This window comes from Stegodyphus dumicola, chromosome 5, assembly GCF_044657685.1.
Source record: "Stegodyphus dumicola isolate Sdum_Otavi_A_Nest chromosome 5, ASM4465768v1".
NCBI classification, from domain to species: domain Eukaryota; kingdom Metazoa; phylum Arthropoda; class Arachnida; order Araneae; family Eresidae; genus Stegodyphus; species Stegodyphus dumicola.
The window spans coordinates 233,953,014-234,529,729 of record NC_140772.1 but is presented as its reverse complement, the minus strand read 5'-3'; the positions used below and the strand labels follow the sequence as shown (position 1 = coordinate 234,529,729).

The 576,716-nt window shown below is 34.7% G+C and overlaps 3 protein-coding genes and 1 non-coding gene across 7 annotated transcripts; 1 reads left to right on the top strand and 3 right to left on the bottom strand.

The window, feature by feature from the left end:
- Nucleotides 1-99,915: 99,915 nt before the first annotated feature.
- Nucleotides 99,916-343,582, top strand: LOC118185111 (uncharacterized). Of its 3 annotated transcripts, none has more exons than XM_035354918.2 (7): nt 99,916-100,042; nt 174,750-174,845; nt 217,574-217,620; nt 284,173-284,393; nt 295,466-295,757; nt 322,477-322,695; nt 340,992-343,582. In XM_035354918.2, exons 2-7 carry the CDS (start codon nt 174,779-174,781, stop codon nt 341,181-341,183), a joined length of 1,038 nt encoding a protein of 345 aa, XP_035210809.1. In that variant the 5' UTR covers nt 99,916-100,042; nt 174,750-174,778; the 3' UTR covers nt 341,184-343,582. The 3 variants fall into 3 exon arrangements, with proteins under 3 accessions (XP_035210809.1, XP_035210806.1, XP_085673908.1); XM_035354915.2 differs by lacking the exon at nt 99,916-100,042 and adding an exon at nt 116,070-116,357; XM_085817782.1 differs by lacking the exon at nt 99,916-100,042 and adding an exon at nt 157,693-157,714.
- On the bottom strand, nt 336,061-336,132 carry TRNAE-UUC (transfer RNA glutamic acid (anticodon UUC)). Its single transcript has one exon. It is a non-coding gene; the product is annotated as a tRNA-Glu (tRNA).
- Nucleotides 343,583-352,507: 8,925 nt separating the features above from the next.
- LOC118185110 (cathepsin L2-like) lies at nt 352,508-380,188 on the bottom strand. Of its 2 annotated transcripts, XM_035354913.2 has the most exons (9): nt 380,031-380,187; nt 376,017-376,120; nt 374,302-374,451; nt 369,234-369,392; nt 367,755-367,878; nt 365,870-365,970; nt 357,728-357,888; nt 354,184-354,294; nt 352,508-352,654 (listed from the first exon to the last, which is right to left on the bottom strand). In XM_035354913.2, exons 2-9 carry the CDS (start codon nt 376,104-376,106, stop codon nt 352,555-352,557), a joined length of 996 nt encoding a protein of 331 aa, XP_035210804.1. In that variant the 5' UTR covers nt 376,107-376,120; nt 380,031-380,187; the 3' UTR covers nt 352,508-352,554. The 2 variants fall into 2 exon arrangements, with proteins under 2 accessions (XP_035210804.1, XP_035210805.1); XM_035354914.2 differs by lacking the exon at nt 354,184-354,294 and having other exon boundaries at nt 380,031-380,188.
- A 4,704-nt stretch (nt 380,189-384,892) lies between these two features.
- LOC118185108 (uncharacterized) lies at nt 384,893-412,744 on the bottom strand. Its single transcript, XM_035354912.2, has 3 exons — nt 412,590-412,744; nt 395,529-396,545; nt 384,893-387,277 (listed from the first exon to the last, which is right to left on the bottom strand). Exons 1-3 carry the CDS (start codon nt 412,605-412,607, stop codon nt 387,077-387,079), a joined length of 1,236 nt encoding a protein of 411 aa, XP_035210803.1. The 5' UTR covers nt 412,608-412,744; the 3' UTR covers nt 384,893-387,076.
- Between the last annotated feature and the right edge of the window lie 163,972 nt (nt 412,745-576,716).

Here is a 576,716-nt window from a genome sequence, read left to right as displayed (position 1 = left end):
CCAGAAATCACAAAAAAATTAGTCGAATCTATCCCAAGAAGATTAAATCATGTTTTAAAAGTAAAAGAAAATCCAAGAAAATATTAAAACCTTTCAAAAAGTAAAATTTTTGGATAAATATTTGATGGAAAAGTAAGTGTCCCATCACTTAAGTGAGCCATTTTCTGCTCCGTTCTAAACAATTGTATTTTTATTAAATTAATATTTTAATATTTTGAGAAAATGTATGTTATGTAATAATTGTTACTAAATTTAAGTATGAAACACAGCCACAAAAAATTTTACATGTTTTTTAAATTTATTTTATTCCAGTTTCCTTTTGTAAAGCACAAGTGTCCCATCACTTTTTTGAGACACTGTATGTTAGTAGCGTAGCAACGGAAATACGTTACAACGGTTAAGAAACGACAGCGGTATTATTGTGATGGAAGCCAAAAAGGAAAATACGATGTAAAAATATTATTCTTAGGAAAACGACTCTATTCTCGCCCTGTTCAAAAAACATTTTGTTCTGAAACATTTTGTTCTTCATTTCTTAATTATTAGGAACTTGAAAGCACCGGAATTGCATCTTACTGGTGCATGAAATTTTGCCAAAAATTTTACATTTAAATTGAAATATTATTAACCAAACGGGGCAATTTGAACAGATGGGCTATTAATTGTGTTTTGGCATTTTGCCTCGATTCACGTTAAACTGCGAATCACTTTTTAAATTGTTACCGCCCAATATTACAGCCCTGTATTATATTTAAAGAAATTAAATAATGAAAGCTCTTCATAAACATATGTATGTTTCACGCATTGGGATAAAACAACGGTGCCATCAAATTTGAATAACTACGTCTCCCTCGAATATCTGGAAGCCCAAATTTGGACTTTGTTTTATTATTTGTTTCATATTTTGTAAAGCATTTATGAGTTTTTGATTAGGAAGCTCGACGATTTCAAAGCGAACAATCCCAACACTGTACGAAAAACAAAAAAAAAAAAAAAATTTTATCTCCAGCGCGCGAGACTGTGTATCGGAAATTCTTAAAGATTCGCTCTTAAATATTTTGTGATATTGCTGTTGAATTGAATTTTATGGTTTAAGTGCGAAAATCATGATATTTAGTAAATAAAGGTAACACACAAAACATTAAAAAAACGACCCTCTGGGAGTAATATAAAATCTGAAAGCTTTCAGAACTTTCAGTCCAAAAGGGCTTTGTCCCTGAAGGACCATTGTTTTAGTTTTGCGATTTTGTGTTGGTTCACTATAAATGCCCGTTTCACTTTTCAAACTATTGCCACTAAATGTTAGAGTCCTGCATTACATTTGAAGACATAAAATAATGAAAAGTCTGCCGAAATGTATATAATTTCTCGCATTGTGATCAAACAACAGTACATAGAGCCATCGAATTTTGAATGACGTAATCCTTCTGCGAATATAGGCATGTGGAAGCCCAAATTTGAAATTTAGAATTTGTCTTATTATCGATTTCATATTTTGTAAATCTTTAACGAATTTTTGAATAACAAACTCAAGGATTTTAAAGCGAGCCATGGCAACGTTGTACCAAAAAAAAAAAAAAAAAAAAAAATTAGCTCCAGTGCGTGAGACTGTCGAAAATTCTAAGGATATGCTCAATTTAAAACAATTTTGCGATATTGCTCTTGAACTGAATTTTATGTTTTAAGTGCGAAGAACGTGATATTTAAACCAATAAAAGTAACAGACAAAATTTTGAAAAAACGCTTCTTTGGTCTTAATTTAAAATCTGAAACCTTTCAGATTTTTATCTTTTTTTAAATTTTCTCTCTTCTTATGTTTTAATTCTTTATTGACTTACTCTGAATAATTTACTTTCCCTTTTATTTGTCTTATGGAGCAAAGAATTGCCGCTCGAAGTGTAAATTCTGCCTGCAATTTTTAATTAAAGCAACTTTTAAAATAAAAATATAGCTTCTGTCTTTACATCACTAATGAAGGAAACAAAGATGAAACAATTTGATTGCGGTATGATTTTTAGGAGGATTTATTACGAAAATTAATGATACTTGCATAGGCACGTGTTCCGGCACAGGAAGCTGAGACTTTTTACAATAATATTTAATTTAAGGGCTAGATTTAACATTTTCGCAGAAGATGACAGTTAGGTGATTCATTTCCTGCCAAAGCAAATGACCCGGAAATATTTTGAGACCACCGAAATTTAAAGTAGGCGAGACATCTATGATGGATTATGCTTCACCGCCAACTCAGGTTTCCTTTGTTATGTATGACAGTGCCAATAACTCAGCAATAAAAAAAATATACCGCTAGAAAGATTTGCGAAGCTCGTTGTTCTTGTTTAAAAGCGCAGTTCTTTTCGGAGCTTTTTCTGTTATTTCAAAGCGCATAATTTACAAAGACATGTATTGAAAAGAAATATTTAAAACATATTATTACAGTTCGATGCTTAATATGCAGTTGTCAGCGTTTCATATTGCAATTCATGGAGATCCATTCCTCAAACTGTAAAAGCAAGGGAAAGATCCATTGATCTTTCACTTGCCAGTCACACAGATATGTCATATAAATAAAAATTTCTATTTTGACTACAAAATATGTACCTTTACTGTGTATTTCTTTCATTTTATAAAATCCAGATAGAAATTCCTGCTTATTTTGCTCCATAGCTTTTATTAAAGAATCTTATTTTTTAATTTTTTTTTTTAAAGAAGTGTTTCAAAAACATTGGGAAAATTTGCTTCGGGGTTTAATGTTTCTAGTTGGCGGATTTCATAAACTAGAAAAGTATAAAGTATTGCCACTTCACGAAATATTTTTCGAAAACTTCTCGGGCCAGCGAGCCAATCAAATACATTTAGGTCTCTTTTTTTCTTTATAAAAAATTGCACAAGTCTCCAGGCGGCATTTATTTATGATGAAATAATAGCATAGCGATTTGTTTCTACAATTTGACTTTTGACATTTCAAACGTAGTCATTTCAAGTTGTAAGGAATTTTATAATTTTATGGTACTTAACCAATTATTATGATTTAAGTCTTTACTATAATTTTCCCTTTCCGTATTCCTCACTAGAATGCAAATTAGGTTTGTGCGCATTTAAGCTGAGGATTTTGAATCTTTAGAACATCTACATGCTGATTTCAAACTGGATAGATTGGATAACTTTCTCAGGAAAGCTAACAAAAAATTCTTCGAGAGTGCTTAGTATTGTGATCAAATGAACTCTTTTTGAACTTTTCATTACGAAGGGCTTAACGAAGACAGATCCTTGTGCTATATAGTTCCTGTTACTGAACTTTAGCACCTACATATTACCTTAATTACAATATAGCTGCAGTAAAAGTTGATACAATACAGCCGCAGAGGGTGTTTACACATTTTTAGAACGAATTCGGGGTTGTTTAATCAATGTTTAAAATGTACAGAGTATGTTTTAAATACTGATAGCCTTGATTCTGGGCTAAGTCTACGTCTTCTGTGATACAAGGGTTTTCGCATCATTGGGTACTGATTTCCATTCCTCCTCACCGACTTTCCAGACTTCATGTATTGTGGTCGGTTTGCACATAGATAGAGAGCTCTTTTCAAGAAACCAAAGGCACAATAGTCCATAGATGAAAGATCAGGTTAAACTTTGAAAAATATATGCAATACCTGCATGTCTTCATTTTCTTAAGGAAAGCAATGTTACTTTTCGAAGCATGACTTCTTGCTTTATCTTGATGACTTTTCGATCTTTGAAATTCATTAAAAATTTCTCTTGATAGTACGTTGAGTTAATGTTAACACTTTTGCCAGTGTTCTTATTTTTAATTCCCATTGCAAGAGAATCCCGCGACAATCATCAACACCTTACTGAAACTTTCTTTGCAACTGATATCTGCGTCAACAGAAGATTGCTTGATCTCTGTATCTGCTTGAAGAGTCTGAAATTGATTTCTGAGTAGCCAGATTTTCTCCTGTTACGAATCACTTAACTTAGAAACACTGGAATCTTTACTTACCTTCTTCGGGTATATGTTGAGTCTTGTTTCCTTGTAGAATTGTAATGATTGACAGTTTTTCCCTTTCCGATTAATAATGTTGCTTATTTTGCATTTCAAAATTTTAATACCAGGCATTTTACAACGTTTTCGAATTGTGGAATAAGAATATTTCTCTTCGGGAAGCGCGAAAATATATCCTTCTATCCATAGCTTATTTCCATGCGACCTTTTGAAAGAAGTATGAATTTTAAAACAAGCAGATGATATTTCGCATTTCGAACAATAAGCTGTTGTTAGGAATTTTTATTCCAAATCATTTGCTTTTTTTCAATTCTTTATCAAAATTCAAAATTGTTCTAAAAACGGGTAAAAACCTTTTGTATTTCATTACAAAATGGTTAGATGGTCATTTAATAATCAAATCTGTTGAATTCTATCTAATTCAGGCCTTTCTGATGAAGGCGACTTCAAAGTTAGCTTTAAACCATAATGCTCTGTACAGTTATCTCTTGTTTGCAGCAAATGAATAATGCAAAAGCAAACCAGTTAACGTCACGTAAAGAAAGCAATACTTTGTGAACGTGACGATATTCATTATTTCAAAACTGGCAGTTCTAAATCCTCATTTAATGCCATCAATTTCCGGAACGCTACTATATTTTATCAATGAAAATTATCTTTAAAATTCTGGTATTTCTGGTTATTGCGAAAAAGCAGCAGTGTTTAGTTTGAGTAATCAACGAAAGCTTTTATAATGCATGCGAAATACTCTCAAGTACTGATATAGTGTCTAAGATTCAGGGCAGTAATGAATTAACCGAAGGTAATGCATGTTTGGGAATTCAAAGCACATCCTAATATTTGGGTTTTGAATCCTAATGGCTGCTTTGAATTTATGCTAATTTTAATGAATTCTGTTTGGAAATTTTAAAGCGATACTTTACCTCAAATAACAATTTAAATAACTTTTCAATATTTATCTGAAGGTTTTCATAGATAATATCAATAAAAACTAGCGAACATTTTTTTTTTTTTTTACTTTATCTGCAAAAATATGTGTAAGATCTCTTATTTTTTATAACAACTCAAATTTTTCAAGACTATTTCGCAAATGTGCGGGCTGTTAAAGGAAGAATGTTTCTACATGTCATATAAAAATACTAATATGTATGGACCAGTCTGAGGAAAGAATTACTGTTACGAATTTTATATTTAGTTAGACATTTTTAGTAGAATTACTAAAATTGCTTTATTTCTCCGTGCAATGCAGCGCGTGATGCATTTTAAGAGAAAGCTACGCCGAAAAAGTAAAAATATAAGAGCACGTGCATTTAGCATTGAAATAAATAAATATCTCTTTTATTTGTATTGAAATTGAATAAATGTAAATTACTATTGTGCTAGCTGTAACCGCAATTCCATCCTCTTGTTAGTTTCCAGAAATCTTGAGAAGCAAAGAATTTACCAGAAATTTCTCGCGAGCGATTAAAAGCTTTAAAAAGGCGGAGAGATATATCTCAGCTCAGTTGCTTAGTTACAGTTATTGCGATTTGTTTTAGTTCCCCGCGAACGGATATTAGCTTTCTCTTTGAACTACGTTGTATTTTAAAGGTTTTAGTAGTTTAAAGTATAGATACTGGTTGTATTGCGTTATATTTAACGTATTTGAGTTCTACTGATTATTACTGCCTGATATTTTGAATATCTTGTACGAATATCTCTGAGGAAAATTCCAGCGTTTTGTTATATTTCTTGTGATAAGAATAAATTTTATTAACTTTTTTTAACGTTTTGTGTGTTACCTTTATTCATTAAATATCATGTTTTTCGCACTTAACCCTTTCCGGCACGCTACCTTTTAAAGTTGGAGTTTTGATAAAAAAAAAAAAAAAAAAAAAAAAAAAAAAAAAAAAAAAAAGGTAGGCAGTCTAATTAGGCCTAAAGGATTACACAAGTAAAATTTTGTGAAGATAGCACTTATCGCTTAATTCTGTGCGTGTGCCCAAGGTGGGCACACTGATTCAATAGAGCTTCGAAAAGAGTGATTAAACGAGCATTGTTGTCAATGAACTGACCGATGAGATGCGGATAAACAAAGAATACAGACTCTCAGTTGTCCTAGATTATCGGTGAGCCCGGTCTGAGCAAACCTAGGGTTCGCCGTTTCATTTTAGGCCAGATTCCAGGGTAAACATTTCAAACTCATATAGAACAATTAGATTAGCATACAGCCAGAAAATAACATAGAAATTTCTTTTCAAACAATTACTTTTATACCCTAAAAAAATTCTGGAAGATTTCTTTGAACAATGAGGGTCTTAAAAAACTAAACATGGCTAAAATATATGGACTGATTTGTGTTGAGCTGCCATGTACTATAAATGAAGAAGGTTCAGAGTGACTTATAGTAACCTATAAATCCATTTTCATTCAATTTTTCTGTGCGTACAGAAGGAAAGTTTTATGTGTGTCCAGACAAGACACACTGTGTCGCAAAGGGTTAAGCCATAAAAATCAATTCAACAGCAATATCGTAAAATATTTAAAACAGCATATCTTTAGAATTTCCGATACACAGTCTCACACGCTGGAGATAATTTTTTTTTCCTTCGCTTGCTTTGAAATCGTTGAGTTTGTTAATCGAAAATTCGTTAAAATTTTGCAAAATTTGAAACAGATAATGAAACAAATTCGAAATTCAAAATTCGGGCTTCCAAGTGGCCATGTTCGGTTGGAAGACCGACGTAAAAAATATTCTCATTGAAAATGGAGCAATATGACTAGGGTTCACACCTCTCCCGGAATTCCGGGATCCTCCCGGAATTGAGCCCTGGAAATTAAAATCTCTCCTCTCCCGGAAGGAATTTAAAATAAATATTACTCTCCCGGAATATCGAGTTTCTCGAAAATAATGACACAATGCACACGGACGAAATGGTTGAGAACATCAGAAATCACACAACCGCACACAGCAGCCAAAGAACGTCTGTGTCAATATATATTCTTTACAGCAGCGATCTACGGTAAGTGGTGAGTAAGCGTATTACGGGGATGAGTCGTGGATTCATGCCGGCGTGTCGCGCGCACGCGCCCTCTTTTCCCCTCACCCTCTCATTTTCAATGCATTCTTTCATTTATTGTTATTTTTTAATATTTACGCAACAAATCTTTACCTCTTTTGCGGAACCCTCTTTTTGATGATAATACTAATCTTTGATGATGTGGGGTAAAGACTCCAAGCCTAAGTGCCTCGTAAATGAACTCTTCCTTGGTCCAGTTAGCTAACTATCCACAAACAAGCGCATATTTTGAAATTATTGAATTGCTTTCATAATAATACCTAGTAAAAAAAAAGATTCTGATTCTGTAAGTGAACAAGTGCCACAAATAAAAACAAAATATTCGACGTCGTTTCAAGACAAGTGGTTAACTCGATTTGATTAATGAAGAGAGACAACTTTAACGGAGAATGTACAGTCGGAAAACAGTTTATATTAAGTACGAGGATGTCATAGCTTTAACTGTACATTCTCATAGCAAGAAACACCAGTCGTTAATATTGAATAGGGAGGGATTCATCGCAATCGGTTTCGAACATTTTCATGAAGAAATCTTTAGAAGAGCAAGACAATATATCAACAATTGAAATGACTTCAGTCTATCATACGATTAAGCACCATCATAGTTTCAATAGCCCTAATTGCACAAACAAATTGCATAGCGCTCTATTTCCAGATTCTTTGGCAAAAAAGATTTCTTGTGGTAGAACAAAATGTGCAAGTATTTGCTAGAGTGTGCTTCCTCCTGCAGCTCAAAAAATACGAAAAAAAAACTTTTTTTCTTCTCCCAGAAACTTTTTTTTATTTCTCCCGGATTTTGGCAGCCAAGAGGTGGTAACGCTAAATATGAGGTCGGAAATGGCGACATAAAGTACTGGCATGCTACTAAATCGGTAAACTATTAGAGAGTTAATGAGATACTTTTATCTTTTTATGGGAAATTATTTTTATTTCCTATAAAATACAGTATCCATTTATATCACACCTTTTAAAAACGTCATTTATGGCCAATTTTGTTGTGCCAGCGGCTAAAGGAATATTTTTGAAACGTACAACATGGAAGAACCACGAAAACTGCCATGCAGACAGATCGTTCGCCACTTGCCAGTCTATATGCGGCTTTTGACCTTGAACAGAGCTCAGAACGCATAAATGTACGAGAGAGAAGAAAACTCAATCAGGATGTTGGAGTTTTAATTTTTGAATTTAATAGTTTAAAGTACTTTGCTTCTTTGCGTACAGCTATTTTTCTCTTGCGTACCACCAGTGGTACGCGTACCACCGGTTGAGAACCCCTGTTATAGATCATGCTGCTCGAACTTCAGAAGCATCTTGTTGGAGAGTCACAGATGTCATAATGAACACTTCCACAAAAAGTATCTCTCTCGAGGTTTGGTTTATTTGATTATCGCAAAGTACTCGAGAGCTATCTGCCTAAGCGGACAGATGCTTTCGTGGAAGGCGTTTTAAGGGAAACTCGTTCGTACACACGCTACACATTGGGAAGAATGAAGAAAACGCCTATGCAGTCAGCCCGGGTAAAACATCAGAATGCGCTGCATAAACAAAATTGCGAAGGTTAAGCTCAGTGACATCAATAAATGCATAGCCATCAAATAAACAAACTAAGCTAACTTAGATTTTATGCGCTGATAGCAATATTCATACCAACAGTGCTACGAAAGACGTTCAGACGCTAGTCCAGTAGGCAATTATTAGTTTCTGTGGGTCCATACGACTTAATTGGTGGAATTGTTTCTGGTTCTAGTATTTTGTTAGTGACAGGCGAGGTATCTTGGTAACCTCTGTAAAGGGTCCCTCTTAATGTTCGAAATCTCACTGTATCATGTTGCATAGAAGTCGAGCTTCCTTAATTGACCTACGTAACACTTATAGTCAAATCTCTTAACCGAGGATTTTTTATCATCGTTCCTATGAAAACGTCCATGGGGAAGATATCGGGAAGATATCGCACTATATCGCATTTCGATCGCACTATAACAATGAGAGCTGGATTAGATTTATGTATGCCAGAGTTTCTTAAACTGTGGGTCGAGATCCCTAATGGGGTCGCGGGACTTGCAGGAGGGAAGTCGCCAAAAATTTTAGCAGTTTTGATATTTCTTTAGCTTATTATAATAATTTTACAATTACCAAATATTTTTACACATTGTATCTGAAAATAGATAAAGAAAGATAAGACAATACAGACAAAGTAAAAAGCGAAAACATTTCGACGCATTCTTTTTATAATATAAACGTTCGTTTTCCTTGCTTAGCACGTGACGCTGTCATTTATTTAAAATTTTCACATCGTTCTATGTCTTAAAATTACAAATTAAAATTAATGACCTAAAACTGCAATAGTATATTACATACAAGTGAAAAAACTGACAGTTTCACTCACGCGTGTGTCGGATTTGCGCAATGCTTATGGGGTCCCATAAAATTTTTGTAAATATTATGGGGTCCTGGGGGTCGCGAAAAAATCTCAGTGATAAAAAGGGATTGTGACTGAAAAAGGTTTAAGAAACCATGATGTATGCAACAGACAACAGACAGTAATAAATATAAATAATAATACAGATAAGACTATAGTTAATAATAAAGATAAGACTAAATAATTTCTTTGAAACACTTGAACCTGTTGGTCTGAACAACCCTCAGATCGGAAGGTAATCGTTCCCCTTACATTACGGCTACCACCATTATAATCAGTTTTTCTTGGACATTTATGCTTCGGATTTGTCTGTTTAGAAGGCAGAATTTTGAAGCAATTCTTTATTCCTTTTGAACTTTTATGATCTTCCGCCCGCAAAGTTTAGTTAACATTAAATAATTTTTCGGTTCAGGCATAATTCTTCTGTCGTTTTGGAAAAAAAATTCCATATTCATTCCAGGCTATATAATCATCATTAACGCTTCCTCACTTTGATATCATCCCGATGATAACAATTAAGATGTATTTTTCAACTCGATAATTCTGTATCATTCATTATGTTTTCAAGTTTTAGCGCGAAAGAGAAAAATAAAAGCAGAGTTCGTCACTCGCAGCGTTGTTCAATGACTTTCCCCCAAAACAACTCAATTAAAACGGAGCAGAAACAAACTGGAAACGTTCAGATCAAAACATGGTCATCGCGACCTTGCCCTATTTAGAGGATGCGTCGCAAGCCGCTAATCATTGATTCGTTACACAGGTGAAAATTATAAAAATCAAGTTTGTCGAAAGATGAGCAAAAGCCACGCGGCCGCAGCGTCGGTTTCTTTGCCATGCACGAGTACAAAGCAGACATACTGTCTGCAAAGGAAATGGAAGCCTGTTTTCTGTCAGCAATCTCTGAGGATTTCGTATTTCTTTAGCACTAAACGAGGCGGCTGAATAGACTAATTGTTTGATCTTAATGTATAGCAATGAGCGGATAATGATTCACAGTGCAGCAAGTTTACAATAGAGCTTCCAAATATTCAACAAACTTGGAGGATTCTCCATTGTATAATTCTAAATTACAGTTGAATGTGAAGAATCTTAAGAACTAGTAAGCGAATAATCGTTTGAGTTCTTGGAGTAGAAAACAACAAGTGAGAAGGGTGAAATAACCCTTGATTATTCCAACTAAAGTTTAACAGAACTCTGTCTTGGATTTGTACAATAAAGCCGACACTTGGGCTTGAACTTAAGAGACTAAGAACTAAACTAAACTAATCTTAAATAAAATTATATAGCCGAAGCTATCAAGGTTCTAACGGATTTGTTCTTCTTAACGCTAATTGACTGCGAAGCTGTAAATGGCCAAAAGTACGGCCGAGCGTAATAATAGCTTACGAGAGAGTTGCCTGAAAAGGCGGATGCGCGCAGCCAGAATATCTGGTTCTCTCTGACTAAGACAGTAGAACTTCGCGGTAAGCTTATTTCACAAGTGCACATCAGCGTAGCCACTGAGGGAGGGGTTTCGAAAATGGACCAATGAGCTTCTATTGCTCTTGTGAATCTGAATCTTCGTGCATGTGAGCGTATGTTGTTTACGTTTTAACTGGCGTTTGTTTCGCAGTTATAAATGTGTTGCGTAATAGTAGAAAATATCGTAGTGCTTTCGTATTATGAGTTTAATTAATGGTTGACAGTTCACTTTCGCGATTTTTATCACTCATTGATATTTGGATTGATGTTCACGGCATATTATCGTTTTTTACATTGACAAAATTACTCAGGTTACAATAAACCTCGAATATTATGCATTGACTAACAAATGTGGATTAAGAGAATTCATGTGTATAGTTTTATTTTTATTTTTTATTGAGCTGAGGAGGACTGGAAGTGTTACAATGAATCTAGTGTTTTCTTATTTCAGTGCTTGCACTCTTTTGATTTTGAAAGTGTAAGATTCAAAATACATATAATCTGATTATATCCATTGTTATCATTAAAGGTTATGTGTGAATAAATTGAATATATTCGTTGTGAATAGATAAATTCATTCTGTTTGATGAGTATTTCTTGTGTAGACATTTAAGAGTGAGCAGTTATTAAATGTAAAATTTAACACACTAAATGCAAATTAGTGAATTACGAATGTAAATTAATGAAGTGAATGAATGAATAAAACTTTGGATAAAATTATGCATTGGCTATTATTGTAGAACATCTTTCTCATATAGACTGCAATAAAAAGTGCTGATTCTATTTACATATATAACTGGTGTAAGTATTTTTCTCATATGCATAGTTTTATGTAAAGATAGTATTTGGGTTCAGTTGTCTATCCCATATTTCTTCCGTCTTATTTATCACTTATTAAGTAATATTTTGCATGAATATTTTTGTGGAGTAAACATATGTTTGTATTTATTTCAAATTCTTTCAACCAGGTAGTGAAATCTTCCCAATTGCTTATATTTGATCTAAATTCGCAATGAAAATTTTCAGAAGAAATAGACGATGTACAGAAATTTGTACAGAAAATTGCGTGGCAAAATATTTTCAACCATCTTGCTTAAATTTTAAAGCGTGCAAAAGGTCATGTGACATGACAGAAATATTACTGGATGCTTATTGGTCCATCCTAGAAGCCACTGCCTCGGTGGCCGCACAGATGTGCACTTGTGAAAATGCTCGCGGTAAAAACCACTCTTCCCCGATCTTCATCCAAACGTGATTCTAAAACTAGGCTCTAGCCGGAAGTAATAAGTTGAAATTAAGAAGCGATAGGAAAGGAAGTTTAACTGAAAATTTAACTGTTAATTAAATTAACATAATCATTATATACTTAATATTTGAGGGCATTAATAGTTTTCGTTCCTTTTTAATGCTTATTATTTTATTTATTACTATGCAAACGACTGTTTCCTAAGAATTAACCCCTTTGAAGGACTGTTTTTCTAAGATTTATCTCAGTTTTTGATCAACGCCACCCAAGGAGAGAAAGAACGGCTGTCTCACTTTTCTCTTTCCGTATCATTAACTTCTCAAGAAGACTTCTGGATCGTCAGATTTTTCAAATACACCATTCTGTAAAGATACTAACTTGATAAACGCCTGCGCTTTCTCTGGCATTCGAAACACCCTCGCAGTCTATCTTGTAAGCCGTCGACAACCTTGGACGGTTTGGTGGTTTTCTAAATAACCAACGCAACGACCGGAGCAGCAATGCGTTGCGGAATGGGTGTAATCTTAAGCACAGAAATTATTAAACAATTTTCAAAAATTTTTTAAAATTAAATCGAGCGTGTTTGAACAAAGATATAAATGCCTAGTTGTATTTCAAAAACTTCAATGTCAAAGCTTAACTGAATTCATAAGATACCATTTAATTCAGTTTTTAACTCATATTTATTCATACTTTCTTATTCATATTTTCTAATGGTTCAATTTTTTAACTTGAAAGTAAACGCATTCTATTTTTCTAATAATCTAACATAGAAACGACTGTACTGAACATAGACTGGGCATCCCTTTGGATGAAGTGTAGAGACATTAGGTATTTTTAGAAACAAAAGAGATTGAAAAATATACAACGCCTTCGCCGGGAATCGTACCGCGAACCTCTCAATTACGCGCTGAGAGTGCAGACCACTACACCACGAAGGCTCGCTAGGCGGGTGGGAGAAATACCTTATATACTCCCCCTTTTAAAGGGTGACTAGAGTTTTTAGGGGACCCAATTGCCAAATCCTGGGTGAGGAGAACCATTATCCAACAGCATTGTAGATACATTAAGAGCATTGCAGATACATTAAGGGCGCCACTGTAGATACAGTAAGAGGTTTTTGAATATCGGAGAGATGAAAAATTATTATCAACGCCTTCCCCGGGAATCGAACCGCGAACCTCTCAATTACGCGCTGAGCGTGCAGACCGCTACACCACGAAGGCTCGCTAAGAAGGTGGGAGAAATACCTTATAGTAGGATGTACTATTATTAGGCCAATCGTTACCGTAAGGTGCATGGTTGCAAGCCAGTAAATTTAGTTCTCATTTCTGAATCTGAATGCAAATTGTGTAATGCAATGTAAAGGCTCTCTTTTGCAAAATATTACAGGTACCCGTAAAATATCGTACTAGGATACTGAAACACAGCATTTATCTGAGAAGTTATGGAGACAATTAGAATTTTGGAACAACAGAATATTTTAAAATGAAAAGTTAACAATGAGTAGCAAGTGGCAAATATTACCCTGGTATTTAAACATTGCGATATTTGATATGGCACAGCTAATCTGTTGGTTCAGGGCTATTCTGCAAAGACTTCAGAAAATGTCCCATGCACTGATTCTTTCAATGTATGATCGAGCATTTTCTTGCAAGAAAGTATCCTTTGGACAACTTAACAGCATACGGTATTAAATCAGCTGCGAAATTTAATACACGAATGTACGAGCCGCTAGTCTATCTTGTAAGAAAATAGAAAAGATAAACTCTTTCAAGTGATGACTCCGCAGACTATCATATTAAACGTTATCACTTAACGATAAATGCGAGATTGGAATGCTAGCCACTCCATCCCATGTACGAATACGCATCGGCTCTGAAAGAGAAATGTGGCTCGTTGCTGAAAACAGCGTACTTTTAATGGATGTTATCCAGGATGAACGAGCCAGTATTTCTAGCCAATCCCTACTCTTGGAGATCTGATGAATTGAAATACCTAAACCCAGTGGCCTCCAAAAGAATCGCTTCATAGACGAATGAAGGAGGGCCAAACCTTCGAGTGGCCGATAGAGACTCCATTGATGCTGTCTTCTGTTCTCACAGTTTTCTTTAGCATTTTAGATTTTGTATTCTTTGTCTGATTCGCTGTTACTATTATCAGCAACTTGCTTCTGTATAGGTCTTTAATGCGGCCTCTCTTTAAATAAAATGATTATTTGTAGTACCGTCAAGTTCATCTAAAATTCATATTTGTAGATGCCTTGAGATTCCAAAGCAGAATATTCAGTTAAATATCCACTGGATAAGAGCTCTGGTTTTTTTTTAAATGTTAACCTTTGTGCCTTCATCATGCACTTCGAATACGCCCTGTAGTATGGCACGAATCATCTGCATAAATAACTTTCGAAATGAACTTTACTTGTTTTGGAATTTTCGGTCAACCTTTTGCTCGTTGGTATACAGGATACGTTGCCAAACTTAACATGCTAGTCTCTCATACTGTAACAAATAAGATTTACATAGGAACTTGTGTCCGAAAATGTGAATGGTGACCGCTAGAGGGCAATTTTTGTAGGCTTATGGGAGAGTGGGAAGTGTGATAATTTCAGGCGAGGACGTTGCAGGAGAAGGAAGCATGATGCAGCGTCTGCCCATTGTAGCAGCACTATGTAGGAATATCTCGATAGGACGTATTTTGATCGTTGTATTGGTGGCACGTTTCCGTGACATGCCCGTTCATTTTGAACGGGCCCGTGAATCTATGCGTCGATGTTGTGCAATTTGGCGAATAGAAGGAATTTCGAACATGTTCTGAGACTTATCCATATTTAATAAATGTCATATTAATACCTTGTAAGGTTTATCCGAAGTCTGAACACCCGTGCGGCTTACTTAGACTATCCGGGTCTAGTCCAGGCTCCGCAACTATCCTGGGCAACACCTCATGGCCCCATAAGGACATACTTTGATCCTGTATCGTAATCCAGGCTTACATAATTCATACATACACATGCTTCTATATTTCATAATATATGCTTACATAGTTCGTAGTACATGTTTATATACAAGTAGTTCATAATACATAGATCCTGTTTCATAATACACGCTTACATAGTTCATAATAGACATAGTTCATACTTGCTTACATAGTTTATAAAGCATTGAGCCTGTTATATAATACATGCTTACATAGTTCATAATAATTTTCATTGGCCATAATACATACATGTTTCATAATATATACAGTACTTACGCAATGCTGATCTCTACTAAATCTGCAAAGGAAAAAAAAAGAGAGAATGACTGGGATCTAGTCACTAATCTCGTTATCTGTGGGGATGATTCAAGACGATCGAGCGAAACTTTATGGTAGTATCCATAGGCCCTTATGCTTTGTTCGGTAGTGTCCCATTCATTCGTGCTGAACTGCTGTCCTTGTCACTTTTTTAAGTGAGACGACGGAGGTTGGGTTATAACGCTTTGAGCATCGATATTTACCGACTTCGTTAGGGAGCCAGATATTCGTAGCAGTGCGCGTTCGCCTTTTAGGCTACTTTCTTTTAAGCTATTATTACGCTCGGCCGTACTTCAGCTCCTTCATAGCTTTAGTTAGCGTTAAGGGGCCAACTCTGTTAGAACCTTGATAGCTTCGGATATATCTTTTTAGTTAAGTTTTACTTCTCATTATTCCTGAGTTCAAGCCCAAGTGGAGGCTTTGTTGTAAACTCCAAGAAGGAGTCGGCTGTTAATTTTATTTTGAATAATAAAGGGTTTGTAACCCTTCTTCAATTCTGCTCTCTGTCTACTGAACTAAGCGATTATTCGCTTACCACTTCTTAAGGTTCTTCATTTAGTTGTAACTCAAAGGTTGGAATCTTACAACCTCCTTCGACATCCTTTCTTCCACTCTATGCTGGAGAACATTGCTCTCTAGCGGTTGCCGTTTGCATTTTCGGATACAAGTTCCTATATAAATCTTGTTTGTCATGGCATGACAGACCAGCCCGTTAATTTTGGTAACGACTTTTTCAAACACCCTGTATATATTTTGTAATCGACTGCATAATATAAATAGATACTTTCGTTGAGCCAAAACTTTAGATATACGTTTTGACTTTATACTCTACTTTTTACTTTTATAGCCGAAACTTTTCGCTATTCAATACTTCAAATAAAAAACTTTAAATTGAGGGGGAGGAATATGAAATTTTATGCATGAAGAATTACTTCCTTAATTCCAATAAATTAATTATGATAAATTAAAGAATCAGTAGCATATAAAATAATTTAATTTAAAGTGTGGTACTGAAATTACGAAATTTTTAGAAAAGCGATCTCTTAATAGCTGGAAATATCTTAAAATGTTAGAGAACCTGAGATTTTTCAGAGATTTACTAATCTAATGGATAGTGCAATACAAGATATTTGCTATAAGTAATCATAAAACCAAACCTTAGTCGAAAATATTTCAAAGTTTGCATAGCTCAAGCCAACCGTAGCATCTGGTAGTTAAATCTTCGAAGAGTCAGTTTGCATTCTCAGATGTTTAATGAAAAGTGTAGTATATTCATCAATCATTAAAGCATTTTTCATTCAAATTTTAGTATTTAAAGTTTTTTCACTCAATTCCTTTCAAATTACTAATGAATGCATATAATGCAAGGTATTCATAAATAAGAATGAAAAATAGTTTAAACCCTTTAAAGGGCACTGGTATATATAAAATATACCGTTTGTTTGTCAGTTGTTTAACTTCTTAAAAATTGCTATTTTTTTTTACAGCAAAAGCTGTAATCATAAGTTCCTAATGTTTTCCTTTGATTCTAAATGACAGCACTACCCTATGAATGTTCAGTATTTTGCAGTTATAATATTGATACCCCGTTCCAAGGTATCATGTTTGAGATTCATAAATTCTATTGGAGGGGAAGAAAAAATTCAAAATCTGCAAGTATATGACATACACATGCTGAATCTTATATACTTACTGCATTTCAGTAAGAAGTGATAATTAAAAGAAGATTATTTATACGATTCTAAGACCAGTATGCCATTTTCATAAAATAATAATACTGAATTTAAATCACTTTAAAAAACTTCACCTATATTTCACCTATATTTTACACCTATATTTTACATAAGTATTCTCCTATATTTTACATATAAATACAAGCTTTCGCCTATATTTTACAAGCTTTCACCTATACTTTATATAAGTATCAAAGTGCATAAAGTTGAAATTTTATTTTTTAAATTTTATATTTCTAGCGAAATTTTAAACGTTTCTGACTTCAGACTTACAATACTATATTCAAGCAGACACATATCAAAAGCACGCAAAAACAGATGAAAAAATTTAACAATTGGCAGCTACCTGGAAAAAAGTGTCTTAGAAGGTCACCGGTGTAAAATACAGACCGGCCCTCAAAATTCAGGATTTCACTCTAGATTTTTTTTCAAGTTTCAATTTTGCGTTTTTAGGGTCTATAAGTTACAGAGCACTCAAAATGTTATCACATTTTAAATTATTTCATATAACGCCCCTCAAAGGGTTAAGATGGAATTGCACTTCAAGATGGTTGTGACTATAAAAAACTGGCAATATGTTTTCATACTTCACCATACATACACTACCAAAGAGGTATATGTCTCATAGAAATATATAAAACTGGGTTTACTTTGAATTCTGGTGTAAAAGCCAATAAAAATGATACGCGACAGTTGTGCAGCGCCGACTTCCAGTGTAACAAGAAAATTGTCAAGATTTTTCTTGTTTGTTTGAGTCAATGACAGAAATACGATTTTAAAAAACTTAAAAGAACTTAATACTTCGGAAGTTTGCCTCATTACCTTCTGAAAAGAATTTAATTAACTCGACTAAGATTTTTAAATAAACTGATTCAGTCTAAGGAGAACCGCTTCCCGGTTTAATCAAGATATTGGATCTTACTTGAGATTTCATTGAAAGCGAAAAGAAAACGAAATTGACAGCCGCCTTCGGCATAGCTAGTAATGTTCCCGATTGTGTCAAAGTTAATGAATGCTGCAGTTAAAATGAATGGATGGAGGACGCAGAAAGCTTGATGCACATGATCCGCCTACTTCCTCGGAAACCACAGCAACTGCACGTAGGAGCATTAGGCTGCTCAGATGGAAGAAAAGGATAGCCCTCTTTCGACATCCTTAAATTAGGAGATACAATACTTTTAAAATTCGCTTCCTTCGAAGAAATTATTCACAAAATAATTAAAACTGAGAAATTAATAAAAACTCTTTTATCTTTGAGTAGTTATGAGAAGATAAAAATGTACTTTTATTCATTTTACTACAAAAAATAAGCGTGTAATTTTTAAAGGAAGTACAGTAGGTTGTCGGGTAATTTCTTAATCCTTCGCGGCACAGTGTGTCCGGTCTGGACAAACCTAAAAATTTCCTTCTGTACGCACAGAAAAATTGAATGAAAAAGGATTTATAGGTTATTCTGAACCTTCTTTATTTATAGTAGATAGCAGCTCAACACAAACCAATCCATATATTTTAGTAATGTTTAATTTTCTAAGACCCTCATTTTTTTAAAGAAATCTTCCAGATTTTTTTCACGGTATAAAAGAAATTGTTTGAAAAGAAATTTCTATGTTATTTTTTGGCTGTATGCTAATCTCCTTATTCTATATTAGTTTTAAATTTTTACCTTGAAATCTTGCTTAAAATCAAACGGCGAACCCTAGGTGTGCCCAGACGGGCTCACCGATAATCTAGGACAACTGAGAGTCTGTATTCTTTGTTTCTCCGCATCTCGTCGGTCAGTTCATTGACAACAATGCTCGCTTCAGCACTCTTTTCGAAGCTCTATTCAATCAGTGGGCCACTTTGGGCACACCCACAGAATTAAAACGATAAGTGCTATCTTCACAAAATTTTACTTGTGTACTCTTCTAGGCCTAATTAAGACTGCCTAACTTTTTTTTTTTTATCAAAACTCCGACTTTAAAAGGTAGCGTGCCGGAAAGGGTTATTAATTTGAAAATAACTTTGTAGAGACATTAGGTATATTTTTGGAAGCAAACAAGATGAAAAATGAGCAAACGTCATCGCCGGTAATCGAACCACGGACATATGGAATACCGGCCCAGCGTGCAGAACTACTACACCACGAAGGCTAGCTAGAAAGGCGGGAGAAATATCTTATAACTTGTTGAATTTAATGAATTTAAAATTTAGACGTTTTCAGTATCTTTCTTTAGCTTATTCTAAAGAACGGACACAAAATTTTATTTTGATGCGTATATTAACGAGCGAAAAAGTATTTTCTCTAAGTTCAGAATTGTATTCGACGAATGTAAACGAAGTACTGCCAATACATGTGACACAGGATATTTCTTTATTTTACAAATTAAATGAATATGATGCGCATCAATGTAATAAAATGTATTTTTCTTAATAAATCTTTGTATTTTCTCGACGGTAACATAGCCGTTAATACGACCATTTTCGTTGTTTAAACAGTGGCTTCCGTCTTCCATGTCTCAGGCTTCCTATATAAAAATGACATATTAATCATATTTCAAATTACCGATAAAACAACCTTTTCGTAAACAAAAAGTATACATGTTCAAACCCTTGGAATTACAAATGACATTATTTTAAAAACTCGAAACAAAATCCAACAATGAAAAAATCCTTCTCCTAATCTGTGAGAATATTACACACTCAGACAGTTACAAAAAACTGTAACCGTAAGCATTAAAAATAAAATTGCTCAACATCTCTTCTCTTGATTGAAGGTTGAATAATGTTGTGGTTGTTGCTTATGCTCCATCGTCTGAGGTAGTCAGCCCAACCCCACAAAATTCCTCGTGGAAAGGAGTGCTAGAATACTCTTGCCGTTGGCAACAGCCTCGAGCACCATTCAGGTGACAGTTCGATTTAGCTCAGTTCCGTCCCCAGTTTCGGTGGAGAGCATTCCGGGGGGACGGGTCCGACGGTCTCTCACTCCTCTCCCTTTCCAGCAAACCACACGACAGGACTTTCGGTTCGCCGCCTATTCAGAGTGCCACCATGCCGTACCGACGCTATACATTTACAAACATGAATGCTTTCATTGGAATTCGAACTCGGAATCTTCGGCACGGCAGTCAGCGACGCTAATACTATACAGATCGGGTGGCAGGTTCAATAATGAATAATACTGAACGATCGTTAAGTCGCAAACATCAAACTTTAAAAAACTGTTTCTATTAAATGGCAAATTGTTTTAACAGATGACCTCCTATATTGTCTATATTGCTAGAAGTAATATAACACTTCCGATTTCAGTTACAGAGCATGTTGCTAGCTTTAAAAACCATTTGCTCGGTGCGAGAAAGATATAACCTTCTCCCTCCCAACGACAGGCAAATCTCTTTCGAGTTGTTGTATACGTAATCAGTTATCATAAAAATAAGCGATTATGTTTGTGTTCTGGTTCTCTGGTGTCTGGAAACAGAAAGATAATTTGATACAGAGCAGAGAATGAATGGTATATTATTCTCTACTCCGCATCAAATACTATAAAATGTTTATAAAATGCCAAAGCTGAATAAAGCGTGAACAATACCGCTTTCGGAATGACACTAGTTTAAAACCGTTATGATGAATTGTTTTATTTTCCTAACCAACACTATACAGCCATAAATGCAACGAACAGGTATTATTATCTTTTTATTATCGAATTTCAATAACTGTTACTTATCAAAGTAAGAATAGTTCATGAAATCGATTTTTGTTATTTATGTGCCCTCGGAGAATGTTTTCGGGCCTCTGTTCTTGATACTAGACCTAAAAATGACACGAAGACAGATCGATTAATGTAAGAACAGTAGGCGATATCGCGGCAAATTCGAATAGAGGCTGAAAAGAAACTATGGGTTTTGCTTTTCTTCCCAAACAATAGCGGTGATTGAATTACAAACTATAGAGAGCTGCCAGGTTTCGTTCTTTACCGACCCCTATTTCTGATCTTTTTCACAGGAAAGATCATTCACCGCTCAGGAACGTAACTGAATAATTAGAATTTCTCGCTTCCCTCGAAAGTCGGCCGCTGATATTTCTTTTATAATTCTTTAACAATATTTAAAAAAAAACTTTATTTATTAAATACCATGTTCACTTGCACCGTAAAATTCAGTTCAACACCAATATCGCAAAATATTTAAAATAGCATATCTTTAGAGTTTCCGATACACAGTCTCGCGCGATGAAAATAAAAAAAGTTTTCTCTCTCTCTCTCTCTCTCTCTCTCTTTTTTTTTTTTTTTTTTTTTTTTTTTCGTACAGTGTTGCCATTGCTCGCTTCGAAATCGTTGAGTTTCTAAATCAAAACCTCATAAATTCTTTACAAAATATGAAGTAGTAATAGATGATAAAACAAATTCCAAATTTTGCCTTCTCGGATGAAGACGTACGTTATTAAAAATTGGATGGCTCTTGTTGCCTTTGCTTTTTTCACACTGCGAGAAACCTATATGCATTAATGCAGATTCCTCATTATTTAATTTCTTTAAATATAATTCAAGGCTCTAATACTGGGTGGCAACAATTTAAAAAGTGATTCGCTTTTTATAGTGAATCGAGGCAAAATGAGAAAGCGAAATTAATAGCCCTTGTGGGCTAATAATATCATTCATGTAAAAGATAATGATTGATTTACGAAGCAGTTTATAATAACCCACTGTGTATACAACAACTCGAAAAACAAACATTTCCACATTGTTGTGTTTTTTAAGGGGTATCAGAAAACCCTATACCGACAATGTTAAATTGGCCATTTTCGATGTACCTTTCCTCAAAATCTGCTGTAGATACAAACTTGAAATTTTTTCTGTAATAAAAGTATACCTATCTGATTATACTGAAATGAGCTTTTGAAACATTTTGAACTTTAGAGTAAATTACAGGATATTTTGTTAGGCATAGTAAACTTCAGCACTTTTCTCACACAAAAAAATTTTAATTTTTTTTTCTAAGTTTATTTCAAAAAGCTCATTTCAGTAAATATTAGGGAGCCTAATAAATAAGCCATAAAAAGTTTAGATACCTGTGAGCAGTAGTTCCTGAGAAAAGGTACATCGAGTATAAAAAAAATCACGTTTGGAGAAAAACGCGTTTTTTATGTAAAATTCCTCATTGATCAAAGCAGCAGTAGATGACAAATTAAAACTAGATTTTTTTACAGTTCTAATTTTCATAGAGATTAAAGAATGGTATTTTTAGAAAGATAAAAGTGTAGAGAATTTGAAAATGCAAAAATCCGAAATCACAATTTTTTGAAGATTTTGGGGTTCCAACTCACCTTAAATTAAGTGCGATGCGTGTTAAATCATTGAGGCGTATAATAATTAATTTCTTATTGAAAGTGTTAAACAATTCTGTCGTATAATACCATTCTGAAATACTCGTAAAACCATTTTTAAAGATATAACCTATGTTTAAGTAAACGAATGTCCTCCGAGCATGTTGATCAATAATTAAGTGTCAGAAACTTCATAATTCTTTGCCAAACCCACACAGTTTTTATAGTCTAATAGCGCCTTATATTGTCTAATATACCTTTCTAAATATAGCACGTTTCTAAAATAAATAGACTAACCTTGAAAACTATATTAAAGTTGCCATTGTCTCGTTTTGGCCTGATTTTACGTTCGAAAAATAAAAATTGATGACCTACCACAGATACCAGATGTTTATTAGCAGATGATGATGAGTACGGTTTCCAGTGTTACATACAGGATTTCAAGAGTATGAATCCCCAAAAGTGCTGTATATTTTTAAGAAAAGTAATTTCTTTCATAATGCACTTATTTTGAGGAAGTGTGGTAAATTTTTATTGACAGCGTTCAAGGGTTTTCAGGAAAACATCGATCTTTTGATGTCTTTGCAATCAGTCCTTACACTGGCCAAGCTACTGCGGTCTAATTATTTTATTTACTCCGAATTCGCTATCTTGAATATTAAAATTGTATATGTTTTCGGCATGCTCAAGCAATCCAAGCCAACTTACCAGTTTTTTTTTTTTTTTTTTCGTTTGTGCTGCTCATCACTATTTGCGTTTTCACTTTTCTGCTCAATCGTTTTTTTTGCGTAAAAGCCGCTAACCTGTTGTTCGATCCGGGAAGCATATTTCACAAGTACACATCTGTGTAGCCACCAAAGGAGTGGCTTCTAGGATGGACCAATGGACATTCAGTAATATTTCTGTCATGTCACATGACCTTTCGCGTGCTTTAAGATTTAAGCAAGATGCTTGAAAATATTTTGCCACGCAATTTTTGTAGAAAATAATTAAAGCATCGCCGATTTCTTCTGAAAATTTTCATTGCGAAGTTAAATCAAATATAAATAATTCTGAGGATTTCACTACCTGATTGAAAAAATTTGATATAAATAAAAACACATATTGGATAGTCCGCAAAAATATCCATGTGAAATATTACTTAATAAGTGGTAAATAAGATGAAGAAAGAAATATGTGATAAACGTCTGAGCCCAAAGACTATCTTTACATAAAACCATGCATATGAGAAAATTATTTACTCCAATTATATATGTAAATTGAAGTCAGCTCTTTTTATTGCAGTCTATATGAAAAAGATATTCTATAATAACAGCCAATGCTAGTCAACTGTACTAATTTGCATTCGTATACATTTAGTGTGTTAAATTTCAAATTTAATAACTGTTCACTCTTAAATGTACTGTTTACAAAAGAAATGCTCATCAAACAGAATGAATTTATCTTATTCACAACGAATATATTCAATTTATTCACATATGAACTTTTAATGTTAATAATGGATATAATCAGATCATATGTGTTCTGAAACTTACACTTTCAAAATCAAAAGAATGCAAGCACTGGAATAAGAAAGCATTGGATTCATTGTAATACTTCCATTCCTTCTCAGCTCAATTAAAAAAACATACACTTAAATTCATAATACTCGAGGCTGATTGTAGCTCGAGTAATTTTCTCGATGTAAAGAGTGATAAAAGGCCGTGAACACCAATCCAAAAATTAATACGTGATAAAAATCGAGAAAGTGAAATGTCAGAGATTAATTAAAATCAGAAAACGAAAGCACTGCGAGATTTTCTACTATTACGCCATATATTTATAACTGTGAAACAAATTCAATTTAAAACGTAATCAACATAAGCTCACATGCACGAAGATTTAGCGTCACAAGAGAAATAGAAGCTCATTGGTCCATTTTAAAAATCCCTCTCTCAGTGGCTACTCTGATGTGCACTTGTGAAATATGCATCCGGAGATCGATAACCGCCTGACTGCATGAGCGTTTTCGTTGTTTACCCCATATGTAACTTTAATATGAAACTGTTTCTCTTAAAACGACGTCCGTAGGACGCCCGAAATTTGCGCAATCATCCCTCTTGTGTAACACTACCAATATGCAGAGGGTTTTGATACGATTTTAAAAGGATTTCGATAAAGAATTTAAACAAATCACATGTTTTGGAATAAAATTTTCTGGTCTGGCAAAAGCTTATTATTTGAAATGAGAAATATCGCAAATATCGTCTGCCACTCTTAATTTTATTCTTCTTTCCCAGTATCACAAGAAAACAAGGTGTGGATTGAGGGATGCATTTTTGCATTTACCGAAGAGAAATATTCTTATTCCATAATTTAAAAACTTTGGGAAATGCATGGTATTAAAATTAAAAAGTGCAACATAAGCAACACTATTAATCGGAAAGAGAAAAACCGTCAAATTACTTTGATATGGAAAGAAGCCTCAAAACGAATACCCAAAGAAGATACGTTCTGTTTCGAAGGTTTCTGAAGTTAAACCAACGCTTAGAGTCTTCTAATACATATACAGCAACAATATAGAAAATAACATACTCAGATTTACAACTCAGAAAAAGCTAAAACCATATTCATCAGCTTTTACCGAGCATGGAGCTCAACGCAGAACAGTTGGTAGAACCTGCATATGAAAATTATTTAACAGGAGATAAATTGAAATATATTGTGGCCCTTGATGAAGCATGGATGGTTGCAACAAAGAAAAAAGATGTATGTATTATTGAAAACGATGAGATAAAAGTATGCAAATCTGACTTTATCAATGCAAAGAAACTTTCGGTAAGGGGCTCATGATGGTTACAGCACTGCATCGATATCTTTATTATTTTTTGAATTATAAGATGTAAGGTATACTATAATTTTGTAACAGTTATTTTAATTTCAATGTACTTTCTTATCGTTTCTTGTTTCAACTTACAACTGTCTACCAGAATACGTCTGCACTCCCTTCTTGTTCGTTTTACTTCTTTTGGGTATAAATACAACCGTAGCTTTATCTTCGTTCTAGATTTCTTTGTTCCGGTGAAGAGGAACATGTACTTCTTTGCCCTCGAAATCGCCAGAGTCTTAATTAAAAATCTACAGTAAAATCAAAATTGTTGCTTTGTTAATTTTACCTTTTACTTTGGCGTGTTTCTCTTTTTTCTTACCAAAGAGAACATTTTAAATATATTAACTTAAAACACGAAGCAAAAGTTTATACTTTTCCAGTTGAAGTTTTTTATTCTTAATTCTCTCCCCATCCTCTCTGTAACCATGAGATTGCAGCAGAATTTGTAGCATAATATTTCACTGCAAATGGATACGTGACCCATTTACCAGTTACAACTTTGTCATTAGCATAATTAGGTAACATACGAATTACCAATTCTCGTGCACGTTTTTGAAACTGTCAAAACTTCTAAATATATTTTACGTATTCTAAATTTCCACTCTCAGAGCTTCTTCGGTCTCAAACGAGCAGCTAAAAGAGTAAATTTATCTCACGCTGAAGATTTTTACAAAACTTCACATTTTTACGTTTTAGAGCGGGAAACATTGTACTCGGGGGTGGTGAACAAGAGCTAGGCTTGGTCAAATAACCCTTCTACGCGTCCTTGGCTTCTTAGTATTGACGATGTCCTTGATCAAAAACATAATCAGGACAGCCTTGGATTGGTGCTCAAGCTAATTGCAGCCATTTTGGGCTTCACCATCAATGTTTCTTTTATTTTCGGTTTTAATTACGTGAAACTAGGTATCATGGTACAACCTTGGATATATAACGGCCTTTGTTGACTACCGAGACTGATGCCTTTAAAAAACGCCGTAATTCTGAAAACCCCGAGGGCTAGGATATATTTTTTTCGTATGTAAACTTCGGGATGAGTGTTAAAGGTCGTTCAGCACCTGCATTTATTTGGGTGGGGTCCGAAATTTATTTCACCTACGCCTCATCATTTTGAATTTTTGATCATTTTAACCTGCCTTATGGATAATGCATATTTTTATAAAGAGGTAATTTAACATACATAAATACATTTTTTATAAAGAGGTAAACTACTTTTAATTGGTCGGAAAGCAGATGAAAATGTAGTGTGAAAAATATAGTTTTTAATGACATTTTTCTTTGTCGCACTTATTATCAAATTCATTTTCGCATGCAAGTGTAATCGAAGAAATCATTTGGAATTAGTTTTTGTTCTTTCTATAGGTAACATTTTTGCATGCGAGGTTGATTAAATTGGAATTTACGCCATGAAATAAGTTCTTATAAAGAATTTCCACGCTACCAGAATTGAGAATTTTAGGTCTCTTTTTAGAGCGATACTCTCGCCGGAATACGAACTCTGCATCTTCTGATTATAACCGGAAGTGTTACCATTTGCTTCTTAATGGGATGTAGCGTAGAAGGTGAAAATGTTCTTTAAATAATCAGTTTCTTCCCCAGTTAAAGGTAACAAGTTAAGAATTGATCAAACAGCAGTCGAAAGCGTTTAGAAAAAGACCTGAGCGAAGCCGAATTATCGTCACCGCATTCTAGTGCAGCGCCATTGCAGACATTAACAATCTTTTAAAGCGTAAAACGCGAGAAATTAGTTATAACTTCAGCGAGATTTTTTTCTATCATCTGATTCGTAGAACCATTTACATCACGAGGATAGGCAGAGAAAGCGAAAATTGCTTTAGAAATACCAATCGAAAAAACTCTTTATTCGATAGATAAAAGAGATAAAATCATTTTAGCTCATTTCTGAGCAAACGTATTTAATTTATAAATATTTCCAGTAAAAGTGTTGTCAAATACACCCAGTAATATCTTTAAGCGATAGACACAATAAGCAAATAAAGAAAACATCAAATTAAACCCGAATGGAACACCTCGCATCCTAAGAAACTAACTTGAAAACAGCTTTTACCATCGCCTGGTAAAACTTCATTCCCGAACAGAAGTTTTCGCATAATTTTAATCCTTAATATGTGTGCACTGGGAAAAAAAAAAAAAAAAAAAACAGGGGGGGGGGGGGAGTTCTATATCTCTCGTTCTACTGGGCCGATTGACGAAATTCAAATTACGTTTTTCATATCTAGAAAGCGCGAGTTAGGATATGTATTAGATTTGTAAATAGCATTGTTCTAATATAGGTATTCTGATACAAAATTGGACTTTTCTGAAATAACATACCAATTTTTTTTCCATATTTCCATTCTACGACTCAAATTACGCCAAACTACCAAGCTTTGTAAAAAATTGCACGAGTCGTTTTTTAAAAAATTATTATTCAAAATTTTAGCTCCTCAATGTTAATTGAGTTTGGTATATATTTATTAATTTTTCAATTTTATTAAACTTATTTGATTCTTCCTTTCACATTTCGAAATTCTGGTTCATTCCAAATAAAATTAACCCAATTTTTATGGTATATTTTTTTTTTAATTTGTACTTTTAAGTAGTTTTTTATAAATGTTTCAAAAAAAGTTTGAATTATAATCCATAAAATTTTTGCCATCATTTTAAAGCAGACGTATTTCTAGGCATACCTTCAAAAAATTAACAGTTTTTTATTCAAAATTTCCTAAGATATACGTGAAGTTATATATTGGCGCGTTTTGAAATTTGGAATATTTGCTGAAAGCTATAAAACATCAAATGTGGTTTAGACACTTTTCTAAAATTATTTGAAACCAGAAACGATGTGACTTTTTCCGCTCATGCGCAATGTAAAAAGCTAGGAACAGGGTGACTTTTTTGCCTGACTTGCGCAATGGAAGGAAAAGAAAAATGAGTTGCCATATATTAAGAAACTCGCCAAGTGAATCATTCTTGGCGCAAACTGAAACAAAAATTTGCCAAGATAAATTTGTGAATTTCTTCGTAAATTTCGCACCAGATTTTACAAAATTTAATATTTAGACATAATTTGAGTCGTAGAATCGAAATATGGGAAAAATGGGTATGTTATTTCAGAAAAAGTCCGATTTTGTGTCAAAATACCTACATTAGAACAATGCTATGTATAAATCTAATATATATTCCATGTCGCGCTTTCGACACATGAAAAATGCATTTTGAATTTTGTTAATCGACCCAGTAGAACGGGAGACATAGAGCTTTCCCCCCTTCTTTTTCGCAGTGTACATTTCCTTCAATTTGCTGAAAATATCTTTCATCAGATTAGAAAGAAGACAGCAAATAACTTCTTGAATGTTCAACGAAAATTTAGAAAAGGCAGGAAATTAAAAAATCAAAATTAATTAACTCATTAATTAAAATTATTTAACAGTTTAAAATCAAAACTAATTAATTCTTCATTAGAATAATATCCGAATTTTTTAATAATTAGGGGATATGTATTTTTGAAAAACAAAATTGTAAACTGAAGAACAACGTAACTGTTATAAGATCTTTCTCTCGCCTTCTTACCATACCTTCGTGGTGTAATGGTCAGCACGCTCGGAGCGTATTCGAGAGGTCCGAGGTTCGAGTTCCTGCAAGGGTGTTGCTTATTTTTCCCGAATCCTGCTTCCAAAATAACATAATGTCTCTACAATGACCCCAGAACTAAAAAAGATGGTGGATGACGATTCTTCACCACCAGGATTTGGCGATTGTGTCCCCTAATCCCCAGTCGCCCTTTAAAAGGGGAGTATGTAAAGTATTTCTCCCACCTTCTCAGCATGCCTTCGTGGTGTAATGGTCAGCACACTCGGCGCGTATTTGAGAGGTCCTAGGTTCGTGTCCCAGCGAGGGCGTTGCTTATTATTCATATCTCCAGCTTCCAAATAACCTAAAGTCTCTACACTGTGATTCCAATACGAAAAGAGTACATGGGGCGAAGAAGTTTTTAATTCCTCACAGGAGTTGGATCATTAAAATTAACCCGATTCGGTGTTAATAATAAGCACTTCGTAAAGTTTGTATAGACTTTCATTTACCAAGTTAAAAAAAAAATTCCGGAATGCCACAGGCTATTTTAGAAATAAAAATACAGGCAATTCTTATGTAAAGTTAAACGTTGACTAACAAAAGTAAAATTCACAAAATACTTAAACACAACTAGCACAAAATAAGGTGGTCATATTCTATTTTGTTCTCATTTGGGTGCTCTACTACCTATCACCAGCAGTTTCATTTTTCTAGAGAGTGACCACCACTTGCACGATGTCTGACCTATGCAGATTAGTCCTTCATTAGGAGCAAACTCTAACTTTCTGGGACTAATTACCCGATTGTTTGGTGTGTCATTGTACAGGTAAACAGCCGCTTGGTAAGGTCAACGGAAAAGGAATATTGCATCCACAATCCTCGCTAATGCGAGATAATGTATCTTTTTAAGCAGTGTTCTCGATTGCGGTACATGTCATTTTCTCACTGTTATTCATGCTAAGGTGATATTTAAAGGACAGTAACATGAGTTAATGTGCAAATAACAAAAAGGGTGTCTATTCAGGTTAATTATATTCCTATCTAGACAGAAGAAAAGAAGAAATTGCGAGTCTATTTCAGCGTGCATTAATTTCACTGTTACTGTTTGCTCTCTGCAAGTATTAACAAAACTTTATTCTGCAATTTTAAGACGAACAGACACAAAGCATTTGCTATAAATTGTTATTAAATATTATATTGTTACGAATTTTGTATTCGGATAGCTAATTTTCGTAGAATTATAATTCAAATTGTTATATTTATCCATGCAACGCAGCGCGAGACATACTATATTGAGAGAAAGCTATGTTGGAAAAGTAAAAATACAGGAGCTTGTGCAATTAAATTTTTTTCGCAGTCTTACTAAAACGTTTAAAATCTTGCAAAATTGTAACACTTTAACGAAAGCGAGAAATTACTATTGGTATAATATATGGTTTCGTGCATACAGGTTCGTAATAGATTGAATGCACAAGTCCAATAAAAAGTTAATAAAATTTATTTTTATCACAAGAATTATAACAAAATGCTGTATATTTCCTCAGATATGTTCGTACAATATCACGCAATATAATCAGTAACTTTATTTTAAACTACTAAAATATTAAGTAGAACGCAATCCAAAGCTCAGAGGAAGCTAATCCGACAGCGAATTCGCTACAATCAACAAACAACAGTTTTCTAAGCAACAACTGAGCTAGCTTTCTAAATCGGCCGCACGAGAGAGTTCTAGCAATTTCTGGAAAGAAAAAAAAAGCTTAGAATTACGGTTCCAGTTAACACTGTAATCAATTACATTTATTCAAATTAAATATCAATTACGGAGATAAACTTTTATTAAGTGTTAAATGCACATGCTCTCGTTATTTCTACTTTTCCGTCGTAGCCTTCTCGTAAAATTCGTCACCGCTGCATTGCACGGGGATATAAAACAATTTTAATTATAATTCTACTAAAAATAGCCAACTAAATACAAAATACGCAACAATATTTAGAAAATGCATCAAAATGAATCACTCCGTAATAGACAAGTCGGACAACGAAGCTGTAATAGACAACAAAGTGCCCAAAGATGGTTTCAAGGTGAGTGCTTCATAAACGCATTATTACGGTCACAAAATGTAAATCTACGATTTTGACACAAGAGTGGCAGAAGAATAAAGTGAATATTGTTCAGAGATGAAGCAAAACCGAACAATCAAAATATCGGTCAAAATCCATTTGAAGATTTTGAAATAGTCCTCAGTTAAATTACTTTTTACTGTCATTCTTTAAAGCTTATTGATTAAATAAAAAGAAAATAGCTGCGGGTCCTAAAAGTGCTTCATAAAAATGTCTCTAAAACTTCTTCAATTCTGGAAGAAAAAAGTTGGTTAGCAGAAGAGCATAGCAATAGTACGATTACTACAAAAGCTATGTAATAAATGTTAACCAATAAATTGAAATCTTGTGTTTTACAACATCGTTCTTGATACGTCTTGATAGCAATAATAGCTCAGAAAGTTTGAAGCATAAAATAACTTTTCAACGGTGTCAAAATATTGCTTGTTACTTTAAGTGAAAATATATTTCTGTACTTTTCAGTTCAAAGGGGCTTTGTCCCTGAAGGACTATTGTTTTCGTTTTGCGATTTTGCGTTGGTTCACTATATAAATGTTCGTTTCACTTTTCAAACTGTTGCCACCCAATGTTACAGTCCTGCATTATTATATTTGAAGAAATTAAATAATGGAAAATCTGCATAAATGTATGTATATTTCTCGCATTGGGATAAAACAACGGTACCTAGAGCCATCGAATTTTGAATGACGTAATCCTCCTGCGAATATGGGCATGTGGAAGACCGAATTTGAAATTTGCAATTTGTTTTAATATCGATTTCATATTATGTAGAAATTTAAAGAATTTTTGATTAAGAAACTCAAGGATTTCAAAGCGAGCCATAGCAACGTTGTACAGAAAAAACATTTTTATCTCCAGCGCTCGAGACTCTGTATAGGAAATTCTAAAGATAGGCTCAATTTAAAACTATTTTGCAATATTGCTCTTGAACTGAATTTTATGGTTTAAGTGAGAAGAACGTGATATTTAATAAATAAAGGTAACAGAGAAAATGTTAAAAAAACGCCCCTTTGGACGTAATATAAAATCTGAAAACTTTCAGGTTTTTATTTTTTTTTATTTATTTTAATTTTATTTACTTTTACTCAATAAAAATCATAAAGCGTTTTAATTAACTTTCTTTACTTAATTTAACAGTACTCTTTTATCTGCCTGAATTGTAAAATCCACGTTTCAGTATTCTGGTACAGTGTCGAGTCGGCTTGAAATGCTACGCTTTCGGCAAGTCACCTGCATATATAAAAAATACAACATTCAACTTTGAAAAGGAAGTGGGAATTTTGAAATAATATAGCTGTTTATATGCGTAGAACAACACTGCATTACATTCGCTGAACTAAATATTAATCTTTTTGGCGAATTTTATATTGTGCAAAGTTATTTTAGTAACTGAAGAATTAATATTTATTTTATCAAACTCAGATTATGTTATTTGATAATGGAAGCGAATAAAACAATAAAGCTGGTATTAATTTTGTTTATTCGCCCTCAGTTTTATTTGACGCTTCGTAATCTCTCATTGTTTTGCATTATTTTGTAACTGACGTAGTCAAACACAGCCGGTTTTTATGCGCAGCCAATATGAATTTCGGGTTTGAGTTTCAGCACAGTAATTTTCAACAGTTATTACTGCAACGTATTTCCCTTGCCTGACAGTAACATAAAATCAAAACGAATTTTATCGTGAATAAGATGGAAGAGTTGCGTTGGTCGTCATTAAGCCTTGGGAAATTTATAGGTGATCTGCGAATTTTCCTAACTCCGTCCCACGGACAAACTCTTCTCTCTTCCGCTTCTACTACTTTCGAGGGGACCTTTAGCTGGACAGTATTTTAAGTGCCTTCGTGACGTTCTTGCTTATGCTCACTTGTCTGACGTAGTTAGACCAAGGCCACTAAATTCCTCTTGGCAAAGAGTGCTAGAATACGTCATGAATGCCTTTCAGGTAACGGTGCGATTTAGCTCAGTTCCACCCCCAATTTTGACAGACAGCACCTCGTGGGATTTGGTGGAAGGGGAGAGAGATGGATCCGAGGGTCTCCCGTTCCTCTCCCCTTCCACCAAACCCCACGAGAGGGCTATCGGCTCGCCGCATATTTAGAGTGCCACCATGCTGCACCGAAACTATACATTTACAAACATCCATGCCTTCTCCGGGATGATTCGAACTCGGGCCATTCGTCGCACCAGTCAGCGACGCTAAACACTATACCAATTGGGCGGCGAAAATCAGCTAAAACTCTACGATTAAAAAATGCCAAACTGTCCTGTCAATCGCATATTTAATTCTCCATCTTCTTTTAATCGTCTTGCAGAAGAAAAGAAAAGGATAAGAAAAGGAGACTGGTGCTGCAAGAATATGTAAATCTTCTCAGTTTTATGAGCAGACTCGTGATTTTGGTACGGAAATCCAGTGCTAAGGCGTAGAATGCGAATGTATCTTTAATGCTAATTTGGGTTTAAAAAAGAATGTCCATAGGCATAGAATGCGAATGTATCTTTAATGCTAATTTGGGTTTAAAAAAGAATGTCCTTGATTTTGCAAAAGAAGGCTTCGTCGATTAAGAGATAGCAACACTAGCGAAATCCTTTCTAGTCACTCAAGGATCTCAAACTGTACGAATAAGAAACGCAAGATTACTGGCGGATGGAGAGATGGCAGTACATATATCAGATAAGGATATATTCTACCAGGAGTTTCCGAACATCGACACCTTTTAAAGGAATGGTTTTCTTCATTGAGCCCCTTACACTGTGCTGTATAATATACAGCCTATAACATAATCAGAAGATAAATAAATAACTTTAGAAAAAACAATTAGGCTAAGAATATGAACATAAAGTTTGAAAACATGGTTCATTATATCATGTTTAATTATTATTCCTTTTAATTTGACAAATATAAACTAGGTTTCAAGAAACATGTCTTCAATTTTAATAAATGTGATAGCAGAGCTTGATGTTACAGAGACATTAGGTTATTTTGGTAGCAGAAGCCGTGGAAAATGAGCAATGCCCTTGCCGGGACTCGAACCTCGGATCTCTCGAATACGCGCCAAGTGTGCTGGCCATTACGCCGCGAAGGCATGCTAAGAAGGCAAGAGAAATACCTTATAATGTACTGATGCAATGTCCTTAATATTTGGCATAAAACCGCTTCATTTAATCAGCTTGTTCAGAAATCCTCAACCTGTCTCTCGTTTTCAGTAGTAAATAATTTATTTGACCCGCTTCTACTATGTAAAATGAGAGAAAAGTCAATAATGTTAGGCCGGCAAAAGCTTTTATTTTGAGACATTCCCAAACTAATAAAATTTGTGTTTGAGCATCCTCCTTCAATGTAATCAATTCTTTTTGCATCATAATATAAAGATCAGATGCATCGCAGTTCAGTGGCTCCACAAGCGCTGCTGGTACATTCAGTACTTGAAACACATCATTAAAATCCTAAGTTTTGCAAATAGCTTGTATGCTTCTGAGGATATAACATTACTTTCAATAACGATACCGTGTTTGACTTGCACAAACTATTAGTTTCAAACTCCTAACAGACTTGGAACGAATAGTCACTTGGTCTCAAGTTAACAACATAACCATTTTATTAAATGAGAACTTACGCACGTCTTGTGCTTATAAAACAACTGCCACTCGTGTCGATAAAACTTAAAATAGCAGTCAAATTCGAATTAAAACATAACCTAGTACTCAAAGAATACGCAATTCAATTAAAAAACTAAGTAGTTGGCTCAGAACTTCTCATCGGGCTAATAATTAAATATCGGCAGCAATTAGGCAAAGCCGAATAATTAGAATTTTATCAGAGCTGCCGAAAACTAGTAACGTGGCCCCGAGAGGCAGAAATACGCTGTATCTTACAAACTGAAACCCTCGATTTAAATAAATACTCTCCAAATGATTTACATTTGGTTATTGTTGTATCCACATTACGTGGAAGAATGGTTGCCAAAGGATAAGTCAGAAAGAGATTGGACTTTTATTTTCCACCTCAATTTTGAGGGAGAGCACTCCGGGGGTCTCCCACCCCTCCCCGCAAACCACACGAGAACACTGTCGGCTCTCCATGTATTTAGAATGCCCCCATGCCGCAAAAAACATTATACATTTACACATATCCATGTCCTGTCCGAGATTCGAACCCGGGTTCTTCGGTACCTCAGTAGGCAACCACTCTGGTCAAATTGGTTCCAGAATCTACAAAGTAACAGGGTTGCCCAGCGGAAACTGAAAACAATAATTGATTATTGTACTAGCAATTACTCTTCTGACGCTGGAAGATAGTAGTCATAAAAGTCTATATAAGCTAGTTCAATATGTCAGCAACAGAGTATGTGATATGTATGTTCAATATTTAATTTTGTATTTATGCTGTGCCAGGTTCTCATACATATTGTATCTGAATTCTGTAATGCATCTGTACATGTTTATAGCTTTTATTTATGGTACCTAATTTATACTAAGGATCACGCGTACCTCAATGGCATGCTTCTTGTAAACTTTAACTATCATGATAACGTATATGTATAGATGTATACATCAATATGAGTAAGAGTATGTATATTTTTATTTGTTTCGGGATATACATGTATGTAAGTGCGTATATATCTGTATACATATGTATATACATATAGTTTCATTGGACTCTTCTTCAAGTGCTTGTATGCACATGCATATCTCTTTTTTGCATTTTATAAATGTCATCTGCTCATCCAGGGGTGCCCAGGGCTGCGGCCTTGCAGCTAGTGGTTGACTCCCGCCGAGTTGGTAACCAATTCTGTATGGATATATCTATACCTGGGTCGGAAGCCAACTCAGCGGCTTACCTTCCCCTAACCACTATACCGTCTGGGCAACTGATTTGCATTTCTGGTGAGGAAACGAAGTGAGAGTAAAAGCTGAAATAATAAATAAGTGGTTAATTAAAACAATAATAGCCCTACAACGAACAATAGCATTAAAATTTCAAAATAACACAGTTTTTCCTATATTTCGATCTAAACAAGGCAGTTTTATCCCTTACATTTCCGGTATACTTATTTTATAATAATTTCTTACTTACTATACGATCTAGCTTCATTGCAATAAGCAATAAACTATCAATTATTGGAGAAGTCAAACAACAAGAATCAGCGTAATATTTGTAAATTTTGCAGGACTAGTTTCGATGGTTTAACTACAGAACCATCTTCCTCAGCTGCTTAAGTGGAAATGAACGAGATAAAATAAGAATGGCTGAATAGAAGTTAAGCTACTGGCGCCATCTGTTAATGAAACAAGAAAACTAAAACATAATTTCCTTAACCTTTTGAGGCCGGGGCTTTGGTAGCAGTAAAAGCTACCAAAAGACGGGAAATCTTGAACCGAATGCTTTCCCCCCGTTAAGAAATCACCTCCTATTTGCAACAAAGATTCTTGTGTAGTTTAATGGATTCTCAGAGGGGTGCATCTATGTCGCAAAAGGGAGATCTTTGAAAGAGATAAGTGGTTGAAAACCCAGGGACGTCAAATTTGACATTTTACCCCACTTTTCAGCCTGTAAAATGGGGAAAAAGACATGGCCAATAAAGTGGACAATCCCGTCCATTCAAACAGGGAATACAACTGCCAATATATTGGCCATCCGTCTATAAAAGGTTAAAGGCTGAAGGTAAAGATAAATTGCAATTAGGGTCGTTAACTAGAAGAGAAAGACTTTTTGAATGTGAAACGCCTTTAGAAAATCTAATTCACCGACGGAAAATGTTTTTAAATGGTTGCAAAAGAAATGGAAAGTGTGATTTTCGGACCAATAGTGCCGAGCAAGAGAGGATTTCTGTGTTTTCGTTTTCCTAACGTATGCCTCATGTCCTTTAACGCGAAAGTTTAGGGTTTTGTTAGTTGAACCAACGTAAATTAAACCACATTGGCAAAGAATCCTATAAATACCCCAGGAATTCATATCCAGAATGGGTTCCTTAAATATTTAACTGAGGATTTTATTGATAGGAGAAACAACGACCCGAAAGTTAAATTTCTGTAAAATACGTGTTAATCGATGGAAAGAAAGGAATGACTACAGAATTCTTATGATCTCCTAAAACCAGAGTGTGCCTATTGATGTGTTGAGATGAGAAATCTTCAGCTGCTTCGTTAAAAATGTTGCGTGAAAAGCCCCTATCAATAGCAACTGCTTTCAAATAATTTAGTTCTGGATCAAGAGCCGGTTTGGAGGAGCAAACCTAAAGTGCACGGAAAACAAAGGAATGAAATGGAGCTATCTTGGATGACATGATTTCAATAAACTCTGTTGAATTCAATAAACTCTGTTTCATTATTTACGGTGCAAGTGTTATTATCTAACAAAGTGGAAAATTTAGAAACTAAATATTTAGCTAACGGGTAAGAGGCAGCGCCTAAATTTGATACAATAGGGTGGAAGGGAGCACCACTCTTATGAATTTTTCATAAATCGTGTAATATAGCACAACAGATAAGGTAAGGGTGTAGAGACATTAGGTATTTTTGGAAGCAGGCAAGATGAAAAATTAGCAACGCATTCGTCGGGAATCGAACCACGGACCTCTGGAATACCAGTCCAGCATGTAGAACCACTGCACCACGAAGGCTCGCCAAGAAGGTGAGAGGAATACCTTATATACTCTCCCTTTTAAAGGGCGAATGGGTTTTTTTAGGGGATCCGATCGCCAAATTAATCCTGGGTGAGGAGAATCCTCATCCAACACCCTTTTAGTTCGGGCGCCACAGTAAAGACATTAAGATTTTTTTTGGAAACAGAAGAGATGAAAATTTAACAACCACCTCCGCCGGGAATCGAACCACGGACCTCTGGATACCGGCCCAGCGTGCCGAACCACTACCCCACGAAGGCACGCTAGGAAAGTGGAAGAAATACCTTATATACTCCTCTTTTTAAAGGGTGACTGGGGATTTTAGGGGATCCAATCGCCAAATCCTGGGTATGGAGAATCCTCATCCAATACCCTTTTAGTTCGGGCGCCACTGTAGAGACATTAGGATTTTTTTGGAGGCCTGAGAGATGAAAAATGAGCAATCGCCTTCGCCGGGAATCGAAGGGATTTTCAAAAGTGGGCCGGAAGGATTTGTAAAGATTTAATTGTCGTTTTTGTTTTTGAGAGATGCAAAGGTGAAGGGTGTTTAGGGGTTAATTTATATGGGCCTTAAGAGTTTCGTGACATTATCGGCATGAATGTTTTAATCTATGGCAATTATGTGGCCACCTTTGTCGGCCTTCTAAACTATCATATCTGGGATATAATGACTTTCGCGCATTGTAACTTTTTCTGAACGCAAGGCTAATTTAAACGTGAGAAAAAAGCTACATTGCGCGAAATTCAAAGTACTGAAGACTTTTTAAATTCACACTCGAATGACGAAAACGGAGGAAGATTTCGAATTCCGAATTTCGAATTTTCTCCAAGATTCTTGGAATTTGAGAATTCGAATGTTCCAAATTAAATTATACAGTTTCTATGCAAATAAATGCTATACTTTGGGCAAAATACTCTAAATAAATATATTCTATATAAATATATTTTATTTAAGTCCAAATTGAATGGGAAAAGGAAAACATATATTTATTTCAACGAAAATATTAAGATAAAACAGACGTTATGTTTCGCGTAATGCAACATCTATGCTTTACAGAAAGGCAGTTTGGGGGATGAGAAAAGCTGCATTTTCTATTAGGGTGAGTACCACAGCAGGTTCAGAATGCTAAACGTTTTGCATCATTTGGAACTTAGCCGCATTAACTTAGAAATAAACAGACAAATTCTGCATATTTTTTTCAAAGATCATGGCAATTTCGGAGTACGAATCCTCCGAAAATGGATTAGTTGATATTCTTTCGACATTTCACAGCGAACGGAGGACAGACCGCCAAACACATTTCTGCCATCTGACGTCGTAGTCGTCGAGTGAATTGACGAGTTGGGTTGAAAACTGAGTGAATTGAGTTCTAATGCAGATTGACAAAGCGTGAAATAATGATGCTGAACACTGTCCTTTTAGAAGACAAAGTATAAGCTTTGTTAATGCATTCGCGTCACAACCGATAATCGCTCAGATACGCTAATTCGAAGCAAGTAGAAAAGTTCCACTTCCATACCACACACCCTTTACACATTGCACAAGATTCGGAATGGTAGCCCCACCCTTCGGATAGCAAAGACAATGATGAAATGCCCCGCACTCGAATAAATACGTGTCTGTTTGTCTAAGCTTGGCGATCCAATAACCGGTAAGATGTGAATTACGGAAATTATTAGCACTCACGCTGATGGGGGCGTGTGAATGCTGGGGGGGTCACAAATTTTGCGTTTTAGGAGCAATATAATCTGTCGGTAAATACATATCAATGCGGGGAGAAAATTTCCATTGTTTCTGCTAACTGAAAAATTGATAATAGTCAATTTGCAGGCACATTCGAGAAACACCTTTTCACGTTAAGCTATAAAAATGAAACTTATTGAAAAGTTTACCTGTGTAAATTAGCACATCCATAATGTCACCTGAAAATATACTGGAATTTAAGGTTATCGTTACTACTTATGCTGTAGAGACATTCGATTAATTGGAAAAGCCGGAGAGATGAAAAATTAGCAAACGGCTTCGCTGGGAATCGAACCGCGGGCCTCTGGAATACTGGCCCAGTGTGCAGAACCACTACACCACGAAGACATGCTGGGAAAGCGGGAGATATACCTTATAATACAAATTTATAAAAAATAAACATCATGATAACTTGCCTGTAACGGCACTGGCAACTCCTAAGGCTAGAAGTGGGGGCCATTTTATTGCACCTAATAGTAAGCGGACACCGTTACATCCTATGAAGGGACAGACCATTTTATATCCATGCCTTCTCCAAGATTCGAACCCGGGTCCTTCGGTATCGCAGACAGCTTTCTTCAAGTGACTTTTATGCAGATGTATATATTTCTTTGTACATTATTGTACCCTTCTTCAAGTGCCTTGTGTGCATATGTATATTTCTTTTTTGCATTTTATAAATGTCGTCTGCTCAGCCGGGGCTGCCCATGGCTGCGGCCTGGTAGCTAGTGGTTGACTCCCGCCGAGTTGGTAACCAATTCTGCATGGATATATCTATACCTGGGTCGAAAGCCAACTCAGCGGTTTACTTCTCCTAACCAGTTTGTGGCCGTGATCGTATAGTGGGTAGCACATTGCGTTTACCTTCTCCTAACCACTAGACGGTCTAGGTGGATACATCATGATAAATAAAGAAATGTTATAGAGCTTTGTCTTTGTACGTCATGGAGGAAGCACCTCACAGCTAGCAAATTTTGATTACACGTTGCCCTTCAGTTAACCTTGGCTTATATGTACACTGCGCAAAAAAAAGGGGGGGCCCACAGTTCTATATATCTCGTTCTACTGGGCCGATTGACGAAATTCAACCTGCGTTTTTCATGTCTCTAAAGCGCAACTTAGGATATATATTAGATTTATATATAGCATTGTTCTAACAGGTATTTTCACACAAAATCGGACTTTTTCTGAAATAACATACCAATTTTTTCCCTTACTTCGATTCTACAACTCAAATTACGCCAAGCTACCAAGTTTTTCAAAAATCATACAAGTAGTTTTTAAAAAATTAGCTCTCAAAATTTTAGCTCCTCAATATTAATTCAATTTGGTATGTATTCATTAATATCTCTTTTTTTATTAAACTTATTTGATTCTTCTTACAGAGTTGGAAATTTACGTTCATTCCAAATAAAATTTGCTTATGCTGAATTTTTTTAAAGAATTTATTTAAAATTTAAGAATTTATTTAAAATTTAAGAATTTATTTAAAATTTATTTAAAATTTTTAAAATTTAAGAATTTATTTTTTAAATTATTATTTTAAGAATTTATTTTTTTAAGAATTCATTTTTTTTAAGAATTATTTTTAAAATTTATATTTTAACATAATTTTTCTAAATTTTTCGAAAAATCTTTGAATTATAACCTATAACATTTTTACAATCATCTTAAAGTATACGTTTTTTTAAGCACACCTGCAAAAAATTAGAGCTTTTTATTCGAAATTTTCGAAGACATACTCGAATTTATATACTAGCGCATTTTCAAATTTGGCATATTTGTTGAAAGCCATAATAACGAAAATGTGGTTTACGCAAATTGTTAAAATTATTTGAAAGTAAGAACGATGGGCTTTTTACCCGTTCGTCTACAATATAAAAAGGTAGGAAAGAGGTGCCTTTTTTCCGATCCGGCATAATGGAAGGGTAAGGAAAATAGGCTGCCATATATAAGGAAGTTCGCCAAGTGAATTATTCTTGGCGCAAACAGAGAATAATTCAAAAATATTGCGCCAAGATATATTTTTGAATCAAAATATGGAAAAAATTGGTATGTTATTTCAGAAAAAGTCAGATTTTGTATCAAAATACCTATGTTAGAAGAATGCTATATATAAATCTAATATATATTCTAAGTCGCGCTTTCGAGACATGAAATACGCAATTTGAATTTTGTCAATCGGCCCAGTAGAACGGGAGATATACAACCTTGTACGATTACTTCCTTGTACGAAGTAAAAAGGAAGTATTGTAATCGCGAAAAGCTTCAGGCAGCATATTTCAACGAAAATATCCACTTTGACCGCTTTCGAATGCAATTTAACGATGTTTTTGCGTAATATCTATACGTAAGGACAGAATAAAAGACTCTTTTCCTCCAAAAAAACTAAAAAACTGCTTTAAAATGAATTCTGAAGAGAATTTTTCGTGGCGTCTGTACGAACGTTTGTACGTACGTGCGTGCGTACGTACGTATCTCGCATAACTCAAAAATGAGTAGCCTCAGAACGTTGAAATTTTGTATATAAGACTACTAACATGTAGATGTGCACCTCGTATTTTGGTTTCAATCGGCTGCGCCAAACGTATATAAATATATTTATAAATATATCCACTCTGTTACCCGGCTCACTGATCTCAGTTTCTTTACTCTTATATGTTTGTAAATTACACATTTTTTGTTTTAAAAATTATTGAATTATGTTGTTTTTCTTTTCCAGTTAAAGTTTTTATGCCTTTCGTAATTCTGGAAGATATATTTGTACAATTATCAACAATTTAAAAGCTGTTTAAGTTCGGTTAAGTTTTAAATAACATGGCGGACATATTTGTTTACATTTGAAACAGAATTGTAGATTTGATGCCAATCTAGAGACACCAAGCTTCGCAACACAAAAATAACGCCTTCATTTATTATTGCGAATTAAATCATGCTTAATCCTTTCTGGAATTTTTTCGAGGAAATAAGTATTTAAGATTTACTTCGTAATTTTTAACACAGATATTTTGAGTTTTTATGTATTTTTGCCTTGTCGCGAAGTGAAAACTGAATTAATTGAATGAGAAATACTCAATGGTCTGAGAAAAACTGTTTCTCTTTCGTTTTGTTTGCTTAATTTCTTTTATACACCATTCTAGCTTTATCATGGTATTTGAATAGAACATGTGACAACGATTAGATAATTCTTTAAATGATATAAATTTTGTGCATTCTGAGTTATAATATGAACGAAATATGTTAAGTAAACTTAGCGCCAGAGTGTCGCTATGGCAAACAAAGTGAATTTTAAAGAATGCATTTACTGTGAAAATTTGGTAAATATAACGCTGATTTTTGTTGTTTGACTTCTGAATTAGTATTTATTCGGCGTGTTATTGTGTCTCAATCTAATAAGTTAAATGAAATGCAAGAAAAATGCGTATAATTTAATATTCCGTACAAGGAAGTCATGTGGTGTACACATCAGATTTTCTTTTAATGAAAATGTTCTGCAGAGTAAAATTCTGCGCAATTTTTAATTTAACGTTTGGTGTTCCCTTCAGGCATTTTTCCGGTACATTTAAAAGCCGGACGAAGGCTGGCACACCAGAGAACAGGGGCTCCGTTGCCTTGCAGTCTAGCAGACTGCCTTACACGGAATACGAACGAACGGGCCACGGACGAAGGCTGGCAGTGTAGCTGCTAGTATTTAATAAACAGACTCATACATGCTCCCACTTCCCAAAACAACATATTTTTATTCTCGCCGCGCCCTACGCTTTGCGGAACGGCAACACACTGGTGTTGCCGTTCCGCAAAGCGTAGGATATGTAATTTTTCTTTTTTTAAACAAACTAAGTGATTTAAAGGCAAAAAACGCAGTTGTTAATAACTAGCTTAGCCCCTCAAATTTACACTAAATGGACTCATTAAAACCATTAGACATTTTGTTTTTTGCAAAATGACTATTTTAGGCGCAGGCGGGTCGTAAAAGCATTTCCCGCAAGAAGAAGGAATTACAATCGGTGTATACCGAATAAATACACTTACTTTAACATAATAATGCTAGTACTCTAAGCGATTCAGCTTAATGCAAACAGGAACTTGTATCTCCTCGAAAAAGTTACCTTTCATTCCGTTTGCATATTCATCCTCAAAGCCAGTGGTCTCAAAATCAACTTGCATGCAGGCCGAATGCGTTATCTGGAAATAGCTGAAGAGCCAAAATTATTTTTTTCCTAAAATATAAAAAAAAATTACTAAAATTAAAAAAAAATTAAAATAAATGCTTAATTTCGTTATCTAAATATTTATTAAACATATATAAAAAATAATAAAATCGTAAAGCCCCCAGTTAAAAATTTATATTCATTGCTTATCTGAAATCTAAAGTTTCGTACTTGTTAAAGACATTTCTGTTGGTTGTATAAGTATTATTCAAAGATATTATTTAACTATTCTTAACAGATAAATATCAAATTCTTAGACTGACATTTCTGTCAAATAACTCCAACATTTTCCTTAATCGTTAAATAACTTACTCTAGTTCAAACTAAATATGAACAAATTCTGAAAATTTTCTACCTAGGACAAAATTTGTGAATAAATAATAACGCAACTTTCTCTTCTTAGTCCACAAAGATTTAATTTCGTTTTGGCATTTTGCGTCGATTCACTATAAACGACGAGTCACTTTTTAAATTGTTACCACCAAATGTTAGAGCCCTGTATTATATTTAAAGAAAATAAATTATGTTGAATCTCCATAAATGAATGCATGTTTCTAGCATTGTGATTAAACAACGGTACCTAGTGTTATCAAAATCTGAATAACGTACGTCTCCACCCGAATATGGGCATCGATTCACTATAAACGACGAGTCACTTTTAAAATTGTTACCACCAAATATTAGAGTCCTGTATTATATTTAAAGAAAATAAATGATGTTGAATCTTCATAAATGAATGCATTTTTCTAGCATTGTGATTAAACAACGGTACCTAGTGCCATCAAAATCTGAATAACGTACGTCTACACCCAAATATGGGCATCTGGAAACCCAAATTTAGAATTTGGTTAATTATCAAGTTCATATTTTGTAAAGCATTTATGAGTTTTTGATTAAGAAACTCAAGATTCTTAACTTAGCAATGGCAAAACTGTACCGGATTTCTTTCTTTCTTTTTTTTTTTTTTTTCTTAATATCCAGCGAAAACTGGTCCTCCCTTTACAATTTTGACTTCGAAAAATTCGGAAATTCGAAAAAAACGCCTTTGTTTAGAAATGTTTTATTAAATTAAGAAAATCGTCCAATTAAATGGTAATCTCGATCCAAAATAGCAGTGTTCAATGCGTTTTCAGAATTTCATCGATTTTAAAATCTAAATTTCGGTTTCAAATGATTATTAAGCGCACCAGCCATTGTGTTACTTCTTTATTTCTGGTAGACATTCACCTGAAATATTTATGTAAATCCTCGACTGGAATGTTTCATAAAAGTGTTAGTATTTGAGATCGGAAAAATCTTCAACACTTAGTCTCCTCACGAATTTTGCCCTTTTTACTTTCGATAAAATCACTGCCTTCTTGTGATCACCCTATTCTATACAAGTGCAACAATCGAAACATTAAACTTTAATGTAAATATGGTCCAAACTGATTTTTCAAAACAATCGAATAAATAAAACTGTTCTCCTGAAGCATAAACAATGTTCATGTTAAATTCATAAAAATTAGGTATTTTTTTTAAAACCACTAAAACTGAATTTGTTATTAGTTCAAAGGGATTTGTTCCTGAGGGACTATTGTTTTCGTTCTGCGATTTTACGTAGATTCACTACAAACGACGAATCACTTTTCAAACTGTTGCCACAAAGCGTTATCGCCCTGTGTTATATTTAAAGAAATTAAATAAAAAATCTTCATAAATATATGTACATTTCTCGCATTGTGATAAAACAACGGTACATAGAACCATCGAGTTTTGAATGACGTCATCCTCCTACGAATATGGGCATGTGGAAGACCAAATTTGAAATTTTGAATTTGTTTTATTAACAATTTCCTATTTTGTAAAACTTTAACGAATTTTTATTAACAAACTCAAAAATTTCAAAGCGAGCCATGGCAACGTTGTACAGAAAAAGCACTTTTATCTCCAACGCGTGTGTCTCTATATCGGAAATTCTAAAGATACGCTCTTTTAACTCTTTCCCCCTTGGGACGGGATTGCAACTTCGGACATCAAAAGCTAAACACTGACAGTAAACAAAGGAAAGGAAGGAACAAAGGAAACAAGGAAGCTACTTTTAGTAGCTTCAAAAGAATGATTGATGTGTGATTTAACAACACCTGAAAGCAATGAGTAATGCAGTAACGTGATGGGGGAAAGCACTGGCTAGGAAATTATTCAGGCGTTTCGGGCGTCCAGCCGATGTCTGAATGCTCGGGCGCTTTGGGCGACTTCGATGCGAAAGAGTTAAATATTTTGGGATATTGCTGTTGAATTGAATTTTGGGGTTTAAGTGTGAAGAACAGGATATTTAATAAATAAAGGTAACACCCAAAAAGTTAAAAAAAGGCCCTTTGGACGTAATGTAAAATCTGAAAAACTTTCAGATATTTATATGTGTTTTTTCCTTTATTAGGTGTTTCTTCGAAGCATTGATAAAAATACACGAGTTACCATGTAAATAATTATAAATTCTTTGTTTCTTACTACAGCTTGATACTTGATGGTGTTACCATTCTGATAATGTTTGTGGTCTATTATCTTTATCCCCGATTGTAGATGCATATCAGTCAATCGAGCTTTTTTCTCATTATTTTCGTCGGGAAAGAAGGCCATCTCCTCACATATAAGACATCATTCCCAAACAAAGTGATTATTTTTGGTTAAAACGTTTCGTAACTGAGCTTAGTGATTTGACTTCAGATTTTGTATTATGCCCAAAGGGGCTTCTTTTTAACGTTTTTTGTGTTACGTTTATTTTATTAAATATTATATTCTTCGCATTTAAAACATAAAATTCATTTCAACAGCAATATCACAAAATAATTTAAAAAGAGCATATCAATATAATGTTCTTCTTTCTTACAGTGTTGCCATTACTGGCTTTAAAATCTGAGTTTGTTAATCAAAAATTCGTTAAAGTTTTACAAAATAAGAAATAGATAATAAAAGCAATGTCCATATTCGGGAGGAGGATTACGTTATTCAAAAATTGGATGGCTTTAGATACCGTTGCTTTATCACAACGCGATAAACATACATACATTTATGCAGATTTTTCATTATTTAATTTCTTTAAATCTAACACAGAGCGATAATATTTGGTGGCAAAAATTTGAAAAGTGAAACGCCTTTTTATGGTATACAACGCAAAATGTCAAAATGAAATTAACGGCCCTTCTTGGCAAACTGCCCCTTTGGGCTACAAAGTAGGACAGTTTTAAATATTCAAATGATCTTAGAGCTTTTTCCAGGGTTTACTTGTTTTTCGTATTTAAGGTTTCGACGAAACTTGCAAAAAGAAATTGATAGCCCTCCGGGATAAGGCTCTTTTGTCTAATAAAATCGGTATCTCTATATTTTTGGATAAAATTTATATCATACTGTAAATTAATTGCTTAATTTGTAAATTTCTTTATGATTTATTTGCGTTCGTTTTTAACTGAAATGATTTAAATTCGGATTTAAAATAACTAAAATCTTGAATTCCTTACAAATACAGAAATGAAATGCATTCGAAGACCGTCTGTTTGGAACCACTGTTCTATGTTTAAGTAACAACACGGTAATCATAAAAAATTTTCCTGATATGTGAACCTCTAGTGGCCTATCCAAACGAAATGAAATTTAAGATATTTTTATTTGAAGTTATGCGCTCGAGATTGCGATGACAGACGAACAGAGTAGACAGACGTCTTTTTGTGCACCCGCTAAGTCTTTCTTCACCGACGGGAGAAAAACCAAGCTTGGCTGTGAAGGAAAGGTATATAGAAAGGAGGGCAATTTCGTATTTCAAGGAGAGAAAAAAGGAACTTCGTACTCTTTATACGGGTTCGAAAAGCTATGAAGAAAAGATGGGACAGAATAAAAGTAAAATAAATGACCCAAAAGTAATAGTGCTCTCACGGTTACGGTTCCAGTGAAAATTCTTCGGAATTTTCGAACGACGATATCCACTTGTTTCCTGCGAAAGTTGATCAGGGCTTTGAAAAAGCACAAATGGCACTGAATCGATACACGTATTACGAAAACAGCGGGTGCACAAAATTTGCAAAGTTGAGAGCCACAAGGAGAACGCACGGTCTCCACAAAGACCACAGAAACCATACAAGAGATGAAAAAGGGGGGGTTATTGAAATTACAAGTTTTTAACTTGTCCAGGTTCACAGACGATAAAGCATTGCACGTTGACAGTAATGACGAACGTAACATTGCAGGAGGAATCTGTATAACTTCACGTTTTATTGCATCTTTCAATTCTGACAAATCTCGTGGATGTGGCGTGTATACTTTAGATTTCAGATAACCGCAGAACCAGAAATCCTTCGGAGCGTGGTCGGGGATCGAGGTGGCCAAGAAACTGCGAAGTTGTAGGAAAGGATTCTTATCTCGAAACGTTGTACACGTTAAAAACTTGTAATTCCATTAAACATTTTTAACGTAGAATGACGTTTTTCCATAATAGTTTGATGAGAAAGGAAAAATCAAGACTCTATTTGAGGTGTGCGCGAATACTTATTTATATCTACGAAACTACAGATCTTATAATCAATCTACTTGCATCTTTAGATAGATGAAAGTGCATATTAGGAAACTTAAAAAAATTTAAAAAGACGTAAGATTTCGATGCCTATGTCAAACGAAACACAGCAGACAATTATGTGTCTTATTTCTCATATCATCGACCGATTTTACGTAGGGTCATTTTGAATGCATAAGTGAAATAGATAAAAAATAAAATAAAATATAGGTGTGAGTAATCTCTTTTGTTTGCTCTACAACAACCTCACACTTCCATTATACTTTATCCTATGCATTAAACAGCAAGAGTGACTACCGTAAACATTTTCCTCTGTCCTTTCTTATGTTGTCATTGGTCCTCCGCAATTCGCAAATGCTTTACTCCGGCAATTCTCGTTGCGCGGTGTCTTTCCACACTTCCTTAAGGTATTTCAATGCGCTGATCAGTTTGCCCAAGAAAAACTGGGCGTCGCCAATTCAGAATTTCGAAATGTTTCCAGTGTAATCGTAACCGTTTCAGCTGTATTGTTTGGAATTATCACACTTTCGAGCGCAAAACCTTCAAACAATAATATCTGAAAATTTCGATTGTTTGAGGAGACAGAGCACTAAGCGTTCATCGGTTATGTATAAGGAAAGCTATCATTCGCGTCTACAACAAGTATCAAAGAAGATGAGAAGGAAAAAGGGGTATCCAAGCTTCATCTATAAATATTTCCCCCGCCCTCTTAGTATGCCTTCGTGGTGTAATGGTCAGTACGCTCGGCGCGTATTCGAGAGGTCCGAGGTTCGAATCCCGGCAAGGGCATTGCTCATTTTTCGTATCTTCTGCTTCGAAGTAACCTAATGTCTCTACACATCAAGACATACAAAAATCTATGAGAGGTTGGAGTATTTCTCTATATAAAGTAAAAACAATACGTGAAAACATTTTAGACTCGAAAAGTCACTGCGTTTTTAATTCATGCCAAAATCAAGCAAGAAGCAAAAGATAATGTAACATATATTCTCTGAAAAAACAACAACAGTGTTGTGAACAATAAATGTTACTTATTTAATGCACGGGTTCAATCGTTTTTCTGCATTCATCACTTTTTCTCCTCCCTTGTTAAGTGACACATTTAGGTTCGGACAAACTTAGATATTTTCCGATCCAAGTTTTAATATTGCAAATATATAAACGTTTTAGCTCTTTTAGACATTTTAATTTTTCTCTCAAATGGTCAACTTATCAAGTACACTCTCATTTTCGTTAAGAGATATAACTAATAATAAAACAAAATCTGAAAGCTTTAAGATTTTATATTACGCATTAAGAGACGCTTTTTTTTTTTTTTTTTTTTTTTTTTTTTTTTTTTTTTTTTGACGTTTTATGTGTTGCCTTTATTTATTAAATAGGTTTTTCTCACTTAAACTACAAAATTAAAATTTAGCAGTTATAAAATATTTAAAAGACCATATCTTTAAAATTTCCGATACAAAGTCTCGCACGCTGGAGATTAAAATGTTTTTTTTTTTTTTCGTCTTCTGTACAGTGTTGTCATTGTTCGCATTGAAATAGTTGAGCTTCTTAATCAAAAACTTATTAATGTTTTACCAAGTATGAAATAGACGGTAAAAACAAATTCCAAATTCGGGCTTCTAGATTCGTATAGAGACGTACATTATTCAAAATTGGAGGGCTCTATGTACCGTTGTTTTATCACAGTGCGAGAAACATACATTTATGCAGATTCTTCATTATTTAATTTCTTTAAATATAATACAGGGCTTTAATATTTGGTGGCAACAATTTAAAAAGCGATTTTTCCGTTTATAGTCAAACGGAATTAAAAGCCCTTCTGATGTAAAGCTCTTTGGGCTAATAACTTGACTATTTTTTTTTTTTTTTTTTACTTTAAACAAGAAAAGAGATGAAGTTCAACTAAAGGTGCAGTGCCTAATGTGGGTCACGAGCAAATAACATTATGGGTCAGACCCCATCTTTGGCAAACAATGGTTTCTTCACGGAAAACTGAATCGGTATTAATAAGCTTTTGTTTAATTACTTAGGGTTTTCACTCTGGTGGAAATTTTGTCATCGATTTTCAAGGTACTTCCTGATAAGCTATCGAATTAAAATTTTTTAAACTCGATACTTTTAAATATGCACTCGATACGAATTTAAACATACACTTTTGATCGATGACAGTGCACGATTTTTCGCGTATACCTTTGTTTAATGAACAAACAAAACATATCAGAATTTTATTTTTTGCAACGTCGAATACAGCGTAAAAAATAGCTTTGCAATCAACTTTGCCAATTGTAATTTAATTTCTGAATTTTGGAAATTTTGGAAATTGGTTACGTTATTTGACGCTTGTGATTTTAAAATGTCGACGGCTAACCATGTATCGGAAATATAGTTTTGTAATTTTCATTTTAGATTACAAAACAAACTATTCACCGTCTTTTGAAACAAGAACGGCAAATTCATATTAATTTAACGATTTTCTACATTGAAAATATATATATATGCCGTCTCGTCGCAACGAACTGAATTGGCAATATTCAGTTCTTTATTCGAGCTTCAAGTAAAATACTCATTGCAGTATTGTTATTACATCCCATTTCCTGAGCTGAATATTCAGAACGATTTCTTCAATCTCTGAATGATTCATTTTTTTATTTATTTGAATTGTTTTTAATGTATTGCTTTTGTTTTAATAATGACTAAAATATTATCGTTGATAACGCATAATTGGGTCTAAAAACAGAAAAAGAAATACAATTTAAAAAGTTTTTTATATAACAAGCTCTTATTAAAAATGGATGGGATAGTTAGAAAAATAACTTACCATACAAATTAATACAATAATAAATTAAATAATTCTATTTAGAGAGTTTCTTTACAGTTTTTTTATCGCGAATAATAAAAGCTTAGGGGATTAATTAATATTAAGGAAAAAAATGAACAATAAATTATTGTTAATTTATCTCAAGCATGCAGGTTTTAAGTAAGAAATATCTAATAAAATGACTGGATATTGTCAAGAATTTTCATTCAGTTCATTCACAAAATTGACATTATTTTAAAGTTTTATACAGATCACGAATTCGCAGGCTTTCGTAGTGTAACTCAGAGCACGCTCGACGAGTATTCGGGGCTCGAATCTCGCGAGAGCACTGCACATTTTTCACGTTCTCTTTCGAAAAAAACCAAATAATTATACAGCTCATTTTGCAAAGATATTAGATATTTTTGAAGCAGGCGAGATGAAAAACGAGCAATGTTCTGGCCGGAACTCGAACCACGCACCTCTCGAATACGCGCCGAGATTGATAACCACTACTTCACGAAAGCATGCTAAAAGGCAGGAGAAATATCTTATATACTTCCCCTTTTAAAGGCCGACTGTTGATTAGGGGACCCAGTCACCAAATTCTGGTAGTGCAAATTCACCACCCACCGCCTTTTTTAGTTCGGGCCAGTGTAGAGACATTAGAATTTTTGAAAGCAGAAGAAGTGAGAAATATGCAGTGAATCGCCGAGACTCGAATCACGAACCTATCGAGTACGCGCCGAGGGTGCTGACCACTACACCACAAAGGCATGCTAAGAAGGCGGGAGAAATACTTTATATACTCCCACTTTTAAAAGGTGACTGGAGATTAGGGATCCAATCGCCAAATTATAGTGGTGGAGAATCATCATCCACCGCCATTTTCTAGTTCGGGAGGCACTGTAGAGACATTATAATTTTTTGAAAGCAGGAGACGTGAAAAAATGAGCAATGCCCTCGCCAGAACTCGAACCACGGACTTCTCGAATACGCGCCGAGCGTGCTGACCACTACACTGAGGATTTGTTATTAAACTTGTATTTTATTTATTGCTATATACTCGTTGTTGCACCTGTTCATGGATGCTTATTTATTGGATGTTATTGATAGACGTTAGGCGACTTGACAAAGATCCGGGCCTAGTCTTGCCAGAACATCATTCATTTGGCATATTTGAGTTAAATGCTTATGTTGTATCATAAATTTGTGCAATGCTTGCAAGTTTGTAGTGGGCATTTTTATATGGTAGTCATTCGTAAGTGCGCATTGAGTTAGATAATGCTTCGGGAAGCCAGTTGCCCCACATGTGCAAGTGACCGTATCCATGATAGCATATTCATTAAAGTAGACCGGGAATGGCCCATGGCCCGAAACATATCCTACCAGTTCAGCTTGTATATAAGAAGACATTCCGGATTTACTTTGGGGATGTGATGGTAGGTTCTCCTGCCCTTTTCACACGTGTCCCATTCTAGCTGCCATTTGTATTTGGATATTTGTTGGAGGTTCCGAACTAGATGGAAGATGGACCATTTGATGGACATCGGGATTGCCTCATTACCTTCTGCTTTCTCCTTTGCTAATCTGTCCGCTATCTCATTCCCATCGTGCCCTTTGACCCACTCGAGTTGTATGTTTGAGGATCTTAGGTCTCGTAATTTCTTTTAGATTTGCATTATGATGGGAGATGGATGTTTGGGATTCTTTAAAGCATAAAGGACTGACAGACTGAGCGCCGCCTAAGATAACCACTGACCTGACTTTGTTGTAAAAGTCTTAGTGTTAATAGTCATACTGGCAGAAGGGAATATTTCATCCGTGTAAAAATATAAATATAAATATTACATGGGCATACAAGGCCAGTGTATAAGCATAGATATGTTGATTACAAACATTGTCTTCTACAAGTTACATATGATAGTTACATAAAATCATGACAGCTACATTTAAACATTACTGACAGACTGTCGGTCTTGATGGTGAGGTCCGCGGTTCGATTCTCGGCGAAGGCGTTTCATTATTTTCATCTTTCTTGCTTCCAAAATACCTAATGTCTCCACAGTGACGCCCGAACTAAAAGGGTTTTGGATGATAATTCTCGTCACCCAATATTTGGCGATTGCATCCTCTAAAAACCGCAGTCGCCCTTTAAAATGGGTAGTATATACGGTATTCCTCCCGCCTTCTTAGCGAGCCTTCGTGGTCTAGTGGTCTGCACGCTCAGCGAGTAATTGAGAGGTTCGATTCCAGGCGAAGGCGTTGCATATTTTTTATCTTTCCTCCTTCTAAAATACCTAATTCTCTACAAGCCAATGGGACGGTAGAGGAGAAGAGCTATTTCAAAACGGCATCTTGTAGCGTTGAAGGTACAGCTAATTTTTCATTTTCTTTGCTTCTAATAGCTTCTACATCAGCACTCTAATTAAAAATGCGGTAGAGAATAAACTCATCACTAGTTGTATTTGATTGATTGGATCGCTTGCTTCTCTCCATGTTCCCTTTAGAGGAGGGGTATTATAAAGAACTAATGCATCCCTCCAAGCAAGCCATTGTGGCAAATAAAATTAGGTCCAACCAGCACTGAAAGATTCATGGTTCGAGCTTCGGCAAGGTCACATTCCATTTTTTATATTTTCCGATTTCCAAAGAACATTTATGAACGGCAACTGTTTAGTAAAGAAATTTACAACTGAAATATTTCTGTAGATAATAGTTATTACTTCCTTGTACGAAGTAAAAGGGAAGTATAACCGCATAAAATTTAGGGTATCATATTTCAACGAAAATATCCATTTTGACCGCTATCGTATGCAATTTAATGATGTTTTTGCGTGGCATCTGTACTTAAATGCAGAATAAAGAACTCTTTTTCGCACAAAAAATTATAAAACTGATTTAAAATGAATATTAAAGATATTTTTTTCGTGGCGTCAGTGCGTACGAACGTATGTATGTATCTCGCATAACTCAAAAGTGAGTAGTCTCAGAACGTTGAAAGTTTGTATATAGAACTATTATAACATGTAGATGTCAACCTCTAATTTTGGTTGCAATCGGCCGCACCAAACGTATATAAATATGCGTGTATATATACATCCACTCCGTTAGTCGGCTCAGTGAGCTCAGTTTCTTTATTCTTATACATTTGTAAATTGTGCATTTTTTGCTTTAAAATGATTGAATTATATTGTTCTTATCTTTCGGTTAAGATTTTTATGCATTTAGTTAACTTGCATGCAATAATTCCGGAATTATCAACAATTTAAAAGTTTTTTAAGTGCGGCTAGGCCTAATTTTTGTTTACGATAGCAGCCATATTTGTTTACATTTGAGACCTACCAGAATAGCGAATATGTTGCCAATCTAGAGAATAAAGTAAAAAATTTTTTTTTAATTGTTTTAACTGTACTTGGTGTTTTATGTTTTTCTACATCTTTCAATTTTTAATGAAACTATTTTGAATTTTTATGTATTTTTACCTTGTCTCGAATTGAGAACTGAATTAATTAGTAGCGCATCACGCGCATTAGGTAACGACGCTGAATCGTCTATGAAAAACTGTTTCATTTTATTTGGTTAATTTCTTTTATACATCGTTTTATATTTTTTTCTAGTATTTGAATAGAACTTGCGGTAATTCTTTAGGTGATATAATTTTTGTGCACTCCGACTAATAAAATGAATGAAATTAACGCTGTTAAGTGAACTTAGCGAAGTATCGCTATGGTAAGTAAATATAGATAACTTTAAAGATTGCTTTTATTCTATTGTGGTTTATGCTCTGTAGAGACATTAGGTTAATTGGGAAGCAGGCAGGGTGAAAAAGGAGCAAACGCCTTCGCCGGGAATCGAACCTCGGACCTTTGAAATACCGGATCAATGTGCTGACCCCTACACCATGAAGGCACGCTAGGAAGGCGGGATAAATACCTTATATACTCCCCCTTTTAAACGGCGACTGGGATTTTTAAGGGACCCTATCGCCAAGTCCTCGGTGAAGGAAATCATCATCCAACACCCTTTTAGTTCAGGCGTCACTGTAGAGACATTAGGATTTTTGGAAGAAAGCAAGAGGAAAAATTAGCAACGCCTTCGCCGGGAATCGAACCACGAACCTCTTGAATACCATAACTTCCCACCTATGTCGATTTCATCATCAGACGCAGTCTGGAGGGTAATGCAGGATGGCGTCCAAAAGAGTTTATCTTGAAATAGTCGCTTGCTGGGCGGCCTCGAATTTCATGGCTTATATTAAAGTGCCTTTTAAATCTCTAACATCTTCCCTTCGTAGAGCTGTCTGTATTTCTGGATCCAGGATGCCGTCGATAAAGTATTGCAGGACAGGCTTTCCCTTGTTTTTGTTGGACACTCCGAAATGAGACAGCCTTTCAACATCCGTGGCGAGCTCATGGAGTGTTTCTGTTGACTTCTGTTGACGGGATTTTAATTGAAGACTGCTGAAGTCTTTTAAAAACTTCTCTCCAAAAGCCCAGCTCCAACGAGGCGGACAGAGCTGCGAAATCTATTCTCTGGTTTTCTGAAAGAGTTTAATGAATATCCGCAGCGTCTGCTCTCTGAGAAGTGGCGACATGACAGGCCTTAGCTTGGGGATCCCATCCATTCGCTTCTGCCAATATAGAAAATTGTAATTTATATACTTGACAGGAATTTTTCCCATCATAAGTGGATAGCAAAAGAGTGCAATTACGAGATGCCTATTTATTAAACGCGCGTAGTTTTACTTTTTCGGCGTAGCTTTCTCTTAAAACTTGTCACGCGCTGCATTGCACGAGGAAATGAAATAATTTTAATTACAATTCTATTAAAAATAGCAAACTAAATACAAAATCCGTAGCAATATGTAACTATCCAAGTCAGTATCAAATGTAGAATTAAAGCGGGATCAATTACCTTATTTATTACACGACGCGCATTCTTTAGTCCTTGTATGCATCGACGATTTTAATTGCAGTAGCATTAGAATGGAAAATATGCTTGATGAGCGTAGTCTTGCCATGATTTAAAGATGTATAGCTTCAGAATTATTATAATTAAACAAGCATCTCTTTTTTGGTGGGGGCGAGGGAAAATGGTAATAACTAATACGCCGAGAAAGAATTTTAAATTATTCTGTACATGCGATTAAAGAGGATTAAGATTAATAAAATTCAACGCCATATCCATATCGTTAAGTACGATTTCCATGTCTGTTTCGCAAAATCAAGGATATACTATGACAAATAATACTATTCTCATTCTGGCAGGGAAACTATGTAATGCAAATTGCTAAAAACAATTAATCAAACAGAGCAGAACTTTCCCGAAGGCTGTTTACAGTTGCATATCGAAAAGGGCAATTTTCAGTCAAGAAGCCTTGTAAAACCTTTCGATGCATTTCAGTTATTCGTTCCTTTAGCATATATAATTAAATATATTTATATTTTTAAAATACTGTTAAGAGTGCTTTCGACACTCCTGTCCAGATATTCCGATCTTTATCATGAAAATCCACACACTTAGTTTGGAAGTCTAGCAATGGCAAGTTTTAAAAATCTTAATAAAGATAGCAAAACAGTATTCCCATTTGTGGATAATACTGTACGGTTATATTTAAGGAAAGTGTATATTTTATTTATAAAATGACTAAGAGTTTAAGCAAACAAACTGAATTTTCATCCATTAGAAAAGCAAAACCGTTTTTCATTCTTCCTATCAAATTCATATTGCTTTTTTCTGGACTTGGAACCACAAATAAGAATTTTTATGAATCTTACTACGCATATTTCAGCCTAAACATAGCAATTCTGGATTCAGTTTTGGAATTCACATTCTCGAAGATTCGAGATTATTTACCCCAATCGTTCTGGTGCCAAATCTTTAAAATAATACTTCCTCATTTTTTTAATTCTCTGTAAGTTATAATATAAATTATTGTAATATATATTCTATACACAAGGTTATTACATAGGATTTATCGGGATTTGAAGCCGCATAATTTCCAAGCTATGAATCGCACATGTTCTTAATTCAGACAAAACGAAAAAAATTGAATTTTTAAATTCAAGCCCCCAAAATTCCATGATCCACAACAAATATGAGTTAGATTTGGCCACAAATGTCAATTGAAATAAAAATGAATATTTACATTATTCCGCTGCCGAGTTTCCTTGCCATTACGGATTCAACAATTCAGCATACTACGCAATCTGAATTCTTCCTCTTCAATATGGATTTACGTTCTAAGTTATCAACATGCTAAGTCATTAGGCCCACCAGGCGGCCGAGCGGTAAAGCCCCTGAACACCGGTAGTTCGGTGCAAGGGTCCAATCCCGCGTAAGGGCTGGCTACATGGGCGTGTTCTTGGTTTTTCCCATATGTAAAGTATTAATACGAGCCAATTTCCCTTAGAAAGTCCACGGAGGCATCCCTCCCTTTCTTGTAGTGCCTTAGAGCGGAACACGTAAATAATAATAATATTGCTAAACCATCAACTTTGGTAGGTCTCTTTCGTGTTTTCATTACAATGATACTGTGAATATGGATACGGATTTTCATAAGATGGAGGGGTTGATAAAAGCAGGATATTTTGAACTTGGACATCTCACTTGGGGTGGTTGAACATTTCTCCAGGCCTGAGTTGCAGGCAAAAGAGACCTAGGATAGTATGATCTTGGACTAGGATATCGTGGATGATCAAAATACGGACGAGTATTTTGTTTAGGAATGGTAAACCTAAGCACGTAACTGGTGCTTTGGATACTTGAGGTTGTAAATATTTTCCTGGCGAACATAATCCAATTCTGAAAAGAAGTGATATTCTGAACAACTCTTTGCTACAGGTAATCTTTGAGTGAGGGAGTCGATTAAAATTCGATCAGTTCATTTCAACGCAAAACCTAATTTTAACTTTTCGTGGAAATACTCTTTCATAATCTGACTCGAGCTTTTACACTATGTGTATTACTCCTTGTATTCTCTTCTCAGGGAGGATAAAAGCAGTGATAGCACACACACGCTGTTCTCCTAAAAATACTCCTAATTCCGAAATTAAAATTTTTATTTAGGAAAGTCACCTGTGGTGAGAGAACTGACTGAGTATTTTTTACCAGTCACATTCTTCTGGCCATAGTTTCAACACAAAGTGCTACTACACTTACACACACAATACACATTGAACTTTTATTATTATAAATTTTAATATTGTCGGGTAATGTTGCTATACTAATTAAATTTTTTGGTAAAAGTTAACAATTTGGTGCCTCTTATTTCTTGGCGATTCTTTTTTGACGCCAAAATCGGCGCCAGGAAGGCGCAATTTCGAGAGGGCCGCTACACAAAACCAAATTAAGAAGTCAAAGAATTGCACAAACTCTGTATCCATGTACACATCGATCTGTTTTCACTTAAAAAAACATCCTAGAATTGCACAAACTAGGCATTGCGCACTGCCTTAAATTTGTTCATGTACACACCAATCTATTTTCATTTAAATAAAATCAGGAAGCTAAAACAAAGTTAAACCTATCATGATAACCAGAAGTGAGGTTTCATGGCCAAAATTCAAGAAAAATTGTCGCTAATCGAAGGGGCACCCAATTCTACACTAGAGCTGATTTCTTTGACACAACTTGAGCTTACAAGTTGTGTCAAAGAAACAACTTTTCTTTGACACAACTAACACAAACTAAATATACAGATACAAGTACTAACTTGAGCTTACAGGTTATGTACTTGTGTTTATGTACTTCGTTTTTGTTTTAACATCAAGTATTATAATGTTATAAGGTATTTCTCTCACTTTCCTAGCATCCTTCGTGGTGTAGTGGTTCTGCACGCTGGGCCGGTTTTCCAGAGGTCCGTGGTTCAATTCCCGGCGAAGGCGGTTGCTCATTTTTCATCTATCCGGCTTTTCCAAAAAATACCTAACGTCTCTACAATGTAACAGAAATTTATGGCCATAAGAGTAAATTTAAACTTTTAACCTCGATTTATTATACAATACTAAAAACTGGTCGCCATTTTTACGGCACGGAGGCTTTTTAGGTGTCATTGTATTTGAGCATCCCATAGCCATCAGGAGTTTCTCACGCTGATTTGCATCGTAGTGGACCTGACTATTTTTTTCAGAGTTTGTTATTATTGCATTTTGTTTTCTTATATATATCAGTTACTTCATTGCTCTACAATTCGCAAATCTATTTTTGTTTTATTCTGAATAAGTACGTAATGAATATAATGCAATTTCATAACTAAATTTTGTAAAATATGTTTTTTGATAATAAGGTTGAATTTTTAAAAACTGCAAAAAGTTGAGAAAATATCAAGACATCTTTTCAGGAACGTTATACGTCTCGAATACGAGAACTTTTTTGCACTTTCAAGAAATTTGGTGACTTTCCGTTTGAATTTTTCATTCATATCATTCTGTTTTCGTATTTCTAAATTTAATTTTTTGCATGTTTTTATTCATTCCGAATTTGAAATGATACATTTATGCGTTTTTATATATCCAGATATGAGAATGTTTGTAATTTAAATGACGCAGCTTCAAGGCTATGTCCCTGAAGACCTTCATTTGCTTTCTCGTTTGTTTCAACTACACATCTGTATATAAAAGGAAGAGTTTGTCTGTGTGTAAGACTTTCGTTAAGCCAGGGCTACGAATCTAGACAAGAGCCAATGTACCTCGAAGCGAGGTTTTCAGAACTCGAATGAGAGATTTTTTATTTTATGTCTTCGCATCAAATCCATAATTCTCTCTCATTTTATTATCATTGTTGCTCATATAGCAATGTTGTCATTGTTGCTGATATATCATTGTTGCGGATATCAGCACTGTTGCCACTCAAAAAAATGAAGGCGATCATTCTGTGCAGTTTTTAATTTTAATGTTTCTGTCGGTTACTGGACGTTTGTCGAGAGAAGGCAACGGTGACTTGATTAATTTATTTATTAGGATAATTAATATTTTTATTAGGGGATATTGCTTATTCCATTGCAATGTTTTTATATGTAATGCATTTTTATTGAAATTTTTGTGTGTTTTTTTAATATAAAGTTGTTCTGAAGAGTAAAATTCTGTGCAGTTTTTAAATTTAATGTTTGGTGTTCCCTTTAGGTATTTTTCCTGTACATTTAAAATCCAGACGAAGGCTGGCCGCATAGCGGCTAGTATTGAATAAAATTTCTTTGCAACTGGTGTAACGCTTTCGCTTAAAAGCTGTAACGCTCTCTCTGAAAGGGTGGGGGAATATTTAAGATAAAAAATATGTAAATTAGCTTTATAATTTAATTCAGTGGTAGCTTCTTAATTCCTTTTTTTAAATTTGGTTATTTCCTCTTCATTCTAAAAAATAGGTAAATAAAATAAAAATTTGAAAATGAATATAATATTATAGACTGCGCCATTTCTAAATTAATCTATGTCGTATGGCTCGCGTGACGCTAATGACTTAGCTAATTTGGAACTTGAACTCGAAATTTTGAGAACTGAAACCTAACCTAAGCCAGAACCTTCTCTTTGTGAGCTTCTATGTCGGATAAATGCACCCTTTAGCTTCACTCTCTGCCCCGTTTGGAGGCTATATTGCTGCGCTCTCGGTGCTACTTTGGTAGACGGTTGCACGGATTTTGGCGATTTTTTGGCGATTTTTCTTTTGGCGAGTAATACGACTTATGGTAAACCCACTGCTGGTTAAGTTATTTATGGTAACTGATATTTTGTTGTCATTTTATTTAAAAAACAATGCGTTTTATTATGCATAAATTCCTTGTTTTAAATATTATTGATGGCTTCTAAATATTAAAAATTAATTTAATTTTGCATTTTTATTTGAAATAAAAATTTTATTGTTTATGATATTTTATGAAATTTTATATTATTGTGGATGATGTAATCAATGACGTCACCTTAATTTAAAAGTAATTAGTTTTAATATCTATAAATTTAATCTAATATTTAAACATTATTTATGGCTGTTAAATATTACAGTTTAATTTTGCATTTTTTTAAATGATTTTATTATGTATGATTATTTAAATAATTTTAATTCTAGGAGTGATGTAATCAGCTCTCTGACTGGTTATAAAATATTTGTGCATTAACGAGCTGTAATCAGCTCCGTGATTGGTTACTGAAAATTTGTGCATTACCGCGCCATTTTAAAATTTAATTCATATCATTGAATTCCTTCAAAGATATCTGTTTCAAAGATGAATATAAGATGAATATTATTATTGGTAAGTACCAAGAATTACTGGTATCGGAATCAAAAAATTGTTCTTTGTACTTCAGGGAGGGGCGGTTAAAGGATCTTCAAAATATTAAAAACAATACCTATTATTGGAAAGTTTGTTTTTTTTTTTCAATCTTTATGATCCATTAATTTGGCTCTAAATTGCTTTATCTATTTATACTTTTTCTTTTAATATTTTTATTCCTGCACTTGATATTACAGTTTCCAAATTTTTTTCATTGATATCTAAATTGTAATTCCGATTTTTTTTTTGTAGTACTTATCAATAAACGACAAGTTAAATGAATAAAAATGTAAATACATATTCTTTATAATTATATACTTCAATTTCTTTATAATTATATACTTCAATTTTTGTTCAAAAAATTAATACACTATTTTCAAAAATTTCTGAGATAATTATTGTCACATATGTTTTAATGTTAATTATATTCTATATAACGTATTTTAAAGTATTTGAATTTAGTAATATTTTAATTTTTTAAATGTTGGTGTAAGGTTTTTAATTCGATATTCAGTTTAAGTAGTATTTTAATCTAATTAAACGTTGGCACAATGTTTTTATAGCGGTGTTTTTATTCTCTTCTTTGCTATATGAAAATAATAATAACCTTACTTTATTATTTTATACTCATGTATTTATTTAAACTTGCCTGCCATCTTAAAAAACGACATTTTCAACAAAAAATTAATCCATTACTTTTAACGATATTTAATTTTTTTTTAAGTTTCGAATACTTTACTATGCGTAAAAACAGCGTTTTTCAAGATGGCTGACGATTGTAAAAACCGCGCCAACAATTGCGCCAACGTAAATCGCCAAAAATCCGTGCAACCGTCTACCAAAGTAGCCCCGCACTCTCTTCGTATTGCAACAGTATTAAAATTGTAAATGTTTTTAAACAGTCACGATTAGAGTGTGGCCGCAAATGTCAACTGAAATAAAAACGAATACTTAACATTACTCTGCTACCGAGTTCCCTACTCGTTACGGGTTCAGCATTTTTAGCGTGCTATGCAATCAGAATTCTTCCTCTTCGGTATGGACTATGTTCTAAGTTTTGTGCGTATTATGCCATCAACCTTGTTTTCATCTCGTCTTGTTTTCATTACATGTATTTATATTACCGTTAATGCATATGTAAGATAAAGACGTGTAAACCAAAATACTAGCTTTAATTTACAATCATCCCTTAATTCCTTACTTTAATTTGAATACTTATCCACTTCACTCTTTTTAAAAGGCTGGCAATAGAGCTAACTCGGAACTGAAAGTCAAAAATTGCAAAACATAACTTTCAGTTTTCGACTAGGCGTCTATTAGAATACGAAGCGTTCGCTTTCTACCTCTCTTGCCAGTTACACCTCCTCGTAAACTTCATGTTCAGACAGGCCCACCAGCGGCCGAGCGGTAACGTCGTTGAACACTGGTACTTCGGTCCGAGGTTCGAATCCCGCGAACGGGTTGGCTGCATGGGTGTTTTCGTGGGTTTCCCCATGTGTAACGTGTATACGAGCCAGTTTCCTTTAAAAAGTCCTCCACGAAGGCATCCCTCCCTTAAGGGCAGATAGCCCTCGAGTGCTTTGCCGCAATCTAATAAACCAAACCAAACCATATTCAGACAGCAAAATGTTTCATAATTAAGTACTTTAATTAGTTATTTAAGTAAAATTTGAAACTAAACGAAAATTACTAAATGAAACATAGTATTAAAAACGTATACAATAAAGGGATATACTCGCTAGTTTATTAAACAGCTTTTTTCGAAACGACGCCTTTCATTGAAGCAATGCATTTTGGTTAGTTGCATATACTATATATAGCTTAGAAGCAAAATTTATTGAGGCACGTTTGTAGCCTTTGTCCTGTCATTGTTTTCGGATTATTTATTTTCTTCAAATACGTAAATTTATATGCAAGGTTGAGCATCTGAACAAATTTTAGCTCTTTTCTTTCAGATAAATATTCATTATGAATTATTGCACTGAAGGCATTTTCCCCCCGTCAGCAAGGAAGTAATAATTAAGACACAATAACACGCCGAATAAATACTAATTCAGAAGTCAAACAACAAAAATCAGCGTTATATTTACAAAATTTTCACAGGACTAGTTTCGATGGTTTTACCGAACCACCATCTTCAGCTGCAAAACCGCAAATGAACAAGATAGGAAATAATGATTAGATAAGATAAGAAAGCCTGGACAAGAATAAGCAAGTGGCGCCATCTGTTGGCAAAACCATAACTAAAACATAATTTCTCTAAAAGCCGAAGGCAAATTTGGATAGGAATTAGGATCGTTAACTAGAACAGAAAGATTTTTATGAATGTGAAATGCCTCTAGAAAATCCAGTTCTCCAATGGAAGATGTTTTTTGAATAATTTTGGCAGCAGAAAAATTGAAAGTGTGATTTTCGGACCAACAATGTTGAGCAATAGAAGACTTCTGTGTTTCCATTTTTCTAACATATGCCTCATGTTCTTTGACGCGAAATTTTAAGGCTCTCTTAGTTTGGCCAATGTAAATTAAACCACACTGGCAAGGAATCCTATAAATACCCCAGGAATTCATATCCCGAATGGGGTCCTTGAGTATAGAAGTCGGAATCTTATTGATGGGAGAATAAACAACCCGAAAGTTAAATTTCTGCAAAATATGTGCAACTTTATAGCTAATTGATGGAAAGAAGGGAATGACAACAGAATTTTTATAATCTCCTAAAATAAGAGTGTGGCTTTTAGTGTGTTCAGATGAGAATTTTTTAACTGCTTGATTAATAATGTTGGGTGAAAAGCCCCTGTCAATAGCTATTGCTTTTAAATAATTTAGTTCTCCATCAAGGGCTAGTTTAGAGGAGCAAACTTGAAGAGCACGGAAAACATAGGAATAAAATGAAGTTAACTTTTGTTTAGTCGGATGACATGATTTAAAGTGTGGTGGAAGGCAAACCGATGAAGGTTTACGGTAAACTGTAGTACTGAAGTTGGATGTGCTACGTGTGACCAGAATGTCGAGAAACGAAAGAGAATTGCAAGTCTCAAGTTCAAAAGTGAACTGAATAGCAGGATCAATAGAATTCATTGTTGAAAGAACTTTATTTAAATCATCTTTATTACCTTCTAACAGGGTAAAAGTATCGTCTACGTAGCGGAACCATGCCGGGAAGTTTTCCAAAATAAATATTACAAGCAAACTGAGGGATTAGCCATGGGAAGCCCCCTCAGTCCCATCCTGGCTGATATCTACATGCATTATTATGAATCAAAATTGTTTGAAACTTTAAACTTTCCCATATTGAGTAATGCTGTAGAAACATTAGGTTATTTCGAAGCAGGAGACATGAAAAATGGGCAATGCCCTCGCCGGGACTCGAACTTCGGACCTCTCGAATAAGCGCCGAGCGTGCCGGCCATTACACAACAAAGGTATGATAAGAACGCGGAAGATATACCTTATAATGCATGTGCTTTTCGATTGCCAAATGAAACGAATGTTTTCTTTGTAGATTTTTTTCGTATCTTATCTTTAGGAACTGAAATACTTTCAAAAAAACTATATATTTTTTTCTTTAAAAGTACTTCTTTAAAAGACCTTGTTAATTTTTCTTTAAAAGTACTTTTAAATATCTTTGCAAACTAGCAAAAATACATTACTTTATCTCAACAACAATATGTTTCCTCGTAATCTATGCCGAAACATATGTAAGTACTAGTCAATTCATAAATGTCTTCAAAAGCCGGAGAAACAGTAACAGGAAGTTCGTTTTTGAATAGGATGCCCATAGGTGGAAAAAAAGATAAGTTCCGCATAGAGCGTGCAAATCCACATCTGCATGTACCTGCCATCTAATAACCATCTAGCATTGCGTAGGCGTTCCCGCTCTCCTTTGGAAGTGGAATAGGAACGAAAAAAATTCGGTGGACAGACAATGTAGCTTAAAAACTTCGTCGCATTCGGAGAGGTCAAATTCATAATCGACCCACCCGGCAAATATAAAAAGGTAACAAAAGTTTACACAGTTAGCTTTTCCCCGTCCACCAGGGAAAAGGCCCACCGCTCATAAATGCGAGGTTGGCGAAATTTTCTAGGACATTCATGAAAGTTACCCAAGATAAGAACAATGAATCTCTAACGATAATAAGCGAGCATTATTTTCCTCTTCTACTGAACTTTAAGGAGCAGAGCATGCAAAATCTAACAAAAAGGACGCTTGTTTATTTATGATACATGAAATTATACTTTGTTTATGAGCGCCTGAGCGGAAAGTATAGGTTTCTTGCGAGTCCTTTTTTTGTATGTGTTTTGTTTACGTAGCCAAAGTTTAGTTACGACATAGAGGAATGCAAGAATAGTCGTTAAAACTACAATAGCATTCTTTTGTCTTACAAAATACAAAGCTTTTAATTATTCTTCGTTTTCGTAACGAACTCCGAAATATGTAAAGAATGGCAGTTGAAAGATGGAACCAAAGATACACTACACATAGTCTAAAAGAGCTCTGAAACTGGAATAGAAATTTGTTAAGAGAAAACTGAAAATTCTTAAGCTTGTTACGTAATTTTTAAGTAAATGCTTTACTAGCTGTATAAAGGAAGCAACTACTGTTCATATGACAGCGTGAAAAGGATAAGTGAAACAAGTAGTTTTCGTAAAAGTTAGGAATATACGAGATTTATAGATATACGTGTGACACAAGACGCAAGCCTATACAATACTTGATTATTTCTTTACGTTTTCTTCTCGGTGTTATGTTTAAGAAATTAAAACCTTAAGGATGGTTTATTTTAGAGCACGAAATAGTTGTAAAATTTGACTTCGTACTGAATAAAGCATTTTGTAACTTTTCGTTTGATTGAGAAACGCATTAACACAGAAAAGCTGAAAACTATAAAGTATTTATCGATGAATATACTGTCTTAGAAGCGATTCAAATTCCTCAAAATTTTACATATTCGAAGGGGAAAGTTTGATGAGTTAAATGTTTTTCGATTATACGAATGAAAAAGAAAATTCTGCTTAAAAATGCTGAAAATTGAATGCACTAGGAAGAAACTTCTACTTAAAAATTATTCAAATTGAGTGAGTTACATGACGGTTAATTCAGGAAGCCATTCACAGTCCTTCACGAATTGATTGATTAAAGGATAATTACAGAGAAATATCATTTATCTAGTTTTAAAAATCTGCGCTTATATTATTTCGAGAAATTTCTAAAAGTAACACACACTCTTGTAAATCAGTAGAATGTAATCAGTTATCACATTAAGCTTTATATTGCGTTATTCTGGATTTCCTCGTCGTCAAGATAAACGTTTTGTTTGGTATCAAATTGCTACTAAAAATACGTTACGGATATGAAACCAACTAGGATGAAATTAGGAGAAATAAGATTCAAAATAATACGCTAGTGTTGTTATTGTTGTTTCTGATGCTCACTCGTCTGACGTATAGTCAGCCCACGAAATTCCTCGTGCAAAGCAGCGCAAGATTTTGGTTGTCATTGGTACCTTGCGCACATTAGAGGTGACAGGGCGATTTAGCTCAGATCCACGCCCAGTTTTGATGGAGAGCACCCCGAGGAGGACTGGTCAGGGGGCATCCCAACCTCTCGAGAGGCTCGCCGCGTATTTAGAGTGCCCCCATGCCGCAAGGACACTATACATTTACAAACATTCCTGCCTTCTTCGGGATTCAAACTCGGGACCTTCGGCACGGCAGTCATACGCCAGCGACATTGTATGAAAATGAGAAAGTCCTTATATCAAGAATAAGGAAACGGTAATAGCTTATTTACTTACAAAAAAATCTGATGTGCACACCACATGACTTCCTTGTACGGAATATCAAATTATACGCAATTTTCCTGCATTTCATTTAAACATATTGAAATAACAGTTAACAAATTTGGAATGAAATCTACTTCGTCGATAGCGTTATGAGGTATTTCTCCCTCCTTCCTAGCGTGTCTTCGTGGCGTAGTGGTCAACACGTTTGGAAGTGCCGTCTACTATCACACATATGTGGCAGATATTACATATCCTTGCATACTCGAATTGGAATTTTTTTAGGAAATATAATTTTTCCTTGGACTTCAAAAACAACAAATTGCTTTCAGCATTAGATGACATAAATATCCATTATCAGAAGGGATCCTCACCTGGAAATGCCGACACCTTGTCTGAAAGACCCTGCTCCGAAAGCTCCCGAAATAGGGTTATATGAAATAGGGAATATTAGGGTTGAAGAGAAATGTGAGACTCCCGGCTATTCTCCATCCCAGATGCTCATCGGTCGTGACCCTCGTCTTCCAAGTGATCTCTTGTTTGGCCGCCCTCCGAATGCGTCTTCATCGCCTGAGGAATACATACAAGATCTCCGAGCCCTGTTTGACGTGATGCATGACTTTGCACGAGAGCGAGTCAACTTGGCGACAGAGAAGATGAAGACCCGATACGACATGAGAGTTACTGGACATCGATTCAAAGAAGGAGACAAGGTGTAGTTCTGGCATCCGACTCGACGGAAAGCACTCTATCCAAAACTACAGTCGCCTTGGTATGGACCGTACACAATCCTAAACAGGATTACTTACTTACTTACGTACGACCAGCTGAGTTGCTGTATCGCCTGCTATTTGACTATCAGCATTTATACTCAATTGGTGGAGAATTCTATTATCGCTAAGCCTAGCCAAAAATTTCTATGGAATATTAAAAATTAAATAAATTTGTAGCTGAATTTATAAAGTTACTTCGGAAGATAGGTATTTGTGACCTATGGTTATTAAAGGGACTCTGTCAAGACTTTGACTGTGATGAATGATTTTTTTTTTTTTTAGATTGTTTTTAGGCTTTCGCAGTTTCATTGCCAAGTAGTATATGAGAAAGTTGTCGTTGTTCAGATCCGTGATCCGTAAGTCATTGAACTCTAAACTAAAAGTCGTTCATTGCGAGAGGTTAGCTCTTTACTATGGCCATAGTACGTAGTGTATATAATTGTAAATAGTATAAGACCATGGTCCTTCTTTGTTTCTAAATTTGTATTTCATTAGACTTGTTTTAAATTACACATTGTAATAATTGTTTATGTTGTTTGTTACCGTAATGCAATGCTTATTATTGCACTGATGCCTTAGTTGTAAGTTTGGCTTCCCGTCGAGGAATTATACTGCCCGTTACGCGCAGTCCTTGGAAAGGGGGCAGTGTTACGGTTTTCGGTATTCAGTTTGCTATTTTTAATAGAATTGTAATTAAAATGATTTCTTTTCCCCGTGCAATGCAGCGCGTGATGAGTTTGAGTTTTAGGAGAAAACCACGCCGAAAAAGTAAAACTACAGGAGCACGCGCATTTAATAAATAGATATCCCGTAATTGTACTCTTTTGATATCCATAAAAATCGATAAAATATCAGAATGTTCTCGTGCAGGTTTAAAAAGCTTATAAAAGCCGGATTAAAACATCTCAGTTCAGTTGTTTACTTAGCTCTTGTTGTTGACTGTAACGAATTCGCGGTGAGATCGGATTAGCTTTCTCTGCTTTGAATTGTGTTCTGTATAATGTTTTAGTAGTTTAAAATATAACCACTGTGAGATATTGTGATAGTGTACGAATATATCTGAGGAAATTTCAGCATTTTGTTTTAATTCTTGAGATAAGAATACATTTTATTAATTTTTATCGACTTGTGCATCCAATCCATTACGCACGCAACAATATACACATAAGAATTAATTCTTCTTACACGTTTTAAGACCTGCTCTCTGTAAGAATTTAAAGATTTTATATAAATGTTTTGCAGTATCATATCATGTTGCCATGCTCAAGGAAACATTCTCGATAGCAGGACATCACGGCAATCACTCCTTATCTTGCCTTCGAACTTTTGTCAAAAAGCTAGGTCGTTTTACATACAATCTATACTATTAAAATCTGTGCCCGTCTGTCAGTCTGGCTTTTTAGTCCAAAGGGCTTTGTCACTGAAGGACTGTTGTTTACGTTTTACGATTTTGCATCAATTCTCTACGAACGGTTTGGTTTGGTTTAGTTTATTTAATTACGGCAAAGCACGCTAGAGCTATCTGCCTAAGGGGAGGGATGCCTTCATGGAGGACTTTGTAACTAACTAACGACAGAGAAGATGAAGACCCGATACGACATGAGAGTTACTGGACATCGATTCAACGAAGGAGACAAGGTGTAGTTCTGGTATCCGACTCGACGGAAAGCACTCTATCCGAAACTACAGTCGCCTTGGTATGGACCGTACACAAGGACAGCAGTCACCAGACTCTCAATGGTCCAGTTTGCTATTTGGCTACCAATACCCTGGTGGAGAGGACTTACACCTCCCGGCCCATGAAGAGCAAGTATAGACTTGCCCCATGGACCATCGGGAACCGCCAAGTTCAAAAAGTTTATACCCCCGTGGCCGAGACTGCCTAGGTACAGATCCTAGCCAGTCCTGCGCAGAGTACTCTACGTCGACCCCCGGGGGAGCAGGACTTTGTAAGGTAAACTGGCTCGTATACACGTTGCACATGGGGAAAAGCACAACGCCCATGCTGATGTTGATATTGATGTATTTAATTACGGCAAAGCCTCGAGGCCTATTGGCCTATGGGGAGGGATGCCTTCGTGAAGGACTTTCTAAGGGAAACTGGCTCGTATACACGTTACACATGGGGAAAACCACGAAAACACCCATGCAGCCAGCCCGTTCGCGGGATTCGAACCTCGGACCGAACTACCAGTGTTCAGCGACTTTACCGCTCGGCCGCTGGTGGGCCGAAAACGTCCATGCAGCCAGCCCTTTCGCGAGATTCGAACCTCGGACAGAACTGCCAGTGTTCAGCGACTTTACCGCTCAGCCGCTGGTGAGCCTCTCTACGAACGGCGAATCACTTCAAACTATTGTCACAAAGTATTATCGCCCTGTGTTATATTTAAAGAAATTAAATAATGAAAAATCTGCATAAATGTATGTATATTTCTCGCATTGTCATAAAACAGCGGTACATAGAGCCATGGAATTTTAAATGACATAATCCTCTTACGAATATGGGCATATGGAAGACCCAATTTGAAATTTGGAATTCGTTTTATGATCGATTTCCTATTTTGTACAACTTTAACGCATTTTTGATTCACAAACTCAAGTATTTCAAAACGAGCCATGGCAACGTTGTACAGAAAAAACATCTTCATCTCCAGCGCGCGAATCTCTGCGTTGGAAATTCTAAAGATATGCTCATTTTAAAACTATTTTGCGATATTGCTGAACTGAATTATATGGTTTAAGTGCGAAGAACGTGATACTTAATAAATAAATGTAAAAAAAAAATCCTTTGGACGTAATTTATAATCTGAAATATTTCAGATTTTTTTTATATAATTTTTTTGGTGGTGGTGTTGTTTGTTTGTGGTATTATCTCCTCTGGAACGGCGAGGAGTTGAATTTTGAGAGAGGTACCCCCAAATTCGAAGAACTTGTTAGAAGCCAGTTCGATGGGTTTTGGTACGATTTTATTAGCCAAGATATTAATTAAAAACTGTAAAAGCGTGTACTAATTTTCGCACTCGTTTTGCCTAGTCACAATAGTCTCCTACGCTGTAGATAACAAATATCCTTTATTTCGAAAAGTGTTGAAGCTGCTCGCTTTCCAATTGTGGGGTTTGTTGATAAAAAATTTGTATTCTTTATAAAATATGAAATATAAAAGCATTGCCAAACATTAAACATATTTTTATTATATAAGGTCATATTCGGGGATTGAAGAAAGCTCGCGATTGTATGTCGCTGCTGTTGGCAACGTTTTTTGTTTCATGTTAAGATAGTTCACACGATACATTATTACCCCATTAATTCCTTTACTGATATTGAGAAAACGTTGTTATACTACATTAAATCAAAATCATGATGTCATACGTATACGTATTAACCGGATATATGAAAAGTTTTTGTTTCCTAGTTTGGTAAAAACAAAAAATATTTACGAGTTGGTTGTTACTTGGAAATTATGAACTGATTTCATTCATACTGAAATGCTTTTATACATTTTCATTTCAGGTGTACATGGAACTTTTCCATTTTGCTTTGGCCTCAGCCCTCTCGTTTGGCGGGCTTTAGTGATATATAAATTCCGGTACTGCGGCTAAACCTTTTTTGGAAAGACAGTTACATTCCATTTTCAGCTTTCTCAATGATTTCTTGTCAAAAAAAAAGATTTGCTGAAATATCTTTACACATATTATTGATCTATGTACATTCAGATTAACTATTCACAGACTGTTGTGATCTGAGCTATCAAATGAAAATGATATTCTAAATTCACGGATAGAAAGAGATCAAGAGAAGGACATTATTTTATAATTCAAGCCATTCACTTATTATTTAGAGATGACTGAAATGCAGTGAAATCCCAATCAATTGTTTATTCAGACATGGGTTAAACAACCGTTTTCATAAAACAAGCATTTATGTAAAATTCATAAAATCGTTAATGAACTAGTAAAAGAACTAGAAAATGATTCATCATTTTGTTTAAATGGGACTACAGAACGAACAAGGAATAAAAAGCTAATCTCTTTTAAATAATTAATTTATTTACACTACATGTATACATATTAATTATTTAAACTAATTATTTATTAAATTAACTAATAATTTAAATTAATTATTTATTAAATTAACTAATTATTTAAATTAATTATTTATTAATAAATTAATTATTCAAACCGCGAAAAAAACAGTATTTTATAATATCTGTATTTGAAAAATTTTAATAGTAAATTTGGCTTATAATAAATTTGGCGACAAGGTGCGACTCACGTTGGGGTATTTTAGTCCAAAGGAGCTTTGTCCCTGAAAGACTATTGTTTTCGTTTTGCGATTTTGCGTTGAATCACTATAAATGGCGAATCACTTTTCAAACTGTTGCCACCGAAAGTTATAGTCCTGCATTATATTTGAAGAAATTAAATAATGAAAAATCTGCATAAATGTATGTCTACTTCTCGCATTGTGATAAAACAACGGTACCTAGAGCCATCGAATTTTGAATGACGTAATCCTCCGACGAATATGGGCATGTAAAAGACCAAATTTGAAATTTGGAATTTGTTTTATGATCGATTTCATTTTGGAAATCTTTAACGAATTTTTGAGTAACAAACTGAACTATTTAAAAGCTAGCAATGGCAACACTCTACGGAGGAAATAAAAAAACCTTTTTATCTCCAGCGCGCAGAACAGTGTATCGGAAATTCTAAAGATATGCTCATTTTAAAATTATTTTGCAACATTGCCATTGAACTGAATTTTATAGTTTAAGTGCAAAGAACATGATATTTAATAAAGGTAACACACAAAACGTTAAAAAAACGCCCCTTTGGATGTACTTTAAAATCTGAAACCTTTCAGATTTTTTTATTTATTTATTTTTTTTTTTAATCTCTTACGGGTAATTCAATGCCAAAAGGACTAATACTATTTTAACTGTTCATGTTGGTAATGAGATTCTTCATTCTAGAAATTTACTAAAACCATGAATATTTAAGTAATTATCTATTATTGATTCTCAGTAAACAGAAAATGAGCAGTTTCGTGTTATTTTTGCGTGGCGTCGAAAAATACCAGGCTTCTTGCTATATAGCGTTATTAACTTATTTAAGCAACATCAAGAAAATGAAACAAATATTCGAAAGAGAAAATAGTTTTCCTTAAGAAATAAAAGTAGTTATTGAAAAATTGTTAGTCGAAAGTTTTTCCACCGGTTTTCAGGCTATTTTCCGGAATTAAACCTTTCAATAAAAGCTGTGACTGTTTATATTCGGAAATTACATTTCCACATGCTGTCAAATGTTTTAAGAACAATTTTGAAATAAATATTCGCTTACTTAAAAAATAATAAAAATACACAAAAATAATGAAATAATAATAAAGGTTTGTCAAATATTAGACTGGAAAATAATATTTTATAATAAGAAAGTGATTAATGTTTTTGTATACCGAGTTTAATTCTTTTTAAAACAACAGGTTCGAGAATTCTTTACGTTCACGAAGCATTCTACAAAATAAATCATTGCCTTGAAAGTTATGAAAATCATAAATTCTTTGACATGAACTCGACAATTAAAAAACGAATGCCAAACAGCTTATAAATAAGGAATAAAGCAGCAGATTTGTTTTGACCTTCTTTGTTTTCTAAACCTGTTCGGTCGGCATTGAAGACGAAATTGCACTGGTTTTTGCCTTCTGCGGTATAGTATTAGCGAAATAGTTATTGGCTTTGTTTCAAAGAACGAGGCTTGAGAAACAAGCCCAACTTAATAATGCATACTGTTAAATAACGTTTGCCCTGTATATATGTGAATTACACGATGAAGAAAAATAACATTACATCCCTACATAATGCCATTTCATAAATGTTTGGCTTCGTGGCAGGTTTCTCACATGTAAGGTAAATACGAGCCAGTTTCCCGTGCAAAATCCTTCACAAAGGCTGTTTCTCCCTCGAGTGTTTACCTCAGTTTAGAAAAAATTCAGTTTCAGTTCCGAAGTATTCAAATTTAGGTCATAAGTCGTTATAAACAGTTCATGTAATTTTTAATTGAGGAGACATTCTAAGAATTACAAAAATCTATAAATAAACTGAAATTTTAAAATAATTATATATAATGATTTTAACGAGTCCAACTAGTGTAATTTCATAAATACAATCAAAACTAATAAAATCTGAAAGCTTTGAGATTTTACATTACGCCCAAAGGGGCTTTTAGTAACGTTTTGTGTTAACTTTTATTTATTAAATCTCATGTTCTTCGCCCTTAAACCATAAAATTGAATTCCACAGCAATATCGCAAAACAATTTTTAAATGCGCATATTTTTATATCTTTAGATTTTTCGATACACGAGTCTCGCACGCTGAAGATAATAAAGTTTTTTTTTTCCCTTTATAGTGTCGCGATTTCTCGCTTTGAAATATTTGAGCTTGTTAATCAAAAAATGAAAATGGACAAAAAAGGCTGATAAAATAGGTAATAATACAAATTCCAAATTCGGGTTTCCAGATACCCATATTCAGTGGAGGATTACATTATTCAAAATTGGATGGATCTAAGTACCGTTGTTTTATCACAATGCAAGGAACATTTATACGAGGGCCATCCAGGAAGTAGATTACGTTTCCGTCTGTGTCCGCTAGGGGCGGGGCTAGCGCGGCCATCTTGGGGTCAGAGCGTTGCGCAGCTCAGTCTGCATCTAGCCGTGCTAGTGAGAGGTTCGTGCTGTGCTCCGTTCAGATACTGTGACGGTTTGAAATGTCTGCGTTAATTGAAAATCCCGCGAGCTGCAAGGTGCGCTCAGTAATAAGGTTTCTGACTGCAAAAAACTGTAAACCGATAGAAATCTATCGGCAGCTTCGTGAAGTGTATGGGGACAACATTATCACTGAAGGTGGAGTGCGTCAGTGGGTCATAAGATTTCAAAATGGCCGAACCAATGTTCACGACGAAGATCGAAGTGGGAGACCCAGCATAGTGACCGCCGGACTTCTCGAAAAAGTCGATGCTAAAGTCCGTGAAAATCGAAATTTCACAATAACGGAACTTTCTTTGAGTTTTCCACAAATTTCGCGAAGTTTGTTGCACGAAATCATCAGCGAAAAGCTTGGTTACCACAAGTTTTGTGCAAGATGGAAGGCAAGAAGAGGTAACGAAGTGGTTGAAGGCGCAGGCGGCCGAATTTTTCGACGAAGGAATTTCCAAGCTCGTACATCGCTACGATAAATGCCTTAATTTGTATGGTGACTATGTAGAAAAGTAGTATTTGAGTGTGGCTTTCATCTGTATATAATAAAATTTGTTTCCTATACTTTGTTTATTTTTTTATTCCAAAACGTAATCTACTTTCTGGATAGCCCATTTATGTAGAATCCTCATTATTTAATTTCTTTAAAGATAACACAGAGCAATAATATTTGGTAGCAACAATTCGAAAAGTGAAAAGGGCATGAAAGCATGACTTAAGATACGTATTAGATTTATATATAGCATTGTTCTAATATAGGTATTTTGACACAAAATCGGACGTTTTCTGTAATGACATGTCCATATATTTCCATATTTCAATTTTAAGATTCAAATTATTCTAAACTGCCAAGTTTTATGAAAATCGCACGAGTAGTTTTTGAAAAAATAGCTCTTAAAATTTTAGGTTTTCATTGTTAATTAAATTTGATATATATTTATTAACATATTTTCTTTTTTATTTAACTTAATTGATTTCTTCTCTCAGAATTTGAAATTTACACTTAATCCAAATATAATTCGCATATTTTTCATGATTTATTCTTTAAATTTGTATTTTAAAATACTTTTATAAATTTTTCGAAGATAATTTTGAATTATAATCTATAAAAGTTTTACCATAATCTTAAAGTACACGTATTTTTAAAAACACCTGCAATTTTTTTTAATTTTCTATAATATACATGAATTTACATATATTTTGAAATTTCCCATCTTTTTTTGAGCGATAATAACGCCAAAAGCCAAAATCTTTTTTTGAGCGATAATACGCACTTTGTTAAAATTATTTGAAAGTATAAAGAATGACTTTTGTTCTCGTCTTCAGAGAAAAAAAGAAAAAGAAAATAGATTGCTATAAATTAAAAAGTTCGCCAAGTAAATTATGCTCGGAGAAAACTGTAAAAAATACGCCAAGGTAAATTTCTGAAATACTCCGTAAATTGTTCACCAAATTTTACGAAACGTAATACTTAAGCATAATTTGAGTCGTAGAATCAAAATATGGAAAAGAATTGGCATGACATTCCTTTAAGTCAAAAGGGGCTGTTTAGTATTTAGTATTATTATTTTGTATTTTTAGTCCAAAGGAGCTTTGTCCCTTAAGGACTATTGTTTTCGTTTTGCGATTTTGCGTTCGATCACTATAAACGGCGAATCACTTTTCACACTGTTGCCGCCAAATGTTAAAGTCCCGCATTATATTTGAAGAAATTAAATAATGAAAAATCTGCATAAATGTATGTATCTTTCTTGCATTGTGATAAAACAACGGTACATAGAGCCATCGAATTTTGAATGACGTAATCCTCCTACGAATATGGGCATGTGAAGACCAAATTTTAAGTTTTAACTTGTTTTATTATCGATTTCATATTTTGTAACACTAACGAATTTTTGAGTAACAAACTCAACGACTTAAAAGCGAGCTAGCAACACTCTACGGGGAAACAAAAAACATTTTTATCTCCAGCGCGCGAGACTTTGTATCAGAAAATCTAAAGATAGGCTCATTTTATAATTATTTTGTGATATTGCCGTTGAATTGATTTTCAAGTTCGTAGAACATGATATTTAATAAATAAAGGTAACGCACAAAACGTTAAAAAACGCCCCTTTGGGCGTAATGCAAAATCTGAAAGCTTTCAGATTTTTCCCACTGGGTATAATTTTAAATGTAAGTTTTCCCAATGACTGATGCATAACTTTTCTGTGCTGAAATGACCACCAGTAATGGAGTGGCAACATTGTTGGACATTGGTAGTTCGACCGGCAAACCAGCCGGAATGCATGAGACTTTTGTGATTTTTCTTATGTATACCACGGTTGCGAACCAGTTTCTGAAAAAGACCTCCAGAAAGGCCTCCCTTTCCTTAGATAGCTGTAATGAGCTGTAGCCATAATCCAGTCAATCCAAATTCCCTACTAAATATTGTTTAGCTACCTCTTTGATTATTAGCTACCTCTTTAATATATTTCGGCATAACTAAAAATCAGTATTCACAGGATTAAATGAAAACTGTACATGAAAATGTGAGAACAATTGAAGAAAACGAACAAACTGAAATACACGAGACTTCATTTTACTAAAAGGATATCAGATTAACAAAAGCGAAAAAAAAATTTAGAATTTGATAATGAATAAAAAATTTTTAATTTATGCAGCCTCATAGAGTTATAAGGTATTTCTCCTGCCTTCTTAGCTTGCCTTCGTAGTGTAGTGAGCGCGTGTTCGAGAGGCCCGTGGTTCGAGTCCCGGTGAAGGCGTTACTCATTTTTCATCTTGCCTGTTTCCGAAATAACTTAAGGTCTCTAAACAGTTACTCATTTTTTTTTTTATTTCTAATCATTTTTAGACTATAGTTTTCACTAAAAATAATCATTACAAGTTTATAAAAGAGTTTAATTCAATGATTAGCTTTAATATTTAAATATATATATATAAATCACTGTGCAAAAATACGTTTACAGCTGTAAAAGTCTCGAAAACACATGTCTGCGATGTTATCGTTGTGCGGTGTTTTATTTTCTACCACGATATTTAAAGAAGATGTTTCAAAACTGCGATATTTTTTAACCACTTATCTTCGACGACGAAGTTTTAGAACTGCGATATTTTACCTTTGCTTTCTTTTCAACCGCGATGCTTTGTACGATGACGTTTCGCCTTGCGTTCCTTTCTCAGTGACGTTTCCAGCCATGGTATTTTGCCGAAGTGTTATCGACTGTAACAACAACAACATGCCTGAAAATTGATAGTTTAGTATATCCTTTATTTCTTTCTTTTCAATTATCCGTGACCCACTTCGCTAGCACTGAGTACACTGTACGTATTTTAAGCTTATTAATTATTTCAAAATGCGCGGCATCAGTTAATCCTCAAAGTAATAAATGAAAAAAATTTCTTTTTCATTTGTTATCATAGTTTATAGAGGGATTAGTTTTTTTTTCCGAAGCAGGAGACATAAAAAATGAGCAATGCTCTCGCCGGGACTCGAACATCGGACCTCTCGAATACGCGCTGAGTTTGCTGACCATTACACCACGAAGGCATGCTAAGAAGACGAGAGAAATATCTTAAATACTCCCCCTTTTAATGGGCAGGTGGGGATTAGCGGACCCAATCGCCATATCCTGCTGGTGAAGAATCATCATCCACCACCCTTATAGTTCGGGCGCCACTGTAGAAACATTAGGTTATTTCGAAGCAAGAGACATATGGTCACTTTACTTAACCTGTTCCGCCAAACTGAGTTAATGGCACTACAGGGTTAGGAAGTTATCCTATTCATTGCTAGCAATCTGACGGTTAGGCCGCCTTTCTACATTTTACTTTAATCTGTAGTTTCTTGGATATAATTATTTTCATTCACTTGCTTCATTATCTCTAAGATGCCCTTGTTGCAGTAATAGTCCGTGAACAGTCTATTCACAGGATATGTGATGTAGTCGGAAGGAAAGAACTGCTGTCGAAGGTGCTCTGTCAGAGGGCAGGAGAGCAGGTAATGAAGTGCGTCCGCGTCTTCCCCGCGAAAACCGCAAGAACAGTTGACGTCCCGTCTGAGGAAACGTCTGTAATACGCTGGGAATTTCCCGTGGTTGGTACAGGCTTGGAGGAAGAGTCGGTTGCATTTCAGCCTCTTGAGAGAAGGTATTGGGAAGATGTTGTAAGTAAATCTTCCTGTCTCTTCTTCCTGCCATCGTGATGCCCATGTCTCTTGAAATGCTGTCTTGAGGAGCCTTTTTGCAACTTCTGCGGAAAGCGGAACTTCCTTGTCAATTTCTGGTTTAAGAGCTGCAGTCTTAGCTAGTTCATCCGCTCGTTCGTTGCCTTTCTGCCCGGTATGTCCTTTTATCCAGTTGATCTTTAAAGGTATGGAAGAGCCTAACGTCAAGAAGATCTCTCTAAGTGCTGCCGTGTGTGGATGTTTTGGAGGAAAGGAATTCAGCGCATTCAGAACGCTCATGCTATCTGTGAAGAATGAAGTGTGAGCTGCTGGTTGTGTACCTAACCATAGTGCTGCTTCTTTGAGTGCTAGGGACTCGGCTTGGAAGACTGAAGCATGATCGCTTAGACGGAATTGTGCTTGATAAATTTCTTCATTGTTCGAAAAGACCGTGAGCGCTGCCCCTACTCGTCCTGAAATTTTTGAACCGTCAGAAAAAATCTCTCTTTGTTGTCCTGAGGGTGGCGATTTGCACCAGGAAAGGATGGGTAGATCTCCTGGGTGTAAGTTAGGGGAATCTTGGAAGCTTTCTATGCTGGCATATGATAGATGTAAATCTTTTTTAGTGTGAAGGTCCTCTTTGTAATGTAGAAGTCGATAGATTGATCTTTCTAATTCTGCTTTTAGGTCGAGTGGGAGCGTGCCAGCTAAGACCTGAAGTGCTGCGGTTGATGTGGTGCTATACGCACTGGTGATTTTTAACAGGATTACTCGCTGTATTTGATGTAGTTTTTGACATATTCTTGCTGTGCCATTCATCCAGACTGGGCAGCCGTAGAGGATCATGCGTTCAATTGCATTAAGGTATAGATGTTTTAACAGGCGCCCCTTTTGGCTCCACTTGTCTGTGATTATCCTGTTTAGTTTATTGATGATTCGATGCGTCTTATCTCGGACTTCCGTAAGATGTGATACCCACGTGAGCTTCTTATCAAGCGTGAATCCGAGGTATTTAATGGTATTCTGGCGTCGCAATGGATGCCCTTCCCACTTTATGCGTGGTGGATTCGCGTCTATTTTTGAACTTTTTGGAAAGACTATCATCTGTGTCTTTTCAATACTGAAACACAGTTTGTTGTCTTGACTCCATTTTGCAAGCAATTTGAGTGCTGCGTCTGCTTTACGCTCTATTGTTGTCCTATTGCCACCGTCTATTATGAGTATAATATCGTCGGCGTAAGCTTGTATCTTGGCATTGTCTCCAAAGTTGATGTTCAGCGCTGAGTCTGCAATTATGTTCCACAAGATGGGTCCGATATTAGACCCCTGTGGGGCTCCTTTGTGGTAATTCATCGTGATATTTAAGCCATCTCTTTTGTAGGTCACTTGACGTTCTGTGAGGTAGCTTGCGATCAGTTGGTAAAGATTCTTTGGACATCGCAGGTCTTTTAGTTTTGTTTTGAGCGCTGGCCACCATAGTTTATTGAATGCGGAAGCTACGTCAAGCGATATTATACACGTATGGAGGTTATTTTGTCTGTTATTTAAGATGATGTCTTGAACACGGTTGAGGGCGTCGGTGGTGCTCCGCCCTTTAGTAAACCCGAATTGGGCGGGGTTTAGTAGTTTGTTTTTGACCAGGTAATACGTTAATCTCTGCGTAAGCATCTTGTCAAGGACCTTGCCCCACGCTGAGAGTAAGCAGATAGGTCTGTAAGAACTGGGCATGGACTTTGGTTTTCCCTCTTTCTGGAACAATACTAGCTCTGCGTTTTTCCATTCCTTTGGAAAATAACCTAATTCAAGGCACTTGTTAAAGAGTGCTAGAATTTGTTTGTCGTCCGCGAGCCTAAGCTCTTCAATGGTTTCAATCGTGAGGCCATCCAGCCCAGGAGCTTTACCTCGGCGTGTTGAGTTTATCGTACGTTGCATTTCTTCGAGTGTGAACGGCTGATCGTCTTCCGAGTTTGGAATCTCGGTTGATTGGGAACGAATATCTGCATGGTATGTAGAGTCCTCGTTGGGGTCGTCTTCTGGAAAATGGAACCTCATGATTTCTCTAATTGTATCCTCAATTGTGTTCGTCATTGTGCCATCTTCTTTTTGAACTGAACCTATCTGTAATGGATCCATGCTCTTCCCTTTAGCTAGATCGAAGTATGTTCCGAACGGAGAGCTAACAGTGATTTTGTTCCATGTCATGTCCCATGCTTTTTTCTTTTCTTTATACATCTTTTGCCGGTACTGTGCACGTACCCTCTGGTAAAGCAGCCTGTTATGGGTCCTTTCCTCTCCAGTTGTTTTTTGGAATCTTTTCCTTGTTGCTCTGACCTTTTTCCTGAGAATAGTGAGATCTTTTGTCCACCATGGACAGGTGCGCGATCTTGGTTTCGAGTTATGTGAGAGAACTGTTCTTTGATAGATCTCGTGAAGACTAGTGGTAACTTCTCTTACATATTTATCGATTTCTTCGATAGTTGTCAGATTTCTAGGGTCTTCTAAAGATTTTGAGATATACCTTTTGAAACTTAGCCAGTCGGTATGTCGTACATTGATTTTCGATCTTCTCCATGTTGGGTAATGAATGCTGGAGACGTCAAAATAGATATTATTATGATCGCTATTGTTTGCTTCGTCCGTTACCTTCCAATTATCGATCCGGATTCTGTCTCTGCTTATGATAAGTGTGAGGTCAATCCAGCTGTTACCACTTACTCCTGCGAAGGTTGGCGTATCCCCTATTTCATTGACTATCGATAGTCCAGTGCTGGCAATGAATTCGCATACTTTGAGGCCTCGTGTGTCCGTATTATGTGAGCCCCATAGGGGACTTTTGGCATTGAAATCTCCGGTAATTATTGTAGTCATGTTGTTATTGTCCTGCATAAACCTTTCTAGGGTTGTCAGGATTGGTGCAATATCTCGCGATGGAGGACAGTATACCGTGATTAGTATAAATCTTGAGTCACTGCCTATTGCAAGCGCTATAATCTCCGGAGAGCTGAAAAGTTCCAGAACTGGAAGATTTGAGTCCGCTATAATCACTGCAGTTATTGCGTCTGTTCGAGAGTAGAACTTCCTATATTTTGTGGGGAATCCGTACAGTTTGTTCTGTACTGTGTACGGTTCCTGGATACATGCTACTTTGAGTTTGTCGTTTTGTTCAAAATTTATCTTTAAGTTTTCTGTTGCACTCCTGGAGTGCTTGAGATTAATCTGGATTATTTGGATACTATCCATAATTTGTTCGTTGTTTTAATCTTTCGAGCTCTTTTAGTAGCATGGGCATTTCTTATCTCGGCTATCATGTTGGGCATCGAGGCCTGTATTATATCGTTTATTCACCTTTGTGCAGTTGACACAGCTGACTGCTTTTTGGTCACAGTTGGTCTTCTCGTGGTGTGTGGAGCCGCATCCGGCACAGACTTTATCTTCCTTGCAATATTTTGCTGGGTGGTTATACCCAAGGCATTTGACACATTGCGAAACCTTTATAAACTCCCTTACGTTATATCTTGACCATTGTATGTTCAATTTCTTCGTTTTCATAAGGATCTTGAAAGCTACTGGGTCTATAGATAGAACCCAGTGCTGTCCAAAGCGGGCCTTCATGGCGAACAGAATCTCTATTTCACTTTCTGCTAGGTCGGTGTTCTGTATTTTAATGAAGTTTACTATCTCGTCTTTATTAATGTTCTCGTTGACATTGTAGACTATTATTCTGGGGTTTCTTTTTTGTGGATGTTTCGTCTCCACTACGTCCTTCAGCTTCCGATTTTCATTTATGGCCTCTTCAAGTATTGCCAGTTCTTCCTTTTTCGTAACTTCTACTAGGAGCCCTCCTTTGTTAACTCTCTTTATATTCTTGACGCCTACTTTGAGTTTTCCTGGATCTATGTACTTCACCAGCTTCTCCTTTACCTCGTCGGATGTACTACCCTCAGTCTTAGGATAGACTAGTAATACATGCTCTGTCTCTTGCCGTGATCTTAATTGTGATCGTCTAGATCTAGAACTACTTCTGGATGGCCGTCGAGATCTTGCAACTTCTGCAAAAGACAGCTTTTGAGTGGCGACTATTCCTTGGATGTATGTCTCTATATTTTTAGTTTGTTCAATTTGTCCTTCCAAATTGGCAATTTTGTAACTCTGCTTCGAGACTATTCTTAACATATGGTCAAAGAAACCTCGTATCTTTTTGTTTGCTTTTGTGGAAATGTCGTCTCTATTTAAATATCCAATTAGATTAGTATAGCACTCTGAAGCCTCTTGATACTCTGTACTGGCATCTACCAAAGTTATATCAACGTCTAGCTGTCGTGTACTGCTCTGTTTCTGTATCTTATCTATTATTGGAGCACTGGCCGACTGCGTCTCATTGTCGGGGCGTTGCCCCTTAGGCTCTTTATTTTTTGGACGAACCATCTCACTTTGTGTTTAGCAGAATTTTTTAAGCAGAAATTTGAATTATCTGAAGGAAATTAAACAAATCGACCAACGGGCATGAAGACTTCAAAAATCGATGCACCAAAAAGTTTGATCTAGCCCTCTCGGCAGGCAGAAAGTCTTTTGTAGATGGTGCACCAAATTCGTTGTGTCAACATATATCCGCCACACTAAGCCTAACGCTTACTCAGAATTACAAATGCATATAACATTTTTCATACATGTACCAAAATCACAATTTTCAAAAAAATAGGTAGAGAAACAGATATAAAATCCTATTTTGTACTCAAAAGTTATTAGCACAGTATATAAAAGCCTTGAGAGACAATGCTTACTCAGGATATGCAAATGAGGGCGGCGGACAGCAACAATTTTAAAAGTCTTCCTATCCTCGGAGATTTCCCTTCTTCGCAGAGAAACACCACAAATATCGCAACCGGAACTAGTAATCCATGGAAGAATCACATTTTCACAAACACAAGTGGTATAATTACCAAGATTTTAGCACTTTTAACGGAGCACACAAAAACACAACCAATATGGCCGCTGACATGCGCAGAACCAAGCAAGAGACATGAAAAATGAGCAATGCCCTCGCCGGGACTCGAATCTCAGACCTGTAGAATACGCGCCGAGTGTGCTGACCTTTAGACCACGAAGGCATGCTAAGAAGGCGGGTGAAATAGCTTATAAGTTTTGCTGCTTTTTTCAAAAAATCTTTTATCTGTAAGAAGTGCAGAAAATAAAAGTATCTGCTTTCTGAATATTAGATTTCGATACACTTTAAATAATTTTGTGCAACATCTTGCTTCCTTTTACTTCCGATCTTACTTACATATAGACTCAGAACATATAATTAACGCTCATATTATATTTTTACGGGGATAATATTTACGTCTTTGATTTAAAAAAAAATAATAATAAAAAAAATTTTAAAAATAAAAAAAAACTGTTTTATTGTTCTACGAATAATGAATCGATTTCTTCGGAGGAATAAGTTGTTACCACATACATATTGAAAAATCATGTAATAAATTGCATCCGCAGTTGTTTCGAACAACTGAAGAAGCTGAAAATAATTAATTTCTTTTCATTGTTCGAAATTAATTCCCAACAATAGAACACGTTCGAGAAAATAATTCTCAAAAAGGAAACTTCCTTATTTCCACACTTAACAGCTTTTATTTCTGTGCTTGAATGTATGAAAAACATGGCGAGTACACATTCAAACGCATGACTCGTCCAGAAACTTCACTCTTTTGTTTACAATTATTTAAATACTCAATGTTTCGGTTATGAAAGAAGAGCATTTTCTCTTATCTAAATGCAACGAACTTGAACCAAACGACGTTTAGTTACTCTGAAGAATGACTAAAAACGTTTTAAGTAGGGTAAGAGGAAACTATTTGACAAAGACAGAAATGAAAAGTCGGAAACATTCTATTTAGGACACTTTAACTTATACTTACAAACGTAAAAAGCACTTAATCTCAAAATCAGCAGAAAAATTTGTATACAGTGTGTCGTCTGCTTACAGTCCGAGAACATGTTTCGAAGTAAGTCATCTACATTAAACGTGACGTGAATAAATAATTCAACGTGAACCATTTCGTACAATTACATCTCTGTCCCACGTTTTTCTCTCTACGATGTCCGAAGGAATAACATCTGTTTATATATTTTTTAATTCTCGCTTTTTTTCGTTTTCATGATTTTTGAGAGTAACAAAGCTGCATCAAAAAGAGAGCAATTAACGTTTGCAAAATAATTACCGTAGCTCGACACGTTTTTTGTGAGTCCAGTATGGCATAGATTAATTGATTAAGTGTTTAGAAAGTGATCTAATTAATGTTTATCTTCGAATAATGACCGAGATTTAGAACATTTGACAATATCGAAGATTCAATATTACATCTTCTGAAAACCTTTACTTATATTATCTACCTAAAAGTTAGAAAAGAAAATTTCAAAAAAAAAAAAAAAAATCATAAACTGCAAGCTAAAAATTAAGATAACGATTCAATATTTATAAAAATCCCTTCTTCAAAACTTCAAAAACTTTGTAGAGACATCAGAATATTTTGGAACAGGAGTCATGAAAAATGAGCAGTGCCTTCGCCGGGACTCGGAACTCTCGAATACGCGCCGAGCGTGATCACCGTTACACACCGACGGCGTGCCTAAAGGAGGAAGAATATACCTTATATACTCCCCCTTTTAAAGGGCGAGTGGAGATTAGGGGACCCAATCGCCAAATCCTGGTGGTGGAGAATCATCACCCTCCATCTTTCAGTTCGGGAGCCACTGTAAAGACATTAAGATATTTTGGAACAGGAGTCATGAAAAATGAGTAATGCCCTCACCGGGACTCGAAACCCTGACCTCTCGAATACGCGCCGAGATTGCTGACCGTTACACCATGAAGGCATGGCAAGAGGAAGGAGAAAATACCTTATAACTTGAACTACGAGCAACTTTGATAATCTGTAGTTTTCCCTGAAGATTAAGCAGAGTTATTCTCTCTCTCTCTCTCTTCCTGGATTACTTACCTTACCTGTAAAAGCCGGTCTACACTTGTAGAACTATTGTCCAAAGAGATGGCTTCCTTTTACAGCATTTTAGTGAAATTAATTTCATGTACTTGAAAGGTATTTTATGTTAATTAGACAGTTATTAGGATTTAGGCCTTAGTTATTAGGATTTAGGCTAAATCCGAATAACAGCCTAATTAACATAAAATACGTTTCAAGTATTCAAAGCACTTCCTTCTTTCCGTAGTTCTTACCAGAATATAATTTTGTTACTGTTTGTGTATTCAAGCTGAGGGGTTTGAACGTGTAAGTTTGGTTTTGGGTTTCATTTGATTAAGGGAAAGCCTCGAGGTCTATCTGCCTAAGAGGAGGGACGCCTTCGTGGAGGACTTTCTAAAAGAAAGTGGCTCATATACGCGTTACACATGCGGAAAACCACGGAAACGCTCATGCAGCCAGATCGTTCGAGAGATTCGAACCTCGATCGAATGACCAGTGTTCAGCGACGCCGCTCGTGGGCACTTTGAGCGTTTACATTAGAGCTTCTGACAGTCACATCTTGCTGTTATTTACTCTTTACCAGCTATTTATATTCTAAAGTTATATTCTAGCTTGAGCATCTCGCATTAAAATACGCGCCAGTAAATATCTGAGCGAGCTTATTTTAGGCAACATTTTGGATTACTTTTTCGGCGGTTCAATTTAACATTTGTTATGTTCATTGAAATGCTCACGAGCAATGCAAGTTTCGTCTGTAGCACAGTTTGCGTCTGTTGTGTTCAATTTAAATTAAAAGGTTATTTTAACTTTCTTCAGTATTTTGTGACTTATTTCAAACTAGCAACCTGGTAAGGTCTGCAAGGCTTAAAAGCAAGATATTAGTTACAGTAGATCCCTAATACTCCTAATACTGAATTTCTACTTAGAAGTTTCAGTTACATTCCCGCCCATTTCTTTTGACACGATAAATGCATAAAGGCTCAATTTTATCTCAAAAATGAATCCTAGTTTGTTCCTCGCATTGTTTGTATGTTTCTCGCATTGTGATAAAACAACTGTACATAGAGTATTCGAAGTTTGAATGACGTAATCCTACTGCGAATATGGGGCATCTGGAAGCCCAAATTTGAAATTTAGAATTTGTTTTATTATGAATTTCATACTTTGTAAAACTTTAAAGGATTTTTGATTAACAAACTCAAGGATTTCAAAGCGAGCAATGGCAACGTTTTACAGAAGAAAACATTTTTATCTCCAGCGCACGATACTGCGTATCGGAAATTCTAAAGATGTGGTCAATTTACAATTATTTTGCGATATTGCTTTTGAACTGAATTTTATGCTTTAAGTGCGAAGAATATAACATTTAATAAATAATGGTAACAGACAAAATGTTAAAATAAAAACCTCCGCTTTGGAACGTAATTTAAAATTTGAAACCTCTCAGATTTTCTTTCTTTTAGTTTATTTATTTTGTTGAAGTTGTTTTGCGGAGTAAAATTCTGCGCAATTTTTAAATTTAACGTTTGGTGTTTCTTTTCAGGCATTTTTCCGGTATATTTAAAAGCCAGACAAAAGTTGGCAGCGTAGCTGCTAAAAGTAAAATAATAATAAATAATCAACTTGATGCTAAACAGGGCGGCCGACTAGCAATGGATTATATGTTACTTCAAATAATCATCAGAAATAAAGACAGCAAAGAACTACCATAAATCCCATCGAAGAACTACAAAAGCAATCAATTTTCTTTCCTCTTCGAGCCGTCCGCAGAAAGCGCAACATAATATGTTATCACAAAAAGGTTTACATCTTTTGACTGTTCAACTCAGATAGACTCCGAGATAAACTCAGCTTCCTTGCCAATACTCTGCTATTTAAAGTGACGGATGAAAGGTGGGAGGTGTCGTTTCTCGAATTTCCCTGATCCCAATCTTTTAACATCAATACTGTAGACAAAATTACGGATACTAAGAATGAAACCTACTCTAATTTTTGTGCCGATGTTTGCATTTAATCTAGATAATGTTATTCGGAGCGTTGTTGTAAATATACCTTTTCGAGCTTTGTTGCAAACATACCGCACTGGTCTGACTATAAAATACACTTCTGTTGATAAGCATTTAGAAAATTGTATCCTTCTATTATATAACAAACCTAATATTTCAAATATATATCAGAGTACTCTAAAACTTACCATTTACTTTTTTTCCTTAAAAAATTTCTACTTAATTTTATGGTAAAGTATGGTACACGGGAAATTTACAATGTTTCTCGTACTATACTATGCATCGAGCTCACGCGATGTCTTCCAAATAGGATGGAATATCGGCGATTTTTGAAAATAATGTCAAAAATCTTTCAATGTATAGTATAAAGTATTTCTCCCGCCTTCTTCGGATGCCTTCGTGGTGCGGTGGTCTGCACGTTCAGCGCGTAATTCAGAGGTCCGTAATTCAATTCCTGGCGAAGGCGTTGCATAATTTTCATCTTTCATGCTTCCAGAAAAATACCTAATGTTTCTACAGTGGCGCCCGAACTAAAAGGGTGTTGGATGATGATTCTGCTCACCCAGAATTTGGCGATTGGGTCTCCCAAAAGTCGCCCTTTAAAAGAGGGAGTATATAAGGTATTTCTCCCGCCTTCTTGGCATGCCTTCGTGGTGTGGTGGTCCGGACGCTCAGCGGGTAATTGAGAAGTCCGTGGTTCGATTCCTGGCGAAAGTATTGCTAATTTTTCAGAACCCACCAGCGGCCGAGCGGTAAAGTCGCTGAACACTGGTAGTACGGTCCAAGGTTCGAATCCCGCGAACGGGCTGGCTGCATAGGTGTTTTCGTGGTTTTCCTCATGTGTAACGTGTATACGAGCCAATTTCCCTTAGAAAGTCCTCCACGAAGGCATCCCTCCCCTTAGGCAGATAGCCCTCGAGGCTTTGTCGTAATTAAATAACCTAACCTAACCCAAACCTAACCTGCTAATTTTTCATCTTGCCTGCTTCCTAAAAATAACCTAATGTTTCTACAATAGCATTAAATTGTAAAATGTAGTTTTCGTTGAAGTATGTGTTTATTCAGCGTTCTTTTCATACTACTTGAAATACTGAGCTTTCAGATCGGCTTTTCCTCTCTCGGGGGGGGGGGAGTCAAATTATGTCGCAAAATTGATGGCATACATAATATTTTGTTCTCATGCATACAACTCAAATTATTTTTAATAATTTGTTGGATTGCTATTAGCAATCAAAAATATGGACTTAATCATTTTGCCATGGAATTATACAATTTCTAGCCTAATTTTTCTCGGCTCATTTAGCCTTAGCCCACCAGCGGCCGAGCGGTAAAGACGCTGAACACTGGTAGTTCGTTCCGAGATTCGAATCCCGCGAACTGGCTGACTGCATGGGTGTTTTCGTGGTTTTCTCCATGTGTAACGTGTATACGGGCCAGTTTCCCTTAGAAAGTCTTCCACGAAGGCATCCCTCCTTTCAGGCAGATAGCCCTCGTGCGCTTTGCTATAATTAAATAATCCAATTCAATCCATTTAGCCTTACTCATTTTAATTATTATTTTAAAGAAATATTTTATTTTCGAATTAAATATTCTTTTACAAAAATGTTAAATTTAAATACAAAGACTTTATTAATTTAAATGCAGACACTGAGAAGGTCCTTTATATATTTCAAGAATGCTAACTATGAATGAATGTCTCAAAAATGTGAAGCCTAACTTCTTTCTAAAACCCAATCTTTCTCAAATGATGGTTTATTTGAGTCAAATATTTTATATTTTGTAAGACTTCGTCACAAGATTGAAAATAAATTTTTCAACCGTTTATAGAAATCCTTTTTTCTTGTGAAAAGTAATGCATATATGTTTGTTTGAAAGGACAGGCTACATATGTTTTAATACAGAACCCACTAGTATTTTGTGCTAAATACAGTGAACAAAATCTTTCGGCATAACAAAATTGAACTTTAGTATCACAAAAGACCTCCTTTCAATTTTCGATGTTACTAAATGAACTCTGCAAATTGGTGACGTGGCACTGTAAGAGTGTCTGCTGTTTCAATGCATTGAGGTAAATTCAGTTCGTTCACCTTATTTTTCAGTACATTCGGCAGAACTTTGTAACATGTAAACAAAAGTCAATCAAGATAAATCTTTTTTGATATCAAGACAAATTTTCTTTGATATCAAGACAAATCTTCTTTGATATCAAGATAAATCTTTCATCTCGCATGGAATTCATTCAGAAATGGAAAAAGAAGATTGTAGCCCGTATTAAGCAAGCTCTTCAAAAACAAAAAAAAAAAAAAAAAAAAAAAAAACGTTTACGTACATTATTGAAATAAAAAGCATATAAGAAACGTAAAATTATTCGCCCTGTTTCTTTATCTTGCATTTCGGTTTCTATCTCCTTAAATTAAACGTTCAAAGTAGACAAATAAAAGTCGTGTAGGATTGTCCTCCACCAGTTTGTCTTGCCATGAAGACAGACTGAACCATTTAATTTCTACGTACCGTTTTTTCCACTTTAAAATAATTACACTTTATTTTCTTCATCAAGCCGATAGCACAATGCCAGTGAAACGTACTCTTATCTTTTTCAGATACATTCTTCTTATTAGTCAAATGGTTTTACAATACATGTGTTGAGAGTTTCTTAATGCGCACAAAACAACTATCTAGGTGAACTTTAATTATGCTAACCTCGTTATTTTAGCGTGGTTTGTCAATAAGTAAATTATTAGACTCAGTTGTTTAATAAACCATTTGTGACATATTTCAAGACTGCTAGTAAAGAATTTCATCTAATTACTTTCTCAACAATCGTCTGTAAAGGACATAATGGTCAGTCGAGAGCAACGATTCTTAAACTGACTCGTGAGGTATCAGTCAGAGGTTCGCGAGTGAAAGTTAAATTTTCATTTTTTACTTTACTTATATAATGCATATAATCATATATACAAAGCATACATGGCCGGTATGTAAGTGGGTGGAATCGTTTGGCACAGCACTGGGCCCAAGTTAGAATGTCAGAGAAGGCATGGTTGTTTGTAAATGTATGGCCTGTTAGGTATTTCTCCCGCCTTCTTGGCATGCCTTCGTGGTGTGGTGGTCTGCACGCTGGACCCGTATTCCAGAAGTACGCGGTTCGATTCCTGGCGAAAGCGTTTGCTAATTTTTCAATCTCTCTTGCTTCCAAAAAATCCTAATGTCTCAACAATGGTTCCCGAACTAAAAAGGGTGTTGGATGATGATTCTCCTCACCCAGGATTTGGCGATTGGGTCCCTAGAAACCCTAGTCGGCCTTTAAAAGGGAGGAGTATATAAGGTATTTCTTCCGCCTTCTTAGCGAGCCTTCATGGTGTAGTGGTCTCCAACCTCAGGGCATAATTGAGAGGTCCGCGATTCGATTCCCGGCGAAGGCATTTCTAATTTTTCATCTTGCCGGCTTCCAAAAATACCTAATGTCTCTACTGGCCGTTCAGACAAGGGGGCACTTAAAATCCGTTGATCTAAAATTTCCCTCGGAAGCTCTGCGGAAACAGTGAGCATGAGGTCATTGGATTCCTTCTGCTGGGGGGGGGAGGTTCTCGATTAAAACTGGAATGGAGCTGGATAAAAACTGGAGCTGGACGATTAAATCTGGAAAAGTCGTATTGTCAGATACAAGCGTTTGCTTAATTGCGCAATGACAAGACTCCACTGTTCCTTTTGATCATAATGAGTTAGAGAACGCTACCTGGTTAATAAGACAAAGATAGACAGTCATAACACGTATAACAAAAATTACCGCGCAAGTTAACTATTAGCTGTCCGACAAAATGACCTAACGTTAGAGATTCTAAACTCACGAACCGCACGTTCTGTCAACATACTGCTTATTTTAGAACAGAGTTTGGGGACTCCGAGATGTTAGGTTCCCTCCAGCACTAAACGCTGCGTCGCCCAACCGATATAGTGGTTAGCATTGCTGACTGCCTTGCCGAAGGGCTCCGGTTCGAATCTCGGAGAAGGCATGGATGTTTGTAAATATGTAGTGTCTGTGCAACATGGTGGCACTCTGAACATGCGGCGAGTCGAAAGTCCCCTCGTGTGGTTTGCTGGAAGGAGAGAGGGGTGGGAGACCTTCGGACATGTTCCTTCCCCGGGGTGCTTTTCATCAAAATTGGGGGCGGAAGGGAGCTAAATCGCACTGTCACCTGAATGGTACTCAAGGATGTTGCCAACGGTAGGCGTAATCTAGCGTTCCTTGCCACGCTTTCGTGGCCTTGGGTTGACTACGTCAGACAAGTGAGCATAAGCCAGCATAAGCAACAATAGCAACACAAAACGTTGCTCCGATCTTTGAGTACTTAGAGACTATAATTAAGATACTTAGAGACTGTCGCGATTATCTACTTTCTCTGGAAAAGAACGAGAAGATCAAGGTTTCATTAACATTCGTATTGAATTTTCTCCGACATTTTATGATTTAATACACCTCTTTTTCTTGAGATTTCTTATCTGTTACGTTTAACAGTCTATTATGCCTTCAAAAATCGAAGATTTTCTACTAAAATTCTATGATTTCTTCTGTTAGGCTTTAGATTTTATATTCTTAGGCTTCTTCCTTTCTAGGAATAGGAATCATTCAAAATGAAGTAGAGCATCTCCCTTTGCGTATATGTCCTTGATTTTCATATATAGCCTTAGAAATACGTGAATTTACATAAATCCTGATATAGCGCAGAATTATGGTAGATAAAACTGTTCGTATTAAGGATGTTACTCGGACAATGATAGGAAATGTCGTTTTTTAAGGGGTATCAGCAACCCCTATACCGATAATGTTAAATTGGCATTTTCGATGCACCTTTACACAAAATCTGCTGTAGATACAAGCTTGAAATAGATACAAGCTTGCTGTAGATATCTTCTTGATTGTACTAAAATGAGCTTTTGAAACATTTTGAATTTTATAGTAATTTACAGAATATTTTGTTAAGCATAGTAAAATTTAGCACTTTTCTCACACATAAAAAAATAATAATAAATATTTTTCCCCTTAGTTTATCACAAAATGCTCATTTCAGTTAAATCTAGATTTAGATTTCATAGAAATTAAAGAATGGTATATTTAGAAAGATAAAAGTGTAGAGAATTTGAAAATGCAAAAATCCGAAAGCACCATTTTTTTGAAGATGTTGTGGTTGCAACACCCCTTAAGAAAAATTGAATATGATTTTTATATCCATTAAATTTTAAGGATGATGGTGGTTTTGATAGGTTTGATCGTACGTTTGATATTTTGATACAATTGTCCATATGTTTAATACGATAAGTGTGTTTGATACGATAGTTTTACAATACGTTTAATACGATAAGTGTGTTTGATACGATAGTTTTACAATACGTTTAATATAATACATTTGATATGATAGGTTACATTGCTACGTTACTTATCATTTGATATGATAAGTTTGATACGATTGACCTCACGTGATTTACCATGCTTTTAATACGATTTATTTTTAGGTTTTTAACGTTATTAGTGTTTTCTTAATGCCATGCGACGTTCGTAATTTCACATCATAAACCTCACCTCTTCAAAAAACTTTAAATTTGTAAATGTGTTTTAGATGCATTATCTCAAATGTTTGAAGCTCAAAGATGTTAAGAAGATCTGAACACAGATTTATGAAGGTAGAGATCATTTTCCGAAAATGATTTGCCACGGATTCTGATGAAAGTACGTATGTTTATTAATCTTAAATTATGGTTTCCAAGCGGTGTTCTGTGAGATTCACTAAGCTTACCATGAAATTTTCCTGATTCCCATTAGTATTCGTAAAAAATAATAAAAATACTCCCACTCGGTATTAATTCCTGAAATGGAGCAGTGAAGAATATTTATGAACTCAAACGTATTGATTTTATAAGGTATTTATAGACTTAACAACTAAAATACTTAAGTCCTTAATGAAAAATTCAAGGTTTGAATTGAATGTATGTAGATGGCTTTTTGCTTAAACTGACGTACTAATACTGAGATAGTACTGTTCTCCCCATACAAGTCTTATATAATAGTTAATAATTTTTAAATTAAAAGAAATAAAAATAAATTATAAATAAATTTTAAATTAAAGCTACTCCACAATATATATTCAGCAGACCCTAATGTGATACAACATTTTAGAAAGCAAACTTAAATATATTTTTGATTTATGTAATATTGTTGCGTGCGTACGGGTTCGTTATGAAATGAATGCACAAGTCCGATGAAAAATGAACAAAATTTATTATTGTTACAACAAAAATGTTTAAAGTTCTTCAGATATTCATGCAGTATTACAATATCTCACAGTAGTTATCTTTTAACTACTCAAACGTTCAAGAGAACTTAATTCAAAACAGGTAGAGAAAGCTAATCGGCGAATTCGCTACAGTCAGCAAAAGCAGTTTTCCAAACAAACTCTTAAAACAACAACAAACTAACTAACTATTGAATTGAATTTAAAATCTTATAAAAAGCTTTTCCTCCTTTTTATATGATTTTAAATCGCGCGGGAGAATTTTCTGGAACTTTCTCGAAAATTGAAATCGAAATCGAGTCAACGGCTAGGCGGCAATTAGTAGCCAACCGCTACTTTAACCGTCTCTGTTGGTAAATTGCCCTAAGGTGTTGGTACTTAAGTTTTTAATTAAGGCGATTTACGCCGCGCCAACTAGGCGAAACTTGTCAAATTTTGTGAAATGTAGGTGGAGTGGAGGGACATGATTGGCAGGAGCCTGTCACGTGGGTGATCACCCACCCAAGTTCAGACTCCGAGCAAAGCAGCTTACGCGTGCAATGAGAAATATTGGATATATTAATAATTATCAAGTTTTTGAAACAGGTTATCCAGATTGGAATAATTAAATTAATATCGCGATCTGAATGAAGACAAATGGCACAATTAAGTGCAACAGATTAGCTAAACAAAATATTCAAATTCATCCTTGCTGTAAAACACAGATTGGACAGTGGTAGTCATGTGGGGGTCACCCTCCCGTGAACTGTCCACAGCCCAATGCATCTTGAAATAGTAGATATCACAATTCAGTGAAGTCTTGGTCTGAGAAATTAAACACTAAAGTTCTTGTACAACACTGAGGCACATGAGTTACTGAAACTATACACTATGTACATATAGGTACGGCGGTATTTGAGCGAAGTAGCAAATGGTGAAAAAACATTTTACACTAGCAATAAATAAGCAGAGCTTTGAAGATCCAGGTACACGGATCATGTCCATAAGTCCAAGTCTCTGATATAACAATAAGAAGATTACGAAAATGACAAATATAAGATCAGTGCTTTGAAGATCCAGGTACACGGATCATATCCATAAGTCTATAAAGTTTCAAAGACACTGGTAAAATGACACAATGAAGATAAAATAAAGATAATAGTACTATGTACAATATATACACATTTCGCCATTTGCTGTTATGGAAGATGCCTCTTGGGCGCTTTGCTGCAATTTCTATAGTAGGATCATAATTTATCAGATCACGGATATGATTTATCAGATCACGTATTGAGAAAGTTCTATTTTAGCATAGAAATTGTGGCTCGTGGTGAGAATTTGATCAGCTATGGGTCTTATTTTTAGTTCTTTATGTATCTGCAGGTTACGTACGAACCATAGGGAGACAACAATTTGTCTGAGTATTTTGTTCTGAAAGACCTGTAGTTTGTGTCTATAAGTCTTGTACACAGTGGCCCAGATAGGCACTGCATAAAGTAGGGTGGGTCTTATTAAGCTGGTATATATCTTCTTCTTGAGACTGATATTTAATTTAGCATTTCTTCTTATAAAAGGGTAAAGAGACATTTTAGCAGCGGTGGCTTTGCGCAAGGCATACTCCGTGTGTTCTTTGAATAACAGCTGTGAGTCGAAGACCACTCCTAGATACTTGGTACTTGAAACAATTGGTAGGGCTTGATCATTAATTTTTATATTTACATTCACAGGAGTGAACTTCCGATGACGTCTGAAAAGGAGAATTTGGCTCTTTGACGGATTTACTTTTAATTTCCATGAGTCATAATAGTGTGCTATGATATTTACTGCGCTTTCAAGTTTATCTACAGCGAGCTGAGGTTTTAGCGACTTGGTTAAAATTGCTGTGTCGTCGGCATATTTCACTACTTTTGCATTTAAAGGAACCGGCATATCATTCGTGTAGATATTAAACAGAAGCGGTCCCAGAACGTTTCCTTGAGCCACTCCGCTTTTAATTCGTTTTCTTGAAGAGAGAGAGTCATTAATTTTTACCTGAAAGGTCCTGTTTTTAAGATAGCTTTTCATGAGCTTAATAAAACTGATGGACAGATGAACAAGGTGCAGCTTGTAGAGGAGACCCTCATGCCACACCTTGTCAAATGCTTTTTCTAGATCTAGAAAGCAGCTGGCGATTGTGTTCTTTTTTTAACTTTTTTGTTTTTTTAACTTTGTGTTTTCTGCAATAAATTCTGTAACGTTCAGTAGTTGGTGCACGGTACTATGACCGGCTCTAAAACCAAACTGCTCTTTACATATAATTTTCTTATCCTTTAGATGTTGAGTTAATCTCTTTTGAAGCACACGCTCAAATACCTTTGCCAAACTGGTGAGAAGGCTGATCGGACGGTAGGAGTTTAAGTCCTTTGGGTTTTTCCACGGCTTGACAAACGTAATTATCTGCGCGTGCTTCCACTGTTGCGGAAAGTAATTGAGCCTCATACAAGCATTGACTATGTTTGTAATGAGGACTATGTAGGTTCTTGGGAGAGCTTTGAGAACCGTATTGGTGATGCTATCGTAGCCGGAAGCTTTCCTGGACTTAAAGTTGCTAATTATATTACTTATTTCTGTTGGAGAAGTTGGGTTGAAGTGATTATTACAATTTCTGTCAGCTAGGTGGTTAATGAAATTATCGACTTCTCCATCTGTCTCATCATTATTAGAGGCATTATTGGTGAAAGTCTTTTCTAGATGCTGCGCAAGGGCTTCAGCCATGTCATGTTCAGAATAAGCAATTCCACTACTGGTGTAGAGAGGATCAATATTTCTGTTATTAGTATTCCTGAAGGAATTTCCAATACGCCAGACTGTATTCGGAGAGAAATCCATGGAGTCTAAGAAATCATCCCAACAATTTGATCTGTACTCTAGGAGGAGGGTATTGATGTTCCTAATTTCTTTTAATAGTGGGATCGCCTGTTCTTCGCCAGATTTTTGCTATGCGGTTTTTGTCTTTCATTTTCTCAATGATGTGGTCGGGGAGCTTGTCTTTCTTATAATCTTTGAATTTGGTGGAATCATCAAGGGCTTTCTTAATTTTACTATTGATCTTAACTTTCTCGAAATCAAAACGAGATATTTATTTATTTAATGTTAAATGCACGTGCTCGTGCATTTTTAATTTTCGGCTTAGCTTTCCTTTAATATTCATCACGCGCTGCACTGCACGGGGAATAAATTTAATATAAAATTCTACTAACGTTAGCTATTTAAATACCAAATCCGTAATAATATTTTGCTTTTCTAGTCGCATCGACTGTTGTTACTGCAGTCCTAATTTCTGCCAACAGGATTAGTCTTAGATTTCGTACCTCGCTTACTTCACCTTACTCAATAACGAACTGACTTTCAGTTTTATCTCCTATACAAGATTAACCACTTTTCATATAAGAATATTCAAATACTGCACATTTAATTTATTGTCGCAGATGCATTAAAAAAGTAATCACAGCCTGGAAATAAAAGTGTGTTGCCCTCGATACGCAAGATGACGTTCATACAACTTGAATTACAGAAATTAAAATATAAACTTAATATATCAGTTGTTCATGTTTAGAATTTTAGAGAAACTCCCGTGTCACGACCCCTTGGACGACCTAATATCCCTATAAGGGGAATAGGGGATGCAGAAGAATGAAATTTAAATAATTAACAGTAAAAAAAAAAAAAAAAAAAGACATTCCGACGAAACTTAAAGGAGTTATCGTTTGTGCAGATAGGAAGGTTTTTTTTCCCTCATCATTAGATGTGACGCGAGCCATCTACCGTGCATCACGTGACATCTGCAGTGGCGAAAGCGAACAAGCAATCTGTTACCAAATTTCGATTAAACTCCAAAAATTTGCTATGTGCAGAAAACCTCTCCAGATTTATAAGGTACTTCTCCCGCCTTCTTAGCATGTCTTCGTGGTGTAGTGGTCAGCACACTCGGTGCGTATTCGAGAAGTCCGAGATTCGAGTCCAGGCGAGGACATTGCTCATGTTTCATGTCTCCTGTTTCGAAGTAACCTAATGTCTCTACCCATTTAAAAAATACCGACCATGAAATGATCCGGCCAACTCTACTCAACCGAAGAAGAAATCGACAAAAGTGAGCCTTGAACTGAGTATTCTGTAATCTACAGTTCACAAAGTTTTACTTAAACGGCTTAAATTCACTAAATGTTTATTTCAGTCGTTGCAGTATTTAAAAACAAAGCGTATGTCTTCTACTGAAAACGAAGCTGTTTCGATTACAGATGCATGCGGTAGATGGTCATTCCCTGGGGTCCTGGAAAAACAACCTTCCCATACGCATGCACATATTTCAGAAGGTCTTCTACCACTGCCATGTTTTTATAAATTACTGAAATTCTATAGTTCTTTTGTAATAATCTTGGTTTAAGGAATATCAAGAAGTAACTGTAGTTTGCTAGTTATGCAGCGTCTCGCTTGGGGGGGAGTTCTTTTTAACTTATAAGGTATTTCTCCCGCCTTTCTAACGTGCCTTCGTGGTGTAGTGGTCAGCACACTAAGCCGGTATTTCAGAGGTCCGTCGTTCGATTACCGGCGAAGGCAGTTGCATATTTTTCATCTCTCTGGTTTTTCTAATTAACCTAATGTCTCTACAAACTTTAAAAAGCCCTTTCTCGTTAGAATCATATAACAGAAATTTATGTTCAGTGTTTTTAGTTTATTCGATTTGGATGAAAAAAGTGCTTTAGAGCAGCGTTCGCCAGCCAGTGGTCCGTGAAAACTTTCTGATGATCCGCAGAAAAATCGGGACATTTATTTATATTTTTATGAAGATTCAGTTTCAAAAATGACGAGTAACAAAACCTCCTATGGAATATGGATTATAATTTTTTTTTTAATTTTAGCTACTACTTTTAGCGAAATTCCTTCTAAATTTAGCGACTTTTTAACTACTTTTGCAGGTGCATTTAGCGACATTTGAAAGTGAGAGTTGGCATCCATGGATATGCAGCTGTTATCAATAATAGCGCGAACTGGAATTCTCTTTCCTTTTGTGCATTCTTGTTTATAAGGGCATCACTGGAAGCTTTTAAAAATTGGCGTCATAACACTGTCAGTTTATTGATATTGCTTTGCGTTTGCCAGCGTCTTGCTTTTCGTGAAGTTCCTTTTCAGTGATATGGAAATGTGAAGCTTTCTGAACAAGAAGGTAAGATTTTTGTACTTTTCATGTAATTTTTAATGTGAACGGAATATGTGTAGTTTGCTGATTATTATTGTATAAATGTATTTACTTTTTTTTAAATTCATATTAGTGGTCCGCCAAACACAAAATTATATATGTAGTGGTCTGTGAAGTTCTAAGGGTTGACGACCGCTGCTTTAGAAGACGTTAAAAATGTATGCGTAAGTTATCGTCCACAGCTACATTTTTCTCCTCAGGATCAATATATTTTATAAAGAGAAGAAACCGTACAAAATATTTGCTAATACATTATCCAAGATATACAGATGCCCAAAAATTTATTATAAATTGCTTCGGTTAAAACACATGCAAATAAATCTAACTTTTTTCGATTAACTAGTGCACGACAAACTCCCGAAGGATTTAGAAACTAATTCCTAAGTCCGTAATTCGTATTTTTATGTACTTCTGAATTAAAGAGATTCAGATCTTTCTCACGCTAAGTGTGCAGATGCAGTCAAATCCGAACTCCCTCGGAAAGTATGACTCGATCTCGAGTCCTCTCGGATAAAATGTAATCTTTGAATTCAAGAAGCATGACGGCCAAACAAACAATTTGGAGCAAGGTCTCCTGCAGGATTAACTCTCGAATTGAAGCAGTTACAGTTAAGCTCGTAACTGCAGATACAGTTGATGAGAGTAAAAGCATCTCGAAGAGGTCGTGTGCAACACGCATGAATATTTTCGATGGTTATGTTTGCATTGTGAAAACAAACGCCATGCCGTTCATGGATTGCCCTTTGAAATATTTCTCTATGGATTTTGTTTAATAAAAGTTTTTCGGCAGCTTCATAAAACGGGTATGTTTTAAATTTTTCATGTGCTTGAAAATTTACGATTAGAACTCAACCTCTGAAATTTTGATAAAATTCTTAAAAAGAATGGGATTTTCAAATTTTCGTCTACGATATTTTATGTATACTAATAAATACACTTTGTAAATTTCATATCAGTGCCATAATGAAAGCATATGTTCATTTTTTCTGTGTATCGAAGATTAAAATTCTCTTAAATGAAAAAAAAAAAATTCGAAAGCAGTTCTCTAAAATTTATATTTTCAATTTTTTTAATTATTCGAGTGATATTCACTTTATAATGTAGGTGATAAAGTTTGAAAGTTGTGGATTTGTTGTTAACAACAATATCCATCGGCAGCTTTATTTTCAGTCGTTTTTATAATATTTAATTAATTCTTCAAATTAGTAAAATTTTAAAATAGGTATATCAACACGATCAAATTAAATAAATACACCCATTAGATATGTATATAAAATAAAAAGTTATATTTTTACATTGAAAATTAAAACTGAAATTATAAAATTAAAGAATTAAAGAATAAATGTTAAATTAAAATATTAAAGAATAAAAATTTATTTTATTAATTAATTTTTATCTCCATGGAAATCTTTCTTTCATTATAATGAAACTTATTCTTCAATTTACATAAAGAATTAAAGAATAAATGTAAAATTAAAATATTAAAGAATATCGATGGAAATTTTTCTTTCATTATTAGAAAATATTTCAAATGTCTGTGGTCTACCACTTAAAATGTAACTGTTCAAAATAACCGAATATTTTAAATTGTGAAATTAATATTATCATTAAAATGCAGTAGTTTGAAAGCGTATTACTGCCATTACATCCAAAACCTTGAAAGTCAATCTCAAAAAAATTAAGGAGCAGTATATAAAGAAAAATCTGCAATGCATAAATTTAAGAAATGAAAATTTATTTAATACACACTTAATAAAATTTTCTGTCTGGAGATTTGAACCAGAGATATTAAATATTTCTCCACCTGAAAGAAAATGATAAAGGCGTATACCTACATTATTTGATACTCAATAAATGTTAAACTATTTTGAGTCATAATAACGCAAATCAATTGTTAGGATTAGATTTTTTACACCCCAAAAATAATTCATCTAACGAATTATATAGTTTTAAAACAGGAAAAAGTTAAAAATGCATTTTTGACAGTTCAACTGAAATAACTGACATGTTATAAACAATTAAGTAACAATATAATATACTGTGGCTCTAATTTTCAAGTTTGTCTTCTAATCGTGTCTTTTCTATACGATGCAAAAGCATCCATAGTTTTTTTTTCCTTTCAAAATCTGTTCGATTACTGAAATTATGGCTTTCCCGACCAAATCTCACATAAAAATTACCGACTTTCCTTTCTTTTCTTTTCACCATCGACGGAACAGCTGGTCCACTGGGTTAGGTGCTTTTCAGCCTATTGGATCCCGTCGACGCAATTAAAAATAAATACATGAATAAATATAAAAAAAGAGCTTAGTACTGTGACCTCCGGGGATTGGCCACGAAACGAGGAACATTGAAATAAGGACTAGAACATGGAAAGAAGGTGCATGATGGGGACTGATGAGACTAAGCGGAACACTATTATCGTACATGTTAGGCATACAGTTATATTAAGGATGTGCTATAAAAAATCAGGTGCAGATGTAAAGATGAACAAATACATTACAAATTGTGAAATACATTAAATGAGTTTTGGATTAATCATAATATTAAATATAATTAAAAAACATCAAAAACAACAACAAAAAACACAAGAAATTAAGTAGATTAATATATGTACAGAGCAGGCTGCTGACGGCACGGTGTCCAAAGAAAGAAGTCACTCCAGGTTGTCAGCAATGCTATTAGCAGTGGTAATGCAGTTTCTAATGCGGCTGAGCGCATATTTATTCTTAATTGTGTTCTTGAACCATGCCGGCATATTGATTGCAGTTTGTCTTTTTAAATGAGAATTCCCTGTGTGCGAGCAGTCAAACAGATAGTGATCTGGGTCACCAGTACTGTCACAAATACATTGGTCACTGTCTTTTAGGCGAAATCTGTGAAGATAGGACATATATGGGCCATGACCTGTCAGATACTGTGTGAGATGCTTGTAAAAAGAATTATATTTTCCGGACATTTGGGTTTAAGATTTTATCAGTTAATAAATTAAGTTGTAGAGACGTTAGGTATTTTTTTAAAGCAGGGGAGATGAAAAATGATCAATACCCTCGCCGGGACTCGAACAACGGATCTCTCGAATACGCGCCGAGAGTGCTGACCACTACAACACAAAGACATGCTAAGAAGGAGGTCGAAATACCTTATATACTCCCACTTTTAAAGTGCGACTGGAAATTAGGGGCTAGAGAATCGCCAAATCTCTAGCCCCTAATCTTCAGTCGACTAGAGAATCGTCAAATCTTGGTGGTGGAGAATCATCATCTACCACCTCTTTCAGTTCGAGCGCCACTGGGACTAAGATTTTTTGAAGCAGGAGATGTGAAAAATGAGCAATGCCCTAGCCGGGACTCAAACCACGGACCTCTCGAATACGCGCCGAATGTGCTGACCACTACACACGAAGGCATGCCTCATAAAGTATTTTATGAGGGATGCCTTCGTGTGTAGTATTTTAGTCAATAAGTAATTACAAAGATTTAGACTCGATTTCGAATTGAGTTCCCCGTCACTTTTTTGAAATAGAGAAAAATATACTGAATTATTTGTTAATGTCTATAGAAAAAGAAACTTTGTTTTTAAAAATAAAACTATGTTACTGAGTCTTATACCAGGTAATTTTTGGTATTCTTTGGTAGATTTTTTACAATTTTTAATTATGTTACTGAGGTGTACCAGGTCAGTGTGAATTCAGGTATGTTTAATATAGAAAATAGTTGTATTTCGATCTTCTCTTTAACATATGCACCTGAAAGCTAAGCAGATAGTTTTCTCATTTAGGATTGGATTATTAGAGGAATTTTAATAGAAATAAAACAATACTCATAACAGTGTGACGACATATGCACACCTCGGACACACAGGTACTTAATGAGAAGAACTTCCTGTTTTGTTCAGAGACTAATTAACAGAGAACTTTGAGGAAAGGTTTTGGAGAAATCCCCTGGTGCGGTTTCGAGACATAAGGGGACTTAGTAATTACCTCATTCCAGGTATTTCAGACAGACTTTTAACAAAACGAAGAGAGGGCTTCGTGCGTGCGCTTTTTATGCTGTGAACGAAAGAAGCAGACGCATGTCAGCGTCATAGCCGCGTTAGCGGCCTTTGTATGTATTATGGCTGAAATGATGTGATTATCTTACTTAATACTCAAGGAATTCTTATTAAGTTTTAAAAATAAATATTTAAAAGACAACCGTTCTTTTCTTTCACCCAATACGGGTGTTCTGACGTTACAACAATCTTAACTTTTTTTAACTTAATGGTATTTTGTTTGAAACTTAAACTATTTCACTACTTAAGACACAATAACACGCCGAATAAATACTAATTCAGAAGTCAAACAACAAAAATCAGCGTTATATTTACAAAATTTTCACAGGACTAGTTTCGATGGTTTTACCGAACCACCATCCTCAGCTGCAAAAACCGCAAATGAACAAGACAGGAAATAATGATTAGATAAGATAAGAAAGCCTGGACAAGAATAAGCAAGTGGCGCCATTTGTTGGTGAAAACAGAACTAAAACATAATTTCTTTAAACGCCGAAGGCAAATTTGGATTGGAATTAGGATCGTTAACTAGAACAGAAAGATTTTTATGTATGTGAAATGCCTCTAGAAAATCCAGTTCTCCAATGGAAGATGTTTTTTGAATAATTTTGGCAGCAGAAAAATTGAAAGAGTGGTTTTCGGACCAACAATATTGAGCAACAGAAGACTTCTGTGTTTCCTTTTTTCTAACATATGTCTCAAGTTCCTTGACGCGAAATTTTAAGGCTCTCTTAGTTTGGCCAATGTAAATTAAATCACACTGGCAAGGAATCCTATAAATACCCCAGGAATTCATATCCGGAATGGGGTCCTTGAGTATGGAACTCGGAATTTTATTGATGGGAGAATAAACAACCCGAAAGTTAAATTTCTGCAAAATATGTGCAACTTTATAGCTAATTGACTACTACTTTATAGCTAATTGATATACTACTTGTATCAGAAATAAAAAGCGATAAATAAATGAATGATAAAAGAAATGAACAACTGAGAGAAATTTCAGCGCTAGCACACCAGAGAGGGACAACACACTGAATACAGAAGTCAAAAACTGCTATGCTTTGCTTAACCCTTTGCGGCACAGTGTGTCCGGTCTGGACACACGGAAAAATTTCCTTCTGTACGCACAGAAAAATTGAATGAAAAAGGATTTATAGGTTACTATAGGTTACTCTGAACTTTCTTTATTTATAGTAGATGGCAGCTCAACACAAACCAGTCCATAAATTTTAGCCATGTTAAGATTTTTAAGACCCTCATTTTTCAAAGAAATCTTCCAGATTTTTTTAGGGTATAAAAGGAATTGTTTGAAAAGAAATTTCTACGTTATTTTTGTCTGTATGCTAATCTCCTTATTCTATATCAGTTTTAAATTTTTACCTTGAAATCTTGCCTAAAATCAAGCGGCGAACCCAAGGCGTATCCAGACCAGGCTCACCGATAATCCAGGATAACTGTGAATCTGTATTCTCCGCATCTCATCTGTCAGTTCTTTGACAACAATGCTCGTTTGAGCACTCTTTTCGAAGCTCTATTCAAACAGTATGACACTTTGGGAACACCCACAGAATTAAAACGATAAGTACTATCTTCAAAAAATTTTACTTTTTTAAATTTATTAATTTATTTATTTATTTTTTTTTTTAAATCAAAACTCCGACTTTAAAAGGTAGCGTGCCAGAAAGGGTTAAAATAAGGCTTTTATCAAATATGCAGTCTCTCTTCTTTGGTGAAAATCTATCATTTTACTAAAATAGTTGTACGAATTTAAAAATTTAAGTGGGTGTATAGAGTATATTTATGAAAAATGGATAATCTGTTAAAGGTATAGAAAGACTAGGAAAGTAAAATAAATTCGTCTGATAAAATAAAATAAATTCACTGAAAATAAAATTAATGCTTCACTGAAACTAAAATAAATTCGTCTGATAAAATAAAATTAAATTTAAATTAAATTACGTTTTAAATATAAAAATTCATTATAATAACTTTATCAGTCAGTTCCCGTTTAATTCAATTACTCATTTTAGCTAAATCTTCTATAAAAACAAATTTACTGAGAATGTTACTTTTCCAAATTATGAAAGGTGTGTCTTCTGCTAATTTCTCAGAGCTGCTATCATCAACTTCAATGCTCGTTCAATCGTTTATTTCTCAGAATACTTCGAATTCAAGCATTGGAATCATGCCATTTCATTGGTTTAAGTATCTGCACTTCCTTTTTACTTCAGTCCGACTGGATTCACTTTTACTATGTCCAACACGAATGTGTTTCTGCTTCATATCTGAAAATTGAGATAAATCACACCGTCGTTCTACAACAGGAATAAACTTCGATATTAAAAATAAGTTTAAGGCATTTTAATATATATGGGCATAATAATGGAAATTTCATCACGGAAAGTATGTTGAATGCTGTAATGGCGATCACTCTAAAAAATGTCAAATATTTCTTCGGACATAGAAAGTATTGTGTATTATTTTCATGAGACTATTTTCATAAGACATAACAATTAATCATTTCTAAAATATACGTGTTAGTTTTCTTGTCAAACCGATGTAATTTAAAACATATTCTCGATTCGACGGTTATGAAACAGCGCTTTTTGAATGATATGTTGCATTCCTAAAATTATTTATTTTATTTTATTTTTCATTTCCTGTGCCATGCACTTGGTAATGTGTAGCAAAACAGTGGTACTTCCTTTCCCTTTTCATATTACTGAAATGGTCTTGAAAAATAACAGCAACAGAATTGTGTCAAAGTAAAATCTTAATAAGAAACGAAAATCGCGACCGAGAAAGGGAAAAAGATAGCATAAAATATTTTAAGAATGCATTGTATCTCAAGGAGGTACTGTTTCATAAAAATCGAATCAAGCCGGAGTTTAAAGTTACAGTTCAAAGCAGAATCATCAAGCAGAATGAATTGATAATTCAGAAACGATCAGCTGTTATGTCTTATGAAAACAATTTTTGCTTTTACAGTAATCATTGGAGTTGAAATCTTCTGCTTTGTTTAATTCGTAAAAAAATTCATTTGATTTTAAATAAGACGTTTTGGGCGATCGCTTTAGTATATACTTGAAGATACCAGCACTGTAAGAAATCACCACCTTACAGAATATTGTAATTATTCAGTACCGATGTTTTTTATGCTTCCAGAAATATTTGTGATTTTTCGAAATGCTTGCCATGACAGCATTCATTATATTTCCCGACCATTTCCATTATTATTCATAGAGATATTGAAACGTCTTACACTTATTAAAGCCGCCTGTATTTCACTAGAACAGGGAATTCCCAGCAGGTTCGATGTTGACTCCCCGATAAGATTTCAAAGAGGATCAACGGCGACTCATTATGCACAGGCAAATGTTCACCATAATCAAAACCGCATTGATTACAAGAATATTTATCAATAAAATGGAAAATTAATTGTTTATACATATAAATCTTTATCTTGCAGAAGGCAGAAATCGCATAAAATACTAAATGTAAGGCAAAATAATACTCTGAAAGTTTTCCGAAGACACTCACAATTTAAAATGACTCGTGGAACCTCTCAGTTGCGATATATCCGATCTTGAGATTATGACACAGACAGAAAATATCATGTTCTTTGCACTTAAACTATAAAATCAGTCCAACGGCAATGTCCCAAAATAATTTTAAAATGAGCGTGTCTTTAGAATTTACGATACACAGTTCCGCGCGTTGGAGATAAAAAGTTTTTTTTGGGGGGAGGCGTAGAGTGTTGCCATTGCTCGCTTTTAAATCGTTGAGTTCGTTAATCAAAAATTCGTTAAAATTTTACAAAATATGACATCCATCATAAAACAAATTCCAAATTTCAAATCTGGGCTTTTAGATGCCCATATTCGCAGTAGGATTTCGTCATTCAAAACTGGATGGCTCTAGGTACCGTTTTTTTTTTTAATCACAATGCGAGAAACATACATACATTGATGCAGATTCTTCATTATTTAATTTCTTCAAATATAATCCAGGGTGATAGTATTTGATGGCGACGATTTGAAAAGTGATACGCTGTTTATAGGGTTCCGACGCAAAATCGCAAAACGAAAAGTATAGTCCTTCAGGGACAAAGCTCCTTTTTGGACTAATAATTAATGTGGGGTTATAAAATACTGGGAGAGCACAAAGGGAACATACCTAACTAATTTATTTACTAACCTTACTAAGATTAATAACATGAATGAAAGGATGATAAAAGATGAAATTAACGTATATCTGATGATCGATGAAATTGACGCAAGCATTGAAGTAACCCCACAAATATTAGGAAGTGCAATACAGTTCGTGAATTCTTACACTACTAGTATCTACAAGTCCTACAGGCACGTAAAAAAGCTCATGCGTTGAGAATACGTCTATTTCCATTCACGGCTAGCTGCAGACAGCGTCCGCTTGGACCCGGAACCAGTGTTGCCAGATCGTGCGTTATTTCGCAAGTCTGCGATTTTTGAAAAACTTGTGCTAGTAAAATTTTCGTATTTGCGATTCTGCGAAATTTTTGCGACCTCTGTCATTTCCTTATGCTACTTTTTGCGACTTCAAAGATTTTTTTAATATATCGTAAAATGCTTTGTAAAACACAGAATTATGTACCTTAATACTAATATTCACGATTTTAATGCTTTACAAAAGAACTTGCAATATATTGGGTACTCAAACAAAGAAAGAAATAAAACCCATCCTCCTGATTATAATAGTACTAAGAAGCAAGGAATAGAAATGACTTAAAAATTAAAGCAACTGCATTTTCCTAAATACCAACACAAATAAATTTAGCGGTGGAAGAACGAACAAGGCTTTCTTAAGTAATGTGAATCTCAAATAAGTGCATCACCCAGATTGGAAAACTCACTGAAACTTCTTCTTTAATTAAAATGTTCACAATTAAGCCAAAAAAAAAAAATACTGAATTAAAAAACTTAACTGCCAACTCAAAAATTTAGTACAAAAGCGCCAATAATCTAATTGTGAGGAATATCTTACAAATTAATTTAAGAACGGAAATTTAAATTAAATAAGAATTGTTTGGTATAAAATGGGATGAATTACGAATTATGGTTCCAAAATAAAACTAATTAAGTTAGGCCACACAAATATTTAATTATTTAGTACATAATGTACAAGTTACAAGTTAAGTTCTCCATTAGCACAGACAAAGTGGAGCGAGCTAACGCACCATAGGTCCGCTGCGTACATTCTTCAACAACCAACTAAACTAAATTTGTCTCCTCTCACAAGAGGGCGCTATATTAAACCGAACAAGAATTAATAACAAAAGGAATGGATATTTAAACAATTGAAATTGAGCAATATACTTTTAAAATTTTCGTTAAATTTAAGATACGTAATTAAAACGACTAAGGATCGAAGTAACTATGACGTCACAAAATATCACGTGGTCTCTGACGTCATTTGCGACTTTTTGCGAATTTTTTAGTCTTCTTTTGCTACTTTAGTTAAAAAACTTCTGGCAACACGGCCCTAAAACTAAGCTTCAGAGCAACACATCTTGTTCACAGCATGTTCAAAGCTCGTCTGCTGCTCTACGCTGTGCTGGGCTAACGTCCGCCAGGTCTTTGCGTATTTAGCAGGCGTCGATGAGTATGCCTCCCACATTAATAAAATGTTTAACCGAACCAACGTTATTAACTTTTCTCTCTTCTTATACAACATTTAGTAAAGTCGACAATTTAGAGAAACAGGCCGAATATTTTTGACCGGAGATTTAAGAATTATGTTATAAAATGTTACGCCAAATATTCAAAAAATTGCATCCATCGCGATCATCACGTTCGTTAAAAATCGAATTCTTTAATTTCGATTTTAATGAATGTGAAAGTCGAATCGAATCGTGAACAAAAATCGAAATTTTGTGCCATTAGAATCAGTGATTTTGTTTCGGAAAATATGGGTATTTGTAAATTTGTTTATGTTTATATGAATGAAATTAAAAATAATAATAATACAAAAAATGAAATTAAAAATAATAATAATACAAAAATAATAAAATAAAAATTTAATGAATCATTTTTTAACATTTTATTCATATTCTTATCCTAATTATCATCATTATGTTATTTACGCGCAATCATTTGTAACATAATTATGTTCTATATTACAGAGAAAATATAAGGGGGGGGGGAAAGCATTCTTATAAAAGGGGTTTTTCTTAACTCTCTGTGCACTAAGCCTGCAAAACCTATTTACTTCAGTGGCACTCGTTTATATTTTGCCAGTGCATGAAATCCACTGTTGAAAACAACAAATGCTTCTTTTACATAAATAAAAAAAATCTGATTTGTGCATCACATCACTTCCTTGAGCGGAATATTAAATTATACGCATTTTTTCCTGCATTTCATTTAAACTTGTTTCCTTGAATTTCATTAGAGACACATTTTTCATTCAAATAATTCAGTTCTGAGTTTGCGCCAACGGAACAATAATACATAAAAACTCAAAATAGTTTCAATAAAAATTGAGAGATATAGAAAAACATAAAACACCAAAGGCAATTAAAAATACAATAAAATTTTTTCAATTAAAATTACACTTTTTACCAAGCTTAGTTTCCCTAGCGAAACTTTTTTTTTCTCTAGATTGGCAACAAATCCACTGTCCTGTTAAGTTTCAAATATAAACAAATAAGGCTGCTATAATAAACAAAATTAGGCTTAGACGCCCTTAAACAACTTTTAAATTGTTAACAATTCTATAACTATAGCATACAGGTTAACTAAAGGCATATAAACCTTAACCGGAAGATACGAACAACATAATTCAATCAATTTAAAGAAATAAATGCACAATTTACCAGCATATAAGAATAAAAACCTGAGCTCGCGAAGCCGAGTAACAGAGTGCATATATACTTCTGGTACGGCCTATTGCCACCAAAAAGGGAGGTGTACAACTGCATCCTATAGCTGTTCCTATATACAAAATGTTAACGCTCTGAACTACTCGTTTTTGAGTTGAGAGATGCATTCATACGTACGTACCTACATACAAACGCCATAAAAAAATATCTTTTGAATCCATTTTAAATCAGACTTATAATTTATTTTATTTATTTTTACTTCCTTGTACGAAGTAAAAAGGAAGTATTGTAATCGCGAAAAATTTCGGGTATTATACTTCAACGAAAATATCGATTTTGAACGCTATTCAATGCAATTTAATGATATTTTTGTGCGACATCCCCAAGTAAAGAATAAAGGACTCTTTTCCCCCCAAAAAAATTATAAAACTGATTTGAAATGAATTCTAAAGAAAACTTTTCATGGCGTCTGTGCGTACGTACGTATCTCGCGTAACTCAAAAACCAATAGCCTCAGAACGTTGAAATTTTGTATGTAGGACTGCTATAACATGTAGATGGTTGCAATCGGCCGCATCAAAAGTATATATATATATGGATATCCACTCTGTTACTCGGCTCAGTGAGCTCAGTTTCTTTATTCTTATATGTTTGTAAATTGGCCGTTTTTTGGTTTAAAAAATGATTGAATTTTTGTTGTTCTTATCTTTCCAGTTAAGGTTTTTATGGCTTTAGTGAATCTGCATGTAATATTTGTGGAGTTATCAACAATTTAGAAGTTGTTTAAGTGTAGCTATGCCTAATGAATTTTGCAATGGCGGACATGTTTGTTTACATTTCAAACTTTGCAGAATAGCGAATTTGTTGCCAATCTAGAGCAACTGAGTTTCGCAACAACAAAGATAAAGCCTTCTTTTATTATTGAGAATTAAATCATGCTTAATCCATTCTGGGATTTATTCGAGGAAATAAGTGTTTCAGATTTACTTCGTAATTTTTAATACAGATAGTTTGAGTTTTTATGTATTTTTGTATTGGAAGTGAGAACTGAATTAGTTGAATGAGAAATACTGAATCGTCTGTGAAAAACTGTTTCTTTTTCGTTTGGTTTGCTTAATTTCTTTTATACATCGTTCTAGATTTATTATAGTATTTGAATAGAACATGTGGCAATGATTAGATAAGACTTCAAATGATATAAATTTATATGCACTCTGAGTTATAATATGCACGAAATGTAAAGCTGTTAAGTTAAGCTAGTGCCAGAGTGTCGCTGTGATAAACAAATATAGTGAATTTTAAAAAGTGCATTTATTCTACTGTGGTTTATGCGCTATCGACGATGTAGATTTAATTCAATCCAATAAGTTTAAATGAAATGCAAGGGAAAATGCGTATTATTTAGTATTCCGTGCAAAGAAAATCACGTGGTGTACACATCAGATTTGGGGGGGGGGGAAACGAGTCCTTTATTCTGCCCATATGTACAGATGCAACGCCAAATTTTCGTTAAATGGCATTCGATAGTGGTCAAAATCAATATTTTCGTTGAAATATGGTACCTGGAATTTTTCGTGATGACAATATTTCCTTTACTTCGTACAAAGAAGAAACAAGCGACTGAAATTCATAAATTAATTCAAAATAATCAATAATAATCTGATTAATAATAATTAAACTCACCCAAAATCGGACTTCTTTCTTGGCGTATGAATCTTTTCCATCTACGGGAGAAAGGAAAAATAAAAAGTGAGTCCGGACATTGAAGAAACGTGTGCATCCAATTGTAAGGATTATGTTAATTTTATGAACAGTTAAATTTTGAGTTAAACTTCCTTTCCTATCGATTCTTAATTTCAACTTACCTCTTCTGGACAGAACATGGTTTTAGAATCACGTCTGAATGCTAATGAGGAAGAGCGGTATATAACCGCGAAGTTCTACGGTCTTAGTGAGAGAGATACCAGATATTCTGGCTGCAAGAGTCCGCCTATTTAGGCTACTCTCTAGTAAGCTATTATTACGCTCGCCGTACTTTAGGCTCTTGATAGCTTCGCAGTCAATTAGCGTTAAGGGGCCAACTCTGTTGGAATTTTGATAGCTTCGGCTATATCTCTTTAGTTAAGATTAGTTTAGCTTGATTCATATTCTCTTAAGTTCAAGCCCAAGTGTCGGCTTTATTGTACAACTCCAAGACGGAGTTACTGTTAAACTTTAATTGGAATAATAAAGGGTTATTTTACCCTTCTGTCTTGTTGTTTCCTGTCACATGAACTCAAGCGATTATTCGCATATCAGTTTATAAGATTCTACAAATTCTGAAAATAAGTAGACGATATAATCCGAGAGAGATGTCACTTTATGGGAAGTGAGAGAGAGTCTCGAAAGACGCCGTCGGAGATAATCCCAGGCTTTTATGTCAATCGTTCTTTGCCAGTACTTTTTATTTGCCAATTCTTTCTTTGCCAGTACCTTTTATTTGCCAATTCTTTCTTCGCCAGTATCGAAACCAATATCGAAGCGCAGCACCTGTGTTACTAAGAATGGATGTCCAATGGTCAGACAACGGCTGCGCAAGTGTAATGCCACAAGTCAGTCACTGCCCATTAGCTTGCTTTCAACTTTATTTATTCGGCAAGAAAACACGCACCTCCGCGGACTGTTTGCAGAAAACTGTATGTAGATTAAGGGTATGCAACAATGGTTTGTGTCAAACTTGCTCAAGTGAACAAATAGAAGAGGCGCGAAATGAGCTACAACAATTTTTAATTAATTTCGAGAAAGAAATTATGATTTAAATTTGGGCTAACGAATGCAAATGGAAAGAGATAAATGTTACACACGATCCAACTGAATTAAGAGAAGAATTAATAACATTAATTTATTTTCAGAACGGATGAGGTTTCAGCATTGAAATGTATTATTTGAAATATCGTACTGAAATTAATTTTTGCTAGACTAAGGCTTTCATAAAAAATAAACTGCCGACATTAGAATATTTCCTATTAATTTGCACTGCTTCTACTGCTCCATTACAAGCTTTGACGTAAATCTAGACAGTTTCTTGCAGCATAACCCACAAAGGATTAGCATCGGGAGACTGAGCGAGAGTGTTTGAAAATTAAACGTACCTAATTATTAGTCTCTGATGTATTTTTTGTGTAAAATGTTGTCAGTGTCAGTGTCTTCTATCCAAATTTAGTTTGCGTGTTTTTTTTTTTTTTTTTTTTTTTTTTTTTGTTGTTGTTTGTTTTGTTTTATTATATTACGGCAAAGCACTCGAGGGGCTATCTGTCTTAAGGAAGAGATGCCTTCGTGGAGGACCTTCTAAGGGAAACTGGCTCGTAAATACGTTTTATATGGAGAAAAACACGAAAACACCCATGCAGTCAGCCCATTCGCGGGATTCAAACCTCTAGTTTGCGTGAGATTGTACATATGGTTTCATTTATGTTTTTTTCTGAAGCTGTAGAATCATTAGGTTAATTGGAAGCAGGAAAGATGAAAACTATGCAACCGCCTTCGCCGGGAATCGAACCACGGACCTCTGAAATACCGATTCAGTGTGACCACTACACCACGAAGGCACGCTAGCGAAGCGGGAGAAATACCTTATATACTCCACATTTTAAAGGGCGACTAGGTTTCAGGGGACATAGTCTCCAAATCCTGGGTGTGGAGAATCATCATCCACAACCCTTTAAGTTCGGGCGCCACTTGTAGAGTCTTTGGTTAATTGGAAGCAGGAAAGATGAAAAATATGCAACCGCCTTTGCCGGGAATCGAACCACGGACCTCTGAAATACAGGCTCAATGTGCTGACCACTACACCACGAAGGCACGCTAGGAAAGCGGGAGAAATACCTTATAGAACAGGCGCCTATTGCTAGCGGATTAAACGAATCGGTACGTAAGTTTGTTTCATTCTTTGTCGAGACGTATAAAGTGAGATTTAATTTCGCGTTTTGAGTTATTCTGTTATTTATAGTAAAACATTTTTTTTTCCCAAAGAAATAAAAAAAAGGAAGTGGAATATTTTGTGGAAGATTGTAAAGAAAACAATTCTGGCTAACTTTAACATAACTGATTTCGACACACATTAAAAAAATTAAAAAGTGTAGTTTTGTTCCTTGATGCTAAGGTTACCTATATAAAACCATACTTAGAAATACATTTTTCACTAAGCACATTAATAAAAATGCAAGTTGGGAAGACGGAAGCGTAAAGAAAGCACAAACGAACGCGATGATATGTTAAGATTTAAGAAAAAATAAAACTTCGAAATCAATGCAAACTTTTTCATTGCTGCGAATAAAAATTTATGTCAAACTCTTGTCACACTCACGAAATTAAACACGTTCGAGCCGAATTAGCTGATGAGGCTAAGTAAAGTAAACATGAAATACGAAGCATCATTAAATCTCCTTAATTTTAAAAACCTCTCTTTTCCTACAAATGTTAACTCGTTCATTTTAAAATTATATTTATGTTACTGTAGAGATATCATTGTTTTTAAAATGTTAATGAAAAGATATTTTTTTGATGCTAAGGTTACCTATATAAAACTATACTTAGAAATACATTTTTCACTAAGCACATTAATAAAAATGCAAGTTGGGAAGACGGAAGCGTAAAGAAAGCACAAACGAACGCGATGATATGTCAAGATTTAAGAAAAAATAAAACTTCGAAATCAATGCAAACTTTTTCATTGCTGCGAATAAAAATTTATGTCAAACTCTTGTCACACTCACGAAATTAAACACGTTCGAGCCGAATTAGCTGATGAGGCTAAGTAAAGTAAACATGAAATACGAAGCATCATTAAATCTCCTTAATTTTAAAAACCTCTCTTTTCCTACAAATGTTAACTCGTTCATTTTAAAATTATATTTATGTTACTGTAGAGATATCATTGTTTTTAAAATGTTAATGAAAAGATATTTTTTAAAAGAATTCCAAACGGTGATGAAATATGTATGGATAGTTTTAAAAAAGTCCAAATAGTTTCAATGTGAAATTTATGATCAGTTAACGTTAGTGTTAGAATCTTATTAAAGATTAGATTACGTAAATCCAATATTTTACACATTCCTCCGATCCCTATTCTTATGTTTATGAAAATTTTGTACTCGTTGTAAAAAACACAACCTAAATGTTTGATCCACGTACAACAAAAATTGACCAAGATATTTGATATGAAGATCGGGAATTATATTCAGGAGCCATACATACATTTTAAATAGAATCAGATAGGTAAGAATTGGAGGCTCTCTTCAGCCCACCTGGACACGAGTATCCCCATAGCTCAAAAGAAGGGGCCCCGTATCTCCACAAACGAGGGCAGCCAGTAACCCAGCCACCCCCAAGCAACAAACAACAAACAAATCAGATAGGCATATTTTAATTACACAAAAAATTTCAATCTTGTATCTACAGCAGATTTTGATAAAAGGTACATCAAAAATACCTAGCTTAACATTGTCGGTATAGGCTGGTACCCCTTAAGCGGCTATGTATTAAAAGGTAAAAATAAATCGTACTATTGTAAAGTACGAACAGAGATTTAGTCATTCAGATCTAATTAAAGATGTAATCAGTTAATAACCAACACCAACCATTTAAAAACATAATTACTCCGTAACGAGTACTTTCACGATGTGATAAACCCCGAACAACTTAATTGCTCGCAACTGATCCATGGTATCTCAACACACCGGCTCCTGTGCTTCTCGAATCCAATACATGTTACTTCCGATCCCTTATATTCACCGACTTGAATTCGGATCTTTCGAGAAACGATTCGCAATAAGTATCCAGTCCCCTAACTGTTCGCGCGGAAACTTCAATCGCGGAGCGAGTCAGCAGTCGCTTGGCTGGGTCAGCTGCACGCCCCAACGCGGTTATAAGAAGGACCGACTCCATGCTAGCCAGTTCGACGTCCGACACACTCAACACCCCGTTACTCCGACTCAGCGCTCCCGATCCGTCACATAAATATAGAGGAATAGTTAATTCTCGGTCACTCAGCAGACGACCACTCACTGATCGCTCCGTTTTGCGCTTTCTCATCCATCACCTGGAATGATGGTTTTCTCCAAAGTGTGAGACCGTTTTCCTCACCGAGAAACTCGAATAATTTGGTGTGTTCTGGATTACACGAAAAAAGAAAAAAAAAAAGATCGCAACACTTTTTATGGATATTGGTGAGTCTGTCTAAGAGTTTTTCTAATATTCTTAAACTCATCTAGAACGATTGCCAAAATTTGATGTTGATAAAATAATTTAAACGTAACCAAAATATTAGATGCTTTCATTTAAAAAATATATATTTTACATTGAAATAAATAAATTAGTAAGCTTAAACCAATTGTTATGTCAATCAGGAAGCTTTCGATATTCGGCAGTACCTAAATATGGATGTAAACTTTTCTTTATTAGGATTGAAATTTGAGAATCACATATTAAAACAGAAACATAAGTCTGCAACTTTTTAATGTTAAAACTAATACAGCGATAACATTGACAAAAGAAAGCAATAATAAATTTATGAAACATGTTTTATTACCGTGACAAATAATCATTACGGATAATATTATAAAACTATTAAAAGTGAAGCAATTAAAAAATAACAAATGCCTAACGCAGTTAAATATGATTTAGTTTTACTTTTATATTAATTTTTCTTACCTTAAAGTTTCATTTATTTCCGATTTATTTTTGACTTTAATTTTACCGTGAATTGGGAAATACTCACTGTACTACAAATTTTCTTGTCTCTCATTTTGTTGTGTGATTCGATATACCATACGTTTTACATACAAACAAAATAAATGAAATGAAATGCTCAAGTATATCTGGTAAATATTCGTTAACAATCGACTTCAATTTATTAACAGCAGCAGTATAGTGAATAATTTTTAAAAATAAATTACTTCGAAATAACTGGTAATTTGCAGAAATAAATTTATTCCCATTTAGGGCACCCCGTTTTCAACCACATTTATCTGGAAAAAAAGCTTCACCTTTTAGAATTAAAGAAATGTGACACACATGCGTAGTAAACTGACTGAACAATATGGTGCGAAGAAATTAATTAAACCTAATTTACACTACTATTTGGATAAAACAGTTTTAAAAACGTTTTCTACTACTACAAATTTAGTATTTTAAGAGTACTTATAAAACGTTTTTCGAGGAAAAGGCGTCTCATATTGATTACTAAATGTTTCATAATAATTTTAAAGTACAATCAACGAACATTAAAATCGATTAAAGATGGAAATATCTTTAAAGAAATAATAATTTACAAATTATAACTAAATTAAAAAATTGTAAATTAATTAATTTAATTTAATAAAAAATTAAAATAAAAAATTATTTCCTTTAACATGTGGAAGAGAATTACGTTGTTCCGCGCTTTAGCTGAACCGTGTGTAAATTATTAACCCCCAAAGAGTTAACTACCACTTTAAGAGTTTTTAAGTTTTTATAGTTGAGTCTATGATGACAGAAAACATTTCCAGTATCATATATAAGGAATTATTGTCTGTGTTATTGTCTGTGGAATATAATTTTTTTTTAAATAAAGCAAACCAGAAAATTTTATTAAGAAAATTTGCTAAAAAATAGTGCAGAAGAATAAATTCATTTATCTAACTGAAAAAGATTCATTGATATTTTACAAAACGCTGTAACAATAGTTCATGGTCAAATGAACTAGTACATATACAGTGTTATTCATAATTCCTTGCTACGTTCTAAAATTGCATAAAACGTTAACTGCACAGCCGAAGCAAAATTTGGCTGTACTGAAATTCCCAACCCCTTTTTTTTTTCTTTTTTTTAGCCCTAAGAAGCTTTGTCCCTGAGGGCCTATTGTTTTCGTTTTGCAATTTTGCGTCGAATCACTCTGAATGTCCGATTCACTTTTCAAACTGTTGCCACCCAATATTATCGCCCTGTATTATAGTTGAAGAAATTAAATAATGAAAAATCCGCATACATGTATATGTTTCTCGCATTGTGATAAGTCGAAGGTACCTAGAGCCATCCAATTTTGAATGACGTAATCCTACTGCGAATATGGGCATTTGGAAATTAAAAACAAATTTTAAATTTGGAATTTGTTTTATGATCAATTTTCCTATTTTGTAAACCTTCAACAAATTTTTGATTAAAGAAAAACTTAAGGATTTGTAAGCGAGCCATGACAACGTTGTAACAGAAAAAACATTTTTATCTCCAGCGCGCGAGACTGTGCATCGGAAATTCTGAAGATATGCTCAATTTATATGCTCACTCGGCGTTTCTCAATCGTTTTTCGAGTGAAGACTTCTTTTATAAATTAGAATGTTCTGCGAACGACCTTATTCTTGTTTTCTTTTAAATTTTTATTATTCTTGTTTCTTTTTTTAGTCCTTATTCTTGTTTTCTTTATAATTTTTTTAACATATGTTACTATTCGTATACTTTAAATTAAAATACAGTTAATTTTATGCTGGCAGTAATTCAATTAATAGAAGGATATTTATATTCGCTTCCAATAATTCACGCCTGTTGGAGTTTGGATAATCTTTACCTTAATGACTAAAAATGAAATAAACGTTAGCGTTTGTAAATGAGATGGATGAGCCGGCCGATTCATGCATACCTGTTCTATGTTTGGATGCACGTTGCAAAGGAGCATTGCAAAGTCATAATGTTTTGAATACAATTTTTGTTGTTAAAACTAGAGAAGTCCGTAAGTAGGATAACCTATAATAAACTTTATAAAACGTCAGTCTTGAGAGAAGAAGTGATAGAGGTCTAACATGCGCAACTTCTAAACTCTGAGATTATCCACTGATACTGGTATTGATTGGAAGTTTTTTTCAACCTCTTATAATTAAAGCAACTGTAATACAGCAGTTGCAGAAATTGTAATCGTGAAAAATTTCGGGTGTCATATTTCAAAGAAAACACACAGTTTGATTTTTTTGGCTTGATATCTGTACGTACAGATGGAATAAAAGACTCTTTTTCACAAAATCGATTCAAATTGACCTTTTTTGTAACGTCTGTACGTGCGTATATATGTATCTTCCATAACTCGAAAATGTTTAGCCGTAGACATTTTACACATCGGACTGACATTTAGTTATGCACCTCCCTGTTTATTGCAATCTGCAAAACCAAACCTATATATATGTAAGATATAACAAAATACGATAGCTGCTTTAAAAATAATTAGCGATCTCAAAATTAACATTCCAGATTTGGTGCTGTCCCCCTAAATTCACCTATTCTCCCAAATTTGAGATCTTTCTATGTGTTATAAAAAGCTCCTGGAAAAGGGCAACTAAAACTAATATTAGCCAATCATAGCTTGCCTCTACAATGACATCAAACTTAGCATAAATACTCTTGGCACAATAACTACATCATTATTCTGCTGCATTCCTTTCCTAGGACATTCCTTCTATGCCCTCCCAGGACCAGGATGTTTAATTTCAAAATTTTAAATTTTTGTACGCCATTTTCAAATTGTCCGGAGGGATCGGTTCATTTACAATAATTCGAGGAAACAAGTTTAAATGAAATGTAGCCAAAAATGTGTATAAATGTAATTCATGTGGCGTCCACCGCAGATTTTTATATAAATGTTTTGAAGAAAGCTTTGAATGTTATAAGTAAAGAATTGAAATCACAGTTGGATCTTTTGATTACACTGGATGAATTAATATTAAGAATTTCTAGCAATCCACTGCAGTGTTTCTAACTTAGTCACATACGGGCCGAATGTACAGTCTGAAAAGAGCCGAACGGCCAGACTTGCTTTAACAACATTAAAATTTTTACTGTACAGACATTAGGTATTTCTGAAAGCTGGAGAGATGAAAAATAAGCAGTGCACTCGCCGGGACTCGAACCGCGGACTTCTCGAATACGCGTCGAGCGTACACCACGAAATCATGCTAGGGGAGCGGCAGAAATACCTTTATAATTTAAAAGATATATATATATATATTTCAGAAATATCATATATATTTTAAATGGCGACTGGGAGTTAGGGGACCCAATTGCCAACTTTTGGTGGTGAAGAGTCATCATCCACCACCTTTTTTAGTTCGGGCGCCATTGCAGAGACATTACGTATTTTTTGAAAGCTGGAGATGAACAAGCGCCATCGGCGCCCTCGCCGGGACTCGAACTACGGACCTCTCGAATACGCATCGAGCGTGCTGACCACTACACCACGAAGGCGGGAGAAATACCTTATATTATAAGCCCAAAAAAAATTAGATAAATTTAAAATTTTCTTACTAAATATTTATCAAAACATACATATGCCATAATAATAATAATACTATCGGAAAGGTAAAAAAACTAAATTTATTTTCGTTTTCTTTCAGAAATCTTAAGTTTGGTAAATATAAGACATTTTCACTAGTTACGCTTTGCAGTTCAAATATATTCATAGCTAAAAGCTAAATTATTGCACTGGCATTTCTTTCCAATAAATCTAACACGTTAAATTAATCCTTAAGTAACTTACTTTAAACTAAAACAAATAATGAAAATCTTCTAAGTTTTCTTAGAAAATTTACTAAGAGACAAAATTGGAGAATAAATAACAGAAATCTAGTCTCTATTGCTTATAAATCAAAGTTTTCTTATACGCATGAATAAAAATACACGTTTTTATATAAACAATTATAAAGTTCTCCATTTCTTACTGCAGTTTGGCACTCGATATAATTTCCATTCTGATAAAGTTAGTAAGCTTGGAGAGAAATTACTACAAATTATCTTCATCACGAATTATAGATTCCATCCATCAATCGGATTCTCAATTATCTTAATCACGAATTATACTAGATCTCATCGGTCAATCGGTAATTTTCAACTGTGAAAAAAACGCTGTTCACATATAAATGCATTCCTAAACAAAGGGATTATTCTTGGTGCAAAAATTTGTAAATGAGCTTATTTATGTTCCGACAGGTACGAATGAAATTTAATGAATTATGCATCTTCCAATCTTAAGAAGAGGATTTATATCACGTTGTAAATTATTTAGTTACATTTACACATTTTCTGGTGCGTTATTTCCGTTCGTTTTTAATGATAATGAAAATAACGTACACTCGGACTTTAAATAACTAAAATCTTGCAACGTCGTAATTGAAGTGTCTTCGCGGGGCGGCAGTCTGAGTGATAGTGCATGTGAATTGCGAAAAGTAATCAATATATATTTGTTACACATAGAAAATAAGCAAGATAAATTTGAATTATTTCCTTTGCATTATTAGCCCAAAGGCGACTATTAATTTCGTTTTGGCATTTTGCGTCCATTCACTATAAACGGCGAATCATTTTTTAAATTGTTGCCACCAAATATTAGACGCCCGTCTTATATTTAAAGAAACTAAATAATGAAGAATTTGCATAAATGTATGTATGTTTCTCGCATTGTGATAAAACAACGATACCTAGAGCCATCCAATTTGGAATAACGTACGTCTCAACCCGAATACGGTCATCTGGAAGCCCAAATTTAGAATCTGTTTTATTATCTATTTCATATTTTGTCAAACATTTATGAGTTTTTGATTAAGAGACTCAACGATTTCAAAGCGAGCCATGAAAACACTGTACGAAAAAAAAAATATTTCCAGCGCGCGATACTGTGTATCGGAAATTGCGATATTGCTGCTGAATTGAATTTTATGGTTTAAGTGCGAAGAATATGATATATAATAAATAAAGATAACATACAAATTAAAAAAAAAGGTCCTTTAAGCGTCAAAAAAAATCTGAAAGCTTTCAGAATTTTTTTTTTTTTTTTTTTTTTTGTTTTCTTTGCGTTCTTCTTATGATATTTTTGTTTGTTTATGTATGTTTTAATAGATGTATAATAAGTGAAATTTGAAACTGAGCTAAAATTTAGTTAGTTATTTTATATTTCGTTTCAAAAAAATCCGGCTTCCCACCTGCTTTAAGCTCAACGCATGCAATCTGAGTTAGAGACCACTGTTTTGCAGCTGTAAATTTTTTTCAATTTTAAATGACCCGTTTCCGAAAGATATTACACAAATCCTAGTTTATATATCTCATCTTGCAAATTTCCTCGTTATTCCAGTTCTATTTGTACCTAAATAAATAAATTATCAAAAGATACTGATTTCCTTCTTTTCTTTTCTCATTCGCAAAAGTTCCATATTTTCTGCCGTTTGTTTCTTTTTCTTTCGCAGTGAACTTTTCAAAGTTGTCACTTTCCTCTAAATGGTTGCTCTAAACTGCCAGTACCATGAAATGGACATTTCACTGAACTTAATTACTCCTTTTTCGTTTGAATTATTTTTAAAACAACCTTTTTTTTTTTTTTTTTTCTTTTAACCTTTGTTCTTTCGATTGCAACTTCCTTCTGATAATTTCCTGCAAAATATAATTAAATACTGCTCGGATACCATATAGGTTTTCGGGTTGAAATGATTAGATTATGGCTGGAATGAAACTTTAAATATTATGTTATTTGTTTACTGCTTTTTATATTTCAAACTGCAATTATTTCCTATTGACTCCCGTCGAAATAATACAACATAAATCGAATCCCATCGAAATAACATAAAATAAATCGAAATAACATACAATCAATTGAATAACGTAAAATAAATCGAAATAACATAAAATAATCAAATCCCATCAAAAAAACGTAACATAAATGAAAATATAATATGGTTTTGAAGAGTATTCTTCTTGATTTGCATACTGATTTAATTAACGTACCAAATCGACTTATTCGCCAAATTGAGTTGAACCTAAAAATACAGGTATATTGTGAATAACATTTTTCACAATATATTTATATTTTTATTAATTATAGTAGTATTCTATTACAATAATTGTAATAGGTTTCTATTAATTATAATAGTATTCTATTACAATAATTGTAAAAAGTTTCTATTAATTGTAATAGTATTCCACTGCAATAATTGTAATAGGTTTCTATTAATTGTAATACACTGACTACCAATAAGTATTTGGACACCTGGTGATAGAAAAGAAAAACTAACTTTATTCAAACTCAATAGTTGGTAGAGTCTCCACGAGAGGTAATACTTTCCACAAGGTCTTTGTATGACAGCTAGTGGTATTTTCTTCCACTCGGCCAATTTTGCACGGGTAGTGTACCCCTGAATTCGGCGATGCAACTCGTCCCAGAGGTTCTCGATAGGGTTCAGGTCTGGACTCTGGGCAGGCCAGTCCATTCGATGAACTCCATTGGCACCATACCAAGCCTTGGTTAACGTCGAAACATGACAACTGGCATTGTCGTCCTGAAAGTAACAGAGGTCCAACCCGTAAAACTGCCACAACTTAGGAAGCACATTGTCATCCAAAATAGTGCAGTAGGCATTGGAGTTGAGCCATGAATGGGGACCAAGGGTCCCAGCCCATACCAGGAGAAACACCCCCAGACCATAATTTCCCCTCCGCCGAACTTGACTGTTGGCACAATGAATAATGGCAGGCAGGAGACGTTCTCCAGGTAAACGCCAGACCCAGACTCTACAATCCGAACGGTAGAGGGTGAGCCTTCATTCGTCACTCCAAAGAACCCGTTTCCACTGATCTACGGTCCAATTTCGATGTGCTTTGCACCACATTAACCGAGCAGCGCGGTTGGACTTCGTGATCAAAGGCTTACGGGCAACAGCACGACCATGAAAACCAAGCAAATGTGCTTCCTTGCGGGTGGTATTCATTGAAACAATACTCCCGGATGCCTGTTGAAACTCCTCGCTGATGAGGGCCATCGGTTGGGTGCGGTTCTTCTGAATTTCTCTGGACAGCACTCGTCGGTCTCTATCTCCCAGTTTCGTTGGTCTGCCGGCTTGGGGCACATTCCGACAATCACCGCTCACCTTCCACTTCTTAATCTCATAGGCCACTGTCGATTTTGGATACTTCAGATCGCTAGATATATTCCTTAAGGATAGGCCACATTTGTGATACCCGATAATTATAACTTTCTCGAAATCAGAGAGCTCCGAACTGCGAGGCATCCTGCATGCGACTAAATCCGATGCGGTTTCCTACACGATATATACCGTCGGAGTCCGTGACGTACCTTAGGACCGCAGATATCGTCATTTGCATAGGTGTCCAAATACTTATTGGTAGTCCGTGTAGTATACTATTACAATAATTGTAATGTTTCTATTAATTGTAATAGTATAGGTATTTATTAATTGTAATAGTATTCTATTACAATAATTGTAATAGGTTTCTATCAGTTGTAATAGGTTTCTATCAGTTGTAATAGGTTTCTATCAGTTGTAATAGGTTTCTATTAAGAGGACTCATACACCTTAAAACCTATAAGATCTTCAAATATGACTGCTGCGAGAATTGGGATAACTTATTTATTTCAAAAAAAATTGCTTCCAACTTTTTATAGCTGACTACATAATATAGCTGCTTACTGAAATAATAATCAGAAACTTCGTGTTGCGAAAAATATTTTTATAATTTAATCCGCTTTGTGGCAACACTTTTCGTCATGTTTCCACCTTGCGAGCAAAGTTTAGAACATTCTGTTGCACGATTTAATTCCATATTTAATATATAACTTTAATAATATTTGGAAACTACTGTGAACCAAAAATTCTAAGAATTTTCAGGTTAAATTTTAATTTTATTTAGAGTTGAGTATATAAAATATATTTTATTAAAAAATCTGTAATGCTTTCGTGCATAAAATTTTTAATATTAAAATATTCATCAGATTTTTGGTTCAGTTCGAAAATAGTGCTCACATAAAGAATTCCATTCAATTTCAATTGTGTAACATTAGGCATTTTAAATTATCATGCCCGCAATGTGGAAACCTGACGAAAAATTTTGTTACAAAGCGTTTTAAATTACAAAAATATTTGTGGCAACACAAACTTTCTGGTTACCAGTTTCCAAAATAGCTACATAATGCAGTCAGCTGTAAAAAGTTTGAAGTATTTGTTTTTAAAATAAAAAGAATATCCCAATTTTTGCTACAGACACATAATTCGAAGATCATAAGGGGCTTAAGGTACATGAGGCCCCTTAATTGTAATAGAGTTTCGTTCTTTTTTATTTTTAAACTTCTGCTTTTAACAATTTTTTAACTTCACCAGAATTTTAGGTTAACCACAGGCATCCCGGTTTTACCCGGGCTAATGGGGATTTATTAAGGCAAAAGGAATTTTTCTTTAGTTTTAGCTCAAAAGCGCTATTAGTCTCGTAACGCGATTTTGAGTTCTTCCATTTTTCATTCGAGTCTGTTGCTGTTTGGGAAAACGCAAGGGTATTTAGTACCCTTTCATTTCTAATCTGTCCGTTAACAATTAACGAATAAGCTGTTTAAAAGCAGTAGATGCAGTTAATAATATATACATCTTCTTACTTTTTAGTCCGATTAATCTGGACACACACACACAAAAAAAAAAAAAAAAAAAAAAAAAAAAAAAGCATTTAACTCACGATATATGTAGTAAAAACATTAAATATTTTGGTAGAATAACATCGCTTTTTTTTCACTTTTTACATATACAGACAATATAGAACTTTCCCGTGTATAACATGTTAGAAAATGGTTCGCTATTCCACCTGGACGATCCCCATCGATAATCTCTAGAAGTGTACCATATCACGCTTTAAAAGAGTTGGGCGATCCTTAAAATCTGATCCTTCCTGTTAAGTTTTTTTATATTTGTGTGGTAATTAGTTACAAACTTTGTAATCAGTGATCAAGAATAAGGTAGGCTGTATTTTCCGGGAAGGGGCTGGTGTTGGGAAACGCTGGAGTGAATCCACGTTAAGTATAAATCCACAGCCGTGCAAATGTTGCAAAATTTATATTTATTAAGGGATAGCTCCGCAAATTTCCTTTTTTTCGCGAGAAAATTACTGCGTTAATTATGTCTATTCCGTAACTTAACCCTATTGTTTCCTATTCCATAAGTTTAGTTTTAATGTCCACTTAGCGCTAGTAACCAACTCGTCTATCATTTCGGTCCGAGGTTCGAATCCCACAAACGGGCTGGCTGCATGAGCGTTTTCGTGGTTTTCCCCATGTGTAACGTATATACGAGCCAGTTTCTCTTATAAAGTCCTCCACGAAGGCATCCCTCTCTTTAGGCAGATAGCCCTCGTGTGCTTTGCCATAACTGAATAATCCAATTCAATCCAATCCTACGTCTATCATTCCAAGTAGTAAGAGCACTGAATGCCGGTAGTTCGGTTAGAGTTCAAATTCGGGCAAAACGCTGTGCTGCATGTTTTCGTAGTCCCGCATTACCAATTAAATACTGGTCGAACTTCTGAAAAAACATTCTACCAAGAGACCACCATGGAGCTAAGCGATAATAATACCATGAGATAAATGAGATCATCCTGCTATTGTTATTGCTATACTCGCGTTCTTCTCATTATTGCATAAGATTTCTTTTCATTCTTACTTTACTTACTTTTCTACATTGGGTACTTTGTATTTCCCATCTGTGCATGCGAAAGTCGGCGATTACATTGGTCATTTTCCTTCTCCGTACAACCTCCTGGAGAAAATGCGATGTTACTGCGCTAATAGTATTAGAACAGATCGCAAATTTTGCTCTGTTGTTAATTATTGTTTCTACTTCATTGTCGATGACTGTGTTTAATTAATTTTGTTTATTGATCTCGTTCATTGCGGAATGTATCTTACCTCCAAACACGTACTTTTTGGCATCGCGTCAAATTTGCGATGACGGTAACATTAAACGTGGACTCAATTATTGTTAGTGTAAATACTGCTACTTATGCGTGGTTTCGTAGTGGATTGTTACGGAACCGATGAGAGCTTGATGAAATTTATTTTTCCAAAACAATTGACAGCTCTGCAACTTCTCACAGTACTCGTACAGCTCTTCTCGGCACAGCACTCTTCGGAGTGCTCACTACACTCTTCAGAGCACGATCGGCAGTTACCGACTTGAGATTGCTCGCGAAGTCGAACGCCGGGCAATACCAAAAAAGTTACCCTCAGCTAAATTCTGATATTTTTCCTGGCATTCAGCAGGATGATTCGTTCCTGCTCTTGCCAGTATCCTCAGAGAATCCCGACTGGGACTGACATATGAGGAAGTCCGAAGAGGAGAGTTCTCCATCCGTCTTATATAACTTTTCCCCATCCGCCGAGAGCATCAAGTTTTTCGGGATTGCTTGAAGGTATACACAGTTAGACTTACATAAGGACAGTTACGCAGGAATGGAACAAAAACGTCGCCAAGTTTGGAAAACTTTCGGTGGCTTCTAGCCAAATTTGGCGATAAAAATGAGACGCCAAAACTATTGCCAACTTGGTCCTATTTCGCCAAACTGGGAAGATAGCCATTTAGCTCGATGTTAAACGGACTCACACCCGTAACCTTATTTTTCCGGCAATGTTTCGCATCTTGATTCCTTACGCGTTACATTACACAAAAGGTATTACAATTACGTATTGTTTTCCTAAAATTATTGACTACAAAATTCGTAACAATATTTTCGCTTTTCCGTTGTCATTTCAGATGAAAAATTTCTTGTAATAGGTTTGAGTCTACTTTGTAGAGGGGATGCTAAAACATTTCCGTCCCCAATTTTGATGTAGAGCACTCCGAGGGGGGGATGGGTTCGAAGGTTGCTCGCTCCTCTCCCCTTCCACCAATCCCCACGATAGGACTTCCGGCTCTCCGCGTATTTAGAGTACCGCCCTGCCGCACCGACACTATACATTTACAAACATCCATGTCTTCTCCGGGATTCAAACCGTAGTAGGCTCCCCTATCCACTATACTGTCTGGGCGACACTAATATTTAATAGGAAAAAACTAATAGGAAACTTTATAAGGTATTTCTTCCGCCTTCTTAGCGTGCCCTCGTGGTGTAGTGGTCTGCGCGCTCGTTGCGTATTTGAGAGGTCCGTGATTAGATTCCCGGCGAGAGCATTGCTCATTTTCGAGCCTCCTGCTTCCAAAACATCCTAATGTCTCTACAATCTAACTAGGAAGCTCGTTAAATAGCACTCTTGGTACATTTCGATTCATATCAATTCGATATCCAGTAACCTTCATATCGATCGATACCCCAGTACACGCATTACGAGTAGACTTTTAAAACGCCTACTTCATTCCTTTTAAGCACTCCGCTGACTTTAATAGCATTCCAGTTATCCAGAACTGGGATCTAATCTCTCGCAGATGCGGATTTGACATCTTAATCTCTATCTAAAGATTAAAAGTGAATATCGCATTACACGGTTTCTTTTCTTTCATTTCCTTCAGCAAGCACTGTGTATTCATTCTAAGATTATTAGCAGATTAATATTAATTCATTCACCAGTTGGGGGTTAAATGTGGTTTACTCGATTTACTCGGATGGTTTTACACATAATTATAAAGTTCCGTGTGGTTTGTGTGGTAAATAATGTGTGGTTTTATAAATAGTGTCTAGTGTATGGGTTGTTTTCAGTTTAACATCTTTTGAAATATACCACAGAAATTTTGATAGCAAATTAAATTAATAACGCACTGAATTGAAATTTTTATGCTTCAAGGAACAAATCCGTCACTAACGGCTCGAGTATTGTTCAAAAGAGAGAATTTTCAGTCCTGGAGAACTAAATATCAGTAAACTATGTGATATTTAATTAGACAAAATATGCACTCTCTGTTATTTATATAACTGCAGCAAAATTTCCCACTATCTAATTCATCTTTCTATTTTTTTCCAGCTTTCAAGGTCACATTTTTCATACGCTTTCTGGCATTTTTATTTTGACCTAGACAGGTTTTCTGCCCTTTTAAAATGCTCTCGAGATCGCGGATACCATGAATTCACCGAACACTCAAAATACTCGAATAAGCCAGACCCGGTAATATTTTCAGCACACGCGACTTGGCTCGAAACCCGCTCTCTGCCTGGAGCGAATCGGCAACTCTTCTACAGCAACAGGTGCTCTTCGTGACTTGAATTAAGTTCATTCGCCGTTTCAATACACGACCCGATTGACCGGAAAGCGACTTTGTGTAACCATTTTGCAACTTTATTATATTCGGATCGAAAAACTGAGTGTCAAACTTAGGCTTATGCAGGGATAGCGATATCTGCTAATATTTAAAGCAAATATGTACATTAGTTGGAAAAGAATATTACGCGCTTAATAATAAGAAAAATGATAAAGCAGAGGACTCATACAGTAGTAGTTTATGACGATCAATAAATATTTTCTGTTATGATAAAATTTGCTCGAACCCTTAGTTAAAGGTTTGGGTGTTGGTTATATTTATACGCATTATAGATTGTTAAACGTGCGATTCATATATGAAGGGTGAATATTAGCGAATTTATTTTAATGTGTCTATAGGCTCATTACATAAAATTTGTTCTTAAATAAGGGAAAATTCCTTGTTACCGTCAGTATGATAGTTAGTAGAAATGGCTCTCACGTCGACAGGTCGAGATCCAAATCTTGGGTCACTGTCATGTCTACGAGGAGTAATAAAGGAACGAATAATCCCTCGATGTAAGAAATCTTTCGGGAAAATGGTTCTAGAGGAAGAAGAGTACCATGAGGTCGCAGCCCCATCCGAGTAAAATGAAGGTATTAGATTCTCATTTCCCATTCTGTTAAAAAAATGATTCCAAAACTGTGGGCCCTGGGAGCTGTGAAAAATTTCAAAATTTTCATAAAAATACTTAATAATTAATAATTTAATTTAATTTAATAAAAGTATGAAAAGTATCTATTAGTTTATCAGCTGAACAACACGTCGAACAATCGGTACTTTCACAGATTTCCCATGGATTCGCTGGGACTTCCCATCAATACGAGACTATAACAGTACCGACAAAATGACTTGAATGAAACTTATGCACCGTAAAATATTTACAGTTAAAGTGCATTCAAGAAAATCTAAATGCATCTTCCTTCCAGAACGCAATGAAGAAGGTTTGATACCCTTTGAAGTCCCAGATCCTGAATTCCAGTCTCTTTCTCTGAAATGTCCGACAGCGATGACGGAAAAGATCTGCTTCTTTCATCAGACGGCGCAGATATCTGAACTTTTCTGGGTTCGGCATAAAGTTGTCATCGAATGTGCAAATTCATGCCCATCTGTCGAAAAGAAAATTCCATGCATAGCACGTGGATTGAATGCCATTGAAAATTCCATGCATAGCACGCGATGGACATAAAAGAGGACATGGGGGTAGGGGTCCTGTTTTACGTCCATCGCGTTCCTTGAGAAGTAGTGCTGGTTACGAGATCCTTTCAGAGCTAAAGCTACACGCATTTACTTCTTTCTTTAAGTTAAAATTTTATACTGAAGACTAAATGTGATAGTAGGGAATTCTCTGAATATCCAGATATTATTAAAATATAAATATTCCCCGTTTGTCCCTATGTTGGCGCAAAATTGGGCTTGGGCGGTTGTTACGAAATAAAGTATGTATCGTGAGAAAAATGAACGTGAAAAAGAAACGAGGTAACTCTACCCAGTTTGATCTGCAGATCTAAAAAAATAGTTTAGGAAATTCTTTCTGTTTCCATTAAATTGTAATTCATTTATTTAGTGATATTACTCTTCAAAACTTGCACTATTTTTCATATGTTTCTTACGAATTGTTTCTAAATTTGAACTACGTGTTTCATTTATTTCCGAATATAATCAACCTAATCGCATCGAATGCACACTGTAATTGTTACGTAAGTCTCTTCTGGAAGCCGTTTAAATCTCCGATTTGCGAAGAGAATCCAAAAATGTTGAAAACTGCTGCTATACAGTATTCCTGTCTATACTAATCTAAATATGCAGTTATCATTCTTTTCCTTCCCACTTGAGCATAAGTCTACCGTAATATCCTCAACCGTGGTCAGAAATATACGAAGTTATCCGTATTTAAATATTGCTATCTCACGAGAGGCATAAAATCTCCAAATGCGCAAATTAAGAGTGATTATGATCGAAAAATATCAGTGACCCGATTCCTAATCATCAGGTTTTCTTTTTACAAGATATTGATATATTTAGAAAAATATTTACGCATATTGTTCATTAAACGTTTTTTGGAACAAATAAAATTTTAGTTTTTGCTAGTTAGAGCTATTCATTTTGAATTTTATTTAAAATCTTGCTTTTCTGTCTAATTTTAAAATAATTACTATTTTGGTGTAATGCCAGAACAAAGTAAGATAATAAATTTCCTAAAATCTTCTGTTTTTAAATATTTTTTAATAAAATTCATAATACAGTAGTTAGTTATTTTAAGTATCTTATTTATAAACTAATTATTTTATAAGGTATTTCAACCGCTTCCTTAGTATGCTATTGTTGTATAATGGTCAGCACAATCAGCGGGTATTTGAGAGGTCCAAGGTTCGAGTCCTGGCGAGGGCATTGCACATTTTTCATGTCTCCTGCTTCGAAATAACCTAATGTGTCTACAACTGGGTTTGTCGAAAAAGGAAACACGAAGATCGAATTCCGAATCCATTTTATAGCTAAAGCTTTAAAGGTTGTAACCATTTGATAAAATTAGTCCACCTTCAAACTTAAAATCGCCAAACCATATCGTACAGTTAAACATAATAGCTCTCAAATAATTTAGTAACACTATCAGGTACCTCTCCCGCCTTCTTAGCATGCCTTCATGGTGTAATGGCCAGCACGATCGAGATGTCTAGGGTTCGAGTCTGGCGAGGGCATTACTCGTTTTTCATGTTTCCTGCTTCGAAATAACTTAATATCTCTAGAGTGGCGCCCGAACTAAAAAAAAGTAGCAGATGATGATTCTTCACCACCAGTATTTGGCTATTGAGTCTCCTAATCTCCGGCCGCCCTTTAAAAGAGGGATTATATAAGGTATTCCTTCCGCTTTCTTAGCTTGTCTTCGTGGTGTAGCCGTCAGCACACTCGGCGTGTATTCGAGAGGTCAGAGGTTCCCGGCGAGGACACTGCTCAATTTTCACCGGTCTCAGCATCAAGAATCCTAATGTCTCTACAATTTAGGCTTTTATCTAATATATCTCATATACGAAGAGCAAAATGAATCGATGTGTATTGAAGCTAATTTGAACTTACGATTTTTTCAGAATTACGAAGAAACTGGATATTTAACCAGCCTTCTGGCAACGAAAAACTAATCCTAAGCATTGTTTGTATCAAAATGGAGCATGACAGGCACAACAGCGCACGGAAAAAAAAAAGCATATCATAGACAACAAAACACTATGAATGGATATTACTTCAGTTACTATTGTTTTTTCGAATCCCACTGAAAGGAATTGCAAGATTCTGTCTCAGCTAGAGGTATATGGCGCACTCTTCGATGGATAGCCTTGAAACTGGTCATTTAGTAAGCGAAAAGCATTTTCCATACGTTACCATAACAATTTCTTTTTTTTTTTTTTTTTTTTCCTGTCCTGTCCGACAGCTTTCTGGTTTTCCGAATCATCTCCCTACGATTCTCCGAAGCTGCATTTGTCTTCTATATGACCTTTCTTTAAATATATTTGCAGAAACGTTGCGTAGTTGAATAGATAAGACCAACAAAAAGAAGCAAAAGCGGCAAATTGAAAGAGTTGTAGTTGTCTTCTCCATAGTACATGGAACAATGGTTGCCCAGAGCCTACTCGAAAGAGAAGTTGGACTTCGATTTTCCACCCCCAATTCTGAGGGACAGCAACCCCCAGGGGGGGACCTGTTGTCCCCTCACCCCTTCCACAAATCCACACGAGAAGAATCGCCGCATATTTCCACCTCCCACCCCTCTTCCCTTCCACCTATCCACACCAGAGGACTTTCGGCTTACCGCATATTTAGAGTGCCGCAATGCCACACCGACACAATACATTTACAAACACCCATGGGCTTTCTTCTCCGGGATACGAACCGAGCCCTACGGTACCGTAGTATGCTCTTCTAATCACACACGTCTAGGCGACAATCGAAGATGTATACATAATATGTAATTTTTTTAAACAGATCATTATTATTTCAAATGAGTGCCAATTTTCATGTCAATAGAAACTGAAATTTAAAGATGAACATACGCCTGTTTCTTTATATTTATTTCACTGTCCATATTTAAACAAGCTTGTTTCGATTCACACAAGGTGTTGAAAACTTTAACCTATTTACTGCCATCAAGCCCATTTAGGGATTTGTTTTAGCCGAAATTTGGTTAATTAATTAGGTTGGCAGCCTTTTTACATTGTTGTTTAAACATTTCTCAAATTTCAAGTTTCTACATGAGTTGTTTAGTAGTAGTTGTTAAATGAGGGAGCTGGAGAGTATTATTTGTGTTGAAGTATTGTTATGTACGTCATTTCCAACTCCTGTATACTGCCGTGTTCTCTAATGGTTTTAAAATATATTTATGAACGATTTATTTTCAATGTAAATTTTATTTTCCGGTGAGGGATACTTGACTGTCGATCCCCATTTGGGGCTCATGGTAGATTCCATCTACATGAGATATATCTCATGTATATTCCATTTAAGGGCTATCAGCAACCTCAAATGTTAAATTGGCCATTTTCGATGTACCTTCTCTCAAAATCTGCATTAGATACACGCTTCAAATTTTTTTGTGTAATTAAAGTGTGCCTATCTGATTATACTGAAATGAGGTTTTGAAACATTTTGAATTTTAGAATAATTTACAGAATATTTTGTTAGGCATAGTAAAATTTAGCACTTTTCTCACACAAAAACTTTTTTCGAATTTTTTCTCGCAAAAAGCTCAAATCAGTAAATATTAGGAAATCTAATAAAAAAGCCATAAAATTTTTAATTACCTGTGAGCAGTAGTTCCTGAGAAAAGGTACATCGAGTATAAAAAAAAAATCACGCTTGGAGAAAAATGCGTTTTTAATGTAAAAATCTTCATTTATCAAAGCATTCGATGGCAAATTAAAACTAGATTTTTTACACTTCTAATTTTCATACAGATTAAATAATGGTATTTTTAGAAAGATAAAAGTGTAGAGAATTTGAAAATGCAAAAATCCGAAATCACCATTTTTTGAAGATTTTTGGGGTTCCAACACCCCTTAAATTCCAATTTCCAGACTCTGTCAATTTAGATGCCCAGAAATAAATATAAATTGAGAGAAAAAAATTTGGCAGTTAATGGGTTAATAATGAAATAGCTCCCTATTTCATATTCGAAATATGTATTGCGTAGCATTTGCCTTTCAGCGACGTTTATTTTGACATCATGCTTGCTGTCGTCAAACTAGCAGTTCTATAAACTGCTGCAATTTCGCGTGACGTATACCACTTGTATCAATTTACGTTTTAAATTAAATTAGTGCATCACTCGCAGCAGAGAGAGATCTCGTATTATCCCACGCTTGCTACTCGAAGAAGGGGAACTTGTTTGTAAGATATCCTCGAAATCGATAAAATTTTGGTTAAACCGGCGCCCAGTGTAACTTTGGATTTTTGAAAATTTGTCTACGAGTATTTGTATTAAAATTTAACAACGAAAGGTATTTTCCAATTTGATTATTGTATATCTATAAATATAAATAATAATATGAATAATTCATTTTGTATCTGTATAAATATGAATAAAATATCAATACATTTCTATTAATATTCTTTGAGTGTCTTCGAGTGTCAAGAAAATAAATAATTATGTCTCCATGAAATATTTAAAGGACATTTTCTTTTTGTTTCTCTCTTGCGCACAACCCAATAACAGAAATTAATAACAACTTAAAATCGCAAATGAAAAATTGAATGTTGAAGTTCTTCTATTTGCACGAATGATGCGTTTCATTCAAAATATAAACAATTCAATTGATTTGCCTTCTTTCGACGGTAGATGATCTGGCACCCTAGTAAAGGCAGAAATTTTGAGTTAAAATACTTTAGCAATGAACCTGGAAGAAATTATTTCACTCTTCCGTGATGATTGGTGTATGGTGTATTTGATTATGGCAAAGCACTCGAGGGTTAGCTGCCTAAAAGGAGGAATCCCTTCGTGGATGACTTTTTAAGGGAAACAGGTTCGTATACACGTTACACATGGAAAAAAACATCCATGCAGCCAGCCCGATTCGAACGTCGGACCGAACTACCAGTGTTCAGCGATTTACGCCTTCGGCCGCTAGTAGGCTTCGTGATGATTGCAAGATTCAATGAATCGCAGGCTACATTTGATTTTTTTATTATTAATCACTAAGGGATACTAAAATGTTTCCTATTACTTATGCGTCATTAACATTAAAACTCAAATTCATTTCTACTCCAAAAATCATCCAGTTATTGGAAACGTAGTAACTGAAAAATGCTTCCGCGGAATAATTGTTTTACATTTGTTCCATTCGAAAAAAAATTGCTTTTACATTGTCATTAGCTAATTAAATAGCAATCACAAAATATTCTTTTTAAGTAATTCTGTTAAGATTTCCAAAACAAGATGACATGTTTTTATTAATTGAAAAACCATTATTTAATAATTAGTTAAAGTTTACAATGCCCAAAACTGGTTTTGAAAAACCATTCACTCAAGAAATAGTTAAAATCAAAGAACGCTATCGCCACCCCTGCAGAAAACATTTTTTTACCCTTTGTTGCATACAAATAATCTAGAGAAGTTAAACGAAAATGTTTGTCTTTTTTCTATTTAAAATAACCTTAATAATAATAAAAAAAATAATTCTATTCAAATTTCCTTTTATATAATTGCTACAGTTTGTTCACGATGTTCACTACAATAGACAGCATGCATATATATACATGCATACAAATCTCTTCCCAACAATTTACGGTCATTGCATTTGAAATCATTCTCTGCCTTGTTTGATGTGATCATTACCATCTTCTAAATAGTAAATCTACAACTGACATGTACATACAGATCCCCCATAATACCTTCATTTCGTCGATTGTGATTGAATTCATTTTGCTACGATTTTTTAACCTGTACCTATTGGATTCAAATGTCAAATGTTCTAGAAATTTCTTGCCAAACATAAACGTTTCCAGTGGTGTTTTGGCTTGATAAGCAGTCCATTTAGGTTTCAATTCGCTCTTTTCGGTAGATCTTTATATACCCACTCCACAATTTTCTCAAACTGACATTTAAAATAAAATGTCTAAAATGAGTAATTATGGATAAAAAATGGCAGTTAAAGAAAATGTAAGCAATGTTATATAATGTTTACTATGAAAAATTGTACTAACTTGGAAACAGAAGTAGCAGCCATTTTCCAAATAGCAATGCTTTACTTAGTGATTCTATACAGCCATCTATGATCGACAGTTGAAATTTCTAATATTAAAGAATGAATAAAAACAGGAATGGAATCTGTTAAGGCATTTACAGAAGAATAAACAAATTTAAACTTTTGTCTACTAGATGTACATGATGCAACAAAGGGTTAACACAGAAAATAAGTTAACTAGAAAATATAACTTTTGCTCATTTTTCTACAAATTATCCTAAACTAAACAATCAATCTTATTCACCATACGAAATGATACTACTTACTTAATTGCAGTAAAAATGTTTTACGCAAAATCGTGGAATTTCCGGTAATTAGAGGCAGAAGTTCATTGCATCGAGTGTTAAACAAACATACGGAGTTTTACTGTATTTTATGCAGTTTAATTATGCAGGAGCTTATATAACTAAAATAATGAGCGGAAAATTTTACAGAACTTTTTGGCAATATATCTGAGCATTCTGATGAATATAAATGAAATTCTCTCTACAGTTTTAGATTTCTCTGTACTTTTTCCATACAGTATAGTAATGTAAATAATTTATTTTCATCTGTAAATAAAGTTGATTTTGAAATATTGAAAGTTTTTCAGATTACTTGACTCCACTGCTTCGGGAGACTTTAGTGTATACAATTTTGTTTCTAATCAATCGTTGTATCACAATGTGAAAGATAAGTAAAAGAAATTTTTTTACCTGTTAAAGCTTAAATTATATACAGTTAGCATATTTTAATTTCTAATTTCTTAATGTACTACCATCAAAATCAATAAAAAGAAATGAGGTAAAAGTAAACAGTTCATTGCAAAAGAACTACCTACTTCTAAATATTAACTTTATAGAAACGAAATAAACATGTTACGACATGCGACGAAATTATCAGCACCGAAAAAATGGGATACGAAATTTCCGACTTTGCTCTTTTTTCCTCATTTGCCACGCAAATGTCTGAAATAATAATCATGAGTCATAAATAACAACCTCTAGTTTTCTTTTACGCGTGTCTTTAGAAAATGGTATGACTCATTTTGATAGAAATGATTGTTTTGCACCCTAAAACTGCACATTTCAGGTTCAAATTTTTACGCTTTTAGAAAGCTTATTGACAATATATGAAGGGATGATATCCACAGTATAGGAATTTATACTGTAAAGAGTAATTTTAACGTGATGCCATACGATTGAATGTCATATTCCAGTATGCTTTATTTATGCATAACTTTTTATTAGACGCGTTAGTCCAGAAGGGCTATTAATACCGTCTTGGCATTTTGCGTTGATTCACTATAAACGACGAATCACTTTTTAAATTGTTGCCACCAGATATTAGAGCTCTGTATTATATTTCAAGAAATTAAATAATGAAGAATCTGAATAAATGTATATTTCTCCCATTGTGATAAAACAACGGTACCTAGAGCCATCAAATTTTGACTAACTTACGTCTCCACCCGAAAATTTGAAATTTTTTAAAAACCGGAGTAAAACAAATTTGAAATTTGTTTTTCTCATTATATTTACTCATTATTTATGGAGTGTTTTATATCGTTTCACTCATTATTTATTGATAATAAATAAAATTTGAAATTTGTTTTATTGTCCGTTTCATATTTTGTAACACTTTAACGAAATTTGTATTGAAAAACTCAGCGATTTCAAAGTGAGCAATGGCAATACTGTACAGAAAAAAAAATTATCTCCAATGCGCGAGACTTTGTATCGTAGGTATGCTCATTTTAAAAATATTTTGCGATATTTGTATTGAATTGAATTTTATGGTTTAAGTGCGAAGAACATGTTATTTAATAAATAAAGGTAACACACGGAACGTTAAAAAAAACCGCCTCTTTGGATGTAATGTCAAATCTAAAAGCTTTCAGCTTTTTTTAATTTTAATTACCATTCCTCTTGAAGCATTCTCATTCAGAAACACAAAGAATTCTTAAATTATGTTCTAGGCCAGGATTATCCAAGCTTTTTATGTAGATGATCCCTTAAATGTTTTACAAGCAATTATTTGATTCCTTGGGCTAAATGTTTACGTATATACGTGGCAAGGGAAAAAGTGAGTTATAACTTTGCGTTACATTATTTTTTCTATAAGATGTTTTCATTTTTTGAAATAATAAATTTAATGTAATCTGTTATAAAGCTTTCATCGTAAAAGCAACTATAAATTAGCCGAACCAGAAACCTTTGTCAATATATATTTTAAATATTCCTTTACACTAGGGTTTCTTAAACTGTGGGTCGCGGGACCTGCAACAGAGGGTCGCCAAAAAATTTAGCAGTTTTGATATTTCTTTAACTTATTATAATAATTTTACAATTACGAAATATTTTTACACAATGTATCTGAAAACAGGTAAAGCTAAGACAATACAGGCAAAGAAAAAAACGAAAATTTTTCGACGCATTCTTTTTATAATATAAACGTTCATTTTCCTTGCTTTGCACGTGACTCTATCATTTCGTCTGTTCCTTATTTAAAATTTTCACATTGTTCTATGTCTTAAAACAAGAAATTAAAGTTAATGTCCTAAAACTGCAATAGTACCGGGCCAGTCCATAAGTTCGTGCGCATTAAGAGTATGCGTGGAATTCACTATAACGCATTTACTAAAGCAGAACAATTTTGAACCTGTTGAAACTGGTCATCGTTTGACTAACATACTATTCACTTCATCACCAACTTTCGTAAATATCTAATGCATTTTAGTACCCATAGAAGATGAATATAGATAATCAGTACAAACGTGCTGTGCTACATTTTTTATTTTCATGTGGTGAATCGGCCAAATTTGCAGCGATAAAAATTAAAAGTGTACACAATGAACACACTATTAGTGTAAGGACTGCCCAGAAATGGTTTAAAAATTTTAAAGTTGGAAAAAGCAGCATTGACGATGAACCCCGTTCAGGACGTTTTAAATTGTTAGAACCAAATCAAACGATTCATTCAGAAGTTTATAGTGAACAACTCAGAATGGATCAAAAAACGCCCACGATGGGTGAATATCAAGAAAGTGTTATTTCATCATGATAGCGCTAGACGGCTCGAACAACGCTGCAAAAAATGAGTGAATTTAATTGGGAGCTTTTGCCACATCCTGCTTACTCCCCATATATTGCCTTAAGAGATTTTCACTTATTTCGTGCCTTATAAAATTTTTTACTGGGAAAAAAAATTAAATTTTAAACAGGATGTACACAATGAACTTTCAAGATTTTTTGCATCAAAACCAGAGTCTTTATACAGCAATGGCATAAAAAAGCTGCCTGTAAGATGGCGAGATATTGTAGATAATGGAGGAAAATATATAATTGATTAAAATGTTAAATTGTGTTTTTTATATTATTTAAAAATTTATCAAAAAATGCGCAGGAATTTATGGACTGACCCAATATATTACAGTACAAGTGAAAAAATTGACGGTTTCACTCACGGTTGTGTCGGATTTGTGCAATACGTATTGGGTCCCACAAAATTTTTGTAAATATTAGGGGGTCCTGGGGGGGTCGCGAAAAAATCTCATTGATTAAAAGGGGTCGCGCCTGAAAAAAGTTTAAGAAACTCTGCTTTACACGAACTTCCTTTTCCCGCCGAACGACCTCCTCTTTGCATGAAAGCGTTCAGATCGGCAATTCAACCTCATATGTTGGACTTGTAAAATAGCAGTGAGGAAGGAAGTTCGTGCTCTTTCGTTATTGATACAGTTTTGTTCTTTCGACTTTAAATGACCTGTTAAAGCTTCGTCTCTAAGTCACAGAAGGCTGTTTCCTTAAGAGCTCTAGAAATACAATTTCAAAACCGACTGCCTCGTTAAACATGCAATTTTTGGAGGCTATACCAGATGTGTATCGGATATGTTAAGTTCTACAAAGACGTTAATAAGCAATTTCATATTTCGAAATCTGTTTACTTGGATTTCATTTTATTGACCGCAAAGCACATTTTTGTAAACTATACCTAAAATGGTTTTTCTGTTGTTCACATTCTACAATTTTTTAACTAACGTGACCCAGCTACTTAGAATAGTTATAATGAAAAAAGGCATCATTGTGTAATGAATTCATCTAAAGTAATTTCATAAAAATATTTAATATTTTTTATTATTCATCTCATTATTTAAACTCGTTTTTATTTAAATCAATCGGATTAAAAAGTAGGAAAATATATTCATAAGAAATGCCTATATTGCCTTTAAATCACTTAGTTGAATGTTGCATGCCAGTATGCTTTATTAATGCATAATTTTTATGCATTTTATTACCACTCCTCTTGAAGCATTCTGACTCAGAAGTACAAGGAGTTCTAAATTATATTAATTTGTTACAAAGAGGGTAACATTTGAAAGCTAAATATCTTGCATATTACTGAATGGCAATACAGTGACTCGTGAAAGATAAAGTATTTTATTTCAAACACTGGTAACACATTGCTTTCAAATATCGGGCTTCATCGATCAAAGCTGATGGACTCATTTCTTTCATTTTTCCGAATGGCGACGGTATCACGTGTTAGAGATAGAAATGTTTTATTTCGAACAGTGTTGCCGCTGCTCGCTTTTAAATTTCCGAGTTTATGAATCAAAAATTCAGTAAATTCTCAGAGAATTCAAAATTCCACATTCAAGAAGCACGTGCTTGGGACTTTATGTGTTCAAAATTTTGTGGTTCTACGTAGCACAATTTTTCACAGTCCTCTCGCTTTCTCTCTTCATTAAATAATAGCAATAGGGAATAAACATTTTCGCAAAGTCAAAATCATCAAGATGATAGTCATCGGCACTAAAATAATGTCAGATATCAGACCAATATAGAGCAGACCTAATTAAGGAATTCAGACTCTTTTCTGGTGTATATCCTAATATTTTTTCAGCTTATCCGGAAAATATTTTCTTACTAGCGGAAGTACCGGATGCCAGTTAAGTTAGATTTAAAGTAATGTACCTAATAACAGAGATAAACATACCGCTGTAATCCTCCTCTAATAATTATGCAAAAAATACGATTTACAGTCATACATTTTTCAGTCTGATGCGATAGGGAATCCACATAAAAAATTTGGATACAAAAGTAAACTAGTTCTCACTTATTATGTCAGTAACAACGCCACGCAGTTTTTAATGATTTTCCTCTTTCGAATCAAAATGGTCGTAAAAACTGAAGTTCCATCCAATATTCCACCTATATTCAATTCTGGTCGGTTAAATGTAGCAAAGTATTGATCCTAATTACTTAGAACACAGTAACGTCAACAAACAAACACACAGCCATTCTTCTTTATATATATATAGATTTTGCAAAACTTACAAATTTCTGATATACAAATTCTACGATTTGAAAACGAGCAGTAGCAATACTACTGCTCGAAATAAAACTTTTTTATATCCAACGCACGAAACTGTTGCCTCTCGGAAAAATGAGGGCGAAAATGAGTGTTTTTTTAATTAATATCTCGGCTGATTAAATTCGTTCGAAGGTGGGAATAGTCGAAATGGCTTCCCAGGAATTTTTGGAATCGGGAATAATGTATTTCATGCTTGGCTATTCTATTTTTATTTCATTGCAATACTTAGAAATTTTTATTAACAAACTCTACGAATTGAAAGCGAGCAGTGGCAACGCTTCTCGAAATAAGCATATTTTTATCTCCAGCGTGGTTAGAAGAAATTACGATGGACGGACAAATCGTGTCACGTGACCACCAAGTAAAATATCTAGGTGTTTATCTCGACCAGAAGTTAACTTTCAAATTTCATGTTAATTATATCAGAAACACAGCAGAACGTGCCTTAATGAGCATATACCCTCGTAAATATTCGAAGTTAAATATCAACGCTAAAAGAACGCTCTATCTACAAGCAATCCGACCCATAATTCTATAAGCCGCTCCTGCGTGGGCAGCTACTTCACGTTCAAACAGAGCATGGCTTCAAAGTTTTCAGAGTAAAACTCTCAGATTCCTATCGAACTCTCCGTACTTCGTTAGGAACACTGTCATCCATAATTCTCTAAAGATTTTACCATTAGATGCCGAATTACTAAAGATTACACTCAAATTCTACGAAATATGTGATTCCTCCACTCACGAAGTTATTAAAAACATAGGGGAGTACGAGTATCTAATCGAACAGCCGCATAAACGGCCCAGAACTATACATCATAATGTTAGATGGTAGTTCTTGTATATATTTTATTATTTTCAACTATTTAATCTAGATTTTGTTTCATCTTTATCATCATTTTCATCTTACTATGGACTTTTTCCGGTACCAAGGCTGCTTACTTTATCGTCATTAAATTCGTATATCACGTGACAGTCTACTTCCCTATGAGTATTAAGATATAGGTACTTTCGCCTCAGACGAAAGCAGAAAAATTTCTGGGACTTGTATATATTACTTTCCATTTTTACTGAACCATACTGTGTCAAATCTACGATAATGTGCAAAAGATATGCCAAAATTATTGGTTCCTGTTATTGCTTATCCAACGAAGACTTCATCTGCGGCCGATATATGGCGTCACTCCTGATACACTTCTTCACTGACTTTTCCATTTTTATGGAATTTTACGAACTTTTACAGGTCCTTAGGGGATTGATAAACATGTAGTGGTAAAGGCCTTCGGGTCGAACACCACTTAACGAATGATGATCTCTGATCTCCAGCGCGAGAGTCTGTTGCCACTCGGAAAAATGAAAGCAAAAATGAATATTTTCAGAGCTTTTAATTAATATCTCTGATTTTAGATATTTTGAAAAAACGTGGACGTCGACCTTTACCAGAAAATAATTGTAGAATATTTGGTGACGATATAGTTATAGTACTGAGTTAATAGCGAAAAAACACACATTCTCCTTTATATAAATAGATATTAGAAAAAGTGTTAACTTGATGAAGACATCTGCAATCTGGAAATTAAAGTTGGCATGTTGAGCATAAGGATAACTTTGTATCCCAAAGAAACTAATGATCGATGAAATGAGATAAACAGCAGTTTTAGAAACGAAGCTAATTATCATTCTGGCTTCTTTGATCATTCCCGAAATAAAAATTCCTCTGCTGTAATAATGAGATATCTAATCTCGGAGATGATGATCTCGTGAAGCGTATTGAGATGATAACAGTTACGACTTTAAGAGTGAAGTCAGTATCTTCTTTAAAGTGCAAGAGAAAAACAATTCGGTAAATAACTTTCGCACTGAACAAATGCTTCTGGACACATTATACATTCCCATCGTCATGACTGTTCTTATCATTGAACACGATAATCAAGAAATATGTAAAACACTTCTTTCAGAGAATCAATGAATAGATGTTTAGTTAATGTATCAGAATGATCTAATACATTCAATAAACAAAAGTTTGCGATGATTTTCCTACAGATAATTTTAATGATTATTAAAGTGCAGATACCGAAGTTAATTAATGAATCTAGCGATGCCGAATTAATACGTCTGATTAAATTCGAAAGTAACTAAGATAGAATTTTTTTGAAAGAAACTTGCGACGGCAAATTAGTTTGAAGGATGACTTGTTGCTCGCGCAATGTGAAGAATCGTCATTCAAGTGCAATGATCCGAAATAATAGCTATGAACAACGCTTCTCTATCATTTCATTAATCGGGTGTCTAAAGCCATTTATTCCGTTAATGTAATAAAATATGTATTTCTAAAAAGATTTTTAAATAATTCGTAAATGACAAGTAAATAATTGTAGTGATAACTTGAGTTTTAAATCATAAGGTTAAAAGTTACTTACAATCTATTTATTACCTTAAGATTTAAACTTAAGATAAGCTTAGATCATAAGGTAATAAATTATAATAGAGTAATAGATTGTAACAGAGCATCTTAAATACCTATAAAGAATACAATAGATCAGGGTTTCTTAAACTGTGGGTAGCGACTCCCAAGGGGGTCGCAGAACCTGCAGCAGGGGGTCGCCAAAAATTTTAGCAGTTTTGATATTTCTTTAACTTATTATAATAATTTTACAATTACCAAATATTTTTACGCAATATATCTGAAAATAGAGAAAGATAATACAGACACACCCAGGATTTGGCGACAAGGTTCCCTAAAACCCTAGTCACCCTTTAAAAAGGGGAGTATATAAGGTATTTCTCCCACTTTCCTAGCGTCGTTCGTGGTATAGTGGTTCCGCACGCTGGGCCGGTATTCCAGATGTCCGTGGTTCGATTCCCGGCGAAGGCGGTTACATATTTTTCATCTTTTCTGCTTCCAATTAACCTAATGACTCTACAAGTGGCGCCCGAACTAAAAGGGTTGGGGATGAAGATTCTCCGCACCCAGGATTTGGCGATTAGGTCCCCTAAAACCCTAGTCGCCCTTTAAAAAGGGGAGTATATAAGGTATTTCTCCCACTTCTCTAGGTCCGTGGTTCGATTCCCGCGAAGGTGGTTGCACATTTTTTATCTTTTCTGCTTCCAATTAACCTAATGACTCTACAATATAAACGTTCATTTTCTTTGCTTTTCACGTGACGCTGTCATTTTATCTCTTACTTATTTAAACTTTTTAGATTGTTCTGTGTTCCCATTGTTAAAATTAGAAATTAAAGTTAATGACCTAAAACTGCTATAGTATATTACAGTACAAGTGAAAAATTGACAGTTTCACTCACGCGTGTGTCAGATTTGCGTAATACTTATGGGGTCCCACAAAAATTTTGTATATGTTATGGGGTTCTGGGGGTCGGGAAAAAATATCAATGATAAAAAAGGGTCGCGACTGAAAAACGTTTAAGAAACCCTGCACTAGATGAAAAATACTTTGCTTATAATTAAGCTAATTTTAATTAAAAGGAAACTTTCAGTTTCACTTTTACGTCTACGATTTTGGAACATATAAATTAAATTTAGAATTCTCGGTATTTTTTTTCTTATGCATCAGGATTCTGATTCCGCATTCTCATGAATATGATTCAACGATTCTTGTTTACTGACGGAAAGTCACAGTTAAATCTAATATTATTAAGTATGAAGAAAATTTCCACATCCCATACAAATGTTATATGCAAATCCGAGGGTCTATCACTCCTCCTTCTCTGAGAGAATATGAAATAATACCTAATCAGATTAGTAAGCTTTCAGATGCAAAATATGGTTTTTAGAAGATATATGCAAGAATAAACAGCGTTATTTATACAGAACTTCATTTGAAGCCAAAGCAGAACGATAAGTCAAGATTCTGTCACTTTTTATTGGGAGGGAGATTTAGATTTTTTTCCATATTGCTATACATAAAACAAATTACCAATTTGATAGGGCGCTTTAAAATTGTACAGAAAAATGGTATATAGTTGTATTGTTATAATAGAGCTAATAAAATGGGAAGATTGCGTAAATAAAATCATATTAAATGATTCAAGACTTCACGATAAATTTCTTTTAATATTTACCTACCTCTCTTTATATAAAGTACTAAAGTAAGGAGCTAAATTAACTTTCTTTGACGGCTAGATCTTTACTTGAACCATGAAAAGCATCTATTCTCTAAGTTCAAACTGTGTCACTGACAAGATATACGAAGGGTGAAACTTTACTTTGCTGGCTAGATCTTTACTTGATTTTAGCTCAATTACTTGATTTTAGCTAAACTTTAGCTTGATTCAGCTTGATTTTAGCTAAATTTACTTGATGTTAGCTAAATTTACTTTGCTGGCTAGATCTTTACTTGGACCATAAAGCGACTATAAGCTGAGTTCAAACTGTATCAATAAGATGTGCGAAGGGCAAAAAGACCCTTTTATTCAACTCAAAAAAGGATTTACAGACGGAACTTCTGGTGCTTACAAACTAGCCGATACTTTCGGCTGCAACTTAAAATAGAAACATAAAATTGAAACTAAGTTAAATAATCAGCCGAAGCTACACAGAGATTGACGTGAATTGCTTGTTAGCCCTAACACCAGCGTAGACAAACCGTAAATTAATCTGCACGACCGTAGAATAAAAAGCGAAACAACGTGATCGAACGGCCAAAGCCCTAGCTAGGATTTTCAGCGCCCGGGGGGGGCGAAGGAAGATTTTGAGCCCTCTTTTGTTTGCTAAGAATGGGAAAAGTTCCATTCTAAAATTTCGTAGCATTAATTTGCCACCCTCTGAATGCTGCGCCCCGGGACAGATGTCACCCCTTGCCGTACCCTAGCTACGCCACTGCGAGCGGTAGAACATGCTGTGTCTGAAGTAACTCTAATGTTTATTCATACCCGCAAACACCACTCTGGTGTGGCAACGGCAACTGAGCTAAAATTAGAAGGGTCAGGAAAGCAGTTTAACTAAAGTTAATCGTTAAAAACTTAGGAAAAACATTACATATTTGTAGACAGCATATCTTGAAAATACAGCAGTACTTTGTTGATTCTAATGATAGCAGTAATTTTAGTCTAATGATAGCAATATTCTATGGTAACGTTCTTTGAAGAAAATTTATGAAAATAAAGATCAGCTATGGTTGTTCCAGAAAAATGGGTATGTCAAGCACGAGCCTCGAAGCTCAAGAATAAGCTTTGCTTTATACAACTAGTTACAAAAAATATGACATGACTTCCTTGTATGGACTATTAAATTGTACACATTTTTTATAATTTTAAATTATACACATTTAAACTTATTCTAGCTTAATAAACTTGCCTGGAGGTAAGCTGAAATTGACATCAATATTTGTGAATTGTAAATTAAATGTTGCGTCAGTTTTTGTCGTACCGGTGTGAAACGTCTTGTACTTTTAGTTTTTCATAACAAGTTTAAAACATACCCACATATAAACATATGAAGCGGGAGACCGCGATAAATGTTTATTTGGCTCTAATTATTATTTTTTTTAATGTCACAAAGTCATAACAAGAGTACTTTAATCATTTGAAACACTTCTATAATTGGAAGTATATAACTATGACGAGCTATATATATAATACTTAAAAAAAAAAAATTTAAACGTGCCTAGTATTTTCGTGCATTAAGCTGTTGAAAAATTATCAGTAAAGACATAAAGTAAGAAATTTAGAACTAATTTTTCACAAAAACCAAAAATTGGAATTCATAATTAATAAATTTCAAATACTCCTATAAATGCAACAAAGAATTTTAAAAATGTTAAAACCAAAACTTTTAAACTAGCAATACCCCAATTAAAAAAATTAATGAAAAAAGAACATAACAGAAGAAGAATCCAATCAACTTCAATGCCACTTCGTCAGGGTGAGGAACATTGAAATCAATTGAAATCTCACGTATATATATAAACGTTTGGTACTGCCGATTGCAATAAAAAAAGAAGGTGCACAATTAGATGTTACAGCAGTTCCATATACAAAATTTCAACGTTCTGCTACTCATCATTTATGAGTTATGCGAGATACAGACTTGCGTGCAGACATCACTCATAAAATCCCTTTTGAAATCCATTTTAAATCCGTTTTACAACCCGTTTTGGAAAGAAGAGTGCTTTATTTTTGCGAGTACGTACGGAATGGATTCGGAAACGGTCAAACCGCGTGTTTCCGTTAAAATGTGATGCCAGAAATGTTTCGCTATCACAAGGAAATAATTAAAAGGACATAATCACAAGGAATTTAAAAATTAAGCCGGCTCATATTATTTATTTGGTCAAATTGTTAAAAACCAACAAGGAATAAAGAATTATTCTGTTTTCAAATTATTACTGTCTATTTCAATTGGCTATTTTAGTTGGAAAGTTAAATTTCAAAGACAAAACTTCTGAAAATAGGTTCCGGAAATGAATGACCAAAATATTTCAGAAGTTCCCTTTGCGCAGCTTTCAAGTCTGCTTATCTAATTTAATCAAAAAGAATAAAACAAAATCCGAATTTTAACTGAAATGGGCAATCAATTAATTTTAACAGTAAATCATTTTTAGAAATCTTGTCAAGTATGGGAAGTGTCTTTCCGCGAAGAGTATGTTTAGCAATCACTTCTACTAATTTGCTAGTTGAAGACCAGTCATTAAACAAGAAGGAAGCGAATAGGATTGTGTGTCACTCACGTGTCACCTTCTCCTCCAGGCAGGGTGACAGTAATCCCAATCAAAGTATCATTTCAGGCCTCTTTTCTTCCTGTCTCGTGTTGCATTTCCTACTACTATGGTGTAAGGGTATCTTATGCACTTGAAGCATGACCTTTAGATCCTAATCTTAGGAGAACCAGTTTTGATTTTGGAAAATACATGATTGTGCTGGTTACAATTGTGAATGAAAGTAAATAAATTGATATTCAGCCAGGCGTTTATTAATTCCATGCTAATAACCGCACTCTCAGTATCTGAAGTCATGGTTCACGAAACATATGTTTTATAGCAAACGAGCGATGAACTTCTGCATAGCCAAACGTACTTTCTGGCCTGTTTAGAATTCTCTCATTTCTGACTTTTGCTCCACAGCTTTAGGCAAAACACCACACCTCACCTCTACAGATGAATTTTATTTAAAATATATCTTAAACGAGAAAGTCTCAGCCCGTCTAAGAGATTAAGAGTCCAAGAAAATAATCTTAGTTTGGCTTCTCCACCATAGTTAAGAAAATCATAGAAAAAATAAATATGTTACTCTTCGCAAATGGCAACTCAGAAATTAAAAATATTATATATCGGATATCTTTAGAATTACCGTTAAATTGTTAAATATTGCCATACACTTTTTTATATTCGATATGTTATTTCTTTAAAAATAATACGTAGAAGTAACACTAGGTGGATATATTTGAAAGTCATTACGGACAAAAAAGTGAGGTTTGAACCTGGTGTTAAAACAGAGGAAAGAAAATTTTGCATTCAAAGAAAAAAGTACCTTATGTGGACACCATTCTCGAATTTCATTAGAGATATATTTCTCATTCAGTCAGTTCAGTTCGTGACAAGGCGAAAATACAAAATAACTTCATTAAAAATTGTAAGATATAGAAAAACCTAAAGCATGAAATATAGTTAAAAACAGTTTTAAAAAAATTTAGAATTAAAATTAAGAGTTCCTCGGGCCAACGGGCAGAAAGGCTAAATCTTCGATGCACAAAATTAAAAGTTATCTGTCGGCTCACCTGGGCAAAAAGACACCGAAGTTGGTGCGCCAACTGACTTGCTCTACGAAGAATATCAAAACATTTTTCTTACTTTAATTTTTCTTTCTTACCAACTGACTTAACTCTACTAAGAATTTCAAAAGTAAACAAATGGCCACCCCGTTAGGCTTAGCACCATTTTTAAATTGTTGATAATTCTACAAGTATTGCATAAAGATTAACTAAAGGCATAAAAAACCTTAACAACAACATAATTCAACCACTTTTAAAGCAAAACACGCACAATTTACCAGGGTAAAAGGGTGGGTATATATATATATACATATTTAACAGGGTAACAGGGTGGGTATATATATATATTTAACAGGGTAACAGGGTGGATGTATATATATATATATATATAGACATATTTAATTGGGTAACAGGGTTGGTATATATGTATATATATTTAAGAGGGTGGATATATAATATATATACATATTTAAAAGGATAACAGGGTGGGTATATATATATATATATATACGCGCAGTTAGATCTTATAATATTCCCCATGTCAAAATTTCAGCGTTCTAAGCGTACTTATTTTTGAGGAATGCGATATACGTACAGATGTCAAAAGGAAAATCTGTTTGGATCCATTTTAAATTCATTTTACAATATGCTTTGAAAAAAACAAAATGAGTCCTCTATTCAGTTCGTACTTACAGATATCACGCAAAAAAAATCATTCAAATGAATTCGACAGCGGTCAAAATGAATATTTTCTTTGAAATGCGATATCCGAAATTAGTCGCGATTACATACTTCCTATACTTCGTACAAGGAAGTAAAAACATTTTGTAGTAAGTAAAAACAGGAAACAAAAACATTTTGCATTGAAGCGTTCTGTTTTTGATACTTCTAACTAGAAAAGGAATCTATCAAAATCCTCAACTGTCAAACATTTTATGAAAGATTTGAGATTCGACAATTCTAATTTTTGGATATTTTTCGAATCTCAACCCTATAAAGTTATTAAATGTTTTAATTTAAAATTTTTAAAAAGCTTTTAATTAATATCTAGTAGAATCTTTCAGCAAAACTCCAGCTCTTTAGTTGCAACAACTATGGAATAGATCATCCATCTCCCGCTGTAGCGGGCCTTAGTGCCAAACTCTTAGTTTTTTTGATAGAATTCAGAAGTCCATATACAGTATTTCTTTGTTTTAACATTTGAAATAAACCTCCTTTGTCTCTACATTAACTTTATTTGAGAAACATCCTGCAAAAAATGTAAAACGTCTGACTAGATTCTCAAACCATTGGTTGTCAAATTACATGCTGCGCCCGTAAAGTAAACAAACAGTTTCTTATAAATAAAAAAAAAAAAAATCTGATGTGCACACCACATGAGTTCCTTGTACGGAATATTAAATTATACGCATTTTTTCCTGCATTTCATTAGAGGTGTTTTTCTCATTCAATTAATTCAGTTCTCACGTCTCGACATGGCAAAAGTACACTGTCTAATCAGGACACGTCATGTTCGCCAAACAGATAAGAAGAAATACAAGTACTGATAAAATAACTTCAAATAAATCGCTTAAAGCTACTAAAAAAAAGCAGTCTGTGTGATTATGGCAAAGCCTCGAGGGCTATCTGCCTAAAATGAGGGATGCCTTCTTGGAGGACTTTTTAAGGGAAACTGGCTCGTATACACGTTACGCATGGGGAAGGCCAGGGGGGCGCCCATGCAGCCATGCTCGTTCGCGGGATTCGAACCTCAGACCGAACTACCAGTGTTCAGCGACTTTACCGCTCGGCCGCTGGTGGGCCTATTGTAAAGAGAGAAAAGTCAATAATGTTGTTTCGTGAATAACTTTTATTTTGAAATACTTCTATCGTATTATTTATAAATTCCAAAACTTAGCGCACTCATGTGTTTTGTATAAGACTTGTGTTTTAAACACCCTTCTTTGGTGTAATCAACACTTGTGTCATAACATTGAGATAAGAGAGGCTGAGCGGTAAAATCACTGAACACTGGTAGTTCGGTTCGATGTTCGAGTCTCGCAAACGGGTTGGATGCATGGGCGTTTCCGGGGTTTTCTCCCACGTGTAATGTGGATACGAGCCAGTTCCCCTTAGAAAGTTCTCTACGAAGGCATCCCTCCCTTTAAGTAGATACATAAACCAAACCAAATCGAGATCACATTAATGCATATATAAATATACAGATAGATATACAAAGTAATAAACATAAGAAAAGATTTCAAATATTACCTGCAATCTCACAGAAGCTATCATGTTGAGTAGGATTATGAAAACTAAGGTATCAAAATTCTTAAATAGCTAGTAACATATTATGAATTATCTGTTAAAAAAAAGGCAAATTTGCGATACACAGTTTATATTTGTCTTCGTGTGGCATTGAGTTAAGCACGTGGATAACTTGTAAACATAATGTGAACTCGGGACTCTTCACAACGCATATATAGAGTAACGATTTTTTAAGTAACATAAATAACATAAATCTGCTGCAAAGTTAAAAACATCGAGTTAATAAAACGATTTTCTGTTGTTTATCTCTGTAGAACGTGGTTTTTCAGTGGGTGAAATGGGCGTAGGTTTCAAGATTAGTATTTCACTTCCGTTTGTACGTAAGATAAGAGGAAAAATTGTATTGAAAGTGAAGTCAGTTAATTATGAGATCTCTTCTCTAATGTAAAACATCATTAAAACAGAAATAAAATATCTGATGTGTACACCATATCACTTCCTTGTACGTAATATTAAATTATACGCATTTCTTCTTACATTTCATTTAAACTTATTGGATTCAATTAAATCTACTTTGTCGATGGCGTATAAACGACAATAGAATAAATGCACTCTTTAAAATTCACTGTATTTGTTTACCATAATGACACTGGCGCTAACTTCCCTTAACAGCGTTACATTACATTCGTTTTATAATTCAGAATGCACAAAACTTATATCATCTGAAGAATTATCTAATCGTTGCCACATGTTCTATTCAAATACTATAATAAATCTACAAAGATGTATAAAAGAAATTAACCCCCCCCCAAAAAAAAGGAAAGAAAGAAAGAAACAGTTTTTCATAGACGATTCAGTATTTCTTATTCAATTAATTAATTCCTCACTTCTCTACAAGGCTCAAATATATAAAAACTCAAAATATCTATATAAAAAATTACGAAGTAAATGTTAAACACTTATTTCCTCGAATAAATTCCAGAATGGATTAAGCATGATTTAATTCGCAATAATAAAAGAAAGCGTTATCTTTCTTGTTGCGAAGCTTAGTTTCTCAGATTGGCAACAAATCACTATCCTGCTAAGTTTCAACTGTAAACAAACATGGCCTCCATGGCAAAAATAATGAGGCTTAGCCGCACTTAACTTTTAAATTGTTGATAATTCTAAAAATATTGCATACAATAATTAATTTAGGTTTAATTATTTTTAATAAAGGCATAAAAACCTTAACCGGAAGATAGAAACAACATAATTCAATCAACTTTAAAGCAAAAAGTGCACAAATTACAAACATATAAGAATAAAGAAACTGAGCTCACTGAGCCGAGTTACAGAGTGAATGTATATATATATATATACACATATATTTATATACTTTTGGTGCGGCCGATTGCAACCAAAATACGAGGTGCACGTCTACATGTTATAGCAGTCCCATATACAAAATGTCAACGGTCTGAGGCTACACATTTTTGAGTTATGCGAGATACGTATGTACGTACGTACGCACAGACGCCACGGAAAAGTATCTTCAGAATTCATTTTAAATCAGTTTTATATTTTTTTTGGGGGGGGAGAAAAGTGTCCTTTATTCTGTCCCTACTTGCCGATGTCACGCAAAATTATCATTAAATTGCATTGGATAGAGGTCAAAATGGATATTTGCGTTGAAATATGCTGCCTGAAACTTTTCCCGATTACAATACTTCCTTTTTACTTCGTACAAGGAAGTAAAAACTGAAAGAGCTAACGGTCACCCGAAGGGGCTAGTTAAGGTTATTTTACTCTCTCGCTGTTCCACTCCCTCCTGCTAACCAACTTCTTGACTAGCTTTATTTTTAAGTATAATTTTCTTTGCACTTACACAATTCGACAGCAGAATTACAAAAGTTCTTGAAGCTGCATGTGTTTAGAATTCCCGATAAAACGCTAATTGTTGGGATACATTTTCCTATTTTTCGACTTTTTTCTCAGTTTATCATATTAATGCACAGTTTTCGTAGTAAGATAGCTGGCAAAATATTTTTTGCCTTTTCTTATTAACGTTTTGTGCGTTAAACTTATTTATTAAATAACATCTTCTTCGCACTTACGCCATATAAAATTCAATTGCGTAGCGAAATCGCAAAAAATTATAAACGGCATATCCTTAGAATTCCCGATATGCAGTCTCGTGCGTTGGAGATAACAATGTTTTAATCCGTACAGCGCTACCACTGCTCGCTTTCAAATCGGTTAGCTTGTTAAAATTTCATTGAAGTTTTACAAAATAAGAAACATAAAACTCGAAATTTCAATTTTGGTCTTCCTGGTGCACATATTCAGGTAGAAGGTATGATGGCTTTAGATACCGCCTTTTTTTTTTTTTTTTTTCAGAATTCAAAGAAATCATAAAACGCCAAATCAGTTAAAACAATTAAAAAATTACAAATAAAATTAGAGCTTCTACACAAAAGCAAGCCATTCGGCCAGCGTGCAAGAGGGCGGATTTTTCGTGCACAAAACCGAAAGTTTACTTTTGGTCCCACTCGGCAAAAAGGCACTGAAGGTGCAGAAAATGACTTAATTCACTAATCTTCTAAGTTTCAAATGTAAGCAAATATGGCTGTTATGGTAAAAAAAAAAAAAAAAAAAAAAAAATTAGGCTTACACGCACTTAAACAACTTTTAAATCGTTAATAATTCTACAGCTATAGCATCCACGTTAGCTAAAGGCATAAAAACTTTAACCGGAAGACACGAACAACATAATTCAATTATTTTTAAAGAAATAAATGCACAATTTACCAACATATAAGAATAAAAAAAACCGAGCCCACGAAGCCAAGTAACAGAGTGCATATATATATATATATATATATATATATATACTTTTGGGTGAGGCCGATTGCAACTCTAAAGAGAGATGTACAACTGCATGTTACAGTAGTCCTATATACAAAATTTCAGCGTTCTGACTCTATACATATGTACGTACGTACAGACGTCAAAAAAAAATATCTTCTGAATCCATTTTAAATCAATTTTATAATCCGTTTAGAAAAAAAAAAAAAGATTCCTTTATTCTGTCGTTACGTACAGATGTTACGCAAAAACATTGTTAACTTGCATTGGATAGCGGAAATGGATATTTTCGTCGAAATATGATATCCGGAATATTTCTTGATTACAAAACTTCCTTTACCTCGTGCAAAGAAGTAAAAAGCTGTTTGCACAAAAATGCATTCCCGTACAAAGAGATTACTCGTAGTGCAAAAATCCGAAACTGAGATTGTTTTATTTTAATTAAAAGTACGAATAAAAGTTAATAAAATCTGTAGCTTCAATTTTTGAATATGATTTACATTTTACTGTAAATTAATCCATTTAAAAATTTTCTGGTACATTATTCCTGTTCCTTTTTAGTGGTATTGAAAATAATTCGAGCTCTAACTTCAAATAACTAAAATTTTGATATCTTTGTAACGCTGTGTTTGTAACAAAAGCATAAGTGAAATGTTTTCGCAGGCATTAAAATTGGCAACTTTATTGATATACTGCGTTTCCTCGTAGGTTTGCCCTTCCAGGTTCTGAAACTTTTTAATATAATCGCGCAATGTTTCCCCTTCGTCAGGGTCTTCGGAGAACAATCTCCCCTAAATTTTAAAATGAGTTTTGCCCGCGTTGTAATTGTTTTCGTTTTAGTAGCAGAGACAAACCCTCTCAAATTACCCGCGAAACTCACGCCGAACCTTTCTCTTCTAACTTTTAAACTTTATACCAACCTAGTGCAATACACCTACCCATCACAGAGAAAGCAAAACGCACTGACATTCCGTCCGCGATTTCACCGAATCCAGCTGCATATTAACTTTGTCTAATTATTTTATGGATGTCCTAAGTCTAAAGTGTGTAGCAGAGACAAGAATAAGAATGGAGAGATTGAAGTTACAGGAAAGTAAAAATGAAGCTATTTTATTCTATACTGTCATGTTAATATTACTGTGTATTCTTATAGAAATGTAAGCTTTTTAAAAGAAATAATATTATTATAGTTACATAGTTACCTGTTGTGTTCTAGTCAAGAAGCCAAGAGATATTCACTGTTCATACATGACAACTTTTCGTTTGCGATGTTCTCACTCTAACCACATCCTTTGGAAAGTAAATTATTCGCATAATTTTCCCCTTTCGATTTTTGAACAGTGTAGAGATGTATGAAAATTTTTGAACAGTGTAGAGACATCAGGAATTTTTTTTTTTTTTTTTTTAAATAGAAATCATGAAAAATGAGCAGTGCTCTGTCCGGGTCTCCAACAACGGACCTCTCGAATACACGCCGAGTGTGCTGACCATTACACCACGAAGGCATGCTAAGAAGGCAGGAAAAATACCTTAAAACAGTAAAATTAGTAAAAACATTGAGGAAAGGCGACAATTATATGAATAATATTTTAACCTCAGTTTGAATCCCATATATGAAATATCGCACTGCAAACGTCCGTTCATTTCCAGTTTCCCGACATATTTCATTTTTCTTTCAGACTCGGTAACTGTGAAAGAAAATCTACTTCACCGAAAGTATTTAACAATAAATTTCTCGAAATAAAAAGTATAATTGTAAATGACAAGAAAGGTGAGTGCGCAGGGGTTGTAACCGAGGGTAATCGATGCCGAAAAATGATTGCTCAGTTCTCGTAACAAGTGAGTCTAACAATCAGATAATTAAACGCACTGCCATTCAACGTTTATCAGAGATTGAAAGAACAAGAAATATTTTGTGCGATCACGACTGCGTTTAGCCTCGTCACGATATCGACGCTCACGCACGTCGTGATAAGCAAACTTATGCAAATGAAAGTCTCCAAAACGTTTCTTATTGAAATGAAATAATGTTCCGAAAAGTTGATCAATTACGGAACAGTGAATATCTCTTGGCTTCTTGACTAGAACACAACGGATTTTTTTTCCTTTTAGCACACACACACACACACAAAAAAAAAAAAAAAAAAAAAAAAAAAAATAAGACACTGAAAACATGTCGTAGTAGAACGCTTATATCTCAATAGCACCAAAGCTTTCGTTTAGAGCATATGTGACAGTTAAAGGAGACAATAACAAAACACACACATTAAAAAATAAATAATAAAAAAAATCTGATATCGGCAATATCACAAAATATTTTAAAAGAGCCTATTTTTAGAATTTCCAATACACAGTCTCGCGTGCTAGTCATAAAAATATTTTTTTTGTGTGCGGTGTGTGTGTGTATGTGTGTGTAAGCTGTTGACATTTGCTCGCTTTGAAATCGTCGAGTTTCTTATCAAAAACTCATAAATACTTTAGAAAATATGAAATAAGTAATAAAACAAATTTCCGATTGGGGCTTCCAGATGCCCATATTCGGGTGGAGACGTAAGTTCTTCAAAATTGGATGGCTCTAGGTACCGTTGTTTTATCACAATGCCAGAAACAAATACATTTATGCAGATACTTCATTATTTGATTTCTTTAAATATAATACAGGGCTCTAATATTGGGTGGCAACAATTTAAAAAGTGATTCGCCGTTTATAGTGAATCAACGCAAAATGAAAAAACGAAATTAATAGCCCTTCTAGGCTAAAGTCCTTGGGGCTAAAAAATTTTGAAATTCGCTTACTAAGCATTTCTCAAGACATGCATAAATAAAAAATAGTAATATCACAAAGGGAAAAAATTGAAATTTTAATTTTCTGCCTAAAATCTAAAGTCTGTAAGACATTTCTCACGGCTACATTTTGTTACTTATGTATGTTAATCGCTAAATATTAAATTTTCTGATTGACGTTAGTTTAAGGTTTGTTCTGAAATGTTTAATTAATCATTAAATAAGGATAAGTATTATTTTTATTTAAGCTGAAAGATCTAATGACTAATTCCTTAACTTTTCAGAGAAAATTTTTCAAAGGGAGCAAAACTTGAGAACCTATAATGACAGGTTAGCCTGTTTATCTTATTTATTAAGTTTTTCGTCGACGTATTAACGAAAATACATAAGTTTATACGTAAATAATTACAAGCATCATTTGATGCGAAAACTTGACATTGGATGGCATTCCGATTTTGATCATGTTTGTAGTTTTGGAAAAGAAATTACTTTCATGACGCATTGTATCGATGCCTTATGGGTCAACCGGATTCTTTTCTTATTAACTTTCGATTATGAAAAAATGCTGCTCACATATAAATGTATTTCCGAACAAAGAGATTATCCGTAATGCAAAAATTTGTATTTCATTTATATTTTTTAAGAGTATAAATAAAATTTAATAAATTCTACATTTTCAAATCTTTGAATATGATTTATATAAAACTGTAAATTAGTTGAACAAATGTAAATTAAATGAATAAATTTAAAATGAATTGAATAAATGTAAGATTAATTGAACAAATGCAAATGAATTAATAGAATAAATGTTAAATTAATTGAACAAATATAAATTAATGCATTTATAGATTTTCTGGTGCGTTTTGAACGGTAAGAAAACTAAAATAAGCTCGGACTTAAATATAATAACTAAAATTTTAAAATCCGTATGATACTGTATTTGCAATAAACAGGTAACTGAGCATCTCCCACCGCGATCCTGCGACCTCACTTCGATGAGTTTCTCGTTCTAGGATTATCTGAAATCCAAAATCGTACGCATCAATTCCACGAGACGCCGACCAGCGGCCGATCGGTAAAAGGCCGCTGAACACTGCTAGTTTTGTCCAAGGTTCGAATCGCGCGAACCAGCTGACTGCATGAGCGTTTTCGTGGTTTTCCCATGTGTCACGTATATTTGAGCCAGCTTTCCTTAGAAAGTCCTCCACGAAGGCATCCCTTGACAGATAGCCGTAATCACATAAACGAAATCATCAAATCAACGAGGTTTACGAGAACCGAAAGCCATATAACCTGAAGTTATACAGATTCTTCCTGCCATCTTACATTCGTTAAATTATTGTCGACGACCTCCCGCATGCAATGCGCTGTCGTCTGGCGAAGGTGGAAGCGTTGAAAACTTGCACTTCCAATAAAATTCCTTCCTGCTTAACAAAGGCTGTTCTTTGCGTACATTTTACGTCGTCAGTTTTCGTCATGCGTGTATCGCCCCGACGCCATCTATAGTTTTTCTATGCACTCATTTTTCGCAGGAAAAACGTGACGTTGCCTTTCGAAATGTTTTCACTGTAACCGTAAATGGAGAGTTCTATTGTTTTTAACGCATACCTTCAAACGTCAATACCTGAAATTTTATTTCGATGGGTTGAGTGGACAGGCTGCTAGGGGTTCATATTTCGAGGAAGTTTTTTATGACCCCTCCGTAAAATAAAATTTTTGTGACCACCCAAATTGAAATGAAGAATAAGAGGGACTACTGCCAATTAAAATACGAAGTTCGGTTTCATATTTTTAATCTTATATATATATATATATATATACTGAAATACGCAGTCTCGGTCTATATATATGTATATAACAAATATTCTCTATTCGTAAAAAGCTAATATAAAATTTAATTGCAAAAATAAAAAATAAAGAAATTAATTTAACAACAGCAATAAAATTTAATTTTAATATTTATTTATTTGTTTTATTTCTTATTTTTGCAATTAAATTTTATATTAGTTTTTTACGAATAGAGAATATTTGTTAAATTCAATTTCATTCCTTGCAGCAATGGTGCAAGAGAATTATTTAAATTTAATTTAACGTTACTATATTCTTGTGAAACAATATATATATATTGGCAGGAATTTTAAACTAATAACTCCGAAACTTCTCGTGTTTCGAAAGTTGAGTATCCTCGATGCCTAGTTTGAATACAGTATCCAAAGCAAAAAAAAAAAAAAAAAAAAAAAAAAAAAAAAAAAAAAAAAAATCATGGACCATTTCGAAGAAGTAGCTCTACTAACTGTCACAATGGCAAACATTTTTTAATCGCGTTACCTCTGTCTTTCTTAGAATAACCCAATTAACCATTCATTAGAATACACATATATGCAAATGCTTGACCAAAGTATAGATTAACATATCAGTGACGCTTTGGGGGCACAAGTTCGCATTAGAAAAACCGAAAAATAGTGGGAGGGGAGGGGAGAAGCCGTGTTATACCGATGATTCGGATACATATTATTTACCTTGTAGTAAGAAAGAAAGACAGATAGTCTCTTTGTAATTGTACAGTAGCTTTAGAAGATGATAAAAAAAGAGACTGCTGAGAAGTGCGGGGGGGAGGGAAAGAGAAAGAGAATTGGCAAATTAGGTAACGGACAGTGATGTAGTGCAAAGTTATTAAACCCTGCAGCTGTAGTTAGCTCTAAACGAGTTTTAGATCGGTCAGCTTATTTTCTTTCTTTTAAAAAAATAGGAAGATGAGAAGAGGCCTGATTTTTTTCCCTCATTTCAATGTGCTTTTTATGCGATTGATTCGGGTTTAATTTTTTTTTCGAAAACGTAGTATCCGGTAACTTCATAAAATGGTCTAGACTAGTGATCTCTGACTCGAATGGTTATGCGTGCCAAATGCGCAAGTGGAAAGCAGCTAACGGACCAGAATCTTGTTTTCAAATTGAAAATCGTCTTTAGCAAAACAATATACCAATAGAAAAACGAAAATTAAATTTTTACTTGCTAAATATTTTTTGAAGCCTACATAAACAATATCAATAAAAATATCTGAAAGCTTTCAGATTTTACATTACGTCAAAGGAGCGTTTTGTTAACGTTTTGTGTGCTACCTTTATTATTTATTAAGTATCATGTTCTTCGCACTTAAACCATAAAATTCAGTTCAACAGCAATATCGCAAAATAATTTTTTAAATGAGCATATCTTTCGAATTTCCGATACACAGTCTCGCGCGCTCGAGATAAATTTTTTTCCGTACAGTGTTGCTAACGCTCGCTTCGAAATCGTTGAGTTTGTTATTCAAAAATTCGTTAAAGTTTTACAAAATTTTAAATAGATAATAAAACAAATTCGAAATTCAAAACTTGGGCTTCCAAATGTCCATGTTTGTTTGGAGGACTACGTTATTCAAAATTGGATCGCTCTAGGTACCATTGTTTCTTCACAATGCGAGAAACATTCATGCAGATTCGTCATTATTTAGTTTCTTTAAATATAATACAGGATGATAATATTTGGTGGCCACAGTTTCAAAATGAATCGACGCAAAAGCCCTTTGAGCTAAAAAGAAGTTTAGAAAGAAAGGGAAACTTTTACTTGAATTTCTTTTTAAGAAAAACGTTTACTTGATTGAGAAAAAAAAGAAAGAAAATTTTTTTACTTGATTGAAAGAAAACCTTTTACTTGATTCTTGAAGTTTAAACACACTATACAATTTTAAATCTGCTTTTAATAAAGAAGTATTTTCTGAATGAGAATTTTGAAAACATACCCATATTTATTAGGAATGCGCAAGTGCAATTTAACAAATTCACTAATGTATTGCAATTAAATCTTTTAAATCAGTAAGTTCATTTTATCAACATAATTCCCCAAAAAGTATATAATAAGTGTTTATTTATTAAATTTGTTTTTACAAATCTTTTTAAACCAGAGCAAGTACAGAGAATTTTAATAGTATCTTACTTTAGGGTTCTAAAGATTCGAATGAAGAATGAAGTGAATGAAAACTCGAGTTTTCTAATCTTCATGCGTTTTCGAGATTCGGGGGATTCGAAAATTTGAATGTCCCATAACTAGATAATACGATAATGAAGATAATATCGGAAATAAAATAATACCGAATTCCTCAGTTGTCACGCTTGACTGAAACTCTTTGAAATGTTCTGTGCACACCATTGTTATATATCTTGCCACTGTTTGAATATATATGAGCGCTAAAAACTGGCAGTTAGTCCACAGTTCCAATTTCCGGGGGCAAAGCGGGTCAGCAAACGGCACAGAAATGGTTCCCCCTCCCCTGGAAGAGCAGAGACTCGAGTTAGTCTCTTGCGAAATGTATACAATTGTCTTTAAAACCTACAGCATAAGATTAAATTTAGCCTCATATAAAATTAGAGCAATTTTGTTTATTTTATAAAATTTTAATGAGTTTGTTCCAAAGATGTGATGCCATCTTAAAATGCTTAGCTTTCAAAATCTACATCCGCAGTTTACATCCAAACCTCACTACGATAACTTTTTTTTTAAAAAAAAAGTTTCCTTCCTCTTAAGCTTTTCGTAATTTCCTTATTAAATAAAACAATTACAAATCCGTCTACCACATCAGAATATTCATTATTATTTTATTACTTAATAAAAATTTTACAATTTCGGAATTAATAACCATCTTAATGATTTTCTTTTCTTGTTTTATGCTGGATCGCAACGCCGTCAACCTAGATACTGCGTACAGATTTGCGTAATCGTTATCTTCCCCACAGGGATATTTCCCTGAAATAGAGTTCGGCCCATTTTCCCTCGATTGTTCCGCAATAGTGTAATTACATATCATCAGTCTCATTCCATATGCAGTGTATGCGAAAACATATCAGTGCACACGATCTGCCAAAATGCGAGGAAATGGAAGAGCGAGAGATGCCGAAATATTAAAACATATCGATGGCTCGATTCAATATTTCCAGTAGTGCAGGAAAATCAGATAATGTGAACAGGAAATTAACGTTTAGGAAGTTTTATTTCTTTTCTTTTCCCCGGCTGTTTGTCGTGGAATGAAATTGAGAAATCATTCATTGCCGATTTTGCCGTCTCAGAACGATCGGATGTTATATAATCGTTATTTTTGTAGTACAGATTAATTTTACAAAAAGTTTTGATTTATTTTGGGGGTATTATATAAATATACATAAAAATTTTATCCTGTACAAGACAAATTGGCGGAAAATAGACTTAAGATGTCTGTACAGGCACATATAAAATGTGTGTTGATCACAATATTTATTAAAATGTTCTCTTACAGTCAATAATTACCGTAGCATACCATTAAACGATCAAATATTCGATTGCGACAAACCGCAACAGAACTATAAGAATGTTATCTTGGAGGTTTTTGTTAAAGAAAACGGTTCGTTTGGGTTACATAGAATATTTCAATTAAGAGGTTTTCTTGGTTTTCCTTAAAGAAAACGGGTCGCATGGCTGCAAGGTATATCCTAATTTTATAACAGTTATTTTAAGTTTATACTACTTTTCTATCTTCAGCTTGCAATTCTTTATTAGAATGAGTTTCTAGAATTGCGTTAAAAGCAAATGGGAAGGAGAAAGTATTAAAGTCAAAGTTCTACTGACTTCGATGACAGGATTCCTGAATAACGCGCGTTTGCCTTTTGGCTACGTCTAACTGTTACTACGCTCGGCACGCATTCAAGAGGTGCGTGGTTCGAGTCCCAGCAAGGGCACTGCTCATTTTTCACGTCCCCAGCATCAAAATAATCTAATGCCACTACAGTGGCCCTCGAACTAAATAAGGTGGTGGAAGAGGATTCTTCACTACCAGGATTTGGCGAGTGGGTTCCCTAATCCCCAGTCGCCCAAAAGAGGAGTATATAAGGTATTTCTCCCGCCTTCTTAGCATGCCTTCGCGGTGTAATGCTCAGCTAGATCGGCGCGTATTAGAGACGTGCGATGTTCGAGTCTCGGCGAAGGCATGGCTCATATTTCATGTCTCTTGCTTCAAAATAAACCTAATTTCTCTACATTGGTGCACGAACTAAAAAAAGGGGGCTGGATGATGATTCTCAATTACCAGGATTTAGTGATTGGGTCCCAGTCCCCCTTTAAAAGGGAGAGTATATAAGGTATTTCTCCCGCCGTCTTAGCATGCCTTCGTGGTGTAGTGGTCAGCATACTCGGCGCGTATTCGAAAGGTTCGTAGTTCGAGTCCCGGCGAGGGAATTGCTCATTTTTCGTCTTTCCTGCTTTAAAAAAAATGTAATGTCTCTACGTGGTTACATAGAATATTTCAATCAAGATATTTTATTGGAGGATTTTCTTAAAGAAAACGGCTATTATGGTTACATAGAATATTTCAGAGGTTTTCCTTAAAGAAAACGGTTCGTATTGTTACATAGAATATTTCAGAGGTTTTCCTTAAAGAAAACGGTTCGTATTGTTACATAGAATATTTTATTGAAGAGGTTTTTCTTGCAGAAAATGGCCCGTATGATTACATAGACTATTCAATCAAGAGAGAACCGGAATTTACTAGGGACATAAGATGTAAGATAGGCATGCAAATGTAACATATATTCTGATAAACGTCTAAAGTTTTACTCCGTAACAAATGCTGAATTTTACCACCTGCTTGTTATAGGCATTTGAAAGAACTGATTATGCTTGAAGTCATAGTTGCAAATATGATGTTCTCATTCAACTGATGGGTCCAGTATTTGATGACCTTATTGACCATAGCCTTCATAAGATAAAGGTTTGTTCTTGGAAACATTATACGCGTTTTCATTTAAATGGAAGATGTCTTTCTCTCATGCTGGAAGTAGCAACACTCTAATTCCGTAGCATATATTTGTCCACGCGTATATCTGTAATCATGAAATATTTACAATACTTACACGAAATACGATCCAAATGACGCTTGCAAATTTTGTACAGCAATTGTTACGTTAGAAAAATTGGTACTGAATAATCAAGAAAAAAATTGAGAAATAAAATATTTCAATCTTATCACAAAAAAAATTGTCAGTTACGTAAAGTCGCTAATTATTAATCCAGGTTCGTTTTCATAATGCAGTTTAAAATTTTTTAACTGCCGTGGGCAGGTAACTCATACATATAACAGAATCATAGCTACGTAAATGTCCTTTTTATATACAAGTCCCTAAGTAATACATTAACACATTAAAGCCACAAAAAAAAAAATCCGAAAGGTTTCAGATTTTAAATTATGTCCAAAGAGACTTTTTTTCACATTTTGTGTGTTACATTTACTTATTAAATATCACGTTCTTCGCATTTAAAGCATAAAATTCAGTTTAACAGCAAATATCGCAAAACAGTTTTAAAATGAGCCTTGGTCTTCCATATGCCCATATTCGTAGGAGGATTACGTCATTCAAAATTCGATGGTTCTATGTACCGTTGTTTTATCACAATGCGAGAAATATATATACATTTATGCAGATTTTTCATCATTTAATTTCTTCAAATATAATGCAGGACTCTAACATTGGTGCAACAGTTTGAAAAGTGAAACAGACATTTATAGTGATTCAACGCAAAATCGCAAAACGAAAACAATAGTCCTTCAGGGACAAAGCCTGTTTGAACTAATAAATATATAAACAAAAACTTTATTCTAAACTTCTGAATAAATATTTACATTCAAAAATTCAGATTTGCATAATCAACTGTACAAACTAAGTGGACGCGAAAGATACTTATATGAGCGGACTTCGAGCGGACTGGAATCTAAAACAGACTTAGCGATGCTGAAGGATAATACTCTCGGTCTGCCCGCAAATGAATCAATCACTTACCATAGGCACTACATACAATCACTTACAATTCCCAATACTGTTTATTTTTTATTGTTCGTAGAGGGGACTCATCTTTCAACGAAATAATACGGTTGTCTAAACTTCTATTTGCTTTATAATCCAAGGACCATCTAAACTACATAAGGTACTTCTCCCTCCTTCTTAACATGCTTTCGTGATGTAGTAGTCAGCACGCTCGGCGCATATTCGAGACGTTCGTAGTTAGAGTCCTGCTCATTTTCCATCTCTCCTGCTTCGAATTAACCTAATGTCTTTACAGTGGCGCCCGAACTAAAAAAGTGGTGGAGATGATTCTCCATCACCAGGATTTGGCGACTGAGCCCACTAATCTCCAGTGGGCAAATAAGGTATTTCTCATGCCTTCGCGGTGTAAGCACGCTCGGCGTGTATTCGAAAGGTCCATAGTTCAAGTCTTGGTGAGGACATTGCTCATTTTTCATGTCTCCCGCTTCGTATTATAACCTAATGTCTCTACAACTATAAAGGGCGCCATGCTGCAAATCAAGCGTGTTTCTATAAAACTGCAGCATTCGTTTACCTCTTACGACAAAAGGATGTCCGGTATGATTTCACATGTCTTAAAAAGTCTTTCAAGCACGCGTTCGTTCTTTAGGCGTCTCCTTCCCCCGTGGCTTACATCTCATCAAGGGAGCAGAGAACATTCTCCTTGTCTGCAACATACGCAGAATATGAAAAGGGTCCGTTATTCACAGTCTAATTGAATAGCCTTACCGACGCATACATCAGCTTCTCTTACCTCTAGAATACACGCCGAGTGAGCTGAGCGTTACCCCACGAAGGCATGATAAGACATAATTTTTCTCAAAAGTACATCATTTTTGAATGATACACTTCGCTACATTGCTAAGCAATATCGCATTATAATTTGAAAAATATGCCGCTTGGACCACAACATTAATTTTTCCGAAATTCTTTGCCAAAAATCTTATGCTTGCCATTAAAGTCAGAAAAAGACAGAATTACCCATCTGAAAGCGTTTCTAAGATAAATTTCATTTATTCTTTGATTATATTGATATACTTTGCCTGATATTAATACTCCTTTACGAAGCTTGTGGGCTTCAAACAATGCATATATTTTTTACATCTTTATTATATTTATAATATTAAATGATTTAAATGTATAGTTTTTTAAAGAATTCCGTTTAGTTTTATTGTACATCAAAAGAGATAAACTTTCTTCTATTCGCAATAATTCTGTTTTCGGCTTTCGAATTTCCGAATTTTTTCTCAATTCCTTGTCAGTTCTTTGTTTATAAAAAAAAATGGGTAGAAGATCGGTGTTGAAAAATATGTTGGACAACAAACATTTAAAAGATTATTAATCTGCGTAACATTTTATAATTGCAGAAATTGGATGCGAAAATAAATAAAAAGTTAACTAACACATCATGAAATCGTAATACTGCCTATAAGTGAAGGCTACAGTTTGAAACTCTTGTATCTCGTGATCTCGCAGAAATTTCGATGAACTTTAATGAAAATTTATCACGACTGTCATGGTTGATCAATGGTGTTTGAGACTAATTTAAATCACGGTTCACTTAGCATAACTCGTTGAAGATTTTAATCTTAATTTTAGTAGAAGTTAATTTACATGATCGGAGATACATGAATCAGTGTATCAAAGTAGGCGTGAGGCATTAAAGATTTGATGCATGGCCAAAGAAACTCATAATTTAAATGAAAGTATGAAATCATGCATAAATAAAAGAACCTTTCTTCTAAGCGTAGTACGAGGTACGTTTTCAAAATTCTAGGAATTTATGTATAATTATTTTTTTTTATTTCACTGTAATGCAGTTTTACAGTATAATTCCTTTTTAATACACTTATTCCAACATAAACCTGATTTTTAAGCCGTTCTCAAAGAACTTTTTCTGTGTCTCCCCTATCTATTTATGGCATGGTTAAACTTTCATATCGAACACCACGTAAAGTATTTTGCAAATGTGGGAACAGCAATACTCCTCGCAGATATTAAACAATATCTGAAGTTTTTCACATAATCTTTCCACGAAAAGAACGTGAATGGTTGCGAAAATAGTGCTATAAAAATGTGCCTGAATTAGTGGAACAACTGAATCGGATTAAACACTGTTGCATGGATAGTTACACAATTAATGCCAAGACGTGTCTCTGGCCGATAGCATTGCCTGTAAGTTCTAGGAACAGAACTAGAGCTTAATACCTAGAACTTTGGAAACACCCTATACAAATGTGTTGATTTACTGGCGTTTAACTAAAGTGAATGTTCTTTTTAATACGTAGGTTGGGGCAAAAGTCATGGCAACTATTTTTTTCTTGAAGATACCAGTCCGGTTGGAAAATGTGACATATACAGATGAAAAGACAAGGTCTTAACTACATGTGTGGACAATGAATAGCACTGAAATCTCGTAACACACGAATTTATTACGGTAGTATACAGGGCAATATGGCCTTCACCGTGCGAAAGAATGATCACACAATACACATAAAGTTGACATGAGTCCCTGTAGCACCGTGCGGTCACTGTTCTGCCATGAGGAACAAAGTGGCAAACAATGACACCCCTGACGTCATACGCGACGATCACCATCAATTTGACTGGGAAAGGATTCTGACGGACCTTCTGCTGGCTTGGTGATCCAGGATGTTGCCACTCCGTGGACTAACATTTCAGTTCTGGTTTGTATGCCCTGGCCCAAAATTCATCGAATGCGATTATTCGTGAAAAGAATTGATCGCCGTCCTGTTGCCAGCGTGCAAAGTGGTCGGAGCATATTGCATAGCACACCCACCTTTGAACTTCCGTCAGTGCATGCGGTACCCATCGCGAAGCGATTTTGCGTAGCTGTAGCTCATTACGCAATATCCTGTGGATGGTGCGTTACTCGATGCCACTTGCCCTCTCTAACTCCAGTAACGTCCATTGTCTGTCTTGATCCATAAAGGTGCTCGATGACGGCACACTCATCGGTCGTCCCGAACGTTGCTCATCACTGGTTGACACACGTCCTTGCTGAAACTTTCTTACCCACCGTGCTACTGTACGATATGGTAGGGCATTATTCTCAAGGGCTTCTACTAATTCACTGTGATATTTCATCACATTTCTCCCTCGGAGAACGGCTATTTTGATGTAAGAGCGCTGCTCAACACTGGTATGTCCATCTCGCGCGACACTCACCAACTGACTGATTTCAGAGCCCTCGCTACCACACAGCCAGCTATCACAGAGTCATCTGTTGTTCTGCATACACACTATGCCTACAGAACTTCCACATGATACATATATGTTTTGTGATCCGTTCACATATCCACAAGAAAAAAACAGTTGCCATGACTTTTGCCCCAACCCTAGTATTAATAAAAAAGTCAAAGAAAAGAAATAATTATGTTTTAAGGACATTTACAGTTTATTATAATGACCAATTCGTAAGTATGCAAGAAGGAAAACTCGCCAACGGTGGCAGGGAAGTCGGCAGTAAGAACGTTTCACCCAGATGGAATCCCGGAAAAGCTGCGGATATTTGTAAAAGCATTTAAAGACTACATTGGGTCATTGTGAAGTTGGTGGGAAGAGAAGAAAGTTAAACTTTTAGATCCTTTCTCCAGGTTATTATTAAAATTGGGACGTGCTAGGCAAAGTCGTATTACCATCTATAAGAGATATCACTTATAAGATATATTCAGAGCCTTAGCTAACGAAAGACACAAGCCCTTTCTTTCTCGGCCTCGATGCATTTCTGGACCTGATCTAGATCTTTTTGGATCAGGAGAGTTCGTTGCAACCATAAAGTTTAGTTTTTTTCTCCGTCCTTTCTGCATGCCTTTGGGGTGTAACTGGAAGCACACTCGAAGTGTATTCCGGAAGTCTGGAGCTCGAATCCCGGCAAGGGCATTGAACATTTTTCACGTTTCCAGCATCAAAAACCTAATGACTCTATAGTAGTGGTGTCAAAACTAAATAAAAAGTGGCGGAAGATTATTCATCTACCCCCCCCCACACACACACACTATTTGATGATCGAGTCCCTTCATCTATAGTCGCTCTTTGAAAGAGAAAGTATATAAAGTACTTTCTGCCTCTATTTTGTGTGCCTTCGTGGTGTAACTGGAAGCACTCTCGACGAGTATTCGGAAGGTACATGTTTAACAAAATGACACTGCGGAACCTTTGGTGTTGAAGCTCCCTTTCGAAATTTTAAAGATTACTAATCCAAATTCATATTGCACTTTATTAAACTCGGTAAACTTTCGGTTAGTGTAAAATACAAAAATTAAATTACTAGTAAAGGAGGTGACTTTTTGAGATTTCGTTTTCAGCAAATTCTTTCCCTGGCCATGAAATAGATCCATTGTCGTAGAAGCTCTTTTTCGGTACTTAAAGGGTTGCTAATCCACATGAATTAGGCATTTTGTGAAATTCGTTAAACTTTATATTAATGTCATAAACAAAAATTACCATTAAAGGATAAAATTTTACAGATTTGTTAGAGAATTTATGATTCAGAGAAAACAATCTTTCAAGATTTTAACCAAACAAAATGTTTTGCAGACTCTCTTAAATTCTTATCAATTATTTCATCTTTCTAAATTTTAATATTATGATATTGGATTGGATTACTTAATTATGCCAAAGCACACGAGGGCTATCTGCCTAAAGTGAGGGATGCCTTCGTGGAGGACGTTCTAAGGGAAACTGGCTCGTATACACGTTACACATGGGGAAAACCACGAAAACGCCCATGCGGCCAGCCCGTTCACGGGATTCGAACCTCGGACCGAACTACCAGTGTTCAGCGGCTTTACCGCTCGGCCGCCGGTGGGCCTATTATGATACTGAATCCTGAAAGAATCGTATTGAAAACGAGTAGATTATTGCATCTCCTCAAGCAGTGAAATAGACTAAACGATTGCGACTTTTCAAAGAATATATATTCATTATGGTACATTTTGAGCCTGTATCTGAATTTGAGGCTTCACTTGAAATTAAAATAAGAAGAATATTTTTACAGGCAAAAAGAAAAATTAGTCTCGAAATGGGATTTTGCTTCAGATCACATTCGCGTCTGTTCCCATTTGGATAAACTGTAAGATCTTTGAAAATTTATTCATTTTAATTGATATTCATTCTAATTTCATTTTATGTTGTGGATTGACAAACTTAACCACATTCCGGATCAAAAAATAAGCAACAGAGACAAAACAAGGAAAAAATAAAAACTATTTCATGGATATGTGCGAAATGGATTCAAGAGTTTGGTGTGGCGTTACTAGACCATATAGCAAACAATAAATCAAAGACATACAAAAACACATGTATTACGAAAAACACATATATTACGACCTTCACATCCCGAAAGACCAAATGGGTCGGAAGAATGTGCAATGGAAACATCCCGTTAATAACAGATACGATACCCTATAGCTTGACACCGGCAAGCCAAGTTGGCAACAGTGTCGCCGATCGCTAGTTGTGGCATTAGCGCCCATTCCTGTAGTAATGCATGTCGATACGTAGCCGCACACTGCGACCTGCTGTCTATTGTCCCAACATGTCCCACACATGATGTGTGGGACTCTCCGGTGATCTAGCAGGTCAAGGCGGCAGCGATAAAAGGGCGCAAAAGAAGGTGCAGAATTTCGTCGCGGTTTCGGACTTCTATGACGGAACCGCCAAAAATCACGTAAAGGTCAGTGCAGCCGTTCGTTCCTATCCCAGTCCATACTATCCCAGTCCTTCTCCTCTGCAATGGTCTCTTTCGACGATGTTTACCGCCCGATAGCGTGTCCCTGATTCTCGCTATATCATTACTCTTAGAGAAGCTTTCTGGAAGTTAAATGGGGACTCGTTCTTAAAGAGTACACCAGCTGCGCTGTACACTTGCCCAATTCAACCGCACCCCCTCATGCGATGAGAACAAAAGAACACAAACCACAGGTCGTCGAGTGTACAGTCCACCTTCATGCAGCCGGCGCGACACAATTTGGCGGGTTATGAGCCTTCCTACAGCAGCACAGATTCGACGCCATCTGTTGTGCTATTAGTGATCTACAGCGTACTGCACATAGCAGCAGGAAGCGATCATCTGCCGTAGGTTGTAATCCTCCGGAACTCCCACAACTTCTACAAGAGTTTTGATTCCTTTGATAACGATTATACGGCCTGTTGATTATGATATTACGATGCGTATTGAGTTCTCTCTCAACAGCAGATTGTCTTCACCAGTTTGCAACATTTCTACTGCCCTCCAAGGCACTTTCGTCGTGCAAATGGTGTCTCCTGCTCATACTCTCCGATTTGGCTGTCTCGGATTACGCGGAACTATCGCTGTTTGCGAATTGAAGCGTAGGTCCGTAGTGCACTTTTTTAAACCTCTAAGCGGCAAGGGCGTATATATACGGCCTAGAATATTTTTTGTGATATCTGTAAGAACGTATTTATACGTGCATATTAAAATATGTCAAAGTAATTAAGGCATTATATCAAAAGAAAACAAATCCAGGTATGAAATACCAGGAGAGGTTTTACAATAAAATCAAAAAAATAATTTGTTCTCATAGCAGTTTTGGGACATTTGTGCTTCCTTAGCCAAAATCCTAACCGCTGATAGGGTAGGCATGGTGATGTGACCGCGAGATGCTAGTTTTGGTTGTCTGTTTGCATTCGGCAATGCAACTTGTGCCTCACATGTAAACAGTATGTTTTAACTCTCCTTTCTGCATTCGTACCTCTTCCCTCAGTTTTGTTCCTCAGTTCAGTCCCTTTTGTTCAGCAAAAGGGTATCTGAAAACAATGGAAGCAGTTCTTAAAAATATTCCTTTCTTACTTTTGAATCAGACTGATATAAATAATAAAATACATTTAATTCATGATTTACGTGATTCAATACATTCAGCATTTTCATCGAAGGACATTATATATACTTTTTATTATTTATTTCATATTTTGTAAAATTTTTAAGAAATTCAACAATTTGAAAGCAAGCAGCGGCAATACAGCACGAAATAAAACAATTTTTTTTATCTCTGCCGCGCTAGACTGTCTATCGGAAAGTCTAGAGATACGCTATCTTTAAATATTTTGTGATTTTACTGTTGAATTGAATTTCATGTGGCGTAAGGTCCAAGAATGTGATATTTAATAAAAATGCACATAATGTTAAAAATAAAAAGACGAAAAAGGTTTTGTAAGCCATCTTCCAAGAAACTGATACGGTGAAAAGATTGAAAACAAAATTAAAAAGACAAAAAAAGGGGGCGTTAGCAGAAGTGAGTGCAAACGCAAACTGGCAACTGCGAGCTGAGCGAGGGAGTAAGAAACCTAAACAAACTCTTTCAGACCTTTTTCATTTATTTATCTTTTATAAAGAAATTTGTTCTAATCAACTAAAGACATTATTTAGTAGTTCATTTTTAAAACACAAATCGGTTAATTATAACACAGCACAAGCGTGGTCTCTTTCGCTACGAGAAAGTCGCAAATAGTTAAGAAGCGAGCAGACCGACCACTTAACTTGGAATATACAGTGGAACTCCAATTATCCGAGTCCACTGGGATCGGACCTTAGTCGGATAATCAAAAACTCGAATAACCGGATTGTTTAATTAGTTAAAATGAAAAGCCAACACTTTTTACGTACATGTTATGCAGTGTACTGTACTTGTAAGTGCTGAAAGTCATTGCTTGCTGAGCACATGGGTCTGTTTGACGGACACCGTGCCTGCACTTAAAAGTTCTTAGCCAGCCGTTACTTGCTTTAAAGGATTTACAGCTAAGATTTTAGCTTTTTCACAAAGAATCGGACCCTAAATTGGATTTCCCATAGAACGTCGCTTCAAAAGCCGCTTGAAAACGACATCTTCTATATTTTTGTTTGTTGCTGCCTTCATTGATTTTCTTGAAGAACTTCCATCTTCGTTTTCAAGCAGTGCCACGAAGTTTAAAAGTGTAAGCTTGCTCCTTTGAATGTCCGAAATCGTTAATGTTCCAACACTACGGTTTTATCGTAATTTTTTTCTTATGTTCTGAAACCGATTCGGATAGTCGGAGTTCGTATAATTGGAGTTGTACTGTACTTTGGGCGAAATAGCCCGTAACCGAAAACACGTTTTGCTTATCTTCAAGTAATGTTAGCAAAAGTCTTCAGAGACTTTAAATCGTTTGAAAACTTTAGCATAATAAAAGCTTAAAAGAAAAGGGAAAAAAATAATTCTTAGCCACACCAAAACGGATCTCCGTAACAAAAAAAGAGTTACATCTTTACTGGAAGCATTTTCTTTTAATCTTTATTATTATTACCATCATTATCATTAACTTGAAATCAATCTCAAATTCTAAGCATTTCGAAGAAAAATTTATCGTTTATTGAAAAGATTTTACGTTAAATGCATTAAAAAGTTCAAAAATATAAAATTTACTCATACTTTGCATTTTTTTGTAAGTTAAAAAAAGCAAAGTTAAAAAAGGTTAAACTCATTCGGAAATAGCGCTGTTAGTGAAGGTTCCATTCAGCTATCGCCTGGAAAATATCAGATGGCCTTTTCTCGCTTCGCGAGTGGCTATATTAGTGCATTCACATTTCATCAAGAATAGATCTTTCCCGAGAGCCATTGGTGTAAGTCTGACATGGTCAACCCGGCCCATATTTTAGCTTGCTTGGATTTTAAAAAAGACGTGGTCCTTCGGGAGCCTCTTTTGTTTTTTGACTTATTAGATATTTTGCATTTATGGAATCTATTTTCTATAATAATTTAGTGAACAGTATTCTTTTTAATGCGACTGAAAGAAGAAGAAATTCATTCTATAGCTTTAGCCATTGACGCAGATCACGTTAGGTTTGGTGCTCAACGATACATTTCCGTGTAATTTGCATGTTCACAAATGTTGTAACGAATAACTGAGTCACAACTGAAACTAGAATATGACCCGCACCTTATAAAGTTATAATTTGTTCGAGGGATCAAAATTCCTGTGTTCGATTTCTTAGGGGATGCAGTTCAATCATAATTAGTCCGGACAGAACCGGTATGGAACCGTAATGGGAGGGAATAAATCTAATCGTAAATTAATACGGTACAGATATATATATATATATATATATATATATATATATATGCATGCGGTTAATGAAATTTTACAGTAAATCGTTTACGATTCTTTTCTGCTCTTTTTTTTTTTTTTTTTCTTTTTTTTCAAACATCATTTAAGTAGATTAAAATCAGCATATACCACCATCAAGGTGATTAAAACACATCCTCACGAATGATAAAAGAAACTTCTCGCACATTCCTTTTTTATAAGGATGTTTTTAGTCATTATTCCACGATTTGACCCCTTGCAGAAGTAAACACTTCTCGCTTATCTGTATTCATTTATTCATTAGACTGCTTCGGTAGGTGAAATTGTTGCGAATGTCATTACATTTATATTCAATTTTAAGCGAGTCTTTTTCTTATCTGTCCATACAATTAATCTAGTTCTTTTAATTTCAGAGAAATTCCAGATCAGATGATTGTGAGAAATGATGACGAGTCACAACGTTACGCTGACGCTGTGGATTCTAGTCACCGCCGTCCTTCTTCAGAATGGTAAGTACCTCATTTCGATACTTTTGATGCAAACGAAGTCAGTTTCTTCGAGGAATTTTTTTTTTTCGACGAAGAAAATTAATTCAGTTCCCGTTCTCAGTGAAAATTTAAACTACAAGAAATATAAAAATCTGATGTCTACACCACATGACTTCCTCACACGGAATATTAAATTATACGCATTTTGTCTTGCATATCATTTAAACTTATTGGATTCAATTAAATCTACTTCGTCGATAGCGCATAAACCACAATAGAATAAATGCACTCTTTAAAATTCACTATATTTGTTTACCACAGCGACACTCCGGCGCTACGCTGACTTAACAGCGTTACATTTGGTTCATATTATAACTCAGAATGCATATAAATTTATAACATTTGAAGAATTATCTAATCGCTGCCACATGTTTTATTCAAATATGATAAATCTAAAAAGATGTATAAAAGAAATTAAGCAAACAAAACCAAAAAAGAAATTTTTTTTCACAGACGATTCAGTATTTCTCATTCAATTAATTCAGTTCAGCGACAAGGCAAAAATACACAAAAACTCAAAATATCTATATTAAAAATTACGAAGTAAATCTGAAACACTTATTTCCTCGAATAAATTCCAGAATAGATTAAGCAAGATTTAATTCGCAATAATAAAAGAAGGCGTTATCTTTGTTGTTGCGAAGCTTAGTTTCTCTAGATTGACAACAAATTACTATTTTTCTAAGTTTTAACTGTAAACAAACATGGCCGCCAAGGCAAAAATAATTAGGTGAATAATATTATCATTCGCGGTATTACAGCTTTTCCTATATATATTGTTGCGTGCATACAGGTTCGTAATAGATTAAATGCACGCAGAATTGACAATAGCTTGATAAATTTATTTCAAAAAAAAAAAAAAAAAAAAAAACTTCACAGTTATGGAACTTTCCACAGATATAGTCCTGCAACTCTTCACACTATCACAATCAATAGGTAACTTTAAACTACTAAGAACATTAAACACAATGCAAAGCAAAGCACATCTAAAGTGCGAAGCATCTCAGTACTCCGAACTCACGCTGAACTAACAACTACAACAATTGAGAAAGTGATACTGTCTTATATAGTTTACAGCTTGCTGTGGAGATATTTCTAGTACTATCTCATTCTCGACCTTATCTTACGAATATGGTTACAGTTACGCACAGCATCAATTACAGTTATCAAATTACAATTGTAAGGATCTTAAGTTTTACTAACGTTTATTTTATTTTAAATCTTTACTATCACTTCTTATTTTCTACTTCCGGCCAGAATTAAAAGCGTTAACTTATTTATGCAAAATTTGTCTGGCGAACGCCAAGTACTTAAGTTGTGGCTTTTTGCCAAGCGAGAGAGAAGAAGGAGTTAGTCGAAGCAGGCCGCTTACCTTAGAAGTTTTACTCAGTTGCTGGTTGCCTTCCAGGCCAGAGGTTTAACCCTCTTGATAATTTTAAACGTATTGTAGTGTTAACAGTTCTCTGTACTACATACGGCTTCCTGTTACTATAAGGCCAATCTTCCACGTTTATTATTCCAAATTTAAGTTAGAGTTTAGTTATATTTTTTATATTCTTACGTTCAGACCACAAGTAGTTGGTCTCTGTATTCCGAAGTACGGAAATTATTGTAAAGAGTGAAAAATAAAGGGTTTTGTATATCCTTCCTGTGTATCTTGTCTACTTCCCATAGTTATTGAACATAGCTTTAGTAAGCTCCCTGTTCCGAGTCAGGCCCTTGCATGTTCCCAAAGAAAGTAAGACGGAACATTGAGCCTGATACAATATTCGTTACAGTTATACAGGGACTGCACTCGAATGTCGCCAAATGGTCAACTTTGGCGACTTTTATCGATTTCTCGCCAAATTTTGCAACAAAAATTAGTTATTAAAGTCGTTGCCAGCTTGGCGATATGTCGCCAAATGAACGAGATAGCCGTTTACTCAATGTTAAATAGACTTACCCTGTATTCTTATTTTTCCTTCAGAGCATTGCTTCTGTCAGCTTCTCATGTTACATTATACAGAAAAATACAACAATTTCACATATAATTGCATGAAAATTATCTACCTTTGTATAAAATTAGTAGCATTTCACCCTTCCCAAGGACTGGACGTTCCGGACAGTGCTATCGCTAGACAGGATACTAAGGGGGGGGAATCAGTGCAATACTAACACTGTAATTTCAATAAAAAACAAATTAAATGCTAAACCAATAAACAAGTGTATACATTTACAAATTTATATACAAATATAAGCATCGTCTTCGTATAATATTTACATTACATGCACGATGAAGATTACGTACTATGGCCATTGTAAGGGGCTAGGCCGTCGTAATGAACGACTTAGGGCTTCGAATTTGATGGATCCAAACTACGACGGATCCATCAACTTCTGCGGATCTTATTTTATATAAAAGCTAAATTTCCTACCCCAAAGGCAGCGAAATGTCTTCAAATCATTTAACGGTAGGCAGCGGAATTTTCATTACGAATTTTCATTAGGGTTCGCCACACAGCAGTTCGCTCATGGAACACAGATATATTCAGCAAATAATATATAACTCATCTATTTCAAACGAATAACTATTGCCTTACATTTATTTTGGCAAACGCAGGGTAATTTGCTTGTCTTCTTGGTGATGAAGAACTTCCTTCTTTCTGACCCCCCGCCCCCATTATGTCGACGTGCCCTAATGACTCATTTTTATTTGAAACCGTTCTTCTAAGACAGCATTAGTTTTTCTGTTTTGCTTGATCTTTCGCAGAATAAATCTCCGATTCCTTCGCATTAGTTTGGAATGCGGCTCAGACAGGAGGACATTTCCAACAGTTCCACGCAATTTTCATCGTTTCATTTCGCAATTTCATCACTTATGGTGAGATATTTTACATCAAAGAATTTTTTGGGTCATTTTGAACAACTTTACCATCTTAAAAATGGCGCATTAAGTTACTTTCGATGTCAACTTCTAAATTTTCAGCGTCTTGCTATGTTTACTTTAAATATGGAACTTTTAACACAATATACTAAATAAGTAATAATTTCTAAATGCAAACGATAATCCTTGTGATGGCTTTTCATTTAAACAAACGAGAAACTGCACTCATTAAAATATCTCGACAAGTTTAGAGCGTCCGGATTATTACATTAGTTTATATGGTATTTCTCCCACCTTCTTAGCGTGCCTTCGTGGTGTAGTGGTTCTGCACGCTAGGCCAGAGGTCCGTGGTTCGATTTCCGGTGAATGCGCTTGCTTATTTTTCATCTTGCCTGCTTCCAAAGATATCAAATGTCTCTACAGTGGCGCCCGAACTAAAAGGTTGTTGGATGATGATTCTCCTCACCCAGTATTTGGCGACTGGGTCCCCTAAATACCACCCAGTCGCCCTTTAAAAGGTATTTCTCCTGCCTTCCTAGCGTGCCTTCGTGTTGTAGTGGTTCTGTACGCTGGGCCGGTATTTCAGAGGTCCGTGGCTCGATTCTCGGCGAAAACATTGCGCATTTTTCATGTCTCCGGCCTCCAAAACAAATCCTAATGTCTCTACAAGTTACTAACTAATACATTTTGAATAAATTATTTTAACGAAAGAATATTTTGATCAAATTTATTTTGCGACAAAGGAAGCTTGAATAGTAAATTAGAAAAATATTTGGAGTCTATATTGCAATGTTTAGTACGAAATCTGTGAAAATAATTTTTAAAAATACAGTTGTCGGAAAGAAAATGTGAGCCACTGTTATTTACAAAACAACAGCGTAGAACGATGCTGTTGTTGTTGCTCAAAACGTAGAAACATTTGCTCAGAAAAAAGAACAGAAAAAGATAGCCTCGAGGGAAAATAATGAAGTTGTAGAGAAATTAGAATATTTTTTGAATTTGAAAATCAGGAAAGATGAAAAATGAGCAACCGCCGGGAATCGAACCACCGACCTCTGTAATATGCGTCCAGTGTGCAGACCACCACACCACGAAGGCATGCCAAGAGAAGGCGGGAGAAATATCTTATACACTCCCCGCTTTTAAAGGGCGACTGGTGTTTTAGGGAACCCAGTCGCCAAATCCTGGGTGTGGAGAATCATCATCCAACACCCTTTTAGTTCAGGCGCCACTGTAGAGACATTAGGTATTTTTTGGAAGCAAGAAAAATTGAAAAAGTAGCAAAGCCTTCACCGGGAATCAAACCGCGGAACTCTGCGCCCAGCGTGCAGACCACCACAGCACGAAGGCGTGCCAGGAAGGCGGGAGAAATACACCTTATAAAGTAATAATAATATAGGTAATTATTTTACAATAACGCATTATTTTTGGCTGAAATAAATCAGATCCACTCATGCAGTTGTTATGCTTTTTTTAAGTATGGCATAAAATTTTTAGCTTTATGCGCCTGAATAATTCTTTTTGTATTTTAAATAGCTGCTGGCCGAGGTATTGTTTTATGGCATCAATGCTTGCCGTGTCTTGAGAACAATTTACAATAAAATCCGACTACCAACAAGAAATTCTCTTCGAAAAGAGAGGGAAGAGCACACAAAATTGACAATTTGGAGGAAGCTAATACACGAATTTTCTTTCCCGGATCGCGCAATTGACCCTTTTAAGAACTCTTTCGCATAGAAGACATCTCGGGAAAGAAAAAGGAATTGACATGTCCCCTTTCTTGCGGTCAGTAACTCGTTCTTATCACTCCAGTCGGTGATACGCACTTCTCGCCGTATGAGACTGAAATTATTTCATTTTGTGGTGAATACTTTTTTGCAAAAGAAAAAGTTAATTCCCTTTTCTCGTAAAACGAATGGGAGTTTTCTAGTTACGATTTCAAAGATCTTCATTTCTGTGCTTTGAAGAAAGTCACTTCTCCCTCGGATTACTGAAAACCCTCCAACAGAAGCAAAATATTTGCCGTTTTAGCGGCTATCTGGAAGGGATGCCTTCGTGGAGGACTTTCTAAGGGAAAAGGGACTTGCAAAAGCGGCCGCGTAAGTTATTAATATATTTATTTCTTTAAATTGATTAAAGGACAGTATTGTTATTGCTAGTTCTTAATTTTATTTCATTTCGAACAATACTTGCAACAATACTTCTACGTTCAAATAATTTGCAGAAAATGCTCGTAGGGCAGAAGGTCTGAAATATAAAAACACCTTTCATCCGAACACATGTGTAAGGACTAGTAGAAGCGAGTGGGAACCATAAGTCGAAGAGACATTAGCCCCGCCGCACTAACTGTGCATCCCGGGGCCGATTCCTCTCGAGAGGACTTCCGTTTCGTCGTGTATTTTGATACACGACGATAAATGCATCCAACAGACACCAACAGAAATATGCATATGCATCCAACAGACACCGTACACTTATAGACATCCATGAATTCTTCGAGATTCGAACACGGGCTCCTGGGGATGGTAGTCAACTTCACTAACCGCAGTCCCGGATGGGCGGCACATTAACATTTGTTCCGATTCTGTTTACATTCTGAAATCATCGAGAGAATATTTCTTTCCGTCTCTGCCACAGAGTAGTCGTCACGTCGTTTGGAATCGCCGAAATTGGCCGAAATGTTGATCCTCTAAAGCTGTATCGGTAAGAGAGAATAACGCGATAAAAAGGTAAGAAATCTAGCAGATAACGTCAGTGTGTTACGACAAGGAATTGTTTCTCATCTAAGGAATCCGACATCTCATAAGGATGGGTGGAAAATGCTTAGCTCCATTTGCTAAGCATTTCCCTTGAACGCGAACTATGCTGTTCCGAACGATGTTACTGAATGCCTTTGTTCCGTAGGGTGTATAATAATAGCCAAATTCAAGCAGTGCATATTGCATGATATTTCTGCGAACTTTTCGAACAGAGGTTTGGTTTATGTGATTATGGCAAAGCCTCGAAGGCTCTCTGGAAGGGATGCCTTCGTGGAGGACTTTCTAAGGCAAACTGACTCGTGTACACGTTACACATGGGGAAAACCACAAAAACATCCATGCAATCAGCCCGTTCGCGGGATTCGAACCTCGGACCGAACTACCAGTGTTCAACGACTTTACCGCTCCGGCCGCTGGCGGGCCCTTTCAAATAGAGCAAAATATTTGCTTAGTTCTGGACAACAGTAAGATTTTCTTACAATTTGTCAAATTTTCATTGCACTGGCGTTTACTGAAGCCCTGAATGCGTACTTAAATTTATTGCTGAGGCTAATGAAAGAAATAATTTTTAGAAATTGTCACACCTGCATGCAGAGTTCTGAAAGCAGAAATAAACGCGCTCAAAAATTTTTCATGAGACTTATTAGAAAAGGCGTTGCTAGTGCAAACGTATAATATAAACAAAAACCGTTGTATATTTACGTATATCATACATGAAAGCTCATCGATCCGAGATCACTCTTCCTATAGCGAGGAAAAAGCTCTGCATATTCCTTTTTCCTTCCCGGGAAAGTGCAATTACAAAAGCACGGTTTTTTTCGTTATTTAATTTAAACTTGAATGAATTGTAATATTGTTACGAAATGTACAGACGCGGTGAGATAGCTTCCCAGCAAAGCAGTTTTAGGGTTGCCATAAAAATGACAAAGGAAAGCAGAGTTGCCACATTTGGCGCGAAATCGCACGTTTGGCGACAAAATTGGCGATATCCCATGGACGGATAGATAACCTTCTGGTACGAATTCTTAACGGTTTAGCCCAGAATGTTCTCGAACACAAGCCAAAAGCTATATAAACCCTGCTGGTCCGCAGTCAGTTAGTGTGTGTGTGTCTCTCCTCGAGTGTATGTCTCGTGTAGCGAGTCACTCCCTGCGGAGTGGATCGAGTTGACAGCCGGGCAGCGAGTGTCGACTGGGTCGTCGAGTGCACCGCAAGAGTCTCGTAGTATATCGCGGTTTGTGCATCGTTTTCGAGAGAGCTCTGGGAACGACTGAACCAAAGAGTCGGGAGCTGTGCTCGTGTGTCGTCGAGTGCATCGCGAGTTGTAGCGTGGAGAGTCTCGAGAGTACGTGAAGTTCCGAGAACGACCGAGCAGAGTCGGGTGCTTTGCAGTGAAGCTGTCTCCACCATTATTGCCTGACAGTGTGAAAGCTGTGTCGCTGATTGTTCCAGCGTGTTTATAGTAGATTTTCGACGACTGTAAAAAGTGTTATTGGAACTGCCCAAACATTGGTTAATAAAAGTGTGTTTCGATACTTCATCAAGTAGGGTTGTCATTATTCACTCCAAATCCATACGTACGAACGTGAAGGAAAAGAAAATAACGTAACAACTGGTGTCAGAAGAAAAAGAAAGTAATAATATGAATAAATTACACGCTGTGAACAACAATACAGAATGAATATTCTGTGTAAGCCATACGTCATCTCCTTTGCACCTTTTTGCCCTGGTCGATTGAAGTTCGAATCTGATGTTGATTTCAGTTGGAAAAAGGGGAACTCTGATCGTGGCAAAACGCAAATGTTACTCATTTTGTGATTGCCCATAAATGGCTTGGTGAACATTTTCTTACGATGTAATTTCATATTCTATTAAAAAGAAACACGGAAAAATGCACAAAAAAATGGAAGAATCACTTATTTTTATCATAATATTTTCTAGTGAATTTTGTTTTCCTGGAAATAATGCTCCTCTTAAATTTTTAACTATTTTTACCAGTTCCGAAATACCTTGGGGGAAAAAACTCAATAAAAGGATTTAAAACAATTATTATTTTATTCGACGCCAAAGCTTAGTTGGAGATACACGTGACTGGAATTTCATAATCTAGAAAAGTTAAAAATTAATAGATAAAAAAGGCTTTTAAATTAAAAACATTTTCTAAGATAATTTTAAAATAATTTTTTTTAAAGGCTTGACACTATATTCTACTATTTTTCGAGATCCAATAAATTGTTAATAATAACGAAACCATAACAGTTCAATAAATTGTTAACAATAAGGTAGCCATCAGCATTTAAAAAAGCAATTTTCGACGAAAATCCAGCTTGTAAACTACAATTTTTAACCGTTTAAATGTAATTTTTTGTAATTCATTTTTAGGGACAAAATATTTGAAACAAATAATGAAGCATTTTTGCAATTAAAATACTTGGAATTTTTATACAGAATTCTTTTGTTAAAAAGTGCGCTCGATTCAAATGTAATGGACTATTTTGGCATATTTTTTTCCCGTGCTGTATATAAATTACAATCTTTAGGGAAAAAAAGGGGGGCGGGGAGGAAAAAAGTAAGAATACAGAGAGATGCAATCAGCTTGTTCAAACACCGTGAAAATACTGTAACTGCTATCATGAATCCGGTTACAGATAAGCTTTCCGTTTCAGTGGCTTTTTAAAACACTATTAAGGAATCTTTTCTTTTATTCGTTTAGAAACATTATTTCAAACATTTACTCTTCAAATTCAGATGCATTGTAAATTTTGCTAATTATTACGCATTTTCTACTTCATTAACCTCTAGCTAGAGTACTAAAAACAAAAACGGAATAACTAATGCTTGTACGAGCGCTTTCACTCATCAATTTAGTATTTTCACTATAATTCGTTTAACTAATCTCTGCAAGTCATAGACAATTACGATCAAATTTTTCAACGAAATTTTAAATTTAGTTCGATACTGTCGCTGCTTTTTGCACCAAAACTTTTTATTAACAATCAGAATTACACACTAAAATCTATCTTATCTTCAGTAAATACATATTAGTAATATAGTCGCGTTCTATGAGTTCGTGGATTTGGAGTGATTGACAACGACACTTGACGAAGAATCAAAACAATTTATTAGCCAGTATTTCTCACGACAGCTCCAAAAACACGCTTGAAGTCGTTGAAAATTTACGAGAAACACGCTGAAGCAATCAGCGTCTAGGCTTTCAGGCTATAGCGATGCAGACAGCTTCACGGAAAAAAAGTAAATACACATCCTGACTCTGTTATTCACCCTCGGAGCTCAACACTCTCAAGATAAAACTTGACGATGCACACGATATACTCTCGCGAAGCACTCGCAATTAACTGGTTTTATATAGCTTTTGATCTGCCTTCGAGAACATTTTGGGGTAAACCCGTAAAAATTCGTTCTAGAATAATCCTATCCATGGCATATCGCTCATTTTGCCGCTAAATGGCGCCAAATGGAGGATTTCGCGCCAAATATAGCAACCCTGCCTTCTCTTGACATTTCCCGGCAACCCTAAACCTGCCTTGCGGGGAAGCTAGCTTACAGCAGCTGGGCATTTTGTAGCAATATGTTTTTTTTTTTATTCCGTGAGAAATTCAGGTATTAAATTTTCCTCGTCAAAATGCTACATTTTGTTCAAGTAACGCACAGTCTTGTTGCTTCCCTTTTTTCAGCAATTTGCTTTACAAAGCGTCGATGAATCCCAGCCAAAAGTCAGGGCGTCCAAAATACTAAGTAAAAACGTCGTCATTTCCAAACGCTCAATTATTTCTATAGCTAGAAGGTGTAATTAATTCCTGTACATAATTTGTGAAGAAAAAAAACAACTTTCGGGAAGGAAAAATAATTATTTATCAGGAAATTTTCGGAAACTAAGAATTTGGAAATATTAAAGATGATTTCTCTCGCATCGGGATTCGAGATTTTCTTTGAAATCACTCGATTTCTCACGATGGGGATTCTCGGACACGTTCTGTTTACAAAAATCTATTCACCATTAGTAACATAAAAAAATAGTGCAAAACTTTAAAATAGTTCCTTGCATGTTGTTGTTGAAGATTAAAACGCTGCTTAACTCTTTTTTCAAAAATTAATGAATAAACTTTTTAAAATGCTTTTTCGAGGGTTTTGCTGTGCTATCTGATATGAAATGATCGTAAAATTCAAGCCGAAAACACGCGCCACTTCTACAGAATTTCATAATACTAACAAATATACCACATCCTTTTCATAAGCCACATTTTTTTTTCTATCTAGCTCTCATTATTCTTTTATAATATATATATATAGGCTATACGTAGATATATATGTAGATATGTATGCAGGTTATTTCATATGTAAACAAATTTATATGTCTTTGGTTTAGTTTGATTATGGCAATGCAATAGATGGCTGTTTGCCTAAGGGAAAAAATGCCTTCGTGGAGAATTTGTTAAAAGAAACTGGCTAGAATACATGTTACACAATACCGGTATTCCGACTCCGGACGGAACGATCAGTTTGCAGTGTCGTATCCACCGGGATCTCTTGAACTCAGTCAGATAGATTTATCTAAAATCTAAGATGTACAGAAAAAAATCCACCAGATTTTTCAGGATTGAAAGATGCCATGAAACATGAAGTTATACCGATACCTCCTATGTTATTGTCAGATGTTACATTCGTCAGTGTTGTGAAGAACCTTTCGCCTGCAATGCATTATCGTCTGCAAAGGCGGACACGTTTAAAAACTTGTAATTCTAATAAAAATGACTTCTCTTTTTGGTCCTTTAAGAGGGCTCTTCTTTGCAATTGTTTTACTCCGCGGCAATTTTCGTCACACGCGTATCTTTCAACGCGTTTCATGCTTCTTCAGTGTGCTGATCGATTTGAGGAGGAAAAAGTAGGTGTTGCCATTCTAAAATTTTGAAATGTTTTCACTGTAAACGTAAGCGTGAGAACTCTATTGTTTAAAATCACCACAGTCTCGAACGTATACCTTCAAATAACAATACCTGAAATTTAAATTCCATTGGTTGAGCGCATAAGAATTCGTATAACGAGGCAAATCAGTTTAATGCATAAAGAACATTTTGTGCGACTTCAAAAACTTTACTCGGATGCTTTTAGTTATTTATATTCATCAGATACCAAATTGTAAGTGATAAATAATATCAAATTGTAAGTGATAAATCATCAGAAACAAGTAACACTATTTCGTAAAACCAAGCAACTACGTAGAATTTTTTCGCCATTTGAAAGCTGTCTAAAATGGCGTGCTGTTGAAAATCACCACACATTTTCTTCTTTCGGAGGTGATCTAGAAGAATTTGTGAGAACTCCTAAACCTCACGGTTACGTAATCTACTGTTACGTAACTAGTGCTAGTAAGATGACAGATTACGTAACTAGTGCTAGTAGTAGATGCGTTACAGTTATATTCAGTCCATAAATTCGTGCGCATTTTTATAGTAAATTTTTAAATAATATAAAAAAACACTATTTAACATTTTAATCAATTGTATATTTTCCTCCATTATCTACAATGTCTCGCCATCTTACAGGCAGCTTCTTTATGCGATTGCTGTAGAAAGACTCTGGTTTTGATGCAAACTTCCTTCCTCACTGCTATTTTACAAGTCCAACATATGAGGTTGAATTACCGATCTGAACGCTTTCATGCAAAGAGGAGGTCGTTCGGCGGGAAAAGGAAGTTCGTGTAAAGCAGAGTTTCTTAAACTTTTTTCAGGCGCGACCCCTTTTAATCAATGAGATTTTTTCGCGACCCCCCCAGGACCCCCTAATATTTACAAAAATTTTGTGGGACCCAATACGTATTGCACAAATCCGACACAACCGTGAGTGAAACCGTCAATTTTTTCACTTGTACTGTAATATATTGGGTCAGTCCATAAATTCCTGCGCATTTTTTGATAAATTTTTAAATAATATAAAAAACACAATTTAACATTTTAATCAATTATATATTTTCCTCCATTATCTACAATATCTTGCCATCTTACAGGCAGCTTTTTTATGCCATTGCTGTATAAAGACTCTGGTTTTGATGCAAAAAATCTTGAAAGTTCATTGTGTACATCCTGTTTAGAATTTAATTTTTTTCCCAGTAAAAAATTTTGTAAGGCACGAAATAAGTGAAAATCACTTGGGGAAATATCTGGGGAGTAAGCAGGATGTGGAAAAGCTCCCAATTAAATTCACTCATTTTTTGCAGCGTTGTTCGAGCCGTATGCGGTCTAGCGTTATCATAATGAAACAACACTTTCTTGATATTCACCCATCGCGGGCGTTTTTTGATCCATTCTGAGTTTAGACCGCAAAGTTGTTCACTATAAACTTCTGAATGAATCATTTGATTTGGTTCTAGCAGTTCAAAACGTCCTGAACGGGGTTCATTATCCATGCTGCTTTTTCCAACTTTAAAATTTTAAACCATTTCTGGGCACTCCTTACACTAATAGTGTGTTCATTATGTACACTATTAATTTTTATCGCTGCAAACCTGGCAGATTTACTACACGTAAATAAAAAATTGTAGCACAGCACGTTTGTACTGATTATCTCTATTCATCTTTTATGGGTACTAAAATGCGTTCGATATTTACGAAAGTTGGTGATGAACTGAATAATAATATGTTAGTCAAACGATGGCAAGTTTCAACAGGTTCAAAATTGTATTGCTTTAGTAAATGCGTCATAGTGAATTCCACGCATACTCTTAATGCGCACGAATTTATGGACTGACTAGCTATATGTGATAAGTCATAGAGCCATTTGGTATTTTTTCGGAAGCAGGAAAGATGGAAAGTGAGCAACGCCTTCGCCGGGAATCGAACCACGGGCCTCTGGAATACGCGCCCAGCGTGCAGACCACCACGCCATGAAGGCACGCTAAGAAAGCTAGAGAAATACCTTATAACTGCGTTACCGTTATTGCTACAATTGATGCACTGAATATTGGAGCTGCATTAGAATAAATCTGTTATACTTTGACTAGACATATGATCAGGTGCGGTCTCGTAAGCTTGATTGAATGGTTCTGTTTGACTAAAGCAAAATAGTTTTCCATATTTGGCAGCTTGCAGAACCCTCAATCGCATAGTATTATGCGTGTGTGTGTGATTATGGCAAAGCCTCGAGGGTATCTGCCTAAGAGGAGAGATGCCCTCGATCAGGATTTTCTAAGGGAAACTGGCTCGAATACACGTTACACATGGGAAAAACCACGAAAACGCCCATGCAGCCAGCCCGTTTTCGGGATTCGAACCTCGGACCGAACTACCAGTGTTCAGCGACTTTACCGCTCGGCTGCTGGTGGGCCCTCAATCGCATAGATTTGGGAAACTGTTTTTATTTCATTGCAACATTTAAGTATACAGTATGAAAACCAAAATTAAAAATACAAAGAAATTTTAATTTACCCTATTCAAACTTCAGAAACAATCTTTTAAGGCGATTTTAATCGTGATTAGAACAGAAATGCTCTCACCAACATCTTCGCTATTCCTTGCAGCAAAACCCTAGATTCACTCCTCCTTAAACTTCACTTCTTCTTCTCTTCTTCACCTTTAGATTCACTTCTTCTTCGCTGACTGCAGTGCCGAAGGTCCCGGATGCATACTGTCGGCGCGGCATGGCGACACTCTAAATATACGGCGAGCCCAAAGTCCTCTCCTGTGGTTTGGTAGAAGGGGAGAGGCGTGAGAGACCCTTGGACCCGTCCTCCCGGAGTGCACTGCATCAAAACTGAGGGCGGATTTGAGCAAAATCTCAGTCACCTATCGCAGTTTATTGCCATATCTCGAACGTTCCTTCCCACAAGGAATTTCGTGGGCTTAGGTTCATATTGCTTGACCTTTAATTGACCGGAACTCAGTTCTTTCCATTGACAACAAATTACTCATTTACAAGACCCTTTTGCGTCCCATCCTCTCATATGCCTGTCCTGTTTGGGGATATACTAGTCTTACTAATGTAAAGAAACTTCAAATACTTCAGAATATCTTACTCAGACAAGCGACGAATTGTCGATGGTTCGTCAAAAACTCGGCAATTCACCAAGAGCTTGAAGTACCAACTTTATGCGTTTACTTTGCTAATCTCGCAGATAAATTTTTCAAAAATATACCAAAGGTTAACAATAGCGCCATACCAGTGCTAGATTATGACTATAATTCTGACAGTAATCGAAAACGGCCGCTTGCGGTCCTCAGATATCTTGATAATTAACTGTTATTCTTAAAACCCAAATACTCAGTTTTGACACCCTAATTATATCTATACACAATCTCTCACTGTTCTGCTTTTCTGGTCAGCTGCTGATGTTTGTAGTATATATTTTTACCTGTATATAATGTATATATTTTCTTTTATTTTTTCTATGCATTTATGTATATTGTCATTTTATGTTATCTCATTCTAATTTGTTAATGCAACACATGAGAGACTCTCATATTCTGCAAACTAAGGCATTTCTTTTTATCCACGACATGCCAATTGCTTATCTTGCGCACTTACCTTCGCCTCAAGGCCTGCACTGCAGGTGTGTTTCCGTTGGACTCGTATCTACGTGCTCACCCATACAGTGAACTGTTCTGAACTTTCATTTTCTTCGGTGTGTTTCATAAACTGTTATAACACTCAAAGAATCGAAAATCAGAAATCATTATGCCGGGAATTAAACAATTTGTTTCTAAGTTATTTTAAGAATTGTATTAAAAACGTTAAGTGGGCGAAATGAATGGCCATTGTAAGTGTGAAAACAAAAATAAAACAGTAGACTAAGTCAAAACTAATTTTCAGTGTTAACTAATAATCTTGGTTGTTCGGCGCAGCACACCTCTGCATTTGGCGGCCTCACCGGCCGTCCTACCTCCTCTCCCTCCTTCCCTTAGCCGTTTTACTCTGTTGGTAGAGGTAGAGCTGGGCAGGAAATTTACTCATATTTCCAAAATGAGTATAAAAATCTCAGCATCAGGAGGAGCATCAGAAGGTCCGAGTCAAAAGAAGCACATATTTAAAAATTTAATTCAAGTGTAATAAAACTATTTGATTTCCTGTATAATTCCATATATAATGCAATTGACTGTGCCGTTGAGGTCAGAAATGCGATCAATAATTTATGACAATTATATTCATAGATTAAAAAATAAAAGCTGGCACAAATTTTTCAAAAAAAAAAAAAAAAAAAAAAAAAAAAAAAGGAGAAAACAAAAAGGCTTAAAAATTTCGTCACGACAAATCTATAACCCTCGCGCGTAGGTGAATAATCTGTAAAAAGGAAACATCAAACTACCGTGACTGGATTATTGAAAAGATAAACACTGGTTGTTCCGTATACAAGAAAATCGGAGAACTGACCTTTTTCGACGCCGATGGCAACTTGCCCCATTTGCCACTGAGCGGCTGCATGAAAATTAAGCGAAATGATCAATTGTTACCAATCGTTAGTAAAAGCTGTCTGTCAAAAAAAAAAAAAAAAAAAAAAGAGACGAGAAAAGAAATTTCATCAAGTTTCTTCATCTTTTCGAAACAGCACATAAATTTCCGCATGATATATACAATGTTATTCTAATTAAATTTATTCTGTGGTCCATTTTCCGTCGTTTATCGAAATGAATTCGTAGTTGGACCTCTTGCCCATTTCTCGTCGTCTCTAAAATGTAATCATTGACGCAGGTTTAGTTTGCCGCGCTTTACGAGCCGCGCTTTTTCATATCAACTGTCAAAGTAATAAAAAAGTGCGCGGAAAGAAAGCAGTGAATGAATAATAAAAGCGAAAATACAGCGTTTTGGAGAAGTGGGACGAAAACCCAATGACTTCGACCAGCTGGAAGAACCGCTTATTTAAACCTAGATCACGTGGCTCGTCCGTACACCAAATATTTTTCCCGCCAAATCTTGTTGCTGCTTCGGTTTGATGTGGCACGTGGCAATCAACTGGTAAGGAAGAAGCCAACAAAAGAAACTCCTAGCGCCGCAGTTGGGCAAATGGAAGAATTGCGCTCCACACCCCCCCCCCTCAATCTTCCTATGGGTTCTCGACGTGAATATTTAAAAATTAGTTCTGCAACACAAAGTGATTTTACAACTTTTGCCGTTGGATACATCTTAATCGCAATGATCTAGACCTGCCAGATTTCAGTTTTTGATTTAAAACGCAAAGAGAAGGCCAAGTTTTTTTTTTTTTATTTTTTTTATTGCAATTTGAAATTTTTAGATTATATCATCATCTCCACAAAAAGTATACCTCAGTTTTTTTTTTAATTTAAGATATATTAATAGAATTAAAAAGTATTAAAAATATTTTAATTTTTCTTTTTAAATTAAAATTATATTTATTTTGCCAACTCATAAAATTTAATCATTCTTTTGAGTAAAAGTCCTCCACGAAGGCATCCCTCCCCTTAGGCAGATAGCCCTAGTGTGCTTTGCCATAATTAAATACACCAACACCAACACCATTCTTTTGAGTAACAATAAAACTCAAATTCGATATGAATTTTCATTTTTGGATGTTGGATGTTGGAGAAAATATAAAAATACTATAAAACATATTTTCGTTTGAATAAAACTTTATAAAAAAACACGCCCAAAGCGACGTTTTTTAAACTTATTCTGTGTTACCTTTATTTATTAAATATCGCACTTAAACCATAAAATTCAACAGCAATATAATTTTAAAATGAGCATAATCTTTAGAATTTCCGATACACAGTCTCGCGCGCTGGAGATAAAAATGTTCCCATCCCCCCCCCGTACAGTGTTGCCGTTGCCCGCTTTAAAATCGTTGAGTTTCTTAATAAAAAATTCATAAAGTGTTACAAAATACGAAATAGATAATAAAACAAATTAAGAATTCGTGCTTTCAGATGCCCATATTCGGAGGAGGATTACGTTATTCAAAATTGGATGGCTCTAGATACCGTCGTTTTATCAAAATTCAAGAAACATACATACATTCATGCAGATTCTTCGTAACTTAATTTCTTCAAGTATAACACAGGGCCAATGTTAACATATTTGGTAACAACAATTTGAAAAGTGAAACGGACATTTAAAGTTTTCAACGCAAAATGCCAAAACGAATTTAATTACCCTTTCGGGCTAAAAAAGAAATATATACAAAGAGGCTTATAATCTACATTTTATTACAAAACTTACATTTCACTTTTTATGCACACATTAAATACAAATTGAAGCACAAATAGAAATTTTCAGTTGCCCTTCACTAGGGTATCGAAAAACTCGTATTCCAAGTTTTCGTTAAAAACAAAATATTATGACAAGAAACTTCATCTATTAAAATATCTCTACAAGTTTCGAGTGTCCGAATTATTACATCACTCACTGACTATTACATGTTTAATAAATCGTTTTATTACGAGGAGTATTTGGATGATATTTATTTTGTAACAAGCATGGCTTAAAATAGAGAAAAATAATGTATGAGAAAAATATTTCGATTTTATGCTTCAGTTATCTAGTATGAAAATCGATCTGTGCAAACAAATTTAAAAAATTCAAGTGACTGAAAACAAATATGAGCCACTGTTGCGGCTCATATTTGTTTTCTTCATTTTCTCGGCTTCGCTTTCGGACGCAACATTTTTATCAAATTATTTCAGTTTAAAAATTAACCTACTCAGAGATTTATTAAGTAATGGTTGTAAAGAATTCTTTACGACTCGTGTTGCTGCTCTAAAACACGTTTGATGGTGCACCCACAGCTTTATAAAAACTGACTACGTTTAACTACGCATTAATTTACGCGCTTACTGATCATAAATAGCAACACTTTCAATTATGTTGCCTTTCATAAGTGATGCCTGAGTATCTGTTTTCTTAATTCCAAAAATAATAATAAGAAGGAATTAAAAAAAAAATCTATGTTCATAAACCGTTAAAACTTTTGATTAAGGAAGCAAATAGTAATGTAAATTTGATGCAGCATTTCTTGAATTAAGAGCGAAAGCAGGAAAAATATATACAAAAATGAAGGACTATAAAATGTGTGACTACTCAACCATCGTTGCTAATCAACAATCCGCTGACGTGTAAAGAGTTAGTTTTTTGCTACATTCAGACATAAAATAGCGTATCATTACTATAATTACGTTACAATCCGGGTTAGTGACCTTATAAGGTATTTCTGCCGCCTTCTTAGCATGCCTTCGTGGTGTAGTAGTCAGCACGCTCGGCGCGTATTCGAGAAGTCCTTGGCTCAAGTCCCGACGAGGGCATTGCTCATTTTTCCTCAAATTCCATTTCTTTATCCGAGTGACTTTTAAAGAGTGAAACTTGAACCAGACAAAGCAAGAAGTCATATTTCGAAAAGCGCCAGTGCATTTCTTGAAAAAAATGAAGACTGATACAGGTATTGCATATATACTTTGCAACGGATTTCTGCGTATTTCGCCTATGGATTATTTGTTCACCAGCGATCTCTTGAAAAGAACTCTTTCTTAACGCAAGCCCACCACGACTTATAGACTCTAAAAGTAGTGGAAGAAATTGGGAATTATTACCCACGGACAGTTTAGCACTTGTATCACGAAAATTAAGATGCAAACATTTAGTTCAGAGAAAAGGCCATCAGATCAAACACTTAAAAATATTCTTGAGGCTTTAAATTAAACGACACAGAAATCTTTCTAAAAATGTGTAAACAATTAGTTGTAAAGCACACAGCGTTAGAGGTAACCTCTGCTAATTAAAATAAAGCTGCTGAACTTCATAAAAATTAATTACGAATTGGATGCATTACAAATCGTATCTAATTAAAATGTTATCAATAATTAATCTCTACATATAATAAAAGAAAGAGTCTGTGTGTCTTTCGTTCGTGCTGAGCGTAAGCTAATAGGCCCAGGGCTACAAAATTTGGTACAAAGGTTCATCTAGACAAGAGCCAGTGCAACTCGAAGCGATTTTTTCAAAACTCGATTCATATTCTTTTTTATTTTTATTTTATCTTTTCGATTTTATCGCATCATTTTGAATAGTTTCATTCTTTTAGAGATGTAGTTCTGGCAACAGTTTTTCATTTAATTGTATGCTGGACTGCCGACTGTCGAAAATTAGCACTGTTGCCACTTGGAAAAATGAGGACGATCGTTCTGTGCAGTTTTAAATTGAATGTTTCTCTTGGATACTGGACGTTTATCGAGAGAAGGCAACGGGAAGTTAATTAATTTATTTATTAGGATAATTAATATTTGTATTAAGGGATATTGCTTATTTCCTTGTAATTTTGTTATATGTAATACTTTTTTTATGAAGTTATTCTGCAGAGGAAAATTCTGCGCAGTTTTTAAATTTAACGTTTGGTGTTTGATCCCTTCAGACAATTTTCCGGTACATTTAAAAGCCAGACGAAGGCTAGTATATAATAAGACAGTAACCGGTACCCAATTAACCAGCAATATCAAAACAACGGTACTTTTGTAGATCTAAATTTGAATCCGAATTTTAAGATTATGAGATAAAAATATGTAATGCTAAGACGTGGAAAATATTTGTTTTGTGTTTCTGTTACCTAACCTAACAAGTCTTGTCAAAACAATGCATTATCCAGAATATAAAAATGAACTACGGATTGTCTTTTATGTGTCGATAACACAAACTTCCATGATAGACATCTTAAATCTAGTTGCCATGTTTAGAGAAAATTAGTGTCGGTGAAGAGAAGTGCAATCTTGGATACCTGTTGAGATTTCTCTTCCATTATCTCATGACGGCGAATTCTATCGTAAATCGCGCATGTACTGGGAAAAAAGAACGGTGACTATATTGAGGAGGAGAGTAAAGATCAAAATGAACCGACAAAGCAAGAGATGGTAATTTCAAAATCTGTTTTTACATTTTTCTCACCTGAAATGTAAAAATCTCGAGTATATATTTGAATTTTCAACATTCTTTACAATTTTCTATATTATTTGTTTAATAGCGTATAAGGTATATCTCCCGCCTTCCTAGCGTGCCTTCGTGGTGTAGTGGTTCTGCACGCTGGGCCGGTATTCCAGAGATCCGTGGTTCGATTCCCGGCGAAGGCGATTGCTCATTTTTCATCTTGCCTGCTTCTACAAATATCCTAATAGCTTTACAAGTGATTGGTAGCTAAAGAAATGCACATGCATACTGAAATTTATATAGATGGCATCACAAAACACAACAGCTGAGTTTTAGAAATACATAATGAATTATCTAGAAAACCCTCTTATCCGGAATCGGTCAAATTCCGTCAATTTCGGTTAAGAGGGATTTTACTGTATGTAAAATACTGTCAGTATACAAGGATTCTACTGTGAAAATTCTACTGTGTACAGTCAAGTTCATCGTCATGAGCACCGGCTAACTATGCTTGACGGTCACCGTTATGGACTGAAGAGCTACATTTAGATATATTATGAAAATTAAATTAAACCGAAGGTCGTCGTGCTTGTTAAAAGAGTTGGGCGTCGGTAACCCCACGATCGGACGTTCATTGGCAATCAACTCACAGCCGCCGTGGATAAATTTAAGATAAGGTTTTCAAAAATTAAATTAACCTGAAGGACGACAGTTCTCGTCAAAGAAGACTCATAGGTGACAGGTGACGGAGGACGGGGATGCCTGGTGTCTAACATAGGTAAGCAAGCATGTGTCCCGCTTCCTCCCCTATTTAGAAGCAACAATTCCCTGGAGCCATAGAAGGTTCCAGCGGGAGTTTATAATGATTTGAAACATAGAGGTTACAGTGTCATACTGGAGCGGTTTCAGCTTTACATTGGTGATAGAATAAGATAATGCTGTGATTGTACATAGATGCATATAAATATAAATAAACATAGGAGAGTAACAGAGAGAGAAGGCAGGAGAAAGAATGACAGTAACAAAAGTGAGTAAGAGTAGAGGAGATGTGAAAAAAGAGCATGTCGACATACACTAGCAAAAGCATTTACGCATTCATTAATACACAGCATTAACAGGATAATGCTCATAAACAGTACTTCTGATTTGGGAGACATGCCCTTGATATCTAAATATGCGAACAATAGAATATGTTTAAAAAAAATCGTGCACTACACCGATGCGGTACTTACAGTATTCATAAATCGTCTGAGTGGGGCAGTGCAGATTTTTAGAAAAATTAAACTTCTAAAAATTAAAAACCTTCGACCAACAAGGTCTTGCCTACCGTTGGTAGCATTACGTAACGTAATGCGCCAAAAACGTTTGAAAAGGCACATCATTTTAAACCTCAAAATAAAGTTTTTCTTATAAAGACTATATTTAATAATAGAAATGTTTTAAAACTACTCTTTTCAAATATTATCTTATAGAGTCATTAAGATTTTTCGGAAGCAGGAAAGATGGAAAATGACGGGACTCGATCCACGGACCTCTCGAATACGCGTCAAGCATGCTGACCACTACACCACGAAGGCATGCTAAGAAGGCGGGAGATATCATCATAATAAAGCGCTCGAAATTTCAGAAATGCAGTAATGCATTTAATAGACGTATTGTTAAATATATAATCACTGAAGTATATTTCTTCAGCGTTGACTCCTTTTTCACAGATGAGCAGTAGCCATTAATAGGGTAATATTTTAATGTATTTTAAATAGCCAATTGCATGCGATTGTTTTGCGGAAGTGAATCTTAATAGGATATTATTGAGTGAAAACATTAACATCATGGAGCCTAACTTTCATTTAAGCCCGAGTATTAAAAGTTTAAAATACTGCCTGTCTAAAAAACTAAAAATCTGATTCGAGTTTGTTGACCTTACCTTCTAACAGGTTCTTATTAAAGCCCTATTTAAAGTTCTTGCCCCACTAAAATCAAACTGCGTTAAATATCGCGGCAGGGAAATACAATAAAGTGCCTGCTTTTTTTATTTATGTTTATCTTGATGGGTTAAATGGTCATCTAAGATTAACTTTCGTTCGACATCTGAAACGTTCCCTGCCTGCATGTGGAAGAGGCTCCGATTTTGGAAACACGACCTTCGAAATCATACGGTTCGATAAAATGTATCACTTAAAAGAAGATGCTCAGTTCAATGGCCCTCAAAATTGGACCTATGAAAACAAAACTTGATTATTTTTTTCTCCTCTTTTCCGCCTTCAAGTACATGTTCGATGAAGCTTCAAGGCAGCCAATATCACAAAGGTAGAACAAATATTGAATTCCATTCAATTCGCGATGCACAGAAATAAGAGAAAAAATAAACAAGAAAACAAAGGGAAAAAAACTCGTTTTCATCTTTTCAGTCAGTAGCTCAAAAGTCATCGACACTTCGACGTAAACATAATAAAAGAGTAAAGCAGCATTTTCGACTAAGCCACATGCTTAACTGGAATTTTATTATATTAAGTTTTAAAAAGGCACACGGGGGGACTTTGCATCAAAAATCTAAATACTCATACACATAATAATCGAAAATAACTTATTTCCTTCAGGCTGTTCTCTTAAAAATGTTAAATTACGTTACAAGCGGAGAATCGCACGGCTTTCCTTCAACCGATAGTCACTTCAATTGAGTTAATTAAAAACTAACAATGATCGGGAAAGCTGCTTGGCACTCGGTCGTCACTCAACGAGTTTTGTTCTTTTATTTAATTATTTATTTAATCATCTATGAAAGGAGTGCCCCGTTCTCTCTTTTAATTATCCTTCTTTGCGTCAATATCTACGGCGCGTTCTTACTTATTTACTTATTTTATCGAGCACTGCTATCAATAAATTAAAACTCAATAAAACTTTAATACAGTAATTTAGTTTTGCTCTTATTAGCCCAAAGGGGGTTAGTCTATTCATTTCAAAACTTCATTTTGCATCGATTCACTTTTCAAACTGTTGCCACCAAATAGTATCGCCATGTATTATATTTAAAGACAGTAAATAATGAAGAATATGCAAGAATGTTTCTCGCATTGTGAAGAAACAACGGTGCCTACAGCCATCAAATTTTGAACAACTTACGTCTCCACCCGAATATGGGCATCTGGTAGTCTTCCAACCGAACACAGGCACTTGGAAGTCTGAATTTTGAATTTCGAATTTGTTGTATTATCTATTTAAAATTTTGTACAACTTTAACGAATTTTCGATTAACAAATTCAAAGATTTCAGAGCGTGCCATCGCAACACTGTGCGAAAAAAAAAAATTATCTCCAGCGCGAGAAACTGTGTATCGGAAATTCTAAAGATAGGCTGTTTTGCTGTTTTTTAATATTTCATGATATTGCTATTAAATTGAATTTTATGTGTTTTAAGTGCGAAGAACATGATATTTAATCAATAAAGGAAACACACAAAACGTTATAAAGGGCGTTATATAAAATCTGAGAAGCTTTCACATTTTATTTTATTTATTAGAGATTGCCAGATTTTTAAAGATATTGTTTCCCGTTCAAATTAAGATTCATATAATTTCAAATACGATTGTGGACTTTTAATAAGTAAATAAATAAAATTGATTGTTAAAAAATCAAGGTGTATATGGTACATAATGTTATTTATTAATCTTATGTAAGCTTCGTAATTATCAAATGGTATGCATTTTAAAATGATACCAATTAGATATGTTATTAAGCAATATTCAGAACAGCTTTTATTTCTTTTAAACCTGTCAGCTTTTCGAGCTAAAGACTGATAAAATTTTAAAGTTTTTGCCCCAATAGAAATTTTGAGAGCTAGACATTTGTAAACAACGCTCTCGGCTCGTTTTCTTGGAAGTTCAGCACTTGAATCTAGAAGTAAGGATCGGCGAAGTCTAACTAACTAACTAATTCAAACACTAAATATCTTTCAAACAAAAATTGTATGCACTGGGAAAGGCAGAGGTATTTCGTTGTTGTTAGACGTCTTTAGTCCGTTCCGGATCGTATACCAGAAAATAAATAGAAAATGAATATACAGTGTCTCAAAAAAGTGATGGGACACTTGTGCTTTACAAAACGAACTGCAATAAAATAAATTTAAATTTTGATTAAAATAAAATAAATAAAATTAAATTAAATTAAATTTAAATTTAATTTAATTTAATTAAACACACCCACAAAAAATTTTACATGTTTTTTAAAATTTATTTTATTGCAGTTTTCTTTTGTAAAGCACAAGTGTCCCATCACTTTTTTGAGACACTGTATATTAATATTTTAAAACTGTTTGATACTAAAATACAATTGCAGCGTGTGAAATATCTACTAGCCATGATACTGGACAAAAATATTTTTCTACTATCCAGATCGAAAACAATTTTTCAACATGCTCTAACGCATCCGATCTTTGTTTGGTAATCCATAAATAATGTCTTTGTTTTTCCCCGTCGTAACTTGGGCCACGTCTCGTTTCTGAACCGCTTTATTTTCGACCACGATATTTTAGAACTCCGATGTTTTCTCCCACGATGTTTTGTACCACGGCGTTTTCTCCTTGCGTTGTTTTCTCCGCGATGTTTTCGTCCGTGATGTTTTTGCCGCGATGTTTTCGCCTGTAATCACATATTTATGCGAACAATCATTTTCAAGCATGAACCTTATTAAGAGGAAACTGAGAATTTAATTTAATTGAAATTAAAAACCACACACAGACCTGAGTTACATCTCAAGGACAAGTTTCCAAGGAGATACAAGGCCATTATGACATTATTCACATTAGTGTTTGTCCGTCATTATCAGGATTTAAGGTTCTGGATACCTTACAATTTTATTTTATCAATAAATAGTATCATTATTCAAGTGTAATATCATCGAAACTAGTCCTGTAAAAATTTGAAAATATAACGATGATTTTTGTTGTTTGACTTCTGAATTAGTATTTGTTCGGCGTGTCATTCACTTTCCTAAAACTATTCCAGTGTTAATGAATATATGCGAAAAAACATAAAATCTTTCACAATTACTGATTGGGGTGCTTACTGAACAGGCGTACTCATGCTCATGGCCATTCGTAGCATTGTCTTGAAAATTCCTGGCTCATTTAACTCGAGCCACGTTACAAACAAATGCCACAGAACAAACAAAACTTTTTGCCTCCAAACACCAAGTTGAATATATACCGCTGGATACTCTGAAGAGTTGAAATGCCAGATACTGGCACCTAACTACTGGCAACACCAATTTATAACGAACACTATATTTCAGAACGTGCCAAGTGCATGGATGGCGCATATTAGCGCAAAGTCTCGTCCAGAAATATTTGAAAGATGTTAAAATTACCCATTAAGATTGCTTATTATAAGAGTCAGGATGCAAATAACGCACTAAACGTAACCACCTAAATTTATTATCTTATTCTTTTCTTTGTTTTAAAACGAGTCTTCGATAAAAAATAATCTAGGTTATTCTCAAAATGAATTTAATCACAATACTACTACAAAAGATTAAAATTTGATTTCATATTTCTCACTTAAAGTGTGGTAGTTAAAAGTATCTCAGTTAAAGTCACTTGAATTCAATTTCATAATGACAATTTCCAATGTTTAATTCGTACAAATAATATTGAACTGAAATGCATAAACAGGAGGGTGTCGGGGGACGGTTACTCGAGTTTTTTCGAAGCAGAAATTGCTTTTCACTCAAAATTGAATTGGCTAAAATGCTTCATAGGAATAAGTTCTTTGAATATCAGCATTGGTTCATAATCCCTTCTATTCACGGAAATATTTGGCCTGACTTGAATTGCCGGTTTGGCTTAGCTTTATTACTCAAGTAAAGCCGAAACACCTTCGTATTTATTTATTAATTAGTGTTCATTGAACGGGAGTTGGTTTGTTCCCCTTGAAAGGTCAACTAATTTCCGATCAATGACAATGATTACATGCATTTAATTTAATTCTTGCCTTTAATTTATTCCTTTTACAATTGAAATCTGTTCTTAATGATGATTTAATTCCAGTCCCCGTTAAAACATTATTAACATTTTACTTTCATGTTACTTCAAAACATCTTTCAAAATATAACTTACTAGTATAGACTCACTCTTTTAAGATAATTCTACTTTAATTAAACTTAGGAGATAATATAATCAATTAATATTATTTAGTAAATAAATTATTATTAACTTACTTTGCAGCAATTGCACAAGTAGTAGTAACTTGTTTTCGCACTAAATGAATTTAAGATCATACAACATATATATATATATATATAAGGTAGGCAGTCTAATTATGCCTAAAGTACACAAGTAAAATTTTGTGAAGATAGCACTTATCGTTTTAATTCTGTAGGTGTGCCCAAAGTGGCGCACTGATTGAATATAGCTTCGAAAAACGTGTTGAAATGAGCATTGTTGTCAACGAACTGACCGATGATATGAGCAGAAACAAAGAATACAGACTCTCAGTTGTCCCAGATTATCGGTGAACCCGTTCTGGGGGCACCTAGGATTCGCCGTTTGATTTAGGCAAGATTTCAAGGTAAAAATTTAAAAATAATATAGAAGAAGGAGATTAGCATACAGCCAAAAAAGTAACATACAAATTTCTTTTCAAAAAATTCCTTTTATATCCTGAAAAAAATTTGGAAGATTTCTTTGAAAAATGAGGGTCTTAAAAAACTAAACATGGCTAAAATATATGGACTGGTTTGTGTTGAGCTGTCATCTACTATAAATAAAGAAGGTTCAGAGTAACCTATAGTAATATAGAAAAAGGATAAAGGATCCTTTTTCATTCAATTTTTCTTTGCGTACAGAAGGAAATTTTTAGGTGTGTCCAGACCGGACACACTGTGCCGCACAGGGTTAAGGACGGGAACCATGCATATTATTTTTCTTGCATTTATCAGTGTACTCTGATTGCAATTCAAAGAAATGTTTAAATGATATATCAATTTACCAGACGATTTAATATTTATATGATAAATATTCAAGATTTTATTCAAAGATTCTTATTCAAAGATTTTATTCAAGCAAATATTTTATCCAAAATGAATTTGAATCAAATGCCTGTTTTTAAACGGATTAAGCAATATGAGTTTTAGTTTTTTCGTCAACTGGTGAAAAAGATTTAAATATAAATTTAACATTCGTTAAAACGACAATAGTAAAAGGAAAGTGCTACAGAGAATTGTAAGCTTTTTTTATCTTTCGACTCGACACATGTTATCGGTCAACTGAGTCTTTTAATGCAAAACCTCTTAAGTTTTAAAATAATATGGATAAATACATAGTGTTTATAGTATTCTACTTAATTTTTATATTCGGCTAAATAAAAATTTATAAAAAAATGACAGGAAGTTATTTAAAGGAATAGAAGAAATTAATTCATTGTATTTATGGTGTTAAAAGAATTTTCATTTTCGACTACCGTGAAAATTAATAAAAACTATAGATTAATCATTTAATGCACAGAGGTTAATTTATCGTGTTGGTGGTGTTCTACAGAATTTCCATTTTCGACTACCGTAAAAATTTATAGCCAGTGTGATGAGAAATTTCAGGGAAACAATAGAAACATTTCAGTGAAAATTAGAAACCAAAATGTTTTTTTTCGGTAAAAATTGAAATTCGGGCTGGTTGAAAATTCCTTTTATCGAAATCTCCATCAAAAACGTTTTTTAAACCAATGGCAGGCCCTCATCCAACTTCGGCTTGGCCAGAAATGATGGTCACTTTTATTAAGGAGGCACCCAATATGTGGGCCACTTTTGCCATTTATGAAGGGACGGACATTTACAACAATGCCTTCTTCGAGATTCGAACCCGAGTCTTTTGATATTGTCAGTCAGCTCCCCTAATTACTATACCATCTGGGAGGCCTATCAAAAATATTACAAATATTTTTGGCAGAAAAACCTTTCTTTCCGAAAAAAAAAATAATAATAATGCTGAACATGTTTCAGAACAGCTTTCAAAAGCTTTTAATGTTAGAAAGAAGGAAAAAATAAACTTTAGCCGCAAAGACCTATATGTCATTCTGTTTAAGAAATTAGAAACTGCTTAATTTTTACTTCCTTGTACGAAGTATAAAGGAAGTATTGTAATTGGGAAAAGTTTCAGGCATCATATTTCAACGAAAATATCGATTTGACCGCTATCGAATGCAATTTAACGATGTTTTTCTTGATATCTGTACGTAAGGACAGAATAAAAGACTCTTTTCCCCAAACAAATTATAAAACTGATTTAAAATGAATTCTGAAGAAAATTTTTCGTGGCGTCTGTATGTACGCATAACTCAAAAATACGCATAACTGTATCTCGCATAACTCAAAAACAAGTAGCCTCAGAACGTTGAAATTTCGTATATATAGGACTGCTATAACATGTAGATGTGAACCTCGTATTTTGGTTGCAATCGGAAACCCCAAACGTATATATATATATATATATATCCACTCTGTTATCCGGCTTAGTGATCTCAGTTTCTTTACTCTTATATGTTTGTAAGTTGTGCATTTTTTTGCTTTAAAAGTGATTGAATTATGTTGTTCTTATCTTCCAGTTAAGGTTTTAATGCCTTTAGTAAATATGCATGCAGTATTTTTGGAGTTATCAACAATTTAAAAGTTGTTTAAATGCAGCTAATTCCCAGTTATTTTTGCGATGGCGGACATGTTTATTTACATTTAAAAATTACCAAAATAGCGGATCTGTTGCCAATCTAGAGAAACTAAGCTTCGCAACAACAAAGATAACACCTTCTTTTATTATTGCGAATTAAATCATGTTTAATCCATTCTGGAAATTATTCGAGGAAGTAAGTGTTTAAGATTTACTTCGTAATTGTTAATATAGATATTGAGATTTTATGTATTTCTGCCTTGTCTGGAAGTGAGAACTGAATTAATTGAATGAGAAATACTGAATGGACTGTGAAAAATGTTTCTTTTTTTTCATTTGTTTGTTTGCTTACTTACTTTTATACATCGTTTTAGATTTATTATAGTATTTGAATAGAACATGTGGCAACGATTCGTTAATTCTTTAAATGATATAAATTTTATGCATTCTGAGTTATAATATAAACGAAATGTAATGCTGTTAAGTGAACCTAGCTCCAGAGTGTCGCTATGGATTTTTTTATTAGTGTAATAGAAAGCCTCAACTGTTTCGGAATGTGAGCAAATTGTCATATTTCTGCAACCAGAAAGGAATCTCGTCCTTAAAACGAAATAAATGTATTATTTAATATGTCAAGAATGACGGACGCCCACTCTTATCACTGTCTGATGTAGCCGATAACCATCATGTGTACCCTGTTTACTAACTATAATCAAAACGCAATCTCTTTTTAACTGGACTGTTAAAGAGAACGATAAAGAAAAGTCTTAAAGAGGACGATCAACACAGACTCACGCAAAAGCAACTAGCGACATCGTAGAAACTGGATGCGGTGTGGAAATCGTGCGTGACGGGAATTGAGTCGTTCTCATTAATAGTTCTCTATCCTGAGCGAGGAAATACGATCCGAAAACGTCATGCATAACACTTGTCGAACACGTATCCGATTTATGGACGCCTTGAAGAGCGATCGGGTCTCGTAGCCATGGGCATGGCTGGGTGCTGTGAACGAAATGTGATACCGTGCAGCAATTAACGAGAAGATTATAATTTCCTTGTAACAGACCTTAAATACGGTACAGAAAACAAATGATTCCTGGAGCGGAAAGAGAGAATGGCATCCTTCCTTCCGACCGCCGCAGGTTTGATTTCGGGATCTGTTGTGGGGCGTTATAAAAGCCGAGATGAATGGTAAAGAACGTTAAAAAGAATGTATTCATTCCCGCCGGACCATAGAGTTATTAGAATGAAGGATTGTCGGAGAATGCTTTAAAAAGTGATTCACGATGCATTACGACAGTTTTTCTTTTTTACGTTTGAAACAAATTTTCGAATTAGATCCTTCTGCAACGATGTGCATTATAATAACCAATCAAAGAGTTTATTTGCCACGAATACTGTTGCGAAATTTGTATTTACTTAGATATTTTTAATATAATTTAAAATGTTGTGTTTCCCCGGGCAATGCAGCGCGAGGCAAATTTTAAGAGAAAGCTACGCCGTAAAACTAAAAATGCACGAGCACGTGCATTTAACATTTAATGGATATCTCAGTAATTTGTATTAAAATTGAATAAATGCAATTGGCTACTGTGTTAGCTGTAGCATCTTCTTATTGCTTTCCAGGAATCTCGAGAAGCAGAAAGTACTAGAAATTTCTCTCGATGGGTTGAAAACTATTTAAAGCCGGAGCATGTTATGTCAGCTTATCACTGATGCTGACTTTCTTATCCGAAATGAACTTCTTCATAGAGATCTTAAGCTTGAAATCATCACAGAATTTATTAAAAGAACAAATGAGAAATTCTTCTCTAAAGCTGTCCAATGGGACTATGTGAACTATTCTCAAATCTTCGACTACGAAATGCTCAATGAAGACCGCAACATAAGACCACTTGCAGCTCACACCTTCATGGGATGAAGCCTCTGCTTCTTCTCTTGCTCCTCAATTTGTGGCTGTAATTTCTTTCTTTTTATCTGATGAAGACAGTGCTGTACTCTAAGTTGTTTGGATTTGCTAGTGTGATATTGTAATGACCGTTGTGTGTTGTTTTTTTCTGTTGTATGGGTTGAATTTGTGTAGTTATGTATAGTAGGTATAAACTTGTTGTATAGTAGTATTGAACTTTTGTTGTTGTTATATAGTATTTTGAACCATGTTTTGCATTTGTCGTTTCTCTGAATTTTCATGGATCCGTTCGGATCTTCTTCATCTTGTCAAGTTCCGTCCACCTGCCAGATGCCTTTGTCCTTTTTCCTTTTGGTACCCCTCTCACTTTTCCTTTCTCCATTTTCTCTTCCGAGATGTTTTACATTTCCAGAATTCATTATGTCATGTGCCCTTGGGCTTTATTTAAGGAACCGGCAACGTTGCGCCTGCAATAGCTCGGTAATATAGATCTGTCTAAGTCTAATGTCAGCTTAGTTACTGTTATTGCGAGTTGTAGTTCCGCCGCGAACTGAGGTAAATCGAAGTTGGCTTTCTCTTTAGTTAGCACTGTATTTTAAAATTTTTAGTATAACTAATGATTATATTGCGTGATATTTTAAACACTTGTAAGAATATCTCTGAGGAAACGTCCAGCATTCTGTTGTATTTCTTTTAATCAGAATAAATTTTGTTAACCTTTTATCAACCTTGTGTATTTAGTCTATTGCGAACCCGTACGCTAGCAAAAATACTTAGTTCTCAAACTATTAGATTAAAAATTTTTTAATTCACAAGGCCATAACGAACTTTCGTATTATAACAGAATAAACATATTCTGAAATTGAGATATAAATAATATCATCGAGGAGATGGTCATTCTCCGGTTTTTGACACCCTTGCAATTCGATAAGACAAGGAGCAAGAAAGTATCTTACAAGATAAGAAATTTCAAATTTCATATTCACGCTAGTGAAAATTTAAAAAAAAAAAAAATGGGCTATCACTTTTTTTAATAATAAATATAAAATCTTAAAAATGGTTCTAGGAAAAAAGCCCACAGGAATAATGCTCACAGGTATAAATGCTCACTGGAAAAAAGCCCACACAGAAATATGCCCACATAGAAAAAAGCTCGCATTTAAAAATGCTAACTTAGAAATATGCTCACACGGAAAAAAACCTCACACAGAAGTATGCTCACATGGAAATAAGCCCACTGATAAATAGTTCACATAGAAATATCCCTACGTTAATGAATCAATAATTGATCGATTTGAACATCATACACCTACTTGAATTTTCTAAAGAAAAGTTATTTAAATTACCAAAACATCTATGATATATATTTCAAAAACTTTATAATTTATGTGTAGATTCAGTTGCTACATAAGATTAACAAATGGGCCGTTTTGAATTAAAAGGAGAGGAGAAAGGAAGTAAACATGAAACAGAATTATACAGTAAAAAATTATTATAATTTTAATTGTTAAAAAAATAAACAAATAATAAATATAAGCTACACATTTTTTAATATAAGCATTTAGAAGAATAATGAATTTAGGATGATTATTTTATTTAAATTACTTAAAATATTTAATTTTATCATCAATTTCATCATAGTGGCTTACATGATTCATGATTACCAAATGTAAGTTTTTCATGTTTTCTTTTTTTTTTTTTTTTTTTTTTTTTTTACTTCAGTACATCCTGTATTTACATTATCTAATAACAAACGTTGAGAGGCTAAATCTTTTTTCAGTTCGTCAAATAAAAACCACATACTGGGATGACTACAATTAAATAATGAATTTAGTGCGTTATGAGAGCCTTCGCAACAATTTGTGGTTTTAGAAGATTTTTCGAAGGCTGCTTCATAATGTTCAACTGAGAGGCATCATCAAAGTGCCTAAAAATGTTAATTTTATTTCTAAAATTTTAAATTTCTGCAGAAATTTTACAACGTTTTTGGCCCAAAACTTGAATAACTACCTTCAAACATCAATTTCTATAGATACACATCAAAAGTATGCAAAAATAGAGTAAAGAAACAAAAATTAATTACTATTAGCAGTTACAGGAAAAAAATGTCGTACAGGAGCAATGGTATAAAATATTACAGTACATGCAAAATTTTACTACAGTTTTCATGCTTTTATTTATCGCCCCTGAAAAGGTTAATGTGAGCATTTGTCCATGTGAACATATTTCATGTGAGCTTTTTTCCGTGTGAGCATATTTCTAAGTGAGCATTTTTCCATGTGAGCTTTTTTCTATGTGGGCATATTTCCTTGTGGGCTTTTTTCCTGTGAGCTTTTATACCTGTGAGCATTATTCTGGGAGCATTTTTCCTGTGGGCATTTTTCCGGTCACCCTTAAAAATATGCACCAGATTTCTCAATTTATTTCTATTATGCGTAGTCATTGTATTCCCAGCCATTGCGCATGTAAAAAATAAATATGTCTGTGTAAGATTTTGTGCAGCTAAATAAAAGATTTCACCTGTTGTTATTCATTTGAGGGCTGAATGATTTATTAATCAAATTCCATATTCATTTCGGTAAAAGTATTTTAATTCCTCAGACTGTAATACAAGTAAAAAAACATTTCCGGTAACAAGTGAACTATCAATAAGGATTTTATTTAATTAACTCGAGACTAGTCGTAGTTACTAAAAAGTTACTACTAGTTAATAAAATAAAAAGTTTATAACTACGACTATTTAATTGCCTAACTATAGACAACAAAGTTTAACTGATTGCTTTACTTGTTATACTCATTATGATAGAACACAGATTGTTTTGGCTATGCTGGTAACAAAAAGCAAGGAATACTGTTAACAGTCGTAAGGTTGCAAATGAACTGATATTTTGATGGAGAGAACCCCGGGGGGGAAAGGACGGGTCCGAGGGTCTCTCACCCCTCTCCCCTTCCACCAAACCACACGAAAGAACTTTCGGCTCGCCGCATATTTAGAGTGCCGCCGACACTATACATTTACAAACATCCGTGCCTGCTCCGGGATTCGAACTCTGGCTCTTCGGAACGGCAGTCAGCGACCACTATAACAGTTGGGTGGCTACCGAAAGTTTAAACAATACTTTATTAAATTTAACTTTTAACATAAAAGATTACAAATAAATCAGTACTCGTGTTGAGATAACTTCGATAAAAAATAGTCTTAAAACTACACAGTCAAATAAATAAGCTATAAGCTGTCACAACTAACCTCACGGAGCGTAAATTAAAATCAATTGGCTGCAATGGAATACCGAAAACGAGGCAATTAATTATATTTAGACAAAGCTGGCAAAAACCTAACAGCGCGGGACGAGTGCCAGAAATTCTCACTCCGTCTATGATCCAAAACCGTCTTAAAACTTTGGTGAGGAATACTTAAAGAAAAAAATTAAAGATCAAAATCATAACAAATAGTTAATTAACATAGGAACCTTACAGAACAAGCGACAAAGATCTCACTAATGACTGAGTGAATAAGACAACCGCGTGAACTGAATACGGTGAGCTTAGAAAATCTTCCGTAAAGCTATTGCATCCCTTACATCGGTAATATCCGAGAGCTTTGCCATAATTAATTAACAAAACTAACGTCTTTTTCTTCAGATATGGTCTAATGCAATCAATTTAATTAAAAGCGAAAATGTTATTTATTTTGCGTAATTAAATGTAACCCTTACACACATTAGTAACAATAAATTGAAGAATAAACTTCTTTGCTATTAAGAGAAAGAGCTGCTGCAATTTTTGTAAAAACATGTATTCATTAAATATAGATGAAGCATTTAATCACTTGTACCCGGTAAAACTGTAGAGACATTAGGCATTTTTTGAAACGGGAAAAGTGAAAAATGAGTAATCGCCTTCGCCGGGAATCGAACCACGGACCTCTGGAATCCGGCCCAGCGCGCAGAACTACTACATCACGAAGGCTTGCTAAACAGGCGGGAGAAATACCTTATATACTCCCCCTTTTAAAGGGCTACTGGGGTTTTTAGGGGACCCAATCACCAAATCCTGGGTGATGAGAATCATCAACCAACACCCTTTTAGTTCGGGCGCGACTGTGGAGACATTAGTTATTTTTTAAAACGGGAAGAGTGAAAAATTAGCAATCGCCTTCGCCGGGAATCGAACCACGGACCTCTGGAATACCGTTCCAGCGTGCAGAACCACTACACCACGAAGGCTCGGTAAGAAGGAGGGAGAAATACCTTATAAAACTACTTATGAATACAAATGTTCCATTAAACAATCGCGTATTTCCCCGTTACGGAAAAGAAATCGTATCGCCGTTTTTATATCATTATCATCACTATCGCAAATCTTATAGTTCAACATGTCATTTTTAATCTTCTAGTAAGTAGGCTACATATCTAAAATAGCACGATTTGAAAGTAAGAAAACAAGTCGCAACTCGGGGCATTGACAAAAAAGGGGGGGGAATTATCTCTCTCTCTGCGTGGAACCAGGTTTATTTCATTAAGACAGAAAAGAAAATAAAGGCAACTTAAAATTCAACAGCTGTCCTTTATCGAATCTGCCCTCTTGAGTTCTGCTCGAATCAGGAATCATTAGTCTCAGGAAGTTCCTCTGGATGACGATGCCTTAAGCTTAGAATTCTGAATTACATTGCTTCCATTAATCAAAGCTGAATCGACCATTTTCTGGTGACGATCCACTGTGGTAGGTACTTTCACTCGCCGCATTTCATTTCTCTCGGTGTTTTTTTCTTAAGCAGTATTTTAAGCTGCGCTAATATTCCCCATTAATTCTGAAAGTATAAGCCGTGGGATATTGGACATAGCTACGGATGTTTGCGGATGGTACATCCAGTAAGCAAGAGGACATCGGACCTTGACGCCGGCTGGAGATGAAAGTTAATGAATTGTATCACGTGAGTTGCTCAGCCCTGCTAACAAGTGATTAACAAACAATTTGAGGCGAAGTCACAAAGAAAGGGATGTGTTCTATTTTCGCAGAAAATATTAAGTTTGTAGAGTTCTCTTATTCTACTTCTAAAGTAAATGTCGAGGAACCTCGTAAACCATTAAGCGACTTATGGCTGAGTTCAAATAACATTAAACTCATGAAGGGTTAACTGTCCTTTATTTCACTCTATATAAGATGAACAGTTGGCCCCTTTCTTTAGGCTTACAACAAAGCCTCCACTCCACAAGCTAACACAAATCTAATGTAGTTGGCCCTTAATTTAAATTAGCTGGCGAATATGAAAAGGCATTGTTAATTGATGAAAGCGACAAATTAATTCAGCATTTAGTTCATTCAGTTTGACACAATACTGTTCGTTCATTTTATATTCAACATAAGTTATTCAAGTGAATCACGGAATCCCAACGTGATCTTCATGTATTTTAGGAGTGTTACGAAATGGGATTCTGATCTTTAAAGCTGTCTTTTCATACCTTTGACTCTTTGAAAATGGGGTGTAAAAATTTTGCTGTGCATACATTTTATTTTTAATTTTAGCTTTGTTCCCTCAAATATTCAAGAAAGGCGAAAAGCATTTTCAGAACTTCCAGAACTTTACTGTTCTTGTTTCGTGTTTGAAATAATTAACCCCTCCCCCCGATGAATAATAAGTAAACTAGAAAAAAATCTAAAAGTTTTTAGATTTTATACTATCTCGTTTTCTTTAACGTTTTGTGTGTTACCTTTATTTATTAAATAACATTTTCTTCGAACTTAAACCATAAAATTCAGTTTAACAGCGATATCGCAGAATATTTAAAAGAGCATATCTTTAGAAATTCCGATACACAGTCTCGCGCGCTGAAAATAAAATTTTTTTTTTTTTTTCGTGCAGTGTTGCCATTGCCCGCTTTAAAAATCGTGGAGTTTCTTAACCAAACTCACAAATACCTTACAAAATATGAAACAGATAACAAAACAAACTCAAAATATGGACTTCCGAATGCCCTTATTCGGATGAAGACGTACGTTCTTCAAAAGTGCATGCCTCTAGGTACCGTTGTTTTATCACAATGCGAGAAACTTACGTACATTTAGGCAGATTCTTCATTATTTATATTCTTTAAATATATTACGGAGTGATAATATTTGGTGACAACAATTTTAAAAAATGCTTCGCCGTTTATAGCGAATCGACGCAAAATGCCAAAACGAAATGAATAGCCCTTCTGGGCAAAAAAATTAAATTACAAATAATTAATTTGTAAATTGTCATTAATTTTTAAAAGGATTTTCTTTTAATTATAAAAATTTTAAGCATTTTAACTGCTTTTTATTTGCCTAATAAATCATTTTTCAGTGACCATAGAGTTTTTTTCTCGTTTAAGTTTGAAAAATTATATTTTAACAAATTATATATACTGTATATTCCGGCGAAATTTTAGTTCAAAAAATAAAATCCAAATTTACTGGTGCTGTAATATATTTCAAAATGATACATTTCAAATTAAGGAAAAGAGAAGCAAACATGAATTACATTTGATTTCTACATGTACCTAAATTCTGATTATTCAGAAGAAATGGCACACTTTATGAACTTAAAAATTTTCATTATAGGATAATTTCCTTGACGTAAAGCATATTAATTACTGTGATTTCATTTCGTCTTTTACTCACGTATGAAGGTTCCGCCCACACCAAACATTCTTGCTGCAGCACGATTTCCATTTTCTTTTGTAGAGACATTAGATTATTTTGATGCTGGAGACGTGAAAAATGAGCGATGCCCTCGCCGGGATTCAAACCTCGAACCTCTCGATGCGCACCGAGTGTGCTGGCCATTACACCACGAAGGCATGCTAAGAAGGTGAGAGAAATACCTTACATACTTCCCCTTTTAAAGGTCTGTAGAGACATTAGGTTTTCGAAGCAGGAGACATGAAAAATGTACAGTGCCATCGCCAAGACTCGAACCTTGGACCTTTCAAATACGCGCCGAGCATGCTGACTATTATACCACGAAGGCATGCTAAGAAGGGGAGAGAAATGCCTTATATGAGCGACTGCATATTAGGGGACCCAGTCGCCAAATACTGGTGGTGGAGAATCATCATCCACCACATTTTTGTTTCAGTTCCGGCGCCATTGTAGAGGGTGTTTTGATGATGGAGACGTGAAAAATGAACGATGCCGTCGCCGGGACTCGAACCACTGATCTCTCGATACGCGCCGAGTGTGCTGGCCATTACGCCACAAAAGCATGCTAAGAAGGCGGGAGAATTACCTTATACTTTCTCAAAGTGAATGACTTTGTATTTGAAATCGGCAGTGTATTGTTTCGTTTGTCAGCAGCCATATTTACAACTAGAAAGAACATTAGATCAGTATTACCTAAACTAAAGGAAAATGCGATTTACTAAAGCCTTGGATGTTCACTTCAACATTATAATAACTTGGGGAGGCTTTACTTCATATTTAGAAAGATGACACCCGAACACAGACGTTCTTTTTCCTTTCACATCACCATTGTGGGTGCGTTATGACCCCACAGTTTTATACAGATTATATTTTTAGAACAGATATACGAGCGAACTAACTGCTTAACGGGAGGATGGCGCAGTGTGCATGGAAGCGCACAAGAGAAGGTTTCTGTTTAAGTTGTTTGAGAATGTTGTTCTCGAAATTTTGAGTTTAACTTCTGGATCAGGTACTTTATCAGCATTACGCGAGTCATACGAGAGGGACTGATCTAGACAGGACTCAGTTCAGAGAAATGCATAACTATTTCTAGAATAGAGAGGAGGAATTAAGTGGCCATTGCTAGTTTAAATTATAATTTGAATTACATATTTTTTATCTCACATATATCAATAATTTTTAATACATATATATCTATATTCGCTTCTTTATATTTTGTTATCCATTTGCTATTGAGGAATTCTTAGCCCTTAATTTGTAACTTTTATTCCTAAATAAACATTACGATTATTTTGCGTATCTGAGTTTTGATACTTAACACTGTTCCTTTGCTTCTAATCTAAAATGCTTTATTGCATTCGGAGAAAATAATTGTTCTCACTAGTCGCATTAAAATATAGTTGTAATATATTATTCACTGGTTGAACATGCGTAGCAAGTCTCGTACGCAGGAAGTCAACAAAAAAAAAACAAAAAAAAAAATCTGAAATGTTTCAGATTTTAAATTACGTCCAAAGGGGCGTTTTTTAACATTTTGTGTGTTACCTTTCTTTATTAAATATCATGTTCCTCGCACTTAAACCATAAGATCCAGTGCAACAGCAATATCGCAAAATAGTTTTAAAACGAGCATATCTTTAGAATTTCCGATACAGAGACTCACGCGCTGGAGATAAAAAGGTTTTTTCTGCACAACGTTGCCATTGCTCGCTTTGAAATCCTTGAGTTTGTTAATCAAAAATTCGTCAAAGTTTTAAAAAATAGGAAATCGATCATAAAACAAATTTCAAATTTCAAATTGGGTTTTCCACATGCTCATATTCGTTGGAGGATTACGTTATTCAAAATTCGATGACTCTATGTACCGTTATTTTATGACAATGTGAGAAATATACATACATTTACGCAGATTTTCATTATTTAATTTCTTCAAATATAATGCAGGACTCTAACATTTTATGGCAACAGTTTGAAAAGTGAACTGACATTTATCCGTCCGACGCAAAATGCCAAAACGAAACTAATAGTCCTTCGGGATTCAAATCCCTTTGGACTAAAAAAAACTACATAATCGCAGATACTTTTCGTAACAGGATGGTAAATATTTCATCATTTTTCAAACTATGAAATGCCTTTAGGGGTCAGTTTTTATTTTTAAAAAATGCGTATTTCTTAATACGAGTGAGAAATCTTCCGATGGCAACAAGTTTTCCTTCGTTTAGGATAGTAATTTTTTTATCGAATGATGGCAAAACCATTGAAGAAGAAAAAGAATGGATAAGTCTAACGTTTCGCCTTTAGATAAAATATGTGATATTTAAAAAGGAATCTGAATAAGAATATCAAAATGCACTTCTCAATATTCAATTATATATACTGTAGAGTATACTGTACGGGTCACGACCTTAAATGATGTCGCAAAATTGGGGTCACGGAAATTCAATGCGATAGTTGAATTTAAAAAAAAACTGCATTCATAAGACTTTCAAAGAAATTGCATTAATTGACATTGATGGGATTAGACTTATAAAGACATTACAGTTATAAGGTATTTCTCCCACCTTCTTGGCATGCCTTTGTGGTGTGGTGGTCTGCACTCTGGGCGGGTATTCCAGAGGTCCGTGGTTCGATCCCCGGCGAAAGCGTTGCTTATTTTGCATCTTCCCGGCCTCGAAATAAAATAATTTCTCTATACAGTAATTGATATTAATGAGATTAATTACCTGTTATATAAAGGGCAAAAGTAATTTGTAAAAATATCTAGCGATTCAAACCTAAAACTTGAGTTTTGACAAAAATCCTTGAAGAATTCTGGATTGGAGTTAGAACTACACATCTCATTATTTCTTAAATGGCATCAAATATTCAACACTATATATTTTTATAAAACTCCTTTTTCAGCTTCAACTCTCATTAAAACCAAATTTCGTTCAACGTTGAAACATGTTGAAGATGCTTTATGTCCATCAGTGTCAAATATCGCACTCAAATTTAATTTGTTACGCAGCAGAAAACAAACACGTCTGTCTCATTAGAATTTTCTTTAATTTTTGCTAGCTTAATATAAATCCTAAAACTATTTTTATATGTATATTGTTTACCAAAGAAGTAAATTATTTACGGTACGATATTTATTTAATATCTGTGGTCACGATAAAAATCTCAGTGATGGGCTGCGTTTGAAAAATGCCCTGAATTAATAATTAATTAAGATGCCCTGAATTAGATAATTGATTACTATTTAACATGACCGGAAGTTATGAACTGCTCATACTAGATTACGTTATATTCAAAAAACGTTAAATAACAAAAAATATGCTATCATATTGTAGAGACATTCGGTTAATTGGAAGCAGGCAAGATGAAAAATGAGCAATCGCCTTCGCCGGGAATCGAACCACGTACCTCTGAAATACCGGCTCAGAGTGCAGAACCATTACACCACGAAGGCACGCTAGGAAGGCGAGAGAAATACCTTATAATATTTTAAATTAACCTTTCCGCAAGAGTGACACCTATCAAAAACAAAATATATACATAAATAAATCCATTTCTTAATATTTTTTGAAAACGCTGTTCTGGCTCGCAAACTGTCACATTTTGAAGATCAAACTGCTTTTACAGTTATTGTTACAGTTTTTCCGGACGAGGAAAAAGATTTCTAATCCTTCACAATGAGCTCCGACAGGCCGTTTAAGTCTCGTTTCTTTAAATGCACGCAACCCGTTGCTGGAGAATAACATCCCCACACGCTTAGCATTTTTTTCTTTACACGATCATGCTCTGCGGGATTGGGTGACATTTACCTTGATTCTCGTTCAACTGAGTTTTCGCTTCCTTTTTTATTCTTCCCTTCGTATTCTCTGAAGCGTATAAACAGACACCCTGTTTTCATAGTGGCGCTTGTATTACGTGATCGTCAATGACACAGATTCTTTCTATCTCGAACAATGGATTTTGACAGAATTTTTACATTATTTTTAACCCAAAAGGGCAGTTTGCTCAGAAGGACTATTAATTTCGTTTCGCCATTTTTCATCGGTTCACTATAAATGTTGGGTCACTTTTCAAATTGTTGCCACCAATTATTACCGCCTTGCATTATATTTAAGCATATTAAATAACGAAGAATTTGCATGAATGTATGTGTATTTCTTAGATTCTGAAAAAGCAGCGAGATTCTTAGAGACATCCAATTCTGAATAGCATAGCCCTCTATTCGAATATGGGCAACTGGAAGCCTAAATTTGGAATTTGGGATTTTTTTATTATCTATTTCATATTTTGTCAAATTATTTTGTAATGATCGTTTTTGCGAGTTTATATAATTAATATCTCTGATTTCAGATATTTTTTTGGGGGGGAATAAGGGTCAAACTTTTCTAGGACCCAGAAAAGAATTGTAGAAATTTTGATGATGATAGCTATAGTAGTGACTAAGTTAATCGCGAACAAACACACAAACAGACATTCTTTATTATATATGTAGATTATGTCTTATTCAGCGGTTGTCCTTAAAAGTGTTGAAAATTTAAAGAATTAATTGTTTATATAATTTTTATTTATTTTTCCAAAGCAAAAAAGTTATTATTTTTAAAAGCTTCGTATGTTGTGTACCGAAAACATGCTTTATTTTGCTAACAATTCTTTTTCTTTCTTATAACCAGATGTATAAAAAGATGAACTTCATTGTTCGGAAATGCTGCGAACAAAAATTATATAATCTTGAAAATTATTTCGAAAGCTCTAGACACAATTTCTTTTTTGGAAAAAAAAATAGCTTCTTGGTATTTGTTAAAAGCGAATTTTGTCTATTTCTGAAGCAAAATGCTTTTTTTAAGCAAATTATTCAAATCTATTCTATTTCAAGTATTTTCTATAATCAAGCATTTTCTAGCTATCTTAACTATGTCATTAATCAATATAGCATCTGCAAAATTTATATACTCTTCAGTTTTTAATAACTGTTAAAAATATTTCTGGTATTATTTAACCAATCCAGTGATGATACAACATATTTGTACAGGAATATAAATTAAATTGGATTGGATTATTCCACTACGATAAAACACACTAGAGCAATCCACCTATGTAAATTATAAATTGTAATTTTTGTTTATTGCTCTATGTAAATAAAATAAGCTTAAATTTGTCACCGAAACCATTGTAGCCGTAAAATAAAATTCCTTTAATTACAAAAAAAAAAAAAAAAAAAATCTGAAATGTTTCAGATTTTAAATTACGTCCAAAGGGGCGTTTTTTAACATTTTGTGTGTTACCTTTCTTTATTAAATATCATGTTCCTCGCACTTAAACCATAAGATCCAGTGCAACAGCAATATCGCAAAATAGTTTTAAAACGAGCATATCTTTAGAATTTCCGATACAGAGACTCACGCGCTGGAGATAAAAAGGTTTTTTCTGCACAACGTTGCCATTGCTCGCTTTGAAATCCTTGAGTTTGTTAATCAAAAATTCGTCAAAGTTTTAAAAAATAGGAAATCGATCATAAAACAAATTTCAAATTTCAAATTGGGTCTTCCACATGCTCATATTCGTTGGAGGATTACGTTATTCAAAATTCGATGACTCTATGTACCGTTATTTTATGACAATGTGAGAAATATACATACATTTACGCAGATTTTCATTATTTAATTTCTTCAAATATAATGCAGGACTCTAACATTTTATGGCAACAGTTTGAAAAGTGAACCGACATTTATCCGTCCGACGCAAAATGCCAAAACGAAACTAATAGTCCTTCGGGATTCAAATCCCTTTGGACTTTAAAAAAAAAAAAAAAAAAAAAAAAAAAAAAAAAAAACTGAAAAATTTTTTTGTTAATCAACATTCCTTACAAAAGTTCAGCTATGTGTTTGCCCACTTCCGAGCAGTTTTTAATGAATTATATGCTATAATAATTATTTTAATAAGTTCAGTGTATTTATTATTTTTTTTATCTTTACAGTTATGGCAGGACCTTCTGCTTTGCGAAACAAGACAAACTCTACCTCGGTAAGTTTCAGTTTTAATAAGCTTTATCTTTGATTTCTGGTAAAGTTTTTAATAATGAGCATGTTTAATGTTATATCTATGATGTTCCCTAGATCACACTTAATATTTCTATGAAATAAAGATATCAAACTTAAATGTGGGAGTTTTAATCGAAGCATATCTCTTTTTCATTTGATTGTGAGTCACGAGATCCCGCGATATTTTATATAGAAACTGAAGCATCGATTCAGTTGATTTGCATTTTAGTGCCAATCGCATTTACTCACTTTGTCGCAGTGTGATAATTTTCAAAATATTTCAAGCTTTCATTATTATATGAAAATTAGACCAACAAGTAAACGTAGAGTTTCGTCTAAGCTTTCCTCAAGATGTTTATTGTCTAAGTCTTCAAAGACTCGAGCTGTTAGTTAATTTGTTTTGTTCAATTTCTTCATCGCGAATAAATTCGACTCTTTTAAAAATATTATAGCATTTCTACGAATGTTTTGCATTTTCTGTATATTCTTTAAGCTTTTTCACCAAATTAATATTGAAATTATTATGTAATTACTGCGACTGAATTCCCTATACCGATAATGTTAAATTGGTCATTTTCGATGTACATTTTCTCAAAATCTGCTGCCGATAGTCGTTTGGAATTTTTCCCCCTTAATTTATCACAAAAGCTCATTTCAGTAAATGTTAGGAAATGTAATAAATAAGTAATAAAAAATGTACATACATGTGAGCAGTAGTTCCTGAGGAAAGGTACATCGAACATAAAAAAAATCCCATTTGGAGAAAAATGAATTTGTTTGTAAAAATCCTCATTTATCAAAGCATTCGATGATAAATTAAAACTAGATTTTTTACAGTTCTAATTGTGCTAGAGATTAAAGAATGATATTTTTAGAAAGATAAAAGTGTAGAGAATTTGAAAATGCAAAAATTTCAAATCACCATTTTTGGAAGATTTTTGGCTTCCAAAATGCTTGAGTAAAAGTTTAAGTTCGCGTTTAATAATGCTTGAGTAAAGTTTAAATTCTTAGGTAAAAGTTTAAAGTTCGCGCTAAAGGCATATCGAAATTTGAGACACGCTAAAAGACAGATGAATCCGCGGTTTCTTTTATAATATTTTCCATGACAACCTGATTTGTTTACTGTTATTGTTGAAAGTACTGCGATTGCGATTAGTTTGACTTGAACTACACGAAAAACAACGATGATTTGTACTGAAATGAATCCAAATTTCTTTCATTTGTTAAATAATTTGAGAGCTATACCACGAATAAATATTTAAATCGCAAAAGGTATAACAATGTTTCTGATTATGTTGCATAATGTCATTTTAGACTATTTTGATAGACGCAAATGTCATTTTAGATTACTAAATTTGTTGTTAGTCATAACTTGTCCGTCTAACGCTCATAACCATTATATTTCAGTCACAGTTACACGGATAGCATTAGTATTTTTTTCATTATCCGGGTAAACCAAAAGAAAAATCTGTATATTATTAATTTCTTACCTAATATAGCATCCGTAGAAATTACATTAAACGTGCCATTAGACTGTAAAAACATTTTTTCTTATGAAAACAACATTGATTAAAAATTCCCACTTTTATAAATTAACAGATATTGAGAGCTTATGGTAATTTGTTTTTTGTACTAAAGAAGAAGAATTCAAAAACTAGCAATATATATGTGATTATTCCATTTATTTCCATTCAGTGATTATTCCATTTAATACCCTCTCATACGGTGACTCGCGATATTATCTGTCGTTCGAAACCTCTATTGAAATATTTTCGCATGAAAGAACATAACCATTTTACAGCCTGCAAAATAAACAAATAGCATGGGAAAAAAAACCAAACTCTCAAAACATGGCCTCTAACTTGAATGAGCCAGAACGGCTGACTGCATTTTCGGCCCATAAATAAGAGGAAATGACAAAAGTGCAATTACCTTCAATGCAGAAAAAAAATTTCATCGTTTGGGGAAATTTCGAGCTGACCTCTCGCAAAGGCTAAATCTCCATAATATTCATTTTTAAAATGTTCTATGGGAGAAATAAAGGATATAGTTTCCTTCACAGAATATTTCCTAATCTTATATCCTAATATCAATCATATAACTTAATGCCATATTCTAATTCTAGTCCTACATCCTAGACCTAACCCTTATTACTTAATCCTTTAAACATATTACCTAATCTATATATATAAAGAAGAATGTCTGTTTGTGTGTGGGTGTTTGTTCGCGATTAACTCGGTCAGTACTATAGCTTTCGTCACCAAACTTTCTACAATTCTTTTCTAGCTCCTGGGAAAGTTTGACGTCTAATTTAAAAAAACAAATATGAAAGGTTTCAGATTTTAAATTACGTCCAAAAGGCCGTTTCTTTAACGTTTTGTGTGTTACCTTTATTTATTAAATATCATGTTCTTTCCACTTAAACCATAAAATTCAGTTCAATAGCAACGTCGCAAAATAATTTTAAAATGAGCCTACCTTTAGAATTTCCGATACACAGTTACGCGCGCTGGAAATAAAAACGTTTTCCCCCCCCGTAAAGTGTTGCCATTAGTCGCTTTTAAATCGTTCAGTTTGTCACTTAAAAAGCCTTTAAAGTTTTACAAAATATGAAATCGATAATAAAACAAATTCCAAATTTCAAATTTGGCCTTCATTCAAAATTCGATGGCTCTATGTACCGCTGTTTTATCACAATGCGAGAAATATACATACATTTATGCAGATTTTTCATAATTTAATTTCTTTAAATATAATGCACTACTAACATTTGGTTACAACAGTTTGAAAAGTGATTCGCCGGTTATCGTGATTCAACGCAAAATCGCAAAACGAAAACAGTAGTCCTTTAGAGGAAAAAAAAAAAAAAAGAAAGAAAGAAAGATATTAAATAAGAACACTGAACACTGAAAACGCTAAAAACCCCTCATTTTTTAGAGTGGCAACAGTATCGCACAGTGGGTATAAAAATGCTTTATTTCGAAAATTGTTGCTATTCCTCCCTTTTAAATCGTTGAGTTTGTTAATCAAAAACTTGCAAGTTTTACCAAATCTATATATCTAAAGAAGCATGTCTGCGTGTTTGTGTTATGGATTTATGATCCATTTGTGCCACATTTAACCGACTAAAATTGAATATAGCTGAAATATTGGATGGAAGTTCAGCTTTTACGGCCATTTGATTAGAAAGGCCAAAATCATTAAAAAATGCGTGCCATTGTTGCTAATATAATGAGAGATAAATAGCTTATTTTTTTATGTGGGTTCTATATCGCATCAGACTGAAACATTTATCACTATGAATCGTATTTTTTGCATCGGTATTAGAGAAGGATTATAGCGGTAGGTATCGTTCTCTCTCTTGTTAGATACATTACTCTAAATCTAACTTACTAGTATTTCCGCTAGTATTGTCCTAAATTAAGATTTAGGCATAAAATATTCTTTTCTTTAAAGAATTCCCCTTTAAATAAATACTAATTTGTATGTGAAATACGAGATATGTATGCTTCCCCTTTAGAGAAAATATTATTTTGTATGTGAGATATGTGATGGAAAATCTAATTATCAAGTATGCCGTTAATGATATTTCATGTAGGCCTAATAGTTAAATTCGAGTTAACAACCAGAAAGTGGCTGTTTCGAGAGTACGTTTTGTATTTAATATGTTAATTTAAAATAATTAAGTAATAAAATTAGAACCGAGGGTAATACTTTGCGGGATCTTCTGCGGTTACGTGAAATAACGAACTCTCTGCATAACAAAACAATCATGAAGCGTAAATCATTTCCCATGGGTACAAACAAGAGCCAATTTCCGTCAGAAAGTCCTCCACTAAGGCATCCCTTTATAGCGGCTATCATCTGCTGCCCCTTTATCAATTCACCAACAAACCAATAATTTTACATTCACATAAAATATTCTTGCAGTAAGACGCTACACAAAATGTCTAATAATAAATGTTCCTTTCGGTTATAGTGCGTGTTCGCTGTATCTGTGACGCGCGTCTCAGAACCTGATAATTTCACCTAACTCTCAAAGGATGATGCAATAACGTCAAAATATCGCATTAGTCACATACACATCCATTTCATAAGTAGTGAAACATTAATCCGATTACTCATTCTTCTGACTAGCCGGACAATAATAAAAGATTTTCGATTGTAATTTTATTTATCCGTTACCTACCTAATAACCTCATCGATACGTAGTTAAGGAGATATTCTCTTATACTCGAGTTTCGGATGTCTGGAGCTACGAACACTCAAATCGGGCTTTTGAAAGGTATCTTCAGGTAACTTAACAGATTTCTGGAAACATCATTTCAATATTCCATTCCTTATCTCATTAATCCATTCCTTATCTCATTAACCGTAAACTGGGCCAGAATCAGTAACTTTGAACCATTTGAAATTTACTTCTTTTGTTATCCTTGGATACTGAGTTTCTACGCAAAACCGTGAGTTAGGAAACTGTCATAAAAATGAGTTGAAAGAATTAGAGAAACTTTAGAAGCAGCAACAATAAAAACCGAATCCGGAAAATTTATCCGGAAAATTGATCCGGAAAATTTATATATTATAAAAAGATCTGAAATTTTTCAAATTTTACGTTATGCCCAAAAGGTCTTTTTTTAAACGTTTCGTGTGTTACCTTTATTTATTAAATATCATGTTCTTCGCACTTAAACAATAAAAATTTAATCCAACAGCAATATGGCAGAAAATTTTAAAATGAGCATATCTTTAAAATTTCCGATACATAGTCTCAGGCGCTGGAGATAATTTTTTTTCTTTTTTTCTTTCCATTACATCCAGGCCTGACTAAAGTAAATGAATCAAGTTAAATAAGTATTAAAGTAAACGGAAAAGACAACATTACTGCTTATTTTCTGTGCACTGGTTGTTCACATCGGAAAACAAGTTAGGATTAGGAAAGTGTCTTTGATTTAGATCTCGTGTAATTGTCGAACAGTATTTATGTAAAGAAACTAAATCATGAGCACATGAATTCTCCGAACACATATCCTCAGGTGTTGATATCAAATTACCTGCGAGTTCCTTGGTTTCTAAAAAGGTCAATCTTTTGCCCTGTAACGAATGGGTATCAACACGAACTTATTTCACGATTTTTACCTCAGACTAAGAATTGGTCGCTTCTCCATTTCGTATATGATTGTTAGTGTTTCGGCTTCTGACACTAATAACCCGGTTGAACTAATTCGAAAATGAACGATGATCCGATGAGGAAATATGGATTTCAAACTTCCTGACATTCAGTAACCTCATTTTCACCCCAAAGCGATGTCCGTTGCTTTTCTCAATGTTTATCCTGTACAATTACATAAATATCATTTGTAAATAACATAAACGGAATTTCAATGCGAAATGTTGAAAAACATTCAAGAAATGAGAAATTCGATGTTTTTATCTCCGCTACTGTTTAATTTTATTAAGTGCCAAAATTTCAGTAAATCATCTACTGTAAAATAAGTCTATGAAAAATCTGATGTTGTGGAATTTTCCTTGTGAAGCCCATTAAATTAAACACATTTTTAATTGAAAATTTTTGGGCACCTTTTCTTCCTCGAATTATTTTAACTTATTAACCGATCGCTTGAGGTAAGTGAAAATTTTAAAATTAAATATTCCGCTCAGTTTTTATCGTACGGGAGGTTAACAACTAGATGTAATAGCAAATTTCATTTTTTACGGTCAATCGTTTTTGAGTTAGGCGAGATAAATACGGATCTCACGAGAAAATCTCTTCTGAATCTATTTTTAAATCCATTTTGAAATTAATTTTGGGAAAAATAGTCCTTTATTCTGTCTTAATTCAACATAATTCAATGACAGATGTCACGCAAAAGAAAAAATCTGATGTGTACACTACATGATTTCCTTGCACGGAATATTAAATTATATGCATTTTTCTTGCATTTCATTTAAACTTATTGGATTGAATAAAATCTACTTCGTCAATAGCGCATAAACCACAATAGAATAAATGCACTCTTTAAAATTCACTATATTTGTTTACCATAGCCACAAGCTAGGTTCACTTAACAGAGTTACATTTCATTCATTTTATAATTCAGAATGTACAAATTTATAACATCTGAAGAATTATCTTATCGTTGCCACATGTTGTATTAAAATCCTATAATAAATCTCAAACGATGTATAAAAGAAAGGAGATACATACCGCAAGAGAAGAAGAGGAAGAATGAGCTTGCTTGTTTGCATTAGCTGTACATAAGTCACGTGATCTTTGAGGTCATCTGCATTGTTTGTTTATAAAAGGTATACATAAGTCACGTCAGAGTCGTAGCTACGGTTTTCAGCGCCCAGGGACAACTGAAGATTTCGCGCCCCCTAATGCTAATGAGGTCATCGGAATGTACCTCATTAAGCAAACACAACAAACAAACAAAAAAACAGTTTTTTTTTTCCAGACGATTTAGTATTTCTCATTCAATTAGTTCAGTTTTCACCTCCCGATAAGGCAAAAATACATAAAATATCTGTATTAAAAATTGCGAAGTAAATCTTAACCACTTATTTCCTCGAATAAATTTCAGAATGGATTAAGTATGATTTTCATTCGCAATAATAAAAGAAGACGTTATCTTTGCTATTGGGAAGCTCAGTTTCTCTAGATTGCCAACAAATCGGCTATTTTTCCAAGTTAAAATGTAAACAAACATGTCACCCATCGCAAGCTCAATTAGGCTTAGCTTCACTTAAACAACTTTTAAATTGTTGATAACTCCACAAATATTGTATGCAGATTTACTAAAGGCATAAAACCCTTAACCGGAAGATAATAACAACATAATTCAATGATTTTTAAAGCAAAAAATTCACAATTCACGAACATATAAGGATAAAGGAACTGAGCTCACTGAGCCGAGTAACTGAGTGGATATATATTTACATATATTTATATACGTTTGGTACGGCCGATTGCAACCAAAATACGAGATGCACATCTACATGTTATAGCAGCCCTACATACATACAAGATTTTAACGTTCTGAGGCTACTCGTTTTTGAGTTATGCGAGATACATACACATGTACAGACGCCACGAAAAATTCTCTTCAAACTCATTTTACATCAGTTTTATAATTTTTGGGGTGGAAAAGAGTCTTATTCTGTCTTTACGTATAGATGCAAAAACATCGTTAAATTGAATTGGATAGCGGTCAAAATGGATATTTTCGTTGAAATTTGATGCCGGAAAATTTTCGCATAACAATACTTCCTTTTTACTTCGTACAAAGAAGTGAAAAAAAGTATAAATCGATTCGAGAGCGCTCAAAATGCGCATTATTGTTGAAATATGATATCCGAAATTCTTCGCGATTAAAATACCTCTTGACTTCGTACAAGGAAGTGAAAATATAATTTTATCCTAGTTTCAAACGATTTTAGAACTATTTGAAAAATGTATTTCATAAATGGATTGGCCAAATGGTATTGGCAGCTACACTGTTGTCATAGAATTCTTTACCTGATTTTGAGAAAGTGTATAACTGCGGATGCATACCCAGGAAGTAAGGAAACAGAGTGAATAATTACCTTATTCACTATTATTTAAACTTGTATTACTTTTCGTGTTTTTGTGGATGACAAATGTTTTGAAATAAAGCTTTTTCTCTGTTGTAACAAAACCCAACCATGGAACATCATGCTATTCACTTTTTACCAGTTTGCCTGGAAATTGGGGCTGTATGTCAAACAAAATATCTTACTGTGCAGTAAGTGCAAATTTTAAACTAAAATGCATGTTAAACGACACAAAAATGGAGGTCATTGCTAATGACCCAGCTGGAATTTGTTGTAAAAACAGAGATATACAGCAATAGCGACTGCTTTTTCTTGGTTAGATAATAATAAAAAGATAATAGTAAAAAAGACCATGAACTCTTTTCTAGTTCTAAACAATGTTTTCTTGCGGTTATCACGATCAAACATACCCCACCTTCATTACTTTAATTCGCCTTTCTGCAATTGTTCTTCCGTATCATTTTAGCAAAGCAAAAAATAGGGCGCATTTCTTAATCCGAATCGTTGTTTATGGAAATTCCTTAAACTAATATCTCTAGCAGCACAACAAAAAACGCTATTTAGTTAATTGATATTATCACCTTATCACCACCGAAGTTACTGGAGCGTAGCTTGTCTTCTTAGAAACAAAGTAATACAGACGCCCGATTAGCTGGTGTGTGATAAGATCCGGCATAAACTTGTTTTGATTTATGAGATCAGTCTGTTAAGTGTGAGAAAATATTTAATGGTGTTTTCGGTAACAGAAAGGCGTGCGTTACAAGCATTTTCAACACCTCCATCATATATTATACCAGCCAGCTTCTTTTTCGTAGGTCTATTGCCAACACTTATATCAAACAACATAATAAGCTTTACTTCTGCATTAACAATTATTTTTATCAAACAGAGAAACTGCTGTGTACACCACATGAATTCGTACAGAACTCGTACGGAATATTAAATTATACGCATTTTTTCTTGCATTTCGTTTAAACTTAATGGATTGAATTAAATCTACTTCGCCGACAGCGCATAAACCACAATAGAATAAATGCATTCCTTAAAATTCACTTTATTTGTTTACCATAGCGACACTCTGGCGCTAGGTTCACTTCACAGTATTATATTTCATTCATATTTTAACTCAGAATGCATAAAATTTATATCATTTAAAGAATTAACGAATCGTTGCCACATGTTCTATTCAAATACTATAATAAAGCTAGAACGATGTATAAAAGAAATTAAGGAAACAAAACAAAAAGAAACAGTTTTTCACAGACGATTGAGTATTTCTCATTCAATTAATTCAGTTCTCACTTCGCGAGAAGGCAAAAATACATAAAAACTCAAAATATCTGTATTAAAAATTACAAAGTAAATCTTAAACACTTCTTTCCCGAAAAAATTCCAGAAAGGATTAAGCATAATTTAATTCGCAATAATAAATGAAGTCGTTATCTTTGTTGTTGCGAAGCTATGTTTCTCTAGATTGGCAACAAATCCACTACTCTGCTGTTTCAAATGTAAACAAGCAATGGCCGCCATCAAAACCATTATTAGGCTTAGCGGCATTTAAACAACTTTAAAATTGTTGATAATTCTAAAAATACTGCATACAAATTTACTAAAGGCATAAAATCATCAACCGGAAGATAAGAAAAACATAATTCAATCATTTTTAAAGCAAAAAAATGTACAATTTACAAACATATAAGAATAAAGTAACTGAGATCACTGAGCCGGATAAAAGAGTGGATACATATATAAATATATTTACGTACGTTTGGTGCGGCCGATTGCAACCCAAATACGAGGTGCACAGCTACATGTTATAGTAGTCCTATATACAAAATTTCAACGTTCTGAGGCTACTCGTTTTTGAGTTATGCGAGATACGTCCGTCCGTACGTTCGTGCAGACGCCACGAAAAATTCTCTGCAGAATTCATTTTAAAGCAGTTTTATAATTTTTTTGGAGGAAAAGAGTCTTTTTATTCTGTCCTTACGTACAGATATCACGCAAATGCATCGTTAAATTGCATTCCAAAGCGGTCAAAATGGATATTTTCGTTGATATATGCTGCCTGAAACTTTTCGCGATTTCAATACTTCCTTTTTACTTCGTACAAGGAAGTAAAAAGAGAAATTTTATGACAATTATAACACTGAAGAAAATTTTCCATCGCGAGAAAATGTTGGATACATAAATAAAAGAAATTTTTAATTGTAGGAAAAAACATCGCTAATCGAGTTATCACTAAACTATGATTCATTTGCATCAGAGTTTCTTAAACTGTGGGTTTCAGAAATTTTATTGAATTAGGAGGCACTTTTACAGCTGCCGTGAACGGTGCAGAAAATATTGGTTTAAAGACTGATGAAACGAAGTTTATTTTACTAACAGCAGCCTCGCTCGGTCCTTTTCAGTGATTGACCGCATTAAATTTTCAAACAGCGAATAATTTCATTTATCATATTAAATTCGGTAGTTACGGTCGTCCCGAAACACAGAAAAATGAGCGTAAGTATGCGAGGCCTCTAATACCAGGGTTTCTTAAACTGGGGGTCGCGGGACCTGCAGCAGGTGGTCGCCAAAAATTTTAGCAATTTTGATATTTCTTTAACTTGTTATAATAATTTTACAATTACCAAATATTTTTACATAGTGTATCTGAAAATAGGTAAAGATACGACAATACAGACAAAGAAAAAAACTAAAACGTTTCGATGCATTCCTTTTAAAATATAAACCTTCATTTTCCTTGCTTTGCACGTGACGCTGTCATTTTGTCTGTTACTTATTTAAAATTTTCACATTGTTCTATGTGTTAAAATGAGAAATTAAAGTTAATGACCTAAAACTGCAATAGTATATTACAGTACAAGCGAAAAAATGGACAGTTCCACTCACGCGTGTGTCGGATTTGCGCAATACTTATGGTGTCCCACAAAATTTTTGTAAATGTTATGATGTCCTGGGGGGTCGCGAAAAATTCTCGGTGATAAAAGGGAGTCGCAACTGAAAAAAGATTAAGAAACCCTGATTTACATGAGTTAAAAGTGATAAGGAAAAGAAGATTCGTCACAACACTTACACGTCTGTATTCGTCGCTCTTGCTCGTCTGCGCACTTGTCTGTCTGTATGGCGTATTATAGTTGCCATTAAGTTACAACACATAGTTTAATAGCAATTTCCTACATAAGCGAGAAATATTTGAAAATAAATTTTACTATTACTGGTAGTCAAGCGTAGAATCTTTGGATTGCCGGATGAATATGTCAGCTTTTCCATCACAAAAACAAACTAATGGGGCAATATATAGAAGAAATACAGGCAAACGTTAGTGTATTATGGCAATACCTGTTGGAGTCTGTAATGAAGTCTCTGGCGCCCCTTTTACGTGTATCAGGGACAACATTTTCTGTGAAGGCCATCATTCTCCCCGTACTGTTAATCTGTAAGGTATTTCTGTCCCCTTCCTTGCGTGCCTTCGTGGTGTAATGGTCAGCAAACTGAGCCGGTATTTCAGAGTTCCGTGGCTCGATTCCCGGCGAAGATGTTGCTAATTTTTCATCTCTCTGGCTTTTCCAATTAACCTAATGTCTCTACAAATGGATTAAGGTTGCTTCGAGAATGCGAACAACCTTGAAGACGACGTACTAAGCAAGACACAATTCTTCCCTACAGTGTACTTCATAGTAAAAAGCGAAATGATGTTGTAAATTTAAAGCCCTGTCAAGGTGAATAATTTTCCTCCAACGGATAAAATGAAAATACTTTCTTTTTTCAGTGTGCATTAAGAAACTCTTCACTATTTTCATCGTTGAAAGACTAGAAAGGCGTTCCCTAAACAAACTCTACGTTGTGAATTATTCAACCACATTATCATTTTCATTCATCATACAGAGAAGCATTTGAACTTGAATGCATCTAAAGGAAAAATACGCTTAACGAAGAAGCAGTTAAACGCACTGCCATTAAAAACTGCTGTCGAGGCTTTGTTTTGGCCTGACGATCACAAGGATTTCGAAACTGAAAGCTATTTCGGATCTTATTTATTTTAATTGCGTGTAAAAGATTTTATGCTGAATGAGGCAGGTTTTCAACCATTCGATTTTATGATGTGCTAAAGCTCTATCAGTTGAAAATGTAATTTCAGTTTTAACCGTTTCCCAAGACGTGTGCTGGGTATGATAACAGCAATGCATTGACAATAAGCAAAGATGCTGACATCGGGTTCAGTGTGCTTCCTCTTGGTATGGAAAAATACGTAATGAAAGGAAAAAACAAATCGCCCCAACAGGTCGGTTTTTTTTTTTTTTTTTCAAGAAGGCAACAAGCCTTCTTACAAGTAATCAGGCTTTCACTAGAGAAGAGGAAATTGTTGATCTTGGATGGCATTCTTGTCGTCCAGCAATTTATTTGAGTTTCAACTTAAACCATTGGGTTCTGCGTACTTTCTACTATGTATATTATATATACCGAATACACATATTTCCATATTTTTTGCTTTCAGAACAATATTTTGGAAACAAAAACATTACCAAAAGATATCATTGAATTAGGATGAGAATTCCAGCTTACATCGTAAAGAAAAAAATCCTCCAATCGTAAATTATTTAACTGTATGATAAATGCAGATTTTTACTCGAGGTTCTGTGTACCTTGTGAACCTCTATGCAACTATCAATTCCTTTAATAGAATAGTCAAACTGTTGTTTCGCTTAATGAGAGTATTAATGCAGACACGGTAAAAAGAAAAGCTAACTATATCACGAAAACCGACCATGTATTTATAATTTGCCACCGTTTGGTATTTCAGCTCATTAATTTATAAATCCGAATAATTAAATAATTTGTAGTGAAGTTCAAGCCGGAAGCAGCGTCCGCGTATGTCAGCTTCTTTGCATATTAACTATCTATGAGATATCTCGTGGGACTAGCGTGTCTTTCATTGTGGCAGAATTTAAATAAAAATGCTCGATATTCTTAGAAACGGAAAATTTTTAATCTTAAATTTTTTTTCATTTCATTTAGACGAAACGAATCAAAATATATTCTTTTTTAAACCATTTTCACTGCTGCTTGCCAGTGTAATGTGAATTGTAATCCGAACGGATCCAATACAAGAATTAAATAAGCGGCAAAATACGCAGAAAATAAAGCTAAATAATAGCTTTACTTTAAGCATGTAATGCTATTTAATACAAAATATTTAAGGAAATCTTCTTTATATTTAAACCAAATGATTCTGCGAGATATACGATCATACGTCATTTGAATTATGTCCTTTCTAATTACAATAGTATATATAAATGTATAATTATATTTATAAGATAACATAAGGATTAAGAATTGCGTTGATCCATTGTAAGTCGCTGAGTTTGTTAAACAGGCGGTGATTAAATTGGAAAGTTGCATTCAAAAATTTACTTTCGGGGAACTGTTAAAACTGTGAAAGAAGTTATACGCGAAGTGAGTAAAAAATAAATAAAACGACTTATGTTTCTCGTAGGCCGCCCAGACGGTATAGTGATCAGGGGAGTCGATTGCAATACCGAAAGGACCTTCGAATCCCGGAGAAGGCATACAATGAAATAAGCAATATCTGTTAATACAAACATTAATTATCCTAATTAAAAAATTAACCAACTTCCCGTTGCCTTCTCTCAACAAACTTCCAGTATCCAAGAAAAACATTTAATTTAAAAAATGCAAAGAATGATCGCACTCATTTTTCCAAGCGGCAACAGTGCTGATTTTCAACAATCCGCAGAGGTTCAATGTTCCGTCTTACTTTCTTCGGGAACATGCAAGGACCTGACTCGGAACAGAAAGCTTACTAAAGCTATGTTCAATAACTGTGGGAAGTAGAGAGGATACACAAGAAGGGTATACAAACCCTTTATTTTTCTCTATTTACAATAACTTCCGTACTTCGGAATACAAAGACCCACTACTTGTGGTCTAAACGTAAAAATATAAAAATAAAACTAAACTCTTAACTTTGAAATAATAAACGTGGAAGATTGGCCTTATATTAACAGGAAGCCGTATGTAGTACAGAGAACTGCGAACACTACAATACGTTTAAAATTATCAAGAGGATTAAACCTCTGGCCTGGAAGGCAACCAGCAACTGAGTAAAACTTCTAAAGGGTAAGCGGCCTGCTTCGACTAACTGCTTCCTCTCTCTCGCTTGGCAAAAAGCCACAACTTAAATACTTGGCGTTCGCCAGACAAACTTTGCATAAATACGTTAACGCTTATAATTCTGGCCGGAAGTAGAAAATAAGAAGTTATAGTAAAGATTTAAAATAAAATAAACGTTAGTAAAACTTAAGATCCTTACACAGTATACAACTGAATGAAATACTGTTGCCAAAATCACATTTCTAAAAGAATGAAACTATTCAAAATGATGCAATAAAATCGAAAAGATTAAATAAAAGAATCTGATTCGAATTTTAAAAAATCGCTTCGAGGCGCACTGGCTCTTGTCTACATGCTCCTATATACCAAACTTCGTAGCCCTGGATCTTTTAGCTTACGCGCAACATTGAACGAAAAAGACACACAGACTCTTTCTTTTATTATATGTTGAGATAAGGAGCTAGGGAACACTGATGAATTTCAACATGGCTGACATATTCCTATCATAATAAATTAAGATAAATTTCTAAACATAATTAAATACGGCATGATTCATTGGATTTATAACATTATTTCATGATTATCGGAATATGTCATTATTCTAAAGACCATGATGATATTCCACAATATGAATTAAAAACCTAGTCTTCTTAACGCACTGTCGAATTGAGCAGCAGATAAAACGTTAAGAAGATATATTATTTCTAATAAGCATTAAGAAGATATATTATTCAATCATAACCATCCAAGTAAATATATTAATCATAATTTTCAGGCTCTCGTTGAACTCTGAGTTTAGCTGTCAGGGAACAAACTGGCGCATGTTAAAAATATTTTAAGTCGCATATCTTTAAGAATTCCCGATTATTATTTCTTCAAACATTATACATTTCAATAACGTTTGGTGGCAGTATTTGAAAAACAAAGATTGAGGTTTGGTACCAGAAGCCCTCTGGGACTAAAACAGAGTGAAACCTCTCCGAGAAGACCATCCATAATTTCAGAAGATTTTGGTCGAGTGCTTACTCCCAATGATGTCGATTATCGTTCTTACTTTTTTACTACTTCCTTCGCAGACTGCAATTTTTGGTAATTTTCAATAATATATTTATTTAAATTGAATGCCTTTACCATTGTGTTTTGCATATATTTTAATCTAAAGTCATTGAAACATCTTAAGCGTAGGTTAATTACATGAAATATATGAAAATTAATTTAAAAAGTGCCACTCGTATCCGTTACAAAATGAATGCATCCGATTGCAATGATGTCAAAAACAAGAAATGGCTTGCCCCTTAATCATCGATTTGTTATACATTGTCAGCTGCGTAGATGAACAAATTAATACAGACGATTTAAGGTTGTCTTAGATCGTTTAAACATTGATGTATCATAAACTCTAAATAAAGCTTATATATAAAAAAGCTGACGGAACATTAAATTATGCACAGTTTTTCCTTCATTTCATTTAAACTTCGAACGAATTTCATTAGAGATATATTTTTCATTCAATTAACTCAGTTCTCATTTCGCAGCAAGGCAAAAATACATAAAAACTCACAATATTTTCATTAAAAATTGAAAGATATAGAAAAATATAAAATACCAAATACAGTTAAAACAAAGAAAAAAATTTCAATTAAAAATTACAGTTTCTACGCAAGAACAAGTAATTCGGCCTACAGGCAGATTTTTCGGTGCACCTTTTAGTCCCACTCTGCAAAAAGACACTGAAGGTACAGACAGACTTAATTCACTATTCTGCTAAGTTTCAAATATAAACAAATATGGCGGCTATTGTTAAAAAATGAGGCTTAGCTGCACTTAACCCTCTGGCTGATCCTCCCCGCGATTTCCACGGGCAACTCAAATGTAGCAAAATTTGCTTATCCCGCGATTTCCGCGGGCATATGTTTTTCTTCCTTTATTGAGGAGCGTATCCCGTTTTTTTCCCCGTTTAAGCACTGAAATACAAAAGCGTTTATAAAGTTTAGGCGTTTAGTTTACGTTTTGGCCAACAGATATCGTTTGTTGTCCACTAAATTGCGGCATTTGAAGTACGTGGTATTAGCGCTCAAACTTCCCTTTTTGCCGCTTTTTTCTTACAGAAATGTCTGCTAGAAAACGTTCAGCGATTATCTTGATTATTTAACTAAATTATTGAATTATTAACTAGATTAATAATTAGATTGATTATTAATTAGATTAATTGAATATGGTGCAAAAACTGTGAAGTTGGACTTTGCCTTGAACCCTGTTTTGAACTCTATCAAACTAGACTGCATTTCTAAGGTATTTTTCACTCAGCGCTTAATAATTTCTTAAATTTTATACATTTTACTTTTTTACATTATGCACTAAATCGCAATTAACTGTAATTCGACTGAAATTTATTTTTAAAAAGATTTTTTTTTTTTTTTTTTTTGGTGATAACATCTGAAATTGGTTTTTCTGGCAACTTTGTTTCTCATGATAAAAATCTATGCACAAAATATTTTCTAGAAAGTAAAAATGAATTTTTCAATTCTCCAATATAGTATATAGATTCAAAATATGAAACAAAATAATAAAAAAAATTACACAATTTTTAAGGGGTTTCCGTCCACAAATTGAGCAGTCAGAGGGTTAAACACTTTTAAATTGTTAATAATTCTACAACTATCGCAAGCAGATTAACTTTTGATAGTATTGCATGTCGAGTAACAGAGTGTGTGTGTGTATATATATATTTACTTATATACTTCTGGTGCTGCCGATGGCGAAAAAAGAACTGCACAAATGCATGTTATAGCAGTCCTATAGAGAAAATTTCAACGTTTTGAGGCTACTCGTTTATGAGTTATGCGAGATACGTACGTACGCGCAGACGTCACGAAAAAATCTCTTCTGAATCCCTTTTATATCAATTTTGTAATTCGTTTGGGGGGAAAGAGTCCGTTATTCTGTTCTTACAGGTGTTACGCAAAAACATCGTTAATTTGCATTCGATAGTGGTCAAAATGGATGTTTTCGTTGAAATATAATACCCGGAATTTTTCGTGATTACAATACACTTCCTTTACTTCGTACAACGAAGTAAAAATACACCAGGTGAAGAAGTACAAAATTAATCATGAAACTGTAAACCTTTGCCTGTAATAGTATGAACTGGAAATGTAACGCTTTTTTTTTAAATGCAATGTAGTCTAGTTTATTAGTAAATTTAAACATTTTAGGGATCATCTTAATGCACATTTTAGTATATTAGTGAAGTTAAGAAGTGGTTTGCGTAGAGAATAATATGATAAATATCGCTAATATTTATTTATGACATCATTATTTGGGATGGCAAATGGAAGGTCGAGAGGGTTCACTCTTATTTATAGCTTGACTAAGCTGTTGTGAATTTGAAACCTTGTTCGGGGATTGAGAATCAACAATGCATCTACTACTGAATCAGGAATCAAGAATATCAATTTATAGTAGAACGTTAGCCGTATATCATTTTGTCAGCCAAGTGTGCTGTATTTAATCCGTTTTAGTTGAATGGAGGAAGAACTAATGATTTCTTTCAATTTCCTCAATGCATGATTTAAAGGTGCGGTCTTTAAAATAAGGTAATTATAACGTGCTTCGCATAACTGTAACCGCTTCTTCGGGGGACGCAAATGCATGAACGTGATCTCAAAAACCCAGCAATAATTTGTTAACACATGATATTGATTGCTTAAGCGGATCAAAAAGAAAACGAAAATGTCAGCGAAAGTTCCCATTATCTACAGACTTCCCTGTAAATAGAATACAAATTACAGTAATCAACATCTGTGATTTTTAATGCTCACTAATTATGGCTAACTTTGAACCATAAATCGTGAAGAGGCATTGACTCGTTTTAAGAACATTATTAGATGCTACAGTTATTTTCTTTTAAAGGGAAAGACTTCGGTCGCTAAAATGACCGTTTCGATAACTATTTCATTCGTTATTGAAATGGTTACCAAAATATCTTTTTCAGACTCGAAAAAGGATATAATTTCTTAATAAAGAAAGTTGGTTATATCTTGGCAACAACAGTTTAATAAAAATGAGAATTTTATTACTTCATAAATAAAATCTCAATGAATTTGATTCATCCTAAACGCATATATGTGCAGCTTTCGTGAAAGGGAAAATATTCACATCTCCTCTGCATTTTTGCACATTTTAAAACTGAATAATCCCGCAAGAATTGAAAATGAACATCTGTTAGTCGATCAAATTAGAATTCAAATCAAAACCAATCAATATACCTTTCTTAAGCTTTGATTTTCTTTGATTTTTATCCCAAACTTGATACTTAACGCCCAGCCTTGATAACTTAACAGCATTTAGGATTAGTCACAAACAAAACGGACTTTATTCATTTTTGACATTCTTTTTCCTTTAAAAATACTCTATCACAGTAATTTGTATAAACGTTTCTTTGTAAGTTCTATGTCTGTGTAAAGAATACTGCAAAACATTCTATTTATTAAACAACATTGTAAAGGTGTTTAACTGTTTTCGCAGCCACTTGAAATAAAGCAAGCGACCCAGTGAAATAAGTTCACAATAATAAAATCTTCTATTCATAACTGAGTGTCCACATGGGCGTTTATTTGCGCTGAAATAATGAATGGAAAATTTTCTTCCCACCATTTAGCATTGTGATTTTTAAACCGATTTTCGAAATTTCGATTAATATTTTTTCAATTATTTTCAAAGCACATCCTGAAAGGAAAATACGAACGGTCCTGGACGTCCTTTTTTGTTTTACTGCTGTAACTTTGGGTGAATATAGTATAGCTTAACTACTTTAGAAGACAGCTACTTGTACTTCTTTTATGAAGTAAAGAAGAACTGTAAGTGGAAAAAATTTCGGTATTAACGGAAATATCTATTTTGACCATTAGCGAATTTATTTTGATTTTTTTTTTACGTGAAATATATTTAAAATCGATTCAAAACGAACTTTTTTGCTGACGTTTGTACATACGTACTGCTTCCAAAATACCTAATGTTTCTACAAAGTATGTTTTCTAGTCTATGTTTTCAACCAATGCCCAACGTAATAATGATTTTGTCAATTATCTGTAAAAAAACGCAAAATTGGACAGCATTGATATTAGCGAATCAAATAAGCAAAATAGGAGACTGAACATACTCTGCAAATGACGCATGTTGGAATTTGGGTGTGTGATATCGTTTATATAGTTAATAAGATTTCTTAAGTATCAAATAATTCATTGGTTATGATTCAGTGCATTATTTAAAGAGAATAGGAAAAGCTCCGGTTAATTGGTAGATCGATGGGGGTGCAACATAAATGAAGGTGATTTGAATCATTTTAAAATATCACTCTAACTGTCATATCAAGAATTTGGAAACGCTTCTACACAGTGGTTCCTTTAGTAGACAATATGGCCAAGTGTTATTGCATCCGAAGCAGTTTTCTCTCCAAGTCAGCTCGAAGAAAGTACAAAGGAATGGTTTGAAACTTTCAGCCTGCCACAGAAATTCTGCTGCTGTAAGAAGGCTTCGCGAACTTGGACGTGATGCGGGAAAGCAGACTGTGTGTGTCTCACTCACGCCATACATCAAAGAAGCCCCTTTAACCCTTTGCGGCACAGTGTGTCCGGTCTGGACACACCTAAAAATGTCCTTCTGTACGCACAGAAAAATTGAATGAAAAAGGATTTATAGGTTACTCTGAACCTTCTTTATTTATAGTAGATGGCAGCTCAACACAGTTCATATATTTTAGCCATGTTTAGTTTTTTAAGACCCTCATTTTTCAAAGAAATCTTCCAGATTTTCTTATGGTATAAAAAGAATTGTTTGAAAAGAAATTTCTATGTTATTTTTTTGGCTGTATGCTAATCTCCTTATTCTATATTAGTCTTAATTTTTACCTTGAAATCTTGCCTAAAATCAAACGGCGAACCCTAGGTGTGCCCAAACCGGGCTCACCGACCATCTAGGACAACTGAGAGTCTGTATTCTTTGTTTCTCTGCATCTCATTGGGCAGTTCATTGACAACAATGCTCGTTTCAGCAATCGTTTCGAAGCTCTATTCAATCAGTGTGCCACTTTGGGCACACCCACAGAATAAAAAGATAAGTGCTATCTTCACAAAATTTTACTTGTGTACTCCTCTAGGCCTAATTAGACTGCCTACCTTTTTTTTTTTTTTTAATTCAAATCTCCGATTTTAGAAGGTAGCGTGCCGGAAAGGGTTAAAGTGGCGTCGTTCTCGTATTCAATGGAGCAAAGAAGGTTGGAACCACGTACTGTTTACTGACGAATGCTGATATACGCTTGATTAGGAAACTGGAAGTTTTTTGATTTCGCGGAAGTGCGGAACAGGCAAATTGTTTTCTCTTATTTATGAGAGATCCCATGTGCAGAATATTAAAAAGAACCGCACTGAGGTATATATGTTTAACAACGATCACAGGTATGTGGACAAAGTTTTTGGAATCTCTTGTAAGGTTGTTTAAAAGTGCTGTTGTTCCTGATGTTTTGCTACAGGATGATAAATTTTCATCCGCATCGAGTATCTCTGGTGTCAGAATGCTTGGAAATAGACGATATCATGCGAATGGATTGGTCACTTATTCACTAGTCTTTAGTCCAACTGGGGATTTGTAGGTTGATTTATAGGCCGAATTGCAGCGATTCAAATGCCTACCCGAAACTTCGAGGCTCTGAAATGTGCACGTTCAGAAAACTCACATGCAGTTCCACAATATTTGATCAAAGGTTTGGCGAATTCTCTGAAATCAAGGTATGATGCTTGAAATTCAGTATTTTGAGATTACGCTTTTGTAAAAATCATTCTTTATAAATCAGACTTAAATTTTATTTCGATCCGCATCATTTAAATCTGACGAGCAACGCAGTTGCTAAGAGTAAATGACGCCCAAATTAAAAAATTATTGTACGTATAGGAGAAGAGAAATTATTTTAGAAATAATTTTAAGGAGCATGAAACTTTAGTAACAGTATTCATACACTACTCGACATTGAAAAGGCAACGTAAAGAAGGAGTGGCCCGAAAGTTATGTTAATTTCAGGGTATTCACGTCATCGAATTATGCGAAAGATGTGAAATACGCAGCTCTCCAGCGCACGTTGGAGAAGGTATACGGGAAGGAACCTGCAGAATGTTAAATTTCCTTGCCGTTTTTTCTGCTAGAGAAATCATCGTAGAAAATTTGTTCTTGTCTCAGAGGAATCCTGTAATAGCAGAGAATGCCAGGCCGTCGTCAACGGAGGCAGTTCCAGCAGACAGACGATTTTACGAGGGGAAATGTGATCGGACTGAGAGGGCAGGTTGGTCCATACGGCAAATCTCAGCTGATACACACATGGACACATCCATAGTGCACGAACAAGGAAATGTGGCAAGTTCGAGGGGTACCGATGCAGCCAGAGTGACGCCAGCACGCGTGAATCGACTCATCCGCCGACAAGCGGTGTGCACCCTCAAGCCACTTCCACCTCCCTTCTGAAGCATGTTCAACACACCTTGGATGTTCCCATATCGATCAGAACCATTTGCCGTCAGTTGGTGGCTAGTAACCCGCACTCGTGGCGTCCGTTAAGAAGACTGCCATCGACTCCACATCATAGACGCCAACGTCTGCAATGGTGCCGAGCTGGAACGTTGTGGACGACGGATTGGCACAGGGTCGTGTTCTCAGATAAGTCAAGCTTCTGTTTCTCCAATGACAGTCACAGCGTACGAGTGGGGCAACAGACCCAATCCGGCAACAGCTGTGGAACGCCCCACCGCTCAACAACGCGGCATCATGTTTTGGGGTGCAACTGCGTACGATTCCAAGTCACCTATAGTTCATATTCAGGACACTATGACGGCCCATATATACATGGATAACATGCTCCATCCGGTGACGCTCTTCTATCTGAGCGAATGCCCAATGCCCTTTATCAGCACGTTAACGACCGACCACACACTGCTTGCATCAGCCGACGGGATCTGCAAGGTGTACAGCTGCTTTCTGGCCACTGTTCTCTCATGATCTCTCAGCAATCGAAAAGATTTGGGATGTATTGGACGCCATTTGCAGACCCTGCCATTGCCGCATTCATAAGACGAACTTTTGAAGAGCCATTCCTCAGGACACCAGTCACACTGACTCAGTACCTAGACTTGTTGCTTCGTGTATCGCCGCCCAGGGTGGTCCTTACAACAATGCTTAAATGTAAGCTTTGTAAACAATTTTTTAGTTCTAACGTAATTCTGATAGTAAACACTGATGTAAAGAGATCATGTTTGCAAAAATGATTTGTACCGTGGGAACATCACGCCTGTTTCGTTTCTACTGCAATATATAGTGTCTTGAAAGATGATACCTGCACCCACTACAATAGATAACATCTTGAAACATTCACGTGCATAACTATGTATATCGCAGTGTACATCATGTGATGTAATCCATTCTGCTTAAGCTAATTTAACACTGAAAGTAGGAGTGCCACTGATGCTGTCGATGACAGAACTTGTATAGTGCTGGCAGGAGTCACAATTTCCATCACGACTCGAGGAAATGACGCCGCAAGATTATAAGTTTTCTAGTTAGGGCGTGGGGCTAATACCTACTTACTTAGGCTAAAAATTAGGTGGTCGGCCCCTTCACTTCTACATTACATTACATAACATAATATAACATAACCTAGTGAGCCTTGCAAGTAATTCAACGCCCTTTTATCCTTCATATTACGAAATGCTACAGAACAACTTTTAATGCAGCTCTCTGCGTGTTATCTGGAATACCACCGTTGCATATTACAGCACAAATAGAATATACCAAAAGCACAATTCTAAAAGTAAGAAAACCTTGCTTCATACAAGACGAAACAGTTGATCCGAACAAATTTGAATCTTCTGGAAATCCCTATAACAGACATCCAGCTATTAATGCAAGAATATATTGTACACTCAAACGCTCCAATTCTATTATATATCATCCCGTAATATCGTCCCATCACCAAACGATTCTGTAATGGAAACTGGTGTTGGAAATGCCTGCGTCATATCACAAAATCCTAATCAAGAAATAATTCTGCAAGTTCGGCTTGAAAAGGAGAATAGCATTTTTTAAGCGTAACTTTTAGTAATCAAACTTGAAACAGATTATTCTATCTCAAACAGCCAGCAAAACATTAACATCTTCACTGACAGTTAATCAGCTGTTTTAGCACTTCAGAACACTAAACCTAAATCAGAACTGGTGCAACAAGTAATTCTTAGACCTTCTCAATATCCAAGCCTTCATCGAATAATCCTATGGGTTAAAGACCATATAGGTATCACTGGCAATGAAGAATCTGATAAGGATGAAAAATCAGCTATTACAAACTACAATTCACCACTAATAAATCATCCTTATTCAATATTATTTCTAAAATATCAACTCCAAATACTCAAATTAAAATACTGGGATGATGAATGGCAAAACTGTGACACAGGCAAAAGACTTTTCCAACTGATGTAGTCGTTAACCATATTACATTTGGCATTAATATTCATATTAATGACAAATGTAATATGGTTAACCACTACATCAGTTTTTTTCCTAACAGGTCACGGTCCGTTCCCTTCTTACTTTGACTACGAAAGATTTCTAATACAGACATTTGTGTCTGCGGACAACGGGGAGACCCTGGTCATTACTAAAAGGAATATCCGCTGACAAGTTCAAATCATATTAAATTACCAAGTGCAAATACTAATGCTTTCCTAAAATTTGTAATTAAAGCCTAGTGAGGCGACACTGTTCTCGCTCTGTATTACGCATATCAATTCGAAATAAAAATCACTTATTGCTGGTTGCTGTCTCTTTCTCTTTGCCGAGTTTCATTACTCCATCTTGGTGTTGCATTTTCAGTGTCGGGTAGTGTATAATCATATTCAAAATTGTTAAATATTTATTATTCCAATGATTGAAAGGATTACTTATAACCCGTTTCCCACCGCAGCTTTCCCATTAATCTTCAAATGCTTCGCTACCTTTCCTTTTTGAAACTTTCATGCTGTAAATGCAATAAATCTCAGAAAAACAAGCGTGCTGTTTTGATAGATTTATGTAGCTCAGGTGTTGGAAAAAGTATAAAATTTAATCCTAACCCAAGAAAGTTTCACAACACGCGTAAATAATTCAGAAGGTAACAGAAGTCTAAAATGTTACACCGTTAGACACAGCGTGTAATGTATTCCATGTTTGCAATACGTATACGGATGGATACATAGAATTTATTATGAAGTATTGCGTTTCAGCAATAAAGTAATAAATGTGTTATTGCGTCTTACGAATATGTTTGCACAGTTCCGATAAATAACTGATAAATTGTTTAATAATTGATACTGATACAAGATAACTTTCTGAACTCTGGAAGATTTAAAATGTTAAACTCAAAAAAAGCCTTGAATTCACAGTTACTAAAATTTATTGAGATTAAAATTTCAATTTAAAAGCAAATTTTGCGAGCTAGAAGAAAGAAAAACAAATTTAAGATTTAAAAAATATTTAAATACTTTAACATTCAAGTAACACGAAATGTTTGCGCATGTATCTGACAAAGAAATAATTTACTCAGTGGACACACGTAGAGAAATTAGATTTTTCAAAAAGGAAACAGTAACTATGTCCTCACCAGATTCAAATCGAATCTTCCGGAAATCCGCTGGACGAGCTTCCAATTGCGCTACGAAGGCAGGAGGTAAAGAAGGAGAAAATTCTTCGCATTCTCTTCCCACTTAAAGGGCTACTATTGAGAAGAGGTCCCAGTTACCAGACCCAGATGATGATGAATTATTATCCACCATATTTTGTTCGAGCACCACCTGGAGAATCATTAGGTTTTGCAAAGTAGGAAATACGAATAATTAACTCTGTCCTTAACGGGATTCGAACTACGGACCTTCCGACTGCAAGCCTGACTCCTCAAAGCCGGGCTTCCAGTTACTCCGCAAAGGCACGAAGCGATGAAAAGAAAACAGATTACAAATATTAAATAATTGCGTATATAATTTTCGAGAAAATAATTCCAGTGCGTAGAAAAAAATCACAAAAAAATCACATTTCCAAAAAAAATCACATTTTAACTGTCGCCCAAAAGGGTTTGTTACGTTTTCTTATGCTCTCGTTAAGCTTCTAGTGTACCAATCTGCTTTTCACTCATTCCTGCTATTATGTTTTGTCTTTTTAGCTTTTTTATTAAACATAGTTTTCTTCGTACTTACAGTAGACGCAGTTCAACAACAAAAATCATAAAAGTTTTAAAAGCTGCGTGTTGGCATACATTTCTATATTTTTTCGCTTTTTTAGATGGCTAATGAAAACAAACTTTTGTTTTTTTTTATTAATTTTTTATGTGTTAGCTTTATTTATTAAATGACACTTCGTACCTACGCCGCATAAAGTTCAGTTCAACAGCAAAATCACAAAATATTTCAAAACAACAGCATCATGTTTCCGATAGACAGTCTCCGCGCAGGAGAGGATAATTTATTATTTCGCACAGTGTTGCCACCGCTCTGTTTCAGATCATTCATTTTGTTAATCAAAAAAATCGTTAACGTTTTACAAAATATGAAATTGTAAGGATTATGTTAATTTTATTAACAGTTAAATTTTGAGTTAAAGCTCCTTTCCTATCAATTCTTAACTTCAACTTACCACTTCCGGTCAGAACATAGTTTTAGAATCACGTCTGAATACATAATGAGGAAGAGTCTCAGTGAGAGAGATACCAGGTATTCTGGCTGCACGCGTCTGCCTATTTTAGGCTACTTTCTAGTAAGCTATTATTACGCTCGGCCGCACTTTAGGCGCTTAACTCTTTGTTGCATACAAATAATCTAGAGAAGTTAAACGAAAACGTTTGTATTTTTTCTACTTAAAATAACCTTAGCAATAACAAAAAAATTAATTTTATTGAAATTTCGTTTTAAATAATTGATACAGTTTGTTCACTACAGTGGACAGCATGCATACTAATCTACAATCTGGAATACATGCAATTTGGAATACATGCATACAAATCTCTTCCCAACGATTTACGGCCATTGCATTTGAAGTCATTTCCTGCCTTGCTTGCAGTGATCATTACCATCTTCTAAATGGTAAAACTGCAACTGACATGTACATACATATCCCCCAAAATACCTTCATTTCGTCGATTGTAACTGAATTCATTTTGCTACGATTTTGTAAACTGTACCTATTGGATTCAAATGTCAAATGTTCTAAAAATTCCTTGCCAAACATAAACATTTAGAGTGGTGTTTTGGCTTGATAAGCGGTGCATTTAGGTTTCAATTCGCTCTTTTCGGTAGATCTTTATCTACCCACTCCGCAATTTTCTCAAACTGACATTTAAAATAAAATGTCTGAAATGACAAATTATGAATAAAAAAATGGCAGTATAAGAAAATGTAAGCAATATTATACAATGTTTACTATGAGAAATTGTACTAACTTGGAAACAGAAGTAGCAGCCATTTTCCAAATAGCAATGCTTTACTTAGCGATGCTATACAGCTATCTATGATCGACAGTTGAAAGTTCTAATAATATAGAATGAATAAACACAGGAATGGAATCTGTTAAGGCATTTAGAGAAGAATAAACAAATTTAAACTTTTGTCTAATAGAGTGGACATGATGCAACAAAGGGTTAAACCGACATATTTCTGATAGTTATAAAAAAAAAAAAAAAAACTAATGTGGTTTCCTTAAATTTAAAATACAATTATGTTTTATCACCTAATTTTTTGCTTGCATAATATAAAACCCCATCCCACGGCATTCTTGCTAGTCTAATTATTGAATTACACGATGTTATCTGTATTAGTAACATTCAGCGAGTTCTATTTTCAGATACGAAATATTACATGGAAAATGCCATATAGCCATTCCTAAGATCGCACTTTAATGATGATTGATGTTATAATTCATTGTGTGGGCCAATGCCTCCGTTTTTTAAGACCAAAAATAATTAACCGCAATTCATTGTAAATTTCCTGTATTATTATATTCTGCAAGGGATAAACAGCTACAAATTTTTCCGTGGGCATCTAAATTAAAATTCCGTTCAAGATGTTGATTTTGCGAAGATACTTTTAAATCCTAACCAAAGCGGAAATGTTCTTTCTCTTGCTCTGAGATGATATGTAATAAATTGGAATTTGAGCGATATTCGTCATCATGCTGTTAATTGGGATCTTCATACTATTAATATGCAGTACGTATACGCGTTGAAGGTCGTTAAGATCAAAAACACGGAAGGAATTGTTTTCGAGGACAGTAAATTACTTCACGAAAAGTCAAAGCGTAAATCACGCAATAGTTATTAAGTGGAGCATTTTGACCGTGATACAAATTTAATGTGTTTGGTAAAGCTATCGATGGGGATGAGTGCATGGAACAATAAGAATTTGTCTCACTTTTAACCAATTTTTATAATGATGCTTAAAAAAATCTGATGTGTACACCACATGACTTCCTTGTATGGAATAATAAATTATACGCTGTTTTCCTTTCATTTCATTTAAACTTATTGGATTGAATTAAATCTACTTCGTCGATAGCGCATAAACCACAATAGAATAAATGCACTCTTTAACACTTTCCGGCACGCAACCTTTTAAAAACGGAGTTTTGATTTAAAAAAAGGTAGGCAGTCTAATTAGGCGTAGAGGAGTACAAAAGTAAAATTTTCTGAAGAGAGCACTTACCGTTTTAATTCTGTGGGTGTACCCAAAGTGGCACACTGATCGAATAGAGCTTCGAAAGGAGTACTGGAACGAGCATTGTTGTCAATCAACTGACCGATGAGATGCGGAGAAACAATGAATACAGACTCTCAGTTGTCCTAGATCATCGGTGAGCCCGGTCTGGGCACACCTAGGGTTCGCCGTTTGATTTTAGGCAAGATTTCAAGGTAAAAATTTAAAACTAATATAGAATAAGGTGTTGTAAGTGGTGTATTGAGAATACGGCAATGCACACTAGGGCTATCTGCCTAAGGGGAGGGTTGCCTTCGTGGAGGACTTCGTGGAGGGATGCCTTCGTGGGAAACTGGCTCGTATACACGTTACACATGATGGAAACCACGAAAACGCCCATGCAGCCAGCCCGTTCGCAAGATTCGAACCTCGGACCGAACTAATAGTGTTCAGCGATTTTACCGCCCGACCGCTGGTGGGCATTGAATAACGAGATTAGCATACAGCCAAAAAATAGCATAGAAATTTCTTTTCAAACAATTCCTTTTATAACGTAAAAAAATCTGGAAGATTTCCTTGAAAATGAGGGTCTTAAAAAACTAAACATGGCTAAAATATATGGACTGGTTTGTGTTGAGCTGCCATGTACTATAAATAAAGAAGGTTCAGAGTAACATATAAATCCTTTTTCATTCAATTTTTCTGTGCGTACAGAAGGAAATTTTAGGTGTGTCCATACAGGACACACTGTGCCGCAAAAATTTTAAATTCACTATATTTGTTTAGCATAGCGACATTCTGGCACTAGGTTCATTTAACAGCGTTATATTTCGTTCATATTATAACTCAGAACGAACAAAATTTGTACCATCCGAAGAATTACATAATCGTTGCCACATGTTCTATTCAAATACTATAATAAATCTAGAACAATGTATAAAAGAAATTAAGCAAACAGAACAAAAAAGAAACAGCTTTTCACAGACGATTTAGTGTTTCTCATTTAATTAATTCAGTTCTCACTTCGCGACAAGGCAAAAATGCATGAAAACTCAAAATATCTGTATTAAAAATTACGAAATAAATCTTAAACACTTATTTCCTCGAAAAAATGCCAGAAAGGATTAAGCATGCTTTAATTCGCAATAATAAATGAAGGCGTTATCATTGTTATTACGAAGCTTAGTCTCTCTAGATTGGCAACAAGTCTCTTATTTTTCTGTTTCAAATGTAAACAGATATGTCCGCCACGTTATTTAAAAATTAAGCTTAACCGCACTTAAACAGCTTTTAAATTGTTCATAATTGTACAAATATTGCTTTCAGATTTCCTAAGGCATAAAAACCTTAACCGCAAGATAAGAACAAAATAATTAGTAATTTTTAAAGCAAAAAATGCACAATTTACAAACATGAGAGAAACTGAGATCACTGAGCTGGGTAACAGAGTGGATATGTATATAAATATATTTATATATATTTGGTGTGGCCGATTGCAACCATAATTCGAGGTGCACATCTACATGTTATAGCAGCCCTATATACAAAATTTCAACGTTCTGAAGTTACTCGTTCTTGAGTTATGCGAGTTACATACATACGTAAGTACGTACATATGCACAGATGCGACGAAAAATTCTCTTTAGAATTTATTTTGAAGCAGTTTTACAACTTTTTTGGAGAAAGAGAGTCTTTTATTCTGTTCTTACGTACAGATGTCACGCAAAAACATCGTTAAATTGCATTCGATAGCGGTCAAATTGGATATTTCCGTTGAAATATGCAGCCCCTACAAGGAAGTAATAATTCAAAAATCTGAGACAAGTATATAATTGACATTTACAGGGAAAAATCCAAATCATGAAGCTGTTAGAAAAAATAAACGTTTTTCTCAGAACAGGATTCAAATTTTAATTTTAGAAATTTGTAAAGTATTCTTTAATTTTATAACAGTTATTTTTATTTCAATATACTTTCCTATCGATTCTTGTTTTCGCTGCAACTCCTTACCAGAATGAGATTTTAGAATCACGTTGAATGCAAATGAGTTATAAGAATTATTAAAGGAAGGTTCAACGTACTTCGTGAGGGACAGCTTGGAATTTTTAAGTCTTTCTAGAAGCCGTTACACTCGGCCGTATTATTACGTGCCTTTTGATGTTCTTCGGCTACTTTTAGAGGGCCAACTACGTTAGATTTGTGTTAACGTCAGCTAAGTCTCTTTTAGTTAATTCTAAGTTAGGTCTTTTTTGAGTTCAAGCCCAAGTGGAGGCTTTGATGTAAGCCCGAAAAAGAGGCCAACATTTACTTTAGCAGAATAAGAGGGAAGAACTCTACAAATTTCTTGGTTTAAATTCTGTTTACTTCCTTGTACGAAGTAAAAAGGAAGTATTCTAATTGCGAAAAGTTTCAGGCAGCATATTTCAACGAAAATAACCATTTTGACCGCTATCGAATGCAACTTAACGATTTTTTTGCGTGACATCTGTACGTAAGGACAGAATAAAAGACTCTTTTCGTCCGAAAAAATTATAAAACAGCTTTAAAATGAATTCTGAAGAGAATTTTTCAAAATTATGAAATTATTAAAAAGGTTGGACATTTTCTTTTAAGAATGAATCATCGTTCAAGTAATTGCCACTGCTGGCTTGACAGTACCCCATCCGAACAACAACTAACCTAGAGGCATCAAATTCTGAATGACGTAATTCTCCACTGAATGTGGGCACCTAATTTGGAATTTGTTTTATTATTGATTTCATATTTTGTAACACTTTAACGAATTTTTGATAAACAAACCCAACGATTTCAAAGCGAGCAGTGGCAACACTGCACGGAAAAAAAATTTAATTTCCAGCGCGGGAGACTGTGTATCAGAAATCCTAAAGATAGGCTTATTTTAAAATTATTTTGCGATATTGTTGTAGAATTGAATTTTATCGTTTAGTTGCGAAGAATGTGATATTTAGTAAATAAAAGTAAAAATAAAAATGTTAAAAAACTCATGTAAAATGTAATGGCTTTCATATTTCCCTGTGATTATTTTTAAATATTTCTAAACTCTGCTTTAATCTTCAAGTTTTTTTATTTTGAAAAGCCGTAATATAATATAGAACTGCTCAATCTAAATCACAATGTTCAACCAAGAATCATAAAGAAACCATAACTTCAAGGAAACAATCGTTGAAAGTGAAACAAAATAATCCAAGAACATTTTATTCTTTAAATCTCTCAACCATCATAACCTGGAAACTTCGCCAAACTGTTTCATTTCTTTTCTTGACAGCTGCTACTTTTATTTCAGTCCTGTTTGAAACATAATTAGAGAGACATACCTCTCGTAATAAGAAAAGTAAAACCGTTAAACATTTAAGTTTCTAAAAAGCCGGAAGTTCATAATAACGCTTCCAAACCAATGATTAGGTTTTGGCAGAAATGCTAATAACCCCTACGTTTCAGTAAAAGGGTAAAAGTTGATTGTCACTCTGCGAACCTACTTTCGCAATGTTGCCAGAAAGCAACACATAATTTGATCCTTTTTCGTTGCCTGCGGCTGAAACATTTTCAACGGAAATGCATTGTTATGTCCAAGAGTTACATTTCCGATAATGGTAAAGTTTCTGGCGCAGAAAGTTAAGCAAAAGATCTAACGTTCTATTTTACTTCAGGAATGTTTAAGTGCTAAATAGTATTCATAAAGAGTATGAAAATATCTGTTTGGATTTTAATGTAGGAGATAAAAGTTTTGTGAGCTTTAATTAAGCGTTAATCTGCGACTTAAATAGCACACTGCGACAAAACTCAAAAGATTCGTTGATTTGCTGAATAAACTTTAATTTTTTTACTTCCTTGTACGAAGTAAAAAGGAAATATTGTAATCACGAAAAGTTTCAGGCAGCATATTTCAACGAAAATATCCATTTTGACTGTTATCGAATGCAATTTAACGATGTTTTTGCGTGATATCTGTACGTAAGGACAGAATAAAAGACTTTTCCTCCAAAAAAAAATTATGAAACTGCTTTAAAATTAATTCTGAAGAGAATTTTTCGTGGCGTCTGTTCGTACGTACGTATGTATCTAGCATAAGTCGAAAACGCGTAGACTCAGAAAGTTGAAATTTTATATATAGGACTAAGATGTATACCTCGTATTTAATCGGCCGCACCAAGCATATATAAATATATTTACATATATATCCACTCTGTTACCCGGCTCAGTGATCTCAGTTTCTTTACTCTTATTTGTTTGTAAATTGCGCATTGTTTGCTTTCAAAATTAATTATGTTGTTCTTATCTTGCGGTTAAGGTTTTTATGCCTTTAGTAAATCTGCAAGCAATATTTGTAGAATTATCAACAATTTAAAAGCTGTTTAAGTGCGGTTAAGCCTAATTTTTAAATACCATGGCGGATATGTTTGTTTACATTTGAAACAGCAGAATAGTAGATTTGTTCCCAATCTAGAGAGGCTAAGCTTCGCAACAACAAAGATAATGCCTTCCTTTATTATTTCAAATTAAATCATGCGTAATCCTTTCTGGCATTTTTTCGAGGAAATAAGTGTTTCAGATTTACTTCGTAGTTTTTAATATAGATATTTTGAATTTTTATGTATTTTTGCCTTGTCGCAAAGTGAGAATTTAATTAAAGGAATGAGGAATACTGAATCGTCTGTGAAAAATTGTTCCTGATTTGTTTTGTTTGCTTAACTTATTTCATACATAGCACTAGAATTGTTATAATAATGGAATAGAACATGTGGCAACGATTAGATAGTTCTTCAAATGATATAAACTTTGTGCATTCTGAGTTATAATGTGAACGAAATATAACGCTGTTAAGTGAACCTAGCTCCAGAGTGTCGCTATGGTAAACAAATATAGTGAATTTTAAACAGTGCATTTGTTCTTATGTGGTTTATGCGCTATCGATGAAGTAGATTTAATTCAATAAGTTTAAATGCAATTCACGAAAAAATGCGTATAATTTAATATTCCGTACAAGGAAGTCATGTGGTGTACACATCAGATATTTTTACTTTTGAAGTAATATTCTGAATGATTAGGTTCAATTAATTTTTATAAAATAAATTCACCAGTTTCAATTAAAGTATAATTTCCATCGCTTATTATCCCCATTGATGCCTAAACGATTCTTCAGAGGATTAAATATTAGAAATAACTGCTTATTTCTACGAAGTAAAGAAAGTATCGTAATCGCGAAAAATGTCGGGTGTCATATTTCAAACAATATATTTATTTTGACTGCTATCGAAAATAGAACAATATATTTATTTTGACTGCAATTTAAGGAAGTTTTGTACGACATCTGCAACTATGGACAGAGTAAATTACCTCTTTTCCCAGAATGGATTTCATAATAGTTCTAAAATGGATTCAGAAGAGATTTTTATTCAGATTCAGAAGAGTCAGCAATACAGGAAACCGCATAAACAGGTAATATCAAAACGTTTTTAATATGAAATATATTTTTAATATTTTCCGCTCGTTTCACTCAGTTTCCGAAAAATAACTCAACTTGCAAGCTCGATTTCAACGCTATTCATGGATTGAGGTTGATGTATTAAACAATTTCAGCTCATTACAGAATACAAAAGAATAACGGAGAAGAGAGAAACATTTTTCACAGACGATTCAGTATTTCACATTCAATTAATTCAGTTCTCACTTCGAGACAAGACAAAAACGTATAAAAACTCAGAATATCTATATTAAGAATTACAAAGTAAACCTTAAACACTTATTTTTTCGAATAAATTCCAGAACGGAGTAAGCATGATTTAATTCGCAATAATAAAAGAAGGTGTTCTCTTTGTTGTTGCGAAGCTACGTTTCTCTACATTGGCTACAAATCCACTATTCTGCTAAATTTCAAATCTAAACAAACATGGATGCTATGAGCAATCATTTTTAAGGGCTCTTCTGCATAACGCTGCATCAAACCCATCTTCTCTAAAATTAAAACCTGGAATCCTCCATTGAATTATACGCAAAGAAACAAAGTATTTTTAACAATTAAATCCAAAAATCTCCTGAAGGAAAAGAACAATCGATAGAAATTTTCTGTGATCGAACTATAACTGAAGATTTCAAAAATAACACACTTGCTGAACCGAAAAAAGGAATTTAAAGGCATTTCAAATAAAGCTATCAAATTTGTATCGCCTATTTGTACAACCTATTTGTGTGAACAAGGATTTTCTTCCATGTTGTTATATTTGAAAAATAATTACGAAACAAAATTAAATGTGGACCTTAAATAACGGTTAAAGCTAAGTAAAATAAGACCAGACATAAAGAAATTGATCTCTCTTAAAAACAGTCATATTTCACAATTTTAGAACTGTTCATAATAATTCAATTTTAGAACTGTTCATAATAAAATTCTGCACGTAATTAACTAATTCTCACATTAAAATTCAAACAAAATTTTAGAATAACTTAAATTTTGATAATTAAAATGGTAACCACTTTTTAATCTAATATTCTTTTTATGTGTGTATTTAAAATAAATAGCCAAAAGTTGTGCAAATGGCAAAATATATATATATTTTTTAATATTTCTAATGAGAAATTGAAATTAACCATTGTAAAATTTAGTGATGGTAGTAAAGTTTTTCAGTTTTTGTTTAGATGGTACGCATCAGGTCAGATATAGAACAGCTGACCTAGACGTTTCAAATCAAGTATTTTTTAAGCATTACTTACAAGATGCTATGCTTTCATACATTAATAAATGAACAGAGACCATACTTAATGTTACCTGGTAAAGAACAGCTGCCTTTATTCTCTATTATCTACATATCTACTATATATACAATTTAAAAATCATGTTAATGCATCTTTAGGTAAAGGTATTATAGTTCATATATACCGGTTGTCTGAAATCTGAGCAAATTTGTTCAAGAGTTCATTTGTGAGAAACGAGCAGATTGCAGCTTTTTCAATCACACAGACTCATAGGCTAAGAAGGTTTTATTTTAACTGCATTGAAAAGTAATTTTAGGGAAAAAGAGGAACAGCTGTTGATAGCATTCATTGTTTTTATACCGGTTATAATCAACACAACAAAAAGTAAAATACTTTTTAGGCATGTTCATTAAAATATAGGTAAATCATTGATGTAAAATAAAAAATCTGATGCGGAAAACACGTGACATGCTTGTACGGAATATTCAATTATACGCAATTTTTGCTGTATTTCATTTAAATTGATTTCCTCAAATTTCATTAGACATAGATTTCTCATTCAATTAACTCAGTTCTCACTTCGAGGTAATGCAAAAATGTATAAAACCTTGAAATATCTTCATTAAAAATTGAAAAATATAGAAACGAAAATAAAACACCGAATACAGTTAAAACAATTAAAAAAAAACAATTTTTACAATTAAAATTAAAGTTTCTGCTCAAAAACAAGCACTTCGGCCAGCCGGCAACAAGGCAAATTTTTTGGTGCCCAAAACTGAAAATTTACTTTTGGTACCACTCGGCAAAAAGACATTAAAGTTGGTGCAGAAACTGACATAAAATTTGAAACTTGGCAGAAACAAACAGGACTGTTGTGGTAAACAAAAATTAGTCTTAGCCGCTCTTAAACAACTTCTGTTATTAATTCTTGTATTAGTAAATCTCTTATTCTATTATTAATTCTTCTATTATTAATTGCAAATGCAGATTAATGAATTAAATGCAGATTCACTAAAAGCATACAAACCTTAACCAGAAGATAAGAATAACATAATTCAATCATTTTTAAAGCAAAAAATGCACAATTTACCAACATATAAGAATAAAAGAACTGAGTTCATGGAGCAGAGTAACAGAGCGTGTATATATATATATATATATATATATATATACTTTTGGTGCAGCCAATTGCAACCAGAAAGGGAGGTGCACAAGCACATGTTATAGCAGTCCTCCATACAAAATTCCAACGTTTTGAGGTTACTTGTTTTCGAGTTATGCGAGATAAGTACGTACAGACGTCACGAAAAAAATCGTTTTGGAATCCATTTTAAATGAATAGTATAATCCCTTTGGGAAAAAAACTGGGACTCCCTTTGTGAGTCCTTTACTCTGTCCTTACGTACAGATGTCACTCAAAACATAGTTAAATTGCATTGGATAGCGGTCAAAATAGATACTTTCGTTGAAATATGATGCCCGAAATTTTTCTTGGCTACAATACTTCTTTTACTTCGTACAAGGAAGTAAAAATTATGTTTTGGAGCTTTTAAATTAATAAAATTTCGAGTAGGTGACATGGAACTCTAGGGGAAATTTACAGGAAAACATTTACTTAATTGAGAAACTGATGATTCATTCTTGTTCGGTCTTAGAAGCAAAAAATTAGCATTCGGAATACAATTTAATGAAGATTCGAGCCTTTTTACTCTGTCAAAAGTGGTTTAAATGTGTAAAACTTATTTGTTAATTGCAATAATTTGCCTTTAAAAAACAAACAACATATAAAAATTCTTAATTAAGAATGTGGATATTTTTCCCTTAATTAGAATTGTTACTTACTTATTACTTCTCCAAATCGAACTTAAATGCGGTATTTGCTCCGCGACCTTAGCAATTTCCATTTTCAAGATTTACATCTTTCCGAATGATGCAAATCACATCATGTTATGATCGGGTCAACCGCAGTACGGACACATTTTCATTTTAATTGGTTCACGAGATAATTGAAGTATTTCCATCAGGAGCAATTACGTTTGCCTTTTTAACTGGTTTATAAGATAACGAAGTAGATCTGATTTGATTCAGGAGATATAATTCTTGGATAGATGCCTACGCAAGCCAGGTGTAGAGTTGATTTATTCGACTGTGGAATGATATTCCTCTTAATCTTGTTCTTCTCATTCGCGTTTAAATGAACAACGGTTATTTCCAAATTCTTACAACGAGAGTTTGAGCGCTACTTCAAACACATAATTTATAAAACTTATAACTTCAAACACATATTAATTTAATTTTTTGCAAATAATTTAATGCATGTTCTGTCTAACATCTAACAAATCTAATGTGATAAATATCTAAGAAATAATAACTAATAATATAAGTTTAATTAATAAATATCTAACAAATAGCCACCTAATACAATATCTAACAAATAACTGCATTTTTAATGTAAAATATCTAACAATAAATTTTAAAATATCTTTGAAAACACGTATAATAGCATAAACAAGAAACACTTTTATCATCATCGTAAACAAGTAATGAATTTTCAGTCATTATCCGTTGTTATTGTTCCTTATCCTTCCTACCTGAGAAGGATCTTGATCAGGTCTGTGAATTCATTATGCACAAGAGGTGTTAAGTACTTCTTTTGGGCATCTTATAGATTACAGTTCGATTTTTATTCCGTTCAGACCCAGTTTTAATGGAATGTGCCGTGAAGTACAGACCCACCCTCTTCCCTTCCATCATCTTCCAACCATGTGGCTTAACTGTATTTTACATGTACCATGTCATAAGGGACGTCCATTACAAACATCAATGCCTTCTCCAGGAATCGAATCCAAGGCTAACGCTATGATAACCGGCAGCAAAATTCCCAAGTGCACATCAGTATCCTTACTGAGGGAGGAGTTTCAAAAATGGACCAATGAGCATCTACTGCTCTTGTGACGCTGAATCTTCGAAACTGTACATATGAGCTAATTTTGTTGTTTACGTTTTATTTTGCATTTGTTTCGCCGTTATAAATGTATGGCGTACAAAATGTTGCTGTCATTTTAGTTGAAAAAATCTCGTAGTGCTTTCATTTTATAAGTTAATTTTACTGTCAACATATCACTTTTGTGAAACTTATTACGCACTGATATTCGGATTAAAGTTCGTGGCATGTTATCGCTCTTTACTTCAAGAAAATGACTCGAGCTACACTTAGCCTCGAATATCATGCGTTTACTAACTAGCACCTGTGGGTTAAGAAAATTCAAGTGCATAATTTTTTTATTAAGCTGAGAATAACTGGAAGTGTTACAATGAATCTAGTATTTTATAATCTAGCAGTAGTCCATGTTTGCATTCTTTGATTTTAAAAGTGTAAGTGTATATTCATATTTAAAGTGTATATTCACAAAATATATATTGTGAATGACCTGATTATACCAACTGTTAATTAATAAATTAAATATATTCGCTAAGAATAAGATAAATTCATTTTGTCTGAAGAGTAAGTCTTGCGCAGGCAATGCATTAATGTGAAATTTAACACATTAAATGTGTAGGAATGCAAATTAGGAAAGTTCACTTTGAATAAAACTATGCATTGGCTATTATTATAAAATATCTTTTTCATACGCACTGCAATAAAAAAAATGCTAAAGACTTCTACTATTTGCACATATAATTATGCTTATATTTGACTTAACTTCGCATAGAATTTTTACAAGAAATCTGCGAGGAAATTGGACTTTTGCATAGGAAATTGGGTGGCAAAACATTTTCAACCATATTGCTTAAAGCGAGGCAAAGATCATGTGAAATGATAGAAATATTACTGAAAGTCTACTGAACCATTTTAGAAGCCACTCCCTAGGTGGCGATACAGATGTGTACTTACGAAATATGTTAACCGGCACCGTTAACCACCAGCGATTCTCATCATTTATGGGAATGAGTAATTCATCACAACAGTTTATTATTTTTATACTTTTATAACAATACCTTCGTAGTTCATCTTTTCTTTAACTATTTAATTATAAGAAAGTAACGAAACTTTATCTGCTTGCTTAACAATGTCTTCGTGAAGAAATTTTTTTTAAAAATTGCCTATATTTATGACACGCATGGAAAACTCACTAAGATACAACTGTAGCTGTACGTTCCTTCGACCGTCCTGAGCCGAGTTTGGAGTGACCAGTGATTTACAGCTCCAGAGAACGCTACATTTCATCAGTACTTCCCAAATCCAGCTGATCGATCATCAGCTACCAAAGAAATATAGTTATATATATGTGTGTAAATATCTATCTTTCAAATAATAAATTAATAATAACCCTTTAACTTCCGTTTTCGTTCTAAAAATAACAGAGCAATAATTTTTCTAACTAAACTTCCTGCAGTTCTGATGCGCACATATGGATAAAATCTGAACCCAACATCTGGACATTAATCTGTCATGTGATATGAAATGGAATTCGGTATAAATGGTAATTGCGTCGCAACTCCCTCGCTTTTCTCTTCTGCTTCATTTCGCTGCATCGCTTTGCCGTTAGCCACGCAGAGTTTACTTTTCAAATTTTCGTCCATTGTTTAAAAAATGTAAGCTGTATAAAATGGTGGGGTGCATAGCCCACCCATAGTGATGATGTGCATTATAGGAATAAAATTATGTTTTGAAACGAAGCGGCCACGTCTTGTAGCTTTTCGGTTTATGCAGTCATCATTCTAACTAAGCAGTAAAGCCTCAACAACATCAATCCATTGACACTTTCTTCAACCAAGTCACCTTATTACATATATAAAGATAAAATATGTAAATCAGCTTTAATTTAATTTAGTAATAGCCTCTTAATTCCTCATTTTTAATTTGGGTATTTCCTCTCTGTATTCTAAAAGTAATAATAACTTCTTTAGACTGCGCCACTTCTAGTTTAATCTATGTCAGTTTAATCTATTAGTTTAATCTAATAGTTTAATCTAATAGATCTATTAGTTTAATTTATACTAGTTTAATCTATGTCTATGATCTATGTATCTTAAGCTTACATGTGACGTAGCTGATTCGGAACATCAAATTTTGAGTACTAAAACCTTTCTAACCTATACCAAAATCGTCTTTTGGGTGAGCTCCTATATAGGACTTTTTAATGCCACACTTTTGCTTCTACCTGTGTGCCGCTCGGACGCTGTGTTCTTCTGCTCTCCTTCTATCGCAGCAGCACAAAAAACGTAAATATTCTGAAAATAGACACGATTGTGCCAAGTAAGTTGTGGCCACAAATATCAATTGAAGTAAAAATGAATATTTAATCTGACTCGAGTGCCAAGTTTCCTAGTCATTGGGGATTCAACATTTTAGCATTCTACGCAATCAAAATTCTTACTCTTCGATATGGATCTACGTTCTGTGCTATCTACGTGCTGCACCATCTGTATTTCTGCCTTTCTACGTTTCAGTGTTCCTACATCAGTACTTCTAAATTTGTTTTTATTACATATACATACAGAGAGAAAGACTTAGAGACATATATATAGAACTTGTACATTTACTGCTATTTGTTTCCAAGTTGCTAACTTTTAAAATTTTAAATTTAATTTTCCCTTCAGTTCATTAATGGCGGCTTTAATTTGTAAATTTCATTCGAGTCTCGTTGGAGCATATTATATCCGGATGATTGTTATCAGACAGAAGCAAGTTTTTTTTTTCCTTGATAAACTGGGGCCGGCCTTTTAAAACTTTTTAAGTATTTTAAATGTTTACATTAATGTTTTTCATTTATTACTTCAAATTTAAATAATAAGGTTTTTGATGCAATTCAGAATAGCGACTTTGTTCATAATTCTTTCATCTGTTTTTCGATAAAGACCAAAGAATTAACCACTTTCATTCGGGTGTCCTACTACAAGGAGGCCCCGGAAAAAGTGTGATAAAAATCTTACAACAGAAAGAAATGAAACCAAATTTTTACATAACATGCCTTTATGTTTGAGAAATGAAAGTGCATTAGAAGAGGTGCTGGAAGTGACCTCCTTCCACCTGTATGCACAGTTCAACACGGTGTTGCAGTTTCGTGTATGTTGCTCCCAGATTACACGTGGCAGAGTAATGAAGCAGGATTCCACTTGTCAGGTTACGTAAACTAGCCAAACACACGTTTATGGAGTAGTGACAACCAGCATGTCGTCGAGGAACCCTTTCATTCACAGAAGATGGGTGTGTTTTGTGCATTACCACAGCGACGTATCATCGGGCTAATTTTTCTTCACTATTGTCACCCGTGAAGTTGCCCAAGCACGTTTTCGTGAATTTTTGAGCCAGTTGGATAATGAGGAGTTGCCACTTGGCCTACCAGCAACATGGGGCAATATGCCACACATTTGCAGCGAATATGAACGCGGTGGAATCACTTTTCCAGACTTGATCTTCCTTAAGTTTTTTATGGGGTCGTCTCAAAGGTAATGCGTAAAGCATATCGACGATTTGAGTCCGAACGTCCGTCGTGAAATCCACAGAGTAACGCCCAGTATTCTGGCAGCAATATTTTCAATTCTCTTATGTGTAGAAATGAAATGCTGCTTACAGAATTGCTTTTCAAAAGTTTTATCACTTACATTTTTAGCGTATTTACCAGAAAAGGATTCTAACCCGAAACATTGTTTGACAGACTTATCTAAATTATCATCTTCTGAAACTAACCCAGAAAAATACATTTTTGATCGAACCCTTCACTAAATAACCAAACACACTATTTTGTAACTACAGTGAACCATCAATCAAATGACCTGAATCTTTCTGCTTTTAACAATTCAAAAAATAATTCACACCCCAATAATGCATGAATTTTGCTGAGCATATAATAGGATCTGCTAGTTTAGTTTCGTTTGGGAAATCTATTTTAGAAATATCAAATTTATTTGTAGGTGTAAGTCCCGTAATGCGAGGTAAAATAAAAAAGGATAAAGTCCTACTCCAATCACCATCTTCATTCGAGATTTTTACGACACTTTTGCAGACTGTTGGCAATTGATGCCAATTGCCGATGACTCACTTGAAACAGTCTGAAAGTTTTCGGGTTTTGAATCAACATGAACTGTTGTGATCGGAATTGTTACAGATTCTACGCGTTAAGGTTGACTTGCATGGTTCTTTATGCATTTTAAAACATATCTTGCACAACTTTGATTCTTGAATTATTTGATTACGTTTTGAGACACTCATATTAAGGAATTTAGAACATTTGTGTAAAGAATGTTCCGCGTTACAGAGAATACATGGTTTCATATTTTTCCTCGCTTTACTTACTATTAAACTCTTAGGTTTTATATTCCCTTGACCTGAAATAATATTTGTACGCAGTACTGGTTTCTGATTAGTGCACGCGAACATGCAGCGCCATGCTTAACAGTGTGTATAGATCGGGGAGATCAGTTCCAGCACTCCTCCTAATGCGCTTTCATTTTTCAAACATAAAGGTACGTCATTTAAAAATTTGGTTTCGTTTCCTTGTATTATAAGATTTTTATCACACATTTCCCGGGTCACCTCTTTCGAGTGAGACAGTCTGCATAATATTTAATAGCTATTTTTTGCTTTAATAACTGTTTCCATTTTTTTTAATCTGTTAAAACAATATATTTGTAATATGACATGATAACTTATGTTAACATGATACACATAACTTCCCAGGTGATGGGCCGCCCTTTAATGTCAGTGCATATACATAGAAAGAGAGAGAGAGGTGGTAATCATCTTAATATAAAGAAAGCGCGAATCAAAAAAACAATATAAAGCCTAAAATTATAAATCAGCTTTGAAACGGAAGTAAATTAATGCAAAACAATGAAATAACAAACACTTGATAATTTTCTGTTAATCATCAACAGAGCCACCTTTCTGAAGTATATCCGGTTTCATTGCCAAAAAATTAGTAATCAAACAATTAAAAAAGTTAATTTCTTTTTAAATTTAAATTAAAATAATTAAACATTTATAAAATATAATTATAATATGAGAAATATTATTTTGTAAGCTAACATAGCAAAAAAAAAAAAAAAAAAAAAAAGACGGCAAATTGTTTAAGTAACTAACGAAAAAAATAACTTAACTAGGCAAGATAGTGAAAACCAAAATGGAATGCAATAGCAAAAACGCTAAATGTGAAGCAAAAAAAATTAAATTTCAGAATTAAATTTTTTGTGAAAGGAGAGCTGTAAAAAGCTTTTTCTTTGAACATTTTCGTTTTGCTGATAAGCAAATTAAACGACCTTCCTCTAACAATGCATTCAAGTATCATTCAGAAATGTAACTCTGACGATAAGTCTTTCAGAGAAAGACCACAAAGTATTATCAGCTTCTTCTTATTTAAATTCTGTTTCAGGACGGATTTACAATTTGATGCTTCAGATCGTTTTTTGATAAGTACTTCTTTCGTATCAATACCTCCCTGAGGCAGTAGCTTATCAATTTCGATGAATTTATATTTCTTTCGCTGTTATTCGTATTAATTCCCCAGCAGATTGTAATATTATTTTTATATGTTGTTTTTCAGCTTTGATTTCTCTCCCTCTAAATACAGGATGTATCACTTAAATCTTGCACTACAATTCTGAAATAAAAGGTGCTTGCCGATGTGCTGATTTTGTAGAATCTAAATTTTGACAAGGGCTTGCAGGATTTCCCTTAATTCAATTATTAACATTTTTGTTACCTTTTCTGAACCTTTCAGCTTCCCCTCGCATTTCCTCGCCAGGACGCAAGTTTAAAGTGAAGGAGTATTTAAACGGATGAAACTTGGAGTTTTTTCCGAGCGTGTCCACCACAAGTTAGCCGTGTTATTGTAAAGTACGAAGTACGTTCCTTTCTGTTCATAGTTGAGAATAATAAAGGATTATTTTGACCCTTCTTCTGTGGTTGTTTCCTTTAAGCCTGTGCGAGAAGTCCTTAGTAGGCTACTTAGTAGGTTCTTTAGAAGGGCCTCGTATAATTTATGCGGCCAAAGAGAGTATGATTCTGTAGGCTCATAGTTTGAGCTTATTATGCATGGATTTAATAATTTATAGATTTAGATAATTTTTAGATTGTGTAGTTTTGAAAGTTACATTAAAAATAAGACAATTTATCAGTAAAATAAAACTGGAGGAAGTTAGAAAGTATTTTTCCTGTATTCTATGCAAGTAATTTACGAGCTATCTCAGTATCGAAACTCTCAAACCGACAGCTTGGATACCCCATTTAACGACGTTAATTTATTGGCTACCATATTCGCAAGTTTGTTTACATTTGCGTGTTTTTAAACCGCTTGCCCTGGAACTTTCTTGTCTGTGCCCTGTAATAGATTGCAAAATTAAGATATGCTAGGAGATCGTATTTACCAACATTCTCATGATAACGCTCATGACATATGGGGAATGTAGAAGAATGCTGTTCGTTCTCGTTAAGTGTATGCCGGACGTAAATCATCTGGATAGTTATTTGTGAACTTTTTTAATCAATTACGGAAAGTTGGAAATGTGAGACCTGGAGGGCTTAATAAGAACAAACGAATGACTGGAGATGAGGTTGAAATGAATGTTCCAGCTGCTGAGCAAACAAATAACAAATTTGCTATTAGGATACCTCATAAAATGTTTGCTCTAGATCAGCACTAACGCGTACCATCTAAACAAAAATCGAAAACCTGTAGTACCACCACTACAAAGCACTAATACCACCACCACTCTTGAACAAAGCTGAGATCGCATAAATTTACGAGTGTTAGAGGAAAAAAACTCAATCAGGATGCTGAGGTTTTAATTTTTGAATTTAATAGTTAAAAATACTTTGCTTCTTTTGTGTACCACCTATTTTTCGCTTGCGTACCACCAGTGATACGCGTACCACCAGTTGAGAATTCTTGCTCTAGATACCCTGCAGAAAACACCGTTGATTATCTACGTGCTTCTAATTTTATTTTATTGATGTCGATATGCATTTGTTTGTCCGAGGAAAAAAAGTATAATTCTTAAAAATATATAATTTAACAACTACTGAAATCCGTATGTGGGTTTAAATTGCCTAAATTTCCATTCTATGAAATTGGCACGACAGTAGCACCTTTTATTTTAGAAGTAATTACCGTGAAAGTTTTAGATTACTCCCCATGTGTATATAGATATATATCTATAATAATGAATGGTCTACTAAATTATTTTAAAGATCTCAGAACGTATATCAGCACCGACTTAAATTTCAGCTTAATATTAATATTGACCAACAAATGGGAAATGTAGAAACTAAATTTCTAAAATCTTGACTTCGAATGCTGAATAAAGTCTGTGAAAAAAATGTCTGAACTTCAGTTTTAAATTGGAATTTTTAGAAGTACCTATTTCATCTCTCTATATAAAGAAGAATATGTGTCTGTGTGCGTGCTTGTTCGCGATTAACTCAATCATTACTATAGCTATCCTAACCAAACTGTCCACAGTTCTTTTCTGGATCCTGGAAAAGCTAGACGTCTACTTTTTCAAGGAAGAAAAAAAAACCTAATTTCACAGATATTAATTAAAAACTCTGAAAACGCTCATTTTCGCTCTCATTTTATCTTCCGACTGGCAACAGTCCTGCACGCTGGAGATAAAAATCTTTATTTCGAGAAATGTTGCGACTGCTCCCTTTCAAATCGTAGAGTTTACTAAAAAACTTTTCTGAGTTTTACAATGAAATAAATGTAGCATTGCTAAGCATTAAATACATTATTCCCCATTCTAAAAATTCATAGAAAGCCATTTTGGCTATTCCCATCTTCCTACGACTTTAATCAGCCGAAATACTATTAATTAAAAACTCCGAAAACACTCATTTTTTTCATTTTTCCGAGTGGCAACTGTCTGGCGCGTTGGAGATAAAAATGCTTCACTTCGAAAAGATTTCGCTTCCAAATCGTAGAGTTTGTTAATCGAAAATTTGTAAGTTTTACAAAATCTAGATATATATAAAGAAGAATGCCTGTTTGTGCGTTTGTTTGTTCGCGTTATTGATTTCTGATCAATGTTTTGCCACATTTAATCGACTCAAATTGAATATAGGTGAAATACTGGATGGAACTTGAGCTTTTACGACCATTTGATTAGAAAGAGAAAAATGTGGGTTCCATATCGCATCAGACTGAAAAATGTATGACTCTGAATCGTATTTTTTGCATCGTTATTAAAGAAGGATTACAGCGGTATCGTTCTCTCTTGTTAAGATACATTACTCTCGATCTAACTTAACTGGCATCGGGTACTCCAGCTAGTTATGAATAAAAATAACACCAAGATATTTAAATGGAAAATAATCTCATAAAAATTAACTTCCACTACAATAAAAGATTTATTGTAAGGAAACATATCTTCTTCCTTCTATTTTTCCTTTAAAAACCAGCTCTAACTTAATGTAAAGAAATTCATTATTACGTTTATAACATACGTAAAGATCTACCGTGCATAATTACAAAGTAATCATTATAAAATTTTTTGAAAAAAGTATATTAATCCCTCGAGGTACGTCTAAAAGGAGTAAATGCATTCAGAGAAAAGAGTAAAACGATTTGCAGAAACCACTTAATCATTGCGCGACTGACCGTAAATGGTCAAAGCGATGCTAAAGACAATAAACGTAAACCTTTTGACCCACTTATAATTGCATTTCGTCCGACCCATTTCGTTTTCGTTATTAGCTTCTCTCTCTCATTTTTCTGATGAATTCAACCTACCGTCTTATAATAACTACCTCTGTTCGCCACTTTTAGGGCAATTACGCAGACTCGTTAATCTCTGCAATGACCATAAGTTTTGGGACAAATAAGATTTTATTAAAAATGACATTCGCATACAAAGCATTTGAGATACTTTTAAAAGCTCTCACTCGTTTTATCTTTAAGTTTCTTAATGATGAATATTAAATTATATATGTGAAATATTTTTGTTGCTTTTCTAACAAAATTTCTCAAACTTAGTTACATGTGATTAAATTACAATTCCAAAGAACTTTACCTTACTCTCATTTGAATAAGAAGTAGTTTGTTAATAATTATAGCACATCCACAATACAATTGGAAACATTTTTAATTTTTAAAAGGAATTGCACTTTGAAAACTTCAGATTATAGTCGAACACCTAAAGTTTATTATTAATGTTCCAAAAATCTAAAAACGGAATTATGGTAAAAAATATAAAATTCACGAGATTGGAAAGAAACCTGTATTCTGAACTTAATATTCAGATTTCAGTTTTTGATTCTGAAACAACTTTTATCGAAGTAGTTGCGATACGTTATAATAGTTTAACTTGGTTTGGTTTGGTTTACTTAATTGCGGGAAAACCTCGAGGGCTATTTGCCTAACGGAAGGGATGCCTTTGTGGAGGACTTTCTACGGGAAACTGGCTATACACGTCACACAAGGGGAAAACTACGAAAACGCCCATGCAGCCAACACGTTCGCGGGATTCGAACCTGTGACCGAACTACCAGTGTTCAGCGACTTTACCGCTTGGTCGCTGGTGGGCCAGTTTAACATTGAAGATTATTTGTTTAAGAATAAAAACCACAGAATTTAAAGATATAGGAACGATAAATCTTAAAAGTGAGCTCTGTATAGCGGCAGTATGAAATAAATAGGAAAAGAATTTACTATGATATTCTTTCATCGAGAAAAGCCACTTTGTCGAGAACTTTTATTTATTTTTTATTATTATTATTCCCGCTGCGTTTCGTATTTGAAAAACTGAACAACACAATTTTACCATCTTCAGAATTTTAAATGGCTGATGTTGAAACGCAGAGTGAAAGTACGCGAAGGAGTGTTTCCATTTTTATAATAAAATACTTCCATAAAAAATACTTTTTGATAACGAATTATTCGACAAAATTTTGTATTTTTGTAACAATTAGAAAATTATACAATGATTCGAAAATAGAAATGATTTGAACGAAACACTTGAACTTGGCAGAAAATAAAACGATTTTTTTTCCCTATTTTTGGAGTTCATTTTGGAGTTTCATTCAAGTTTTCAAATTAATAATTGAATTATATTTTCGCTTACATGCTCAACACTGCATTGCACAGACGTTAAAAGATAAAGGAAAAAGTATAATTTTTTAAAATAATATGTATTTTTAAAAAATTAACATGTAGTGGATAAATATAAGATAAAATCTTTTGCGATGTAATGGTGATAATCGAATTGCTTAGTTTGTCCCTCTGAGTCATATATTAAGAATAGCATAAAATTAAATTAATTGCTTGCATTAAAAAGCTTTATGCATTTTAAGTATTTTTTTTTCTTCTATGTTATGTTACTTAATATTGACGCAGAAAATTCTAGTAGCTTCTCTTACAAAATGCATTTTATTACTTATGTGGATAAAAATATTAATTAAGTGATTATTCCTTTCCTTTCTTTCCATCCATTAGTGGCCCACCAGCGGCCGAGCGGTAAAGTCGCTGAACACTGGTAGTTCAGTCCGAGGTTTGAATCCCGCTGACGGGCTGGCTGCATGGTCGTTTTCGTGGTTTTCCCCATGTGTAACGTGTATACGAGCCAGTTTTCCTTAGAAAGTCCTCCACGAAGGTATCTTTCCCCTTAGGCAGATAGCCCTCGTGTGCTTTGTTATAATTAAATACACATACCACACCATCCATTAGCTATATTCGATGAATGAAGCATGAGCTGTAAGAATATGGTGAGAGTTAAAATTAAAAGTTCTCAGTTTTCGGAGAGAAAATCCGTAAATGACAACTAGTGTTTCTCAGGATTATTTGGCGTTTCTGCGTAAATAAACTATGCAGATTCGTTTTTAGTGATGATATAGTTCTGGTTACCGTAACAATGTCATTGCTGTAGTTCACTTTTGATGTGTTATCTGCCACTACATTTCTCAATATATTCGGTGTGAGCAAGTATCCAAATTAATGAGCAGTCAGTGCATACATTTTGGAACAGCTATCGAGGTTCTTTGAATAAGGCAGTTTTTATTCTCGATATTTTGAATAACTTTCATAGTGAACAAAGAACCTGAAAAGATATCCGTGCTTAGACCCTTACCTCGCGCATATATACAGTATAATCTAATAGTTCTGCTTAGAAGGCTGCCTCGTCTTTATGCAGATATCTGAGCTAGGGATAAGTCCCAGTATTATTAATTTGTCCATTACCAGTCCTATTATCAGAGTTCGAAACATCTATAAAGACGGCAATTCAGCCATAATCATGTTCAAACTTGTTTTATTTCTCCTTGATGACAAACTGCAGAGGAGTCCAAGTCCATCCAGTTTCAGAGTGTGATGGAATTAACACTTCGCGCCAGAATTAGCTCATCACTTACTCATCCAGTTTTTACTAAAGCTCCTTCCTTTCCCAGTTGTAAATACAAGGTGATGTAACACTTAGTACACTGAGCAGGCTTGTGAGGTATCTCCTACATACGATGCTTTTAAAAATGAACGTTGTGTTCCACATATTTGGTAACTTTCAGACCTTCTAATTAAGCACATTTCTTTCCGCCATAATCTGGGTAGCCGTGAAGACAAATATGGACACTAGTTTACCACACAAGTCCAAAGCAAGAAACATCCATGATAGCACATAATCATTGAATACTCCTGATCACTGAGCTCTGTTGCAGTTTTCGAATCTTCCTACGTAAATATAAGGAGTTATGTATTGATGCTCTCCTAATAATCAAGGTGTAGTGTTATTTAAAATTTTTCATGTCAGGAAACTGAAGGAACCCGCAGTGTCCTCACGGGACTCGAATTCCGCACTTCAGTAATACGCATCGAGTGTGTTTCCAGCTACATCACAATGGCATACGGAAATGAGGGAGAAAGTATTTTATATACCCGTCTTCTTAAAGGGCGACTGTGGATGAAGGGAAGTCATCAAGTTCTCATGGTGATAAATTATCGTCCACTTACTTTTTAATTCGGGGGTCACTTGAAGAGTCATTAGGTTATATCGATGCAGGACCGTGAAAAATACACAGTGCCCTCGCCGAGATTCGAACTCCGGACCTGCCGAATACGCGTCAAGTGTGCTTCTAGTTACACCACAAAGCCATGTGGAAAGGAGAGAGAAAATATATTATAGTTCTGCTCTTAGAGCTCGTTAATCTACAGTAGTGTGCATATTAACGCGAACACAGTTGATTTTTAGGTATTTTGATTGAGACATTGAAACTTATAACAATATGTTACATTTAACCCCACCTGTGACTTGTATGACTTGTTTGACACGTTTTGGCATAAATTTTATCAGGTTATAACGAGCTTCTGACTATTTTATTTTATCCTTTAAGAAAGGAGTAGAAAATAGATTTTGCTTTCCCTTATGTAGGAAGAAAGCAAAATCTGGAGAGGCAAGGGGTGGTAATGAGTGCCATCTTGGCTAACGTTTCTAATCGTGTCACCAACTCGGATATCTGTTAAAGTTTTCTAAATATATTAACTGAATTTTGTATTTGTGTCTTCTAGTGTTGTAAGTAAAGGAATTGATGCATCACCGGTGTAACCTTCCTTACTACTGGGACATTCACGACGACACAAAGTTTTGGCACATTACATTTAATTCAATATCGTGAAAGTATACTCAGAAGAAATCATTCTTTCTTTACTTGTACAGTTCATTTTCTGCATTTTTAAGAACTGCCCACGTTCTGCATTTCTTAAAAATTGCCCACAATATTTTGATTGCATTCAGGTCCGTCGAATTCCTGGCCAATCTTAAAGCTTAACATCATTTTCTTCAATAATTTGTTTCGCTATTTTGGATGTGGGGCTCTTGTTAGAAAATACCGAAGGTATTGGTTAACGTATATAGAAACAGAATTGTTGCAGGTAGTCTTGGACACAGCTCTTGGCACAGACTTTATTATACAAACCCTAAATCCATTGCAACTGTACGCAGAAAATAATTAATGTGTATTTGTCAGTTTATTTTTGCAACAATATAGTTTAATTATAATAAATAAGTATTAAATAATTATAATAATTAAACTACTTATAATTATTTAATTATAATAAATAGTTTAATTATTATAATAAAATTATATTTTTGCAACAATATAGTTTAATTACAATAAAACAGCAATAAAGTTTAATTATAAAAAATATAGTTTAATTTTAGTGGAACAGAAATAAGTTGTACGTTACGTTTTATGCAACTTATTTTATACTAATATTTATTTAAGTTCTAAATTTTACTTCTAATCATACTTTGGAGATATTTGAAACATTCTTCATGTTTAGTATAGTAATTATTTAAATCCCTGTATTTATTACCTCGGTGAAAAAATTTAATATATAAACTTTATAATAAAATTCATTAGTTAAGTTATTATGTATTATGGATGAGTCTTAAAATTTAGTTTAAATATCACGCTGAATAATAATCAAAAACAAAAACCAACATTAAGAATCAGCGTAAATTTTTAAAAATTGTTTGCAGTACTCATTTCGATAGTTTTTGAGCTACCTTATTCAGCTGCTATGTACGAGTTGAGTTGCATTTAGCAGCTGAAGAAGGTAGTTCAAAAACTTTCGAAACTAGTACTGCACAAAATTTTTAAAAATTTACGCTGATACTTAATGTTGGACTTTGTTTTGATTAGTCTTAAAATTGCTACAAGAAATTTCGGAGAATACATTTAATTTTGTATGAAACATTTTAATTAAATTTTAATTTATTTAATTAAAATCAAATTAAATTATTTCTATTGAATAATATAACTCGTTTTCAGTTTATATACTTGTATATCAGAGTAGTTGGGCTGAACTCTTTCCCGTCTACCTTTTCATCTTTTATGAATAGAACTTCAGAAGTAAAAAAAAATTAATAAACAACAATAATCTAATTTTTTAAACTAAATATTTATAAAAGAAGAGCTGTCAGTGCTCAGCCTTCTTACAAAAGAACTTGGAGATATTTGACAGTCACCGTTCCGTTACTGCGTGTAGATCAATCATGCTACTTTATTTGTTGTTAGAGGTGTGGTTGCTTAACGGAACCTCTAAATATGCCGAAAAAGATGGATCGCTTTCTTCTGGGGAAATGTGTCTAATGTTATGTCAAATTTAATTCCAAACTTGAGATATGTCTTGCAAAATGTAATAAATTATGTCAAGCTTGCTTTCAAATTAAAGATATGTAGTACATGTTTCATCCACTTTACAAAGATCTTGGAAACCTTTCTTAATTTGAAATGGCATAAAGCGATAATGCAGCTGTCGTTCCTTTAACTGCGGAAAATATTTGAACGTCTCCAGAATGAATGCATCATATGGTACCGGGTAGCTCATGAAGTTTAAAATAATACTAAAACAAAATGATATGATCAAGAAAATAAGCAGAAATTATACATGTAATGATTGGAAAAATATTAGGCACTGGAAAGTTTAAAAATGGTGGCACCGATGACGACACGTCCAACTGAGGTTCGGATGTGGAGGTCTTTAGATCGTTATTTGTATCATCAGTCACTACGTTTACAGTATCTTTGTCCATCTGCGTCAGGGTCATGTTTATCACCTGCTTTGACGAATCGGAAAGTTTTTAAGACACGAAAAGGCCAGTTACCGGGAAGATCCGTTATTTTAGAGGTTGTTTTATCTTATAGGATTTTTCTTTATCTTACAGGATTTCTTTGGAAGAAATCCTGTAAGATAAAGTAGATTGTTTTTCATACTATTCTATGCGAAAACCATTCAGAAAATGCAATGACAAAAAGTTAATTATTAAGTAAGCCATGTACGAAGGACCAAGATCTGCTAGACTAAATAGCTTAACGCGGCTGAAATCTGCCACTCGTTTTCTGAAATAAATTCAAGCACATCAGGTGACAAACTTTGCAAGATAATTATGATAAAATCGATGAATTTCCTACAAGTGCTAAGACGAGGGTTACGCTTTGGTTATTAAGATTAGATACACACTATCGATCAGATAGCTCAAAGGAACATTACGAACACTCCATACACGAACTTATGAATGACACTTGTAAACATTTCTCTATTAGTGACTTCTTTTATAGTTAAAATGCTATGAAAATACATATTTTTAGCTATATTTATATTAAATGAATTAAATTCCATTTCTGTTTTGAAAGATGTCTTTTCTCGCCGTTTCCTTTTATCATTCAGTTAATGTAACCACATTGCTGTACATCACACTATTGCCCTAGAAGTTTTTCGATATTTTTCCCGAGGATAGAGGGCTAAACTATATTTAGCTGTCAAAATAGACATGAACTAAAATTCTAAAAGAATAGTCTAAAAGAACATGAACAACGGATACCTTTTAGTAGAATTCTGTGAAGAGGAAGCGCTTACTAATTGCGAAAGCTAGATGATTGGAATCATTTTACCAAATAAAAAAGTACTCTCTTTGGAAACAAACCATCTGTTTTCCATACAACGGAAAAAAAATCTTATGAACCCAGTACCATTTTCACATCAATATGAAAAGAATATCACTTTAGTACGGTTTAGAAACTTTTCGAGAGGGCGTTTAGGAACTTTTGCTCTATTGCTTCAAGCTGATATCTGCCGTCATCATTCAGATGGAATGAAAGACGCAGTGTAGTTTAAAAATATTATCAAAAGTAAAGAAAAACATAGCGAACTAACACATTCTTGAAAGGAACAATAAATATAGCTAATGATTTACCGATGACCTCGAGGTGAGTGCTTGTTACTTTTTCACGAAAGACTTATCGTCGTATGACAACAGGAACAACGAATGATAACCGCTAGCCTAGAAGAGTGTTTAAGACAAAGGCAGGAGCGAATCAACGATGACACCCCACAATCCTCAAAGTAATTAAACCAGCTTTCGACAGCAACTCCCTCATATTCCGAGTTCGTTCGACCTTCTGCATTTGTTGAATTGTGGTGCTACCATTAAGGTCGTTAAGAATGGTATGCACTTTACTCCGAAATTTTCTTATTATTTTTGGATGAGCTTTTATTTTCTGCGTTAAGCAACACTAAAATTAACAGAAGAAACTGAAGTACAGATACAATTTATGATGTTAATTGAGCTTGAAAAGTGCATAAAATACTTAGTTTCAGTTTAAAGCTTGTTCATTACAATTCAATAACTAGAAAGTCTTTTATTGACGTTAATCAAACCAAGTGCAAGTTGAATCACACTTTTTTCAGTGTGATTCACTTTACTCTTAAAACTGTAATTTCAATCCAGCTACTATTACTACCATTAATTTTATTGTGCTGTAGCCTTTAAAGCGTTTTTAACCTCGAATTTCAGTATACATATCCATTCTCTTTGCTCTATGTCTGTGTTTTTAATTTCAAACTATTTTTAATTTTTTTTTTTTTTTTTTTTTTTTTTTTTTTGAGGGAAGGATAACTTGTCAACGAGAGAATCTTTGGCATTTTTTGAATTTCTGGCAAATAGAAGTTAAATAGTTTGCTATTGTTAGTCTAAGATGTCTCAAAATCATAAAACCGCAAAAAAAACCTAATATCAGTATTAATTAAGCATCATGTCCAGAACCCTTGAAATTTGCTAGAAATACAAGCTAATTTCAGTATAGTCATTTAAAAATCGCAAATGACCTATCAGTAAATCTTGCACAATAGACAACCCTTAAAATAGAGCATTTTATCGCTGCTGGTGGTATGGTGAAAATATACAAGCGAAGAGTTCAAATGAAGCCGTAAAATGATCAGTTCCAAAAAGCGTGGTGGTCGTTGCAGCAACACCTATCGGCCTTGCATATCGGTCAACCGAACACCAGGTCCATGCTCCTCCCATTGACCCTTGATCCAAGGGGCACTCAACTGTTCAGTAGGTAAATTAGATCGGCTTGCATGAAATGAGGTCCACCTTAATTATGTCAAGATTGGTGAGATCCGATTTCTTTCTCATGTCTTTAAGCTTACCAATTTTGTGAATAGTTTCTTCTTGTTGATTAGTTATTTTATTGAGAGAGAAAAAATAATTTATGGATACGCTGTCCGCAATGCCAAACTACTCGTGTATTAACTGATTAAAATGCGTCTTCCATTTCTTTGGGTGGGTCACGGGAGAGTCATTTATGCGGCCACACATGGTAAATGTATGCATCTGTATCACAAAATTAAGTATGTCTCGGCAGCAATCAAGATTCACCCACATTGTATGAGATTACGTGTTTGGTGAAGCTACGAACTAAAGAGTTCAGTAAAGTTTTGCAATATACGCCTAACAGCTTAGAAACATTTACAGAAAATTATTAAGGCCCTAATTTTTAAATTCAAAAAACGCATGGAGTTTGAGGGAAAAAAACCTATTGTTACGGAAATAAATAAACGGAGAACGAAGCAATATTCTAAAATATATTTTGGGATACTAGAAAAAAAAGGATTATTCGAGAAGCTTTTTATTAGAAACATCCATAATACGAAACACAAAGTTTTTCGGAAAACATTTATTAAACTTCAGAATAGATGGGCAAGATAGCCACCGACTGCTTTGCCACCCCTCCCCCTCCATCCATGCTTCAGAATCAAAGAATATCGAAACTATGATCAATTAGGCTCTTTTGCAGCCGTTTTCATGGAACAGTTTAACTGTTGTAACCAGTTAACTGTGATTCACGAGTATACTCGTTATGGAGAAGCGGCACGATTTTGTGTATTGATGAGTATACTTGTCATGCGTATAATGAAATGGAAAGATAAGAGGGAGCTTTATGTAGTAAGTACGTACATAATGATAACGTAATAGAAACAGAGAAAAGAAAAATAATAGCAAAGGAACCGGAGCTAGTGATTGATTATAATAAAAAAATGGGTAGAGTGGATATGAGTGATGGAATTATCATAGCGTACTCCACAGCAAGAAAACGACTCAAAAAGTACTACAAAAAGACATTCCTCCATTTCTTAGACATTATGTATGTGAATGCATTCATATTATATAAAAAATAATTTAACATTATCCGCTTTTTGCTCAAATTTATTGAAGACACTTTTGCGACGTATCAAATTGAAAGAAATAAACCGACACAAACTCGACCATTTAGACCTAATATAAGCCAATTAGGCGGGAATTATGTTCTGGATTATATACCCGGAACATCGAAAAAAAACAACCCTACGCGAAGGTGTTCGCATTGCTACAAACGTAAGATCAAGAAGGAATCGCGTTACTGGTGTTCGATTTGCAAAGTCCCAGTGTGTATAGTACTCTGTTTTGCTGAATATCACTCCACAGCAGGAATTTAAATTCTTACTTTTATATGTATAATATTTAATTTAATTGATTGCGCTTTTAGTTTAATATGTGTGTAATATATGCTTATGTTAACCAAATAAGTCAATACTAGTAATAGAATTTTCATTTTTATAAAATAAACCCATCTTTTTCATCCAATATCTTACCAGCGCAACTTACTCTGTGATGGACGAATATACTCGTCATGGCTCGATTCTGGCGACACAAAATGGTGTGCACTCTTAAACGAGGCCGCCACAGTTAACTGGTTAACAAATTCAGCCGACACCTAATTTTGCGAGTACTATGCTGTATCTTTGAAATTCTATATCCAAATAAACCACAGGAGCACTCGGATGTTGGTCGATCTCGAGGTATTTCTTTGTGCAGTTGTGGACTACTTCTTCATCTAACCACCTCCGATATCTTGATGCATGCACTTTCTTCTCAGTCCTACAAGAGCTTGTGTATGGAAGTTGACTTGTGATGTTCTTGTACGGGAACAGGGTATGAAATTTTAATACGTGCTCACATTTTCACCGCTTTCGTCTGTTGCCCTATCTTCGGTATAGTTATAAATATTAGCAGTGAAATTTCATAATTTACTCTTCTTTAACCATAAATCGTATTTCAATAGATCACTGTTTTTGTCGCATTTTTATTATTAGTGAAAATCGTTGTCGAGAAACCGCATTTTGTAAGCTAAACTACTACAAATATCAACCAAATTCCGATCGGTTTAGAATACTTAAACTTTTCTAATACGTAGGTTTCCGTACACACAGGATATTACAAACGTAAACCTGCGTTTTCATTGTTTCTTTCCTTTCCGATAGGAGATCTCGATCATGATCATAAAATCATCATGGCTAAGAAGAAGTAAACGCCCACAATGGCCGGAGTTGTTTTCACAACTCTGTCAAAAATGGGAACGGATCCTTGGAGGACGAATCCAAGGTCCCCTACAACTATTCTCTGGGCAAAACTTTTGGTTCGATGATATCTTAAGTGCCCTCATTCTGGAAAGATATTACACATTTATTAATATCCATCCTTTCCAGTGGATTCGAACTTAGGCTCAAAGGACAAAGAAATTTTCCAGTGGATTCGAACTTAGGCTCAAAGGACAAAGAAATTTTCCAGTGGATTCGAACTTAGGGTGGCTTCCCTACTGCCTTACCAATAGGATGGCAGAAAAGCAATCCTAGAGTTTATATTTATTCTCCAATATATAAAAATTTCTTCTAATTTATTTAAGCTTAATTTTTCTTGAAAAATATACATGGTACAGAAGAGTTTTTTTTTATATAATTTATTAAAAACAACTATTTGCAACAGATTTAATGAGAACTTGTTCATCGTAAGTAAAATCTGGTAAGAAAAGCAACTTATACATCCGGAAAGTGATTTGTTATAAAAGTACTGAGTAAGGTGGGGCCGATAAATGAGCTTTCTGACATACCTATCTCTATCGACTTTTTATTACAGAAGGTGGTAACCAATTTAACCATAAATTTTCTCCTTGTAATTAAAGATGATTCCAATTGCTTTAAGGGCATCACCACACAGGCATCGCCACACTATTAAAAGCGATTTCAATTCTGAAAGGCCATGCAGCCTTCTCTAATTCTTTGTTTGGTTTCACCCATTTTACGTACTATTCTTGCGATCTGATAAGTGCTATAATGGCATGTGCCAAATCCTAATTAAGCATCGCTAATAACATTGCCTTTATCTTTCATGATATATAGCTGGTTTCGGAAATATAATTTATTCTAGACTCTCTGCATTCTGTAATATTTTCAAATAAATGAGCATCTTCAGTTTCTCGCCTTAGCTCTATCATTGGTTCAAAGAATTCTTTATTTATCAAGAGCTGACTAATGTTATCGCCCGGGATGGCATGGCGCTAATATCGTCGAACAATTGATTCTAAAGTATATTAAAGAACACTATAATACTGTTTCGATTATTTTAGTTAGTTTGTTTGATGGTAGGTTGCATTGTTTAGGTAAATAATTTTAGATCCCTTTCTACAAAATATTCCCTGCAATACATATTTGCGATGAAAATGAAATATTCGATGCAAATTCTGAAGTTTTGAATTTAGTGTTAATTTTTTCTCACAAAGCCTTGTTTGACGAGAAATTTGATCGTCATAAAAATCAACTTCAAATAGATCCCAAATTAAACTTGGAAATAAACACTTCGAGTGAATGAAATTCAAATGAATTAATGAATTCGAATTAATGAATGTCTTTGAATGAAAGTTAAACTTCGAAATGAATAATTTGCTAACTTTTGGAAGAATTTTTGTTTTATTTTTTTTAAAACCCAAAGAGCATTTTTTAATACCAAAGGGCATTTTGCGTTGAAAACTTTAAATTTCGGTTCGCTTTTCAGACTGTTGCCACCAAATATTACAGCCCTGTAAGAATTGTAAGAATTAGAGGCTCCCTTCAGCCCACCTGGACAGGAGTGTCCCCATAGCTCAAAAGAAGGGGCCCCGTATCTCCACAAACGAGAGCAGCCAGTAACTCAGCCACCCCCCAAACGACAAACACAAATACTAAATTAAAAATAAGTAAGCACATCTAACAAAAAATTACAAACAAACAAACAAACCACAAACACAAATTCACAACATAGAACAACCACAGATATCTAAAACCCATATAAATACAGAATTAAATTTTAACAGAAGATTCCTACAAGTGCCCTATTTTCATTGATAAACTTCATTAGAGCAATAGAACATGATTTAAAAATTTTAAAATTAATGACACTTACATTGAAATCAGTAATGTTAAAAATCTGTCTAATAGGGGCTGTTAAACTACAATCAACCACGAAATGCCTAGCATCACCATCAACCTGACAACTATTACATAGTTTATTTTTCTGTATTATTTACAGCCCTGTATTACATGCTAAGAAATTAAATAATGAAGAATCTGCATAAATGTATATGTGTTTCTCGCATTGTAATAAAACAACGGTGCCTAGAGCCATCAAATTTCGAATAATGTACGTTTCCACCTGAATATAGGCATCTGAAAGCCCAAATTCTGAATTCGTTTTATTATCTATTTCATATTTTGTAAAACTATAGGGAATTTTTGATAAACAAACTCGGCGATTTCAAAGGGAGCAATCGTAACCAGTGCACGGAGAAAAAACATTCTTATGTTCAGCGCGCGAGACTGTGTATCGGAAATTCTAAAGGTACGCTCATTTTAAATTATTTTAAGATATTGCTGTTGAATTGAATTTTATGGCTAAAGTGTGAAGAATTTGATATTTAATAAATAAAGTTAACCCACAAAACGTTTAAAACAAACGCCCCTTTGGGCATAATGTAAAATCTGAAAGGTTTGAGATTATTTTTTTTACTTCTATATAATTTCTAACAGTGAAAGATTTTTGAATCAGAATATTAATCTTTTGTTTTTAAATATTCTATGATCTTAATAGACAATCATATCATACTTCTAAATTATACAAAATTTTGAATGATTCATATGCTTAAGTCACATCAGAAAGAATAACATTTCTACATTCAAAAGGAGTCATTTTTTTTTTTTTTTTTTTTTTTTTCCGTTTTTACCTTTTTGCGTTCTGTAGAGAAACTGGTACTGAATAATCTCTTTAAATTGCACCGTTTATTTAAACACAAGATGTAAGCTGTCATAATAGACAAATAAGACTAGAAGTAAAGTCGTGAGGCTGTCATTCCAAACCGAGTTAGGACATTAATAAAATTCCAAGAAATAGTAGAAAAAAGACACATATAGTAGTTGGCACATTTAGTTTGCTTAATTTAATAAACAGTACACAGCAATACACTAAAAAGCACATTTAATTCCTAAGTTAGCATAATAATATATTCAATTCACTTAAATTTTTCTTTCACAGTTGGGACTTAAATCTATAATTAATAACATTACCGTTCATTTTTCTTATTTTACATATTTATCTAAATCTACCCGTAAATGAATAAATATTTACCATATGATATCCATTAAGCAAATTTTATTCTTTTAAAATATGCTTCATTAAAAGTTTTGATGAAAACCAAAGTCTGTTTTAAAAGAAAGAAATAATCGTTTAAGTTTCACGAACATAACCTTAATTTAATCAATTAAAATGAAATATCCGGGTGAAAGAAATGAAAAAAGGGCAGAGGTGAAAGATTTCCCATATAATGCTCTTAAAGTTAGACGAAATAGTAACCTCATTTAGGCGTAGGTTTCTAAATAAAAATTATCGATTTTGAGGCAGTCAATCACATGGTATCTTCAGGAACACACACAAAATAAAGGAAAAAAATTTGCTCTCCAAATGTAAAAGAGGAACTCAATTACTTAAAAGGACTTGTAAATCTCAGCATTAAAATATGGAAGTTAAAAAGATTAAAATAAAACTTCAATTATATTCTTGAGATTAGATTCAAAACGCACAGTGTAAATGCGTCTCAGGATATTTTAAATGATAAAAATACTAAGGAAACTTCCCTTCATCAAGTTCCTCTTCTTTTATTCGGAAGTTTCGAACATACGTTCGTACGTTCATTCACATTATTCCGGGAATATCTCAACATTTCTGATGTGCCCGACTGAATAAAAATGGTGCCGTAAAGACACATTTCATATTTCCCAAAACAGAAAAATTAATAATGTTTGGAAGATAGGGGAGTATTTTCCCCTTGTTTTGAAAAACCAAAACAGAGTCATAATGAAGTGAGGCAGGGGATTCTCAACCGATGGTACGAAGAGAAAAATAGGTGGCACGCAAAAAAAAAAAAAAAAAAAAAAAAAAAAAAAAAAAAATGTATTTTTAACAATTAAATTCAAAACTCTTGCGAAGAAAAAGAACAATTGATAGAAATTTTCTGTGATAGAACTCTAACTGAAGATTTAGTAGTTCGGTTCGAGGTTCGAATCCCGCGAACGGGCTGGCTACATGGCTGTTTTCGTGGTTTTCCCATGTGCAACGTGTATACGAGCCAGTTTCCCTTAAAAAGTCCTCCACGAAGGCATCCCCCCTTAAGGCAGATAGCCCTCGAGTGCTTTGCCGTAATCTAATAAACCAAACCTAACTGAAGATTTCAAAAATAACACACTTGTTAACTTTAGGCTGAACCGAAAAAAAAAAAAGATAATTTAAAGATATTTCAAATAAAGGTATTTAATTTTTATTCCCTTTTTACACAACCTATTTATGTGAGCAAGGATTTTCTTCCATGTTATATTTGGGAAAAAAAAAAGATACAGAACAAAATTAAAAGTGGATCCTAATTTAAGGCTAAGTGAAATATGACCGGACATGGAGAAATTAATCTTTCTTAAACAGGCCCAAATTTCACAATAAATTTTAGAATTAAAGTATTATAACTTAAATTTTAATAATTAAAATGGTAACCAATTTTAATTTAATATTTTTATATGTGCCTATTTAATAAAAATAGCCAACAGGTCGCGCAAGTGGCAAAATATATTTTTTTAAATATTTCTATTGAGAAATTAAAAAATAATCATTGTTAATGGTGGTACTAAAGTTTGTCAATTTTTGTTTAGATGGTTCACGTTAGTCAAAAGGTTGAGAATCGCTGAACTGTAGGATGGAATGAAAGTCATAATACAAATACAAATGTATACATTAAATACAAACAAGAATTTCAAGAAAAGATAAAAAAGTAACTATACACAAGCCATACATTTGCAGAAGTGCATGTGTTGAGTTTTATACATGTAAAATTTAAATCACTTAAAAGATGAGCAGCATTTGGATGTAATTCTTTGTCCTCCTGGGAGTATTTCATATCGATAAGTTCAAGTTCCTACATGTAGTAGCTTGCTTGTAAAAATTAACATAGATTGTATCTAGAAAGTTATCAGTTGTTTCAATATTAAGGTCTTCATACAACCTTTGATTACGCAGGTGCATTGGTAATGATACGAAGATATTTGTTTTGTATCCGTTGGAGTTTAAGTAAGTATTTTTTGGTAAGAGCACTCTATGCAGGCGATGCATAAATGAGAACTGGAAGTACAATGGAAATGTAAAATTAGGCGTTTCTTTCTCAAATCTAATTAAGAATATTTACCAGTAATAGGAAACAGGCAGTTAATGACTTAAGTGGCTTTTTTCTTAATATTTTCAATATGATCTTTCCACTTTAGTTTACCATTGAAATAAACACAAAGATTGCGTACTTTTCAGGGATAGTTTCGTACTTTTTCAGTGATATTTCGCGCTTTGCGTACTTTTTCAGTGATATCATCAAACAGAACCCAGTTTCTCTTTGGTAATTTATTTATGTGATTTTTTACGAATTAAAAGCTGGGATTTTTTATACCCCTGGGTATTTGCCGGTATTCTCTACTTCGTGCACCAGTCTTCAATACCTAGCATTAAAGTTTTCTCTTTAAACTTTCAGTAGCATGATTTGTATTTGCCGATTGGATTGCCAGTGCGATGACAGTTTCGAGCATACTCGGTGATTTCAAAATTTATGCCGATCGCTAGTACAGGTTTAATACGCAGAAAAATCCAAAATTGAGGTAACAAAATCAGACACAGTCATAAATTCAATTATTAATTAGAACGTAATTGTATTATTAAATCTACAATAAATTAATAAGTGTATATTATATTCAGAAAATGTGATATTTAAAAAGTAAGATATCTATATAATATAATAGCTCAGCCAATTTCTTCCAAATATACTTCTTTTCTGAAAAAAAAAAAAAAAATCCATCTGGTGTTGCCACAAATAAATTCATCAGTGTAAGAAATGTCTATTATATTTTGAAAAGGAAATGTGTCTAAAAATATGTATAAAGAGTTATATTTTTACTCTAACAGATGGCAACAGGACCAAGAATAGTATTCCAATAGACAAAGTAGGCAGAAGTCTTATTTTTCACCCGTTTTTAAATCTTTCTGCCAGCAAGGCGAAGAATTAAGCTTAGATGCGAAGAAAAGGAAAACGGACAGTGGGCAGTATCGTATTTCAGAGGAAGAAAAGAAAAATTTATATTCTTTTTTGTACGAATCTCAAAGGCAAGATGGAATTTAAAAAAAAACGCTTACGTTAAAAAAAGAGGGCCTAATTTTAAGAATAAAATTCTTTATTTTAACTGAATTCAAGGAGGTAACTGAGCAAAGCTGTTCAGTTAGAATTTTTAAAACTTTGCTTGCTTCAGAATTTATTCACAGAGTTTATAAAATAATAAAGTATATAATTGCTGCTGTATTGAATAATGGTTTTTACTTCTGAGGCGCTTCTTCTAATGAATACCGAACCTAGCCACTGTACTCATTTTATAAAGCAATATCGTAGAATTAAAATTTATTGATCCTATTACATTTCTGTCTTCCGTATAACAGGATTAAGAGAAACAGTTTGATGGATGACTTGCCCACCCAGATTGCGAATTTGGAAAATGGCAAACCCGTTGCAATACTTCTAACTTTATATTTTTTAGAAATATATTTTACAGCACTCACTTTTTATAGTGCTTGTTATGCTACTTATTTCTTTCTACTGCATTCGTTTTCCTAACTTTCTTGAAAAATATTATTTGACCCACAAATGCATTTTCTTATTTTGATACAATTACTGAAGGACATAAAATCAATAAAAGAAACATTTTGCATTAGATTGTTAATTCATCTTCATGATCAAACACTACAGTTCCATTAACACCTCATATGGATTATCCTTATATGGTGAAATTTCTAAACGATAAAGTACAAAAAATACTAAACGACTTTAATGTCGTGGCAAACTGTTTCTTAAGCTTTTATGTTCTCGTTTGCAATTTAGCGTAATGCTCTTAGACTGACTGACTGACTCTCGTTAACGAAACTTTTAATCTTTTTAATTTTATTATTAAACATAGCTTTTCTAGCTATATAACACTATATAACATTCAACAGTAAAAATCGCAAAATTTTTAAAAGTAATACATCTGAAGAATTCCGACAGAGTTCTAAGTGTTGTCTTATATTTTTCTACTTTTTTCAGATTTTTCTCAGCTCATCACATTAATGTTCAGTTTTCTTTACAACATAATTTATACATTTTTTTTTCAGTCCAAAGATATTTGTCCCTGAAGGACTATTGTTTTCGTTTTGCGATTTTGCGTCGATTCACTACAAACGGCGAATCACTTTTTAAACTGTTGCCACAAAGTATTATCGCCCTGCGTTATATTTAAAGGAATTAAATAATGAAAAATCTGCATAAATGTATGTATATTTCTCGCATTTGATAAAACCACGGTACATAGAGCCATCCAATTTTGAATGACGTAATCCTCCTACGAATATGGGCATGTGGAAGATCAAATTTGAAATTTGGAATTTGCTTTATTATCGATTTCCTATTTTGTAAAACTTTAACGAATTTTTGATTAACAAACTCAAGGATTTGAAAGCGAGCCATGGCAACGATGAACAGAAAAAACATTTTTATCTCCAACGCGTGAGTCGCTGTATCGGAAATTCTAAAGCTATGCTCATTTTAAAACTATTTGGCGATATTGCTGTTGAACTGAATTTTATGGTTTAAGTGCGAAGAATGTGATATTTAATAAATAAATGTAACACACAAAATGTTAAAAAAACGCCCCTTTGGACGTAATTTAAAATCTGAAACATTTCGAATTTTCGTTTTTGTTTAATTTTTTAACTTTACTATCTTCACACTTACTTCACATAAAATTCGACAACAAAATCGCGAAAGTTTTAAAATCAGCATATGTTTTAGAATTCTGGATACAGCATTTAGTATTCCCACACTTTTATTTAGTTTTTCTTCAGTTTATCAGATCGGTAATCAGTTTTCTTTGGAAGATTATTTATTTATGCATTTTTTTGTTTTTTATTTAATTTATCTGTTTAACTTTGTCGCATAAAATCCAGCAAGAATTTCACAAAATGTTTAAAAACAACGTCTTTAGAATGCGCTGTTTTAATAGCGTGTTCAGTAGCTGAACATTTTGTTACATCATTCGTGTCGCATACATTTTTATATTCATTATATGATTTCTTTAAAAATAAGTACATAGCCATAACATGCTTTTATTTGAGAAGTGATACAGACCAAAAAGTGAAAACAGACTAAACAGTCAATATAGGAGTCAATTTGTATTCCGCAAATCTCCTGTGAAAGTATCCTTTCCCTTAGGCAGGAAGCCTTTACATTATCATGTTGTTGTTGTTCCTTACTTATGCTCACTTGTCTGACGGAGTGAGCCCAAACCCACGAAATTCCTCATGGTTAAGAGAGCTAGATTACTCCTGCTGTTGGCAACAGCCTTGAGCACATTCAGGTGATAGTGCGATTTAGGTCAGTTCCGCCCCCAATTTTGATGGTTAGCACCCCGGGGAGGAAGGGTCCGAGGGTTTCCCACCCCTCGCCCCTTTCACCAAACCACATGAGGAAACTTTCGCCATGCCGCACTGACACTATACATTTACAAACATCCATGCCTTCTCGGGATTCGAACCCAGGCTCTTCGGCACGGCAGTCAGCGATGCTGACCACTATACCAGTTGGGCGACTTACATTATCATTATTATTATCATCATTATTCTTGAGCTGACATAATGGGTTACTCATGATGACTACATTCGTCGCCAGCCGCCTTTCTCCCTACTTGAGCTAAGTTTGATCCCTTAAATGCCACCCACATAATAATTCTCTCTATGCATACCACTCAAATCTTTGTTCATGCAAAGTGTATGAGGTAAACTACACAATTAAGCAATCAACCAATCTAAAGAAGCCACTGTAAGCAGCGCGTTGCATGGAGATATCAAGTAAAAGTATAAGATATTGATTACTTGATTTCAACTTCATTGTATGGAAAGGATAAGGAACTTCTGTTTTGTTGGTACGCATGTTTTGTTGGTCATTTTTAATCATGCACAAAGACTGTAGTCTGCTTTTGCACACATAGTTGACTGTAATGTGTACTAGAGTGAAATCATTATACAGGGCCACATTCAAGCCGTGGCACGGATGACCTTTCCCGTTAATTGAGCGTGGTTTCAAGCAGACAATGCCATGGTAAATAATGATCACATCTTCCAATGTGGCTCAGAGAGCATGACAATAAAAACAAGGAACAAACTTGATTTAATGAGCCGTTACGAGTAATCATGAAAGGCTGGGTAAAGTATCCAAGTGGTTCAACATTTTTACGCATAGAAGTTCTAAATAAATTCTCTCATAAATTTTTTAGAAAACAGAATTCCTTAGAAGAAAACAATTTCCTAAATAAATTTCATAAATTCATAAATATTTATAAAACAGAATTCCTTAGAAGATAATAATTTCCTAAATGAATTTCATAAATTCATAAATTTTTAGAAAACAGAATTCCTTAGATCAAATAAATTAAACGCCCACCGCTTCAATTATCTGCCATTTGTATTTTATGAAGATTACAGAAATGGATTAAAGTTGCAATTTCTACTTCCGAAATCAAAATCAAATCTTATTTTAATTTAGAGTTTTAATTTTCAAGAGTTATCTTAGAACATCAAACACTATTCCAGTACGTGTTATGTACCAGTTTTATTGTTGCTTTGAATAAAGGCCAGTTTTGTTACTAATGTGATTCTTTAGCATGATAGAGTGGTGTTTTCAAATACAAATATTATTTAAAAGTGGACTAAAGAAACCAGTGGCGTAACAGCCCTAATGGGCCAAAGCCTGCAGTGGCCGAAATCTGCTTTCTTGATTGTGGGCCCCGGGGTGCGTAGGCATACGCCCTGAACAAGTGGTCGGCTTGTCGAAGGACCTCCGATGTTTAGTCCCCAAGCGAACTTGGTACTCATTTTATCGAGCCAAGCGATGGAAATCAAGGGATGAAAGGCTGAGTCGACCTTACCCAGCCCAGGAATCGAACCCGGATCTGCTGTGCTGCTGCGCGATGCGCTAGCCACCCCGCCACCGAACCTCTTTTAAAAGTAGGGTGGTTGTTAAAATGAGTTAAGCATGCAAGCAAAATACATTAATTCGGAACTCGCCCATCCTGATCTTGCATCTCTTATCTTCTTCAAAATTTTGCTAATCTTTTTTATCTAATTTTAAACAATTCTTTTCTCAGATTGAGAGCAAAAGCCTCACGCCACAGGCCAGCATTGGAATACCCCGCCGTTTGCCCTCCCCGTGGGCAGGAAAATTATCTAACCTCAGAGGAAGGCCAAGGCAACGAACCTCAACAACGACTTCCTCAACCACTTCCACCACCACCACCACAACGACATCTGCTCCCAACAGAGAAACAGAGCCCACTGTCAATATCACAAACCAAGACTCTACATTCAGGTAAGTAAGAGCTCCTTAATTTCATTTGTATTACTTCATCGAATTCCTTTTTAAGAACGCTTGATTTATCGTGATGGCTGATTTCATAATTAAAAACTAGAAAGCACATTTAAAGACAAAAGCAGTAAAAGGGTAAATTATGAAAATCTATGACATATAAAATATACGGAAATGTAAATTATTATTTTTTTGTTTTTCCGATATGAAGGGTGAATAAAGCATTCCGTGGGTCGAATGACCCAATTACTTCATTCTCTTCCGAAGAAACTGTCCCTTTCGTTAAACCAGTAGTCTCATTGACATATCAAACTAAATATAATTTTCTTGTGGAAGTTTTTTGTCACCTGCCTTGTAGAAGCATTATGTTATTTCGAAGCAAGGTACATGAAAAATGAGTAATGCCCTCACCGAGACTCGAACCGTCAAATCCTGGTGGTAAAGAATCTCCATTCACCACCTTTTTTTCGAATATATATTTAGTAAATAGTCAAAAATACTCATCTGTATTGGGCTAAGAAAATAGCATCATAGTAATAAAATTCCTCAGAACATAGGTTTTCCTTCTAAAGATGAAAGAGGAAAAGATGAAAAGAATTCTATTCAACCTGACAGAAAGGTAGAATACCTTTAGAAGTAAAAGATTCGGATTTTAGGAATATGATTCTCTAGCATTAAGATCTGGAATATTTATACGAATTTATACATAGATGAAACTAAACAATATTTCTCTTAAAAAATGTAAGAATTTGGTTTTATTCTGTGCGATTTTTCAATTTTTTTCACTATTATATCACTATCCATTATTCACTTTTAAAAACGCAGTCATTTCATCACATATTGTTCGATTGCTGAATTTAAATCTCAAATGTAACACTCAAGATATTACTTTATTAGATACCCTAATGCAATTTACGCATATTTTCCGCTCAGTACTCGGACACAAGATCACGATTTTCGATTGCCCTTTCATACCGAATATCCAAACTTTGCTATTAGAATATATGAAAACTATATTATATATGATATTTCTCATATACGTTCTTTTTATTTGCAATAAAATCGTAAAACTCGTGGCACAATTTTCTATAATAAATATCTGTACCATGCATAACAAGATGCAAATTTTACATCGAACACGCATGACAACAATTATTGCTCAATATAAATTGCACGTAATACCAATAATATTTTTTTTTAAAAAAAAAAGCAAGGAACTCGTTTCGAGGGCTTCAGTTCGAGTGGCTATATTAACAAAACTGTCAAACCTAAACAATCAGATTTTAGCATACACCGCTAAACAAAACCGTAATCAAAATTTTGCAGTGCAGTCAATGAGAACACTAATCTACGATGCATTAATCACTAATTTAAGAGTCCGTCAGACAAATGCATACACACCTTAACGTATGTTAGTTAGCACTCTACTTATTTATAGCTTGATATAATCATACATATCATAGGTTAGGTTTGGTTTAATACAATCTTTCTGCATTTGCCCTTGTGTAGTTACTTAAAGAGTAGTGACACATAACTAGAGACGAACTGGTCAATGTGTCCGATTACCGCACATACCTTTGTAATTTCTTCACGAAATATCGGGTCAGTCCATAAATTCGTACGCATTTTTTGGTAAATTTTTAAATAATATAAAAAACACAATTTAACATTTTAATCATATGTATATTTTCCTCCATTATCTACAACTGGTTTGATGAAAAAAAACTTGGAAGTTCATTGTGTACATCCTGTTTATAATTTATTTTTTTTCCCAGTAAAAAATTTTGTAAGGCACGAAATAAGTGAAAATCACATGGGGCAATTTCTGGGGAGTAAACAGGATGTGAAAAAGCTCCCAATTAAATTCACTCATTTCTTGCAGCGTTATTCGAGCCGTATGCCGTCTAGCGTTATCATGATGAAACAACACTTTCTTGATAATCACCCATCGTGGACGTTTTTTGATCCATTCTGAATTTAGAGGGCAAAGTTGTTCACTATAAACTTCTGAATGAATCGTTTGATTTGGTTCTAACAGTTCAAAACGTCCTGAAACGGGGTTCATCTTCCATGCTGCTTTTTCCAACTTTAAAAATTTAAACCATTTCTGGGCAGTCCTTACACTAATAGTGTGTTTACCATGTACACTATTAATTTTTATCGCTGCAAAGCTGGCAGATTCACCATACGTAAATAAAAAATGTAGCACAACACGTTTGTACTGATTATCTATATTCGTCTTCTATGGGTACTAAAAATGTGTTCGATATTTACGAAAGTTGGTGATGAACTGAATAATATGTTAGTCAAACGAAGACAAGTTTCAACAGGTTTAAAATTGTATTGTTTTAGTAAATGCGTCATAGTGAATTCCACGCATACTCTTAATGCGCACAAGCTTATGGACTGACCCGATATAAATCTGGATCTCTTCCACTTGTATGTTTGGCTATTGGTATAAAATCAGTTGCGTGCAAAATGAGTAGTGATTATGAAATTCTTCGCGAATAACTAAAAAAATTATAACAAGAATAAATATTTTTCATTTTAAAAAGAAAACGAAATATATTATTTGGGTGTAGGGCAGGATCTCTGGATTGTAATGACACCAAAGTATAACATGAACCAAAAAAAAAAAAAAAAACATGGTTTGGTTTGGGTTGATAGTTCATGGCAAAGCACACTAGGGAAGGGATGTTTTCATGAAGCACTCGCTAAGCGAAGGCGACTCACATACATATTCCACGGTTACAGCCGAAAACATCGCGGCAGAAACATCGCGGACGAAAACGTCGCGGAGAAAACAACGCAAGGCAAAAACGTCGTGCTACAAAACATCGTGGGAGAAAACATCGCAGTTCTAAAACATCGTGGTACAAAACATCGTCGTCGAAAATAAAGCGGTTCAAAAACTTCGCAGTTTAAAAACATCGTCGTCGAAAATATCGTGGTAAAAAATAAAGTATCTACAAATCATCGCATGATGATAACATCGCAGACATGCTTCTTTCAGGCTTTAATAACTATAAATGGATATTCCCATATTGATTTGTGATCGCAAGATGGAAAGAAGGATAATTTTTACTTTCATACTTTTTATTAACTAATAAATTTTTGCTGAGAAAATAAGAATGAAACTTAAGCATAGAAAATTAATGCAACTTATAGCACTTAATAGAATTTTAAACTGAATTAATTAACAAAGACCATTAATAAATCATTTTTATAAAGTTTCTACTGGTAATTTTTCATGAAAAGTATAATCTATAATTTGAATTTAATTTTTTATGCTTAAGTTTCCTTCTTACTTTTTCAGCAAACATTTATTAGTTAATAAAATATGTGAAAATAAAAATTATCCTTCTTTACATACTGAACTCACAAATCATTATGGGAATATCCATTTACAATAATTAAAACCTGAAAAAAGCATGTCTGCGAAGTTATCGTCATGCGATGATTTGTAGATACTTTATTTTTTACCACGATATTTTCGACGACGATGTTTTTAAACTGCGAAGTTTTTGAACCGCTTTATTTTTGACGACGATGTTTTGTAGCACGACGTTTTAGAACTGCGATGTTTTCTCGCACGATGTTTTGTAGCACGACATTTTCGCCTTGAGTTGTTTTCTCCGCGACGTTTTCGTCCGCGATGTTTTTGCCGCGATGTTATCGGCGGACACCATATTCCACATGGTAAAAACCGTGAAAATGCCCATGCAGCTAGTCCGTTCGCGGGATTCGAACCTCCGGTCGGACTACCAGAGTTCAACGACTTTACCGCTCGGCCGCTGGTGGGCCAAATAGCATGAAAAATTAACTAAAATAAATAGCATGAAAAGCAAAGTATGAGATACAGCGTAAAGAATGAATAGTGTAAAATAAATATGCAAATAAATAGAATGAAACAGAGAATTAAAGAAAATATAAATAGCAGCAGATACTTCTTGTTTATATTCTTAACTCTCTATTTCACTGTTACTCTTAATTTCATAGAAACCCAAAAGAAAACACATCATCCGAATGGTTAAGGGAATTAAATCAGTCGCATCACTTTACGTACATTTTAAGAATTACTCCTACGTTAAAATTCTTCAGGTTTCAAATAGTTTTCGAGAAAACACAAGTATTTCGCTATCAGCAGCGTTTCTCGAGCTTTCCCCGAGTAGAGATCACTTTTATAAAATAGAATGTTCTGTGGACCTTCTTCTTTTGGTCTCGTTCGAAAACCCTTTTTAGCATATGTTACCACCAGTATATTTGTATTTGTAAAAGAAAAAAAAATCAATGCATTTTTTTACCGATTGAAGTTTATTAGAGTATGAATAATCTTTATCTCGCCAAATAAAAATTAAAACCTGGTATTCGCATAAATGAGATGTAGGAGCTTAACAATTCTTGGATAGCTGTTCTTCTAAGTTTGGATATAATCTGTTGCGAAGCACCATAGCGATAGCGCTTATATTTATTACATACTCTGCCGTTATGCATTACGCAGAAGGCTGAAATGCCCCGAGGAGGCAGATTTGAGGGCAATTGGCTAGTACCCACTTCACTTCTCGAGAAGCCAGGCAAACGGCCAAGCAGCCAGCCCATTCGCGAGGACTCGAATCTGGACCGAACTCTCAGCGTTCAGCGGTTTTTACCTCTCGGCCGCTGGAGGACAGTGATAGTACTTTAAATCCCTCTTTCGTTACTAAAACTAGAAGGGCAAGTCCTTAGGTAGGTTAACCGGTAATAAATTTGATACAATGTCAGCCTTGAAAGAGGAAATGATAGAGGATTGTTATGCCTCAGATTTTCAGCTGTAATATTGTATGCGCAGTTAAGAGGACGCACACCTTAAAACCCTTAAGATCTTCGAATATGTGACTGTTGCAAGGATTGGGATATTTTATTTATTTTAAAAGCAATTACTTCTAACCTTTTACAGCTGACTGCATAATACAGCTGCTTTGGAACCAGAAAGTTTGTGTTTCCGCAAATACATTTATAATTTAATCTGCTTTGTGACAAAAATTGTTATGCGTTCACGTCTTGTTTCCACCTTGTACGCACAGTCTAAAACGTTCTGTTGCATAATTTAATTCCATATTTAATACATAGCTTTTATAACATTTGAAAACTGCTGTGAATAAAAATCCTAAGAATTTCATGTTAAATTTTTATTTTATTTGGAGTTGAGTGTATAAAATATATTTTGTTAAAAAAATCTGTAATGTTTTTGTGCATAAAATTTTTTAATATTAAAATATTCATCAGATTTCATTCAGTTAGAAGACAGTACCCATATAAAGAATTCCATCCAATTTCAAGTATGTATCATTAGCCATTTTTAAAATATGAAACATGACGTGAACGCATAAAAATTTTGTCACAAAGCAATTTAAATTATGAAAATATTTGTGAATACAAACTTCCTGGTTACTAGTTCCCAAAGCAGCTATATTACGTAGTCAGCTGTAAAACGTTGGAAGTGATTCCTTTTAAAATAAAAAATTAAAAAAAAATCCAAATTCATGCAAGTCACATATTCGAAGGTCTTAAAGGTTTTAAGGTGTATGAGTCCCCTTAATTTGGTTTCATTTTTCTCTCTTGTTTTTGGAAATCTGGCAGGATTACAAAAGCAGACTTTGAGAACCATCAGACTGAAAATATTAGAATACAAGACAATATATTCAGCAGCGAACATCTCTGTCATTTTGTTATCCACTGGAAGAAAAACTTGAATATCTAGTTCAAGGCTGTATTATTAAAGTTACAAATTTATTTCAGCTGACACTTAGCTTCGGGACATGAATACATAGAGGTAAAAAATAAGAGGATTAAAAAAAGCTCCATAAAAAGCTGCAATTTCAAGCTGCAATTGCTGCCCTTTGAAAAGTTACTTTACACGTCAACTTATCATCGTCAGTTTTCCTGTCAGCATTGGATGAATCGGTATTCATCTCAACTCGTGCACCAGTTTTTTTTTTTTTTTTTTTTTTTTTTTTTTTAATCTCAGGTTAACAAATACAATTTTTAAGTGTTTATTCCGAGGTATAAACGAAGACTAACAGTGATCAATGCCCTGATTTTATACAATATCTTAGTTTAACCCTTTGCACCACTTGATTTAATGCAAAAACTCACTCCAAAGGTGACTCTCAATCGTCTCTCGGTTTAACGCGATAATTCGGGCGGTAATGATATTTATTTAGGTTTAGTTTGGGCAATATCGCTTCGTGTTCGTATTCAACAATACATGCGTATAAAATAACTGCCAATCTTTAATCTTAACTAGGTTTTTTTTTAGATTTACTATTATACATGCGTCTTCGACGTTAGTTCGGATTCGACAGTCGTGGCAATACGAATATTATTTTCAAAGTTGCGGAGCCCTTTAAGCATGGAATATGATGAAAAAATCACTTTAAGTGAACATGAATTCGATTTTTTGTTGATGAAGAATGAAATTACGTATATGCATTGACGATAGAGAGAAGGTAAGCAGTGATGAAGATAACAACGATGAAATAAAATGAGTAAGCAGGCGAAAGGTCGATGTATAGAATAATGAAAAGGAAAGTGACAGTGATTTTTCAACAGGAGAAAGAGAAAACTTGGGATAACGTGCAGAACCCAAAGGAACATTGCAAAGAATAAATACCGTTTGTATCCTGCGAAACAGACACACGATCGGAAGTATCTTCAGACATACAAGAACCATCGTATTTCTTTTAAAATTGTGTGTGAAATCATTTATTTTAGGTGTGTAATGTTCCAACCTAAAACTTACAGCTAAATGTGTGGAACCTTGAGAACTGGTAAGTGAATAATCGCTTTAGCTCAGAGAACAAAATCTCAAGAAGGGTTAATTACCCTTTCTTGCTCAAAATAAAGTTTACAGATGGCCCTTTCTCAAGACGTACAGAACAGCCTCCACTTGGTCAACTGAAGAATACTAAGAATTAAACTAATGCTTAACTAAAACAATATAGCCTAGGCAATCAAAATTCTACAGGAGTTGGCCCCTTAAACGCTAACTAAACGGCGAAACTATCAAAAGCCTGAAATATGGCCGAGCGTAATAATAGCTAGAGAGAGTGTAGCCAAAAGATAACGCGCGCTAGTCAGAATCTCTGGCTCTCTAATGAAGTCGGTGAAACTTCGACTTAAGTACCGCTCTTCTTTCATTTGCGTTAACCGCGATTCTAAAAACACATTCTGGCAGGAAATTTGAAAGCTGAAATTAGAAGGGACAAGAAAGCAGTTTAACTAAAGATAATCGCTAAAAACTTAGGATAAACCTTACAAGTCCATATTTGTAGACAGCATATCTTGAAATACAGCAATATTTTGATTCTAATCATAGTAGTAATTTTAGTCTAATGATAGCAATATTCTATGGTAATGGTTTTTGAAGAAAATTGATGAAAATAAAGATCAGCTATGTATATTTGGATGCAAAAATTTTTGGTCGGTGTACGATATTTGTTTGAAACAGGACTCCATTTCTATGAGCGCATCCTTGTCTACCTTTTTTGAGACCATGCTACGACCAATTTTGCACAAACACACGATAAAAAATATACAACAACTTTTGATAGTAGATGTGATGCCAAATAAAAGAATGTCAAAGCCTTTGGAGGAAAGTACCATCTCAACAAAGTTCAAACAAAGCGTAACAGCACTGTGTCTGGAATCACCAAACAATTTCACATTTCCGAAACTTCCAGAAGGGAGGCCAGAAGCAAAGTTCTTTGATCACATTTTTAGTAAACGTCAGACCTGGTGATCCCTCAACCAGGCGAAGTAAGTATTTAACAGAAGAAAAGAGGTAAATAGTCATGGTTTCCGGATCTGATGACAAATGTTTAGGAAATAAATGGATGTCAAAACCTCTGCAGGAAAGTTCCATCCCAACAAAGCTCTATTGTTGTTGTTGTTGCTTATGCTCACTCGTCTGACGTTTGGTCAGCCCAAGCCCACTAAATTCCTCGTGGCAAGGAGCGCTAGATTGAGCCTGCTGTTAGCAACCGCCTCGAGCACCATTGATGTGGCAGTGCTATTTAGCTCAGTTCTGCCCCCAATTTTGAAGGCGAGCACCCCGGAGGGGACGGGTCCAAGGATCTCCCATCCCTCAACCTTTCCACCAAACCATACGAGAGGACTTTCGGATCGCCGTTTATTTAGAGTGTCGCCATGCCGCACCAACATTATACATTTACAAACATCCATCTCTTGTCCGAGATTCGAACCTAGGCCCTTCGGCACGGCAGTCAGCGGCGCACAGAGCTCTAGCAAGCCATAACAGCAGCGTGTCTGGAATTACCAAATAATGTCACCTTTCCGGAACATTCTGAGAAGGCAGAAGCGAAGATCATTCGACAGATTTTTAGTAAAAGTCAGACATGGTATTCCTCAACCAAGGCCAAGTAGGACTTCACGGAAGAAAAGAGATAAAATAAACTTTCATCCACTGTATTTGTATTTTAGTGTTAAACAGCGTTATATTAGTAGCAATCGAAATGTTTTGTATGAACGGATTAGTCATTTAATTCTTTCCTCTCTTTATTTCTTACTGGAAAAGTTCGTTGTTATATGTCCAATTTGGTACAACTCCAAAGATCAAAATACCGATGTAACAATGTCTAAATAGCAGTTCCGAAATATTTGCATTTAATTCGATTTTCCGTAATTTTTTCTAAGTTTTTGTATAATTCTTTCATTGTGGATTTTAATATCGTTTCATGTCATACTACATCATTTTGCAAATCAGTAAGTATGTAAATAAAAAGTAACATAAAAACTAAAATTTAAATGCTTAGACTACGTTATTTCGGCATAAAAATAATACCTGTACACGTGCTCCTTCTCTAAGACATTACACGAACTGGCCCCAGCTGAGAAACCCCCATATTAGGCAAGGGGTGGGTCGCCAGTTCCCAAGAGTTCCCAAGAGGATAAAATACTCTAATCATGCTACCATGCCGGGCTCCTAATCTGAGGTGGCAGATTTTAAAAGTTTCTCTATAACCATTGCTACCTCCTTGGCCCGCGAGGTCACCACTCCCAGTTTTCAAGTTTCACAGTGGCGGAGAACTACACGCCTGGATATCTGATTGGCCGTTAGAGATGCTACCTGCCAGTACTACGCGGAATGCCCTTGCACCGGGTCTAATACGGGGCTGACGACACCTAACCCTGTGGGCCACCCGAATAAACGGGGACGGTTTTACCCGCGAACACCCACGGGTCACGGGGAACGGCCAAGCTCAATGATTTTATACTCCCGTGTCCGAGACTGCCTAAATACAGACACTACCTACCCCACACCCGGGGTGGAGTTATTTGGGTATGACTAGGCGCCTGCCCTTTTCGTCTGCGTAATACGAAAACCCTTTGCAGCCAGCATGCTCACTGGGCAGGTGGTGAAACCTACAGCTTGAAAGAAGACTTTCCAGTAACATTTTTTAAAAAATGAGAAATTGTTTATTAGTTTCTACAAGTAAACAAAGTTTTTCATATAAATAGGTGATTATTTGGATTATAATGTACTATACTTATGTGTAAACGCAACCACCTTTCACAAAACGAAGAGACTGATATCTTATTAAACTTAATTGCCAAAAGGACTAGTGCGAAGTTACTTAATAAAACTGAAGCATTATTACATGCATAGTTTGCAGAGTTTGACGCATTTTGGAAGATTTGACATCTTTTACTAGGGTAGTTCTGTTCAAGTACCGACCGGGCAATATCAAACATTCGAAATTTTATCTATGTTTTCGATCGTGGATTGTGGTGGTGCACACGCATTTAGTCATTGTGGGTCTTAATCTATCTTTGGATTTGCTCCTAGACAAGTAGCGGCGTACGGAGAATAAGCGCTAAGATGCTGAGAAATGGGGCTAGTTCGAGCTGGTGAGCAACTTAGGTGCAAGGAGGAAATGGGAAAGAAAAAGTTAGATTTCTGTTCAGCCAACTAGGGCGTTTCAGAGGAGAGGATGTGGAAGTAGTGTTTTCGTGTGATAGTCGTGTAGACAGCTTAGTGAAGGATACATGCTATACAATTGCAAATAAATTGATTGAAAAACTCACAGATGGAAAATAAAAGTAATGCAAAATGAACGAAAGTAAACACATTTGCAGAATATGTACAAAATGATAGTATATGTAAAGTCTTTCTCTTGCTTTGTTATGATTTATAAAGTATAACTTCATCGTTAAAAAACTTGGAGTAGGGGATTCATTGGAGAGAATAGGAGTAAACTGGATTCCGAAAATTAATGCGGCTTGAATGGCTTTTCAAGTGCGGGATCATAATTACCAATTTGGAAATATCAAATTAACTTGTGTTGGTGAAACTTTAATTAAAAAGTTGTGAGAACTTATCAAGATTGATGTGAATGCCTAAGTTTCTCCCGAACAAGTCAAGCTGGTGTTCTCGAGGGAAGGTTGAAGACTGAAATTTTATTGCAAAAGAAAAGTCAAAACGCTCGAGAAAATGACAGTGCAAAAATATTTGTAATAACAAAAAAAATTGCATAAATTAATAAATCAGTAAATTAATTAAAATAAAAATAGGCACATAAATAAGTTTACCATACAGGAAACAGTTAAACAACGAAATATGTCACTATATAAGCATTGTATCATATAACTTCTAAACTGATTTTAAACTAGCATTTGTAAAACAGTCACATTTTGGCAATACCGCCGTTATATAAGAGATCAAGATTTTCATTCGAGAGGAAGGCATTTTGATATTTTGTTTTTACAATACGCCCTCCGTTTTAGGGAAACAAGAGGAAATTAGTTTAAGGGCATTTCAAGTGGGATATCCTTGATTCAAGTGGATGTCCTCTAAAGAAATTCATTCAATTACCCAAGAAACACATTGTCAGGTATCGTTTTACTAATTAAGACACAATAAAACGCCGAATAAATACTAATTCAGAAGTCAAACAACAAAAATCAGCGTTATATTTACAAAATTTTCACAGTACAGTTTTGTAAATATAATGCTGATTTTTGTTGTTTGACTTCTGAATTATCGTTTTACTAATTAAACTGTCTTTTCTCACTAGGAGGCGCATGGACACTTTCGACAGCGCTGCATCGGAAAATCCTTTATCCGTAGTATGGCCCTTGAGAGCTCGACCAGCAGCGTCGAAAAGGTTCCGAATTCCAACACCTACGACACCTGCTCCACAAGTGCTTCTAAAACTACTACAACCGAAGCCCACGAGACCTGCCATCTACAGTTTGGATGGTTTTGTCCCTAAGCCTTCCATACAGAGAATCGTCTCCACAGAGGCACCTCTTCATTTCAAGAAGACAGATCTTCAGTTGCTGTCCAGTGTGCCTCGAAGGCGAAAAGTAAGTCTTTTAAAAACTGTAATGCCTTCATTTCGATGGTCTGCATCTGTACCGTTGGCAAATTTCCATTCTGTCATCGATGATAATTTATTGGAAGTACTGGCTTGAGTATGCTTTCCCAAGCCTTTAAAAAATCGCCTTGGCCTTTTCTTACACCAAATTCACAACTCATACTTTAAATAATATCGCCTTCTATGTTGCTACAAACGTTTTTTGTTATCTTATTGGAAATTCAAATATGCACTGTGCGAAGTGTTCGAAAATGTCAGAAGTAACTTCTAGTAGTTGAAGATTTATATGCGTACTTTACGTGTGAAGTGCGCTGCTTCAAACTGCTTCACATTTTAAATAAAATGTTTTCATGAACTAGATTATATTACACAGTAAATTATATACTAAATATAAGTTACGCCACTCGTCACACAACATTATGAACCCTTGCCAGCGCTGACTCATACCGAAACACATTTTCTCACGAATTTTTTCTCACATAATTGAGGGCTGCTACAATGACCTCTATGAGAGATCTCAACATACTCCCTACGGATAGCCTTTCGGAACATCAAGCTACCTCTTAAATGAAATTATTACTTAACATTATTGAAACAATTTTTATACTAAACAGTTCATGCGTATAAATGAGCAATACCAAGCCTAAAATAACACAGGGTGTAAAACAATGTATTACGTAAATAACATAATTAATTAATAACATTAAAACTTTTGAGTATTCGAAATGAATATCGGGTTTAAATTCAAATCTTTTCACAGCAGTTAACCTTCTAGGGGTAATACACAGTTTATGAATATTCACCATCAGCAGCTTATAATTTTAAAACACGGATTCTGTAATCATTACCTGGGAAAATTTTGGTGATATGTCCTAGTTTCCATTTTAATAATGGAGTGTTATTTTCCTTAATTATTACGAGGTCATTTATTTTAATATTTTCCGACGCACTATGCCACTTTATGCGTAATGGAAGTTGAATCAAATACTTCTTAGACCATTTCTTCCAGAAGGATTAACATTATTCAATTATGGCAAAGCACACGAGGGCTATCTGCCTAAAGGAAGGGATGCCTTCGTGGAGAACTTTCTAAGGGAAACTGGTTCGTATACACGTTACACATGGGGAAAACCACGAAAACGACCATGCAGCCAGCCCGTTCGCGGGATTCGAACATCGGACCGAACTACCAGCTTTCAGCGCCTTTACCGCTCTGCCGCTGGTGGGCTCTTCCAGAAGGACTGAGAAACTTGTTGAACTAGTTTTCAACTATTACAAGGTATTAGTTTCTCGCTGGAATAACCTTTAACGATGTTCTCATCAAAAGGTGACCAGGTGTAATTGCGGAAAAATCATCTGGATCACTTGAAATCGCTACTAATGGTCCAGACATGCTTCAGCTTATGCTAGGCAAGTACAAAATTCTTCAAACGTTAGAACTTAACAAATTGTACTTTCTTAAGTGATACTTCGTACACTTTACCGTGGTTACCCACAGTCCCTCAAAGTATGGAGCAGGAGCGGATTGTAATTGTACTTAAATTTGTTCCTCTATTAAGTACCCAGCTACCTTTTGGTCAGAACGATATGCTTTCAGTTGTCTGTTGGCACCCATAAAATTAGTGCCGCAATCACTATGCATTTATACGTCTAGAGATGAACCGTTTTAGAACTGCTATGAACGAATCTGTCGTCATGTCTCCAACGTGTTCTAAATGCGCTGCCTTGGCACTAAAACATACGAAAACACAAATCTGCTTCTTCTACGAATCTTCTGAGCCCACCAGCGGCCGAGCGGTAAAGACGCTGAACACTGGTAGTTCGGTCCGAGGTTCGAATCCCGCGAACGGGCTGGCTGCATGGGCGTTTTCGTGGTTTTCCCCATGTGTAACGTGTATACGAGCCAGTTTCCCTTAGAAAGTCCTCCACGAAAGGCATCCCTCCCCTTAGGCAGATAGCCCTAGTGTGCTTTGCCATAATTAAATACACCACCATCTACGAATCTTCTCTTCTTTATAAATCTTCACTCTTCGAACACCGCGCCTTTCTTCGGTTTAACTTAAAAAAACCAGAAAAGTCAACTGCACATTTCGACAAACTCTTGAGGGATTCACTCTAGAATGCTGGAAGATCAGATTCTTCACTCTAGAATGCAGAAGACTGATATGACAGCTCACTTCTGTATCAACAGCATCCCCCCCCGGGGGTTGACTCAGGCGAACTCCTGGGAAGTACTGGTTAGGATCTGTACCTAGGCAGTCTCAACCACGGGGGCATAGTAACAGACTTCACATTTCATGTTACACATTCCTCGAATGAACTACGGAAAAGCTGCTCATGCCTTAATAATCCAGTTACTCTGCTTGATTTCTGAATCCAGCATTTTCATTTCTTCTGTGAAGATACTTATAGTTATATTAACAGTTCTGTAATATAGTGTGATTTAGGCATAATGACTGGATATTTTATATTCTGTGCCTTTCTTAGTCTTCCTCCCACTCTTGAACACCTTCATCGTCTAAGAATAAATTCAACATACTGAGTTTACTATGAAAACTCAAATGACCGATTACTTCACTAAAATCTTGCATTTACACACACTTGATTACCCAAGAATGAGCCCAAGAAGAAAATTTTGATTTTGTTCTTGTCACTGATACCGTTTCAGTTTGTCAATAAATCTAAGATGCTAAGTTGCAACTCGTAAACGTTTCATCGAAAAAGAATATTTATGAAGCAGACATAATTCTTAATCAGAACAGTGTATGCGAAAAAAATGTTTCCATATCATTTTCAGTTTCTGCTACTTCTGTGCCCTGCCTGTTCTCCATATACTGTTACCATGACCTGCCTGTTGTCCAGTTCTATTGGCCATCGAAAATGTCTGGTCAATAACTGCAGAACGCCTAATCCAGAAGTCAAGCCGGCGGGTACACCAGATGAACTTTGGTTATGTGTAGAGGCAGCATGGGCTGCCATTCCCCAATAACATATCCAAAGCCTCTTTCACTGAGTATCCTGGCAAGTAGCAGCGCTTACTGACAAATGGAAAGGCAATAATCGTTATTTATTTTCTAGTCTTCCTCAACTACAAGAAGGCTGAATTTAAAACCAATTAACATTGATACTATGTGTAATCTCTGAAATAAATTTGGCTTTGATATCTCTTGTCTTTCTTCGTGTTGCATTTTGGATGGATAGTAGTATACATACTGTTTACGCGAATGATACTGTTACCTTTTATGTATATACTTATATACTGTTATGCTTATATACTGTTACCTTTCTTGTAATTGCGATATTCTTTCGTTTTGTTTCGTATACCGAAACGAAACGAAACGATAACCCGAAGGTAAGTAACTCCCACATATGTAATTTATCTACATATTTGATAGAGTATTTTACAAGAAGAATTATTGATATGCCTTCGGTGCTTTCAGGTTTGGCGCCTTCGTTATTGCATTCCTAATTCCAAGTTTTCAAAGTATTCTAAAGCTAGGATGCCTGAAGCTCCGTCTAACAGTACCTAATCAATATATAACATCCATTAACAGACGTAAAGGTTGCGCGAATAAAAAGAGAAACCACAAGAATAGAGAAAAAATGTGTCTTAAACTGTCTGTTTAAGTATAAAATGAAAATTTTACAGCATTTCCAGTTTTGTTTGATACAAGAGTTTTACTTGAATCAATACTTTTTGTACTGAATGAAAAATATGTTTTGTAATGTAAACGAAAAGCTCACATAATGAATTACTTCCCTATGTCAGAAAGAAATTAGAAGCGTTTTGCTTGAGATTTCAAACAATGCAATAAGTAATCATCGGCAACACTGTATTTCTCCAGCCTTCTTACCATGCCTTCGTGGTGTAATGGTCAACACGCTCGGCGCGTATTCGAGAGGTCCGAGGTTCGAGTCTCGGCGAGGGCATTGCACATTTTGCATATCTCCTGCTTCGAAGTAACTTAATGTCTCTATAGTGGCACCCGAACTAGAAAAGGTTGGATGATGATTCTCCTCCACCAGGATTTGGCGACTGGGTCTCCTAATCACCAGTCTCCCTTTAAAAGAGGGAGTATATAAGGTATTTCTCTCGCCTTCTTAACATGCCTTCGGTGTATAATGGTCAGCACTTTCGGGCATGTTCGAGAGGTCAGAAGTTCGTGTCCTGGTGAAGGCCTTGCACATATTTCATGTCTCCTGCTTCGAAATAATCTAATGTCCCTACAACATATGGCCGAAAAAAAACATGCTTCAATGTAACTTGTAATTATAAGTGGGTCAAAATATAAAAAAATATATAGTTTTTTTTCCATAAAAGTGTAATGTTAAATATAGAAATTCTAACTGAATAACGATTTGAGCAATTCCTTCGAAACTTCAATGCGAGAAAGAATTTGAAGCGTTTCTTAAAATGTTACGATAAGTTTGACTGCAAGTAGCAAATCTTTAATAATGCTGTGACAGAAACAATACGAACAAAACAAAGAGGATTGTAGTAACCATGGAAACCAATAAAATCAAGCATTAAAATTTGGGTCAATTTAACTGTATGCACGTATTGTGCGACATACAAAAATGTATTGTAATTCTACTTGTCGACTTGATTCAACCTAACGGCCTAATTTAGGTTATGAACGTGTCAAGGCGAGTAATCGCATTTGACACAACAGCAGAAGTTTCAGAATAAGTGATTAAGTAATAATTAAAATTTATTATTCACAACTTGAAATAAATCATCATAAAATGTAGAGCATCTGGACTATGTAAATTACAGTTGATCTTTCGAAAATCATTATTAAGAAAATTTGACATAATCTAGCTGTTGTAAAAAATATAATAATAAAAAAGTAATAGATATAGAGACATTAGGTATATATTTTTTGGAAGCAGGAAAAATGAAAATGAGTAAACCCCTTCGCCGGGAATCGAACCACGGACCTCTGGAATCCCGCCCAGCGTGCAGAACCACTACACCACGAAGGCACGCTAGGAAATTGGGAGAAATACCTTATATAGTAATTTATTTTGCTAACATTATTGAAAAGCCGTTAAAAATATAATAACATACAATAAGTGCTCCGAATAACAATAAAACGTTTCTGGTCATCGTCGCCGTTCTCCTATAGCATGATGTCGTTGTATGCTCGGCTGATATGTATCGAATGTACTTTCGAACATTTGCGACCTTCTCTTCATTAATCGAATTCTTCCCGTCAGTAAATACACTTAGGTCCGGCAGAGGCATGGGAATGCTGTAAGTTTTCTTGGGGTAAACGTACCCTGTCGTATCTCAGTCCGGGTAAGAATTGGAGGCTTCCTTCAGCCTACCTGGACACAATGTCCCCAAAAAATTACAAACAAACAAACAAACCATAAACACAAATTCACAGCATAGAACAGCCCCAGATATCTAAAACCCATATAAATACAGAATTCTATTTTAACAGAAGATTCCTACAAGCGCCCTATTTTCATTGATAAACTTCGTTAGAGCAATGGTATATGACTTAAAATCTTTAAAATTAATGGCACTTACAATTAAAATCAGTAATGGCAAAAATCTGTCTTATACGGGATGTTAAACTGCAATCAACCACAAAATGCCTAGCATCACCATCAACCTGACAACTATTACATAGTTTACTTTCCTGCAGATTAAATGGGTTGAAATAGAACGGAAACCTACCATGTCTAGTTAAAACTTGCTAGGATGCCTGAATAACGTCAATATTGTTCATACATTTCATTTTATTCATGATTTTAGTTAATTCCATAAATCCTTTGTTTTTAGGTGAAGTGAACCACTGCATTTTCAATTTGTTAACGTAAAACTTTCATTCTTAGAATAGCAAGTTTCTTCGAACCTGTTACTAGCCCACCAGCGGCCGAGCGGTAAAGTCGCTGAACACTGGTAGTTCGGTCCGAGGTTCGAATCCCGCGAACGGGCTGGCTGCATGGGCGTTTTCGTGGTTTCCCCATGTGTAACGTGTATACGAGCCAGTTTCCCTTAGAAAGTCCTCCACGAAGGCATCCCTCCTCTTAGGCAGATAGCCCTAGTGTGCCTTGCCATAATTAAATACACCAAACACAAATCGAACCTGTTACTTCAATATCCATTGCATTGACATTTGAGACCGCTTGCTTGGCCAGGCTGTCGGCCCTCTAATGACCAACAAAGCCTATATGGACTTTAACCCAACCTCAGGCCGGGTATGAAAGGAGATGCCTTGGTTTAACATGGGTCGCAAATCGCATTAACGACATCTTGAAGGTTATTTTACCTTCTTTTCTAAAATTCCCGCCGTAGCTTTCATATGATACATATGACTTTTTATAGATAGAAGCCCCCTACACACTTCTTGACCTCTTTGGTTTTACCAGTGTTAACTCGTTAATTGCATTAAATCGTGCGTTTCCTTTTTTTTACTCCAAAGGGGCTTTGACCCTGAAGGACTATTGTTTTCGTTTTACGATTTTGCGTCGCTTCACTACAAACGACGAATCACTTTTCAAATTGTTGCCACCCAATGTTAGAGTCCTGCACTATATTTGAAGAAATTAAATAATGAAAAATGTGCATAAATGTATGTATATTTCTCGCATTGTGATAAAACAACGGTACATAGAGCCATCGAATTTTGAATGACGTATGCCTCCTACGAATATGGGCAGGTGGAAGACCCAATTTGAAATTTGGAATTTGTTTTATGATCCATTTTCTATGTTGTAAAACTTCGAATTTTGGATTAACAAACTCAAGGATTTCAAAGCGAGCCATGGCAACGTTATTGTTTCTTTTTTTGCATATTTATGATACTATTCCCGCATTTAATTCAGTTTAGATTTTAAACTGCATTGCTTGATAGGATTCTTTGGACATTTGTAGAAGCCTAGGGAAACTTGAAATCTTTTCGTGGTAGAAATTAATAATAATGTTACGTATGTATGGGTTCGTAATGGATGTAATGCACACGGAATCTATGATAGCTTGATGATTTTTTTTTCGAAAACACTTTACTTTTCTGGATTTTTCCACACAAAATTATTCGTACAGCTCTCTTAGTATGACAGAGCACAATCTTCAGTTACACATGAAACTACTAGGACGTTGAACACTAGGCAGTACAGAAAGATTGAAATGCGTAATCTCATACGGTGGTCTCTCAATACCCTAAGCTAAAAACTGTATTCAACTCTGAACTAAACTGAGCACAGATGCTGTCTCCGATCTTATTCACTTTTCTAAGTGAGCCGACAAATTTCCTGTGTTTTCGGTTAAGACAGACAAAGTAGACAAATGTCTTGTTTTGCACCCGATAAGTCATTCTGCACAATAGGCGAAAAATCAAGCTTAGGTGAGAAGGAAAGGTATATAGAAAGAGAGGGGGCAGTTTCGTATTTCAGAGGAGAGTAAAAAGGAACTTCGTTTTTTTTTTATACGAACTCGAAAGGCCAGGAAGAAAAATGGGACAAAAAAATTTAAATAAATGTCCCGAAAGGTAATAGAGAGAGAAAGAGAAAAGGAAAGGAGGTAGAAAATATCCTAAAATACGATTGAGTCAATGTGTGCAGTCAAAAGGAGCGGAATTAATGGAACACAGTTACAGTTACATAAGGATGAGACAGGTAGACAGGCTTAGAAACTTTTGGCGACTTTTTGCGAAAACTGGCGACCAAAATTAATCACCATAATCCTCGCCAGCTTGGCCCTGTCTCACCAGTTAGGCGAGATAGCCATTTATCTCAGTGTTAGATGGACTTACCCGCCCCCTAGAGGGTAGAGTGGTTAGGGTCGCCTGACTGCTATATCAAACGGCCCGGGTTCAAATTCCGGAGAAGACATGGATGTAAAATTATCTGTCACTTCATAGGAGGTAACAGCGGCCGCCTATTAGGTGTCTCTACAATAAAATGGCCATCATTTCCAGCCTTAGTAGTGGCCAATGCCGTTATAGGTAAGTGCCCGTCATTGGAAAAAAAAAAATGGACTTACTCCTTCTTTAACCTTCTGTAACCTTATTTTTTCAGCGGGGCTTCGCATAGTGAAGACTTCCATATTACATTATACTATAAAGTATTTCTCCCGCCTTCTTAACGAGCCTTCGTGGTGTAGTGGTCTGCACGCTCAGCGCGTAATTGAGAGGTCCGCGGTTCGATTCCCGGCGAAGGCGTTGCTCATTTTTTATCTTGCCTGCTTTCAAATTAACCTAATGACTCTACAGTGGCGCCCGAACTAAAAGAGTGTTGGATGATGATTCTCCTCACCCAGGATTTGGCGATTGGGTCACATAAAAACCACAGTCGCCCTTTAAAAGAGGGAGTACATAAGCTGTTTCTCCCGCCTTCTTAATAAGCCTTCGGGGTGTACTGCACAACGAATTCAATCGTTTGAATTATCGTACGTATTCAATCATCTCAATTACACTCATAGCGTAATTGAGAGGTCAGTGGTTCGATTCCCAGCGAAGGCGTTGCTAATTTTTCATCTTGCCTGCTTCCAAATTAACTTAATGACTCTACAATACAAGATGAAATTCGCAACAATATAACTTTTTCATCTTACTTGCCAATGAGGAAGCCGGGAATGATATATTTTCAACTAACTAAGCGTGAAGGAAACGTTATCGCCACTGTAAGTGTAAGAACACCTGTACTTAATGTACAAAATTACAAGATGTGCAACAGAGCTGCTTATGCGAGTAACCTTTAACCCTAACTCTTTCATTAGAATTATTTTTTTCGTCACATCCAGGAAGTTGAATTAAAATTGATTCAAGTGTCTCCATTCACAGAAAAGCGGTTTCTTTGAGACATTGAGGAAAGTACCACCTGTTCTAATTCTTCTCGTTTTCTCTTAGACTGGGTCTCTTCGGATGTTCAGAACCTGTCCGAGGCTCTTCATTTGATGTAGGAAGAGGATATTACTGCACAAGGAAATCAAAACGTGCATTTCTTTTTAATCTTTTGCAATTAAGAACTCCAAGGCGTTTGATAGGTAAACGCGATCGAAAGTTCTTATTCATGTAGCTCTTGGTACTCATTTGTTTGCTACATAGAAGAATGTCTTTATCACCTTTAAAAATCTATATAATGATACCATTTATAATGCGATCCGTGCTGTTCAAATATTATTTTTGTCATGATTTATTTAAGTGAAGATTTGCGAAAGAGCAACTTTAACTTTTTGGATCACATTATATTGTATACTAGTCGATTATAAATTATTAAAAATTAAAATCGAAGATAAAAGATAAAACTGTAATAGATATTAATATGATTATAAACGCAGGAAAAGCGCTACAACGTTGTAGGTGCGTAAGTAAAAATGTCACGATAGTAATATATGTTAGATTTACTGAATATGCGATGCACGAACAGCGTATTTAATTAGACTTCATTAAACTATATGCATTAATATTATATTTTAATCGTAAAAATCCGGAGTTATAATTTGACTGCTATAGACTATTACTTTAAAATAAGCACTTCAAGGTCATAGCGACCTCCCTTATTTACGATAATGAAATGTGTTGTCGTCATGACACAGAAAGCTGTAGGGGATTTTAGCAAATTAAAGGTTTCATCCTCCATAATTTTGAATCATGGTTTGGAGATGAAAAGACCTAAAAGATTTTTCTATATTTCCTATAAATTAGGTCAGTTTTACAGCAAAATCCATTTGAAAGATTCTAAGTTTTGCTTATGGAAAAAGATAAAGAAATGATCTTTAATAAAGGTACTGAAATACCTTCTTTCTGTGTCCCATTTGAAAGAATCTAAGTTTTACTTTTGGAAAATGATAAAGAATTTTTAGAATTCTCCACTGTGTAATTCTAAGTTAAAAGCCGATAGATAATTTTCCGTTGGAAATATTGGAAGTGAAGAATCTTAAGAACTGATAAGCGAATAATTTCTTGAGTTCGTGTGACAGGAAACAACAAGATAGAAGGGTAAACTAACCCTTTATTATTCCAATTAAAGTTTAACAAAATTCCGTCTTGGAGTTGTACAATAAAGCCGACACTTGGGCTTAAACTTAAGAGACTAAGAATCAAACTAAATAATCTTAACTAAAGGAGATATAGCCGAAGCTATCAAGATTCTAACTGAGTTGGCCCCTTAACGTTAATAGACTGCGAAGCTATCAAGGGCCTAAAGTACGGACGAGCGTAATAATAACTTACGAGAGAGTACCTTAAAAGGGTGGACGCGTGCAGCCAGAATATCAGATATCTCTCTTACTAAGACTGTAGAACTTCGCGGTCATATACCGCTCTTCCTCATTAACATTCAGACGTGATTCTAAAACTACGTTCGAAAAGAAGTTTAAAAAAAAAAAACTAGCTGATAATAAAATTAACATAATCCTTACAAAGTAATCTTTAATAAAGGTACTGAAATCGCCTTTCGTTCTGTGTCAATGCCGTACGATATTTTTTTTTAAATCTCACACTGCTTACTTAAACGTCACGGATCTAAGCCGTAATAAAAATAATCATGTTGCCCAGTTTTATGCATCCTAGTCTCCGGCCGCTTTCAGTCTCATTCAATCCTGCCTCCTTTCAGCAATCAATCCTGCCTTCGACCAGTTTCCAGTTCAGCAATCACACCAGTTTGCCACCAGCGCATCACACAGCCTTCGACCAGTTAATTGCATTAAATCAGGGCTTAATTTCTGAAATTCCAAGTACCGAAGTATCGTAGTCAGTAAGAAAAGAAATAATAAAATAAAATAACTAATAAAACACTTAAATAATTAATAATTAAATAATTAAATTGTAGAGACATTAGGTATTTTTGGAAACAGGCAAGATGAAAAATTAACTACGCCTTCGCCGGGAATCGAACCGAGGACCTCTCAATTACGCGCTGAGTGTGCTGACCACAACACCACGAAGGCAGGAGAAATACCTTATCGCCCTCCGCATTTTATCGCTTCGCGTTTTATTGAAATTAAATTTCAATAAAATGTAAAAAGAGAAATACGAATTTAGTTATTAAATTGATGGTAAATAGTTAAATGATAAAATAAAATATCGGACCCCCTCTTATTTGATGTTCCGGCTGAAATAGCAGTTTCGCTCAAAAACTATGAAATTACTCAGCCTGCCTCTTGCCGAATTTAAACCCTAAATATATGACATGATGTATTATGTCAAGAGATGATATTAACAAAAACAAATCGTTTTCCAGCACAGAAAGGAAAAGAGGTAATACGTTAAAAAAGTCGTTGATAAAAATGAAAGGAAATTTTAACCGAGAAGCGTTGCTTCGAAAACATGGAAAACAAGAAACCAACACTTTCTGACCACTGTGCCCTGCCGATATGATTTTAGCTGTCAAACAGAATGTTTCGAAGGCAAAAATTTCATCCGAATCCGAGGCGATAACAGCGTGAGAACAAACGTGAGGTTTTGTAGAGGTGACTATTTTCCTTCCCTGTATTTTGTTATCTCATTTCAAAAAAAAAAAAAAAAAAAAATCTGCAGTGCTCGGCGTTTGAAAATAGTGTTGCCAGAAAATTTTCAACTGAAGTAGCAAAAGCAGTCTAAAAAACTCGCAAATGACGTCAGACATCAAGTGGCTTTTATGACGCCATAGTTACGCAGGCTCATATGACATGGACTTTATAAGAGATAGACTAACCCAGTGGCCGGGGAGCCCGTCACCCACATGTCGGCAAGAAAGAGTAGGGACGATCTGGTTAGTTTAATACTGAAACCTATGGCATTTGTATCACATAACTCTTTTTAATTATTAAATGTTTTACGTTGTATAGTGATGACATTATGAAAGCCACATTTTTTTCCAAATAGGATTTAATATATCTCATGTAAGCACTTTTTACTGCATTTCGCGCATTTTTTTCACGCGTAATTCTTGTACAAACATCTTTACTAGGGTAAAACGGTAAAAACTCTAAGCACAAAATTTATGAACTTAATTTTGCGTACAAATAACGTAAAATTAAATAAGATTGATATTGCGTGATGCTTTGAAATAAATAAGGTAAAATTAAACAAGATCTGATAATTTTTTTTTTAATTTAATGACCATTTCAGGCAGTGATTTTCAAAACTATAATAACATTACAAAACAATAATTTATTTGATCATATCATCATTAACTTATTAACATTAAAGTGGAATATTTATTTTAGTAATTTATAAAATTCGGAGCATAAAATTTTGAGTGAAAAGGGAAAAAAAAAGGTAAAATAAAATCTATAAGCAGCTTTTATATTACGCCCAAAAGGAACCTTTTTTAACGATTTGTGTGTTACCTATATTTATTGAATATCATGTTCTTCGCCCGTAAACCACATACATTTGAAAACAGCATATCTTTAGAATTTCCGCACTGGAGATAAAACTGTTATTTTCTGTACAGTGCTCGCTCTGAACTCTTTAGTTTGTTAATAAAAAAATTCGTTAAAGTTTTACAAAATATGAAATAGATTAAAACAAAGCTCTAGATACTCTCGTTTTTGTCACAGGGCGAGAAACATACATGTATTCATGCAGATTCTTCATTATTTAATTTCTTTAAATATAATACAGGGCGATAGTATTTGGTAACAACAATTTGCAAGGTGACACGGACATTTATAGTAAAACAGCGCAAAATGCCGCTTCGAAACTAACAGCCTTTCTAGGCTACCACCCCTTTGGGCTAATAAATTAAATTAACAGTAAATAAAAAAAAAACCTTATTCAGAACTAAAAATAAATTTTAAAAAATTAATCACTATAAAATACAAGCAAAATTAATTATTACGGTTAAATACAATTTTAATATTAGAATTAAATGTATAAAAATTTTGAAGGTGTCAAAAGTGTTATCACTATGATGTATTATGAAATATAATTGAAATAAAATTCCTTTATAGAAATTGTGCTATAATACTTATCTATAATTTTAAAAAAGCAGCACAATTTAGAATTTTAAACAAAACTTTCAAAAATTCGTTTTTAAATATTTTAGTATGTTTTACTTATTTACACCAATAAAAAGCATATAAATTGCTTGTTTGAAATTTTCTAATAGTTTAGATGTAAAATATTATTTTCTAAAAGAAGTAGTTACAAATTTCCTTACAGAAAAGCTAAAAAAATATCCAGCCCTGAAAGCATGCAATAGCTTTATAATTGTTTGGAATATTAATTATGCTTGATAAATATACTAAATGTTTAAAAATCAATCTCAATTTCAAAAATAAAAATATGTAGAAATTCTAATTTGTGAAATGAGGCTCTAAAACCAGCTTTTTCTTGACAATTATACACGCTGCAATAGGCAACCATTGTTAAATTTCTGCAAGTCGTCCCTACTCCTCCGGATGTGATCAAGGTGACAGCCGGGAACGCCTCAGACGAGGGAGAAAACCCATTTGGGTTAGTCTATTTCTTATAAGGTCCATGTCATATGACCTCTGACGTTATCACAAATTTACTGTCTATTGGTTCTGTAAGTTACAAACTGTATTCAGTTCTTAGTCTTTTTAATTACATATCTTAGCCTTAACGAAAATTTTAAAACTATATTGCTCATGTTTAATTATATAAATATCCATTTCTTTTTTAATTAATTCTCATTTAATTTAGTTTTAATTTATAATTAATTTGCAGAAATCCATTCTTAAAAGATTCCTCACGTTTAGACTGTTAGCTCTTTTGTATTAAATTTTTTCAGTTGACAGTTAATTTTTTAATTTTTTTTTTTTCCTTAATTGGAAACATGGTAATTGAGGAATGCTTTTCAGTGAGTTTTCCGTTCCGTGTGGTGGATCTGTTTCAGATTCTGATTACTCAAGAAAGCCTTGTTCTTTCACTGTTCAATTTATTTTTGTTGTTATTTAGGAAAATGCCGTTGCTTTGATTTTCAGGTCATTTCCATTGCTTAGTTCTTAGCAATATTATAACCAGAAGTATGAATTTAATTTATTTCTCTGTTTGGCTACCAATATATGGCGCGCAAGCTGAAAGTCCTTCGGTTCGATTCATGATCACCATAGAACTTTGGGGGGGGGGACTGACTGAAAAACAAAATGCACGAGGGGACGAGGGAGGATGGTGAGAGGTTCCTAAGCATATTTTTCCCTTTCTTTTTATTTTTTTCACTTCCCTTACTCCTTTCTCTTTATACCGGCGTCAGGCTGTGCATACATCAAAAGGAAAGCCCACATCTAAATAAGATTGTCAGATGTCAACTTCTATTTAAGCCTAAAAAAACTATTTTTTAATATAAATTACATTTAATTGATACATTATTTTAAAATGAAAGCATTTTACGATATATTAAAAAATCTTTGAAACTGCAAAAAGTAGCATAAGAAAATGATGGATGTCGCAAAAATTTCGCAAATCGCAAGTACTAAAATTTTAGTAGCACGAGTCTGTCAAAAGCCGCAAATTTGCGCAAAATCGCACGATCTGGCAATATTGTTTGAAACTACTGGAGCTGGATGTGCAAGAACACTTCTAGTATTTTCGGGAATAAAAAAAAATTACCCTTTGTCATAAACTTATCACTTCCCGAAGAATTAGTTTTTTGACATATGGGTGGAGGTTTTTGTTTCCTTCAATGTCTCAATCTCTGGGTAGGACACTCAGCTCAGAAGTCAATTTTTAAGGTTTTTTTCATTAGTGAAATAAAATTCGCATGCTGAAACTGTGGTTCATTTGCATAAAAATAGTTCCAGATAGTGATTAGTATTATGATTTATCTCAGAAATTGAGAAATACCAGAGCAGGGCTCTGAGGCCTGTAACTCAGTTTGTACACCATCTTCACAACTATTACCTCTGGTATTTCTAGTGGGCCAGATTTTGAAAATATGCACCATAATTCAGCTTTTACATTGGCTGCGTTTTTATCTAATCATTTAATCGCTGCTTTTAGAGATATTATCGCAGCAGGAAACAGGAAAAATGAGCAAAGCCTTCTCCGGGATTGTCCGATTACACCATGAAGGCATACGGCAAAGAAGGGGTAAAATAATTTATGTGTGACTGTTCTTATTTCACTCTTCTGACAATAACATTATAACGAGCTCACGAAATTCATTGTGACAAGGAGTGTAACATTGCTCTTGTCGTTGGCAAGAACCTTGAGCACCATAAATGTGACAGTACGACTTTGCTCAGTTCCGCTCCCAATGTTGATGGAGAGTATCCCAGGATGACGGGTCCGACCATCAACCTCTCGAGAGAATTTTCGGCTGCCCGCATATTTAGAGTGCCCCCATGCCGCACAGTCACTGTATATTTGCAAACATCCATGCCTTCTCCGACCCTTTGGTACGGCAGTCAGCGTCACTAACCTATATCTCCATTGGGCGGCAAAATAATGTATACTTTTAACACATTTTTGTAATGCAATGTTTATACTTGATATGCTATGTTTTGATTTGGAATTTAAAAAAAAGTATTTTCTTACGATAATTAATGGTAGTTGCTTCTTCGTTTTACACTATTTCAACTCATAAACAGTTTCATAAAGTACAACGAAGAAAACGCGTATTACAATTTACGTTTCCTAAATTCGCCTTTCAAGGGAAAGTGGAAATTCAGATATTTATTAGCCCTAAGGGCTATTAATTTCGTTTTGGCATTTTGCGTCGAAAACTACTAAAATGTCCGTTTCACTTTTCAAATTGTTGCCACCAAATATTATCTTCCTGTGTTATATTTAAAGAAATTAAATAATGAAGAATCTGCAAAAAATGTATGTATGTTTCTCGCATTGTGATAAAACAACGGTACCTAGAGACATCCACTTTTGAATTACGTAATCCTCCACCGAATATTTGGCACCTGGAAAACCTAATTTGGAATTTGCTTTATAATCTATTTTATATTTTGTAACACTTTATATTTTGTAACGAATTTTTGATTAACGAACTCAAGGATTTCAAAACGAGCAACGGCAACAGCAAACAACCTATGACAGACAATGACTCTTATTTTCTACTCATTAGCATGCCTATCGCAGTTCGCGCGAGAGTCATTTACCAGCTCTTTATATGAAGCTTATTAAAAGACTTTAAATTGTTATGTCTATTTTCTGACCAGCTGTTTTTAACAATTAAACAATTCCAAATTCAGAACCACGCAGAGGAAATAAAATGTATATATAATACTGCACACTTATGTTATGGGAAGAAGTTGCCCTAAAACTTCCTAATTCCGCCGGAGGTTTCAAGAGGGAATGGGACCACGCCTCTCTTTCCTCTTGACCCCGTTCGAAGGAAGTCTTCTGACAGTGATTCTGTACCTGTCGGAATCGCGATCGTTAAGAAACAACGGAATTGTAATTGATTGGGAGGTAAAAAGGGCAGTCAGTGATTCTCAAGAAAAACCTCTTTACGAATAGCAAGAAGTTTTTCTGTTTATTTTCAGTTCGTTAAGAGCTTCTTTACTTCCTGCTTTATGGGCAATGACATTACAACAAAAGAACAGTAAAGTAAGATAATTGTTATCAAACTTATTCAGTTTATTCTTTTGAAACAACTTTGTTATCAAACTTTATATTCTAGAACGCATTTTGTGGAGAATACATATAATGGTGTCAAATCAAAAGTAAAATGAGACCAGTTTGAAAATGAGTTCTTAAATAATGAAGAATATGTATATACGTACGTACGTAAATTCCTTGCATTGTGGAAAAACGTCGGCACCCAGAACGGCCAAATTTTGAATATATAGAGTCCTCCAACCCATCATGTGCAACATGAATTTCTACTAACAAACTCATAAATTTAAAAGCCACCAGTGGCAACACGGTTTTCGGAGCACCATTCGGCAAAATGAATGATATTTATCTTCCAACTTTAATCTGTAAATCTGGTAATAAATAGTTAATCTGGTAATAATAGTTGTGCATAAATCCTGATTCCAGAGAGACAGTTGGCAACAGTAATGAGAGTGGCTAAAAACCCACTGGCAACTGTAGTAACTAACTGGCAACTGAATTACGAAAAATTCCGGGTACCATATTTCAACGAAAATATCCATTTTGACAGCTATCAAATGCAACTTAACGATGTTTTGGTGTGTCATTTGTAAGTAAAAACAGAATAAAGGACTTTTTTCCCAAAACGAATTATAAAACTGATTTAAAATGGATTCAGAAGAGGTTTTCTTCGTGGCGTCTGTAAATACATATGTACGTACGTATGTATCTCGCATAACTCAAAAACGAGAAGCCTCAGAACGTTGAATTTTTGTATATAGGAATGCTACAGCATGCGCATCTCCCATTTTTGTGGCAATCAGCCGCACCAAAGGTATGTATACATATAGATTGAAAAGAAAAGGAAAGTTAAAAATTAGCTAAAGTCTTAAAGTACATTTGATGCAGCTAATTCCTAAGTTTACATGTAACACCAAGTTATAACAATTACACTAAACGAAAGCAGTTAAATTTTACGCGAAAAAACCTACTGAAAATACTACAAAATTTTATAAAACCTATACATTAAAATCAAAATTGGTTCGCTTAAAAAAACCTGTACATTTTACAAAATACTGAGAAATTTTATACAAAAAAATTTAAATATATGGTCATTTCACTTTGTTCATGTTACTCGGCTGATTAAGCTCAGTTTTTTTATTCATATATGTTGATAATTTTTTTTTCTTTAAAAATGTTTTAATTATGTTGGTCTTATTTTCCGGTTAAGGTTTTTATGCTTTAGTTAACTTCCACGCAATAGTTGTAGAATTATCAACAATTTCAAAGTCGTTAAGTGTGGCTCAGCCTTAAACAACTTTTAAATTGCTTATATACTTTTTTTACCGCAGCAGCCATATCTGTTTACATTTGAAACTTAACGGAATAGCGGATTTGTTGCCGATCTAGAGAAACTAAGCTTCGGATCAACAAAGATAACGTTTTTTTTATTATTGCGAGTTAAATCATGTTTAATCCATTCTGGAATTATCATTTAAGTTATTCGATTATCCCATATATTGACTTGGCATGACTTAGCATAGCGTCCAAATTAAGTCAATTTCTACGCCTTCAGTGTCTTTTTGCCGAGTGAGACCAAAAGTAAAGTTTCAGTTTTGTGCACCGAAAAATCTGCTTTCGTGCCCGCTGGTCGAATTGCTTGTTTTTACATAGAAACTCTAATTTTAATTGTAAAAAATCTGCCTGGAAAATATGTCTCTAATGAAATTCGAGGAAATAAGTTTTAACGAAATGCAGGAAAAAATGTGTATAATTTAATATTCCGTACAAAGAAGTCATGTGGTGCGCATATCAGATTTTATTTTGTTTCATATTTTGTACGAATTTCGATTTATAAACTCATCAATTTAATAGCAACATTTCGGCAAAATGAACGATATTTATTTTTCAATTTTAATCCCTAAATATGGTAATAATAACAAATCTCGCGTTGTACAATAAATCTTGATTCCAGCCAGACAGTCGGCAATAGTAATGAGAGTGGCAAAAAACCCACTTGCAATTGTAGTAATTTTTATACAATGATCGTTTCAAATCTGATTGACATCACGAGTGATTTGTTTGCTTTACAAGCAAAGATTTACAAAATATTGTGTAGTACAGATAAAAACAACATTTAGTATTAAATTCAGGTTAAATTATAGATCCTTGGTAGATTATTTTTACGTATATTGAAAGTATGTATTTGGAATACCGTTGTTTACTCGCTTATTTCGCTTTCCCTTTTTAGTCCAAAAAAGCTGTTCGGTTAAACATAAAGCGTGCAAATCCATATGCACCAAGACAAACATACGGTGTTGACTTTTGTCTCATGGAGGTAAAACAGAAAGTAACTCTACTACTTCTTAACTTCCTAACTTAACCCTCTAAGCGACCAGGGATTTCTCTAAGAAAGCACAAATTTCCCAAAACTACTATGAGAACAAATTGTTTTTTTTTTTTTATTATTATTTTATTTTAATGTAAAACTCGCCTGCTATTTCATACCTGGATTTCTGTACTTTCGATATATTGCCTTAATTTCTCTGACATATTTTAATATGCACGTATATATACGTTCTCACAGATATCACAAAAATATTCCAGTCCGTATATATACGGCATAGAATATTTTTTTGCCGCTTAGAGGGTTTCGAAAATACACCAAAAACAGAGCAGTTCTACCGAATGTTCCAACTGAAGAGCAGATAATTAGAAAGTACCTAATTTCACATGTGCACATTTATTTTAAATTTTTATAGAATCAGCATAATAGTTACGCCGTTTAATATTTGACTCAGAACGAAGGGAGAAAGATGTAAAATATCATTAATAATTTTCATAAATTATAAATTATCACTAATGGAACTCTTGCTCGTGATAATTAGGTATGAAAAGTTATTCCGTTTTTCTTTTTAAAAGTGGTGGGTACAGTTGTAAGCAACCTAAGATTTGAATATGGAGCAAACTAACAAAAATAGAAAATAAAGTCAGGTTTCCTTGTTTCATGCGCAGTAATTCAAAATAATAATTCCTATAAGGAATATAAATTGCGGATTAAACACATGTCTTGCCGCTGTCATGGCTGATAAAAATTAATAAATTAAAATTAAATTGTAATTAAATTAAAATTAATAATTAAATTTGTTAATAAAAAATAGATTAACGTGCTCCATCTATTATTATTACTACAACTACGCTTTAATTAACAGACTCAACTATTTCCAAATTGTGTGTCGGCATTGCCGATAATAAAATGCTTTTATCTTCCACGCGCCAGTGTTTAGCCATTAAGTAAAGTACTTAATGATAAATACAAGATACTTAATGTTCAAATTCAATCTTTCTGTTTACCGATAAACAAACCGAGCGATTTAAAAGCAATAAATACAGTTATAAAAATACATTTCCTACTTTTTAATCTGATTGATTTAAAAGAAAATGGATTTACATCAAGAGATGCCTAATCAGAAATATCATATATTTATAAAACTGCACTAGCAGGGCTGAGTAAAATCATTACATATTTTTTGTTCTCAGTGATATCTATTTTAGACGGCTGGTAAAAGGGCAAATGCTTTGCAGAAGTTAAAAAAATATCTCCGTCAAAGGCAACACTTGGTTTTTATTACTGCAATAAAAACTACTTATTTCGTGGAACAATTTTAAATATTATGTATTCTTACTGGAATGCAATAAAATTGTGACATTTAACTGTTCTTCATTCATGAATACTTTTCATTTGTTTCGATATTTGGAAAATAAATTTTCCCCCTCTTGATTTTCGTATGATAAAATTAATTTTTAAAAAAATATTCTGAAAGGGTTCAGATTTTAACGATCTATAAAGTGTATTTTATCTTTATAGTGCAATATAGTTTATTAACAGAGATTACCGATAGAGGTTGTTGTAGCAAATAGTTTATCTAACAGATGGCAGTATCTGCCAAGCACCTTTTGTAATTGTCAATGCGCATGCGCTACCTAAGTCTAGAAAAAAAAAAGTATGAAAAGTAAAGAACAAGTTTTAAAGCATGTTGCTGCGCGCTTTTGCTGAGTAAATAAAAGTATATTTTTGTATACTTGTAGCGGATGTTCTTTACTCTCTAATGCGAAGCATTAGGTTAGTGCACGAATCTCAACTGATTCAAAATCCATTTTCAAAACGTGGATTACAACAATGGTATTGCGGCAATTATATCAGAAGGCTGCAAATTATTTCGCGTCTTTTAAATAAAACAGTATATATTCCAATTTTTATTAAATCTATTAATATAAGAATTCAATAAAGTTCAAGACTTACCCGTTTGATGATTTTCCTGATGCTGGATTATATTCCGGATAGCTGCTCGAAAAAAAAACTTCTTTCGTTAATCATTCATAACGTAAAAATAATCATAGACATTAGACATTTTCTTAGCTTTATATTGAAGTAATATTATTTATCTATTTAGTTTTATAGGATAATCAGTTAAACCACAATATTCGATGACAGCCGATTCAAAAGTTCCCCAAAACCGAGTTCAAGTTAAAGTTCTAAATAAAAATGCTAGTTCTACGGTTATCGTCTGGTTTTTCTACTGTTGCCAAAACGCTCGAATCAATAACTATTTTCTTCTCCTTTTCAGTCCAAAGGAAATTTGTCCCTGAAGGACTATTCTGTTTTGTTTTGCGATTTTGCTTTGGTTTACTATAAATGTCCGTTTCACTTTTCAAATTGTTACCACCAAATGTTAGAGTCCTGCATTATATTTGAAGAAATTAAATAATGAAAAATCTGCATAAATGTATGTGTATGTCTCGCATTGTGATAAAACAACGGTACATAGAGCCATCCAATTTTGAATGACGTAATCCTATTGCGAATATGGGCATGTGGAAGTCCAAATTTGAAATTTGGAATTTGTTTTATTATCGATTTCATATTTTGTAAAATTTTAACGAATTTTTGATTAACAAATTCAAGGATTTCAAAGGGAGCAATGGCAACGTTGTACAGAAAAAACATTTTTATCTCCAGCGCACGAGACTGTGTATAAAGATAAAAGACTGTGTATAAAGGCTGTGTGTTAAAGATATACTCATTTTAAAATTATTTTGCGATCTGAATTTTATGGTTTAAGTGCGAAGAATATGATCTTCTCTACATATAATAAAAGAAAGAGTCTGTCTGAGTGTGTGTGTTTCGTTCGCGCTGCGCGTAAGCTAATAGACCCACGGCTACGAAATTTGGTACATAGATGCATCTAGACAAGAGCCAGTGCACCTCGAAGCGATTTTTTTTTTTTTTTTTTTTTTTTTTTTTTTTCGAAATTCGAATTCGAATTTTTTTATTTCATGTTTTGTGACGAAATCGCGTCATTTTGAGACATAATGGGCTATAGGAAAGCGAGATTTTACTCTACACACTCCATTTTCACATCGTCATGAAACGTAGACACTTTTATTTACGAACTATTACGAACTTAAAATTTTACGAACTTAAAATAAATTTCTTGTTTCAATAAATCGATTAAATACGAATTTATTTAGCAAACGGAGCTTAACACCTTTTCAACGGGATTTTTTCTAAAAAAGTTTATTTTTAAAAATGTACAGTTTATTTTTCTTTGATTTTTGGACACGTTAAACTTTTATCCTTGCGATTGCTTTTACAAAAAGAATTTTGAAAAAATAATAATATTTTGTATCTTTAAAAAAATTTTTAAATGAAGCTTCCGAGTACACTTCTCACATCTCACATCTTTAAAACTGTGATTTTGGCAACAATTTTCCTGTCTTATTGTTGTTGATAGATTTTTGATGAAATCGCATCATTTTGAATATTTCATTCCTTTAGAAATATGGGTTTGGCAACAATTTTTCATCGTATTTCTTATGTTACTGTTTTTAAGAGATTGGCATATTTCATTGTCATTTTTATATATATATAACACATTTTTACATTTTTTGTTTTTGATAAAGTTGTTCTGTAGAGTAAAATTCTGCGCGGAATTTTATGTTTTTTGAGTTGCTTTCACGTTATTTTTTGCTTATTTCACTGTTTGTAAGATATTGGATACTGGACGTTTGTTGAGAGAAGGCTGCGGGAAGTTAGTTAATTTATTAATTAGGATAATTAATATTTGTATTAAGGGATATTGCTTATTTCATTGTAATTTTGTTATACGTAATAACTTTTTTTATGAAGTTGTTCTGCAGAGTAAAATTCTACGCTGTTTTTAAATTTAACGTTTGGTGTTTCCTTCAGCCATTTTTCCGGTACATTTAAAAGCCAGACGAAGGCTGGCAGCGAAGTTACTAGTATTTAATAAATAAAGATGACACACAAAACGGTAAAAAATCGCCGCTCTAGACGTAATTTAAAATTTGAAAACTTTCAGCTTTTCTTTTTTTTGGGGGGGGGGGGGGGATCCCACACGAATTGTTGCGCGACAAGCAGCAACGCGATTAACTAAGGATTAAAAACGACAACTGCCATTCCTAACCTGGTTTAAATTTATTTAAAATAGGATCTTAACTTAAAATTCAACTGCTGTCTGATATATTTTCCTTCTATCGCTACTTCGAAAAAGGCAGTCATTTTTCACTTTATCTGATCTTCTAACGAAGACAGGAAAAAATCAATACTTTAAAAAAAAAAAAAAAAAAATCTAAACTTCTTGTCTGATTGAAATCTTCTCTTTTTCAATGAAAGAAAATGATTCATTTCAGTAAATTCCGATACCTGAATGATACTGCGTCTTATCGCTATACGTGTTCCGTTGAGAAATCTTACAAGAAACATGCAAAGTATTTCCTCGTAATATATTCCACTTTTCCTACAAATTTTTAGTTTTATCTTCTGCTGCTCCAGTTTCATTAAACCATGTCAATTCGTTCCTGCTTCTTGTTCTTTGTTTACTCATATATATATATATATATATATATATATTATGTTTGTGTTTCTGTCTAAAAAACAGAATTTTTATCTTTATTTTTTTTTTCAACATACAGATTCTTTGATACTTAGATACTTGTCTGACGCAGTCAGTTCAAGCACACGTTCTTCGTGACAAGGAGCGCTAGATTACGCCTGCCGTTGTCAACAAGCTTGAGTACCGTTCAGGTGACAATGCGAAATTTTGCTCAGTTCCGCCCCAGTTTTGATGGCGAACACTCCGGGGGGACGGGTCCGAGGGTCCCCCACCGCAAACCCCCCTTCCACCAAATCACACGAGAGGACTTTCGGCTCGCCGCATATTTAGAGTGCCGCCATACCGCACCGACACTGTACGTTTACAAACATCCGTGCCTTCTCCGAGATTCGGACCCGGGTCCTTCAGCATGGCAGTCAGCAACTCTAAGCACTACACCGGTCGGGCAGCACACCACCCAATAATACTACACACGATTGGGACCGCTTCAAACATCGTCACAAAGACGTCAAAAAATGTATGGAATGTCAGCAACTGTTCACGGAACTAGCCCCCTTTTCAAGAAACTTTTTTTTATTTGAAGAAAATTTCGTAAAGGTGTTGATATCTTCATGATGGCGACGCTACTATGCAGGTAGGATTATAGTTTGCTTCTCTGATTAATAAGGCAAGGTTTCTGTCTCAATGAAAAGTTACCCACTTGGAAAATGGTGCTCATATCTTTACAATGGCGTCCCAATTATCCATGATGCCCTGTCATGGCAATCAATAACAGTCGCGTATCAGGGTAAAATACTGTATTTGACGGCATATAAGACGCACCTTTTTCCTAAATTTAGTCTCAAAAAAGTTACCTGCGTCTTATACGTGAAGGACACAGGTGAACTTTCAATACTGAATGCTATTTTTAGCCCGGATAAAGGTCTAGACACACATAACTTTTTCTACATCTGCCATAATTATTTTGCACTTGCGTGAAATATCTGTCGCCAGAAAGCGCCAAAGCTCGAAGCTGATGTCGAAGTTCGAACAGGTTCGATGGTCACATTACGTCTATGGAGCGTCCAACGGGTGTAATTATTCCTGTTCATCCGAAAAGCTGGATGGACGAAGCTGGAATGAAACTGTAGTTACAGAAGGTATGGGCGAGGCGACCTGGTGGACTCTTAAGAAAACCCTTTCTTTTGGTTTTGGATCAGTTTAGCGCCCATAGAACTGAAACCATAAAGAATAAAGCGAGAGAATTAAAAAAAACCAGATAGCTGTCATTCCTGGTGGACTGACTAGCCAATTGCAGCCTTTAGATGTATCGGTGAATAAGACATTAAAGGAAAAAGTGCGAGAACGATGGAACAAATAGATAGGAGAGCCACATCACGCCCTCACACCCTCAGAATGAAGAATAGCGGAATGAAGAATAGTAGAATGAAGCGACTCTCTATTTCACAAGTGTGCAAGTGGGTAAAAAGGTCTTGGGAGGACGTAAAGGCTGAAGTAACTGTTAAGTCCTTCAAGAAGTGCGGAATCAGTAATACTCTTGATGGAACAGAAGACGACGCATTATTCGAAGAAGGTGATAGTACTAGCGATGACGGAAACAGTAGTGATGACGGTATTTTCATTTTCGATGATGATGATAGTGAAAAGTATTTTTATGGTTTTGAAAGTGATTAAAGTCTAATTTCATGATAGGCAACGAAACGTGAGAACTAAAAGAAACCACATTTTAAGTTATTGTGGACTATTGAAATTTTTTTCCCTTGTGTGTGGCCCTTCTAAATAAGGGTGCGTCTTATATGCCAGTGCGTCTTATGTTATATGCCGTCAAATATGGTACTTATAAATATCAGTAATACTGAAAATGTGCAATGACCCGACTTAATTCATTGCTGAAGACAGTTCGTCATCCGAAATATTCGTAAACCGAAATTATTTTCTCCTACTAATAAATGTAAAATGAAGTTATTTGTTCCCGAAACCCAAATGATTGCTTAGAAAAGAATGCTTTCTAATGCCGAACCAATGGAGTTTGTTAACACTTACACATACACAATAACTGAACATACATGAATTAATGTTTACCGTATATCTCCGAAGGAAAGTTTCGTAGAAAACGCTGAAGAAGTCAAAGTTATAAAATGTTAAAAGAAAATCCTATTCCTTACAAATATCAGAATAGCTGCTGGCTTTCTGAGGTTTTTATCTTTCTCATTACCCCGCTCACCTCTACTTAAGAATCACTGAGCCTTTGCCTCACCAAAGATTTGCCCACAGGGATTTGTTTCTTTCTTTGTGTTATAAAATTTCCTTCAAGCAAGATACGGCGACTACAAATATGCTACGGCTTGTTGCTGCTTTATGAGGGTGATACTGTTTTATGAACCTTTGAAACTTACTCCATTTTGCACAGTGTTTAATTTATTCTTTCGAGGATCAAAAATCTATTTGAAATTTGAAAAGAAGACATTTCTTCCACTACATCTGGGAGACTCATTCGTCGCCATCTTACGTTTTCGTATCTCAAGGCATCGTTCGTAATCCAAAATAATTTTTCTCTGGAAAATTTGTTCGTGAACCAATTTTTTTCGGGACTTGTGAACCTAGCTCCACTGTTTTCTACCGTAACAATCAGAGGCGTGCTAGCATGTTAAAGCAAAATATAAAATAAAATATGATTTAAATGCTCATTTTTTAAATCACTTTTACCTCATCTTTGCCAATGCTAGTTCTACACTCTATAACAAAAAAATCGACGCACCAAGAAGGATTTGTCCGAAGGATACAGAAATTGGTACATAGGAAGATTATGTACGGAATAGAAAATGATTGAAATTTCAGAACAATTGAATGATTTATTTCAGAATTACATAGTTACAATGTAACCATTACACCACGAAGGCTTGCTAAGAAAGTGAGAGAAATACTTTATATACTGCTTCTTTTAAAGGGCGACTGGTGATTAGGGAACCCAATCACCAAATCCTGGAGGTGGAGAATCATCCTCCTTTACCTTTTTTTAGTTTGCGGCGCCACTGTAGAGACATTAGGTATTTTTTACACGGGATATGCGAAACATGGGCAATGCCCTCTACAGGACTCGAACCTCGGACATCTGGAATACGAGCCGAATGCGCTAACCGTTACACTTCGAAGACATGCTAAGAAGACGAGAGAAAAACCTTATAATGTTTCACATAAGTTTACAAACAGAGACTATGAAATCAATTTAGAGATATTTATTTTCGTTTCCATTTGTTGCGCATTTTGAATCTGATTTCCCTTTCGGAAGTATCATGTCCTAGCTCCCAAATAAAAGCAGACGTTTGTTCTGTTTCAGGCTAACCGGTACAGCAAGGAAGATGATGACGACGACGACTACCAGTACGTTACCCGTGGAAGGCGCAGGAAGAAGCCCGTGAGTCGGTATACCGCTTTTGCCCGAAAAGGAGTACCAGGGGAGGATTACCCCGTTTACACATACATACCGCAAACAGATTTCGATTGCGGAGCACAACCGGGACCTGGCCTCTATGCAGACCCCTTCACTGATTGCCAGGTAAGACATTCAGTTCTTATAATTACTTCCCAGCGATCTCCCCTTACTACTAGTTGAATGTAATTAATTATTCAGCTGCTCTTGATATTATCATTTGCAAATATAATCGAAATACTTTCAAACACATACTAAAAAAATTGGCTTTCGGAAAACTTTCAGATTTTATATTACGCCCAAAAGGCTCTTTTTTTTTTTTTTTTTTTTTTTTTTTTTTTTTTTTTTTTTTTCCATTTTGTGTATTACTGTTATTTATTAAATATTATGTTCTTCGCACTTAAAACACATAAAATTCAAATCAACAGCAGTATCATAAAATATTTAAAAACAGTATATCTTTAGAATTTCCGAACTGGAGATAAAAGTGCTTTTCCCCGTAATGTGTTGCCATGACTCCCTTTAAAATCGTTGAATTTGTTAATCAAAAATTCGTTAAAGTTTGACAAAATTTGAAATCTCTACATATAATAAAAGAAAGAGTCTGTGTGTCTTTTCATTCGTGCTGCGCATAAGCTAAAAGATCCAGGGCCACGAAATTTGGTATATAGGTGCATCTAGACAAGAGCCAGTGCACCTCGAAGCGATTGTTTTAAAATTCCAATCCAATTTTTTTATTTAATCTTTTCGATTTTATCGCATCATTTTGAATAGTTTCTTTTTTTTTAGAAATGTGGTTTCTGGCAACAGTTTTTCATTCAATTGTATACTGGACTGCTGACTGTTGAAAATCAGCACTGTTGCCACTTGGAAAAATGAGGGCGATAATTCTACGCAGTTCTTAAATTTAATGTTTCTCTTGGATACTAGACGTTTGTTGAAAGAAGGCAACGGGAAGTTGGTTAATTTATTTATTAGGATAATGAATATTTATATTAAGGGATATTGCTTATTTCATATTGTAATTTTGTTGCATGTTATGCATTTTTTTAATTTGTGGGTATTTTTTTATGAAGCTGTTCTGCAGAGTAAAATTCTGCGCAGCTTTTAAATTTAACGTTTGGTGTTCCCTTCAGGCCTTTTTCCGATACATTTAAAAGCCACACGAAGGCTGGCAGCGCAGCTGCTAGTAGATAATAAAGCAAATTCGAAATTCGGGCTTCCAAGTGACTATGTTCGTTTGGAGGACTACGTTATTCAAAATTAGATGGCTCTAGGTACCATTGTTTCTTCACAGTGCTAGAAACATGCATTCATTGCAAATTCTTCATTATTTAGTTTCTTTAAATATAACACAGAGTGATATTATTTGGTAGCATCAGTTTGAAAAGTGATTCGATGCAAAATGCCGGCGAACAATAAAGAAAGCAGGTATCGGGGTAATAACTATACCTTCTGAAAGAAATGTTTATTTAAAAGACGCGAGTTTGATAGAGCAACTCCAAATCTAATAGAGTTCCATTTCACTTTCGGCCGTAAACGTGCTGCTCATTTTCATTTGGAACACAGTCTGATATCTGACGTGATAATTATCGAACTTGCTTAATTGATATGGATGCCGAACTACTAATTGCAGAAAACCCGTTCGTCTGTGAGTCATAAATCTTTGCTCCCAGTTCGATTCAATTTCCGAAATTTTTTTTCCCGCCGTGCAAGACACCCTTCCGTACTGAATGCGTTACTTTCCGGAGTACTCGTTAAGCACAGATAAGAATCAGTAACAATGTTTTTATTGATTAATGGGCCAGAATTCAGGTTTTTTTGTTTATCAAAGTTTAATTATTTTCCGATGGTTTGTTAACTGGTCGACGTGATTTGGTCTTCAAATCAGAAATCAAACGTTTGTTTGAAACTAAATTCACTCCGGTTTCCTGTTCCTTCGCACAGAAAAGATATGTTCCAAAAAATGTCTGTAAATATTCCTGGATTTAGTTTAAATGAATTTTGTTAGCACCCGGCGCCAGGCGGTCGTGAAAATGTTTTTTGTAAAATCGAATAAGTCGAAATCGAATGTTTTTTGTAATGTCATAGGTCTAAAGAAACTCGCGATATCCCCGAAAAGCTGGACTGCCAAAGAATTTCTGGAACTTCATTCTACCTTTGTTTCGTAGCTAGGAAATCGCCGATGAAATTTAATCATCTGAAGAAATTTAAATGACTTACCTTTTGAAAGTACTGTGTAACGTAAACACTCGGTTGAAAGCTTACCTTACGAAAGAAGATATTTTGACGAAGGCTAATTATCTTGTAAGAATTATGTTAATTTGATTAACGGTTAAATTTTAAGTTAAAGTTCCTTTCCTGTCAAATTCTTAACTTCAACCTATTACTTCCGGCCAGAACGTAGTTTTGGAACCATTCTGAATACTTAATAAGGAGGAGCGGTATTTAAACCGCGAGGTCTACTTGCAGAGTTAGAGAGAACCAGAGTTTCTGATTTGTGCGTGCCTGCCTTTTGGCTACTCTCTCTCTCTCAAAGCTGTTATTACGGTCGGCCGTACTCAAGCCCTTGATAAGCTTCGTAGTCAAATAGAGTTAAGGGGCCAACTCGATTAGAATCTTGATAGCTTCGGCTGTATCTCTTTAGTTAATCTTAGTTTTAGTTTAATTTTTAGTCTCTTAAGTTCAAGCCCTAGTGTCGGCTTTTATTGTACACTCCAAGACGGAGTTTTGTTAAATCTTATTGGAATAATAAAGGGTTAGTTACCCTTCCATCTTGCTGTTTCTTGTTACACGAACTTAAGCGATTATTCGCTAACTAGTTCTTAAGATTCGTCACTTTCTAGAGTAACTGAGAAATACACTAGTGAGAATCTTACATATACAATCTGATATCACTGAATATGATTTACTGAAATATTGTATTAACATTATCTTCCGAAATGCTCCTTAAGTACAGATAAGTATTAGTAACAAAGTTTTTAATGATAAATGGGTCAGAAGTCAACTTTTCTGTTTATTAGAGTTTAATTATTTTTAATTCTAGTTTATAAGTTTTCTTCCAGAAGGTATAAAAGTTCGTTAATTGTGGTTTGGAGCCAGTAAGTGACGAGGGCTACCCTTAGAGTATTAATTGTTTGAAGAAATGAGATTATGCTTCGAATAATTTTTCAAGTCGCTGTTTGACTGTATAACACTTGCTGGTATCAATATTGGTATTAGGAACAATTCAAATGCAGTTCTTTCTTTACCATGTTTTATACAAAAAATCTGATGTTTACACCACATGACCTCTTGTATAATTTAATATTACGTACATGACCTCCTTGTACGTAATATTAAATTATACGCATTTTTTTCTGGCTTTCATTTAAACTTATTTCCTCGAGCTTCATTAGAGATACATTTCTCATTCAATTAATTCAGTTTTAACTTCGCGATAGGGCAAAAATACATAAAAACTTAAAATATCTATACTAAAAATTGAAAGATATAGAAAAACGTAAAACACTAAATACAGTTCCGACGATTTAAAAAAAAACTGCAATTAAAATTACAGTTTCTACTCAAAAACAAGCCATTCGGTCAGCGGGCATGAAGGCAGGTTTTTCGGTCCACAAAACTGAAAGTTTACTTTTGGTCTCGCTCGGCAAAAAGACACTGGAGGCTTAGAAACTGACTTAATTTGTTGTGGACGCTATACTGAGTCAATATATCGGATAATTTATATGATAATTATAGAATGAATTAAGCATAATTTAAGACGTTACTTTGTTGCTGCTAAGCTTATTTTCTCTAGATTGGCAACAGGTCCACTATTCTGCTAAGTTTCAAATGTAAACAAATGTGGCTGTTATTCTAAAAAGAACTAGGCTTAACCCGCACTTAAACAATTTTTAAATTGTTGACAACATGCAGGTTAAGAAAAGACATAAAAACCTTATAAGGTATTTCTCCCGCCTTCTTAGCGAGCCTTCGTGGTGTAGCAGTCTGCACGCTGAGCGCATCATTGAGAGGTCCGCGGTTCGATTCCCGGCGAAGGCGTTGCATATTTTTCATCTTACCTGCTTCCAAAAAATACCTAATGTCTCTACAACCTTAAGCGGAAGAGAAGAATGACGCAATTCAATCCTTTTTAAAAAAAAGATGCACAATTTACAAACATGTAAGTATAAAGAAACTGAGCTCACGGAGCAGAGTGATATATTGTAGGATTCTCACTAGTGTACTGTCACTAGTGTATTCTCACTCAGTTGCTGTAGAAAGTGACGAATCTTAAGAACTAGTTAGCGAATAATCCCTTAAGTTCGTGTAACAAGAAACAGCAAGAAAGATGGGTAACTAACTAACTAACCCTTTATTATTCCAATAAGATTTAACAAAACTCCATCTTGGAGTGTACAATCAAAGCCGACACTTGGGCTTGAACTTAAGAGACTAAGAAATAAACTAAAACTAAGATTAACTAAAAGAAATATAGTCGAAGGTATCGAGATTCTAATCGAGTTGGCCCCTTAACTCTATTTGACTACGAAGCTTATCAAGGGCCTGAGTACGGCCGAACGTAATAACAGCTTTGAGAGAGAGAGTAGCCAAAAGGGAAACGCGCGCAAATCAGAAACTCTGATTCTCTCTAACTCTGCAAGTAGACTTCGCGGTTTAAATACCGCTCATCCTCATTTAGTATTCAAAATGATTCCAAAACTACGTTCTGGCCGGAAGTAGTAAGTTGAAGTTAAGAATTTGACAGGAAATGAACTTTAATTTAAAATTTAAGTAACCTAAATAAGAGGTGCACATGTGCATGTTATCGCAGTCCTATATACAAAATTTCAACGTTCTGAGGCTACTCGTTTTTGAGTTGACTTGATTTTGAGATAAGAACGTACGCACAGACGCCACAAAAAATGTCCTCAGAATCCGTTCTAAATCAGTTTTATAATTTTTTTTTTTTTTTTTTTTTTTGTAGAAAACGAGTCCTTTATTCTGTCTTTACGTGCAGATGTCACACAAAAACATAGTTAAATTGGATACTTTTGTTGAAATATGATACCCGAAATTTTTCGCGATGACAATACTTCCTGTTTACTTCGTGCAAGGAAGTAAAAATGTATTCTGTTATGTAAAAATATAAAATAAAGGAACAAACGTTATTAAAAGGAGCAGTAAAGTAAACTTATAGTATTAGAAACAAAAATTATGGTTTAAGAAATAAACGATTTCAGTATTACAATACAATTAAAGAACAACAAATATACTGTTATTATTATCAAGAAGAGTAAATATCACATAAAAACCTTGTTGTGTAGTCTATTAACAGAAAAATATAATTTTTTAACTGCATTTGTTTGAAATGTGATCGTAAAAAACATAAAGCATTTAGTGAACTGTCATTAAGCTTGGAACGAAGTTACCTTCCGTTGAAAATGCATCACGGAAGTGAGACAGCATATGAATGATGTTAATACTGTCAACATCTATTAAAAAAAAAACTCATATCAAAATAACAGTAGATGCTCAATAAGTTAAATTAAACCCTTTTAACAAAAAATATTTATTATTTATTGCTAATATCGAAAATGACGGTTTCATTCAATTGAAAAATAGCACGAACTAACGGTATTTGCTCAATAATGGGTTCACGAACGAATAAAACTGCTGACGGATTTTTTTTTTTTTTTTTTTTTTTTTTTTAATTTTTTCCCCCCTGAGTTCGAGTGCGATTCTCGATAAATTCACTTACAAGATAATTTTCCTCATATGTAACGTGACGTGAAATTTTTAACTTCAATGTGTTATTACTATTAGATAATGTTCCATGTCACCCACAAGATTTGAATCATCCCAACGTCAACATACTGTTCCTACCATCTCACACTACTTCGTTGCTCCAACCATTGAATCAAGATATTATATTGGTGGGCAATTGCTAATAGTTGCGATAGCAACCACAAAATGGAAGGCAGGAAAATGTGAAAATTTGCATAAGTGCATGATACAGTAATACGCATTGTGCATATACGAATGTTCGATTGCCGAAATTGTTCGTGACATGATGCGTCGATACTTTTGTAGGCTTCCCTAATTCCTATACCGTCTGGGGTGGCAGATTTATTACTGCAACATAAGATATATTGGGCGTTCCGGTTGAGGGGTGTGCAGTCATAATAAGCCTGGGCGTGCAGTACTGAAGATCGCAACTTGCAATTAAAGAAATTTACCGCATTGGCATATGGTTATGTATTTTATGAACATTATGCTTGTTTAATATATAAAAGACAGCGCAATCAGAATCACTTATAAGTTACGTAAGTTTATTGTGTCAAAAATTTCAGCGATTCATTTCGTAAATTACAGGCGATTTTCTGAGATTCGGGAAAAAAATGAAATGAAACTACATGAAAGAACGTCTGAATATAATAATTAATGTTTTATAATAATGAAGAACAGTAATCTGATTTTAAAAAAATATTATTCTGTGGAAAATATATTGAGTAAAATGCGCTAAATTGTTTCTCATTTTCAGAACAAATTTGCTTATTTCAAATGTGTGATACTACGCTCGTTGGGAATAACTTCAGCGATAGAGTGTGTAATGCAGTAGTAAATACGGCGAAATCACTCAAATTGTCGGTGACATAACTTTCCATAGACGACTACTTCTAAATTCGGCCGAAATTTTTTGGGAATCTGTCTTGAACTATTTAATAAAGAATATGACCTACAGTCATATTCATAAAGCCAACAATCAATTAGGCTATATTTATTATATTATTACAAGGCTATAATTATTCATTGAGGCAAAAATTATCTACTGTAATTAAGAAAATTAAATAGTTCCAAGACCAGAACATTTGAAAACAAATGAACACGATATTGACACGACCTGTAGAATCGATAGTAGGTTTATCGATGTAACAGACGTAAGAAATAGGCAATGATGTCCCCGGTATTCGAATCGCGAATATACTTTCTAATTATTGCATGGAAAAGAAGGAGAAAATTTACCTTACACATTCATTAAATAATTTGACTGATAAACATGTACTTTAAAACAGCTACTTCTAAAGTAAAGCAAAATCATTTAAAACCACAGGCTGGTTACCTGCGAGAGGGGAAAAATTATTATTTAATATCTTATGACAGTTGTTTGAAATAATAGCATTATTGTGTATAAAATAGTATTAATGTAATATTTGAAACTATAGTTTTGAATAATTTGTCACCAAGTAACTTTACGTAAAAAAAATATGAAAATTAGTTAAATATATTGTAGTGTTTATTGTTTAATAATATTTATAGTAAATATAGTTTAATAATATATATAGTTTAATAATATTTATAGTAATATAGTTTAATAATATATATAGTTTAATAATATTTATACATAGTATTTATATTTTGATAACTTATTTCACAAATTATATTTCGGTTCCATTCGGTACATCTGGTCGCATTATGGCAGAGAAAAACTAAACGACAAATACGAGCAGATTTAACCTAAACGAATTTGGCAACACCTCTTTATTATTTCTTTTGTTTCACATCGGCGAACTTCATATCTAGTTCAAGGAGTAGCGTCTGTTCAAAAATAACTCGATCAACACACCGCATGCAGTGTTACAAAAGAACAAAATTTCTTTCATTGCCAACCTTCCACTTAGACACACCCTAGCCAAATGAAGGTAGCGAAACAATATGTAATACTAGTTGAGCAGGTGTCCGTGTTTGGCCATAGTGCCATAAAGTTCTAATCACGCGTTGGAGCAAACTCTTATTTTCTTGCCTCTCCTGGAGGGAAAAGGAAATAAGTATACAGAATTATCAGGACTTGGTTATTAAAAACAACTTTTGTTGTTTTATTTTCATGTGTCATTATTCCTCTTGAAAGAAGTGTCGATAAGATCATTATTTACCCTTTCCCGTGCCACTGAGATTTAACATTTCCATTAAAAATAATGCTAACTAAATTATGCAGGAAATTGTGGCAAGAGCTGTCTCGTGCCGCGTGCATTTACTGATTGCTTTCGAATACAAAAATAATTCTCAAAACTGTAGTCGTGCTCGGGAAACACTGTCACGTCATTAGCTGGGCTATGTTCTATTTCAAGGCTTTCCCAATGGAAGCTGTAGGATTCTCCACCGTGTAATTCTAAGTTGCAGTTAAAAGTGAAGAATCTTAAGAACTACTAAGCGAATAATCGCTTGTTAGCTTGAGGTATTATAAGGTATTTCTAACGCATGCCTTCGTGGTGTAATGGTCAGCAAACCTGGCGCGTATCGAGAGGTCCGAGGTTCGAGTCCCGGCGAGGGCTTTGCTCAGTTTTCGTCTCTCCTGCTTCGAAAATAACCTAATGTCTCTACAGTGCCCCTCCGAACTAGAAAAGGTTATGGATGATGATTGTCTATATGCGTCACAGAAACCTCATAAATGCTTTACAAAATATGAAATAGTAATAGATAATAAAACAAATTCCAAATTTGGGCTTCCAGATATTCGAGTGAGACGTACGTTATTCCAAATTGAATGGCTCTAGGTAACGTTGTTTTATCATAATGCGAGAAACATACATTTATGCAGACTCTTTATTATTTACTTTCTTTAAATATAATACAGGGCAATAATATTTGATGGCAACAATTTAAAAAGTGAATTGCTGTTTATAGTGAATCAACGCAAAATGACAAAACGAAATTAATAGCCTTTCTGGGCTAACGCCCTTTAGGTTTTTTTTACAAAAAACCTTAATTTTTATTTATTTATTTATGTATTGCGGCCTGTCAGTTGTTTTCAGATCGTGCATTTGGTCCGCGTGAGTCTGAGTTTCAGACCGTCAATATAGCCCATGTCTAGGGCTAATTAAATACCGGATTGGATTCTCCATAAAACGGAACTTTTAGAGTGCTCGTTTCTAGGCTTCACCAAAGAGTCCTGACATACAAAATAATAAGGATAGAATGACAAATCACTTCAAACTAATTACAAGGATCATTATGCATCTCTAAAATGGGGTAGTAGTCGTGTTTAGCCTTTTCACCTTCAATTCGAAAGCTATCCATTTAAAAAAGTCTGGATTAAAAATGTGATCTTCGTCATTTGCGTTCATTAAAACCGGTATCTCGCAATCTCGTTAAGCCTTTTGAGTATATACTGAATGCAGAACGACATACTAAATGCAGAACGTTGACTAGAAAATTGTATTTTTGTCTTCAGTTAATTCATTCGGTTAGTTTCAGGGTTTGATTATGCTGTAAGCCTAATATATTCTAAATTAGCTTTTGCCTTGGTCTTATAGACCATTAATTAAAGTCATGATTGTTAATATCGTATTATACGGATGTTCAAATATCGTATGTTATCCGTATTATTTTTTCGTTAATTTTATGAGGATGAAGACTTTATAAACTGTGTGACGTACCTATTCGAACTTTACCTGGTTTTTGTTTTCGTAATATTGTGAAACATCTTAATTTTTTGGGCTTTCATTAGAATCAACAGTCAGTCAAACAAATATCACCATCTATCGAGGAGACGAACGGGTATCAAATTCCCAATAGTTAAATTACAGTAGAACTCCAATCTAATTATCCGAATTCTATTCGGATAATTGGATTATTTTCCGAAGAAAAGGTCTACGTACACTTTAATTAATTACTGTATGTTGAAAATGGGAGGAAAAAAAAACTATTTTTAAAGAAAAAGAGGTTTTACTTAATTAAAATGAAAAGGCAACACTTTTGCATACATGTTATAGAGTACAGTACATTATTTACAAGGGCCGAAAGTCATTGCTTGCTGAACATCTCGGTCTGTTTGACAGACACCGTGCCTGCACTTTAACCAGGAGTTACTTCCTTTAAAGGATGGACAGCCAAGATTTTACCTTTATCATAAAAAATCGGACCCGAAGTTGGGTTTCTCATAAAACTTCAAAACGACATCTTCTAAATTTTTGTTTGGCGCTGCATTATTCTTGAAGAACTTCCATCTTCGTTTTCAAGCAGTGACACGAAGTTTAAAAGTGTAGGTTTGCTTCTTTTAATGTCTGAAATCGTTGATTGTCCAACACTACGTTTACGTCTTAATTTTTTTCTTAAATTCTGAAAGCGATTCCGATAATCAGCGATTCGGATAGTCGGAGTTCGAATAATTGAAATTGTACTGTACTCTCAGCGAAATAGTACTTTCGGCGAAACATGTTTTGCTAATCTTCAAGTAATGTTAGCAAAAGTCTTCAGAGACTTTAAATCACTTAATAACTTTAGCCTAATAAAAGCGTAAAAGAAAAGGAAAAAATAATTCTGAGCCACACCAAAATGGATTACCGAAAAAAAAAAAAAAAAAAAAAAAAGAGTTACTTCTTTGCTCGAAGCATTTTCTTTTAATCTTTATTATTATTATCATCATGAACTTAAAATCAATCTCAAATTCTAATCTAAGAATTATGACGATGGATTGCATTGGATTATTCAATTATGGCAAAGCACACGAGGGCTGTCTTCCAAAAGGAAGGAATGCCTTCGTGGAGGACTTTCTAAAGGAAACTGGCTCGTATACAGGTTACACATGGGAAAAACCACGAAAACGCCCATGCAGCCAGCCCGTTCGCGGGATACGAACCTCGAACCGAACTACCAGTGTTCGGCGACTTTACCGCTCGGCCGCTGGTGGGACCAAGAATTACGAAGAAAAATTTATCGTTTGTTGAAAGGGTTTTAAGTTAAAAAATGCATTAAAAAGTTCAAAAATAAAAAAAATTACTCATACTTTTTTTTTTTTTTTTCTTTTTTAAGTTAGGAAAAAAAAATAGCTGCTTTTACCAACTTTTTTCAGATATACAGAAACAAAAGTTTCTGTATATTTTTCTGCATTCCTTTTTCTTTGCGAGAAATGGTACGAGTAGAAAAATATGAGACTGTTACAAGGGCATATCGAGAAATCTTCATAAGTCGAATTGTGAAATCTCATCATCTGGTCTCATCACTCAATTACCACGTTAACAATATGAATCCTAAAGCACAGAATATCTGACAGACCACGAACCTGTGTATATCGGAAAGCTATAAATGCGCTAAGTTTTTTCTTCTAACTCCGTTCGAAAAGTAAAAGAACCCCCCTCCCTTACGAATTCAAAAATTTAAAAGGCGTTTCTCTGCCTAAATAAGTGGGGGGAAAAAATTGACGAACAATATGTTTAGTTACGCTGATTTATAATACAAGTAAAACAATAGATGTCTCAAAAAAAACCGAAATTATTGATAAAACTAGAAAAGTTTCTAAAACAATGAATTCCATTACCGTTGCTTTATATTTATGTATTTCTAAATATCATTTCAAAGAAACACCAATCAGCAATCTACTAAAATTTAAATAAATCAGGTACTGACTAATCATGGGCGTTTCCGGGTTTATTTTAATCGGTTCCAACTACAGAATATTGATAAATACTTAATTTGTAATACGTTTGGGGACGCCAGACACTTCGTCGATGGATGTATGCTTACCTGGAGTGCAAAAGAGAAATATAGAAAGAAATTTAAGGAAGATTTTAAAAGAAATTATTCAAATTTGAAAGATTTTGCAGAAACAACAATGGCGAAGAAAGATAAAATTGGAATTCGGCACTGAGACTCAGATTTTAGACTTTATATATATATATATATATATATTTTTTTTTCCTTATATTTCTTTTTTTTTTTTTTTTTTTTTTTTTTTTTTTTTTCATACGGCCGGCTTGTGCCGACTAGGAGGATCGGGGCTGTGCCCTTATAATAATAATAATATAATTCTGCTCAATAACATGTTGCGCGACTTTTGGCCTGCAGAACAGCTGCAATTCGCTATGGCATGGATGGTACAAGTTCTTGCTAGATGACTGGACATAGGTTGTACCAAATGTCTAAGCAGCGCACACGCAAAGTCGAGATATTCCAGTATGGTAGGATTTGAGCTCTGAACTGCCCCATATAGTACACTTAATTGCTGTGACGCTACAGGGATGTTCCAATGTTGCGTTTTCGTCACATTGCATTTGTGACCACGATACAACGCTATAGAGATGTCATATTGTGATGTGGATGTAAATGGCGCACGAATGTTAAATACACGTCGCATCAAACATTTAATGTGACCACAAGTCTCCTTCACCCTGACCTTTCTTGACCTTGTTCACGCAATTCTTCTTTAATGGAAGGTATTTTTAGCACTGACCTTCCACTCCTCCCCCCCCGAATCATTGTAAGACGTTTCAAGAAACCTTTGGAAATAAATTATTTTTTATGCTAATGGTTGGCGATTTCAGCTATTTCTTTTTCATTAAAAATATTGATAGTTCATAGCGTGTTTTTACTTGATGTGATGCTAGATTGTGGAACTATTGTGTTCCAGAATGTGTATACGTTCATTTCAGAAAAAATATGTAATAATTGGCAATGTGGTCTGTGTAAATTAAATTCGTATCATAGATTTCATAGCAATCAACGAGAAAATCTATGCGCCTTGCGTGCGTTCCCTTAACTGATCTAGTAACAGCGTTTAGACCTTATCTATTTCGATAACGTAGGAATGACAATTTGTACTGATGACGAAAAAGTTATATACATATTAATATCTAATACTTCTGACAAATTACTATTTAAGTTTTAATAATAAGTAAATATCTCTGAGTTAAAATGGAATGTTTTCATATTATTTTTCATTTTATCAACTTGTTTTATTAGCACAAAAGTTACTAGCCCAGAAGGGCTATTAATTTCGTTTTGGCATTTTGCGTTGATTCACTATAAGCGATGAATCACTTTTCAAATTGTTGCCACCCAAAATTAGAGCCCTGTATTATATTTAAAGAAATTAAATAATGAAGAATCTGCATGAATGTAGGTATGTTTCTCGCATTGTGGTAAAACGACCGTACCTAGTGCCATCCAATTTTGAAGAACATGCGTCTCCACCTGAATATGGGCATCTGGAAGCCCAAATTTGAAATTTCGAATTTGTTTATTATCTATTTCATATTTTGTAAAGCATTTATGAGTTTGTGATTAAGAAACTCGATGATTTCAAAGCGAACAATGGCAACACTGATCGGGGGGAATCATTTTTATATCCAGTACTCCAGACTATGTATCGAAAATTCCAAAGATATGCTCTTTTAAATATTTTGTGATACTGCTGTTGAATTGAATTTTATGGTTTAAGTGCGAAGAACATGACATTTAATACGTAAAGGTAACACACAAAACGTTAAAAAACGCTCCTTTCGACGTAATATAAAATCTGAAATATTGCGGTTTTTATTTTTTGAGTCTCAGTGCTAGTTTTCTGGTTCCCGGAACATGAATTTGAATAATAGGGCATTTTCCAGGAACAGTGCTATGCGAGATTTACCTGTACGCCGTTATTTATAGAATTGTTATAGATTTGCCATGACATTCATATTTCATATATAAAAGACATTAATTATTTTTTTTAAATGAAAGAAAATAAAAGCCTTCCCATGCCGGGAATCGAACCCGGGCCGCCTGGGTGAAAGCCAGGAATCCTAACCACTAGACCACATGGGATCTGCAGATTCATCACTTAATAATATTGAAATATAAAAGTCACTAAATTTTCGTTAAGTTTTATGTTTTTATTTCTGTTGTCTTCATTTAAAATCAAAACTTATATGTGGATCATTACTATCACGTATCGTTACATGCAAAAGATTTTTATCCTAAGTACATGTCTTTTATATTTTTACCCTTTGTAAGACTTCATTTCGGTAGGGTTCTAAAAGGATTACTGAATTAAAATTTAATAATAATTTTAATTTTACTTAAAAATTTAAGTAATTAAGTTTTAAATGTATTTGGTAACCGTTCATCTTCATGAATCATTACAGCGATCAGCAGTTTTAGGTGATTTTGCGTGATTAAAGGCAAAATAGCGTCGCTAAACAGTCGAAATAATAAAAAGGGTTGAGAATTTTTATTTCTTGTTCGTGCTGCCATCTGTTGGTTAGCAAATTAATAAATGTTGAAATAGAAAAATTAAAAAGTCCAGAACTGTATCATTTAATAATTAAAAATAATATAAGAATGTACATAATTATCAATAATTGATTAGTAATTTTAAACAAATGTGTTAACAAGTATTGGTAAAATTATATGAAAACATTAAAATCTGAAGACGAAGTTTAATAAATTTATTTCAAATTAAGCAAAATTTTAAAAATATGTAGAGAAATAATACAACCAAAAGGTTATATGATGTGAATAAACATGCTTTTTCAAAAAGTGTGTGAGAGATGGATATTAGTATGCTAGAAATTTAATTTTATTCATACCAAAAAAACAAAATTAGTTTCACTTGAAAACAAAACTACATCTTTAATGATTTGCTGAATAAGGGAATTAAGAGTTAATCAATTTATAATATCGAATAAAAAGAAATACATAAATATTTAGTTGATAGTAGGATTTAGATTAACTGTGAACTTAGTTATCAAACACTACATATGTCTCTTGTTACGCTCTTGTTCTGCTGTATGTCAAGCTAGTTATGAAAAAAAAATTAATAAGATTTAATAATTAAAAATATTTACTAGGTACTAATATGAATTGGAATTTATTTTTGAGAGGTTTTTTTTTTTTTTTTTTTCTTTTTTCTGAAAACCATTATGTTTTAAAATATAATATCACTCTAAAATTTAATATATATAATCAGGAGATGATATCTTTTCAAGATTAAAAACGTACAGGGTGATCATTTTTAAAGTGACAGTGTTTGGAGCGCCCTGTAGCGTGATCTAATAGCCGAAATGGCACCAAACTTGGTATTTAGACTAATCAAGACATGGGGAAAATGATTCCGTGAAAAAAACTTTTAGTTCTAAAAATCGTCGCTAGGGCATTTTGGGGTGCTGCTGTAACCTCTCACGTTACCGGAACGTGCGTTACTGGTAAAGCTGTATTACATGAATCAATGTAATGCATCCGCAGGTCTTCGCGACTCTCGAACCAGAAAAAAATTACGAAAGGGACCTTTATCGCTGAATGGTCTTAAAAGAAAATGATTAAGAAGTTTGATGAAACGGGGTCACTGACCATTCGCGCTGGGAGAGGACGCAAACCAGTATCAGAAGATGTAATAACTGACGTGGCAACTGCAATTGTCGAAGGATCGCAGGGAACCATTGCTAGTACTAGCAGCGCCCGAGGTGTAGCTCGACAAGTGGACATGAATTTTTCCACGGTATGGAGAATTTTGGATTTTACCCCTACAAAATCAGCCGCTTGCACGTACTGAAACCAAGTGATTATGATAAGCGAGTGACATTCGGTCTATCGTTTCTTGCCAGGGTAGAAATTGATGATGCTTTCCCATGGCACATTCTGTGGGGAGATGAGTGCCATTTTTATCTCAATGGGTCGGTAAACACACAATATAGCCGAATTTGGGCTTCTGAGCAGCCCACACCGTGCACGATATCTTATTAAATTCCCCAAAGGTCACTGTTTGGTGTGGTTTTACAGCCGAATTTGTAATTGGGCCATTCTTTTTTGAGACCATCACTCCGACAGGACCCGAAACGTGCACCATAAATGAAGAAAGGTACCATGAAATGCTGCAAACGATTGTTGTTCCACAACTTCAGCAAAGAAACCGTCTCCAACAGACAATCTTTATGCAGGATCGTGCTCCGCCACACATTAGTAATAAGGTAAAGCAGCTGTTGCGCCAAAACTTCACTGATGATAGAGTCATCCTCACCGGGGAAGTTAATGTAGTAAATAAACATTAATAATTTAACTGTACGATTGTATGTCTTGATGTCCTATTCTTGATTAGTCTAAATACCAAGTTTGGTGCCATTTCGGCTATTAGATCGCGCTTTAGGGCGCTCCAAACACTGTCACTTTAAAAAAGATCACCCTATATTTAACATGAAATTCAGGGCCGTTCCTAGCGAGGCTGCAGAGGTAAAAGTACGCCGGAGGACAAAATCAGGGGCGGCTGGACTCTCGCGATACCTCGCCTAAATATGTAATATCGTAACTTGTCATATGAACTGAAATGGCACCAAACTTGGTATTTAGACTAAACTTGACATGGTATTTAGACTAACAAGACTTGGTATTTAGACTAAACAAACTAAATGACAAACTTGGTATTTAGTTTGTGATATATAAGTACTTAGTAAGTATGAAATAAAAATGCTATTAATCATTGAGCACTTTTTTTTTTTAATTTGGAGGCGGCAATTTTAGGAAAGTACGCGGGCAGCCAATGGCTTAGGAACGGCTCTGATGAAATTACTTGTAAGATAATCTACTAAGAGTGCGGCAATAAAATAATAAAATAAATGGTACACGAGAAGAAACATAAATCAATACCTGGGAGCGAAATAAAGATGTTAATAAATGGTAGATGCACATTCGGTATTACATATTGTGAAATCATTAAAACTTGCATTTCAAGATATTTCAAAACTATACATAAAATATGAAGCATATTCAGATAAATTTTTGTTAAGTACTTGAATGAAAGCACGAGCAATGACATTTAGTAAACAAATAAAATTATCCAAAATCTGTAATTTCAGGTAAACAAAGTTAATAATTGTCAAATTGGGAGAGGAAAACTGAAAAGTTTTTCCCTGCAATTCGAACTCGCAGTCGCTGGCAAGGCAATAAATCAAATCATTGTATTGATAACAAGTCCATAGCCCACAAGGGCTAATTCCTTGCATTGCATTATATTAAATTCCTTATATTGCATTAAATTAAATTCCTTACGTTGCATTAAATTAAATTCCTTACATTGCATTAAATTAAATTCCTTAGTGTAAATGGGGCCAGTTCGGCCCAAGTTTCGAATTCCGCGAAGGGGCTGGCTGCATGGGCGTTTTCGTGGTTTTCCCCATGTGTAACGTGTATACGAGCCAGTTTGCCTTAGAAAGTCCTCCACGAAGGCATCCCTCCCTTTAGGCAGATAGCCCTCGTGTGCTTTGCCATAATTAAATAATCCAATCCAATCGAACGCCGATAAAGCAATCTTCAGCTCTAGGTTTCAGTTCCAGTTCAAGCTGTATGCCGCGATTAACTAGTATGAACTACCTGTGTTCCTGCTCAGTGAAGGTATGTACACTAAGGCGATGAAATATAAAAAAAAGTCCAGCATTACAGGGTCGTAGCTAGAGTTTTCAGCGCCCAGGGGCAACTGAAGATTTAGCGCCCCCTACTGCTTGCCAAGGATGGAAAACATTTAATTCTAAAATGTTGTAACATCAGTTTGGCGCCCCTTGGATTCTGCGCCCGGGGACAGATGCCCCCTTGCCCCCCTCTAGCTACTCCCCTGCAGCATTAAAATTTAAAAGGAATCATGAGATATAAAAGGGGCCGTATTAAGACGAAACTTACTTGAGATGTGGCGCCATCTAGTAAGGTCTGGAACAATTATTCACAGTAGTTTGTTAGAAATAGATGAAAAATTAAAATTAAATGTTCAGCTCTTCGATCAGTTTAATAAACTGCAGGGAAAGCTGTGGTTTTTCTTCTTGTGAATTCATATTTTTAAGAATCAAAATTTGCAAATTTGGATGTCATTTTGACGTGCCTTGAAGGATCTGTTGATTGAGTTACAATAATTCGAAGAAATAAGTATAAATGAAATGCGATAAATAATATATACAATTTAATAGGTGAACAAAGGAAGTCATGAGGTATTTATATTCGATTTTTTTATCTTAAAAGTTTATGTTTTTTAATTCAGAAAATGAAATAAAACTCTTCTTCAGTCTCTAAAAGTGTAATGTAAAGTTTTCAGATTACAAGTTAATTTTTATGCACCTTTTAAATTTTAAGGTTTACGATACAGCTGTTCCTATTTTCAGTTTTACATCTGGTAAACATTATAAATTCACACTGAGAAATCCTTATACTTAAATTTATTTACTTTTCAACTGGTAGTATGCTAGTAAAACTTTAACTGTGTCTTCTTTACTAAGTAACAGAGTCAACTCCTTAAAAAACAATACTCGTTTTGATAATTCTTTATTCTTTTTACAGAGAGGCTGAAAAGATTTCGTCCGTTGAAAAGTGTTCTTCTTTCGCAAATTTTAACATCTTGCATTTGATTGTGATTCCAGATGAGCTTACAAATGCTGTAATGGTTTGCGCGCGTCACAAAAAGTGTGCAAAACAAAAGAAACATTTTTGTGTGCAAAAGGTTGTGCCCACTTTTGTGATCATAAAGCAAACAAACACTTTTGTGTGCAAAAAGTGTGTGTGTTCTCATAAAGTACAAAGTGTACAAAAAGTGTGTGTGTGTTCTTACAAAAAGTGTGCAAAATGTTTATTTTTTATATGAAATACACATCAAGTGTGATCTATTACAAAACAATCCGTTGAAAATTAAACTGGTACGTTCTTTGCTTTAGGTATGGCACATGTGTCCGGGAGGCAATCTCTCTCCACGTCACAGTTTCCTCTGCCCTAATGGTACCATCTTCAACCAGAAGAAGAGAATCTGCGATTGGTGGTACAATGTGGACTGTCGAAAGCATTCGAGGAAAATCAGGTCCTACTCTGTCGAATTCCCTGAAGACGAAATAGTAGAGGAGCTGGAATAAAGTCTTGAAACATGCATCAATGATTTTACCAGAGCCAAGCTGCTCCACTATGGACTTTCATTCTTCCACCAGGCGCAAAAGGACTCGTCTTATACTAAACAAACAAACACGTTGGTAAATGGTGCATCAGTAATGTACTGCTATTAATCGCTCTTAAGAGAGGTGTGGGTATGATTAGAGAACAGGCAGCATTCAGAACATGTGCATGAGGATATTATCGGGATTGTGTTTCATTTTATCGTCATGGGCGAGCTTGTTTCCAGTTCAAACAACTTATTTTGTCAGTATGCTCTCACAAAAGTTACATGCTTTTGAAATTGAATATTACACTTCAATATGTACTCATGTTTAACTAAGATGTAATTATTTAGTAAAAAAGTCCAGCATTGAAATTTAGATATAAAAGGAGGCTGAAAACATGCCTCCTTTTATAAAAACATGGCCTGCAAAGAAAATCATGAATTTAATGAGACCAACCTTACTGAGAGGTGGCGCCATCTAGTACGTTGGAGGAGAGGAAATCAATTTGTTGACTGTCAGTCGGTTAAATGTTTCTAAGATACCCTTTTAGCCTCATTACTTTTAATTTGCATACCAAAGTAAACAAACTGGAGTCATCAAAAATGTAATTTTAATATTGCGTAAAAAACTGATTTTTATATGAAATAATTCCCGTATCGGCCGAAATATAAGACAATCTCTTAAATTTTGGTGTTTTTTTAAAGAGTATGTGCATGAGTTTAATATGCTTAAAATATCTTCTACAAGAAAAATAATTAAATAGCCCAGATAAAGAAACTAAGTAAATTTACTGAAGTTTCAGACGATTTGGGTCTCCTGTGGAGGTAGTTGTCTTAGACATGACAAAAGAAACCTAAGATTTATTGCAGCTTTCTACAATGCGATAAAGCAAAATATGGTACTTTCTGATTATCCGTAATTTCTATTGCGACAGAAATACTGTCTTTTTGGTACATTTTAGACCCAATAATAAACTACCTATGCACTTCGGTGCTTCTATTTATTATTATTTATGAACAGAACGGTACCTACGAGCTGTAAATGTATCCAAATAAGTATTTTTCTCCTATTCTGAGATACTTTTCATGCGAGTGCGGGCAATCAGAAAGTAAACGAGAGATCAATGCAAAGAGTATCTTCGAAATAGCTAATTTGTTACACATTACCAAATGAAAAAAATAGGATAGGAATATGACACAATAGTACAAGAATATGATGAACGACTTGAAGATTGCAAGACATGTTATACCAGGCTGTAAAAAATATATAATTTAACTTTACTTTCGATTTGAAAATATTTGCTTTTAGAACTTAGAATTTGAAACTCAACTCTTCGTAGATTTATTGAGTGCATGAAATATTTTGATTAAATTTTTGGTTGTCATATTGATGGAATTTGCCATATTAGGTTTTAGAGAATAATATTATGCTTAGGATATTCATTTATATTCTCATAACACGTTCGGAGCTGGTCCCCAGAGGTTTCGTTTTAATGTAAAGGGTTAAATTATAATTTCTTTCCAAATGCTAGGCCAACTTAATTTATAGAAGTTGATGAAAGTTTTTAGTTGATGAAAGCCTTCCTCAGATGAGCACTTTAAGTTAAATTTTATCTTCTTATATCCAAGCGAATACGGTTACACTTCGCGCCTTGTTTTTTAACCTGCAGCCGAACCTCGGTTAACGGACACTCCATTAACAGACAGGCCTAAATCAAGAAGCCATTCCATTAACAATCCATTAACAGACAGTCCTAACTCAGACAGATATTCCATTAACAATCCATTAACAGACAGTTCACTAACTGACAATTCATTAACAGACAGTCCTAAATCAGACAGACATTCCATTAACAGACAGTTCACTAATAGACAATCTATTAACAGATAGTCCTAAATCAGATAGACAATCCATTAACAATTCATTAGCAGACAGTTCACTAACAGACAATCCATTAACAGACAGTCCTAAATCAGACGGACAGTTCATTAACTGGCAATCCATTAACAGACAGTCCTCAATCAGACAGACATTCCATTCACAGACAGTTCACTAAATGAAAATCCATTAATGGACAGTCCTGCTTGACATAACGCTTAATTAATATATTTCTCTACCTATTTACTAGCCCAAAGTTCCAATTCACAATTCTTTTAATTTATGACAGAATATCCGTTTTTAAGCTCGGGAATGCATGGCTTTCAACAAAACTCCACCAGAACTATTACTGTACAACGAACAACACTGTTCATTGTGGATATTGTTTTCCTCAACTTAATTTATAGAAGTTGATGAAAGTTTTTAGCACAACTGTAAATACACTTTGTTTGTTATAATCTTTATTAATGTTTTTGAATAAAATATTTTATTGATGCCTATGTTGATTCTTGTTTGCATTTAATTCACAAACAATTCTTTCATTAAATAATCTTAATTAGTGTTTTACCTAAATTTATAGGATCTTACTCTCTTTGGCCACATAAACTAATCCAGATCCTACTAATGAACCTGGAGATTTCCTGCACAGGCGTGAAATAATACCAGCTGAGAAGAAAGGGCGAAAATAATCCTTTATTATTTTCAACTATGAACAGAAAAAGACACGTACTTCCTGCTTTATTATAACACCGACAACTTCCGGTGCAAACTAAGAATTCGTAACACAATAAATCCAAATCGAGAAGAGTAGTGCTGGTCTAGCTCCTTAAGTTAGGGCTTAACTAGGTGGACTGGACAACCTAACTAATAATTATAGTATTAGTTAGTTTGTAGATAATTATTCAGATGGCCAAAAGGCGTAACAGCAACTCGCGTAATAGCAAGGTCAGAAAAGAAACTTGCGCTGGCTAGAGAAAACACGCTCTGAATAAACTCCAAGATTCACCCGTTTAAATACTCACTCACTTCAATTAACTTTAAATTATTATCGTTTCTGGCGAGGAAATGAAGTTGAGGAATTCAGAAAAGATAAAAATTTAAATAATTGGTTAAATGAACTAAGAGGAAACCCTACAAATTTCCTGCGTACATTTTCCTCCTTTACAGTACTTTAGACATCCCTCGTTGATGAAATTCTTATGATTTAGAGCAGGGTTTCTTAAACTTTTTTCAGTCGCGACCCCTTTTGATCACCGAGATTTTTCGCGACCCCCAGGACCCCATAATATTTACAAAAATTTTGTGGGACGCTATAAGTATTGCGTAAATCCAAGATCACACGTGAATTAAAATGTCATTTTTTCCCTTGTACTGTAATATACTATTGCAGTTTTAGGTCATTAATTTTAATTTATAATTTCAAGACATAAAACAATGTGAAAATTTTAAATAAGTAACAGACGCAATGACAGCTTCACGTGCAATGCAAGGAAAATGAACGTTTATATTATAAAAAAAGAATGCGTCAAAACGTTTTCGTTTCTTTCTTTGTCTGTATTGTCCTATCTTTGTCTTTTCTCAGATATATTGTGTAAAGATATTTGGTAATTGTAATATTATTATAATAAGTTAAAGAAAAGCCTGTATTTTTAAACTATAAAACAACCTAATTATTGTTAGATGGAGGTTAACAGAACTTTTTTTTTTTTTTTTTTGGACAGTTAAGATGAGATTTCCTTTTTAAAAAGTGACATCTCTAAAGAATTGCTGTTCACCCACTTAATACGCCAAGTGGCGATAACTGCACTAAGATTGGAAACCTGTCTTGATATGTGACCAGGGAAAGCTTTTCGTTATAAGGTGCATGAAGGAAGGCTAGTGACGTCAATGATTAGCGTCAGAGCTTATTCGAATTTATTTGAATAAGCTCTCTCGAATTAATTATAAGCTATACAAGCTTCGAATATTTGTGAAAATTAATAATAAATAGGTATATAAGCTTCGAATAAGCTATATAAGCTTCGAATAAGTTATTCGAAAAACTGTAAAAATTAAAATGACTTTCACAGACGATAAATAAAAATAAATATCTCCAGAACTTAATAAAGGGAAAAGAGTTATGCTTTCCGGAATGGCAACTTCAGAAGAATGTGTTATGAATTCTATGTAAAAAACTGTAATGGAGTATTTTGTGTCTGTGCTTTTAAAAAGTCTAAATTTATCAGAGACGGATTTTTATTCATGAGAAGATAGATAAGTTTCATTTTAGTACGGAATGAAACAAAATAAGAAACTTTTACTGGTATCAATATTTTTTTATTCGTATTTATTCGAATTTACGTGGAGAAAACTGAATGGTCATTCGTTAGATGACGAAGTGTTTCGTGCTTCTTTAAAGGATATTATCAACGTCTACACGCCGACTGGAAAAAATTAGAGTAAGTAAAAAATTTTTAGTTTTTATTCAATTTATATTTCTTACCTGCTTGCATAGTGCACTATCTCTTGAGAGTTATGCCTAGGGCACAAAACGTGCCAAACTTGGCGATTTTTGAAATTGCCACAACCAGACGGCTAAACATTTTCACCCGGTGCTGTTTTTTTCTGTACGAGTAAGACAAAAGAATTTCGAATACTGATTAAAATCATAACTTAACAAAATTCTAGTGTACCTGCGGAAAATTTATTTAATTTCGTGAATTTCTGTGCTACAGGAAATTTATAGGGTTATTACTTTAATTAACGAGTTATTATGAGTTAGAACTTCAGTATAACTTCTCTTTTTCAGTTTCCTCACCAGAAATGTAAATCAGTTAGAAAGTATTCAAGATGATGTGTCTGAATTGCAAGACGGAACGTGTTTCTGTCTCTGGAGACCATATTACTAGGTTTCGTCATTTTTGTGATTGTGATTCTTCTACTTCGCGTTATTTCTGCCAAAATTTAATTGTTAGCCCGGTGATAAATTCTAAGCCAGCTTCAGTTAGAGCCAGTTCATAGTCTTAGGTTAACTCTTGAATTTCACCATTACTTTAAGTTACATAGATTGTAATGAGATACATAGATAAACATGAGATATTTTATACTTTTGCAATTTTTATAGATCTTAATGTTTTATTATTTTTCTTTTGAATTTCCCAAAATTTTAATGATAAATTTGTCTTTGAGATATTAAAATGAAATGAAAATATTTCAGATTCCACTGTTTTTTGATTATGTAACCCTATATGAAATCTTTACATTTATTAGAATTATCGTTGCATCCGAAGGACGGGGGGAGAGTCTAGATAACAAGCTTTGCCGAACTAGGAACCATGCCGTAGTTTTGGTACAGAGAAAGCAAATTTTCCGGCAGGCCTCTGAAACGAGTATCATAGTAGCTTAATAATTTCCTCGTATATGTTTCTCCCTTTACATTTCCTTGTACGAAGTAAAAAGGAACTATTGTAATCACGAAAAGTTTCAGGCAGCCTATTTCAACGAAAATATCCATTTTGACCGCTTTCGAATGCAATTTAACGATAGTTTTGCGTGATATCTGTACGTAAGAACAGAATAAAAGACTCTTTTCCTCCAAAAAAATTATAAAACTGCTTTAAAATGAATTCTGCAGAGAATTTTTAGTGGCGTCTGTACGAACGTATATACGTACGTACGTACATACGTATCTCGCATAACTCAAAAACGAGTAGCCTCAGAACGTTGAAATTTTGTATATAGGACTGCAATAACATGTAGATGTGCACCTAGTGTTTTGGTTGCAATCGGCCACGCCAAACTTATATAAATATATTTACATAAAATTAAAATTGAAAAGCTAATAAGTACTGTGCTGTAAGATCTATTTGGTCTTAAAAATAATATTTTTTATATATTTATATATATATACACTCTGTTACCCGGCTCAGTGATCTCAGTTTTTTTTTTTATTCTTATATGTTTGTAAATTGTACATTTTTGCTTTAAGGGGTATCAGAAACCCCTATACCGACAATGTTAAATTGGCCATTTTCGATGTACCTTTTCTCAAAATCTGCTGTAGATACAAGCTTGAAATTTTTTCTGTAATTAAAGTATACCTATTTGATTATACTGAAATGAGCTTTGGAAGCATTTTTAATTTTAGAATAAATTACAGAATATTTTGTTAGGCATAGTAAAATTTAGCACTTTTCTCACACAAGAAAATTTTAAAAAAAATTTTTAGCTCATTTCAGTAAATATTAGGAAACCTAATAAATAAGTCATAAAAAGTTTAGATCCTGTGAGCAGTAGTTCCTGAGAAAAGATACATCGAGTATAAAAAAAAATCACGTTTGGAGAAAAGCGCGTTTTTATGTAAAATTCCTCATTGATCAAAGCAGTAGATGACAAATTAAAACTAGAATTTTTTACAGTTCTAATTTTCATACAGATTAAAGAATGGTATTTTTAGAAAGATAAATGTGTGGAGAATTTGAAAATGCAAAAATCCGAAATCACAATTTTTTGAAAATTTTGGGGTTCTAACACCCCTTAAAAATTATTAAATTATGTTGTTTTTATCTTCCGGTTAAGGTTTTTATGCCTTTAGTAAATCTGTATGCAATATGTTTAGAATTATCAACAATTTTAAAGTTAGTCTTTGAGTTAGTGATGTAAAGTAGTTTAAGGTGCCGTTAAGCCTAATAATTTTTTTGATGGCGGCCAATGCTTGTTTACATTTGAAACAGCATAATAATGGATTTGTTGCCAATCTAGAGAAACTTAGCTTCGCAACAACAAAGATAACGCCTTCATTTATTATTTCGAATTAAATCATGCTTAATCCTTTCTGGAATTTTTTCGAGGAAATAAGTGTTTAAGATTTACTTCGTAATTTTTAATACAGATATTTTGAGTTTTTATGTAATTTTGCCTTGTCGCGAAGTGAGAACTGAATTAATTGAATGAGAAATACTCAATGGCCTGTGAAAAACTGTTTCATTTCTTTTTTTTGCTTTGTTTACTTAATTTTTTTTATACATCGTTCTAGCTTTATTATAGTATTTGAATAGAACATGTGGCAACGATTAGATAATTCTTTGAATGATATAAATTTTGTGCATTCTGAGGTATAATATGAACTAAATATAATACTGTTAAGTGAACCTAGCGCCAGAGTGTCGCTATGGTAAACAAATAGAGTGAATTTTAAAGAATGCATTTATTCTGTTGGGGTTTATGCGCTGTCGGCGAAGTAGATTTAATTCAATCCAATAAGTTTAAATGAAATGCAAGAAAAAATGCGTATAATTTAATATCCTGCACAAGGAAGTCATGTGGTGTACACATCAGATTTTTTTACTGATAAAACCGAGGAGTAAAAATAGTGTGAATAGGTCAATTCAAGGTAGCCAATTCGCCGGAATGCGAGTCTATATGTCGAACTGTTAATGTCCAGCGGCTTTAATAAAATGTTGGAATGGTAGTTTTGATGTACAATATTTTGCCCTCTCGGTGTATATTTTTCGAAGGTGTGCTTAGACCTCTTTTAACTAACTTAACTAACTTAAGGCAAAATTGTATGGCGTTAGTATTAAAAATTTCCTTTCACACTCTCTCAGTGTTAAGCAACTTAAGTCTTCGTCAGAGAGTGAATGCTCTAAAAAATTTAGAATATGTTTAAAGATGTTGATGTTGCTTTAATTATTTGTCATGTAAACAAATAATAATCACAATTTCGAACACCTAGTTAAAACATCTTCACGTTTCCTGCAACTAGAAAAATGAAGGTCCGTTACTTGAGAGCGCTGTATCCAAAATAACATTGCTCGCTGTCAAAACCGATATGGTATGTTCCTTCACATGCGCCCAAATCATGTTTACATCTTTGCGCTTTTGAATTATTTGTTACTTTATTATTCAAATATAGATATAACAGATTACTTTTAGCTATAAATAAATTCCCACGATGCTTATACTTGGCACATGAAATAATATTTTTGCTCTCTCTGCCAACTGGGACGAACACTCACAACTAGATAAATAATACTCACCCGTTCTGAACGTTCAAGTAAAACACCACCATTTTTAAATAGTCTTGCAGGAGTCGCCGAACAAGAATTTGAGCAATCCATTTTAAACATTTACCAAGCGAACAAACCAACTAAAATAGTTCTGCATTCTAAACATTTAGTTACTGTATCTACGTTTTGTGAAATAACTCATCGTCCCTTCCTGTGCTCCGAACACCTAAACATCTCATGCATTCGTAATCGATGATTTAGGTAAGGCATTTAATTAGAACTTTACCTTGTGATTGGCAAGTAAACTCACTTTGCCGACTAGTATTTCGTAGACGGTAGATTCAGTATTCTCGTAGATGTTAGTGAAGGTATTAAAGACTAATTCTTGAGCCATTTTCTATTTTGCAACAGACTCTTAATCGGCATGGATAAAATTTAAAGTATGTGAGAAATTAAACCCTTATAGCAGTGGTTTCAAACTGACGGCCCGATTGCCGTTTGCAGCCCCCGAAACAGTTTTATGCAGTCCGCCAAGACATTTCAATTATGCATTTCTTTCAAATGCGGTATTGCAAAGATTTTATGAATTTAGTTATTTGAAGTTCGAGTTTACATTCAAAAACAAGCATGAGCAACGCGCCGGAATATCCATAAATAGAACTAATTATTTTGCAATGTGATATAAAATCTTATTTGAAGATGCATATTTTATTATCTTTTATTCGGACTCGTCAAAAAATAAAACTCAGTTATGAATTTTTGAGCTAAGAATAATCGCTCTGTTTTAAAATACATTTATATGTGAACAGAGAGTTTTCACAATTGAAAATTAATAAGGAAAGAACACGATTGACCCATGAGCATTTGCAATCTAAGACAATTTCTAGTGATTTCTCTCCGACCTCACTCGAATCAAAACGCTATCAAGTGTCAAGATATAGTAAGAAATAGAGATATTTGTTGTAATTATTTCCATGCAAATATAGGTATTTTTATTTATGCTCCGAAGAAAAATTTAATAAATAAGAAAAAGACACTAGGCTTTTATTATTTAATCTCAAGTCCTACTAGTTAAACTTTCTTTGAAAACTTAGAAGGTCTTCATGATTTGTTTATTTTAAATTTTCAGTTAAAATAAATTTAAAGTGTGGTGGAAGGCAAACCTTCATTGGTTTGCCTTCCACCACACTTTAAATCATGTCATCCGACTAAACAAAAGTTAGCTTCATTTTATTCCTATGTTTTCCGTGCTCTTCAAGTTTGCTCCTTCAAACTAGCCCTTGATGAAGAACTAAATTATTTAAAAGCAATAGCTATTGACAGGGGCTTTCCACCCAACATTATTAATCAAGCAGTTAAAAAATTCTCATCTCAACACTCTAAAAGGCACACTCTTGTTTTAGGAGATTATAAAAATTCTGTTGTCATTCCCTTCTTTCCATCAATTAGCTATAAAGTTGCACATATTTTGCAGAAATTTAACTTTCGGGTTGTTTATTCTCCCATCAATAAAATTCCGAGTTCCATACTCAAGGACCCCATTCCGGATATGAATTCCTGGGGTATTTATAGGATTCCTTGCCAGTGTGGTTTAATTTATATTGGCCAAACTAAGAGAGCCTTAAAATTTCGCGTCAAGGAACATTAGGCATATGTTAGAAAAAAGGAAACACAGAAGTCTTCTGTTGCTCAACATTGTTGGTCCGAAAACCACACTTTCAGTTTTTCTACTGCCAAAATTATTCAAAAAACATCTTCCATTGGAGAACTGGATTTTCTAGAGGCATTTCACATTCATAAAAATCTTTCTGTTCTAGTTAAAGATCCTAATTCCAATCCAAATTTGCCTTCGGCCTTTAAAGAAATTATGTTTTAGTTATGGTTTTGCCAACAGATGGCGCCACTTGCTTATTCTTGTCCAGGCTTTCTTATCTTATCTAATCATTATTTCCTATCTGGTTCATTTGCGGTTTTGCAGCTGAAGATGGTGGTTCGGTAAAACCATCGAAACTAGTCCTGTGAAAATTTTGTAAATGTAACGCTGATTTTTGTTGTTTGACTTTTGAATTAGCGTGTTATTGTGTCTTAATGTTTAGCTGTCAATATATTTGAGTTGCAAAGAAAACCCAGATAAATGGGTACCAAATTTAAAATCCTATTCAAATTATGCTACCAAATTTTAAATTTCAGACAGAAAATAAATATAAATTTGAACTTTTTTCTTGGTTAATTTTATTCTTATTCTCCTTATTAATTATCTATATTTTTATAATGTTTAATAAGCATAATTTTTAAATATTTTAACATAAAATTTAATTTAGTTGGTTAATAATGTTTTTCATTTTAACAAAAAAAAAAAAAAAAAAAAAAGGCAGGAAAAAAAATGTTTGCTTTAAACAACAAAGAAAGAATATCATTGTTTGCATGAGGTGGTGGTGGGGGGAATCGTTCTCCCCTAAAATGGGAATCGAACTTTCCTGACGAGCTTCCAGAATGAGATCTACTATGTTTCAGTGGATAGTATCTAAAAACGATTCTCAACAATTTTTGCATTTATTATACTTGTATTACTAACTATTCAAATAATTAAAAATTAAACTGAACCGCTTAATAAACTCTATGCTTGGAACGGATTTGTATAAGAAACGGGTATTGTACGTACAAAATGAGGGAAGGATGCTGCTGTAGAACTAAATTTCAGCACAAGATGGCAGCACACAAACGAAATTTCCAAATATTCCCATTTGTTCGGAAGAAACATTTTCTTCTCTTAATAAAATGTATTTATGGATTTAAATCATCTACAGAAGTGCAGCTTGAAAATATATATGTAATTTTATTGAAAAGTAAAAAATTGAAGCAAATATTTTGGAAAATGCAAGATTATCAAAATGATACTACTTTCACGTGCTGCCATCTACTGTTGAATAAAAATTTAATTATGTATTATCACCTTCAAAATTTCGTTAAAGAATTAGTAAGCTTTTGTATGTAAGCATATGTGTTTTCTCTAAATTAAAATTTCTATTGAAACAACATAAAATTATTTGATTATGTTCAATATGTCGCATAGAAAACACTGAAAGTCACTAAGAGGAATTTATTTTTCTCTTATGTGTAATAAGTATTTTTTTGGCAGCAATGTTGAGTATAAAATCACTGCTATTCATCCACAAAACTATTCAAACTGCTATTCAAAAGAAACGATGTCTTTTATAAAAATATGCACAAATTCATTAAATTGACAGTAGCTTAGGTGATGGCCACCTATCGAAACTCATTTCCTGCTGATAAAAAATCTTTAATAAACCTAAGAAATTGCCTCCGCACAGAGCTGAGCCACTTTGAAATAAAAATATGTAAAACTTTGAAAGTACAGCGCATATTTTATTTTTTATAATAAATTGGAGTTATTTGTAAAGATTTCAGGACGGCTAATGTTGGTAAAAATTTTTATTTTCAAATTATTCTTATACAGACAACAATCACAGTCTTGGGAAACTGGCCTTTGTTGCAATTCCACATTGGTTATTTTTGTTTCTGACCATTTTGATGTATCCTTTATTGCCCCAGTTCGTACCCCAACTAAAAAAGAAATACATATATATTTATTAATTACTTGTATATATCACTATATATATATTTAGAAAAAAAAAGGGTGAAAATGGACCTTCAGCGCCTAAATCTAACGATAACGCATCTAACAATATTAATCCCTTGTGTCACATGATAATATTTTTGCTTGTACATTGTAAATATACAGTTTTTAATTTGTAGTTGTTGGAAGTGTAATTTATATTTAATTTTTGCCTACTTTTGGTTCAAGTATTTGACCGACAATCTGTTTTATCAATATTTTGCCCGTCATTCGGGTGCTCTCGAAATCTGATCGTATGGAGGAATTTCTTTCGTAAATCTGAAAATAAATTTTATTAATATGAATTAATCAAATTGAAATATTTCACTGGGTTATAATCGAGAAGCCTCAATTCCGTTTGATAAGTCAACCTTTGTCCATAGAATTAGCAATAATTAAATATATTTAGATTTTTATTATTTCTAAATAGATTTTCTGCCAAGTTTAGTAAGTTTTAAAGTTTAGTAAGTTTAGTAAGTTTTTAAAGTAGTTAATAAGTTTTAAAGTTAGTAATTACAATAGCAAGTTTTTATTTTCCAAGTATTTCATCTTTATTAAGTCTATAATTACAGTAGTTTCTACTCTTCATTTTCTATTTTTCTACTCTTCATTTCCATTTTTACTCTTCATTTTCATTTGTATTAAAAATTTAATTTTGAATTTATATTTATTTAGCTATATATATGAAACTCAAAATTATAAGTAAAGTTAGCTGTAATCCCATAATTCTTCATTTTAATTTGTATATTTCCCCTTTTCTCTTCTAAAAGTGTAGATTATTTATATTAATTTTACTGGACTGCGTCTTTCCAAATTAATCCGCATCATGCCGTCTTGCGTAAGCTTAGTATTGCGAGTGATTTTCCGTGAGTCAGACTAAAGAACTTTTTACTCTTTTTTTGAACGAACAAATTAATTCTTTTTTTTTTTTTTTTTTTTTTTTTTTTTTTTCGGATTCGCTTGCTGCTGCCAACATGTACTTCTCGTCGGTCTGCTTTGTCCATTGACTAAAGATGTGATCAGTTATATAAACTCGTAGGGTGCCCATGACACCAATATTGATGTGTGATTTAGAAGATGTATCTTAAAAGTTTTCATATTTTTTACCTAATTACAATTTAAAATTTAAAAAAAAAAAAAACTGACTCTATAAATATCGCGTCGCTAAAATGAGCATTGACTTTTCTCGACTTCCTCACACTGTATCAACATGTGCTTCTCAATGCTTTTTGCATTATTTCAAGATATAAATAGCTATGCAAAATCGCTTGGTGCATAGCCCCTCTATAATGATGATGTAATGAACATAATTATGCTTATCAAGGTTTGTTACTTTACCAGAAGCTCTGAACAGATTTTCGTGAAAACATACACTATGATGATATCAACAATTTCTCAACCGAATTTAATCTTAGGTATTCTTAAATTGAATGATAAAATTTTTAAAAATTATTGTACCGAAATGAATTGTTTATACCTGTTTTTTGCTAGCCAGTAATCTACTCCATTTTCTGTTCCATATCCAACAACAGTAACAGCATGATCAAGTTCTGAACTGCTGCATCTAGGTTCATCATATATGCCACCTCTGTAACAAAAGAACCATCTTATTTATTGGGTTTTAGGAAGTGACGATGTCTTCGATTTAAACAATTTATTCTGAAAAGTAAGGTTCTTTCTCTGACTGGTATAAATAAAGGTCTAGGTTTCTGTAATAAGGTTTCTGTAAATGAATGTAAGTAACACCGAACATATATTTCCCGTTTATCAGAGGATTTAAGCAAATTCGGCCCGTTTTCATCATACACAGATATTGCGAATGTATTAGAAAAATGTTAAAGCACAAAAATAGACTTCAATTCACAGGCATTAAAAATAGTTCTTATAATCCTAGGAATTGAATAAAGCACAATCAAATAACATGTAAGTCTCAATAAGCTATTAAAGGACATGTGAAAAGAAAAAGGCACTGACAAAAATTAAAATACATTGATGGAAAATGAAATCCCAGCACCAAGAAGAAATTAGCGGAGAGAAATGAAATGTAGGCAAAGCATTTGTAGTATTAGATTTTTATTTCAATGTCACAAATTAACGTGTGCTCGAGTAATGTCATTTCAAATGTGAAATGATTGTACATTAATAATCCCTATAGTTGTCAGCATTGTGTCGTGCATGTGCCTATGTCTTTTTGTGGCATGGAGTTTCATGCCTGTTGCACTTGGTTAATCAAATCAGCAACGGTCCGTGCTGCTTGTGGATGATGCTGGATTTGTGATCCAGTCATATTGCCTACGTGCTCAGTGGAAGAAAGATCAGATGATCTCACCGGGCAAGCCAACCGGTCGATGTTTTGTAGATAGCAACTTTTCAGCAACATTTACACGAAACTATCAGGAAATTCAATATCTCAATAGCTACTATGCGTCCTCTCCTCGGCAGACGTAGCAATCTGACTATCAACAATAAGCTTAAGACACAATAACACGCCGAATAAATACTGATTCAGAAGACAAACAACAAAAATCAGCGTTAATTCACAAAATTTTCACAGGACTAGTTTCGATGGTTTTACCGAACCATCATCTTCAGCTGCAAAACCGCAATGGTTCGGTAAAACCATCGAAACTAGTCCTGTGAAAATTTTGTGAATTAACGCTGATTTTTGTTGTTTGTCTTCTGAATCAACAATAAGCTTATTTTATACAAGTTCATCCTTAGACCTACTTTACTTTACGCCAGTTCGGTATGGGGACACGCCGCTAAAACCCACATAAAAAGATCCAAGTTATTCAAAATAAAACCCTTCGTGAAATTATTAATGCACCTTGGTTCATCCCAAATTCATATATTCACAGAAATCTTCAAATTGATACTATACAAAATTATATCAAAAAACTTGCAACAATTTTTTTTCCTTTCTGTAGTATTACATCCAAACAGCTGTATCAGCTCTTTGCGGCGCTCACCTTTTCCTAGAGCAAAACACAAATATCCTTCGGATATTCTAACCTAACATATTGTTAATTATTTGAAGTACCTACTACCTTACTGATCCAACATTTTTTCACATTGCTGGTCTATTTTCATTCATTTCATCTTTCTTCGCCGACTGATGGCGGCTAAGTGAAATATCTCATTCTACCATCTTGATTCTTCATATTTTCCTTTTGTTGTTCCAGACATTCTTTTATCTGATACAGAGTAAAAGCGCGCTGTCACTCTCTTTGCATTCGACACAAGCAAGTTGTAGATAGCAGCGGTATGGGTACGAACGTTATCCTGTTGGAAAATGTGCGTGGAATATTGCTCAAGAAGACCCCACAACCGGTACAATCACAGGTCTGATGTACCATTTGCTGCCAAGGTTGTGGGATAACGACGAGAGTACTCCTGCTGTCATGTGAAATAGCACTCCAGACCATAACTCCTTGTATAGGTCTAATGTTTCTACGCCTCAGACAGTTTGTTTCCACCGTCTCTGGCCGTCTATGGCCATTTCTAGCAAAAGTCAGGAACAACTTCTGACCAAAATAGAATGTACCTTCCAGTGAAGCATTTCTGACTCAAATCTCACTCACAAACGCTAATTTTGGAAAACAAATAAAGCACACGATACTTTGGTTTTACTTGGGCCACCTTAACCACTGGGCTATAGCTCCGGGCTTTAAACATTTTGGGTAGCAATTTTTAAAAGTTGACACGGAAGTGTATTTTATGCAATTCTGTGGTTATCTAGTAAGCCATCAACATTTTCTTCTTTTTTGAGATTAGTGGGGAAATGTCACCTTTAGAAATCCTTTACACAAGAATTGTGTATCTAGCAGCTGCGCCACCTGGTATAATCTGTTTATGGTAATAACGTTATCCGTATGCAATTATGAACCAAGTTATCCTAAATAATTAATGCTAGTTCTTGTAAATATTCGAAATAACTTATTTCCCAACTTGCAGGGCTGATCTAGAGATTCGAGGGACCCGGCGAAACAGATTTCGGCGCACTTTTATACACTTTGTAAATTTAAAAAGAAACACTCATAATCCTAATAGCATTTTCTACAAGTTAATAATTTCCTACGTGTTTAAGATGTAGTCTTCTTTGCTAAAGTACACTGCTACTAGACCTAGTTGAAAATTTGTGTAGCGAGTTATAGCTAACACTAGAAGATGAATACAACAACGGAAGGGTGTAAAAGACCCTTTTATTGAACTTAGTTATTTACAGATGGCATGGTCTTACGTACTTATCATTTCGCCATCCGCCTGTGGAGGGGAACATAAAGATAATGGTAACAAACTGAATTTAAAGGTAAGCTAGAGTTCATGATTACCCAAATTAATTTAACCTAGCAGGTTAACTCAGAAACCTGAAGAATCACAAACAACGTGCGCGCTCAATTGCACTGATTCGTAAATTGAGTCTACATATCCTAACGTGGCAACAGAACAGAAATCAATCATCTCACAACTCGATAAACTCCATAGTTTTTAAAATGACAAATTTCAAATTTAACATCATAGTGGGTGATGTGAGTACTAATGGCCTTATTTAAACTGGCTCAGTACCTTAAACGGCGCGCATTAACGTCGCCTATCAGCTTGGCTAAAGTCGGAATATTCCCAGTCAAATCTGCGTAATAAAATGCAAACTGCAGGCAATGCTGCCAAGATCTCTGTATTTTAAACAGTGAAAACTCTCGACTTAAATACTTTTCAATTTAATTCTAACCCAGGAGAATGTTAGGGGAAGAAGCTACAGAGAAAATTTAACTCATAATTGATGAATCAACTTAAAATACTCTATACTAAATAGTGAGGCAGCAATGGCAGTGTTCGCAATATTCTTACTAACCTTAATTCAAAGTACCTCAATGTATGTATAGAGTGTGTATCTATTAAATATGAGAACATGAGAGGTAGTGTTATGTGTTTTAAATAATGTTATCTGCACCTTTCATCCTATGTATTTCTCACATTTGGATTGCCACACCTCGTAGAAACAAAATAAAGCAATCCCTTACCTGTAATTGTGAAATGTCTCGTGGCCGCCATCAATGGCAACAGAAATTGGCCCTATCATTGCTACTGCTTGTTTCAGAGCTTGTTCGTTTCCGGAGGGCAAATGCATAAAACTACTGATCTTAGCTAGAGCCTTCGATGGATTGAACCGACACCTTCTTTCCTAGAAAGCGACAGATTTTTAATTTTATATAGTTCATACAACTCTCGCCATTTTAAAAATGAATTTAGGGAATTAAAATCAAACTAAATTAAAGAGAACTGAAAAAGGAAATATACAGTATAGATTCATTTAAACGCGTAATAGTCTGCTTTTGGATTCTGTCATTTGTATATTGATCAGAACTGTTTGACGCTGTAAGAAAGACATTAAGTTACTTTTTTTTGGGTGGAGCCAATTGCAAAGAGTTAGTAAACTAGTTTATGATTGTTAGTACTTTCTTAATTGAATTAAATTTCGTCTAATTTTTCTAAAATGTACTCTCATGGAAATTACAAATAATTTGCATTTAATACTTACTTGTAAACGAGGGATTTCCAAACGTTTTTTAACATCGACCTTTCTTGAAAGAATTATTTTTTATCGACACCCTTTGCATTTTTCTGTATAGTATGCAGTATACAACATAATCATAATACAAAGAACTGAGTATAAGTAATTTAAGGATAATAATTAGATTAAGAAAATGAATAAATATTAAAAAAGGTTTATTAGAGTTATGTTGCATTATTTTTGTAAATTTTACTAGCATAAACAAGTTTTCAGAAGAAGGTCACAGATTCTAACTGAGCAAAAGTTCAATTTTAATCAATAGGATGGTTGAATTTATGTACTGATGTATGTTTTTTTAATATTTGCCATAAAATTGCTTAATTCTTAAATAACTTCGTTCAAAAATATTCAGCCTGTTTCTTGTTTACCATTCTAGTTTTGCATTCTTCATATTTTTTTAGTTATGTGTTCTTGTGTTTTATTTTTTAAAATTGCACTAAACATTTTGCATATTTCAAAAGCATTATTGATTTAAAGTAAACGCATTAAGTAATTTAGTGTATTTGCCCCTTATAATAATTTTATAAGACTATTTTCTTATTGCATGATAGTGCTTTATATTGGGTCATATAAAAAGTCTCCTCGCTTTTTTGGTACATTTTTGAACGAAAGTTTTCTTTATTGAAAATCAATTTTAATCAAGTACATATTGGCGATTATTATCTATGATCTTTTGCCATTTTTCGCATAGTTTCAAAATTCCATCGGTGTAGAACTTCTGCGGTTTATCGTCGAAAAACTTGGGCGAGCGATTTTCGGCCCCTTTTCGGTAGGCCAGTTTTTTACCATCAACAAGAATTTTGCAGAGACCGAAGAAAATGGTAGTCACACGGTGCGCATATTTCGCAAGTGCACATCTGTGTAGCCACCGAGGGAGTGGCTTCAAAATCAGATCATACACAATATGTATTCTGAATCTTACACTTTAAAATTGAAAAGAATGCAAGCGCTGAAATAAGAAAACACTATATTCATTCTAACACTTCCAGTCCTATTCAGCTCAATAATAAATATATACATTTGAATTCTTTTAATCCACAGATGTTAGTAAATCTGTAATACTCGAGACTAATTGTAGCTTGAGTCATTTTCTCGATGTAAAGAGCGATAACATGCCGTGAAATTCAATCCAAATATTAATGCGTGATAAAAATCGCAGAGTGAAATGCCAACGATTCATTAAACTCAAAAAATGAAAGCACTACGAGATTTTCTACTATTACGCAATATATATTTATAACTGCGTAACAAATGCAAATTAAAATATAAGCAACATATACGTTCACATGCACGAAGGTTTAGTGTCACAAATTAGCTCAATAGAATATCGTTGTTCCATTTTCGAAACCCCTCCGTCAGTGGCTACGCTGATGTGCACTTGTGAAATATGCACAGGGTGCAAGGTGCGGGCTATACGGTGGATGCATCAAAACTTCCCAACCAAGTTCCGTCAATTTGTTCTAAGTCATCAAAGATGTGTGTGGCCGCGCATTGTCATGATGGAACACAACTCTCTTTCTTTTGGTCAGTTCTGGTCACTCTTTCTGTATTGCTTCGTGCAAACGGTCGAGTTGTGCACAGTACAGTGCCGAATGGATGGTTTCGCAAGGTTGCAATTTATATGGCACCCAAAATTGAGTTTCTTTTTGTAACCTGCTCTTTTTTAAATGATTCCAAACTGTCATGTGGTTGACGTTTAGTGCCTTTGATATTTCTCGACAGCTTACGTGCCGGTGTTGCTCCACCAGTTGCAAAATTTCATCGACATTTTGAGTGACTGGCTGACCAGAGCGAGATGCATCTTTGATATCGAAATTTCCGGAACGGAATCGAGCAAACCACTCCTGGGCCCTTCGTTTACTTACAGAATTCTCACCATACACTTCACAAATTTTTCGGCATGTTTTTGCGGCCTCTTTACCTTTTTTAGACTAAAAAAGCATCACATAATGTATTTCTTCAGATATTTCGTTCATTTTCAAATCAGTATAACCTTTTACATAAGCAACGAATTAGCAAACTATTTTCACAAACAATGGAAACTGAATGTCACCTTTTGAGCACATGTTCGTTTGAGACATTCGGGTGAGTGTTGCTAGAATTATAGGCACCAACACCGTCTAGTGGCCAAAAACAGCGGAGACTTTTTATGTGACCCAATATATCAATAAACAATAAAATACCAATTTATTAATATATTTTAGTAATCAAGGAATCTTGATAATACCGATCCATTGCCGGTGCATATTCGGCTGTCGACCCGTTGATCATCATTGAATCCTTTAAAATTTCATCGATTCCCAGGAAGTCGATATGGCTTCAATGGAAACCCCTGATTTAAACTAAAAGCCAGCCATGGTAGATATAAAAACAAACAAAGAATGAGAGAATACGCAGATATTCTCTGTAGATTATAGAGACAGAATATCCGTTTTCTCGAATTCTATGAACTTTGGACGAGTTTCGAGATTCGAAATTCAGAATCTTCGTGCTTTTTGCATCATCAGAACTTTTAGAATTGCATCTTAAAAATCTTTAACTGTTTTAAAAACACAAAGTAAAAAATTAAAATAAATTTAGCTTTGTTAACCTTCGTAGAGATTAGTTTATATTTCCTATAACAGCATTTAGAGAAAACGATTTCGATTATTGCTTTATAATTTCAGGGAACATGGATCATCAGGATCACGTCGTGACTACCACATCTTTAATCTTCCGGCAGAATTTACCGTTTCATAATAAGGTACAATTACGTCGACTTTCGAAATATTCTTCGTCTTCCATGCTTGCTGTAATTTTAGGGATTCGGAAAAATACATTTAAAATGAAAAAAAAATAAGGAAATGATTTGGAATGTATTCCATTGGGTTACCTCAAGTTTCAAACATTATACTTATGTATCTCATTCATTAAGCTTCATCATTTTCTAAGCAAAAATTTTCTTTTATTTATCATTATTCCTACAGGTGAGCACAGTAACGAAGAAAGAAAAAAAAAAAAAAAAAAAAAAAAAAAAAAAAAAAACACCTTTTTTCAAATATACAAATTTTTACTTTTAAAAGAAAATAATTTTACTTTAATTTGCAGGTAGCCGTAAACCAATAATAGTAGCTTGTCGCTGTCAGATGTCATTTTTGAAGCAGGGAACCAAAATCTGTTGGAAAGGCCTTTCTTTCTTTTTCTTTTTTTTTTTTTTTTTTTTTTTTTTTTTTTTCCCTGCTAAAAATGGTTTTTCTTCATCCTTTTTCTCGCAATTCCTAATTCGCATCACTATATGGTTTCTACGGTGGTATAAAGTTTGTATGCCGGTTTTCGAAAATTCGACTGGAAGGTAAAATACTCCTTTCTTGAAAGAATGCAATTTGCTTTTGATGATAAACTAAAAATTATCATCATTCTTAACCCGAAAGAAACCCTTTCTTACGAACAAAAAAAAAAAAAAAAAAAATAAATAAATAAATAAATAAATAAATAAAAAAATAAAAATAAAAATAAAAAAAATAAAAATAAAAAAAATAAATAAAACTGATGTGGTCACCACATGGTTTCCTTGCCTATTAAATTATATGCAATGTTTTGGCTGTACTTCATTTTTATTTATTTCCTCGAATTATTCTAACTTAATTAACCTATTCCTCCAGGCAAGACAAATGAACATGACACCAAAAATCGCAAAGTTTGAAATTAAATATATCTGTCAGTTTTTGTCGTCAGGAGTCAATTTTTTTTTTTTTTTTTAATTTTTAAAATTTTTTTTTTAAACAACGAGTATTAAAGGTTTCCCAAATATAACTATAGGAATCGGGGTGCATATTTCACAAGTGCACATCTGTGTAGCCACTGAGGGAATGGCTTCTAAGATGGACCAATGAGCATCCACAATATTTCTGTCATGTCACATGACCTTTCGCATGCTTTAAGCAAAATGGCTGAAAATATTCTGCCGCCCAATTTTTTGTACAAAATAATTAAAGCATCGTCGATTGCTTATGAAACTTTTCATTGTGAAATTAAATCAATTATAGGAAACTATGAAGATTTCACTACCTGATTGAAATAAATACAAACACATGCTGGATACTTCGCAAAAATATCGATGTGAAATATTACTAATATATTACTAATAATATAATTAATATTAATAAGTGGTAAATAAGACGAAAAAAAAATATGTGATAAACATCTGAGCCCAAATGCAATCTTTACATAAAACTATGCGTATGAGAAAAATATTTACACCAATTATATATATGTAAATCCTTTTTATTGCAGTCTATATGAAAAGGATGTTCTATAATAATAGCCAATGCAGAATTTTATTCAAAGTGAACTTTACTTATTTGCATTCGTATACATTTAGTGTGTTGAATTTCGCATTTAATAACTACTCACTCTTAAATGTACTGTCTACACAGAAAATACTTATCAAACAGAGTGAATTTATCGTATTCAAAACGAGTATATTCAATTTATTCACATATAGTTTTTAATGTTAACAATGGATATAGTCAGATCATATGTATTCTGAATCTTGCACTTTAAAATCAAAAGAATACAAGCACTGAAATAAGTAAACACTAAATTCATTGTAACACTTTCAGTCATTCTCAGCTGAATTAAAAAAATATACACTTGAATTCTCTTAATCCACATACTATGCCGTGAACATCAATCCTAATATTAATACGTGCTAAAAATCGCGAAAGTGAAATGCCAGCGATTCATCAAACTCAGAAAACGAAAGTACTACGAGATTATTATAACCAAAACCATAGTTATAAATGTATGACACTATACTCCATATATTTATAACTGCGAAACAAATGCAAATTAAAACGTAAACAACATACGTTCACATACACGAAGATTTAGCGTCACAAGAGCAATAGCAGCTCATTGGTTCAATTTCGAAACCCCTCTCTCAGTGGCTACGCTGATGTGCACTTATGAACGGGGGAAATAATATATAAACCGGGGAACCGGGGAAATAATATAATATATGAAATATGCAACCGGGGTACCACATTAAGAGTTAGATTCCCTTATTTGTTCAAAACAATTTGTTTAAAATTTACATTGCCATAACATAAATATTTTCGTCACTTTAAACAATTCTATGATTGGAAACATATGACTACGACCAGGTCTTTTAAGCCAGGAAAGGGGAGTGAGTATGCATACTTATATATACAGTGGTGGCCAAAATTGTGGACACTTTTGGAAATTTTTATGTTTTTGAACTTTGTATGCTTAAAGAAAACGTTACGTTTCACAAAATGCAAACTTGTATACATCATTTTAAAGAGAATTTATTACTGAATTCAATACAAAACACAAAATTCAATTATTTGCAATACAAAAAAAGTTAAACGATAATAGTTATCGATATACATTATATAATGATGATTGCAGTGAGTTATCAGTACTTAGTAGGGTATCCTTTATTTTTGATTACAGCTTCACATCGACGTTTCATTGAGCTGACAAGAGTTTTAAGCTCTTCTTTCGTTATTACATGATGCCAGGAAACAATTATAGCCTCAATGAGTTCCCTTTTATTTGATGGGCGCCTCATTCGGGCAAGAGTTTTCAAACGGTGCCACAAATTTTCGATAGGATTGAGGTCAGGACTGTTTCCTGGCCATGACAACAATTTAATGCTCTTTCTAAGAAACCACTCTTTCGATATTTTGGTCGTGTGGCAAGGAGCAGAATCCTGCTGAAAAATAAACGAAGCATTGTTGGAAAAGAGATCTCTGATGGAAGGTGGAAGTTTTGGTTCTAGAATAGTGTCAATGTATTTTCTGGCATTCAGTGTCCCATCGATGACATGAAGGCGATCAATACCATCTGCTGACATGCATGACCAAATCATAACTCTAACTGGGTTCTCCGCGGTTGCTTGAATGCAGTCAGGATGTAGCTCTTCTCCTATTCTACGTCTTACATATTTTCGCCCATCACTACCGAATAACGATATCTTAGTTTCCTCACTCCATATAACTTGTGACCACTGATCATCTGTCCAATTAATGTGTTCCTTTGCCCACTGTAGTCTTTTTTTTTTTTTTTTTTTTTTTTTTTTTTTTTTTTTTTTTGTTGCTGAAAATTAAGATAAAGCTTTTTTCGTGGAATTCTACCTCTCAGTGCAACATCTGTTAATCTTCTCCTGATTGTTCTTGAACTGACAGAAACACCAGCATCATTCAGATCACTTCTGATGGCCGCTGATGACATTTTTTATCTTGGAGACATAGTCTTTTTATTCTTCTGTCATCAATAGATGTGGTGTACCTTTTTCGGTCTTTTCCTTCTTTGTTTTTATTGAATTTGTCTCCTGATATCGTAAACAAAACTTTCGGACTCCAGATATAGTCACTGAACCACCCACCTGTCTTGCAATTTCAGCATAGGAAAGACCACTTTCTCGTAACACAATAATATTACATCTCTTTCTAGGTGTCCAATCTACTCTTTTATTTGATGTCATTGCTTCTTGACTAAATATTAAAAATTTTTACAAAAATTCCTACTTGTAATTGCAGTGCATAAGAAACAGGTCCTCCTTCTACAGAACAAAGCAAAATAATGAATTGTTTCAAGTGTAAACATGAGTGTAAACAGCTTCTACTGGCAGTTACTAACATTTGATTGGTTCTCAGAACAAGAACAATGATTGTCCAGGAAAGTTAGAGACATTACAAACCACTTCATAACTGTGTTTTTTTATATAGATTAAAGTACATATAACTTTTTTGTATTGCAAATTATTGAATTTTATGTTTTGTATTGAATTCAGTAATAAATTCTCTAAAATGATATATACAAGTTTGCATTTTGTGAAACGTAACGTTTTCTATAAGCATACAAAGTTCAAAAACATAAAAATTTCCAAAATCTCCAAGAAACATAATTTCAATTTAAACCTGGAATTATTATAAGAAAAATGATATATACTTTTGGTGCCACCGATAGATATAAAAAAAAACAGCTTCAGAACTAGATGTTAAAGTAGTCCCATATGCAAAATTTTAATGTTCCAGGTCTAATCGTTTTTGAAATATGCAAGATACACTTACGTATAAAACGTACAGACATCACGGAAAAATCTATTTTACAATCCGTTTTGAAATAAATATTCATTTATTCTGTCACTATGTACAAATGTCACTCAGAAAATAGTCAAAATGGATTCGGAAATAGTAAAATTTGTATTTACTTTGAAATATTATACCCAAACATTTTCGAGATTACAATACTTCTTTAGTAATGGAAGTAAAAAATTAGTTCACAGTTATTTTTTTGGTTATGGTTTTAAACTTGCTATATCATTTGGCGATAAACGACGCCAAATTAGGCGATTTTTCGCTGATCACGGTAAAATGCAAAAGTATCATCTTCGGTAGATTCGAAAATATTTTTAGGATTTGGATTCGGATTCCAAAAAATTAGAATTCCTCTTACGATAGACAAGTTGAACGATGCATTTTAGTTACGAAATGAACTTGCATTGAACCATAAAACCAAACAAGCAGGTTTGCTACTTCAAATGAATGAGTTAAATCAACTAATTAATCAAAAATCAATTTACTCGAGCAATGTAGGGATATGTTCTTTCGGTGTCTATACCACCGTTCTGTCGAATGTATTCAAAACAGGGATCCATCATACCGCCATTACACCCGTCGTTACCTAAAGAAAATGAGGAAAATTAGTTATTTGCTGGTATAATGAGTTCTTAGGCACTAAGAAAAATAAAGTATAATTTTTGATGTATCGTTCTATATCTGAATTAATGTATCAACATTTCTAAAAAATGATTTAAAATAAATGTGTAATTTTCACCGCAGAGCTTTTCTTTCTTAGTTTTAACCGTATTTGTTTTTTATCGGAAGAGTGGGAGAGCAGGCACTTAAAATAGATTGTAGAGACATTAGGCATTTTTTGGAGGCAGGAAAGATGAAAAATTAGCAACGCCTTTGCCGGGAATTGAATCGCGGATCTCTCAATTACGCGCTGAGCGTGCAGACCACTACACCACTAAGGCTCGTTAAGAAGGCGAGAGAAATACCTTATATAATCCCCCTTTTAAAGGGCGACTGGGGTTTTAAGGGGACCCAATCCCCCAATCCCGGGTGTTGTAAATCATTATCCAACACCCTTTTAGTTCGGGCGCCACTGTAGAAACATTAGGCTGATTGGAAGCAAGAGAGATTGAAAAATATGTGACGCCTTCGCCGGGAATCGAACCACCGACGTCTCAATTGCGCGCTGAGCATGCAGACCACTACATCACTAAGGCTCATTAAGAAGGCGGGAGAAATACCTTATAATACATAAAATAACGTAAAGTTCCGTAATAATTGAATTACAGTCGTGCCCTTGTGTCAGAGATGTAACTGACATGCAGTTCATAGGGGTAATGAGAATATGCCACGTGTTTCGTAATCCGTCACATTTCAAAATGCAAGTGAAAGCACCCTGGGTTTGTCCCGTGTAAATGAACACAGGAAATGAAATGGTCACTGCGAAACAGGTGTCAGTGACCCTCCCCCCCCCACATGCAATGTAAATCCCTCGAACTCTGAACTCCACTTTGATGATTATGAATGTCAAACTGATTTGTAATGGATTGCATGCACACCAAACCGTTGAAAGCTTGATGAAATTTATTTTCCGAAAACAATTCATATTTATATGGCTGGAATATTCCGCTCAAAAGTACTTGCACAGCTCTTCTCAGAATGACAAAGCACATATGGTAGTTACCACTTCAAACTACTGAGAACATCGAACACAAGACAAAGCAAAGCTCCTCAAAAAGCGAAAGCTGGCATGGTCTGAACATCCGAGTTAAAACTAAAAACTGATGATCTCTCCAGTCCTATATATATTTTTGCTCAGTCTGCCAGAGAACTTTTCAATAGCTTCTAAAATTGCTGGAAGTCACACAGGGATGGAACCGAAATGTCGCTAAATAGTCTCGAAATTTGTCGACGTTTGTGGACTGGTCACAAAATTATTACCTCCGAATGACAAACTGTTGGATGTGGTCAACAGTGAATTTTTTATTCTGATTGACTTTTAAGGAGGAATGAATTGAATAGGAATGTCTGTTGTATTAATTACAAGAATAATGTTATGAATGAAGCTTTGTTTCAAACAAAATGTATTGAGCTGTCATTATTTATAATATTGTTGCTTGCGTACGGGTTCGTAATAGATTGAAGGCACAAGTCCGATAAAAGGGTTAAGAAAATTTATTCTTATTAAAAATATAACAGGACGCTGGAATTTTCCTCAGACGTATTCGTACAAGCATTCACGATATCATGCAATATAATCAGTAGCTATACTGCTAATAACGTTAAAATACAAAGAAATGTTGAAAAAAATAGAGAAAATTACAGCAAACTTTGAATATAAATAGGTTAATTAAGTTAATTTATGCAATTCGATTTTACTAAGCGACTCACCTTGTCTTCTTGTGCAGTCGAGAAGATTTTGTTCGCTGAAAGAGACCAAATTTCCTGTTTTTCTTTTGTATTGACCTTCCAGTGAACCAACGGCAGAAAATGCCCAACAAGAGCCGCAATCCCTCTAAAACGAAAATAAAACGCAAGCTGAGCAAATTAATAAGTATTTCATTTCATTTCGCAGAAGAGAAAACTTTCGATATTAAAGCCGCCCACAATTTGTGCCGTGTGTTCAGAATTCATGACATTCTTTCATTTGGTTTTACTTTTACAAACGTAAGTAAATGTTATAAGCCGGACTTAGTTATATTCCGACACATATGCCACACGTCTCTGGGTTGCTTAAAATCACAATTTGGTGTTTTATGACCTCGATTGCATCCGAGTTCTATATATACCAGCCGAGAATGGAGCTGGGTATAAAGAAGAATGAGCGTTTGTTCGCGCTTAACTCAGTCACTACTATTGCTATCGTCACTAAACTTTCTACAATTCATTTTTGGTTCCTGGAAAAGGCCAAAAAAAATTTATTAGAAACTAAAAACGCTAATTTTCGCCCTCATTTTTCCGAGTGGCAACAGTCTCACACGCTGAAGATAAAAATCTGCTTTATTTCGAGAAGTGTTGTCACTTTCAAACGTAGAGTTTGTTAATTAAAAATTCCTTAGTTTTACAATAAAATAATAAATTATTCTCGATTCCAAAAATTCGTGGGAAGCCATTTCGACTATTCCCATCTTCATACGACTTTAATCAGCGTAGATATTAATTAAAAATCTCTGAAAAATTAAAAATCTCTGAATCTCTCATTTTTTCAAATGGCAACAGTCTCGCGCGTCGGAGATAAAAATGCTTTGTTTCGAAAAGTGTCGCTATCGAATCGTAGAGTTTGTTAATCAAAAATTTGTAAGTTTTACAAAATCTCTCTGTATAAAGAAGAATGCCGGTTTGTGTGTTTGTTCGCGTTATTGATTTCGGATAAATTATAATCCATTTTTTTGCCACATTTAATCGAATCAAATTGAATATGGGCGAAATATTGGATGGAACTTGAGCTTTTACGACACTTTGATTAGAAAGACGAATATCATTAAAAACTGCTTGCCATTATTTCTGATACAATGAGAGAGAATTAGTTTATTTTTCTATAGAATTTTTTTCTGTGGGTTCCATATCGCATCAGACTGAAAAATGTCCGACTATGAATCATGTACTCTCAATTTAACTGAACTGCCGCTAGTTTAAAATGAACCATTTCAGGGAACAGCTAAATTTTTCTTGCTTCTTTCTAATCAATACTTCAGAAAATATAAATAACTGTTTTTACAATTTTGAGCCGCTTTGCTTTATTACCGTATACTATATGTATTTTTATCATTGAAAAATATTCCTGGAGCTGAAATACTGATCTACACCACATTATTTTCGCATAAGAGCCGTCACAAATAAAAAAGAAATGAGGAATTGCGCTTGACTGACCTGATCTTTGACTCTAGTTACAAGACCTCTTTCTCTCCAGTCTACGCTCTCGGGCATCTGATCATCAGACATCTCCCTAGGAATCCAGTTGCTTGCGTTTCCTTGAAAATTCTTATTGTATTTGTAACCAAGACGACGATTTTTGTATTCTTCGTGATCCTGTTTAAGTGAGTATATTCAAAAAGATATTCTGCGAAGTTGACATACATAAAATCAGAGAATGTAAATTATTAGCATTTCATTTTTTAAATATGAAAACATGTCATTTTCTGCATGAAATCTGAACTCTGCAAGAAAATAATCTACAATCAAAAGATAAGGAGATTGAGTAGCAAACAAAAAGCAGAAAGTGATCGATGAAATTCCACAAATTGAAGAATCTTGAGAATAGATGCAAATTTAAATAAAGTGCCAATAAGAGTGTGAATCCTCCTATAGTTTCATGCCAAAAGTAAAGCGTTTTGATTAATGAAAGGCAAAATCATCGAATCGTTTAACAGGTTATCTGCAAAAAGAATTAAATTTTTTATTCTAAATTTTCTTTTCTATATTCCGTATGTTCTTGGAAGTATATATTAATAGCTGCTTATGATATTTTTTTTTAATTAAGTACTACAGGTTAAACTTCAAGGAAGAGACCTGTACACACATATCAATCAAATTCTTCTGATTTATTCTGTGTAAAATTCGGTTTGGAATTGATTTATGCCCAAGAAAAAGTTCATGATTATATTTAGATTTGAAAAGTCTGATAAAGTAATCGATTCAAGACGCATAAGGTATTTTCTCCCTCCTTTCTGCATGCTTTCCTGGTGTAACAGTACCACACTCGGCAATTATTCCAGAGGTCCAGCTTCGAGTCCCGGCGAGGGCACTGCACATTTTTCACCTCTCCTGCTTCAAAAAAACCTAATGACTTTACAGACGAATAACCTGATACATGCAAATCCAACTCGAATACAAAATAAATACATTCCATGACACAAAAATTTGTGCGCTAACAAGAGTATAGCACTGAGACAAAAATTAGTCTACATGTGCAAACAAAGAAACGATTACGGTTTAAAAAAATGAATAATTTATTCAAGAGAGATATAAAAAGTGAACCAGCGAATATGATGTCGGTACACATCCAGTCTGGATGCAAGCTGTTATTTTACGTGGTTTTGAGTGATGAATTTGGTGCATAGTATCATGGGGGATTTCTTGCCAAATTGGCAGGTCAATTCACCAACAATATAGGATTCTCAGTTTTTCTGTCAGCACCCAAAGGTACTATACGGAGGAGAAATCTAGCGAACCAGCTGCGCGGGGAAGATGTTTCTCGCGGAGAGGAAGATAGCGCCCTATTGCTTGATATAACTAGTTCGCTTCACGTATCCCTACTGTGCAACCAAGTTCGAAGTCGTCCAGTTGTCCAAAGTCAACATTGAAATGCAAGCTGAAACAACTTGCAACCGCACAATGGCAACATCAATGGGACCACGGACAACAAGGAAGACGAACGTATGAATTCCTCCCTAAAGTAGATGAAAACGTCTTTCCCAGTACATCTCGGGCCACGGCCCATTTCCGCTCTACTTCTACAACAGACACAAAGCCTCCTCTGACAGATGTATTTGGGGAAGCAATGGGGACCCAGAGCACTACATCTTCAACTGTCCGATGACGTCTATTCACCACATCCGTCATCCAAGCAACCCAGGTCTAGAATTCAGACGATTCCTAATCAAGCACCGTAAAACGGTCAGTCAGATAAAGAACATCATCGACTACCTCCACAGACAAAAACTCAATATGTGCCACCCTAAATCTTCAATCCTCTCCTTCTGCAATAATTTCAGAGTGCCATTGTTATCTCCATCAAACACACACTTCTAACGAGCCTTCAGTTTACATTCATATCTGTGCCTTATCTCCAAGCCGTGTAGCAGAGCTGATTCCAATCGAGTGGGATGCACTGAACTGACATGAACTATCTGGACTTATGGTTAAATTACCAAGTGTGTCATACTGACATCAATAACATCTGTATGACTGCATATCACATTGTTTAATTCTCAATAAATACGAAAAGGCACCGGGGCAATACCAGTTTTGCTTGTAGCGGTGATATGGTGCCGCTGTACTTGTTCCTGTCCTTTCTAAAGTCTTTGACAACATTTAAATTATCGATTGCGCCTCCAAGAAATTACAACACCGACAAAGAGAACAGATATAGATAATATGTAGTAATATAATCTGTAGAACAGATAATAGTTGCGCAGTAGAAATGCAAGCTGTTACCGAAGTTAATACTCACTGGGCTTGAAAATTTAATTATTTGCATACTTGATATGAAGGAATTTGCAAATAAAATTTCAAAATAAGGGGTTTTAAGGCACGTACCCTGAAAAGGGTTTTTTTTTTCCTTTTATTTGAAATCTAAAATTTGGTATCTGTAGAATACTTTTATTGGCTACACTTTGCAAGTCAAATATATTGGCAGTTAAATAGTAAATCTTAAACTGACATTAATTTCAAATTATTGTAACATATTTATTTAATCATAAAATAACTTATTTTAATTTAAACTAAAAAAATTATCAAAACTTTCATATTCAAAGATTTTTATTTTATTTATTAAAAATTTTCTTCGACGCATTAATAAGAAGACTACGTTTGCAGGAAATAATCAGAAATTTCTTACTTCTTTGAACGAAATAAAGGAAGTACTGTAAACCCAAAAAATTTCGGCTATCAGATTTCAAAGGAAATATTCAAATATTCATTTTGACCTTTCAAGCATCCATTTTGAATTTTTTTTTTTGGGGGGGGGGGACGTTTATACGTAAGAACATAGACGGTACGTACGGTAGAAATTTCACCATATATTGTGTAAAGCCCAGGTTTGACCGCTGGGGAGGCAGCTGCGCCTGCCTAAATCGCTCCCTAGGGAATGTGCACAATTCATATTACGGGCCTTCGGGCTTAGGGAATAATGCTTCTCTCTGGGTATTTTGTTCTGTATTTACGGATAAAATAAAGGACTCTTTATTCCAAAATGGATTAAAACGTCTGATCGTACATACGTATGTATCTGATCTGGCTGAACTCAAAAACAATTAACCCTAGAAAAGATGAAATTTTCTATATGGGAGTGCCATAACGTGTAGTTTAGTGCCTCCCTTTTTTTTATTGCAATCCGCAGTACTAAAATTATACTTACCCAGCCCATTCTCGGCTTAAAAGTTCTTACCTTTAATTTCGCAATCGTTGGTCGTAGCCATGTACAGTGTACTTTCAGTTACAGAAGTGCTTAAATGGCGAAAATATTCATGTTGTAGCAATGTCAAATTTAAAAATAAATTAATTTTGGAGAAATAAAGAAATCTGACCTTTATTGCAGGCTCTCGGTTTCCGTACGTATATTTAATATAAAGTTTTATACTTGTTATGGGAAAAAAATACAAGAAGTTGGACTTCCGTACGACAAAAATTGATCGCGATATTTAATTTCAAAATTTAACACTTCTGTCTTCATTTATTTTCATCATGGATTGTATATTTCATCTGTCAATCGTATATTAACTTAAAACTGAAAAACCTATTCAAATAAAGCGATTAGTGCAAAAATTCGTAACTGTGATTATTTATATTTTGATGTGTAGGAATTAGTAAAATATATATTTTCGAAGAAGATTTATATCGCACTGTTAATTAATTTGCTCTATTTATAGATTTTCTGGTGCGCGTTTCATGTTCATTTTTATTTTTAATGAAAATAATGTAAATTTCAACCTCAAAGAAGTAAAATCTTCAAATCTTTGCAACAAATACAGAATTTAAACGTATTCCCGGCCCGCGTAAAATTGCTTCGGGGATCGCATGCTGGCCCACCCGCCTTCAGTTGGAGGAGGAAAAAAAACGCGTCTAATAAAGGTTTTTATTTAGCGGGATTTAGAACTTCTGATGGATTAATTAGGGCGTAGTAAAAAAGCTGATGTGTACACCACATGACTTCCTTGTACGGAATATTAAACTATACGCAATTTTTCCTGTGTTTCATTTAAAGTTATTTCCTCGAATTTTATTAGAGATAGATTTCTCATTCAATTAATGCAGTTCTCAATTATCGGCCAAAGCAAAAATATATAAAACTTCAAACTATCTTCATTAAAAATTAGAAAAGCTTAAAACACCAAATACACTTAAAACTATTAAAAAAACAATTTTTACAATTAAAATTACAGTTTCTATGCAAAAACGAGCAGTTCGGCCAGCAGGTAAGAAGGCAGATTTTTCGACTCACAAAACTAAAAGTTTCGTTTTCATACTGCTCCAGCGAAAAGACACTGAAGGTGCAGAAAGACTTAATTCACTATTCTGCTAAGTCTCAAACGTAAACTAATATGGCTGCTATGGTTAAAAAAATGAGGCTTAGCAGCACTTAAACAACTTTTAAGTTGTTAATAATTGTACAGCTATGACGTGAAGATTAACTAAAGGTCTGAAAAGCTTAGCCGAAAGATAAGAACAACATAATTCAATCATTTTTAAAGCAAAAATGCACAATTTACCAACAAATAAGAGTAAAAAAACTGAGCTCATTGAGCCTAAGAACAGAGTGGGTATATATTTATATACTTTCGGTGCGGTGAATTGCAATCAAAACGGGAGATGCACAAGTACATGTTTTCGGAGACAAAGTTTTAGGCTACTCGTTTTTGAGTTATGCGAGATATATACGCTTGTACGGACAGACGCCATGCAAAAATCTCTTCTGAATCCTTTTTAAATCAGTTTTATGATTCGTTTGAAGAAAAAGAGTCCTTTATCCTTAGATACAGATATCAGGCAAATGCACATTTAAATTGCATTCGAAAGCTGTCAAAATGGATATTTTTGTTGAAATATGAAACCGGGAATTTTTCGTGATTACAATACTTCCTTTACTTCGTACAAGGAAGTAAAAAGGCAAGAAAGGTGTCCGTGTTTGATTCATAAAGGATCTCTAGATTTTTCGCCTTTTGAACGAGCTCGTAACTTGTTTCAGATGTGAAATAAATGATTATTGTATTTAATTTACCAAGTCTGAAAATTCGTTCAAGCCTTGCGTATACTTGTACATTCCAAGATCTGCCTGAAGATTGTGCATCATAATATCAGCCACGTTACGTTCCCATATTAATCGTCTGCTCATTTCCTCTGTTTCATTGTACGATTTGGAGTATTTTTCCTGAAAAAAGGAAATTTATGTTATTGCATAATTGAATTCAGAAGTGAACAATCAAATTTAGTCATAAATAGTCACACTTGTTTGTTATAGGTTCAAACCTGTAATATAAACAGTGTTTGTAATTTAGTAAATACCTCAATTGTATTTTCTTTCGTAACTTAGTTTCTTTGCCCCCCTTTTTTGTTGTTATTATTGTTGTATGCGTGTTTTATTTATTTGGTGACAATTTTTGTCCGCGACTTTTGACGTTTTTTCGCTGATGAGAAGCATTTTAGAAGGTTTCCAGAAAACGCATTTTGGAATACCTAGGCCTTTATAATGCTTTTTAATCGCTTAACTTGCTACTCAGTAATAGATGTCTACAAAATAAATTTGAAAATTTATTCTGTAGACACCTGTTACAGGATGCCTTTCTGAAGGACAACACACTTACGCCTGAAAGATAAAAGTATTTTTTTTCAGGCAGTGGCAATACACCAATTTAAAAAAGTAAATAAATAAATAAATAAAAATCCGAAAGGTTTTATATTTTAAATTACGTCCAAAGGGACATTTTTTAACGTTTTGTCTGTTACCTTTATTTATTAAATATTCTTTGCACTTTAACCATCAGTAGCAATGTCGCAAAATAATTTTAAAATGAGCATGTCTTTAGAATTTTCGATATACAGTTCCGCGCGCTGGAGATAAAAAGGGTTTACCCCCCCCCCATAGAGTGTTGCCATTGCTCGCTTTTAAATCATTGAGTTTTTTACTCAAAAATTCGTTAAAGTTTTACAAAGTATTAAATCAATAATAAAACAAATTCCAAATTTCAAATTAGTCTTCCACAAGCCCATATTCGTAGGAGGATTACGTCATTCAAAATTCGATGGTTCTATGTACCGTTGTTTATCGCAATGCAAAAAATAGACATACATTTATGCTGATTTTTCATTATTTAATTTCTTTAAATATAATGCAAGACTCTAACATTTGTTGGCAACAGTTTGAAAGGTGATTCGCCGTTTATAGTGATTCAACACAAAATCGCAAAACGAAAACAATAGTCCCTCAGGTACTAAGCCCCTTTGGACTAAAAAGAGTTTGTTGATTAAAACTGAAAGATAAATATTTTACAATTTTCAAAAAAATGGCAACAGTTTGGTGGTAGGAGGTAAAAGGTTTTTATTTCGAATAGTTTCGCCACTGCTCGCTTTCATATCGCCGAGTTTGTTAATCAAAATTCGTTAAATTCGTACAAAATATGAAATAAATTAAACAAATTCGAAATTTGGGTTTCGAGGGGCACGTGTTCGGATGAAGAACTAAATGGTTTCCAAGTTTGGTGGCTTTGAAGTGCCGTAGTTTTCCCAAAATGCGAGAAATACACATATCTACACACACATAACATATATGCAAATTCTTCATTATTTGTAATAGAAATTATTGCAACTAATAAATATTAGAATTCTTCTTGATTATTTTGTAATTAAAATGAAAGAATATTTGAATGACTTTCTTTTATATTTAACCCGTCATGATCTTGTGTTTTAATAATTGTGTTTATCATATGAATTTCTTACCTTGTAACTTTTCCATACACTGTCCATGTTCAACTCGAGTGCAAAAGTAATGGATGCAACCATAGAAAGTGTTGCTAAGAAAATCATCATTTTCCTGTTATGTTCTAGAAAATAAAAATAACAAATTGATCATTATAAACAATAACTGTGTATATCATCTGCATCATCATAAATATTACTTTGTCTCATAATATTAGTAATAAGTGAATATTTAAACGGCAATTATTAGCGAATGCAGCTGTAAGTTATGCTGTAGCGCAACGAAGCCTTCAATCAGAATCAATGTTTCATAACATCTGTCATCTGCTTTGACACATATTTCATATTTCACGTTAATCCAATTATTACGAATTATAACTACTTTTCTAATCAGTTTATTTCAGTTCAAAATCAGTTGCTTTTTTTCAGTTGAATATCAACCCATTTTAAAAGTAAGATGAAAAACAAAAGAGAGTTTTCAAGCAAAAATCGAGTTGTGGTTTTCCAATTTTTGACGCATTGAAAGAAAAACGAAACGATGGAGAAAAGTGTGCTTACGGTTAGCAGCAAAGCAATTTAAATGCAACAGTATGACCATTACAAGAATTTGGAAACGGGCTTCCAAAAATAACTGGCAAGATGAATTTTATGCTAATATTGATTCTCTGAAAAAACAAAACTGTGGATGTAAATGCAAAAATGATGAAGAAAAACTTAAGCATATTCCTCATAGCAGAAGAGGCGCCACAGGAGCAGTACACATAGCCTTGGATAGCATTTCTCCCTAAATACTGGATAATACGTTTCTGTCACTTAAACAAGTTACTCTGGAAGCAATGAAGAACGATGGCTCCAGTAGTTTTAAGCTCACGCATACAGGCATACATACACGCATACATACACGCATACACATTGCATAATAAAGCAAAGTTGGCCAGCCAAGGGATCCGACCTAGAAGTTTAAAATGCAATAATGTAATTATTGGGAAGTCCAGAAACTATCTGAACACTCAAAATAAATTTAGGACTAATAATTTTAATTTTTTGGTTTAATTTAATCTAGTTTTTGACAATAAATGTTGCGTTCTATATTTATTTTCTTTTCTATTATTATCAGTGTGACAAATTAAATTCATCGGTTTTTTTCACAATCAATACAAATGAAGTAGTACGAAAATATGAACCTCATTGAATCTCATTAGCACCATTTTCTTCTATGATTTTCTGCTATTTCTCTACCAGTTCGAAAATAACTTTTTAAAAAAGATTTATTAGATTTATTCTTAAATAAATTGTCGAGGTGCTGTTTGTCAGTCCCCAAAGAAGTGAAATCCAGGCCATTCACAGAATTTTGAAGATTTTACAGAGATGAAAATTGGGGAAGGAAAGGTTTGGAGAATATTGAGGGCGTGACACAAGGCCATCTCAGCTGTAGTCAATATGTTTTTGTTTGAGCTGTATCCAAACGTGGAGCCCAGCGCTGTAATGATGGAAGACAACATACGGAAAATTGGTCAGTTCTGGACGCTTTGCGTCGATTTCTGCTTCTAAAACTGTTATTTTACGAAGAGTATTTTTCCGAATTTATTGCCTGATTTGGTGGCAATAATTCATGCACTCAATAACCAGTTTCGCTTTAAGGACCTTGGGTTACCCATGCATCGGCTTGCATATTTAGTCTTTTTTCAAATGATCCAATGACAATACAGTAAAACTGTATTATGTGGTGTATTTAGTCTGCCTGATAGTTGTTAAATTGATCAACGTGAATTTTTAGCAATAACCTCTTTTAATAGTTCCTTGTTTACAGAGAATGGTAGTCTAGCGGGCATAATCTTCGAGGCTGAAATTTCCGCACTTAATCTTCTCAAACCGCTTTCGAATTATCCCATCAAAAACAGCCCTTTTTTCATATAAAACAAAATTTTGAAAGCTGTCTGGATAGCATTTGTTTCCCTTTTTAATGAAAAAAGAGCATAATATGTAAAAAATGAACTTTTGGGTTCTCCAGTTAGTTAAAAATTAGGCCACAAGACATGATAGAAATGCGAAACTTGAGTGGAAAAGACCTTAGTTAAACCCCCACTTCATTCAAGGTCATTCTCTACTAGTGGTAGCAAGAGAAGAAATCTCACTTCGATTAAAAAAATCGATGAAGTCTCCGGATGATCCAATGTATTAACATGCCAATACATAAGCAGGGGTTAAAGGGACAGTTTGATGCTCAGCCTACAGTCTTCCCTAATTGGGGTCATTAGTCGTTGACTGGATATCTCAACCGACATCATTAACAAATATCTATATTAATAATCAACATAATCCATACTATGCAACTTGACATGAAAAACGTAAAATAGATTGCCAATTAGGAATAATAAGAGAAAATGCCTGCAAGCCTTAAGTCTTAGGCTGGCAATGCAAATAAAGAAAGTGAACAACTCATTCAGCATTCAAATAGCTGCTTAACACTAATAACATAAAATAAAGAGAACTTAATCTTCTAGAGTCGTTAGGTTTTTCGACGAAGGAGGTAAGAAAAAATGCTCAGTGTTGTTGACGGGATTCGAACACCCGACCTCCCGAATGTTAAGCCCAACGTGCTATCCAGTTATACCGAGAAGGCACGCGGTAAGGAGGAAGAAAATACATTACCAAGATACGTAATATTTAATTTTATTCTCTGTTATTGTCTTTTTATGATTTTAATAAATCCTACCCTGGTTTGGTAGCTAAAAATTTATCTCTTAAAATCCTTTGATGTAATGTCTCTTAAGATCCTTCCTTGATCCAATGCATATAGATAAATTAACAGATTGGAACAAGTGACAACGTGCTTTACATCAGCTTCAGTCATTTCACAACGGCACTCGCGGTTTTTAAGCCTAAACTGACTGAAATAGCTGGGAAAGTGCCGGTTATTTGTATAAAGTTGATTTATCCACATTTGAGAGGAACGGTTTAGGTTTATTTAATAATGGCAAATCACACTAGAGCTATCTGCTTAAGGGAAGGGATGCCTTCGTGGATGACTTTATAAGGGAAACTGGCTCGTATACACGTTACACATGGGGAAAACGAAAACGCCCATGCAGCCAGCCCGTTCGCGGGATTCGAACCTCGGACAGACCTAACAGTGTCCAGCGACTTTACCGCTGGCCCGCTGGTGGGATCTTGGGAGGAACGGATACGTATATCTTCTTTTATTATCATTCTCCCTACCAATAAGAATTTACTTTCAATTATATCTTTCAATCTATTATAAAGAGTAACATGTATTACATTCCTTGCAGCAGCCCTATTTGCAGAAGTATCGTTTCCATGATTACTGGTATGACGGTCTTATTCAGCGTAAACTCTAATCCTCCTCTTAAGATCTCTTAAAAGTAATTTTCTAGTGGAATATACATTCGTTGTAAATTCCACTATAAATATAGAATTCAGAAAAAAAATACTAGAAATAAGAATGATAAAATAGAGAAAATTCTCGTTTTATAATGAAACATTTAGCAATATATTCTACTGATCAGTAAGTAGTAAACAGCATCAATTTTCTGTAAGGAATAACGAACTACGTCGATTTCGTAAACTCTGATTGTAAACCAAATCCAAGTCAATCACGTGGTTAATTAATTATGTTATTCTTATGCAGCGTAATATATTGTAAAACATATAAGGCGTAATTAAATAGACTAACTTTTAGCGAGATACAATCAGAAATATTCAGACATTTAGATCTTCTCAATTGTAGTTCAAGCAGTGTAACTATAAGCTTTTTAAAAGTAGCAGTTCACCTACAAGTTACAGAATTATTGCTGAAAATTTACCAAGATTTGGAGAGATTTAAACTCAAACAAATATATGACTATTTTATCAAATTTTTCCTGCTTGTATATCTCTAAAAATATTTCTTTTAAACGCATAATACATGTAAGATTTAAAAAGCTTAATTTCTAGCATGCTAAACCAGAATTATATTATATATATTTAGAATTTGTAAAGATGGTTTTGCAGAGTGAATTTAAAATATCTACTTACCAGCAGGGTTTTAAAACAGTCTCTTGAACAATTCTAAGCTGTAATTCATGGGGGTTAAATCTGAGTAATGATCTTGGAAGAGGTTCTGAAATTTATGAATCGGAAAGATTTGCCCTGCAGGTTATATGCTGCATTCGCCAAATATTAGAAATAACGAAAAATATTATTGTACATTATTCTTATCAAACAACATGAATTCATATTTTACTTTTATTCCAGCATCATACAGAGTAAATGAAATTTATTATGTAAGTTTCTAATATGTCACGAAGTTTCATGCAGGAGTAAACATTTTACGGCATTTCTTAGTAATTTCTCTGCATGAAACAACTAGACATGAAATTTTCATAAAATAATGTAATCATAGTAAAATATATTGCTATTTCTATTTCAAAAGTACTTGTAATTTTGTTGAAATTTGATGAGCAAATATGTTTTTTTTTTCCCCCTTATAATGTTAATGCACGGTATTGCTTCAATACTTACGCAATGAATCAGAGTCCTACTGAATCAATATTTTCAAAACATCTGATGGGATTCAAGGAATGAAATGTTTTGCTCCCGAAAGACATTAAATTAAATAGCACGTAACAAATGTCTAAAAAAATGATTTAATCTTAAATTATTTGTTTGTAATTTCTCAGCAGCAGACACAAAACTTAAGTCTGCATTTCGGGACTAAGCATATAAGGTATTTCTCCCGCCTTACTAGCGTACCTTTGTGGTGTAGCGCTTGTCCGGTATCCAGAGGTCCGTGGTTCGATTCCCGGCAAAAGCGATTGCTCATTTTTTATCTTTCCTGCATCCAAAAATTACCTAATGCCTCTACAGTGACGCCCGGACTAAAAGGGTGTTGGATGATGCTTCTTCTCACCCAGGATTTGGCACAAATTCCTACGATGTACATTTTTGCTTTGGTCATACTATTATACCGAAATCTGAAGCTGTAGAGCAGATAGAAAATAGAGTTTTGCTACGAAATTTTGAAGCTGAATCGCTTACAGATGATCATCACGATTTTCAAAGCAGAAAATGCAACATCTATATCCACCCAAGAAATTCGAACCATAGTTCTTCCAGCTCCAGCTAGAGTGGGTTACAAATGTGTTTCTAGTTTAATATACAGGATTTTCCGTAAATGTTGCGACAAACTTCTGCGGGAGGTAGGGCAAATCATAAGAATTTAGGATTGCAAAGGAACCCATGCCGGGAAATGTCAGGAATAACTGATAACAGATGTAGAAGCTGGGAAAGAAAACAAGAGAGTGATTAATTTGAAACATTTATTGGATATAAATTCAAGTGAACCAAGAAATCGGTCCACCACGCCCAATCCATCAATGCGAGAGTGATCTGTTCGACTACGAACATCTAGTCCAAAATGAGCAGACGCCCCATCATGTTGGAAGCACAGTTTGCGCCTCACATTTGGTGGAACATCGTCAAGTAAGCTGGAAAGAACCTGCTCCAGAAAGATCAGATAATTCGCGACATTCAACCTTGGTAAAAGGTACGGACCGACTAAGCAGTCGCCGACCAAACCCGTCCACACATAAACTTTGAAGCGTTGTTGTGCCGCACACCGTGGGGATTTTCTAGAGCCCACAAATGCTGATTGTGTTGATTGAATACGCCATCCCTATTAGATGTAGACTCATCCGTGAACAACACATAAGCCGGGAAATTAACATCACGGGCACTTCCTTGCAGAAACCACTGTGAGAAACGCACACGTTCAGGATCGTCATTGGGGAGCAGTAACTGAACCCTTTGGAGACGAAAGGCGTGGAAGGACTCGGCGTTCAGGACACGCAGGACACTGTTATGAGACATTCTTAATTGAGAGGCAATGGCACGTATGCTGGTCCTTGGATTACTCTCCACCGTATCCAACCCACTTTCTTCCTCAACGACCGAGGGAGTCTATCGTGGCCTGCCTTTACTTGTCCTGCCACTTCTTAATGACTCGTAATCGCACAAATTTTGATGCAACCAAACTGTGGTGTTTTAATGTCTGTCGGAAAAGCGTTTTCGATAAGTGCGTGCAGAAGCTCGTGCATTACCCTCAGATATTCCATACACTAAGTGCATGTCTGTAAGAACTCCTTTCGTATAGCGTTCCATCCTCTTCGTATGGTGGCTACCGCTCGAATGAGGCAATTCTCACTTTTCACTAGCACTCTCCTATACAGCACCCCCTGGCCATGTATAATGAGGTTTTTGGGCATGGGTTCCTATGCAATTCTTAATCCTTATAATGTGCCCTACCTTCCCCACGTATTTCCTCCTCTGACGTATTTCCCGACTGTTTTTCAAAATAACGTCATTTTTTTAACTGTTAATATTCTGCAATATAATTGAACACTGAAAAGGTCAAGTGCTTTATATTTTTTAAAATCTCGTTATGTCTCATAACAAACATATCTGAAGTAACGCACGATTAAGCTGTTTACATTCAATGTTAGCAGACAACTGCACTTCGTGATGCGTGCAATTCATTTCAAAGGACAAACAACTTAACAGCCCATAAACACAAATTCACGCAAAATATTTGTAAACAGAATCAGGTATTTGTATGAGCAAATCTTTTGCATAAATACAATGAGGGCATTTACAATTACATTTATTCTTGATTGTCGATAATCTATATGTATGTAGTTTTCCTCGTTTTGTGAAAAATCGGCGGTACTTAAAAGCCACCAGATTTTGAGCACACGTGGTCCTCCACCCATATACGTGCACCTTGATCCAAAATTTTGAATTTGGTTTCATTTATTTTAAATTTATGGGAATTTAATGAACTCCGGTGAACTTGTAGAGACATTAGGTATTTTTTGGAAGCAGGCAAGGTGAAAAATTAGCAACGTTTTTCGCCGGGAATCGAACCGCCACCTCTCAATTACGCGCTGAGCGTGCAGACCACTACACCACGAAGGCTCGCTAAGAAGGTGGGAGAAATACCTTATATACTCCCCCTTTTAAAGGGCGACTGCGGTTTTAGGGAACCCAATCGCCAAATCCTGGTTGTGGAGAACCATCATCCAGCACTCTTTTAGTTCGGGCGCCACTGTAGAGACATTAGGATTTTGGGGAACAGGCAAGATGAAAAATTAGCAAACGCCTTCGCCGGAAATCGAAACGTGGATCTCTCAATTACGTCTGAGCATGCAGACCACTACACTACGAAGGCTCGCTAAAAAGGTAACGTGTTGCAACTGGACAAAGTGTAAGATATTTGTTTATAACGCTTGTCATATTTTGCAATCATTCAGTAGTGACCAAACTCTTGGTAGATGTCAAGCGAATTATCACTAACTAATAACTTAACAAGAGTATAAAAGACCATTTATTTGAAACTAATAGCACTTGGTGCTTATAACTCAGCCAAACACTTGTAGCGAGATAACTTGAAGAATGTAAAATTTAATTTAAACAAACTAACAGTCAAAGGCTACACAGATCAGTTAACGCGAAATTGGCTTAAAACGTCACCGATGTGGATGTTCAAATATCGCCAATTATAATGCAAGGCCGAAGATTACAAATCTTATTTTATCTAGCAACAAAATAACGTGGCCTCGAGAGGCAGAACACGCTCTATCTTACAATCAAAAATCCTCACCTTATGATCACCTGCAAGGGCGTTTTTACAAATTTCTCCATGTGTAACGTGTATACAAATCAGCTTTCCTTAGAAAATCCTTTCCGAAGGCATCCTTCCCTTTAGGCAGATAGTCCTAGTGCGTTTTGCCGTAATCTCATTAAACCAAACCAAAACCTTTTCTAAGAAGCCAGGATTCCGTTTTCTTGGAAAAACAAGTGTATTGCTAATATTACAGACCGCTGGAAAATTGTTATTGTAAAAAAAAAAAAAAAAAAAAAAAAAAAAAAAAAACATGATATTATTGAATCCAGCTAATATAATGTTACGAGTTGTGCTAGTAATTAGTAATAATTAAAATGAATCTGCGCTTAATATTTTTGAATCGCTTAGTTCTGAAATTAAGAAATAATATTTGGTAGCAAATGTAACTAAACTGAATCTATATTTATAGAAATTTTTCTAGCAGAACAGTTTCTCGAAGCAAGAATAATTTCTTATTTCGTTTCTTAAATTTCGTTCTTCAGTTATTTAATCTGTCTAAATTGATTTTTTGGAAGCAGAAAACTCTTTTGGATTGGCCAGATCAGAGCCGTAGCTGGAGGGGGGGGAAGGGGGGACATTTGTACCCGGGCGCACCATCCAGTGGGCGCCAAATTGATGCCAGGAATTTTTAGAATGAAACGTTTTCCACTTCTCGCAAACAAGAGGGGCGCGAGGTCTTCAATTGTCCTCGAGCGCTAAAAACCCTAGCTTTTTCCATACATAGTTTTCATAAATCCCGTTACTTATTTTTCAAATATTTGTATATTTTGTAAATTATACAAATTTTATGTTACGTAGATACGTATATTTAAATGCTTGAACTATTGATAGGTGATAAATCTGCTTTCTTATTATGGACACTATCTTTTTAAATACATTATCATTCATAAAGTGAGTGTGACTTATAAATATATAGTTAAGGTGCAAAAATCAATTAAAATTTTAACCGAATATTTCCAGTTAGGTGTGAGAAAAATATTTACGGAGGAAGAGCAAAACGAGATAGTGGTTTTTGAATAAATATGTACTCACGATTATTATCTCTTTACTACCCAAATCTGGTTTATTGCAAAGAATATTATTGATAATTTTAATTTCTTCTTTATTCTATATTATTAGAGCCAAAGTGATATTTCTGAAATATTTTAAATATATGTATTTGTGAACTGTAGCAAAACACCACCTATATTCATATGACTTCTAATCAACGAAAGCACACAATATTAGAATTTCTTTATTTTGTTAAAAATTATTTACAAAAATAAAATTTCTTTTCAAATAATAGACATTTCGGATGCATAAAAACTGCGAATTTTAAGTACCTATAGCCGTGTTTAAGTAACTGTTACAGATACTTATTTTGCTTCGATTATTCAGTGAAATCTTTCATTTCTTAATTCTTCTGCGAGCTTCTAGGAAGTTATTTTTTGCAGCCAAGCTCGCAAATAAACACCTTGCTTTTCCTCGTCTTTTCCTTTCTTTTTTTAACTTTCCTATAATAGAACAGTTACTAGAACGCCTGATTGGCAGTTACTGAAGCTCATCTCCGAACGGAGTTAAAAAGTCACTTATGCGTTAAAACACTTTCATTTGACTTTTTCTTCACACTGGAAATCTGAAGGCTGTGTTTCTGTGTATTGGTCAGCACAGTTGGTATAAAACAACGATGTAGAAAGCAAGAGCAGTTAACCGTAGTGAATTAAACCATCATCTATATTTTGTAAATTCCTTTTTTAAGAGCGTTCCAAAATTTGCTTTTTAACCATTTTGACGCTTAGAGGCATGCTAAATTCCCGATGTCGTTTCGGGAATCCACTCTCGAGCAATAAAAGAGACTTTTTTTAAACATATATATATGTTCTGCATATTATCGTAGTTAAAAACGTAAAGAAATTGAAAATAGAGCGTTTCTAGAAAACTTATTGAACAGTAGGAACATTTTAGAAAATGTGCTTAGACTTTCTCGCAAATATCTCTGAAGAATCTCTTTATGTAAAGTTGAATCCAGTTCTACAGATGATCAAGTTCCTCACACTTATGATGCTCTTACTTTACATAATTTATTGTTGAGGATTCCTATAACAGCAGGCATGTCATTGCTTACTTGGAAATCACTGAAACAAAAAATGAAGGTGTCATCTCAATTTATGTCAAAGTACTCGTTTTTGATATATATCATCTGACAGTTGGTTGCATGTGCGGCGTTTAACGTACAAGCATGCAAGCACGGCTTGCATATTTTGTAAGTGCAAGGGCTTGGCTTCTAGAATGGATCAATGGGCTTCCAGTAATATTTATGTCATTTTACATGATCTTTGCCGATCTTAAAGGAAGACGGTTTGAAAAGGTTTGCCATGCAATTTCCTGTACAAAATAATTAAAGTATTGCGGATGTCTTGTTGAAATTAGTGTGAAGTTCGATTAAATACGAGCATAATTTAATATGTAAATAGTAGAAGTCTTAGAAATTTTTATTGCAGTCTATATGAAAACGTTGTTCTGTAATAATAGTCAATGTGGAATTTTATTTAAAGCGAATTTTCCTAATTCGCATTCCTACACATTTAGTGTGTTAAGTTTCGCATTAATAACTGTTCACTCTTAAATGTATTGTCTGCACAAGAAATGCTCTTCAAAGAGAATGAAGTAATCTCATTCACAACAAATACTTTTAATTTACTCATAAATAATTTTTAATGTTTACAATAGGTATAATCAAATTATTCACGATATATTTTTTAATCTTACACTTTCAAAATCAAAGGAATTCAAGCTTTAAGATAAGAAAATACTAGATTCATTGTAGCCCTTCCAGTTATTCTCAACTCAATGAAAAACTGTATACTTAAATTCTCTTAATCCTAAGGAGTTAGTAAACGCATAATATTCGAGGCTAACTGTATTTTGAGTCATTTTCTCGATATAAAGAGCGATAATATGCCGCGAACGTTACTCCGAATATCAATGCGGGATAAGTTTGACGAAAGTGACATGACTGGCGATTTAATAAACTCATAAAATGAAAGCGCTACGAGATTTTTTACTAAAATGGTAGCAGCATTTATACGCCATATATATATAACTGCGAAACAAATACAAAATAAAACGTAAACAATAACATGCGGTCATATCCACAGTTTCAAATATTCAGCGTCACAGGAGCAATAGAAGCTCATTGGTCCATTTTTGAAATCCCTCCCTCAGTGGCTATACTGATGTGCACTTGTGAATTGTGCGCACGGCTTAGCCAGTGCTTATGAAAAACGCGAAAATAGTTGAAGACGATAATGTAAGCTTTCGTGGTCAAAGCACGAGGATGTAACTATCCACGAAATTGATGAACAGGGTACTTCGCGATGCACTCAGGTTTTAGTGATTATTTGTCGTATAAGTTCTTTTTCTAGCTCTCATTAAACGTTGTTCTGAAACCGTGCTTGGGATGGGATTCGTAATTCACGACTTGTTTTTTTCCAAGCGCATCCACGTAGCTGTAAGATCCTCGCACAATACCGTCAGGGCCACGCTCCTCATAGCGAGCCATCGGATTATTCTCATCTCCAGTATTGTAGCCGAACTTGTACGAATGAGGCCCACTTGTCCCCTGAAAATAAAAATTATGTCTCTTTCAGAATTATACAAATTTAGATAGATTTTAATTTTGTACATATATAAACAAGGTATTTCAAGAAAGCAAATATAGTTTTTATGACAATAGAACGTTGATAGCAGTATATTACAAACTATCTTTGTTATCGCACAAGTGTACATTAGCACTTGAAGGTTCAACGGAAATTTCAGTCCAGATGTTATCAGTAATTTTGCATGCGTGCTATCTGCAATCAGTTTCGTGCACACTCTACATAGCAAAGCTGACATTGCTGTTGTTGTGATTTATCTCACTTGTCTGACAGTAACAACAGAACAAGCCCAAGAAATTCATCGTGGTAAGGAAAGCAAGATTGCGCCTGTCGTTCGCAAGCTCCATTCAAGTGACAGTATAACTTCGTTCAGTTCCGCCTCAATTTTGAAGCACAGCACCCTGGGGAGACGGTCCGAGGGTGTCCTACCCCTCTTTCTCTACCATCAACATCTCGAGAGAACTTTCGGCTCGCCGTATGGGCGGCTGCTGACATTACTTCAGCAATGAAGGCAGTAATTGTAAAATTTAACTTCACTTTGGCTAGTAACGAATGATCTTAAAATTTTGACAAGTACGGCTTAAAGTTTCTAGCAAAATTGCTCGAAGACGGCTACTAAAAAAGTTTCATTTTTCACTTTCGAAAGCTTGATTTGTTTCTTTGCCTTATCATTGTAGAGACATTGGGAATTTTTGGAAGCAAGAGAGATTGAAAAATATGTGAACGCCTTCGCCGGGAATCGAACCATGGACCTCTGGAATACCGGCCCAGCGTGCAGAACAACTACACCAAGAAGGAATGCTAGGAAGGCGGTAAAAATACCTTATATACTCCCCCTTTTAAAGAGCGATGGTTTTTTTTTTTTTTTTTTTTTTTTTAAGGGGACCCAAATTCGCCAAATTCTGAGTGGGGAGAAATCTTCATCCACCACCTTTTTAGTTCGGGCGCCTCTGTAGAGACATTAGAATTTTTTTGGAACCAGGCAAGATGAAAAATGAGCAATCGCTTTCGCCGGGAATCGAACCACGGACCACTGGAATACCGGCCCAGCCTGCAGAACCACTACACTACGAAGGCACGCTAGGAAGGCGGGAGAAATACCTTATATCATACTCACTTAAATTCTCTACTCTTTTGCATAGCCCCTTGCGAAACGTATCTATATGAATTATTATGTATTTCTTTACGATGGAGAAATTCTCAACTCATTGCATATTTTATTTCAGGAAATGATGGTAAAATCGAGGGTACTGCATTTAAGGATTTGTTAATACAGTTTGATGAAGCTTTGACAAATTAACAAGCTTTCGTACTTGCCTAATCCTTTGTTACATAAAGAATACTTTATTAAAAATACTTGGGTTTTAAATTCTTTCAGCGAAAAGTTTTTACTTCTTTATACCTCAGAATTCCTAAGTTCTACACCCTACGTTTGACTCATAACAACAGTGTACTAAGGAACTTTGCTGCGCGAATACTTTATAATATTTTCATTCATGTAATTTCTAATTCTTTCAATATTTTTCTGACTAAAGGTAAAGTTCTTTTCTGTGAGAGGTATAGACGTGGCTGTAGTGCGTTGAATAGTCGACAATATACCGTTGGGGTGGTTCGGGCCTGGCGAACAATCATCCTATCTTGCCTCGCATTTTTGATCCTTGGCCTTTCAGAGCCTTCATTCACTTCGTCGGCAGTTTCCTTGTAGCAACCATTGCTGCCAACATCTTTGAACAGCAGCGTCTGTACGCTGCAGGTGGCGGCCTATTGCTCGGTATGACCACCCAGCTTCACGCAACCCTACAATGCGACCACGTTCGAAGTCGTTTAATTGTCTGTAAGGTCTTCGATATCATCATAATGGCATCGTTAGTTGCTTCTTCACGGAATTACAATGGAAGCAACAAAAAAAGATAAATTTTCCGCCTCTTTATTGGTTTTATACTTTGCGAATTACGCGCTATGATCGCAAGTCCTGTTCATTTGCCTTGAAACTTTGATCATTTGCATGTTCGATCAAAGATGTTTTTGCATACCAAATTTCGTCACGATCGCAAAAGTCCTTGGTGCTTCGAATTTTTTACAAAAGAGTGTATTTGCGTTGAATAAATACTCTGTTTTAAGCAAGGTATCGTGAAGGATTTAGCAGCTGAGTGTACCTAATGTCTCCGGAAGACAGAGCTCATCTGAGATTAAGCTTTATCTATTATTATTAATGAGAAATTCTTTCTTGAAAATCCCATTAGGTATTGAGAAATTATTCTATGCTCAAATAATTTGCTTGGATAACTGAGTACATATGGAGCGAGAAATTTCGTCATGAAAAAATGGTAAGATTTTAGTCACTACTTCGACGCAAAATATTCATGTATATGAAATAAAACCTAAAGATAAATCTTGCGATTTGGGAAATACCTTGAAAGTTAACAATAGCAAAAGAATGCGTGAAAAATACACTCTACTTATGGAATAAATTTTTTCGAATACGGAAAAACAAAATTTATTGAAGAAGGAAAGAAATTTAATTTCGTAGGGAAAAAGTATCGTTTTAAAGTCAGTGAGTTTAGTAAAAATGCTTTGCCTGAAAGAAAAATTGGCTAAAGTTCTATTAAATGAAATCTGATTTTAATTTATAAATTGATGTAAGAAACGTCCGTAGTAGAGTCTTTCTAAAATTTTTGTATCGATATGTTACGTTACGCTACCATGTCACCCACTGCCCTGGACAGGCGTTGCCACTGCGTAAAACATGAAGCCTTTATTTTGTACGCGAGCTCTCGTATATTCCAATTTTCAGTGTTTTGCTATTTGGCAAAAAAAATGAGAAATTTTTTTAAATATTTTCCCCCTCCATTCTGCATGCCTTCGCGGTGTAACGGTTAGCACACTCGGCGCGTATTCGAGAGGTCCAGGTTCGAGCCCCGGCTCATTTTTCAGGTTGCTCATTTTTCATGTGTCCCGCATATAAAAAAAAGCTAATGTCTGTACACTCTTTCAAATTAAAGTGTGTAACTGCTTAAAAATCTGAGTGATTTAAAAGAAATATACTCACATCTAAATAATTAAAGTAGTTATTTTATTTCTTAATGAAACTAATTGATATAATTTGAAATCAATGTACCCTTACAGTATGTTCACTTGATTAATGATGCGAACATTTGAAGCATTAGTTTAATTAATAAACACATTTTCTGGCAATATAGATTTCATGCCTGGCACAAAATTGTTTGCTTTTCCATCCTTTGGTCTATTTTCCATAGTAAGTATTAGAAACTTAGTTTGCAGATGCCTTTAGCCTAACCCAGTATTCTGTTAACTCAGGATTTCATTGACCTAGCTTCCCACTAACGACCAAGGTAAAATGACGATTACAAAGAACTTACGATATGATCGATTTGCAACAATTATTGCAGCACCAGAACGGCCACTTGCAATTTGCGTTAGAATAAGAACTTTAGCAACCGGTTTGTAAGCGTTATATTCAGTTCAGAAGTGAATACATCTGCACATTTGAATACTATGATGAGTGAAACAGAGCACAGCATTTGTGCTTTGTAGTTTCAAACTCAGCCTACTATTAAATCGGTTCGTGTAAATTATCATCGTATAAAAGAGTAAAAAGTTAAATAAGCATTGAAAATAACGTGTGGAAAACTCTGCAGTCATGATGTTTAACTTGCGTGTTCTGGTCTTAATGGGAATAAGGGAAACGGATTTATTAGAGCATGAATTCGGACGTTTAAGATACCATCTTCAGTTTCTCAGAATGCTCTAGCTTAGTTTTTGATGTTGTTCTCTACCCATGGGTTGGCAATGAAAAGCTTTGAGAAACTGAATTTAAGGAAGATTATTTTGTTCGAACTAAACATTCATTTTTTTACCTTTTCATCTTTGGTCAACCTACGTATCTTTAAATAGAATCTGAGAACAAAATAACTGTAATTTTCCTTCTGAGGTGTTAAATTCGGAAACAATGAATCAGCAGCTAGTTTAGTATGAGAAATATGGTTTTTAAAATTTTGCTTTCAATTATCTGGAATCTGTCTGTGCAAATCAGCAGTGATAATACTGAAATCTAAGCAGTAGAAACAAACTGATGCATCTTTAAACACGCATCTTCGGCCATTTTTTGTCGAACTACGTAAGTACATCCAAACTAACACTTCAAATTAGAAATAATGCTTCAGAATCCAGGTCATTATGTTGAGACATTAGGTATTTTTTTTAGAGCAGGCAAGATGAAAAATTAGCAACGCCTTCGCCGGGAATCGAACCACGGACCTTGGAATACCGGCCCAGTGTGCAGACCACCATACCACGAAGGCACGCCAAGAAGGTGGGAGAAATACCTTATATACTCCCCCTTTTAAAGGGCGACTGGGGCTTTTACAGGACGCAGTCGCCAAATCCTGGGTGGGGAGAAATCATCATCCACCACCCTTTTAGTTCGGGAGCCACTGTAGAGACATTAGGTATATTTTGGAGGCTAGAGAGATGAAACGTTAGCAACGCCTTCGCTGGGAATCGAACCACGGATCTGTGGAATACCGGCCCAGCGTGCAGAACCTCTACATCACGAAGGCACGCTAGGAAGGCGGGAGTAATACCTTATATACTCCCCCATTTTTAAAAGGGCGACTGGGGTTTGTAGGGGACTCAGTCGCCAAATCCTGGGTGGGGAGAATCATCATCCACCACTCTTTCAATTCGGGGGCCAATATAGAGACATTAGGATATTTTCGAAGCCATAGAGATGAAAAATGAGTTATCGCCTTCGCCGGGAATCGAACCACAGACCTCTGGAAAACCGGCCCTGTGTGCAGACCACCACACCACGAAGCCACGCCAAGAAGGTGGGAGAAATACCTTATAATTATATCAGACGATTCTTGTAAGTGTATAGACACCTGGAAATGGCAGAAATCACTAGCATACTTGGACAACAAATGCAAACTAGAGTGATAAAGGACAATTAGGATACCACTTGTAGTGCTCTAATTTGATAACTTAAAAGAGAGGAGACTGTTATCAAAATCAGTATTTCAAATATACTTCTTAAAATTTTATCATATTGTAAGTTATTTAAATTTAAGACTAACATATTTAAATAACTTACAATTCACAGTCGACTCGTCACATAAGGACTTTTCAGAGATTATCGAAAACAAGAGCTGTACCAAATGGCTTGTGGAACATCGATCGGAATAACTTTTTATCGGTCGTTAAACCAAAACCCATTTTATTTCTTGTGAGCTCTACTGTTAATATTTACCCAAGAATTAAAGTCGGAGATGGAACCTTTTAGAATAGAATAAATAATTTCACTCCGATAGATGAGAAAATGACCTGAAACTTGAAATTCTGGAGAATCGGTGCGATTTTGTAACTAATAGGCAGGAATGATAAGGTTATGAATGTTAATTTTAGCAATTTTAGAACATAATGTCTTCTATGGTTACAAGAGGAAACATTTTAAAGGCTTCATCAGTGACCATCGGAGAAATTCTCTGTCAATGGCAATCAATTTCAAGTAACTGATTTCCTGAGAAAGCAACGATTCGAAAGAACAAACTTTGAGAACGCGATGTGCGTAAGAGTAATTAGAAGCCATTTTTTGTTTAACAAAGGGACGTAATTTAGTGTAGGATGTCAAACAAATTGGTTTATGATAAACAGTAGTGCTGAAATCAACTTCTTTTTGTATACTGCTATCCGCTTTTATAGAAAATGTCCCGACTGTTGCATATGTAAGGATATTAGCCACAATATATAAAAGAGGTTAGGTTCTGTCATTTATATTCTCTTCTAGTTATCTAAATATCCATTTATTACTCTAATGCTACTTTTGAAAGAAATATTCCGCGAGAAAATAAAACTGGAATGCTCAAGTAGCCAGAAACTAAATGTTCTAGATGTCTTGCAAATTATACAGCTCTAGAGTTCCTATAACTATCATGTTAATATTCTTGGTTTTGGTTTGGTTTTATGAGATTACAGCAAAGTATCGAGAGCAATCTGCCTAAGAAGAGGAAGGCCTTCGTGAAAGACTTTCTAAGGGAAACTTGCTCGTATACATCTTACACATGGGAAAAATCACGAAAACACCCTTGCAACCAGCCCGTTCGCGAGATTCGAACCTCGGACGAACTACCAATGTTCCGCGACTTTTACCCACTCGGCCGCCAGTAGGCCCTGGTGATATTCTTAATATATTATATACTCGAACCAATTTATAGTATACTCATGTCCATAAATTAAGGATAATTCGGAGTCAAGCGGAAATCGAACTCTAAAATAAATATATCACCTGTAAAATCACTACATACATCTTCAAGAATCATATGCAAATTTCAGGAAGTAACCAGATGACACCGATGGTACGTCACAATGACGAGAGTGTAAGAGAGTGATATATAAGGAATACAGGCCAAGAAGTAAAATTGATCGCAGGCGCTTTATAAGCATTTCAGTGCAATAACCGAATAGTTATGACACAAAGGACGCATTTGGATGATTTTTTACGTGATAAAATTATCGGCCGTCTGGAATGTGAGCGTACCCAACGAGAGGTATCAGACGAACTTGAAACTGACCAGAGTGTCATCTCCAGGCTTTGGGAACGATTCCAAGATGATGGTAATGTGAGTAGACGTTACAGCACAGGTCGCCCCAGAGTTACAACGCTGAATGAGGACCGGTATTTGGCAGTTACTGCCAAAAGAAAAAGGCGGAGCACAGCCTCAGACCTGTCTCGTCAGCTCTCTTCAGCCACTGGTACGACAATTTCAAGGCAGACCGTGTACAGACGCTTAGAGCAGATTGGTCTATATGCTCGTAGACCTGTCAGATGCGTTCCACTTAATGCAACTCACTGTTGCTTGCGGTTAGCCTGGAGTAGAGAGCATGCATTGTGGACACCGCAACAGTGGGCTTGTGTGATGTTTTCCGACGAGTCCAGGTTTAGCTTGCTGTCTGATTCTCGCCGGACTTTGATATGGAGAGCTCCAGGTACCCGTTACCCCCAAGAAAACATCATTAAACGACACCGTTACGATGGTGCAGGAGTGCTCGTTTGGGGTGGAATTATTCTGGGTTCCAGAACTGACCTGCATGTTCAAATTGGAACCTTGACAGACCAAATCTATCGGGACGTCATTCTGGAACAACATGTACGTTTGTTTCGGGGCGCCATGGGCGCACAATTTTTGTTTATGGATGACAACGCCCGTCCTCACCGTGCAAACATCGTAAGCGAATGCCTTCAATCGGAGGATATCACCCGTATGGACTGGCCAGCATTCTCACCGGACTTGAATCCAGTAACGCACGTGTGGGACATGCTTGGCCGACGAGTTGCAGCCCGTCAACCTCCTCCTACACGTCTACCGGAACTTCGGAGAGCATTGCTTTTTGAGTAAATATAAAAATTTGTAATATCCGCCAACATCAGATCGATAATTTGATACTCAGCATGCCTAGGCGTTGTACGGACTGTATTGCATCGTCTGGGAGACATACAATGTATTAACAATTATACCAACCATGTAATATTGGGTTTCTGTAAATAGTTGTTTTTTTTTGTTTTTTTTTTTTTTTAATTTGGTCCAGGGAGAAAAAATCGCTAATTTTTTTAATAATATCAAACATACAGCATCTTTTTTTGCTCTTTACCTTTTGTTTAATAAATAAGCTTTACAAATAAGTCAAATTTGTTTTGCTTCTAACTCTTCCTTTGCCTGATTTTGCATCATCCTTAATTTATGTACATGAGTGTATTAGAATGTTTGAACTCAATTTTCTAAAATATCAAACTTTTTTTCTTTCCAAGATTTCCTTAAAACGGGTTCCCGGCCCTTTCTCGTCACAATTTCTTTTTTTTTTTTTTTTTTTTTTTTCTTAAGCTTGCATTACGCTCAATTATGTAAAACACATCATTTGAGTGACAGAAAAATATAAAACTTTTATTTTGAGTTACCTATCTTATAAACTAACTTTTTGTAACTGTATTTATAGAGAAGCTTGTTTTGTTTAAAGTATTGCAATAAAGCTGGAGAGTTCGAGTTTGGTCAATTATTCTACAAAATATTCATTCTTTTGCAAATTTCTAGTTCCTCCACTACGAAACTAGTGAAATAGCTCTAATTATTATTTCCTTTTAAGCATTCTGTATTCAATAAAGGTATTAAGCCTACTTTTTTAAATTAAAGTTGTACGTACTTGTTCGTGGAATTGCTCTCTTGTAGCTTTTCCGTAACCTTTAGGGAAGGATGGAACGTCAGCTTGAACAGAATATTGAGCAAAGTCTCTGCTTTCTTTCACCAATGGTTTTGGCCTCCTCTTTGTAAACTTGGTTCCGTCATGTGTGTATGTCTGGCGTACGTATGATTCTGCAGGTCTCTTCGAAGAATGTTTTTTCTCGTATCTGCGCCTTTGGACCTGAGGAGCTGGCTTGGGCGAATGAGGATAAGGGGAAATATTGTGGTGTTCTGAATTCTCAACCGATGTGATATCGTCTATTGGAATCGGACGTGGTCTTGGGTGATATCTCCTGCTTCGTGACGCCCTTCTTGCTGGAGGATCTTGCAAAGATTCAGTTCTCAGAGGCAGAGTTAATTGTGGGATATATCTGGAAGAGGATGCTTGATAGGAATCTTCCCTGGTTTGATGGTTGTAAGACTGGGATTCAGCATTGCCATTCTTTTGGGGATAATAGTCATCATAATCTGACAATTTAGACTTACTCCTCTGATTCGAAGATTCTTCAGCAACATAGTGTTCTTCTTCTGCATCTGTATTGCCTATTTTTTCTTCGGATTCATCTTCCTTGTCATTTCGAAGAGGAGAAATATAGAAAGAACTCTTAGATTTTTTCCCCAAATTATCGTAATAATCATCACGTTTTCTTTTTGCCGATGACTCTGAAGAGAACAGTGCATCATTTTCTTCGAAATCATTGTATTTATTAGATTCGTTGGAATCCTGATCGGTCCACCTATCTTCATTTCTTCTAGAATTAGAAAAATTAAAGTCTGATTCATCGCTTCGGAACTCAGCTTTCGTTTCATCAGATTCAGAACTCGAAGAATCATCATAATCGCTGTCGTCATCCGATTTTCGAATTGCAAATATATCTTCCGAGGAATCGAATTTAGTTGCAGCAGGAAGACGGGAAAGTTCGACGTATTCCATTGGATACATTGCATTAGCAGCATGCGCTGCCAAAGAAAGCAGTATCTGAAAGTAAACATATGAAAATAATTATGAGAAGCGATGCAATAAAAACACATTGAAGAAATAATAACATCCGTTTAAAATTCATAAGTTCAAAATTCTGCTGTCTATGCACCGCTTATAGATTGGAGTGGATAATTTGGAGAATTTTGTCTGATGTTATTGTCATTGAGATGTTGTTATTTTAAAGTCTGCGCAGACTTTAAAATGACAACATCTGCGTCAAAAATGCTGGAAAGCGGAGGTATATTATTTTATTTCCTAAGGAATGATTTAGATTATTCAACGTTGAGTTGATTTTAAAGAGTTCTTGGACTAAATAGATTTGTTATTGTGGCTAATCTCACTTGTCTGATCTAATCGGAACAAGAACACGGATTTTATTGTTGCAAGGAGGGCAAGACTGTCTTTGTCATTGGGATGAGTTAAACACCGTACAGGTGATAGTACGACTTTACCCAGCTCCGCCCCAAGGAGAATACCTCTGAGGATGTGTCCAAGGGTCTCTTACCTCTATTTCCCCGCCATCAAACCAGTCGAGAGAACTTTCGATTTAGCCTATATTTTGAGAGCCTCCATAGCGCACAGATACTATGCATTTAAAAGCATTCATTCCTTAGGGATTCCAACCCGGGCTCATCGGTACGCCAGTCAGCGTGATTCAACATTACACCGTCTGGGGGAATCTAAATAAATTTAAACTATAGACTAGAACTAGAAGAGAAACACGCTAATGTGACAATCAAAATCGTAAAAACAACCTGTATTTAGCGTAGATATAATGAAACACTCATTTTAACACAATTTAAACTGTATTTATTAGGCGTATTTTTATTTCCAAAAGTTCTGGCAATGTTGATATATTTCAACGGTTATCATGATCCACTAACAACCTTGAATTTCCGTAAAATTAGAAAGCAGTTAACTAAACACGGCCTGATAGTCCTATATTTCCTAAATGCTCGGTTGTTATACTGTTTGAGATATAACTCATTGCCAATACAGATTCAATGAATTAACAGTTTAATGATAAAAAAGTAAGCAGTAACCAGAGCCGGATTTAGACTTGATAAGGCCCTATACTATTTGAGATATGGGGCCCTATATATATCCAGATATTATATGTCAGTCCCAAATATGGTTTTCGGATACCTAGATGGTTTTTGGGTGGGGCCCTAAGGTATCTTATATGTAAGTTCCTTGGTATCTTATATGTAAGTTCCACCACACCACGAAGGCAATCTTATACCTTGGGTATCTTATATGTAAGTTCTGCACTGGAAGTAACACAGATGAAAAAAGGTTTTTTTGCAAGTGAAAATATAGTGGTTATTGTCTGCATTTTTTTCAGATTTTTTGTTTTCTCACATTTGTTGCTTGTAGTATTGAAACACTTGCTGTTGGTTCCAAATAACTTAGCTAGGTTAAATACAAGAACTATAAGATGTTATGTAGGCTTTGAGAGCTATCACCACAAAAATACCTGAGCGATAAACAAACTGGACAGAATTAAATCACGTTATGTTAATTCTATGATCCGTGTGAAACACGTTTTTGGATACTTTGACATTATTACGGTATAAGATATTTCTCTTTTCCTAGCGTGCATTCGTGGTGTAGTGGTCTGCACGCTGGGCCGGTATTCCAGAGGTCCGTGGTTCGAATTCCGGAGAAAGCGTTGCTAATTTTTCATCTTGCCTGCTTCCAAAAAATACCTAAAGTCTTTACAATGGGTGTATTTGAAGGTGAATGATTTGCAGGTGTTGCTGATGTCCGTGATGGGATACACGAAATATTACGGGATATTTACAGCAGTGGTGACTTGGAAATTCTTATGCGAATCGCACAGGCAACTGTACAGCTGGATAAACGTCAGTTTACAAACTGTTAACGGGTCTGTCATTAGCGCAAAGCACTACGGCTGAAATCTGACGTGCTCTATCATCCATCATAAAAGTAACTACAGCATTGAACCGATTATTACAAGAGCAGCAGGAAATAGTTACTTTGAAAGACAGCTATTCTACGTTTGGCTTGATGTCGAAGCCATGAGCCAGAATTGGAATCAGAAATGAAGTGCTTCTGTCTTCAGAAATCGATTTCCTTTTTTAAAAATGTTTAATAGTGAGGAATTCAAGTCAATCACTGTTTTACATTTCTAAAAATATAAAATTCCTGCCCTATAATGTTGAGTTTTTCCATCTCGTTTCTGTATCCCCTTTTTAATTTTTTCGCTTCTATATTTAAATAAGCGCGTCGATAAAAAATGATTTATCTAGCTCCATTTTTCAAGAATAGAAAATATAGCGCCATTCTAGCGTTCTTATGTCTTTTTTCCAATGTAACTCCGCATCTATCATGACATCAATTGCAAGCAAATAAAGGATGCTTAGCAAAATAAATATAACATACTTTTTTAAACTAGCATAGGTAGCGAATTTTATTATTTAGCATTCCAAATCGTAGCCATATTTTATTAAATGTATTCAAGGGGGGCGCACAGACAGAAATGTTGTTTCATGTTCTCATTAAATCAAATTTTGTTTATTCATCCCTGATATCTTCTCTTGTTCCAGAAGTACTGATTTAAGTGGAAGTTGGAATCTTTCGTATTCACGGAAGGAAAAAGCTCGAAAAAGCATCGAAATTTAGTGCAGTTTTTTTAGGTGCGTTTCCTCTAGATGCGATACAAAAGCCTTTTTTACTATATGTTTTCAGAAATGTTAGGAACGCTCTAGATATAAGGCAATGTACTGTAATATACGAGTGTCCTCTTCCAACATGCCTTCTTGGTTTCACGATTACCACACTCGGCGAGTATTCGAGAGATCCAGGTTCGAGTCTCGGCGAAGGCATTGCACATTTTTCACGTTTCCTTCTTCAAAGTAATCTAATGATTCTGCATAGAAATGTATGGCCTCCACTGGCTGTTACTGCATAAGGCACTAGACGACGATTTTGTACATTTTAGATAAAAACACGAGCATTACCGGGAGCATTTTGAATACATTAGTATAACTTAAATATTCTGAAAATTGCAGGGGTGTTTAAGACATACATCTCCTTTTTGATTCAAATTCTCTCGATTTTTTATAACTTGTTTCTTATCGAATTAGAATCGAATCTAAAACTATAAATTATAACGTCTTGCTATCGGATGAGTCCAATTTAGTTTACTAAATTCTAAATGAATACCTATTTTTAAATGAAATACTGAATAATTAGGCAATCGAATAAAACCTTAAAGTTTTTTTAATTATTTACCCAAATACTTTCATACTCTGATTTTTCAGAAAACAATGAATTCCTTGTAGCCACTTTGTTAAATTTTGAATAATGTAAGAGTTTTTAAATTAGTTGTTGAATATGAAATGGATCGCATACATTAAAAGTGTTTTATAGCAATGTTTAGCCTTATTTGTGATTTACCACGACCCCGATATAGGTATTCCCTCTGAAGGGGAAAGATGATGGAGAGAAAGATTTCTTAACGAAAATAATAAAATAATAAAATAATGACGTAATGGTAAACAAATCTATATTTACTTGGGGGGCTGGCTAAACAGGGGATAGACTTATAACAATTAATAAGGATAGACTTAAGAGCAGGACAAACACACATAGCTCAAGCTTATGCTGAAGTCGATATTATTCCCTTAGACTCGGTCTACGCTACCCTCTGTACCATCTAGAGCGGCTTAGTATGACAAGCAAAGAACTTGAGTTACACAACAATGCTTTTAAGCTATTCATCAATAATATTTATTTTAATGCATATTCCCTTCAAAAATTTAATAGTGGTATATTTAAAAAACATTCTTAAATCTTCATAAATCTCATTGCATAAATACATTATCCGACATTATATTTTCTATGAATTTATAACTTTCATGTCTTCTTGATCTATGCTGAACGAACTTGATCTATGCTGTAAAGCGACTCATCGCTGAGTTCAAGTAGGTAACGACAAAGTCCAGAGAAGGGTTAAAATATCCTTTATTCACTCAAAGAAATATTTACAGACGGCCCCTTTTCGGGCTTACAGGGAAGCCTCCACTCGGGCTTCAGATCAAGTTAAGAAAAATCTAATACAAAACTAAGCTGACTTAGTCGAAGCCTCAGTAAAGCATGTTTAAACTTAACTGTTAGAAACTTAAAATAACCTATACAAATTTGATATCTCACATGAAGATGCAAAATTAATGCAAAACTAAAATAATGGATTTTTACATCATTGCAGCTAAGAGGGAACAACATCATGTCATAACGGTTTAAGATGCATAGATCAAGAACAGATGAAAGTTACTGAAGATGTTTCAGTTGTTCAAGATGTTTTATTGACTGATCTTCAAGAAGTTTTACTGAAGTATTCATAAACATTGAGAAATCGGGGAAAATAAGAAATTTTTCGTTATGATTAGTTAATATTCTAATGGATTATTAGCTTTAAACTTATCTTTTTGTAATTTCCATAAACATAAAAATCAAAATTTATATTACAGAATTCCATTTATTTACATTAAACGATTGGAGCCATTTTGGATAATCTATGGGTACTGTTTTCGCAGTCGTCTGAAAGGTTAACTGATAAAGGCCAAGTACACGAAAGGTATCTGCGTAAGAGGACACTGCTTTTGTAGAGCACTTCCTCTTACTAGTGGAGTGCAAACTAGCTCATATTCCTACCTCAAACTAGCTCATATTCCTGTTACACATCAGGATAAAAAAAGTACGCATGCAACCAGCTCGACCACCTGATTTAAAATTAGCTCAAACTACCAGAGTTCAGCAGTCTTACCCCACTCGCTTAAGGATGGGAATTCGGTGTTAACGAAGGTTTTGTTTCACATTATGAAATGCATTTTCATTATTCATATAAAAGTGACTTTTTCATTATCTTTGGTAGTATCACGATAACGGTGACCGGAAAAATACCCACAGGAAAAATGCTCACAGAATAATGCTCACAGGTATAAAAGCTCACAGGAAAAAAGCCCGCAAGGAAATATGCTCACATAGAATAAAGCTCACATAGAAATATGCTCAAACTGAAAAAAAGCTCACATGAAATATGTTCACATGGACAAATGCTCACATTAACCTTTTCAGTGGCGGTAAACAAAAGCATGAAAACTGCAGTAAAATTTTGCATGCACTGTAATATTTTATACCTCTGCCCCTGTACGACATATTTTTCCTGTAACTGCCAATAATTAAATTTTGTTTCTTTACTCTATTTTTGCATACTTTTGATGTGTATCGATAGAAATTGATGTTTGAATGTAGTTATTCAAGTTTGATTTTAAATATGTAGTTATTCAAATATAAAATTTTAGAAATAAAATTGTGTGAGCATATTTCTAACTCGACTAAACGTTCCCTGCCCTCAATTTTTTTCTGGTTCATAAAATTTTGAAAGAAATTCCTAACCTTTACAAATAATTTTTTAATTTGAAAATTACGTTTACTTATCCTTTTATATTTATTTAGATATTTTAATACGTATGTTTGGAAAGGTTATGGCAGTTACCTGAACTAATTAGAGTGAATTCATTTCGGAAAATACTTTTTTATGGGGCCGTAGATAATGAAAACTCTTCTTATTAGTTAAAAGGATAGAGGAAATCATATAACATTCTTCGGGGGAGTTCGTGTTAAGGGATATTCACTGTTCGTGTTATTTAAAAAAAATGAACGATCGTTCAATTTTTTCGCAATACTTCCAAAAATCTATTCTGCTTAATCATGGAGGTAGCGTCCACGAAGACTTTCGAATTGACTGTTTTACTTCCTTGTACGAAGTAAAAAGGAAGTATTGTAATCACGAAAAGTTTCAGGCAGCATATTTCAACAAAAATATCCATTTTGACCGCTATCGAATGTAATTTAACGATGTTTTTGCGTGATATCTGTAGGTAAGGACAGAATAAAATACTCTTTTCCTTCAAAAAAATTATAAAACTGCTTTAAAATTAATTCTGAAGAGAATTTTTCGGGGCGTCTGTACGAACGTATGTACGTACGTGCGTACGTACGAACGTACGTACGTACATATCTCGCAAAACTCAAAAACGAGTAGCCTCAGAACGTTGAAATTTTGTATATAGGACTGCTATAACATGTAGATGTGCACCTCATATTTTGGTTGCAATCGGCCGCACCAAACGTATATAAATATATTTATATATATATCCACTCTGTTACCCGGCTTAGTGATCTCAGTTTCTTTACTCTTATATGTTTTTAAATTGTACATTTTTTGCTTTAAAAATTATTGTATTATGTTGTTTTTATCTTCCGGTTAAGGTTTTTATGCCTTTAGTAAATCTGTATGCAATATTTTGAGAATTATCAACAATTTTAAAGTTGTCTAAGTGCCGCTAAGCCTTTTTTATATGGCGGCCATTGATGTTTACATTTGAAACAAAGACTAGTGGATTTGTTGCCAATCTAGAGAAACTCAGCTTCGCAACAACAAAGATAACGCATTCATTTATTATTGCCAATTGAATCATGCTTAATTCTTTCTGGAATTTTTTCGAGGAAATAAGTGTTTAAGATTTACTTCGTAATTTTTAATATAGATATTTTGAGTTTTTATGGATTTTTGCCTTCTCGCGAAATGAGAACTTAATTAATTAAATGTGAAATACTCAATCGTCTGTGAAAAACTGTTTCTTTTTTGTTTTGTTTGCTTAATTTCTTTTATACATCATTCTAGCTTTTATATAGTATTTGAATAGAACACGTAGCAACGATTAGATAATTCTATTCTTTAAATGATATAAATTTTGTGCATTATGAGTTATAATATGAACGAAATATATAAGTTCCGTTATATGATTATTATATAAGGTAACTGTCATATAATTATTAATACTGTTAAGTGAATCTAGCGCCAGAGTGTCGCTATGGTAAACAAATACTAGAGTGAATTTTAAAGAATGCATTTATTCTATTGTGGTTTATGCGCTGTCGTCGAAGTAGATTTAATTCAATCCAATAAGTTAAAATGAAATGCAAGCAAAAATGCGTATAATTTAATATTCCGTACAAGGAAGTCATGTGGTGTACACATCAGATTTTTTATTTTTAATTCTATGATGCTCTGTTTTCGTTACAAAATATCCATTTACTTCGAAAAAGAAGATGACGAGTAAAAGCTCCTTTACAGAAATAGGACTTGTGTGCTTTCGGACTACCGATCCTATGCTATTTTTCTCTATCATTTCGGTTAACGACATAGTACCGAAATTGTAATGCACGGAACCTTGGAGTTCCGCCTATCTACTCTAGGTCTCCCTCGAGTAAAAATCAACTTTCTGGATTCTGACTATCGATTTTAAATTTTGTTCCAGAATATTCAAAGATTATGAGAATCGTAAAACTAAATGCTTAAATAATTAAATAACGTATTTTATCTTTTTTATTATTTTTAACTAAAAAAAAATATGGAGTAGGTTTGTTTTCATAAGTAAATTCATAACGTAACAAAAATTTGCTTTTCCATTTCTGCATGAAGGACTGATTTCTTAGCCCAAAGAGCGTTAGCCCAGAAGAGTTATTAATTTCGTTTTGGCATTTTGTGTCGATTTAATTTCTGCGTTGATTCACTTTTCAAACTGTTTCCACCGAATATTAGAGCCCTGTATTACATTTAAAGAAAGTAAATAATGAAAAATCTGCATAAATGTATCTATGTTTCTCGCATTGTGATAAAACAATGGTACCTAGAGCCATCCAGTTTTGAATAACGCAATCCTTCACCGAAATATGTGCATCTGAAAGTCCTAATTTGGAATTTGTTTTATTACCTATTTCCTATTTTGTAAAGCATTTATGAGTTTTTGATTAAGAAACTCAACGATTTCAAAGCGAACAATGGCAGCACTGTACGGAAAAAACCTTTTTATTTTCAGTGCGCGAAACTGTGTTTAGTTTAATTTACGAGTATGCTGCAACCCTCCTGGCCGATAATAATTAGCCTCATGGTTAACGCAGCACACCCGAAACAGACAAACAACAACAAAAACAAAAACAAAAAAAGTTAAAATATTAAAATACAGATTAAACAGATTAACACAGATTGCGTATCCTCAAAAATATACTCACACAATAAAAAATAAAGAAAATCATAAGCATAATCGGTTAGAAAACAAAAAATAGTAAGACGACACATAAACTCGTAAAAAAAAGAAAAACTAAGTATTTAATGTCCTATTCCTATGATAGTCTTGTTTTCATTCACAATCCTCAGAAATTCTGTTACATAGCTATTCAAGTATTTTCTTTTTTCAATTACATTCTGTTCATTTATTTTTCCAAATCTCGTCCTCACACTCTCGGTCAGTTTACATTCTTCCATAAAATGAGCTGCATTTCCGTACTTACCACAAGCCAAGCATTGATCATTGCCCTGGAGATTAAAACGTTTTAAATAAGCCGGGAATCTACCATGATCCGTGATAACTTGAATAGTATCTATATTATTAAATAGATCCATTTTTCTTTTTATGGTCAAAATCCTCAAGTAACCCTTATTTTTATTTGAACCATTCCATTCCCGAATCCATTTCTCAATTATACTTGCTTTCATTTTTCTCATGGTAATTCTTCTGGAATCCTTAATAGCGTCATAAATATCACCCTCTCCCAGAGCAGCCACTTTAGCTAGCATATCCGCCCTCTCATCCCCGGTAACACTAATATGTGCCTTGACCCAATGAAAATATATACCATTTTTCTCTCTTATTTCGTTCTTATTCGCTCCCCCAACCGACGCTCGCAGCTGTGTAGACTGCAGTTTCACGTGCTCCCGCTTGTATGGTTGTAAGTGTCGTTTAAAAACAAAAGTCGATTTCAATTGCATAGCACAAGTTTCAGCAACATACCGCGAACACAGTGCTGCAAATCTTTAGTTTCTACGACCATTATTTCAGCAAATACTTAGTTTTTACTGTTCTCGTGAAACGCGGCCGATATTCCTTTGTTTGTGAAAGTGGTTAAGCGAAGTGCCAAGGATCACAAGTTATTTATAAAACTCTTCCTGTGTAATAGTGCTGCCGTCTATAAAATTAATTGAACTTTTTGATTAATTCACATTTCCAGGATACCTATGGATGCCATTTGATGTTATTATTTCAAGCAATTAAGGAAGTACAGCTCATTAAAATTGTGCCATATTCAGCTCAATTAATGCAAGTTTTTCCTGGATTATAACTTATTTACAAGACTATCAACGCTGAAATCGTACTCAAGAGCTCTTCGTCAAATAGTGGCAGACCAAGAACTTACTCTAGCGAAGCACGAAGGTACAATTTCGGAACTGAGAGAGCAACTGTCTCTTCAGCGTTCAAATACTACAGTTATCTCTGAAGTGAAGGAACATTTGCAGCAACAACAACACGAAGTTAAAAAATTATTCGAAACAAAGTTTCTAGAACAAACCCCAAATTCCTACGCCGTTGCTGCCGCCAAAAGCATTTCTTTGAAACAGACTCCAAAAAATCAATTCAGAGATCATATTCTACTCCTGAAACCTAAAGATTCAGAGAGAACACCTGAAGATATCAGACACCAACTAAGTTCGACACTTAATCCACAAAAACTGGGTATTCATATCAATAATATTCGTACTACTAGGTCTAATAAGCTTTTAATCGGTGTCGAAAAGAAAGCAGACTTAGAACACTTACACCGCTCAATCGTTGAAAATTCACAACTACAAGCCTCCGTAACTGTTCGTACTTCAAAACCCAAAAGTACCAAACTCATAGTGTTTAATGTACCATCTTCAGTGGCTGCTGAAGATATCAAATCGGCTTTTCTGAAAATTACATCAAATAAGAATCTTGATATTTCGTGTTCTCCAGTTCACCGATCTGAAAATAGAAATAATTGGATTGTAGAAATTTCTTCAGATTCTAGTGACTGTTTTACTTCGTCAAGAGTCTTCATTGGATTCAACTCGTGTTCCTTCCGTCCCTACATTTCACTTCCCCGTTGCGTTCATTGCCAGGGTCTTGGACATAATAGTCGAAGCTGTCAAAATCCTCCCTGCTGTTCCATCTGCGCAAAACAACATTCCCATAGAGAGTGTACCTCAAACGTAAAACTCTGTGTAAATTGTGTGCTAAGTAACCAAGAAACTGGTTCTTCGTTACCAACTGATCACGGTGCTCATGAAGGAACATGCCAGACGTACAGGAGTAAGCTCAACAAATTATTGTACCCGGACAAAGCCACAACCTCACATGTTGCCATCATCCATAACTAATAATTCTTCAGTTGATATTAACATGCAAGAGCGCAATTTAAAGAATAACGCTTCAACTCAAGATTATAACGTGGACAGTGATGTACAAAATAATCTACCCCCAACCTTGCTAAAAAACTCGATTCCATTTTCTTCAATTCGTTTTCTCCAAATCAACTTACAAAGAGCAAAAACGGCTTCTGATCATCTAGCAGAATTCTTAACTCATAACCATAAAGACTTTGTTTTAATCCAAGAACCCTATTGTATTGAAGGGAAAGTAAGTAGCATTCCAACGTCTTGGAATGTCTTTCAATATTCTCCTCAGTCGCCCAATCAACATCCCAGAGCAGCTATCATCAGTTTTAATCATAGCTGGCACCCAATTCTAATTACAGCCAAAAGAGACCTAGTTACAATCAGTCTTAACAGTTCCAACTCTCAACTTCTTATTTCAAGTATTTATGCATCTCCCTCCGAGGATATTTCTCCTTTGCTTCATGATTTAGAATCCATCTTGTTTTCCTTCCGAAGTCCACACATAATTTGTGGAGATTTCAACTCACACAACCAGCTTTGGGGCTACAATTCCACAAGTCCAAGAGGAAGGTCCCTTGAGGAATTCTTCAATTCGCATAATCTTGTCATTCATAACCAAGCCTCGGATTTACCTTCTTTCGAAACAATGTATGGGAGAGGGTGGCCAGATCTCGTAGTTACTTCCCATCACCTAATTAATTCGATTTCAAATCGCAAAATTGAAGAAAACAACTCTCACTCAGATCATAAATATATTACTTTTGAAATGAAAGAGAACTCAGAATCAGTTTTAATGAAACGTTTTAAAATTACTAAAAAGAAAGAAAAGAACTTTATTAAGCAAATTCAACAATTCGCATTTCCAATGACTTCTTCCTTCCAACTAAGTGCAACAAAAGAAGATCTAAATAAAGCTACAGAAGATTTTATAAAAAAAATCCAAGAAATATGTGAAAATACCTTTCCAATACGATCTGCAAAACCTTACTTTCATATAAATTGGTGGACTAAAGAGTTACGCGCTCAAAAGCATAAGGCGAGAGCATTGAAATGGAAAATGAAATCGATTACTGACGATGAATTAAGACACCAAGCCTGGCTCAAATTCAAAAAAGAAAATGCAAACTACAAAAAGATGATTCTCGAATCTAAATTAAAAAGCTGGCACAAATATTGTTCAAACAATAAAGAAATTTATGGCACCTTATACAAGATCGCCAGTAGTAAAATATTTAAACCGTCACAAATCCAACTTCCCTCAAATTTGCTTTCAAGTTCTGCTGAAATTCAGGATGCCACTCTCTCAACCCTAAATGAGATTCTTGACTCTGTCTTTCTAAAAGATGATCCAGCTGAAGATTCGCCTACTCAAACCAGAATCCGTAACTGCGATGACATTCCACAAACAGACAACGATATTCCGTTCTCAAAACAAGAAATAAAGCAAATAATTAAAAACCTAACTTTAAAAAAGGCACCAGGCCCAGATGGCATCGATAACCACATTATAAAATTAATCCATCAAGCCCATCCTGACATAATCTGTAGTTTTTGCAATCGATGTATAGAACTCTCTACCTTTCCTGATTGCCTGAAAATTGGTAATATAATACTCTCCAATAAGAAGAATAAAAGCTCCGATGAACCTAAATCTTATCGCCCGATAAATCTTCTCCCAGCCCTGGGAAAAGTTTTGGAAAGATGTCTTATTGGTCGTCTAAAATTTCATGTTTACAGCAAAAACTTAATAAGCAATAACCAGTTTGGATTTCGAAGCCTACTTTCAACAAGCCATACAATTAATGCAGCTCTTGAACAAGTCAGAAACAATAAAATCAACCAACTTCATTCTGCAATAATATGTCTCGACTTAAAATCAGCTTTTGATTCTTTATGGTGGCCAGCAGTTTTACAAGCGCTGCGTTCTTTTAAGTGCCCTCAAAATTTATTTCTAATTATTCAAGATTACTTCAGAAACAAAAAAAGTATGATTCTTTACAACAACACTGAAATTGTGCGTAATCAAGTCCGAGGATGTCCTCAGGGGTCTTGCATGAGTGCAGATCTCTGGAATATCAGCTTCAACAACATCATTGCCTATCCATGGCCAGATCACTCAAAAATTGTAGCTTTTGCAGATGATGTAGCTTTTATTACAAGTGGCCGTACCAGAGACATTTTACAGAATAATTGCAATGAAACACTCCAGTTATTTAACCAACTTTGCAAAATTCAAAAACTACAAATTTCACATAGTAAGTCCCAAGTCTTAGTGATCCATAAACCAGGACAAAATATAACTAAAGCTTTAGCTCTAAAAATTGACAATCAAAAGATCAAATCTGTGAACACAATCAAGTACCTCGGTTTAACAATCGACAAGAAATTCTCCTGGATTCCTCATCTACAAAATATTAAACTTCGTACAACATCAATAGCTAACTGCCTACGACGTATGCATGGATATAACTGGGGCTTAAATCCGCATATAACACGTATTCTTCTAAAAACAGTCATCTCAAAAATGGTAAATTACGGAGCCGGAATTTGGGCACAACCAATGACAGTAAGAAAGATTAAATGTTTAAATTCAATTCAAAGGCCTTTTACTCTTTGCATTACTCGGGCGTATCGCACAACTTCAAATATAGCACTTGATACTCTAGCTGGTACTCTTCCGTTATCAATCAGTGCAGAAATGGAATGCACCTGTACGAAAGTTCTCCAACTTAACCAAGCCGCAGAATTCAACAACCAAACCTTTTGGCCATCCAATTATGAAAAGAAAATTAACCCCAATCTTATTCATCCAGCGCTTCACTTCAGCAAAATAATATTCACCACGTCTGAAGAAAATTCAAGTTCATCTCCAATTGCTTATACTGATGGATCAAAAATTGAAGGAAAAGTTGGTTCCGCAATCTTTTTTCAAATTACCCCCTCAAATATCATCAAATGGAAAGGCCATCTCCATAATAATAATAGTGTTTTCCAAGCGGAATTGTCAGCTATAAAAGCAGCGATTGAAATAGCCATTCTCAAAAATCTCAACGAATTTAGCATAAAATCTGACTCCCAAGCAGCTATTGTAGCTATTAAAAATCCCTTACCTTCCTCTCCATTGATATCCGACATAAATTCTCTTCTTGGAAAAATCCCATACTACAAAATTCAAATCTCATGGATCAAAGGACATAGTGGCCATTTTGGTAATCATCAGGCAGATGAATTAGCCAAAGAAGCAGCTATTAATCAAGATGGTACTGAAATCATCATTCCGTGGCCTCGCTCGAATTTCAAGTACCAACTAAAACAACTTGCTTCAAAATCTTGGCAAGATTTGTGGAACAATGCTCCACAGGGAAGACACACATATAACTTGATGCCCAATGTAAGCTTAGCGTCTCTGAACTCGAATCCTTCCCTAAATTACTTTATAACAGGACATGGACCCTTCCCCACATATTTCTACGCAAGAAATTTGGCAAACTCTGACATCTGCATATGTGGGGAACAGGGAACTCCTGATCACTACGTTTTCTCATGCCCCTTAACTGAGGATATTCACATAAAATTCCCAAGAATTGACCTCCTGGCATTCCAAAGATTTTTAATTAAAGATAAACATCAATATCCAAAGTTTCAGAAAATTATGCAACGACTCTCTTCCTACGGCCTAGATCTCTGTCAAGTGTAAATCCACATACAGTTTAAACTTGGTGAACTTTTACATGCTGTAATTATGGACAAAATGGATCCGCTCGTGAACTGAACTTTATAAACTGCAATAAACCAATATATCTGAAATAACCCATGGACACCCACCTCTTTAGCATTATTATAACAATTCATTTAACATTGTGTTGCCAGTACTAATTATAATTATCTCATTATGTTTATTTGTTTATTAATTATGTTTATCTCCTATTTTTGTTGCACCAAATCAGATGTTCAATTTATCTTGTGAATCTCAAATTGTATTCCTACTATTTTGTAATCTACTTATGCCCTACACCATTATTTTTAATAAATACTGGATGCGGGGCGTACTGTGGAATTGCACGATGTACCATAATAGGCAAACTTTAGACCTTTTGAAAAGCTTCAGTTTATGCAAATTCTTATAAAACTTGCAATTACCCCCCCCCTTTTTTTTTTCTTTTTTTTTTTTTTTTTTTTTTTTTTTTCTCAAAGAGTTAGTATGGGAAGGCATTACCAGTTGACCTATGGTACATCGCTGGTGTCCCCCATACTTTTACCTTTACCTCTCTTATTTCGTTATAAATTTTTTTTTATATAAAAAAGAAGTCTATTGCTTGGTTCCGGATTAACTGTGTATCGGAAATTCTGTGCGCGAAACTGTGTATCGGAAATTCTAAAAATATGCTCATTCTTAAATTTTTTTGCGATGTTGCTGTTGAGCTGAATTTTATGGTTTAGGGAGAAGAACATGATATTTAATAAAGGTAACACAAAAAAAAACTTTAAAAAACGACCCTTTGAGCGTAATGTAAAATCTGAAAACTTTGAGAATTTTTTTTTTTAATATTTATTTTTCAGAAGGTGGCAGAGGGTTCCAAAAACAAGGTGTAATGTTACAGATTCCTTGAATGCACAGAGTTTGAAAACTACTGGATTCATGGATTCCTGTAGTTATTAAAATAAGTTTGGACCATTCTTGATATATAAACTTTCATCCTATACTAAGCATTACATTAAAAATCAAATTCGTTTTAAATTCCTTTCTACTTTAAGGTCACAAGTATGGCAACCGTTACACCGTTTGCACCTTCAGCCAAACTTTCCCTTCCGTGGTAATCCAAGCAAGGGCGAGTGTTGGCAGACCAGGTATTCAATACCGAAATCCTATTACGAAGTCACAATTTTGCTTAGCAATATGCATAGGAAAACAAGAGTGTAACAAATTTTACGGTGATATTTAACATTAAGAAAAGGTTAGTGGTCAGTTCATAGTTAATAGTCATTTGAGTAATTTAAAATGTTCACATTCAATAGCTATCATATTGTCGGTAGTTTATAGCAGTGTATAGTTCTTATAAATTCGTATGATCAATAATATATATGGTCATATACTATACTAGTGTACACCTCATATAGTAAATAATCAAATATTATAATATTATTCAATTATAATATTATTCAGTAATCACATACTCTAGTAATATTAATTTATTTCTACCACTCATTCATTCAATTTTAAATCAGAGGTAACAATAATTAGAAAAATATTTAATTTTGTTAAATCTCCTCTGCGCATTTTGTGTTGCTCTTTTAAATGAATAAATATTTAAAATATTTACATAAAGCCGACAGTGCATTTAAAGTATGAGAAGTTCTATTTTATGCATATTTTTAAGCAAAAGACATATTTTACATAGAATATTTTTATCATTAATGTGTCTTTCGTATAACAGAAAATCTAATCTAATCGTAGAATTTTATTTGATAGAATTGGTAATTTTTTATTTTCATAGACCGTGATAAATCCATAGCTTCTCTGTCACACGAAGTATAGAGTTATATAGCCTCTGGTTGCACAACACTTCGGAAACAAAATGTGCATTGGCAACGCAAAAGGATAAATATTCTAAAAGAGTAAAATTAAATGTTCCTAAAAATAGTAGCAATTTTTTAATAGACAAAGAACTTTCCAAATCAGTGAATGGACCATACGAAAGTAATAACAATAAAAAAAACCATTACCAATAAGGGAATTGCACAAATTTACTTACCAAGCTACCGAAACCCATATTCGTTATTTGGTATTCCTTATCTTTCTCCGGGAATGTGAATCAAACGATAGCCTCCCGTAGAAGAAGCAAAGAATTGAAAAAAGGTCCGGCTTTATGCTCTCCTGGTTATTGGCTCTGCTTTCTAAATATAGGCCACGGCGTGGTTAGTGCGCGTATCCACCAACTGTGAACCGGGATGACGCTTGAATAAGTCAAAAGACGATTTAGAAGAAGAAAAAAGAACTTTTGAGGAAAATGCCCTGTTTTTAATACCTACATTTCCTATGCAAAATTCCGCAAGTAAAACCTCCGATCAAAAACTTAAATGTTTTCAATTCAATCGTTTCTCAACTTCCCGTACATTTTTCGCAGAAAACATTAAAAAAAATGTGAGAATTTTATACATTAAACAGAAATTGTAAGTTGAAAATAATTGTAAGTAAATTGAAATTGTAAGTTACCTTCCCAGCCATTCATTCAAAGTGGCTAAGAGCGATTTGTTTCGCATCATAGCTTAAGATTTCGAGAACTTTTTTTTTTTTTTTTTTCATAAGTCTGAAGTATTCGCAGAGTCATTTACTTCCCTCGCTTTAGGATACAGCTTTCACTGGGAAATAAGCTTCATATACTCAGAGGTTAAATGAACGCTCCATTGAGTAAAATTACTAGACGAGTGTCTGAAATAGAAAGTTTCCCCTCTTATGCCTGCAAGGGGGCTGAGAATATTTAAAGAGATACGGTAGATATAGTGAATGTTTAGGACTGTATTAGTAAAAAACGGTACGAAATTCTGAAATTTCACCTTTCCTTTTTGTTTCCTTAATTACCCTGTTTCGCATTTTAAAACTTTTCTTTTTCCCGTTTCTATAATTTTATTGTTTCTTATAGACGCCTATCTGCTGAATATTTATTTTTCATTATCAACCGCTAGTTCAGACACAGAGTTGTACAGAGTCATAATATTAAAAATTATGGAAAATTAAATCATTAAAAATGAGAGTTGAATTACTTTTAAATGCAAACACATTTCAGTTACCTAATTTATAGTGGTTTTAACTGTACTCGTTTTACATAAAAACAAACTGTGAAAAACAGTGCCTTTATTTTAATTCCTTTCTGAATTATCCGGAAAAAGTGTTATTTTCGTTATGCAAATCTCCTGTCCTGGCAAAATAAAAAGATTTGAAACATCACTTTTGTTGCAAACCTCATGCGCAAGTGATCGACTAAAACAACTGTACAGGAGTCTCTTGCGTAATTAAGCTTCTTCCTTACTAAATAAGTGCAAAACTCTCCACGATACGAGATATATGTATACTATATCGCGATATAAGAAGAAAGAAAGAAAGTAAATAATGAAAAATCTGCATAAATGTATGTACTCGCATTGTGATAAAACAACGGTACATAGAGCCACCGAATTTTCACTGACATAATCCTATTGCGAATATGGGCGGGCATGTGGAAGCCCAAATTTGAAATTTGGAATTTGTTTTATTATCGATTTCAGGCTCACCAGCGCCGAGCGGTAAAGTCGCTGAACACTGGTAGTTCTTTCCGAGGTTCGAATCCCGCGAACGGGCTGGCTGCATGGGCGTTTACGTGGTATTTTCCCATGTGTAACATGTATACGAGCCAGTTTCTCTTAGAAAGTCCTCCACGAAGGCATCCCTCCCATTAGGCAGATAGCCCTCGAGGCTTTACCATAATCACACACACATTATCGACTTCATATTTTGTAAAACTTTAACGAATTTTAGACTAACGAACTCAAGGATTTCAAAGCGAGCCAGGGCAACGTTGTACAGAAAAAACATTTTTATCTCCAGCGCGCGAGTCTCTGCATCGCAAATTCTAAAGATACGCTCATTTTAAAACTGTTTTGCGATATTGCTGTTGAATTGAATTTTATGGTTTAAGTGCAAGGAACGTGATATTTAATAAATAAATGTAACGGACAAAATGTTAAAAAAACGCCCGTTTGTACGTGATTTAAAATCTGAAACAATTCAAATTTTCTTTACAGTGCTTTCAGATTACCTTTTCTTCGATTTAAGTAATAATATAACATGGTGCAGAATTTAACAACAATTAGTCATGTTATTAGAGTTATAAGGTATTTCTCCCGCCTTCCTAACGTGCCTTAAAAGTGTAGTGGTTCTGCACGCTCGGCCGGTATTCCAGAGGTCCGTGGTTCGATTCTCGGCGAAGGCGGTTGCTAATTTTTCATCTTGCCTGCTTCCAAAAATCCTAATGTCTCTACAGAGTTTTCATCTTCCTGTGTAGCTACATGAATAATATCTTGAAGAAGTTTTCCTCTAGTTTATCTACAGGAGCTTCTAATCCGTTATAAATAAAAATGAGAGCGGAAGAGATGCAGCAGCTTCGGCAAAATATTGCTACGTAAAGATGTATAAGATCATGTTGTTCATATCTTCCAGTTAAGGTTTTTATGCCTTTAGTAAATCTGCATGCAATATTTGTGGAGATATCAACAATTTAAAAGTTGTTTAAGTGCAGATAAGCCTAATTAATTTTGGGATGGCGGACACGTTTGTTTGCATTTCAAACTTCACAAAATAGTGGATTTGTTGCCAATGTAGAGAAACTAAGCTTCGCAACAACAAAGATAACGCCTTCTTTTATTGTTGCGAATTAAATCATGTTTAACCCATTCTGGAATTTATTCGAGGAAATATGCGTCTAAGATTTACTTCGTAATTTTTAATATAGATATTTTGAGTTTTTATGTACTTTTGCCTTGTCGCTAAGTGAGAACTGATTTAATTGAATGAGAAATACTAAATTGTCTGTGGAAAACTGTTTCTTTTTTGTTTCGTTTGCTTAATTTCTTTTATACATTGTTTTAGATTTATTATAGTATTTGAATAAAACATGGGGCAGCGATTAGATAATTCTTCAAATGATATAAATTCATATGCATTCTGGGTTATAATATAAACGCTGTTAAGTGAACCTAGCTCCAGTGTGTCGCTATTAAAAAAAAATATATAGTGAATTCTAAAGAGTGCATTTATTTTATTATGGTTTATGCGCTATCGACGAAGTAGATTTAATTCAATCCAATAAGTATAAGTGAAATGTAAGAAAAAAGTGCGTATAATTTAATATTCCGTGCAAGGAAGTCATGTGTTACACATCAGAATTTTTTTAATATGTTGCTTTTTGTGTAAGATTTTCTACTGTTAGACTGATTTTCTAGAAATATCGATATTCAGAGACTCATTTTTTCTGTGGAGGTCTGTTTGCTATGACGTCCCTTACTGATACATTCTAAAATAAAAGTCAACAATCCTAACATCGTCTTTTAGACATGAGTACAAAAGTATAAATAAAAAGTTGTTGTTGTTATTTTGAAGCAGGAGACATGAAAAACGAGCAATGCCCTCACCAGGACTCGAACCTTGACCTCTCGAAAACGCGCCGAATGTGCTACCGTTACACCACGAAGGCATGCAGAAAGGAGGGGGAAAATACCTTATAAAGTAAAAAAATAAAACTAGCCTTGATGCGTCCAATTCATTGCTTCCTAAATCTCTTCAGTGGAGCGCAAAGATAAATGATCATAAACTATCATCTGTTTAAAGTTAGTGAAATGAAACGTTAAGTGACATTTTAAATCGTTTATCAGCAAATAAAATGCAGCTGGATTTCCTTTCATCTTTCCTCTCATTTCAAAGGCTATATGATAATTTCGTTTTGAGGAGAAACTGCACTTAAAACAGTTTTGCTTTTTAAACAAGAAATTTTTTGCATATACATTTTATAACATCACTTTGCAAATAGTACAGTATGTTAAAAATTTCAAATTTTTAAAAATTCAATTTTCCAGAAACAAAAACTGAAATTTTTTTAAAGTTGAAAATGCTCTTTGCATTCTAATTTCCAATGTTTTATTCTGACAATTACATTAATATTTTAAAACGTTTTGTCAAAAATGTTTGGATATCCGTTTATGAAGCTATACGCGATGTAGAAATTTAAGATGACATAATACGGAATTAATTTCCAGATATGGCGCAGTTTCAAAAAAGTTATTATTTTTAGAACACTTTAAAGTTACTTTTTTAGAATAATTAATTAAAAATAAGAAGTAAAGGGCTACTGCTGATTTAAAGTATAATTAAAAATCTACATAGTTTTATCTTATATATAAAAAACTTAAATTTATAATCTATTAGAAGTGGAGTAAACCATCCCAGAAAGATCAAAAAATTGTCTAAAGAAACCTATTACATTTTAAAATTATGAAGTAAAATTAAAGATGAATCCTTACTATTTTTGAAAGAAATTTTTATAATTTATTTAAAGTAGATTTATCAACAGTGTAAATTTATAATACATTATCGATTATTGATATTTTAATGTTCTAGACCTTCTTCTGAAAGGGTAATAAACCAAAGCATCAAAACCTGAGTAATCCAACAGAACTATATCACGTTTCGTTTCACATCGCCTTTTGGACATGTAATAAAATAAAATATACAATAATATGAAATAGAAATTTTAAAAAAAATTAAGTAGAAAAATTATATACATTATTTACACCCCATACTAAGAAAGTATGCGATTACCCCTACGTGATAGTCTTTTACAAATTAATCTTTAGAGTATAATTTTAAAATAAAAATCACCGTGAAAATATATATTACAATTGTAAAAAATCTAGTACACGTCAGTTTATACTGAAAATACAGCGGTCGATTTAACCGAAGAATTTAAACTTACTAGATATTTCACACATAACAAATTTTCCAATGATTGTGTTGTAAAAAGAATTATAGCAGATTACTAAACTCTTTTAAATTCATTTCAGACTAATAATAGAGAGCGTAAATGCAAACTTTCTTGTAGTTAATAAAGAAATAAAAGAAATTTAAAAAAAAAAGATCTGAAAGCTTTCAGATTTTATATTGCGCCCAAAAGGTGTTTCTTAACGTTTTGTGCGTTATCTTTATTGATTAAATATCATGTTCTTCGCACTTAAACAATAAAATTCAATTCAATACCAATATCACAAATTATTTAAAAAGAGCGTATCTTTAGAATTTTCGATAGACAGTCTCGCATGCTGGAGATAATTTTTTTTTCGTATAGTGTTGCCATTGCTCGATTTTAAATTGTTCATTTTCTTATTAAAAAACTCATAAATGCTTTACAAAATATGAAACAGGTAATAAAACAAATGCCAAATTTGGGCTTCCAGGTGCACATGTTGGGGTGGAGACGTACGCCATTCAAAATTTTATGGCTCTCGATACCGTTGTTTCTTCACAGTGCAATAAATATTCGTGCATTATGCAGAGTCTTCATTATTTAATTTATTTAAATATAATACATGGCGATAATATCTAGTGGCAACAGTTTGAAAAGTGAATCGACGCAAAATACCATTTTGAAATAAATAGCCGTTCTGGGCTAACGTCCTTTGGGCTAATAAAACTACAAAATTTCTCTTGTGAACATACAAACAACCTGTAAAACTCAAAATGGCGGTTTTCTCTTTTCTTATTAAGTACGCGTGGAATCTAAGTAACATGGTTGCCATTTCCTGTGAACTTCATTCAAACGTACCAATGGTCTGACAATGCATTTTGTATAAACACACACATATATATATATATATATATATAGTCATTTATATGTAGTTCGTCAAAGCTTTTGTTTGATATTAAAAAATATTTGACAGATCGTTATTCCAACCAACGAGACATGACGCTGATATTATTCTACTGTAGTGAAATGCTAATTATGCTCTGTATTTAAATATTTCTACTTGTATTACAATCGCCAACAGAAAGATGAAGCGACATTACTGCAGGTCAAGTAGAAGCATTAGTTTATTAATGTAGAAGTATTAATTTATAAATATAATAAACTGTGAATAAACGCTTGTAATTTTAAATTAGCAGTTATAGAAACAAGCATTTAAACATACAAGATATTTCAAATGAAATGACTTAAAAAATAATTATAAAATTTGAAAACAAAACAAATATACAGACGCTCGTTATAAGGAACTTCGAGCCCTAACGGTACAGTGGTCACTATAGCCAAGGTGGATTTAATATATACTCAGGAGTTTTTGCAGACATTGTTGTAAAAGAAAGATCTCTTTAATGAGCGTCCGTTATAAAGAGTGTTGACTTTTTTTAAATTTATTTGTTGCATACATCCACTCTTTTTTATTTATTTATTAAAAATTCTTTTCTTAATCTATGGAATACGCTATTTTATTAAACTCAAAATTATCCACAAACTATTTTTAGAATGCCAGAAATGTTATTTGTAATCTACGCTAATCTTTTCTTAATTTTCATTTTTTTGGTTTGATTTTACAATTTGTGTATAATTTATGAAAATTTTACAGGCATAAAAATAAAATGATAGTCTTTTCACTAAAAACCAGTTTTAAAGAAAGCAAAAAACATAAATGAATTACTAAGCATAAAATAGATACGATGACTTACTATCACTATGCGAAATGCGATTAAAGTTAGGGAGCAGATCGCTCTCTATGAACCTTTATCACTTCAGCGGTGACAGTACGCTTCATTATCCCCTTGAGGAAAAAAGCGAAAGTTGTGCTTGTCACAAGTGTTACTAATCCCGATGGAGCACATCCTCATAAAAGAATCCTTAGAAACAATTTCTCTGAAGCACTTCGCTGCAGGTGCTCTTTCGTAAACGTAGTATTTAGATTTAAATGTTCATATAAACTATGCTTTCCTGTAAGCAAAAACTCCCGCCAAGGTCAAATCGCTCAACACTGGTAAACCAGGTTAACCCTTTCCGGCACGCTACCTTTTAAAGTTGTAGATTTGATTAAAAAAAAAAAAAAAAAAAAAAAAAAAAAGAAAGTAGGCAGTCTAATTAGGCCTAGAGTACATAAGTAAAATTTTGTGAAGATAGCACTTATTTTTTTAACACTGATTGAATAGAGCTTCGAAAAGAGTGCTGAAACGAGCATTGTTGTCAATGAACTGACCGATGAGATGCGGAGAAACAAAGAATACAGACTCTCAGTTGTCCTAGATTATCGGTGAGCCCGCTCTGGGCACACCTACGGTTCGTCGTTTGATTTTAGGCAAGATTTCAAGGTAAAAATTTAAAACTAATATAGAATAAGGAGATTAGCATACAGCGAAAAAAATGACATAGAAATTTCTTTTCAAACAATTCCTTTTATACCCTAAAAAATAACTGGAAAATTTCTTTGGAAAATGAGGGTCTTAAAAAACTGAACATGGCTAAAATTGGATTGGTTTGTGTTGAGCTGCCATCTACTATAAATAAAGAAGATTCAGAGTAACCAATAGTAACCTATAAATCCTTTTTCATTCAATTTTTCTGTGCAGAAGGAAATTTTTAGGTGTGTCCAGACCGGGCACACTGTGCCGCAAAAGGTTAAAATGCCAGCGAAAGGACTGTCTTCATGTGTAAAGTTCTCATGTGTAAGGTAAATATAAGACGGCTTCCCATAAAAAATCCTCCACCAAGACATCCCCCTGCGACTACATTTCTGTAATATAAATAACACGAAAATTAAAATACGGTAGTGCCACGTTTCATGTATGGCCGCGCTATTAGTACGGTGGCAGGGGCGCGGTTGCCATAGCCTCGGCTCGGTTTCGAATTCTGAAAAAGGAATGCAGGGATATTTGTAAGTGTTCAAATATTATAGTGTCTTTGCGTATGGAGATATTTAAAATAATGTTGAGCCCGCAGTCCATTCAGTTGACTAGTAATATGGGAAAAGTGATAGAAGAACTTCGGATTCGTACCCTGGGATGTTACGCTTAAAATTTCACTTTCTTCAATGAGCTAATTCAGCATTCCAGTGATTCTTAAACAAAATTCTCAGTGTTGAGATGTCTAAATCACTGATGGGTTCGACCCTTACCGTCAAATGCCAATTAGGCAAATGCGTCCGGTTGTTGGAAAAACACCTCTTGTGTGCTGAGGAGGTTCACCAAATCCTCATAAAAGTCAAAAACCATTTATTTCCAAGATCCTTATATAAATATTCTTAACGCCTGCATACACACAGTCATGCATTACGTACACTCATCCTTTCTTATCTTTCAAATAACTGCTCTTGCTGCGGTATTCCACAGATATCAATATAGTTTAAAACCTACTTGAAAATGTAACTCATGTACATGGCATGTCGTATTGCTGCTCGTTCTTTACTTAATGCATTCTGTATGTTTTGCTTTATCTGAGATGATAATTGGTTAATGACTAGGCATTTTCCCTTAGGGAAGCGCCATACCCACGCTGGATATTCAACCAAGCAGCCATATAGCAGCGAGTCAAAGTACAAGGTAAGCCTTCTTTATCTTAATTTATCTCTTTGTTGAAATTTATAGACGAAAAAGTGCTATTTTCTTTATATGTTCATGATAGCTATTATTTTAAGTCTAAGGCGATTGAAACATACTGAAAATTAATAAAATCCCATGATCGCTTCAAGAATAATGAATGATGCAGTTGTTCGTAACAATGGATGAAGACATTTTTAGGACACACGTGTTTTCAGCAAAATTTGTCGAAAGGTCAATCTAATATTTTAATTCAATACATAGAGAAACGATTTAAAAGAAATAAAGTTGAATCTTTAAGAATTCTTTGATGTTCTCCCCTAGCTCTCGTTTATTATGTCCGTTGAGATTTGTACTTAAGAAGCCTCGGTTCTGGGTGTTATTAAGTATCGGGTTGTTACTTCAGATTCCTCCGAGCGAGCGCAGTGTTGCCGGCGACCAATAGATTTGTAAATTCATCTGCATATATTTAGTGTAATAAGATCTATCTTAATTGTTGATGGAGTTGTCAGTGGCAAAGACGCGGGCTGGATTTTGAGTCCCTGAGATGGGACTCTTCTCCGGCGCACCTGCGCTAAATTCGGCATTCGAATTCGACGATCAACCGCAGAAGAAGCAAGGTGAAAGGTTTCAGTAATTGCGATAGCAGATATGCATCTAGCATTAAGAGCGGCCAAACTATAATGTTCGAACTCTGGTGTTCCGGCACAGTGAGAGGTATCATAATACGCGTATTCCGAGTCGCCAGACTGCATCAAAAATTAACGAAAGCGAAGCAGAACCTGTAGCTCAGCTGGCTGCATATCTTCTGCATCTCTCTCTATGGGATGCCTTTAGGGGCGCTAAGAAATGCGTTGTTTCTAGGGAGAACGAGGGACATATATCTGCTTACCACTGATAGTCACCTAGTGTCCAACCCCCCCCCCGTCACATACCTACTCTGTAGTTGTCTACTTAGACGAAAGATCAAGTATTAATTCCTAAATCCCCCTTTTGATGAGTGAGACTGTACCTTCTTTGATACTTTCAGCTCGCCCTTTTGCTAAATGGCAGCGTCTCGAATCTTATTTTTTTTTCCGTACTTTTTGATTATAAATATTCCCCTTGCAATATTTTCATGTTATTTATTTTCTATATTACATTTCAGTTTGCTGTTTTTCAATTTACGTTTCCTTCTTATTAAAATATATGTTCTTTCGCTGCCCAACCAGGACAGTGTAGCGACGCTAACCGCCGTACCGAAGGGTCCTGGTTTGAATTCCGAAGAAGACACGGATGTTTGTAAATATATAGTGCGTATGCGGCATGAGGGCACTCTAAATAGGCGACGAGACGAAAGTCCTCCCGAGAGGTTGTTTGGTAGGGGAAGAGGTGTCTCCTTCCCGGGTACTCTCCATCAAAATTGGGAGCGGAACTGAGCAAAGTCCTACTGTAGGTATGGATTCTGTAGGGTTACTGTTTCGTTTAACACTGGCCACTGTACTACAATATCCTTCAACTACTTACCTTTCCTGATTTTCGGTTTATCATTGACGTTGGCAACTCTCACCGGGATAACTATCTTCGGTAAGTAGGCGAGTGCCGAGGCTACTGGTACTCTTCGCGGAGTGTTACAGTTCTTCGGATATTCCTATACACCGTACTGGAAATTTCTGTTTTCAGCTATTTATCCAGGAATTAAAAATTCTGCTTTCGCTGGTACTGTGATATCGTCTTGGGCTATGATCTGATGGACAGATTAAACTCCTTCATCATTAATTCCAAATTCGGTTATGCCCTCAGAGGCAGAATGCAGTTCGTTATGGAATGCAGTTCCCAAGGAAAAATTGTATTTCCTTAGAAAGTTCAATCCGAGTATGGAAGGATTTGTAATATCTTCCACATATGCCGTGTAATGGTAGACAGTACTTCCAAATGTGATGTTAATGTACAATTTTCCATTGATGTCGATCTTCTCTCCTGGACACAGTCTGAAGGTCAAAACAGGTAGTATCCAGAAGCGTTTACCTTCTAGTTGTTGAATCAGATCTTTTCGACATTGGCTCCTGTATCGATGGCCATATTGCAAGGAACTCAGTTGATGTATCCCATGAGGAGTGCAATGCTGCCACCACTCATATCAGAAATCTGAAGCTCTTTAAAACGAGGCTTCTGATTATCTTTCAAACTCCGCTCCGCGAGATGGCCATTAATTTGTTGAATCGGGGAGCGGCCTTATATTCCGTCCACTGAGGTGTTCAGCAGTTCCTTCGTATGTGGCCTTCAGCACCGTAGTTTCAACAGTTTATGGTGGGTTTGCTGCCACTCCTATTTCGTCTCAAGGCATTGACTTGTATGGTTAAATTATCTAGACACTCAGTCACTTGCTCCACTGGCTCTTGGCTCTGTTCGGGTAGTGGTCTCTATGAGTTCTTTACTGGGCTGCCTTGAATTTCATGGGATACACTGGGGTGCTTTTCAAATCCTTCATAGCTGCCATTCGTGGAGTATTCTGTATTTCATGATCCAGGATGCCATCGATGAAGTACTGCAGGGACAGGATTTCCCTTGTTTCTGATGGGCAGTCCGAAGGACGAGATGAGACATCTTTTCAATATGCACGCCGAGCTCTTTTTTAATTTTCTCCAACTTTGTTTTAAACCGTGTCTATTCTGCCTTTCATAGCCTCAAATTTGTTTTCTATTATGCAGGTAATTTCTCTTTTCATTTCCTTTTGACCTGTTTGTCTTTTCTTAAGAGCAGTTTTCATCTCCTCTTTAATATGTGCTTGGTTAACATTCATCTCCTTTTTAACGAACTCTTTGCTGGGTTTCATATCTTCTTTAACGGAGTTGACGGCTCTTTTCACCTTTTCTTGGAATGCAGCAAACGTAATTAGAGCTGTCATAGGTCCTCCTCCATTGCTCTTGTCAATGGCATTCAATCCCCCTTCTGACACCAAATTTTTTGCGTGTGTACGGGTTCGCAATAGATTGGATAAACACAGGTCAGATGATAGCTTGATAAAAATCATTTTATGAAACGAAATACTTCAGAGTTCCGGTACTTTCCACACACAAAAAAAAAATCGTACAACTCTTCACAGTATCACAGATGTAGTTGCACTTAAAACTACTGTGGTGTTACGGGCGTGATCGCCAAAAGTGTCGATACTAAGAATATCAAGTACAAATTAATTTTGCGTAAATACTTAAACTAAAATTTGGTGTTTAGTACATTGCATAATCATTACTAAATAGATTAACAAGACTTACCCACTGATGCATGCATGAGCCGAATATTTTCTTTTTCCAATCTCATATTTATTTTAATACACATACTTTCTGGATTAAATAAGACACATTTGTCACACTCATATAAATACTAAAATATCATAACTTAGATACACGCAATGCGATAACTCAAATGGAATGTCCGTGGAGTGCCGAAGCGTGACTATTCGCGCAATCCTGTCCCATCGAATAATTTTGCGGTTGAAACGTGGTCCATTTTATCTTCGTATTATCGCGCTGTCTGGTTACACACTTATAAGCTCTTCTTTTTTCCTTTTACATTCATATGATTTTTACACACGTCACACGTGGTGACACATCTTGAAGTCGAACAGTTACTTATATTCTGCTTGCGCGTTTATTTTATGTTATTCACAAATCAAACATCTACTTTAAGTACTGGATTTCTTCATTCTGCTTCTTTCTCGGCAAAATTTGACAGGAACAAATGGCGACTGCTGAGTGTGGAAGGCCCACACACTCGTTAACACGACGTCAGGCAGCAAGAGGGGAAAAAGGAAAAAAAGAGAGAGACAAACCAGTCCCTCCAGTTTTTATACCTTTCGACGCACGTGCTCGCGCGTGATAACGATACAAGAATCGATGTAGTCACACTGTTCTCACAACTACTAAGAAAATTATACAGATCGCAACTAAAGAGCAAAACTGACCCGTAGATGTCTCAGCACTCTTAACTCACGCTAAACTAACAACTATCCGAAACTCATGTTCTCCTTGGTTTCATATAGTTTTACCAGGCCACTCGAGATGTTTCTTGTAATTTCTGCTTCCGGAAATTACTGGAAGGCATATGAGAGCCAAATTACGCTTGCAGCTACGTAGAGGATCAGTTACAGTTATTCAATTACAACTAGCCATTACAGTTATACAGGAACTGGACCAAAATGTCACCAAGTGGTCGGCAAGTCTGCCTACTTTGGGGATTTCTCGTCAAATTTGGCCATAAAAATTAGTTGCCAAAACTTTTGCCAGCTTGGTGATATCTCGCCAAATTAGGGAGGTAGCTATTTACTCAATGTTAAATAGACTTGCCCTACATTCTTATTCTTTGAGCAGAGCATCGTGCCTCTAGATTTTTGTATTAAATTATACAACACAATATAGCAATTTCACTTATAATTGCACTAAAATCATCTATCTATGTACAAAACTCGTAACAATACTTTAGCTGTTTTATTTTTAATTATATAACTCACGTGAGTGGGAAATCTAGGATTTTTTTTTTTTTTTTTTTTTTTTTCATTTTATGTTATGTTCTTTTTGTAGTATTTTTTGTATTTTTGTTTCTTTGGAGGTTTATTTTTTCGTTAGAGTATATTTTTGACTCTTTGAGTATGAAGAGTAATAAATTTCCTAAAAAAATATCTTGTATGCATATATTTATTTAAATTCAAATTTTAGTTTCAGTTTTTGTTGTTCCAAATAGTGAAGAAAGACAAAAAGCGTTTTCAGAGCACCTTAATTGTTCTTGTGTAATGTTTTATATAATCCCCCGGTGAGTCTATTTGAAGCATTAAACTATAAATAATGAAATTTTCAAATTCTCATAAGTGTTTGTAGGATTTTGTAGTTTGTGTAATTCTAAGTTACTGTTGGAAAAGAAGAATCCTAAGAATTGATACGCGAATAATCGCTTGAGTTCGTGTGACAGGAAACAACAAGATAGAAGGGTAAAATAACCCTTCTATCTTCTATTATTCCAATTAAAGTTTAACAAAACTCCGTCTTGGAGTTGTACAATAAAGCCGACACTCGGGCTTGAACTTAAGCGACTAAGAATTAAACTAAACTAATCTTAACCAAAGGAGATATAGCCGAAGCTATCAAGATCGTAACGGAGTTGGCCCCTTAACGCTAATTGACTGCGAAGCTATCAAGGGCCTAAAGTACGGCCAAGCGTAATAATAGTAATAATAGTTTCTGAGAGAGTAGCCTAAAATGGCGGACGCGTGCAGCCAGAATATCTGGTATCTATCTCACTAAGACTGTAGAACTTCACGGTATATACCGTTCTTCCTCATTAACATTCAGACGTGATTCTAAAACTACGTTATGGCTGGAAGTGGTAAGTTGAAGTAAGAATCGATAGGAAAGGAAGTTTAACTCAAAATTTAACTTTTAATAAAATTAACATAATTCGTACATGTTTATTTTAAAACATCATATTTTATTTTAACGAAATCTTTGTGTAATACTTTGTTTTAATTTCTTAATATTTTTGCTGCTTTTTTTCAATTTGTATTTTCCGTTGCAGCAGTTTTTTCTTTTTTCCAGGATAGTATAATATTTTTACAGTGCAAAATGTTTTATTTTGTGCATATGTTTCAGACGTAAATTCCATAATTCATTTTAGTTTTCAAGACATTGTTTCGCCATAAAAGAAACTAAATATTTCAGAATAAACCGTTCAATGGATCTCTAACTTGATTTCCTGTAAGCGCTTTTAAATGCGTAGAGATACAATGAAGTTAAAATCACTGAAAAAACTGTACACAGTATAAACAAAGAACGGAAGGAAGAAACCTACTTACATGCGGAAATTCAAATCACATTTCATCGCCATATATTTATATCATAAATATCAATCAATTATATAATGCTAGAGGGGGATAAAATAAGTAACATCCAACAGCAGGCACTAAAATCGAAGAGAAAGTAAAGTGAGGGTATTAGTTTTCATTTTTTACGAATACGTAATTGAAGACGGAAGTAAATTGAATTTTTCCCTCAAACGGAAAGTGAAATAAATAATTTCAACTATCAGTTTTAACTTTTATTTAGCTGTTAAGATATTTCGATAAATATTCTTATTTTATTCTTTTATCTTAATGCATAAAAAGAAGAACCTATTTCTAATCAGAAACATCTCTTCGTTTTAGTGTATTCTTCTTAGTTTTATGCATGTTATATTTTTAAATCAATGGCTACAGCTCAATTGCCAGCATTATATAGAGAATTCTTAATATATTATAGATGCTAATTTGTACTAATTAGCACGCGTTAGCCCAGAAAGATTAATAATTTCGTTTTGACATTTTGCGTTGATTCACTATAAACGGCGAATCGCTTTTTAAATTGTTGGCACCAAATTTTACAGCCCTGTATTATACTTAAAAAAATAAATAATGAAGAATCTGCATAAATGTATGTATGTTTCTCGCATTGTGATAAAACGACGGTACCTAGAGCCATCCAATTTTGAATAACATAGCACTCCACTCGAATATGGGCATCTGGAAGCCCGAATTTGGAATTTGTTTTACTGTCTATTTCATATTTTGTTAACCTTTAGCGAATTTTTAACTAAAAAACTCAACGATTTTAAAGCGAGCAATGGCAACACTGTACGAAAAAAAACATCACTCCGGTATTGCAGTATCGAAAATTCTAAAGATATGCTCTTTTTAAATATTTTGTGATATTGCTGTGGAACTCAATTTTATGGTTTAACTGTGGAGAACATGATATTTAATAAATAAAAGGTAACACACAAAACGTTAAAAAAAGCCCCTTTGGGCGTAATATAAAATCTGAAAGCTTTAAGATCTTTTTTCAATCATTTAGCCAATTCTAACTAAGCTAATTAATTTCCTGAAACATTGTGTACAAGTTCTGATATCAGCATAAACAGGTATGAATAAATATCTAAATGTTTTTACAGATAAAAAATTTCGTATTATTGTGTGCTACGAGTTCACAGAGATTTCTTTAAATAACTAGATTACATGAATAGATAAAACTTGAATACTTACTGAGATAAATAACAGCTCACGCATCAAGATAAGAAGCTGCAAATAAATGAAGAAGAAAAAGAGTATTTCAAGGAATATGTCAGATGAGTAAAATTACTCACAGAACAAAGGCTGAATAGACAGTTTTTAACATTTTTCGATTAATAATGATGCTTGGTTTACAGAGAGAAATTTTAATACCATGCATTTAAACCTTTCCGGCACGCTACCCTTTAAAGTCGGAAATTTGATTAAAAAAAACTGTAGGCAGTCTATTTAGGCCTAGAGGAGTACACAAGTAAAGTTTTGTGAAGATAGCACTTATCTTTTAATTCTGTGGCTGTGCCCAAAGTGGGCACACTGATTGAACATAGCTTCGAAAAGAGTGCTGAAACGAGCATTGTTGTCAATAAACTGACTGATGAGATACGTAGAAACAAAGAATACAGACTCTCAGTTGCCCTAGATTATCGGTGAGTCCTGTCTGGGCACACCTAGGGTTCGTCGTTTGATTTTAGGCAAGATTTCAACGTAAAAATTTAAAATTAATATAGAATAAGGAGATTAGCATACAGGCAAAAAATGACATAGAAATTTCTTTTCAAACAATTCCTTTTATACCCTAAGAAAATCTGGAGGATTTCTTTGAAAAATGGGAATTTAAAAACTAAACATGGCTAAAATATATGGACTGGTTTTGTGTTGAGCTGCCATCTACTATAAATAAAGAAGGTTCATAGTAACCTATAAATCCTTTTTCATGCAATTGTTCTGGACGTACAGAAGGAAAGTTTTAGGTGTGTCCAGACCGGAACTACATTTTTGAACTATGAAATAGCAACATTTCTCTTCGGAAAGCCCAAATTCATATCTTTCATTCTACAGCTTGTTTACAGGCGACGTTAGGAAAGAAAAATGAATTTAAAAGTACAGATATTTCTCATTTCAAATAATAAGCTGTTTATAGAAATTTTTAGTCCAAAACATTTGCTTTTCTTAATTCTTTATCAAAATCGTTCTAAAATTTTTAACACTTTCTGTATATTTGCTAAATTTAAAATTGTGATTAATCTGACTAGTAACGAATGTACTTTTTGGTATATACGAATGTATTTTTCGGAATATTCGAATGCACTTTGCATACAGATATTATATCTGTAACTTTTCAACGTATTCCTTGGAAGTTTCCTGACGTTTCACCTATGGAGTGCCTCTGTTCTCTTGAAAAGAGCTCTTCCTAAGTCAAACCAATCACGACTGATGAACTCTGAGAAGTGGTGGAAGAAGAATGGAAATCGATATGCCTGGAAATTTTACGAAAAGTTTCTGTCATGGAAATCGCCACTCGGACTTATAGTCCAGAAAAAAAGCTATCAGATTGAACATTCTAAATATTCTCTTAACATTTTGAACATTACATAAATGGCCCCATATCGTTTTAAAATTTGTAAATACTCTCTGTATTTAATGTAGCATTTATTGTTTCTTTGCTTAATTGTTTATTGTTTGCTTCTCTGTCTTCTCCAGCAGTAAAATTTCTCAAATCCTTCTAACTTCACTTAATCAAGCAAGTGATATCCTTGCTTGATCAAACCTTTAATTTTTCGAAGGTTGTAGTACCTTACTGATATGACTTAAGTGCCTTATTAGTTTAAAGAAATACCTTTTAAAAATAATAATGTAGATGTCATGGATAAGTACGTTTTAAAAAATAATGCTAAAGATTCAAGATGCCTTTCAGTATTCAAGCACCAAAGAAGTATGTAATAAATCACCAAATTACCTAATTGTTCATTAAATTTATTTTTAACAAGTCTTCGCTTTTCCACTATAATATTTAAGAAAGCTCTTTGTATAACCTAAGTATTATAGTGTTTAGTGTAACCTAAGTTTATAAATAACCTAAGTATTATAGTGGAAAAGTTGTATTATATTCCAATAGGACGTAATCTTTAAATTAAAAATTGGCTGTTAAAACTTACTTCCATTATTTTATTTAAAATGGCCTTAAATGTGCGATTTTTCTTCACTTTTGACTTCGTACGATTATTAAAATAAGTAAATAAGGTTATGTAAGGTAAGGTATTAAAATATGTCATGTGCATTATTTAACGTAGTCATAACTTAAATTGTAATACAAATGTTCTAATTAATTACTGCCCCTGGGGTTATTTTCTTGCACGCTGTCACTTTTATTAATTTCTTTATCATTTTATTTTATTTTATTTTATTAATTATTACTTTTATTAATTTCTTTATCATCTACCTTATCATAACATAAGCAACAACAAAGCGACAAAATGCAATTAATACTGCATTTCAGTCGTTGCATTTTTAGTCCAAAGGGGAAATTTGTCCTGAAGGACTTACTATATTTTCGTTTTCGCATTTTGCGTTGGTTCACTATAAATGTCCAATTCAATTTTCAAATTGTTGCCACCAAGTATTAGTGTCCTGTATTATATTTAAAGAAATTAAATAATGAAGAATCTGCATAAATTTATATACTATGTTTCTTGCATTGTGATAAAGTAATGGTACTTCTAACCATCCAATTTTGAATAACGCCCGAATATGGGCATTTGAAAGTCCGAATTTGGAAAATTATTATTTTATTATCTATTTCATATTTTGTAAAACATTGAAAAATTTATATTAACGAACTCAACGATTTCAAAGCGAGCTATGACAACATCATTGCGATATTGCTGTTGAATTGAATTTTATGGTTTAAGTACATGATATTTAATAAATAAAGGTAACACACAAACTGTTAAAAAAATGCCCCTTTCGGCGTAATTTAAAATCTGAAACTTTCAGATTTTTTAAAATTTCTATTATTTTACTTTATTTTTATGCTGTGCGCTCTATTTTATAGTCTTCCGATGCGATAGTACAGGAGGTGTCATTCCAAAGAGACCCCCGGGAAAAGTGTGATAAAAATCTTATAACAGAAGGAAATGAAACCAAATTTTTACATAACGTGCCTTTATGTTTAAAAAATGAAAGTGCATTAGATAAGGTGCTGGAAGTGACCACTTTCCACCTGTATGCACAGTTCAACCTGGTGTCGCATTTTCGTGTCTTGTCAGGCCACTTGTTAGGATACGTAAATGAACGAAACACACGTTTATGGAGTAGTAACAACCAGTACGCAGCCCTCGAGAAACCGTTTCATTCACAGAAGATGGTTGTGTTTTGTGCATTACCACAGCGGCGCATCATCGAGCCAATTTTTCTTCATTATTGTCACCCGTGAAGTGTACCAGGGACTTTTTCGTGAATTTCTGAGCCAGCTGGATGGAAGAAACTGCCACTTGGCCTACCATCAAGATGGGGCGACATGCCACACATCTGTAGCAAATATGAATCACTTTTCCAGACTTGATCTCCCTTGAGTTTTTTAAATTTTTTTCTATGGGGGTCGTCTTAAAGGTAATGCGTACAAACACAAACCACGCACATCGACGATTTGAGTCAGAACGTCCGTCGTGAAATTCAAGGAGTGACGCCGAATACTCTGGTAGCAACATACGCGAACATGCAGCGCCATCACTTGCAGCACCTCTTCTAATGCACTTTCATGTTTCAAACATAAAGGTATAAGGTATTTCTCCCGCCTTCTTAGCATGCCTTCGTGGTGTAGTAGTCAGCACGCTCGACACGTATTCGAGAGGTCCGTGGTTCGAGTCCCGGCCAGGGCATTGCTCATTTTTCATCTCTCCTGCTCCCCCCTCCCGGTGGTTGACGCAGAAAACTCTGTGAGGCTACTGGCTAGGATCTGTACCTAGGCAATCTTGGCCACGAGGGTATAATATCATTGAACTTGGCGGTTCCACGTGCCCAGGAGGAGATACCTCAGGATTGCCTGGGTGGGTCGACATACGTCACGGAGCAGTAGGAACTGTAGCTCTGTGTAGCACCGCAGTTTGCTAGGTAACGACCTATTGTGAACTGTAGCCCGCGTAGTACTGGTAGGTAGCCTTTGAAGTGACCAGTCAGATCTCCAAGGTGACAGTTTCCCGCCTCGGTGAAACCTAGGAACCGAGAGTGGTGGCCAGGAGATAGCCGTGGTTCCAGAGATAATTTTGAAAGTCTGCCACCCAGGATTGTGAACCCGGGGTAGTAACATGATTAGCGTATATTCTACTTTTGGAAGACTAAATTCTGGGATCCAGCCCCTTGCCTCATATGGGGTTCCACAGTTGGTATCAGACGTGTAATGTCAAAAGCGGTCGGACACGTATTACAATTATTATTATTATTATTATTATTATTATTATTATTATTATTATTATTATTATTATTATTATCTCTCCTGCTTTCAAAAAATACCTAATGTCGCTACTATGGTATGCCATGTAAAAATTTGGTTTCGTTTCCTTTTATTATAAGATTTTTATCACACTTTTCCCTGTCTTCTTTCGAGCGAGACACCCTGTGTTGCATATTCTATTATATATTACAAGATTAGTTAGAAAGGTAATTTTGTTTCAAGTTGATACTTTCTCTTGCGGGCTGCAGTGAGCCAATGATGTATATATTTATTTTAATTGCTTATATTTTTTGCTAAGGCTGATTAACTTAATTAAGTTTTTTTTTCTTTTAATGCTCTCAGATGTACTCAAAGGAAGTAAAGTAACTGACTCGTTAAGGCACTTTTTTTTTCCTAACAGCACTGTGTTAAGGAAGGAGTAGCTTCATTTTTGATTTTCTTTCCGTGATCCAGAAATCTCATTTCATTCGTTTGTAGCAATTATTTGTGTGATGCTGATTTAACTTCCTGGTTACTTATAAAAATTAAGACTAGCCCAGAAAATCTTCAGAAACGTCTTCAACTGCTGTTTATAAATAATTGTTTCACTAAATAACATTGCTTAAGTTTTCTGTACAGTTAAGCTGGAGCAGAAATGGAATTTTTTCCGCTGCGCAGAAAGACCTAACCTTAGCAATTAATAATCTAGAATTCTGTGGCAAGCGTTTTAATCATAACAGGGTATAAAACTTGTTTCCAAATAACTTGCTACTAATACACAAATGCGTGATTTTCTTTAAAAACTGTTAATTTTTATAATTTTGGTAAACCACGCCTTTAGACAAAAAGCTAAAAACCTAATTTAATAAAATTATTAAAATACCAACCTTACACGGGGCCACCTAATTTTTTTGGAATTTAGAAAAGCATAGAGCAGCAAAATTTAGGAATGGCAAATTTTTTAGAATATAGGAAAAGCATTGGGCATCAGAATTTAGACACGGCAAAAATGATAAGAATTTAGGACCTAAGGCATTGCTTAGTTCCGCAATTTCATCTCTTTACTTTACACTGGATTTCACAAATTTAAAACAAACAGAAACTTACCGCAACGTGCAGTCAGAGTGCACGGTATGAAATATCAGCTAAATTTGTTATCTATTTAGTAGAGGAACTTAACGCGTAAAGTTAATGTTTAGTTTTCTCTCATGCTACCTAATCATAACTAAAATAATATTACACTAACATTTTAATGTGATCCGAAACAATCAGCGTACTTTTCTTTTCCTGTGAATATACAGGATTTTCCAGAATTAAATAACCAACCACAGGGAAAGCATTCCAAGCTTAAAGATAAACAGAAACTGTCTTTTGAATAAACAGCGGGAAATGCATAAACAAAACCTCTTGTTAGATTATACGTCATGCAATATATGTTGTCGTTGACTTCAATTAAATAATGTGAGAAACAATCTTCCCGAAACTAAGACTGTCTACTGTAAAAATATCATGAGAAAGCTATGTTCTCTAAATTTAATCTGGCAACCAATAAAGGTCATATGTTGTTTGGGAAAGCGCCGTCCATACGGTACAGTGGTTATGGGAGCCGACTTTGATACCAAAGGACCCGGGTTTGAATCCTGTAGAAAGCATGGTTGTAACTGTCCGTCTCTTCATAGGAGGCAAAGGCTGCCCACCTATTAGGTGCCTACATAATAGAGTGACCACCACTTCTGGCCTTAGTAGTGGGCAAGCTGAAGTCGGCTGAGGGCCTGCCGTTGGTAAAAAAAGTTTGGAAAAAACTGGCGGTAGACGAAATTCTACTCATCCGGCAAAAAAATAACGCCGCCAAGGATCTTCAAAAACACTGCATATTTCACGTATTATGCCGAAAAACATGTAAGTGTTTTCTTATTCATGTTCTGAATAGAGAGACAACTACACTCACGGCAAAAAGGAGTGATCATGTGAAGTAGAGATCGAAGATTTCTACTGTACATGATCCTTACTCAGACCGTTCGTTAGCAAATAAAAGACAAGAACAGGAAAAAGGAGTCTGAGTTTCGTCCACATGGTAGTTTTAAGTCACAATATGTTTAAGCCGAGGTTCGTTCTAAGCAACTAGACTTGTAACTTCCTAAAAAAGGGTTTAAGGATTTTGCCCTGTGAAATTCCAACTTTTTAACTTGCCAAGATGATTTAAAAACCAGCAGTGTCAGCGAAGCAAACATCGCTCCACGGTTTCCATGAGTCAGATACACATTTACGTATGCGCAACTTTCCCTTCCTTGATTGGCTACAACTCAAGCACTGCTAACTAACTAACTAAATTTATACCTGCCTCGCTAACTTAATAACACTTCGGGGACTGAAGTATCAATCAGAAGCCACCCTAAGGATATTCAGACACACCTGCTAGGCCCGGGGCCCCACATCAATTTTAAACTTCATCCAGCTTAACACTCAAATTTACCAAGTCCCAACCCTAAACATGGGCTAGTCAGAACAACCGTCCCGGCCGGACCGAGACCACGGTGGGGTGGGCTGATGACAACTTGGAGCGATGAGTGGCCGTTCATTTTGGCTACCTGCCAGCATTACGCCCCTCTCCTTAGACTTCACATGGAATACCAAGGACAGCAGTGACTATACTCTGAATGGTCCAGTTCGCTATTTGGCTACCAATACCCTGGTGGATGAGGACTTACACATCAGGCCCATGAAGAGTGAGTACAGGACCCACCCCAGGGACCATCGGGAACCGCAAAGTTCATAAATTTTATACCCTCCGGGCCGAGATTGCCTAGGTACAGATCCTAGCCAGTACTTCACAGAGCGATCTGCGTCGACCCTCGGAGGGAAGCCCTGCTAAGCAGGTGTGAAAGCTGCCAAGACGGTATCGTGGTCAAGGGAGCATACTGCGGTACCAGAGGGCCTGGGTTCGAATTCCGAAGAAGGCATGGATGTTTGCAAATGTATAGTGTCTTTGCAGCCTCGGGACACTGTAAATATATGGCGAGCCGAAACTCCTCTCGTGAAATTTGGTGGTAGGGGAGAAGAGTGGAAGACCCTCGAGCCCCCATCAGTAATTGGGGGTGGGAGTAGAAGACCAACCTCCTTGAGAGTCTGGGAACAATTCTTCCATGTAATACATGGAGAAGAAAACGCGAAATTTTGCGACGACAATACCGTCGTCTGAACAAAGCCTTAATCTCACTTCTCTGTAAATCATAAATTTAATTTTGTGCATCCGGGACCGCTTTCCCATGCAGAAAATCTTGAAAGAGTGTAGGGCTCCTCTAACTGGCGAAATAAAAAGCTCCGAGGCACATCTGTTTATCATTTTGAATCATATCTTGCGGAATTCGTGTGGCCAAACTAATTTGCAGAGAATTTTGATGGCATATTAGAAGCAGTCTGGCAGATATGAACTGTTCGTGAAATGTAAAGACTAAGGTAGCCATGATCTTAGCGCCACTATAAACTAATTGCTAGAAAACGAAACATTTCTGTTAGCAGAATATGTATTTATAAACCTCGATTAAAAAATTTGTGAAATAACAACAAAATTATTCTACTACCACCATATTCCATTAAACTTGGAATAGTGAAATAATTTTTTAAGGATTTCGAAAAAGAAAAATTTTCAATTAAAGAAACAAGTGTTTTAATGCTTCCGTTATGTTTTAATGCTTTTAAAATTGCACAGATTCCCCAGAAGTTCAATTTCGAAGTCATTTTCTCTCGTATCATTAAAATCCATGGTTCGATTCTTAAAGATTCCATTTCTTACTTTCTTGTGGAGTTTATAGCATATCGTATGAACGTGGCTTGAACGTGGCTTGCAGAAAAATCGAAAGAAAATTTAAATTAAAAGAGCGTTGGAGTTTCTTATCAAGGAACACGAATACTATTATCAGGTTCAATGTTCCGCCTTACTTTCTTTGGGAAAATGCAAAGACCTGACTCGGAACAGGGAGCTTACTAAAGCTGTGTCCAATAAATGTGGGAAGTAGACAAGATACACAGGAAGGGTATACGAAACCCTTTATTTTTCACTCTTTACAATAATTTCCGTACTTCGGAATACAGAGACCAACTACTTGTGGTCTGAACGTAAGAATATAAAAATATTAACTAAACTCTAACTTAATTTTGGAATAATAAACAAGGGCCTACGTGGAAGATTGGCCGTATATTAACAGGAAGCCGTATGTAGTACAGAGAACTGTTAACACTACAATACGTTTAAAATTATCAAGAGGATTAAACCTCTGGCCTGGAAGGCAACCATCAACCGAGTAAAACTGCTAAGGCAAGCGGCCTGCTTCGACTAACTCCTTCCTCTCCCTTGCTTGGCAAAAAGCCACAACTTAAGTACTTGGCGTTCGCCAGACAAATTTGCATAAATAAGTTAAAGCTTTTAATTCTGGCCGGAAGTAGAAAATAAGAAGTGATAGTAAAGATTTAAAATAAAATAAACGTTAGTAAAACTTAAGATCCTTACATACTTCCCGCCAGAGTTAATTAGTTTGAAACTGAGGTCTAAAACGACCTTGTTGAAAACTTTTAGCTCTAGAATCTAACGCGAGGCCAATCTTTTACAAATATTTCTCACTAGAAACTAGAAATTTAAAAAAAAAAAAATTTGTTTTTACATTATCAGCTCCATGGACAACCACTTTTCATCTGTACTGCATCTAAACAGGAGCTTTTAGTTCAAATCTGGATCCTTCCAGAGATATGGAAGGAAAACTAGTTTAATGAAATGTTACACAATGAAATGGCAAGTAACATGAATATTTATATTTCTCTTAACATTCTTATTTCATTCATGACTTTATTTTAATTATCTCTCCCCGTGCTCTCTGACATGTGTTGTAAAAGAAAACACCAACCACGAATGTGTTTATGTATACGTGTTCAACACTGCCTCCTACAATCAAAACACTAACGTGTTAAAATTCAACATAACAAGACCTCGTAACACACCCTATCTTCATCTCTAAACCCTGAGGTACTATTCTGAAAGTGGCTAACTCTGAAGTGTAGCGTCAGAGAGCCTAACTACATTCATTCAACCTTTAACACATATTCACAATACTTTTCTCTTTTTTTTTTTTTTTTTTTTTTTCCTTTTTTTTTTTTTTTTTTTTCAGTCACACGAATAAGTTTAAAATTTTTGGCATTACTTTCACTTTTACCATATCACAGTATTTCTTAACATTTAAAATAACAGTTCACATTGTATATAAGAACATATTAACATGCCGTTAATTTTACGCATTTTAAAACATACATTAGTAGTACATTGTTAACTTCTATTCTTTTCCAAGCAAGTGCCAATTCTTCTACATTGAAATACTACATTTCAAAAGTCTTTCAGACTAAAACTTCTTTCTTGCCAGAATGTTTTAAATAAAATTTATACAATAAATTTTACAATATTCAAGTATTTACACATTCCTATTATACATCAACTTTAGTTTTACGCGCGAGTAATTGAAAAACATAATACCAAAATCGGTAACAACTCATTTCTCGCCCTTTTTGGCGATAAAGGTAGACCTCGCATGAGGTAAAACTTCTTGAAATCTGCCACTTGCAGTAAGAATGAAAGATTAACTTAAGTTTGCAAAGTAACATAAAATTTTTACTTATCTTTGTGATATTCGGACATTCTTTTCTGAGCCCAGTCCTGGAAAGTAGCGTAGATTGTTGTTTGATTTATCCTCCTTCGTGTGCGGGCTCGCCCTTCAGTGCCTTCCTCTAGAAGCTTTCTTTTCCCTCCAGTTCGGTCACCCTTGAATACCTTCTTTTTCGCCTCTGCCTGTGGTCCTGGCTGTTTGATGGCCGCTGGTCTTGGCGGAACAGGGACACTTCTCTCTCGTTCCTGCTTAGACCTCGTTGCTGGCCATTCAAATTTTCCTTGTATCTTTTCCTCCGCCGCTGGTGGTCCTTCCGCAGTTCGGCGACATTTGCTGCGTAGAGTCCTGTCCGATGAGTAGATCTTCCGTTTGGGAGCTGGGTTATTTCTCCTGGCTCGTTATTTCTCCTGGCTCTCTTTGCATTCGTCGTACTTCTCCCTTCTTCATTCTGGGGGTGGTCGTGCGCTCTCTTTTGTGGTCGGTGGAACGGCTTCTTTTTCTTGTTACCTTCAATTTTCCAACGGGGAAACTTTCTTTTCAATTGCTCCTGCCTCCTAATGGCTTTTCCTTGTGCTTGACGTTGTTCCACCTCTGGAGCTTGTGCCTGCCGTGCCGGATCCTGCAAAAGATCTGTAAATATTTGCATTTTATTACGGTCATAGTATGGTTTTATTTGGTCAATGTTTGCGGTGCATGTTTCACCATTCGTGGCTTTTAACACCACTACAGCCTGAGTTATTTTTTCTATGACATATGGTCCTTCAAATCGTGGAAAAAATTTGGCGGTTTTATCTTCTGGTGCTGAAGAAAGTGAATGCTTAATTTTTAATACTTCATCTCCTACTTTATAAGTTACTCCCCGTCGTTTCAAATCGTAATAGAGTTTTTGTTTTCTCTGTGCTACTTCAGTGTTCTTTTTTGCTTCTTTAATTAATTTTTCTATATCACCCATTTTAAATTCTGGGGCTCTTTGTTGAACATAAAATAATTTATCTAACGGCGTTATAATCTTTCTGGCTAAAAATAACTCAGCAGGAGTTTTGCCCGTTGTATCATGTTTTGCGGTCCTAAGGGCGAGAACAAATTCATTGACGTAGTTATCCCAGCTTTTATGAAAATTTTTAACATAACTACGGATAATTTTCACTATATTTCTATTGACCCGTTCCGCTATATTTGATTGCGGCCGATACGGGACCATTTTTAAATGACGTATGCCCAGTTTTTGGCACATGTCTTCAAATATATTACTTACAAATTGAGGACCATTATCCGATATAACTTTTAGGGGCGCCCCGTATTTTAAAATATATTTATTTAAAATAGAATCAGTAACTAATTTCGCGGAGGCTCGTTTTAAGGGAACAATTTCGGTCCACTTACTAAAATGATCAACCATAACAAGGAGATACCGACTTTTATTTAACTGACTTTTTGGGAAAGGGCCCAATAAATCGATGCCAATTATTTCATTTGGAAATTCGGATTTAATACTATTTAGAAACCCGGCCGGGCGGAAATTAATATAATTAACTGCTTGACATGTTGCGCAGGACTGGACATACGCCCTTGTTAACTTTTGCAGTTCAGGAAAATAGACTGCCTCGCGTACGCGTTGGATAGTTTTTCGAATACCAGCATGAGAAGCTAAAGGACTGTCATGTAACTCCTGCAGGATATTTAAGCTAAGACTAGCTGGGATAACAGGTCGAAATTCGTTGTTGGAATTTGTAGTTTTTGTATAAAATAATAGACCATCTATTAGTTCGTAATGGGCCACCCTATTTCTTATCGCCACAATATCTTGGTGGCTAAAATTTTCAGGATCCTTTAAATACTCATAAATGTTTCCAAACTCAGGGTCCTTACCAAGTTCGGTTATTACAGTTTCTCGGGAATTTATTCTATATGCTGTGAGCATTGCCACCTTTACAGTATTACCTTCTTCATCTATTTGTATTCTGGATAGGGCATCTGCTACGATATTTTCCTTTCCGGGGGTATGCTTGATTACCAGATTATATTCTTGTAGCTTGAGTGCCCATCTTATTAACCTTGGGGATAAGTTTTTCCCTGAGTACAATCTAGTTACCGCCGCATGATCAGAATACACTGTTATTGGCGCTCTTCCAAAATAGACTCGGAACTTTTGAACTGCTAACAGAACTGCAAGTGCCTCTCTCTCAGTCGCGGAATAATTTCTTTGTGTTTGATTTAAAGTTCGACTAAAAAATGCCACGTGCTGCTGATTTTGCGAAAGTACCGCCCCTACCGCATAATCCGAAGCATCCGCTGAAATTTCTAAATTCTCATCCTTTTCAGGAAATTTCAACACAGGGGCTTGCGTTAATGCTTGTTTTAATTTTTCGAAAGCACTATTGGCTTCGGCCGTCCACGAGAATCTTGCCTTTTTCCTTTTTAATTTTAACAATGGTTCAGCAATAGCTGCAAAATTTTTTATAAAGGACCTATAATATGAACAAAGTCCTAGAAAAGAAGAGAACTTCTTCGCCGTGTTTGGCGGCGGATACTTTTGCACAGCGATTATTTTTGATTCGTCTGTCTCTATTCCTTTCTGAGATATTTTGTAACCTAAGTATTTTAATTCAGGGGCTGCAAATTTGCCCTTTTCGACATTAACTTTTAGACCGGCCTCATTTAATAATGAAAACACCTGTCTTAAATCCTGTACATGTTGGTCCAGATTATCACTAGTAATAATGATATCGTCTAAATAGATAAATGTGGACTTTCCAAGAACAGGCCTTAACACAATGTCCATACATCGCTGAAATGTTGCCGGTGCGCATATTTCACAAGTGCACATTTGTGTAGCCACCGAGGGAGTGGCTTCTAGGATGGACCAATGAGCATCCAGTAATATTTCTGTCATGTCACATGACCTTTCGCGTGCTTTGAGATTTAAGCAAGACGGTTGAAAATATTCTGCCACGCAATTTTCTGTAAAAAATAATTAAAGGATCTCCGATTGCTTCTGAAACTTTTTATTGCGAAGTTAGATCAAATATAGGCAATTATGAAGGTTACACTACCTGTTTGAAATAAATACAAACACATGTTGGATACTTCGCAAAAATATCGATGTGAAATATTACTTAATAAGTGGTAAATAAGATGAAGAAAGAAATATGTGATAAACATCTGAGCCCAAATGCAATCGTTACATAAAACTATGCGTATGAGAAAAATATTTTCACCAGTTATATATGTATGTAGAAGTCAGCACTTTTTATTGCAGTCTATATGAAAAAGATGTTCTATAATAATAACCAATGCAGAATTTTAATCAAAGTGAAATTTACTAATTTGCATTCGTATACATTTAGTGTGTTAAATTTCACATTTAATAACTGTCGACACACGAAATATTCATCAAGCAGAGGGAAATTATCTTATTCACAACGAGTATATTCAATTTATTCACATATAACGTTTAATTTTAACAATGGATATAATCAGATTATATGTGTTCTGAATCTTACACTTTAAAAATCAAAAGAATGCACTGAAATAAGAAAACACTAGATCATTGTAACACTTTCAGTACACTTGAATTCTCTTAATCCACATAATATGCCGTGAACATCAATCCAAATATTAATGCGTGATAAAAATCTCGAAGTTGAAATGCCATCGATTAATTAAACTCAGAAAATGAAAGCACTACAAGATTTCTACTATTATGCCATATATTTATAACTGCGAAACAAATGCAAATTAAAACGTAAACAACATACGCTCACATGCACGAAGATTTAACGTCACAAGAGCAATAGCAGCTCATTGGTCCATTTTCGAAACCCCTCCCTCAGTGGCTGCGCTGATGTGCACTTGTGAAATATGCTGCCGGTGGCCCTGAAAGGCCAAACGGCATACGCAGGAATGCATAAGTGCCAGACCTGGTTATAAAAGCAGTGTTAGGCACGTCCTCCGGTCTAACCCCTATTTGAAAATAACCAGTCGTTAAGTCTAAAGTCGTCATATATTTGGTAGACGTTATGTTCCTTAGAATTTCTTCAATAATAGGTAACGGATATACCGGATATTTAGTTATGGAGTTTAATTTACGATAGTCAATCGCGAAACGCCACCTTTTTGGATGTGTTAATGGGTAGTCAATGTTTTTCTTACATAAAACCACCGGGCTAGCATAACTACTTGAAATGGGCGTTATGATCTTTTTACGTAGCATATCGCTAATGTGCTATTCTATAATTTTTTCTTTATTCTTATCATACCGGTATGCTTTGTGGCGAACTGGCATTGAATCTCCGGTGTCAATACTATGGTTAGTAACTTGAGTAAATCCTGGAATATCACTAAATAACGAAGCAAATTCACTTACCACTTGTCGGATTCTTTGTTGCTCTTCCTTAGGCAGGTGATCAAGGTTTAACATTGGCGGTTCCGATTTTTCTTCTCGAACTGGTTTCATCGTCAGCTTAAGGGACGCTTCATTAAAATCCAGCGTTGCTTCTGCCTCTGAAAGAAAATCTATTCCTAAGATAATATGTGCTTGCAGATTCTTTACTATAAAAAACATAACCTTTACTTGTTCGTCCTTGATACGAACATACAGCGGTAATTTACCTATACACTTACATCTTTCTCCTTGCGCAGCTAACACTGTCGTATTATCCGAATTATACGTATATACGATATTTACGAAAATACTTCCTAAAAAAATCTTCTGCCACACAGGAACACTGCGCGCCTGTATCCAGGAGTGCGGTGGCTGGGATATTATTCACCAACACTTCAATCTTTGGAAGAGTCAAATTTTTCACCATCACTGTATTTAACTTGAAGGAAGAGGGGTTTTCTTGGCCTTCGGATTTCCGCACCCTCCCGTCAGCAGAAATCCGTTTCAGTTTAAATCTTGTTTTTTCCTTTCCATGCTTTCCTTCTTTTTCCACTGGCCTTCAGACTTTTTTCCTGGATTGCTATTGAACTGTCGACGTTCGCCGTCTGTTTTTGGATGCTCGGGTTTCCTTGCCCACTGATTCGCTTTGCTTCCGTAGCCGTGTGCTTGACTTTGCTGTGGTCTTGGCGCACCAAATTGGTTTCGTTTATCATACTGGCGTCTTCTTTCAATGTCCGCCGTTCTTCTACTTTCAAACTGGATTGCTAGCTCAAATAACTTTTCCAGTGTAGTCGGATTCTTTAATTCAATAAAGTCTTGTACTTGGGGAAGTAACCTCGGCAAAATCACTTGAATTATCTCAGGATCCGGACGGTTTCCATACAAGAGTTTGAAGACGTGAATTTTTCTTAAAATAAAGCTTGAGAGATTTTCGATTCTTTGCTGATATATGCTGAAAAGTTCCGTTTCTAATTTCGCACGATCCCTTACGACAGGGAAGGCTTTTACTAGGGCAGTCTTGAAATTTTCGTAAGTGGGACTTCCTGCTTGACCCAAGAGACTTCTGCCTATGCATTTGAACCAATTAAGCGCTTGGCCCCTCAAAGCGCTGGTAACTAAGGTGACTTTTTGGAACTCATGCACGGGATACATCATGAAGTGGTCATCTAGTTTTTCCAAAAAACTGGTTACCGGTGAGTTTGCATTAAATGTTGCTTCTGGTTTCATCGCTGCGCGAATGGTCTGGACGATGTAACCAAATCCTTCCAGGGCGGCAGCTGGCATTTCTGGATTCTGAGCCGCTTCTGCAGGCAGCACAGGTTCTTCTTGAAACTCGGCCATGGTTATTCTTCTTCGTCGGGCGCCACTATCAGGTTCTATGTTCCGCCTTACTTTCTTTGTGAAAATGCAAAGACCTGACTCGGAACAGGGAGCTTACTAAAGCTGTGTCCAATAAATGTGGGAAGTAGACAAGATACACAGGAAGGGTATGCGAAACCCTTTATTTTTCACTCTTTACAATAATTTCCGTACTTCGGAATACAGAGACCAACTACTTGTGGTCTGAACGTAAGAATATAAAAATATTAACTAAACTCTAACTTAACTTTGGAATAATAAACAAGGGCCTACGTGGAAGATTGGCCGTATATTAACAGGAAGCCGTATGTAGTACAGAGAACTGTTAACACTACAATACGTTTAAAATTATCAAGAGGATTAAAGCTCTGGCCTGGAAGGCAACCAGCAACCGAGTAAAACTGCTAAGGCAAGCGGCCTGCTTCGACTAACTCCTTCCTCTCCCTTGCTTGGCAAAAAGCCACAACTTAAGTACTTGGCGTTCGCCAGACAAATTTGCATAAATAAGTTAAAGCTTTTAATTCTGGCCGGAAGTAGAAAATAAGAAGTGATAGTAAAGATTTAAAATAAAATAAACGTTAGTAAAACTTAAGATCCTTACACTATGTCCGAAAAGGCGAATTTAGCAAGTCTTCGACAGCTAATCATAGTTTGAAATTTAAGCATAATTTTGACTCTAGGTCTGAAAAAATTATTCAGAAAGCTTTCACATTCACAAAGATTTGCGTTAATTAGTTAATGACTTTCATTCCAATCCAGTCTTTCCTATAATATAACTTTCCTATAGCTTTTAAAATTTTTTAACTTAAATTTTTCTATTTCTTTATTATTTTTACCGACAGATGGCCTTACCTTTAAGTTCGCTTTACCGCTGTAATGTATTATGACCGTTGACCCGCTGCTTTCCAGTCTTGCAGATTTCTTTGTTTCTGATGAAGAGGCACCTGTACCTGCTTCTCTTTGAAATCGATTGAGATTCTGAATCCGACGTCAGACACGTTGTTGCTTTGCTAATTTTATGCTTCAGTTCTGTTTTGAAAAAGAATTATTTCATCAAGATGGGAAAGCATTGAAAATACCTTTGCTTCCAGATCATGCATAAAAGTTATAAGGTATTTCTCCCACCTTCTTGGCGAGCCTTCGTGGTGTAGTGGTCTGCACGCTCAGCGCGTAATTGAGAGGTCCGCGGTTCGATTCCCGGCTCTTGCCTGCTTCCAAAAAATACCTAATGTCTCTATAAAGTGTTTGGGCGTTTCCCTACGATAACTTTTCGGAAGTGTTTTTAGTGTCTCTTTGCCGCTCAGACACTATTCACTTTCAAACAGCCATGCTTTCTACGTCATTCGAGCCCCGGCGCATCAGCTTAGGAGTCATCGTCACTAACCACTATCCTAACTACAAAAGGACACAAATAATAATCTTCAAAACTAAAACATTTTATTGCGTACTTTTTTCAGATCTCTCAACATATTTTATCACTAACTCAGAAGCTCACAAAGAAAGACACTGGCTAAAATTAATAAATACAGTTTATGACAAAAATCTTTAGAATTTCGTAGGCAAATGCGGAATTTTTCAGAATTCGTTAAATGCTACAGGTCTTCGTCTGTCGCAGATTTATTCATAATTCCGCGAAATAATTTAAAATATTTAAAATAACTTAGATTGTCATAGAGAGGGACACTGAAAATTCCTTTTGCACAATTCTCAAATATTCATTACGTTCATCTTTACGGTCAAACATTCCCCCCGTAGTGTCAATATGAGACCAGAGCTACAGCATCATTGATATTGTTGCGTTTGTTTTTTCTTGACATCAGTTGTTAAGTTATTTTCTTCCTCCAAGTTCGTACGGGGTTTGTGTGGATTTGGAATAACGATAACACTTGATGAAGTATCAAAACACACTTTATTGGCCGGTATTAATCAGAATAGCTCCAAAACACTTTTAGAGTCGTCGAACTGTTATAAACACGCTGATACGTTCAGCGACACAGCCTTCACACTTTCAGGTAATAACGGAGGAGACAGCTTCACTGCAAAACACCAGAGTACAGCTCCCGACTCTGCTCGGTCGTTCTCGGAACTCCACGTACTCTCGAGACTCTCCACGCTACAACTCGCGATGCACTCGACGACACACAGAGCACGGCTTCCGACTCTTCGATTCAGTCGTTCCCAGAGCTCAATACGCTCTCTCGAAGATGGACTAACCGCGATACACTAAGAGACTCTTCGATGCACTCGACGACCAACTCGGCGCTAGATTTCGAGACACTCGCTCAATGACTGACTATCAACTCTCTAGACGAGGCACACTATCTTGCACTCTATGCGAGGCACGCACACTGACTGCGGACCAGCAGGGTTTATATAGCTTTTGACTGGTGTTCGAGAACATTCTGGGCTAAACCGGTAAGAATTCGTTCCAGAAGGTTCCACATCCGTCCATGGTATATCGACAATTTTGTCGCCAAATATCGCCAAATGGGCGATTTCTTGCCAAATGTGGCAATTCTGCTCTGCCTTGCTATTTTATGGCAACCCTGAAACTGCTTTGTGGGGAAGCTATCCCACCGTGCCTGTACATTTCGTAACAATATGTTTACTAAGATCTTGGAAATTAGTGGGAAGTAGATCACAAAGATTTAATCCAAAGCTTGTGATGGTCTTTGCAGTACGCGTCATCCTCGTCGTGCACGTCCTGTTCATTTTAGTGGCATATTTTGTTGTTAGTTCTGTTTCTGACTCAATTCCGAGATACGCATGTGCTGTTACTAAATGGTTACTGTTGTAATGATTCGAGCAACTTAAAACAAGTCGTAATCACCATTGCGTTTCATTCAACTGTGGCATCATCCAGCTTTTCCATACGTTCAAGTAAATTCTGCCAGATACGTTTAATGTGCCAGGAGAGCTGAATATATTATATTGTATATTATGCACTTCTGAAACATTGACAAAAATTAACGAACTTGTATCGCAGTGGAATAGAATCTAGTACCGGTAGTGAAGTAATATTTTATGTGATCTTTATGAAGCAAGATTGTGAAATTTAAAAACTATTACCCGAATTTATGAATAATCTTGCATTTCAGCCACTCAAGGAAGTATTGAATCGCGAAAGATTTCGAGTTTTATATTTTAACCGTTCTCCAAACCATTTAGACTATTTTTTTTACTTGACATCTGTATGCACGGACAGAATAAAGGACTCTTTTTGCTCAAATAGATCGTGAAAAGGAATTTTTTTCGAGCTCTGTATGTACGTAATTACGTATGTATCTCGCATAAATCAAAAACGTTTAGCAGTAGAAATTTGAAATTTTATATATGGGCTTGGAATAACATTTAGTTGTGCACCTCCCTTTTTTATTGTAATGGGCAATACCCCCAAAAGAATACATATATAGTCGCCCACCTTACTCAGTCGTTATTTTCGCAATCGTTGGTGGTCATATACTTCCAGTTACAGATGTGATTTAAATGATGAAAATATTCATGTTTTGGAAATGTCAAATTAAAAAATAATAATAATAATAATTTTTGACAAATAACGCAATCTAACTTTTAATGCAGTCTCCCGTTTCTTGTATTTAGGTTTGGGAAAATTTTATATTCGTTATGGAAAATAAGATTATAAGAAGTTTGGGTACTTAAGTATTATACCGTAGAACGTTGGTGGATATTTTGGCTACAGTCACCAGACAATGGCGGAATTCTAAACCACACAGTCATGCATAATTGTCGCTGAATTGCGCTACTTGGTCAACGAAATCATACGTAAGTACCTTCCATTGACTCCCGCATGACAAAAATTGACCAGGGTGCTTAATTCCAGAATTTGCAATTTTTCATGTCATTTTCAACTTACCTTGTGAGATTGGTTATTTAAATTGGAATAATTCTGGGAAATAAGTTTAAATAAAGTGCTGAAAAAAATATGTATAATTTAGCAGGCCGTTCAAAGAAGTCATATGGCGTCCACATCCGATTTTTTGTTGTTTTTGTTTCGGATCACAGGCAAAATATTTTTATTGCATAAATCTTTTGATACTAAACAGACAATTTGAGACGATATTGATTAATGTCATTGATGCGAACCGGAATAAGCTATACTCACTGCGTTAAAAATTTGCTGTGAGTGAGGAAGAGTTTTCCCTTATTGTATTGTACTTAATTGATACCATTTTACCGAGCATACGCCGTGACTGTTGAGGGTCATTTTGCTACGATACAATAGAGTTAATGGAGCGTATGATGTTCTTGAACTCTGCGTACGTCAATCGAAAGCTTCGCTAGTAAAAATGTGCGGTGCCAACGTGTGCTATTCTCTTATAACAACAGATCAAAAATCTCCAAAGTGTATGTCGAAATCTGGGTAAATTATAAGTTTCTAGATAATAATATGTTCAAAAAAAAAAAAAAAAAAAACTTTAGAACTGAAGGAAGTCGGATTATTCTGTTCTCAGAAATTCGTTCTAAGTTCAGTTCTGACTGTGAACTTCTTATAAATTAATTGGCAAATTTGATTTGTTAAGAAATGAATCTACGTTATAATACAATCTAAGCCATGTTAAACCACGCAAAAAGGAAGCAGGTACCTTACTTTTAATGTTTCCTCATTTAAGATTTTTCACAATAGAATGAATCCATGGAAAAAAATTAATTGCAATTTCGAAACTTCACAATACAGTGTTATGTGTTGCAGTTCAAAAACTTAAAGGAGGGCTTATTAGTAAAATATTTTTAACCTCTGAAAATAATGGAGGAATATAAAAGTCATTCAAATATTTCGTTCCTCTTTATAAATAAGAATATCAGCTATTGCTAACTCGTAAAAATAAATCTTTACATTGAGTAATATTAAAATTCGAAAAAAATTTAAATCTCAAAAGAATCATAATTTTTTCTGCATTTCTTTTTGAAACGTAAAATGGTGTAAACAGGAAAAATATTAAAATATTAATGTATGTACTATTTTTTTTTTTTTTTTTTTTTTGGAAAATGTTAATGAAATATAAAATTATAATCTGTACCTTCCAAAAAGCTCCATAAAAATTTTATATTTTTAGAACCTCAGAAAGAAATTTTATTTATCACATTTAGAGTATAAAATAACAGTTCTTGAAGCATGTATAAAATAACATATTAAATGAATTTGTTTCTTACGCTGTTAAAAACATTTTTGTAATTTAAAATTTTTTTTAAAAATCTGAAAGCATTCAAATTTTATATTACTCCCAAAGGGGCCTTTTTTCATAAGTTCCATAAGTTTCGAGAGCATCTGGGCTAAAAATATTTAAAAGCAGCATATCCTTAGAATTTCCGAGAGGCAGTTTCGCGCGAATGTTTTATTCCGTACAGCATTGCCACTACTCGCCTTGAAATCGTTGAGTCTTTTAATCAAATATTCGCAAAGTTTTACAAAATATGAAATATGAAAATACTAAAACAAATTCCAAATTTCAGGTGTCCCGGATGGAAGTCTACCATATTCACAGTTTGATGGCTCTAAGTTCCCATGTTTTTCACAATGTGAGACACATACATACATTTATGCAGATTCTTCATTATTTGATTTCTTTAAATATAATACAGAGCGATAATATTTGGTGGCAACAGTTTAAGTGATTTTCGAAACGGCATTTTTGATAGAATCATAATTTCTTGTGATTTGATCAAAAATGCCGTTTCGAGACTAATAGCCATTCTGGGTTAACGCCACTTTGATTTTGATAAAAGGATTTATGCTTTATCATTTGGCGACAGTGTGTTTCTTTTCACTGATCCTTATTTGTAATAGACGGTACTTTATCATAAAATGATAAAGGTATTAAATATATGTAATACGAAAAAGTGTGCGCGTATTTTTCTTTTACATGAAACTCGAAAATTACTTTTATTCATTTAGGTTGATGTATTATGCGAGTAAAAGCAATAAGCAAAACGGAAAAGCATAAAATGTTGTATATAATCATAAGTAAATGACGGAATACATGCTAAGGTTATCAGTCAAGAAAGCTCGATCATTTCTTCCCATCTTCGACAGTAGCGCAATGCCTAAAGGTTGCAAACACTATCACTGTGTTCTCTGTATTCAGCCAAACTTTTATTCTAGTCAGGTGCGATTAAAGCAAACAAGTCCTTTTTACTTCCTTGTACGAATTAAAGTATTGTAATCAGGAAAAATTCCGGGTTTCATATTTCAACGAAAATACCCATTTTCACCGCTATCGAATGCAGTTTAACGACGTTTTTGCGTGATATCTGTACTTGAGGACAGAATAAAGGACACTTCTCCCAAACGGAGTTGTAAAACTGATTTAATTCAGAAGGCATTTTTTCGTGGCGTCTGTATGTACGTATAAACCTCGCATAACTCAAAAAACGAGTAGCCTCAAAATGTTGAAATTTTAAATATATATACCTACTCTGTTCCTCGGCTTCGTGAGCTCATTTTTTTTATTCATATATGTTTATAAATTGCGCATTTTTTTCTTTAAAAAATAATTGAATTATGTTGTTCTCATCTTCCGGTTAAGTTTTTTATACCTTTAGTTAATCTGCATGCAATAGTTGTAGAATTATCAACAATTGAAAAGTTGTATAAGTGCAACTAAGCCTAATATTTTTTACCATAGCAGCCATATTACATTTGAAAGTTAGAAGAATAGTGAAAATCTTTCTAAAACTTCAGTGTCTTTTTACCGACTGGGAACAAAAAGAAACTTTTAGTTTTGTGCACCAAAAAATCTGCCTTCTTGCCTGCTGGGCGAATTGCGAATTCCTCCTTCAGGGACAAAGCCCTTTTGGACTAATAATTTTTGACAAATAACGAAATCTAACTTTTAATGTAGCCTCCCGTTTCCTGTATTTAGATTTGGGAAATTTATATAATCGTCATGGAAAATAAAATTATAAAAAGTTTGGATGCTTAAGTATTATGCTGTAAACCGCTGGTGGAAATTTTGGCTACAGTTGTTATTCGCAGAAACTCTAATTTTAATCATAAAAATTGTTTTCTAATTATTTTAACTGTATTTGGTGTTTTATGTTTTTCTATATCTTTCAAATTTTAATGAAGATATTTTGTGTTTTTTCTTGCCGCGAAGTGAGACCTGAATTAATTGAATGAGAAATACATCTCTAATGAAGTGCGAGGAAATAAATGTTTCATATCAGCAGCAAATACTGCTGCTGGTCTGTCTCGGACAGAGGGGAATTTTTACGAGTAGCGCATGCGCATTAGATAAGCGGGGGTGAATCATCTGCGAAAAACGTTTTCTTTTTTATTTGCTTGATTTCTTTTAATTTCTTTTTGCTTGTTACTTTATGCATTCTGAGTTATAAAATGAATGAGATGTAACGCTGTTAAGTGAACCTAGCTCCAGAGTGTCGCTATAAAAAACCAAATATAGTGAATTTTAAAGAGTCCATTTATACTATTGTGGTTTATGCACTATCGACCAAATGGATTTAATTCAACTCAATAAGTTTAAATGAAATGCAGGAAAATTGCGTAGAATTAAGTATTCCGTACAAGGAAGTCATGTGGTGTATACATCAGATTTTTTCCCTTTATGATGGAGATGGAAAAGTATTGGATAAATGGAGTAAGCTTGGAAAGAAGTGAATATAAATTCATAAAATGTTGAAGCAAATGTATGAAGAGTCTCGTTTTTGGGTTATGCGAGATATGTAGTACGTACGTACAAACGCCACGAAAAATTCTCTTTAGAATTCATTTTAAATCAGTTTTATAATTTTTTGGGAGGAAAAGAGTCTTTTATTCTGTCCTTACGTACAGATGTCACTCAAAAACATCGTTAAATTGCATTCGATAGCCGTCAAAATGCCGCTTTACATAAAGTAGCTAAAAAAATTTTTGATCTACTTTAAATATTATTTTGAGATAGATTTTTCTCAGCCTAAAACGTGGTTCCCCAATAAAGTCTTTTAGTTCTGAGGTTTCCGTGAGTAGACAAAGTTTGAAGAATACTCCTCTGACGTAAATGTGCAGGAGAAAATTAAATATATAAATTAGATAGGCAGTGGACCTTGAATTATGGTAGTACATTCTTTCACTTTGTGTTTTAGTAAATTCTCAAAATATTAGTTAAGGGTCTGTTTTGCTTTTCTTTTCTTTTTTTATCGTGAAATCTTTCACTTTATATTAGAAAAAGAGAGGAAAGGAAAAGAAGAATTTATATAATTTTACAATTAATATTTTATAAGGTGCTATACAAACTTCAGATTTACGAAACGAAATGCAGTTTTATTTATTACTTAAAAATTTATAACATTTGTTGATTACTTTCAAGATAGGCTTTATGACTAAAAGAGAAACACGCTAATGTGACAATCAAAATAGTCTTTATGGTTTAACTTAACATCTTGCGATAGATGGCAGCACGACACGCCAATTCGAATATTAATAAAGATGTTCATACGCTCAGTTTTAATTATCGTTTCTTTTAATTGCGCAAAAGAAGGAAAATTTGTTTCCCAAACAAATTGTTCCGATTGGAATCCATACGCGCTACTAGTCAGTTTTGAAAACCAATATTTGTAAATAACAACATGAAAAATTTTATTAGGTAAAAAAAGTTATGCTTACAAAGAAGTAGCATTATCGGCTGTGAATAAATGTGGCTTATTTATTTGGTAACTATTAGGATAAAAATACGCTGACTAATTGCAAAGAATTGTAGATAAAAAATTGAAAACATAATATTTTTAAACATCATGTGTTAAAGAGGAGGCTTTCGCCTACCGTCACGTCAAAAAAGTTAACACGTAAGATTCATAACTCGTAACTCTATCTGATATGAACAGTCCTGAAAATGGTTACTTCTGCTGATATCGAAAAATAAAAAGTAATATTCGTCTTTTTTAAAAACTTCGTCAGTTTGAGATATATAAATTACTGGCTTTCTAATTATATTTTCAGGATCCTATATACGATTAGCGACTCAACCTCAATTAATCTAAGAGACTCAACCTCCAATTAATGAAAATTATAGTTTCTCAGTATCACAGTTCCTCCCTTCCCTGGCATTTCCAGTAAATGAATGAAGAAATTAAGCATAAAAACTACAAATTTAGAAAGTTACGCATTAACAAATTTGAGGAGCCTGAGTTAATAGAATCTGGCAATTTTACCATTTCTGAGCAATAATTAAATAATCCCTGCAAGTACACTTACTGATTTCATAGAAAATAAAAATACTATTTAATATGTCATTGCACATATTATTTAATTCAACAAATTTATAATATAAACAAGGTAGTCATTTATACACACAATGCATACAATAGACAAAAGCTAAAAATGTCACTGAGATCAGTCCTTCCTAATATGCGGCTGAGAAAACTTAAACTATAATTAAAACCTCGAATGACTTGGTGCGTGAAGGTGCAGTTGCCCTTCGCTCCCTATTTTTTAATTCTGCTTTTTTTTTTTTTTTTTTTTTTTTTTTTTTTTTTTTTTTTTTTTTCCGTTTTAGTCTATGTGTTATATGTTTAATCAGATTTTTTGCCATAACTCCACGAGAAATCATCTCGGAGACATGAAATTCAGAAATGAGAGACAGAATTTTGTGTTTAAACGATGACGAAAGCATAGTAGCGCAAAAAGGAATATAATGCATACAGTATGGAATCAAACAAAAAAGGTTTTATTAAACGCATAGTATCGTTACATATGATTGTCTGTACAAGAGGAAGCACACCAAGCAGATGTTCCTTAGTATGGGATATGCCCTTCCCTTACTGCAATGGCTGCTTCGCACCGTCTGTCCATACTCAGCACCAGATTGCCCAACAGATTTTGAGGAAAAAGATCCCATTTCTCAATCAGCATCTGTTTCAGTTGTTGGGTGTTCCTCGGAGGATGTAATCGTGCTGCAGTGCATCTCCCTAAAGCTACCCACACATGTTCACATGTTTAAATCAGGGAAGTATGCTAGCCAGTCCATTCGAGTGATATCTTCACTTTCCAGTAACTTCTGAACAGCAGGAGTTCGGTGTGGCCGTGCATTGTCATCCATAAAAACGAAGTCTACTCTAATGGCACCTCGGAACAGAAGCACATGGGGAAGGATCGCTTCCTGACAATAGCGATCTCCGGTTACGGAACTACGGTTGAAAACTTTAGCTCTGTCCGCCCGTTCAGTATAATGTCTTCCCAGAAGAGAACTCTAGGACCACCGTAATGGTCTCTTTCTGTAATGTTACTGGCATGAAACCTTGTACAGACTTCTCTCTAAATCAACTGGCGTTCAGAATCGTTTGTGGCTCTAAAACGACTCTCATCCGTAAAGAGAACACGACTCCATTGATGAGATGCCCAGTTTTTGTGCTTCTTGCGCCACTCTAAACGGTGACCAACTTTCCAAGGGATGCAGCATTCAGGAAGCCGCGAGAATTGGCCACCTTTGTGAAGGCGTCTGGACACAGTAAACCACCACACTTGTCGCCCTGGTGCTGTACACAGTTGCTGAGCTATGGCGCTTGCTGACTGGTTTCGGGTTCTTTTCGCCTGCAGGACGATATATCGGTTATCTACTGCAGTTGTTTTCCTAGGGCGGGCACCACCAACTTTTCTAACAGCTGTACCTATGGTTTGGAGGGCTTTCCAAGCGCGCGAAACGACTCTTTTGTTGATTCCGAACTCTTCAGCTACACTGGTCACATTACGCCACTTCTCCAGCTTTCTGATCATTCTTCCACGTATGAAGTCATCCAGATGATTTCTTCTAACCATATATCACGAACGAACTCACCTGTACTTGAAGCGAATGTCTTTAATTGCGTCTCCATCCTTCCTTTAATTGTTGTTTTAAGCTGAGCGCGCCGACACTACGCGTTTTACGTGTGCTCACGTCGCGTGTGACGTTTCGATCCTGACATTTGTATACGACCTTTTCCACTGAATCGCATGTTCACTGTACTGATCGCAAAAATCCCTTTTCTGCAATTTCATGGCTATCTGATTAAAAGTTAACATTGTTGCTTAAGTTTTGCACATCAGTGTATTTAACTGTGGATTAACTGGGCACACGTCAAATTTTCGAGATTGTGCTAAATTATCTAAATACCAAGTACCCAATGTAAATGCTAATGCAAATAACAATTCTACAATTAGAAACCACAGTGTGAATTGTATCTACCAATATTTCGTATGCTGAAGTTGTTAAAAGCGTTTGTAAAGACATATGCAACAATAACTCAGATCAGCCGGGCCTGCCAAGTACTGATAATATGTTTAATGTTTGCAAAGATGTATGTTCCATCTTCAAGGCGTTAAATAGAATGTTTAGTTATTTTACACCTTTTGAATACCGGTCTGTAATCTGTGTACGATCTTGTTAAAAATTACAGACCGTATTCCTGAAATACAGACTACGAAAAATACCATCGACAAATTATTTTTTTGTATTTGTTGTTTCTGAAGACATTCCTAACGCTAAATAACTCTACTAATTCTGATGAAATTTACTGTAAATTGGTAATGTACATTAGTTTTGTTACACGTAACGTCTGTACTGTACCTTCTGATGTTTGTTTGATGCGTTCTTTTTATGGCACATTGTTCTTATGTTTCGCATGTGAATTTAGAATTAATTTTTGCCGGTACTTTCAGAAATGAATTCGAAATTTTAAGCTTACTCGATTAGGGATAGAGCATTGTGCCCCAAGTATAATATTTATGTCAATGCATTATAAAGGCTCTTGAGAAATTCCAGAATATTCTACAACTCTCTCGATTACTCCTAGTGTGACTGGGAGTTTTTGCTTTCAATTAAAATAAGCAAGGATACTAGTGGAAGAAACCGAATATTCCCGTTTTATCCGTTCGCGATAACAGAACTGATATTCTTTGCCGATAGAACTCGCTGATGGTATTGCAATAGCGGGTGATTAGGACTACCATGTGAGAGCAGGCCGTTTAAGGTATTGTTTACTGAAAGTTTTTGCTACATTTAGCTCTCATTATTTTTCATACGTTGGTTGGTAATCATTTTGCCGGCCTTAAATTTAGTTGCACATGTGTTGCGCACCATCAACTCCCCTCCCCCTCGCTAGGATTGGCCTTGGTCGTATTTCAGAGGTTGACCTTTTCGTTTCAGAAGAGGAAATAGTCTGAGTTATCTGACGAGGATGTCTGTGCAGATGGATCAAAATGCGCAAAAAAGGTCTGATGATCAGTGCTAAACTCATAATCGTGACCTGATTGCTTGACCTGCCAAAGAGTATTAAGACCGAGTATTTATACACTGGCCTTCAAGATCTTACATATGAAACCCTTTGCTATGCTTTTGGTGGCAGCGGTTTGTTTACTCCAAAATGCCCTGTCATGGGAAACTCAGATTTGTTCGTTGCTCTGCGGATGGCCGCTACAGTGATAATTGCAATGCTGATAAATGTGATAATTGCTGGTGGGATAATTGCAATGCTGATAAAAGGGTGGAGCATCTGTAAGTCATTGACTGCATTTCTCGGATCATAACTTCCCCAGTGCATGGAAGTTAGCTGTTGTCATTCCTAACTCAGTGAAAGACACGTAAATCCTTAAAATTATTAATTTATCGCTCTAAAAAGTTGTTTTTGCAAGCTGCTTGAAAAGACAGTAAACTGTCGACTAGTCCATTTATTGAAAAAGAATCATATAATCTCACCTAATCAGATTGGTTTCTGTGAAAGAAAGACTACCATAGATAAAATGCTGCTTTTGGAAACATCCATTCGTAAATCTTTTGTAAAACGAAACCAACTCGTGTTTTTTTTTTTTTTTTTTTTTTTTTTTTAAACATAAAAAAGCGTATGATCTTGAAGACATGGTATACTCAGTGATCTTCATGACAGTGGCTTGCGCGGCAACTTGCGAATTTTCATTCGAAACTTCTTTAAAAAAAAAAAACTGTAATTTAAATTGTAAAAATTATTTTTTAATTGTTTTAACTGTATTTGGTGTCTTATGTTTTTCTATATCTTTCAATTTTTAATGAAAATATTTTGAATTTTTATGTATTTTTGCCTTGTTGCAAAGTGAGAACTGAATTATTTGAATGAGAAATCTATCTATAATGAAATTGGAGGAAATAAGTTGAAATGAAATGTTTAAAAATGCGTATATTTTAATATTCCGTACAGGGAAGTTATGGGGTGTACACATCAGATTTTTTAATTATAGGATTTTAACTATGTAGAATTACTATGTGTTCGGTGCAATAGAATCATTTTTGGCTTCACCAGTTATTCTACTAACAATCTCCAGAGTCGGTGACAGGTGATATGTTCTACACTCGGTTTCCCTTTTCTTATGTCCTTCTAATAGGGTCAACATCCCAGAGATCTAAATTGTTATAGAGGGTATATTTTTTGCCATATAATTGAAATTGTCAATCCATTTTGGTGAAGAAGCGTATATTGTAACGTACTGTAAATCCACAAGTGCATTGTATCAGAATTGTTTCGCTGCGATTGCTCTTCTTTGTGTTCGTAAGATCGTGAAAAATCAAGTACTGAGAGAGAAGTTAAAAGCTTTCCCATCGCTGAATATAAAATGTCCCAACATAGAATATTATAAATATATAGCATTTTATTTTTCATTGACTTCATACTTAGTAGCGGAAGAAATCTATAAGCAGAGATTTTTGACTGGTACTTTAAATTCTATTTACATTTCTGTGCCTCTTTTACTCTCATTCCTCAAAACATATTGTTACGAATTTGGTATTTAAAAAGCTAATGTTAGTTCAATTATAAATTAAATGGTTTTATTTCTCGCGCAGTGCAGCGCGTGACGAATATTAAAAGAAAGCTAAGCCGGAAAAATTAAAAATACAAGAGCGCGTGCGTTAAATAAATAAATATCTCTTTTTGATTTCGAGAAAGTACTGGAAAATTCTAGCGCGTGATTTTAAAATCTTATAAAAGGAGGAAAACGTCTCAGTTTGTAGTAGTTGCTTAGTTTGTTGTTGTTTAGAAAACTACTGTTGTTGATTGTAGCGAATTCGCGGATTAGCGTTCTTTAGCTGTTTTGAATTACGTTCTATTGGACATTTGAGTAGTTAAAAGAAAACTACTGTGAGATATTGTAATACTGCATGATAATTTGAGAAAATTTAAGCATTTTTTTTGTTGTGATAATAATAAATTTTTGTTCATTTTTCATCGGACTTGTGCATTCATTTCATAACGAACCCGTACGCACGCAACAATATTTTATTTTGCAATAAAATAATATTTTCATAGTTTTTAGGCACAAATCTTATATCTCTTTTAAAAATACCTATTTTAATTTCCACACAGATATATTAAATTGAGAGCACAATAAATAATAGCGCTAATTAAAAAAAAATTCTTAACACCCTTTCATCAGATGTAAATTTACATTCAAAAATGGCATTTCTTAGCTATGGACCTAAATGCACAAATTATTATCGGCTGAAGTTCTATGCACATTTGATTGCCATGGTTTTAATTCTAGTATTCTATAATGAAATATATTGCGAATATGTAAGCTTACCTCAACTAAAGGAGCAAGTGCTGCCATCTAGCTGGTTCAATATAATTTCAAAATTCGAGATGATTTAATTTGCGAAACTCGCTATTTTTACGTTAAATGCAACGCTTATATACTGCTATTATCAGTTTCTCTTCTAATGTCAAAAACAAATTCAAATTTGTGTTTGAAATAAAAAAAACTAGGTAAAGTGCTTTACTGTGGCGTATTTTATTAGCCCAAAAAGCGTTAGTTCTTAACCGTTTGCACATTTGATTTCCATGCTTTTGATTCTAATATACTGTAATGAAATATACTGAGACTTTGTAATAGAACCGAAACGAAGTTAATAGCCCTTCGGCATTTTGTTGCGTTTCACTATAAAATTCGTATCACTTTTCTAATTGTTTTCACCAAATATTATCGCCCTGTGTTATATTTAAAGAAATTAAATAATGAAGAATCTGCATAAATGTATGCATGTCTCTCGCATTGTGATATAACAATGGTACCCAAAGCCATCAAATTTTGAATAGCATAATCTTCCACTTGAATATGGGCACATGAAAACCCGACTTTGGAATTTTTTTTATTACCTATTTCATATTTTGTAAAGCATTTATGAGTTTTTGATTAAGAAATGGCACACGCAAAAAAGAAACAAAACCTTTTTATCTCCTGCGCGCGAGACTGTGTATCGGAAATTCTAAAAATATGCTGCTTTTAGGTATTTTTTCATATTGCTGTTGAACTGAATTTTATGGTTTAAGTGCGAAGAACATGATATTTAATAAATAAAGGTAACGCACAAAGCGTTAAAAAAAAGCCCCTTTAGGCATAATATAAAATGTGAAACCTTAGATTTTTTTAATTTATTTTATTTATTTATTCCCCACACCCGACGAATTGAATGAATTGAAATATTTATAAAAATATCCGTCTAAACAGGTGGTTTATGCCCATGGAAAGCACTAAATTTTAATTTGTTTTTAAAAAGTTAATATAGGAATGCCAAACCTTTTTTTACCCTAGGCATAAAGATCAAGGCTTCCTCATTTATTATTTTTTTAACATTTTCCGCCCTAAGGTACTACATGGAAGGAAGGGTTGTCTTCGTGGAGAACATTCTAAGGGAAACTGGCTCGTGTTAATATGTTACAACATGGGGTAAGCCACGAAAACGCGCATGGAGTCAGCCCATTCGGGGGATTCGAACCTCAGACCGAACTACCAGTGTTCAGGCTCTTTACCGCTCGGTGGCTAGTGGGCCTAGGCTTCAACATTTAAAGCCCCATACCATAACACAATTTCCTCCATCTTTCAGAATAGGTGGCTGGTAAATTTGTTTTGCATTCGATTTCTATTTTCGCATTTTCTTCTGATAAGATGCGCAGCCCAGGGATCGAAATCGCTATTTCGACTGTGTATTTTTTGGCGTGTAAATGAAATTTCTATCTATTTTGCTGCATAAGCGCATTTGGTAACGCACCGTAAATCAACGAGTGATTGCACTGGAATGTTTTCTGTGCGATTGTAGTTTTTTAAAAGAAATATTTATTGTTTACTAATATTGAGTGCAAATTCCATTTCAGTGTCTTGAATCTTTTTATCTCTCAAATAGTTCATTATTACCCAGATTATATCTTCGAATAGAAAATATTTCAGAAGTTTGCTTGAAGCGATGAAAGAGAAAGAAAAGCGCATTCCTGCGGCTTTTAAAGATTTTGTTTGCAGCACAAAAGAATCACACCCGGATCCTGCAGTTATGCAGAGTTCATGGAAATGTAAGAGGAGTGGTAGAGCAGTTCCCTTTGCAATATCCCCAGCCAGGGGCATAGAATGTAGGTCAAATTTTTCTCGGAAGGTACACAAACAACAAGCTCTCCTCCCTCCTGGGGTCTTCTCCTACCTCAAGCATACTTTAAGAGCCGGTTTTTATTCTGCAAAAATATTTACATAAATTTGCGTCGTCTGTGTGGTTAGTTTTATAACTAGGTCAAAGCAATATACACATTTTTGCACGGCTGCCGCAATTTGGGAAGTTTTTTTCTAGGAAGAATGTTCCCTATCTCTCTAATTCTATTATAGTCCTTCTGCCAACTGATTAGTCTACTATTACGTCCAGTGATAGACCTTTAAAGTAGGATTCAATTGCAGTAATTATGAAACTTTTAGAACAATGAACGAAAGAATGAACTAAACCAGACGGAAAAATTCAGTAAACGACCTTAATTTCTCGAAGAATGTCCACGGAACGATGTCTTAAAGGAATCAGCGACCGTTGCTCTATCAGTATTCTGAGGTAATCGAATATAGAAATATTCCTGGATTCAACACTGGCTTACGTTCTGACAAATTTATTTTTATTTTGAGTTCAGCTGCATTCAACAGAAAAATAAATCAGATACACCTAAGCTCCTGGCATATTAGAGTATCTTAAATACGTCTAGAAAATTTATAGTATTAATTTCGGCAAAAATAACACAGAGCTTAGTTTCTAACAAATAAACAAATTAGTTTCTAACAGTATTATTGTAGCTGTATGATCCGTGTTATAGAGGCTTTCAGTTGTCCGTAATGCAGACAACTGAAGGCCAACCAAACCAAAAGAATGTTTCATGCATAGAACCAAATAGCTGGATCTAGGAGATGCTACAACATGCAACACATCCATTTCACTTTCACCTAACGAACGAAGCCTATTGGGAAACCCCTGAATATGCGCATTTAATGACAGCTCAGTAAGTATAGTGTGTTCCAGGATAGTAACAGGTTCTGATTATACAATTAGATTTTTCTTTTCGCATAATATTTTTTTGTATAAGCCGAAGTATCTTGCTTGTTAGCGCTTTTGCTATGTTACGCATATCGTATCTAGCGTACTTTGCCAAAAATTCAAAATTCCAGGTAAGATTTTTGTTAAGTGCATCGCCGTAAAATCAAGTCACACTGATCTTAAGTTTATAACTAGTCGAGCCTTACAGGTAGAGCTGCCATCATTGCTAAGCATTGATACTGGACGTTTAAGTGGTAAATAAATAAAATGTTAAAAGGTAATGATTTATTTTACAAGCGATTAAACTTTAACTGAGTAAAATAAATCATTGCTTTTTCATGTTTTCCTATTTATCAGTTAAGTTTAAGCGATCTAATAAAATCAATACGTAGAATAATGAAAAAGGACTCAAAGCTAATTATTTTTATCTCAGTCTTTTAAGAAGCTGATGTAAATAAGGAAGAAAAATCAGCTTTTCAGAAGCTGATTTTTCTTCCTTATTTACATCATTTCTTCTTTCACATAATTATAAAAGAGGGCGCAAGTCATTTTAATATTATAAAAACAAATCAAATTGTATTATTTGTCTCTACTGACAACTTGTTTCTTTCATCCGATCATTCAGTTCACCTTAGGGGAACTATTCTCTCCACATTTGTATTGTACGCTGAAAGGGTAAATAACGAATTCGCATAACTTTATTAGCTATGACTTCTGAACAATGCACTTCGTATTGCCTTGCGACGAATGTTTCACGCTGAGTTTAAGAAGAAAACGGCATGCCTAAAATTCTTTAGGGCCCATTTCTTTGACCCATCGCGTTAGAATGTTAGTGGCCCTGACGGCCATACCCATATGCCCGGGTTCGTATTCTGGAGAAGACATATATGTTTGCCAATACATAGTGTCTGTGCAGAAAGCGATACTCAAAATACACGGCGAATCGAAAGTCCTCTCAAGCAGTTGGTAGTAGAGGAAGAGGGGTGGGAGCTCCCTAATTCCATCGAAATTGGGGTGACAAACTAACAGTAAACAAGTCCCTGCGATATCTAATGTACTTTCGGTAATTCACAGATGCTGGCCTTGCTTTAATCTGTACCTGTCCATGTAGACACTTGTCCTCTTGCATACGAGCCAAGTTTCTCACTCAGGATATGCAACATGGCTGTACGACGCCGCAGCGCTGAAAGGACATGTGTGTCCTCTCGAGCATGGGAAACTTGGGACGCTGAAATTCTGCTTGGCGTTGAGTTGTGGCCTTCCTAAGCCCAATGAATTCCATATATGCCAGTTGTGGGATCCCGATGAACACAAGCAGCAATGTCCAATGTCACGGAACGATGAATGCCAATCCCGATAGGCAATGGTTGCCAATTGGTTGGATAGGCAATAGGTATTGCCTATTCAACCAATTGTATTTTGGCCATGGTTGAATTGCGACACGAGCCGGTAAAAGTTTCTCGTTTTTGCACGTCGTACGAGACATAGCACGACCTTTGCACGAACAAAACAACGTTTAAATGCGATTTCCAAATGAGAAATCCTCTGTATAATTTTTCCATTCTTGCGCAATGCAGATGGCGTTACTCATAAACATTTGTATATCAAGCATATAGTAACTTTCATGTAAATCTGACATTTGTTGCATGGCCCTTTCATGGTGTGACAATATTAATGGCAAGCTGTATATAACAACAACACTGATTTAACAGTTTTAAAACAGCTAATGAATAGGTTTAAACTTTTATGCAGGAAAGAAATATAATTTCTTTTCAACCTAGTTGTTCTATCATCCTCATCGAAAATCGTTAAACAATTTTCCACCAAATTTTATTCTGACACATTCTTGCTAAAAAGATACTTAAAGTGTAACTCGTTAATATAGTATCACCATTGTTTAAAAGCTTTAATCTTTCGTAAGCTTTAAATGATCCGAATGACATGTCTTTATTTTGGCGAACTACAGGCATCTTTATGGAGTCATGAGGGTGCTGGGATATGAAATTCTCTGCTTTTATGCTATAGGGTAAAAAATTAAATCTAAAAGTTTTGAATTTCCTATGAGCTAACGTCGATGATTTAAGAATTTAAGATTAGTTTGTTTCTTTCGGGGGGGACTGTCATTAAATATTTTTCTTTCACCGAGTCCATTGTTTTTTTCTGCATGAATGCTACAACTATGATTAATGTTCTATCGGTTTTTAAACCATCCATATCGGGTGACAACGGGATGCTGTGGCCTTCGATGTTTCGAAAAATGTCCTAAACTGTCGATAGCCGCTGATAGCTAAGCGCAAGATCTGAATATTAAAAAAATTTCATTAAATTTTGAGTATTTCAAACTAAAACAAATATACTGAAAAACAGCAATTTTAAAATTAACTCCATAAATCTTCTAGACAAACATGGCCTTTCCTATATATCTAGAACTTCGAGTACTTGGCCGTAAGGTTAAAATTCACTTTTTAGCGTTTCAGAAAATATAATAAGCGACCATACAAAACCTATTTCTGCTTCGCATGCTAAAAAACAATTTCCATTAAAAAAATTAAAACGGGGATACTCTTTTGTGGGTTTATTTTCTTTTTGTAAAACTAAAGCAGCTACTAAATTTCATTAAATTACAGCGAGACACAAAATTCTACATATCCCTGGAGAATGTAAGATTTTTTTCTTTTCCTAATCGCTTACATTCGTGATGAAATGGGAAAGCACATTCAGCTAGCTATCGGAAAGTCCGAATCGACTCCGAGCGAGAGCATAGCTCAGTTTTTCCACTTTCTGCTCCGATAAATTCATAATCGCTGTACAAACTGCCGACTAGGCCCGTTCCTGGGGGAGGGGTCGAACCGCCTGTGTGCAGGCTTTTTTGTGCCTTCGGGTATATAATTTGGAATGTATAGTTTAATAATTTATTTTCGTTTTTGGACAAAAAAGACCTTTTTTACCGTCTTTTAGACACAAAATCATTGTACAATGTATTTGCTCTTGCACAGGTGGCTTCCATTTTACAGGATACTGACCGAATTTTGCACCCCTGAATTTTGCCGCCTGCGTGCGGACCATTTGCTTCATACTCACCAGAAACGTACCTGCTGCTTAAACTAATTTACAGTTACTCAAAATGTAAAATTCATGTGCATCAGCCAATGACTCCAAGGGACAAACCTGAAGGCACGAGTTTGCCAATCTCATGATGGCACATTACACAACAGAAAGCCTAATTCGGCGACTCAGCTTCTTTTAATCTCATAATTCATTTTAATAGGGACGAGGCTGATTTTTTTTTTTTCATGGTTATTATAGCTTCAGCCACTGAAGATTCGTAAGCACTTTGGAGCTTACGTCGAGGTGAAACAAATCTTGTGAAAATGTTTGGCTTTGACCGTTAAAGCTTTGTATTCGTAAATGCTCTTTAGTCTAATTTACAACAATTCAACAGCTAATTTTGATTGATCTGTATCTTCTTTAATGCAATGAATAACTAGCAGTAATTAAAATTATTTTAACATACAGAACTGAAAATTCTCGCTTGTTAGGGCAGCTCTTATAGACATCTCTTAGCGTTAAGAGATTGCTTGGAGTTTCACGTAAGGTATATGATAAAATATATTTCGATATATACTGGTTATAAACGTTTAAAATGTCACAACTATGATTTAGATACGATTATCAGCAGGTTCCAAACATAATTTTCAAAGAAATAAATCTAGCAAGAATTTTATTCAAAATAATTACAATTTTTACCTTTCTACGACGCAGCTCAAAGGAATTTCTGGCTCAAATAATGCAACTTAAGAGCAAATATGATGACGCAGTTTTTATTTTGCGGAGACAGTATCATTCAGATAGATCAGGAAACTACTGCCAAGTGACATGCACCATTGTTTTTAGTTATCTTTCAAGTTATAATAATACATTGCTTTTCCATTGTTTTTAGTTATCTTTCAAGTTATAATAATACATTGCTTTTCCATTGTTTTTAGTTATCTTTCAAGTTATAATAATACATTGCTTTTCCAAAGTACAACCGTTCGAAATTAGCGTAGTTAGAGATAATGCTTTCAGTTACAAAAGTATAATTAAAAGGAAAAAAATTTCTGAAACGCTGAAGGTTTACATATGTCTGTAAGGCATTTCGACCACCCAGCCTGTGGCCAACTTCAAACGGGAATTTCAAGATAATTTTATATTTGAAGAGATCACCGTGGCTTTCTTGAATCGGCTTTCTGACAGTGACCACAAGATGGGTGGTCAAAAGGTTTCACAAATGTATTTATTTCTTGAATGTTTCGGCAGTTTGCTATCTTTGTTTGAATACTCAGGGTTTGCAAGATTGACTTTTTTCCAATTCGGATTTGTTTTATTTCATTGTGGTTCGTAACAAAGACTACTGAAACAAATCACAAAGTCAAAGATCAAAAATCAAATGTTAAATTACACGGCCTGTGTGACAGATGAACCTCCGCTACTGGCCGGAATTTAAATAAATATAACAGAAATTAAACTTCAAATGTAGCAAATGTGTAGTCTAACTCTGCAGATAAAATAAACTACTCGGGCTGGCTCATATATTTAACGACGAGTATTCTAGGGGACCGGGAAAAAGCCAAAGAAACGAAAGGGGCACAGGTCGAAAAAGAAAAACCACAATCATACTTGCTTACGCGACAAATATCCATACGAATAAAAGCCCACGTTGATATAAGCCCACTCACAAAAGCTCCCACAGATAGCTATCCCACTTAGAACATAATAATTTCCCCATTATTTTCAGTTTATGTAGATCAAATTCATGAAACAATATAAATACAAATTAAATTAATGACAAATAATTAAATAATGACCGCCCGGTCGCGAAGTGGCTAGCGCGTCACGTACGTCTGGGGTTCGATCTCCGGCCTGGCAAGATTGACTCAGCCTTTCATCCCTTGAATGGGTCGATAAAATGAATACCAAGTTCACTTGGAAACTAAACACCGGGGGGGGGGGTCCTGCGATAAGCTGACTACTTGTGCAGGGCATATAGCACTGCATATGCTGATGCGGTGGCGTCTCGAATGCGGTCAAGAGGGGGACCTTGACGTTAATTGCGAAGGGGAAAATAAGCAGGTGCGTTAGGGATGATAATTGGAGATATATTGTAAAAGAAAAGTGTTTTTAGATCTCATTCAGTATGAGTATATCAGGAATCAAAACTTGAATGGAGCTACAGAGTTCTCTATTCTTCACTGTAAGTCAGTAATGTATACAAGGATGTAATACATGGTACTAGAATGGAGACAAATTATACAGGATGCGAAAAATTTTGAAGTTAAAATTCCATTTAATTAATTTTAATTATTTATTTACTATATCGATTTATTACTAATTATAATGGATTGGAATATTTGAATATGAGTTAGCTGAATATTTAAGAAAAATATTATGACTGCGAGAATAGAAAAACATTTTTTGAATATCTGCTTTCTTATAGAATGCAGATGAATTCCTTTTTACTCATCGAAAATCAAAATTTAGTAGCTAATTAATCTGTCCTTTATCGAGCACCTTAGTTCAGTGATCCATATTAATGTGCCCTTTTTTTAAAATATAAATGCTTCAGGAATAATTGGAAAAGGGCTTAATTCTCTTCTTATCTTAAATTCTTCTATAATTCAGCTATAATCAGGTGAAATAATTCTCTAAATATAATTCAAAGCATAAAAAATAAGTTACATAAACGGCTTGAAAATAGAACTAACATTGATATTCTCTTTAAGAAATATGATGAAGCTTACAAAAAGTCTACGAAGCGAAGTAATTCCGCAGAATATTTTCTAACTCTATGATTAATATACTTTATATATTAATGCGCTTACTCTATAAACGATATGTAAATATGATTTAATGTATATGTGTGGATGTATGTGGCTTACTAGCGGCTGAGCGGTAAAGTTGTCGAACCCTGGTAGGTCGATCCGGAATTCGAATCCCGGTGAACGGGATGGCTGTATTGGTCTTTTCAATGGTTTTTCCCATGTGTAACGTGCATACGAGTCAGTTTTCCTTACAAAGTTTTCCACGAAGCATTCTTACCCTTAGGCAAATAGTCGTCAAATGCTTTGATATAATCAAACAAACCAGACCAGACAATAGATATTAAAATTATAAAAAAATTACTATTATAAAATAGTATATATGTAAGATGGCATCGTTCATTATAATCGGATGACGCGACAAGCTGTGATAATAAATCTTTTATTTTTCCGATGATAGAAATCAGACGATTCCGCCATTATGTCGATGATGGGACTGAAAGATGTTTACATGTAAAAGACGGTCGATTCACTTCCTCTGTAAATATCATCTATGTAAATTCATCCTTCTAGTCATGTAATCATTTTGTAGTTTGTAGCAACTATTCATGTATCCATTAAATATTCAAGTTATTTGTAAATTGGACTAGTTTATTAGCCCCTAGACAGCCACAAAAGAAGTAAGTTTACAGACATCATATTCCTAGACAGTAAGTACCGATTCTACATATAAATATATACAATTATTGAAAGAAAAGAAAAGTCTGATCTTAATTGATTGTATATAATTTAATCCCTATGAAGGCACTAACAATTCTTTCTCACTTAAAGTCGTAACCCAAAAGGAGAACAAGTAAAATTAAACTTCAGATACGTATACAGTACCGAATATCGTATGAAACCTAACTAACCAATTACATTGATATTACGTAAATATACGTATGGTAATGAACATCGTATAATAAAGATATTTTTCCTTTGATATTTTATACCTTGTTCCGTTTATATATACCTATACATAGATATATATAATTTAAGGATTCCATATTAACTACTACATGTAAAACCCAAAAGTGCATCAATAATGTATTTTTCAATATTATTTAATTCATTCTGAGGAATTTTCTGCAGTCTAGTTTGCGTTATTTTATTTATAAGTCTCAATCAATGAAATAAATAAAGGCGTTATCTTTAAGGTCAATAAATGAAATCGTTAAGGTCAATAAATAAAGGCGTTATCTTTGTTGTTGCGAAGCTAAGTTTCTCTAGATTGGCAACAAATCCACTATCCTGCTGTTTCAAATGTAAGCAAGCAATGGCCGCCATCAAAAAAAAATTTAGGCTTAGCGGCACTTAAACAACTTTAAAATTGTTGATAATTCTAAAAATATTGCATACAGATTTACTAAAGGCATAAAAACCTTAACCGGAAGATAAGAACAACATAATTCAATCATTTTTAAAGCAAAAAATGTACAATTTACAAACATATAAGAGTAAAGAAACTGTGATCACAGAGCCGGGTAACAGAGTGAATATATATATAAATATATTTATATAAGTTTGGCGCGGCAGATTGCAACCAAAATACGAGGTGCACATCTACATATTATAGTAGTCCTATATAAAAAATTTCAACGTGCAACTGCAGATTTCTTCAGCTTTCTGACATCAAAAATAACCTAACGTATCTACTTGTTTAAAAGGAAAAAAGATCTGAAATTTCGCTTATCAATGTAGTTAAAAATCTATTTCTTGCTTTTTCTTCAATCTATTTCTTTAATTTTTTTTATCTAAAAGTTAGTTAACTAAAAGTAAACTAGTTATCTAAAAGTAAACTAGAATTTCAGATATTTTAGAAATTTTTAACAACTTAAAAAATGAAAATATTACTGAAGATTATTTGGAATTATTTCTTAATCATTTTAAGGCAGTCCGCTATAAAGTAATTTTAAAGGAATGCACTATTTTAAAGTAGGCAATCCACTTCTTTAATAATAGATAGCAGACTTGACACATATGCAAATTCTCGACTGGATTGTGTCTCTTTAACAAATTCTTGATAACTAATTAGCCATGCAGACATCGAAGAGAAAGCATTGTTTAAAAATAAAGTTATTAAACTATTTTGAATAAATTAAGTAATTAGATATCTTAAATTTTTTTACATTTATAAACCACTAAAACACTTTAAACAACGAAAGGTTTTTGAACTTGAAGAAAATGATATTTAAGATTAAAGTATTAAACTAAGTAGGAAAAAGTATTCTTGCACGATAAAAATAAAATTTAATTTAATGAGAAATATTATGTTGCTTGATTAATTTAAATGTTTTTTTGTTGTTTTTTTTTCTAACTTGAGTTTATTTTGCCGTACCATGCTTCTTAAGCCTAAAACACTTTTGTAAAATGTATTTAAATATATTTAATATGCTTAGAAATATATTTAATATGTTTAAATACATTTAGAAAGTAAATTTCACTGGAAGATATCTCCAGAATTGTATAGTCCCAACAAAACGGTCGTTGAGCTGAAAAATTCGTCAATTCGTGCATTAAATCCTTTAAGGCATAGAATAAAAATGCAGAATGGGAAGTTAAGTCAAAAAATGCAGATTTTATTTATAAAATGAGTTACGTTTTTTTTAAATACGTTTTCGAATCATTATAAGAAAGCACGCAGTTTCTCTTAAAAGATCTCAAGGAGAAGAAATTATTTCATATTTTAAGATTATGATTTCCATCGCATAAAGATATTTCTGACGTTGACTTACCAAGAAAGGAATATTTAGGAAATATTCTTAAAGCCATTCGTGAGAGGACCAACTTATCGAAACTTTTGCGTTCAAGAAATTCTATTTTCCTGAGATATGAACATTAGTTTGAAATAAGTTCGTATAATAAACCATCTACATTAAATAATAAGTAAATATTATTTTCTTAATCATCACAAATGTTCAGTTTATTGATTACGAAAAAAAAAAAAAAAAAGCGCGGAGGATTATCACAAACATCGCGAAAGATAATTGTTCTTATAGTCTCACTTGCGGCCAAAAGACTAAAACAGCTAAACTTTTATAGCTCAACAAAGGTTTGATTGCCGACGAAGAGCTAGTTGTGTACCGCTTTCTTCGTAGCTTTGACAACGTAAATATGAACCAATGTCTTTTTGAAAGTCCTCCATGAAGGCATCCGTACGTTTAAGCAGTGCCTTTTTTGTGTTGATCGATTAATAAATAAAAATTGCAATGTTTTAACATGAAAGGATGGAATTTTTTAATAGATTAGTGCGTAATATTTTTCTGATTGGAGTTTTCCTTTTCTGGGAGCTATAAAAAAGTTAAACTGATTTTACCAAATCTTTTCGATTCTTATAGGTGACAATCTTCGTCTTATTTCGGAAAACTGGAAGAATGTATATCAGATTAGTTTTTAAGCGAATGAAGTTAGTTTTAGAATAAACATATTATATATCTAATGGTAAAGTATGGATAAAATATGCTTTATGTAAATAAACTGAGAGCATTTACCAGAATAAGTTTAGTAGGATTACAAAGAATGCTTTTCGTTTGCTGGTTTTATTACAGTCATTACATTAAAAGTTTACATTACATTAAAAGTTTAATTCTCTTAGATTAAGAAGAAGAAAAAATTTATGTCATGTAATGATTTATTATTTAAAAAAATATATCAAATTAAAATCATTTTCTTCAACTCGAAAAACATTATTGTTTTCCTATATGAATTTCATATTCATACTTAACGAACTTAACGAACATTTTGGTCACTAAATCCGTAGTAGATATTTGTTGCAGACGACCCAATGAAAAAATATGTAGTTATGGTGCTTTGTTTTCAATAATTTTTCCCTTTATTGAATGAGTGCATAAGTTCCTTTTCTAAGCATTGCTTAGAATGAATTCCTTGGTAGTTTTAATGTTCCTTTCTAACAGCAGTTCATACTGTAATAGCAATTCAGTTTAGCTATAGATTTAACTAGAAGTTTCTAATAGCAATAGTTTCTAATAACAATTCATGCTCATAAAGAAAGGCCATTGCAATAGCACACTACGAAATAAACGTTTTTGAATCCAGACAGAAATTAGAGACATAAGGTTTTTAAATTTATATCTTAATGTATATTTCCAAAAAATATGCTGTTTGAAGTTTTACAGTTAGCAAAAAAAAAAAAAAAAAAAAAAAGAATACGAGAAGTATGATAAATTAGTAAATGATCTGTACGTACAATCAATAATGTGAATTAATTCGCTTTAGACTGAGCCAACTTCAATAGAATGTGGAATTTCATATTTGTATGTTAATTTCTTTCTCGGAATTACGCACGATTATAATATTAAACAAAAACCAACCTTTCATTGTAGTTAATTCCATAGATTTCGAAGGAGAAAAGGTGTTGAGCATTTTTTAAAATCAGCTAGTACTTATAAGAATTTGTATATATTGTGTTCCATAGGTGAAAAACATTTTTATTCTGTAAGTAGAACGTTAAAGATTTAATCATTTCTTTTCGTTTCTCAAGAAAAATTACACACATTCTTCCTTCCAAAATAAATCTAAGCATGCGACTCAAAATTCAAACATCGGAATTAATTAATTAACTATGTAAATAAAAATAAATTAAAAAATAATTCTTGCAGCCAGTAAACGCCAGTCGTGCAATTTTTAAACTTCCCCTTTTATGTCGGTAACAAAACATCTATATTTAGCAGAAGTAATAAAGAAATATGTCAATTTAACTTTACTATTTTCTTGTGAAAATATGTTAAATATTTTAGTGTTGAACATTTTAGAATTCATGCTTATAAAAGCCTCATGTAATTCACTATATCTCTTAAGTTTTGTGTATCAGTGAAATGGTAAAAGTAAGTTTAACTACGGTAATTAAGTTTGTTTTTATTGCTATTGGTACATTGAACTACTACAACAACAGTACTTTGTACATTTAACATTTAAATGCTGCGGATAATTTATACAATAACTGATATGTTTGACACTTATTTAAGCAAGTTATATCCTTCATTTGCAGAACCAAATGAATTTGAAGAAAATAACATTGTAAGAATAAATTTATAGTCATAAGTATGTCACGGACTGTTTACAGAAATATGCAAATTTTTGCTCCTTCAATCGGCATGCGTGCGAAGGAATGTAAGAAATAATCCAAATTTTAATTTAAGATTCTACTAGTGGGATCAAACTTTCGCCTGTGAAAGGCAGAACACTTCATTAAAATGGCATCTGGTGGATTGTCAAAAGGGGTGCGAGAATGGAAAAGCTAGGTAGACTATGAGACAGTTCTCTGAAGACTTGAAAGTAAACAAAAACATCATTTCATGAATCTAGAAAAGGTTTAGAAACACTGGTGACGTGTGAAGAGAACCAAATCAAGACCGAAAGGACGGTGAGACTCTCAAGACCGTTATTTGGGAACAACTCCTGAACGAAATAACAACTGACATTAGTCCAAACTGAACGGGAATTTCTGTACCTACAGGAATTTGGATATCTCGATATGCCGTCAGTGATATGCTGTATAAAAGAGGGCTGTATGCAAGGAAACTCTTTTTTTTGTGTGTCCCACTAATTCGATATACAAAATACTGCGTGGTATTCCAACCAGGATAATCTCTGTGTCATTTACTGGCCGTAGTGGCGCAGAGATCATCGTGACTGAAGTACCCTGGACTGAAGCCGAGTTCTCTTTATTAATGAGTCTCGCTTTGTTTGGAGAGTGATTCCAGGAATATTACAATCTGGAAAAAGCAAAACTTATATGATAAGCCTAAAAATATTCGTGAAAGCCAAGGTACAATGATGGTGAAACCATGGTATGAACATGTCATGATTCTGAGGGCTGTCTTACACATATTAAATACATATTGTCTTTACACACATATTCTGTCTTACACATACTTAACACAGAAATAGTGAACTGTCTTACACATATTTAACACAGCAACAGTAAGCTCTCTTGCAGATATTTAGCGCAGCAACAGTGAATGGTGAAATAAACACAGATGAAATGCTTAATGCTTGTGCAAAGTCGTTAATCGGTAAAATTGGTAACAATGCTCATAATGGATGATAATAGACAATAATGGTCCTATCATAGACGATAATACTCGCTTTCATTGCACTTGGATAGGTATCGATTATCTGGAGTGCGAGCGAATCCAGCTTATGGATTGGCCCGAAATGTTTCTGATTCAACGCTTTAGGACGCTGACTTGCATTATTACAGCTTTCAGCTAGAGCTTAGCTAGGAAAGCTTTTTCAGCTAGGAAAGCGCTATTCATCGTAAATATGGTTTATTACGCCAGAAACGTTTGTAAAATCTTATACGAAACATAGAAAATCGCATTAAAGCTTGCATTTTGATCGGAGGTGATCACACGCATTATTAGCTTTCCTGTGAATCTCCAAAACTTTGTTATACAAATATTTCCCTACCCTAAATTGCATCACATTTCTTATGTTCTTATTTAAACTTAGTTTTTTGCAGAAACAGGCAGTTCTGCGTTTTGAATGTCTGTCAGGCGTGATAAAATAAAGATCTTGTGCAAGTTCCATGATGTAAACCTGAAAGAGATTGATTTAAAGTACCTTCCAACTTTAAACTGCATTAAAAAATCTATACTGGAAGGTCCTTTGCTTGCGTTGCCTTTGTTCGATACATCCGACCTTTGATACGCTGCAAACAGTTGAGGGTGTTGTGCCCTAATCCTTATGTCATAAAAAATAAAATTTAGCTTTTTTTCTGTTCAAATTATAGGTTACTAAAATAGCTTGTTTTGTTAGCTGTCTAAATTTAGCTTGTTTTATTATCGGACATGCTTCCCAGATAAAACTAGTAATAGTAATATGCTGTGAATTTATAATTTAATATATAAGATAATAGCTGAATTCCTTTTCAACATGTACATATACATATTTATTGCCCCAAAGGGCTATTAATTTGAAAACGGCATTTTGCGTCGATTCACTTTTCAAACTGTTGCCACAAAATATTATCGCCACGTACAGGGTGGTTACAATTAAACTGACTCTATTCAGAGCCCCTCTAGAACGTGTTCTACTTATTAAATTTTAATGAAATTTGGTACACGGACCATGGGGAAACGATTTCTGCAATAAAAAATAGTTCAAATTTTGACCAGGGACAAAATGTTACCAGGGAGAATTGCGGCGCTTAAAGAAGGACAGAAATCTGTCAGAATCATTACAGAATGTGCTCAATGTGTACTCCATTGACATCAATGTTGAAAGCGCATTATCGCGTTTTCAATAGTAGTGCGAAGTTCTCGAGGGATTTCAGCAAGATGATATGTAATGCTGGCTTTCAACTCAGGTAAAGACCTGTCCTAATTCCTCCATCATATATACGGTCTTTTAAGAATCCCCACAACTAGAAATCATAGAGATTTAAGTCGGCTGAACGAGGAGGCCAGGCATCCGGAAAAACTCTGGATATTACACGATTCTCGCCAAAGTTAGCACGAAGCAGTTCTTTGACTTTCCCCCCAATGTGGGGAGTTGCTCCATTTTGCACGAAGACAGTGGTCTGCAAACATTGCCGCCGTTCCTGTACAGTAATGACTTGTTGTCGAAGGCGTTCACTGTACCGTGCCCCGTTTTAGGACCTTGTGGAATGAGAGTTTCAAAGAAATGCGGTTCGAGGATAAAATCAGCAGTAAATCCACACTATGCAGTTGTTGTTGGTGCAGGACATTAGGAGATTAAAAACCCCATATGCAGCAATTTTGACTATGAACAGCTCCATCTAAAGAAAAGCCTCATTTGATCACAGAATTTTCCAAGGCAACGCGTCATCAACTTCCATTCTTGCGAAAAATCGCCAAGCAAATTCAGAGAGTGTTTGGTGATCTTGAGGTTGCAGCATTTGTCTTAAGTGGATCTTATATGGATACGATTTTAAAATGGATAGCAGAATTTTTCGTGCTGTCAACCAAGGAATCTCCAACTCACATGACACCGATTGAGACCTTGCTGAAGAAGAGTGGGAACTGGAAGCTCTTGCAACAATAGCAGTAAAGACTTTTTTTGACAATTTCATTCGCAACCGGTTTTCGCCCTCTTCCTGGCAGCACACACCTAACTCTCCAGGCTCTTCAAATTTCATAATCATCTTTTTCTAACCATTCTTTGACGTGGACCCTTTTAATATCCCTTTAAACGACGATATTCACGGAATGCAGCTAAGCTATTACTGCCGTTCTGATAAAACAGTTTTGCCAATAAAGCTCGATTTTTCTTCTGTAAGGGCATGATTAACGATGACAATGGCACGCAGAATGATTTTCTGGCTTTGATTGCAAATCTCTTTGTAGGTTTGATTAATTTGCATAAGGGATTTTTGCAAATTGCCATCTGGTGGTCAAAATTTGGACTATTTTTTATTGCAGAAATGTTTTCTCCATAGTATATACCAAGTTTCATCAAAATCGGATAGGTAGAACAGATTCTACAGGGGTCTGAATAGGGTCACTTTAATTATAACCACCCTGTATTATATTTAAAGAAACTAAATAATGAAGAATCTGCATGAACGTATGAATGTTTCTCAGATTGTGAAGAAACAAGGATACCTAAATCCATCCAATTTTGAATAATGTCAAACATGGGCACTCGGAAGTTCGAATTTACTTTATTATCTATTTAAAATTTCGTAAAATTGTAACGATTTTTTGATTAACAGACTCAACGATTTCAAAGCGAGCAATGGCAAAACTGTACGGGGAAAAAAAAAATATCTCCAGCTCGCGAGACTGTGTATCGGAAATTCTAAAGGTATGTTGTTTTTAACTATTTTCTGATATTGCTGTTGAATTGAATTTATGCATTTTAAGTGCGAAGAACATGATATTTAATAAAAAAAAAGTAACACTCAAAAAGTTAAAAAAAAGCCCTTTTGGGCATAATATAAAAGCTTTCAGTTTTTTTTTTTTTTTTTTTTTTTTTTTTTTTTTTTTTTTTTATAATTTAAATGAATTTAAGAATAAAATGGATGCCTATTGGTCCCGGATGTTTATTTTTAATAGAATAAAATGAGTCTATTGTTTAGCCAGACTAATATGTTTTTATTTATATAAATATCAGAGATAATGACTTCCACAATCGTTTATTCATTGATTTTTACTATCTCGCTAATAAAATATAAGTATCGTTGAGTGTAGTACGTTTAAATTGTTTCTTGGATCTACACATCTGCATATTTTTACGAGTAGACTATTAAGACCAGTGGGTCAATCGCGCACAGACATTACGATGTGCTAATAATATCTAACTTGCTTCCTGTATCATGTCATGCAACATTTCTCTTTCTATTTTTTCTGGCCTGAAAAAGCTATTTTAGTGTTTTTTATGCATATAGATTTCAAATAAATGCGTGACAAACTATGAATAGGAAAAAATATCTTTAAGTCATGCATGATTTAGCTATAGTAGAATTATTGAAAATCATTGACAGGTCGCTGTAATTCTTTTTGTAAATCCAGTTTATCGTTTTAGAGTTTCATGAATTTTAAGTACAGTTGCTTCCGTTTAATAATGGTTTTATTATTGAGTATTCAACCAAGGATGTTTAATGACACACAAATAGGGATAAAATTAGTTGCAAATGATTTATGGTAATGTTAAAGTTAGCTATAAGTGATTTTTGATGACCGGTTGATCTCGGCATCTTTTTCAGAAATCTATTCTCCTCATTTTCACTTACCCATGACAAGCATATGAATAAATGCTCAAATCGAAAAGAAAAAAAAATGAGAATTTTTTAATGTTTTATTGAAAAATATTGCTTTAAAAGAATTCTTTTGATTCATATCTTTTATAATTTTCAAAATTCTTTTATAGTTTCAGTCCACATATGAAGTGCTAAGTGTCACAATTATTTAGTTTAAGGATTATTTTTAGTTTGACCGAAAAATTCCTTGTATGCATGGCGTTTTATGTGTTGATAATTTGAATATTCTATTTAAAGATATTTTACAGTAGCTGCAGATTCTAAAAATACGTTAGAAACGTGCCCATCCAAGATACGTACGTGTATTTGGAAAATTCGTCAGCCCTTTAGAACTATCCTTAGAAGTCCTTCATAATGGTTTTCTAAGAACTCATGCGTTCTTTGCGCTCACCAGCGGCCGAGCGGTAATCCGAATCCGGCGAACGGGCTGGCTGCATGGGCGTTTTCGTGGTTTTCCCCATGTGTAACGTGTATATGAGCCAGTTTCCCTTAGGAAGTCCTCCACGAAGGCATCCTTTCCCTTAGGCAGATAGCCCTCGTGTGCTTTGCCATAATTAAATACACCCGCGAACCGGCTGGCTGCATGAGCGTTTCGGTAGTTTTCCTCATGTGTAACATGTACACGAGCCATTTTCCCTCAAAACATCGTCCACGAAGGCATCCCTCTCCTTAAGCAGATAGCCCTCCAGGTTTTGCCGTAATCATATAAACCAACCAAACCATGCGTGCTTTGCCATAGTCTACTAACTGATCCGCAATCACTTAAAATCCAGCTAAGTTCCTTGGAGGAATTTTTGACGATAGATTAATTTTGCTTCCTCGCATGAGTCATTTGCCCAAGAAATGAATAAAAACTTTCATTGTCATCATACCGAATACTTCATAGGAAACAAGCTATGTCCATGGGCTGTTCTTCAGTGCTTCTCTTGGAATATGACTTGCAAATAAAGCGCTCGATTTTGTCTCACCGATTTCGAACTAGTTCTGCATATTTATAGAGTACTTTAAAGCAAACGCACGCAGGAAGAGAGATCAAGCATCTTTCAAAATGAAATGAGAAAATCGATTATAAAGCCCTGAACAGAAATCATATTATTTTAATTATCTTAGTACCGAGTCATAGAAACGGGATTAGACATTTGGGTGTCTGCCGTCTAAACTTTGCCCCAAATCGAACCCAATCCAAAATTTCGAAATTTTTATATCACTTAACTTGACCCCTTAACTGCCGCGGAAAACTTACAAGATTCATTTCCCAGTGTCACGGTTTTTCACACAGGCGCGTAGTTATGCGATGTATTAGGGGGAAAATAAGTGCAAGTTTTACTTTCTAAAAACTGTTTAGTTTCACAAAATAAAGAATAAAAGAAAAAAAAATGAATGCACAAAATTTAATGCTTTGAGTAAAAGTGTAATAAAAAAGGGTGTTTTTATAATGATCCTTAAAATGGGGTTTCGATCAATTCATTTTTTGACTAGTAAAGTGTAATATCAGGTTTCAGTGATATATCTTGTGAAATCAGTATGCCTAAAACAACATATATTTCTTCTGAACTGGTTGAATGCCACGATTTTGTTCTTGATTTTTTGTTTGCAAGATGTTGGTTCATGTACTCGTCTACAAAACGGTTAGTATCAGTAACAATATGAAGCACAAACAGTTCTTCAAAAAAGATAAATGGGTTTGAAACATCCGTTATATCTTTCTTTATTCCTGGAACCTACTACAAAAAGTAAACGAAAACTGAGGACACAGAATAAAAAAGTACGTTTTACTCAAACAACACCACCCAATACCGCGCAGTCATAACTTTCACCGCTTTAAACACATCCAATTTATCCCCACACTTCTCTGAAATAATATCTTTCTTCGCATACTTTGTCGAGGTCATTGTGGTGTTGCATTCCAAAGCTTTGCGAATAATTTTACGGGTAGCAGCGCAAAGCAAACGATAGTATTTTGGAAGGGCGTATATACGCCCGGGGGAATTAACGCATCGACGTATATATACGCCCGCGGCAGTTAAGGGGTTAATAAGCATGTAAAGTGTACGGAAAGAACTTGAAGATTCCTTGAACAGAAAGCCATCGAAATAATGGTAGCGACATTAGGTTATTCTGAAACAGGAGAGATGAAAAATGAGCAATGCCCTCGCCGGGACTCGAACCTCGGACCTCTCGAGTACACGGCGAGTGTGCTTACCATTACACCACGAAGGCATGTTAAGAAGGCGGGAGAAATACCTTATATACTTTCCCTTTTAAAGGGCGATTGGGATTAGGGGACCCAATCTCCATATCCTGGTTGTGGAGAATCATCATTCACCACCTTTTTTAGTTCGGGCGCCACTGTAGAGACATTAGATTATTTTGAAGCAGGAGACATGAAAAATGAGCAATGCCCTCACCGGGACTCGAGCCATGGACCTCTCGAATATGCTCTGAGTGTACTGACCACTACACCACGAACGCATGCTAAGAAAGCGGGAGAAATACCTTATATACTGACTACGCAATAATAAGGTAGGTACAGATCAAATGGTGCCATTATGTACAGAATATTCAGAGATGTACGCAATAATAACTTAATAATTTTGCTATATATATATATATATATATTTGGGAATTTAAGATGACCATTGGTCTTTTGATATTATGTGAATAGAAGTATGAAGATAACTTAGAAGATGACTAAGGGGTAGTCCTTAGCTGAGAGGATTCGTCTACGTAAGTCATGAATACGTACTTTATATGAGTAGTTCAACTGTTTCGAATTCTTTAAATCAATGCCTGCCACAACTTCCGTTTTTCTTTCTCTTCTCGCTTGTTATTTTAATAATTTTAATGTCATTTTATTCTAAAGGAAAATTTATTTATGAAAACTATTTTAATTTATATTTATATTGGGAATATTCAGGATTACAAGTGTAACAGTTTTTTTTTTTTTTTTTCGGCCGGAGGGAGGGTAAAGTTTGGCTACGGTGATCTTAAGAGTCGCAAAGGTAAGCCTCAAAATAAATATGAAGAGGAAACATCAAACGAAACTCTTTTCTTCACTTATAACAAAAATGACGTAAGCAAAATACTATCATGAAATGCCGGAGACTCTGGCATATGTCAACAATAATTTTAGTGATATAAAACCGAGAGATTAAAGACAGAAATCAAAGAGCAACTGTCAATTTATTTGTTTAACCTGTAAGGTGTTTCTCCCGCTTTTCTAACGTGCTTTCGTGGTGTAGTGGTCAGCATACTGAGCCGGTATTTCAGAGGTCCGTGGTTCGATTCCCGGTGAAGGCGGTTGCTAATTTTTCATCTTTTCTGCTTCCAAAAATACCTAATGTCTCTACAAACCATTTGAATAACTGAAAAGAATAAATTCTCAATCACAGAAGTTTTAAAAAATCAACGGGGAACATTGTGAAAGAGAGGAAAAGTTTTTTTTATTCCTATTTTGTCATTCGTTTTCTATTCGTGTGTCTTCGAGTGCACATTAAGTCTGGTGAATGTATTAAATATACGGGACACAGATGAAACGGACCCCATTTATGCAGTGTGTCTGCTTTAAGTGAAGTGCGTTTCAGAATATGAAGCACGCTTTCGTTAATTCAATTAGGTGCAAGCAACGAAGCCTTCTTTTGGATATGCTCGGTATTTTCACCGATTACTCCTCGGGCTGAAAGGCATTGACCGCATCCTTGAGGTCTCTGGGTCAAGTTCGCGAGTTCAGACGCCATCTCCCTCCGGTTCCTGGCAGTGCCTTTTGATGAATTATAGTCAACGCCTGAGCAGAAAGGGAAGAGTGAGTCCGAACTGGTTCGATTCGGTTCAATCGGTTGGATTTTAAATAAATAGCGCTGAGATTTTTTTTGCATTCTGTTTTTCTTTGTGATCGATTCCGAGTTGTTTATGGAATGCCAAATGCAAGCAATTCCATTCTAGATCATCACTTGCCGTTTTCGGAATCGTCAATGAAAGATGCTGGTCACGTAATTTCTCCATGTGAGAAAAAACTTCATTGGATTATTTTATCGAAGACGATCAACAGGAAGTGAACAACTGGTTCTATTTTTAACAAAACAGTTATTTGACCAGCATTTTCCAGCCTTTTTCTGAAGACTAAGAACATGTGTAGTACAGATCAGCATGGCTAAAATTTTTGCTCTATAAAATTCCTTTTTTTTTTTTTCTATTATATTTATTTTTAAGCATATCGGAGGAAATCTCTCTTTGTTTACTACTTCCATTTCGAAAATTTCGCGTCTTGGAGAAATGGAAAGTGTTGCTGCTTAAAGAATATACATATTGCGATTCCTTTAAATAAGTGCACAACTGCGTCTCAAATAATTACATTTTTACGTTGTTAAATACGCATGTTTCCGTGCGCTTTAACAAGTTTGAAGACATGAATTTAACTAGATTTCTACGTCATTAAAAATTGGATGGCTCTAGATACTGTTGTTTTATCACAATGCGAGAAATATACATACATTTATGCAGATTTTTCATTATTTAATTTCTTCAAATATAATCCAGGACTCCAATATATTGTGGCAACAGTTTGAAAAGTGAACGGACATTTATTGGAATCCGACGCAAAATGCCAAAACAAAAGTAATAGTCCTTCGGGGGGACTCAAATCCCTTTGGACTAAAAAGGAAAATGAAAATCTGAAAAGTTTGATTTTAAATTACGTCCAAAGGGGTGTTTTTTTAAGATTTTGTGTGTTACCTTTATTTATTAAATATCATGTTCTTCGCTCTTAAACCATAAAATTCATTTCTACGGCAATATCGCAAAATAATTTTAAATTGAGCATATCTTTAGAATTTCCGATACAGTCTCGTTCGCTAGAGATAAAAATATTTTTTCTGTATAACGTTGCCATTGCTCTCTTTCAAATACTTAAGTTTGTTAATCAAAAATTCGTTAAAGTTTTACAAAATATGAAATCGATCATAAAACAAATCCCAAATTTCATATTTGGGCTTCCAGATGCCCATATTCGCAGGAGGATTACGTGATTCAGAATTGGATGGCTCTAGGTACCGTTGTTTTGTCACAATGCGAGAAACATACATACATTTATACAGATTCTTCATTATTTACTTTCTTTAAATATAATACAGGGCGATAATACTGGGTGGCAACAGTTTGAAAAGTGAAACGGACATTCTGAGTGATTCGACGCAAAATCGCAAAACGAAAACAATAGTCTCCCAGGGACAAAGACCCTTTGGACTAATAACAAATGAAATTTTAGGTTGAGTTTTAACTCACTGATCGTGCGTTCGCAGTTTAAGTAAAACTGCTCTAACTGGTATGAAGGGTTTGTTTAAAGAATGCTATAATATGCTATGTATGTAGAGTAGTTAAAATTAGTGAGAAAGTTAAGTCTAGAAGAAACTTTTTCAGCATTTTTCAGAAATGTTGAGTTAAAATGGGGTTGTACTCCTTTCCATCCATGATGTTGAAAAAAAATGATTCTTAATGTTGCCTCGCCTCTAATAGAATTAGTTCAAGGCAAGAATTCTGATGTACAAGTTACAAATTATGGAAATGATATTCCACTCTTATTATTTACGGGCACCGTTTTAGTGATATTTTTGCAAATTTATGTACTTTGCCTTAGAGAAAGGCATACATGTCAGCAAAGCTTTAATTTGCAGATGCTATTTTGTTTCAAGGTTCGGATGCTTTCTGTGTTTCTTGTGGCTGACATGGATTCAAAATTTTGAGACGAAAAGGAAATCCTATTCCAACGAGAGAAAAAAAACTGTTTAGAAAAGGTGAGTGTGTCGGTAAAACGCCTTTTACACATAAGAATGTAACCTGAATTCCATATCGTTTACTCAACAAAGGAAGAACTTAAATCTCATAATTAAGGGGATTTATGCAAACAAATAACAAGTTTTGTCAATCTTAATACATATTTTTAAACCCACACATCTCATCAGATGACATCGCTTTTCGAAAGAAAGGAGACAGGAAAAAAGAAAAGACAAATTTTCTAATTTTATTTGTATACTGGGCGTAAAATTTGTGTCACCTCAATTTAACTAAAAAATATTTTAACTAGATCTATAGGCCCATTTTCAAATTTTGCTTACATATATTGTCCCAGATGAAAAGAAAGAAAATTCAAGATAAATTAATATTTAAAGTTTACTATAATCAAAGCGTTACATAAAGATAAATATACTTCTTTAAATATTATTACATAATGATAAATATATTTCGACAATTTAAAATATAAGAAAATCAGTTGACAATTTTTAGATATAAATTTAGCAAATCGGTAAAAATAATTTGTTTTCCACTTCATGTCAAATCCGTTACCTTGAGATTATGTTACCCCCTATTAATTAAATCTGCTTAAAGGAGGCCGTACATATCCAAAGCAGTCAAACTTAGCTTGACTAGTTTATCTATGTCATTGAATATGTACTGCCCTGTTTAGGCAGATTTTGCGGGTAAAATAATTTCAAGGTAACGGGCTTGACTTGAAGTGGAAGACAAATTAATTTTTTACTGATTTTCGAAAGAACAAATTTTTGTAATTAATTTTTATCATGAATTTAGCATACGGATAGTTCATATTTAAAATAATTAAACTTTTTTATTTAAAAAAATTAGGTTACAAAACAAAGAGCATGAATAACATAAAACTTGAAAGGGATAGGCATTTTTGCCCACGATCACATTTTTTAAGATTTATACCTAAAATCTTTCAATTTTTTTATATTTTAAATTTTAGAAATATATTTATAATCCTCTTTACGCAATGCATTGCTCAAGTTTAAGGTAATTTATCTCGAATTTTCTTTTCTTTTTCTTCTGGGACAGCATGCGTAAGCAAAATTTGAAAATGAGCCTATAAATAATGATACAAGTAATTATTTGTTATATTTAAAAAAATCTTACTGCTTTTATTATACTTTATTTTAATTCAATGATGAAATTTTCTTAGAGATTTCTCAAGTGACTTCCTCTGTGGAAGAAAATCTCTGGTAACATTCTGAGGCAGTTTTTTAATGTTTGAAATCCTAATTGTAGCTATTTGAGTAGCTTAAATTCATAAATATTAAATTTACAGCTTTGTGTTTTGCGCACTATGATGGTCTTGGTTTTTTACATTACAAAATAAAAACTAACCCGCGGAACAACCTATTTGGATTGTCTTAACAGGATTGTAATGGATACTTTACTGAGAATGTAGTGAATATAGTAAGCAGTAGTGAATATATTGTAGTGCTATATAGTAAAAATAATTTTGGTTGTATTGACCAAATGTTAATGATAAATCAAATTTCATTCTAGATCGAATATATTATATCCGTAAAAGTGTATTCTACATTCTTTAGTAATTTATCCGAGCGTAAACAAAATTGGGTATAAATATTTCTAATGCAAATTTTTAATCATACTCCTGAAGACAGTATAAATCCTCAAACTTTTGAAGACACTATGGATCCCCCAACTGCTCTTCTGTGAAAGGACGAATCAGTATGACTCAGCATATTATTCTTAAGATTTTTTCATTCCAAGTGAAAGTCTCAAGCTGAGGTCCAGCTCGAAGTTCAGCTTTCTGTTGCACTACGTTTGTTACACCATGTATAAAGAGCCACACTTTGCAAAAATACACTGCTGATACGCTATTACTCTGAAAACACTTTCAAAAAATAAATTTTTGAGTTCATTTGAAATTTAAAAGAAATAAAAACGAATCTTTGCTTGACAAGTACTCGCGTACGTTGAGACTGTTTTCAACACCTTGAGTATCTTGTCTTGAGCACCTTACAAGTGTGATTTAGCTCAGTTCCGCCACCAATTTTGATGTAGAGCATCCCAGGGGGAGACGGGTACGGGGCCCCTACCATCAACCTCTCGAGAGGACTTTAGGGCTCACCTCATATTTAGAGTGCCTACATGCTGCACGGACGTAAAACATTTACAAAAATCCATGCCTTTTCCGGAATTCGAACCCGGGCCCTTCGGCACGGCAGTCAGCAGCGCCGGTATGCCCTTGTAAGATTTTCACTGTGTAAATCTCAATTACTGTAGAAAGTGACAAATTTTAAGAACTAGGTAGCGAATAATCGCTTAAGTTCGTGTGGCAAGAAACAACCAGATGAAAGGGTAACTAACCCTTTATTATTCCAATAAGATTTAACAAAACTTCATCTTGGAGTGTACAATCAAAGCCGACACTTGGGCTTGAACTTAAGAGACTAAGAATTAAACTAAAACTGAGATTAACTAGAGAGATATAGCCGAAGCTATCAAGTTTCTAATGCAGTTGGCCCCTTAAACACCAGATGACTCGAAGCTATCAAGGGCCTGAGTACGGCCGAGCGTAATTACAGCTTTGATAGAGAGAGAGTGGCCAAAAGGCAGACGCGCATAAATCAGAAACTCTGATTTTCTCTCGCTAAGACCAAAGAACTTCGCGGTTAAATACCGCTCTTCCTCATTATGTATTCAGACGTGATTCTAAAACTACGTTCTGGCCGGAAGTAGTAAGTTGAAGTTAAGAATTTGACAGGAAAGGAACTTTAACTTAAAATTTAACTGTTAATAAAATTAACATAATCCTTACACACTGTATCGGTTGGGCGGCATTTTAAACTATAATCGTCATAAAGGAAACTTGACTTGCGCTTATTTTGTAGAAAACAAGATATAAAGTAGTTGATAATTCACTTTGTGTTAACTTCCATGCAATGATTTTCATTTTTTATTTAAACGTTCTTCTGGTTTATCTTGTGTATAAATATGAAATCTTGTGTATAAATATGAGCTAACCTCCCTCAGAAGTTCCCTACAAATCTGACTCTCCTCAGACAGAGAGCCATCGTGTAATTTATTGTATTTGATTAGACAAGCATTTTCAAATGTTCATGTCCATTTATGTACAGTCACACATTGCAGCATCTTCGAAGCAAGACTTTTCATGATCACAAAAAATGAAAACTTCCTAAAATATCATCCTTTTTCAATGCTATAATACATTTCATCGTCGTGGTTAACTAGTGGCCAACCAATGGCAGATTTAAAAATGGAAGGTTCATCTCACTTGAACTATCAGAAACCCCTTGTCTTAAAATGCAGAATACAGTTTTTTCTGATTAATTAATGATTTGAGTGTCCTTGAAACTCGAGCCTAGAAGTAATTGTGACATACTCCATTAACGAATCTTTGTAACCAATAGATTTGATTCCGAGATGAAATTTTGTTCAGTAAGCAAGCCCATAATAGTATAATTAAACCGACACTCGCAGATTTCTGAGCAAAAACGTTTTGGTAAAGGAATAATTACAGCATACTAGGGAAAAACATAGATGCGTTGAAACAAATCTAAGCATTTCCTAGAAACAAAAGGTCTGGCGCCTACGCACATAACTCATTTTCGATAAATAAAGACTCGGATCTAATTCAGAAGTCAAACAACAAAAATCAGCGTTATATTTACAAAATTTTTTGCGGTTTTGAAGCTGAGGATGGTGATTCGGTAAAACCAACGAAACTAGTCCTGTGAAAATTTTGTAAATATAACGCTGATTTTTGTTGTTTGACTTCTGAATTAGTATTTATTCGGGGTGTTATTGTGTCTTAACTCGGATCTAGTTTTAAAAATATGATGAATATCTTCAAAACTGAATATGCTATAAGCCACCAAAACGTGCTGAATATTGACTTCATTTAGCATAACATTTCAGATAATAAAAGTTTAAAAAAATGTGTAAATATGAATATTCACAGATTCGTGTATATTCGTCAAAAGAAATGCTATAAAAGGGAGCTCTGTTGGCAGAATAACTGAAGCATTGATATGCATCTTCGAAAATCGTCTTACTTAGTATTTCAAAAAATATAGTTCATTCATTATTCTAGGTTCTGAATCAGTAAATTTGTAACAATTTACTGATTCAGAACACACCGAACTCTAATTGTCTTAGAACTAAACAGGATACGTCTTAAAATACGTCACTGATTCTAAATTACCGTCATTTCTGCAAATAACCCTACAGCACTGGGTGAACGGAACTTTAAAATATCTAGTGATGCTTTCAAAAACCGCAAAAATAAAACGAGTAATAATCTTATTTCTTTCCGCTTTAAAGTAATCAGTCGGGGAATGCTCATCTTTTTAAATGTGTTTCTTTTTTCGATTCAAGTAGGCATTAAGTTCAGCATTTGTGGTACATCATCCGTTAGCAGAACATGCTGAGAGGTTTCCGCATGGCTGAAGGATTGTTTGAAAAGTTTTTGTTTCTCAAGAAACAGCTTAATGAGTTCTTTATAGAAAGAGTTACGTCTTACTATCACCACTAACGCCTCTTTTTGTTCATTGAAATGCTAACTACATCGCGAAATGTTGATTAGGGAGTAACACGTGGTTGACTGGCTAAAGACTTTTTTCTTTCATGGCGAGTGTATGTCAGAGTGTTCCAGGCAGCAATGACTGTTCATGAAATGATTAAGACTTGTTACCCCTTTCAAACAATGAGGGTCATTTCTGTGCATAAAGATCAATTTGAGATGCGTGTTAATGCCAAGGGCGGCGCACTTCTGTTTGCTGGGTCAATGTTAAAGCATATATCCTGAAGCATCGATATTTTATTTTAAAGCAATAACTCTATTTATTTCAAATAATACATTTTAAACAGTTTTGTAGATAAAATTACATCAAAACGTAATTCAGAATATAAAATTCAAATTGAACTCAGAAATCAAAAGAAATTCAGAATGTCTTTTTCGATGCATTTTTACTTCCTTGTATTGTAATCACGAAAAATTCCGGCTACCATATTTCAACGAAAATATCCATTTTGGCCGCTATCGGATGTAACATAACCATGTTTTTGCGTGACATCTGTACGTATAAACAAAATAAAGAATTCTTTTCCCAAAAAAATTATATAACTGATTTAAAAGGGATTCAGAAGAGATTTTTTCGTCGCGTCTTGTACGTCCTTATATTTGAAGAAATAAAATAATGAAAAATCTGCATAAATGTTTGTATCTTTCTCTCATTGTGATAAAGCAACGGTACATAGATCCATCGAATTTTGAATGACGTAATCCTACTGCGAATATGGGTATGTGGAAGCCCAAATTTGAAATTTGGAATTCGTTTTATAGTCGATTTCATTATGTGTAAACCTGTAACGAATTTTTGATTAACAAACTCAAGGATTTCAAAGCGAGCCATGGCAACGTTGTATAGAAAAAACATTTTTATCTCCAGCGCGTGAGGCTCCGTATAGGAAATTCTAAAGATATGCTCAGTTTAAAACTATTTTGCGATATTGCTCTTGAACTGAATTTTATGGTTTAAGTGCGAAAACGTGATATTTAATAAATAAAGGTAACAAGCAAAATGTCAAAAAAAAAAAAAAAAAAACTCCTCTTTGGACGTAATTTAAAATCTGAAACCTTTCAGATTTTTATTTATGTTTTTTATTCTATCAGAAGAAGCAGCGCAAATATATACGCATCAGTAAATACAAAATGAATAACAATTTAAATAATTATAATCTTTCATTAACCTTGCTACGGGCTTTCAGATGACCATCAGCGGTTTGAAACGTTATGGCAGTCCCATGTATTTTATAAAGCAATAGTTCTTTTCTCTTCATAAATACCGGAACTATTTCATAAATACTCTGAACATTAAATGATTTCGTATTCCTATATTTTATTCAGCTAGTCATCTCAATTCCTACTGAAGATCATTTAAATGTGAATATTAAATCGTTTTAAAGTTATTTTTAAATTATTGTTACTTTTACTGCTATGGCAGATCTCAGTTTATCTACTTTGGTTAATTCATGGTAATTATTTTTTAAACGAAATACAATTAAATACTTACACATATATACGGAAAAGTTCAGAAATTTAATATTTAATTAATAAATTATTAAAGTCTCGGAGTGTGATGCGAATTTAATTCAAAAATCAAGAGATAAAAATCAAACCACAAATTAAATCAGGAAATTAATCAACAGACCAAACGAAATTATACCCATAAAAACAATTCAATTAAATTGAAACAAAAACTTAATAAAGTATAATTAATACAGCATAATAAAATTAATGTAATAATATGCTGAAAATTCCTTGGACGTTTTCAAGGAGCAGCCAAGGAATTTTCCATGGAGGCACGTTTCTGAATTATATCTAGATATTTGTGAATCCTTGAAATAACAGTTAAATGAAAGGGATAAAATAAAGATTAAAATTTTATAAGGTATTTTCTCCCTAATTTCTGCATGCCTTCGTGGTGTATCGGTAGTACACTCGGGCCGTATTCGAGAGGTCGAGGTTCGAGTCCCGGCGAGAGCATGGCTCATTTTTCAATTCTCCTGCTTCAAAATAACCTAATGATTCTACAATGGCACCCAACTTTTTGATTAACTAAAAAGCTGCGAGAAGATGACTCTTCACCTCCACGATTTGGTTGCCTAATCCCCAGTCGCCCTTTAAAACAGGGAGTGTATAAGGTATTTTCTCCCTTTCTGCATGCCTTTGTGGTGTAACGGTAGCACACTCGGCGTGTATTCGAGATATTAGGTTCGAGTTCATTGGCGTTGGCACTGCTTATTTTTCATGTTTCCTGTTTCAGAATAACCTAATGACTCTACAAATGAACTTAATAAAAATTAAAGCCCTTTAAAAGTGCAATAAAATGTATATTTTAAAACTTTTTAATATAATTCATTTTAATTAATTGTCGAGAACATGACAAATGTCACATCGGATCGGATCCTATCTTGATGATATTTTAAATATTTTAAAAAGCACAGTGCCTAAAATTTGGAATGAAATTAATTAAGTATTAAAAACTGAGTAAAAACATGGATATAGCATAAACATAAAAGGAATAAGTAACTTTGTAGAGACATTATCCCCCCCCCGAGGGTCGACGTAGAGAACTCTGCGAAGCTACTGGCTAGGATCTGTACCTAGGCAGTCTCGGCCACTGGGGTATAAAATTTATGAACTTCTGAAGGTCCTGGGAAAAGGTGGTTCTGAAGGTCCTGGGAAAGGTCACTTATTGGCCGGCCTCGGGGTCTGGCATGTTCTGAGCGGTGTGGAATCGTAGCCAAAGGGCTGGTTCCCCTCGGTTGACTGGGTAACGGCCCACTGCAACGGGCTCGCCCATGCGACTGGCAGGAGCAATTGACGACCAGTGCTGCCTGGTGTTATATCCAGGTGGTGCGCTGCTCTCCTGGAATGGTAATAGTGGAGGTTGAACCTCCACGAAGTGCCCAAAGGAGGAGTAGTTCACGGGTGTGTTCACGGGTTCCCGAGTGTGATTTAGTTCACGGGGCGGGGAAGCCAAGAACCTTCTGTAGAGACATTAGGTTAATTGGTAAAGCAAGAGAGATGAAAAATTAGCAATCGCCTTCGCCGGGAATCGAACCACGGACCTCTGGAATACAGGCCCAGTGTGCAGAACAACTATTCCACGAAGGCACGCTAGGAAAGTGAGAGAAATACCTTATAACTTAATTTTTTTTTTTTTTTTTTTTTTTTTTTTTTTTTTTTTTTGGGGTCCAAGGGTATTAACCATTCCTTATTATTCACAGGCTACAATATTATTTTAATTATGTCCTCAGATAAGTACTTCTTCTTCAAAAGTCGCCATCTTGTTACTTTCAGTTAGAGGTTTAAGACGAAATTCTGATATAAAACTGTTTCCGTTAAATGTTGTTTTAATTCATCGGTAAAATGTTACAGATGCACTGTAACTATGCACATGAAATAAGCATTCGTTAAAATAAAAATGATATGAATATGATCTGTGATCATAAATACGAAAATTAAAGAAAAGAATTGTTATAAGAAATTAAACGGCAATATTATAATGAAAATAAAGGGAAATTTGAGGATTATCAAATTTACAGGTGGTTCTGGAATAACGATTTTCAGCTTTATGATGCTGTGAAACAGGCAGTCAGTAGAAGTAATATTTTGAAATTTAAATCTTGACTTATTTTCGACATTAATAATGGATCCTGTGCACATTATTTGCAGCTCAAGTGGGCAAGTGTCTAGAAGTGAGGTACAGGGCATGACAGATATAAGTACATAGGACACTAATACTTCACATTTTAGAGATGAATACAGTCTTATCTAATTACCGTACAAAATAAATTATTTGAAGCAGAAGAGGGGAAGGTCCAGGATGCTTATTGTACCTGTTCAGTCAAGTAATTCAAACATTGAACTTGATGAGAAAACTGTTCAACCGTTGAATCTTCTTGAAGAACTTTATGTTATAAGACGATAATTGTGGATGTCTTAGTGCCTCTAACCTGTTATGGCAACTCTTATCAGAAGAGAATCACACTGATTATCTGGTTTTCTGTATTATCTCGTTCATCGAATATTAAATTTACGTTCAATTCTATTCTAGAAAGATTGATTAAGATAGTGGAATGCAATAGAGATCAATACTGTTTTCCATTTTCAGTATAATGTTCATTAAAAAAAAAATTGATGTGTGCCCAACCTGACTTCCTTTTACGGAATATTAAATTATACGCATTTTTTCTTGCATTTCAATTAAACTTATTGGATTGAATTAAATCTACTTCATCGCTAGCGCATAAACCACAATAGAATAAATGCACTCTTTAAAATTCACTATATTTGTTTACTATAGCGATACTCTGACCCTAGGTTCATTTAACAACGCTATATTTCAATCATTTTTTAACTCAGAATGCACAAAATTTATATCATCTTAAGAATTATATAATCGTCCCGTCATGTTCTATTCAAGTACTATGATAAATCTGAAATGATGCATAAAAGAAATTAAGAAAGAACAAAAACAAAGCAAACAAAAAAAAAAAAAAAAAGAAAAGAAAAGAAAAGAAAAGAAAACAGTTTTTCGCAGGCGATTCAGTATTTCTTCTTCAATTAATTCAGCTCGCGACAAGGCTAAAATACATAAAAACTCAAAATGTCTATATCTTAAACACTTGTTTCCTCTAATAAATTCCAGAAGGAATTAAGCATGATTTAATTCGCAATAATAAAAGAAGGCGCTATATTTTTCTTTGCGAAGCTTACTTTCTCTAGATTGGCAACAAATCTACTATTTTCTTGTTTCAAATGTAAACAAGCAATGGCCGACATGGCAAAAATTATTAGGCTTAGTGGCAATTAAACAACTTTTAAATTGTTGATAATTCTAAAAATATTGCATACAGATTTACTAAAGGCATAAAAACCTTAACTGGAATATAAGAACAGGATAAGAACAGCATAACTGAATCATTTTTTAAAGCAAAAAATGTACAATTTACAAACATATAAGATTAAAGAAACTGAGATTACTGAGCTGAGTAACAGAGTGGACATATATATATACATATATTTATATACATTTGCTGCGGCCAACTGTAACCAAAATACGAGGTGCACATCTACATGTTATAGCAGTCCGATATACAAAATTTCAACGTTCTGAGGCTACTCTTTTTTGAGTTATGCGAAATACATACGTACGTACGTACGCACAGACGCCACGAAAAATTCTCTTCAGAATTCATTTTAAACTAGTTTTACAATTTTTTTGTGGGGAAAAGAGTGCTTTATTCTGTCTTTACGTACAGATGTCAAGCAAAAACATCGTTCAATTGCATTTGATAGTGTTGAAATGGATATTTGCGTTAAAATAGGATGCATGAAACTTTTCGCGATTACAATACTTAATTTTTATTTCGTACAAGGAAGTAAAAATGAAATGCCGAAATATGCTTACGTAAATGTATCTGAAACTAAAAGCTGAAGATCTTAAAGAAAAGAAAAAAAATACTTTTTAAAGAAATTATTTTCTCAGAAACTGTCAATGGTAACTTTTAAAAGCATTCAAAATTTGTTTTGAAAATCAAAATGCACTTTTCTATTGAAAATATAGCACTTAAGTTTCAGATGATATTTTTATTCTACAATATTTTTAATCTTTTCGATCTGAAAGGTAGTCATCATGTATTTTTCACAACCTAGATTAAGTACTTAGCAGTAGTTGACGGCGGAAATTCCGTAGGTGATGCAAGCAAATAAATCTCTCCTGGAAATTCAGTGAACCGAAAAATCGATGCATTGGCAGATAGGGATCGAAGATGATGCTGGTTGTAAACCGTGAGAGGCGGAAGAGAAATATCATTCAGGGTCAATATGTCGAATTCGTTGATATTTTCATATTCGGAGCGGTAATGGTTTTATCGATCAGTGCATTTTTAACTTCCTTGTACTAAGTAATAGTAATGAAAGTACTGTAATCGCCAAAAATTTCGAATTTGAATTATTTGAACTGAAATACCCTTTTCCCCCGAATCGAATTATAAAATAGTTTTTAAATAATTGTTTTCGCGACATCTGTACATATATACGTACACATATATCTCAAATAACTTCAAAACTGATTAGCTGTAGAATGTTGAAATTTTAACATCTACTTTTGCATCTCCGTTATTTACTGCAATCGGCAGTACCAAACGTGTGTATGTATCTGTATACGATCAATTAATATTACCGGCTCCACAGTCATTTCAATCCGTACTACCGGGTCTGAACCCCTTGATGCTTCTGTATTAGGCGGGAGGTAGTCATCAGACAAAAGTGACCACAAAGAGCTAAAAGTCCTCAGCTACACCACCCGCCTCATCCCACACTTAAGGGCGACGGATTAAAATGTGCTCTCATTCCTCACGGCTGAACGGGTCAACGGGGGCACCACTCCCCGCGAACCGAGATTACCATGAGGTGTGCTCCTATTAAGTTATACTGGTCGTTACAACGCCCCCGCCAGTACTACACGGGCAATTCACCAAGCAGAAGGTTTGACACGGAATACCAAAGTCGAAGCGGACTAGCCGCTACTTATCTGCTACCAATACCGTGGATTTACTCGGAACTCGGTAGCAGGCCGTTACCGATGCCACCTGCCCAGTGGCCTATACCCTATCCCTCCCTTGGTCCAACCCATGGAGGTCCAACCCATGGCTAACTTCTATTGTGATCAACTATGTAATTGTATGTTAACCTATGTAAAGATTCTGCCCTTGTTTGGCACTGTACTTTTTACTCCTGGAAACAAATTAATACTGGACCTAGCATTTCGGCTTAGAGTATTCCTCGGGGGCACTTTGGTCGTCTGGACTGCTACCCGGATGAATAGGGTGCTGGGTCTGGGCGTCTGGTGCGAGTTTCACGTGTGGCCTCTTCTGGCCTTGCTCTCGATATTGGAGGACGTGGCGCTAAACTAATTAACCATAACGGTAAAGGGATGGTGCCCACGTCCCCCGTTCCTAATCCTAATCCTACCTCCATGGTCCAACCGTACAAACGGTCTTCCCTAAGGGGTTCTGGAACTGTCAAGCTCGTAATGCTTTTCCCCCAGAGTACTCTGTCAAGATATAGAATCCAGTCAGTTGCAACCCAGGGGTATGTATCTTTATACGGGGTATTTCAAACCTTGTCGTTCAAATTTCGTGGGGAGGTAGGGAAGACGTCAGGAAATCGATTTCACATAGGAAAGTATGTTCGCAAACGTCATCCACATGAACAAAATGAACAAGTAAAGTTAACACAAGGAAGCTGTACAGTTAAGTGGTAACGATGTGACCTTTATTCCAACAAATAAAGATTCACAGTATGTGCTCCAAATTGCAACCATTTACACGAACACGGAATTCGCAGTGCCGTTGCATTGACCTCCGAACATTTTCAAAAACGCCTGGCATATCACGAACAGTACCTGCAGCAGCCACTATTCGTGCAACAAGGTCCATTTCACTGTCGACCGGAGTCTCGTACACATTTCCTTTCCTGCCCCTTCCCCCACAAAAAAAATGGTACTTTTCCGTTTCGCCGGCGCAAATCTCGCCAAGCAGACTTTATTGGAGACAACATACAGTATACACATAAAAATTGTTAACAAATGTTAGTTCTAAGAATTTTTTACTTTTAAGGCATAAATATTTTAACATTTTAAAATTTTGTAAAAAGCCAATAAATAAAGATAATAAATTTGTAAAAAGACATTAATTTAAGAATTTACTATGCTTTCATGGTTCAACATCCTGATTCGCCAGTTCGTATAACATGACCCCAAGTCATCTCATCTCACGTAAACTATGCTACAAAAATCTAATTCTCTCAATAATTATCTGCATTAATTTCAAATTAAATCTTAATTTGGAATACAAGATTTTAAATGCACGAATTATTTCAATTTGTACGAATAGCTTACTCAGAAATTATGTAAAACCGCAGTGCTTTAGTTCGCTAGTGCATTCTGATTAGAAGTGATGAATTTAACCCTTGATCTTGTCTTTTGTATATTTTCGCCTTCCGATAGCGAAGTGATTGCATCCTAATTGACTTAATTACTCGAATGGCCTTACGGTATAAAATTGAACTATAATGTAAACATTCTATGTAATTCTATGCCAATATTGAAAAAAACAATCAATCTAATAAGAAATGGCAGCGACTTTTTTTGAAAATGAGGCGTAAATGATTAAAAGCGAGGATATTTCGTTTGGCATCAGCTGTACCATTATTGGCAACTTTATCGCCTGCGCCGGCAAAAGGGAAAAAGTACCAAAAAAATTCATGGGCGATAATTTAGGTAACCTGGATGGCCAAGCGGTCAGTGCACCTCTGCCGATCCCACGAGGTTCGAATGTTCGGTTCAGGTAATCCCGCACATCAGTTCGGGTATGGCAGTACCTCCTACATACTTCTCATTCAATTAATTCAGTTCTCACTTCGCGACAGGGCAAAAATACATAAAAAGTCAAAATATCTGTATTAAAAATTACGAAGTAAATCTTAAACACTTATTTCCTCGAAAAATTTCCAGAAAGGATTAAGCATGATTTAATTCGCAATAATAAATGAAGGTGTTATCTTTGTTGTTGCGAAGCTAAGTTTCTCTAGATTGACAACAAATCCACTAGTCTGCTGTTTCAAATGTAAACAAACATGTCCGCCATCGAAAAATTAATTAGGCTTAGCCGCACTTAAACGAATTTTAAATTGTTGATAACCCCACAAATATTGCACGCAGATTTACCAAAGGCATAAAAATCTTAACCGGAAGATAAGAACAACACAATTCAATCATTTCTAAAGCAAAAAATACACAATTTACAAACATAGAAGAATAAAGAAACTGAGCTCACTGAGCCGAGTAACAGATTGGATATATATATACATATATTTGCATACCTTTTGTGCTGCCGACTGCAACCGAAATACGAGGTGCACAGCTACATGTTATAGCGGTGCTACATACAAAATTCTAACGTTCTGAGGCTACTCGTTTTTGAGTTATGCGAGATACGTTCGTACGCACAGACGCCACGAAAAATTCTCTTCAGAATTCATTTTAAATTAGTTTTGTAATTTTTTTCGGAGTAAACAGTCCTTTATTGTGTCCTTACTTGCAGATTTCACGCAAAAATATCAATAAATTGCATTGTATAGCGTTTAAAATCGATATTTTCGTTGAAATATGATACCCAAAATTTTTCGCGATTACAATACTTCCTTTTTACTTCCTTAACGAATAAAATCAGTTCCCGTTTGCAGAAGTGCGTAAAAAAAGGCTTAAGTCCAGGTCGCCTGAAAATTACCAGTCCGGTAAACTTTTGCTCATAAACCCACGGTACAGATCATTCTTGAGAGCAGGTTAGGGCTCAGTTCAATAATGAAATAACTGCTACAGTCATTGGAATATACGTAAAGCAAGTTCGCTTCACATAGGCCAAGAAAATGCTGATGCGGTGCACGAATAAAGAGCACATGTATTAACTCATGTATAGCACATAAGAAACAGTTGATGCACATAGCTGCTGATAACTCTAGACAGGTGATGAAAGCCACAACCGCAGCAAACAATCTTCATAAGACTTTCGAGAATCTAGCTCCCCCCTGTGAATCAAACTCGTATTTATCCAACGATTCTTACACACATGTATATTATCGGGATATTAATAAATAAATTGTTGAAATCCAGTCCATCATCTTCCAAGGAATAAAAGAGCGCAGTCGAGTTCTTATTGTGTTTTGGCTGAGGGGCATTAGACAATACACATACCTTAACTACCAAACGTTAGGGCATATTACCATTTTGCAAAACATCCCCAGTGAGAAAAAGAATATCCTATTTGAAGAAAAGAGTATTCAGCTTATAAAGGCGTGGCAAACGCACCTTAGAAGTTCTGGTTCTTTCTGTGTTTTACATTTGTGGCTGATCTTTTCCACGGTACTGTAGACTCATTAGATTCGTGAAATATGAAAAATGCGTAATACCGCCGTCGGAATTCGAACTTCGGATATTCGGGTTATAAGGTATTTCTCCCGCCTTCTTAGCATGCCTTCGTGGTGTAATGGTCAGCACGCTCAGTGCGTATTCGAGAGGTACGAGTTTCGAGTCCTGGCGAGGGCAGTGGTTATTTTTCATGTTTCCTTGGTCCCCCTCCCCAAAAGAAACTGTCTCTACAGTATCGCCTGAACCTAAAAAATGTGGTGGATGATGATTCTCCACCACCAGGATTTGGCGAATGAGTCCCCTAATCCCAGTCGCTCATTTAAAAGGGACAATATAAGGTAGTCATGCCTTCGTGGTGAACGGCGCGTATTCGAGAGGTCCGAGGTTCGAGTCCCGGCGAGGGCACTGCTCACTTTTCATCTCTCCTCCTTCGAAATAACCTAATGTCTCTACAGGTTATTAGCCCGATGTGTTTCCAGTGTGCCTTCTACGAATAATTTTTATTAGTGATACTATAAAGCCGTGTGCCTTCTACGAAGGCACACGGCTTTATAGTATCACTAATAAAAATTAACCTTTTGTTACCGGTTGGCATTAGCAGCAGCACTTTTAACGGCTGTTTTTAACATTGCTGATTATTTAAAATTCCTATAACATTTTAAAAGTAATCGGCTCAGTGTAAAAGAGTGGTGAATAACCTAACACAAAAAGAATTTAGTTTATAACTGAATTTTAAATTTACGCTTTCGTTTTAATTTTGTGTCATTTTAAATTGCTGTTGACTGAAAAGTACGTTGTTGCTATCTTTGAGAATCTTTAATGCAGCGATTTGTTAAATGAGCATAAAACGGAATCGAAACAAATATTGAAGGAACTTATGACCTATATTTTCTGCACACGTAATGTTTATTACATATAAAAGTCAATAATCCCATGTCATTTTGATATTTATACAAACTTGAGAAAGTTCTTAAATCCAATTACGATGCGCGAAAGTCGGCGAAGCGGTTTCTTGTGCTATAATCACGCTCTTACAAATAACCTTTGCAAAGTGATAAAATCTTGCCCTTATTATTAAAAAGAATAAAATAATTTCAGAACTGGTGTGGTCCGGTATCTTATTTAATATATGTTATTATTTCTTTGCATCTTGACAGGGTATCGTTTGATGTCAATCAAAATTATTTTTTAAGAAAAAAGTATCTTTCCTTTTCGCATCTCTGTAATTCATTATAGAGGACAATAGTCCTATTTTTCAACAATCCAAAACTTCAAGTTACAAACGCCTACATACTGCTTTTTATCGTTATTGAAAAAATAAAAAAATGTTGTAAGTTTATTTCTTTTTATCATTCTTCCAAGCTTTTTATATAAAGTTTTATTTGTACTCCCTTTATATAAAACTGTTTTAATGCTCATTCTTCATTTTCATTTTTCTCTTTTAAAATATAACGTTTTTCTGTTCCATTTACCAGATACATGATGACCAAACACGTAAGATTTAAGTAAGATGTGTTTCCAATAAGAAAGGAAACAAGTAAATATTAATAAAAATATACTTTTTAATTTATACGCATTTTCCTTTTTACATAATTTGCTTGCCATTCAAACATTTATCATAACGAAGAAGGAGTTTCTATATACTCTTCTCATAGAACTCTACCGCCTATGATGATAGTCGGTTATTCCCGGTTGTTTTGACATCTTTCAAATTACAGCAGAACTCCAATTATCCGAATCAATTGGGACCAGACCCACCATTCGGATAATCAAAAATTCGGATATTTGGATTTTTTTCCCAAACACTTCAATTGCTGTATGTTGAAAACGGGGGGGATTTAAGGAAAAAGATGTTTTAATTAATTAAAATGGAAAAGCAACACTTTTACTTACACGTGGTTATAGCGTACTATAGAGTACTTCCAAGTGCGGAAAGTCATTGCTTGCTGAACATCCCGATCAAAGTACGCCGTTTGACTGTCTTTATCCGTTTTCGGGTAGCCAAGTCGCGCATCCGCTTGACAATGAGAAGTTGCATGTGGTCCCACTCGGGCTGACGCTCCATCCACTTTAGCGCAGTTTCAAGACCGATCCCGTCTCTGCTTCAACTTTGACATTGAGGTCATCTTTTTTCCTCAACACTTTCTTCTCCCACAAAAGGTTCACGCATTTAAAGTAATTTTTTGTCAAACTTTCAATAAAGTTATCATCCTTGAGAATTTGAAATCCAGGGTCTGACGAATCATACAGCATCCATTCTGCTGTATCGTCTTCACTAGATTCTTAGACTAGATTCTAGAGACTCACTAGATTCTAGAGAAATAAATTGCTACAGATTCAGAGGGTTGCAATGCTACCCATTACGGGATACTACAAAACAGTCTCTACCACAGGCCTACAGGTCTTAGCTGGGGTTATGCCTATAGACTTAGTAGCTGAAGCTGAAACGCTGATTTATAAAGCTGTTCATATGAAGAAGAATATAGATTATTGTGACCTGAAGATTTCTAATAGAGAAATTGATCCAAAATTAGAAAAGTTTCATTTTCATCCGGCACAATTTAAAGAGGTTACCTGGAAGACACTTCTTCCAACTGGTGTTGGTTTGGAATTATTCTCTGATGGCTCCGTGATTGATAAAAATGTTGGAGCAGCATTTGTTGCTTTTGCAAATAATAAATTTGTATATAAATCTAAATTAAGATTGAATAATAATTCAACTATTTTTGATGCAGAACTTATTGCCTTTGAATACGCCATAAGATGGGCTAATGAGGAAGAAAATGAGAAATATATTACAAATTGGGAGATTTCGGTGTTCACAGATTCCCAGAGCATCCTTAGAGCTCTTAATTCTAGAAAATGTTTATCTACAAAAGTAGATAAAGTCAGAAATTATATTCACAATATTAATTCAAAAATGAAATTACATATAAATTGGATAAAAGGACATTCGAATATTTATGGAAATGAAGCAGCAGATTCTGCTGCTAAGGAAGCATGCTATAATACAGATATTGATATCACGGTTCCTTTATCTCTTAATTATATTAAGAGTGTACTACATGACAAGATTCTCCACACATGGCAACAAAGATGGCATTATGACAAAACTGGACGAAAGGTTTATAAAATATTTCCTGTTGTCAAAGAGCAAAGATTAAGTTACAATAGATTGCTAAATCAATTGATAACAGGACATGGCCAATTTCCAGAATATCTAAAAAGGTTTCATGGGAAAGATATTCATTGCCGATGAGGTCAGGATGCATCTGGAGCATCTAATGGACATTACATTTGGGACTGTGCCTTAACGAAGGAAATTAGAGGAGAATATTTTCGAAATATATCTATAAATAATGAAAAATATCTATATAGCAATAATAAAGCTAAATTAGGACTTATAAAAATTATTACCAATTTGAATAATTATGTATATTTCGATCCTTATGTTTAGTTGCTTAAATTTTTGATTTGAATTGCATAAATTATAATGTAATTTGTATACATACAATGTATAATTTACTGAAAACTGTAAATGCTTATTGTTCGTTAAGCTAGGCAATATTTGTATTTTATAATTGTTGTTTAGGTTAGCAATTGTCTTGAGTTCAATTTAGTCATTTTATATTAATAAATAGGTGGTTTCTATTCTGAATGAAGGTCGAGATGACCCGTTGGCGGCGCCGACACATCTCCAGCGGAGGATGAGTTTTTGGATAAGTAGTCCTTATTCTGTTGTAGTGTTTATCCAGTTATCTTTCAGTTTGTTTCTTTTAAATTGCCGGTTGTGCCAATTTTGGCGGTACGGCTTATTTTCTTAGATTAGATTAGATTCACTAGGTTCTTAACGTCGAGGAATTTTCAAAAGAATGTTTCTTAATTCCTCAAGTGACACGTCATCCTCGTCTTCTCCTCTCTCTTCCCTTTTCTTTTCTTGAGCCTCTTTCACCTTTTCCTTCCCTTCTCCAGTTCATTCTGAAAATTTCTGGGAGCAGTTCGGATAATCAGCAATTCGGAGTTTGGATAATTGTATTGTATTTCTTCCTCCTTTCCACATGCTTTAATGGAGTAACTTGAAGCATGCTCGACGCGTATTCGGGAGTTCCGAAGATCGAATCGCGGCGAGGGCATTGCTGATTTCAGTTGCCTGCATGGATCAAATCGTCAGATACTGCGGAGTTCATGTATTTTGCTGTTAAGAACCGGATAGCTTGCAAGAAGCAAGACGCTCGACTTTCTTAAATATTTTTACCTTATACTCAAAATACTGTAAAATTTAATAGTTAGCTCTTCACAAAAAATTACTTTAAATGCGTCAACCTTTTGTAACTGTCTGCAGTGCTCTTGATCTTAGATGAGCCTTCAGATAATGTGCTTAGCTAAGATGGAAGAAGTTAGCGCTTTTGCTTGGGCACATTATAAGTGACATTTTGCCTAGTTGCATCTCAACATCCCTTTTACTCCTCTGAGAGGGCAGCTTGCGAGTATATGAGCGTACTACCAACATACTCCACCCGCAATGGAACTCGGAGAGACATGAGACATGAAATCTGAAAAAAACAAAACAAAAGAACACTAAATGATTATTACAATGAAATTCCGTTTTTTATTATGCCATGAACCAACTTTCTCTTCTTGTTTCGCTTTATTATTATCTATCATTTTATATTAATTACGTCTGCTATATTCGCATGTTTCCGTAATTAAATTACTAAATGACAACCACATCCTCCATATATATATATATATATATATATATATCGGGTTGCCCGGAAAATAATGCAGGTTTTTGCAATTGTTTATCTTTCCTTTACATTTTAGCAACAGAAATATTTTGAATTACATTGGTTTATATATCATTTTGAAGCTCTATTTTCCCTCTATATTTCTATAATAGTCATTTTGTTCCAAAACTATACTAAAAATATTTACTAGGTGTTTTTGTTTAGATGTCAAAACGGAATTTTCGGCAAATTTACTTTTATGTGCTCGAAATATCAACGAAGGGATGATGAATCTACAGTTCAACGGTGGTACCAAAAGTTTTCTCTTGGATAATTTGACCTGGAAGATCATGAGCGTCGTGGACACTCTTCAGCTGGTGATGACGACAATTTGAAGACTTTATTTGAAACAAACCCATGCACAACTGTTCGAGAGCTTGGTATAAGCAAAACAACGATTTCTGATCATTTGACAATCATTTCGCTCACGAATTGAGCGAAAATAATAATAAAAAATAAATAAATAAATAAATAAAAAATCGCAGTTTTGAAGTGTCGTCTGCTCTTCTTCTGCACAACGAAAACGACCCTTTTCTTGATGGAATTGTTACGTGGGATGATAAGTGGATTTACTTGAACAACTAGCGACACTTTCCAAAGCCAAATTTGCACCAAAAGAAAATTATGGTGACTGTTTGGTGGTCTGCGACCGGTCTCATCCATCCCCGCTTCCTAAATCTGGGCGAAAGGATTACGGCAGATACGTACTGTTAATAAACGAAATGCACCAAAAATTGCAACGCATGTGCTCGGCATTGGTCAACAGAAAGGGGCCAGTTCTTCTTCACGACGATGCTCGGCCGCAAGTCGTGCAACTGACCATTCAGAAATTGAACGAATTGGGATGCGAGGCACTCTCCCCATATTCGCCTGACCTCTCACCGACCGATTACCACTTTTTCAAACATATGGATAACATTCTGCAGAAGAAATGCTTCAGAAACCAAGACGAGGCCGAAAACGCCTTTGATAACTGTATCGCGTCCAGAATTCCAGGATTTTATTCTACTGACATAAATAAACTTATATCTCGTTGGCAAAAGTGCATTGCTTCGGCTGGTTCTTATTTTGATTAATAAAATTGTTTTTGAGTTGAGTTATGATACTTTAAAGATAAAGGTTAAAAGCCTGCATTATTTTCCGTACAACCTAAGTAAGAAAGCAGGAGCAGACAGACTGCAGTCCAGCTAGGCCAAAGCGTAGAAAGCAAGTGCGTTATGTTCATGATATAATCTTAATTCAGATTTAATTTTGGTTCTCAATGTATTTTGATTGTATAATTAATACTGCTATAAAATTATAAGGTATTTCTTTGCATGCCTTCGTTGTGTGGTGGTCTGCATGCTGAGCGCGTATTCCAGAGGTCGGCAGTTCGATTCCCAACGAAGGCAGTTGCTCATTTTTCATCTTTCCTGCTTCTAAATTATCTAGTGTCTCTACAAAATTACTATTGGCTGTTTTAGTTCCATTTGCATCATCAAAATTATGTAAGTATCATATGACATAGATTAATCTCAAAATAACGCAGTGCAGAGAGATTACTTTTTATAATTTTTAGAATAGAGAAGGAAAATTAATTTACGCTGATAATTCAATCTTTTATATATATTCTTTATTTCTCTTACATATATATATTCTTCTGCGTACTATATAGATACGATGATTCAGTGTATCTGTTGCTTTTTTTCCTGTGTCTGTTACTTTATTATGCTCTTTTATATTTTTGCACAGTATTATATACTCTAATCCAGAGTTTCTTAAACTTTTTTTCAGTCGCAACCCCTTTTCATCACTGAAATGTTTTCTCGACCCCAGGACCCCATAATATTTAGAAGAATTTTGTGGGACTCCGTAAGTATTGCGCAAATCCGATACACGCGTGAGTGAAACTGTCAATTTTTTCACTTGTACTGTAGTATACTATTGCAGTTTTAGGTCATTAACTTTAATTTCTAATTTTAAGACGTTGAGCAACGTGAAAATTTTAAATAAATAACAGGCGAAATGACAGCGTCACGTGCAAAGCAAGGAAAATGAACGTTTATATTATAAAAGGAATGCGTCGAAACGTTTTCGTTTTGTTCTCTGTCTGTATTGTCTTATCTTTATCTATTTTCAGATACATTGTGTAAAAATATTTGGTAATTGTAAAATTATTATAATAAGTTAAAGAAATATAGAAACTGCTAAAATTTTTGGCGAACCTCCTACTGCAAGTCCCACGACCCACAGTTTAAGAAAACCTGCTCTAATCTGTGCCCGCATATTTACTCTATACAATATTAGTTTGTCAACTACGCCTGCAGAAGTTGTCTTCTAAGCCCCTTGTCGGGATTTGAAAGTTAGAATTTAATACTTTTTCAGAAATTTTTGAGTTGGAACAAACAGAGCTAATACAGTTTGTAGGCTACAGTTGCATGTCATGCAATTAAAAAATTTCAGTGAAGGAGAAAAAAATATGCGATTGATAATCGGTTATTACCAATACAAGTAGCCGCTCTGGAAATACAGTGCAAATATTACAAAAGAAACGATATGCAGCTTCAATTCGGTCACAAATTGTTCGCTATAGAGATCTCTGATATTTGGTGCCATTTCATTAATACGTAGTACACATAAACCCATCACTGTATGGTGTAATGGTAAGTAAATTGACAAATGATCTTTTTTATTACTAAATTGAAGTAAATATTTTCACATCATATTTAAAACAAAATAATCGAAGACGATTTAATTATCCTTAAAAAGTGTTCAGAAAGTAACTAAATTCCAGGGAATTATAAAGTAATAAAAATTCTTGTGAAAGGTATACAGGTATACAGGCCCAGGTATACAGGCAAGGAAACTCTACCGTGAGTAGGAAAGGAACCCTTTGCGGCACAGTGTGTCCGGTCTAGACACACCTAAAAATTTCCTTCTGTCCGCACAGAAAAATTGAATGAAAGAGGATTTATAGGTTACTCTGAACTTTCTTTATTTATTGTAGATGGCAGCTCAACACAAACCAGTCCATATATTTTAGCCATATTTAGTTTTTTAAGACCCTCATTTTTCAAAGAAATCTTCAAGATTTTTTTTTTATGGTATCAAGGAATTGTTTGAAAAGAAATTTCTACGTTATTTTTTGGCTGTATGCTTATTTCAATTTTAAATTTTTACCTTGAAATCTTGCCTAAAATCAAACAGCTAACCCTAGGTGTGCGCAGACCGGGCTCACCGATCATCTAGGACAACTAAGAGTCTGTATTCTTTGTTTCTCCGCATCTCATCGGTCAGTTCATTGACAACAATGCTCATTTCAGCACTCTTTTCGAAGTTCCATTCAATCAGTGTGCCCCCTTTGGGCACAGCCACAAAATTAAAAGATAAGTGCTATCTTCACAAAATTTTACTTGTGTACTCCTCTAGGCCTAATTAGACTGCCTACCTTTTTTCTTTTTATCAAAACTCCGACTTTAAAAGGTAGCGTGCCGGAAAGGGTTAAAAAGCATCTTTGCCGAAGGGAGAAGGAAAATCTTCATTTGGGTTAGACTTCTTAAATTATGATGCCTTTTATAATTCTAAATCGGTTTTCCTAACAGATAATGTCAGCAATTAAAAATACGAGTTTGAGAATTTACAGCGTCATCTTGCCAGTTCCGAAAATATTTCAGAATGGAAGAAAGAATATCGCGTTTTGGATGACTTTCGTTAATTGCCTTGGGTCGCATTAAATCAAATTTCGATTTCAATTACATCATTAAATAAAATGAACATATAAATATTTCCTTTTCGACTGAGTAATTAAATCAAGTTTTTACTTTAGTACCGCAAATCTTACTTTTTTTAATCATTATTTAAAATTTATCTTTGCCATATAATGTTCATAATTTATACGATATACGTGATATGCATACATTTATACATGTTTACAATTTCTTAGATTTAAGTCCCTAAGAAAGTTTCAAGAAAACTAGGCAAAGTGGCAAATTTTTTCCTGCATAAAAGGCAAGATAGTTAATATTAAGAAACTATAACTAGAATGCTAACATGTGAATAAAAATGATTAATTAGTTACATCGACCACTCGCTTACTAAAGAATTTCCTTAAAATTAAATTTATGTTTGACGTTATTAAGCTGAAAATAAATTCATGCATTTAGAAAGAAAGACTTGTCTATTCTCTTAGTAGATAAACTAATGTTAGTAATTAATTATAAACACCATTTTGCCCCTTTTTTCTGCATGCCTTCTGGGTGTAACGGTTAGCATACTCGGCGCGTATTCGAGAGATCCAGGTTCGAGTCCCGGCGAAGGCATTGCTCATTTTTCACGTATCTTCAAAATAATTCTAATGACGCTACAGTGGCGCCCGAACATAAAAGGGTGGTGGATGCTGATTCTTCACCATCAGAATTTGGCGATTGGTTCCCCTTATCCCCAGTCGTCTTTTAAAGGGGGTATTTCCTTCCTCCTTTCTGCATGCCTTTGGGGTGTAACGGTTAGCACTCTCGGTGCGTATTCAAGAGATTCATGTTCGAGTCCTGGGGAGGGCATCGCTCATTTTTCATGTCTCCTTCTTCAAAATAATGCTAATAACTGCAGCACCATTTATTAATTATAAATAAATGAATTAAGGATAAACGAATTTAATGTTAACTTTTCTTTAGAAAATGAAAATTTCGATTAATGTACTACGCCCAAAAGAGCGTTTTTTTAACGTTTTGTGCGTTACCTTTATTAATTAAAACACATAAACATTTAAAACACATAAAATTCAATTCAACAGCAATATCACAAAATATTTAAAAACAGCATATCTTTAGAATTTCCAATACGCAATCTCGCGCGCTTTAGATAAAAATATTTTTTCCGTACAGTGTTGTCATTGTTCGCTTTGAAATCGTTGAGTTTGTCAATCAAAAATTCGTTAATGATTTACAAAATTTGAAATAGGTATTAAAACAAATTCGAAATTCAAAATTCGTTCTCCCAAGTGCGCACGTTCGGTTGGAGGACTACGTTATTCGACTCTAAGTACCGTTGTTTCTTACCAATGCGAGAAACGTTCAGGCAGATTCTTCATTATTTAGTTTCTTTAAATATAATACATTGCGATAATATTCGGTGGCAATAGTTTGGAAAGTGAAGTGCCATTTTGAAATTACCAGACCTTCTGGGCTAACGGCATTTGGGCTAAAAAGGGGAGGCAGAAATATGCGAGTAAATATAGTGATTACAGCCCATAACGTCTTAAGCAATTACGATACATTCCAGCACTTGTTTATAGTATTATAGTTGAAAAAAATCACAGACAAGTTATTCATCAGTGGAATATATTCAACATGTGTGAAGTTTTACGAATTTTCAATAGCATTAACACTTTTCCGCCAAAACAGTGACATAAATCTTCGCAAAAAAATAACCAATATTCCCGACTGACCAACATATTCCTGAAAATTGACTAAAAAACGAAACAAAAAAGAAAAGTGAATTCCTTAAAAAATTGTTACTATTTAGTGACAGTCTGATGTTTCAAACAACAGTCATTTCTTTCAGAACTTGGAGAAATAAGATGAAGGCGGGGTTATGATGCATGACTTTGCATTGTGAGTGGTCATATGTGTTGCAAAACAACGATACAGATCTCGGCAGGAAAAAACTTCTGCAGTCTTTAACTAAGGGGAAGAACACGCGATGTGAATACGTTGAATAATAATTTTCGTTAGCTGTCATAAGCCTCGTAATTTGTTGTTGCATGAATAGCAAGTATGTCAGATTTCCTTTTATTAGAGTTCTCAGTTTATTCGGGTATGAAGAATGTCATCGCGAGATACGAATCTTGCAACACAGAGGCTAAAAAAAGAGCTAAAAATAATTCTTTTTTAATATATCGATATTTCATATCGGAATCATGAAAATAATTATTTTGGAGTTAAAATATTAGCCTTGTTTTTATATTGAACATGTGTATAGTTGAAACGTATCCTGAATTTTAATTATTTATCAGTCGTAAACCAAGCACAACAGCCGAGCTTCTTTCCCACTGGCTGCTAACTATCTGCGATACTTCCACATATAGATAGTGAATGTGGTTCGTAATCACTTTTAATTGTTTTTTTGAACGGCGAAAAGAGCAGTTATAATGATATTTTAATTCAAATTGTTTTTCTGAAAAAGAAATAATATAGCAACACTCGAATTTTACCAGAGGTAGAAAAAATAATTTTTTACGCAATATGTTTTCACTATGTTTTGAAAACAAAGGGTAATTAATTTGACACTAAAGCCTCGACTACACTGGGAAACATATCTCCGAACAAGTATTTCAGCACATCTGCGATAATCCGTCTACACAGAGGAATATATATCCTTTGTCAGAAAAGTTCCAGAACAATTGTTTCATTTTTTAGTTTGCAGTATTAAAAAAAGGAACAAATATTCTTTTTGTGTTACCTGGTATGTATTTTTACTTGACATGAGCTTAGCCATGTTTCCGAGCAAACTTACTAGGGGGTAGGGCTGTGCTTAGCAATACACTGTTCGGATTGTTGTCGCATTCATTAAGGTGACGCAACGGATGCTGATTGTGAGCAAAGAGTGAACATTAAGTTCGGCCTTAAGCTCGGGAAAACCCCTAGTGAAACGTGGAACATGATTAAGCAAGCACTAGCCAGGCGAGGAACTTTCAAAAGTCATGTTTTCGAGCTGCACAAAAAGTTTCATGAAGGCAGAAATTCATTGCAAGACGATACCACCCAGCTGATCGCCCTTCTATAACACATACCGTTGCAAACGTCGAAGATTTAGGGAAACGGAAACTTGATGCAAGAATCGTCCCTCACTTACTCACAGATGAAAAGAAAGAGGAAAGATAAAGAATCTCTGCTAAACCATTGGATAGAGTCAGACGTAATCCCACATTTGTGTAAAGATTATTGTGATTTTTTCTTGTTTCCGTGAGTGAAAAGTTGACTGAAAGGAATGCTTCATCAAGATTATTGCAGACATCCAACGAGATGTGACAAATGCACTTGCAAGCATCGCAGTTGAAGATTTGCTCGCTTGCTTCCAAGACATCCAGAAACGTTGGCAGTTGTGTATAGATAGCCAAGGAGACTACGTTGATAGCAACTAGGATCATTACTTGGTAAATGCAATTTACTATTTTTTAGGACCTTTTTCCTGGATTTTTCTGACAAAGCATGTATCTCCGAAGCCTCAGATTCATGTCTTCGGCACCTGAAGCTAGGAGTCGTGATCATTGTGCATGACGAGATATACTGTTGCAAGAGGTATATTGGCGACTGCGAATGAAATTACGTATGGATATCACATGTCCTAAAAGCAATGGCGGTTACTTCTCACGTTAAGATTACTGACTAACATATGACTCGAATCGTTTGGAGTTTTAGTATTATTTAAACAAACTCAAACTGTAATTGCGAATCATAACTTCCGATTGATTCTTTTATAAACATAATACGTTTCAATCTTGATTCAAGTGATTTGCGTATTCTCTTTAGAAGTTTAGAAGTTTTGCCTCATTTTTGGGAATACGATTTAATGTTAAATTTTTACAAAATTCTTTCCTCTCAACGTTATGAGATCGAAAATTCCGTACAGAAGGGTGGCTATCGAAATCATTACACATGAAATTGTCTGCCAGCTTTTAATGCAGCGTTTTCCAAACTGGGAGGCGTGGACTATTCTAAGGGGAGGCGCGAATATTAGCCAGGATTGGTGCACGTACAGCTAATACAGTACGTAACATATAGATACATATTAACTACTAAGCTACTTGGCCGACCAGTAACTCTCTAAAAATCGAGACAATATCGACTTTATTTTAGCTCAGCAATGTTAAATTGTGTTTTTTTATTTTATTTTGGCGTACCTAATTACTCACTGATCACAATAGTAAGTAATTTAATTTTTTAAGAACAATAAATTAATTATCCTAATATTTTTAGAGAAATGGACAAGTTCTTGACTGGTTATAAGAGAAAATACTCTAATAATGAAGAATCTGATGTTGGCACAAGTAGTAGGAATCAGAGAGGAAGAACTCCCAAGACAAGAAAATACTATTCGTCTTATTTACAAGTGTTGTACTGATAATATGGAAAACCAATGTGTTTGTTTTGTTCGAAAGTTTTGGCTGCTGGTAGTATGAGACCCGGAAAATTAAAACGGAACATTGAAACTATGCATTCTCAATACGTTGGCAAGTCTCAAAAATTTTTTCAAAGAAAATTGGATGAATTCACTAAACAAAAGCAAACGTTCAAAAAACATTTCATATTCCATCAAATTATATACAAAACAGGTGCGACAAATACCGCTTTCTGATAACACTGTTGGCAGAAGAATCGATGATATATATAAAAATCGATGACGATCTTTGCGATCAGTTAGTTTCTCAAATGCGCACTTCAAAATTCACCTTACAAACAGATGAAGCAACCGATGTAGCTAAAGAAGCACAATTAATTGCATATGTTCAATATGTTGAAGAGAATAATATAATTGAAGATATATATTATTTTGCAAACCCATTCCTGTCAAAGCCACATCCAGTGAAAATTTTAATATAATAGACAATTTTTTTGATAAGAACGATATATTGTGGAATAATTGCATTGGGCTTTGTACAGACGGTGCACAGTCAATGTCAGAACACAAAACTGGCCTTCAAGCACGAATTAAAAGGAAAACACCCGATGTTCTCTGGGCGCACTGCATGCTCCACAGAAACTTAACTACGTGTTTGCAAAAGTAACGAAACTTTTAAATTACATAAAAAACAGTCCATAAAAAGTTAGGTTATTTGCAAAGCTTTGTGAAAATATGGAAGCTGCTTACACCTCACTTTTGTATTATTGTGAAGTGCGCTGGCTATCTTGTGCAAAAGGGATTCAGAGGGTAATTGAACTCAAAGAAAAAATTGCAATTTTTCTCGAAGAAAATCATAATGAGGATGCAAATATGTTTAGGGATGATAATTTTATTATTAAACTTACCTATTTAGTTGAAATTTTTGGAAAATTAAGTGCTTTGAATAAATCGATGCAAGGGCCACAAATGCATTTATTGATTCAAAAAGATAAAGTGAAAGCATTCATTAAAGAAAGGGAGATATGGAAGACAAATTTGGAAAAAAATAGATTCTACATGTTTCCACTTTTAAATTTATGTGCCCAAGTTAATATAGAAGCAAATAAAAATCTATTTGTTGAACACTTGGATGGTTTGTTAATTCATTTTTCGAATTATTCTGATGATTTTGATTTTACCAAATATGCATGGATACAGAATCCATTTATCGACGAAGATGACGAATTTCAATTAACAAGTATTGAGAAAGAAACTTGATTGAACTATCTTGTGATGCTTCTTTAAAACAAAAATTTCAGAATGTATCTCTGATTCAATTTTGGCTATATATTAAGAGTGAATATAATATTTTGTCAAATAAAGCTTTAAAAGTATTGCCGCCGTTCGCAATATCTTTTTTAGGCGAAACAGGATTTTCTGGATAAGCTGCAATAAAATCGAAATATCTTGCTCGTTTGGTTGTAGAAAAGGAGCTTTGTGTAGCTATCTCATCAATGACACCGAGTTATGACAAACTTTGCGCTAATAGGCAAGCACATCCATCTCATTAAGTGACAATAATAAAATATTGTTAGTCTTTTTTTCTTGTGTATAAGAGTGTATCTTAATAATTTTTTAGTACTAAATATGTTTGTGTTTATAGTATTTTATAAAACGGAAGGGAGGCGCCATAGGATCAAATATTTTTAAGGGAGCCGTGATAAAATAAAGTTTGGAAACCACTGTTTTAATGTATCTGATTTCGGCTAGGATGATACGAGATGACTCTTCGTATTTTGATTCCTTTTCTTCCAAGAAAGAGTCGGTCTGTGTGCGTGTCTTTTGTTCGCGCTGCGCGTAAGCTAATAGACCCACGGCTACCAAATTTGGTACATAGGTGCATCTAGACAAGAGCCAGTGCACCTCGAAGCGATTTTTCCGAAATTCGAATTCGAACTTTTCTTTATTTTATGTTTTGTGACGAAATCGCGTCATTTTGAGACATAATGGGCTTTAGAAAACCGAGATTTTACTCTACACACTCAATTTTCACATCGTCATGAAACGTAGGCACTTAGCTATTTTACGAACTTGAAATAAATTTCGTGTTTCAATAAATCGATTAAATACAAATTTATTTAACAAAGTGAGCTTAACACCTTTTCAAAGGAACTTTTTCTAAAAAAGTTTATTTTTAAAAATATACAGTTTATTTTTCTTTGATTTTTGGACACGTTACACTTTCATCCTTGCGACTGCTTTTACAAAAATGGAATTTTTGTAAAAAAAAAATGGTAATATTTTGTATTTTTAGAAAAAATTCTGAAATGAAGCTTCCAAGTACACTTCTCATATCTCACATCTTTAAAAATGTGATTTTGGCAACAATTTTCCTTTCTTATTGTTGTTGATAGATTTTTGATGAAATCGCATCATTTTGAATAGTTTCATTCTTTTAAAAATATGGGTTTGGCAACAATTTTTCATCGTATATTTTTATATCACTGTTTTTAAGAGATTGGCATATTTCATTGTCATTTTTTTTATATATATAATACATTTTTTATTAATTTTTTTGATAAAGTTGTTCTGCAGAATAAAATTCTGGGCGGATTTTTTTTTTTTTTTTTTTTTTTTTTTTTGAGTTTCTTTCATATTATTTTTTGCTTATTTCACTGTTTGTAAGATATTGAAAAGTTTTGCACGATTTTGTTTTTTCAACTGAAAGTTGGTTAATTTTTTATTAGGATAATTAATATTTGTATTAAGGGATATAGCTTATTTCATTTTAATTTTTTTTCTCTTGAAAATCTCTACATATAATAAAAGAAAGAGTCTGTGTGTCTTTCGTTCGTGCTGCGCGTAATCTAATAGACCCAGGGCTACGACATTTGGCATTGGGACAAGAGCCAGTGCATCTCGAAGCGACCTTTTCAAAATTCGAATCAGATATATATATATATTTTTTTTTTTTTCATTTTATCTTTTCGATTTTATCTCATCATTTTGAATAGTTTCATTCTTTTAGAAATGTGGTTTTGGCAACAGTTTTTCATTCAACTGTATACGCACCAATCAAGAGAACTTTCAAAGAAATTCTTTCAGAAATGTTATATAGTGCATGGTTTCAAAACTTACGTTAAAGCAGGGTTTTTTAAAATGTGTGCTGAACATGTATCAGGGAAAGTCAAAAATTTTAGCAGTTCTGATATTTCTTTAACTTATTATAATAATTTTATAATTACCAAATATTTTTACACGATGTATCTGAAAATAGATAAAGATAAGACAATACAGACAAAGAACAAAACAAAAACTTTTCGATAATATAAACGTTCATTTTGCTTGCTTTGCACGTGACGCTGTCATTTCGTCTGTTGCTTATTTAAAATTTTCACATTGTTCTAAGTCTTAAATTTAGAAATTAATGTTAATGACCTAAAACTGCAATAGTGTATTACAGTACAAGTGAAAAAATTGACAGTTCCACTCACGCGCGTGTCGGATTTGCACAATAGTTATAAGATCCCACAAAATTTTTGTAAATATTATGGGGTCCTGGGGGTCGCGAAAAAATCTCAGTGATAAAAAGGGGTCGCGACTGAAAAAAGTTTAAGAAACCCTTCCTTAAAGGATTATCTTACGGGCTTTTAGCAAACTTCTTCAACAAAGGGAGCAGCAAGTGCACTTACGCATATTTTATTCAAACGCTGAAACATGACATTGATATGTAGTGCATTCCAGTTCTATTCAATGCTGAAGGCTAAAATTATAACCTGCTTTTTCAATCCCCCCTCCCATCAATCTAAGGCGGAGAGCTTGTTACCTGTATTACCCCTAGTAAGGGACATTTTCCCACGATATATCCAAAGGTCATTGAGTGAACTTGGCCTGTAATCAACATTCTCGTCAGTAAATTTCAAATAATGACTATTTTGTCATCAACGTATTTTTAATTTATAAAATGTTAAACTATTTCTGCTTGTAAAGAAATAAGATTTTGTCTCTGAACAAGATGTCTAATCTACAACTGTCAACATGTGTGTTTTTCATGCATATATTAATTTAATAACAATCATCATCATAGTGTATTCTCAATTTGTAACTAAAATATACCTTATGAAGTATTATAATTGTATTTTTATGCTAATTAAAGGAGTAATGTACCTTATGACATAAACCAGTTTAAACAGAATGCTGAATTGAGGCAGCAGAACATTTAAATGTTTATTTAAATTTAACTTTTCGCAGAAACTAGCTCAATAAAAAAACAGGAAAGTGCAGATGTAAATATGTAAAATTTTATTCTGGGAAATACATTTAAGTGTGTTGTTTAACAGAGAAACTTTTACTTCTCTTAATAAGCAACAGTATTGTCAGATTAATAAATAACAAAAGCCGATCACGAAAAACATACTGTTACCATTAAAGATTTCAGGTTTTTTTTTAATGAAGCAATATAAATACAAGGTGGTTATTAAAAAAAATCAGATATCCCTAGTGGCCAATCGCTCAACCAATGAAAACAAAATTTCAGATATTGCTTTGAAAGTATGCGCTCGAGATTATCATGATTTAAATCAGTAGAGCTCTCACGGTTACGGTTAAAGTGAACATATTTCGAAATTTTTGAATGGCAATACCAACTTTTTTCCTGCATCAACTGATCAGGGCACTGTTATGCTCACTTGTCTGACAGAAATATCAGCCGAAGCCCACGAAATTCCTCGTGGCAAGGAGCACTAGTTTACGCCTGTCGCTGGCAACAGCCTTAAGCACCATACAGGTGACAGTGCAATTTAGCTCAGTTCCGCCCCTCAGTTTTGATGGAGAGCACGCCAAGTCCGAGAATCTCCCACCCCTCTCCCCTTCCAATAAACCACACGAGAGGACATTAAGGCTCACCGCATATTTAGAGTGCCTCCATGCCGCACCGACACTATTTACAAATATCCATGCATTCTTCGGGATTCGAACCCGAGTCTTTCTGCACGGCAGTCAGCGACGCTAACCACTATAGCGGTTGGGTGGCATCAGAGCACTAAAATACCATAAATGGCGTCTGAACGATGCAAATATGACGAAAATTCCCCGCGTAAAACATTCGCAAAGAAGAGATAATCATCATTCCTCATTAGATATAATGAAGATAGCAAATGGCTGCTGCGGATATTACAGACGGATAAGACGCATTTCACCTTAACTGCGAACGTAAACTCCAAGAACTAGGTTCACTAGGCTGACGGAAAATTCTCACGATATGGCACCAGGGCCTTCACACAAAGCTAAAGTGACGTTGTGATGCGGCATCGCAAGCACGTTCGTTCTTTGTTCTTGTTCTTCGAAGAGGTCACTTCCACGTGTATGAAAACGTGCTCTCTCACAAATGCTCGGTATACAAAAAATGTTGCAGCGTTACGTATTTCCAGAACGACAACAGCGAAATGTCGTTAATGACATTGTATAGCATGATGGTGCTCCTTCATACGTCGCTGTATGTGTTCGGCAAGTGCTGTGGCAGTTGGAGATATAGTCATCTCCTGCAATTTTGCAGTTCGTAGCCCCCGCGATCTCTCGACTAATGGATTTTTAGTTCTGGGATTATCTGAAACCTAAGGTATGTACATCAAATCCACGTGCCATAAAACGTGAAATTATACAGATTCCTCGTGCGATGTTAAGTTCGTCATTATGTGTTCGGCAAGTGCTATGACACTTGGAGATATAGTCATCACCTGTAATTTTGCAGTTCGTGGCCACTGCGATCTTTCGACCAATGGATTTTTAGTTCTGGGATTGTCTGAAACCTAAGGTATGTACATCAAATCAACGTGTCATAAAACGTGAAATTATACAGATTCCTCGTCAGATGTTAAGTTCGTCATTGTTGTCAACAATATCCCGCATGCTGTGCGTTATCACGTGCGAAGATGGGCACGCTGAAAACTTGATACCAATAAAAGTTTGTTTGTTTTTTCCTTTACGATGTTTTTCTTTGCAAAGTTTTATGCCGGCAGTTTTCGTCATATGTGTATCGTTTCGTTTTAATGCCAATTTTTGGTTTCTTTAATGCGCTAATGAATTTGCGCAGGGAAAAGTGGACGTTGCCATTCGAATATTTCTAAATGTTATCACTGTAACCATAACCTTGGGAACTGCATTGTTTCAAATAATCACAATCTCTAGCGCATACCTTCAAATGTCAATATCTGAAATTGCATTTCGATTGGCTGAGAGTATAGGCCGCTGGGAGTAACTATATCTAGGAAATCGTTAGGACAAAAGCAATATATTACAATGAATGAATAGATAATTATACTTTAATAAATGAATAAATATTAATAGATCAATAAAATTGTAATGAAGTATACTGGATACAATCAAACAACCTCTAACGCAGAAGAACTCATTACTATATAATACTCAGAACTCTATTTAATGCTCAATCCGAGTATAGTAAGTATACTCTCTGATTATACGTACTATACTCTGATTGAGATACTTACTCAGACTACTGTTATTACTAATATTGACGACATTACTGTATACATGTTATGAAAGAGTCAATACATCTCACAACATATGTTAGTCTGAAATTTGTCTTAGTGACAGTCGATGAACTTTCTCTTCTGACTCTGTTTAATGAGCTCTTACGATAAAAACATTGTCTGGCGTGTATTAGGTGTCTATTGCTGTATGTCCAAGATGTTCTCGAACAGAATAAGTGGTGTTGACGAGTTCAGGGGGCAGCTAGGTCTATTGGGAATTTCGGAAATTTCCTGAGGTTTCCAGCGCCTGTGATGCTGCTTTGTTGTTGATACCGGATGGTTTAAAAATGATTAGCTATTAATTATAATGATGTAGAACAAAAATGATAAATTCATAGGAAGAGTATGACAATCTAAAAGAATCCAAACACAAACTAACGGTATTAATCTCAACATCTTAAACCTCGTCGTCTTTAGCTCGTCGCAAATTCGTAATTATTGGATCTAATTGTTTACTCCGTTGCATAGAAACAAGGAACCACTCGGATGATTTCATAAAATGTTATAAAGATGTTGGCACTTTTATAGAAGTAGGCAACTGTTCATCAAGATTACAGCAGCCTTGAAGAGAGCTGCTTTCTTCATAATACCAAACTTCATAAGGCTGCGGTTATTTGTGCCTTTACGTTAGGGCATCCTTGTGTCTTGGCTAGCGATTGTCAACTTGAAAACGATGCTGCACCTCTCTGCAAGTCGGCGACTGTTCGCAAGATTAAGACTTACGGGTTGCTTACCTTACGGCACTGAACTTCATGATGGTCACGGCGGGTCTTCGTTACGCCACAAAACCCTTGCGCCTTGCCAAACGACGTGTAACAGCTTTTACCAGGTTCCTCTGCCGATTAGACCTTCCCCATCCGCCCCTGGTTGGGTCTGCAGATATGGTTACAGGTGACAGGTGACGGAGGACGGGGACGCCTGGTGTTTAACAGCGGTAAGCAGGCATATGTCTCACGCCCTCCATTATCCAGATGCAACAACTCCCTGGAGCCGCACAAGGCCACACCGGGAGCTTATTGATACTCCATTCAGATTAAACATGGCCATACAGGGGCAACATTGTGCTACACTGAAATTTGAGCAGATATGGTTACAAGATTCTGCTCAAACCCTTCTATAGTGTTATGATCACGAAAAATGGACTTTCTTACGCTGTATCATTGTTTTGGATAAAATGTGGGCACGTCATAAGAGCCAAAGCTAAAAACCCAATCAGACTGCACTACAGATCATCGCAAAAATTAAAAGTTCATCAGAACCTCAGCACTCTCTGTAAATTGTTTTGGCGATTCTCATGTACAACTGTGACGGTGCTATCCTGCGCATACCATACTTCAAAAGTAAATCGCCAATGGGCAGTATTACTGTTCCTTTTTTTTAGAACTTATCCTGGAACTAGCGCTGAAGTAAAGCGGACATACTTTCTATACGATCATTTCATCACTTTGCAAGAATAGAGTTCGAGCCCATGTAGCGCAATCTGTAGCTGATTTCCTCGCTTCAGTGGGTCTGAAAGTTTAGTTGATTTTGATTATCTAATTATTACAAAGCATGCGAAGGCCTAAGGGAAGGGATGTTTTTGTGGCTCATAATCCACGTTACACACATGGGCCCATGTGTGTAACGCATAGGCTCATGAATGTGACGCATGATCTCAGCTCCATACTTTACCACTCTTAGAGCTTAAATCTTAAGTCTTAAATCACGCACCATAGCCTTAATTTAAGACAGTGTGATTTAAACTACTTCGTATCATTCTTTCCGAAATATTTTAGAGACTTATTACACAATAGGACCTTGCGTTAGATCAGACTTCTGTTGATGGTTCCGTACTCTGTTCGAACCACAATAGAATAGATTAGAGTAGGAAGTCCACATCATTGGCAACAGATTATGCAGAGCACTTGTGATTACACGGAAGACAGTTACGTTTAACGAAGGTAGTTTTATTCATAATTGATTCCTTTCATCTTAAGAAGTATGTTTCAAAACATTCATTAAAGCAAATAAAGCAATCATGCTTTGTTAACGTACACAATAAACATTTTCTCAAAATGTTCTTCAGAAAGATAAACCAAGAAATTTAATACTTTTATTTTGCTTAGATTGCAATATTTATTCAAAAGAATTCAAAGGTAACGAATAAAATGTGAGCAAAATGATTTGACGATTACATTTCATAAATCATCTAATCTAAAATTCCGCGGGAAGAAGGAAAATAGTCTGCTGCTCTAATTGATAATCGCACCTAATAAATTCTACTCAACAATTGTAGTGAATCGATTCAAAATTTTATATTTAAAATGTGTATTCATTTTGCTATTAGAAGCCATAATTTGATTTAAAAAGCTATTAAATTTGTATGCACATGAAAACATTTTAAAATATCAAATTAGCCAAAGTTTAAAAGTAACCTTCTTGTTAAAGAAAGTTGTTGGCCTTCGTCTAATGCTTTTATATAGTACCTATAAATTTAATTTCAGGAGGAATTTAAATCGGCTTTAAAAAGCTGTTTATAACAAGTAAAATATTTTTGAAGAATTTTAAACTCACGTTAAACAATACTTTAAGAGGCACTTATATTTTATACCTTTGAAATTTCCTCGCTTTCCATTCGATGTGCTAGCAGTAAGACACGATATTTTATATCAACATTTGGTTTCCAAAACTATTTTGACCAACAGTCCATACGTGAAAAGTGATTGAGTCGATCTCCAGCAACCAAAACATAAATTTGGGGCTAAGGGCTTTTTAAATCCAAAGAGAATGTCTGAACATTTTGTTAGGCGCCATTTGTTAAACGGAAAGGCTCAACATTTCGTTGAACGCCATTTTACTTTACACTGGGCGCCATTTTGTAACCGTTCTTCTATAGACACAAATGCTGGTAGCTCTAAAAGTATTCATTAACACAGCACAGAAACACTTACAGAGAAAATATACATCCAACCGAAACACCTTACATTTAGAATTAACGTTCCAATCACTGAGATACCTAGTCTCATCGCAGCTGGAGGTCGACTGACTGTAAGTTGTTCTCGTTGCCACTAAATGACGTTCGTTAAAATACTTCGGTTACATACAAATAGTTCTGTGACAAATTTCTAACAAATTAAGTTCGTTATTTCATATGGTGTACCACCAAACGTGTTTAAAATCGTACGATTTCTTTTTTCCGTTCTGAAAGTGAACAATCCTTAAAGTTTCGATTTATCTTCCTTTGAAGACCATGTAATGAAATCCCTTTTATCCTACTAAACTAAGTGTTGAGCAACCTAGTGAACTACTTAGGGAACTTCCAAACAAAAAATTGCTAATTAAGTACAAGTTGAACTAAAATGTAAGTCCAAGAATAGAAAGGTAAACTCAAGAAGGGTTAATTTCTCATTATTGCTCAAATTAAAGATTCACAGATGGCTCCTTTCTCAGAGCTTACAGCAAAGCCTCCACTTAAGCTTAAACTCAGTGTAAGAAATGAAAACTAACCAATGACTAACTAAAGAGATTTCACCGAAGCTAACACAAATTCTAAACTAGTTGGCTCTCAGTATTAACCCTTAACGCTTCGCACGTTTTTTACCACTGCCTACTAGTAACTCCGGCACATTTTCGCAGCGGAATGCAGCATCCAGAATATCTGCATAAATTTCGTTCTTGTAAATATTTTACCAAAAAAAAAAAAAAAAAAAAAGGAATGTGACTATTCTCCTTGACTGACCAATAATCCTGCATATTCGCCAGGGGTATCGTACCCATATTGATAACAACTCGTATATATTGATAATAAAAGACCAAAACTCATCTTCTTCCACCGCATGCCACGTTTTTCCAATAGAATTACTAGATATTTCTTTATTCTTTAGAACATTTTCTGCGTAATGGTTGGTTTCTTTTATAACTTCATTTACCAATTCGTTTGTGAAAAATAATTTGAAATATTGTGTCGGCTGTACAACATTTGTAGGAATTTGTGACCCAGTGACCTTTGGCGATACACTAAAATGTATTCTATCCGGAATATCTAATTCTTCCGTGACATCGCGCCATTCATCTCAGTCTTCCGGCGACTCTTCGCTTTCACTTTCAATAACTACCATTCGTCGTCTCTTTGGTAATATAATTTCGGAACCACTACTTGAAGTGTCAGAATTATAATCAACATTGTCTTCCACAATACATTCTAACAATGAAAAATCAAACACATCTTCACTATCATTCAACTCTATGTTCTCATCACAATAATTATTTTTCTCCATTTTGCTAACCATAAAATGGGTCAAATAATGTTTCAATCGTAACAGTAGCGAGACTGAGCACGTTTTAACTACAGATAACAATTGCCAATGCTGACGATTCCGTAACATCTTAAGCCTGATCATGCTAAAAACATTGGGCTCCGCAGCGGAGCCTAAGGAGTTACGGAACAAATGACGGACGGCTCCGTAGCGGAGCCAACGGAGCGCTAAGGGTTAAATTAGCTAGCGAAGCTAACTAAAGGCACGTAATACGGCCGAGCGTAGTAACAGAGATACGTAGCCAAAAAGCAAACGCGCGCCATTCAGAAATCCTAACTCACTCTCTCTAGAAGTCATCGGAACTTCTGACTTAAGTACTTTCTACTTTTCATTTGCATTTAACGCGATTCTAAAAGCTCATTCCGGTAAGGAATTGTAATCCGAAGCTAGAAGAGATAGGAAAGGAGCACAAACTCAAAATAAATGTTATTAAATTAGGATATACTTTACAACTATTAAAAAAGCTCTTAAACTTGGTCACTTCTGACTGTTTTATGATCATTCGAAATATAATTTTATTTTTATCCTTTATTTTTGAACTGAATTATTTGAAGAACACAAATATCTACATTACTAATGATTTGTAACCAGTGAAACCTCTGCATAGGATTTACTGTTCAGACGGCTTATATGTTATTAACAATCTTATTGCCACTAATAAATGTTATTAAAACTTCAAAATATTATTCAAATATAGTGGCTCATCCAATTGCGTTAAACTAAACACTTCTTTACTCATAAAAACTCAGCTCAAACAGATCATATTTACGCATGATGAAATATTTGTGCATGAAGATTTTTAGATTTTTATACAGTATGAACAAGAAATAAACCCATTCAATAATTAGAAAAGGAGTATATAAATTTGAAATTTAAATTTAAGCAAAATTCAAACTTACATCGATTTAACTCTTGTTTACATTAAAATTAAATGCATTTCAATAAAATTAATACAGGTGCCTCTTTATTAAGCCTCGTTTAGCCACTGGCCCTCGAAGGTTAAATTTGATTTAATTTTAAACCAAAATCGCAAAACACTCTTTTCTACAATTTCTACAAGCAATTTTCTTTTCTACAAGCAATTTCTGTAATAACAGTGAAACTACGGCGTAAAGACATAGTAAACTCTAATGTAGAAATATTATGTTATAGCGTGATATTCCCACATCATCTTTTACTGATTTGCAGTAAGTAATCTAATCTGCGAGTAACCTAATCTGCGAGTTCTTCGTGACCTGTCAAACCATTTCGCGTATAAGAATTTCCTTTTCTTCCTCTTCCGAGGTCACAACGAATTCCATCTGCAAAGCAAGAAAAGGCGTTTTTTAGGTTTGGAGGTCGTCGCGTACTCTGAAGCCTACCTCATCAAGGCGGATGGCGAACAAACCTCCCGAAACTGTCAAAGCCCACGGCAGCAGGCGAGTATCTGATACTTATGTAAAAACTTCTAAAGTAAACGAGATCGTGACCTCTTCTGTTAATGACCGTTGATTTGTAGCTGTTGTAAAACGAATTCTGGTGAAACTCTTTAAGCGATATTGTTGTTCTGTAAGAAGATTCCACGGGAAGACAACAAACAACGTATTCATCGTTTATTAACACTAGATTGCCTAAGGAAGTCATTTTGACTGCTTTTCAATTTCAATTAGAAAAACAATTATGTATATAACGACACAGCTATTTATAATTTTGTGCGTACAAAATATAAATGCCTTTATTGATAATTGTAGTTACCCACTCTTCTTTCATTTCCAGTATATATATATATATATATAATTTATCAAGCAAAGCAGTAATAACAATTTTGGTCAAGAAAACATCTTGCGCAATATGCTGCAAAATAAGTAAAAAATAAAAATTGTAGAAAGCTCGCCTAAAAGTTACCAAGAGCTGCTGCTCCAAAAGGTTAAAGACGTTTTCAAAAATTAATACACATGAAAAGCAAATCATTAGACATGTAAAACATAAATACAGTAAAATTAAATAACAGAAAAAGTTAAAAAGTAAGCGGAAAATGGTAAATTAGCCCAATTCGACATCCAAACAGGCTTTTCAAGGGAAATTTCAATTATTTGAACGTCGAATCAAGCTAACCCCATTACGCGTTTCGCCGAAACAGACAATTGAAACTTTTTCGCTAAAAAATTTTTGACAAAGTGTCTTGGAAATTTTAATAGTCTCAATTCTCTGTTCCAATTTCCCGACGCGTCCGCTCAGAAAGACACATTAAGGTGTTAAAATATGTAAATCAAAATCAAACTTTCTAAATCTAGTCTAAAATTAAAATCAAAACGAAAATAAATAGCGATGAGCTATTAGTCCTTAAAATACAAATATATTCGGGCTGGACCTGCAAGCTTAAAGATTAACAATTTAATTTTTAAAAACTGTAGATTTTATGAAACTGTAAGAAAACCTGTAGTTAATAATCAATATAAAATAAAATTGAGAAAAGAACTGTATTTATGTTTTACATGTCTAATGATTTGCTTTTCATGTGTATTAATTTTTGAAAACGTCTTTAACCTTTTGGAGCAGCAGCTCTTGGTAATATATATATATGTTATTCCTATATTGCCCAAAAGCAGTCATTTTTGACTGCATGGGAAATTTTAAATAATCAAATGACTCTTATTATTGAATTGAGTAAATTTCTTATAGGACCAGTTCGGCTCTGTATTGAAATAACAGTTTTCATTTCTTTTCGATTACCTTCACATGATAACATACAAGTGCATAATAAATTGTCGATTTGGGCGTATACTTGAAAAGTTGCAGTTTCTCAGTAAGCTAAAGTAGTACTTATTATACGAATCTCGGTGAACACGTTGTTCTGAAACTTGCCAATCCATATACAAGCTGTGGAAGAAATATCACGACCGATAACTTTTCAACTAGCATGTCTCTCACGACAAAATTATTGGCCAAAAAAACAACTCTAGTTAATACTATTAAAGGAAACAAAAGAGAACTACCCAAATCAGCCAAACGAACGAAGGATAACATGCCTCGTTCTTCCACTCCGCTATGTAAATCAGAGAATTGCGTTCTTACAATATATAAAAGCAAACCAAATAAAAGAGTAGCTGTTCTAAGTTCTAAGTATAAATTTGTGAAAACTGATAAAAGTAATAAAAAAATGTTGCCGGAATCGTTTCAATTTTATAACAACGCTAAATTTGGAGTTGATATGACGGATCAAAAGGCCAGAAAATATACAGTAAAAGCTAGTTCTCGTAGATGACCCCTCCAAATTATTTTTCAATATTATAGGTTTGGCTGCCATAAATGCTTGGATCCTTTGCAAGAAAACGACAAGAATACAAATACAAGGAAAAGAGTTCTTTTTTCTATTAGCAGAACAACTTTCCACCGATTACAGGGCTGCAATACAGAAAAACTCATCAGAACATGAAGACCCACAAAGATCAAATGCAACATCATCGAATACAACACATTCTAACAAACGAAAAATTTGTCAAGTACGACTTTGCCACAATAAAAAAACAAATAATATGTGTGAAAAATGTCAAAAGTATGTTTGCAGAAGATGCACACATAAAAAGATTTCCACTTCCATTTTCTTAAAATGTACAAATAATACATAAATTATTTTTTTCCAAGAGAAGTAAATTTTTTTATTGTTAATACTTACTAATTAGTAAATAATATAAAAAATATTAAAAATTAATTTTATACAAATTTCTTTAAACATTAGTTATTCTTTTACAATGCAGTCATTTTGACTGCTTTGGGGCAATATAGGTATATGCTAAGTTTCAATCTTTCTAGTATTAATAGGGATGAGACATTCGAATTGTCGAATACCATAAGTCTAATTTTAGAAAATTCGGGATTTGAGCTCGATCTTTGCGCTTTTTTCCTCATTCGAATCTTTTGAATCCTAAGCTAAAACACCAATAAACATTTTAAATACAAACTTCGAAGATGAGTTTTACTGGCATCTAGTAAGAGGTATTCTAAAAAAGAAAAGTGATCATTTAAGGTGGATCATGAATATGGCAATCACCTGTCGGCGATCCTGTTTGCTCTTAACTTCGCATTCTTAATTTCCGAGAAAGAATTGAACATTCCCTGTTTATTATTCTATGCTTACTTTGATTTTAAAAGATTCTGAGAAAATTTTAAAAAATTAAACCGTTAATCAAAACATTTTGTCAAGTTATTTTAGGAAAGTGAACTCCGTGATTCAATATATTACACACCTCATTTACTGCAATTTATTTGTATCTTTTTATAAATGTGTAGAGACATTAGGTTATTTAGAAACAGGAGACATTAAAAATGAGCAAAGCCCTCGCCGGGACTCGAACCTTGGACCTCTCGAATGCGCACCGAGCATGCTGAACATTACACCATGAAGGCACGCTGAGGAGGAAGAAATACCTTTCAAAATCCCTCTTTTAAAGAGAGACTGGTTATTAGGGGACCCAATCGCCAAATCCTTGTAATGGAGAATCATTATCCAGCACCTTTTTTAGTTCGGTTGCTACTGTACGGACATTAGGATTTTTGAAGCAGGAAGACGTGAAGAATGAGCAATGCCCTCGCCGAGACTCGAACCTCGGACCTTTCAAATACGCATCGAGAAGGAACTGTATTTTTAAATCTTTTTTTCACTAAACGTAAATTTCAGCAGATTTTGATGTAATTAAAAACTTAAATATAAAATATTAGTTCAATTTTTAATCAAAAAAATTAATAATTAAATTTTTTATATAAAATTTTTAATATAAAACTTATTGTTCCTTTTTTTGCTCATTATTATTTTTACATGAAGGATTCGAAAGATTTGGCAGCCTTGTAGAATTTGGTTTGAAAATAAATTAGGATCTGACTCTTTTTGTTTTTACATTAATTAATTTTACTTTAAGGAATCAGTCATTCGCTGTGCTAAATTATTGGACTAAACTCATTTTGAAGCATATTATTGAAAAGTTTGAGCTCATTTGAAATTTTTTCCCTCATAAAATGATTTTTATGCTTTGCATTTGTAAGCTTATCACGTCAGCAACACTTCCTAAAAGTTTGATAAAAGACAAAAATTGAGGTAAATGAATTTGAAGTAAGCTTATGGTGTAATCAAAAAGTTCAGAACTAGACGGCTGGAGGATACTAAACAGATATAAATGAACAATAAACAAAGAGAACGTGTAAAAGTTAATACGATTTATTTGTTAATGCATTTACTAACTGCATGAAAAGTGAGCATGTTTTAAATGTATGAAACTGGCTACTCGTTTAACTCACTGTTTAAGGCCGCGATTACTTTCCCAATGTTGTTCTTTTAAAGTCTGACGGAGTTTGTTAAATAGTTTGGAATAATAAACTAAACTCTGTGGCGCAACAATCCTAGTGGGCCACAGCCTACAGGCCCCTTTTTCTGCTTTCTTGACCTTTGAGCCCCGAAGTGCCTCAAGCATATGCCCTGGACAAGTGGTCAGCCTGTTGCAGGACCCCCGATGTTTAGTCTCCAAGGGAACTTAGTACTCATTTTATCGACCCTCTTAACTCTTTGGCCTATAACCACGAGTCTGACTTGTAAAGAATTTGTGTCATACCGGGCTGTCTTTGGAATAATAAATGCCTTATTTCATACCGTTGTATTGCAGGTAATCAATTATCAGCCGCCCCTCTTCATTTCGCAACTTATGACCAAACTCATCGTAACAGAATTCTGTGCCCTGAAAATGTGAAATCTAGGGGATTTATAGGTTTTTACACAAAGTTTTGTTGCAGAGATACACTTGCGAATCCAAGTTTCATCTGGTGCACTAGACATGAATAAAAATTATCTTCATCGGAGTAATTCTTGAGAACACAACCAACCAATATCTTCTTCATCGGAGTAATTCTTGAGAACAACCAACCCAATATTTTCTTCATTTCTGGCATCAGCAAATGAAAGATCCAGTTGAGCATACCTCCGTTAAACACAATTTTTCAAGCATAGTATTTTATACCAGCACTCAATACTGATGCCCATTTTCGTCGCAATCTCAAAACACTGCCACGCATCGATTTTCTGTCACATACTCCTTGTTCTCTAGTGGTAACATCGACATTTGTCCTTAATGTGACTCATTTTTCTGCTTAAGCACTGCAGCCCAACTTCTGTCGACAGCACGGGAAGATGAGGCATCACTGTCAGACTGAATGCAACTATTCTTGAACATCTACTTATATTATTCCTTCTTTCGTCAAGAATTTAATCAATGAACGAGATGTGATGTTTAGGATTATCACAGACATTATTGATTGCCAGACTTTCGTAGCCTCGTAAAAATCAACTGATTACTACTAACTGTCTTAGTAGTCATTCTTGAACTTTTACTCATTTTACTGCATTTTACCATTCCGCAAGAGAATAGGAAGATACCTGGTAGTTCATTGAACGTTGATAGCTCAAAGCAGGTTGGAATTCCGGCGAATGGCCATGCTGCATAGGTGTTTTCATAGTTTTCTTCGTGTGTAAAATGTATACACGATTTCGTCTACGTTCCAGTTTTCTTTATTAAATCCTTCTGGAAGACATTCTTTCCCTTAGAACAGAGATTCCTTCCGAGGTTGATATTAACCTCCTAGTTAATAACTGAGGGGTCGATAGTCGAATATGCACCGGCAATTATTTGCTATATTTAGGATCCCGTTGATTACCAAAAATTATTAATAATATTCATACATTTTTATTGATATAAAGATAATATATAAAGGAAGAAATCATATAAAATGTGGTTTTCCAGAGTTTCATCGTGTTTTCAAGGCATGTTTTGTTGCCGTGTCACAGTAGCGGATCTACATCTCACCTGGTGTTTGAAACTAACCAATTCAGTTTTCTTCATTTCTGGCATCAGCAAATGAGATATCCAACTGCGAATACCTCCAACATACTCAGCTTAGCAAGTGCAATGTTGATCGCTATAGTATGAATTCTTACGTTATCCATTCTCCTAATAAACGGTAGTGAATAGCATGTACTGGTGAATCTTGATTACGAGTATCTGACGCCAAGAACTAGGCAAACAGTATGGCGCCAGCCCCCTCAAGCCATGGTTCCAGCGTACCAGATTAGAACTGTACATAATCATGAAAGCTTAGTGACATTTTATAGGATGTTTTTCTTGGCAATACTTGGGACCTTTGATATTCGTACTAAACACTACTACTATTTCCAAGTAAATGTAAGTTTATATGCTGTGTGGCCATTTACATCCCTTCCTGCTTTTTTGTCATCCGGATGGAAATGGAGCGAGTCATCAGAACAATATTGGTTGATACTTCTTTCAGATACCGGTTGGCTACGACCTGACTTGTTAAACTTTTTCTTTGTGTTTCTTGCTGTTTCTTCTTTTTCTTCATTTTCGTGAGTTCTTCCTGCTAAGATGGCTACGAGAGAACCGAATTTAAATCCCATTAACACATTTGGGATACTCTGAGAAACCATGTACAAATATATCATTTGCTATCACCTTTTATTTATGAGACGATTTGGTACGCGTTTGGCAGGTCATATTTCCGTAGATTTGTTGAATTCTTCATCGTATGGCAGTCGTTATCAAGCCCAAAGCAGTAGCAACTTCTTACCAATTAAGTATCCCTACTACTACTACTACCCTACTGTATGAATAATCATCTCGCTAATAAATTAATGGGAGCACTCGAACGCAATGTGGAAATGAAATAAAGCTTTGAGTAGATTTTTCTAAGAGAAATCGGATCGTTATTACGTTATGTATAAAGAAAATCATAAAAACTCCCATGTGTGCTTGTGTTCTCTAGAACTTGAACCAGAGTCGAAGTACCATTGCTCAACGGTTTCGCCGCTCGGCCGCTGGCAGGCCAACAAATTGACGCAACCCTTTTCATGTGAGATAAAACACTCTTCCCCAAAATTCTCTGAATGTCAAAAAGTTTTACCTCAATTAGCCAAAGAAAAGGGTTTCAATAACGTGTGTATATTTTAATATCTGCTTATGTGGTTATGTCTGGTATTGATTCGAAATGTAAACTCGTGTGATTAGGGGTAAGGTTCCTAGATACCGTGGTTTCGCACCCCTCTACTCGCGTGCTTTCTTCTCAAAAGCCAAAAACAGAGCAACTAACTTTTTCGTTCGGCATACGAGCGCTTTAGTTTAAAAGTTCTTTTCATAAAGAGGTTTTTTTTTCCATGTTTTCGCATGTTCCGTTTCCTTTAACACGTGAAAGAAAAAAAATCAAAATATTAACTTCAAAAGGCAGTCGGTCTATTGTAGGAGATTGAAAATTGGTTTCTTTTATAGTAACTCCCTTAACACTGTTTCATCAGTATTACTCCAGTTCAAGACATTTTAACAAACATTATTCAATGTTATAAATATTGGGGTATATTGGTTAAAACAAGGGCAAAAATAAACATGAAAGTAACTCGAAAATCTATTAAACAGAACTTATTCTCTATTCATAATCGACTGATGAGAAACTTACTCTATTTCTGATGCATTATTATTTTATTTTTCTTAAATACATATTTATTTTGCGATGGAAGGGGGTGTTTTGTTTGTTAAACTCTAAACTTTGTAAATTTAAATGAAAACTGACGCAGTGATATAATAGTAACTTTGTATGGTGATCAGTGATATAGTAACTGAACTGAACTAAGGAAAACTGATGCAGTAATATAGTAATGTTTATATGGTGTATATAGTAACTTTATATAGTGAGCACATTGTAAGGGGATGACCTGACAATAATCTCCTGAATCAACTAAAAAAAATCCCTCACTAATAATCACCCGTTAAGAATCGGTTGTAGATTGAATACCAAAAGAAATTTCTCGATAGGGCAGCAGGAAGACGAATCTGGTTTTTCGCACAGTCTTTCCGACATTCAAGTTTATTCTACTTCCTCATTTACAGCTTTACCTTATCATAATCTTATGGCCTTGACTCTTCAGTGTTTCGTCCTTGACACTTCGGACTTACGGCCTTTATATGAAGGTGAGAAGTATCTCAGATAACCTGTAAATTCTTACCGCGTGTTTTCTCTTCTGTTATGTCATAATTTCTTTCTGAGTACCCTAACTCGTTAACTCGTAGAATTACATCGCAGTGCTTTTCTATAAATCATATAAAGGAGTCCATTGCTGATGTTTGCTGCACTTATAATTCGAATTCCTGCGGAGTGTTTCAATGAAATATTCAAATTACTACTATAGTTAAGTTCCTGAAATGCTGAGATTGTTCAATGGTTAGCTGGCTGGTTATGGCAAAGCACGCGAGTGCTAACTGTCTAAAGGAGGGGATGACTTCATGGAGGATTTTGCAAAAGAAACTGGCTCGTATCCACGTTACACACGCAAACCTACTAAAGTTAATCATGCAGCTACTATTATTATTTACGTGTTTTTTCCTAAGGCACTACACGGAAGGGAGGTATGTCTTTCTGGAGGACTTTATAAGGGAAACTGGCTAGTATTAACCCGTTACATATGGGAAAAATCACGGAAACGTCCATGCAGCTAGCCCGTTCGCAGGGTTCGAACCACCGAAATACCAGTGTTCAGCGATTTTACCATTCGGCCGCTGGGAAGCCAAACCATGCAGCCAGCCCGTTCTGGGTTTGAACCCAGGACGAACCAGAATACTAGTATGGATTAATAGGACATCTACTAGTATTAAGCTTCCGGACACTAATGAGGTTGATCAGTATTTACAGAAAACAAGTAAATATTTTTAAAAGATTAAAAGCTTTTCTTTTTTTTTTTTTTTTTTTTTTTTTTTTTTTTTTTTTTATTACAGCGTTGTATTGTAGCGATCAGCACATTCATCTAACAACTATAAAGTCTTTGATTCTATCCAAAGCCTCAACAGGTAAACTGTCCGAGCAGAAGTGGTTGGGCATGAATTCAAATGCCGGCTAGTGGTTTGACTGCGAGGGAATTTCCTTCATGTGTAACTTGAATGCGAGCCTGTTCCCGTAAACAGTTCTCCGAGGTGGTATCCTTCCTCTTAGTAGATACCCCTAGTGGGATAGTTTAATAAATTTAAATATTGGAGATCTTATGTTTGATTAATGGACTTAAAATGTGTTGAATAATAACCTACCATAGCTTTGATATGACAGACTTCCTCTTATACTCCTCTCCTAATCGCCTCTTACATATTGTTAAGGTTTTGTATTGAATTAGCTATTTTTAAATAGAATTAAAATTGTTTTATATTACCGTGCAGTGCAGCACGAGACTTATTTGAAAGAAAGGCTACGCCGAAAAAATTAAAAATACGAAGCGCATTTAATGAATAGATATCTCGTAATTGTAATCTTTTGCTATCCAGAAAAATCGAGAAAATTCTCGTGCATTTAAAGAGTTTATAAAAAGCCGGAGGAAAACATCTCAGTTCAGTTGTTTATTTATTGTTGTAAATGATTATAGCGAATTCGCGGTGAAATCTTATTACCTTTCTCAGTTTTGAATTAAGTTCTGTTGAACGTTCTAGTAGTTTAAAATATAAATGCTGCAAGATATTGCAATATTGTACGAATATCTGAGGAAATTTAAGCTTTCTGTTTTATTTGTTGTAATAATAATAAACTTTATTCACTTTTCATCGGACTTCTGCATTCAGTTCATAACGAACCCGTACGCACGCAACAATATTAACGTTTCGAAGAGCTTACCACTGAAGTTTAAAAAATTGCAATATTTTTTAGATAAAAATTATAAGATTGTAGAGACATTAGGTAATTTTTGGAAGCGGGCAAGATGAAAAATTAGCAACCGCCTTCGCCGGGAATCGAACCACGGACCTCTGGAATACCGCCCCAGTGTGCAGAACCAGTACACCACGAAGGCATGCTAGGAAGGCGGGAGAAATTCCTTATAGTATCTTCTATGTATTTCATGTTAAATTAAATTATCGATCTATTATTTTCTCTTACTGGGCCATATATTTTTGTCGATGTGTTTCTTTCAAAGATTAGAAATCTTTCTTCATCTGTTTTTGTCAATGACCAGCATTCACTACCGTACAATATGATATACGAACTAACTACTAACATCCATAAAATCACTACATTCATCAGTAAAATATTTTATTATATAGAGAAGCATTAAAGTATAAACAAACAGCAATCTAAAGAAAGAAATTCTGAAAAACATTAAGAAAGCGAAATTTTTTTTTTGGAAGGGTAAGAATGCAAAAGAATGCGAATGTGCAGGAACCGAGGCCTGCATGAAAGAAAAAAAACAAATAATATCCGTCTGACGTAACGAGAGCTTGTAAATGTAAATAGGAATCGGTAAATGAGGCGAAGAGTAATTTGAGGTTAATGTCCCAACCGCTGAATTGCTTTTGTTTCTGCACGTTAGTTTCTTTTAAAAATTTTGGGGAGAAGAAAACATGATGAGCCCGAATAATTTGCAGAATTTTTAAATTTAAAATGTTATCTTATCTGTGTAGTTCAATTCTACATCTGTCTTTTGACACAGCAAACACCGGTACACCCGAAAAGTTTCAAATTTAATACATAACAAATCGTGATGTGAAGAAAGTAGTTTTATTGTTCGAAGCAGTAAGAACTGCTCATATCCTCTAAGTAAGATTTCGTACTATATTAAAATTTTGCTCGAACAAAGAAATGTTTTGCTTTAATTGAATTAGTTGCCCTATAACTAGGGTTTCACCTCTACCGGAAGTCCAAGATTCTCCCGGCACTGAGTACTGAGAATTAAAATCTCCCGGTTCCTGGAAGGAATTTAATATAAATATTACTCTCCCAGAAACTCTCCCAGTTTCTCGAAAATAACGACACAATGTGCACGGACGAAATGGTTGAAAGCAATACATATTGTTACGTTTTCTTCTTCTGACACCAGTTGTTGCGTTACTTCCTTCCTTCACGTTCGTACGGGGTTCGTGTAGATTTGGAGGGAATAACGACGACACCTTATGAAGTATCGAAACACACTTTATTTGCCAGTATTGTCAGGACAGCTCCAAAACACATTTTACAGTCGTCGAAGGTCTACTATAAACACGGTGACACGATCAGCGACACAGCCTTCAGGTTATCAAGCTATCACGGTGAAGACAGCTTCCTGCAAAGCACCCGACTCTGCTTCCGGAGTACTGCTCCCGACTCTGCTTGGTCGTTCTCGGAACTCCACGTACTCTCGAGACTCTCCACGCTACAACTTGCGATGCACTCGACGACACACAGAGCACAGCTCCTGACTTCTTCGGTTCAGTCGTTTCCGGAGCTCAACACGCTCTCTCGACGATGCACTAACCGCGATAGACTACGAGACTCCTTCGGTTAACTCGACGACCCACTCGGCACTCGTTGCCCGGCTGTCAACTCGATCGACTCCGCAGGGATTGACTCGCTAGACGAGGCACACACACTCTCGATGAAGCACACTAACTGACTGCGGACCAGCAGGGTTTATATAGCTTTCAGCTTGTGTTCGGGAACATTCTGGACTAAACCGGTAAGAATTCGTTCCAGAAGGTTCACCAACCGCCCATTGTATATATCTCCAACTTTGTCACCAAATGCTTATATATATATATATATAATATATATATATATATTTATATAGCTTTCAGCTATATAGCTTTCAGCTTGTGTTCGGGAACATTCTGGACTAAACCGGTAAGAATTCGTTCCAGAAGGTTCACCAACCGTCCATTGTATACATCGCCAACTTTGTCGCCAAATGTCGCCAAATGAGCGATTTCTGCCAAATGTGGCAACCCTGTCTTCCCTTGCCATTTTATGGCAACCCTAAAAAGCTTTGCGGGGAAGCCATCTCACCGCGCTTGTACATTTCGTAACAATATTCTTCGCAGCAGCGATCTACGGTAAGCGGTGAGTAAGCGCCATAAGGGTTGAGTCGTGGTTTTATGTCGGCGTGTCTCGCGCACGCGCCCTCATCTCCCCTCACCCTCTCATTTTTAATCCATTCCTTCATTGAATCTGCAGTTAGCTAGCTATCTACAAACAAGTGCGTATTTTGAAATTATTTAAATGCTTTCATAATAATGTGTAGTGAAAAAAACGATTCTGATTCTGCAAGTAAACAAGTACCACAAAAAAAGACAAAATATTCTACGTCAAGACAAGTGGTTAACTCAATTTGATTAGTTTATGAAGAGATACAACTTTAACGGAGAATGTAAAGTATGTCGGAAAACGGTTAATATTAAGTACGAGGATGTTAGAACTTTACATTCTCAAAGCAAGAAACACCAGTCGTTAATATTGGATTCTTCGCAATCGGTTTCGAACTTTTTAATGAAGAAATCTTCAGAAGAACAAGACAATATATCAGCAATTGAAATTACTTCAGTCTATCATAGGATAAGCACCATCACACTTTTAATAGCTCCAGGATTGCACAAATTGTGCAATCCTTGTGGTAGAACAAAATGTACAAGTATTTGCGAGAGTGTTCTTGCTCCTGCAGCTGAAAAAATACTTTTAAACGAGATTAAGGAAGCAGAGATTACTTTTTTTTTTCTTCTCCCGGAAACTTTTTTTTTCCTCTCCTGAATTTTGACAGCCAAGAGGTGACAACTCTACCTATAACCTTAATATATCGTTTAATGCGATATACAGAATCGATCCTCATGAAAGCTTCTGGATTCAAGAGCTTTTGTCATTCGAATCTTCGAATTCTAATCTAAAAAGTCCATTTAATTCAAAAGTTTGAGAGATTATTTTTGTTGACGGCAGAAGTGCACATTGAAAGCAGAACGGTTTCCGTTGACCTGTTGGGAGCCAGTCTTTTTTCAAGACAGAATTTATCCATATTCAGTACTTATTGTGTCTTACTTCTTAAAATAAGCCACCTTTCTGTAGTTACTTTGGGTTAAAAAAATTCTAGCAAAATGCAAAAAAGCAATTGAATTCTTACTAGGACAAACTGTTACATTGAGAAAAAGAAATTCAGAACTGAAAAAAAGTTAATTATGTTCTTCATTTATTAAATTTCATTTATATCATCTTAATAAATATAAGCATATTTTAAGAACTACACCTCTAAGTTTAGTTTTCATTGAGGCACATATTTGAAATTATGCTTCAATTATAAACTTTGAATATTCAGTTTTATTTTCCATTTTTATTGTACATATTGGAAGAATTTGAGAGATAGGAGATATGAAAGATTCGAAAAATTTTTAGGTTTCAAATTCGGGAAAATTTGGCATTTATCTCCTTTAATTTTTTTTTATAAAAGTGAAACTCAAGACGAAATCTAATCGCACGCCCAATTCAAAACTCTTTTCTCTTTCTATAGAATTAGTCACTTATGATTACGCTTGAATTATATAAGTACCTTAAAATTTGCAAAGCAACAAACTTATGTTCGTCGTAGATCTAGTGAAGAATTCAATCGATTTCAAGGGCAAACAGAACAGGTCCTTCTTCATTACGAGCAAAGCAATCTGCAAGACTCGAAACTGGAGATTCTTTGCTCTGATGAAGAGAAACCTGTACAGGTTTGTCCTTAAAATCGACTGAGGTCTAGATTAAATCTACACTAAACACAGTTACTTTGCTAATTTTATATTTTACTTTGGCTTGCTTCTCTTCTTTTTCTATCTATATACCTTTTCCGTCATCTTAAATTTATCATGAATGATATAATGAATAATATATTTGAATATTAGTAGTAGCTTCATTGCAATAGCTGGTATGTTTCACTTTATTCGAATGAAAAGGATATATTAAAAACAGAATTTAAAGCAGCAAAAACTAATTTTCAAAACACTGATATATTTTTAATGAATCAAAGTTCCATGTATGTATATACACATTACCATTCTAGATCTTTAAGATTAATCACAATTTAGACCGTCACTGACAGTGGAGGGTTTCGTTTGCTGAATGCATTCTATTTCTGATACATTGTTTGGCCACCTGCGGGGATATATTATGATCTGTATTTTTAATATGCTATACATTATTTCATACTACAATATAAATTTCTATTTGATTTTTCTAATCTTTCGGAAGTTCTTTTCTACTAAATAAACAAATTTTCATTAATTTTCTTTATGTTCTTGGTGGCAATTTTGTTTCTCTCTTTTTATTTTCTTTCATGAATTTCAGTACAAGTTCTTGAATAAATCTTTCAGATAAGACTCGTGCAGATTTTTGACTAATACTGAATATTCAGTCATGTTTCTTTGATTACACTTATTTGCATATGAGAGAGCAGAGTTTGAACAATTGCGGTTCTGGGTGGTTAAAAATCCCCCATCTCGTTTCTTGAACGATTTATTAAAAAATATATAAGTGTAACTAATGAGTAAGAGTTATTAAATTAAATTCAAAGTTTCTAAACTTAGGAAGAGGAAAATATGCGGAAAAGATTTCATCACACTTTCTAATGCAATTAATTTTCTTTAAAAGAAAATTAAAAAGGTTAAAAAAGTCGAAATAAAAATTTCTACTTTATTATGAGCGTAGAGTTTTATTACCTATTTGAGGGTACAGATAGTAGCGATACTTTTAAATATGTGGGAAAATAACTATTAATTGAACGTTAGATTGAGAAATATAATAAAAATAATGGACTTTAAAATAGTTGTAAATTTAAATTTAAAATAATTGTTATGGGCGTTGAGCGGGAAATGAAATTACGCATTTTGAGAATGGCATAATGCTTTGCAGATGAATTAATAAAATAAAATGTATTTAGCGATCTCGGAAAATTCGACTTGAAAATTGTTCAACTGTTTTTCCAGGACCTACACACTTAACTAATAATGTATTTGGCTTCGAAGGAACCACAACTAAGTATCCTTCTTGAAATTTACATTCTACGTCTTTGTGATCATACCAAGGTTTTAATCTTTCTTTGGTTTCTTTCATATGCTAGATAGCGAGTTCTTGACATCTCCTCATTCGATTCATTAATTCACAAACATAGTCCATTGCACTATTTTCTTCCAATTCCTTAACCAGATAATTTTTCATACAATAGCATAATTGGAGTTCTTAAATTTTTGCCGTGGACTAATTCTGCTGGCTAAAAACCTGTATTGTTGTGAATAGTGTTTCAAAGAGCAAATAAAACTTGAGGTAAGATTTTACCCGAGTCCGGACCAGATTCTAGACATAGGACTGGAAGAATATTTTTATAAAGTTCGGTGCATTCTCTCTACAGAATTGGTTTGCGGTTTGCGTTTGGTAAACAGACCTTCGTGCAACTTTAATTCCGAATTTTTGTAAGAAGTTAGATGAAAGCGCACCGATAAAAGATGTGGCTTGGTCGGGCTTTGGAAATCCTATTCAACTAAAATTTGAAGGAAAACATCAACAATCGTGGTTGAATAAAGATTTGCGACAGAAACTGAGTTCGGATATTTTGAAGACATGCAGACTGAAGTTATAAAATACGTATTTTCTTAAGGTGTCACGGGCAAAGGCCCACAAGCGTCAACATTTATTTTTGATAATATTTCTATGATAACAGGGACAATTTTCAAAAGCACTTTCTTTTTATCTTGCAGCTTTCCAATTCTTTGGCATTTGTCACAAATTTTAACTAACTTTTCGACATCTTCAATCTGGTCAGTAAAACGTTTTGAATCTTTGATCTTTGTTGCACCAAGATGAGCTGCTGTTTCTTCATGACGAATAGCCATCAACTGTTTCGATATTTCTCAGGAACAACAATCAATAATCTTTGTGTTCCATCACAATCTTCCTTTTTGGAAAAGAGCATTGGCTTTTCAACATATACTTCGGATCTTTTCAAGATTTTCCTTTAGCTTCTTCATAGAGTAACTTCAATTCAAAGTTTACCTCCTATGCTTGCATAAATATTTCTGGAGAGCACTTTAGTACATCTAATTCAGAACGTTCATATCTCACAGGAGGCAAACTTTCATTTTTAGTCAGTGCGACTTTGTCGCTAAGTTCAGTTTCAGAATTTAACTCATCTGTTGATACTAGATTTTCCGTTTCTTTTAGTCGTCGGTGTTGAACACGAGTTTGTATGGTGTTTATCATATGTTTATCAATTCTTCATCTCATTTTGCTTCTTCAAATCCCAGTTGTTTTTTTACCTAAAAGATACCTTCTTTGATCTAATGAATTTCTTATGACTGCAGCCTTTGTTATTATATAACCAAAATCACCTTCAATTCTTACCTCAAAGGTAAGCAGACTGATGTTCTTCCAGATAATGTTCGTATCCACACATTTCAACTGTGCACCTGGATGGCTGTACATACTTTTGGCAAATTAATGCAACGTTGCACCAGTATCTCTACGTATGAGCATTTTATAGCCACTTACCTTACCTAGGCTGGTATGTGGAACCATAATATCCTTAAACTACTTTTTGAAAATTTATTTGAGGGTACAGTTTTATTTGCGCTGCATTTTCCAAATTCTTCTTGAGTTTCTTACATTGATGTCGAAGATGGAGTAGGATGCTCATTCCTAACAACGAGGTTGTATCTGTTTCTCAAATTCCCTTTTATGAATTTTGTTAGTAAATTCTGTATCATTTAGGTTTAGTATTAAAATCTATCGAGATTACTTTAGCATCATATCTATTGGGATAACTTCTTTGTATTCTGTTCCTATTCTAATGTCTTTTTAAAGTTTTGAATATTGTTCCTATGATTTTCCTACTTAATACTCTCCTAGTTGCGTAATTTTTCTGCTATCTCATATGAAGTTTTTAATTTCATCTATTGGTTAAGAAAAGGATCCTTCCATTGAAATCTTATATTTAATTTGTTCGGTGACGTGACTGTTAAGTCTTTCAGGTTCTCAAATGTTTTCATTTCTAAATCCGCAATCCATTCGAAAAAATATCTGAAAAGTTCATGAGCATAATTTCTCCAGTCATGTCAGGAGACTTTTGATGTCGATAAAAGCACTGTTTCAACTTTTCAATACCAAGTTTGTACCTTTTTAAGATTAGAGCTTTCACATAATCGTACTTAGTTGCACCTTCAGATGGTTCTCTATCTAACATATTTTGGATTTCGGTAAGTAAAAAACCCAAAAGATAAGCCACCCAATCTTTCATAGGATTCTGATACATTCGCTGTTGATTCTTTAGCTCGTATTTCTTGATTTTCCAGTGCAAGCCGCTTCATTTCTAATTCATGTCCCCTTGCTTCCCAAGCCAGGAGTTCTTCTTTCGCTTCCTAGGTGTTCTCAATCAGGCAGGCAGTTACTCGGTTAACAATTAATTTAACTTCTTCTTCATTCTACAACTAACTTCCGGTGATTATTCTTTTACTTTCTGCGACCTTACAATTGAGAGGCACTTTCTCACCTAATTCTTCGGCTAATTCTGTTAAATCTTGTATTCTAACCCTGGCAAGAAATGACATTTTTTTGAAATAGAAAACTCTTGGACAGCGTAACAAAATTAATTTTAAAGTCACTCATCACAAAAGTCAAGACTATCCTAGGCATGTTGGCAGTATATGGGCTACAACTGTGTCATTTAATTTTTTTTCCCGCAGTCGCACAGTACATTCAAATAGCATTATGCAGGTTTTTTAGCCCAAAGGGGCAAATTGCCCAGAAGGGCTAATAATTTCGTTTTGGCATTTTGCGTTGATTCACTATAAACGAGGAATCACTATTTAAATTGTTGACACCAAATATGATGGACATGTATTATATTTAAAGAAATTAAATAATGAAGATTCTACATAAATGTATGTATGTGTCTCGCATACGTCGCTATGTCTCGCATATGTGTACCTAGAGCCATCACATTTTGAATAACGCACGTCTCCGCCCGAATATGAGCATCTGAAGCCCAAATTTGGAATTTGTTTTATTATCTATTTCATATTTTGTAAAGCATTTATGAATTTTTTATTAAGAAATTCAACAATGTCAAAGCGAGCAATGGCAACACTGTACGGGAGGGGGAAACATTTTTAACTCCAGCACGCGAGACAGTGTATCGGAAATTCTAAAGATATGCTCTTTTCTTTTAAATATTTTGTGATATTGCTGTTGAATTCAATTTTATGGTTTAAGTGCGAAGAACATGATATATATTTAATGAATGAAGGTAACAGACAAAACGTTAAGAAAACGCCCCTTTGAGCGTAATATAAAATCTGAAAGCTTCAGGTTTTTTTAATATCATTTCCGCTGTTACTCCTTTGCGTTTCTTGAAGTGTGAAGCAGATTCAAGCATAGCGAGAAGCATGGAAATACACATGTCTAACTGTCAAATATGATGGCAAAGTGCTGGTGTCCCCGAATTGTGGTATCTGTTACTTTCTACGAAATGCTTGTAAGCATAAATCCTTTTACAAAGCTTCTGAGGAAGGTTTCCAAAAAATCAGATTTATTTACCGTATTTTTCGGTGCATAAGGCGCATCTATAATTCCGAGCTATATTTTTTAATTTTTAGGTATATTCGCAGTATAACGCGAACCCAATTCTTTACGAAGAAACCTAAAAGATAAATGTGCGATTCTCTTATCTTTTGACCTCACTTATTGGAAAATTTGTCCTAGCCTTTCGAATAATGATATACCGCATTGACAAGCGATAAGCGGAACAATATGTGTGTGGGTTAAAGGCTTAAGGGAGTAAACAATATCTGCAAAGAGGTTGCATTATATTCAATGCAAGGGTAAAAAAGAATGCTATTGTAGGATTTCGAGAAAAGGGGGATATAATTTGGAGTAAGGATGCACGTTCAACCCGAAAGAATTCAGGAAATTATGATTCAAATGTTTTCTCTTTCTGTAGTTATTTCAAAGCGTGATTTTGAAGTGAACATAGGTTTCAGTTAAAATATAATTCATCTGTATGTTTTTTTTAGTAGTAAATATGACTCCCTTCAAACAAAACCACACAGTGCTGGTTTGAAATGAAAAGCCATTCCTTTTGCCAAAGAAATGGAAATCGTGCTGCAGCAAGGATGTTTGGTGTTGATGAAAGATGAAACGGATGATGATTCTTTATTTATGGATCGGAGTACCAGTGATGACGAAGATGAAACAGAATTTGGTGATGTGCCTGAAGATAAAAGGGAAGAAGAACGTGACGAACTTTTAATGTATCCGACAATGAAAATTTTTAAGTTCAAAAGGTATGTCATTTCTTTTAAATAAAACGCCAAAGTACATGTAAAAATACAACTTTAGTATGCTTTCCATATTTTTAATCTATCATTTTTATATTCGGCGTACCCGTAAATTTCGATCATATTTTTGGTGTTAAAATTGAGCGTTATACGACGGAATATACGGTATAACTGGAAGTTTAAGAGTCATGTATAATCGAAAGTCCACAAGCGACCAAACAGTAAAATCGCTGAATGCTGGTACTTCGACAGGCAAGCAGGTTAGCTGCATGGGTCTTTTCTGGGTTTTCATCGTACCAGATACGGCCTTCGAAACACTTTTATTAATTTAAATTATGCTGAACGGGTTAATGTAAATTATCTATAAATTCGAAAGTTTATAAATTATGCATATTTAAAATTATATCGTTTAATTAAATAATTAAAAGAAAATTAAAGTAAGGGGGACTATCAAAGGTATATATGCCCTTGGACATATAAGTTAACTAGAAGTGTCACAATCACTTCTAATTAACATATATGTCGCCTGTGAAACCAAGCGCTAAACTTAAGTAGAATTTTTAATTTAAAATTAAACGACAGCGATAAATGCACTTCAAAGTATGTTGGTCAAGCTGGGTACCACAGAAATCAACTCGTTTGTTTCGGATGCAGGACAAGAGTGTAAACTGAGGTATTTTTAAGGTAATTAAATTAGCGTAACTGGGTAAGATTATTATCCAAACACTCTGATGTCCATCAAGATCGTTAGTGATCTACAAACTGAGGATCATTTGAGGTCAAGTTACATATCTCGAAAGGTGCAGTAAATTTTACATGCATAAATTAAAATTCATCAGAGCCAGCCAATACACTTCAGCCTGCAAATTGACATCATTTGAGGTTAACTCTTATTTCACCAACGTGGAGTAGTGCAGTAAATTTACATAGATTTTACATAAATGATTCCATTAAAAACAATAAAATTATAATAAAATTCTCGAAAATTGATTTCACGATTGATTTGTAAGTTCACAGGAGTTAGCCATTTGATTCAAAGGATAATTAATACGCGGTAATATGATGCTACAACACTAAGAAAAAAGCAGCGTCACTGCAAAGATACCCCCCCCTCCCCATTTTCAACATGTATCGCCTCAGGAGAGCTATCTGTGATGCTTTTCTTAAACAGTTAAGGTATCAAAACAGTTCAAAATTCGTGGCAGGGTGAAATCAAAGTACTGCGATTCGCGTGTCTCCTTGCAGCTAATGTGCGAGTGGTGCAGAAAGATTAAAAGTGATATTGCCTTTCTTTTTTTTCCCATGCAAAGAAAAGGTGAAACCCGAGATGCGCGAGTCATAGTCATAAGAATTCTTCTAACGAAATTCCGTTCTTATTCCTTTATAATGCATTCATTACACCTCATGGGGAATTGCGTTGAAAAATAATGCGTGTGTAATTTTTATGTATTTCCTTATTTGTCAAAATAAAAAAAATTAAAGTTTTAATTTGAATCACACTCTTAAAACTAAACAGAAAAATATCGACGTCCTTTTAAGCCTGCTGGTCACCGAAACAGCTTCAATTTCACTTATATTCAACCAATGGATTACCGGTGCTGGGTACTGGCATAAATTTACATATATTTTAAAATTAAGATTAAATCCAAACCCATTGCTGCCTTCTAAAGCATTGGCCACCCGTGAAATTCAAGTGGACAGTCATTCAGAGGTCCATTCATTACCGTGTGAAATTTAAATAATTTCTTTGATGAACATTTAAATTAAGATTATTACGAGTACAAATAAGATGGCAGTCAAAGCCAATCACTGTACATCGAAGTTCACTGTACATCAAAATTTCTGGTGTCCTAAATGTTAGGTTACCTTATATATAAGTTCAGGAGTAGCCTATTATTTACCCTGAGTAAGAAGGTAAAGTCTACTTACACTAGCTATCCATATTAATAACGCCTTCTGAAAGCCCCCAGTGTTGTTCTGAGTTCGAGGTGCTAATATTTCTGATGCAACTCACATCGCAATCTCTGTCACCGCTGACGGTGTCATCGGTTGTCCCGTTTGATGTCCGAAACTATCTGATACCATAATTATTGAAACAATTAGGGTACATCATTTACGTTCGACGGTTACGTTACTGTTAATGATTTAGATTAGACCAGGGTTTCTTAAACTTTTTTCCGTCGCGATCTCTTTTTGTCACTGAGATTTTTTCGCGACGCACAGGACCCCATAATATTTACAAAAAATTTGTGGGACCCAATAAGTATTGCGCAAATCCGACACACGCGTGAGTGAAACTGTTATTTTGTTCCCATGTACTGTAATATACTATTGCAGTTTTAGTTCATTAACTTTAATTTCTAATTTTAAGACATAGACAATGTGAAAATTTTAAATAATTAATAGACGAAATGACAGCGTCACGTGCAAAGCAAGGAAAATGAACGTTTATATTATAAAAAGAATGCGTCGAAACGTTTTCGTTTTTTTTTTTTTTTTCCTTTGTCTGTATTGCTTTATCTTTATCTATTTTCAGACACATTGTGTAAAAATATTTGGTAATTGTAAAATTATTATAAGTTAAAGAAATATCAAAAATGCTAAAATTTTTGGTGCCCCCCCCCTCCGCTGCAGGTCGCGCGACCCACAGTTTAAGAAACCCTGCATTAGACCATTGCAAAAGGCTGAAAACTGAACATTTGTTTTTTACGTTTTCTTACAGGTCATTGGATATTTTAAGATTTTGAAAGTAGAATATGTAGATAACAGTTCATAATTTGTCCACATGGTACATGATTTGCATTCAGTAATTGCAATGTGATCACATTAATACTTAATTCATCTTTTTTATCCACAGTGGTTACCATACAATGACACTATTACTTAAATACTGATATTTTTGGACAGATGGAACGGGTGATTTAAGAATTCACGTTGAACATTCCAAAGGCCTAGACTTGCAATCCACGCATGTTGTTCACTTACGCAGTGTATCAGCACAATAGAATTACACTGATGCTTGAAGGATTCATTATAAGCATACAACTGTTAAAACAGTGTTACACAGCTGCCTAAGTATGGACATGTATTTCGTCCATACAGTTGTTAGAACAGGATAGCACTGATGTTTGAATTATACATTCTATATTATTTATTTATTGGTGATTGCATCATGAAAACACTAATGCTTTTTTTTTTTTTTTTTTTTTTTTTTTTAGTAATCCATTTACCTGCTGGAGTCATCGCATCTGGCCATTCGTTGCTTAGAGATACATAAGCTTAGCCCTTTACACTACTTAAGATTGTTTTATGTCCTGCTGCATGTCGTTAGTAATGCTTTTTACTTTTCTGTGAAGCTGCGTTCGTATATATTGTATCTACATTTAATTGCTTTGTTTCTCTGTTTCTGAAGATTACCGTAAATTGAATCCTGGCGAGGCATAGTTGAATTGTCATGTTTTTTCCTCGGATAAATTTAATCATTGCGCTGGCAGTTCTCTTCGTAAACTTAGCCGTCATGAAATAGCCTAACCTGATCGAAAGATTCAAATGATGATGAAATACAAAGATTCGAGTTTTAAAGGTCGAATATCTTTCAGAATACACTTGACTCGAGGATTCTTAGCTTCTTTGTTTTAAAAATACTGTAGACTAGAGAAAAGAAGATGCTAGTAAGGAAACTTTAAAAGTTAAAAAAAAACCGCTATTCTAGTATTTTAGAATATTTATTGATATCTATGTCTAACTTATCTTGCAAGTAAACGTACATGTATTTATGCTTAATTAATGGTTTCTTAAAAAACAGCGGATGCTATTAATGTTAGACAAAAAAACTGAAAAGTGTTTGTGAAAGAAAGGTTCATGCTTTACAATAGTAAGTGACAAAAGGGCTTTGCAATTATCATTATCATTTACTACTGGAATTATTATATTTATCATTTACTACTGAAGTGCGGAATTATTTATAACTACGTGAAATAATTAAAACTTCATCATACGTAACCGGTGTCAGGTTTTATTATACAGAAACTGAAGTAAACTCAATGATTTTTCTTTAAATATTTCCTAAATGTTCAGTTTTTCCACCTTTACTGGTCAGAGTCGTAGCTAGGGTTTTCAGCGCCCAGGGACAACTGAAGATTTCGCGCCCCCTACTGCTTGCCAAGGATGGAAAACATTTAATTCTAAAATGTCGTAACATCAGTTTGGCGCCTCTTGGATTCTGCGCCCGGGGACAGATGCCCCCCTTGCCCCCTCTAGCTACGCCCCTATTACTGGGACTGTAAAGAATTTATTTTATTCTATACCAATTATTAGTTCAAAGGGGCTTTGTCCCTGAAGGACTATTGTTTCCGTTTTGCGATTTTGCGTCGATTCACTACAAACGGCGAATCACTTTTCAAACTGTTGCCACAAAGTATTATCGCCCTGTGTTATATTTAAAGAAATCAAATAATGAAAAATCTGCATAAATGTATGTATATTTCTCGCATTCGGATAAAACAACTTGAAGAAGAGTACAATTAAAATATATGTATATACATATAAATACAAACCCAGATACAGATATATACACACTTGTATACATATATATTCCGAAACAAAAGTATACATACTCTTACTCATATTCATATATACATCCATACATATACTTTATCATGATAGTTAAAGTTTACATGAAGCATGCCACTGAGGTACGCGTGATCCTTAGTATAAATTATGTACCATAAATAAAAGAGGTAAATTAGGTACCATAAATATAATTGATTAGAGGAGCCTACTACGGTACCGAAGAGCCCGGATTCGAATCTCGGAGAAGATATGGATGTTTGTAAATGTATAGTGTTGGTGCGGCATGGTGGCACTCTAAATATGCGGGCCAAAAGTCCTCTCGTGTGGATTCGTGGAAAGGGAGAGAGCTGGGAGACCCCCGGATCCCCCGCCGGGATGATCTCCTTCAAAATTGGAGGTGGAAAACAGAAGTCCAACCTCTCTTCGTAATAGGCTCTGGCAACTATTGTTCCATGTAATATGAACAACAACATTTCGATCGCGGTACTGCAGATGCATGAGTTGAAACGGATTATGGAAAACATGATAAAACTGAACATATTGAGTGAGCATTTGTCGAACATATTGAGGGAAAGAGTGGCTAAATCTGGCATTGTTTTAATAGTTTATTTGTTATAAAATTTTTAAATCTTTCAGGGAATTATAAATTCTCCTATGTTTTATGCAATCTTAAAGCATTTCCAGCTGTCAAGAAAAATTCCGAGTGTAAGCGAAGCTGTTCTGTTTAAAGCCATTCTGTACAACAATCGAATGAACTAAAGTTTAATTTTGTCAAAAAAAAAAAAAAAAAAAAAAAAAAAAAAAAAAAACAGCTGCGCCTCTTTAGTATACTTTCAATTCAACTTTAATTACTTAGCAAAAGGGCCGAGAAAAAACGTAATTCCTTGCAAGCAAACAACAAACGCGCGTATTTATTTATAGCTCCTCTTGTCCAAAACAAGATCGAATGGATACCTTCTTCATTCACGATTTAAGTTTGAACTTTCCCTGAAGCAGAATCCTAGCACAAAGTCGAGGTCGAGCTGCAAGAACTGGTGTCTCTGCCCCAAAGGCATAGAGCTGCGCTTTAAAATACTGCCATACTATCACCAGTCGAGTGCAGCAGAGGTTTCGGTGTCAAATGTACACGAGAAGACATGTCACGGGAGAGGAAAAAATAAAAGAAGCAAACAAAAAAATCAGCAAATAAAAAAGTCGACAACTAGTCACCCACGAAGAATTAATGACGAATACGTGTGCTTATTCGTTTCCGTACCCCAGAGCTGATACTGATGGTTGAGATGCAGAGTATTGCGTCATGCTTCAGCTCTTTCTAGACAGAAGAGATCCCAGAAGATTTCAGAGGCTTTATGCATTTCGTTAGAGAATGCAGTAAATGCGTAAAAATAAAACTGCATCTTGTAATCGGAAAATTTTCCGTAGCGTCACTGGAACATGGAAGCAGCCTTTAACTGGTATGTGACATACTTGTGCCTAAACGAAAATACTGGTCTTGCGAACCAGAGAATATTCATCTTGCGGTTATATTTTCCGAAATCAGCTTTTCATATATCAAAAGAAACATTTGTAGAGTGACTAGCAATTTTGTTTTAAAATCGTAATAATTATGCTCGTATGCTAATAATAATCGTGATGTTTAATATTTTCGCTAAATTTAATACGGAAAAATCTGTGGTATTTTTTACTGGCCAATAAAACGTAAATTACGTTGTAAGATTAGGCGCGTATCGGAAGGTTTGAGATTCGAATCCCGGCCACGGCATTGCTCATTTTTCATATCTCCTGCTTCGAAATAACGTAATGATTCTGCAGTAGCGCCCGAACTAAAAAAAAAAAAGTGGGTGGATGATAATTCTCCACCACCAGGATTTGGCTATTGGCTCCCCTAATGCCCAATCGCTCTTTAAAAGTGGAAGTACATAAGGTATTTCTCTTGCCTTCTTAGCATGCCTTCGTGGTGTAATGGTCAGCACACTCGGCACGTATTCGAAAGACCCGAGGTTCGGGTCACTGCTCATTTTTCATTTCTTCTGCTTCAAAATAACCTAATGTCTCTACAAGGTACATTTCGTAATCCAATTTTTTTACATGATATTAAATACTTTTTGAAATCTATGCAACATCTATCTATCGCACACGCTGGAGATTAGAAATTCGTTTTTTAAAATACTACCTAGAAGGAAGCGCATAAAGGTAAGCTGGATGTGTAATAATCAGTTTGTGTCATGAATTATTTTAAATACCAAGCTTGCTTTTAAAACAGATTCAGATTAATTTACTTTTTTCTTAATACCAAATGCATTTTTCATGCTTAGTTCAAGGGTACAGAAATACTTCGAAATTTATGTAATAATTCTCGACTTTTTATTTATCTTCTCAAAAACTCAACTGTGCTTCTTGTCCCTTCCATTATCAAATGCTTAACGCAGCGGAATTCAGTTGACCTCATCTTTGTTTGAGTTCTTTCATGCTCATTAACGGCATCAGTTTTTTATTGTCTAGTATTTAAGGTAATTAGGCGAATAGTTTCTTTTAGAAAGTCGTTCCTAGTAGTTCTAAAGCATTCCACCCATTAAGCAAATAGTCTTCGGGCGCTTTGACATAATTAACTTAATTTAAACTATTGAAAATGGAATGGTTTTCCTATTCCTGAACTAGATAGCTATTCAAAAACATATCTGATACGTTTTTAGTCCAAAGGAGCAATTTGCCCAGAAGGACTATTAATTTCGATTTGGCATTTTTCGTCTATTCACGATAAGGTTTGTTTCACTTTTCAAGTTGTTACCACCAAATATTATCGCCCTGTATTATATTTAAAGACATTAAATAATGAAGAATCTGCATGAATATATATATGTTTCTCGTGTTGTGATTAAATAATGATAACCTAGAGCCATCAAAATTTGAACAACTTAATTTTCCATAGAATATGGGCATGTGGGAGCCCTAATTTGAATTTGAAATTTGTTTTATTATCGATTTCATGTTTTGTAACACTTCAACGAATTTTGGTTTAACACCCAAATAGCACAAAAACGTCCTTGGGATATCCCGAGGATGTTGCTCGCGGGATATGCGCACATCCTTGGGACATCCCGGAATATCCCGCGAACCTCCTAAACACCTCCTCCCGAGTGCTTAATGTCACATCCCAGTACATCCTCAGGACATCCTAAGTAAGTCCCATCGACAGCGTGCAGGATGTTATTAGGATATGAACTCCTACTTACTATATCCTCAGAACATCCCGAGATATCCCACTAAAACATCCCGTTATATCCTAAGAACATTCTATCTATGTCCCATCGACAGCGTATGGGATGTTATTAGGATTTGCAAATTAAACGATTTCAAAGCGAGCAATGGCAAAAATGTACGAAAAAGAAACATTTTTATCTCCAGCGCTAAAGATAGGATCATTTTAAAATTATTTGTCAAATATTGCGGTTGAATTGAATTTTATGCAAATAGATTACCGTAAAATATAAAATTATTTCTATAATCTAGAATAAGGCATTTAATGTTACCCAGTTTCAAAGCGGGATAACACATTTATAGTATACATCAACAAACGTAGCTAGGTAAGTCTGCATCCTGACAAAAAAGCCTCACTTTTTCAATGAAACATCTTGATGTTCTCTGATCTCTGACAATCAAAGTATTGCTCTTTTGTAAATTTCCCATAACGTGATCTAGGACACAATGCATAACGTTTTCAGTCTGCTGATCAATTAAGTTTTTAAAACTGTTAATGTCAGGTACTATATAAAAGAAAATCTAGGCTTTCAAATATCCCACTTAAAAGCCTTCTTGATGCAACGATCGGCCAAGATAATAAAAATAATAGCGTACACAAATAGCACATACATAATTTTAACATACTTAGAAAAAAAAACTTCGATAGCAAAATTTTTATATCGAGTAAAGGTTATTTTAACATTATAAAATGTAACAGGCTTAGACTGCTGAAAATATAATTTTGACGCCAAAACCAATGCAAATAATAATATATAAAAAATAAAAATGTCTGAATATTTTCAGATTTTACATTACGCACAAAAAGGTCTTTTTTAACGTTTTGTGCATTACCTTTATTTATTAAATACAGTGTCTCACAAAAGTGATGGTACACTTATGCTTTACAAAAGGAATCTGTAGTAAAATAAATTAAAAAAACATGTAAAAATTTTTTGTGGGTGTGTTTCATACTTAAATTTAGTAACAATTATTACATAACATAAATTTTCTCAAAATATTAAAATATTAATTTAATAAAAATACAATTGTTTAGAACGGAGCAAAAAATGGCTCACATAAGTGATGGGACACTTACTTTTCCATAAAATACACTGGTGTGCAAAAATTAAGGACGAGATTGTTTTTTCAATATAACTTTGTACAAAAGCTTTCCAAATCAACACATCTAATACCGTAATATCCCCAATACATAAGGACATGAGTAATGTAAGCAACACTTACTAAAAGAGAAATCAGAGGGATAAAAAGAAGCTTTCTTGAAAAGGTAGCATGGAGCGCAATGCGACTGAAGGCCGAAACATCCCTGTGATGGGTGTCCAGCAAGAAACATCCGGTCTTTAATAGGGGATATGATCTCCCCTGACTGCTAGGCAGGTTTCACAGCGTCTGCCCATGCTGAGAATGAGGGTGTCAATGAGTTGTTGAGGCATTGCTGCTCATTCGTCTTGCAGTGCCAATCGAAGCTCCCGAATCTGTTACTGGTGGTAAGGTACGAGCTGCCAAGCGTCTGCCTAGAAAATCCCATACATGCTGGACGGGATTGAGATCCGGAAATCGTGCCGGCCAGTCCATACATTCAATATTCTCACTCACTAAGAGCTGTTCGGCAGCTACTGTGCGATGACATGGTGCATTGTCGTACATGAAAAGGAACTGCGGACCCATAGCGCCTCTAAAAAGACGCACATATGGAAGAAGAATCTTGTTACAGTAACGGGTCCCGTTGATTGAACCTGCGTCGAAGATGTGAAGGTCTGTACGACTACCAAGCATGATGCCTCCCCAAACAAGAACACCGCCACCTCCATACCTGTCATTTTCAATGATGTTCGAGGGCTGATTGCGGCTTCCCCGCTCTCTCCAGATGAGTATGCGATGAGAATCGCTACTCAGACTGAATCTGCTCTCATCTGTAAAGAGTACTCGTCCCCATTCATTGTATCTCCAATTCCGGTGTTCCCGGCACCACAGAGAACGCCTTCACCGATGGGCAGGCGTTAGAGGTACACACCGTACAGGGCGTCGTGCAAACAGACCACCACCGTGCAGTCTTCTGGCCACGGTAAAACGCGATATCGGTCGTCCAGTCGCCTGTGTCGTGTGTCTAGCGATTTCTCCCGCTGTCTGCCGCCTGTTTCTTCTGGCCTGTAAAGCAATATACCGGTCATCTGCGGGTGTGGTTCCTCGTGGACGACCACTACTAAACCCCCGGATAGCTGTTCCTGTAGTTTGAAATTGTCTCCAAAGTCGTAAAACGATGCTGTGAACAGTTCCGAACTCTGCAGCCACACTTGTCACACTGCTGCCTTCCTCCAACTTCCCAATGATTCGACCTCGGGTAAAAGCATCCAGATGTCGACTAACAGATTGATTATTCGCCATTTCTCGATGAGGCAGCAACTCGGTGTGATTTTAACTGCTATACGGCGTGCAATCTCTTTGCCAGAAATACTGATCTTACACTGACAACATGCTTTATACTACTCAGACACTCCCCCATTACGTCTACCTGCATATCTGCGCATGTGCTACCGTACATCACCTTACTTAATCTCCTGATTGGTCTTTCTGTCCGCTCTGCCTCTTCGTTCAGCTGATATGCTAATTTTTCGACTTCGTCCTTAATTTTTGCACACCTGTGTATTGTAAAGTTATAGCTTTACATTACTTTAAAAAACTGTTCTTTTATGAGGTACGTTTTGATTTAAAATGTCAATATACTTGTACTGATCCATTATACTGTCAATAAAAACAAGAGTACCAACTCCAGCGGACGATATACACCCCCATACAATAACTCCTCCTCCACCATGTTTTACTGTTGGCACCAAGTTCTGTTTTCGAAATTCTTCCCTGGGTTTTCTCCACACCAAGATTCTACTGTCAGAACCAAATGTATTAAATTTAATCTCATCAGCAAATATAACTTTATTCCAGTAATCAGAATTCTTATTTATGTTGGATTTTGCGAAAGCCAGTCTGAGTTTTCTATTCTTCACTTACGAAGAATTTTTTCCTGGCTGCTCTACCGTGATATCCAGCAGATCGAATTACTCTTCTAATAGTCTTAGGTTTAACAATTACTCCATATAATGCTTGTAAATTAGCAGCAATTTTAGGAGCACTCATTCTTGTATTTTTTTTAATATTTCGAACGATAATTCGCTTTATTCCATTGCAGAGCTTTGATGGTCGGCCAGGTCTTCTTTTATCCTGAATCATATGATTCTTTTTATATCATTTAATGATATTGTAAACTGTTGAATGACTCAAGTTAACTATTTCAGGAGTTTCTCTAATAGATTTTCCACGTTCAATATGCAAATTAATAACTAATTTTCGAATTTCAGGCAAGTTTCTTTTCGTTTAGCATTCATGGCTGCCCAGAGCTAAAGAACACAAAAATTCCAAAACGAACTGGAGAGAAATACTGCAGACGATTTTATAAATTATTGCCAATTGCTTTTGAGTAAAAATAAAAACCCAAAAAAATATTTTTATTGTAGTACGTAGTAGTATCTAATGGTGTCCCATCACTTATGTGAGCAATTTTTTGCTCCGTTTTAAACAATTGTATTTTTATTAAATTAATATTTTAATATTTTGAGAAAATGTATGTTATGTAATAATTGTTACTAAATTTAAGTATGAAACACACCCACGGAAAATTTTTACATGTTTTTTTTTAATTTATTTTATTACAGTTTCCTTTTGTAAAGCACAAGTGTCCCATCACTTTTGTGAGACACTGTATCATGTTCTTCGCACTTAAACCATAAAATTCAATTCAACAGTAATATCACAAAATAATTTTAAAAGAGCATATCGTTAAAATTTTCGATACACTGTCTCGGGCGCTGGAGATAAAAATGTTTTTCCCGTACATTGTTGCCATTGCTGGCTTTGAAATCGTTGAGTTTTTACTTCCTTGTACGAAGTAAAAAGGAAGTATTGTAATTTCAAAAAGTTTCAGGCCGCATATTTCAACGAAAATATCCATTTTGACTGCTATCGAATGCAATATAACGGTGTTTCTTTCATGACATCTGTACGTAAGGGCAGAATAAAGGACTTCTTTTCCCGAAACGAATTATAAAGTTAATTTAAAATGTGTTCAGAAAAGATTTTTTCGTGGCGTCTGTACGTTCGTACGTATGAATCTCGCATAACTCAAAAACGAGTAGTCTCAGAACTTTGAAATTTTGTATATAGGACTGCTATAACATGTAGATGTGCATCTCGTATTTTGGTTGCAATCGGCTCTGTTACCCGGCTCAGTGAGCTCAGTTTGTTTACACTTATATGTTTGTAAATTGTGCGTTTTTTGCTTTAAAAATGTTTGAATTATATTGTTCTTATCTTCCGGTTAAGGTTTTAATGCCTTTAATAAATCTGCATGCAATATTTTTAGAGTTATCAACAATTTAAAAGTTGTTTAAGTGCGGTTAAGCCTAAATATTTTTTTGATGGCGGCCATGTTTATTTACGTTTGAAACTTGGCAGAATAACGGATTTGTTGCCAATCTAGAGACGCTAAGCTTCGCAACAATAAAGATAACGCCTTCTTTTACTATTGCGAATTAAATCATGCTTAATACTTTCTGGAATTTTTTCGAGGAAATAAGTGTTTAAGATTTACTTCGTAATTTTTAATATAGATATTTTGTATTTTTATGTGTTTTTGCCTTGTCGCGAAGTGAGAACTGAATTAATTGAAGGAGAAATACTGAATCGTCTGTGAAAAACTGTTTCCGTTTTGTTCGCTTAATTTCTTTTATACATAGTTTTAGATTTATTATTGTATTTGAATAGAACATGTGGCAACGATTAGATAATTCTTCAAGTGATATAAATTTTGTACATTCTGAGTTATAATATGAACGAAATATAACGCTATTAAGTGAACCTAGCGCCAGAGTGTCGCTATGGTAAACAAATATAGTGAATTTTAAAGAGTGCATTTATTCTGTTGTGGTTTATGCGTTATCGAAGTAGATTTTAATTCAATCCAATAAGTTTAAATGAAATGAAAGAAAAAATGCGTATAATTTAATATTACGTACAAGGAAGTCATGTGGTGTACACATCAGATTTTTTAATCAAAAATTCGTTAAGTGTTACAAAATATGAAATCGGTAATAAAACAAATTGCAAATTAGGGCTTCCAGATGCCCGTATTCGAGTGGAGACGTTACGTTATTCAAAATTGGATGGCTCTAGGTACCGTTGTTTTATCACAATGCGAGAATCATACATACATTTATGCAGATTTTTCATTATTTAATTTCTTTAAATATAACGCAGTGTTCTAACATTTAGTGGCAACAGTTTGAAAAGTAATACGCCGTTCTGTGCTAACGCCCTTTTAGGGTAGTAACAATAAGTAAAACTAATATTTAAAAATAAAAAATTACTAAATACATAAAATAAATATAATAAAGTAGATTAAATAATAATTACAATAAAATGATGCAATATATGACATTACATAAGTTACGATAAATGGGCGAAAATTAAGCTATTTAGTAAAATAACGCAACATACAAGATTGGTGCATTAATGGGATGCAGTATGTTGCAATCCAACTACAAAAAGGAATTAAAAACTCATATCTAGAATTAAGGGGTATCAGAAACCCCTATACCGACAATGTTAAATTGGCCATTTTCGATGTACCTTTTCTTAAACTCTGTTGTAGATACAAGCCTGAAAATTTTTTTTCTAATTAAAGTATACCTATCTGATTATACTGAAATGAGCTTTTGAAACATTTTGAATTTTAGAGTAAATTACAGAATATTTTATTAGGCATAGTAAAATTTAGCTCACACAAAAAAAAAATTAATTTTTTTTCTAAGTTTATTACAAAAAGCTCATTTCAGTAAATATTAGGGAGCCTAATAAATAAGCCATAAAAATTTTAGATAGCTGTGAGCAGTAGTTCCTGAGAAAAGGTACATCGTGTATAAAAAAATCACGTTTGAAGAAAAACGCGTTTTTATGTAAAAATCCTCATTGATCAAAGCAGTAGATGACAAATTAAAACTAGATTTTTTTACAGTTTTAACTTTCATAGAGATTAAAGAAGGGTATTTTTGGAAAGATAAAAGTGTAGAGAATTTGAAAATGCAAAAATCCGAAATCACCATTTTTTGAAGATTTGGGGGTTCCAACACCCCTTAATGATATTGGTATGAATTGCAGATAATGGATTCCATAAAGCATATAGATACAGTACTACATAATGATCAAACGGAAATTGCAATAGGTACATATAATGACCGTATATCTATATATAAAGCAAGAAAGAATATACGTGAAACTTTTAATGGCAATTGATTTGAGTAAAGTAGTAATGTGCATCATTTATGATCATAATAATTGATAGTAATGTTGAGGTAGTAGAGATTTATTTATGTTACTTTAACTGCTAAAAATTAAGTCAAACGATATATGTTATAATTAAATAATATTTGTCTATCGGAAGGTCTGGAGTTCGAATCCCGATGAGGACACTGCCGATTGCTTCAGTTTCCACCCTTCGAAATACATTCTGATGGCTCTACAGTGGCGCCCGAACTAAAACAAAAATGTGGTGGATGATAATTCGTTACCACCAGGATTTGTCGCATGGATCCATAAAATCTAATGACTCTACAAACTTAATAAATGTAAAGCTTCTAAATTACTTGCTTCTAATTTAATATTCCTATTTTAATCAATTTCTCTTTGTAACAGAACAATCTGCGTTATGCGTTTACTATATTAAATAAGGTTTAGCAGATTTATGTCCACTTTCGCAGTGCACGCAGATTAAAAGTCTTGTTTAAATGAAGATAAAATGACTAAGATTCTATTTTTAACTAGCCCAAAGGGCGTTAACCCAGAATGGCTATTAATTTCGTTTTGGCATTTTGCGTCAAAATCTTTAAAAGTCTGAGTCACCTTTCAAATTGTTGCCAAATATTATCGTCCTGTATTATATTTTAAGAAATTAAATAATGAAGAATATGCATAAATGTAGGTATTGTCAAAAAACAACGGTACTTAGATTCATCCAGTTTTGAATAACGTACTTTTCCACTCGAATATGGGCATCTGGAAGCCCGAATTTGTTTTATTATTTATTTCATATTTTGTAAAGCATTTATAAGTTTTGATTAAGTATCTCAACGATTTTAAAGCAAGCAATGGCTGTACGAGGAAAAAAAAATTTTTTTATCTCCAGCTCGCGAGACTGTGCATTGGAAATTCTAAAGCTATGCTCATTTTAAAATTATTTTGTAATATTGCTGTTGAATTGAATTTTATGGTTTAACTGCCGAGAACATGATATTTAACAAATAGAGGTAACACTCAAAACGTTAAACAATCGACCCTTTGGGTGTAATATAAAATCTGAAAAGGTCTCAGACTTTTTTTTTATCTCTTTTCTGGTTTCTATATACCACCTACCTGAATATTTAGTCAAATAGCCTAAAACCTTGAAAGCCCCCAGCGGCCGAGAGTCGCTGAACACTAGTAGTTCGACCTAGACTCAAATTAGAGTAAACGGGTTGGTTTGGGCGTTTCATTGCCTCCGTCGCAAGTGGCTAGGAACCAGTTTTCCTTAAAATGTTTCATACATCTCCTTAGATAGATAAATCTTGCGTACTATTATTAATTGAAAAATTAAGTTACGTACCTCATAAAAGAACAGTTTTTTAAAGTAATGTAAAGCTATAACTTTGCAATACACAGGTGTGCAAAAATTAAGGACGAAGTCGAAAAATTAGCATATCAGCTGAACGAAGAGGCAGAGCTGACAGAAAGACCAATCAGGAGATTAAGTAAGGTGATGTACGGTAGCACATGCGCAGATATGCAGGTAGACGTAATGGGGGAGTGTCTGAGTAGTATAAAGCATGTTGTAGGTGTAAGATCAGTATTTCTGGCAAAGAGATTGCACGCCGTATAGCAGTTAAAATCACACCGAGTTGCTGCCTCAGCGAGAAATGGCGAATAATCAATCTGTTAGTCGACATCTGGATGCTTTTACCCGAGGTCGAATCATTGGGAAGTTGGAGGAAGGCAGCAGTGTGACAAGTGTGGCTGCAGAGTTCGGAATTGTTCACAGCATCGTTTCACGACTTTGGAGACAATTTCAAACTACAGGAACCGGGGGTTTAGTAGTGGTCGTCCACGAGGAACCACAACCGCAGATGACCGCTATATTGCCTTACAGGCCAGAAGAAACAGGCGCCAGACAGCAAGAGAAATCGCTAGACACACGACACAGGCGACTGGACGACCGATATCGCGTTTTACCGTGGCCAGAAGACTGCACGGTGGTGGTCTGTTTGCGCGACGCCCTGTACGGTGTGTACCTCTGACGCCTGCCCATCGGAGAAGGCGTTCTCTGTGGTGCCGGAAACACCGGAATTGGAGAGACAATGAATGGGGACGAGTATTCTTTACAGATGAGAGCAGATTCAGTCTGAGTAGCGATTCTCATCGCATACTCATCTGGAGAGAGCGGGGAAGCCGTAATCATCCCTCGAACATCATTGAAAGGGACAGGTATGGAGGTGGCGGTGTTCTCGTTTGGGGATGCAGGTTCAGTCAACGGGACCCGTTATTGTAACGAGATTCTTCTTCCATTTGTGCGTCTTTATAGAGGCGCTATGGGTCCGCAGTTCCTTTTCATGGACGACAATGCACCATGTCATCGCACAGTAGCTGCCGAACAGCTCTTAGAGAGTGAGGATATTGAACGTATGGATTGGCCGGCACGATCTCCGGATCTCAATCCCGTCGAGCATGTATGGGATTTTCTAGGCAGACGCTTGGCAGCTCGTACCTTACCACCAGTAACGATTCGGGAGCTTCGATTGGCGCTGCAAGACGAATGGGCAGCAATGCCTCAACAACTCATTGACACCCTCATTCTCAGCATGGGCAGACGCTGTGAAACCTGCCTAGCAGTCAGGGGATATCATATCCCCTATTAAAGACCGGATGTTTCTTGCTGGACACCCATCACAGGGATGTTTCGGCCTTCAGTCGCATTGTGCTCCATGCTACTTTTTCAATAAAGCTTCTTTTTATCCCTCTGATTTCTCTTTTAGTAAGTGTTGCTTACATTACTCATGTCCTTACGTATTTGGGATCTTACGGTATTAAATGTGTTGATTTGGAAAGCTTTTGTACAAAGTTATATTGAAAAAACCGTCTCGTCCTTAATTTTTGCACACCAGTGTACTTTGCGATATTAAATAATCCTACCTAATATCTATATATTATATTGTATAGTTATCTTCTAAAATACTGCAAGAATAAAGATGCTTTACTTCCCTTTATTTTTGTTTGATTGAACAATGTAAGCACGCCAGAGCAACCTGCTAGAGAAAGATGTCTTCGTGGAGAACTTTCTCAGGAAACTTATAGTTGCATTACAGGAAAACAACTACGAAAACATCCACGCAGCAGCTCATTCGCAGATTCAAATCCGAGTCGAATTACTACAGTTAGAAAATTTTTGTCTTCCGATATTCAGAAATATCTTTGTAAAGTTTTATTTCAACATACACGTAAAAATGCAAGCTTGTCTTTTCAGAATGGTGAAATTTTAAAGAATTGTGTCATGAATATGATACTTGACGCCTAGCTGTTTTAATTATTTACATAATCTATTTTATATTTTCTTGTTTAGCTTCTTCTTAGCGTCCTATTTTCATAATGGTTGAAACATCTGTCTAAAGAAAGCCTCAAAAAAATCTGGACTATTGTAAAATTACTTTCTGTATGTAAACTGTCAGCGGTATTTTTCAAAGAAAATATACCATAATTTGAAAAAAAAATGTAAGGTATTTATGTCTTAACGATGTCAGATCTTCTGACCCCTCTGTAGATAAAAAAATACTCCTTTCATATTCTGTTTGACTGTCCCATTTTTTTTCCCAATTCTGCTAGCAACAAAGGGTGAACTTTATTACTCTCATTCGAAGCACTACAGCCGCCTCTGTAATGGATCTTGACCTCCATCTTAAAGCCATTTTCACAGACGCACTGCACCTGCGAAAGGTCGAAAAGTAATCCTCGGGCAGAAAGTTCTGAATATTTCGGGTTCACTGTAATTGGAACAATAAGATATGTTATGTCATACAGATCATCGATTATTTCGTGATAATTACTTGCCAGAACACTTTATTACAAATATTCAAATAGATTACGTTCATTTTGAAGGTAGTGTACTAATATTATTCCACATATATGTATGTTAAAATGCTGATGTTAAAATTTGCACAATTCTTTTAAATCAGTCCCAGACAAAACCTATGTGTGAATTGAGTGCGATAAATTATCAATCTGATTAGCAAGTTAGGAATTCGTGTGGTACTCAACTACATACAAAAAATAGGTGTTTAAAAAAATGTTAAATCAAGTTCAGAAAATAATTTTTAAGTTCCCGATTTCTTGTAATGTGTGGTTGGATAAACAAATTAATAAAAATTTGGTACAGAATTTATGAAAGTTTTTTTTCCAATATTACATTATCAGGAGTTGATTATAGGTTCACAGAGTGATACCACAGACACTTAAGAACGCCATAACGGCGGCAAGAATAATTGTTTTCACAATAATTTGCATGTAATCTTACAGAAGTTCAAAATAGCCCTCTTGGAACAGCAGTTTTAAGGCAGTATCTACCACAACACTACGCAGTATCACATGTTCCAGTACATTCCTTTGCCATTGTTACAGGAGATCTGGGATAATTCTCGCTTCAAGATAACTCGCATTTCTATGCAAAAGATGAGATTCATCACTTGAGACATCATCTGTATCCAAAACATAGGGGGAAACGATGATATTCGCTCGTGAAGGATTCCATTAGTGTCTCTGGCAATGCATCGTATCATAATAAGAGTCCTGTCAGGAAGGGATCTTTTCCGACGGTCGCGACTGGAGAGGCTGAACCAGCCAACCAGCAAATGTCATCACTTTTTCATGTGCTGAAAACAGATGAACAGAGTGCTGGAAACAGATCATGTCTCATTTGACGCATGTTATTATCCTCCATGACAATGATTGGTGTTACAATGCAATTGCTGGCACAGAAGTAATAAGGAAGGTGCCCATACGCATCTTATCTGAGTCCATGCGATTATGATTTCTTTCCCGCCCAACGGGCATAGTGGTTAGCGTCTCTGACTACCGTGCCAAAGGGCCCGAGTTCGAATCTCGGAAAAGGCATGGATGTTTGTAAATGTATAGTGTCGATGCGGCATGGCAACGCTCTAAATATGCGGCGAGCCGAAAGTCCTCTTGTGAGGTTTGGTGGAAGGGGAAAGGGGTGGGAAACCCTCAGACTCGTACATCCCCCAGGGGTGCTCTCCATCAAAATTGGAGGGGCGGAACTGAGCTAAATAGTACTGTCACCTGTATGGTGCTCAAGGCTGTTGCCAGCGACAAGGGTAAAATTACGCTCCTTGCCAAGAGGAATTTCGTAGGCTTGGGTTGCTGTTACTGTCAGACAAGTGAGCATAAGTAACAACAACAACAACGTGATTTCTTTGCAAAAAAAGGAAAGAATCACTGTTATTAATCGATTTAAACTGTGGAGTTGTGGGCGCTTAGGTGCTGATGATGCTCGACTCCTTGCAGTAATTTGGCAGAAGACTGTAGACATGACAGATGATTATATTAAGGGATCCGTATAAAGTTGTTATTTTCAACAACTTATGCTCAAACTTAATCTCAGTCAGTACTGTTCTATGTTCATTTTACTTTTCTGGGCCACAAACAATCCAGTGGCCGAAGTAGCAGAGTAACTAATAGTTAGTCTGTCTTCTTTTATCCGTTGAAAGTCGTTCTGAGTTAATAAACGCTTTAGTTATATGATCATGTAACAGAAATTCAAAGCAATACTTATTAGGAAATGCTTCAGGAAAACATTTCTTTCTAGACAGATAGGGTTCAAATGATTTAACCTTATAAGATATTTCTCCCGCCTTCTTGGCATGCCTTCGTGGTGTGGTGGTCTGCACGCTGGATCCGTATTCCAGAGGTCCGAGGTACGATTCACGGCGAAGGCGTTGTTAAATTTTCATCTCTCCACATTTCCAACTAACCTAATGTCTCTATAGTGGCGTCCGAACTGAAAAGAGTGTTGAATGATGATTTTCCTAACGCAGGATTCGGCGATTGGGTCCCCTAAAAACCCCAGTCGCCTTTTGAAAGGGGGAGTATAAAAGGTATTTCTCCCGCCTTCTTAACGAGTCTTCGTGGTGTGGTGGTCTGTACGTTGGGCGCGTATTCCAGAGGTCCGCGGTACGATTCCCGGCGAAGGCGTGGTTAATTTTTCATCTTTTCTGCTTCCAAAAAATCCTAATGTCTCTACAACCTAATTAAAGAATTTAGTTTGAAGCGAAATGATTTTAACTGAATTTAAATTTTTTTTTGTTTGTTTTATATACATGTTCATATATTGTATATTCATATATTGTTTTCTGCTAAAACTAAGCAAAGAAATTCTGTAGTGTTATTAGGTTATTTTGAGCCAGGAGTACATGAAAAATGAGCAACGCCGTCGACGGGATTGAACCTGGACCTCTCGAATACACGCCGAGTGTGCTACCGTTACACTCCGAAGGCATTCAGAAAGGGGGAAGAAACTACCTTATATACCTCTTTTTAAAGGGCGACTGGGTGTTAGGGGACCTGGTAATGAAGATCATCCTGGAAATGAATGATTTCTCAAATCTTGGTAATGAAGAATCATCGTCCACACCTTTTAGTTCGGGTGCTGTTATAGAGTCACTAGGTTTTTTGAAGCAGGAGTACATGAAAAATGAGCAGTGCCCTCGCCAGGACTCGAACCTGGACTCCTTGGAAATGCGCCCAGTGCGCTACCATTACACCGCGAAGGCATGCAGAAAGTAGGGATAAAATACCCTATAAGGCTTTACATTAATAATTCTACCATTTTGAAAAATCTGTGCTAATAATCACCCAGGCAAATGCTATTAAAAATTTCTAATTAGCCCTATAAGGGAAATGATACTTTTAACCACTTTAACTTACATTCCATGTACTAAATCATATAAGCACTCTGTGACGAATTAATTTTCTTCCACCCTTTAAAGAAAATAATTGTCATCTTAAAGTTCTCCTAGTTATAAATAAAAAATTCTACGAGACAAACCAGCATAAAATTAAAGTCATTGTTTATCCATGTTATCCGACAGCTTTAGGCAGGAATCCCATCATTCTATTAACCCTTTTGCATTTTCTTTCAGTTTGCGATTCTTCTATCGAGCTTTGTTATCTATCTCCCGAGAAACTCGTTTCGTTGAAACAAAAGACATCAGTCCGAAAAGTGAGAGATAAAGAAATGCAAACGTTAAAGTAAGGCCGGGATATCGTGATAAAGAAGAAGTTCTTCCTCGAAATTGCTCTGCCGCACGTGTAGAGGTTAATGAATTGCACAATCAATTTTAATGGATGACCAGCTTTTGATTAAAACTGTCATACCTCTAATTAGGAACAAAAAAATGGATTAAATAAAAAAGTTGGGACAAAAAGAATTGAAAAAGTCTGCGCTCTAAATAACGGGCATAATTGAATTTTTAGTAGCTTGTACCAAATCGCAACAACTCAATTCAATGAGGCAAATATATCTTGATCTTAGGCAGAATTTAGTACATTTTAGTTAATTTAATATCTGTGACTCTTATATTGCTCAGTGTTGCCAGATCGTGCAACTTTGCGCAACTTTTGCGACATCCATCATTTTCTATCCTATTTTTCCTTCAAAGATTTTTTAATATATCGTAAAATGCTTTCATTTTAAAATAATTTATCAATTAAATATAATTTATATTAAAAAATAGTTTATTTATTCTTAACTAGAAGTTGACAGCTGGCAATCTTATTAGATGTGGGCTTTCCTTTTGAAGGATGCACAGCCTGATGCCGGGGTAAGGGAAGTGAAAAAGGTAAAAAGAAAAAAAAATGCTTCGGGACCCCTCACCATCCTCCCTCGTCCCCCTTGCATTTTGTTTTTCAGTCAGTTCCCTCCCCCTCAGTTCTATGGTGATAATGAATCGAACCAAAGGACTTGCAGCTCCCGCGCCAAATATTGGGTACCCAAACTGAGAAATAAATTAAATTCATACTCCTGATTATAATATTGCTAAGAGCTAAGCAATGGAAATGACTTGAAAATCAAGCAAAGGCATTATTCTAAATAACAAAAATAAATTGAACAGTGAAAGAACAAGGCTTTCTTAAATAATCAGAATCTGAAACAGATCCACCACACGGAACGGAAAACTCACTGAAAATCATTCCTCAATTAAAATGTTCATAATTAAACAAAATAAATTATGAATTAAAAAAATTAACTTCCAACTAAAAAATTTAATACGAAAGAGCTAACATTCTAAACGTGAGGAATTTCTTAAGAATGAATATCTGCAAATTAATTTAAAAATTGAAACTTAAATTAAATGAGAATTAATTAAAAAAGAAAGGGATATTTAAACAATTGAAAATGATCAATATAGTTTTTAAATGTTCGTTAAAGCTAAGATATGTAATTAAAAAGACTAAGAATTGAATGCAGTCTGTAACTTACAGAACCAATAGACGGTTGTGATGACGTCAGAGGTTATATGAGCCTGCGTAACTATGACATCACAAAGTCACTTGATCTCTGACGTCATTTGCGATTTTTTGCTTGTTTTTCAGTCTGCTTTTGCTACTTTAGTTGAAACTTTTCTGGCAACACTGATGCTGCTTCACATAAGCTTTGTTATCAATCTCTTACAAGTTCTATGTCTTTGATAATATGTATGTCATTTTCAGGAGCTAGGTGTTGTGATACATCGTCCAAAAGTTTAACTTTCCATTCAACTTTTATCTTTAGATTAAATTTATACAAATATTATCCTTAGCCTCCTTTCGTTTCATCTCATTGTTTCAGATCCGCACTCCGCGATAATAACGCAGATAACAATGGTTCTGCAGCAATGACCTTAATAATGAAACACACTTTTCCATGATTTGTCGTGCTAGAGTAGATTAATAAAATCGTCATATAACTCATATCCCATCTTTACATAATTCAGCAAACTGGTGAGTGCTAATGACAAGACTTTCAATAAATGATGAGGTATGAATCTTGAAATACTTCCTTCCTGAAGTCTCGTAAAGATCTAAAAAGTAGCCGATATCTTGAACCATGCCTATCACACTTGTTAAATTGGAATTAAGTCGAGCCCAAATGTTGAGATCATTGCAGACTTCCTGTGGCTTGTTTTATGTTACCTATTCATTAAACCATTCATATTGTTGCGTGCGTACGGATTCGTTACGAAATGAATGCACAAGTCCGAAGAAAAATGAACAAAAATTTATTATTATCACAACAAATATGCTTAAACTTCCTAAAATATTCTTGCAGTACTACAATATCTCACAGTAGTTATCTTTTAACTACTCAAACGTTCAATAGAACTTAATTCAAAACAGCTAAAGAAAGCTAATCCGCGAATTCGCTACAGTCAACAAGAGCAGTTTTCTAAACAACAACAAACTACGTAACTACTACTAATTGACTTACTTATGACTTATTGACTAATTGACTTACTTATGACTTATTGACTAATTGACTTACTTATGACTTACTTTTTTCTGGTCATTAACTACTAAAGAGTTTTCGCCAGGAGATCGCATTAAAGTGCACTAGGCAAAGATATTTTCAAATAAATGGTACTAGGGAAGTACCAACACCCGTGGGCGAAGAAAATTCAGCTGCGTAAGCAGGCATATCTTAATACTTACGAAAGTAGGCGTTCATCATAAAAATTGTGCAGTGGTAAGCAATGGCATTAAATTTAAGCATGCAGGCAGGTTCAGTGAGTTGTATGGCAAATGCAGGTGGTGAGTGCAATATAGCTAGTAAGAGTGCAGGATAAGCAATAGTGAGACATCATGAAAATGGCGCGAAGAGTAACATAAAAATCTTGAAAGAAAAATTTTCTTGATTAACATAAGTATAAGATGCAACACAAATAATAGGATAGAGTCCAATTTCAGAGTTCAAGTAAATTTAAAATTAAAATTTACAAGTTACCACCATGACGAATTGTGATGAATTGTCCTTGGGCGTTTGACAGTGTATTCAATGGTTGGATCATAATCCAACATTTGTTGAATTGCGTTATACTGACTATGTTTCATCTTCTCGAAGAAGTTGTGAGCTGTCATGAGTATAAAATTATGTACAGATGGAATATCCAGGTCGTTATGAATTATAGAGTTTCTCACGTACCAAGGTACATTCACAATGCTACGTAGAATTTTATTTTGAAGTATATCCAATTTTTTGGGCTCAGTTTTATTGGCGATTGCCCAGGCCGGCACTGCATATAGCATGATCGGTCGAATTAGAGATATGTAAAGCATTTTCTTTATTTTTAGACTGAGCTTCGATTTTTTGCCGATAATAGGATAAATTGCCATTTAGGCTGCATTTGCTTTGTTTAAGATATAAGAAATACGATCTTTGAAGTTGAGAGACTTATCTATGTAAACACCTAAATATTTATAGGAATTAGCTACAGGGATTAGAGTTCTATCTAAGTAGATATCAGTACTGACTCTTAATCTTGTTTTGTATCTCCGATAGAGCACAATACAACATTTAGAGGCGTTGAGCTTAATTTTCCAAGTCTTGCACCAGTGATTGATCATATTGAGATGCATTTGTAAATTACCTAGAGCGAGCTGGGGACTTCTGGATTCAGTCAGTACTACAGTGTCGTCAGCGTATTTGAGTATTTTCGTGTTGAATGGGTGTGGAAAATCATTGATATAAACATTATAGAGCCGGGGGGAAAGAACGGATCCTTGCGGGACCCCGCTATGAATTCTTTTTCTGAAAGATAAGGCGTCACCGCAGCGAACTTGAAAAGTCCTGTTTTTCAGATAGGAACTAATGAGTTTTACGAAACTATTTGGAAGCATAAAATTATTCAATTTATGCAGGAGGCCTGCATGCCACATTCTATCAAAGGCCTTTCCGAAGTCGAGATAGCATGCAGCCACCCCGTTTTTCTTAGTAAAGGCTTGCGAAACAAATTCCACCAAATTGAGAATTTGATGAGTCGTGCAGTGTCCACTGCGGAAGCCGAATTGCAGATCATCTATTAAACTGAGTCTTTCGAGATGGTTAGTGAGCCTTGAGCAGAGGATTTTATCAAATACTTTTCCTAATGAAGGTAAAATACTGATAGGTCTTTAGGAAGTGACGAGTTTAGGATTTTTCTTTGGTTTTAAGATATTGACTATTATTGAGTGTTTCCATTGCTGAGGGAAATAATTATTTAGGATGCAGGCATTAAAAATATTGACTATGTTAGTAATACAACGTCTAAGAAGAGCTTTAAGTGCTTCATTGCTAATTTGATCATAGCCTTTGGCTTTCCTTGGCTTGAGTTTGTGAATAATTTCTCTTACTTCTCTTGGTGAAGTAAAGGGAATGAAATTTGTTATAGAATAATTGTTAATACTGTCAATGGTAAAATTAACTTCTTCTTCTTGGGAGTTATTCTCAGGCGGGTGAGGTTGAAAGATTTTCTCTAATTCATTAGCCATTATATTAGCAATCTCGTCCTCAGATTGATAGGAGATTCCCATGGGATTAATTTCAGGAGTTTGATTTGGTCTGCTATTTCTTAGAGATTTAGCAATTTTCCATACTGCTTGATCTTGAGGATCCAGGTTTGATAGGAGAAAGTCCCATTTTTTGTTTCTGAATTCCATAATTTCATGCTTGATTTTCCTGTTTAAAAAGTTGATGTGCCTTTTGGCACGAGGGTCTCCGGACCGCTGCCATTCCTTATGTTTTCTATTCTTCTCTGCAATAATATCTTTTATATATTTAGGAAGGGTGAGAAAATTAGTGCTTTTGCAGGGATAAGTCGCATTATTGATTGCATCTTTCATTTTAGTGGTGAATTTATAAATTTCATCTTCGATATCACCGCAATGATTATAATTATTTCTGCAATTATAGTCTTTCATAGTATCAGAGAATTGGGACCAATTTATCTTAGTTCTGTGTTTCTTTAACGGGGGATAAAAGCCATAAAAGTCGAAGTTCACTGGAAGATGATCAGAATTTAAGTCCGTTATTACTTCTAAGAGAGGGGTATGAGAAATATTTTTAAGAAGTACAATGTCCAAAACTTCGCCGTTTCCGTTAGCACCAAATCTTGTTGGAGAAGTGGGAGCAGCAAAATTGAGGTCGTTGCTAATTAAATAGTTATGTAAAATGTTTCCAATGCTGTTAGATCCTCTAGAATTCCAGGCATTATGCGTTCAAGTCCTCTGCGATGATAGTCGGGAAGTTGGTGGAGGTTAAGATATCCAAGTTATTATTAGTCATCAGATTATTAGGAGGATTGTAAATAGAAATAAATAGGTAGGCTTCATTTAAAGCAGTATAAATGATAGCTGAAGTAAATTCGAGCAGACTGTTGTGAGGAAGATCATATTCAGTATGCTTTAAGTGGTTTTTAATGATAATTGCAGTACCACCCCATTTACTTCGGGTTCTGTCTTTCCTTATAATATTGTAGCCGTTAATTTTAAATTTATGTTAGCATAAATTTAGGTATTTTGCATAATGAAACTCGAAAGGCATACGAAACGAACGTGCGCCAAGGTATATATTGGCGAGAGAAAGTAAAGCTCGTGTGCAATGCAGTATATTTGATTTTCACCCTAGCTACTTGTACCTGGCCAAAGGTCTAATCCAGTATCTCTTTCAGGTACGATGGCAAAGTATGTTGCTGTTTATTTTTCTTATTGCATAATATATGTTGCTGTTTATTTTTCTTATTGCATAATATATGTTGCTGTTTATTTTTCTTATTGCATAATATAGGTAAGCCTGATGATATTTAGTACTGATGATGATTCTATGTAAGTTATTCTTTTGAATGCTTCAATTTTAATGTCCTTGAACATTATTACTTTTTGTTATGCTTAAGTTAAGCAAAATTATCCTACTTTATCAAATAAAGATTTCGTAGTTAATCTTTTGACTTATGATTCTTTAATTCTGTGCTTGAGGAAACGTACTCATTACGCCTTCAGTGCTAATGCACAACCAACAATTTATCGCAAGCTTTAAGGTGAGTTTCACCTATCATCATGACATCAATGTTGTACTTATCCAAGTAATCTTTAATTTCTTGATATTGTTTTATGACACCGTTCGCATTGAAATAGGAAATTTTTAAGAAGCTATTGGTAGCTGAAATCATCGCGTTTATATTGCTATGAGGTCTAAAAGTCATAGTCTAAAGAAGTGAAATATTCAATTGCGGCCATTCCGACCTCGAGTTTACCCATGATGTTTTTTGCTTTTTTAAATTCTGCAAAGAATTCTTTCGCTTTTAGGAGTTGGGTTTTTATCCACTCAAAAAATTAAACTTCTTTAGTTTCGCTTTCTTGTTTATTTTTGTTTTCTTTTGAGTTGTTCAGCTTGGTTGATTTTTAGTATTTTCGTTTTCCGTAGCTCCAGGGAGAGTAGGAAAATCTTCTTTATTTAATTGAAATTGTTCCTGTTCATGCTTTTTGTCGTTTTGATTGCTCTTATTGAAGACTCTTTTGGGTAGGTTATCCGGATGGTATTTACATTCCTTCGAATTGCTCGGGTGGCAATCGCCGCACAGGACGCAGAGCGCTGGTAGTTCGTCCTTGTTTTTCTTACAGGTGTAAGTTTCGTGCGGTTCGGCGCATTTAAGACACCTAGGTTTGTAATGACATAGATCTCGAGTGTGTCCGTATCTCTGGCACCTGTGGCATTGCACAGGGCCAGGTCTGGATTTGTAAGCACGGACTATGACGTCTAATCCACGAAGTTGCTTTATTTGGTAGATTTGTTTACCCTTTTCGTTTCTTTTGACCTCGACTAAGAATATAGGTAGTTTAACAATTTTTCCTTCTCGGAATCTTTCGAGCTGACGTATCTTTTCTACAGAAATTTCGTGTTCAGTGAGTTCTTTGTGAATTATTTCCACGTTTGAGTTTCTAGGCAGCTTCTTAATTACTACTTTGATTGGTTTTTCGGAATTAATTTTGTATGTGTGGAATTGCACACCTCGTTTGGCCAGAAACTCCGTGATTGCGCGATAGTTATCTTTATCCCAGACTTTGATGTTGAGTGTATCTCCTGTAAGATTGCCATTGACTTTTTTACTCCTAAATTTTCGATTTCCTCTTTTAACGTATCCCAGTTGGCTGTAAAATCTGAGAGAACAATTGGGGGAATATGTCCAGTGCTTTTTTTGGCGAGAGTAACTCAGAGGACTCTGAGTTCGATTCCTGCTCCATGCGGTCATCGCCCTGTAGGTCATTGAACTTATTTTTCTGTACGGGTAGTTCAGCTTCCGATGAATTTGAATGCGTTCGTTTATGCGTGATACGGGGGGTTTTAAACCCGTCGCTGTCAGTAGTAATTTTATTTTTCTTATTCTTAGATATAGTCGGACGCTCTATATTTTTTGCATCGCTTTTTTGTGTTTTATTAGATGCTTTTGCCTTTAACATAGCATCGCTTTCGTTATTATTTTCAATAATGGAATTTTTTGCTTGATTTTTATGCATGACGGCCAGATTTAAGAATGCGTCGTAATCCTGAATGATGCGTTCAAGTTCCGCTATACGTTTGAGATCATCGCTAGTTTTGTTTTCAACTGAGTTGAATTTAAGAAGATCAGCAATAGCTTACTTTTTTAGGGTTGTGTAAGAGTTAACATTGGATGGGAGATTAGCTCTCTCTAAGTGTATACTAATTCTACCGAAGGCTTGTTCGGCGGCTGAGATTTCATTATCTAAATTTGCGGATGGCTGACACTCACTCATATTTCACCGAGGTAAAGCATAGCGAGGGAATGAAAAAGCCAAAATAGCTTACCTAAATCCAATCAGCAGTTTCGGTGAAATACCGGAAGGCATACTCCGAAGAAAAGCAATAATATCCAAATGGATACGCAGACGATGCGTTGAAAAACCCGATCTGGACGCGATTAAAAAGGCAACCAGCTCAAAGCAAATTCCAACTCTACTACTAATTGAAATCGAAATCGAAATCGAGTCAATGGCTAGGCGGAAATTAGTAACCAACCACTACTTTAACCGTCTCTGTTGGTAAATTGCCCTAAGGCGTTGGTACTTAAGTTTTTAATTAAGGCGATTTACGCCGACTACTAATTGAGGGGTTTTCCTCCTTTTATAAGATTTTAAAAATCGCGTGCGAGAATTTTCTAGTACTTTCTGGAAATCAAAAAGAGATATTTACTAAATGTTAAATGCACGCGCTCTTGTATTTTCAATTTTCCGGCTTAGCTTTCTTTTAATATTCGTCACGCGCTGCACTGCGCGGGAAATAAAACCATTTAATTTATAATTGAACTAACATTAGCTTTTTTAAATACCAAATTCGTAACAATATGTTTGAATACATTTAAACCGTAAATAGGAATTTCTTCTTATTATACCAATTTCTTCCTGATGTCTCGTAAAGACCTAAGAAGTAGTTGATATCTTGTACCATGTCTTTCGAGTGCCTTTAATACTTGTTAAATTGCAATTAAGTCGAGCAAATGTTGAGATCATTGCAGACGTCTTGTGGCTTGCTTCATGTTACCTATTCATTAAACCATTTATATGTGGGAATACATTTAAATCATTCATCGAAATTTCTTCTTATTACTTCCTTGAAAAATGGAACATTACATTTCAGGATTGTATCTCCACAGCTTCCGGCTGTTACGGCTGGTGCATAGGAAATAAAAAATGGGTGCACGTGAAATCTACATAGCGTCGTTGAACTTTTGGTGACATTTTAAGAACTTAAGTCACTTTAGTTGGTTGAATTTAAATGATTTTATTATATCACTTGTATATTCTCTCAAAGTGAAAAAAAATTATGTGAATGACTAATAGCGAGCATTAGAACAGATTCATCAGATTAGAACAGATCTGTTTGATCAATCATGTATAATGATATTTCTATGCCTGCTGAAAGATCTTTAGAAAGCTTCCTCGCTGTACGTTTTCTATTTCGTGTGGTTTTTCAGAGTAATTGCTTTCTTGCCGCAGGGCTGTAGCTCCTTTAAGCCCTATTCATCTTTCCTGAGCCTCAGTTAAATCCACTAATAACATTTTAGCGCTCTGATGCCAATTTGTGATCAACAGAGTTAGGATGTGCAAGAAATCGAAGCCCTTTTACATAGGTTGTAATAATTTGTTACTCGGTCACGTTTCATTATTTCAAGTGAGAATTTAACGTCTTAGTAGAGTTTTGCTCAATTTCGAATTAAAAGAAACGCCTCCTATGATTCATCCAAAATTGAAAATTTGCTAGCCCTAGCTTCGAGTAGTGGAGTTTCATTCCATAGCCTCAGAGGAAACTTTCGTCCAAAGTGGCTAACGCGTGCATGTTGGTAGCTGCTGCTGTAATTTTTTTATTACGAGTTACTGGTTATTTGTTTAAGTTTCATATTAATGATTAATTAATAAATTAACCGCAGAAAGAGTTATACAATTAATCGTAAGAATGTTTGATTAATGGGTAATCTCTTTTACGTTTAGTTTAATCCATTTGATTGTGGCAAAGTAGGCGAGGATTACTCTAACTTCTTTACCTCCCTTTTTTATAACGAAATCGAAATAATAAACTAAATTACGTTAATTAAGACACAAAAACACGCCAAACAAATACTAATTCAGAAATCAAACAACAAAAATCAGCGGTATATTTTCAAATTTTCACAGGACTAGTTTCGATGGTTTTACCGAACCATCATCCTCAGCTGCAAAAGCGCAAATGAACAAGATAGGATATAATGAGTAGATAAGATAAGAAAGCCTGGACAGGTGATAAGCTACTGGCGCCATATGTTGATGAAACCAGAGCTAAAACATAATTTCTTTAAAGGCTGAAGGCAAAGATGGATTGGAATTACGGTCGTTAACTAGAAAAGAATGATTTTTTTGAGTGTGAAATGCCTCTAGAAAATCCAGTTCACCAATAGAAGATGTTTTTTGACTGCAGAGAAGTTAGAAAAAAGGAAATACCGACGTCTTCTGTTGCCCAACATTGTTGGTCCGAAAATCACACTTTCAATTTTTCTGCTGCCAAAATTCGAAACTAGTCCTGTGAAAATTTGAAAATATACAGCTGATTTTTGTTTGATTTCTGAATTAGTACATTACGTTAGTTTAATTTCAACTAGTTAACATGAAAATTTTAACTAGTAAAAGCATTTATTAAATTTTTTTATGTCGGATTATTTCAGGATCTGAGCGATGGAACAAAAAGGTAGATAGGTGTAGGTATGTGTACTTTCTTTCGATTCTCTGACGATGTCTTTTGCTCTCGAAAAAACAATCGAATAAAAAGGTGTCACTCCTTTTTTCAGATGAAAAGAGACCATCTTGTACTAGAGTGAAAAGTCGTTCCATCGAGGTTGGGGCCATTTTGCTCCTAGATGAATCGAATTTAGAATAGTTGGTAAAAAGGTTACTTTTTAATGATCGAAACCCGTCTTTGGGAATATTCTAAATTCAGAGTCCAAGTACGAGGTGTTTCAAATCTATTGCTCATAAATGTGCCTGGATGTCCGGAACACGACAACAGACAATAATCATATGGGAACACAGAGTCTCAGGCAACAAGAATTGAAACAGAAAGACGTAAGCCAAGTCACAAATTCGGATTTATTATAGAAAGAAGAATACAACAATATTGTTTGAAATGAAATTATTAAAGCAGTTCGAAGTTGCGGCGTGCAGACGCTTCACAATGACGACGCATCAATTCGAACGTACTATGACCGGGGATGGGCCTCTCGAGAAACAGAGAATGGTACAATTCCATAGCGGATGCTCCAGAGTCATTAATTGCCTCTTAAAGGAGGCGTATATCCGCCATGTCACTGTTAGAGTAGCGACTGATACTTCCGCCCGCTCATACACACTTTTCTGTCGCTACACTCTGGCCAGCCTTTTTCATTATGGAGGCACCTAATAGGCGGTCACCGTTACCTCCTATGAAGGTTAAACCAAATTCTCACGGGCCATGGAAGATTTCCCTATTATTTAAAGAGATTCAATTGCAAAATAATGAACTTTGTATTTTTTGCAATTTTACGAGGCGCGAAATACTTCGTGGAGGACTGTCCTATCTTTGATAATCAGAGGAAGCTTTATAAAATTGATAGTTCTATAATAGTGATAATTTTGATACCAATGCTGTTTTACTTTTTGCGCAAGATATCCTCAAATTTATCAATGCAAATCGAAGTGTAATTGGAATTGTGATCTGATGTCGCCCTTTGTGTTATTTATTTATTTATTTTTGTATGTTCGTGAGTGTTTGTTAGCTGTTGTTCCTTATTTCTATTTGTATTATGTATTTGTATTTCATAATTTGCTTCTGGGGTCACTCTTTTTTTCTGACCATGAGGCCACTCCGTGGTCAGGAAGGTCTGAGTGTAACCCCTATACCTTATACAGGGTGCGGCAGCGTTCATAGCGTAATTTGACTTGCGTAGCACAATGACGTACTGCATGAATGCGCGCCAGCTCGTGCCGCATTCGTGTACTAATGAGCTGCCATTTCGAGTGTGATAGTGATATGGATCGCTGGAATGCACAGCATCGTGCCTTTGCTGTTGAAAGTTATTTCAAGAATAACTACTCTGTTATTGCTACCCAGCGTCAATTTCGGCAACATTTCAACTTGGGACGTCATGGGAAAGTTCCAGATGGACGGACCATTGCGACAGACATTTCCAGGTAGAGTAAGTTCCCATTTTTGGTGACATTTCCTAGATGCCTCGCTCACCTGATCTTTCATGTGCCGACTCTGGGGGCACCTGAAGCAAGAAGTTTTTCGAACACTTTGTACCACCCTTCCTGAGTTGAAGGATCGCATCCGAACTGCCGTCGACAATGTCCCAGGGAATGCGTTACGCCGAGTTATGGCAAGCTTCCAACGCCGCTTAGATGACTGCGTTGTGCAGAGGGGGGCATCATTTTCAAAAAGTAATCCAAGCAATGGACAATGACTTACACATTAGGTAAATGGCATACCTTTAACTATTAATTGACATGAGAGGTAATAAATAAATTACAGTTACTGCCTTATGGTGTGCTTTTAATATTCTACTATGAACGTTGCCGAACCCTATACCTCCATGAAGGAACAGGCAATTTTACATCCATGCCTTCTTTGGGATTCGAACCCAGGCCCTTCAGTATCGCAGCCAGGCTTCCCTAACCAATATACCGTCTAAGCAGCATGCAGGATATTCTTCAATTGTTACTTTCCTTGTTAATGTAAATTATGTACTTAAGGGTTTTTTAAATTGAATGCTTTACTTGATAATTATACTTTATGGCAAACAAACTACATACTCAACTTTATTTTTTTTTTCCTATTCTGTTCAAGATTTACCTATCCAACCCTTTAGTGGAACAGATCTTAATTTACGTTTCAATACTTACTTAAATCTAACTACGTACTGAACTAGGTTGGTTTTTTTTTTTTTTTTTTTTTTTTTTTTTTTTTTTTTTTAAATAATCTGTATTATGATTTTAAATACATAAAATGTTGAATACCTTCGCACCGATGAATAATTTACCTAATGCCCTAGTTGGACTCTATTCTTACCTCAAACTCCAATTCCGTACATTATTTAGTTATTTGCATTTTAACAGCAAATTACCTCTTTACAAGGTTAGATGTCTTCTGTATAATTTAACGAAAATTCGAACATTATGCATTCAGAACAAGGTATAAAATACTCGTTAGTTTCATAATGATTCAGTCTTCTTGACTGAATAGGTATATAAACGCATACAATAACTCATTTGTATTCCATATTTGAATGAATCAATTCCACATGAAAAGAAAAAGGGGGGAAAGCCATTTTCCTCGGGGTAAAACTTCTTATTCTTTAATAAACTACTGAATTATTATAACCGGTGAATTGCACTTTATATTCTGGTTTAAAAACAAAGTAAACAGATAATTTCATCTGGTGGCGAATCATATTGTGTCGTATCAAGCAGTCTATAATCATAAACTCAGTTACTTATGTAAGGGGGAAAAAGAGGGAAAATAGTATAATTAACAGACAAAAAAAGGTTGCATAAAAAAAGTAAAAATATATATTATTGTAGTCTGGTTTAGTTTATTTGATTATAACGAATCGTACAAGGGCTATCTATCTAAGGGAAGAGATGCTTTCGTTTTATGGGAAACTGGTTTATATCACGTTACACTTGAAGAAGACCCTAAAAACGCCCATGGTTCCAAATCTGAATTACCTCTATTCACCAAATTTACCACTCGCCCATTGGTGGCCAATTGTACTTTAAATAGATAATTATATTCTTATATTTTCGTTCTTTATAGATAGATAGATCTATTCATCTATCTTTATAGATGATGATACTATTCCATTTTAGGTACCTTTAGGTACCTTTATAAATGATTGTTGTTGCATTTTCGGTAGCTGCTTTTTCGATGGCCGCTCAAACTATCGGCAACAGTAGCATTTAATAATTCAAAGTTGGAAATAAAATCAGTCTGATCAAATAGTAATGATTCTAGTGGACTAGAATGGGGAACCATATTATCCAGAATTGCATACACAATTTCTCCTAAATTAATCCCCAAATAAAATAGGATTCTGCCTTATTTTAAAGCTGGTATGTTCCTTTATACCTGCTATTTAGTAATGCGTCTTAGAAATCATACATGACTTGTAAATTATAACTAAATTTGAAAGAATGTTGTAACATAAATATTCATTTCAAAGTCGAAAATTAAGATATGCCTATTATTTCCATAGTTAAACAATTTTTTTTTCGAAGTGGGAGAAGTACTAATGCAGTTTTAACTACTATTTAGACTGCGATGAACTTATTTAGTGAGGTCAAAATCATTTATTTATTATCACTATATATAATAATATTTCGTTACTTTAAAATTATATTTAAACCTATAAATTACCATGATATTCTTATGAACTTAGAACTCTACCAAACCTATTTGAATAGAAATTCATAAGCGTTAAAACAAGCAACTGTGCGAAAACCAAAGTTATTCACCATTTAATTAGATTATGTTTTAGATAACAATCATTTCCCAGAATTTTTTCAACTAAATCAGATATTCTTACTTCTGATTTATATTTACTTCTAATGAAAATAAATATACAAAAATTAAAATTCAAATTGACGAATAACTTGTATACTCAAGTTATGTCTCAGCAATTTAGTCAACGTAATTTTACAATATAGAGACATTAGGTTAAATATTTAGAAACGGGAGACATGAAAAATGAGCAATGCTCTCGCCGGGACTCGAACCTGGACTTCTCAAATACGCGCCAAGCGTACTGACCATTACACCCCGAAGGCATGCTAAGAAGGCGGGAGAAATACCTTATACCGTTTCTCGTTTGCCCTTTTAAAGGGCGACTGGGGATTACGGGACCCAATCGCCAAATCCTGGTGATGGAGAACCATCATCCACTACCTTTTTTAGTCCGGGCGCCACTGTACAGGTATTGGATGCCGGGAATCATGAGAACTGTACTGGTATACTGTACAGGTATTGGATACCGGAATCATGAGAAATAAGCAATGCCCTCGCTGGGACTCGAACTTCGGAACTCTCGAATACACGCTGAGCTTGCTGACCATTACACCTGGAAGGCATGCAAAAAAGGCGGGAGAAATACCTTATAACATTAATCAGCAATAAAAATTTTAAGGGAAAATCTTTTATTTAAAAAGAATCCAAATTAAGATTAAAAATCAAATTTGGAGCGCAATTAAGGTTTAAAATCTGATACTCGTTTAGGAAAGGTCTTTTAAAAATTTTCCACACAATATTATAGATATAAAAATTATAAGTGCTTCCATTAATATTTTAACATAATCACAAGAGATTTAAAAAGTTTTATAACTAATTTTCATTCTATTTAACATCATTTGAAGTAATTTTATTGACATTATAAGTTTTATTATTATGACGATAATTTTAAATTAAAACTAGAAAACCCTCACAGCTTTCTCTAATACTAGCATATTCATCTTATGGACAAATCCACATTAACAAATTGGTGTATGAATTTTCACCAATGTTTAACGGACTGCTCGCGGCAGTTACATCTAAAAGCCCTCCGTTTCTCGTTTAAAGGCTACTGGCCTCTTTGAATTCCACT

Excerpts from the sequence above, each read along its gene's own strand:
- LOC118185111 (XM_035354918.2), top strand. The coding sequence starts at position 174,779 with ATGATGACGAGTCACAACGTTACGCTGACGCTGTGGATTCTAGTCACC. Across the intron at positions 174,846-217,573 it reads CGCCGTCCTTCTTCAGAATG|TTATGGCAGGACCTTCTGCT; the intron begins GTAAGTACCTCA and ends TTATCTTTACAG. Across the intron at positions 284,394-295,465 it reads AACCAAGACTCTACATTCAG|GAGGCGCATGGACACTTTCG; the intron begins GTAAGTAAGAGC and ends TTTTCTCACTAG.
- LOC118185108 (XM_035354912.2), bottom strand. Across the intron at positions 387,278-395,528 it reads GAGAGCAATTCCACGAACAA|GGGACAAGTGGGCCTCATTC; the intron begins GTACGTACAACT and ends TTTTATTTTCAG.
- LOC118185110 (XM_035354913.2), bottom strand. The coding sequence starts at position 376,106 with ATGATGATTTTCTTAGCAACACTTTCTATGGTTGCATCCATTACTTTT. Across the intron at positions 374,452-376,016 it reads GTGTATGGAAAAGTTACAAG|GAAAAATACTCCAAATCGTA; the intron begins GTAAGAAATTCA and ends TCCTTTTTTCAG. Across the intron at positions 352,655-354,183 it reads TACTGGCTAGCAAAAAACAG|TTGGGGTACGAACTGGGGCA; the intron begins GTATAAACAATT and ends TTTCTTTTTTAG.